Genomic DNA, 512,912 nt, shown 5'->3' on the forward strand with positions numbered 1-512,912 from the left:
CATACCGCTCCTCCAATCCGCTTAAGAGTTAAGAGGATTGGTCAGTAGCTGGAACCTCTACAGCTCTTATTGTTTTGTAAAATGGCAGTACTATAGCTGGCTAGGGAGGATACTAAAGAAAGGAAGGTACAATTGCAGTTCATTTACTAGCAGAGGCTAGTAACTAGATGTTCTTCTAGTCTAGGAGACAAGCAGCTAGGCTCCCAGCAAAGAATCCGCAGCCCAATCACCAAAAGCTAAGGATAGTAACTTTGTTTGCTAGCCTGTATTGATCTTAATTGGCACCAACACCTGCTACTTATTACAATGTAACAAGTATAGCCTAGTTAAATTATTCTGCATCCTAAGGCTAAATGACTGTCTCCCTTGCAAGCAAGTCTGGATTAATTTGAACTGTCCTTGTTGCTAGCTGCTTTATTTGCTTGGGGGCATATTTGTGTTAAAAAAAAAAACCACACAACCCACAACAAACCCAGAGTAGTTAACATCCAAGAGAGACAAGTGCCACCAACAGCATGTTGTCTTTCTGCTTCCTAAGGCTATTTTGAAATGTTTCTAGAATGAACATTGTGGGTAGGATTTTCAAGAGCACTCAGCTCTGGCCTAACTCTGCTCCCATCAATGTCAACTGTAAGATTCACTGACTTGGATGAGAACAGAGATGGTCAACCGAGAAAATCCATATGTCTGACTCTACTTTGCTGGAGGGGAGAAATCACCTCTTTTCTCATCCATAGAAAGGCTCCACTTTCTACAAAATAAACAGCAAGGGAAAGTTCCATTCCAATTTTTGCTGTCCAGTCTTGTGCTAGGAATCAGATGGTTTGGTAGAAGTGACTTTAATATGCTCAAATTGCCCTTCTAATCCTAATAATCAGTAAAGGGGTTAGCAGAAAAATCTACTAACTGTCTTTCTAACTGGTGCAACTCACTCCCTGCCTCCAGGGAAAGCTACCAGGATTTTATAACTTGCAGGGGATGGAGGGGCAGAGAATAGAATTCCAGCATTTGAGGTAGACCAAAGAATTCTGAAGAGGAAAAAATGGGTTACCAAAGCACATTGAATAGGAACTCTGTCTACCTCAGAGCATAGCAGACACTGTGGACTAGAAAGGGTCATGTTGTTTCACACCTGTATTTAACAAGAGAACAAACAGTCACTGTTAAGCATCCCACTACTATAGTTTGTTCAAGCAATTGAAGAAATTCACAGTACAAATAAAACTGTTGTGTTGTATAGTAACCCCCCCTTAGTGATTTATTTACTTTTGTCACAAAAGTAGCAGGTAGGGTGAAGTATTTGACTTGAGAGAGCGATTGGTATAGACTTCTAGAGGTTGCTGGGAAATCTTTAAAAAAAAAAAAAATCTATATAGGTGTGTTTAAGACCACCTGGTTATCCCATAAGAATTAGAATACCCTGACTAACTAACTTAGCAACATGCCATGAGTAGCAAGGTTCACTGACATTTACATTGAAACATTTTAAATTCCAAATATATATGAAATTTTATATATAGTGTCACTTTTATTTTGGTTATTTGTCAGCAGCAGGGTGCTGTAAGAAACCTGTCTCTTGGAACTGGAGGGTTGCATCATGTTCTACCTTTTGAGTAAGCTTACAAGGAAGCTGCTGTTGTGCAGTACATCGCTCAGGTTCAGACTCCTGTATTTCTGGATAGCAGCTCAAATCCAAGCAGCCACAGGAGATTATGGAAAATTATCATCATTGCAGGAAGTGTTAGATTAGTGTTAAAGCCACAACTGTCATACATGTGCCATGTCTCCAAGACCAAAATTCACATGGGTGCAGTATGTGTTTGTGGATGCTGATAAAGGGTTGCAAGCTTGAACTTTTCTAGTTCTAGCTTGGTTTCTGCAAGTTTTCTTTTAAGCTGTATTTGGTGTGTAGGGCTCATTAAATTAAAAAGTTAATTGGTCTTGCTTTCCCCTCTCCCTGCCCCCTCTTTTTTTTTTTTTTTTTTTTTTTTTTAAGAGTCTTGATTGGGATCATCAACTACTTTTTATAAACTAAAGAAATAGAGGTTGTAAGAAAAGACACCACAGGTGCCTGTGTAGAGTTAACATGATGATACACAGTGGCTAAGGGGATTTTAATTTCCATAACAGACTTTCAAGGCTCGTCTGTCAAGATTGTTTTTTATTCTCTTTATTCAATTTGCAGCAAATACAATTCCTGTATGTGTAATTGTTTGAAGGATCCTGAAAGACATCTAGGAAACCAGAGGAGTTTTCAGTAAGAGGTGCTAAGCTTTAGCAGTTTGATAGGAAGTTGAATGCAAATATACCAAACATCTAAGTGTTTCTGATGTCTAAAAAACCATCAATGTCACATCAGGAAAGAAGTTTCCTCCTCTTTGGAGTAGCTGTTTGTCTGGTAAATCCCTAGCTCATGGAGAATCTGGACAAGTAAACACAGAAGAGCCCCCATAGTACACTTTTCAACCTTCCCTATCTGTTTAGCACAATAGTAGTAATTATGAACAGGGCCAGCTTTAGGCTGATTCCCTGGAATCAGGCTCTGCCGGTAAGAGGGCCCCTGCTCACCTGGTGGCGATCTGCTCCAGCAGCATTTCAGCTGTGGGGAGTGTCTACTCTGGGGTGTAGAGTGGCATTTTGGCAGCGGGGGGGAGTGCCGTGGAAGACGCAGAGCGGATCCCCTGCCGAAGTCCCAGACTGCGGAATCAGGCCCCGCAGGTCCTAAAGCTGGCCCTGACTATGAATCCCTGGGGGTTACCGTGGCCATTATTCACAGAATACTATACAATCTGAGCAACGCTGCAACACTGAGTTGTTTGATTTCTGCAAGGAGTTCCCCCTAATCCTAAACCCCTTATCTTACAGTAAGACCAGTCTCAAAAGAAGAGGACACAAATTGAAGTTAGAGACTGAAACCGAGTGAACTAACTGGTAAAGCTAGGATTATCAGGCTTGCACTTAACAGACTGAAGAGGTTCTATTGTCCACGGTCTTTTATTTTCTGATTTTAGTACATGTGATCAACTTTGAGGGAGTAGTGAGGGACACAGCTGCACTTTACAGTTTGACAACCACAAAAATAGAAGGCAACTATACAATCTGTTTCACAAAACTAGCTTTCATTTTTAACACATTTGACAGAACAGGATTAGCTGCAACAAGTTACGGGGCTCCAAGTGTAAAGTGCTATTTTGGTTAAAAGTAGCTAAAAAGCAATTACTACAACATTGATCTGTGTGTTCGGCAGTTAGACTGGTGGTGTCCTCTGAATCTTTCAGGTCAAGCTTTATTCTTCTTGATGAAGTTAATGAGCCCATTTGTTGAGCTATCATGAGACGTCACCGGAGCATCAGAATCCAGTTCTGGTTCAATTTTCTTAGCCAATTGCTTTCCAAGCTCAACTCTGCATTTTATGGAGGGGGGGGGGGGGGGGAGAAAAAAAATTAGTACAAACTCATTTAGGCCCCAACCCACAAAGATATTTAGGCACAAACTCCAACTTAGATACTACTGTGATCCATGAAACCTTGCTTAGCTGGTGCCTGAACTCACTCAGCACCTAAAATTTCAGGGGAAGTTCCCTAGGTGCCTAAGTTTTGGCCTCTGGGCATACACACAGCTGCCTCATTTAGGTGCCCAGAGGCCTACCTCATGCCTAAGCCCCAGCATGATCCACAAAGCAAGGGAAGAGAGGTATTCCCCTGCATATCTTACCTGCCATGGGCTACTGGATAGATCTCCATTTGACTCTGGCCAGAGGAGGTAGTGATGCCATCTCCCTTAACTTTTAGCCCCATGGATATCAGAGACCTAGTCTCAGTTTCCCACTCTGCCTGATGGGGAGAAGAGATTTGAACAGGAGCCTCAGGATATTCTGAAGTGAGGCTCCCTCATTCTCTCCTGTTGAAACAGTTCCACTTTGGATAAATTAGAGTCACTAGAGCAGCATAGGACAGGAACCTGGTCTCCCACCTCCCAGATGGGTGCCCTAACCACTGGACTATAGAGGTGTCATTCCTCACTCTGGTGACACCTTCTGCAAGGATAACCTGTGAGGTGGGGAAAGGAGGAGTTATGCTGTTCTACACAGCATTACACCCTGCAGAGACCCCTGTTCAGCTTCTACTTCGATGTTTTGGAAGAATCATGGTAGCACAGTTATGTAGGAGAGATGCAGAAATCAGACTCTAGCAGTGCGCAGGAACAGGGTCTTGGCTCTCCGGAGTGGAGAACAGAGTCCCTTGTGGAGTCCTGGGCTTTATAGGGCCTCATCCTCTTTCACTGCCCTCTCAAAAAGGAAGGTACAAGTTTCATCTGAATCTGATGCATATCCTAGCCCCTCTACTTCCTCTTGGGAGTTTCTACACCTGAGTGTAAGTCATAAGCCATAGTCAGTGGTAACAGTGACAAGGAATAGCACGGACTGGCTCCTGAGAAAGGCTAGTCTTCATCTGAAAGGAAGAAAAGTGGGAAACCCCTCAAAGGGCTGCTGTCCTTCAGAAAAATACACATGACCCAGGAGGCAAAGAAAAGGTTTATTTAGTGACTTGGTAAGTCCATGCCTGCTAAATCAAGAACCAGGATTTTCAAGTGACTAGTGGTTTTAGGTACCCAACTGAAGAGCTCTTGAAGGGTGCTCAGCACTTCCTGAAAAATCAGGCCCCTGTAAGAGGTCTCAAGTTGCAGCACCTCAGTTTCTGGGGGCCCAAATTTGTCATTTTTAGAAGTTTTGACCAAGTTGTGCAAGATGCACCTCATGTGACAGTGGAGGGCATCATTTGCAATACAGTCTACATTAGTGTTTTGGGGGGGGGGGGGGGGAGAGGGATTGCTTTTTGTAATACTTTCTTGGTCAACTCTGACCTAGTGTTTTTCTCCACTGCTAATATTTATGTAAGTATTGCAAAAACAGCTATAGTCTTCTCCCTCTTCTCCCCTCCTCCCATATACAGTTTCTTAACGCTAATAAAAGTAGAGTTCCCTTAATCTTTCCTCAAAATTATATCTGATGCCATGCACAGGTTTAACAGGGGATAATATGTTTTATCCCATAGACTTGCCTTTCTATGTCTTTAGAGCCACAGTAGAAGCTTTTTGCTCTTTGATGGAGAGCACAATGAATATGTAGCTAACTTGCTTCATTAGCTTAGCTTTCTTTTTTACATAGGTGAGAAGTGGAGTGCCATAGTTCATAAGGATTGGAGATCGAGGTTAGTAAGACTTACCCCCACTGGTCATAGCTATTAATATCCCACACAACTCCTTGAACAAAGATCTTGTGTTCGTACATAGCTATAAAAAACAAACCAGAATTAACTGTAAGCCTCATCAGAAAACATCACTGAACATTACTAGTAATGAGACATATTTACCAATTAAGGCTCCCAGAGTGAACGGGGAAAGTTTTGTAAACACAATGGAATTGGTTGGGCGATTTCCTTCAAAGACCTTTCAAACAAAATAAACAGTGTTACATCCCAAACAGTCTCACAGAGTCACATGAATCTATTTTTCCAGGCCCCTAGTACCAGAGAGTCACACACCAAGTTATGTTTTATTTTAATTAAAGATTGTACAGAGAGCAACAAGAAGAGCATTAGAAGGAGAGAATAGCAATTTCAATCTGTTAGTCATCCTCATAGACCATATCGTAATACATGTGTCAGCATAATAGTAGTAAATTGTCATCTCCAAATGCCAGGAGCATGCACAGTAGAGCCCTGCAACCCAACCCAAACCCAATGGTGCTCAATGACAAGTGTTGGGTCCTGGTCAGATCAGGATGTTGCCATTAGCTGCACGGTGTGATGCAGAGTGAGTGTGCCAAGGAGTTGCAGTGCCTTTCACTCTGCAGCACACAGAGCAGGGGACTGCAGATGACAGGAGCAGGACATGCTGGCACACCCAGCTATTGCTGTGCTGACCTCATGGGCACAGGTTTGAGGGGTGGGGGAGGGAGATGGGGAAGGGTCAGGTTGAAAACAAGTCTGCCCACTTGGATTTGGATTTTGTTTGGACCTAAAAATTAGGTCCAAGCAGACTTTTAAATGCACACGTTCAGTACTATGGGGATGACAGCAAGTGCAGTAAGATCAGGCTTCCAGGGCTAGACATGGAAAAGCCTGTACTGTCTGGAAAGTGCTGCAAGGTTGCAGTGTGCTGGTAGCAGAACAATGACATGGTTTGGTTTTTAAAGAGGAATTAGCCCCAGAGAGAGACCACCCCCCCCCCCCAAGTTAGCCACTGAATCTCTAAAAATTCAACATTTGCAGCTTGCTGCTGCTCATCTAGCCAACTGCCACCAGAAGGCGCCCCATTTCTCCTAGCCTACTACATTTAAACATTTCAATAGTACCCCACCCTAATTCTGCAACACACACCACTTTTAACACCAAAATGTAGCAGAGTAACTTGAATTACAGTTGTCACCACATGGATACCTTATGTGGAAGAAGTTTCTCCAGAGGATCTCCACTCAGCCCAGTAGCCTGCAGTTCTTTTCGAGCCTCATCAGCAGTCTTTCCTTTCATCAAGGCCTCAGTCTGAGCAAGAAAGTTGGCCAGAAGGATCTAATGGGAAGAAGTTAGATATTAACAAGCCAGTCAAATTACTGCCCTTCTAGTTAATGGAGAGGGAGCACTGTCTAGTGCGGGGGTCGGCAACGTTTGACACGTGGCTCGCCAGGGTAAGCACCCTAGCAGGCCAGGCCAGTTTATTTACCTGCTGACGCGGCAGGTTCGGCCGATCGTGGCTTTCACTCGCCGCAGTTTGCTGTCCTGGGCCAATGGGGGCGGCGGGAAGCGGCGCGGGCCGAGGGATGTGCTGGCCGCGGCTTCCCGCCGCCCCCATTGGCCCGGGACGGCAAACCATGGCCAGTGGGGGCCACAATCGGCCAAACCTGCCGCGTCAGCAGGTAAATAAACTGGCCCGGCCCGCTAGGGTGCTTACCCTGGCGTGCTGCGTGCCAAATGTTGCCAACCCCTGGTCTAGTGCTTAAGAGGCCAGGACTGCACCAGGATTCCATTCCAGGCTGCACAAGCTCAGGCAAGTCACGTAGAGCTAAAATTGAGGTACCAGGTACAGCAAAACAGAAATATGGTTTTTCTTCCTCCAAGTAGAGTCAGAAGGCTTTTCAGTGTCATGAATATATGACAAGGAGCATTTAAAGATTCAGGGTGAAATCAGACTTCAGCGGGGCCAGGATTTCACCCTCAGAAGCCACCACAATAACCACAGCACTGGATCTGACCTCTGTAGTGCTCCTTGTGTTTTACCACTTTCATCCACAAGAGTCTGCACTTACTTCCATGCCATCCCCCTTCCCCCCCCCAATCCATGGGATGTTCTTAATCAGATGACACCAATTCACCAGCTTCTCCTCAAGGCCTATACAAAGTTTGCTAGCTGAGAAATCCATTAACTTGGAGACAGAAATGTCATGCCACATACCAGCCCTACCTGAACAAACATTCATATTGCAGTTACCCATCATCCCTCCTCTCTTTACTATCATGCTACCTCCTCATTGCATCACATGGGTTAGTTTGCAAGCTCTTCAAGGCAGAGATCACATCCTGTTTTGGGTAGTGCCTATCAGGTCACCATAATATATCATTTCTAATGTGCCTAGGAATGACTGAGTGAAATGGCTTTTTCTCCCTTTAAGAAAAAAAAAAAAAAAAGTTCTTTATATTTGTCTGAAATCAGTGTTAACATCTTGTCACAAAAATCTAGAGTACAATTTAAGTGGAGTCTGGCAACCTCCATTTGAAATTGGCCCTGGAAGTAATTCAATTTGAGGACACCTCCCCCCGAAGCTTGAAATAAAGTGGTAGCACTGGGAAAGTTAATGGAAAATCAGTTTGTAGTTATGTTAAAAAAAGTGTGCCAATATAAATGGACTGATTAAACCTTTATTAAATCAGTCCAGGTTTCTAGGAGACAATGCTCGGAAGATAAATAGCCTGTTGGTATCTTTATGAATTATTCTCCAAGGACTTGCAAACCTTAGAGGTCAGGAGCATCTCTTAAGGAAAAGGTTTCATCTCCTTTGAACATTTGACTTCTTGCAATCTGCAGGCTAAGCCTGCAATATTCTCTCCCTCTCCCCACCCCTCAAAGCACCAATAGGCCATATTTTGTCTGCCTCTAGAACAGAGTTTTGCAAGTTCCGCAGGAACAAAACCTCTGTGTATTCAAGTCAGATTGTTCTGCCACATCCCATGTGTGGGGGCAGTCTCAGACATTAAAAATGTGGTCCAGTGTCAAACAGATGACTTCTGATGTACTGTAGTGTTGAATGAACTCTAGTCTCTTCAGCAGTAGTAAGAGGAAATATGGCTGCCAATGATTACAGGCACAAGTAGTTTTACCTTGTGATGCAAGCCATTTCTGATTGGATGTTGGGTCTGGACTGGGATTAGAAAGTCGCAGGGGATTATACGAGTTCCTACAGGGAAGACAATGTTAGAAACCTATGAATACTTTGTATTAAAATCAAGCAGGAAGTGTTTTCTTAAAAAGAAGAAACCCAAAATTTTGACAAGTTTCAGCCACTCTAAACTAGTCTAAGACAATAGCAACAAGTTTTCCAAGAAACTAACATTTCATAAATTCTTGACCAGCTCTACTTTAGAGTATTAGTTTTTTAGAAGTCTAAATCCTTTTGCTGCAACACCAGAGCATGTTGCCTTCCAAGGCCACTGGTTAACAATACGGTGATGGTAGGTAAGAGGCCTATGCCAATTTAGCCAATACCTTGCCCTCAAGACAATATAATTCTGCAACCTCTGCAGCATCTGGTGTTCAGAATTTCCTCCCAAGCCCAGGTGTTCTGCATAGCGGACACCAGTTTTACAGTTGTACCTTGATGAATGAGCTGATAAAAGGCATGCTGCCCATTAGTTCCAGGTTCACCCCACACAATAGGGCCAGTATTGTAGTCCACACGAGTGCCTTTCTTGGTGATGTATTTCCCATTAGATTCCATGTCACCCTACAAGCAATGAGGTTAGAAGTTTATAATCAGATATACCCTATGGGTTTTGTTCTTGCGGAGTCCTCTATTAGGCCTGGAACAACTTTCTCCATTTACTTCAACTTTGTTTATCTTTATCATTTTAAACATGTTAAAGTTAGTAGTTTGGTTTGCTGACATCAAGAAGGTTGGGATGCTAACAAAATCTGAGCTGAGACAGGGTTTTTATGAGCCTCTCTACTGATGGTTGTGAACACAGCCAATAGTTGTATTGCTGTCGGTTACCAAGATAGTATTCTTCCTGAGAATCCTCCAAAATGCATACTTAATATAATGGCAGTGTTTTAGCAATGTCAATCCCAAGCTATTAAAAAGACAAGATGGTTGAGGCAACATTTTTTTATTGGCCCAAACTTCTGCTGGTGAAAGCCTGTCTTTCACGCTACAGAGAGTTCGTCAAGTCTGGGAAAGGTACTCTAACACAGCTAAATACTACATGGAACAGTTAGTTTAGCATAAGTAGTTAACACATATTCTAAGGGACCATTCCAGGTGAAGTAGCCTGTTATATTACGCTCCAGCGATCACCATCAAAATAAGGACAAGTTTCAGAGTAACAGCCGTGTTAGTCTGTATCCGCAAAAAGAAGAACAGGAGTACTTGTGGCACCTTAGAGACTAACAAATTTATTAGAGCATAAGCTTTCGTGGACTACAGCCCACTTCTTCGGATGCATATAGTCTATATGCATCCGAAGAAGTGGGCTGTAGTCCACGAAAGCTTATGCTCTAATAAATTTGTTAGTCTCTAAGGTGCCACAAGTACTCCTGTTCTTCTTTCATCAAAATAAGGGATTCTTTACCCTAACAAGCCAAGTGCACCCTGACCTCAAAAGGCCGTGAACTATCTATGCACAGACTTCGACAACCTTCCGTACAAGCTGATCCTTACCTGCTGGAAGTAAGCAGCAAAGCGGTGCATGTACTGGTCATATGGCAGGAGTGCATGAGTTTCACAGCCATAAAAGTTTATATACCAGACACCCAGCATGGCCAGCAGAACTGGCACATTCTTTTCCAGTGGAGCAGTGTGGAAGTGGTTGTCCTATGTAGGAAAGAAAAAACTACAGTGACCAAAGAAATTCACTTCCTTCTGAGTTTGGTCCAATTGTCCCCCCAAATTGAAGAGTGGCAATAAAAACCGATCTAAGATTGGGAAGGAAGGGGTGAGCTCCAACAAAGTGTTTTCAAAGCAGTGGAAACAATAAGGAGCTTGGGGAAGACAGGTACTTTTCCACAGGTGATCTTTAAAGTTTGTCACCATCAGCAGTCTTAATAGCAACATTGTACCAAGTTAATGGGAACACAATATTTAACAAGCATTGGCATACTCACCATCCAGTGGGCTCCTGCAAGCAGTTTCTCAAAGTTGTCAAAACCTAACCAAAAAAAAAAAGTACATTTTAACCATCACAGCTTACACATGGTTTCCTTGGAAGATAAGGCCTCAACACAGCCTAGATTCTTGTACACTAAGATTTCCTTATTAGTGAAATTTTGAGTTGGAAAGCTGCATTTCTACTACATTTTATATCTTCAGCTCTATCTGTGCCCCCTAGGTTGGGATGTACTTAATTTTGAGTAAGTCTTGGCTTTAAAATTTCAAGGCTCAACTTCAGTAGGTTTTTATACTTTAACCTTAGCCTGAAAGCCGAATGAGACTGAACACAGGGAAATGTACACAGAGGCAGCATCTGTTATCTGTATCTGAATTACTAGGGCATAGCTTTCTGATCAGTCTCTGAATTAATGAGACACATAGTTCACCCTATAAAAAAAAATCGGAGAACTTTATCAATAATTTGCCTACCTTGGTTTATATATACAGTCCTATCATTATGGTCCTTAACCAGCACCGCTCATCAGTGCGCATTAGAAAAACTGGTGCCCTAATCACCCCCAACTACACTACAGAATTAATTGATAAACCTGTCCCTCTTCAGTATAAAATTTTGAGGAGGAGGAGGAGGAAATGGAACTGGTGATGAAAGCAGTAACTCTGTACGGAGCTGCTTTTGTAAATTACTGGATCAAGAGCAAATAGTGCAGCTAAATCAGTATGCCAGCAACGTTTATTTAAAAGCAGACTTGGGTTGCTCAGGCAGGTAGAAGGGCGCTGCCTATCTGCCACTTAGTTAGAATGGAAGAAATCCATTTAGTTTTATACAGCAAAGTAGTATTTCACACACTGCAACTCCCAATACTCAATCTCAAAAGCACAACTCTATTTCCTCATTGCCTTGTCAGTGTCCAGGAAATTTTAGTTTTCATTTAGAAAATGAAATAAAAAGTGACTGACTTTGCACAGAAATCAAAAATATTTTTGACCATGCAAGTGGCCAAGATGCATGGTTGGCCATTTTGTCAAAGGCAAATTTGTGGGTGCAATTTCAGAAGTTGATATGTGCTACTGAAATCCAAAGAGCCAAGTTATCTATTTCACTATAGGTCATTTTAGCATATTCAATGTGTGTAAGTCTCACTGCTGATCATGCAAGCCATGTTGAGTATTTTTATACAATATGGATACATACCAACATGCAGAGCAATGGAGAGACCAATGGCTGACCACAATGAGTATCGGCCACCAACCCACTGCAAATAAAAGTTTGTTTTAGATAGCAGTAACCTTGTATGAGGATTCTGTGTTTAAACATATGGCAACAAGTTCTACTAACTCCTCTCATACTGCACTCTTTAGATCTTAAATAGAAATTTCCAAATTCAGTTTTGCTCTTCAGAAAACAAGTTTTTATTTTAATACAATATGGAGATTTGTGTCCTTCCTTGTTCTGCACACCCATACCAGACCATCTCTGGGAATGGGTTTAGTTTAACTGGTAGAACAGAGCCAGAAGATGCTTACACTTTTTATGGGTTCCAGAATAAGCTACCTTAAGTGTTCAAACTAAAATGTAGTTTCATGTCATTTTTACAGAATCACTTTTTGGCAATGTGGGGCTGTGTCCATTGCCTATGAAGGACTATCAGTTTGGTTATAAGGGGGGGGGGGGAGGGGAAGAGAAGAGAAAGGGATTTCTTTAATAAAATCTTAAATATCAGCAGTGAAAACAAACCATTCCGTAAAATAATTCTAGAGTGGCTCAGTGATCTGATTGGTGAATATGCTTGGTATGTTTTATGTGCATCCATTAGGAGGCAAATGTGTTTGGAAGCGGTCAACCAGTGAGATCAAAGCTTGTGGTCCAGGGAGCTGGCAGATCACCTGGTACTGGCTCCTACCTCACTTCCAGCTGATAACCTGAATCAAAGGCAGCTAAATATGCTGAACTGCTGTCCTAATATTACTGTTGCTTACAAGTAATCCTTGTGTCAACTACAGCAATGTGAAAGCATTGCAAATGGGAGAAGTGGTGTGCCACAAAACATTGACAAGTTGGCCAGGCTACGAAACTGTTCAAGAATCCTTGTTATAAGAGTTAAACCAACCTGAAAGTTGAAACCATGAAAGCTATTTAATAACAGCATATTTAAAATTAAGTTTTAAAGTTCTTGTCAGGCATGTAACAAGGAGCAATATAGTGATCTGTCTGATGTTTTCAGGCATAGGTCAGATATATTTATTTTTCACAAGGTTTGAGATGAAGGTTCACTGTACTTACAATTTGTGTCCATTACTAAATAGCAGATCAAATTCTGGGATATTTGACCTTTACTGATCTAAATTATACAGTAGAGTGCAATAGTCAAATGTCACAGCTTATAATAACTACTTGTAAGACCTACGCTGGGAGCAATGAGCTCTCTCTTGTTACTCAACAGCTGTCTAGACAGCACTGCCTACAGAAAGCTCCTCTTCTGACCTTTGATAGGGAGACATTAAACTGAATGGCTAAGATTGATATATTTCACTACTTTGACATGTTCCCTCAATTTCTTCTAATATATTATTGTCTTAAAGCACTAGTGGGTTTATTTTAGCACCTCCATAATTTTTTTTCCCCCAGGATTTTGACCTTTTAATTTGGCTTTTCTGAAGCAGGTTAAGTTATTCTAACAGTTAGCATCTACTGCTTAGTGTTAAACATTTACTTACATCCCAAAACTCAAACATATTCTCAGTGTCAATTCCAAAGTCTTTAACTTTAGGCTAGAATAAAAAATAAAATGGATAAATACATTTGTATTAGAGAACTCAGACATCATAAACAGCAACTCCAGGATGCTTATGAAGCTAAAGTTATAATTAGCTTAAAGATACTAGTTCCTATATAACTAAAGCACACACACACACACACCCCACCCCCCCGACTTCATACTCTGGGTCAGAAGTTTAAAGCCTCCGCCAGAAAATAAGCCATGATTGATCCTTCATTCCTCCTGGTCAATGTACTATCTGTCAGTGGTCCCAAAATAAGAAGTTAAATTTAGCGGTGTAAATTGATCATAAAATTTGTCAATGGCAAGTAGTGTAATGAACCAACATGGCATTCAGTGTTGTGCAAAATGAATAGTTTACATGCAGCAGGGCCAGAATGGAGAATGGGATAGGAGAAAGGAACTTTAAATCAACTTGCAGAAGGCTTTGAGGTAAATGCAGACCTCATCTTATTATAGATGTTCTTATTAATTTGCTTTAGTTTTTTTACATTACAGCCCCTTTATGCATGCAAATTTTCACTGTACATACCCACCAAATGCCAATACTATGTGTTACACTACTTACACCCAACAGCTTACTTTCATCATTGCAGAACTCAGCCCAAAGGTTTAAATGGTGTTTAAAACCCACTTAACATCACGACTTTACCCAAGAGTACATAACTAGTTAAGCAAGAAGTGGCACGCTTTGTTAATAATGGGGCAACCATTTGAACTGTAAATCAGAAAATGATATGGAGTAGAGATTTTTACAAATTTGATCTAAAAGAAAAGCATAAGTATATAAAGCAGATCTGAGCAATATTTCCCATCCTAAATAAACCATCCTTTGAAGGCCCTTTGGAGACTGGATTTTCCCATAATCCACTATTGGGAATATTATTCTCTCTTGTACCTGAAATTGCAAGAAGACTCCCTTTCCAAGAGCAAGATGATCTTGAAAGCATGAGGGATTGTTTCCACACCTTACAGGGTTTTAATTAAGTCCATTGTTAGAACCTATAGCATAGGTCTAAACAAAGTGTTATACTTACACCATTGGTAGACAAGGCGACAAAATGCTTGGCCACAGCAGAAGGCTTTAATAAAATAAAAATATAAAATAGTTAAACACAACACTGCTAAATATTTTGCATTGCTGATCAGCCATGAAGCTGGTTTACATGTGCTGACACAATGACGACTGTTCTTTTAATATTTGCTACTGCTGGCATTAAGAAAACATTGATTGTTGCTATTCATGTATATTTGCTCTGTCTGAACTTTACATGAATACAGACATTAGAGATTCAGTAGCATGTCTGTCTGACCCAACTGTAGGCAAGGTTCAAAGATAGTTTAGGTCTTCTTATAGCAAATATCCTGGAGCAACATACTCAACCTTCAGGACAAGGTGCTGAACAGGTCTGTCTACATCAACCCTTGCTGACCAGGTTTTGGAGCAGCCCGAGTTTGTTTGATATTATATTACAAAGATACTCCTGGCTATCATCAAAAGGTCAGAAATCCTTGCCTTGGTTCTTTAATGGATCAACCCCAAATGACAGGCTTGAAATTCAGCACCTGACTTAGAGATTCAGGTTAAGTATTTCGGTATTTCTGGACTAAGGGAGGTACTGTTATATGAATAGTTTACAGGAGAAATGCTTTCAGACCTTGATCTTGAAAAGTAAATATAGTCACCCTAGTGGGAGTGGGTTAGAGATTGCTTCTTTAATTAAAAAGAAGACTTGCATTTTAAAGTATGAGTGGTAGGAGAATGAGGGAAGGAGTGAGATGCCAGAGTATGAACTGAAGACATCTATTCACAATTCGGACATCTGCTGCAGCAGCCTCCATCTATTGCTTCAACTATAACTGTGTGTAGCTTTGAATGTTTTGCCAAGTACTGGCAGGCCATTCCACATAGGCTAGCATCACCTCAAGTTTCCTCCACCTCACAGAAGTCTGGCAGTTGTACCATATTTAAGGTGGTTTTGAGATACAGGCTACAATCTATTCAAGTACTTTTATACAAAGGATTTTAGGTGCAACTCAAACATGTGTCTTAACACCTAAGTGGCTTCATCACTGATTAAGATTAGACATGCAACCAGTAACTTTAGTGGTAATGGAATTTAGTTTAATGTGACAGATCCAACATTTGCTAACGTTTATAGCATGTGTTTGGGCAGCTGTTGGCTCTGCTCCAGAGCTTGCTTAGAACAGACATGGGGAAGCTCTGTTATGTATTCCATTATGTAATTTAAGCATATTACACTTACATCATTAGCAGAACGAAGAAGCCACTCTCTGGCCGTTTCTGCATTGGTAATAGTTTCTTGGGTGGTAAAAGTCTGCACAGCAGAAAAGAGATCTTTTAATACAGTCATTCACAGGAAGTACATGAAGTCTGTATGGTGTTTTAGGAATGCAAGACAAGGTTAGGCTACCAAAACATCAAGTTGTTCCAGACAGAGCAGAATAACCCTAAATTTATATAACAGACACCAGCAGCTTGATTTCAAGGAAGAGTGCACCCACTGTGCATGTTCAGACAGATGTTCAGATATTAGTATTTCTAGGTGTACACCTAATTTCACATTAACATTGGTCTGAGGACACAAGGAATATTAAGGATTTTTCTTTGGCAGGTACATATTTTTAACTCATAATTGATATTTGAAGGAGGGCATAAACTGTTTGGACTATAATTTCCACTCCAAGAGTGGTGTTGACTTCTAACTGAAAACTTAAATTGGGAAAACCATGTAGTTAGATTGTTAGCTCTATTTATTTTCATTCCCGTTTCTCACATTTGGGACCGTGTATTCTACTTTGTTTCTGCCAAGACTCTTGCCACAACTTTATTTTGCTGATTAAAGAAAACATGTTCCTGCTTTATGAAGTGTGCAAACAAAGTCAGTCATGCAATTCTTCTAGGATCAGCTTCAGCCATTCTGATTTACTCAACCATCACAATATAGCTTTAAGGATGAACATTACATTCATTCTACTCTAATCCATCTCCAAAATTATTTTGTTACAGAACACACATTTGTTAAGAAAATAAAAAAATACCATTCATGCCCTTCCAAATATATCCAATTATCTAACTACAATCTGGCAAATAAACTGAACTGTTACTCTTTCAGCCTGGCAATATTTTGAGCCTAAAACTGTGATGATTGAACTCAATTACTCACAAAACAATGCTAGTGGTCATTGTGAAGTTTCCTTCTTACTGCATACATTAGTTGCTGGTCTATGTTACTGCCAAAATGAGATAATGAGCAATACAAGCAAAGCAAGGTCAGCATTACACACATGGGAATTTGTTAGGGACTGTGCCTTTAAAACCAATGGGGTTCTGCTGTGCTTTAGAAATGAAGAACCACAGTCATACAACTATGAAGTTTTTGTCTCCAACTTCCTCAGGCAAGACATAAGCCAGTATATGTTTTAGTTAGTATTTCCCAAAGAGGAACAAGACCCTCCCAGCCATGATGTTCCTGAATTAAGGCAAACCATCCTAAAGCAGCATTCTAGAAATGCAGTTAGAGTATGTTTATATTCAAGTGTAAAACTGAAATTGTACAGAATGCTTACAGATTGACAAAATATTATGCTGGCAATTTGTAGCTTCTACAATGTTTACTGTGATCAAGAAATTTAACATTTTGAGTTCTTTGGGGCACAGACTTGTCCATTTTGTGTTTGTACTGAGCTTAGCACAGCAGGGTCTGGTTGAGGGACTATTACAATATAAAAAATTAATACAGAACAGCTACTGTGACAAAATGTTACAGAATGCTACTTAAATAAGATCTCACTAGTGTACTGTACTTTGTGAAGGATCTATTGTATATACAATTAAGGAGTAAAACTAGGTTCTAACAAATAGGAAAAATGCATCAGAAATATGGGGAAAATGCTAAACCTGATCTTGAATTTTAAAGAACTAGCCACATGACATCACAAATTCCATCTATGGGATATGAACACATGGAGACACAAGACTTTTTGGGTATGGCTCAATGAAGTATTGGTTTTGGACACAAAAATCATTCATTTAAACATTTGGAGAAGTTAATATTTTCATAGAATTGTAGGACTAGAAAGGACCTCAAGAGGTCTTCTAGTTCAGTCCCCTGCACTCAAGGGAGGACTAAGTATTATCTAGACCATACCTGACAGGTGCCAGTCTAACCTGCTCTGAACCTTCAATTACAGATTCCACAACCTCCCTAGGCAATTTATTCCAGTGTTTAACTATGACAGTTAGGAAGTTTTTTCTCATGTCCAACCAATACCTCCCTTGCTGCAATTTTTATTTATTGAGTGATCTCCATTTTGGCCATTTACAAGTTGAGAAAGTCACCTGCTAGTGTTAATATCTGCTATACCTTAGATGCAATGACGAAGAGTGTTGTCTCAGGGTTAAGCTCAGCCACGGTTTTGGCTATATGAGTACCATCAATGTTGGATACAAACCAGACACGAGGGCCTCCCTTGGAATATGGTTTCAGGGCTTCAGTCACCATAACAGGGCCCTGGAAAGCATCAATATAGTTAGGTTGTAACATCTTCGTTGCATGTGCGCACACCAAAAAAGCCCCATAAAGTTATGCAGAGGTCAGTTGAGACTTGAGAGCTTACCAAGTCTGAGCCACCAATCCCAATATTGACCACATCGGTAATTGCCTTTCCAGTGTAGCCTTTCCATTCTCCACTACGAACTTTCTGCAGTTTAAATACACCAATGAACATACACAGATTTCAATTAAGGTTAAGTTACAATGACTACAATATCAAGACTGTCATTTACATATAGAGTAGGTTCACAAATACTCCTCAGAGAATCTCCCAAAAGGTTCTCCTTTTAAACAAAAAAAATACAGAGCTAAAAAGTAAATCCATAAGACAACAAAAAAGGATTTAGAGAGTTTTAAATAAAAAGACTTGATCATTGTTGACACAAATATACCGACTTATAAAGGGCAAAGGTCAACCTTTACATACGCACATACTCCCCTCACTCAACTCCAACTGGAGCAGCACATTTTTCACAAGACTGACTAGGGCCCTTACTGTAGAGCAGTGACTAATGTTAAAGCTTCATACAGGCCAGTGATTTCCTCATACCACAGCCAAAGTACTGCATACTAATACCAGTACATAAGTTTACAAGAACAGAATAAAAAGCCCATGATAACCCTTCCTCTGTTCCATCATGGCAATTACAATACATATGAATGTTAAAGAGGAGGAACATCAAAGAAGCAACCCAAATTAAAAATTTATATAATATCAAGAGATGAGTGAGCTATTAAATTCTGGTTTGCATTTGAACTTACATTCAGAGGCGTTTGGATCTGAAGTTCTGCACTGGGCCTCTAATTAAAATAAGTAGGTTTTGCTAGATAGAATAGAACACTTGTTCTAAAAAGTATCATGGGTATACAAGATCTATGTCTAAACAAAATATCCAAAGGTTTTCCATTGTACACAGGTCTTATATTAAGAGAATCAGTTCTGTGCTTCAGCCTTACTCTTCTTGGTCTGCCAGCTACTGAAAGTTTTGAATAAAAGCTGTCAAACTAGTAGAATACCAAAATACCAACCTGCATTTGCCCATCATCCACCATCTGTGCATTAATCCCACTCATTGCACAGAGGTAAGCTTGCAAACATGAGCAACATCCACTACCTTGGAGAGCTGAAAATGTTACCCATTTTTTTCTGCAATCAGATTAATCATCTGAGCGCCAATTATTCTAATACTTTCTCCCCAGACATGCTTTGTTATAAAATTGTTACATAACTGTACATCTACAAGCTTTCTTGAGTAAAGAATCATTCTATCATAACAATCTTAGCTACAGGGTACTTAAACAAAACCACTCTTCTCAGCCTCTTCAAGCCATGTAAAGGAACCATATTTTTAGCCTCAATAGATCAGGCTTAATCAAGCACCCTTTAGTTTCCACCAACACAGGGAAGATTAGAATGATGTTTAAACATTATTATTTGTCACTCAGACAGGGGCTCTGGTCTGCATGCAAAGTGCCCAATTGCTAGCTCTGAAGATTGAAGTCCTTACCTGCAATACAGGTATGGCACAGACATCAGTAGATACTTCCCCACACTATACCACCAGTACATTTTAATCCTGACCAGGAGGGAGAACTTCTAAGGGATAAAAGATGGTTGAGCTTCTACAGCTCATTCTTTTCTTAACTGTGGGCTGAGGCTGCCAACAAAAGATGCCAATTAGCGTCAGTTATTTTGGTTTGGGTACTTCTCCACTGGGAGCTGGATCTACTCCAAACTCATTTCACATAGGCCACCCAGCAGTCATCAGGCAAGGGTAACTTTTGGTCACTACCATCAGGGCAGGATTTACAACTGACAACCTCATAAGCAAAGGTTTACCCCATCGTCATCCCTGTACCTCACTGACATGTTTGTTATGTATTGGCAGGTTTAAGATACCTAGAACCATGTATATTGATCAGCCCTTATCAAGCATCTGAGTTTGGCATTCAGGCATATGAAATTCATCCAAAACTTATTTGTTCTCCATGTTTGTTCCTAGCCAACTGTTCTTAAATCAAAGAATTGTCACTATAAAAGTGAGTGTCTAGAACTACTTTGACAGACCTCTACATTTTAAAGATTGTAATGTACTAAACCAATGACAAGAGACATTTATGATTTGAGAGCAGAAGGTGCAAGGTTTAGACTAGCCAGGGGGCAGACCAAAGAATTCTCACACTGTTAAGTTGCAAACAAACAGAGCTGACTCTTACATATGCCTTATGCAAGACCTTGAGATAATTCAAAAAAAAAAATGGCTACATGATTAGAAGAGACCATGGAAAGAATCCAAGACACCTTCTACAATACACTGTAGAATTGTTGGAGCACCTGCCAAGTGACAAGTGAGCTGGGAGTCTCCTGACTGCACTCACATTAGCAAATAATGACTAAGGGGGAAGTTCCTTCTAGACAAACATTTCTACAGTAAATGACATACAACCAAGTGATTAATTAGTAAGGGGAGGGAGAAGTCATTAGGTGTTTGGTGCCTCGCGGTCATTTGTGCCCAATATTTATTGGACCGGAACTCACAAGTTATGAAGAGGAGGGAAAAATATTACTTTAAACATAAAAGTTTGCATTTAAACTCAGGAAAGTGTTTTTCTAGCAAGTCTTGTTGAGGAAAAAAGTAACTATTCCTGGAAGACAGGTACATATATGGATCTGTTTTGTTCATCCAGCTACTACTGTCCCTCATTCAGACTAGTTATAATATGGACTACTACAGTACCTAAGTGTAACACAGTTATGCAAAGTAAACAGGTCAAATCAATTAACTGAGGACTTTATACCTGACAGAAGTGCTTCATCTTGTCCAACACCTTGTTAACTTCTGGGACTACATCTTTGCCATCCACTAATATTGGAACATTGGAGCGATTCCTCAGGGCAATATGAAGCACAGCCCGATTCTGAAACAAGGCGGCATGGGAGACAAACACCATAAAATATTAACAGAGGCAGTTTGGCAGTGTAGATACACCAAACACAGCACCCAGACGGCAGCAGTATTGCATTAAAGGCTGTGAAGCCTGCTTATCTAAGGATTGCTCAGACTATTAACTTGAAAGTCTTCTATGACCAGTAGCCTGCATCTCTCTCTCTCACTCACTATTTCTAACATGCTCACTGTGGTATCTAAGCACCTGATCAGATTTGACAGAGTTGGTGGAAAACTGTCCAAGACATTTCTAGAAAAGTAAAGTATGTAGTATGCATATTAGGCAAACATTAATAGATTGTTGTGAGAGGTAATGAATTTGAAATAGTTAAAGCTTGATCTTTTGATAAGTAATTTTAATACATTTGCAATTCATACTTCTGCAGTAAGCCTAATGAGTTCAGTAGAAATTATGGTCTTCAGGATTGAAGATAGGAGTTGATCATAAAACTAAGTTATATTCAATAACTCAAGGGAGTTATGTACTTCAGCAGTTTCTCAATGACTGCAGCAGTAACAGCTCCTTCAATACAAAGGAAAATATAAATAAGCATATCTAAGTAGCAGCCACGTGACAGGGAAATGTGATAAGCATGTTCTTCTATTCCACAACTATCAGTGAAGGGCCCCAAATACTTGTGTGCTACGTTAGAATTCTAGGGTAGTGCCAAATCTCAGATGCACCACACCCCTGCTTATATCAGAGGCCAGAATTTGAGTCTTCACCATCTGCAGTGATGAGTTTGTTGCTGCTGTAATCTAGGATGGAGGATTTACAGTTAAATAATTCACCTGGTCCGTCTCACTGTTCTTTGCTACAATGAAAAGAGCATTGTGAGGCAAAGCCAACAAGGAAGATATGAACTGCCAACATTTATGGGTTAAATTACAGTACTCAATCCAAGCTAAGCTTTGGTGGCTGCTGGGTCAGAAGACTCAGGAGCTTCCTGAGCTATACCATTATGAAGATGCACCCTGTTTTTAAATTGGGGATGAAGGACGGTCCTGGTCACTCTCCACCATGGAATCAAATATTAGTACTTGAACTGATTTCTACTTATTTTTATCTTAAAACTTTTCAGATTGATAAATACTGCATTTGAAGAGATTTATTACTGCTGCAGTGACCATTAAACAGTAGTTTACCATCCAAGTTGAAACGTATCTGGGATGTACACCTGGCATTGCTATGCATGGGTGCACTAAATAGGACTTTTGCATACATGCACACCAGACAGCCAATGCCTCCAGCATCAAAATATAGATCAGCCTTAAGTGTGGTCAACAGCTTGTTTAGATTTAGAACATTCTCTAAATTAGATTACAAGTCAATTCTGAATCTTTATTGCTTTAGACATGTTAAAAGGGATACCATCAAACAGAAAAATATTTAAGTAATCAGGACACTTCTGATTTAAAAAATTATTTGACATGATGTTCTGCTTGGCCAGATAGAGTGTAAATTAAACAGATCTGATTACAGGTCAACCTTCTGATATAGCTCTGCTAACTGTAAAGGAGAGCTAGGAATCTCATAAATGCAAATGTTCCTGGACTCTCTTAAGAGTCACCAGAGGTGATTTTTTGTAGCACTACCTCTTTCCATAGCAGCCCTTGAAGTAGGGAGTAAGTATTGGAGGCCAAGCAGGGAACAAAGTCCACTCCTTTAAAATAATGTTCGCTTAGGATAGAGTTCTCTGGTGAACAGTTATCTTGACTGGTATATTGTTCCAAGGCAGGGAAGAGAGCAGCCTCATAAGGAGTAGTTAAAATGTGATAAGCCTTGTGATAAGCCAGACTCTTTATGCCAGATTGAGCCACCAAGAGAGGTAGAACCTCACCACCCACCCCTCACACCAGGGGTCGGCAACGTTTGGCATGCGGCTCGCCAGGGTAAGCACCCTAGCGGGCCGGGCCAGTTTATTTACCTGCTGACGCAGCAGATTTGGCCGATCGTGGCCCGTACTGGCTGCGGTTCACCGTCCCGGGCCAATGGGGGTGGCGGGAAGCAGTATGGGTGAGGAATGTGCTGGCTGTGGCTTCCCGCCGCCCCCATTGGCCCGGGACAGCGAACCATGGCCAGTGGGGGCCGCGACTGGCCAAACCTGCCATGCCAGCAGATAAATAAACTGGCCCGGCCCGCTAGGGTGCTTACCCTGGCAAGCCGCGTGCCAAACATTGCCTCACACCAATCCCCAGATAGTTAATAAAAATCAAGAGCTGAATGGGGCAGAGCTGTGCCCTGCTCAGCTAAAATAGTCTTAGAAAGCAGGGTGCTCCCACCTGCGGCTGGGTGACTGCACACGGGAGGGATGAGCAATCACTGTGACTGCACTGACTTTGAAACTCTGAAGGAAAAAAAAAAAAAAGTAGCAATTTCATTCTGAACCAGTGAACTCTTCCAAGCATTGTTTCTGGATTACTGGTCAGAATTAAAAGAAGAGGTTTGATTGGCACAAAGACCCAATTTTCAGACAGTTGAAATTTGAGGTCTGCACATATGCAATTGCAAGTACAAACTGGCTAAATGCCTATTTCTGGGTCCAAACAGACTTCAGCTTTCTGAAGAACGGTTAGGTTTTTATAATGGTCTGTAGTCATTCTAGCCACTGAAGTTTTAACTGCTTGCCTTAAAAAAAAAAAAAAAAAAAAAAAAAAAAGCAGGCAACAATTTTATCTCCAGCTAAGGCTTTATTTTACTTTTGTCCTTTAAATGCAAGGGATTAAAACAAAAAGGGAGGGAAACTGCCTTTCCAATGCTGCTTTATCAGAACATGTCAAAACACCTCTACAAACACTCAATACTCACAAGCAAAACATAATACAACTGCTGAGCTCTTCAATATTCTTTAATATTTAAGACAACCTGCTTGGTTGAGCTACATTGTAGAGCACCCAGATTTTCTTCCATTCTCAATTTGTTGTATCCAACCTAGCTAAAGTCCTATGCAGCACACATCACCAACTTTGAGCAAGTGAGTTCTAATAAAGGAGAATCTGGATACAGTGATCACTTTCACACCTAGAAAAAAGGGAAGGTATTCGTTCTCTTGATGCAATAGGTGGCTAGTTCCCAAAAAAATGGGTTTATAACTGTCACTGATAAGTATCCTCAACAGCACAAAGCAGAAGTTCTTACTAAAAATTCTTGTATCATTTGCCAAGCATCACCACGACTGGTCTTAAGCAGAAGCAAAAGGAAGTGGCCCCTTGGATCCAATACCCTGCCCCATGTCAAATATCAGCTCTGTAATTCATCAGTTGGTCCCATCTCCCTTCTCCAGCAGGATGCCTTCAGAACCGGGCCAATGTGGGAAACAACTTCTGGCCCAGTTTCCTCCACTTCCAGCAGCTCGGGGCCCAGTAAATTGTAAGGCTGGTCTCCAGTTCTCCACCCCACCTCAGTTGCCATTGATATCACTGCTTGTTTTTGTCTTCTCCCCAGAGCTTGTGTGTATGGTGATGTACATGAGCAAAGAAATAAATACTACCACCACATTTAATAGTTCAATACATCACAAGTAGCCATATGGTAGTAATTTCCAGCCCCACACTCCTCTAGCATAAATATGCATAACCTAGGTCAGTGTTCTCAAACATGGGATGTGTACCCCTGGGAGTACGCAGAGCTCTTCCAGCAGGTACATCAACTCATCTAGTTATTTGCCTAGTTTTACAAGAGGCTATATAAAAAGCACTAGTGCAGTCAGTGCAAACTAAAATTTCATACGATGACTTGTTTATACTGCTCTATATACACGGAAATGCAAGTACAATATTTATATTCCAAGTGATTTATTTTATAGTTGTATAGTAAAAGTGAGAAAGTAAACCTTTTTTCAGTAATAGTGTGCTGTGACACTTCTGTATTTTTGTGTCTGATTTTGTAAGCAAGTAGTATGAGTGAGGTGTAACTTGGGGGTATGCAAGACAAATCAGACTCCTGAAAGAGGTACAGTAGTCTGGAAAGGCTGAGAGCTACTGACCTAGGTGACATAGCCACAGACAGAAATAACCTTACCTCAGTGAAGTTGATCTTCTCTCCAGTGAACATTTGCTCCCTAGCATTTTCAACACCTCTTGACTTTGCCTGAGAAGGGTAAAAAATATATCATTCACTTAAGGGTAGAAGTAACTAGCCCCTCCCAGGTAGGCCCAACTGCATCAGAAAGGCAAGAATTTCTTCCATAAAATAATCTGGCTACAACAACAAAAAAGTTATATTGGCTACCAGTAGTTTACAGCTGCAAGAGTTCATTCTCCTATTTTAAAGGAGATTGGTTAGAGGGTGTTCCTTCACTGAGGGGAAAGTGGTGAAGGTGAAACTGACAAAACAATCTCAACTTTTTTAAATTATTCAGTTTCATCTTGTCAAGATCAGCAATACACCAGTCAATAGCCGATTTTAATAAACAGAAAATTGATTGAAAGTAATTTTTTTTTTACTGCTGGCCCAAATTTCTGCTAGTACTTCCAAATACAATGCAGCATAGATACAAGACTGTCTTGGTCTTTCATCTAACTAAGTAGCCAGGGAGAATGGTAAATTTGGACATCACACTGAACTGAGGTTATCCAGGCAAATCTTTTCAGAAATGGCAGTCCTGAAGCTTTCAGATGACTATTTAAGCAACAAAAGAGGTTTCATACATCACTTTTAAATTGCAGATGTAATTCTATTAAGGACTTGACACTTGTACTAATTTAGTTTGATTCCTTTTTTATAATGTAAAAAAGTTTGTTGCTGAAGAGACCTGCACTGATCTTTAAAAGCATCTGACAGGGGAAACATTTTTGGCTCCACCAACAGATATTTCGTTACATCTGAACGGACCAATTGTTATATGGTTAATGCCAGCATGTAAACAGGGCTGTGGTGGTGCTTGGAGCCAGCTCTCAGATATACTCCCCACCAGATTGTACAAAATAGCCCTCTGCTAGTGTTCTGCAGCTAAGGAGCTGACAACAGCCATCTTTCATGGCATAATCTTCCCATTCTCAATTCCATGAGGAGTCCCATCTTATATTAATGCAGATCTCATCAGTATTGTCTTATGTTGGTCGCTCTGCTGCACAGCCAAACCCCTCTTGAGGTGGGGCTTGGGGCCAGCGAGGCAGCTTTGGTAGAATAGCTCCTGACAGAGTCACGCTGCCTTGGGGGCAGAAAGCAAAGCTGTGAAGATACCTGCAGACCATCCTAGGGGCTTCATGGGCTGAATGCTTACCAAATCCTTGTGAATGTGGGAAAGAACTTCAGCCCAGCTCTCAAGAGTATTTAGTTTCCCAATACCCTGAATGATCTGGACCAGGGGTCAGCAACCTTTCAGAAATGGTGTGCCAAGTCTTCATTTATTCACTCTAATTTAAGGTTTTGCATGCCAGTAATACATTTTAACATTTTTAGAAGGTCTCTTTCTATAAGTCTATCATATAGAACTAAACTATTGTTGTATGTTAAGTAAATAAGGTTTTTTAAATGTTTAAGAAGCTTCATTTACAATTAAATTAAAATGCAGAGCCTCCCAGACTGATGGCCAGGACCTGGGCAGTGTGAGTACCACTAAAAATCAGCTCACGTGCCATAGGTTGCCTACCCCGATCTGGACCTTCGTGTCCTGTGCTAGAACACAATGTGCCAGGAAGGATTTAGCGCCTCATTTTTCTACAACTTGTTTTCACCTTTTATTAGATCAGGGTGAACATAAGGAATTACCAGGTCTATCAGCATCTTCATGATCTCTTCTGTAACAAGGTTCTTCGAATAATCCACCAAGATATCCCCATGATCAGTATTCAGAGTCACACTGCCAACAGAGATGGTTTGTTAATTAGCAAGTTCCTACAGAGCTATTGTTTTAAGCATGCAAGTAATGAGAGATTATCCAAATAATTTGAACCCCAAACCTACAAAAGCTAGTAATAGCCCAAAGGGCAGTTTTGCCCAAACATGTTTCATAAGACGATTTACTAGATATTAAAAAACAGTTTAGTTTGACTATAATATTCCAACAAGTTAAACTATAGTGTCCATTTTCTACTTGAAAAGTTTAAATAGAATGAAATCTATTAAACAGTGTTAGAAACAATCATTGACATTTATGCCAGTCATTTCACTAAATGCAACAAGATGAAAACAATCAAGTCAAGTATTCATATTCATCCCAGCATGAAAGTATGACAAAAGCAAGTATGCTTAAAAAAAAAAAAATCTATTACAACTCCAAGTATAAAAAAATGCACTCTGCTCCATTCAGTATTCTCATTTGTGAGTTATGTAATCTAATCCTCACTGTCCCAGTGGAGCTCTCCAAATTATTTAACTAATCCTTGTTTGAAGAACATAGTCTAAATCTCAGAAGATCAGCATTTTCAGCCTTAGATCTGTTGAAGGCTGCAACATGAAGATGTGTTTATTAGAAGTAACATCAAAACAAATCATGTATTGCCATGCATGAGACTTCTTGGAAGATGGTCTACTTAATTAGCCCCTCGCTATAGTAGTGTAGGGAGAGATCCTTAGTTTATGTGCCGCTAGCGCGGACAAGGCATCCTCCCTGTGTGATTGGAAAATGGGTGGGAGACAGTCTAAGCATCCCCTCTCACCCCCTACGGGCACCCCATCTGAAGCTCTAATTATTCCATACCGCTCAAAGCAACAGAATCCTCCAGTCATATACACATCTTAATTTTCTTTGCACTGAGGACTACTTTCACAGCACACTTCTCCTCTGGAGGAGAAACTCAAAACAGTTTCCTATAGTTCATTCCAACGCTATAGCAAACAGTCTCTGCCCAAGGAATCTTGCCCCCCTAGGCTATCCTATTTTTCTTTTGCTCCAGGTGCTGTGCACCCACAAGTCCCACTGAAGTCAATAGAAGCTGCAGGTACTCAACACCTCAACCTTGATTCTGATCCTGAGTTCATGATTATCTCCTTTGTCTTTCTGCAGCAAGCTTTCCTTCCCCAGTATCTGAACACAATTTACACACTATTTTGGAGTGCACAGCTGTGCTTGCATCTGAAGAAGTGAGGTTCTTACCCACGAAAGCTTATGCTCCCAATACTTCTGTTAGTCTCAAAGGTGCCACAGGACCCTCTGTTGCTTTTTACAGATTCAGACTAACACGGCTACCCCTCTGATACTTGACAGCTGTGCTAGGAATTTAACAAGAGCAATAGCCCCTAGCCCAAATTTGATGTGACACAACAAGCAAGGGCCACAAATAGGGAGGGTGGATCAAGATGGGGAGACGAAGGACTAGGGTTATTATTGTAACATCAGTAACTCAATTAAGCATGTACATCTGGGTCCATTAATTTCGTTTTTTTGTTTCTTCTCCTCCCTCCCCCCCCCCCAAAATCCTAGCAGAACTAAGATTACTGGACAGATTTAAATGGGGAGAGGAAGATATTTTGGCAAAAAGGTTTAGGGTACCATCAAAGAGAACAACAGGCAGGCATCAGAAAAGCAAATAGTAAGACTAGTACAATTCTTTTTCCACTTCAAATACAGCATACTAGTGTGATCAGCCTGTTCTACCACATCTTATATACTTTCCTAACGCTGTGTCTAGGTTTCCAGTTTCCTCAGGTTAAGTATGCTTTTACTCTTGGGCCCAGTCACCAGAGGTTTTTTTTGTTACTGTGGACTATTTTGATTAGGAAGTGTTACTTAGGCACTAAAAGTAACTGCATCTATTCCAAGGGCCAAAGAATGGGACCCCATTTGCTAGGCACTGTATAAACACAATAATAGACAGATCCTGCCCTCAAAGAGCTTATAATCTAAATTGACAAGACAGAGTTGGGGAAGGGTATATAACAAGCAGAGTGAACAATGTGATGGCAGCAAGAGTCATTAGTTTCACATTTTATTTTGGTGGGGGGGGAAGTTGGAGTGGATCAGCTAAAAGGAGAGGAAATATTGAAGGGAAGTGGGGAGAGGAAGACAGGCAAGGGGAGAACAGAGTAAGAAGGGCATGTGTGGGTGAAGCGGAGGTGATGCAACTGTGAGGGAGAAGGGTCAAAAAAGCAGCCAGTCAGTGCAGGGCAGAGAGTCCAGTCAAAACTGTAGGAAGTTCTCTGCATGTCTGAAAAGTCCCTGCTTTGGCGGCTGCTACAGCTGCTCCTTCCAACTGGAATCTCTGGATAGTTTTTCCCTCTACACTTTTAGATATACAACCCCTAGTGTGGCTGCAGTTATACTGGTATAAAGGTGCTTATACCAATATAGCTTGCTATAAGCACCTTTATACTGATAAAGCTTGCTATACTTGTATAGGCACCTTTTAATCATTTAACTACATCCATATCAGGGGTTGTACAGTTCTAAACAGATTGAGCTAAAGCAGTATAACACCCGTTGAGACAAGCTCTTTAAGAAGCTACATTTTATACATTTGTCACATTTTAAAATTGATACTAAATCCCTTAATGCACCTGAAGTTTGAACCTACTTTACTAACGAAATATCATGCCCTTTAGTATATTAATAGCTTTTTCCTAATTTTGAGGAATTCTAAGAACAATCCCAGACTACAATTAAGCACAAGGAAGTTAGACTCTGTTGCTATAATCTATTTGATGTATGATAAATTTTATCTTAACTTCACATTTTTGAAACTTGGACTCCATGCGTCCTATGTTCAGACGAATGAAGGGGAACTTCCCAACTTATCTTCTATAAGAGAGATGATCTGATCATTGTAGCTGCTGTGGGCTACCACAACAAATCTAACTACCACCCACACCTCATCTGGAGTATGAAGGGGTACAATGTAATTTTATTTTCAACTCTTGCTGCTTAAGAAGAGTGTGACTTTAGAAGTAACAAAGAGTCCTGTGGCACCTTATAGACTAACAGATGTATTGGAGCATAAGCTTTCGTGGGTGAATACCCACTTCGTCAGAAGAAACCCAAAAAACCCATAGATCGATAATGTTCTGCTACAGTGCACATTCTGCAATGCGGCATCTATTAGATGGTGCTACCCATGTGAAAACAATGGACTTGTCATGTAAGCCACATCCACACTTAAGTGATGTAACAGTTTCCTGTAAAGCCATTACCGTGGTACCATACAGAATATTGGTCTCCCCCTACAATGTTAAATATTAAGAAGCCATTTGCAACTTTGAATCCATCACTGCTCAAATTCCCAAGTGATATGTAATGCTTCCCCACACACACACACGCGCACACACTGTTAGCCTGGAGGCTCTCTGTTCCTTTCTGATGTAGACCTTACTACAGTCATTTATGTCTTTGTAACTGCCAAGCGATATTACAACAACGCACTCTACTTAGGGCTATCTTTGATAAGCACTCAAACTTCAGCTGGTGCAGAATGTAGTGGTTTTTCCTGAGTGGGACAAGCGGTTATGAGCACATACCAGCACTGCATATGCTGCACTGGCTATTTGCTTCTGAAAAGCTTGCGATCGCTATGGATTTAGGATTTGCTGGGGTTACGTTGATGCCAGCAGTTTTGGTGCTGAACCCTCCACAGCTGATGGTCAGATATTCTTAGTGGACAACCCATACGTCTGGAATCTGCTTCTTCAGTCAGCGTGCCAGAACTAGAGATTGAATTTCAAGGAGCAGTCAACTATAATCCAGGTGATGGATTAACTGCTCCCAGCATTTGTCAGAAGGTTTATGCATTTTTTATTGAAGAGTTCAAATTCATGGGACATTGTGGGAAGTGTTCGCTCTTGCCTCCAACTATGAAGTACGCCAAACTAATTGGCAAATGTGACCTTTCCTCAGGCAGTTGTGTGGCAAAGGAGGAGTATTATCCATTGATGAATGTAACAAATAGGATAACACAGAATGTCTGTCAATATTAGGCATGCAAAGTAAGAGTGAAATAATAGGTGTTCTAGACTTTAAGAGGATGTACATTTTATTGATAATCTCATCTCAACTTTATCTTAATTAGTCACACCTATAGACATCCCTGCCCTCCTCTCCAAAAAAAGAAGCTATCAAATTCACTCCTTAATACTGTATGAGAGACAGGGAAACCTTGCAAGCCAGAATTTGATTTCTCTGCTACAAAGAAACTGAAATATTTGTTTTAAAAACTTACAGACTTTAGAGTACAAGGTGCCACAACCTTGTTACTAGGATCATACGACAACCATTACACAAAAATGAGGATTTAAAAATATTCTTTCATCAGTATAGAGGAAGTAGGCATGCAAGAAAGCTTAGACACTAATGTGGAGAAATATAAATCTTGGTCTTTAATGTACTCTTTAAAATATTTAGGCAGTTCATAAAGTGTGAAGGCCCTTTTCTAAGATGATGCCAACAGTTGCATCCATCTCCCACCCAAGTGATGCCAGACAGAGAATTATCTGTACACCAGAAGGCAAAAGCTTAGGGTATCTATATCTACACCGTGATCTACAGCCATCTGAATAAGCCCAATAATAACTATTTAGCACATGTTTAGGTTAATGAATTCTAATCACTCCTGCTAGCCAGGGGTAATCTTGGCTCCATTCGACAGAGAGGCTGAGCAGCGTTAAACACGGTCTGTGCCGAACCTTGTGCTTCCCCTTCCTGTGTCACAATCCCTTGTCGCTGTTGCAATGTGCTTTGAGTAACCATGTGGGGAGCAAAGGCGCTGGGGGCAGTGCTAGGCTTTGCTCAGGGACAGCCGGGGCACCCTGCTGGCTCCGGGGGCCGCTCAGCGCCCTCTTGTCGCGGGGCTCACCGTGACTAAGCACGCTGCTGCGAGAGGCCGAGACACGACGGACCCACAATGCCACTCTCCCCGCCGCAGCCCGCGCCGTGCTTCCCAGCACGTACCGTGCCGCAAGGATGAGTCAAGGGCAGGCGGGCAGCTCGCCGAGCCAGGGGGCTCTGCAGGAGCAGCGCCCAGAGAGCACCACCAGCCCGGGGGGGGGGGGGGAGACTCCCCCGGCCCCTCCGCGCTGCACTCCCCGGGCACGCGGGGGAACGGGCCATTGGGGCCAACCCGGGTCAGCCGGTGAGGAGACGGCGCCCCGGGGCGGCTTTCGCTCTCTTGCGGCCCTACTCGGGCAGGTGGCAGAGCCCGGGGAAGGGCTTCCGCAAAGCCTCCCCGCGGCCCTGAGCGAGCGGGCCCCTAGCGGCGCTGCGCGGCCCGGGCCAGGCCCCGCCGCCTGCAGCCCTGGGAGCTGGGAAGGTCCCTGCAGCACCCGCGGCCCCGGGAGGGGACTGGGCCGGGGCGGTGCCGCTGGGCGCGCCCGCGGGCTCACCTGAACGTCGCGAAGCGGTCCTTGTCGGCCTCGAAGAGTTGCCTCAGGACGAGCTTGGCGCCGTTCGCCTTGTACCACTCGGCGAGCTTCCTGAAGGCGGGGTCGCTGGACAGGGCCATGGTGCTGGCAGATGGCTGAGCGGCGATGCGGCGGGCAGAGCGGCGCTGGTGGGGACCGGCGCTTTATAACGGCAGACCCGCCTCTCCAGTGCCGGCCCCGCCCCGGCCTCAAAGCCCGGCCCCTTGGCGAGCCGCGCCCGACCTGGGCTCGGGGTGCGCTTACACGCGGCTGCGGCCCCTGAGAGGCTGTGATTGGCCTGTGGACGGGGGTCCGCCCGAGCCTACGGCCAGCCTGGGCAGGGGGCTGGAGCCGTCACCGCGCTCCCTTGGGCAGCGGGCTAACGCCTCTCCCGTTCACAGCCCCCCCGGGACATCCTGCAGGTGCGATCCCGCCCACCCACGGCCGGCCATGAGCGCCTTGCCTACGGGGGGCAGCTTGCACTGGGCAGCATCAAACTGTGCCCTGCGGACTGTGTGAGCTTCATCATACCGTCCCCGAGCCGCAAGGCGCCGCCTCTCCCTCCTCTCTGGCGCTCCTTCTGCCTTGTATCGAAGTAGATTTAGCTCTGCGGGGAAGAGAGTAGAGGCGCGGTGTTTGTACAGGACCTGGCACAGTGAACAGGGCCGGCTCTAGGTTTTTTAATGCCCCAAGCAAAAACATTTTTGGCTGCCCACCAGTGCCCCCCCCCCACTCACACCCCCTGCCGCCCCAGCACTGGGCTCTCTCGTTCCCCCCCCTGCACCTCCTGCCACCCCAGCACTGGGCTCCCCCCCCCAAACGTGGGATCCGCTACCAGCACACGGCGGCCAAGCCCTGGCCCAGCCGTGACTCTGTCCCCATGCGGGTGGAGCTGCTGGGCGGCACGGAGTGGGAGTACTTCCAGGTGGCAGTGCGTCTGCAGGGCGGCACGGAGAACTCAGCCCCTCCATGGGCTTTGTGGCGCTGCTGGTGGCCAAGGTGGATCAGTTTGTGCTCACCGCCCTCACCCCTGACATGCTGGCAGCCGAGGACCTGGAGAGCTCCCCGGACCTGCTGCTCTTCAGCCTCACCGCACCCTGGCCCAGCCCCGGCGGGCGGGAAGGCGAGGATCTCCGGCTGCGGGGCTACCTGCTCTGCACCGACGAGCCCAGCCGGCCGCTCACCTCTTCACACACTCCGGGAGCCCCTCTCGCCACCGCCGCAGCCCGGGCTCGGCTCCAGTGGACCCCACTTCCCTCCCTTCCCAGCTCCTCACACACTCTGGGCAGGGTTGCCCAGAGAATTCAGGGGGCCTGGGGCAAAGCAATTTCAGGGGCCCCTTCCATAAAAAAAAGTTGCAATACTATAGTAACATGTATTTGGAAATTTAAAAAATAACTAGTGAAATAGATTCAAAAATTAATTTGTAATAATTTGAAAATACATTAAATACATTATTTAAAAACATTAAATGCTTTAATGGTATGTATACATTTGCAATTACATAATGGGCTGTTGCTGGGTGATGGTGGTGGTTGGGGCCTGACTCTGGGAGCCCCTCTCGCCTCCACCGCAGCCCGGGCTCGGCTCCAGGGGCACCGCTTCTCTCCCTCCGCGCTCCTCAAACACTCCGGGAGCCCCTATAGCCCAGGCTGCAGCGGCCGCGAGAGGGGCTCCCGGAGTGTGTGAGGAACGGCTGGGGGGGGAAGGGAAGGGAAGACTCGGCGCAGCAGGGGCAGCAGGACCCCATCTCCCTCCCTGCATCCCGGGCGCCGCTTCCCTTCCTCCCCTCCCCCCGCTCCTCACACACTCCGGGAGCCCCTCTAGCCACTGCCGCAGCCCGGGCTGCAGCGGCTGCGAGAGCGGCTCGCGGAGTGGGGAGGGGGGGGAAGGAAAGCGGCGCCCATGGTGCAGGGAGGGAGATGGGGTCCTGCTGCCCCTGCCGCGCTGAGTCTCCCCAGGGCAGCGCTGTACAGGGCGCCGCCGGGCTTGGCAGGGGGCGCGGATCCCAGCTCCCGTTGGCAGGGCGAGTGGCTGGGCCAGGGCCGGCTCCCGGCAATGCCGCCCCAAGCAAAAAAATAAAAATAAAAAAGGGAGGCTGGAATGCCGCCTCTTAGAAAGTGCTGCCCCAAGCACGTGCTTGGAGGGCTGGTGCCTAGAGCCAGCCCTGACAGTGACAGTGGGACCTCCCTTCAGCCTGGGATCTTTGGATCAGAGGCGGATTTACCATGAAACAAACAGTGCGGTGGCATGGGGCCCCAATGACAGCCCCCCCAAAATGCAGGACAAATCTCATCTGACAACCTGCCCCCAAGTCCTGGCTGGCGGTGCAGCAGGGCCCAGGCAGGCAGACTGCCTGCATTCCGTGGCTGATGGCCCCATGGTGCTCCCGGAAGTGGCCGGATGCTGGCACGTCTCTGCGTGCCCCCGGGGGAGAGGGGGAGGAGAGTGGCTCCATGCACTGCCCCTGCCTCCCTGTTTTAATAACATGTGCTGCAAAGAGCCACAGGAGGCACATTAAAGAGCCACTTGCAGCTTGCCAGCCTCAGTCTGAGTATCACTGCTCTACTGGAATCACACATCACAGAATATTCAAATACATCACATTTTCCTGAGTGACAGTGAATACAGCACTTTATGTATTTATCCATTGTCATTTAATTATACCATATTTTCCTGAGTCATGCTGAGCACACCACTTTATTCACTGTAAAATGTTAACATTTAAATTAGAGGTAAAATACCAATCAAAGGGAGCATGCATGTAGATTACTTTTTCAGGCTTTTACAAAACCTATGTCAATTTAGCAATTAGCCTTATTTGTTTTTAATTCGGTATTACCCTCCACAGCACAAACCCAACACTAATAAGGGTGCCCTGTGATAGTTATCTTTAATGTGTGAATTGTCACAGGAACAAATGGCTAATGACCTTTAGCCACAAGGGAACAAAACCCTTAGAAATCTATGTAGCCCCACAAGCATGTGCCAGTGTTCCCTCGTGCATTTCCAGCAGCTGTACAGGTTACAAAGGTGTCCCTCGGCACAGGCAGATGTCATTGCGAGGTATTTAGCGCTGTGATCTACCCATGCATGGTTTCCAGAAGAAAAGTTCTAGAAATAATAGCTGGATTTGACAGGACGGGGTTTCCCAACCTTTCAGGTGCCATCAGTGACACCCATATCCCAGTACTTTGCTCACCAAAAGGGGCAAGCAAGTATGTGAACCAAAAAGGTTACTATTCTCTTGTTCTGCAAAACTTAGTGCACCACAGAGGCAGATTGATTAATAAAAACAGAGGAAACAATGAAAGGTTCGTGACGCCAGGATGCTGAGGAGACCAGTTTGTATGGGGGGCAGAGGATGGGACTTTATTCCCCAGAAATGATGCTGTTCTGTGTGGTGTGTCTGTGCCAACCCCACATACCTGCTCCTAACTTGGCTCATAAACTATCCCAACATCAGTGACCCAGCTCAATAGCTGAAGAATGGTCATTAGCCATTCATTTCTGTGACAATTTGTACATTAAAGACCATTATAACAGGGCAACTCCATTAGATTTGTGCTGTGGAGGTTGGCAGCCAAACTGTAATCCAGTTATTGTGCAATGCTTTTGTCTTCACTATTCACACTTATTTACAAACCTCTGTTATCAGGATCACTCAATTTCTTCATGATCTTATCAACCGCCGCTTTGGAGAAGGGTGTATCCATTCTTTTTTTCAACCCTTCCTTGTCAGCTGGGGAGGCAGTAGGGGGGTTTGTGGGGGCTATAGCTACTCCAAAATTTGCCTTAGGGTCCCCCCACAGCCACCCCTTCCAGCTATTGGCGGCAGCAGTGCCACCTTCAGAGCTGGGTGCCCAGCCAGCAGCCACCGCTCTCCGGTCACCCAGCTCTGAAGGCACAGCTTCCCCCCGGCTCCTCCCAGCAGACATACTTCTCCTTCCCCCTATTCACTTGTTTTCACTTCTCCCTACCACTCCCTGCAGCCTGAAAACAGCAACAGCGGGGGAAGCAGATTGGCACCTGAAGACCCTCCACACACGCACCTGATCTGGAGAGAGGAGGTTTTAGCCACTTGCCTAGACTGGAGGAAAATTGTCTTTTTCTTCCATTCAGTTCCTTTATGCTCAGGGATCCCCTGACAGATTTGCTGCCCTGGCTGCCAAAGTTTTGCACAGTCAGCTCCCCTCCTGATGCTCGCCTTGGCCAGAGGTGTGACACCAGCTCCTCAGCAGCAGGCACGACAGAGACTGCGAGCCCCATGTTTACACTTAAGTCTCCCCTTTTTAGGAAGTTGATCCATGGGTGGTGGGGCGGTGGGGGAACTCGCCCGATGCGCTGTGTCTGACTGAGTGTGTCTCCGCTGGGGTGGCGTGAGAGCCTGTCTGTGCTGGTGCCTCTGGATCAGGAATGGGAGCTGCTACAGTTGCTGTACTGAACAAGCGTTCAGCTTCCTGAGTGCTCAGCTTAAAGAGACAGCCCGCTGACACACTCACTCAGGCACAAACAGTCTCCCACACACACTCCCTCAAACACATACAGTCTCCCACACATATTCGCCCCAACACACACACACTCTCACACAATGTCCCAACACAGTCACTCTCTCTCACACACACAGAGTCTCCCCCACAACACGTACTCTCTCTCACACACAAATATTAAAATTATAATATGGTACAAAACTCAGGGGGGTGCCCTCTGTCCTCCCTAAATGGCGCCCCTGAGGCAGGGGCAAGGCAGTTGCAGTCCAGTGGTGAGACTTTGCAGCACATTGTCCGGCCTCAGCCAGCTCTGGGGAGCAAGCTCAGGTCTGCACAGCCACCCCAATTTTCTGTGTACCCCTCCTCAGCCTCCCACCAGGAAGAGGCTGTCAACAGTGCTAACTGCACTTAGTGACTGTTTAAAACTGGACAGGGTTTCAGGGAGGGGGGAAAGGAGAGCCCATTTAATCACAGGGTAGTGGCAGATACTGTCTTTGCCTGTATTATTACTGGAACTGTGTTTCGATTTTCTACATGTGAACTAAGCCATAAAGAAGTTTATCTACCCATTTTCTATGTTGTAGAGTTCTGCTGTGTTGATAACTAGTAGTGCTTTCTATAAGCACGTAACACTAACTGCATTTTCCCCACCATCTCTCCCATGTGTGGTTGGGACTTCAGATATTTCTGAACCTGGGGAAGGGTTCTGGCTGTGTGTGACAGACAGAAAAGTATTTGCTGTATGAAGGCACCTGACAGTTACACCATTCCATTGCAAGTGTTGTGAATTGTGGGGCCCAACCCCAAACCCGAAAACATCTTCCATTCATCATATTTAGGAAGGAGCATCCACACATAAGTGAAAGAATCTATAAAATTTATTAAAAGTATTATAGGAAACTTGTAATTAAAATATTTTTAAAAAGACATGTCAGCCAACAATATTTAAAATATAATGGGACGGAATCCATGAACAATGACTAAATGTTACAGTCTCTGCTGCACCCATCTTTTTCCCTCCCACTGTGAAGGGGCAATGACTGGGGAAAATTGTTCTGGGGGACAACTAGGGACATCTCCTGCATAGGGCTTATGGGGACTGATGGTGTTCAGGACCCCCCCCAGGCTCATCATTCCCCTCCTGGAGATTCAGGGGGTACCCATGCAAGGGATTTCAGGTGCCAGTGGAGGGTGTGGTCCCAAGCATGCTGCAGACTCCATATTATCCTCCTGGTCACTTGAGGGGATTGGGTCCTCCGGCTCAGCTACACCCTGCACGGCAGCCAGAGGGGGAGGTGGCGGTTCCTGGACAAGTGCAGTGGCCACAGCAGGCAGATCCCAAACTCGCTCGGCCACAAGTTCTATCACTCTCCATTAGCAAATGCTCCCATTCCATGTGGGAATGTGTGACACTAAGCATCCTTGTATTCATACCCTACCTACTATTGTAATAATCTTTGTACAAACAAGTGGGGGAAGAAAGAGTGTGGAGCTCCTTTACCACCAGACTCTATGTCACCTTCCTCACAGCCTGAATAAACTTTACTTTGAGGGGAAAAATCAGAAAAATCCATTTCAAATGTTTACTGGTCTATAAACACAGGAGGGCTGACCCTCAAGGGATAAGCATTTGAATCAGCTGATTGTATACAAGATTGCTGTATAATAAGCGTGTAGAGAGTGAGCCCTTTTCTGAAAGCTAATGACACACTGGTGATTAATATCATTGTGAAATGTATGTATAATTAACAGTATGAGAAAATATGGATACTTAATTATATTATGTTTTAGAGTCTGGGGAGAAACAGCTTCCCTCTCAGTCAAGAGAGAAGTCAGCTATTGTGTAAATTAAGCATGGATGAATCAAAACAACAGAAGCCACATTTATATACAGGGGAGGGGAAGCCCACAGGAAGGAAAGAACAGCATGAGGTCATCCTGCATCTTGAAAAAGGTTCACTGAATTTAGGAAGATATAAGCAAGGAGAGAAGCCATCTTTGGAATCTACCACTAGACACAAGGGAAAAGAGCTTTTGCAAGGTGAGAAAGATGGATACTTCAACCAAAGGGGAGTTGAAGTCTCTGGGAACTGAATATAGGTGAGAAACCTACTTAGGCAAAGATTGTACCTTGCTAAATTAAGCTTTATACTTTTAGATACATGTTTTCACTTTTGTTTTACTTGTAACCCTTTTTAACTTTATTCCTTTTAGTTGGCATCACTTAACCTAAGTCCTAGTGTTTTATTTTTACTATAAGCCAACTCAGTGCTGTGTTTAAATGGAAAGCTGTATTTATCCCAGTTAAGTTAATAAGTTGTGATGTGGTTTGGGGCCTGTACAGGAACAAATTAACCTTATTATTTCTCTGAACTGTCCAAGACAGAGCTGAACATTGCAGATCACGTGGTTTTGGGAAAATTTGGAAGTGGGAGTGTGTTGGGGCATAGGTGCCAACCCCCACCTCTGCCTCTGACCCCACCTCCACTCCACCCCTTCCATGAGGCCCTGACCCTGCCCCGCCTCTCCCCACCCCTACCCCGCCCCCATTCCAACTCCTTCCCCAAATCCCCACCCCAGCCCTGCCTCTTCCCCGCCTCCTCCCCTGAGAACCACGTTCCAGCTCTTCCCCTCGTCTCCCCCCCCCCTCCTCCTTGTGAGCATCCCAGATTGGGAGCTACAGCAGAAAAGCATTGTGAGGCACCCTGGATTGCAGGGCAAGTGGTGACACAACCCCTCACTGGTCTGGATTGTATTCTGAACCCCATCACAGAATGCTCCTGTTCCTTATTGTATGTCTCCTGCTCCAGGAGCCAGTTCATCAAAGTCTCTTCCTGCTGAAGAGCCCAGTCCTCCTATGACCTGAGGAACTCATTGATTCTGATTTTTCCTGTCCATCCGTATGAGCAGATTATCCTGGATCCTTCTCCGCCTGCCTCTGCTGCCTCTGGGAAGCTGCTCCTGCCTTCTTGGCAGAATGGTTTCTCTCTGAGGAGCCAAAGGTCCTGCCAATCCAAAGACAAATGTAGCCTTATTTTTTTCCTTTGTAAGAAACCAAGAAATCCCACCCCCCAATATAACTTTGCTCAGCCTTCCAGGAATGTGACTGTTAGACTATCCTTGGTTCTCACACCATTTTTGCTACCCATGAGTAAGGAGCAGAGGCTACTAATGGTAAGAAAAATGTACTGATGTTTTAAAAAAATTTAAATGTTCATAGTGTCTCAAGGCAGGGAAGTGAAGAGGTGGGCTATGTTGCCAGTCTGCGATTTCTTCTTTAAAGGCAGGTCAACATTTGTAGAACATAGTGGTTTTCAAGGTACCAGAATAGAAAAGAGAAGTGGCTTTCCAGTCCTGTGGAGGAGATCCAGCAATCTATTCCAGAGAGATGTTTCTGCTGACAGTCACTCCTCTATATATTGCTGAATGGAGGGGTTTGGTCAGCTTCAGCTGTGAAAGTGGACCAAGCAGACTTGCAGTGCTGTTGAACCTCAAGAATCAGCTGGAGTTTCTGCAACACTAGAAATTGCTGATATATTCTTAAAGGACTGGGAGTCAGTTCAACTGGGAATTGACTATGTTCTTACTAGCATGTGCAATTTCCATCCAGAGGGAGACATGAATCACAAACAGTGCCCACTCCACTCCACCGAGTATCACAAAAAATCTTGTCCCTGGGCCTGCTAAACAATGGTGAAATAGACAGGGAAAGAAGAGACACCTCACAAACTTTATTTCATTCCCTAAAGTGAAATAAATTCCCACAAGCCCCTCACTTCTCCACTGCAAAGGGACACTGCACTTCTCCCACCCCACATTTATCCCCAGCTTGTGCAGCATGGCTTGGTGTGGGGAGAGGCCAGACACCAGGGATAGAGACAGTAACAAATTCATAATCTTCCAAGGGAAAAAGGACTACCCTGACATTCCTCAGACAACCAAAGTGTTCTACATCTGTGTTCTGTTTCCTTCTCCCTCTGGGACCTAACACCCCACAACCACCTCTAACGTGCCCCTCCCATTCCACACAGCTCCTGTTTGTAAGGGAATAGTAAGACTGGAGGAATGGGAGAAGCACTGAAACTGTGCAGTCTTCCCAGGGACAAAAGACAGCTGCTACTAACTTTATACAAATAACCATATATTTTTGACAACTGTCCCTTCCGGAGTTGGGACCTTTCTAACCTTCCCCCTCCCTTCCTCTGGTCTGTGGAGTCCCGGGACCATTGCTGCCTGACTGCTGACTGAGAAATGCACAGAGTTAGGGGCACAATGATTTTTCATTAACAATCTGCATAGCTCAGGGGTCGGCAACGTTTGGCATGCGGCTCACCAGGGTAAGCACCCTAGCGGGCCGGGCCAGTTTATTTACCTGCTGACGCGGCAGGTTCGGCCGATCGCGGCCCCCCACTCGCCGCGGTTCGCCGTCCTGGGCCAATGGGGGCAGCGGGAAGCGGCGCGGGCGAGGGATGTGCTGGCCGTGGCTTCCCGCCGCCCCCATTGGCCCGGGACGGCGAACCGCGGCCAGTGGGGGCCGCGATCGGCCGAACCTGCCGCGTCAGCAGGTAAATAAACTGGCCCGGCCCGCTAGGGTGCTTACCCTGGCGAGCCGCGTGCCAAACGTTACTGACCCCTGCAGCCAAATGTACAAAATCATTGTTCTGCAGCCGTGTTTTGCTCAGTGACCATTTTGGGGTAGAGTGGAGCAGGGGCTGGGCTGAAAATCAGAAACGTAGCACCAGAGCAAGAGTGGATATCGGCAGGTTGTAACTTATCAGTCTCAGGTTCTGATTCCTGCCAAAGCTCAAGTTCCTCCTGGGGTTCATCAGGGGGCTTCCTCAACAGGCTCCTCTGGGTAGAGGTGCAGAATCACATGTTCCTTGTCCTTCGGGTTATCTGGGGGCATTCTCCATGGTCCTGCTCTGGCCCTCATCAGCATCCTGACAATTGAGGAGGGGGGTCACATGAGCCACTTCAAGCTCTGTACTGGGAGCCCTTGATAGCGCCCAGTCCAAATCATTGTAGAAGGGGCATGTTTGATGAGCCCTCCTGGAGAGACCTTTTGAATATTTTGCCCTCCTGTACTGAAGCCTCAAGTGCCGTTCACTGCCCACCTGCTCCAGCCTCCATGAAATTTCCCAGTACAGGTGTATGTTCCTGCTGCACAAGGAGTAGTTGTGGAGGACGGTGTAGTCTGACCACACATTGATCAGCTGTGGTCAGTGGGCCAAGCAAGATCCACACCCACCTGTATTGATCAAAAGAAAAGGGTTTCTTTCTTCTTACGAAAGCTGTTTTGATGTGGTCGGCTTAGTTCAAGTGTCCTAGTGAACACAAGGGGACAGAGACTTTATAGATGGGGTAAGTGTTGGGAAGAAAAGGGTTTAGTGTGCTGGGGAAAATGTGTGTGTGGGGGGACTGTTGAAACTCAAGACTTGGAAAATATTCCTTACCCCTGTCCAAACTGCAAACTGGCTTGGATGCAGAACCATGTCGGAGCCTGATGCATATACTTACCCATGTTCCCCAGGCGTATTAGCTTACTCATGCTCTACTCACCTCCATACATTTGTTTCTGGGGTTTAGATGTAGACAATGGGGGGTTGTGGCACATCTAGCAGTTGGTAGTGTAGATATAGCCTATTGGGAGCATGTGCAAGCATGTACACAGTCCAGTAAGATAGGATGTGAGCCAGTATTGGCATAGCCTTCCTTGGTTCTCCTACCTAGGTTACCACTCTTTCAATGCTCTCCTCTTCACTCTCCCTTTTGCTGCTGTTCTCAGGGTAGTATGCCACCTCTATGCTGATTACTCTCAAAACTAGTACTTGATTTCTATCATCTGCACAAATTTACATCTCTTCCAATCTTGTCAGTAGCTTCTCCTGGATGTCTTGCTGCTTTCTCAAACTCAACAGGGCTAAAGTTGAATTTCTCAACTTTCCTCTTACTTCTCCTTCCTCTTTTCTCCATCACTGCTGACAACTTCCCTTCCTCTCAGTCACTCAAACCTACAGCTTTGAACTTAATTTAACTCTTTCCTGTTCTTTTCACACCAAGGATCTCATCACATCTTGTTGCTTTTCCCTCTAAAGTATTTCTAAAATCTGCCCTTCTTCTCTGTCTCCACTGCTAATACCTTCAAAATATGGTTCATAATATGGTTCCCTCACTCCTGGAGTACTTTAATCGTCTCCTCTCTGGCCACCCTGGGTCCTACCTCTCCTTTTTTTTTTTTAAATATCCAACATATTACAATTAATGTTCTATTCTCACTGCTCTGACCACATAATCCAACCTCCTTGAATTTCTCACTGGATTCCTTTATCTTTCTACATGCGCGACTCATTTCTACTCCACAACACATTGTGAAAATTTCCCAAAAGACATTGTGCTGGATGGTGGTACCTACCAATGGTGCACGGCACTTTGCCTCGACACGAGCACTCCTGATGAGTATGCACAGCGCTGCTGCAAGCAGGCAAGTATGCACACACATAGGAAAACTTCAGCAGCTCTATGCCAATGTAACTTACAGCAATCAAAGTTTGTAGTGTCCATGTGTCCTAATTGTTATCTAAGCTCTGCCAACTCTCTTCACTTCACTCTGACACTCCTTTTGTCTCCTCTTCCTCCTCATGCCTTTTTTCATGCTGCTTCTAGTATCTGGACTGATCTCGCTCTCCCTCTGGAACAAATTCTGAAGTCCTTACTCAATCCAAGGAAGCCAATGGGAGTTTGCCTGGGTGAGGACTTAGGCCCTGATTCTGCAAGCACTTTTCACACGCTTCATTTTAAGCATCTGAGCCATCCCACTTACTTCAATGAAAGTACTCATGCATAAAGTTAAGTATGTGTGTAAGTATATGAAGGATAAAGAACTGAATAAGGACCTCATTATTTTGGTCCTCAGGAGAGACAGCATCTTCACATTCTGCCTTCAAATCTCTCCTTCTAATATTTATTTTGCTAGCTTTCCACAGCTGACCAACTCTATAATCTCTGTGCACTCTACTGTCAATTTCTTTTCTTTTGCCCTACCTGAGTTTCAGATTTTAAAATCTGGTTCTTCTTTATTTCATACACCTTTGATTTTTTAATTGTGTCTGTCATTTCATGGCTTTTTCCCTACCCTTTCTCCCCTGTTGTCCTCATTTCCTGATTGTTTTTGTTTCTAACTTAGATTGTATAAACTCCTTGGAGAGTTTTAGAATAAAAAATATTTTTGTAATGCACCATGCACATTTTTATGGCATAAGAGTGACATGCTCTGGTCAAGGTTCTACTCCTAATCTTTAGAGCTCTCAGTGGAAGGAAGCTTGTAGCTGACTCAGGGACTGCCTCTATAGCCCACCATAACAGCTGCACTGTACAGAGACAGTAAGGCCTTGTCCACATTAAAGAGATCAATTGATTTTATGGTAGAGGACAGAGAGGAGATTCTGACTAAGGAGGTTCATCAGCTGCAGCAGTTGTTGTCTTTGACAGCTGACAGCTATCATAAGAGCTATACACATTCTAAACAGCTTAAGGCAGCCCTAGTGTGGATGCTGGGCAAAATCTTTAACTGAGGATGGCTAGTATTGACAGAGTGATTCAAAATAACTGACTGCAACACAACCAATTGAATGCTCCAATGTCAGCAAGGCCTAAGGCTAATTGAGCCTGGAGTAAAAATGTTAACGGCTAAGACAGGGTGTTTTTTGTGGATGAACTTCTATTACAGATTTCAGAGTAACAGCCGTGTTAGTCTGTATCCGCAAAAAGAAGAACAGGAGTACTTGTGGCACCTTAGAGACTAACAAATTTATTAGAGCATAAGCTTTCGTGGACTACAGCCCACTTCTTATTACAGAGACTCCTATAATTGGAGATCAGAATGAATCTGAGCTTGCCCACCTTTAAACACAATGTATGACATATTGCTTTACAAAGGCTTGTTCCTATTAGTGGCAGCTGCAGAATGACCCAGCTATGTTTCTCATGAAAAAGACAAATTACATTTCCATTTTGGAAGAAAGCTTCAGAATAAAGGAGGGATGGTAGTATGATCCTTTTGGTTGGAAATTATTCTTTCTCAATGAGATGTATAAGACCTAGATACTACTGATAGGCATTTTACATATATCAGAAAGGTTAATTGGAAAGATTAATAGATAATCTCTATGATTAATTTATCAGAGAGAGCAAGTCTGTTATAACAAAGTGACTGATTTCCCTTCATTCACATTTTCTGGCATTCTATTAACCTTTTTCCCTTTTTGGTTTTGTAATAATATTTTATCTGTTTAAACCCATTTTAATAACTTATTACTAGAAAGCAAACATCAGTCATTTTACTACAAAATCTTGTACTGTACATATGAACAAAGAAAACAAAATACTTGAACAATAGCAAAAGAAGCAGTGTAGTGGATGGTTCAGGGGTTTGGTAACAAGATACAGGGCCAGATTTTCAAAGCACTCATTTAGGCACCTGAATAAAGTGGCCACACTTTCAAAGGTGCTCAGCACTGATCAATTTCCACGTTCACAGTGGAAAAAAACTGATTCTGCACTCCTTACTCAGGCCAAACTCCCACTGATTCAGATAGGATCAGGCCCAATCCAACCCTCACTGACGTCAATGGAGACTCATTTTCTTCTGTGGTGATTGAATCAGACCTAGAGAGAGTCACACTGTAGTGGTCTGCATATAGGATTAATACAGAACTCCTGTGTTCTGATACTGACACCCACAGTTATCTTGAGCAAGTCACTTCTGCCTACATTTTCAAATGTGTCTACTAATTCTGAATGCCTCAAACTTTTTATTTCATTGGGCAGGTGCTCAGCCCTTCTGGAAATCAGACCAAAGGTGTCTCCACCTGGGCACTTTTGAAAATACTGACCCACATGATTTGTCCAGGTTAATCTAGCGATTAGTCTAGTCAGTGGCACAGATGGAACTAGAATTCCAGACTTCTAACTCCCAGTTCTGTATCATGTTCCACTGCACCACTGAGATTTGGCCCACAATGTATGAAACTCCTGTTGGCTAGAAAGTAGAATTATGCTTTAAATGCTATCTATGTAGCACTTTTCACATGACTCAAATGACTTTACACAGGTGAACACAATGGCCCACATCATCCACTCCCACAGGAAATACTCACAGGCCTCTGGGGATCGGAAATCTCTCTAAGGCCTCCCTTGTGAAGATTCTTCCCATATCATCCTGTCCATGTGGGCAGAGTGTCTCACACAGAAAAGACTGTAGGACTCATCTCCAAACCTGGCAGATCATAGGAAACAGGCAAGAAGATCTGGCCCATCTGTGCAGAGCCTCTGAGCCTACATGCATGCTCTGCTCTCCTGCCATTTCCACCAGCTCCCTGGCAACATGGCTCCACAAAGGGTATAATCTGACCCTAAATAACACACCCCTGAAATACAGCCTCTTTGGGGGTGGAAAATAGTAGTTGTTTTAACATTGCACAGCAATTCTATATGACAGTTTCAAAATAAGTGAAAACACGGTATCCAACGGTTAAGCACTTCCGGAACATTAATCACTCTAACCAACAGATGGCAGAACTGCATTTATTATTTGTTATTCATACATAAATTAATATGCATGATTCTATGCCTCACAGTTAATTACATAGTATAATAATTACACTGTACTTTTAAAATGCCTTTCAGAATCATGTAACTTAGAAACGATATTCTCTGTCTGAAAAGTAAGTGTGAACATATTAATCACTTGAGGCTGGACATAAAACTAGCGTATGACTGAATAAAGGAAATAATCAATAAAATCATTAACAGAAAGATTTTCAGTAGCCTTCAGTGCTAGCCTAACTCTGCCCCCAATGAAGTTAATGGTAACCTCCATTAATGGTCCTGGGAAGAGAGTTCTGTCAACACTGAGCTTTTGAAAATCTCACCTAAAAATACTAGAGATGTGTCCCAAATCACAACATTCAGACCTGCTTTGGATCTAAATCTGAATTTCCCAAACTTTGGAAGTACACTGATTTTATTATAATGGTGCAAGAAATCTTGCTTTCTATAAGAAAAAAATTACTGAAGAGAAAAAAAAAAGGCTGTAACTGCAGAAATCCCAGATAACACAATCACTGGCCCAACTTCCACTCTGATGTGAGTGAACACAACTCCCAGTGGCACGGTCCAAGCTAGGAATATTTTTCAAAAGTTTTCCACTGCTGTTAACGGCGGTTCAGCTGCAAAGGTGGCAGCAATGTTGGGAGCCCTAGTGCAGGCAGAGATCCATCAGAGTTTTAAACACTGGATATTTTTATCTATTCAGAGCAGGTTTAGATGACACAGTGCTTAAAACACTAGTTTCAGGCAGTGTGTTCTCTGTACTCAGGCTCCCAACATTGTTAACACTGATGAAGCATAACTGGCGTTAACACTCATAAAGGGGCTCTTAAAAATGTCCCTAATAATACAGACCAGGACAATGGGAGTTGCTGGGTCAGTGTGATTTCTTTACACCAAGGCTACTTTGGTCCACCATCTGTATTTCAGTGGATTTCTCACACCTTCCAGGTTTCCTTGTTATGTAAACAGATTTACTATTCCTGTGTGCTAGTGAGTTATATTCCCAATGATAATTTAAAAAGCAATAACTCACCAGGCCCAGTTGGTATATATCCAAGAGTTCTGAAGGAGATAAAGTATGAAGCAGCTGAGTGGCTATCAAAAATATGTAATCTCATTAAAAACAGTCATTGTTCCATAGGATTAGAGGGTAGCACATATCAAAAAAAAGGCTCTAGGGATGATCTGGGGAATTATAAACAAGTAAACCTTACATCTGTAGCTGGCAAATTGGTTGAAATTATAATTAAAAACAGAACAACAATACACTTGGAAAAGCATGATATTATAGGGTCTAGCCAACACACATTGTGAAAAGGAAAATCATGTCTCACTAATCTCTTAAAATCCTTTGAATGTGTCAATAAAGTAGAGCATAACTGAGAACCAGTTTACGTAATTTATTTAGACTTTCACAAGGCCTTTGACAAGGTTCCCCCATAGGAGGCTTCATGAGGTGAAAGACACAATATTGTCATGAAACAAAAACTGACTATAAGACAGAAAGCAGAGTGGAATTAAATGGTAAATTTTCATTATAGCAAAAAGTTAACTGCTGAGTGCCTCAAGGTTCCATAGTAGGTCCTGTGTTGTTTAATATATTTATTAATGATCTCAGAAGCAGGGTGAGTAGTGAAGTAGGAAAATTTGTAGAGGACCCAAAGTTATTTAGGTTACTCAGGACCAGAGAGGGCTGCAAGGAACTTCAAAAAGTCCTCAACAAACTAAGCAAATAGGCAACATGATGGAAAATGAAATTCATTGCTGATAAATGCAAAATAATGTGCATTTGAGGGGAAAAAATTAAACTACTCACACACCACATAGGGTTCTAAATTAACTATTAATTTAAGAAAGGGACCTGGATGTCACTGTAGACAATGCAATGAAGACCTCTGCTCTATATACAGCTGTGGTCAGAAAAGCAAACAATATGAATAAGGAATAGGATGGTGAATAATACTGAGACTATTATCATTCCTTTATATAAATCAATGATGCAGCCTCACCTAGAATACTGTGTGCAGTACTGGTCACTCCATATGAAAAAGGATATTGCAGAACTCAAAGGGGTTCTGAGAAGGGTGACAAGAATGATAATGGACATAGAAAAGCCTCCAGTTAAAAGAGAGAAAAAATATTGGCATAGTTGTCTCCTATCTAAGGTAAACAAAGAGGAGCTATTAGAAAAGTATATAAAATAATTAATGGTAGAAAGCAGACTGAGAACTTTTATTCTTCCTGTTTCATAACAAAAGAACCATGGAACATTTAATACAATTAAATGGTGGGAAATTCAAAACCAATAAAAGGAAATACTTTTTCAGACAACATGTAATTAAACTGTGAAACTCATTGTCACAGGAAGTCATTGAGGAGAAGAATTTAACAAGATTGAGAAAGGGATTGGACATTTATATGGAGCTCAAGAAAATCCAGGATTATCATCAATGATAAAAATTTTGTGGAAGGGATATTAAATCAGAAGTCTCAGGGCTTAAGCCAATCTCTATTAGAGATATGGGTGAACACTAATGTGGGTGGCGGGGGAGGGGCATATTATCCAATATGTGCATACTGCAAGGTTCTTAAACCTTCTTCTGAATTCTGGTGCTGGCCATGGTCAGAGACAGGTTACTAGGATATTGAACTATTTGGACATTGGTCTGATTCAGCATGACAATTCCTGTGTTCCTATGTCAGGTCCACAGTGTGTGGAATGTCTACTGAGAGCCACATTCTGCAAAGGTAGCACTTTTTAGTGATTCTGGAGCCACAAAGTACATGTTCAGCAAATGTGTACAAGGATGCATATCAATATCCAATAGTGGTTTCCTTATTCTTCATCATTTACTGTGTTTGTGATGGCTGGTCAATTTATTTATTGAAAAATATACTTAGTGTCACCTCTGTATGAAACAGTTAAACAATTTTGCTTCCAGATCCACATCTCTTCACTAATATATAGCACCTCATGAAGGAATAATAAATATTACTACGAATAATACATAATAATAATAATAATAAAAGTTAGATTTGTGCAGTGTTTTTTAGTGGCTGTGGAGGCTCCAAAGTAGTGTTCTGTTCTGCCATTGACTCACTTTGGACTGGATCACTCTCTCCTATGCACAAATTATTTTCCTCTTTCTTTTGACCACAGTTTTGCTAATGGTACCAGGTCAAAGTTTTTCCATGAAGCCTGTTTCAAATAAAGGTCATTATTATTAGTTATTCATTATCACTCATCTGCTACCAGATTCACAACCCCGGTCTTCGGGACAAATCCACCCCTGGTTTAATTCCCCTATAGTCAAAAGCATTTCATCTGGGAGGAATTTAGCCTGCTGTTTTCTAGTATCTTGAATCAAATACAGCAAAAAACTAGGGTTTTCTTTGGGAACAACAAACAGAAAACCTTGAATGTTCAATAACATCTGCTACAATGGAAATCACAGGTTCAAATGCTGCTCACGAACACATACTCATATGGTACTGAATTGCTTCAGATTTAGATTTCTGCCTCCAGGCTAGACTCTCCTGGTCCTAGCAATTGTGCTGTAAACATTAATGTTTGAACACAAATGAACATTTAAACAACCATTGACTTTAATGGGATCAGAATTAAGCTCCATGTATTACTCCTTCTGAAGCAGCAGATGGCATTAGAGAGCAGTGCAACGCTGCTCTCTACTTCTCATTTGGTACCTGTTCTTAATTGTGTCCTTTCCCCAAAAGATAATACAAATTGTTCTTTCTCAGACATAGGGATTCCTCAGTGAAAAAGCAACAGCAACTCTGAATATATATTCTTATTGTTTACTGTGGGAAGCTAACATTATTATAAAAGGATATGCCTGATTTGGTTGTGTTATAAAAATTGGTAGATACAGTTTATTTGAAGCATATTTACAAATTATATAAAAAATTAACTAATCAATTCTCACAACATCTGAGTGTGTTTTCTCCCCCACTTTGAAAATTAGGGAAGTTGAAGCACAGAAGTTGAAGTCAGGTTCTACTCTGAAAAGTGACTCTGGAAAAATAGCATTGTGAGTTTCTATCTTTATTATTGCCCTTCTCTGGCTTTCAAATTAAATTTTCTCATTTTACAAATACTCTAAGAGATTTTTCTAAAGCAATTCCTAGGCATACATATTTAAAGTGGGATCTTAATATCGAGCCGTGCTCTTTCTGACTTCATATGACAGGTAATGGAGTTTCTGAAATCAGAACTAAGTTAACAATTTTGTTGATGATGCCCAAGTCAGAAAAAAAGCTGTCTCTCTGCATTGGCTCTGCCATGCTAACAAAACTAAATAGTAGTAGAAATCAATTCATCCAAAAAATAAGTAGATATGATTTTTTTGTGTACATACTAAGCAGATCCTTCTAGTAAGATTTTGTTTTCCAATTTTTTCCTGACCATACCCACACTTTGGGTGACTTGCTAAGGCCACAGAGGGAATTATTGTTTCTGTACGTCTTCTGTAACATGAGCCAATCAGTTGGGGTAAAATCCTGGCCCCATTGAAATCAGTGGCAAAATTCCCGTTGACTTCAGTGTAATCAGGATTTCAAGTGTAGTATTTTGAAAGAAAAAAATTGCAAAGGGCTGTTATTTAATTTTTTAAGGTGGCTACTATGCCTGCTGTCTGTGGAACAATAACTACTTTTCCTAAGAGGTTTTCATTATATTCTGAGAATATATTTACATTATAGAGAGTAAATGTCCTGAAAGTAATTCTTTTTGAGAAAATGCTAAACTTTTCTTGAAAAATGTCCTTTTTACAAATGAAATAATTTTAATATAAATGTGTAATTGAGAGTTATTTTGGTCGATAGCAAAAATACATTTTTTACATAATTAGGAACTGCTCCTGCTACTATTAAGTTAATAATAAGACAGCTGTTCACTTCAATGGGGTCAGGACCAGTATATATTCTCAGTATATATTCTTCAAAATATGCTTGCTTCTTTGAAGAATGCTTGCTTCTTTCCAATATTAGCATGAGTAATACACATATTTGGAGAATTAGAGCTTTCTCTAGAGCAAATGGGAGGTGACTGCCATTGATGATATTTTGCTTATTTGCACACTATTCATTTTTAGATTATCAGGGACCCTTACTGGGGGAGCAATGGCAGAGAGGCAGTAACATTCATGTGTGGCAATGTTTGGTATCTGAACCGCTGGAGTTAAAAAATTTAACACTTATGTGCTGCTGCTGTTCCCACTGCCAGTCTTCTTCCTCCTCTCTCAGTGGGGCTGCTACTGGGTTTATAACAGACATGACTGGAGTAGCAATGGTGTGCCAATTTGTGTCTTCTAGACAGGGGCCTAAAAATAAAAGCCAATTGGATAATGCCATTTGGTGCACTGTAGCACATACCCTAGTAATGTAAACCAGTCTGTCAGCAAAGATAAACGGTTGTTCAGCAATATGCTAAAGTAATCTCTAGGTCTTAAAAAATATAAACAAACACTTTGATATTTATTTATAAACAGGATTTCATAAAATTATTATTTGCTATCATTGCAATTTAATGAAATTGTGTCAGTGAAAGATGAGGTATCCTATCAAAATTTTTTAAAGCTATTAATTATTATTACTAGTGTTGAAAACCCTCTCAGGAACTGTACATTCAAACATACTACAGTTGGTCTCAATTTCAAAGAATTTGTCCTGTAATTTATACTTCTATTTTAGAAGAAGAAGAAATAGGATAACACCATTAACCTGATTTTTTAAAAATTAAATGTAGATGCCAAAAGACAGCCTCTCACTTCTCTGCCAAGAATTATCTTCATAGTCTCTCTATAAATCTCACTACTTTTGTGGAGCCTTCTAAAATTGATCTCCACACAGACATTGTTCCCTCCCCATATTCCATTTGAACTCTCTGCCCGTATTTTTTATTTGCTTGTCTGCATATCACAGTTCTTTGAGTTCGAAAAGAACACATGTGGTAATACAGGAATGATTATAAGGCAAATAATTTCAGGCCCTTAAATTGCAGGTACAATTTTGCAATCCATCCTGCAAGGTGCTGAATAATTCTTTCAACTCCTAAGCACTCTGACATTTTCAACTATTTGCTGGATTAGAGGCCAGATTGAAACCACCTGAAAATGTGATCCTTAATTAATAAACTGTGGACCCAATCCTCCTCCCATTGAAATGAATCACAAAATCTCCATTACCTTAAATGGGAATAGAATCAGACATATTATGGAGCTATACTAGTTGATCTACATTTATGTCATCAGATGAATTTCTGTTATACAATTTTAGGTCCCAATCCTGCAATGAGATCTTGGCAGGATCTGCTTGCATGAATCTTATTGCAGGATTGGGGACATATCTTTCAAAAGATAAAAGGATAGAATAGGGTGCTAACAAGCTTTAGGTCTACTCCATTGTTGTTTCTGTATTTATATCTGTGAATCCAGGAATTAGATGTGTCTCTTTTATACACTGGATGTATGTGCATTCTGCCCAGATTACTGTCCTTATATTTGAAATATGTAGGAAGGATTAAATTCAGTTTGCTACATGCTCACTGTTTATATGCTCATGGAAAAACAACTACAGTATCTAATATGGTCAAGATGTATATCCACATATTAATTTAACTTAATCCTAATTTTGCACCATGCAGTATTGCTAGTCCCAAGTGTTCAAAAATCATGAGACAGGGCCCTAAACAAATTATAGTTTGGGTTGAAATGATCACATAATCTCATGATTCCAGGAACTGTAGCTTTAAGAAAACACCAGATAGTGGTGGAATCTCCATCCTTAGAGGTTTTTAAGGCCCGCCTTGACAAAGCCCTGGCTGGGATGATTTAGTTGGGGTTGGTCCTGCTTTTGAGCAGGGGGTTGGACTAGATGTCCTCCTGAGGCCTCATCCAACCCTAATTTTCTATGATTCTATGACAAGACTTGCAATCAGATTGCCAGAATTGGAAACACTGGATCCTGTCAATATATTACTTCCCCAGTATAAAGAGAAAAACACAACCCCCTTAGTGCCAAATGTGCATGGCAGAAAGCACACTCCAACCAAAACCTACAGAGGGGCCACTCTGCAACAGAAGGCATGGGTTCATTGTTGGTAGGCACAGAGGTCAAGTTTGTGGTCCTGTGTTCCTGGCAATGGCAAATCATATCCTCCCACAATTGCACCCATCATTCACTCTCCAGCAGCAATAATCTGCACAGTCAGGGATAATGTGCGCTGCTGGTTTGAAAGCTGGGGCATATTAACAGTGCTTTTGTATTGCTTATGAGTGTTCATTGGGTGCCATTTCTACATCAGGATGGAATGGTCCCTAAGGTTGCTTTCTAGAAAAAATGTTTGCATTTCCATTCTGTCTCCCCTGCTCAGGATGTTACCGCTGATGGCCAGAGCTGAAGATATTGCAGTTTATTCACCGTCTTGCTCCCTGTAGAACATTTGGTACAATGGAAAACAAAAACATATGACAAAGTGTGTGCACTTTAATCATTCAATTCCTTGTAACAACCTATAGTTCAAGCATCTCTTATGGTATTTGTGGAAAAGCAGTCCCGATGGCAAAATACAAATATATTGAAACATATCAAGGTCATCTTTGAACTGGATACAAAATTGGCTGCAACAAACACTAATGGAATATCAAAGAAATTTCTTATGAGACATTTCGTATCATCTTTACCTCATATTGAGTTAGTACATATTAACCATGCAGAAAGCGAACGTTATTGTGATAGGTTTCAGAGTAGCAGCCGTGTTAGTCTGTATCCGCAAAAAGAACAGGAGTACTTGTGGCACCTTAGAGAGTAACAAATTTATTAGAGCATAAGCTTTCGTGGGCTACAGCCCACTTCTTCGGATGCATATAGAATGGAACATATATTGAGGAGATATATATACACACATACAGAGAGCATGAACAAGTGGGAGTTGTCTTACCAACTCTGAGAGGCCAATTAAGTAAGAGAAAAAAAACTTTTGAAGTGATAATCAAGATAGCCCAGTACAGACAGTTTGATAAGAAGTGTGAGAATACTTACAAGGGGAGATAGATTCAATGTTTGTAATGGCTCAACTGAAATGACCTCAGCTGGGTATAGATTCTGTCTATAGATGATAATCCCTTCTGCATGTTATTACTCCATTTTTAGGATTCCTACCATTGTTCTGTCCTCTTTCTGCTGTAACTGCAAAGGTCCCTAAGATGCATATAATTTGTTGATAGTAGAATGCTAATTTAAATAAGGTCCCATATGGTATGTGTCTCTCTCTTATTCAAATTCCAAAAGAAATGAACATATGCAATCTCTGATAGTAGAAAAGAGCTGAATGAATATATAATGGACTATTTATTATTTTCCATTCTTACTATCCACATACATCTTTTTGGTTGCTTTTGCTACATGCAGCTAAAGAATCCTAGGTATGTGTATTTGTATTGAAATATCTGATCAGTTAGTGTGAAGTTCATAAAAATTGAGGGGCAGGTACAGTTTGCAGCAGCTATTTAACTATGGACAGCAAAAATAGTAAACCATTCTTACCTCCAAACCTCTCATTTTAGGAGAATTTAATATGTGGTCAATTGCTAAAACTCCAAAGGGAGAGGGAGGACTATTCAGTGAAGGAAGGAAGAGGCAGGACTTCTGACTCATTGTTCCCCTGCTGCTAGACAGGCCAGATATGCCTCATCAGGCGTGATTCTCCTTTCACTTACAATTGTCTTGCACTAGTGTAACTTCAGTGAGCTTGATTCATTGTTGCTCTGTACCTTGGATAGTCATTTCAGCTCAGGAGTTGAGGTAGAAGATGTAGTGAAAACACTTAGAAACAGCCATTTCAGGAGAAAGCTTAGGTTGTGGTTTATATTTAATTATTCTTGAGAAAATATCTTCCTGTATGTTTGTACAGTGTTTAGCACAATGGGCACCCAATCCAGACTGGAGCCTTTGGGCACTACTGTAATAAAATAAATTTATATTAATAAAGGAAATTCCAGAAAGGAGGTGTGTATGAACTAAGTTGTGTCAACAACGCTTTCCTGTACATTATCAAAGAATTGTGCAGGGCTTTAACTGTGCAACATCCATTGACATTAATGAGAGTTTTTCAGCTAGAACTTGGCACAATTATTTTCACAGTATCACATTCTCCATTTCTAAACTATCCTTTATTTGGCAGCTTTTCATAACAGAAAATATCCATTGTAGGCCAAAGGTGATAAGATTACCACTATGGCTGTTCAAGTCAAGTTTGCTACAGTACCTCACCAGAGCCAACACAATGTAGTAGTTTTCAGTCCCCCATGCTGTAGTAACCATTGCACAGAAACTCTTTAAAGCAATCTTAGTGGTAGCGTTACCAGACCATTTCCTAAATATTAAGTATTATTTCTTTTTAAAAAAACCATTTTCGTCAAGATTTACTGCTCATATATTAACATGTATCTTGAGTATAAATGACTAAAACTGCCTTATATGTCCAATTCAAGATGCATAAGGATTGGGGCCAAATCCTGTTAATCATATTCATGTGAATAGTCTCACTGGGATTAGTCATATGAGGAAATGGAGTAGGATTTGGCACTTAGTGTCTTAGCGAAACACATTTTGGAAAAAAATCCAATAGGTAGTTTATACTAATGCTTGTTTAAACCTCTGTCAGCAAAATGTACTCTATGGTCTGTTCTATTCCTCCTTAAGTGGTGTTTTAGTACTAGTATTTTTTGAGACATGAATATATATCATAATAATAGTTACTGAGAGTTAAGATTGGTTCCCACTCAGAACCTTACACTAGTGTGTTCTGCCTTACTACACTCACATTTCTAAACATAGAAACCATCTTATATCTAACCCTCATTCACACATGGAGTGCATATCTGTTTTTATGGCAGCCTTCAAGGGACCAGTCCTACAAGGTGCCATCCATTGCCAACTACAATTCAACTTTGCACCTCACAGGATCAGGCCCCAAATGTCTCCATATTTCCTCCATGTTTTGTACAGCTCTAAGCCCATTGCTGGTACCTAAAAAATTAATAATAAATGCATAATAATTTGTTAGTCATCAGGATAAATTATTAAAATACATGAACTTCTCCAGTATTTCAACTACTTTGCGAACTGCTTTGCCAGCATCCTGGTTGCAAACTGCATTTTTGTGGTTTTGCAGGCTAATTCCTTTTCATGAAAGTTTTAATGAAAACAAGCAGAATGAGATCCCAGACGTCTGAGTCATCAGGCATTCAAAACAATTATACATGTACTTATTTCCTGAAATAAAAATATCAAATTCAGATTACTAGTGTGTGTGCGCGCAATTGGGGTAATTCTATGTCTGTACCTGGTGTGGCTGGTGGGGGCAGGAAGGGGAAGTTTAGTTTACTTCAGAGTCCAGTCCTCCAATTCAGCACTGCTACCTGGAGGCAGTTGTCTCAGTAAAACTTCTGACCAGCTCTCTAATGATGTCTACTATTTAAAAACAAACACTTTTTCTGCTTCATCTCTGGACTAAGGATGTTGACCTTAAAAATAACTGAAATTCTTCTGTGGTCTGTAAACAAAATGGATTGCAGGGAGTCATGCTTATATGTCACTCTTCCAAAACATTCTTACTTGTTGGCCATCTTTTGAAAAGTTTATTTGCTGCCAGTCAAGTGAGAATTTTTGTTTTTAATATTATTGATGACATCAGGCCCAGATATGAGAAAAATCAGTGTGGGGAGTCTCAGTACATTAGATGGCAGGACATTGGGCAGATCCAACTCTCACTGAAGGCAATGGAAAGGCTCCCATTTACTTCAATGAGAATTTGATTGGACCTCATGGAAGTAAGAGAGATTTGTAATTATTTATTTTTTACTATGGTGAGTATTTTAAGGTGACTTTTTCAACTATAACCTGATTCTCATTTTTGTTTGTAGACATGTAGCTAGTCATGTGCATTCTTCCCAAAGTCTGACTGGCTGAATGGAAGCAGTGGGAGAATTTAGCAAAGTAGCAGGCTGGCGAGGGGACAAATCATTACTTTCTTGTCATTTGGTGGTGTTTATAAAGAAACTGGGCAGGAGGCCAGTCCTCATTTGAGCCTCAGATTGGACACAATGGTCAGTCTGTGCAGGTCAGCAGCTTTTTGTCAGACAGAAAATAACTAGATTTCACGTGTATGAAATGGGATTTTGATTGTGCAGGGCTCCAGGACAACAGGATTATTCCTACCCTGACAACTGGAATGAATGATTTGTGACATTTATTTTTAGAAGTCTTATTAGACTATGTGTATCCCAGCATTGTCAAATATCCACAGACGGCAAGAGTAGTCAGGCTACAATCCAGTAGAGGAATGTGGCCTCACAAAATTATAATGTATTGTACAAAATGCACAGTATATCCATTTCTAAAACTGCCTTTTCACTACAGTTCAAGTATCAATACTATATGGCTTCTGTTCATGTACTTCAACATATTATAACAACTGGATTTATGTACATTTAACTTACAATCAGGGACGCATTTATGGAGATATACCTATCTCATAGAACTGGAAGGGATCTTGAAAGGTCATCGAGTCCTTTCCCCTGCCTTCATAGGGCAGGCGACCCAGGCGTCTGCCTGGGGGCTGGGCTTGGGGTCATGGGCCGTGTGTGACTCCTCCATTGGGGGAGGCTGCGCGCGCCTGGACCATGGCCCCGCCCTGAGGCCTGTCTCTGCTCAACCTCCTCCCCCAAACCTCCACCCACACTCTACCCCCAGTCCCACTCGGCCCCCTCTTAGGGTTGCCAACTTTCTAATCACACAAAACCAAACACCCCTGTCCCGCCCCTTCTCCGAGGCCCCACCAATTCTCCGAGGCCCCGCCTCCCGCTCGCTCCATCCCTCCCCGTCACACCATCGCTCACTCTTCCCACCCTCACTCACTTTCACCGGGCTGGGACAGGGGAGTGGGGTGCAGGAGGGAGCATTGGGCCGGGGTATGGGTGCAGGGGGGTGGTGAGGGCTCCGGCTTGGGGTGGGGCCAGGAATGAAGAGTTTTGGTGCAGGAAGGGACTCCGGTGTGGGGCAGGGGGTTGTAGTGCACGGTTCCGGTGATGCTTACTGCACCTCCAAGGCAGCGGCTGCCAGGTCCCTGCGGCCTCTAGATGCATGGGCAACCAGGGAGGCTCTACCTGCTGCCTTTGCGCCCGCAGGCACCACCCTCGCAGCTCCCATTGGTCGGGAACCATTGGTCATGGTTCCCGACCAACGGGAGCTGCAGAATTGGCACTGGGGCGGGGGCAGCGCGCAGAGCTTCCCAGTCCCTGGCTGCCCCAGTACCTATGGGCCGCAGAGACCTGGCGGCCTCTTCCGGGAGCCGTGTGGAGCTAGGGCAGGTAGGGAGCCTGCCTTAGCCCTGGGCTCCTGCTGTGCCGCCAAGCGGACTTTCAATGGCCCAGTCGGTGGTGCCAACTGGAGCCACCAGGGTCCCTTTTCAATCAGGCATTCTGGTCGAAAACCAGATGCCTGGCAACCCTGCCCCCTCCTCGAGGCCCCCCTGCCGCTCATGCTTCTTTATCCCCTCTCTGAGGCCCTCCTCTGCCTGCCTCTAATGCCTCTTCATCCCCTCCTCCAGGCCCCCGCCTGCTGCTCACCTTCTAGGGTTGCCAACTGTCTAATTGCACAAAACTGAACACCCATGTCCGACCCCCTTCCTCTTCTCCTTCTCTGAGGCCCTGCCTGCTCACTCGCTCCATCTCCCTCTCTCTGTTGCTTGCGCTCCCCCCCCACTCACTTTTACCAGGCTGGGGCAGGGGGTTGGGATGAGGGAGGGAGGTTGAGGGCTCTGGCTGGGGGTGCGGGCTCTGGGGTGGGGCCAGGGATGAGAGGTTTGGGGTGCGGGAGAGGGCCCTGGGCTGGGGTAGGGGGGTATGGGCTCTGGATTGGGGGTGCAGACTTTGGGTGGGGCCAGAAATGAGGAGTTCAGGGTGTGGGAGAGGGCTCCAGGCTGGGGCAGAGGGTTAGGGTGCAAGGGGGGGTGACGGCTCCAGCTGAGGGTGCGGACTCTGGGGTGGGGCCAGGGGTTTGGGGTGCAGAAGGGAGCTCTGGGCTGGGGCTTAGGGGTTCAGAGAGCAGGAGGAGGTGCAGGCTCTGGGATGGGGCCAAGGATGACAGGTTTGGGGTGCAGGAGGGGGCTTCCATCCTTCTGACGGCAGGTCGGCTGTTTGGGGAGGCTTAGCATTCCCTGGCCTCTTATACCCGCCACCTATGCTTGGGATGCTGTTTAAAAAGTTAAAAAAATTAAAAGATATGATAAGCTTAGAAGAAACAATTTTTTTATTTGCTTATACATGGCATGAATAAATACAATGTGCAAATTTATCATCTTATATGACAGAGATAAATCATGTATGCATATCATGAATCAAAGTCTTAAAATGGGCTACAAATTCAATAAAAAATAAGGTATTCAAAAATGTAACAAATGAAGGGGGGGGCGCCAAAGACGCTCTTCCCTTGGGGCGCCATTTGGTCTAGGGCCAGCCCTGCTTACAATAATAGGCCCCCTCAAAGGGGAAATCAATGTTGATATTACAGAATATTACTGATCTCCACTGTTTTCCAAAATTATCCTGAATTTCTCATACTTCCTTTTCCTACACATAACATCCCTGTCAGATAAAAAAAATCCCTAGTAAATCAGCTTTTTCCTTTACTGCACATAAGACAACCCATTCTTTAGGAGTTTTATTACCAGCATTCATCCTCCTAATCTTATCCTACACCTTGTTGATAGGAATATCCTTATTATTAACCTTACCACAGATTGTGCCAATTCTGCCCTTTCTCTGAGCTAATGGTTTCTTCCTTTTACAACGTATGAGATCAGAAGCACTCATAGTACATTTAATTATATTAAAAGCTGGCTTCCTCTCTCTAAACAGCAGTTACATTCTTTGTTCCACCAGTGCACAGATTTCCTTCCCTTCCTATTCAATGGAGTTTTTGGAAAGTACCTCTCATTTATATTAATACACAACATTCAAAGGAAATGAACAGCTGTAATTAAACACAGCCATTGTATGCAAATTTCATCACTCTAATCAATAGCTGATCTTATTACCACCTTCCCAAAGTTAGGAAAAAGTAAACATTGCACTGATAATTTATAAAACATGAATAAGGATATTCAGCTACACATATAGGAAAATTATTGAACTAGAACTGTCAAAATGAATGTCTATATAAATAGCCAGCACATTATGTATGTTCTCCTTCTCTTTAGTTACATAAGAATATTACTCTTTTTTATACATTAGGTAGTATGGACTTTAGTCAGACTGAACGGAACTGAATTAGCATAATCCAACATATACTGATCACATCTAAAAGGGTGTTGATGGTTTTGTTGTTGTTGTTCCATTAATGTAATCAGGTTCACAGATTTTGGCACCAGAGCCAGAATTTTACTATCAACCTCCTGGACTTTGACACTTTTCATTTATAACCTTCATCAATAGTAATTCTAAAATTTAAATGTCTCACCTTTAGGTACAGACCCACATGTTGAAATTAGCAGCTTTGTAAGAGTTTCATAGGGATACGTAAGGATATATTGGAAAGTAAAATCAGCATGATCATTTTAGGGCTTGATTCTGCCATCTTTACTGATGTTAGCACTTTTCTCTGTTTTATAGGTCCACTGACTTCAACAGGATTATTTGTGTAGCAAGATATCAGTCAGTGTGAATAAATAGGACATAACCAGGCCCAGTGTGATCATTAAGGCTCTTATCTTGCAAACACTTAAACATGTGCATAACTTTACACATGACTAGTCCTATTGAAGTTCTAAATATCAGGGGGCAGCCGTGTTAGTCTGTATCCACAAAAACAACAAGGAGTCCAGTGGCACCTTAAAGATTATCTGATTTATTTGGGCATAAACTTTCGTGGGTAAAAAACCTCAGATGAAGAAGTGAGGTTTTTTTACCCACGAAAGCTTATGTCCAAATAAATCTGTTAGTCTTTAAGGTGCCACCGGACTCCTTGTTGTTTTTATTGAAGTTCTAAAGTACTGGAAGGATCAAGACTTCATCTAAACATGTAAGAAGCAAAAAAGCAGAGGCAAAAAAACCCAGAAATGTTATCTCCTACTCAATCCTGTAAATTTATACCAAACTTCAAGGCTCATCATCCAATGAGTTATATACCAACACATTTTTTTATTTTTCATCCAGTATTGCTTGTCCTTGTCAGTAAGGGGCCCTTCTTTCTACCCCTTCTTTCTCACTCTTGTATTTTTAATATTTTATTACAGCAGGGCTTAAAAAATTTACCTGACACCTACTATTCAAAGGACAAAGCCAACTAGTCAGGGTGAAAAACAACACTGCCATGCCCTCCAAACCCACAACCCCTTGCAATACAAAGGAATACAAGTCTTTGTATTCTCAACAGTAAGACTGTCAATCACCTTTGTATTTAATACATTCTGAAAATGTATTTGATGCCCTCGCTCCATGCCTTTACAATAGCTTCTATCCCTTTCTGGCTTCACTCCACTTTTTCTTTCTAACATTGGTATTGTGTCTCTTTTCCTGCATTGCTTCAAATGTATTTTCCTTCTTCTCATTCTATCTAGTCCTCTTTCTTTTCTTATATTGTGTTCTCTATCATCTTCCTTATAGTGTCGGTCTCTCCTTCCTTCCCAACACAAAACTCTCTCAAACCCCAGCTTCTCTTTTCTAACTCACTCCTCAATCTCCCTTCTCTCTATCAATCCGTACCCACATTTTGGTTAAAACAAAGTAGAAGCCTCATTGTTCCACCCCTCCAGTAGAAGGAATAATGCCACAAGGGCCATTATGCTTCCTGACTGCCCACCCTGGTGAAGTAGCCAGCTGTGCTCCAGCCATCTCTTCCCTGGTTGCATCTGGCCCACGTGCCATGGTCATAGAACTTGAAAATTTCCCCAGAGACCTACTAGTTGGAAGACTAAATTTACTAGCAAGAGGCAGATATGGAACATGTGAAAAGGACACAGCAAGGTCTCATTAGAAGCCCAGCCCTTCAGCCTCCATCAATTGTTGAGAAGCCAGTGGCTCCAGGGATTTTGACCAGGCTTCCCACAGGGTTAATTTAATTCTGCTACTATCTTCTCCAAAACATTTATTTCAGAGTTTGTTCTGAGTTAATGAAAGCCCATCAGACTTTTAGGCCTTTGGAACAAAACATTTGGCTCTCCCCAGGCTAAGAGTTCTTAAACTACTCTATTAGGACTACTTAAATGTTACTATTTAATCCAACTTCCACCTGCCTATTCTGTGACTGCATTACATTCCTGTTCACTTTTCAAATTAATACCCCATATCATTAAAAAAAAATACACATTACTCCTCCCCCTTCATTAATCCTAGTTTCCCTCACAGAGGAGTATTCCTGGAATTGAAAACCCATTACTTTCTGCAGCCAAGGTTCCTGTACAGACAGGAACTCTACATCAATATCCAAATTGTGTGTTAATAAATTTGTTTAAACTCCTGCCCTGAAGACACAACACTTCAAACATTTCCTGAAGAGTGCATAAAACCACTAGTAAATACATCATGAGTGACTGGTGAGAAAGCACTTTGCAGATATGCTGCACTGAAAGTTCTCTAATTCCAGTCTAATGTCATTTAACAATGACGTTGCATTATCATGTTCTTTTAGTCAGCCTTTTAAAAAAAATTGTGGACAGGAATAGTTAAAAACCTCCAGCATAAAATAATAATAATTTCTGCACTAAGGAAGGAAACTCAACCAACTTAACTATGACATATCAAAGCAGCAAATTAGTGGCTTATTCAGCTACAACATATTCACTAATTTCTTTCCCGCCTCCCCTTCTATATCAGGTTTTAACAACCTAAGCTTCCCAGCATCACAACACACACCCCTCCTCACATCACCTGTTTCTCTTAAAGTGCCTTTGAAGTTCATTTCTCGAATTCATTCTTCTCCTGGGACATCACTGCAGCATCCATCCTGTTCTCTGGACACTTCAGTGCAATACTCGAAGGCCTGGACAATTCAAGGGGCTTTGCATGGGGTGCTTAACTGGGTGCACTCTCTGGTCAGCCTGGTCCCATAGTGCCCTCTCCTGAGGAGATGGAAAGAGCTAGGGAGAGGCGGGGGGAGCGGGAAAGAGGAGTAAAGAGGTGTTGGAAAGGAGAAAGGGGGAGAGAGAGGAGAGGGAAGATGAAGCCGGACTCCCCCCTTTTCTGCTTTCCCCTCTCCCCCCACCCTGGCTCCTCATTCTCCCTCTCCTCCCATTAGCCCCATCCCCCCCCCTCTGCCTTCCCCATCTCCCCCACAGCCCCGGCCCCCCTTTCTCTTCCCCTCCCCACCCGTCACTCCCCGACTCTTCCCCGCCCCGCTCTGCCTGGTCCCTCCCCCCGGCGGCCGGCTGAGGAGCCGCCGTTTCCGGAGTACACAGAGCGGGGCTGCTGGCCGTGCTGTGCCGTGAGGGGGTGACTGGCCGTGGCAGGCAGGTGAGCGAGCGGTACGCCCGTCCCCCCCCGTCCGGCCCCGGCCCTAGTCCGCGGGCTTAGCTGTCTCCTCCCGCAGCGGCGGCTCCCGGGGGAGGCAGCAGCCCCGCGGCTCGGCAGGCGGGGGCCCTGGTGGGGCGGGAGACCGGGGGATGGCAGGGGCAGCATTAACCCCCCCCCCGCGGCTATGAGGGGAGAGCCCCTTAAGGGAAGAAGGGGGGAGTAATCGCCCGGAGGTGGCGGGGCGCCCCCTGGCTGGGAAGGGGCGCCTATGAGGAGCCTCTCTGGAGGGGCTGGGAGGGTTAAGGGAAGCCCCCCCGGGACGCAGCGTCGGTCAGGGGCAGCCCCAAGGGAGAGGCTGGAACGCCCCGGGGCCCCTGTGGGTTGAGCCCCTCCGTCGGGGGGGGGGGGGGAGTGCTGATGGCCGGCCCCCTTGCGGGTGCAGGGAGGGAAGAAGGGGGATTGGGGTGCAGCGAAGGGGCCGGGGTGCCATATACACCACCCTCCACCCCACGGCTGGTGACCTGCGTGTGAGAGTTTCGGGTGAAACCGGCAGAGACTGCGCCTGCGGGAATTCCAGTGCACCTTCCTGCTAAATAGTGACCCGGCCCTGAAATACTCTCTGTGAGAGCCAGTGAATGTGAGAGCTGCCGCTGCCAGGCTCTAGAGAGGCCTTCTCTAATCTCACTCACTGGAGTCGGCCTCCCCGAGAGAGGGGAAAACATGATACAGACCCAGAACAATGTAGGCAGAGGGATTCTTAGCTCATGCAGGCATCAGCTTTCTATGGTTTTATAAACCCCCTTATCTCGAGCCTTGTACACGTAAAAAGGAGTGAAATTGTGACCACTCTGTTGACTGCAGTTTTAGTCAGTGTCTTACATTATATTATTTTGTATGGTACTAGTTGGTGCTGTTATGAGACTGTGTGACTGCTGCTGTCTTTAATCACAGAAAGGAGCTGTCTCTTATGAGCAGCAAAATTCTAAATACATTAATAACTCATTATGTGTAGCTAAAGCTTTTCTGAAGTACCTATAACATTAATATCGTCGTACTGACTGTCATTGTAGCTTGCTAAACTTATATCGACTCGCATGAGTTTTATTAATGATTTAAGATTTTTGATTTAGTGTGTTAATGATGCCTTTTCAGTTTCCCTCACTCAGATTGTGTCAGTTTGAGAAAGTCCTGCTGTGTGGTAGTTATATACTTTAATATCTCAAGGGTAGGCAACCTGTGGCACACGTGCCGAAGGCGACACATGAGCTGATTTTCAGTGGCACTCACACTGCCTGGCCACCGGTCCGGGGGGCTCTGCATTTTAATTTCATTTTATATTAAGCTTCCTAAACATTTTAAATACCTTATTTTCTTTACATACAACAATAGTTTAGTTATATATTATAGATTTATAGAAAGAGACCTTCTAAAAACGTTAAAATGTATTACTGGCATGCGAAACCTTAAGTTAGAGTGAATAAATGAAGACTCGGCACACCACTTCTGAAAGGTTGCAGACCCCTGATATAGCTAGATATAAACTTAACATATAGTTGTTGGTTTAGATGTTGAGACTCTCACATCCTAGTCACAAATATGAACCAGCCCTTATTTTATTATTAGTTATTACTTATTATTATATTTATTTTTTCTAGAGGAACTTTGCATCTGTAGATGTTTGGATATTCTGGTCAAGGGTGTGGTATAAATGAATGGTAGACAGTTAAGGAACATGCTTTCCTGTGTATTTTCCGGTACTTCTGGTAAGGCCAGAAATACTGAGACATCAGCCTTTCCTACTGATATTTTGTTATTTCTGATTCAGAACCAGGAAGTGCACAGGTGTGAGGAAATTAGAAATAACGTATACCGGGCTAGCCAAAACCTTTTTTTGAGGTTCAAAAGTTTTGGTCAATTGTTAAATAATCCCAAAGTAATGCTAAAATAACTGATATAAGCTGTATTTTTTAAAAATTCTAAATTTACATGCTGAAACCATTTGTTTGCTCACCTGCACCCTTCCTCAGTGCCTTATGCCAATGGTTCTCAACCAGGGATACGTGTATCCTTGAGGGGTACACAGAGGTCTTCCAGAGGGTACATCAACTCATCTAGATATTTGCCTAATTTTACAACAAGCTATATAAAAAGCACTACTGAAGTCAGTACAAACTAAAATTTCATATAGACAATGACTTGTTTATACTGCTCTATAGACTATGCTCTGAGATGTAAGTACAATATTTATATTCCAATTGATTTATTTTATAATTATATGGTAAAAATGAGAAAGTAAGCAACTTTTCAGTAATAGTGTGCTGTGACACTTTTTTGTATTTTTATGTCTGATTTTGTAAGCAACCAGTTTTTAAATGAGGTGAAACTTGGGAGTACGCAAGACAAATCAGACTCCTGAAAAGGGTACAATTGTCTGGAAAGGTTGAGAGCCACTGCCTTATGCCATATTCTTCTAATCTTCCTTATCCTTTTCTCTTCTGGGGTCACTACACTCCAGCCCTCTTTTCTTTCACTTTTCCCCCAACGTCCATCATTCTTAAACACCTTTTCTTCCTTCCCACTCAATGCACTTTTATAATCATCAATTTTCCTCTTTTGCAGAACTAAGGGAAATGCATTTTCCTGTCCCGTAAGGTAGATGCATGTATACGCTTCCCTTTACGGGTTGTAGTGATTGCATCTTTCTGTAGTTTCTCTTGTCTCTGATAAAATATGATGTCCTATGGAAAAATATGATCACTATAGTTGCTCATGTGGGGAAATTACCCACCCCAAAGCAATGTGGCAGAAGACTTGAAAATACATTTTTTATGGTGGTTCTTGGTGCAGTGGGGAGGGGTATAATGATGGCACCTGGAATACTGTTAGTGACAGCAGATTATGGAATGATAGTGTGCTTCCTGTTCCTAAGACCTACACCTTATCATTACTAATACTAGCTCACATATATAAAGCTCCTTTTATTCCAAAAGGTCTCTAAGTACTTAACAAACTATACGCTCAGATAAATTAATGCACCACTGAAATGCAGATCTCAGATTAAATGTGGAACTCTTTAACAGTGCACAACAATACTACATGACAGTTTAGAACAGGAAGTGGAGAGTATCTTCTCATTGTAACTGCAGGGGTAATCGTAGGTAAGTAGAATGTTATTACTAGAGTTGGATGTTAGCCAGGACCCTACCCCAGCTTTTATAAAGAGTGCCAGGAGACCATTAATAACTACACAGGGGGTCAGGACCTTGGTTTTATGTCTCATCTGAAAGATGTCTTTTACAGCAGCATGTGTAACTCCATTACAAAACAACATGCTGGGGCTGGTTCAGAGGGCAACTGACCTGATTAGACTTTACAAAATCTAGCTTGTGATAACATCAGATCTTACAGAACAAGATGGTATGTCTAGATTCCAGACAGTGCTGTTTAAACTCAAAAACTCTGCTTAGTATGATAACTTTATAGCCATTGTAGAATTTGCCAGATGGAGGTGTTCTCCAGGTTCACAAGAAGTTAACAATTGCCTTGTTTTATTGGTCCTTTGTTTTTTAAGCTTCTGTTGTTTGTATACTTTTGGATAATTTCATGATTGGATGAGTATAGAAATGCATTTTAATAGCCTTATGTTATAAGAGACTCTTTACCAATTGCCTTATTTTTCTAAAGGGACTAGTGGAAAAAATATGTGCACAATGCTTCTGTCCGTAAATGCCAAGTGATGTTTGAATCACTGTTGAGAGATGCTAGTCTCTGTCTTTCTGGAGAGTTCTTCTTGATCACCCACTCTGACTTTGCCAAAACTAAACCAATCCATCTGAAACTTCCACATGCAATTTATCAGATTTGAATTTTTCTGTGAAATTTGAAGCAAATTGGACAAGGTGTCTTGGTGTTTAAAAATGAGATATTTCCACTTCTTGGGAACATTTTCAAACAGTGTTTTGTATTATCATATCTAAGAAATGGCTTGGCTTAGATATATCAGTTTTTGTTTTATTCTTTTGTCTTCAATAAGAACTGATGCTTTGAGTAGTCTAAGAACATTTGGGGTGAATATCCTATTATGTGCAGTTGTTTCAAGGTTATAAAACCTTGCACAGTGCAAGTTGTGGGCTTCCAAAATCCTAGATTGGAGCAGCCTTAGGATAGAAAAAGGGAGAGGAGGAGGAGAATGAGAATGGAAACAGGAGATATCGAGCGAGTGGGTGTTCAAAAGTAAAAGAATGGAAGGAGAAGGCATAAAGAGGCATATGGACTAATGTGTGCGTTGCTGAAGAACTGCTAAAATCTGTATATAGGAATAAAAGATTAGTATCTGTGTATATGGGGTAGGAGTAACAGGCCCAGTGTAGGACTTCTAACACTCTAAACAAGATTTGTTATGCAGTAGGACAGAGATTTTCAAACTGGTACACAGGCTGCAATCAGGTGACACATGGGATGGTTTATCAGAATAAGTATCTGTTAAACTGCACTGATTAAAACAACAAAGATGGTGTAGTCAGTATGTTTGAATTTTAGATTCTATTCTATATAGGTTCGTATGCTGCGCTCATCACTATATTATCTGACTGCCATCCAATATTGCATTAAGTGACGTGACTAACATCTGTCACATGTTTTTATTCCGTTATCCTCTCCCCAAAGGGAAAAGTGTGAGCATTGTCTTGTTTTGGTAGGATGGTCTTTGTTTGTTTAGGTTTTTGTTTTTTTTAAATATATATCTTATAGAAGGCATAGTGAACAATTATTTTAAAAATCAGACTTTTTAAAATATTGGATTTAAAATATTGGTCATCATCAGGGTGGGATGGAATCTCATAACTAATATGAGATGAAAGCTCACAGATGCTGCTGTATGAGAGCTTAATATCAGTGAGGAATCCAGTAGTACATCTAATTACAGACTGAATTGAGCAGTTTTGGATGTGTACCTTCAGCTAAATGAGATGTGATGTACTACGGCTTATGTTTGGTGAAGGAGAAATAAAAAAAATCTGTCCTTGCTAAGGGAAGTCCACAAAAGTGAACATAGCATTTGCTGAAAATATCTATTTTGGCCTAATATTGTATTTATTTAAAAATGTTTTGAAGAGTTCTTTGTATCTGTTGGGTGCTCTTAAAATGTTTACTTTCACCTTTTTCCTGTAAGCTTAGGGTATGCCCATTCATACTAATAATACTTTACATAATAGCAAAAATGTACAAGGAAACTTTTTAAGATGACTCATTGGAAAGATGTGCTAAAATGTACTCTTAAATTGTAACCTTTTCTTGTCTTTCTAATTACTTTTTAAAACTAAATCATTCTTTTAAGGTAGTATTTCCCTCTGAAATTAGTGGTAAGTATTTTAATGTTAGCTAAATCTTAAAAAAAACTTTATTGTTTTGGAATAGGGACATAATCCTCCCCTGTCATCTTTTGTTTCTTGCTTTTTCACTTGCTTGTTGGATTTTTCTGGTGGTTTTTGGATAAGTATAACTGTCTTTCCCTAAGTTTTTCCCCATTTCCTCTGGTCACTTTTCACTGTGCTATTTGTGTAATTCTAATCTTCCTCCATTTTTGTAAACACATCTGGAGAGTACAGATTATAGGGAGAATTCAGATAATTTAGGACAAAAACAGTCTACCTTTGACTTTTTTTTCAGGTCTTGGATATGTTGTTTTTGTTCTTTCCTGATAATATAGTGGAGATTTTTAACTAAAACTTGTTTAACACATTAGCTGTTTTTTTGGAAGTAGAATTGATTGAACTTCCAATTCCAGCACTGTAGTAATTACTTTTGCTTTGTAAATCAGGAGTGTGCTCAATGCCCACGATGGAGTGATACAGTGTGATTAGAGAATATTCCTTGGGGGTTGGTTGAATCTTACATATTTTGGTATAATGTGGAAATAGAAGAGCAGAATCCTGCTTTTGTTTAAATCTTTTCCAAACATGTCATAAGGGAATTTTGTCTTTCTCTTATCAAAATGATGTGCCCCTTTAGTGTTCTGTTCTAACATGCTAAGTTTCAGGATGGACTTTTTAAAGGGAGTCATGGAACATTAAAGTTTTCATCTGATGGCCAAAAGGTAGGAGGAGAATAAAAAGACCCATTATGACCTTTTTCTTTTCAATGAGGACCTCGCTACTATGATTCATGCTACAGTCACTTTAGTTAAATTATTCCAGTGCACTGTATCTTGAATCCATTCTGAAACCAAAGCTGGCAGAGAATGTGGTTCATGCTTGTTAAGTAGGGTATCTCACTGTGAGCATATTACACTGGTGCTACCTGTGGTTTTGGATGTTATCAAGAATTTCCCAAGACTTACTGGGGTGAAGGCAAATTCCTCTGAAGCAGGCCCAGACCTGCAGTGTGCAATATCAGATCAGTGGCTTTGTGGGATTTTTCTTCTTGAGTTAGGCAAGCTCCTTCTCCATCAATACAGATTGTAGATCCTGCAGATATGGTCTCAGAAAGGATATAGGCAGAGAGTAAAAAAGCATTGAAGTATCCTCAGAGAGAAATAAGGCAAAACCCCTCAGTGTCCAGACCTCATGTTCCTTGAAAACCTGTGGCTGAATCTCTGAGGTCTCTAATCCCCCTCATCTTCATGGTACAAGAAGAAGACTGCGTGTTTCATGGCTTCAGGATAAATTGTCTACTGCCTATGATCAAAAATATATTGGTTGGAATTATGATGAACCATTTGGACAAGCAGCAACTTTTGCTACTTTTTAAGTAGCCATAAGCTTATGTGAGCCATTTTGTTGCTTCTTTAAAAGAAGCAGACCTTTACAAACAGGCAACATAGGCAAGTTCCTTAATATGGTGCTGAAAGATTAATTTAATACTTTACAAATATTGTGTCCCCCTTTAGGCAAAGATAAAAACTCACACTTATTTTAATACATTCACAGCAATCCTTTCCCCAACTCTCCATGTTAACTGATATGTGAGACCTGCACACAATCGAACTTGGTGTTATGCTGATTCTGTAAAAATCAATTTCTTTTCCAAGGAGGGAAATACTATTATTACACTTAGTGTAAAAACCTAGATTATTTTAATGTAAACAAGTACTTGTTGACTTTTAAATTTTTGATGTAAAACCTCACAATGTATACAATTCTGTTACTTTAATTCAGTTCCTTGTAGACATCTAAAATCATCCTCATGAGTTATTCAGTTTTTATCCTGTTTATTTAAACATTCCAATAATTTCCAGGACAACAGATTGTAATGTCAAATTCAGCACTTTGACCCAATTTCAGGCCCAAAATGGGGAATAATTGTATAGAAAGAGTCAATGTTTAAAAATAAAACAAAACAAAAATTTGGTAATTAGCAAACTTGGTACAAAATTATAAAACATAATTTAAAAGTTGAAGTAGATTTGAATGTAGCATGAATCAATTTGGAAGCTCTTATTTGCATGCATGTCTTCTAATTCATATTACCAATACTAAGTAAAATGTCTTATTTTTTGTATCATATTTAATCTTCAGAGTGAAATAGCAATTTAGGGGGTTGGGGGCAGGAAATAATCTAGTGTGGTAAACTTTGTTCATAAGCAGTTATTATTTTTATCATTGTGGAAAGGTAGTACATTTGACCTGTGCTATTTTGAAATTAATCTATTGCTTGGTTTTGTGGTTAAAAAAGATTTAGGTCTGGTTAAGTGAAATCTATTGCTTTGCAGATGTTGCTGGATGTGAAATCTATTCAAAACCACTAATGATACATACTTTGTTTTTGTATAGGAATGTCACATTTTTGTGGTGACGGATAGGTATGATAGAGTAAATCTGTAGTCAACACACAAGATTTAGTGAGATGTTTTTGGGAAAAGACAGTGTATTTTTTCCTTTGAAGAATTTTTTTCCAATTCATTTTCTGGGATAGTTTTATATTTCTATGACACTTGATTAAGCTATGCATGTAGTCAGTTAGATAAATGTTTACTAGAATGTGATTCATCCTCTAATTATGTATCCTCTGCACATCTCTTAGAGAGGTACCAGAGGCTCTCTTTATTCCACCCTCTCATCTCTCCATATCACGGTGACCATATTTTCAGCTGAGGGCTGGATGGGTTCCCTTCAGATTATAAGGGTGGTTGTTTGACCAATATGAGGTGCCTCTGCCACCCCAGGAGCGCACATTCTGAGCTCCTTCTGGCCTGATGTAGAAAGACTAGGCCTAGAAATCTCTTGATGACTTCAGGTCAACTCTGGATGCCCTTCTGGAAGGTATGCTTTAGTCAAACATAAGTTACTTGGATCAGTACATGGATAACTGGGTGAAATTTAATGGACTGCAGGTCCCTTCTGGCTTTGAAATCTATTAATTGGTTAAACAGAATTTGGATCTTGGAAATGGCAATGCAGAAGTCAGTTCCTTGGGCAGTGTGTCAGTCCTAGAGCTTGATTTTTATGGCAAGGTAATGCATTTTCAAATACTTTAAATAAAGCTATTCTAGTCCATTTCTGTGTACGCCTCTTTAAATTAGCATGTGGCAGTGCTGCTTCATTTGATTGTTTAAGTACAATACAAAGATGTGAAATCTTGCCAGTTTTAAGTTTTTTGTTGGTGACTTTGCTCACCACTTCAGCCTTTGGTATGCAAAAATGTGGAGTTCTCCATAGAGTCCCTGCCCACCCTCCTACTCTTTGTTTTTAGTTTAGAGTAGTGAGTTCTCATTTTGTGGGCAACTTAATGGAAGAGAGATCCTCTTATGGATCTGCCTTCCCTTATGTTTTGAAATCTTCCGATCTATGTCTCACCAAAAAGCTCTTAATGGACTACAAGTTTGAGAACCACTGATATAGAGAGGGCCAGTCTGTATGATGCTGGTGTGACTGGGAGCCGATGTTGCCACAGTTGTTTCATGTCAAAAACCAAACTTCTTTTTGTGTATGGGGGGAAGTTGTATACTAATTAATTGTTTTTTTAGTCTATATTGCAACCATCCACTAGCTGCTGCTCTCTTTACTGTTACATTTTTGTTGCTACTGACATTTTGCTTGCCAGTTTCTTAGAAAGAAACAAACAAACTTTCTTTGTAAAAGCTGTTGCAGTTACAAATGCAATACTAATGAAAGGTAATACACGTGACTTATAGGGACTTAGAAAACATACATTTTTTTCCAAGCCATTGGGGTAAAATTACAAAAGATTCTACATAGACACAAATAATTAAATACAATATTTAAATTTTAATATTTTAAAACATAACTGTCAACAGGAAGTAGTAAATCTATATTCTGTTTTGAAGTGCTTCAGCAGACACAGGGCATTTGTTTTTCAAAAGTTTCTTTTCTCTCTGGGAAGTAAATGTGTCTTGTCCACCTGATTGCCTCCTCTTACTTTGTTTTGGAGTGAGAGAATTGTGTATCTGCTGTACTGGTCTTCTTTTGTTGTCCCTGTTAACTTACGTGATAAACATGTAGTTATGGTATGCTACAGAGTGAGGCTTTGTATACACCTGAAAGTTGCACGGTGTTCACTATACCAATATAGTTAAAGGAGTACAACCTTCACTAGTATAGATGCAATTATATTGCATAAAGGTGCATTATACAGGTATAAACTGATCTGCATCTCTGTACAAGAAGAGGAATAAGCTATACAAGTTTAGGGCACTTTTATGGCAGTATAATTGCGTCTACACTAGCAAGGGTTTTACTGATTGTGACATTACCCAGGGTACGAGCTGCACTATTGAATGGCAGTGTCCCCTTAATTCTCCAGCCTGGGATACTTTTTACAATTCTTTGCTAGTAAACAGCACACCCCTCCAGGCTCTGTTCACTCACAGCCATTAGCATGCAAAAGCATATCCAGCAAAGTTGCATGAATGCTCTCCCAGCCACTCATGAATAGACACAGGGTGATGCTCAGAAATTCTTAGCCCAGCCTTGCACCCCAGAAATGTGCATCTTGCACTCTCCAGTATGCTACTGAACAGAGTACCTTCATTAAATAGCTTGTCATTTTTATCAAAGAAAATGATTACAAACATTAAAACAAGTTTATTAACTAGAGAAAGATAGATTTTTTTAAGTGATTATAAGTGAAAAGGCATAAAAGTTAGCTTGCGTGTTTATCTTTTATAACCAGTTCTATTTCCTAAACTTTACCAAGCTAAATAAGATTTGAAAGCAAAAAATGGTTTCTCACCCAAAAGCTCACAGCAGTTAATACTAACTAGAAAGCCTTCCAGTTAGGTCCGTCTCTCTCTCCTCCTCCTCCCCCCCCCCCCCAGTTCAGTGATGGTTCTTTGTCTTTCAAATGCTCTTGCTGCCATGTGTAGAGATGGGGGAGAAGGGGTAAATGGGGAAGCCATGGTCTCTTATTTTATACCTTCCTCCTCTCTTTGAGGAATACCCTCCCCCTCTCTGCTGGGGTGCAGACAGTCGGTCTATGGTGTACGTGAGATTCGAAGCGTCTTTCAGGTGAATTGTAAATTTTTTGTTCATACCTTATGTGTACGTGATGTTTGGGATGTCTTGCGGATGACATGCAAATCTTTTGTTTACAGTCCCCCCGATGACAAATGGTTGCTTCAGTAGCTAATAGTTTTATAACAATTGTGGTCAATCCTTTCTTGAAACTGAGGAGCTAGGCTGTCTGCATTCCACAGAATTACATTTCAGCAACAAACATATAGCAAAATCTCATAACTCCATATACAATGTTGATGCACACATTTTAACATGTTAATCAGATAATGACTTTTTAAATGATGCCTCACAAAGCATACTATGGACAACATAGATCATAACCACATAAAAGTGGTGAATAAGGGATACAGGATATTACTTGGGGTACAGTGTGTCATACCAGTATAACTAAATCGCATCCTTATTGGCACAGTTATACTGATAGAACTTGCAAATGGACAACCAGGCCTAAGTATTCTGCTGAGGGATGTGTGTGAGAGTATGTGTTAAAGTACAGTACTGCATAACATTGCATGAGGCGGCTGGTGGTGCATTGTAGCATACTTGGCACACCATAATTCTTATTCCTAGTGTTTAGTTTTACCTTGAAATTTCTTTCATGGAGCAAACTCTAGCACATTATTGGTTGGAGACCAGCAGAGGGGTGGCTTGACAGAAGTTGTAATTTATTTGCACTGCATGGTATCTTGGGCAGATGACAAACCTGTTGAATGCATAAGACATTACTAGGCCTGAAATAGTCCACATTTGATGACCTTCAGGGCTTGTTGCAGGACTCATCTTATTTTCTCAAGCTTTTGAAAGTGATGGGGAATTGTAGGAGCGGGGAATTGTCTGATGGGGTGGGGGTGGGGAAAGGAGTTTATGATGGGTTAACTTAAAAACACGTGTAGCAAGTTCATTATGTCAAGGTCACTTAAAGTATAGATGGATGCCCATTTTAGCAATTCTGTAAATAGAAATAATAGTATTTCAGAGACCTTCTCCTTAGGTAAGAACTGCCCTCCTTATATTTAATATTCAGACACTGGTGCCTTGTAGTTTGTAGCATGGGAAGACTGGTTCTTTGTTTTTTAATTATGAAAAGCAGTTCTTTCTCAAACTGATCTCCACCAGTTCTTCCAGATGGATTCTGTTGCCTCGGTGTTCACTGGAGGCAGACTAAAATGGTCAGTTGGAAGCCCTGTGGCAGAAGTGCATGCCTACCGACCTTTATACAAAACGCTTGCTCCCTCTCCAAGTTTTTTTGAGTTCTCAAATCCATTTTTTCTTCAAAATCTACTGAGATGTTGAAGCTGACTTTGTTTGAATGCTATGGGAAGAAAATGTATCTAAATAGCCAATTCCTAGTTGTGATGGGGGTACACTTGCCCTGCACTGGACGGGGAAGGGTTTTCCCTATATTGTGGGCTGAGGAAGCTATGTCCCCTCATCTCTACTGGGCATGCTCCAAATGCACTAGTATAAAAGGGAGCAGCTCAGCTCATTTGGGGCTGACCACTGGAGAGGAAGGACACACGCCGCAGGCTCCAGCCAAGGATCAGCCGAAGCCCAAAGACATGGGAGCTAGAAATGTTGCAACTGAGGCAAATGCCAGGGTACCCACAGAGGCCCCGCAGAGTCCAGAGTTGCTGGGGACAGTGCAGACCAGGGAACCTGGAGACAGCAGAGACTCCCAGACTGCAGCAGTGGGAACCACGGTAGGAAGCAGCCCAGGGGAATTAGATAGTGGCCCTCCTTTAGTGAACTGGAATTTTGAGGCAGCATGTTTCGGTCGGACTGCAACCCCCTCCTCCCCCCCCCCCTGCTAACTCAGTGGCATGTGCTCCTGCCACTATCTGGGCTGGGGCCCAGTGGAGAGGGAAGACCCAGGCTCCTCTACCAGGCCAGTGCCGTTCCTCCTCCTCCCCCCTTTTTGTGCGTGGCGGCCACTAGCGCTTACTACTTCACGGACAGGAGAAAACATATCGACTTTGGCCACTAGGCCAACAGGCGAATACATTGACTTTGGCCACCAGGCCTTACTGCCCTGCTAACAGGGGTGAATCTATTGACTATCCACTGAGCCTAATTATCCTGCTGACTGGGGCGAATCCGTTGACTTTGGCTGGTAGGACTTACTGCCCTGCTGACTGGGGCAAATCTATTAACTCTGGCCATTGGGTCGCATTGCCCTGCTAAGAGGGGCGAGTATATTGACTCTGGGTATGGAGGCATAGACGCAGGTTACGTACGCTCCGCACCTCCACCCTAAGGGAGACGGGGCACACTTGCCTCACACTGGACGGAGTCCTCCCAACCCTGTAACAATAGTTAACATTTTATTCTGGTATGACCCTAGAAGATTACACTGGTAAAGAACCCTTTACCCTTCCTTCATTTAACATTTGAGAAGTTTAAAACAGAGATAAATAGTGGCAAAGCCCTTCAGGGTACAATGCTAGGTGTGGTATAAAAATCTAGATAGATTAGGAGGTTGTCTGTCAATCTGGAACCACTATTTTCCAGGAACTTTAATAGTATAGACTTTATTTTCTTGCACTATTAAAACACTTTTTTGTTAGAGGTAGATAAGTAACACTTTTTACCAGTAAAAATGCTCTGTTTTGTCCAAGATGTGGACAAAGGAATGTGCACTTAAATGGAATCTACATACTTCAATCCTGGAGGCAAAGAAAGGCCAACAATGTGAAAGGCATCAAGACAAGTCAGTGGAAGAATTTCTTTTCCAGACACAAGAAACACATTAGATCAGACCAACTAGCTATACATTTTACTAGTGACTGCCAGTTAAATGATTTAATGACCTGTACATAGCCACAGTTCAAAATGCAGTGGAACTTTCAATCAGTGTTGTTATAGTACAGGATCTAGAAATATTATTTTAATTTTAAATCTAACTGTATTGATTAGATGCAGAAAGGACTGGAGGCCAGTTGGTTAAATTTTTAACAGTTGATTTGTTCTCTAAAATTCTCCTATACCAGCCCATCCAGATGAGTTGCTTCTCAAACAGGCAGATATAATTCTTCTTTTAGAGATGAGACCTAGACTTCACTTGAAATATTGTCTTTAGTTGGGGAGTTGGATAGAAAAACCCCCTGCTGTCATTCACTTTACTTGCCAAATCCACAATCTTCTTTCTCTCTTCTTTTGCTGAATCCAGTCACCCTCATTTTCCTATGACCCTCTTTTTTTTCCACTTGCACTTCCTCTTCCTTTCTCTGCCTCTCATTTTAATGAACACTGGAAGATTTTTCAGGTTTCCTCCCAATTTTAATCCCAGATCTCAGAATCAATCACCTCTTCTGCTATTGGGTCCAGGGCTCCTCATCCATCTCCCACACTGCTGGTTTCTGTTCTGCTGGTGACGATTCTGTTGATGTTTGCTTCTCCTTCTGTTTGTTAATCAGATAGAGTGGGGACTGGAACACTAGCTGGGAAATGCAAAGCAAAATTTACCAACTTGAAGATGTAGGAGGATTTCACTCTATTTTATACGGGTTTTGGTATGGAGGTTAGTGATATTTTTTTCTTCATTCTTTTTCCTTCCCTCCATGCAAGGAGCACTCTTTCGTCTCCCGCACAACCAGGGTGTTTGTGTGGTAGAGTGAGAGAAGCTCTTGGCCTGTCATACCAAAACATTTTGATCACTGATATTCCCACTTTGATCACAGTTACTCCCATTAATTCCAAATTGCTGCTATTAAAATAATTCTATAAATGAATGAGACACAATAATCTGTTTGGGATTTTCTTCCATTGTCTGTTTCTAAATATTTAAATACAGGAGCTGGGAGATTTAAATTCTGCTACTATTGTTCAAAAGTCTTTAAAAGCCACAAATTTTACACCACGTAAATGTGCTACCTTGTTTGGTTGTGCAGCAGCAGTTATACTATTTCTACAAAGGTGACATCAATGATGCTGGAACACAATCAAAGTGTAGGCATGGTAAATTTTACATTAGAAACATAAGCAGGGGAATCAGTGCTTGCCTGTTGTTTGTTTGTTTGTTTGTTTTTTCTCTCTCTGTCTGTGGGGGAAAAAGAGCAACAGAGGAGTTAGTTTTAATAAGTAAAGTGAAAATAGGAGACTGAATTTAATTTCTAGTGGCAGGGAACTCATGTTTTCCCAGACCTTTTAATTCTGTGGCAGAATCCCACTGCATGATTTGTCTTCAAGCAGCCACAGAATGCAATTGTTGCATAAGAAATTGTTTCACTCTGCTTCTTTTGGGATATAGGTGGAAAAAGCCATTCTTTAACTTCCTGCTTCAAATATTTTATCTTCTCTCAGCTGGAATGTAGGTGAAAATGCCAGTGGCAGAAGTAGCAAACACAATCTGTTGCCACTAGCAAGAGCTTTCCCTCCTGCCCAAGCTCCTGTACTGCCAAAGCCAATGAATTGTGTCTATGTTGCTGTTTTGTCACTAGCACTTTCACCTATATTCCAGCAAAAGAGAAGGTAAAGTATTTGAATACAGTGCGTGTAGTCATTGGGAGAAACATGCTCTGCACAGGGATGGATTAGGGTCTGTAAGCATACACAGTTGCTTGGGGTGTCATTGCCAGAGTGTCTTGCTCTATTTAATAGTCAGATGTATAGCAAAGGGAACATTTATTTATATATATTCAAATATTTTACTACTGTTATAGAGGCCAAGTTAAATTTGAAAAAATTGATAGGTTGAAATGGAAAAAAGTTCATGAACTTGGGATGAGTGTGACTTATGTAGTACAGTCCAGTGCAGGGACATCTCAACTACATTTAAGAGACAGAAACCAGTTTTGACTCTCTTCCAGCTGGTTTAATTAGTTATTCCTTCCCTTAGCTGTGCAGATTCTATTTACTAGCCGTTTTTTCTTGCTAAGTTTAATGCCTTTAATTCAAAGCATCTATAAATAGGACACTTGATAAAGAAGGCATATATTGTCTCTCAAAGCAGTGTTCTTTAGAACATTTTAGAAATAAATAAAATTAGCTAGCTCTGTGGCCTGGTGAGTAGTGCTCAATGTTATGATGAAGGAAACAGAAACTTCATTTGTGGTTTCTTACTTCCTGGAGTAAGCATGCTGCGGTTCCATAAGGGTGGGAGAAGAGAACCTATGGAGCAGGTTACAGAGTGATACTGGGGCAATGAAGAAATTTTCATTAACATCAATTCGACTGTAGTATGGTAGCAACTGTGCCAAGTTTCAATCCCTTTCAATATCAGTAGAAAGTGGCAGATGTGTAGGAGCGTTGGGGCAGGAAGAGATTGAAAGGCCTAATTTCACATTTAAAAATTCTGACTGCTTCCTTTAAAACAAACAAACAAACAGACTTTCAATAAAGCATTTGAGATTGTTGAAACTATTGTTAGCTGACTGGACACTGAGGCATTACATTGGCTAGGATGTCTTGGGGAATGGAATGAGCCATTTATCACTACTGGGAGATGCACTTTTATTTTTTAAAAATCTTTTTGAGAATGTTGTATATTAAAGTGATAACATCTATTTTGGTTGCAAATGTGACCTTCAAAATCTAATTATCCAGATCATATTTACAAAATTCCAAGTATCTAAGTTCTAAAATTGACCACTCCGTTGTTGAAAATTTCAAAAAGCCATCCTTTTTGGTGTGTTTAGTAACTGTGCTCTTGAATTGAAAGCAGAGCAAGAATATTCTTCCCATTGCTTGATATTTCAGAATTGTATAAACATTATTGTACATCAATATTTGCAAGCACTACTTTATGATTGAAGAGAATGCTTTGTTTCAATTCTTTATTTTTAGCCAAAACTAAGACACAAAGTGTTGTTTCCCACCCTATCCCTAAGGTTGCCAACTTTTTAATCACACAAAACCGACCACTCTAGACCCACCGCTTCCCCGAGGCCTTGCCCTTCCCTTCCCCAAGGCGTGTTCACTACATTTCCCCTCCCTCGGTAGCTTGCTCTCCCCTACCTTCACTCACTTTCACTGGGCTAAGGCAGGGGATTGGGTGTGGGAGGGGATGAGGGCTCTAACTGGGGGAGCGGGCTCTGGGGTGGGGCCAGAAATGAGGGGTTTGGGGTGCAGGAGGGGGCTCCAGGTTTAGAGGGAGCTCAGCTGGGGGAGGGGCTTGGGGCTTGGAGTTGGGGCACGGGCTTACCTCGGACGGCTCCTGGTCAGCGGCACAGTGGGGCTAAGGCAGGCTCCCTGCTTGTTCTGGCACCGTGCTGCACCCCAGAAGCGATCAGCAGGTCTGGCTCCTAGGCAGGGGGGCCAGGAGGTGCCACATGCTGTTCTTGCCCACAGGCACTGCCGCCCCAGCTCCCATTGGCTGCAGTTCCCTGCCAATGGGAGTGTGGAGCCGGTGCTCGGGATGGGGGCAGTACGCGGAGCCCCATGGCCCCCCCCCCCCCCCGCCTAGAGCTGGACCTGCTGGCCACTTCCAGCGTGCAGCGCAGTGCCAGGACAGGTAAAGACTAGCCTGCCTTAGCCCCACAGCACTGCCAACCAGACTTTTAACAGCCCGGTTGGTAGTGCTGAGCGGAGCCGCCGGGGTCCCTTTTTGACCACGTGTTCCGGCCGAAAACCGGACACCTGGCAACCCTACCTATCCCAGCATGGTATACCTACGGAATTTAGCACTATGAAGCAAAAACGTAGCATTTTAAACGGGTCATTGTTTTGGTTGCTCACTCTGTCTCCCCCTTTTCTCATGTCACTACCCTAATAGAAGACCAACATATCCAGCTAACACTTCAGGGAATGCATTGCCAGTCAGTCACTAGGAAATGTTTCAAACAATGTACAGTAGTAGATAGATATCTTCCCCATAAAGGTAGAGCATTTCTCCACCATCATTATTCCAATTATTTTTCTTCTTGCTTTGAGTGAGTAGCTTTGAATCAAGGTTTTCTCACATGCAGGTGTAATGTAGTAACAGTTAAGTCATATCAGCAGCCTCTTAAACTATTTTTAACTATTGTGTAATTATAGGCCTACACCTCACATTATTGAAGGCTTAGTTCATCTCATGCCTCAGAATCCAGCTTTTAATCTTCCAGCCCATATTTTGTTCTCTACTTACTTGCCAAGAAAGTCTGGCTCCATTAATCATAACACTTAAAACAAAGGAGTATGAGATACATTCCCCAATATGGGATATGCAGAGATGCACAATATTTCTGTGAAATCACTTAAACCTGCCATACAGTGTATGTAGAAAAGAACTCAAATACAATTTAAAGAGCTCCAGCAAGTTATTGATATAGAAAATTGTGGTATTACACCTGGGAACTCATTTTTTACAACAAATGAGATAAATAATTGTTACGCAACTTAGAAACTATATAAACTTAGTTCATTTAAGTCTGGGATGATCTGGAGTGAAAACATGTTTTGATGTTTCAAGCAGGACTTCAGAAGTTATTCTTCTAATTTCTGTACTTTCATATAAAAACTTGGAATAATATGAAACCATTTTTCAAATAATTAAGAGCTACTCTTGACAAGTAATTTTGTATTCGTTTTTGTTGAGCAATTTGTTGGAGACTAGGATGGTGCGACAACACGATGTAACTTGAGACATTTTTTTAGAGCAGTTATTGAAGGACCACTGGAAAATGGGAGTTTTGTTTGTTTTGTATTTTAAACACTATAGTCCCCTCTTTAGAAGTCTAAAGATTTCCTCCCCTAAAATCTTTTTTTCATTTGGCAAATGATTTTATTGATTAAAAACCGTCATAATTTTATCATGAGTCTAGACATATTTGGTGTTTTTTCTTAAAGCCTCAGCTCTTGCAGGCATTGATGATATGAGAATCTCAGCCTTTTATTTTTTTTTTAAAAGTTTCTAGTCATTCTGGCTGCAGGGAAGAAAAGCTACAAGTGTGGACCCCAAAGACTCAAAAACCAGAAGGCAAATAGAAAAAACTCCAAATATATTATCTTTAAAATCTCATGATATATTGGGGACTGACTTATAATATTTGAACGTTTGAGATTGACAATGCTATATTTAAAAATGCAGAAACAAAATATTAACATCTTTATTGTTACTGGTTTCCAGTCCATTTCTAAATCCAACTCAGGGATGCTGCTGTGTTTTATTCAAAATGCCTCATGGACTCATTCCTCTCCAATTTAAATTATATTCACCTAAACTTTTCAGCCTGGTTGCTCTATTTACTCTTCCAGCCTTGGTTTCCGTACCTTTCACTGCTGGAGGCCGTTCTCCCACTCTAGCTACTGCTTTTATAAAGAAATTTCACCCTTCTCAAATTTTGTCCCAAATCTTTAGTTCAGAAAGCAACGAACTAAAAATAAATTTTACCTACCAGATTTTCAGTTAAGTTCTAAACTTAAGCTGTTTGGTTTTCTAAAAAACCGATATCCTAAGATTTTCTCCTGTCTTAGATGGAAAATGAAAGCTGAAATAGCAGTTTTAAAAGTCACAGCTATATTGACCTAGGATGCCATGCCCAAAATGGGATGGAAGCATGAAATTGTAGACCGAGAGCATGGAACAAACATCAGTGGTATTTATTGAGACATGAGAGCTGTGAATATAGATTATTGTAAAATACTATGTAAACTTTAAACATTTTTTGCTAAACTCTTCGTCTCTTGGTATTTGAATTGGGAGTCAAACAATCCCTGTGGAACTCCTTGCCTGAGGAGGTTGTGAAGGGTAGGACAATAACAGGGTTCAAAAGAGAACTAGATAAATTCATGGAGGTTAAGTCCATTAATGGCTATTAGCCAGGATGAGTAATGAATGGTGTCCCTAGCCTCTGTTTGTCAGAGGGTGACAGATGGATGGCAGGAGAGAGATCACTTGATCATTACCTGTTAGGTTCACTCCCTCTGGGGCACCTGGCATTGGTCACTGTCGGCAGACAGGATACTGGGCTGGATGGACCTTTGGTCTGACCTAGCATGGCCATTCTTATGTTCTTATCCCCCTTTCCTGGTTTTGCCTCTGTGGTCAAATCATCTCATTCAGCTATGTCTAAAACAAGTCCAGTTAAGCAACCTTGTGAGCTAGTAGGGACAATTTGATTGTAAGCAAGCTTCTATACTGACCACTATTTTAACTAACAACAAATAGTGCAGATGTAAACTGGTGTAGTTTTGAGTGTCTGGGTACAAAGATGATGGGAACAATAGAAGTGCATCAAGATAATTAATGCATAGTTTCTGAACCCATTTAATTTAAAATGAGTACAGTGGAAGTCACTTGTATTCCGCAATCAATGTATGAGATTATTGTGCCAGTCACTTACTTTGGACACAGTGGGTAGGCATTCATGCATAATGGAGAAATCATTGTCCCTACTCCACAATGTAGCAGTAGGGAGCTGTACAAATTCCCTGTGGCATTGTGCTATATGGATCTTCATTCACAGCACACTGCAGGGTGTGAGGCAGAGGGTTGGCATATGGTTGGTGAACCTTCAACAATGTTAACCCTCCAAATATAAACCTACCACCGTGTTGTGAGTGGAGGACAAGGCTGCAGCAGACACCACGACAGCCTTGAGGCTACATAAATAATGGGAACAGCTCTTTTGGTGTTTCTGTAACCTTCGGAGGGAGGATTCCTTCCCCAGGGAGCACTCAAGCCAGATTACTTGGGTTTGAGTAGCAGGAGACAAGATTTGGCCCTAAAAATTCCTTTAATACCATCACAGCTCAAATTAGGTACAAGAGAGAATTACTGTTGATGACATACAATTCAGGGGCCAACCAAGGACCCTAATCCAATTAGGGCAAGAAATTCTACGCTACTAAACCAGATGATCAGTGCGTAAAAAAGAGGATCTTTAACAGGTTTGCATAAAGACTTGCTATAAGTATTTGCCATTGAGAATCATTATTCCACTGCATAATGAAAAACCTACAACTAACAAGACTATAAGATTAATGGCTACAAATATGCACTAACTATGTTGGGAATTGTTTTGTTTTGCAAAACCAAAATGCAACATATGCAATTCTAAATGTTTGTGTATTAAATGGTGTGTTTTCGATAAAAACTCAAACAAGTAAAACTATCTTTACTATTGAAGTGGAATACCATAATACTGGAAGGTCTCTTTGCAGTGAAGTCTTTCAAATTAATTCTAAAAATAGAATAAAATATTCAAACTCAAACTTAATTCAAAATTAAAATAAAATCTTCCTCAGTTGTGAGTGTAGGCTCACAAATTCTAAAATACTCAGTGCATTCTGACGTAGGAACCACAGTCCACAGCAGAAGAGAATATTTAATTTTAAAAAATGTGAGAAGGTTCGTGAAATGTGTGCTAGAAATAGAAAATAAGATTAGAGGTTATGTTTCAGACATGGAGCCTTCTCTGGTCTCTAGGGGGGAAAAAATAGAACAAGGTTGCTTCAAGGTCTGTAGCCTGAGGGAGGAAGGGGGAAAAGGCACTAATAAGGGCTAAACTGAAGGATAGTTGGGGAATTAAAAATAAATAAATGGATTACTCTTCTTGTATGTTGTATCCCCTTTCCTCCCATCATTTGTTGGTGTTTGTCTTGTCATGTTCAAAGTTTTCCTGAGAAGAAACCTGTCTATGCATTTATATGGTGGACGCAGTTGTGATTGGACTCTTTGGTTGCTACTGCAAAACTAATAATCCTTGTGGCTAAAAGGTTACTTTTGAAAAATCTAGTTTTATTTAAAATTTAAAAATACTGTTTAGGCCAGATCTGTATACTTGAAACTTGTGCCAGTGTCGTAATGTCACTTCAGGGATGTGGTGTGTCTCTGACATTTTTATACTGGCAAAGCCCTACTGTGGACACAGTTTTACTAGCAAAAAAGTGCTTTTTCCAATATAGCTTATTTCATTTGGGGGGAATGGTATAAGCTGTTGCGGCAGAAGCACGTTTTTGCCTGTATAAACTGTGCTTACACGAGGAGGGTTTGTTGGAATAGCTATATCAGCAAATATTTTCTATTGTAGACCTGGCCTTAAATGCTGATAAAGCATTGTTTTTAAAATGTACTTGATATGTCAGCTGGTATCAGATAAAGGAGGCTACAAAGAAATATTAATAATCTTGTTAACATTCCAATATTCATTAACAGAGCTACCACAAAACTTGGCTAATTAGATATACAGGCCTACTCTTCTGTTGGTGTGCATGCATAGTTCCTAGTAACATTGGAGTTATGTGCTTATAGATCTTAGTTTTCAGCAAGCTCTGATAAATAATAATGTTAAGCTTTCAGAATATTCAATCTTTGGTACAGTCACTTGTCTTAATCAACAGACTCCATCTTGTTAGGTAGATTACTAAATCTATTTATTAAAAGTTGATCTTTTAAGGTGTAACATAGCAGCAGCAGTATCTTGTGGGTTCTACTGGGGGAAAACTTAAGTTACACAACTGGAATCAGAAATGAAGGCTTAAAAGCAACATGAGGACAGATCATCCCTTCCTTGATCTGCTTGTGGTTCGTCTCCATGATACTATCAGTGCCCCTCCACCAACAGGGTCTGATGAAGCCCTCTCTTTGTGGGCCCAAGATTGCACTTTTGGGAGGGATAGAGGTTGGATGGACTGGGAGAAGTGGGGGGGGAGGAAGTGTTCACACTGTGGCCCTTCAGAACTTAAACTCTGGTTGTATTGCCTTTTCTGTCTAGCCCCTGCCGTGGTCTCAGGGAGCTGCAACAGCAAGGGGTGTCCTTATAATGGTGCCAATGGGGCAGCTGAGCCAGAGTGTGGGAAGGAAGCCTCTCCGGGGGGGAGGTGTCACTGGGGTAATGGGTGGGGGCATAGGGCCTCCTTCCTGATCCCTTGGGCTACCTACAGATTCTCTTGGGATTGGCTGTTGTGGGGGATGGATTTTCTGCAAGTGGGCAAACTTCTCTCCACCCCGACAGGACAAGAGATTACCCTTGTTGGGGGTATCCTTGCAGAGATTTCCTCCTAAGGAGACCCCTGATAGTTTTATTTAAATTAATTTTTCTTTCCACCGATATTGTGACATTTCTTGCTATAATTTTTTGTCCCAATATGTTTTGATATGGGGCTAATAATTGTTTGAATTGTTCATACTAGATGTTTAAATTAGCACACCAAATGATCAAAGGCTTTTCTTTGGAAAGATCAAAAGTACAAAACCAAAACCCAATAACTACTGTTGTCCCACAGGTATAAATCTTCAACAGGCCATGTTAGGCCATCATTTACAACTAGGCAATCTTGTTATTTTGCACAAATGCCCTAATAGGAATTTAAAAGCAGTTATGTCGACCAACCAAAAGAATGGAATTGAGCATGTTCTCTTATGGCCTTGTTGACTTTGACAGACTAACAGGAATAAAAAAACAGTATACATTTGGTTTTGTCACTAAAGTTAGCTGTGTGAATATGCAGAGGGAACAGATCTGTTGGGTAAGATAATGCCACTTACTGGTAATCACTTTTCAGAGTATAACCATCCTATCAAATCTGTTTCTGTAGATAAAGCCTTGTTATATACTCATTTGCCATACATGTATTAACTGTTTTTATTATTTGTGATGTTAGTCGGATTTTTGCCAAACTGTTATTACTTTCAGATACAGCAAACTGCTACTTCTGTAAATTAATATAGGTAGCTGTCTTCATATTTTGTAATATAATAGTAAATATTTCTAGAGTTCTTCAGAGGGCAAACAAAAAAGACTACTTTCAAGAATGCTGATTTTTAACTCTGGAATATATTTAGTCTCTCTTAAACAAACCTACTCCAACAAATTAGCACTTATATAAGTGACATTTTAATGATTGCTGTATGTCTTTCCATACCCAGTACTTTATGCAGTAGCTTAACACCTTAAGCTAGAAAAGTTATGCATGCTGCTTAGATATGTCAGCTGAATTCCATGTATGCTTTTGTAAGCAAAACAGCTGTTATAATAAGTACTGTACTTTCAAATCCTTCATATTCTTTACGGGGTTCTGTGCTAATTATGGAAAATGAGAATTATTTTTCTAAAGTGGGACTTTAGTTTTTTATAAAGCTCACTATGTTTTGTTGTGAAATAAATATTGTTTTCCTGCTTCTCTGAAAATTGCAATGGTCTCTAAACAAATCAGTCATTATCTTTTTAATATTAACAATGTTATCTTGTGTTTAATCTCAAAGTAAGTTAAATTAAAATTATAAAGGACATGTAAACAAAGTCCACCCAAAAAAGAAAATGTATTAAATTCCTAAAAACACAATATATGTATTACAATTATGTAAATATAGAAATAAATGTAAAAGAATCCCCCAACATTCATAACTCAGTGTGTGTAACTTCATATTTATATTGTTTAAAGTTGACATTGGTGCAACTTCGTGCACATACTGTGTGGGCACAGGATAACAAATTAATGCCATGGTGTAAAATAGGGAACAGTATTACTGAAGCTATTAATAGAAGGCACTACTTATTGAAGTCTCAAAGATTTAATCTATTACACTTCTGGGAAACGTGGAATGAAGCTCACTGGAAAAGTCTTGCCAAAGAAGGTTTAGGGACCCTCTTGTTCTACAATACTTATCTTTTATTCTCTTTTGTTCGTTATACCATTAATTATGTTTGTAGGAATTTGAGCATCTCTAGCAAGGATATTTTAGTTATCTGCAGGAAAGCAAGTAGAGGGATTAGATGAGCACAAAGCATTGGTTTTTTTTGTGGGAGAGGGATTATTATCTTGCAAAATAGTAATACATTGGTGACTGCACTTCTCATTTTTGTTTTGTTCTTAAATAGTTAGAATCTGGGCTCAAAATTGGATTTAAACGTTATAAATTAGTGTGCAATGTCCTCCATAATACTGGAGTGGCTTTTATGTGGGTTTAAATAATACTTGCTTTTTAAAATCTCGACTGCTTGTGACACTTTCTTTTTAAATCCTAGTTCTTAATGAGGAGAGCAGCGCTATGTTGAGGAGGAGCAAGGACCTTTTTTGTAATGAAAAATGAGGAATGCTTGTGAGGTATGCATACTACTATTTTAAGGGGTTTAATCTCTGAAATCTCAGGCTTCTGTGTCACCCAATAGTACCTTCATCAGCTGTTGAAGTCCATTTTAGATACTTCATTAACATAATGAAACTAGCGGATTATGTCCTGAATGTGAGGACAGCAATAAAACACTGTGTTGATTATTCTAAAATATGGCCTATCATAAAAACTTAGTTCAAATAATTGTTTGAAATCTTAGCTAACCAAATTACAGAGTAGCCTGTCAATTACTGCTATTTATGAACTTGCCAGTTGCAGTAATTTTATATCATGAGTTTGAGGTGCCTGTGGAAACTATAGTGTTTGCTGCTTTTATATCAAAATCAGCTCATATTTGCACTGGACTGCTTTGGTTTATTCATATATTGTAATGACTATGAATCAATACAGCCATTCTTACATCTTAAAATGACAGAATTTCCTACTGACTTCAGGGACCAAAGCCGGTAAATGTAATGTTCAAAAGTAATATGTAAAAATACATTTCTCATTAGTTTTAATTTTTCACTATTACATCTTTCTGCTAATTCCATAATTTTCAACATAAGAGATGAAGGGCCTAATCACCATGTCCCTATCTTTCCTACATAGAACATGGCTTGCTTTCCTGGGCAAAGCTCCAACAGTTCACTGGTGAATCTATTGCTATTCAAATAGAGTAAGCCTATAAAACATTTGAAAGTCTGCTTGTCAAAACAAGAGTTGTGGCATGGAGACATGAATTTCTATATTAGCTTGACAAGAAAAAGCTCATGTTTCACAACTGTCATGAGGCCTTTGGCCAACATATGTGCCGAGGTCAGCATTGTCCTGATATGATGTTTTCCTCTTTTTATTTTTAGAACTCAAAAGAATACATGCTATTTCAGAGTACAGAACTCTTATTTAGATAACCATAAGAAATTCCTCTTGGAAACAAGAGGGCCTGGATACTGGATTTTTTTGTTTTTGTTTTTTTTTTAAAGAGGGGAAATAGTGGGGAGGTGATAATATCAAAGTAAGCAGACACTATAAACTCTGTTACAAGGAATGAGAATTCTGGATCGAGCTTAGTCTTTTCCTGGTACATTAGTGTTACTTAATTTTGTTTAATATCCAAAAGTAGAGTGAATAATTTATACATGGAAATATTTGGCAGCTATAGCTATTTAATTTGTACATACACACATCAGAAATAACACTGTTTAAAGAAAAATCATATTTGTAAATTTTCACTGGGATGCAGTGCAGTCTAAAGGGAATGTGAAAGATACAATCTTAAGCAGCATTACAATGAAATCACAGAAGAAACATGTATTTGTGGAAAAAATTATGTGGGTATTGAGTTGCACTTGTATGTTGAGACAGATTCTTCTCTGCTACTCTTATTGTTGCAAACATCTAAGAAGGGCATTCCTCTTATTAGTCTTGTAGGTACTTTAATATTCAGGGCTTGCTGTGTGCCATCTATCTCCCATACTTGTAGTGTTCATATATATTACATAAAATCTCTCTCCAGCCACTCACTGAAGAGTTTTAAATGGCTAACTGAATTAAGATAATTTATATTCAGTTCATTGTTTCAATGTATTACTGACTAAAGTTGTGTCTATTAATCCTTTTATGTAATAGAAATAAGATCTAAAAGGTATAACAAAACCAAACTCATTAAAGGAGAGCCTGACTTCTAAAGGTCATGTCTATTATAAAACATGCCATGGGAATGCACTAACTAAAATCAGTCTATCTAAAAATATGGCTTAGAGATTTAGCAACCGTTTCAATAATAGTGCTCACTCAGATGTGTATAATCACATAAAAATAATGTAAACAACTATTTAATCTATATTTATGAAAATTAATTTCAATGCTTTCTAGAAAAGTCCACTTAAATATATTAAAAAGTGTTTTTAATTTATAAGGGGGGGTCGCATTCAGAGGTTTGCTATGTGAAAGAAAAAGTTTGAGAGCCACTGACCTAAATAGTAAACTATTAAAGTGCTTTCTTTGACCTCAGGTACTCTACCATGATTCCCAGTGTTCAGAATTGGAACTTTCTGCTTTGATATATATCACAAAGTAAGGCTACACTGTCACACTATCCATATAATCACTTTCCACAAATTAATAACACTAAATTGATTCCATAGAGACTTTGGTATCAGAATCCTATGCATTAAGTCACTTTCCCTGCATAATATAATCTTAACTCAGATTCTCAGATCTATATGATTTGTGTCAAAGTATAAAATTATTATGAATTAAATTTCTGTGGAGCAGCTTCAGGTTTGCATGTAATCTGTACAACTTTCTAAATATCCTTAAATAAGTCATCTTTGTTCAGTAAATACAGTTTTCCTCATAGGAAGTGATCATATCCTAAGGCTTTTCATATAATGAAGTGATTGAGGCAACTCCAAAGTGTGCTGGAACACTTCTAAGGACCAACTTCTGTGACCCTTACTCCTGTAGAAGAACAATTCACTCTGCAAGTAGTCCCATTAAACCATTTTCTTAAATGGGACTGGTTGTAGAGTATCGTGTTTGAGCATGGTTATCAAAAAACAGCCCTTAGTAAAGTCAGTGCAGCAGTCAGAAATCATAAGTAGCTTTGCAGAACTTTTTTTGCTTAGACTAAGGGCTTGTCTACATTTCCCCGCAGACTATGGGGTATGAACTGCAGCACACACTGAAGTATTGTGCTGTAACTGCCCTTGCTAGCACAAACTAAAAGGTTCATAGTTTGTTACAGGATTACATTAATGTGAACGAGATACCCTTTAGTTTGTGCTAGCAAGGTCTACACTGGGCAGTTACAACAGTACATCAGTGTGTGCTGCAGTTCCTACCCCTGTAGGCTGGCACTGCATGGTCATGAAGACAAGCCCTTAGTTCCAGTGCTGCTAAGGCTCAGGGTACCCAGAGTCTAAGTAATTGCTTTCTCACATTTTTCTATGTTTATATAAGGCAACAGGACGGACTACTTACAATAGTACTTGAATTTGGTTGTTTGACCCACAACCCTCTCCTTTTCTTGCCTTTCATTTCCTGAAGCCTTTGCACCAAATATAGGGTTTCATAATTAACAAAATGAGAGAAAAAGTTGAGGCTTTGGTATTGTTTGCTCTCGGTCATATTTTGATCTTAGAAGGGACAAACAATCCTGGACCTTCCTGTTTCCTGGACTGGAGAAATTCAGTATTGAGAAGAGAAGATGGAGAACAATCTAGCATCAGATAGACTCTTATCATGGGTGCTTTAACAATTTGTATAGTGGGGGTACTGAGAGCCATTGACCCAAACTGTAAAACTCTGTACGTTATGGAAACCACTTCAAGCCAGAGGGTACTGCAGCATCCCCAACACACCTAGTTCCAGCACCTATGACTCTTATTGTGGGTTCACTAGTTTCAACAATTTGCTGCCTGTGGGGCTGGGTTTAAATGGAAATTGTTTTGAAAGGAAGTGGTTTTGTGACTCTGGTACAGGGGGGGGGGGCTCTCTGGCATCTTTTCAGTTAGAAAATAGTCTGATTTTGGGGTGGAAAAGTTCAATGAAAAGTAGAATAAGCTGGTCAGATATACTTAATTTCTTTATTAAATTTGTAAGTTAAAGTACTTTGCAGTTGGTGGTTCTGTCATGCTATAGCCAAAACTGGATGAATACTTATGGTTCAACCCTGCTAAATCAGTTATGTTTGGACTGTTGTTAGGAGAGTCCATGGATTCCATGACTTTTCAGTGTTAGATTAATTGAATTAGACATTTTGAGGATTTTTGTGGTTTGATATGATAGGTTGTTCAGTTGTTTACCATCTTGAGAGCAGTAAAGTTAAACCATTAACTTCATGAGAGTCTAGAGGAGAGCAGGAGCCACATGAAAGCACCTAAATACCATGGTGATGGGTGCCAAATGAATGCTTGTAGTAGTAGTGAAACTTTATGAATTTTCTTCTTCTGAAGCATCAGCAGAGTTAGGCCAATAGTGTTTCTTTTTAGGGCATCTCCACTATTCTTAGTTGTGAGCAATTACCACAGCAAATACACTGTTCTTATTGGCAAAACGTTTTTTGTTGAAAACATTTAAAAAATAAGGGTTATTTTTCCTTCTCTTCCTTCAGCCATTAATGGAGGACATACTATTACTAGTGCTTCATCAGGAATCTATCTATTCAGTTTAAGTGTAATGGATTAGTTGATCTTTTATGTATGGAAAAACTGTAATAAGTTAGTCATGAATACCAATGCCTTCCAGATGTTACTTTGTAATCTGTTGTTTCATACAAGCAGGTACTTTAAGCAAAATAAATATGAAAGAAGAAACTCAATTTCTAGATGCATGTTACGCACTGTATCACAGATAACAGGCGGTGGTTTGTTTTAAGATGCTTTGATAAGGGCACTAGGTACTTACTTTTGCTCATATTGCCAAATTAAACAAAGTATCTGTAAAATGCTGCCTCTAAAGCTATGATATGATATGGTATGATAGCTTGAAAGTACTGCAGTATTTCAGAAGCTAACTGCTGAACAAACTACTTAGTAATGGCTTTCAATGGACTAGATTAATTCTCAAGTTATGGAGAAGACTCCTACAAAGTGTCTGGTCTTTCTCCATCCTCCCCCACCAAAATCCTGAAGCTTCTATTGATAGCAGTTTTTCAGGGCAGTGTCTTGTGTCTGTATGTTTTTGTAAGCTATCTATTACCTCTGATCAGTATTCTAAACCAAATATCAGATAGCCAAAGTAAAATCATTAGCACAAAGGAGTTAATATTGGCTTGTTTTGGGAAGGTCACTTTAGAGATCCAACAAAGCTATTCCCAAGAACATTTAAAACCCAGCTATATCTTAGCAATAGTGATACTATGGCTTTGTCTGAACTAACCTTTACCCCTTAATTTTCTATCACTGGCTTAGTTCTGTGAAGTAGAAGTCATGGTTGGAGAGCAAGCATAGTAAATTCACTAAAACCCACTTGTTGTTTCTAGACCTTCATTTTTATCTCTATTGATATAAATTCAAAACATTTACAAATAAACTTGCTTACTAGTTACAGGTCTGATTACATTTGTCTTTTACTTTAAGGTGAACAACTTATTTTACTACTTGAATCAAAATTACTACTTGTTAAAAAGTATCTTGCACCAGCCAAAAACTAGGCAAGGAAATTACTAGTAGTTTATCTTAACAAAAGGTAAAATTGCTTTCAAGACAGTTAAATTAGAAAAGGTGTGTAAAACAAAATGTACTTCTTTTATGTAAATATTTAATATACAGATAACTAATATTTGAGGAGGACATAAATAGCTCTATATTGTAACTTTTTACAGAGGTTACCAGGTTTAGTCAATAGATTGGTTATTACTATGCTTATGACAGTTATCTTCAAAAATCTGTCATTTAGAATTTACTTGTGTAGCCTGCATATGTTCTTCGAGTGCTTGCTCACGTCGATTCCAGTCTAGGTGTGTGCACGCCTGCGTGCACAGTCGTCGGTGATTTTTGCCTTAGCGGTATCCATAGGGTCAGCTGTGGCACCCTCTTGAGTGCCGTGCTCATGTGTCAGTATATTAGGTGCCGCCGGCCTTATGCCCTCTGTTTCTTCCTGCTTGTGGCAATTGGTCGGAGCGCTTCTTTCCCTTGCCTAGCAAGTGGTTAGTGGTTTCTCCTTCGATTCATGTTTTAGTGTTTTGTAAATATTTTTGTTGACCGTAGTTAGCTTAGTGAAGTAGTTGTTAAGCATTGTAGTTAGTAAGGGTATGTTTACACTGACCAGCGATCAATCCACTGGGGGTCGATTTAGCAGGTCTAGTGATCGCTCTCCAATCGACTCTGGTACTCCACTGGAACAAGAAGCATAAGGTAAGTCAATGGGAGACTTTCTCCCATCAACCCAGCGTGGCGTAGATGCCGCAATAAGTCGACATAAGCTACGTTGACTCATGTAGCTGAAGTTTCGTAACTTAGGTCGACTTAGCCCCGTAGTGTAGACCAGCCCTTAGTTAAGGTCCCTGTGGGGACTTTGCCCAGGCGGGGCATGCTCTGGTCTCCAGGTTTTAAGTCCTGTGCTGACTGTAACAGGCCTATGCCTGTTAGTGACCCCTATAGCAGCTGCCTGAAGTGCTTGGGGAATCACATGTAAAATAAAAGTGTCGCACCTGTAAGAACTTTCGGCCCAAGACACAGAAGAAGCACGACATCCGTTTGAGGGCCCTCCTCTTGGAGGCGGCTCTCCGTCCGGCCTTGGAGCTGTCCTGGCCAGACTCGACTCCCAGTACTTCTACCTCATTGTGCAGTGCATCCCCGGGACCGGGTTATACCTGGCACCGCTCCCCTTCACTGGTGTCTAAGAGGAAATTGAAGAAGTGTGACTTGGCACCAAGCAAGAAAAAACAAGGGATGTTGGGTAAAGGACCCTGTTCGGATTGCCCACCCGCCCTGGAACCACCTGGGGGCGCCTCCCCATTGGGCTTTCTAGCCCCCTGAGGGGTCTGCCACCAACTCCAGGGAGCAGTAGAGGTAGAGATCCCAGACTCTTGGCAGAGCCGCTGTACTTGCCAAAGTACTTCCCAGGTCCTCCCGGCATCCAGAGAGCAAAGTCTAATCTCCTAGCACAGCTATCTCTGCATCTTGCAATGACCCTAGCAAAGGCTCCCTACAAGGGAAAGCCAGCCGTAATAACCTCCCAGAGGGCAAGCGAACGCCCCTGATCCCCAGAGCCGAGGCAGCGCTCTCAATCACCGCACTTCAGATATCTGCGTCAATCCAGGTCGTCGGTTCGCGGCTTCAGATCGCCAGAACCATACTCCTGGTCTCCGACCTGTTGACGAGGTTCACCCAGAGGGAGATACCTGTCACTGTGTGGCTGGTACTGGTTATCCTCCCGCCAACCGTCTTGACGACATGGGTTGCTGACACCTAGACCGTGGGAATGTTCCCCAACACGGTACCAATCCCCCTGCTCCCGGCCCTGATCTGCTTATTCAAGACATCGTTCACCTACAGTGATGGTTAGCTGCCAGACTCAGGCATTGATGGCCTCACTGTGGTCATTGGAAGGGGATTCCTCCGGCATGGAAAGGGAGTTCAACCCCTCACCAAGGTAGAACGGCGTGACTTGGCACCTGAGTCTGTGTCCACCTCCATGATGCTATCTTGGCAGCAAGGCCAGTGGCTGGCGCAATGGCCCTACTGGAGTGCCTGGAGCATGCCGATTATGACAATGCCTCCTTCCAACCAATTGTCAGTCGCCACTTCAGAGAAACAACAGGAACGGTGTGAGAAGCGCAATCGAATGCCGGGGTGGAGGAGCGAGTGCCCACCACAAAACCTTCCCACATGAGGGATGAAGCCCTGGACCCTCCCGTGGTGGTCCAGTCATCCTCATCCTCTCCAGATGAGGCAGTTGCAGGGCCCTCCCACGCTAGCCCACCAAACGATTTTAAAGCGCGCACCAAGCCCTGCTCTGAAGGGTGGCCATGAACTTAGGCCTACAGGTGGAGGAAATGGCGGAGCAATCGGAAACCTTGTTTAATGTGCTCTCCACATCAACCCCTGCGTGTGTCATGCTCCTGGTGCACGATGGGGTCCTAAAGATTGCCATAGTACTCTGTGAAACTCCGTCCTGAATCATGCCCACCTCCAAGAGGGCTGAAAAGAAGTATTTCGTCCCAGCCAAGGGATTTGAATTTTTGTACACCTACCCTCCCTGGGGGTTGTTGGTTGTTTCTAAGGCCAACAGGAAAAATGGGCAATCCAGTTCTACTCCCAAAAATAAAGAGGCCAAGAGGCTGGACCTTTTTGGAAGGAAAATTTATTCCACAGCCAACCTTCAGTTCAGGGTTGCAAACAACCAAGCACTTTTCAGGAGACATAACTTTAACTTATGGGACTCCCTCCATAAATTCAAGGACTCCGTGCTCCAGGATTTGGCCCAAGAATTCGGGGTCCTTGTTGAGGAGGGTACTACAGCGGCACACTGCTCCCTTCAAATGGCGTGGGATGCAACTAATTCGGCGCCCAGGGTGGTCGCTTCAGTAGTGGTCATGAGGCGCAATTCTTGGCTTCAAACCACAGGCCTGTCCCAGGAGATGCAGTCCTCAATCCAGGACCTCCTGTTTGACGGGGTTGGACTCTTATCCCTTTCATCGATTAAGGTCCACTTGGCTGTTATATCAGCCTTTCACCCTGTAGTCCAGAGCAGGTCAGTCTTCAATCATGGTCCAGTTCCTGAAAGGTCTGGAGGTCTGTTCCCACGTCTGGGACCCCGTTCCTTGTTGGGATCTGAATCTAGTGCTGGCATGGCTCATGGGGGCCCTGTTTGAGCCATTGGCTTCCTGTTCCCTTCTACTCTCTTAGAAGGTGTCATTCCTGACGGCCATAACATCTGCTCGTAGGGTCTCTGAGATTAGAGCGCTTACCTCAGAGCTGCCCTATACGGTGTTTTTCAAGGACAAAGTCCAGCTGCAGCCGCACCCAGCTTTCCTGCCCAAGGTTATTTCACAGTTTCACATGAGCTAGGACATGTTCTTACCAGTTCTCTTCAGACCCATGAGGCTTTGGGAAGAAAACCATAGATTGCACTCTCTGGTTGTCAGGAGAGCACTAGCCTTTTATATCGAAAGGACCAAGCTGTTTCATAAGTTGATGCAGCTGTTCGTCGCAGTAGCAGACAGGATAAAAGGTCATCTGGTGTCCACCCAGAGGATTTTATCGTGGATCACCGCCTGTATCTGGTTTTGCTATGAACAGGCGATTGTAACCGCTCGCTCGACTAGGGCGCAAGCCTTATCGGTGGCCTTTCTGGCTCAAGTGCCTATTCAAGGTATTTGCAGGTCCGATATCTGGTCATCTATCCACATGTGTACCTCTCATTATGTGCTTACCCAGCAAGCCCAAGACAAAGCTGGCTTCGACAGAGCAGTGTTGCAAGCTGCACGACCGTGAACTCTGAGTCCACCTGCAGGGATACTTCTTGTGAGTCACCTAGAATGGAATCGACAGGAAAGTACTCGAAGTACTTTCATAACTGTTGTTCTTCAAGATGTGTCACTCATGTCCATTCCATTACCCGCCCTCCTACCTCTCTGTCGGAGTTGTTAGACTTAGCAAGAAGGAACTGAGAGGGCATAGGGCTGGCTGCCACGGCCGACCCTACGGATACTGCTAAGGCTGAAATCTCCGACTGTGCACGTGGGTGTGCACACACCTAGAATGGAATGGACAGGAGCAACATATCTCAAAGAAAAACAGTTATGAAAGGTAGCGGGTAATTGTTTTTGTTGTTGCTTTTTTACCCCTTTTTTATATTTTTTTGAATCACATCACTATCCCTGTAGTGAAGCTTTGTGCTGAACTACCTTTGCAGAATTACATTTATTTATGTTACTTATCAGTCAGAAATTCCATTATTTTGTGATCCAAAATGTAATCATAATGCTGTTGGCACTATGAATTCTCAAGTTGAGAGTACTGGAGAAGTTGGGATTGAAAGTAGAATTGAAATTGCATCAGTGGAAAAATGGGGTTGAAATTTGCCTTTTGAATGCTAATTTAATATTTATTCCATTTCACTTCTGGTACACATTGGTGTTAATGTCCTTGTGAGCATATTAGAAGAGTATACCTACTCAGTAGAGCAGGGGTAGTCGATTGTTTTTTGCTGAAGTCCAGTTTTCTTGTTCAAGGTATAGTCAAGGTCCAGACTCCAGAGAAAATTATTTTAAAAAACAAATAATGATAAGTAAATAAAAAGATTTCAGGGTCCATTCAAAAGCGTCTAGTGGATTTGGCCTGCGGTCCACCTATTGACTACCCTTGCTGTAGAGGCTAAACTTGCTCTATAGCTGTGGATTTAATATACATGTTTAACTCAGGATACTGTAAAAACAGAAAACCAAAACCCAGCTACACAACAAAAGATGAAAGCCATTTAGTTTAAAAGTTGTTATACTGATGTTTCTCTTCAAACCCAAAACGTTTTTTTTTCTGTAGTTGGAGGTATTTCCTTTTCATTCTTACTATTTTTATAAAATAGGCATGGATGGTATTACTTTTTTTTTTTTTTAAGTTGTTCCCTTAACCTACATATTTTCTAGGAGCCTGAAACTTCATCTAAAAGAAATAATTTTCAGGGTGTCCATACTAGTTCATTTGGATCCTTGACTACTACTGTTTCCTCGCAAAGGAGGGACAGCCAAAAGTTTAAAAAACAAAAACAAAAAACAAACTAAGAAAACCCGATTCTTCCTCCCCCCACTAGGCACCCCCCTACCATCTGACCAGGAAACTGACTTTTCCATTTGACTGAAGCTTTGCTACATTTTACCATCTCTTGGTTATTTCCATTATGCTGTACATGTGGCTACACTTGAAGACCACTCACATGGAAACAAAAATATCTAATAAATGCTGCTTTTTCTTTGCAATTGCACATGTCCGTTTCATTTCATGTAGGTGCATGCCCAGTGCTCTGTTGTCAGAGATTTTTCCCTCCGCAGCACCTGTCAGGGTGCTGCTTGTGCCCTCTGCTGCCTCATGCTGCTGTGCAATGGTATGAAGGGCAGAGCTGCTCCCAAATCCACCCCCAGTTCCTTCTTACTGTCCGTGACAGTTGCTGGAACATTCTGTCTTGCTACCACTAGTTTCCCTTGTTCTACAATTACATATAGTATGTGTGCTCATTAATACACCTCTATCTCGATATAACGCTGTCCTCGGGAGTAAAAAAATCTTACCACGTTGTAGGTGAAACCGCGTTATATTGAACTTGCTTTGATCCACTGGAGTGCGCAACCCCGCCCCCCCCCGGAGCACTGCTTTATTGAGTTATATCCGAATTCGTGTTCTATTGGGTCACGTTATATCGAGGTAGTGGTGTAGTTAATAGTTTTAGTTTTAGAATAGCTACGTAGTAGGTTTCCTTTATTGAGGTACTTTTTTTGTACTCTTCAGCTCCCACCATTTGGGTACTGGAACCCGATGCTGGGGCATTCCTTGGTTCCGAGGCTTCAAGCCCTGTGATGTGTGCAAGAAGCCGATGCTGGGTAGTGATTCACACTCCAGGTGTTTGAAGTGCCTAGGAGAGGCTCATGTCAGAGACAGGTGCCAAATCTGCAGGGACTTTAAGACCAGAACTAAAAAGGACAGGGAAGTCAGACTAAAATACTTCCTCATGGAGGCAGCCCTGGGCGCTCACTCTGAGCCTCCCTATTTGGGATGTGTTCCGAGTATGTCTGCTTTGGTTAGGAACACTCCTGTTTTGACAGACTCTCAGTGCTGGTCTCCTTCTCCGGTAATGAGGAAGAGGCTCCAAAACACTGTGTTGAAGGATTCAGTATCTGGGAGATTGAGGTCCCTAACACTACAGTCCAGAAAATATGCTGCAATGAGGTTAGAGTGCACTCAAGGCCAAGGCACTTGCTGGTGCAGATAACAGCTCAGGCAGGGTCATTGACTCTGACGCAGATACCAGTCTCGTTGAGACAGACTCCTAACGCAGCATCATCTGGCTCAGCTGTGCAGTCTTCATTGGCTCAGCAGCTGCAAGAGACCATCCTAGTGCCGTCGATATCTGAAGCATAGGCTGTAGCACACAGTCTGCTGAGTCTGTTGGTACCGGTTTCACTGGAAGTTCAAGAATTATCCTGCCTGGCACCAACAATCACTTCTCAGGATTTGCCATCTACTAAAGTTGAGCATCCAGCACCGGGGGCACCACTGGATGGTCTAGTACCCCCGTGTATGGTGCCCTCGAGAGGCAAACAGTCAATGATATTACCAGTGCCCTCTTGGCCATTACAATGCACAGATGATTCAAGGTTCATTCTCTCCTCTAGTTGGGAGCCATAGAGGAGTTTCCTCAACTTCACAGAGGGAGGGGGTTTTATTCGCACTATATCCTTATCCTAAAAGCAAAATGAGGTCTAAGATCTATACTAGACTTGCAACAGGTCAACAAAGACCTAAAGAAAATTAAGTTTCACATAGTTACACTGGCTTCCATTATCTCTTACCCTGATCCTGGTGACTAGTATGCTGCCCTTGACTTAAAGGATGAGTATTTCCATATGGCAATACATCAAAGCCACTGGAAATTCCTCAGGTTTTTAGTCAACCAGTCCCACTACCAGTTTGCAGTCCCACTATGTGGACTGTCCACAGCCCCCATGTGTGTTCACAAAGTGCTTGGCAGTGGTGGTGATGTTCCAGAGGAAATCAAGAATTCAAGTGTGTCCCTGCCTGGACGATTGATTGGTGAGAGGTCAGTCCATGGGCCAAGTGCTGTCCAGCATGGTTGTGATCCAGTCCACCTTTGGCACACTAGGATGGCTCATCAACAAGGAAGAATCAACTCTATCACCTGTACAAAGGATAGAGTTCGTAGGAGAAGCTTTGGACATTATGGAAACCAAGGCCTTCCTCCCAGAAACCAGTTTCCAGACTATCACTGCCATTTCTTTAGTTCAGAAGGCCCACCCCACCACAACAGTAAAGAATTGCCTCAGCCTTCTGGGACATGTGGCCTCATGTACTTACATGGTTCGGCACTCCAGGCTTCATCTCAAGAATCTGCAAAGGTGGCTGAGCTTGGTGTACGTACTAGTTTATCATCTGAACACAGTGGTTTGTGTGCCTACACAAATCTTAGACTCTGGACTGGTGGACACACCCATCCAATCCATTTGCTCCTCCTCAACCTACTTTGACCTTAGTTATGGACACTTCCACCCTAGGTTGGGATGTACCCAGCTTTTAACTCTCCACATAAATATAAGAATTGAGAACCATTCAACTCGCTTGTCATACTGTCCTTCCCCATATCAATGGACAGAATTTGCTAGTACTTACAGACAATACAGCAGCCATGTTCTATGTGAATAGGCAAGGAGGGGGAGATTGACTCTGCTATGCCAGGAAGCAGTGCTGCTGTGGTACTTTTGTATCACCAATTCAGTCTTTTACCTTCTAGGCATCCAAAGCAGTCTGGCAGACTGGTTGAGCAGGTCTTTCACCAGCCACCAAGTAGTCTCCTTGCCCAGATGTAATCAGGTTCATTTTCTAACTATGGGGCATTTGCAACTAAAATCATAGAAGGGACCTTGAGAGGTCATCTAGTCCAGTCCCCTGCATTCATGGCAGGACTAAGTATTATCTAGACCAGTGGTCTCCAAACTTTTTTGATCGCTCACCCCTATCAGTAAAAAAAAATTTGAGCACGCACCCCCCTGCCGCCTCAAGCAAAAAAAAAAGCCGCCCGGACTCCCGCCCGAACTGCCGAAGCGGCGCTGCTTCAATGGCGCTCCTCCTGCTGCGCACCCCGAAGGATCCTCTTGTGCGCACCCCACTTTGGAGACCACTGATCTAGACCATCCCTGACAGGTGTTTGTCTAACCTGCTCTTAAAAATCTCCAATGATGGAGATTCCACAACCTCCCTAGGCAATTTATTCCAGTGATTAACCACCCTGACAGCTAGGAAGTTTTTCCTAATGTCCAACCTAAACCTCCCTTGCTGCAATTTAAGCCCATTGCTTCTTGCCTTTCCTCAGAGCCTCAAATCAACAGGACGTGTCATCGGTTTTGTTCATGAGCAGGTCAGGGTCCAGGATCTCTGTTGTATACTTTCCTGTTGCCCTGGAGGGACAAGCTTCTGTACTCATTCCCTCCTGTTCCACTCCTATCCAGGGTGGTGTTAAAAATCAAGCAGGACCACACCCAAGTGATACTCATAGCACTAGTGTGGCCTCCACTCTTCTGAGCCTCTCAGAAAAGTCTCCTTTGATGCTACTGCTGGACCCGGACCTAATCTCACAGGACCACAGTAGTGTCCTCTGTCCCAACCTAGAGGCCCTTCAGCTGACAGCCCCTAGATGCTCTGTGGTTGACGCCTCAGGAGATATATTCAAAGTGGGTGCAAGATTTGCTCTTGAATAGAAGAAAACCTTCTACTGGGTATATTTACTTGGCAAAGTGTAAGAAAGTCTCCATCTGGTCCCTGCAAAAAGAAATTTCTCTGGTCTGGGTTCAGTACAATATGTCAGACTGTTATATCTGAAACAGCAAGATGTGGCCATTAGTTCCATCAGGGTCCTGGCAGCTAAGTTCTCTCTAAGCTGCGCAGCCACGCAGCAGGCTATCAAGGGCCGTGCAGGCAGGGAGAGGTGTCTCTCTCCCCGCCGCAGCCCTGGGGCAGCCTGCACCCCAAACTCCTCATTCCTGATCCCATCGCAGAGGCTGCACCCCCAGCCAGAGCCCTCACCTCCCGCCCACACCCCAACCTTCTGCCCTAGCCCTGAGTCCCCTCCCGCACTCCAAACCCCTCACTCCTGGCCCCATCCCAGAGCTCGCACCCCCAGCCAGAACCCTCACCCCCCTGCACTCCAATCTTCTGCCCCACCCCAGCCACACATCACCTCCATATTTGTGCACATAATAAAATTCATTCTGCACATAGACATAAAAAAATTAGACGGAACACTGCCTGGCAGTTAACTCTGCTTTCCACCCTCCAATTGGTAATTAGTCTTTTTTTCCAGTCCCACATCAGTCAGGCTTTTGAAGGGTCTGGACCAGTGATATACCCAAGTAAAGGCTCCTCTTTCCCCCTTGGCACTTGAACCTCATATTGGCAAAGCTAGTGGATCATCCCTTTGAGCTGTTAGCTACATATTCATTACTTCATCTCTCAGACAAGGTAGCCTTTTTGGTAGTGTTCATCTCGGCCAGGAGAGAGGATGAATTATGTGCTCAAATCTCTGGACCGCTGTGTATAGTCTTCTGCAAGGACAGGTATACCTATGACATCATCTGAAGTTTGTCACCAAACTGGTGTCTCACTTCCACAACAGTCAGGCAATATATATACCCACTTTCTTCCCAAAACCTAATTCTCATAAGGATGAAGAAAGACTCCACACGTTATATGTTAAGAGAGGGTTAGTATATTACTTGGACAGGGCTAAACCATTCAACTGGTCTGCAATCGCCACAAACGATTGCAAGGACAATTTAAAGGGACTTTTGGTCTCTTCTCAAAGAATCTCATGATGGTTCTCTTCTTCCATTGGCTGTTTCATAGAACAACTGTATGAAACTTCTCTGAACAGGGAGCTAGCATGTTCAACTGGATCTCATACAGACTCTTCTGCCTTTCTAGTCCAGGTGCGTATTTTGGACATCTGTGGAACTGCAACTTGGTCTTCAGTGCATACCTTTCCTCCCATTATGCCATCTCTCAGCAATCTAGAGAAGATGCCAGATTTAGACAGGTAGTCCTTTGATCATTATTGAGGTAGATTCCAATCCCACCTCCAGATCGAACTGCTTGTGAGTTATCTGAAGTGGAATGGACATGTGCAGTCATTCAAAGAAGAAATGGTTACTAACCTATTCCATAACTGCTGTTCTTAAATATGTGTTTCCAGAGTCTGTCCAGTAAAAAGGAACTGAAGGGGTTAGGAGTGGCTCTGCCCTTTTAGTAGTGCAGGGCCGTAGAGGGTTGCATGCACTGCCCCAACAGGTACTGCTGATAGAAAAAGCTCCAACAGCAGTGCACTGGGCGTGCACACACTTGTACACGTCCATTCCACTTCAACACATCTTGAAGAACAAAAGTTACGGAATGGGTTAGTAATGGTTTTTTCTCATGTTGAACTTATTACACTTGTGCTGTAGAGATCAGAGATTTCCCTGGCTACCAACTTGTTTTTAATCGGAATTCTAGGTGTTGATCTAGGAAGCCTTAAGGTTTGGATCCTGGCTGCTACCTATTTTAGGTCTGATCCAAAAACTTTTCCTTTCCACTCTGCTTTCCCACCCACTCATATTAATAATTCAGGCAGCTGAGATGCATGTTCATAAGTTTTCCGATTTTGAGTTCTGGGGATGGGGGAGCAGGGGTTGGTGTGCAAATTTTACTTTTTCATTATTGTGAAGTCTGAATAACTCCACTGGCATCAGTGGAATGATTTTGGGTTCACACAGGATTTATATTGAGGAATTTGGCTGGGTGTATGCTCTTTGGGAGGCCCTTGACTCTGGCAGTTTGCTGACCTTCAGGCCTTGCAGCAGGCTTTGTTTGCTCAGGCTTTTCCTGAGTAAGTAGTCTGACTGGGTCCAGTGTGTGTGTTGTTTTTTTCTCTCTTCTTTTTGGCTTGGAGTTCTCTTTTGAGGAATTAGCTGAATGAACTTAGTTACATTCATCTTTGACTTTTTAAACTATGATGAATGTACCTAGATACTGATGGGCGCATGTCTTACAAATCTAAAATTAAAAAAAAACAAGAAAAAAAACCCTAGTACACCATTTGGAAATATGATGTTCTTTTTAAGAGACTTACAAAAAAATGTGCCTGAGTTGCCAGACTCTGATATCATATCTCATTCTTATGTATGAGTTATGACCGTAACTCCCCACACACTGAGAGGATAATAGACCCCATTGAGAATACAATCACATCAGTTTCAGAACTCTAGTCAGAGCCCTTTTTTTTTTTTTTAAGTCACTTTAATGATCCACAGATTTCACTAGAGTTGTCTACAAACGTCTTACATGGGTACTAAATGGAAATGACTGAAAGGAAATCTATTTTAGTCAGTCAGTATCCACTCTGAGCCTTATTTATTTTTCAACTCCTAGATTCCCGTATCTGTAAATCTATTTTTTTTATGTTAATAGTACATAGACAAAGTAATTTTACTATAAATACATACATCAAGGAATTCAACTTCGATTTGTAGTTAAATAGATTTTTCTGGTACTAACTTCCTCTGGCTCATTTTTATGAATATCACCATTGTCTCCAAAGTGTGGTACAAACTGCATATTTACATTTTTGACTGTTAATATGCTGTTCTTGCATAGTTATAATGAAATCCTTTGAGTTCTCTCTAAAATGGCAGGAGTTGGCTGATATAAAGTGCAAACTGTTGTAATATGGAGCCTACAGATTTTTCAGAGTTACACTGGATTCATGGACTCAGACAATAGCATGAAAAAATGAGTGAAAACAATGTTATCGACTGAAGAAAAGCTATAGAAAGGGGGAAAAGGCAGAGAGGAAAGATCATTCACTTTTATTTTGTGCAATATATGTTGCAAATTTCACTGTGGTGTGTGTAATATATGCATGTAGTATTACACACATACTCAATGTCAAGCATAACAGTAAGGTTTGGAGCATTCTTCACATTAAGATTAGATTATTTTAGGGTACTAAGGAGTTCCAGGTGTCCTAAAGGTTATCTTACATTGGTTTTACTTATGGATATGCCCATGATGGCACTATTTAGAAATTCAATAAGAATGAAAAAATTATTTTGTGAAACTTGAGTCCCAAATTATAACTAAATTTTCTGCTTGGAAATAGTTTATGTTCTGAGCATGAGTGTCAGTTCTCTTTTAACAAAAAAAATTCTGACAAGCAAAGTCTATATATGTCATATTCAAAGCATTGAACTAGCACATGGGGATGTGACAATGAAGTGTTATTCTGATATCTTTCTTCAAGCAGATAGAAATAAATACAGAAATAAAAATACTTAAAAATCCTAAAATTTTGGCCAAATGTTTTGTTACCATTTTGCTCTTCAGAGTAACATAAATATCCGCTGTGTGTACAAATTGATAACCTGCTCTCTTGTTCTCAATACATTTGTATGCAATCAGGAAAACTGACATTTTAATCAAGCTTTCCCCAGGGCACTGTAACTTGTCTAGCAAGGAGGAAAAAAAATACATCACTGCATTTTGAAATGTTGAATTGGGAGACTGAGTGAGAAAATAATCCCTGAAAACACACGTTAATACTTCAGTGTAACACTTGAAACAAAAAGCAGTAATAGTGTGCATATGGAAAAAGCTAGCTAGCATTTTTAAAAGTGGCTTCTAAATTATTGTTCAGTATCTCAGCGATAGCCACTACTGGTTATGGTTTCTTGAAAATACTCTCTTTTGGGTGACAGCTATACTTATTGATCATTATTTTAATGTCAGGTTATCCTTCCCACTGTACTTGGATCCATTCTTCCTCCTCAGTTAGGAGACACCCTGCTCTTTGTCTGAGCAGTTGGTTATTGCCAATTAATATCAAACATTTTCAATATTTACATGAATAAATAAAAATCTCTTGAGTATGAAAATAATAGTGGAAAGTTAATTATAATGAATGCTAAAATCTATTTTTGCAATAATTTTGAAATGTCATAGCTTTCATATACTAAGTTGAATCAACAGAAAAAGGAACATATGTTCAAGAATGCAAATGCTTCTCACTAAAGCATCAGAACTGTTTAATTTTTTTAAATGTTTTTTAAACATGGGATACCATTTATAAATCATAACCACTATTGCTCCCAGAAGAGCATCTGCAAGCATATTGCCTTTGCACTATCAAGTTGATTATATTTATAGAGAGACAAAAGTATGGTTAATAATTATTAATAGTTTAGCTATTGTCTGACCAAATTATTGTGCCTGGCATTGTACCCTCTGACAAACCCATCTTTGGTGGATTGTCAGAGGAAGCAGTTTCCACAAAAAGTGAGGGCCATCTGCTGATAAAGTTCTGGAAAGTACATTGTAAGGAACTCTGACAGAGGTGCTCAATTAAACTTTACTACTGGGACAGAGTATAGACTGATAGGTCAAGGTAGTTCTTTGTATATCTTAAAGGTTTTATTTTATACTCCAGGGGGAATTTAGCACCAAAAAATTAAAAATTCTGCACTGAATATTTTAAAATTTTGCATATTTTATTTGTCAAAATAACAATATAATCATGCGAGTTTCAATTATTTTGATAATTTATTTCAGAATACCTGTCAGCAAGTATGTCTGTAACAATACATACAACAAAAAAGATCCAGGAAATGTGTTTTTGACAAATAGGCATATTAATAAAGAATTTTGGATAATAATTCATTTAAAGTACAATACATAAACATATTTCTTTCCCCCTCAGAAGCAGTGCAAAGGCTTTGGGGAGTCAGGGATAACAGACAACTTGAGGGAGAGGGAAGTAATTGCTGGGAAGGAGTGTGGGAATGAACTTGGAGGGTTATTGGGTGTGGGTGAGAGAAGTATGGAACAAGTTTTTATTTGTGGGGGAGGGATTGTTAAGGAGCTTCCTCCATGCAGACCCTGGCTGACCCCTAGACTCTCTGTCAGGCACATGCCCCTGTCCCCATGTGTCCCTGCACCCCCTGCCCCTGTCCTCATTTGGCCCTGCACCTCCACTCCCATTCAGCCCCCCACCCCAGTCTGTCCCCCACTAGCCTTTCTGAACCACAGTGTTTAATTCCCCCCCCCCCCCAGCAGCCCAGTGTGCCCCACGCTGTCCATCCCCTCATGTCCTGTGCCTCCTGACCTGGCCCCTCGGGCAGGGCACTGTGAGGAATACAGCCTCTTCTCTTCCCTATCTGCAGTTGGCGCTGCTCCTGCCTGGGAGCAGCTACTCTGTATTCTAGTGCCACAGCAGACCCTGGTGGGCAAAAAGCATAACTGCAGCATCTTTCCAGCAGAATGTATTTTCTGCAGAGAAAAAAAAATTCTATGCAGCACATGAATTCTGCAGATGTATGGCACATGGATTCTGCGCTTATGCAGTGGCTCAGAATTCCTCCAGGAGTCAAAATTTTAAATATTAAAAGAAAATGAAGGATCTGTGTATGTTGTTTCTTTTTAGTTGGTTTAATTTAGTTGGTTCTTTGGATCTAACAGGGTCTTCAAATTCCTGCAACAAATTGTGATGTAAATTTTTTTTGGTATATTTACCGCTTAAAAAGATTCATTAAAAATGTAGTGTTGGACAACACAGGGGTATGTCTACACTACAGTGTAAGCCTAGCATTTGAACTCAGGCTCAAACCTAATTCCCTTCTGTCCACACACAAATCGTGCTGAACCAGGGTCCCAGGACCTCACAAGGGTGGAGAGTTTCAGCCTGAGTCAAGTCAAGTCAGGATCCATGATTCGTGGCTTACTGCTTTTCAGGTAGACACCGCCCCACTGGACTCATGCTCTGGGAATCCTCCAAAAGTATCCCACACTCCCACAGGCTGACTTGATTGTCCAGAGGACAAAGAAAGTTTGGTGGACAGGCAAGTTTTCCCATGCTGCATCATGAAGAAAGGGCTAGAGTGGCCACATTTTGGAAGGGCTCTAGAAAGTCTGGGATGGGTGGTTGGACTTGGATCTGCATAATGCAATGTAAATGCTGGAGCCCTAGGTTGGGATCTAGGGTTCAACAGTTCCTGGCTGGGGGTTGCAAATTATTGTAGATGCTTAAGCCCGAGGTTAACAAAGCCAGAGTCTGCTATTTCGAGTTCTAACAACACTGGGCTTACGTTGCAGTGAAGACATGCCCACAGTGGTTAAAACCTGCAGGGCCCTGTCCGTGCTACAGCTCTCCACTGTGGCTGCCAGTGCTGGAGTTGCGCCAGTGTTGAACTGCAAGTCCTACGCTTGGCAGTTTTGATAAATCCATTAAGTGTGAGATAACTCATGAGGAAATATGCAATAGTTCTGAATTTAATTTGATTTTATTAAATTGTTACATTTCTTAAAAAAAAAAAAAGATGTAAATAGCCCTCTCCCGTTTTGATCAGATGTATTGTTGACAGCTTACCGCAAGATAAATGCACCAGGATACAGTAGGAGTTAAAATCTTAACAAAACCTTCATTGTTCCATAACCTTTTTTAACTTTTTTCCCTTCCCCTGACAGGAAATGACCTAGAGGCCTTACAAATACATTTGTGCATTCTTGCTGCAGACTCTACAATTGAAGGCAAACTCAATCTGGAAGCACCACTTATTAATGTTACATTGGAAACAACTACCTCATCATACAGAAGAAAAAGAGAAGGCTTGCAATAATAAACACTCTAGTTTTTAATAACTTGCAAAGTCTTCAGAAAACAAAACCATTTTTTTTTTCAGTATTAAGAAGAGACACTACAAACAAACTGATTTGACAGACTGGATCTGTCAAGACATGGAAGATATTTGATCTGCTGACATAAGGACTTTGTTTTTCAAGGAAAGAGTCTCTGCACTGCTTTTACAATCGCTGTTGATCAGTGGTTTTGTTCCACTTTTCTTGGTATTACTAGTTGGAAAGCTCCATTAAGGTATTACTCCTAAAAGATGATTTACGTTTTATGAATTTTAACATCAGGTGTCAACAAGTGCTGGCAAGGAAATTATAGGAGTTAGTTTCTTCCCTTCATAGTGCATCTTATGTACAGAGTGGGAATAGTAAATGAGAGAAATTTTTTTGTTTTGTTTTGAGATACTTCAGCTTGCTTTTTGAGTTCACTTTGTAATTGCAGCAGGGCTGCACTGAAAATACTAAGTCAGCAAATCTGCGTTTTTCACTGCTGATACAGATTATACAGACGCCTGCCCTTTTGAAATGCCTTTTATGAAACATATGTACACAGTCCTCCACTGTTACTATACATAACTACATTTCTGAGGAAGGAATTTGACAACAGATTGCTAATCCAAGGAATTTTTGAACAACTACTTACTTATGTATTGCTGTAGTGCACAGGAAAGTAAAATGGACTATAAGCGGCGCTTTTTGCTTGGCGGGTCCAAGCAAAAAGTGCAGCAACACCAGCAGTATCAAATGCCTGAGCTAGGCAGGACCCTGAGCGCACCGTTGGCATCTACTACCCCGGCTTCCCCTTTGGTCTCCTCAGCTGCTGCAGGCAGCTGCAACCACCCTGTGTCCCATACTACTCCGATTGCAGACATCCAGCAGGGAATCTCCAAATATCTGGATGCACTCAATGTGTTTTGCCGTGCGAGCACTTTCCTTACAGACCTTTTCAGCAGTGTATTTAGGAACTCTCACTATTCAAAGGCAGCTATGCAACTGAAAGACGTGCAGGAACATGTCATGGAAGCAGCGAGTCGGCTCACGGCAGCAATAAAACCAGAAATAGCAAAAATGCTGATGGAGCTGAGTGCTGGAGCTGCAAACTTCAAAGATCAAAAGGAATTCAGCCTACAGGACATTGAGGTAAGTTACCATAGATAATGATATTTTGCATGTGAAGTTTCTTGACCCCTTCTTTATTGCACTTATCATTGTAAGACCAGCCCCACCACCACTTTACCAAAGGTGTACCGCCTTCTGCTTTTTACCTTTCCTGACCATGCTTTCCAAAATAAAAAGGAGGACATTTATAAACATTTTTATTTTCAAAATTTAAAAGGAGGAAAACATGGTAAAGAGATTTGTAGTGCATAATTTTGTGATACATTAAATTGCATATTGAATATTTTTTCCTGTGCCAGCTAATCATTTAAAAAAAGAATTGCATTACATGTGTAAGATGTTTATCAACTAGAAAAAGTAAACTTTGTCTCTTTAAGTTACACTAATTTTGAGCTGTATGAGAACCATGTTGAAGTCATTTTGTTAAGAAAATATACTACTGTATGCTTTATTTCCCCAGTATCATTGTTCTGTCAGGAGTAACAAATTGTGCTTTATTCATGGAGAAACTGTTCACATGAATGACTTTTTAGTGTGTTTGTGTGTGAATGATCATTCAGTTACTGAGACGTTTTTAAGAGACATCAATGACATATAGATATGTTTATTTATTATTTAGTTTTGAATAATAAAGATCCCTATACAAGTCTCTTGGCTTCCTAATATGTAATCAGTAATACAACTAAAATCCCAGCAGCCTATAAAATAATTCAAACAGGAACTCAGCCAGCCAGCCACCTAGAAAAAAAATGCTTCTGCTCCCTTCATCTCTTTGGGAAGCATACCCATAATCTCCAAAAACAGCATGAAAAAAGTAAAAATATTTTTTAAAATAGGCTACAGATCGGAATTCTATTGTTAAATGGAGAAAATCATTTGTGATTTAAGAAAATATTTAACTATACAGGGTGACTTAATTTAAAGCATTGTGTATTTTTAAACCAACCATCAGTAAAATGAATCCTATAAAGGAAAAAAGTGTGAACTAGTATTTCTAATGACATACTGTCTCAAAGAGAAGCAGTACCGTATAAGTTACATTGTATTTTATTTACTGCTTCTTATTGATGTGGACTGTTGGTAAGAGTGTGAAAAGGGATTATTTTTCATAGTTACTTGACTTAAATTATAATATATACACATTAGTCTGTAGTAACTGTAATCTGAACTAATTTAAGACAAAATTCTGGGCATTGGTATATTTAAAAATAAGTATTTAAACTTTGTAGTCTTTGTGAGAGCTGTCTGTATGTGCTCTGTAGTGTTCTCAGTGGTGGCAGATGACAGAACAAGAAGCAATGGTCTCAAGTTGCAGTGGGGGAGGTCTAGGTTGGATATTAGGAAAAACTATTTCACTAGGATGGTGATGAAGCACTGGAATGGGTTACCTGGGGAGGTGGTGAAATCTCTGTCCTTAGAGGTTTTTAAGGCCTGGCTTGACAAAGACGTGACTGGGATGCTTTGAGCAGGGGGTCGGACTAGATAACCTCCTGAGGTCTCTTCCAACCCTAATCTTCTATGATTCTATATTATTGTTAGCATTTATGAGCTGCCTATTGTAGTATTTGGATTCACCAGCTTTGGCTAGAAAAAAAAATTAGTGCTTGTATGATGTTTGTATTACAAAACATGCACATCATGTTGGTACAAATTCTATACAAAAAGTTATGGTAAATTTGGGTGCACCACAACCAAAAGTCAGAATTGTTAGTTACAATGGAATGCTCAACTGTAACTCTCTGTTTGCATTGTAACACAGTTTTAAATGACATGATTGCACAGAATTTTAAAAAATGTAATAAACAAGTGCCGCTCTAATCTTAGGATACAAATTTTAAATTTTATTTTATGCTTGTACTAATTTCATTATAGTCATTGTCTAGGACAGTAGTTCTCAAAATGTGGGTCATGACCCTGTTTTAATGTGGTTGCCAGGGCTGGTGCTAGACTCGCTGGAGCTCCAGACTGAAGCCGAAGCCCAAGCAAGTCCAGGGCCAGCATTAGACTTGCGGAGGCTCAGGCTGCGGCTTCAGGGCTGAAGTCCTCGGGCTGTGGCTTCTGCCACGTGTGCGTGTGTGTGTGGTCGTGTAGTAATTTTTGTTGTCAGAGGGGTGTCGTGGTGCAATGAAGTTTGAGAACTTTTTTAATAACTCAAGACGTCAAATAATTTTGTTAGCTACATTGTACTATACACTACCTTTTCAAATAGCCTTCTAGGTACGCTTTAGGAGATAAAGCAGTTAACAGTAAAGCTAATTGATCTGAGAAATTTGGCTTATAATATTCCAGCAAACTTCCACTGTTACTATGGTTTGGATACTTTATTGTCTGTGATGTACCAGTCTAAGATTGGTTTACTATACACTTGTCATATAAATGATTTTCACGGACTGATTTTCTTGCCACACACAGTAGAACACACAGTAGAACTACTGCACATGTCTGTCTAGTGTTTTCCACAATCTTATTTTCTTTTGTACTTACTCTTTGAGGAATAGTATTGTGATCATGTAATTAAACACTACCTCAATGCGTATGCAAAATAGGGCAAGTTTTCTAAAAGAAAAAATAAAGGAGCTTCACTCTCCCAGACTTACAAGCTGTGTTGTCCTGTCACCTGGGGAGAATCCCTTTTTTGTGAGCCTCAGTCTCTGCAATGCTTCTGACTTGTACTAATGCAGGACTCCCTCTTGCTCACCTTGCACAGGGCCCATCAACTCTTAGCTCCTTGCATCTTACAAGGTCTTCAGAGGTTTGGCATGGGCTCCATGTCACCTGCATTAAACTATTAGGTAGCTAAATTATCACTCAGACCCTAGGCAGTGCTGCCTTCATTAACTGCACTAGTCACAAATTTAGTGAGAAGATGTGCAGAATACACTATTTTCAAATGTTCATAACTCAGTCAAATCAAACCAATTTTTACTGGAACACTCATATACCATAAGCCAAACTGAACTAGAGCTAACCTTCATACCAGATTTAAACTTTCTATACAGACTCCTTTAAACATTTAAAGTTGTCTTATTTTTAAAATTGCAAGAATTTTTGCTTAATGCGACAAGTTTTTCACTCTATTTTCGCTCAATATGGGTTGAGTTGGTTTTGCTAAAACTTTTTTTTTTTTAATTACCCCTTCAGGCATAGAGAGAACATGGAAAATTCTAGTGTGGAAAGGTAAAAGTTTCCTGAAAATATGTGTAGGATTTGAAACCCCACTCTGTTGTTCATCCAGGGGGAGTAGAAAAACTGGATGGGTGAGTCCAGCTGAGGATTCACTAGCTCGGTTTTTAGAGGGAAAGGAGGAAGAAAGGAGCAGAGCATGACAGGCACCATTTCCTTCAAGGGTGGGAGAGCAGTGCACAGTGTTTGAGGATACTGCTTTTCCTGGATATAAGGGAGTCGCAAACAGCAGAACAGTCCACCCATGTGGAAGAGCGTTTGGATGCAGAGAGCCTACTGCATGTCCAGGGGGGTGGCAGCCCCAGAAGAATCCTCCTGCAAAGAGGTCCCCAAATTATCACATATGGGGGACTATGGGGAAAAATAATTTAGAGGGTAACCCAGAATTTATTAACATGGCGTGTGAGTTGATTTTATTTGACGGAGAAGGAAGGAGGATGTTGTGTTTTGAAGGGGAATGAAGATGAGGCAATGTAAGTGGAATAGTCATGGCTTTGGTGGGAGGGATGCAGCCTTAGTGTATTTTTATCTGGGCTCGTATGCTTTGACCTCAGGATAGCAGGTGTTGAGGACACTTTTCAAGTCCTGATTAACATCAGCTGATTTGGGTTAGAATGAAAACAAATGTAGCTATAATTATAGCAATCATTGCCAATCCCACTGTAATAAATTTATTTCTGGCAGAATGCGAATTGCTTAGTCATAATGAGTTTAATGTATAAAAGGGGGTAACTTCTCCTGGTCCAGTTATTGGTGAGACACTGTGAGCATGCACATTTTGTGTCTAGCTTCTTTACTTTCATAACTGCAAATGCTGAATCTCCCCGCTCCTCCTTCAAAAGAATCAAACCAAAATTCTTAAGAGTCTTGCGCCTTTGGTGGTAAGAAACAAATTGTATTGAAAGAGGAAGGAAATCAAGGGAAATTACTGTATATATTTATGCTTCTTAAGTTCCCACTTCTCTTCCCTTAAGCCCTAGTAGTATGGAACAGTGGACTGAAATTGGATTTCTGTTGATTGTCAGAATAAAAATAAAATACATATTAAAAGCTGGATTTTTATAGTGATAAATGTTTGAACATTCCTCCATCTACTGAGAGGTCTATGCACAAACGAGTATAATACAATGGGGAGAGGGGAATAAAGAATAAACTAATGTGAAACAATTCAAACCACTCTGAAATATGCAGTGTAAATCTTGTCTTAACTATGGGTGGAGCTAATAAATTAAGTTACTATCTCTTGTGATGGCAGCCATATGTTCATCTTGGTCATAAACAAGAAGAAAACAGGAGTTGGGTGCCAAATAATTAGATCTAAAATTGAGCTGCAATGTAAAACTAGTGGGAATTATTTTCTGCTTCTGTACATTAAAAGTACTTAAGATTTGTGTTCAATCAAAGGGTTCATAGAATAAAAGGATGGCTGAATAAAAATTCTGTTCTTCAGCATGTATTAGCTTTAAAATTAAAGGGTGGGTTTTTTCTCCTAACAAATAAAGTCCAGTTTCAGTCTTTTTGGCCACCTGTTGCATGGCTTGCAGATTTAGCTCCTAACTTCATCCAAATGAGACTCTGTTAGCAGGAAAAAGATGCTGGCCCGCTGTACTAAATGCTCTGTGGTGCTTGATATTACTTGGCATTCTTCTGTTGCATGAGTCCCTGTTATCTCATAGTCTACCAATTTTTAAAGTATCTTGTGCATGCTGAGAGGTTTGAAAAAGCACTTTTGTTATAAAAGTAATTCATTCTTCCTAACACTAACTTAATAAAAAGGTTAATTGCAAGAACAATTAATATTTTTAATAGCAGTAAATATTGTGCTAACACTGTCTGGCTGTATTTCTACTTCTGTGGGTATTTGACCTTTAACATGAATGAATGCTGTCATGTTGCCCTTCTCTCCTAATACTGTAAACACTAACATGGCTTAAACTGGAATCTAATAAATCTTATTGTATATCTAAAGGAAGGAAAGGTAACTTTTTGTTCTGGAAGAGCAGACTCTTTTGCTACAGATGTCTACTTGGGATGTTGTAAGATCACTTTTTAAATTGCATGGAAGGTACTGTGCACTGTAAAAATGAGGAACATATTGTCACCTTGTATAATGGCATGTGGAAGAGGGTGTTATATAATCTTTGTCCTCCAGTTTGAGCAATATCTGATTATTACCTTAATTATATTAGCTATTCCCATCTGGCCCCTCAAATTGGCAAAGAGCCTATACACAGTCTGATCATCCCCAAAGCCATTATCAAATGTGCTGAAGAAAGGAGAATAAATACTGTGAAGAAATAAAAGTAGTTGGAAGCCAGATCTTAAACTTCAGTGAATTAACTTTTTTTTTTTAAGTGAAAATTGTCATCATATTAAAGGGGAACATGGAATTCAGGAGGAACTTATAACCTTGCTGCAGACATCGGTGTTAAGGCTTCTATGACACATTCTGCTAAAATTGCAAATTAGTGATTAATTGTAGCTACCACCAGCTCATTCACCTTGTACAGAATCCACTCTCTATAAAATTCCATGGTCTGGAAATCTGCACAGTTACATAAACAATGAAATTTATGTAATGCTTTTCAGTGCACATAGTTCAGTATAGAGTTGTGAAATGTACAACTGTGTGACCCCATAAAGATAACACTTCAGGAGAGGGTGAGGTCAGAGTGGTAAAATGTAAGCCTGCATACTGACCTTTTGCATTGCATTGAATAGGTAAAATGTACTGTGGCTCCACACAAACCAAAACCATCTATTTTTAATTGCAGGAAATTGCTTGATTTCCACAACAGCTTTGTTAGTCACTACCATCAACTTTAAGAATATTACCATTCTTGCAGTGCCTAGTAGTCAAGGTAGTACTCAATACTTAAATATTTTGCCATTCTTTATTTGTAAAGATCCAACACCATGCTAGTATGCTCTCTGAGCGGCTTTGGTTTAGGAACTCCAGATTTCCAGTGGCATAAAGCATTTGATTTCTAATCTTATCAGTTCATAAAATATCAGAATTTAAAACTATCTCTAGTCCCCCATTCTAACAGTGCTGCTTTACATTTCTCCAAGACCAAAGATGGTAAGTCCTGTATCTTGCACAAATTTTGTTTTTAGCACTTGCACTGTTCTGTTTTTCCCACTAGTGTGACTGGAGTGTCTTGGCATTGTCTAACTTTGTCAAATGTCAGTCAAAAGGGTTGATTAGGATAACTTGGGTCGTTTCAGTTATGCTGTGTTCCCATATAATCCAGACCCTTGGATTATACCACTCACTAGCAGGTGCAATAAGGAAATAGTACTAAGATATAGCTTATATATAAATATTGGTGCAACCTCAGTGTCATTCCTTTTTTGTAGGCTAATAGTCTAATACAGTCTTCTTTAGTAGTATTGATGAGAGGGAGTTTTTTATGAGAAAAAATATTAATTTTTGCTAGTTACTGGATGAGAACCTTTCCACTTTAACCAAGAACCAAGTTCTTGGTCTCTGGCTTTTATCTTGGCTCAATTTTCAGTCTCTCTTGAATGAATAAATAAATGTATGAGTTTCTGGGCAGCTAGTTCAGCTCAGTGAATTTACAAAACATGTTTTTTGCCTTCCTCGGGGATGACACTGTTTTGATCTCACATCAGGTGACCACAGATGTCAGCTTCTAACATTAGGATAAAACCAAGCCATGTTAGTAAAAGTTCTGGGATTTCAGAGCAGATATTTAACTAAATATTACGATTCTGATCTACTCTTGGACATTTAGGGAAAAAAATAATTTATTGGATTCTATCTCTTAATTGGAGTAACTAGAACCCACTTTGTGAATGCAGATATAATTTTCCTTTCTCACTGCTCTTTTGTTGTTGTTGTGAACGTTATGAAATAAGGCCACAGATTTTTTTGAGCTATCTCTAGTTTTCCAAATCAGTAGTTCTTCTGTTTGAAGCATCCAGGCATGAAGACAGATGCAGCTGTAAAGCAGATATTATTTCTGTGAGCTTCAGACAAAACAAATGGAATGTGATCCAGTCAGCGTAAGTCACTACCAAAATTTGTGTGATTTACCACTAAGTTACTTGTGTAATAGCTGATAGAGAAATATTAATGACTGTATGCCTGAAATACAGACAACAAAATCTAATTTTTTGCATGGAAACTGCTGTGGTATCTCTGAATATTTACCCAGGTCCTTATCTACTGGTCACTTCTTGTTTCTTTTGTAATGACTGAACCTAACCTTTAGTTGCTACCTTTTGAACAATTATTATGAAAGATAACTGGGTCAGCAAATAGTGTATTCGCTCCAGTGTAGACAAATATCAAGATAACAACAATGTAGAATGTAAGTGGATGTAAAATGGAAATGCTTAAATAGGGTAGAAACCCTGCAGGAATTCAAAGGAAACTTTCCTTGGATTGTTTTCTAAACAAAAATGGTGGTCTCGTCTATTCTGCTTTGCTGTTGTTGCTACCTATTATATCTTAAATTCACTAAACTAAGTTTTGACTTATATGGTTAAATTGGAGGTAACTTCATTATTTGAGAAGTATGTGGAAAAAAACAAGTCACTGGGAAAACACTCTTGTCTCTTGATAGTTTTTTCTTCTGTTCCATACTCTGAAAGAAAGAGTAGCCACTAGCTGACAATTCAATCAGGGTGGATGTAGTCCATTATTGGGAGTGGACTACATTAATCTATTATTGGGAGTGGACTACATCCACCCTGACTAAATTGGCCCTGTCAACACTGGTTATCCACTTGTGAAGTAACTCCCTGCTCTTCACGTGTCAGTATATAATGCCTGCATCTGTAACTTTCACTCTATGCATCTGAAGAAGTGAGGTTTTTACCCACAAAAGCTTATGCCCAAATAAATCTGTTAGTCTTTAAGGTGCCACCAGACTCCTTGTTGTTTTTGTAGATACAGACTAACATGGCTACCCCGATACTTAGTGTCAGCGAGGAATCCAAGAATACACCTAATCTAGAGACTGAAATGTCCAATTGTGTGTGTTGATCTTCAAGAAAAGGAGACCATGCCGTGGCTGCAAACGCTTAGAAATATTTTTCTTCTGCCTACTAGCATCATCTCTATCTTAGTCGGGTTCGCTTCATCTAGATATGTAGCCCACTTTACCTAAGTGAAATCTCATTGACTTAACTTGGTTTCCAGTGTGGTAGAAATCGAAGAATAATTTTATACTGAGTGGTCCTGATGGACACTTAATATTGTCCTTAGGGCACTTAATATTTTTGTTTCCAAAGTTCAATTCTTCTTCAGATATGATCTTTATTTTCCCCCACACCAATCAGAGTGTAGAGATGAGCTCATCTTTTGGATGTACCCTGTGGGTACCAGCTAAACTAGTAAGATCCATTCAATTAAATTTAGCGATGGAGGAGAATTTATTAAAAAGCAAACATCACCCTTTCAGCTGTAGATATCCCTCCCATTTCTCCTCTGCCTCTCTTTTATTTTCATTTAGCTAATCCCCTCCTAACCACATTACACACCCAAAAAAATCATAGAACTAACATGACATTCGCTATTATCATGTTGATCACTTTGCCTATATGTTATATCTCTTTTCCCTACCCTTTGTCTATAAGTTTGTTAGCTCTTTGGGCAGGAACAGTCTACTACTGTTTTTGTGCAGTGCCTAGCGCAATAGGCCTCTGAATTTGGTTGGTCCCCAGGCACTTCTGTAATAAACATGATTAAGGCTGCGAGTTTGTCACAGATTCTGTGACCTCCATGACCTCTGCAGCGGCTGGTGTGCCTGGCTCAGGGGCAGCTCAGGCAGTCCCTGTGCCAGCCGCATTGGCCATTGCTGGGGCAGTCTTGGGCCACCAGGCTGCTCCCTCCCCCGCAGCAGCAGAATTTGGGCTCTGGGCAGTGCTTATCTGGGGGGCAACATTCCCCTTGCTCAGCTGCTAGGTGGAGGCATGGCCAGGCAGCTCTGCGTGCTGCTTCCGCCCCGAGCGTTGGCTTCTCAGCTCCCATTAGCTGGTAACCATGGCCAATGGGAGTATGGGGGCGGTGCCTGGAGGTGGAGGCAGCACGCAGAGCTGCCTGGCCTTGGCTACACCTAGTAGCTGAGTGAGGGGGATGTCGCTGCTTCCAGGGAACCCCCCAGGTAAGTCCCGCCCAGCACCCGCCTCATCCCATCCCGTGCCCCTGCCCCCTCCCACACCCAAACTCTGCTGCTGCTGGTGGGGGAGGCGCAGAGCCAGGTAGGGAGCCTGCTGGCCACCCCTCTCCCACCCCAGCACCAATGGGGGTTCTGGGTCGTGCGCCTCCCCAACCCCCAAAGTTTTAGTCAGGAGTATATAGTAAAAGTTATGGATAGGTCACAGGCAGTGAATTTTTGTTTGCTGCCCATGACCTGTCCGGGACTTTTACTAAAAATAGCCGTGACTAAAACGTAGCCACGACCATGATTAATAATATTACCAATACTGGTGTAGTAGAGGGCCAAGTTCTTATTGTAGGGTAATGGAAGATCATTAGTTCATTGATGTGTAACAAGTTGTTAAAGATTTATAATCCACAGAGAGCCATAGTTTCCAAGGAAAATGACTTGTCACAGTCTGAAAATGAGATTTAGCCAAAGGAAAACTTGCAGAAACTAGAATGAATCCATCTTCCCCAGTGGAGATGCTTAAATGGACTGTGTGTGATGGGGGTTAGTACCTCTTCTCTTCCCTCTGGAATTCTTTACAAACTGTAGAAATCTTCAGATACATGGGCGTCATAATCACTCTCATGATATCCGATCTTTTTATGCTTAAATCCTTCTCTTGTTTACATAGCCTAAAGGAAGATATAATCTAGAGCAGTTGTTTTCAAACTTTTTGTATTGGTGACCCCTTTCACACAGCAAGCCTCTGAGTGTAACCCCCCCCTTATAAATTAAAAATGGGGGGTAATGTAATGGGGACTTGGGGCTGTCACTGCCAGGGAGCTGACAGCTTGCAACCCCCATGTAACTACTTTGCAACCTCCTGAGGGGTCACGACCCCCCCCCAGTTTGAGAGCCCCTGATCTAGAAGGAACCACCTTTTAATTTCAGTGTTGAAAGAGTTAACTTGATACAGCTGAATATATTACCCAGATGGTTACCGGTCTTGCCAGTCTTACTGATGTATTAGTTCAAGAAAGATCTGGATAGGATATGCAAGACTTCTTTCTGGCAGGGGAAGAGACCCAAAATCAGCTTGCTGTGGCTGTGTGGATCCAAAGAGTGAGGATAACTTAATTTACTGGACGTTTAACATGTAATATCCGAGATTGGCTCTACTGTGGAGAGTGACAGCGGGGAAGTGATCTAGCGTGGCTACTCTCTGACCTGATCTGCTTATGGCGAATTCCCTTTTATTTGGCAACATAGGAAAATCTGATGAGGGAAAGAGCCAGCTATTTAAAGAAAACAACACAAGACTTAGCCAGTACTCAGCCTTTAGATCTATCTGGACTCTTTCCTGGATCTAATCTACAAGATATGGGAAGATAAAAGACTCTCCTCTCTGGAGTTGCTTCAAAGAAGATAACTGTTTGGAATGATTTAGTGTGCTACTAGTATGAAAAGGGACACTTCTTTTTTAAAAAAAAACAACCAAGAACAAGGCATTGCTAGATTTATTTTCTGTCTCACTGATTCCATGTCAAATTTTCTCAGTTGGCAGATAAAGATAGCTTTTCTAGTTATCATACTGGGTTCTTTCCTCCTTTACACATAATCACTTATAGTCCGCAGGCCAAATGAGGCCACTTGTACCTATTCACTCTCCTTGAAGGCTAGTGAAGTTGCAGACACATAAAAGAGACTCATTTGGCCTTTAGAATCAATGATTGGTGGTGTTGCATTTGAAGGAAAGAATCTAGCTGGACTTGAAATCTAGAACAAAACTCATGTTTTTATTTCTAAACTCTGCATATTTGGTCTAGAATTGAAACTTGTAAATAAACATCTAATCACATTATGCCAATCTTCAGTCACTTTTCAAGAGTAAAACTTCTCTTTATATCATATATAGAGTGGTCTATAGAGGTCTTACATACATTTGCAAACTAGATACATTTGAGAGAGATACTAACTTGTGTGAAAGATCGTCCTTTACTTCAGAGATTACCGGGGGAGAGGGGGACAGCCATGCAGGGAGTGGGGATTGGTAGACCAACATTTAGGGAGGTGGGAATGCAGGTTTTCAGCTTGCATAATAACTGAGGATAATGTAATGCAAAGGCATGCCAGAACCATCTACTGATACATTTGTTATCTCCTCCCAGTAAATGACCTGTTGAGTTCACTATGTCTAGAGTCCCAGCAGTAATTAGATTTTAAGGGTGGTTGAAAGGAAGGGAGAAGTTTAAAATAAATAAATAAATAAAAGAATCTTGAAGCTTTGAGTTCACACCTTATTATCCAATGCAACAAAATTGTAAATAGTTTATGATGATGACCTTGCTGAGCTTGGAAATATGATTGTAGGTTTCCTTTCTTGTCTATAGAGTTCTAAAAGCTAAAAAATGAGATTAAAATGTTTTTTTTTGATATTGTATGGAATAGTTCTTAGTAATCAACACACACTTTCTGGATTTTTATTCAAACCTGTAGTTTTACAGTGATTCTTCTTCAGTGGATATGGCTAATACTTTTCCCTGTTCACAAATTAGTTGAAAATCCTTATACCCATTCTCAGTTTGCATATTAGTAAGTCATGAGCTTTTGCTGACCGTCATTTGTTGGTGAACAAGCTGATGTGAACCTGAACGTCTGCTACAGCAAAACTATAATCCAATTGAACAATTAGACTATTACATCTGATTCACTTAGTCGCTTGCTGTGTTTTAAACGGCCAGTAGCAAAATAGTACTTTGCTAATGAGTTCTTTACAATAACAAATCAGGCTAGTTACATTGCTGCCTTGGTACAGCCACATCCATTGTGAGCAGCTGTGCCCGCTGACATTGCTTCTGAGTGGAGAAGGAAAGAAGGGCAGAATAGCACAGCGAGGACACTCTTGGGAATATGCTATAGAGAAAATTCTATCGAATTCAAAACTAGCTTTACATGGAGTTGTGTTTTAGCTAAAATCTCACATTGAGAGGATTGTTATATGGTGTCAGTTAATTTTACAAACTGAACTTTTAAAGTATATAAACTTACCTTATGATCTACAATAGTATATAACTTTATGCTTTAATTATGATGTCTGAAAATTCTTAAAATTATAAGGAGAATCATTTTAATCAGCAAAATAAAAACAAAACACTGTATATTTGAGCGGCTGTCGGGAAGAGAAAACAGAGGTATGAGCCACCATTGTTAAGCAGTACCCTAATACTGATATCAGGCTCTTAGTTTGTAGTGAAAAGGACCAAAGACTTTTTAAAACCAGCCCATCAGTCATCTAGCTACATGAGGAAATTCTAAAGCCACAAAGATTTTGAACAGTTAAATAATCTGCTATCACTTCCAAAATACGAAGTGAAAATTCTGTCTAAAGCTTCATTTTGGCACTGTAAGCACCATGGCATATAGTGAATAGTGCCCTGGACTAGGATTTGAGACCTAGGTTCAGTGCCTGGCTCAGTTCTGTGCTATGACCTTAGACAAATCACTTAATCTCTCTGTTAATCTGTTTTCCCTCCCACATTTTAATAGTCTTTCTCCATTTAGACTGTAAGCTCTTTGGGACAGAGGACTGTCTTCTGCTATGTGTTTGTACGGTGTCTAGCACAGTGGGGTCCTGATCTCAGGGTGTCTGAGTGTGACGGTGATAGAGTAATTAATTTATTATGGTAGTCCCTGTTACCATTTTTTTTCCAGTCGAAACTATATATCTGAGTGAAGTACTTCTGTTCCCCCTTAAATAACCAAAATACACAGTTAACATGATTGGATTGGAAAATGTCATTATTCCAGTTGTTCAAAGAGAGAAACTGGAACTCTCTTTAAAAAGTCCGGTTCAACTTTTCAGAAATTACAAAAGTGTACCTTCAGGGTCAAGACATCATATGTCATGCTTCACCCTAAAGATATGGAAAAATAACCACTAAAAAAAAATTTCCTAAAGAGTCACAGACAAATATGTAATACACCCAGCAAAACTGTAAGATGACATTATGGAAAACAAATTGTATGCCTTTATGTGCTATTAAAATAAACAGTGTTGCCTAAAATTGGTGTGCTTCTGGATGTGCACTATGCCCTCATACAAATAGCTTACTTTAATGGCTCAGGAAAAATCTTTTTGTTTTGTTTTTGATAGATATTTAGCCTTGAGGCAGTGACGTTGTCTAATGCCATGATCTTTAATGTCAGTTCTTTACATTACATTACAATTCACTTGCATCTTCATAACTTTTGGATTTTTTTAAAAGTAGGATTGGGCATTTGAGTGGTCAAAAAATAACTGGTCAGTTGACCAGTTGATTAGTCAAATATTGTCAAATAATGTAAAAAAAAGTCAAATATTTTAAAGCACTAATTTATTAGAATATAACTATAGCAACAACAACAACAAAAAAGATTAAGACTTTATGGTCTCCATTTAATATAGCTTTAGATACTTATGCCTAATTACAAAAAAACAAATTTACTTAGCTGAGTTATTTTAACTAAGAAAAATGTGAAACATAATTAAATGAAATTCTAAAAAACGAAATTGTCTTTTTTAGCAAAGGTAGGTTAGCATTTAAATGTGAATGTTATTCAAGATTGAACAGTTATAAAAGCAAAATGAAATTAAACAAATAAACATAGCAACTATAAAAGAAAATGTCATTTTTAAATGCACGTATGCTAGGTAGGCTGCTGGCCAGCTCTTCAAGCAGCTTAATGGCTATGCATCTTTTCTCTTTGCTTGGGAAGGAGGTTTAATGATGACTGAACCCTCTTTTCCCTCCCCCATTCCCTTCTGAGTTAATTTCTGTATGTTTTATCTAGTCAGTTTATATTGTAAACTCTTTGGGGCAGGGACCATGTCTTTTAACTTGTTAATTTTTGTAAATTGCTATGTACATTGATGGCCTGATATACAAATAAAAATATACATACATACAAATTTCAGTTAGTTCACCTTTTTTTCCCTCAGCAAATGGTATTAGTATGTAGTAGAGTGAGTGATCATGACCGTTAAATAGGCTTGCTAGCAGATAGCACCATGAGGCAATCGAAAAGGTAGGCCAGCAACTACGTCAAGGTGTTCTTGCTGGAATATTTGAGTGTGGTCAAATGATAGGTAGTCAGTTGACCAGTCAATTGAGTGGCTTGCCAAGGCTATTTTAAAATTGTTTGTAAATAGTTAAATTTTAAGATTACAACAAATCCTCAACTAACTAAACCATCCTCTGCAATTGGCTTTATTAGTTACATTTTCTGTTTTGTTAATATGTAACCATGAAATAGACTTGCAGTAGATACCTTCAGGCATCTCCATACTAATTTGAAGTGACAGGTGTCATTTTATTTTTGTTGCATAGTCATGATTGATCATATATGTGCTACCTTACCATCTGTCGTGGAAAAGACATAAGCAGTGAGATTTAGAGCATTCTTCCAAAATGAAGCCAAGTATATAAGCTTGTTGTAAAAGCACAAGCATATCACAAATCTTTCTCAATATTTTTGTACTGATTATAAAGAAGCTCATCAACTTACTGATCCTCACTCCTTCATGACATAGATACCCTTTTAAAATGTGTGCGCTGTGTTTTAGATTGCCTTCCCTGTCTGAAAAGAGAAAAATATTTTAAAAAATGCTAAAATGTGAAAGTATAGATTTTCTATTGTAGAGGACATACATGGGGAGAGGGAACTCCCCCCAAAATCATGTAAAGTCATTTTTTTATCCTTTTCCATGTCTTGCCTCAGCACTGTGATATCTGAGAATTGCTGCCAAAAACAGTGGGTAGCCAGGTGGTGAACTTAAACTATTATTTGTTATGCAAAACCATGCTTGTTTTACTGTTAATTTATTCTTCCCTTCCACCCACTTGTTTTTCACACACCTGCTTGTGCCTTGTCATAAACCAAGATTGTAAACTCTCTGTGGAAAGGAACTTTCAAATATGTTTGAACAGCACCTAGAACAAAGAGTCTCTGGTCTTAGATTGGGGGACCCAACGTGCTACTGTAATACAGATTTGGAGAAAGCAGTTGTTGAATGTGCTGACATGGAAAAGTGTGATTTTTCAAGCTTCAAGCTGCTGGAAGGGAATATATTCACAATAGCTTCATGCATGTCTGTAGCTAGAAGCTATACAGAGGAAGCAGAGCCTCAACAGATCTTGCGAGTGTCAAAGGTAAGGGAGGATGTACTACATAGTATGTCTCCAACAGCCACGCTATTCTCAGCTGTCCAAACATGATGCCAAATTCCTCCACACAAGATTGTTCAGCCATTGAGATAAGGAGAGGCATTTGTGTCTTTCTGATGACGTAGCAAAGGATAGGAATGGTATACAAGTGGTGGAGATTTATTTATCAAGGGTAAATGTTTGTGAGGACACAGAAACCTCACTTCATCATATCTGCAATATTCAGGATTCCAGAAAAGGAGTCAGAGGCCATTTTATCTTTTGCAAATTGTGGGGAATCAAGCTGGTCCCTATTTATTAGATATTCTAATCTAAGAATCTAATCCATTGGGTGACAGGAAATGGATCACTTGATTACCTGTTCTGTTCATTCCCTCTGGGGCACCTGGCATTGGGCACTGTCGGAAGACAGGATAATGGGCTAGATGAACCTTTGGTCTGACCCAGTAGGGCCATTCTTATTATCTTATTTCCTTTGTAGTCCCCAAGAGGAAAACTCAAGTCCCAAAATGTGAGCAAAGAAGAATAAGTGCAGAATGGCTATTTTAACTGTGCCCTACATGACTATCCAATTTTGATAGATTGGACAGCAGGAGGCCTCTATATTCTTATTAGAGAGACAAGGTGGGTGAGGTAATATCTTTTATTAGACCAACTTCTGTTGGTGAGAGAGACAAGCTTTCGAACTTACACAGAGCTCTTCTTTAAGCTTGTCTCTCTCACCAACAGAAGTTGGTCCAATAAAAGATATTACCTCACCCACCTTGTCTCTCTAATATCCTGGGACCAACACAGCTACAACAACTCTATATATTCTTATGTTATTCACACAGGTGGTTTTGCTGCAAGTACTGTACTCTACTTTGATCTCTAGACGTAGTTTGAGAGTATTTATCAAGGATTTGATGATGGTAATTACATTCCCCCAGTGAAGAGGGATTCAGCTCTTTTCCTCTTTAGAAAAATTCCTTAAAAATGATGAGTTCTTACAAGGAAGTGTATATGGCCTCTGAAATGAGTCCTTAATCTAGCAGGATGGAACAGTGCAAGAATCCCCATCCCAGTGATACTATTCTTATTTTAACCATTGGAAATGCCTCTGAACAATCACTGAAGAAGGGGAGAGTTAATATCTAGATTTAGAAAACAAAACATAGACTTTATAAAGAAAACTTGGATTTATGTGCCAATACTAGTATTTTAATCTCATTGCCTAACATTGCAAATTATACCAGGAATGTGGTATGCTGTCCTTGTAAAACAAAATAGGTTGTTTATTTTGAGAGCAGTTCCCAGGGACAGGAAGATTTCAACCTCTTGTACCTCAACGTCCTTTAGAATCTCACTAGTTTGAAATTCCTAATGAGCCCTGGATTTTCTTTCCCCTGAGCATTGTTGGAGTCCTTCGTATTTTCCATACGCTGAAATGTTTAGTTTGCTAGTTTTCTCCTCACTGGCTCCTGCAGTTTTCATAGAAATCTTTTAAATTTTGTCCTCAAGTAAGGTGGTGGTTTGTTTCTTAATGTCTGCGGAATACTTTTTTAATAAGGCAGACTACACTTGCAGAGGTCAGTCACAGTATCAAAACTGTTTAATGTTATACGTTGTACAAAGAGGGGAAATGATTGAACCAGAATGGAATGTCAAAAGGAGACTGGCTGCAATGGGAAACAAAATTTGCCACCAGTAAAGTTCTGTTAAAGTAGATTGTTAATGCATATAACTATTAGTGTGACTCCTCTATCTTGCTGGTAAAATCACTGTAGCTGAATACTTTTATTAAAAAAATAATGTAACTGAAAATAAGCCAGATAACTTCTTGTCCTCTGTCAGGATGTCTTTGTACATTTTATGCATTATTCCTAAAATGGTGTAACAGTTTAATTCTGGTAGACTTTTTGTAAAGGAAGGTAAAATGTATATAAACATTTATACATTCATATCTTGTCCCTTTCTCTCTGTGACAACTACAGTAAACCAAAAGAACAGAAACTGTGTGAAGTTTATCCATATTTATGTTTATAACAAGTGTATATACTTATGCAACAGAAAATTAGCACTTTCAGTGTAAAATATTTTAGATTACAACTGTAATTTTGACTACTTTTCTTTTTGAAAGTCTCAAGGATTCATTAATGCTGTTTTTTTCCATTACTTGTATTTCTGTAATACCTAGAGACCTCACCTGAGGTTTGGGCCCCATTGTGTTAGGTACTCAATAAAAACATATAAGGGATGGTCCATTCCCTGCATAGTGTACAGTCTAAATAGGAGACGAAAGGTGAGAGGGGAAAAACAGAGGCACTGAGAGGGAAAGTGACTTGCCCAAAGTCAGAAAGCAGGTAAGTGGAGGAGCTGAGGATAGAGCCCATTTTTTCTGAATCTTAGTCCAGTACACTACCCACTGGCCCATGCCTCATGAATCCAAATCAGTACTTTCTACGGTAACTTTGAAAACATTTGCTGCTCTGGTGTTCTAGTTTTGGTCTCTTGCAAGTGTTGCCCCCCCAGCCCCGGCCAGAGTTGTATGGCAAACTCCTAAATATAGAGTATTCCTGTTTGTTGTTCTGCCCACGTTCTCTGGCCTGTTGAAAGATTGTACCTATCCTCCCATGCTGACAGGAGGTGCAGAGAGAGAATTACTAGAACAGTGTGATCCTTGTTTCATTTTGCTTGTTCTAATGCTAGGCATGTGTAGTTTTCTCAAGCATAATCTAGCGTTGTTGTATGGGTAAGAGGAAAGGGTAAAATGACAGAGGGGCGATTTACAAAGGAAAAAGACAGCTAGTCCAGTGGTCTGGAATTTGGAACCTATCTGAGTTAGGCTTTTCATCTCTTACTCTTGCAAGGGCTTGCAAGGGCGAGGAAGTGATTCTAGATACAGCACCCTTAATTTGTTTGTGGGGTGGGGGTGGGGGGAGAGAGAATAATTTGCCTGGGTTTCTAGACCCTCTTTTGCCTTTTTCCCCCTCCCCACTGTCCAAATGAGCAGCATTAAATTATACATTTCTTTGAAATATTTTGGAGTGAATTTTTTTGTTAGCTCTAGGGATTCCTGTCAGATGATGTAAGATATAGGGCATCAGTTTGAACAAGTTCTTCCAGGTGTACCTTATTTCCTGATCAGTCAAGATTACTCTCCAAAGAAGCCCCCAAAAATGTGTTCACTGTTTTAATTGTCAAAACGTTTTCACATATATTTCTGATGATCTTCCAAGCAGAATGTTAAACTTGATTATGAACCTTTTAATACTGTGATGAGCTTGGTGTGTACTGATTTAACCAAAGTAGATTTTATATGTTGGTCAAACATTGTAAGATAGTGTGATTCATCAGCTTTTCAGATTTGCATTCTTGAAATAACCATGACTTGAGAACAGAAGTGTTGTAAAGGTGATGCAGATAAAATTCATAGCAATCAGACGCCTGATCTCTCTCAAAAGAAAAGCTGCAACTTAGAGATTCAGTGTTCTGTAGTGATTAAGTGTTTTAAGAACATAGTTAAGTATTAGCTTTGTTTCGTATTGATGATGGTTTGATTGTGAAGCATTATTGAAAAAAGCTCTTCATTGGTCCATCCAAGCTTAGGAACTTAACTCGCTTGTTTAACTCAGTCATCAGGATTCACTGACCAAAAGTAACCCCAAACTCACTCTTGAATTTTGTGTTTTTTTTTCTTTCATAGTTACTTGGACGATGTTTCTTGACAGTGATGCAGGTTCACTTTCAGTTTTTGTCACAAGCTTTGCAGAAGGTCCAACCAGTGGCACACTCTTGTTTTGCTGAAGCTGTAGCTCAGGAAAGGAAGAATGCTAGTGGGGTGGGAACCTCCAATTTGAGCCCCACTACTGAGCTAGAAGATGCAGTACGATCATGGAGAGGAGCTGCAGAGGTATGGATGCCTTGTTTTTAATTAAGCTGAATATTTCCTATTAGTAACTGGCAACTTTGAAATTAGTTACCCTAATATGCAAAACTCTTCATATTTGTTTTATATTAAAGGAAAACTAAACTTGATATTTAGTCCTATTTTCTTTAAATTGCTTAAAATAGTTTTAAGTACTATTAATTATCCTGGAGCCAATTTTCCTATATATATATATTTTTTTTTTTAAATTTTCTCTGTGTGAAAAACCTCACAAAAACAAAGGAATCAGTCTGTAGTGAAGCAGTGGCATTATACACAAAGTGCTGTCAGATGCACAAACTAGAGAAACAGAAAAATAATTGATCTTTCAATTATAGTAGCCTTTGCTCTTGTCAAAAGAGTAGGCCAAGAAGGCACCCCAAAAGTCAGACAGAAATGATTTTGATGGTGTCTTGATAACATTTTGAATATGTATCCTATTCTGTATTTTAAAAAGGTTACTCGTGACTTTTATGTCCAATTTGTTGAAAAGCTGCTGTTCTTGCTGGTGGTTGAATTACAAAATTGTAAAAAATTTAATTATGTTACTCAAAATTGTCTCTAGATTTATACTTCCAAAACATATACATAATCTGTGGAATCCATATCTTCACTACAAGGAAAAAACACCTTTCAAGGGAACCTAGTTTAATAGACCTAAAATACTTGCTTTTCCTCTTTCTATAGCTGACATTAAATTTATAAATTGCTAGAGCAAAAACGGCTTCAGACTTTTTGAGTACATGGTTTCCTTAAAATTAAAGTAACTTGGAGTATGTGCTTTTGAAGTCTAATCTGGCAGAACAGACAGGCATGTTAGTCATCTTGACTGGAAATCCTCTCAGGATTTCCATTTATCAACTAACATCTGCAAGGTATAGGACAACAGACAAGCTTCCTGTGGGACTATGAATCTAAAGAAAACTTTGTAACAGGACATGCTGCAACTGCTTTCTCTCACTGACTGGAATAAAATAGAGATTTACAACTGTTTGCTAGATACAATTTTTGGGGAATATTATTGATCCATACTTTTGTTGTTAAGTTATACCATAGCTTTATCTACTATGAATTCTGTTAAATATGAGCAGGATTTCAAATGTTGTCTCAGTACTTTATACTCCTAGTTTCTTGGAAGTTGCTATATAGAAATTGTTATAACTGGTTAAAGTTAAGTACTTATGTACTTGGGTTGGGGCCTTGATATTTATGATAAAAGAGCCAGTTATGACCTTGGCCCAGTTAAGCTATTTTTATGAAGGAAACACATTATTTGTCAAAATATAGAGAATCAGATACAGATTAACAGAATAAAGTCTATTAGGCATGCAAAATGAGAAAATAAGAGAAAAACACAAGACCAAATTCTCTTCAATTATAAAGCTAGAAAAAAGAGAAACATCTATTTCCACAATTGACTAAAATCACCAATCCCAATAATTGTAAGGTTTTAAGATACTATATGAAAACCCATGCTCTTAAATAATCACTAATATACAGGTTTTTTTCTGTAATCATCAGCGGATATACCAGTTAATTGTTGTTCTTGGTCCTGGTGTGGGAATTTTGGGTAGACTACATCTGTCCCAATGTTGAACCAATACTATGATGATTTTTGATTATCCTTTATGTTAAAGGCCACATCTCGGCTGAGAGAAAGAGGCTGTGATGGGTGTTTGGCTGGAATTGAGGTTCAGCAACTCTTCTGCTCACAAAGTGTGGCAATCCCTGAGCATCAGCTGAAAGAACTGAATATGAAAATTGACTGTGCTTTGCAGGTTAGTTACCTTAATTGTTTTATTTTTTCCACATGTCCACTACAGTCAGGAGGTAGGGGATTGAAGCGGGAAAGCAGTGTGTTACACAAAAACATGTAGTTCAATCAACTGAAAAAGTGTTGTGACTTTGCAGTATTGTCTATAGAAGATGGTGGATGTGCCATGAAATATGACAGTGTAAATTCATATATATACTTTCACATCACTTGTTGATTATGGCTAACTTGTATCTTAAACCATTTTGTAATATCAGGCATATAAAATTGCTTTGGAGAGTTTGGGCCATTGTGAATATGCAATGAAGGCTGGCTTCCACTTGAATCCAAAAGCTATTGAAGCAAGTTTGCAGGTAAGAGCCAGTACTCTTTTTCCTCCTGAAAATGAATGGTAAAGAATGATAATTCCTTAATTTTTGTTCTTTTTATTAGCTTTTTATTTACTGTCTCCCTTTCTGCTCATTGATCTACATTTTGTCTTCAAGGGCTGCTGTTGTGAAGCTGAAGCCCAACAAACAGGAAGGAGACAGACTCCACCTCAGCCAATTCAGTGTGAACTCCCCACTGTACCTGTTCAGATAGGATCCCATTTTCTAAAAGGAATATCCTTTAATGAGTCTGCAGCAGAAAACCTGAAGCTGAAAACGGTAATGACCCTAAATCTAACCTCTTATAAAAATTCAATATTAAATATTCAGTATTAAATTACAATTTTAAAATCAATCATGCCACATGAGTTCAAAAGGTATTCATAGAACTAGTTGGAAAATGGATTTCTAAATTTGGGGGGAAGGTGGGAGTGTCATCCAAAAATTATTTGGATATCTTTGAGCATTTTCACTTTTTCTAGGTAAACTTAGCTCCCTGTTCCTGGAAACGTTAAAAATGGATTGTGTTTTGAACTATTATTTACAGTGTCTCATAAGCAGTGCTCTTTTGTATTCTAATTATTATACTAATTTCCATAATTCAATTTATACAGGTGCATTTTATAACTTAGACTGTTTACAGGTAGCCAATGCTTTGGTTAAGATTGAGAAAGCTTTTATAGTTAACACTACTATGTGTATTTAATTTCCTTGAATGTATCCGTCAGACAAATCAAAATTACAAGATAAGGACATCTGGGAACATTTTATTTCCTGTTTGTAACCTCAGACTATACATGCAGTAGTAGATTTTTTTCAAATGTATGTTTCTGTTTTGAGTAGTGTGTGTAACAAGCTTTTGTGACTTGCAGCACACAATGCTACAACTGATCAAAGAAGCTGGTTGCCATAATGGACTTACACCCCGGGATGACTCTCCTGTTACTGAAGTACTAAATCAGGTTTGCCCTTCTACTTGGCGGGGAGCCTGCAAGACGGCTGTACAGTTATTATTTGGCCAAGCTGGATTGGTAAGTCACTGTGGCTGATAGGGACAGATCCGCAATAAACAAACTATTTTTAAAGCTATATTTGGACAAGAATCCTCTTCTCTTAAAGTAAAACTGAGATCATTGGACTGATAGAACAAGGTGCTGAGCAATTTGTAGGACTGGGACCATTGTTCTCAGCCCATCAGTTTACAAGTTCACAAAATTAAGTACAACTTAGTAAAATATGAAAAGTATTAAAAGCTTTGTAATTACAGTTGACAATTTGACCAATAATTTAACAATCAAAACACTTACATAAAACGACACTAAAGTTTCTCTTACAGATGTTGAAACATTAAAACACTTTGGAAATTGGTTCAGTTTCTTACAGTGGGCTCCTCCATTTCCAGTGTTAGAGATAACTTTACTGGTAGACAAGATGGATTTTAGCAGACCATAGATTCAGAAGTCTTAATTGTAGTTGAAAACTTACACTCTAACATAAAGAATATTTTGAACAATGACTGATTTTATGAAAAGAAAAGCACTAGAAGTTTTAAAATCAAATAGGAAGCTGCAGTTTTTACAACCTGATGTAGATTAGGACGCAGGAAATGCAGTTCCCTTTTTAATGCATGGTAAAATCAGGAGACTACCACATTTAAAAAAAAATCTTATTCTACAACAACTTTGAAAATACTGTTTTTCACTACTGACGTGAGAGCTGGATTTCCTGTTTAATTGCCAGCAGGAGGTCCTCCCCTTCGAATATCAGTAAAATGGCAATTCAAATGGAGACACTTGCACTATTCATCAGTAAGGTATATTTAGGAACTGTTTGGATATTGTTTTAAGATATGTATGTTTTCTTACGTAAACATTTTATCTATGGTATAACTAATCACTGCAGTCTTTTTATTTAATAAAATGCACTTCCGTTTATTCATGACAAGTGTTTCTTTTGGGCTATTGTAAATTTTCAATCTAGTGGACAAGTAAAATAGGAGCAGATTTCCTTTAACAACAATGCAGCTGGAAGTGTGTGTGTGGTATGTGTTTTAAAAGTACATCATTGTGTGTAAGAGTTTCAGTCACCTTCTTTTTAAGCCAGCACTTGGTAACAGAATCAAAATTTGGTCTAACTGTTGGATTATATACTGTCAATGGTCTTTTACTTTATGTGCAACCTGAACATAGAATGATCAAGAATTAGTGGTTGATTTTAATCTCTGATATGTAGCAAAATGCATTTTTTTTTTTTTTTTAAATCTTGTAAGGTCAGCTATTGCATCTGTTCAGGCAAGTGAAGTAGCTGATTTGTATGTGGCTTTGACTCACCTCCCGTCCTAGTTTATTAAAGCATTTCTTCTAGTACTGTTGAGTTGATAATTTCTGCAGAAATAGTGAAGCTTCATTTGTCATGCTTTTCTATTTGAACTTCACTTACTTCGGTATTATAAGCATCACATTATATTGCTTCTACAACTTTGACCATTAGTAGCACAAATTTAAGATATTCTCCCTTGTTCATATCTTAACTCAAGACAATATCATCATAACTGAGACATGTAAACAAGATATAAAATGAAATTTACTCTAATCATGGTGTTCTGCTTTCTCTGCTGCTAATATGACAGCAGCTGTGCTGCTACTATCAATCCCCTGACATAGCAGTTGCTGATAGGAACCTGTGTGGCAGAGGAGGCTAACTTTTCAGGGGTAGAGGAAGGTGGTGGTGGTAGTACAGTAAGATTGTTGGTCTCATTCTGATTGGATGTTTTTGAGGAAGAAATACTTTAAAAACATTAGATTCAAGAGGGGTTAGATCAGGGCTAGAACTGTTCTCAGGAGGGGGGGTTAGGTGGTTTCTTCACCTGGAGGGGAAGGTTGAGGCTCAGTAGCAGTGGGAAAACACGGCTGGTGGAGAGCAGGGCAGCCCGGCTGGCCATTGAAGTGCTGCTATCATGAGAGTTCCATGCTGGCAGCAGGGAGAGTTGTTGGCATAGAACTCCTTTGCTTATCGTGCAAGCCAAAATGAAATTGTCATTTTTTAGGAATAACTTGGGTAAAATCATGAATAACTCTATTCACTGCTGGCATCAATTATCTAATAGCGGAGGCCTTTCATATTCAGAGGCACTAACAAGATGCATAAATAACAGTAAACAGTGTATGGTCTTTCACTCCTGTAAGCCTCATCTTCTTATACTTCTGTCTTACTCTTGGTTTGTCATTTCTTGTTGTTTCTCCCCCCTAAATTACACTGCAATCTCTTCAGAGTAGGGATTTGCCATTTTTGGCTGTAGACTGCTTTGCTTGCACATCTGTGGTGCTATGTAAAAATAATTCTACAATATTAATTTACATTTGCGTACAATTTTATGTAATGACAAATTCTAATCTTTTCCTTTAGAGCATTCTCTGGGTGGGGTGAGGGAGGAAGCACCTGTAAAACAAGAACAATAGATGTCCGATGAACAGGAAGCCATTTCCTAAGTAACCACCGGGCTGGGTGTGAGAAACGTGTTCACTGTATTTTGATTTTATTTTGTTCAGAAGTCAGATAAATGAATCAGGAATAGATATAGCACACCCTTCATTTTACTGTTTTTAGAAACTAATGTATCTGTATTGGCCGAGATTTATGAGTTAACTTGCTACCTAAGTGCCAAATAAAACATTGTAGGACAATCTCATGAATATTTAGTTTACTCTATGCCGCACATATTTTGGCTATGCATCTTGTTAGAAAAAGATTAGAAAGTTAAATGAAGTGTGATTCATAAATTGCTTAATTATTCTGGGTTTTACTGGCTTAATATGTCAGATAACAAAAAAGGAGCAGTTACTCTAGGTCAGGGTCGGCAACCTTTCAGAAGTGGTGTGCCGAGCCTTCATTTATTCACTCTAAGGTTTTGCGCAGAGGTGAAAGTAAGCCGGTACACCCTGGTACGGTATACCGGAAAGAGCCAGTTTGCCGTACCGGGGTGGCCCGGCTTCCCCAGGGGGCAATTTAAGGGTCCTGCGGCTCCCAGCAGGGGCTCGAGCCCCAGGCCCTTTAAATTGCCACCAGAGCCCCACTGCTGGAGCCCTGGGGTAGGGCTGTGGGGGCTATTTAAAAAGTCTGGGCTCCCGCTGTTTCTACCACCCCGGCCCTTTAAATAGCCACCGGAGCCCCACCGCCACTACTCCAGGGCTCCGGCAGCTATTTAAAGGGCCGGGGCGGTAGAAGCAGGGGAGCCCTGGGCCCTTTAAATAGCCCCCGGAGCCCAGGGGTAGCGGGGGGCTCCAGGGGCTATTTAAAGTGCCCAGGGCTCCAGCTGCCTCTGCTGCCCCGGTCCTTTAAATAGCTGTGGGAGCCACGCCGCTTCCCCAGGGCTCCCACGGCTATTTACAGGGCTGGGGTGGTAGAAGTAGGGGAGCCCCGGGCCCTTTAAATAGCCCCCGGAGCCCCGGGCTGCTGCTGCGCCCCTGGGGGGGGGGCACTTACCTTACAGGGTGGGCTGGGGCTGGCTCTGACTCCCTCAGCCACGCCCCTTCTGCCCTAGGCCCCGCCCCAGCGTACCGGTAAGTCACTGGACTTACTTTCACCCCTGGTTTTGCGTGCCAGTAATACATTTTAACGTTTTTAGAAGGTCTCTTTCTATAAGTCTATAATATATAACGCAACTATTGTTGTATGTAAAGTAAATAAGGTTTTTTAAATGTTTAAGGAGCTTCATTTAAAATTAAATTAAAATGCAGAGCCCCCCGGACTGGTGGCCAGAACCCGGGCAGTGTGAGTGCCACTGAAAATCAGCTTTTGTGCCGCCTTCGGCACGTGTGCCATAGGTTTCCTATCCCTGCACTAGGTATTCAGTATTTGTCTTAATTTGTAGATTAAGAACCTGATCTTCACATTTAAGTCAACTGAAGTTGTGACTACTCAACACTTACAAAAATCACATTCTAAATTTTCAAAACTACATTCAAATGTTCTGACGTTCACCAAGGTTTATTCTGCTACACTCGGTTGAACTTAGCCCATTGTGCTTGATAATTCAGGGGTCTTTGCATATTCACTGGTACACTCCAGCTCTGCTTTGTGCTGCTCCAGTAACGCAAAGCAACTGGAAACCCATTTTGACTGACCAGGCCTGCTGTATTGTAAAGATACTAACATTGATTTTTATTGTTAACATAAGGGTATGTCTACACTTAAACCATTACAGCGGTACAGCTGCAGTGCACCAGCTGCACTGTGTAGTGCTTCAGTGTAGACATTAACTGCACCAACGTGAGGGGTTCGTCATTGGCATAGGTAATAATCCGCCTCCTCAAGAGGCAGTAGCTACTTTGACGGAAGAATTCTTCTGTCAACCTAGCACTGTGTACACCTGGAATTAGGTTGGCATAGGTCGGATTTTTTTACACCCTTGAGAGACGTAGCTATGCTGATGTAAGTTCCTAGTGCAGACCAGCCCTCAAAGTGTTTCTAATGTTAATTTTTCAAAGGGAAAAATCAAAAGATTAGGAGCACAGCACTACTTTTCCTAAAGAATCTCTCCTGCATTTGTTTACACATGAGCAGTAGCTGATTTGTTTGTGGCATCGCCTGACCTTCAGTCTCTTATCAAAATATTTGTTAGTACTGTTGAGTTGATACTTCTGTAGTAATGTTGAAGTTCCATTTTGTGAATGCTTTTTTATGTGATTTGTCATGCACTTTGGTATTAAGAATCATATTTAATGACCCCCCCTTTTTTTTTAATAGCACTAGCACATGGATTTAAGATGTTTTCTTTTTAGTTTGTCAGGAAAAAATAATCACAACTATGACTTTTTTTAATTGGATGTCATATAAGGTAGGAATAAAATGACACTAATTATAATCAAGGTAATTTTGTGCTAGCATTTCTCCCTGCTATTAGCACAGTGTTCCTGTAACAGCAGCATCCTAGCTTCTAGTAATTTCTAACCCCTAGATATAACCTTGGCCAAATGTTGAGAATTTTTTTTTATGTTTGTAAGTTGGGTCTGAGTGAAGCAAGATTTGCTCCTGAATTACACACATCTAAGTTGTAGATGGCATCTGTCCCTTGAATACTAGGATTAAATCATTCATAAATCTTTCCTTTCTTATCCTATCATACTCATAGCTACAGGTGTGGCATAAATCAACAGATCTGCAGAATAAAATTCAAGTTTCATAAATATTCTGAAACCTAAACAAAGTAATAGAATGGCATTGTCATTTAAAAAAAAAAAAAAAAAAAGGTGTATGGAAGCTTGTACATAGGCCAAACACTAATCATAATGGCCTCTTTTTAAAAAGACTCCGAGACTGTTTACAGGTAGGGATGAACTGACTGAGGCGAATATCCAGGGGAATGCAGTCATATGCTCAGTGATGGAACACCTAAAGGGTGGGTAATGGCAGTGCAGTTATGCTTGCTGCAATTTTAATAGGTTTGACACCAGAGGAAGGAACATAGAATCTCAACAGACTTCAGGCCCCTCTATTTCAAATGCTTCACCTGACACATTTCTCCATCACCACTAGTTGATGCCTGCCTACCAGATAATAGCAGAACCAGTGGAGGGTGACTGCAGACACGCCAGTAAAATCCCTTAAGGCTTCTCTGCACTGGAGCACTTGGCCATTTCAAGGTTAAATGGTACAAATAATCTGTTAGTCACTGACATGAGGTCTGTTGGTGACTCAAATGTTGCTGGGAATCTCAGCACAACCAAAATAAGCTATTAGAAATTACCAAAATGGCCTGTGGATGAAGACTGGACCGCAAATGAAAACATGAATCAAATGTGGAACCTATTCAAAAATATAATTATTGAGGCTTATGCGAACCCCTCCTTCTCAGTCAGTTTCCCTAATAAGGGAAGGTTCAAGACAGAATGGTAATTTCCAAATTTCCTTCAGCTTCAGAAACAATGTCTTATGAAGGGGGACCCAAACTCAACAAATTGGATAGTCATCTCCCTCTTCTTACTAAGGAAGGCATTAATAATGACACACAATTCAGGATGGGCAGAGGCAGGGACTGTGTATGTAGGATATTAGAACTCAGAAAACCGTGGAATTGCAAGTTAATCTAGAGTTGCAGACTAAAATAACATTCATCTCTTTCACCTCAGGCATCCCAATTAAGTATCAGTTTTATGCAAAAGAGTTGACCAAAAAGATGCTTTTGGGGCTTTGAGGTAGTGGCTTGGGAGAATGAGTATTCCTTGCCTCCAAATGTGACAGCCATTGTGGTGCCTGTGTGAAGTGCAGTAGCTGATACTGCCTGGGTGATGCCTAACTACAGGATGTAGCTGAGGATAAAATTATGTATCTGCTATTTATTTAAATGCTTGATTTGAGAAATTATACTACTTTTGCTGTTTTGATATATTAAAATGGGAATCAGATTGCAATTATATTTTGCTGCAGTTCTGTGTGTTTTGCCAGTTTTCATTACCTTTTGAACTTCAGGTGGTAAAACAACTTAACCGTATTCTTAAAAGAACTAAATAATGTTACTTTATTTGCTTAGGTGGTTGTGGACACAGCGCAGATTGAAAATAAAGAAGCATACGCTCCTCAGATTAGTTTAGAAGGATCCAGAATTGTGGTGCAAGTCCCATCAACTTGGTAAATAAATATTGTATATCAGTAACACTAGTAGGCATGATTTTATTTTCTATATAGGAAAACTGATGATGTGATAGAATTGGGAATAACATTCAATGATAGCATCTGCCTCATCAGGCTCTTCCAATCTGGAACTGAGGTGTGGCACTCCTGCTGTAGGATTGACTGACAGGTGCGCCTAGAATTTCTTTGCATGTTCTTCTCTGTTAGCTCCTAGTATTTGCGCTGTTTCTTCAGGAGGCAATAGAAATGGAGGCAATGTTATCAGACTAGAATCCTGAAGAGGTTTTTTTAAAAGAAGAAAGGATGGTAATAGTTAAACAGATGAAAGGAAAGGCAAACAAATCCTTCCCTGTTATACTCTTCTGTGGCAGACCTTCAGTGTACGAACTAAGTCACCCCTCTTTCTCTGAGGTGGCATGTCTCTCAGGAAGTCTGGGAGGTAAGAGGACCTCCTCAAATATCTTGGTGGCAGGTGAGGGACTCTAGCACCTCACTGAACCTTTCCAGAAAGTTGGTGTGGGGCCTTCAGTAGTGTAGACTATGGAGCTAAATGAATTCATTTTTCTAATTGCCAGGATTCACCAAATATTGGCATCCTTTTGAAACAACAAGCACATTTTCAGATCCCTTTTATTGCAGCGCTTCCAGTATTATGAACGACTTCAGTTTATGGTAGGTGATGAGTCTGAGCCTTTAGTGGAGACAGCCTGCAACTACTAGTATATATGGCATTTCCTCAAGTATAAATGGCCTAGTCACTTTCCGCAGAGAAGGTGAATTCTTCTTTAATTCCTCCAGATTATAAACTGGCACTCCGAATATTTTCTGTCATTGGAATGCTGTTTAAATTGCTCTATTTTTTGAAAACAACTAAAAAGAAAATGCAGACTACTTGAACCACAACTGAAAATCTTTGGAGGGGCTCCCCCTACTGACAAACATTAATAGAACCCTGTCTATTCACAATGTGATAGAGGTGCTATTTAAATATTTGACCAAATCCAGATGTTTAGTGTATCACATTTTAGTCAATCACATAAATGCTGTTGGCTCCCTGTCAGACAAAATACTGGTGGGAGATAAGACTCTAGAAGTGGACTGCTCACTGGGTATGGGCAATGGTTGTTTCTCTCTTCTGGTTAAAGGCAATGGTTACTTTTAAAGACTCTTTGAATAAGTAGTTGGTTGGAATTCTTCGTGGATCAGTTAACCATTTCCTTGTGTGCCTTTTATGGTGCTTGATTCCTCCAAGTGAAAGAAAGCATTCTCTGATTCCAGGTCTGGTGCAAATACCTTGGATTTAATGAAGTTGGTAGCTGTCTTTCTCCATGTCGTGGCTCAGGTTTCTGACCACCTAGTTGTAGAATGTCCCGCTTAGTGGTAGCAAGGCAAGACTGTTTATTTTCAGGTCACCTAGTACATCTGAACTGTAACTGTTTATTCCTTACCTCTAAGGGTTGCAAGTATATTTAGGGACGTATATCATGATAAGTATTCCAGACCATAAAGAGTCTTTGCATCCTCACTTAAAGTCTAGCCCCTAGATCTCTTCAATATCCCAATTGTACTTCTAGGGTAATGCAAATTATCCTTTCTCCTCCACAAAAGGTTCATTTTAGGTACCAAAGTAACCATTCAATTATCACATCTACAGGTAATAGGAGAGGCTTTTCTGAAACTAAATCTACTAAACTGAGTTTAATTGATCTTCCTGGGGTGCATCTGATAAAGGGCTTATCCCTGATTGGGGGTCACTAGGCAGATATAACGCTGTTAGTTTCCTGATCTCACTTGGAGAGGTACTAAATAAAATTCTTTAACTTTTTTCCCATACAAAAATTCTGTCCCCTAATTACTGTCAAAAAGAAGCAGTGCTCTCCACTGGTGTCCCATTTCAAGTGACAACAGTTCTAATTCGGTTCTATGGCTGGAGAAGTAGCTAGGTTTTGGCAATTCTGTGCTTTGGTGGCTCAGTGAAATCTTTGTTAGTAAGTTAGACTTGGAGTCAGTGGGGGTAATCATTCAGCCATCAGTTCCAGGAATTCCTAGTATCAGTGGACCTTCAATTATTTAATGATAAATTAGTGTTACCAACAATATCTAGGGTTTGCCCTGAGCTACATCCGAAGTATTAGGCCCTACTTTTTGAACTAGCGAATGCTCTGTAGCTCTTCCCTAAAATGAAAGATAGACCCAGTGCATCAGTTCTTCCTACCTCTTGTTCTGGGCCTCAGGGCTGCCTTTTGGGGTGGGGGGCACCTCTCCCCTCCACCCCCGAGCGTCATACCACATTTTGTAGCAGGAGGGAAGATGCTTTCCTTCCTGCCCCTGCTTCCCGCCATGGAGCCCCCACTGTCCAAGCTGCTTGGGACTGGGAGCCTGCCTCCTGATCTGCTGCGCAGAGCCAGGTGGGGCTGATCTCAGGGTGTCCCCCTTCCTCTGCCCATTGTATACCTGGGCGGGCAAAGCTCCCCTGCCCTCTGGATCTGCCCCACCGTGCCAACTAGGGACTGAGTGCAAGGCTGGCCCCACCTCGGACACAGCCCCTTCCTGCACCCTAAGCAATATCCCTCGCAGCACACAACCCCAGCTACCCCCATGCCTGCACCCTGAGCAGTTTTCAAACCTTTTTTAGAGAGCCCCTCCCTCTGAGTTATTTTTGGTTGTGGCCCCCACCCCATTATCTTAAAAACAAAAACACACAAGAATCACAAAACAAAAACAAAGTTTTTAGGTGTCTAAGTAGCCTCTGTAATCATGGTTAAAGTTGCCCTTCTTCCCAATCGGAAATGGTGCCCTTGCTGGACCTACCTGTTGTTCAAACTAGCTGAAGGGATAATCAACTTGATATCGATCTCTTCTATTAAGATTAGTAGTGGAGCTGGATAGAAGTTCCGCATCTCACACTCAGAATTGAGACTAGCTGTGTGTTCAGAAACAACATAAAGAAAGTGGGAATGAATACCTAGCCTGATTTGCATGGAAAATCCTTTTGGTCATTGCCCTTGTAGAGTCAGGGAAGGGCATGCATGTGACGGGTCTCTGTGCCTGGATGTAGTTTCATGGGTTTAATTGCAGAAAACTACAACTAGCTCTGATACAAAACAAGGTGTGCCTCTCAGATAATCTACAGTAATTTAGCAAGAAAGATTTGGGTCCTGACTTCAATGGCGGCTAAACAGGTTACATCTCTTAACCAGAGGTCTACAAGAACTGTATCAGGTATGAAACATCACCAGCCCCTTAAGCTGGAGGCTTTTGAGGGATATCAGATGGCACAAGGCAAGCAGTATATAATGAAAAATACTGTACACTATGTTCTGTAATTGAGAGCCATAAGACTTGCCATGCATTGTTTTCTGCTCAAGCAGTCCTAGTATGAACAAACTCCTCTTCAGTCACTTACGAAAAAACAGGATGGAAACTAATAAACCAAACATGGAAGTCACTTCATCTGTAAGTTTTTAACTTTCCAGAAGGTTGAGCTGAGCGCTATCTTGCCTTATATGCCAACCAAAACACCAGTGAAATACTGCAAGACTTACAGAGACCTTCACTCATATAGTCAAAATGCCTTCTTTTTCAGGTGGAAGAGAGGTTATTTTTTCATCTTTCTTGATGCACAGATACAATGCCGTTGTGGTCTGTAACAGCCCTCTGTGGATAATCCCTTTCCTAATGCCGAGATATACTTAAGCATGGACCTGTTACTGATTCTGATCTAATGACTGAGTGACCTGAAAGGGTGAATGTAGTTCAGAAATGGCTAGTTAGGAAGTTCTGTACTCCTTAAATTGTTCCTTTTGCAATGTCTGGAAAAAATGCGCTGGCTGTCCTCAATAAGAATACATCTGTCCACACCTGTTCCTGAGCTTGTATTTTATTTTTTCCCACTAGGAGCTGAATAGATGTCTCTTGCTGTAACTTGTGTTAGGGTTCAAGCGTCTACCCTGAGTAGTCTCCATGGCAGAACTAAAGATTTTTCATGGGGGTCATCCATTGATAGTCATTGATAATTTTATATTTTAAAGTTGTCTCTCCAGATCTCCAGTTAAACTCACCCTTCCCTGCAAAATGGCTGAGGACTTAGCTAATGAGTTTACTGTGTAAACCCCCTCAGAAGTCTATAAGTCAATTTCCTTATTCTATCCGTCTATTAATATAGTCTTTTTTTAAAATTGCCATAATCTCTGCAGGAAGATGGAACTTTCAGAAGAGAGCAACTATTTTTGCACAAGGGTGTGAGTGTGCGTGTGTGAGTGAATTTACTTTTCACCCTATTCGGTCACCTGCTTCTATTTGGGCCAAAAAGTAGTTCTTTCCCAGTCCTGCATTAAAGAACCCTTGCCATTAAAGGTGTGAAAAGTTTTTTTTTTATTTTATTTTTTTTTAAGTTAGAGGGGGATGCGAGTTTTGTCTTTTCAGAGTGTAGTAAAGTACTTGGGGAACTTCTAGAATCACTTTTTCCAAGTGATTTAATCTTTCTTGCACTGGCTGAACATGGAGTCTCTGTCCTTTTTCACTCATGTCAGGCTGGCCCAACCTCTTCCTGAACTGAAATTGCAGAAGCGTCAGCAGAAGACGCTGAGTTAGCCACTTGCTCTGTTGTTTTGTGTAAACATTTCAAGTTGGGCACTCTTGCTTCTGTGGACACTATTTCCATTGTTCTCAAAGCAGTTTGTTCTTGATATTCTTGTCTTTTTATTAAGGATGTGGGATTGCTATAGAGATCCAATCAGTTCCAGAGTGGTGGACTGTAAAATTCAGAGACAGGATATTTTTACTGTTAGTAATGGTTCTGCATCTCAATTCTACCAGTGCTGAATGACCCATCTGAGACAGTTGGGTCATATGTGCCTAATGCAGAGACTTCTGTTATACTAGAAATTATTTCAGCATTGAACATTGCCTTACTGGTACAAGTGGCTTTATTTGGGAGCTAACAGGAAAGTCTGTAAGGGGAGATGCTGAGAATTCTGAGTCCTTATTTGGTCTCTGCTGCTTGTCATTCTTACAGCATGAGTGCAACCCCTCCATTCCAGTTTGTGAATTTCATCATCAGTACTTGGTAGCAATTCTCTCTTCTTACCCAAAAGCAGAGTGATTTTGGTTGCTCTATATTAAGTAGTAGTAGCTAAGCTATCCATGAACACTACCTGATTTGTTTCACAAATGCATAACCAAGTTTTAGCATAATTAAGTGGCATTTTGTTGCTTTTCCAACATATTAAACATTTATGATTGGAATAGTCCAAGAATAACTTTTAAAAAAACTCAATATTTATAGGTGTCTGAAGGAAGATCCAGCAACAATGTCTTTACTGCAGAGGAGTCTGGATCCAGAGAAGACTTTGGGACTGGTAGATGTGCTCTATACTGCTGTGTTTGACATAAACCGGTGGAAGGAAGGAAGGTACATCTCACATTTTCCGCATGCTCTACTTTTCCAGTTTAAAAGAAGTCAGAATTATTTGGAGGTCTGTAAGATGACTCAATACAATATTGCAAAAATTGTTAGTGTCTGTTCATGGGGGGAGGAAGGCAGAGAATTGGTGCATATATCAGACTAAGTAGTAAGAAGTTTGCAAAGCTTAGGTAGCCTGTAGATAGATGAAAAGGTGCTGTAGATTCTTTTAAATTTGGAACAAAAATTACGCAGTCTGCTGGCCTATTGCAAAGACATGGGTGTGTCTGTCAGATTTTTGAGCCTTATTAAAATACATTCAGAAAAATAAAACATGAATACTCCAAAACTTCAAGTCAACCAGACTAATCAATACCAATGAAGCCGTTTAGCTAATATCACTCTGTCAAATAAGAAAATAATTGACTAGTCTGATTGACTTTCACCAGGATTTGTCTGAAGAGCTCTATTTTTTTTGTTTTCCCCCATCCAGTATTCAGTTCCCCAAAAATACACAAACTGAAAGTGTAGTCTTGTTAAGACATAGTTTTGTGTTTTGTATTAGGCTAGTGTATTGGTTGGCTTGAAAGCGATGTTTTTTGTTGAAACAGGGAGCAAGCTTTGCCCTGCATTCAGATCCAGTTACAGCGTGAGATCTGTGACTTCGGGAATCAAGTTGACATGCCATCTGGAAATGGAAGCAAGTCATCAGGAGGCCTGCAAAAGACTTTCTCAAAACTGACTTCACGGTTTACAAAGAAAACTTCCTGCACCAGTTCAAGTAACAGCGGAAGTTACTCTATCCCCAGTACGCCTTCCAAAAATGTCTTCATAGGTAACAATGCAGAGGAGAAAACTAAAATGCCCAGTAACATAGACACACGGTTACAAAGTATTTTGAACATTGGTAATTTCCCTAGGACTATAGATCCATTACAGCCAACTCAGAGCACAAGTAACCAAATAGTCAATGGATTTCTTGTTGAAAGGTGTGATAATTTCTTCAAAGCAGATGATGGCAAGGATGATAAAGGTATGAATTTACCAACTGACCAGGAAATGCAAGAGGTTATAGATTTCTTGTCTGGTTTTAATATGGGCAAATCCCAGCAGACTTCTCCATTGGTGAAAAGAAGGAACTCTGTTGCATCTTCTACAGCAACAGAACAAAAATCGGGAGCAGTGCAACAGCAACCACAGTCTATGTCTCATGCATCTCTGCATCCTTCTCAGCAAGGGTTGTCACAGCAACAGCAGTCACAAAAGCAGCAGCAGCAGCAGCAAATGCAGTATTATCAACATCTTCTCCAACCAATTGGAGCACAGCAACAGCGTGTATCCAGCAAATGGGTGAATAATTCTTCACAGCAGTCAGCACAAGCAGTTGGGGCTGGATTGTCTCATATTAGTCAGTGGAACAATCCTGGCTTCTCAGATCTGAGCTCTGATTTGTATAGCTTGGGTCTTGTGAGCAGCTATATGGACAGTGTGGTGTCTGAGATGTTAGGACAAAAACCACAAGGACCTAGAAACAACACATGGCCGAACCGTGACCAGAATGATGGAGTCTTTGGGATGTTGGGAGAAATTCTGCCTTTTGATCCTGCAGGTGTGTATCTTCTTTTCTTCGAATAATTACATTTTATTTATACTTTTTACAAAGTAAAGAATATTGTTAAATGTTGGTAGTAATGGTTAAATGTTGGTAGTGCTTTTCATCAGTGGATCCCAAGTGTTTTACAAAGGTCAGTGGGCATTAACATCTGTGCACTTTTATTTTTAACAGTTGAATGAATTGAGGTACAAAGAGGTTAAGACCCCGATTTTTAAAGCTATTTAGTGCTGCACTCAGGGTCACAACATCTAACTGATTTAGGAGTCTAAATCTAATCTTAAAAAGAGATTTAGGCACTTCATCTAAATTCCATCTACTGATAGTGGAGTTTAGACTCGTACGTGCCTAAATCAGTTTTGAAAAGATAGGAGATATAGGCTCCTAAATCAGTTACACGTTGTGATCCTGAGCGCAGCAACACCTAAATAGCTTCAAAAATCTGGGCCTAAGTGACACCTTGGAAGTCCTTGGCAAAGGTGGGAATAAAACCTCAGTTTCTAGCCCTAATTTCAAGGGTTTCTGAAACTTTTTCATAACATGCACCACATCACAATACAAAAAAGGATCCTTCATAATTATCTTCATACTCACAACACATCTAACATCAAAAAGTTTCTGCTGTGCAGAAATTATGCTACTAAAACTGCTTGGAGAGACCGTATTTGGACTGGCAGAGGAGTCTCTTCCCCCAACCATGACATTGTCTCTCAATTCATATGCACCTGAGGGCTATAGAGACTTTTTAGCAACCAGCTCACTTGTTTCTATTTGTATGTGGTTCCTTTGTTCACTCATCTAGCTTTACTGCTTACAGTGAGGCCTACGCATTGTGCTTGCTCCAAAGGCAGTCAGCACCATTTGTTAAATTCCAAAAGGGTAGTGCTCTGACTAGGTTTATTAATGCTAAGAAGGAAAAAAAATATTCAGAGTGTAAGATAAGTATTTCTTTTAGTACTAAAATGAGAGGAGAAGTTACTAGCTGTGCCCAGAGGCCTTTTTCTTTACAAACAAAACAAAAAACCCCAACCAAATTTGGGGTCCCTATTACAGGGATGTTGTTAAGGTAAAATTGACCCAGAATTTAGATTTTGGGTTTAAAAAAAACACAAAACTGTCCAATGAAAATGTTCTAATGAACTTTAAAACAAAACCCACAATGTGTAATTTGCACCCCATGTATCATTTGCATTACTGGACTGAGAACATGAATGCAAAACAAACCTTATTTTTTTCCTCCGTGCTGAAAAGAATGTGGAAAGTAATTAAACAGAGTGAATATTTTCATTCACTGTTTTAATAAATTGTTACATAGGTAAAGAGATGGTTTTATATATGACTTGGCCTTTAAAAACTTAATAAGTTGGCTTTTTTAAAATGGAAAAATCAGCTCCTCCTTCACTTGAGTGCCATATTCTGAGCAGGGTGGTAGGACTCCTTAATTCAGGCTTTGCTTAGTACAGTAAGTAAAGGAGAAACTAATTTTTGAAATTGTTTTAAAATAATGTGCTTAGAACTTAATGTGCTTAGAGCTTAATGTGCTATAGCTAGATTTTAGTATATTTTGACCCAGTCCCACATGACATTCTCATAAACAAACTAGGGAAATGTGGTCTAGATGAAATTACTATAAGGTGGATGCTCAACTGGTTGAAAGACCATACTCAGAGTAGTTATCAATGGTTCACTGTCCAACTGGGAGGACATATCTAGTGGGGTCCCACAGAGGTCTGTCCTGGGTCTGGTACTATTCAATGTATTCATTAATGACTTGGATAACGGAGTGGAGAGTATGCTTATAAAATGTGTAGATGACAACACAAGCACTTTGGAGGACAGAATGCTGCAAAAAAGGCTAATATTTTAGGATGTATTAACAGGAGTGGCGTATGTAAGGAAGTAATTGTTCTGCTCTACTCAGCACTGATGAGGCCTCAGCTGGAATATTGTGTCCAGTTTTGGGTACCACATTTTAAGAAAGATGTGGACAAATTGGAGAGAGTTCAGGGGAGAGCAGCAAAACGATAAAAGATTTAGAAAATCTCAGCTATGAGGAAGGGTTTAAAAAAAAGTGAGTTAAATGTTGAGAAAAGAAGACTGAGGAGGGACTGATGAGTCTTTGAATAAATTAAGGGCTGTTCTAAAGGGGATAGTCATCAATTGTTCTCCTTGTCCACTGAGAGTAGGACAAGAAGTAATCAATTTTATTTGTACCAATGGAGATTTAGGTTAGATATTAGGAAAAACTTTCTAACTAAGAATAGTTAAGCCCTGGAATAGGCTTCCAAGGGAGGTTGTGGAATCCCTTGCAACTCCCACACAATTCCTTTTTGGGTCAGGACCCCTACAGTTACACCACCAAGAAATTTCAGATTTATAGGGCTGAAATTATGAAATTTACGATTTTTAAAATCCTATGACCATGAAATTGAACAAAATGGACCATGAATTTGGTAGGGCCCTGACTATATTCCATTAGGATAAGGGGTTTTTTTGCATCTACATCCCAAATTCACCTCCCCCGCCCCCAAGCAGTGTGGTGAAAGCTCATTCCACTAGAGCACAAGCAATGACTACAGCATCACTTCAGGAGGTGCCCCTCCTTGATATCTGTGAAGCAGCCATGTGGGGCTCCATTCACATATTTGTGAGACATTGTTCCAGTGCAGGACTCCTCCGTTGATGCCTCATTGGGGTGGTGGTCTTCCACTTAGCTCTGCCTTCTACATCCTCACACCCTCCTTCTACTTAAGTACTACTTGTCAGTCACCCACAGTGGAATACAATAGGGACCATCACTCGAAGAAGGGGAAGTTACTGACCTGTAACTTGAGGTTTTTCCAGATGTGTGGTTCCTATCAGTATTCCACTATCTGCCCTCCTTCCCCTCTGCTTCAAATCTTATCTGATTTGCCGTAGAGAAGGAACTGGAGAGATGGTCCCACGGCCTTTATCCCCTTAGACAGACACACCCTGGCTCACCTTGTGCATGCGCAGACCAATGGACACTATTTTCAAATTCTCTGGCTCCTGGTGCATGATGCACATGCATAACCTACAGTGGAACACAGATAGGGACCACATTTTGAGGGACCTCCAGTTATAGGTCAGTAACTTCCCCTTTCCCCTTATTCAGCATATGGAGATGCTGTGTACCTCTTTGTCAATATGTAATTTTTTTTCAGCTATCTAGTTATTTAGTACTATATATTGTTTCACGGAGAGTTATCAACTGTGTTGACTGGTATTCATTGTTAGGGTCTTTTGCTGGGATAGACAGCCTAGTGAAAGGATTAAATGAAGGGATAATTACAGTAGAAATAGCTGACTATGTCAGCAACTGACTCTCAGATTTCTTTTTGTCTGTTCAGTTGGCTCTGATCCAGAGTTTGCCCGCTATGTAGCCGGGGTCAGCCAGGCTATGCAACAAAAAAGGCAAGCACAGCACATCCGTCGCCCAAGCAACACACGTAGCAACTGGCCTCTTCCTGATGATCCTCACAGAACCTGGCCTTTTCCGGAGTATTTCACAGAAGGGTAAGTGAGACCATAGCGTCACCCTATCCATTATGTTCTATCCATTCTACGTTCAAGTTGAACATAGTGGAGAAATGCTGTAAATTACTAGGTGTTTCCTGATAGCTGTGTTAACTGCCATTGCTTCACTGGATTATGCTGTAATATTTTTCTAAAAATTACATCATTTTCAAGGGTAGGAGATTTGACCATTTTCTGCTTTGTTGATATTGAAGTGGTACCATTAGCTTGAAATGTCCTTTAAACAAATATTTTAGTGCAGTTGTATTTATACAGTGTATTTTTAATCTTAACATAAGAAGTGACAGGTTTATAATAAAGCTTAATTCAAAATGAGTTTATTTTAATGCCTTAAAGGCCAAGGATATTTCTGATCAGGAATGATGCTCTGAAGCCACTTGGTATGTCAGGGGATTGAATTGAGCTTCCTAGACATTATCAACTGTGGAGCAGCAAGAGCTGCTTAATCAACAAATGTGGATTCAGTCTTCAGTACATGCAGTGAGCGGTTCTGAGAGCTGCTACGTTCTCAAGTTCAGTGGTTCTCAACCTTTTCTATGCTGTGGCCCAGGGGTTCTCAAACTGGGGGTCGTGAGGTTATTACATGGGGGGGTCGCGAGCTGTCAACCTCCACCCTATACCCTGCTTTGCCTCCAACATTTATAATGGTATTAAATATATTTAAAAGTGTTTTTAATTTATAAGGGGGATCACACTCAGAGGCTTGCTGAGGGGAAGGGGTCACCAGTACAAAAGTTTGAGAACTACTGCTGTGGCCTCATGTTACAACATGAAAAAGTTTCAGGATCCTCTTCCCATTTGTCCACCAAGGGAGACCCGCCTTGTACACCGGTTTGCAGCCCCAAGGCAGAGATCCCATGCTCATCTAATTCTGAAATATATGTCTGAACCCTTTCGGAAATTCCTAAACCAAGTATCATTTGGATCTTTGGCCTGAGTGAGAGGTGATGGTGCGTGCGTGTGTTTAATATGAATACGTATATATGAATGAATGAAAGAGATTTTCTTTTTTACATTAGATTGTTGCAGTTGATGATGATGTAGTGGCAGGACTATTACTATAATAATAATCAGTGAAACTTACTGATTTCTATGTGAATAGATAACTCAAAAATATTCCCCCTTCTACTTTCAGCACAATTGGGGTTTAACCCAGGGGTCCCAGGAGTAGGGACTTCCCAACATTCAGCGTTTAATGTAAAATCCATTAACACTTCATGGCAGGTACTGTGGTCAGGACAGTGTAGAAATGAGGACTGACTTCCTGTTTCCTTACAGTGATGTGACAAACAGCTGGTCCGGTAATCAAGGAGACTCAGCCAGCTCAAGTGATGAGACCTCCTCAGCTAATGGAGACAGTTTGTTTTCCATGTTCTCAGGGCCAGACCTTGTTGCTGCCGTCAAGCAAAGGAGGTGAGCAGATGTGTGTTAATATAAACATGTGCCACTTGAATATTTTAATCCTAACTTCATAAAATAATGGCAAGACAAAGTGAGAATCTCGTGTGAGGAGCGTTCAATTGGTGGGATTGTGAGACAACCACATGAATTGAAACTTGTTAGCCACATTGGTCATATAGCTCTGTAAGTATCTGATCTTTATGCAAATGACTCACAAATCTTGCTAGTGAGCCGTCACCTCCTCCAGTATAGTATCTTTCTGATATCTTTTCACCAATGTCCATTTGTCATCTCAAACTCAACATGCACAAAAGTGAGCTTTTGAACTTTTCCCACCTTACTCTGTCACTATGAGTAATACCCCCATCTTCCCAGTTACTCACCCTTTTAAACTGGGGGCCATCTTTCAGTTGGCTCTCTCTAGACTCATGTGTATGTAAACCCTACCACTTCTTCCCACACTTCATCTCAAGCTAAAATTCTCATCCAAACCCTCTTTATGCATCTTGATTACTGCAACTTCCTCCTTTCTGGCCTTGACTGCTGCAGCCTTGTTCCTCTACTCAAAATGCTGCTGCTAAAATAATCTACTAGCTTGGTCATTCTACCGTGTCAAGTTCCTATTTGAGTTCTTCCATTGGTTCCCCCTTCAAGTGGGCATCAGCCTCAAACTTCCTGTCTTTATCTTTAATGGCCTTGTCAGCTTGGTCCCTCCTTTTCTGTATGCACAGCTGCATTTTTTTTTTTTTTTTTTTGGTATCCTATAAAGCAAATAAACTAATGAGCTTGATTTATTAATCAGAGCCAAGCTAAAACAGAGCCAAGGTGTTCAATCGGTCTCAAAAGTGAATTACAGCAGTAGATTATTCCTGTTATACTACACATTACAACCTAATCATTTTGTACCTTCCGGAGGGATTGAAAGCTCTGCTATGCCTCTGGAATTTTTCACTGATCCGATGGTAGGTGTGTAGCTAAGAGAGGAGTAATGAAGAGGTCTAAATTAAAAAGTGAATTATTCAAGGCAGTAGGCCCTAGATCCTCAAAGGTATTTAAGTGCCTACCTCCCACTGGAATGAGTGGAAGTTAAATCTCTAAGTGCCTTTGAGGATCAGGGCCCAGGTCCCCTACTCTAATTGAGTATTCGGTTCCCAAGATATGTAGTTTTCAAAATCTGCCATGTGGTTGCCCTTTGGTAAACCTAAACTATCAGCAAATACTAGTGCTGTGGCTGAACATATTTTAAATAACCTCCCATAATAACCGCTGAATAATTTAGAGCCAAAACATGCAAATATAAGTAAATTTACCCATTTTGGGGGTTGGGTGCTAAAAGCCAATGGCAACATGGCTAAATTTCCTGAAGCAGTGTGTCATCCTTGGATATCTCTTTTGGAGGTGTTGCCCTGAAAGAAGTGTGGTGGAGCAAGATGCGGGTAAGGTTAATGCATGCAGAAAGCAAGTGAAGGATGGTCAGAACAATAAAGGAGTGGGGTATGGACTGAAGTGTCTGCAGCATAGGAGTGATACCTGAGGTTTTAACGGGCCAAGAACCAAACTTCAGAGACTTCTTTTGCAGAGTTAGATGAAGAGGAATGTCTGTAAACAGTTGTAGGAAAAAGCAGCAGGTGAATGTGGAAGAGTGAAAGCAGGGAAACAAGCTGCCAGAGAACATAACAGTGTGTTTTATATTGGCGGATTCATTCTGGTAATCCTGGTGATGTTGAAATCTGTTTCCAGGATCATTGTTTGGGGGTGGGGTGGGGGGGGTGGAGTGAGAAGACACAACTCCTTAAGACTTCTGATACTAGAATCTTCCAAATGGAAGGTAAAAAATCCCACATATTTGAGTTGCAGGTGTCATAAAAATAGCTAGTCTGCAGTGCTGGTGTTTCTTGCTTATCAGCAAATACTGTACTGTCGTTTATTTGAGTTAACTAAAAGAACCTGTCCATAGCTTTAGCTATCGTGATATACGAAACTATACAAGAGCACGGCAGAGTGCTGAGCAAAAGCAGATTTGCAAAGGACTTAGTAAAAGTTGGGCCTTTTTTCATGATGTGTAAAAGCCTGAACATTGCGGTTTTTAGGATTTTTATCTCATTGATTTTTTTTCTTATACCTTGTCCATCCTTACAGCAGCTTGTAGAGTACAGGCACTACACACTCGTGCAGTCTGAGAACCTTAACTAGGTCCTGAAGTTATCTTGACAAAGGTCAAGGATTTAAGCACCTACAAACTCAGAACTGTTTCATAATCTTCTCTACAATCTTAACCAGACATGGAAGATTAAAAATAGGTCTATAGTTGGCAAAACTGGTAATGCCAAGCAAGTTTCTTGAATCACTTGTACATATGCTTCCATAAAGGTGACAGGCGAGGGAGGAAATAATTGGTAATCCCCTGAGAACCCCTCAGCGCCAACTGGCAAAGGGTTCACTGTTCTGTAACATCAACTCCGATTAGGCCTGACTAACTCATTACACCCAACACATTGCTTTCTTAGTAGTTATTCAAAACGGGTTGTGTAAGGTGTCTAATAAAAGCTCATATCATACAGTCAAGTCTCCTGGAAATGAACAAAAATCAGTTGTTCCTGCTGCTGTTACTAGATCTATTAGTACCAGGGATCACAAGTGCTTACAGGCCCAAGCAGAGTATATAGGACTGTCTTACGCTGGCTCCATTCTTTTCTCTAAGGGTAGTTCTGGGTAATCAGTTTTCTGTCCCAAGGGATGTGCCATATGGGGTTTCACAAATTTCCAATTTTCAATGGAGGTATGGTGGCCCACTGAGCTGTAGTGTGCTCAGTGTGCTAAGGCCAGTTGGTGCTCTGTCTGATTCTGTGGGTGTGATGCAAAGGAATGCACACTGCAAAACATGATCCCAACTATACATAGAAAATGACGGGGTCTGAATTACAGTAGCTGTTACCACTCGAGAAAGATCTTGGGAGTCATTGTGGATAGTTCTCTGAAAACATCCATTCAATGTGCAGCAGCAGTCAAAAAAGCTAATGTTAGGAACTATTGGGAAAGGGATAGATGATAAAACAAAATATCATATTGCACTATCTATATCCATGCTATGCCCACAACCTTTTGGTTGTCCCACTGGGAAAAAGTAGAGAAGGGCAATAAAAATGATGAGGGGTATGGAACAGCTTCCATGTGAGAGAAGATTAAAAAGACTGGGACTGTTCACCTTAGAAAAGAGACAATTAAGGGGGAATATGATACAAGTCTATACAATCATGGATGGTGTGAAGGCAAATAAGGAAGTATTATTTATTCCTTCCCCTAATACAGGAACCAGGGGTCACCCAATGAGATTAATAGGCAGCAGGTTTAAAACAAACATAAAGAAATACTTCTTCACACAACACAGTCAACCTGTGGAACTCCTTGCAAGGGATGTTGTGAAGGCCAAAAGTATAACTGGGTTCAAAAAAGAATTAAGTTAGTTCAGGGAGGATAGGTCCATCAATGGCTATTAATCAAGATGGTCTGGGATGCAACCCCATGCTGCGTGTCCCCCTAAGCCTCTGATTGCCAAATGCTGGGAATGGACGACGGGATGGATCACTCAGTAATTTCCCAATTCTGTTCATTCCCTCTGAAGCAGTGGCTCTCAACCTTTCCAGACAACTGTACCCCTTTCAGGAGTCTGATTTGTCTTGCATACGCCCAAGTTACACCTCACTTAAAACCTACTTGCTTACAAAATCTGGCATAATACAAAAGTGTCACAGCACACTATGACTGAAAAATTGGTTACTTTCTCATTTTTACCATATAATTATAAAATCAATTGAAATACATTTTGGTGTATAGTATATAGAGCAGCATAAACAAGTCATTGTCTGTATGAAATTTTAGTTTGTACTGATTTTGCTAGTGCTTTTTGTGTAGCCTATTATAAAACTAGGCAAATATCTAGATGCGTTGATGTACTCCCTAGAAGACCTCTATGTACCCTTGGTTGAGAACCACTGCTCTGAAGCATCTGGCAGTGGCCATTGTCAGAAGACAGGATACTGGGCTAGATGGACCATTGGTCTGTCCCACTATGACCATTCTTATGATGACTCGCCATTAGGGCATTTAAATGAGAACTTTCTATAGCTAGTGATTAAAATATACACCTCTACCCCGATATAACGCGGTCCTCAGGAGTCAAAAAATCTCACCGTGTTATAGGTGAGACCGCATTATGTCGGAGTAGGGAGAGGAACCGCTCCCCGCCCCAGCTCACCTCTGTTCTGCCGCTGCCACTCCGCTTCTCCCTCCCTTCCAGGCTTGCTGCAGCAAGGGAGAAGCGGAGCGGCGGTGGCACACTCAAGGAAGGAGGCGGAGATGAGTGGGGAGCGGTTTCTCTGCACCCTCCATTACTTGCAGGGGCCCCCCTACCCCAGCTCACCTCCGTTCCGCCTCCTCCCACAAGCGTGCCACAGCTCTGCTTCTTCCCCTCCATCCCAGGCTTGCCATGCAAATCAGCTGTTTGGTGCCGCAAGCCTGGGAGGGAGGAGGCAGAGCGGAGGTGAGCTGGAATGGGGAGGGGGGGGCCGCAAGTAACGGGCGGGTGCAGAGGAACTGCTTGCGGTAACACGAATTTGGATATAACGAGGTAAAGCAGCCCTGTCCCCCGGAGCGCTGCTTTACTACGTTCTAGCCGAATTCGCATTACATCAGACCGCATTATATTGGGGTAGAGGTGTATCTACTTAAGCCAAACAAAACAAGGGGTGGAAGTTGTTAATACTGTGTCAAAATTGTGTTCAAGAGCTTCTGATCAAATCAGCCATTGACAGAGGAGCTACTGTTATGGGTTCCAAATTTTAACACTGAATCTTTTTAGTAATTGAGCTCATTTCAGTTCACTTCTCTGTCACCAGATACAAGCCAGACTCTGTACTTGCTGTAACAGATAGCATGTGCAGAGCTTGGGAGCTACGCTATACTTTTGAAGGATTTTTATTACTCTGGCTTCAGTGTATGAGTACTCAGAACATACCTGTATACAAGTGGACAGAAAAAAGGTGGGCAACAAATTTCAAGATGTGGCCCTTTAACTACTAATTTTTTTAAAAGTTAAAGTTTAGATACTACTATCCCAGAATCTACCTACCAACTGTTGTTTTAAGGAAACAGGAACCTTACTGTTAATGTTCTCTCCCATTGCTGGGTGAAAGATGCACATGAGTACACACACAAAGCTGTCAAATGTACAGGGTAAACAATCATCTTTCAGTCATCTTAAGAATTATATGTAACAACAGTAGGTGAAAAGATGTGCTTTTAAATGACAGCAAACTGTATGTCAATCTGTTGCTTTCTGCAGAAAACACAGTAGTGGTGAGCAGGAACATAGCACACTACCATCGCCACCTCTTCTTTCCACTGTAGATGATCTTAATCAGGTAAGATGAAAATTGCTTTTCTCTTTGTTAATGAAGGTGACTTAGCAAGAGAAGAAAAACTTGATAACTGGATAGGTACTTCAGACTGCTCACGAGACAAATTTTTGTTAATTCTGAATTGAATCAACACCAAAAACCAGTTGCATTGTAGTGGAAATCTAAAGCTTTGCACAAAATTTCTTAAATATTAAAAAATAGGGAATCTTATAAAGCATCTTTGCCCCATTGCTTGTCACTACATAAACAATTTTTTTTTTAAATGAGTTCAAGCCACATTGCTTCCCTCCTATTGGACTCCTGCAGACTGTCCCTGGAAGTGCTTTCCTGATTGCTTGTAGTGCTCTTTTCCCCTCACTTCCCAGATATTTTGGTGACAAACCAGAGCAAGTTGTATGCCCATCAGAGTGCTCTAGTAACAGGGTGGCATAGATGCAGGGTTAGTGGTGCTGCACTGTCAAGTAACTTTTTAAAGTGAGAAATGAACAGGGGATTAAATCACACCATAAAGTGAGCTGCCGGCCGATGGCTGACCACCAACATAAATGATAAATAAATTAGTCTTTGCTCTATAAAGATGTTGTAGTAGAGCTCCACAAATCGTAAATGTATTCGGAATATTTCATGAGGAAAGTTAGCTTAAAACAGGCATATGTTTCTCAGTTATATGCAAATAGTCATTTTTATGAGCAAAAATAGGGGAATATTCAAGCCGATGAATGTCACAACATGCTCCTTTTTTCTAGGAAAAAGGGTACCTATTATGCAAATATAAAAATGAAGGTTTTTTTGTCTGATCTGCTCAGTTGTCTCCTTACTGTAAATAATTTAAGACAAGTAAATAAAATCAACTTTCTGAAATCAGAACACAATGCATTGATGTACAGTTCCAAAAGGAAATTTTGATTTGCAAAATCAAAGCTGATAATTCTGTCTTCACAGGATAATAAAACCAAAACCTGGCCTCCTAAGGCCCCTTGGCAGCATTCTTCATCCATTACAAACACACTGCCCAATCAGAGTACATCTTTGTATCAGATGAGTAATCCAGTCAGTCAGTGGAATGACACAATGCAGATTTTACAGTCACCCGTTTGGTCTACAGCCAATGACTGTGCTCCATCTACAGGGATTTCCTCCAATTTTGCCTATGCTCAGCAGCAACACTCACCACAGCAGCAGACTTCCCAGCACAAGCAGCTGAATAAGGGCTTTAAATCTTTTCCAGTGAAGCACGAACGCAGACCATCGTACCTGCATCAATACTAACTGCTTTTTGATATTGGAAAGATGCATCATAGGGCCAAACAGTCTTATAAATTATGTATATTATCTTTGTTTCCTCTTTGTGTATTGGCAGTGTTCTGGTTATTTTATTATATGTGGAGTGAAAACTTTATGGTGATGTACATAGGTTTTAAATTTTTACAGTGCTGAGCAAACAGCCACTATATTTGTTAAATGTACATGAAACAGCCCAAAACTGTGATGCAAAACACTTTTAAAATGTGTATATTACCGTTACTTTTCAAACCCCCTTTTTTAAAAAAAATTGCTAAGACTACCATGCAAGACACTGTATTTTATAGCTATTTTCATATAGATTTATAGTTAAACATCTGCTAAAATGCATTGACTTTTTAAGCAAATATAGTGGTTGCTTTTGCTCAACACTGTTCTTGTTTAGATTTATAATGGACAAGTTGTTGTCTTTGTATTCTAAGTAAACCGGCTGTGACAACTTTTTTAGTGAAGTGGGGCAGCAGCTTTTAACATGCCATACAAGTGGGTTTGTTACAGCAGTGTTGCAGTCATTTCATTAATGTAAATATAGAGCAGCTGGAATCACTCAAACTCGTGTTTCAAATGTTTTCTTAGCTGCCAAAGGTAGATGGTATCTGTGTGGATATGACTATGCTGATTTTCAGCTACGCAATTTGATACTTCTACATTTGGCCAAAGGCATTACCCCCACAGTGCTCCTTAAATGTGTGAAACTATAGCTAAGGCTACTTGCATATATTTAAAGTCTTATTTCAGATGCTACAGTTAGAGTAAAAATTGTGAGCTGGCTCAGAAGAGAAACTAGAATTAAAATGTGGGTAGCAGATACTTAAAAGAATATTATGTGCCATTACAAAGTTTAACCTGTGGAATTTGGAATAACCTTCCAACCAAAGTGGATCCAGCAGTGTGTGACTGGTGCTTAAATTGAAGAAAAAAAAAAAAGGGTAAATATATATGTATAGTTATCCCATTGTATATTAATTGATGTTACAGAAGATTCTTTATATAGTTAAAGCTTATTTAAAATTTTCATATTTCATCTTTAAAAGAGTAATTAAATCATAATATTTTCTGGTATAAAGTTGACAGTATTAATCTTATTTTTATATTTTCTTAAATCATTATACCATTCTAATATGTTAACTACTAGTAAAGTGGGGTTTTAGTTCTAACTACATATAAAAATTTTTCTGTGAAGATAAACATACTTTTATGTTCCCATTTTTCTACAAACTAAGTACATCTATATCTAAAGATACCAAAAAATAAAAATAAATAAATTATATATATAAAAAATATACAACACTAATACTATTAAACATTTGGGTGTTTAAAACCCATTCACTCCTTTTGTTTGTATGGTGATGGGCTGTAGTTGCAGGCCCAGAATGTTACCTTTTGTGCTGTTTAAGGATGCCAATGTTGCCTGTATTTGATATACTGTCACCATGTTTTCTGAAAATTCATACTTACCATGTTTACAGAGAATTGTTTGCTGTACATAGACTTTTTACAGTAATGTGCTTTGCACAATCAGCGTGGCTTTTGTCTGTAAATTGTTAACGTTCTGTACTATTACTTTTGAAAACCCTCTGCTGAAAGTACGAGTCGTTATTTAGCTTGACAAATGGTTTGAAGTTTCCTAAATCTTGACAATATTTGATCCTAAATTTGGTTGTATTTATGTCCCATGATTATTCATACTAAAACCAAAATGCAAATTAGGTTTATTTATAACTTTGAACTTTTCCTAACCAGGGCCAAAACTGTTGCTGCAGTTTTTGTAATTTACTGTTAATTACAAATACTGAAAGTTTCTAAACTTAATCCAAGTGAATTGTGGAAACAAAATTGAAACCATTTCTGTGTCTGCATTTTGACCATGTAGGTGCTATGTCCTGTGCTGCCGATTGTTCTGAACACTGGTAATTTTTAACATTGTTGCACTTGGCAAACAAGTCTTGCCATAAAATCTGTTTATCATTTACACTGCCAAGTGCAAGGGTTTGGTGCTTAGTTAACTTACCCTTATTGCAGTGCTTCTTGTGAATAGCTAATGCTTCTGAACTGGAACTGAACATTTTGTATTTTACTTTTAAAGCGCCTGAAAGTAAAACCTATTTGCTTTATTAAAGATATACATTTAATAATAGATCATACCTGTTTGAAATATGCTCCGACTGAAAATGAACAGCGTCTTACTTTATCTTTTCATTTACAAATTTCTTACATCTTAAGGAATATGAATAGAAAAAACTGTCTACTTAATGACTTTTTAAATGAGTTGTCTGCACAGTAGAATCTGATATCAAATTTCCCCATAATCCTTAATTTAGGGCTACTTTACCATTAGGATGGAGTGTATAGCACCACTATTAATGCTCCTTCATTGGCAGTTAGTAATATACACTATTGTTTCTCAACAACTCATACCCATAATTCAGCTTCTGGTGGTGAACATTTTGCACTCTTGCAACTGTTATACAGGCTAAGTCACTTTCCTTATGTACTGTTCACAAATCTATGAATGACTAATTACCTTTGCTTTTGGACAAAAGTATGGTATGGTGCCATTTCATTTAAGTTACACTAACTGTGTGACTTGAATACAAAAATCTGAAATGTGTAAATGAAAAAGCCTGTTACCTGCATCTTTTTGCCAACAATGAAATACGTGTACATGACAACTCATTCTAAGGAGAAAAGCTGCTAAAAGGAATGAATTCAGAGATGCTTGTTACCAGATTTTATTATAAAATATCTAACATTTTCAAGCAAGTTAAAGTAATACTTTAATGTGACATTACTGAAACAATGAGTATTCCCTTATAAAATATTTAAATGCAGATATAAAACATTTGATTAGTGTTCTCCATAAATAGATCTCTACATACTATTTCTGAAAGTGTAAATTACTTATTTCCTTAATTAATCTGTTTAAGACAAAAGTCAGCTGTTCCTTTTGTTAGAAAATTAGAAGCCTAAGCTCAGAATATTTGATTAAACTTTCATGTTTGGGAGGGAACCAACTACTCCAGTCAGTTCCATACTTTTGAAATCCCATTTACATTGTCTATAAGTAGTATACTCTAACTCACTTGTTGCATAAGTAGTGTTTCATACTAATTCCAAAAGTGCTTATGCTTACTGGGAAGAGCTTTAGTTCAATCTGCATAGTATCATATTGTAATCAGATGTGCAGCCAGATCGGGCCCTGAATTGCATCTGACAAATTCCTGACCCTGCATTTTTGCCATCTTGTGGTCTTGCAAAAATAAGATTTTTACAATAGTGAAAATATTTTAATTTAAAATCAAATAAAATTATTGAAACAGGTGCATACTTAACCTATGATGTAGCAAACAGCATTATGCTCAGTCTTGGATCTCAGTTGGCTCTAATTAACAGTTTAATCTACAAGTCTGAATCCCATTCCAGGATACCTGGCCCATGAAGACATTCTCCAAGGGAAAGAGGGGATGCACTGGGGAAGAATAAATGTCTTCTGATTTCTGCAGTGCCCATCTATTGGCAAAGCAAGTCAAGTACAATTATACCAGTTTTACTGTGGAATTTGTAAATTCACAAATTTAGACAAATAGGAAATGAGTTAGACACACTTGGTTTAAGCAGGAGGAGGGAGGAATGGCAAACTTAAACAGTTTGCTTGTCTTTCAGGCCCCTGACAACAATTCTCTAAAGTGAGTATTGCAACTAGACGCATTCTCGAGAACTACAGTATGCCCTATAAACCTGTGACGAGTGGAAGAGGGATAGGACACTAAGGGAGACTTAAGCTACAGTCCTCCCAGACCAAACAGCCATGCTGACTCTATCATTCTCTGGGGTAACTTTAGATGATGTGGGGAATTGCCATGAAAACTGGAGAAGCCTGTCCCTACTCTGAGCCTAGTCAGGGGAATAGTAATAATCCTGCTTAACCTCATGGTCCAATAAGTGGTACTGGAGTAGACAAAGACTGTAAGCTCTTCAGGGCATATAGCTTTACACAGCAGGCAGCATAACGAGGCCCTAACTCTGTTTGGAGTTTCTGGCTCTTACTGCAATCCAATAATGAAGGCAGCAAGTCCCGGACTACCTCCAGTTATCTCCCTATTTCTCCTGGGTAAGTGGGTTAAAACTTGAGCCTTTCTCCAAAGCTCAACCTGCCCTCTGATACACTCATTTTCCAAAAGAATACATGAAGAAATTCAGGTTGCTTGATTTCCTACTCCCCATTGTCACTTACCACTCAAGGAAGCGTGAAAGACTTAGGTAGTAGCACTTTTAAATAAAGGTGTAATTTTCTCAAAAAAAAAAAAAAAAAAAAACACACACACCACAGAAGGGGAACACTGGTACAAGGATCTTACACATATTTATCAGCTCATCACTACTCGGTTGCAAGGCCACAGCAACTCTATTCCTGTAAGAATCTACTCCCTAATGCCCATCAGTCTTGGCCCCTGGATTCCCAGCTGATCCCTATCAAAGCTTGCTCTTAGCCAATCAGACAAAATGAGGGAATGTGGTATCCCTCAGAGCTCCCCCAATTCAATCATGTCTCCATGCTTTATATAAGCACCACTGATGGGTGTCCAAGTTTGTGGGATCAGTCAGTCTTCTGTACACTGGCTGGAGTTGCATCAGCAATAGTAGCCAAATAAATAAGATTTCTGTGCAAGATATGCTGGTACCTATGAGAGAAAAAAAGTTTGGAAAATTCAAAAGGGAACAAGACTTTATATCCCTACAATAGAGATAGCAGGGCAGGCTGTGCCTAGACAGAATTGTAGTCATCATGCATATTTACAATTAATAAATGCCATCTTAGGTCATCTACTAAACACCCAAAATGGAAAAACTCACTCTTGGGAAATAATTAAGCCCTTTCCCTCCTCATATCTTATTTTCTTTCTCCTACACCCAACTCCCCATATACCCTCTCCAACTCACTTTCATCCTAAAGATGAGACTTAAATGGCTTATTTTTCAGCTGATGATGCAGTATCTTGATGTGGTAACTGAACAAGGCTTATTTTAAGACAAACTTTCTATAAAACATTTTCTGACAAATTTCAGTGTGTTGGGCATCTAAACTAGTACCTTTTCTATATGTGCACCACAGTGACTGCATTTTGGAATAAGTTTACTTACTGCACACATTCTGTAGCTCTTCCTTTATTTTGATATTCTACAATGCATCGAATCAGCTGATCGTTTTCCTCTAGTAACTAAAATAAACACAAGTTAGGGCTTTGCTTCTGCTACAGGTGTTTGAAATCTTGTTAGAAGTTGTTTATAGCAACTGCAAAAATTCCCTTCTGTTAGTTGGTTCTGCCTGTTTTATGATAATTGGGCTGAAAATATTTTCCTGCACCTCTCTCATGTTTAGATATGCAGGCTGTGTTTTATTTGTAGTAGAGTAAGGCCTAGAACAGCATTTCTCAAATGCAACCACCAGGAGTTTTCCCTGTGGCCATGACAGTCTCCTTGGCACAAATGGGAGAGGGGCAAAGCAGCACCCCTTCCTGCAGCACCTAGGGGGCAGGCTTCAGCCCCCCTCTCCTGATTCAGCCAGAGGTTCCAGGAGTGGGCTTCACCCTCCCCACCTTCAACTGCAGGCTTCAGTCTCCCCACCAGCTTCAGCTTCATGACTCCAGCCCCCCAGGGTGGTGTGGCTCTGGGCTTCGCCCCTCCTCCCCACCCCAGATCCAGCCATGGGGTTCTGGCTCTGGCCAGCAGGGCTGGCCTTACCAGGCACCATGGTTAGGAGACAGGAAGTGGTGTGAGCCTTGGGTGTGCTCAGGGCAATGGGATGGGGGTGGGGAGAAGAGAAGCAACAGGATCTTGGGGAGAGGCAGTGGGACCCAGGGGAGGCAGCAGGGGCCAACGGCACCAAAATACAACTGTACATTCCATAGGCACAGGAACTAGGGGTATGGGGGGTGCTGCAGCACTCAGGTTTTATGCAGAGTCCAGGGTCCTAGCTCCTGGCCCCGCAGGCAGGGGCCCTGTCTGACAGCCTGCCCCCAGCTGTGGCCCCCAGCCTTAGCCTGCTTACCCCTGTCCATGCCCCCGCCCCCATCCCAGAGCCATGGCCTGCTCCCAGCCCCAGCTCGAGGAGGCAGGTGTGAACAGGGGCAAGGGGAACAAGGTACAAAGGACTTTTGCAGCATCTCCCCTATAAAAAGTTTTTTTAGCACCATTTGTATATTTTTGTTGAGTCTACAAAAAAACCCCAACAAAAATCACAAGGATTTGGCCATGGATCCGTGCATATTTCTGTGTTTTCCCTAACGTTAAGTGGTTTCAGACAATTTATCAAAGTGGTCACCATTAAGAGCTGGTGGCCACACTCTCAGGCCACTAAAAAAACCGAGTCGAGACCCCGCCCGCCCGAACAAGCGGCAAGGAGGCTCAAGGCTGCCAGGTGCTCGGCGCTGAACAGATAGTGGCTCAAGGGGCAGGGCGGGAGGCCTGTATTCGGCGGGACGGCTGGCAGGTGTCTCGGGTACCGTAGGGTGCGTGGGGGGTGAGCCGTGTGCAGCTTCGCGGTGCGACCCATGGGACAGGCGTGAGTGAACCGCCCGCCCGCCCGCGCGCCGCTCGCGAATTGCGGTAATTCCAAGGGAGCCGAGCCGGGCCGGGCCGGGCTGCGCGGAGGGAGACGCGGGCTCCGGGAGAAGCCGGGGACGGGGAAGGGAGCGTCCCCCACGCTCCGGCTGTACTACGGACCCCGCCCACAGGGGAGTCAAGGGAGGACCCGGGCACTCGAGGGGCTGTGGCGGGGCCGGGCAGACTCACCCGCTGCAGGGTCTCTGGATTCACCTCCGCTTTCCCGCGCAGCCGCTCCGGCACGAAAACCACCGACATGGCCCGGAACCCGCCGCTACGGCCCGGCCTTTCTCCCCGCGAACGGCTCCGCTTAGCTCCGCCCACAGGTCGCTACCACTACCTGCAGCCCTAAGGGGGAGGGGGGTGAGGAAAGCAACGTTGTAAACAAAAACTCTATTGCCTCCTCTCCCCCTCCCGGCGATTGGTTCCATCCGCACCGGGCCTCTCCCAGATTCATCCCGCCCCACGGGCTGCCGCTACTGCGGGGGATGGGGCGCTACGTGCTAGAGCCGCACAACGGAGGGGGCGCGGCTGACTCCCGCTGGGGACAGGGGACAGGACCCAGGAGCCCCCCCCGCCCCATGCAGGCCGGGGACTCGACGAGCTGGGGCGGTACAGACCGGCTCACCGCCTGCCGGGTCTCTGGAGTCACCGCCGGGGTAGCTGGCAGCAAGTTAACAAACGGTCACGTTGCGTGGCAGAAACCGCACCCAGTAGCCACACGGGAGGGTTGTGTTTCGTGTCGTTACACCGGCAGTTACCGGTCGGGGCTTTCTCCCCGCGCAAGGGCAGCTGGGAATCAGGCCCGGCCAGGCCCTGTCCTTCCCCCGGCGGATTGTGATTGGCTCCGCCCAGGTCGCTACCAACCTGCAGCCCCAAACGGGGGCGGGGGATCCACGCCGTAAACAGCTGGTATTGCCCCCTCCCCTCCGGGGAGAGGAACCACCCCAGCCGGGTTTCTCCCGGTCCTCCCTCTGCGTAGGCCACAGCCCGGCCCCGCCCCTGCGCGGGGGTAGCGATGGTGGGGTGCTAAGTGGTAGCGGCCCCTGGGCCCCGCTTTGCGCCTAGCTCCGGGGGGACGCTCCCGCAGCCGCCCCTGGCAAAGCGCCTCGGCTCCCTACGAAGTATCCGCAAGAGCCCGCGGTTGCCGCCATAGCTGCGCGGTTGGGGAACGTAGCTGGGCGGGGAGAGCTGGGTTCACACCGCATCTGTGCTCCCCCGGCAGGAGGGGGAGGAGCTTCTGGCCGCGCTGGGCGAGGGGGGTTGGAGACCAGGGTTCAAAGCTGCTCAGGGAGTTTAGGTGCCTAAATTCAATATTTAGATCCTCAGGTGCCAGGCCATAAGTAGCTAAATGCCTTTGCCGATGTAGGCCGTAGCTGTTTCCACGCTTCACGGCAAGTAGGCCCCTGCTCCCCTGTGCCAATGCAGATAGAAAGCCAGGACTGACTAGGTCCAGGGGAGCTTAGGGGTGGTGGTGGGCCAGTCATTACAGTGCAGAGACAGAGCCCAATACCTATGATAAGTAAGCCTGATAATCACCATACGCACAGTTGGGCACTATTAGATTTAATCACTCCTGGTTCTGCTAGAAAGTCCCCTACTTGAAGGAAGTTCTTCTCCCTTAAATTTCCAGCAGGCTCTTTATTTAACATAGGTAATCTCAGCTGTTTTAAGTAGTTAAATTCAAATCACTTGCTTTACTGTAAAGGGCAAAACTATAACAGAAAAACTTGCTTGTTTTTACCTTCTAACTTCAAGAGTTGTTTTGAATCCTTATCCCTTTGCTCTGACTCTCAGCCTGATAAGCTCAAACCCACTTCCTCCATCATTAGTGATAAGGCTCAAAACTAACTCAGTTGGGATTGAGCAGCACAAGTGGAATTAACACATACAGCACTACCCCCTCCCTCACGTTTCTATTCTTTAGAAATGCAGATTCAATTTTCAAGTGGAAAAATGACGTTTTATGAATACTTACATCTTCCACTCAGAATGGAGGACCTGCACAAGTCTAAAACTAATACAGCTTCCAGCATAAGAAAACTGCATTGCAGTAAGGTGTGAACTTTTAACTGTTATTTGCTGCAGCAGCTGTAACCCCTTTCTCTTTTCAAACTTCTGGCTAGAAATGTTAAAGTCTAATTCATACTACCCTCCAAAATTTAGATTGTAAAGGGGTATTAAATCAGTTTCTCCCCCCCCCCCCCCATCCTCCCAATAGTTTGGCCACATGTATTATTCCAGTGCCCAGGAGTAGTATGAATTAGTGAAATTTCATTTGTGCATTTTTAGACTATTTCTACATTGTGTTTAGAAAAAACACACAGATCTGCAATCAGCTGGTACATTATTCAGTGAAGTGTTGCGTAATTTCAGGCTGTCATCGCACAAAGATCAGGTCAGCAAGTGGAACAGTATTGGAGAAGTAACTGCAATGTGAATACAAGAGGGGTTTGAAAGTGAAAAGGGAAATATTTCACAGTTAGCTACATAAAAGATATCTAGCATCCACAACTGAATTCCAAAGCATCTGTAATGGTTAAGAACCACTAGAAGGAGAAATCATCAACTGAATTTTGTCTTGTAGAGTATGGAAACACTCTCATATGGGGAGTAGTAGACTCCACAGGATGAGAAGAGGGAAGAGATGGCTGTAAGGCAAACCCTTCTTAGGAAGCAAATTGCAGGGTATTTTGGTATCTAGATCTAATGAGTTCTGAATGTGCCTTGACATCCAGGCCTTTTTAATCTCACATGACCGCCCAGCAATATTAAAATATATAACACTCAGCCCACCAGCAGCATTTAGCCATCAAACTAACTCACCCACTAAGCAAATCAGAAGCAAGGGCAGAGCTTCTTTTCATTTGACACCCCATCTGGAAACACCTTCATCCTCCCACAGCCAGTCAAATAAAAAGCTTTTGCAGCATGACAAGGTGATCACCAAGTTCTGCTTATTCCAGATAAGGGAAAGTGGAGAGAGAGAGACAGTAGCAGCTAGCAGTCCCATTATTCTAGGCACCACAGGAAATGTCAGCAATCTAGCTTGAGGAAGAGATGCACCAGGTCAGTGAAACACAGTTAGGGTGCCTGTATTGTTGCTACATTTTCAGAAAGCTGTGCACCAACTCACCACCTACCTAATTCTTATCAATTGGCAGTAGTCTGCAGGCATCACAACAAGAGTCTTTAAGAAGGACATGAACTGACATAAGTTAGGGACTTTAGAAATTTGATTCTGGGGAGCTCATCATTTATAAGGAGTAGCATGGTAGAAAAATAAAGCCCTACCCTGAAAAGTCAATAATATTCTGCCGTGTGGTGCTCCTAGCAAACAGATTTATACACACACACACACACACACACACACACACACACACACACTCTCTCTCTCTCTCCATCTTTCGCATCCACAAAGTCACCTTGGTTCTGACATTCAGGCTGTTTCTTTCACACAGGACCCATATAAAAATTCTATAGCTTGAATTATTCTCTATCTGTGCAATACCACTGTGTTCAATTTGTTAACTTGATGCTAATGGGATTATACAGGTAACCTGAGGGGCCCAGAGGACCTGACTTGCTTTGGAAAGAAAAAGAAGGGAAGGCCCAGAGTAGCAGAGTTTATCTTAAAAGATGGAGCCACTGATGCAGAGAATGACTATCCATGTGGGGAGCCTGAACAGGGAGTGGGTTAATAGATGCTGGTCTGGAGCCGCACTGAATCTCTAGCTGGTACTGACTGCTGGGCCCCCAAGTGGAAGCAACCACAGGAGAGTAAGCTTCCCTTCTTTCACACATGTTCTTCCTGTAGCTTGCTTAAAACAACTGTAAAAACAAGACTTTTTTCTTATTTTGTTTTTCCCTCTCCTTGGTATTGCCTTTGTTTGTCTACGTTGTCCCTTTGCTTGAAAAGGAAGAAAGCAGAAAACAGGATTAGAAGGAACAGAGGAGCCTGAGGTAGTTGCTGCTACCCTGCTTGCATTATGAAGGGGGAAGAGCGCAGTTCTTCTTACATCTGCTTGGAAAAACAGATTAATAATCTGTTCCTCCTACTCCAGTCTTACTAGAACTAGAAAGAATTTTCAGAAAGACTGATTTTATTGAACTGTTTATTCTGGCTTAAAATAAAAACCTTACTTTCATGTAGCAAAGTACACTGAAGGTATGCCATGCTGCTAGTTACTGGGGTACAAAACACCCCAATTAGTAACCCAAACGAGTGGGGGAAGATGCATCAACAAAGACCTTCACAGCATGAATCATTGGTAATATTTACAATTTCTCTTGTTTAAATAAGCCTGGGACACCTCATACAGTATACATGGTTATTGCAACAGAACAGCACTTGCCTTTATGTTCAAAAACCTCAGAAGTTGTTCAGGATCATGATTTGTGGTTCCCAAAAAGGCATTGTTGATAACATGCAAAAAACATTACTAAACAATATTATCTAACTTCTACGGCTGCCAATACTGGACCTTAATAAGGAAACCAATTACAAAATACTTCCTTGTAGTGCTATACAAAAAGAAATAAAATTAAGATAAGATTCTATCAACCACTTTTAAATATTCCAATTTTCCAACAGTGCAGTTTTCCACATCTTTATCACCACTGAACATTTTGAGGATAAAGTTAACAAAAATGAGCAAATCAGATCAAAAAATTTTAATCTTTGGATCCCTTTATTCCTGTGGCCTTCATATACATATACAAATGCAAATTACCAGATTCCTTTTTCAATTATAACTTAAAACATATCAAAAAGTTGTAACTAGTCATTTAGAATTGACAAAAAAATCCATACCAAGTCATTTGTGGGTTTACTGGTCTAACAACCAGAATTTTTAATGTCTCCAAGCTAGAGTCTATCAAAATGCAAACAACTTCAAACACTAAGAATTCTCTTTAAATTGATTATGACTACTGGTATTACAACAAAGTTAACATTTCAAGAATTGACACATGGAGGCATATTTTCATCCCAAGCATTTTAGAAGGAGCATATTAACTCATATGCCTGGTCCATTTTTTAAAAAGTGAATATTTACCACTAAGTAAAATTACTTGCAAATTCTGACATATAACAAAATGTTTTATTTTTGTTCTTATTTGAAAAATCTTAATTTGGTCAAATCCTGTGATATGCCAGACATTACAAAATGAAGTTCTTGCAAGAAAGAAGAGTATCCAGTTTTGTATAATGGAAGAACATTTTCAAATCTTCATTATAATCCAAATGTAAAAATCAAACAAATTTAAAGCCTGAAAAGCTACTAAGAAAACAAACTAACTCAGTGTTCTTTAGCATATCAACTTTTGCAATAACATAGTATGTTTGCTGACTTAAAAATGTTTATTCTTTAAAAAATTAGTTGCTTTTTATACAGCTATACAAAGTTTGTAATGTTTCTTTGGCAATGGGATATAATGGAATTTTACAACTATATAAAAAGTTTCCTTTGCCTAAGAAACAATATTTACTGTGTGTACATATTTGTCTGACAAAGCAAGTTTTCTACTGTCCAGCACCCTAGTTGACAAAGTACAACTATCTCAAAAGGGATATTACAGGATTTCCAAAAAACAACCTTCAGTGGATCAAAACACTCACAGTATCGACGGCCTTCTGCATACAATTGTCCTTGTAACTTGCGGCAATTATTAAATACAGTTTAGTAATAAGAAAAATCCTTTCAGTGATGAAAAAATACTTAAATTCCATCGAAGTACTGCTTTATAGCTAACTATACATAAGAAATTACTTACCCTTCTATCTCAAATATATTTAATGCTCCTTGTTTTCAAAGATGGCCATTTTTCAAAAAGTAACTGCATTACCCCCCTTTGAAATTAAATAGTTAAATCCCAGTGCTGGTGACAAGTATACAGCAAATTAACTTCATTCTTTGCAAAGACTGAAACTAATTCTCTCGACCATGAAGATCTAGAAGTTCACCTGGTTCCAGCTTTCTTGTAGACTATGCCGAAACTTTGTTGTCTTTCTAGAAGAGACATCAGAATGTTATATTTTGTTCAAACAGATTTGTAGTCAAACTAGTTTGAGAATATGGAAAACGATTAATTGATTTTAGATGGCCACCAAAAAAAAAGACATCACAGTATCTTTCCCAAAGGCTATTAACAGAAACACAGAAAAACGGCTTTTTATAATTAATTTAACTTCTATTCAATGCACCCCTCATAGTTTGGCACACTTAAAGGGGGCTCGTCATCCAGGCATGGAAACACTTATGGCATTATAGATTATGGAAAGATATCAACTTTCCAGTCAGCCTAGTTGCTGCATTATGCACCCCCTTCTGCTCAAGCCTCAGATGCTGCCTCACTCCATATCAATGCTATGACTGGATAAAGCATGCTCAGCTCCCAAAGGAGCTCAAAACTACAGGACTAACCCATACCAGTTGGTGAAGAATGCTTGACACAGTCAGGAAGTTGTGCCAATGCAAGAAAATTCAGGATTCCATAATGAACCAGAAAAATATCATGAAAATTTCTAATTGACAACTGCCTCCCCTCCCTCCCAAGCGAACTATCACAAGAACATGTATTCAACCTGGGCCAGAATTTTAACATAAGCTTACTTCTATCTATTTTTGTTTACTTGATGTATGGCACTCAGCGTGGATAATAAACTATCACTAATATTTTTTCTGGTCTAACTTTCTAGTTCTAGACAGCAATGCAATGTTTGGGAAAATGTGAAGTTCCCATACAAGTGGTTTTCACTGAAATAGTGACGTTATGAAAGTTTCAATATTGGAATCAATGGCGCTATAACGACTTATCCCAGCAAAGGATCAGGCCAATTATGGTTCTTAGTAAAAACAGAACAAAAATCCTTTCCCCCCCAAAAAGTGCCAAATCTATCTGAAGTGTCCCTTTAACCAAATGCATCACTTGACAGTTGCTGCTTAGGGAAGTCCACCTGCTCTGCCCCTCCTAGAAGGCACTAGAAACCAGAGGAGATACGACCTCAATCATGACTCCAAAGGAGTACATCATATAAGTTTTTGAGGTGGTTGTTTTAGAGTTTATATACTTTGTGGGGAGGACTCTACTTCTCACTTAACTCAGTGGCTCAGCCCATCCTGAACACGAACTATTTCAGTTGGGCAACTATTTTCTTATCTCTTATGCTTGGGGGGACTTTAAGCTTTCTTAAATGTTCTATTTATATAATTAAGACACTTTATTTAAGACAGTAAGGAAGTATGGATAGATTTGAGCTATTTTTGCTGTTTCAACAGTGGATGACATGGGAAATTCCCTTTCTTCCAAGTTCTTCCTATCCCTGTGCAGCATTCCATGGCACAGTTTTTATAATGTCAAAAAGTGAAAATAATCATCTTCATCAGACCTTGCACAAGAGCAATTTATAAGCACATCAGAAACTATTCTGGCTTAATTCTCAGTTTGATTCTTTAGAGTTGAAATGAGACTTTTGCAGAGGGCCAACTCAAGGCATCTGCATCTCTAAACTCAACTAACATCCTACTCTGAGGGTTTAAGTGGGATTTAACAACTGCATAGGCCTTGTGCTGACCCCTCAGTATGGGAGTGAATTGAATCCCTAAAGAACAGTTGTTTTTGTGGAAGACTGCAGAGGTAACTTGAGTATGAAATGCTTGATCAGGATAAGAGCTTAAAGTGGCTTACTGCTGTCTTAGAAAACTATGTGTTTCTCCATCAAAGAAAATACCAGAACTATGGAAATAATTTTAAAGCTTCTAATATTTATTTTGTTTACTGTGAAAGGTTAAAAATGGGTGATAAATCCTGCAGTAAACGACTTTAAGCTACAAAAAGAGTTCAACCCTCCTCTTCAAATCCTTGTATTTTCAGAATACTGCTTAAGAAATGCCCCTGTTCCAACAGCCTTTCCTGACTGTACAATCCCAAAGGGCACTGGATCAGGTCCTATGTTCTTATTGAGAACGTAATTAAGAAGATAACAAACCCTTCAAATTGCACTAAACAAAATTCTATTAATACAAATATATTATTATTACCCTATATTCAAAGTCAGCAAACTCCCTGCCTCCACGACCACCTCTGAATCCGCCACGAAATCCTCGAGGAGCGCCGAAGCCACCCCTTCCACCTCCACGTCCTCTGCCACCACGGAAACCAATTCCTCCTCTACCGCGGTAGCCACCACGACCACGATTTGAACGCAGTGGTATGCCGAAAGTCTCCGCATTTAACCTTCTTTCTTCAGCCCAGGTTGGTCTCCGTTCTCTATCACATATAAAGCAATAAGATCCCTTTAAAATTTGTCTAAACTTTCATTTTGAAGCAGCCTACAATGAGAGAGCCTGTCCAGCAGCACCCAAGTCACCACAAAAGGCACTAAAATGAACACTTCTGCTTATCTTTCATATTTAAGTTTTGCTTGATGTGATACCTATTTGTAGGTATTTGAATGCCTGGCATAATCCTTTTAGTATAATGGAAAGGAATGTTTTACTGTAGCTATATACTGTAATATTGCACTGAGAATTTCACTTTAAGATGGAATGCTGCCGTATGTATGCTACATTCTGCACAATTACAAAGGCTCTATGTTGATTCAAACAGGAAATTGAAAAAATTAGTACCAGGAAACTTGAAATTAGGCCTTAGTTTTCTATTTTCTCTATCTGATGGCACTGAAACAGCACTGAACCTCCAACTGGTGCAAAGAAGTTATAGAAATCCAAACTGTTGTCTTCCTGCTAACAGTGCATCACTGGGGAAGCACTGAATCAACTCTCAAAAAGTGCATCACTCAAAGGACCTGTGTTTAAAAATATGCAGAATATACTGGGAAACTGCAAGTGGGACTTGAACTTTGGTTGCTTTCCAACCATAGTCACGAACTTCATTTTTAATCTATAAACAAATTAATGCTGATGCACTATATTATGAAATAGACATGCACAGAGGAGAATAATGGGCTTCCCATTGCAGGGCATACCTATTGTCATCACAAGAGATGTTATCAAAAAAGGATTTGGTTTTGTCATAGTAGCAGTTGGGTCCAAGTGGATCTTCTTCATCAGCATTCCCTTCACTGTTTTGGGTGTCAACACCTGAGTCTCCTTTATCTTCCCCATTTACAGGCTTCTCTGGTTTCTCAAGTTTATCTTCTAGAAAAATAAAAATAATCAGAATTCCTCCATTCTAATAAGATTTAACAGAAAAGGCCAACACTAACTTGTGACAAAATTTAACCCCATAATAAAAACAACGAATTTTTAAAATAAAAAAAATTCTAAAGCCTAAACATAAAAAGTGGAACAGTGTTTAAAAAAAATCTGACCTTCATATGGTTCCCATATGAAAGAACATATATAGCAGTCAGTTATGACTCTCATAATTTAAAGGAAAAACTTCTTGAAGATCTAATACATGGGAATAACCATGAGCACACCATTGAGAGAAGGTGAGTATCCAAATGTAAATAGTCACAACTGTAGCCATCTATTACCTAGACCTTCTAAATTAGGGTTTGTGTTATTGCTGTCCAGTGGACTGAGGTCCTCTTGAGTTTTTGCAGATTAAATAAGGTGGTATTAGTAGATGAGATATTAAAATCATTTTATAGTTATGGATAATGTGTGTTATACTTGTATTGAAGTGTGAATTTATTAGATTCTTAACAGGACTAAAGATCTATTATTTAACATACATGAACAGAACATATAATTAATGACAAATACATAAAAAAAAAAACTTTGCTTCTTCATCCTCTTTAAGGGTTGAGGTTTATCAAAAGAACTTCTGATATACTATAGAGGACTCCACTGCAATGTTATAGTGCATTGCTAAGTTAGCCAGTTCTGTAATAGTCCCCAAAAGTTAAATTATCTTGCTCGGATCTCAATGCCTTGCCAAAAAAGGAAAAAATAAAATGATACATCATCAAAAACTGAACTTTTTGCACATCGATGTTAAATATTTACAACACTTCCCCTTAGCACTATGTGTTAGTAACCTTCACTGGTCTACTGCCCCACACTGCATACACTTCCTCAAACGAACATGTAAAGCAGCATCTTCGTTCAAGACATCTACCCAAGACAGAACACCACCAGTAACAGGGCATTGAAGAAGCCCTTTCTACATAAAAATGGCCACAAAAAATCTGATTTTATTTTTTGCTAGTCCCCACATTTTAAACTCTTGCATTACAGAGCTCTAAAAACAGTTACTAACCTTTCCATAACTGTTTTTCTTTGAGATGTGCTGCACATGTCCATTCCACTCGGGGGGGGCGGGGGGGGAGGGAAGAAGGGGGGTGTAAGGGGGTGCGCTCCAAGCACAGCCGCCGGAAGTTTATTCCTCGGTGGTATCCATTGGGTGCTCGCTAGTGCCGTGCACTCATAGCCCCATTATAAAGCGCCCAGCCAATCTGCACCTCTCAGTTCTTTCTTTCTGGAAAACTCTGAAGAGGGGTAGGAGAACGGGTTGTGGAATGGCCATGTGCAACACATCACGAAGAACAACAGTTACAGAAAGATTAGTAACCATTTTTTCTTCAAGTGATTGCACAGACATGTCCATTCCATTGTAGCTGGTTCCCAAGCAGTAACTCAGGTTAGGTTGGACTGTAAAACAGCGCGTCTGGAATTGGCATCAGCCCTGGCCTGTTGAGTAATGGCACAGTAAGTAGAAAATGTATGTACTGACGAACAAGTTGCTGCTCTGGAGATGTCCTAGATAGGGACCCGGGCCAGAAATGCCGCTGATGAAGCTTGCGCCCTCATGGAATGGGCAGTCAGGATAACTGGCAGTGGAACACCTGCCTGTTCGTAACGTGTGCGAATGCATGATGTGATCCAGGAGGAGATCCGCTGAGCGGAAATGGGGAGGCCTTTCATCCTATCAGCTATTGCTATGAAGAGTTGAGTGAATCTATGGAATGGTTTGGTCCTATCAATATAAAATGCTAGGGTGCATCTGACATCTAGAGAATGGAGATGTTGCTCCTCCCTATTCACATGTGGTTTCAGATAGAATACTGTGAAACCACCTTTGGGAGGAAAGCAGGGAGAGGGTGCAACTGCACCTTGTCCTTAAAGACGACGATGGACAGGGGCTCTGATGTAGGGGCACGGATCTCAGAGATTCTTCTGGCCGAAGTAATAGCCACCAGAAAGGCCATCTTCCAGGAAAGGTATGACAGGGGGCACATTGCCAGTGGCTCAAATGGGAAGCCCGTGAGTTTTGATAGAACCACGTTTAGGTCCCACAGGGGGATGGGCTCAGAATTTGAGGGTATAGCCTTTCCAGGTCCTTGAGGAAACAAATGGATGTCTCGTGTGAGAAAATGGATAGGCCATCTAGAGAGAGAGAGAGAGAGAGGGAGTGTGCGCGTGCGCACTTAAGAACAGTCTGAATCAACAATTGCATAGGCAAGAGATTGAGTTGGGAACCCCAAACAGAAAAACGCTTCCACTTGGTGAGGTAAGTAGCTCTGGTAGAGGTCTTCCTGCTACCTAATAGAACTTGGCAGACCTGTTCTGAGCAGACTAACTCTGTGCTATTCAGCCATGCAGCTTCCATAATGTCAGGTGGAGAGTGCTGAGGTTTAGGTGACAGGGGGAAGGAGAACACTTCTCCCTGCCTGTTTAGGACTCCTTGCACATGGCTGCGGTGTTGTCAGTGAGCTTGAAATGTGAGCTCTCGGACGACATGTAACAAAAGCTCTTCTGGGGGACCACAGGCCTCAGGTTCTGAGGGGCCCTACATGAGCTCCCCAGCTTAACTCTGACATGTCCAAGACTAGGGAATACCTGTGCAGACCCTCCGAGGGTCCCACTACCAATCGAGGGAGGTGAAGACCAGGGGAGGACTCTGAGAACCGAGTCCAGATAATGGCAGTTTGGTGAGTACACTGAAGCAAGCCAAGCCTGAAGGGACCTGAGGTGTAGCCTTGCACGTTGCACCACATACATGCATGAGGCCACGTAGCCTAAAAGTCTGAGACAGAAATGGTGGTTCTTGATGTGCGTTATTAGTGATGTAATTGCCTGAAACTGGCCTTCTGGGAGGAAGGTCCTGGCCTGGGTGGAGTCAAGTACCACTCTGATCAATTCTATCCTTTGTACCAGAGTGAAGATAGACTTCTGCTCATTTATTAGCAGGCCCAGGGCCTGGAAAGTTGACTGTCTGAGGCAGATGCTGGATTCTGCTTAAGCCTTGGATCAGCCTTTGACTAGCCAGTTGGGGCAGATTTGCACATCCCCTCTTCCCCCACCCCATCTTCTCAAGAAAGCCGTCACTACTGCCATACACTTTATAAAGACCTGTGGGGCTGCCAACAAGCCAAACAGGACGACCACGAATTGGTAGTGGGTTTTGTTCATGAAAAACGTGAGAAACCTTTCGTGGCCTTGGAAAATTGGAATGTGGAAATAGGCGTCTCTTAAATCCAGGGCAGCTTACCAGGCCCCAGGAAGTGGATGATGGAAGCTAGACAGACCATATGAAACTTCAGCATCTTGAGGTAGCTGTTGAGGCAGCACAGGTCTAGAATAGGTCTGAGACCACCCTTGGCTTTCGGGATTAGAAAATAGCGGGAGTAAAACACCTTCCCTCTTAAGTCCTATGGAACCTCTTCCACGGCTCCCACCAGGAGGGCTTGCACCTCCTGGGCTAGAAGTTGCTTGTAAGAGGGTTCCCTGAAGAGCGACTGGAGAGTGGGGGGCGACATATAACCCACCTCCACGGTGTTCAGCACCCCATGGTCTGTGGCGATGGGAGACCATGCTGAGATGAAGTGGAACAGGCGGTTTGAAAACGAAGGGGACACAGGATCCAGTGATATAGGAACTGGTATAATGCCTTCAGGCGTCCCATGAAGAGGACAGTTTCGAACCCCTGGAATATCTGGGTGGAGCTGATAAAAAAACGTGCTGGCCAATGGGACAGGTGTCCTTCTTTCAGAGGCCATCAAGAAGGAGCATCTTGAATGGGGCCCTGGCATGGGGGGGAGAGGGGGGAAAGGGAGGGATGCGGGGGGAATGCCCATGGGTTCAAAAAAGGTCACTACATAGGTAAAGGCCAATGACCGCCAGGCCAAAAAGTCGGAGGCATCCCTGTGGCTGGGTTCATGGCGGGGCCGGGAGACCAGAAGGATTATGGGGGTGACTCCTTGGGCAAGAGGGGTACAATTCAACCTCTGACTCCAAGGATGAGCCTTACTTTGTGGACAATGGAGGTGCGGTTCCCACCGGTGCTGGAGATCGGTTCTGGGGCAGGGAAGCTTGCACCGGAATTAGCAAGGATGGTTTCCCCCTGGATGGTATTGTGCGGCCCAGAATCAGATGGCAGCTAGGGGCTACCTGCTCCCTCCTGCCCACCGGCACTGACGACTCTTGTACTGCCGGTGATGGCAGTACCTAGAGCACCAGGAGGTTTCTGGCTGTGGCAAATGCCTCGGGAATGGATGGCACTGCAATTGTGCTGGCACCACTCTCCCTCCGGTGTCAACAACTCATCTGGGGCCGGATTCAACGGTGCCTGCGTACAGGCTGGAGTCAATGGTGCTGCCTGCAAAACTGAGGCAGAGGAATGGTCCAACCTAGGTTGCACTCCGCTCTCCATGCCTAGCCTTGTTCCGAGGTAGAGAATGTTCCCTCTCGGCCAAGAATGGCAAGCAGAAATCTCAGTGCTGCTCAGCGGGAGGAGGCCTCCTCACCGACATTGAGATTCTCGGTGCTGAGTCCAACCGGCTCAGCTCGGAGGAAGGACTGAGCACCACTTCCATCAATAGGAACGTTAGCCAGCCTCCCAGTCCTTCTTTGTATGAAGCTTAAAACCATGGCAGATCTGACAGCAATCTCTGTGAGCCTCACCCAAACACTTTCGGCAACTCAAAGACAAAGCCCTGTTGCAGGAGGCACAGGGCTTGAGGCCCATTGACTGGGGCACGCCTTGGAACTGGGAGCAGATGAAACTCAGTTGATAATGAGCAGTTGAAACTCAATTAATCTAGCTGACACTTCTCCTTCAGTGATTTACACTCTAAAAGTTCAGAAAAAAAACAAAGGAAAAAGTCCAGAGAATAGCTTGCTGTAGCAAGGAGAGCAGTTCCAGCGACCATCACAGGCAGTAAGGGGGCACAGGTTGCCAGGTCTTTATACTGGCACTATGAGCACAAAGCACATGAGGGTGCCAGAATCGACCCGACGGATACGCCACCTCTCCTCCCAAAAAACCCTGCGCCACCACTTCCCCCAAAGCCACCCCTTTTTGCCCCCACAGCCAGGTAAAAAGAGGGCTATTGCTCTCTCACTTTTAAAAGTGGTGGGGCCATGGCCACATGACCCCCCCTGTTCCAGCACCCCTAGTGCGCACACCCCTACAGTGCAATGGACATGTACAATCACTCAAAGAACTACTACTCCTCTGGCTGCTCCTAGAGGAGGAGAAAGGCAAAGAACAACAAATGGATACACTGGCAGAGAAAAAAAAAAAAAGACCACATACATCCTCCTCTCCAATGAAAATATTTGCCCCAAATTCTCATTTTGGTATCTCATTTGACTTTCATGTACTGAATTAATGGACTATTGACTGACTTAAAAAATTGGCTAGGGAGTTAAATATATTAAAAAGTTCCAGAGTTGGAGCATAATCCATTGATTTTTTTTCCCTACATCCCACCATCTTTCCAGAGCTCAAACATTTACTACCTTTTCCTATTGGGAAAGATTGCTCATAAACAGGGATGCTAGAAAATACACCTGCTACTGCTAAGTAGCACAATTTTGGATATTCTGTACTTCAGAATTGAAAACAAAATTCTTTAAAAAACCCAGCCTAAAATACTGAGCCAAATATTGTTTAGAAGTCTTTCAAGCCATTAATACATAAAGAAACAAATCTGTTAGTTTTTTTTCCATGGTATCTATTTTCCATCAGTTTCTAGAAAGCAATGATATGGCCTTTAAAGAAATTTTCCCAAAAGAGCCTTTGCTTTATTAAGCCACACAAACTATTTCTTATTTTCCCATGCTGAAATCTAGAACAGAAGTGAGTTTACCTTTTAATTTAAGTTTATTATGAAATTCTCTATCTATTTCCTCCTTGTTGAACTGTGCATTTGCACTTTCAAAGTCAAAGTCCTTCTCAAACTTCATTGGGCCATCCCGCCTAATACCAAATCGTCCTCTGCCACCACGGTGACCACCACGGCCTCTTCGTGTTGAAGGTCCACCTGGAGCTGTGAGAATTTAGGATTTGAAGAGATTCACAACTTTAAGAATGCCCAGTATGACAGGTCTATATCTCATGCACCAACTTTCTGCATCTCTTGTGAGTAAATATCTGTTGTATCAGAGAGCACCTCACAATCTTATTCACCTATAATAAATACTACAATAGAATAGACGTTAGGCCTTCCATGAGGATGTTCGATTACCTTGATTAAGCAAAGGTTTAAGTCAGGAAAAACAGTGAAAAAAATACTGTTTTGAATTTTAAGATGTTTGCAGCATTTTAGTCTTTGACAACTTCTATAATAAATGGTCAGGGCTTTGCATTTCACACCTGCTGTATTTATCATCTAGTTACTAATATTTGCTTTTACAACACTATTCAAATCACTACTTAATGCACTGCCATCAGGGCAGGTGTTTCCTTTACGCATGATTTTTGCTCCTGGTATCCCATTTCAACACTAACTGTTACCATCCACAAGTAAATGACATCAGTTCCTTAAAACTAATTAGGTGGATTTTCTATATTGCTGTGCTCTGTACTGCAGTGAAAGTCTGCATGGTTTTAAGCTTTATAAATTATAACTAGAGAAAAGTTTCCCATCACTTTCCTAAAATATAAAGTGAGCGGTTACGAGTTTTGCAGGTTGTGTGCGCGCATGCGCATACAATTTAGCTACTAAAGCCTTAAAATTAACATCTCATAAAACAAAGGTAAGGTTTTTCTCAAAACAGATTTAATTTACCAATTTGTCGCTTGTTTTCATTTCTGAGTTGCTCATTTTCTGATCTTGAAACCTTGTGTGCTTCAGCTACAGATGGAAAATAATGTAGACGAGCAAGTCATATCTTTTTATCATTCTTCTGTACACAACTATGTTATGTAGAATTTCAAAATCAGATAGGTGATAAAGCTTAACAGAATTATAACAATTCCCCCACCCTAATGATGGAAATATGTTTTTTAATTTAAGAAAAATTAAACAAGTTAAGATTACTAGAATTCATTGGGTAAAAAAAGATGAGATTTCAGACCTCCACTGGCACATAAACTACCATTATGCAGTATGATTAAAAATAAACCTTAAAACCTCACTTAAAAGGAATCCATAAGCCATTCAAAGGAGAAAGCACAAGACAGGTAAAAGGAAAATATCCAAAGTTCTACCTCGTCTGTGCTCCTGATTCTCTAAAGATTTTTGGCTACCAGATGCGAAAGGTCTGGCTGGTATAGGACTCCTTCTCCCAACAGGTGCTGGAGCAGGTAAATGGGCTGAAGCTGTTTGTACTGCTTGTTCCATGGTTGGGCTCTTTCTCAAGTGGTCTATCTGAGGACTTGAACGACCTAAAATGTAACCAGGGAGATCATTTCTTATCTACAAATTTTATTTGTGGCTCTCAAGTCAACCAATCTAGACTGAAGGGGTTATCTGCCTTACCAGTCAAGACAGCTGTGTCCAAAGAGGAAATAAATATTTCTGCACCCTCAGATCCACTAATCCAGACTGAAGAGATATATAGCAATTCCCCTTCCCCCAGTCTAAAAGAAAAAAAAATGGGTAGGACAATTAATTCCTACCAACCCAGCCAAGAGTGTTCTAGCTATGGAATGGAATTTTCTGATGTTTGGGTGGTAGGAAATACTCTTCCCTCTTCCTTTCTGTGAAGACTGAGTAGAAGGTAACTGCCCTCCCAATGGCAGATCTGTACTTATCTATATAATTAATTTAGTGTATTGCTGTGTGAATGTTCTACAAATTAATGAACAGCAATGGCTAGTGCCAGCTATAATGCAGGCAGATGAGCTGTGTAAGCTTCTTCACAGAGTTCTGTTCATACACTTCAATCCTGATTTGCAACATGCCTATGGCTGCAGTAGCAGGTATCTCTTGAATAGACACACCCAGACATGCATAAACTGTGGGATAGCATGAGTGATGTTGACAAATTTCTGCTAGAAAAAGGAAAAAAACAAAAACAAAAAAACCTCACTTGTGATTCAGATTCCAAGAGATTAGAGAGTGAATGAACCCACTCCCCCCCCCCCTTTTTTTTTTTAATTAAGCCACAACCTAGGCCTAGGATCTGAAACAAGGAATGAGTGCCAAATAGGTGCCAAAAATCTTGCTGATGCCTGACTGGAAGGTTTAGGCAGGTAAAGCCTTCAACCCAAGACTACATCTTACACATCAGTTCTAAAGACCATACAATTTTAAATATATCCATAGAAAAAAACCCAATCTTTTCTTTTAATAGTTGAGTTTGAATGTTCAACACACTTTCCCAGTTATTGCAGCATCATTTCTACTAATATAACAACTTTGGTAACTGATTCTATTATAAAAAGAACAGGCTGCTACTCTGAAACCTGATTCTATTATGGATCCTGAAAAGAAGAATCTGTTAGTCTCTGATCACAAAGTTTACCTAAACCTTGACAGAAGACAAATCTATTAACAAAGTTAAATATTTTTTTCATCTTTTAATAAATGGAGGATCTAAGGGAAACAAAATGAAGACCAATTTTTTTAGTTTTTAAAAGAAAAAAAAAGTCTGCTGTTCAGTTTTTCCTCACCACCCTAATGCCACTAATAAAAGGATATTTTCGGGAGACTTTACTCCTGAACTTTCCTTTTTTTTTTTTAAAATATGCCATAGAGATTTGGCCAGGCAATTTCCATTACTGTTGGGTTCAATGGCTTACCCCCCACATGCCACTTTAAAAAGCAGATGTTGTAAGGAGTGTTTTAAGCAAGACATGAAAAGTAATTCTGTTCTTCTCCATGCTTATGAGGCCTCAGCTAGAGTATTGTATCCAGTTCTGGGTACCACATTTCAGGAAAGATGTGGACAAATTGGAGAAAGTCCAGAGGAGATCAACAAAAAAGATTTAAGGTCTAAAAAAACATGACTTATGAGGCAAGATTGAAAAAAATAGGTTTGTTTAGTCTGAAGAGAAGATGGGGAGCAGAGGAGGAAGACATAACAGTTTTCAAGTACATAAAATGTTGTTACAAGGAGAAGGATGAAAAATTGTTCTCATTAACCTCTGAGATTAGGACAAGAAGCAATAGACTTAAATTGCAGCAAGGGAGGTTTAGGTTGGACATTAGGAAAAACTTCCAGTCAGGGTAGTTAAGTACTGAAACAAACTGCCTAGGGAGGCTGTGGTATCTCCTTCATTGGAGGTTTTTAAGAACAGATTAGACAAACATTATCAGGAATGGTTTAGTTATTACATAGTCCTGCCTTGAGTGCAGGGGACAGGACTAGATGACCAACTGAGGTCCCTCCCAGTCCTACACTTCTGTATTTGTATTTGTAGCGATACTGACAATATAACTGAATAGCTCCAAGGATATTAAGAAAAGCGTAACATAAGGAATAAAGGCTTCACAGCAGGGTCAAGTAGAATTTTAGAAGTCCCTCAGCCCATATACATCGGAGAACTTAATGTTTATCATGCTATCTATGAAATTAATCAAGGAATTCCCCAACAACAATTACAAAAATTCACATTAACTACATTCAATGTTTATTTTAAACAATCTGAACTAAGCAGTTTAACTTTTTTTGTGGAAGAAATTCTCTGGGTGGTGACCAGTGCTCTAAGTACCGCATAACTACATGCAATACAGCAAGTTAAGGAACAAAGACAACACCCTTTTCTTGCTTGTCTTGGCCAGAGACACTTTTGTTATGGAATATATTTTAGCTGTTGTGATTCATAAACAATTACATATTCATTCATTCCATTTTAACTGGGACTAATGACAATAACTGGGCCTATCACTATGATTAGTAAGAAAGATCAATTAGTCACTCAAGAACTTACCTTGAGATAGCTGTGTTTTTAATGATCTTGCATCTGCTGTAAAGACAGAACCAACTGCACTGCTTTGGGATAAGCTAGCACTAGCTGAAGTTTCTGTTCCAAAAGATGTCAAGGAACCCCCTGCTTTGAAGAAAATAAGAGAGCTGTAAAGATTTAAAATTGGTTTCAATTATTCTGTTTTGTGGGTACCATGTCATTTTTTTTTTATTAGGACAAGTCACTTAATTGTTAGTGCTTTGTTAATCATCCTAGAGTAATACTGAGATAGACAAAAAATGCACTTTTAAAAAATCTCTTCAACAGATAATTGCGTGACATCATGTAATGTAACTTGCCTTGTAAATCTGCACAGCTTTGGGGAACTAATAAGGTTAAGATTCAGTAACAAATTGCAATGGACATCTCATCATGATGAGGTGACCTTGCAGCAAGTTTTATAAGCCCAAGGAATCCTACTGACATACAAAATTGTGATGCTAGGAAAGTAAGCATCAGTGACAGAAGCTTGGCAGATAATGAAGTAGGTTTACTGATAATCTGTGTTGTAATTCAACATTTCCGTCTAGCTAATGGACTACAGTCTAATGGATAGTCAGAACTCCCAAGTATAACTGACTGACTCCCTGAGTTCTTAAACGTCACAACCTTTCTGCAACACAGTCTCCCTTTTATAAATGGACATTCCATAAGCTATTGCAAGAAAGGCTGAAGCACAATTTTACCTTGAGAAGTGACTACAGATAAAATATTCAGATGCATATAAGAGACTGCAGAGCCTAAGTCCCATACAAAAGTGAAATGGTATGTTCTCACACACAGGGAGATGTAATAAGCAGTTATACTGCTTTAATGATAAACTTATGCTTTTTACTCCTATTCGTCCTGTGGAGTAACAGCAACTAAGGGGGAAAGCTGGATTCTGTTCTCTCTTCTACATTAAAAAAAGTTATTTACTAAATTCTAAACAAATGAATGTGTTAACCTATGGAAAGCAATGGTGTTGCAAAGGTGTAACTGAAGAGTTAAATTTGCCTGCTAAACCTTTTTCTTACTGGTGATAATGGTTAAAATGACACTTTAATCTCAGACCACAGGCTGAGCTTGTAGACCAGCAAGTAGCATCCAGAGGTCATTTTTACTCAGACTAAGCACATTTGATATGGAAGTTATTGACACAACCAGATGCCATAATACCATTTTACAGCCACTATAAAGTCCACATCTATTTTTAAATGTGTGCATGGTGCTTTTTAAAAAAGCATCAAAAAACAATCTTTACACATTTAATTCGTCTTCTTCCCACTTGGTGGTAAACTGTATTGGCACAAAATCCCTTTAGGAGATAATTTTGATCGCCATACATTTTATAATCTGAGATACAAAGCCATGGCCAGCTTCCTAGTATATGTTTCACAAGGGTTCTTTTTCAAATACACATGAAAAGTATGTTATGAGTATTAAATAACACAAGTCTGTCTGATTTAAAAAAGCCCCAAAATTATTTCTTGTATACAAGAAATAGAGAAACTTTTTTTTTTTTTTTTTTTTAAAGCGTGCTATTAAGAGGTAACAGAAAAACCTGAGAGGAAGATGTACTCTCATACACTTCTCCCACTTAGTTTTGGGCATGGTAGTTTTCACACTGAGGATTCTATGGGCTACCAAAAGTGTATTTTTCTATCCCACTAAGTTAGATGTAGCATAGGCTACAAAACAGTTTGCTCACACCCAAATGTAGCAAGACATCTAAGATCACCCACAAAATACATTCCTGATCATTAACAAGGTTTGTCTCTTCATTTTAGTTTCTTTCAGTAATCCAAATCAAATTCTGTCGATGAAAAAACATAAGTATGCAAACTATGTTAAGTTCTGCCTCTGTTGTACACAGACCTCCTGAGTTTCTAGCCACTACTGCACGTCACAGCATCGACCTTGTAAATTGCGCCAGCACTTGCATCCACAGCAGTACAACTATACAGGTGACTAAAATCCCAGCATACACAAGGCCTTGCTCATTTCTTTTTTCAAAAAACAGGGCAGATTTTAGGACCCACTGAGACCCAAGTACTCAACTTGTAAAGATGGGCTGCAAAAGATTTTACAAAAACTGTGCTTGTGCCTCTTTTGTTTCTTTATACTGTATGAAGTAGGCATGCAAGGAGTGCTTCCTTAAAGTTTATGTTTATCTAGAGAGAGCATTAGAAATATCAACTGTGGTCTTCCCTACTTTTACTAGAGGACATTGGTAGGGGAGAGAGTTTCTCTCAGAGGATGTGCACTACTGGCTCTAACACCTTAAATGAAAGGGTTAGCTAAAGGGTCTGAGTGATACTTAAAATCACAAACATTATACACTAGTCATTTATACACATTTTCTGCATTTTAATTCTACAGGAAAATACATAATATTAAAAAAGTAAACATACCAACTCCAACAGCACCAAACTGCTGCCCCACTAATGGACTTGGATTAAACTGACTGTATGCTGGCATCCTGCCAAAAGGACCATAGGATCCCACAGATTGGAATGAAGAAGTAGAAGATGATCCTAGTGAAGACTGAAGAAAAATATTTATAGAATACAATACACTTCTGCAACGCAAGGAGCAGAGAAAACGTAGGACTAAACTGCTCACCAATGAACAGAGACAAAATCACTAAATTGCATATTAAAGTTTATAAAAACATGAAACCTTACTACACCTCTACCCAGATATAATGCGGTCCTCCAGAGCCCAAAAAAAAAAAAAAAATCTTATCGCGCTATAGGTGAGACCACGTGATATCGAACTTGCTTTGCCGACCCCCCCCCCCGCTCCTTGTCCCCTACCGCCCCCTCCAGAGACCCCCGTCCCTAATCACCCCCAGGACTCCACCCCCTACCCAAGCCCCCTGCTCCCTGTCCCGACCCCTATCCATACTCCCCCGCCAGGCACTCACTGGCAGCGGCAGGAAGCGGAGCAGCCCGGCCCCAGCCAGCTCCATTCTGCCAGCTCCCAGCCGCAGAGCCCCGCTTCCTGCCGCCGGTGAGCGCGGAGAGGTTGGGGAAAGGACCCCTCCCCATACTCACCTGCAGCAGGAAGCAGAGCGCCGCAGCCCTAGCCCGCTCCGCCTTCCTTGCCCCGGCCCCAGCCGTGCCACTGGGGGGACGCCTGGGGCCGCGGAAGCGGAGCAGCCCGGCCGGCCCCTGCCCGCCAGCTCCCAGCTGCAGGTGAGTACAGGGGGCGTCCTTTCCCCAACCTCCTGCACTCACTGGTGGCGGGAAGCGGAGCGCTGCAGCTGGGAGCTGACGCGCTGATCCGCCAGAGCACTGCTTTACCGCATTGTATGCGAACCCGTGCTATATCGGGTCACGTTATATCGCGGTAGAGGTGTATTTATAAAAGGAATACACATTGTTTAATATAGACCTTTCAAACTGACAGATATTGGAAACAGTAAAGAAAGCCTCAAAATATTGAAGTACCTGGATTATTCCACATTAGAATTATTCCACAAGTACATAGGCAAAACTTTCACAAATATACATACAATTTGGGGCATTCCCACACATTTTACAGTGTTGCCAACTTGAGATTTCAATCACAGAATTCATAATATTTGGTGTTTTCTTAAAGCCTCAGTTTCCGGACTCATATGATTACAGAAGAATCTCAGCTTCCCTTAAAAAAATTTTCAAGGTTGCCAAAACCCCTAAGTGTTTGTCTACACTGCAATAAATAACCCCGGCACAGAGTCTCAGAGCCCTGGCCAGTTGACTCAGGCTCAAACTGCAGGACTAGCAAAATTGCAGTGTAGACATTTGGGCCGGGGCTCCAGCTGAGGCCTAAACGTCTACAGTGCTATTTTACAGCCCTGCAGCCTGAGCCCAAGTCAGCTGACCCAGCCCAGCTGCATCTATGCCATGGGTCTTTCATCACAATGCAAACACACCCTAAAACTCAAACTAGAAAGCAAACAAAACAACCAAAATGCATTTTTTATTTAAATCTCATGATCTTTTAGTGTCCAACTCATGTTTTTTAATGTCTGGCATTGGCAATATTGCAATTTCATAGCTTTTGAATAAGTTTGGCAGAAACACTTGTGCTAAGTTTAGTGGCGCACTGAGCTATTTATTACCTATGATAACAAGGGCTTTATTTGAGAATTGTGCGTTCTGGGCTAGTACGTGAACATTAAAATTGTATCATTCAATATAAGGAGAATTAACCAAGTTACTTTTAATTCCCCACCCTCTCTGTCTACTATCAGAATGGCAATTCTAGAACATCCCAGCAACTATTAAGACAAAGGATGCATGCATATATAGCTTTGCCTGTGAGGAGAGATTTGAGCAGGGGCGGCTCTCTGTTTTTTGCCGCCCCAAGCACGGCGGGCAGGCGGCTTGCCTGCGTGCGGTCCGCTGGTCACACGGATTTGGCGGCATGCCTGCGGGAGGTCCGCCGGTGCCATGCCATCGGCATCCCCACAGCCCAATTGCCGCTGAAGACTGGCGGACCTCCCGCAGGCATGCCGCCGAAAGCCGCCTGCTGCCGCCCTCACAGCGACTGGTAGGTCGCCCCCCGTGGCTTGCCGCCCCAGGCACGCGCTTGCTGCACTGGTGCCTGGAGCTGTCCCTGGATTTGAGACACCAAGGGTGGTTGGCTCTCTCAAGTCACATGGAAACTACAAGATTGTGTGTGCGTCAGGAGTGGTGTGAAGGCAGGTGGAGATGCACTGTTTTCCTTCCAAAGAATGACTACTTCCTTTTAAAATAGCTTCCCTTTAGCATGGAGACTTCTTTTATCTAGAACAACATCATTATTTAATATATTTGCACTAACCTGCAGGACACAGGAATTTGAACATACAAGCCAAGATTGTTAAAAGTGACTAGTGATTTTGGGTGCTGCTGTTTGTGTGTCCATCTTGACACACCTTAAGGAGCCTGATTTTCAGAAAGTACTGAGCATCACCCTTAAAAGTCAGACACTTAAGGAGCCAAGTTACACACCCCAAAATTACTATTCACTTTGGCAAATCTTGGCCAGAGTCTATAAAACACTGTTCTGTAGAGCAAACTTTCAGTTACTGTTTCCAAAGCATTACTTGCCACAATCATGGAAAGCAAATCTGGTTCCAAAAGAACAATTCTACAACTTTAGGACACCCAGATCTTGGCACTGTGTGTTTACAACACAAGGTAGTGTGAACAGTTTATTCTTCAATGTGTTTTGGGAAGATAACTGGACAGTATTAAATTACACCCTCAGATTGCAATAAACATATCTAAATCTTACCTGAACAATAGCAGGGTCCTGGGGCAGAGAACACTGTGGCTTTGGTGGCTCACAAACAGTAAGGTCTTTAATATCACTGCCACGGAATATAATATACTCAAAGACTTCATCACGAGGTGGTATAGGACGATCTGTTGGTCTATCTTCCGTACCAAAGGAACGTACTGCAGGAGGGAAGGGGGGGGAAAAAATCAAGTCAAGAGTTTTATGTTGTTTCAGAGACCACAGTTGTATGAGATATTTATACACCCATTCTGACAGAGCCAAAAGGAAAATTTGTATCACTGATTTTCACCTCCCTATAGTTACAACACATGCAAAACAGAGAAAATATTTTAAAATATTCACTAGGGGGCACTGTTTGTTGCCAACACACCAGAACACCTTACAACTAAGAAACAAATTGTTTGACTTGCAAAAAAACCCACACTAGTTTAAATTTAAAGATAGAAATCTTCTTTGCCCTGTTCCACTTAGAGGTGAGCCATCATCTTTACCATCATTTATTAACTGAAATAAGTTTTATGAGATCTGGCATTAGCTACAGAAGTGTTCAGAGAGATAATCCATATAAGCCACAAGTGATAAACCTACTTTTGTCAGTCTAAGCCGGGGCGGGCAAACGTTTTGGCCTGAGGGCCGCATCGGGTTTTGGAAATTGTATGGAGGGCCGGTTAGGAGAGGCTGTGCCTCCCCAAATAGCCAGGCATGGCCCGGCACCCACCTCCATCTCCCCCTGTCTCCCCCGCCCCCGGGACTCCTTCCCATACAACTCTCCCGTTCCCTGATAGCGCCCCCCCCGTCACTCCTGCCCCATCCACCCTGCCTGCTCTCTGTCCCGACCTCCCCCCATCAAACTCCTCCTCTCATTCCTGACTGCCCCCCCCCCCCCCCCCGAAGCCTGACATCTGACTCAGATGATGAAAATGAACATGTGTGGGTCTGCACTGCTTTGGATTGTTATCGAACAGAACCAATCATCAGCACGGACACATGTCCTCTGGAATGGTGGTTGAAGCACGCAGGGACATATTTACATGCGAGATGTGCTAAAGATTCATAACTTCTGACACCGGCTACAACAGTGTCATGAGAATACCTGTTCTCACTTTAGTGACATTGTGAACAAGAAGCGGGTAGAATTAACTCCTGCAAAAGTAAACAAACTTGTTTGAGCGATTGGCTGAACAAGAAATAGGACTGAGTGGACTTGTAGGCGCTAAAGTTTTACAATCTTTTGTTTTTGAGTGCAGTTATTTTTTTGTACATAATTCTACATTTATAAGTTCAACTTTCATGATAAAGATTGCTCTACAGTACCTGTATTAGATGAACTGAAAAATACTATTTGTTATGTTTTTATGGTGAAAATATTTGTAAGCAAAAATATAAAGTGAGCACTAAGAACAGGAGTACTTGTGGCACCTTAGAGACTAACCAATTTATTAGAGCATAAGCTTTCGTGGACTACAGCCCACTTCTTCGGATGCACTTTGAATATATTTGAAAATGTAGAAAACATCCAAAATATTTAAATAAATGGTATTCTATTAATTTTTTTAATGGCACGATTAATCACAATTAATTTTTTTCATCGCTTGACAGCCCTAATTAGAACTAAATACAATAGGAATATAAATAGACAACCTGATTAAGACATTGTGTTTTAGTAACAAGAATAGGTGAAGAAATTGCTACTAAAGAACAAAACAAAAGATCTCAGAGAAGAGGTAAGCAGGACATGCTAGAAAAGGGCAGGAAAGAAGAACATACGTGATGTTTTTGAGCAAGCACTACACAAAAACGCCAAATTGTCCTGAAATAACTCGCATAAAGAAAAGGTCAGAAAACAGTTTCTGCCTGATTGTCCAATCCAAGGGTTGGGTTATCCCCACTCTGCAGAACTGTTCATCCTCCCTATCAATCTCAAAATATCCATAGAGGCCCTCTGCCTCTGTACTACTTCAAGAACTGTGCTGCCTCCTGGAGAGCTGCTAATGCCTCCTCTTCATCCTCTGTGATTAGTGAGCCTACATAAACTAAATATTGATCAGTTTGAATAACTTATGCTGTGAATCCCCTCTGGGAAGAGGGCGTGATGATGCAGCAAAGGGGACCATTCCCTGACCCTGCTTCCTTCCCCATGCACACAGCCAAATCCCTGCAGATGTGCTTCTGTGGAATCAGGTGGAAGATGCAATAGATCCAGTACTCTTCCCCTCCCACTGCTTTTTGCCCCCTTCCACTTACATAAACAGAGGGGAGCCTCTGGCTTTTAGTTGGCAGGTTTCTTGATGTTGTGTTATTGGCTGATTTTGCATACAATGACTTTGAATAGAACTACTAGAACAGAACACACACAACTAAAAACTGAAGACACTGTTCCTAATCCTTACTGTCTTCCTCTCCCCATTTCTGTCTTTCATATCAGCCTTGCCTTGCAAATTTCAGACATGTTCAACTCTGCACATTCCCATCCCACCGTTGTTTCATTATTCATTTAGAGTCTGCAAAAACTGTAAAATGTAACTAAACATAATATTTCGAGCTCATAATGCATTTGTATTATGTCGCTGACTCTAAATGTGGGCCTGTTTTCTCCTTATATATTTTGTTTATCAATGACTGAATAAAGCAGTGATCGTGTGTTTGTATAAAATATTCAGGGTTTTCTGGGTAAGAAAATTTACATTTAAATTCTAGTCTCAGTTGAAAACATTACGTTTTAGATTTTGCAAACCTAGCATATAAATATAGGTTCCACAACACCAGACAGCATTAGCATTCACAGAGGTCTTTTAAGGGATGGTAAAACACAAACATGAAAAACTAACATTCCATGCAGAAGACAAAATTTATTTAATACAGAGCGACTTGATTACATGGTGCATTGGCGTATGACATGCTGGTGCATCCTAACTGTCTATGTGGACCCTTGCTGGTGCACACTAAAAGTTCCCTAATACGAGCTGATGTAGTCCTGTTTCAAACAGCACTACATCAATGTACACTAGGGAACTTTTAGTGCATGCCAGCAATGTCCACACAGGCAATTAGTGCATGACATGCTGATGCACACTCAAATACCATTTAGACAAGCCCTGTTAGTGCTTCCCATAAGAAGAGTTTATTTACCAGTCAGTTCACATTGAAACATGATGTATTTACAATAAATACTCTCAGCATCAATCCAACTCACAAATCTAAGCTATTAGAATAGAGTAGGCCTTAGCTTACTTTGAACTGTATTGTTCATGATTGCACTATTAACACAAAACCTTAACTCCAACTCCATACTTCTCTATGGGAAAATAGACACACACACACACTTCACCAGTATGAATGTTTATGTTGCCAATATTACAGTTTAGGTTTTGCATTAAAGTGCAATTATGTGGCATGTGTATTTGTTTTACTGCATACTTTGGATGTGTATGAGACTTATTTATAGAGGTGGAGTCTGTCGGTGAAAGTAATGAACATGAAGAGATTAATATGTGTTGAAGGGGAAGCATAGTCTGGCAGACAAGACACCTAAGGGGGGGTCTATCTTCTGTTCTACCATCCACTTGCTGTATAACTTTGGGCGAGTCACTTCCTTTCTTTGTGCCTCCATTTACCCTTCCAGCTTTTGGCCTGTGTATTCAGACACAACTCTTTGGGGGCAGGGACCCTCTCTTACTGTGTTTTTGTACAGATCCTATCACGAAGAGGCCCCTCAATGTCAGTTAGGCTCTACTGTAACACAAACACTAAATGAAGATTTCCTCATTTTGAAAGGTTTGTCATGTGCTGCCTTTAAGCAACTAGCTTTTTAAACGAAGTTCTCTTTGGAAGATTAAATAGGTAACAGAATCTGAGCACAAAGCAAAAAAACTAAAAAAATATACATTGTAATAATATCTTACTAGGAATTAGTCTTTGTTGAAGTTAGCTTTGTGTCACTAGAAAGATTAAATTGTAGAGTGCCAAAAGATAACCTGGGAGGAGCAGAACAGACTTAGAGCTCTCTACAGCTCCCTTGCTGAAAGACATCACCGAAAGCTGCATCCTGCCGCAGATGAAGCTGCATTGTTTCACAGACAAACGTGGAATTAAAGGGAAACAGACGTTAGACATGTGAAAAAGTAGCATGCCCTATTTATTACCCTTGCCTAAGACCGGCTAGGGAGGCCACGGGCAAATCCATTGACAATTCCTGCTGCCGATTTTTAATTATTTAAAAAGTGAACTAAAATGTCATTCACTGTCAATACTCCCAAATGCTCTCTACTTTAATGTGGGTTATGGGGAACCCATTTCACGCAGAGAATTCATCCTATTTTTGAGTTAAATACTGCAACCAGTTTATAGCAGGTTTCTTGTAGTTGAGGTATTGTTAGGCTTCACTTGTAATCCTAAACCTAGTTTACAGTACTCCCTTAGAAATGGCTTAATGGGCTGAGAAAAAGGAAGGTTTACTTTTTGGAGTCCAGTGTGACTGATTAAAAGCAAAATCTCTTGTTCATTATATATAACACTATGTACAGTAACAGTCATCAAGAAAGATTAACAAAGTACGACTTTGATCCTACCAAAATTATGCACATAAACTACTTGTGCATGAAGTTGTCAATGGGGGCTACTCACGTGTGAAAAAGGGATGTGCATAAGTCTTTGTATGATCAGAACCTAAATCTTTAATACTGTTTTGGTCTTAGAGTTGCAGTAAGTATAAGACTAGAAAAAACTCAGGTGAAGTACCTTATTCTAATTCTCAAGTCAGTGATCAGAAACTGAGGGCCAGTTCCTCAGTTGTGGCTGAGTAGCACTCTGAGCACTGAGGAAGAGAGGCAGTACAAATGAGACGTTTGAGGTTCCTCTATCCTTGGTAAATTATTTTTTAAAGTAAAACGGTCTAGTACATTTCACTCTGAGTACGAGATGCCTCATGCAAGATGTATCTAGCTTCCCTTCCCATTTTATTTCTTGAGTCAGCCAGTAAGATAGTTTACAAACATTTAGAAATAAGAATAAATTGATTTTTATGAAGCTTAATAGTCTGCAGCAAGTTGGGAGCTGGTTTCTGAAGACTGACAACTGGAGATGGTACTAGCATAGCATGATCATAACAGTTTAGTAATGCCATAGAGACTAAGTGCAAGTACCTAGAATATATCATTAGAGGCAATAGCCTCTGCATGGCTGAAGTTGCAAACTGATTTCATTACAAAATACTGTGGCTCAGAAATGTGGTTAAATCTGAAAATTCTCAGATTTACTCAAAGCAGAGCAGAATATTTTTTTGAGAATATTTATCAAATATTGAGGAACAGGTAATCAGAAATTAGCCTAATTTAAAATACACTTTTGTCTATCATTTGTTTTCCTCTAGCTCAAACTGCTTTAAGCTTTCCTCATAAGTAAATCTCATGCACCAAGTGTATATTAAGAAACAGATTCTAACTAAGCAAAGTTCTGTTTATTTTTTGGGGCCCAGTCCTGCTGCCACTGACTTCAATAGGTCTTTTCTGCTATTATTTCAACAGCAGCAGGACCAGGCATTATGTGAGGGAGTACACTGCCCTCTACTGGCTAACTGCAGCATAGGAAAACACCTTTATGTGCTAATATCTATCAGAACTCTTCTTTTTAACACATGTGGCAAAGCTTGAGTTTTTGATAGCTAAAGGATCAGGGTTCTAGTTCTCTGCCAGAGTGTTTTAGTATGGAGAGAAGACAATCTCTCCCTAGTTAAAGGTTGCAGTCTGTCCAATTCTCAGCCCACACTGTTATTTTGGCTTAAGAATGGCTTATTTTGGTTTAGCTTAAACCAATTTCTAACTGACAAAACTGAAATAAGAATATTTTCACCAGTTTAAAACACTGAACTTAAACCAGTGCAACTTTCTTGTGTAGATGAGACTCAATCTAGATAAGAGTAACATGAGGCTGCCTGGATGGGATGACGCAACTGGAAGAAACATTTGATTCAGGCCATCCATCTGCCTTTTTGGCCAGGATTTGCAACAGGGGGTTCTAGTTAAGAGTTCTGGCTGCTACCAGCTCTGGTGGCTGCTACTGCCATATCAGGATATAAATATTGTTTAAAAAGTTAACTGCTTAAATGATTAAAATTATATCATTTAACTGGTTAACTGATTAAAGGGAGGGGGTTGGGGCTGCTCTAGCCAGCCCAGGGTTGGGGGGTTAAAGCTTAGGCTGGGTTAACGGCAAGTCTAATGCTTACCAGTTAACTGTTTAATATTTTACACCCCTACTGCCAAGTCAGGTTTTTTACATCTGTGGATGATTAGATGGTTGCACCCATTTCTTTCAGATGTGGATCTTGCAACAATCATCTAGCGCCTGTCACTTCAAGATTAGATGACTGCAACACATTCTAAAGAGGCTAAGTCTTAAAATCCATTCCAAAACTGCAGCTAATCCAGAACTCAGCAGCCTGCTTGTTATCAGTATTTCTCTTTGTGAGCATAGTAACCTCAGGCTCTATGGCCTGGAAGGGCTCACACAGATTTTGATGTACAAAATCCTAAGTGGCCTGAGACCAACCCCTCTAAGAGGCTGGCTCTCTCTCTGTAACATACTGTCACAGTTGAGGTCAGTAGACATGCCCAAGTTGGAACCCCTTTAATGAGAGAGAAAGTTGATAGATACCTGAGCCATTGGAATTTGTTTCCTGTGTTGGTACATAACTACATATTTGTTAACACTCAGGGTGTGCCACAAGGCCCAACTTTTCTCCCTCAACTATAAGGAGACAGGTAGGGATGGACAGCAGTGCTGTGGACCTTTGGTGAGGATTTTGTGGAGTGTTTAATTGGTTAGATTTATATTTGATTCGATCTCAGGATATCTGATTTGTTTATTTCTAAATGATTGCGATGGGTGACAAGAACATTGGATGGACACTATTATTGCACAGTAAAAAAAATCCTACTAAATAAAGCTCAGAAGCAAAGTACAGCTCAACATAAATATGGCAAAATCTGGACCATACTGAATATGCGTTTCCTGTCAGGCGTGCACTGAAAAAGCCATTATTAGTTTGGCCAGCACTGCTCACTCCTTTAACCATCTGTCCCACTCACAGCATAAGTAAATATAGACTGTAAGCTCCCTGGGGCAGAGACTGTCTTGAGTGTTTATATGTGGAATCACAGTCTAGGAGTCCTTAGGTACTACTGCAGTATAAATAACTTATGTCTATTTATCTTTCACCTTATTGCAATCTTAGCAGTTACTTTTAATGAACAGATGAATTCAATGTGATATTAAATTGATGGCATCCCTTTCTGTGGAAAAAAGGTTTACCTGTTTAACATCATGAACTATGGTATTTTATAGCAACTTTGGCCCCAATTCTGCATACTCTTATTCATATGCTTGAAGTTCAACATGTGTTGCATGTATATAGTATTGGGACTATTTTTCTTTGCATGTTAGCTATTTAGAGTTCAGTTTTGCATAAGCTGTCATCCAATGTGAACTTTCACCAAAGCCAATGGGAGTTGAAGCAATTAAACTACTGTAAGAAACGGAGTAGACAGGCGTATAACATTTAATAAGTGGCCTTTAATCCAATGACATGCAACACTGAAGACAAAGGATAGTACATACTTCAAAGGGCAACACATGCCACCAAAAAAAAAAAAAAAAAAAAAAACATTTTCCAAACCTTTTACATTATTTGGATTACACAGGAAGCTATTTTTCCTCTTAGTCTAACAGGGAAAAAATTCTCCGTCATTTAATTTAGATTATTTAAACAAGATTTTCAAGAGATGTAGTTCATACGAAAACTATAGCAAAATACATTTGTATTTTAAAGCAGATAGTACACGCTGAAAGAGACCAACCTCAATTTTCTACTTGCATAAATTCATTTTCAAGACCCATGTTCTGTGTTCAGAGAACCCCATATGAAACAAACCACCACCACACCTGGCAAGTCCCATCACAGAGGCTTTCTTCTCACTGTGTGCACTAAAATCTATGGACTCCAGACATCCCCCACGCTGCCTAAAGCCCTCTATTCTCTCACACATCACAAATATAGGTACCCTTCATATAGCCCAAGGATTCTGCTACACTTGGGGTACGTCTATACTACCTGCCGAATCAGCAGGTAGCGATCAATCTATCGGGGATCGATTTATTGCATCTTAGTGTAGACGCAATAAGTCAATCCCCGATCGCTCTGCCATCGACTCCAGAACTCCACCATGGTGAGAGGCGGAGTAGACGGGGGAGCGGTGGCTGTAGATCCTGTGCCACGAGGATGCGAAGTAAGTGATTCTAAATCGATCTAAGATACATCAACTTCAGCTACACTATTCTTGTAGCTGAAGTTGCGTATCTTAGATCAATCCCCCCACCCATGTAGACCAGGCCTTGATGTTGTTTTCCTCTCCTCCTGTAACTAAACTATCGTATGTAAAGTAAATAAGGCTTTTAAAATGTTTAAGAAGCTTCATTTAAAACTAAATTAAAATGCAGAGCCCCCCAGACCGGTGGCCAGGACCCTTGCAGTGCAAGTGCCACCAAAAACCACCACCACACCTCGCGTGCCATAAGTTGCCTACCCCTGATCTACAGGATCCCCTTCTAAAGATCTCAACCCTTTCTCCCCACCCTCAGCCATTCAGCAATGCTGTGAAGTTCTGTATCCTATATAGGATCCCCTCCTATATAGTCCAGGATACAGGCCCCTAAGCCTTTTGTCCCTTTAAGCTTTAGCTAACGCCCTGATGGAATACTTAGTGCGGATGTACAGGCTTCCCTTATGCATATCATTGATACTATCCCCCCAATCTTCCTTGTGCTCTTATCCTGGACTCTTCGTTCACAATATACAGGTCCACTTAATAGCCAATTCCCTCTGCCTTCTCCCTAATTCAGGGCCAGCCCCACAAAACTGTAGGCTTCCTCAGAGTAGAGAATCCCTGCTCCGTTTCTCACCAAACACCAGTTTTGCCTCACTAGCACACAACACAAAAACTCACCGAGTTCCTGCACCACCTTTGCCACGGCCCCTCACCCAGCCCCACCTCCACGGTGAAATTATTGGTCCCAGTGACCCCACAGCGCATCTCCCTTTCTCGGCTTCCCCCATAGCCTCAGTCCGGGCCAGCTCTACAGAGAGCTCTGCCAACAGCGGGCAGGAGCCCTCGTAGCAGCTTTTGAATCTGATTCCCTGACTGCCCCCCCCCCCCCCCCCCCACACACACACACACTCCTACCTCCGCCAGTGGGGGCGCTGTACCGCCAGGGAACAAGGCTGCAGCGCCCCCCAGTCCCCTGCTCCACTTCCCTCGGCGGCCCCTCACCTCTGGCCAGGGCCACTGTGGAGTCCCGGTCCTTTCATCGCGTAAAGCGGGCCGCCGCTCCGCTCCCTCATTAGCCAGCGCCACGGTGGAGCTCTGGGTGGCTCGTCTCCCCCCACCCGTAGCGGGCCAGAACTCCCGAGGCCGCGGCCGTCCGCTCGCCAACCCCCGCGCCCCTTACCCTTGGCCAGCGCCACGGTGGAGTTTTCGGTGTCGATGGTGTACAGGATCCCTTCATAGCGGATCTCGGCCTTGGAGATGAGGCTGATCTTGCTGCCGATGTAGGGCGTCCCCCCGCTCATGGCGCCGGCTCCCCGGACAGGGACCCCCTTTGCCGAGCGCTCCTGAGGCCGGACACGGGCGGCTAAGCGAACCCCCTCACAGCCCGAGCCGGCACTCCACTGCTCTCAGTTTAGGCGCGAGCGCGTGTTGACTACTCAGCGACCGCTCCCCCCACGCAGGCCCTTCAGCACAACCCCCGTCGAAGGCAGTCCAAAGCTACCAACATGGCCGCCGCTGCCTTCATCTTCCCTCAGAGCCGCCCCCTCTCCGTCCCAGGCCGCGAAATGGATGCCGGGAACAGAGCGATCTCGCGATAGCCGCGGCCTCCCAGGGGCGGGGGGAGGGAGAAGAGGGGCTGCAGAGAGGAAAGTGGGATAGAGAGGAAAGGTTTCATGGAGAGGTGTAATGAACGGATTGTGCTTATAAAGTGTGGAGTCCGCCATGCATTAGACTGTAAATACACCTTTCTGTGCACACATCGCTTGTGTCCTACTGCACAGGCTGCATCGCACTTCGTTTGAGTGGCCTCGAATGACATCATTTGCAATTTCATTTCACTTGCATCACTCCTGAGCGTGTTTGTCCACCACGCTGGAGGCGTGTCACGCGTTGGCTTTTAGCCCATGGGAAAAAAAACAACAGCATGTGAAATACTTTGGCTTTGCTGAGAAACAAGCCACCGGCCACGAAATGCCACTCTCACACACACATCTTAATAAGCAATCGCCATTTAGGCCCCAGGCCTGCAATCAATATTCACGCTGGAATTCTGCTTGGGCACCTGGGTGGGGCTAAGTGGTTCTCATTTAGGGTAACCAGACAGCAAGTATGAAAAATTGGGACAGTGGGTGGGGGTAATAGGAGCCTCTGTAAGAAAAAGACTCCAAAACCAGGATTGTCCCTATAAAATCGGGACATCTGGTCACCCTATTCTCATTCCAGGATTAGGGCCTTGGTTCTCTCACATATGATGCGTTAACCTGAACAAGTTAAAAGGAAACACCAACCAGTCTGTTCAACAGCATGAACATTTTAAAGTATTTTTCCATGTTTATAAACTTTGAAATGTATTTGAAAATAAAGTTTACAGTGAAAGGAATAACTATTACATAAAACAAGTTCAACATATACACAAATCATATGGGCTTCATTACAAGTCTGTTTTAGATGTCTGGCTAATTTTATGAAGTGCAGACCTAAGTACCAATTCTTTAAACACTTATGCATGTGCTTAACTTTACCTATGTGAATAAGCACTTTGACATCAGTGTGACTAAAATTAAGAATGTGCATAAATGTTTCTAGGTTTGGGCCCACATTTAGTACAATAAGATGTAGCTTACATGTATATATTATATTGTCATAAAAAGGATAAAGTGGATCAGTTAAATGGAGGCAGAAAATCTAAGTTAATGTTTTACAGATTACCCACTCACACATATACTTTAAACCTTTAATTAAAACTGGTTCCTTTTTTAAGCTCTAAAAATTTATAGCATAAATTGTGATTTGCAACCTTCTGTATAGACACTTCTTTAAGAATGGCTTATTTTGTTTTAGTTTAACCCAATTTCTAAGGGGTTGTCTACACACTGTTTTTGTACTGCTTTAACTATATTGGTTTAGATGCAGATGTAGTTAGTGGTACAAACTAGTTTGGCTGCAGTTATACTGATATAAACATGCTTTTAGTAGTATAGCTTATTCTACATGTTAAGTTATACCAGTATAAGCAGCTTAATAATGGTATTACTGTATGCACACACTGTACTGTACTGATTTAAATACACTGATATGAAATCATGCCCCTAAGTGAAATAATTCAGTAGAAAAACTGTGGTTAAACCAGGCCTAATTGATTTAACTATACTGAAACAAGTCTGGTTTAAACTTAAATAATAGTGTCCACAAGAGCACCAGTTTAATTAAATACATTTAAAATCACACCTTTAGTTAAACAAGAGTAAGAAAACAGATGGTGCCTTATGTCTTATCTATGTCTCATTCTCTTACCTGCTGTTAATCAGTTTATTAATTTACCATTCACCCATGACATATTTGTTCATTTCCCCCAACACATTTATCAGTTCTCTTCACCCACTTCATCAATTCTCTCATGAAAATGCCAGTTTTCTTCCTAGCTCCATCAAATCTTCCTGTTATTAGCAGTAGCCACCTCAGCATCTCTCCCAGTTGGGCCTCTTCTCCTCGCTGCTTCACTTGTAGTATTGTGGTATTATGACCTACAGCAGAGCTTGACATTTTCCCATTAGTGCTGCTCAGATATTTGTCCTCTATGGAAAGGACAAATATTTCCATTCCTATGCTTGGAAAGTGGACTGCCTCACCCAGACAAGAACCCTTCCCAGATTAAAAAATGTCTATATAAAATATTAATTGCATTATTTTTTCCCTGTGAAGAAAAGGCCAATACCTGCCTCCTTTCAACATAAACTGTCACAAAATCCCTCACCTCCTTCCAACACACACACACTTCCTATGAACTTTTTGATAAAGGCCCTGAGCCTACAAACACCTATGAACGTGCCGAAAGTCAGTGGGACTGCTAGACTGGCAGTTGAACTTCGGCTGGCTTCACAAGATCTATCAGAGTAGGGCTCACCTTATATATCAACTTGGTGTGAATTGAAAAATAAGGATATTCCCATTCCCAAAGAAAAATCTTTCTTAAAAAAATAAAATTGAAAGTTTGTTTGAAAGGAGTACAAAACACAAAAGGAATGGTCAGTCTGGTAGGGAAGAGTCCTGGTTCCATTAAGGAAGAAATAGTGTATTCTTATTTGGGCCTTAGAAAAAGGGGGGATTTCTATACTCCTCAAAAAGAGAGAAATTAGAGCTTTTGGGTCTAACCTCAGTTACTCTGTTCCTTGACTTGGGGCAGAAATGGAGGGGGAGGAAAGGTGGCGTTCCTGGTGCATTCCTGACTCCCTCTATTCTGAGGCCATTGAGGGGGACTGCTTTAGAGCTATTTTAACTTTCATGCTCTACTTCTTAAGGCCCCTTTTGAAATAGCTGTACTGTAGTGTGCTCCAGCTGTACCCTCCTTTGTATCCCTGACATGTCCCCCATCCGTAGGGGCTGAGAACTTGGTTCGAGTAGAACTATTAGGTCAGTTCTATGAGGGCTACAAAGGCCTCCTGAACAAGGGGGATCTCAGGCAGCCATGTTTTACCCATTTGAAGTCCCTTTATGTGGTCAGAGTGGTGTAATGGTAAGGGGTTGTACTGTAACCTAGAATCAGGTTCGCTCTTTTTCCTCTTTGAAAGTCTGCTGTTTACACCAGTGGAGAGGCAGAATACATCCTGTGAGCCCTACAATGGAATTTCTTATGTTTATAAACAATAAAATGTGACTTGTTTTCTAGGTATTCTATTAATTTGAGGGTGAGGTTGGGTAAAAAAAAAATTTCTAACAGTAGTAGAGTGCCTACTAAAGTACTGAATTTGCCAGTTGGGGATCACTGCATAATCAGCCTAATTAAAAAAGGGATGTCAAACTCGTTCTGTGGAGAGGGCTGAATTCTATTTTTAGTGAGGGCTTGTGGGCTGGGGTGTATATTTGGGACTCTATGCTATCCTCAAACCACAGCAGAACTCCCTCTAACATGGGGGAAGGTTTAAATAAACATAAGGGTTGAATACTGGCCTTTAAGTAGTAAACTACACTTAACTACAAAAGTTAACTAAACTTTTGATTATCACTCTTTATTTTGTTAAAGTTAAAATATATTTCTGTGATGACTGCTATTTTTACCTTCTTTTCCTGTCCTCCTGAAAGAAAAACTATTAATCTTGTTTTCAGCATTCAGAGTCTACAAAGAAAAAATGCCCTGCCTTTTAGCTCATTTCATAGCAAGTGGATAACTTATTTGAGAGTTGGAAGACATCCTGATGCAACTAGTGCTTAGTTTTCAAGCACATAAAGGATTCTGACTGAGAACATGACATAAAATCTTCCTCTGTCGTGGCACAGCAGAGCCAAAGAAGAGAGAGACTTAAGTGCTAGAGCTCTGCCTTCCTTCTGTTGGTGGTGCATGTCCTCACCACAAGTGCTTCTACCAACTTGCGGGACAGTGCTGTGAACTCTAAACCTGGCTCACAGCTGGGGCTTTCACCCTGGGTGAGTTGGGGGCTCCAGCTGGGAGCCTGGCCACCACTGGGGCTCTCAGCACCACAGGGAGCTCACTGCCAGGAGCCTGGCTGCCCCTGGCTCCTTGCTGCCCCCCATCTTGGGGAGCCCCAGGGGGCAGCTGGGGTCCCAGTGGGGAGTCATGAGTCTGGAGCATTGTGAGGAGTGGGGAGTCGAGAGCCCAAGCAATAGCTGGATGCACAGCTGGCGCCCTCCACCTCTCCAGGGGTGACAGCCCCAGCTCTGAGCAGAGCTTGGGATTCACAGTAGGGAACCTACCCACCTTTCTTGTCCATTTCAGAGCTCCAGTGGAGCTGTGAAACTGACAAGAATGACAGCAAACAGCCAATGTAAGTAAAGCAGTGTCTACACAGAAACTGCATCGACCTACACAGACATGAGCCCCATGCCTCTCATGGAGGTGGAGTTATGTCAGCGCAATAGGGCACTTACACGGGCTGCAGCAAGGCTGTAATTAGATAGACATATGCTGCCTTACATGGACCTAACTTTGTAGTGTAGACCAGGTGCTTTGGGCAGGGCCATGAATGAGGTGGCCTAGCTGGTGAGATGCGCTGCTTATCTTGGCAGCAGGTGCAAGCCCCCAGCTGTTGGGGTGACACCATAGAGGGCCACAGGAATTGGCAGATGGAGAGTGCAACCACAGTGACCAGAAGCTACCTACAGGTAACCCCCCAGTGACCCACACAGGAGAGCAGAAGAGGCAGGCAGCAAGTGAGAGCGAGAGGAGCCCCAGGCTGCAGCACAAAGCGACTCGCACTCCTCTGCCCGCCCTCCCTCAGCCAGGCTCGGCCCCTCTAAGCGAGAGGAGGAGGCCGACCCCTCCCAGAATGCCTCGCGCGCGGCGGAAGCCGGGCGCGCCTGCGAGCTGAGCGGCCGGCTCCCAGCTCGGCGCAAGATGGCGGCGGGCGCCTCGGACCCCCTGGAAGAGATGCTGCTTTTCTCCGAAGAGGTGGATGAGAAGGCGGTCAGCGACCTGGTGGGCTCCCTGGAATCACAGCTGGCCGGCGGGAGGGGCTCCGCCGAGGGTCCCCCCCCTAACAGCAGCCCCCCAGTCCAGCAACAGCAGCAAGGGCATCCTGCTCCTCCTCATTTCCCCGGGGCAGGGGAGACCGCCAGGTGTCCAAGTGCCGTGGGCAGCCCACCCCCAGCCCTGTCCCCCTCAGCGGCGGCGGCCGGGAGGGGAGCGAGTGTAAACAGTAGTAGCATGCAGCAATCACATGGAGCAGCTCCTTGCAGCAGCAACCCGAGTGCACCTGCTGCCCCTGTCCCACTGCAATCCGCTGCCCCACCTCCGCCTGTCGGCGCCCCAGCCCAGCCTGTCAGCAACCACGTGGATGCCAATGCCGCTGCTCCCGCTGTTGGCAGTGGTGCCCGGGAAGTGGAGAGTCCCAGACATGGGTGTAGTCCTCCTGCAGCAGCCGCTGGTGCGGTGAACAGTGTGTTGCTGCTTAACTCCGAGGCCGCCACTGCTGGAGGGTCGCCTGAGGCTGCCGGTGCTGTCACTCCAGTAGCAGCAGCCGCGGCAAGTCGGGAACTTGCAAAGGCGGTAATGCTGAGTAGTACAGCTGCTGCTCCTCCTCCTGCTCTCTCTCTTCTCCAGAGACCTGCACTGCATTCTGTTCCTCCCGCGGCACACAGTGGGAATGGCACTTCCTCCAGCGCTCCTGTGGTTGTCACTCAGAGTCTAAAGGCTGGTTGTGCCCCAGCAGCAATAACACAGGTTGTCAACCATCAGAATCCGGCTGTCAGCCACAGCAAACCAGACTCCTCCACAGCACAGACTAAACTCCTCACACACAATCCTGCAGTAAATGCACTCAGTAACTCTACCAGTTCTGTTCCTACAATGAACCTTGTCACCCATCCAGCCCAAAGTTCAGTAGCCAACTGTGCCCCTGTAGTGTCCAGCCCGATCACCCTCACTGCTATATCTAAACCCACAGTTAATATTATAGGGCCACCTGGCTCTGCTGTTGGTGTAGCCAAATCAGCCACTGCTGTACCTGTCGTCTCTGCAGTCCCCCAGTCGCTGTCACCCAGGCCTGCAGTGGGCACTGCTCAAAGAATAGTTGCACCACAATTGATTGTTAGACCGCCTCAGCAGACTACAATCCAGTTGCCTCCAGGTTTTACTATACCACCTGGTAAGTGGAAATTACAGGCTTGTTAATCTCTGCTAACCCGTTTTCCTCATTGTGATTTTTCAAAGTTGTGGCTGTGCTACAATTCAAGTACAGAACTATCAAATAAATGCGTGGTACACCAGTAATCACATGTTTTTAAAATGAATTCTGTTCTAATAAACACATTGATATTACTAAAAATATTATTTAATCAATTTAAAATTTGTGGTGGCTAATTTAAAAAAATGTGATGGTTCTTGGGGAGAATTATTTGCTGTGTTAAAGGAAAATGTTAATCATGGTAAGTTATTTAAAAACTGCAGTAAAATAAAACAAAACACTTAACTTTATTAGAAGTTGCTGATTTATAGATAGGTGTTCTATCTAGTTGTAGATATAAATGTTGTTACATTTTCTTTACTACTGCTGACGCTGGGAAAAGTTCTCTATATTCAAAAAGTGTCTGTCCTGATGTGGCTAATTGAATAATCTAATGTAATGCTTTCAATCTCAATACATATATTGTGCTGTGCACCATAGTATCTGGGCCTCTCCCCACATAAGTAGGAGTCACCTCTAATTCCAAAGTAACAATTTCATCCCACTCCCTCTGCTCTTAATGATGATTTCTTAATTATTTAGTCTTGTTGATACTTTGTTAGTAGTATCTGGCTTTGTTTTCTAAAAACACTAGTTCAGTAAGGTTGACCATAACCAAAACATTAGCCATATATCCTCATGCCAACAATTCCTGATTTAAATGGCTATTTTATTGTCAGTTTAACATTTTGAAGGGTGTCCAATGTTGTTTTGTCATGCTTGAGTACCAGTGGTGCAAATAGAGCACAAGTCTTCGCCTCTGAAATTTGGTGATTTATTCAAATGAAGTTTAATTGTTTTTCTTATGCAAATAAAGATTCTTCATCCATTAATACATTGTATGATCTGAATTGTTTTTCTTGTCTCAGAATTCCTTAAAGTGTTTGATATCAGTTAAGCAAATGAAGTTTATAGACTGGTATGCTTGCTGTGTGTGAATAAAGATTTGTCTTTACTGAAGTGTTTTAAATAGTTGTGAAGTTGACCACAGGTTATGAAACTCCTGACATATTTTTGTAGAATGCTACTGTATAGATCAGGCACATTCTTATGACTTTATGAAGATCTCATTTAATTTGGAACAGATATCAAGCTGCTTTTAGAAAGTGAAAAGTGTAATTATGTAGATAGTATATTAGCACACTTTGCTATTGTTTCCTGTACTAAGGCATGTATGTCATAACTTACCATCAATTTCAGAAGTTGAATGCTATCATTGCTTTGTTCTACTGTTTGGTTGTTAAACAGAAGAGGAAAATGATACTCTTGAAAACAAACATTTTATAGATTTTAGAAAATATTGTTCTAAGAAGTTAGTAGCATGCAAACTTATAAGTGTTTTTACTCTATAGAACTACTTGCCAGTAAATCAGTTCACGTTACTTAAATTTGAATATAAAAGTCATAGGCAAGTGTTCTCAGGGGATAAGATGGAGAGAAAATGAAAATATCTATAGTTCGACTGCAAAAGTAATGGACAGCTCTTTACTGGTTTTAAAATAGTGCAGTTTTCATAGAGGAAACTTGTGTTGAAAGCTGAAACTTTAAAAAAATATTCTTTTTTGAGTAGGTCTTCTTAAATTATATCACAAGCTCTTAAAGTCAGCTTCCTGTTTACCTAACTGGCAGTAAAGCTGAATAATAGCCCATAATATTAGATACTTCAGATGTGCATATGTTTTTTAAGCATAGATCAATCAAACTAAATATAACAATGTCCTGAACCTTAATTAATCGCATTCATTTTAAAAAGCAAATTGTCATATATGAACATTTATACCCTCATAGCAGTAAATATTTCTACAACTTGAATAACAAACTTATTCATGCATCACAATTACTTTGACTGTCCCATTCAAATATATCCTATTGAAAAATAAGTCTTACAACAGCAAAACAAAAATTCCTATGGAACAAATAGATTGTGATTTTGGGAAGTGCCCATAGGTCCATGTCCTGTAATTAAACTCTGTGAAGTATATTGTATGATCAGGCTGTTAGGTGTAAACTTTCAGAAAAATTTGCATGGATCTGTGCATACTGTTGTGGTGGCTGAATGAACAAATGTCTAATTACATGTCTTAACTGGTCATTTGCATGTACAGTTACCACAACTGTTCAGTTAAATACGGTAATGGTGTGTTCGAATTAGTTGTGCATTTTATACAATGGTGCTGTGGGAAAGACCTCACAACAAATAGGGAAAATCAAATATAGTGAAATTAATTGTAGAAATAGGTTTGTCAAATATGCAAAATAATTAAAAATAATCTTTTCAGTTTGCTTTTTTCATTATAGTAAGTATATGTGGTGTTCTAACAATACTAGGCAAAATAAGTTAAGTGGAAGTCTGATTAAGTTGACAGTGTCCCTTTAAATGGATGATTTTGTTATATTTTAGTAGTAAATACCAGAAGAAAACACTCAGTTCTAGTTCTTCACCTGCTTTTGTAGTTTAGTCTGTATCTTCCTCTTTGAACTTCCCTACTTGGTGGTATGAAGTGTAGGGACCAGTCACAGCCCAGCTACTTCAGATCTGCTTCTCAGTTAATTCCATCGTATGTAGGGAAGATTAGCAAGTGTTTTCTAGGTGTCTCCCCATAAGGTTAATTCACATAAAGAGAAACTACAGAACTTACAAGGATTATACTTGAGCTCAGACTTTATATGTGTAATCAGATAAATACATGGCTATTAAATCATGTGATGCACCCATGCCACATTCCTTAAAAAAGTGTAATCCCTAACTATGCTTTTAATTTTACTCATATACATTGAGTATACACAAAGCAGTTTTGGCTCTGATTTGTTCTTATGAGTTATATAGTTTAATTTTTAACTCATGAAAATTAAATGTTTCAGACTGCTTGCAATTGCATATTATATTATTAATAAGTTGTTAATTGAACTAGAACATTAAATTGTAATTGTTTACAAACACATAGCAAAAAGGGTTATTTTCAAAATTAAAATGAGCTCATCTGGTTTGCAAAATAAGTGAATTTTTGGTTTTTATCATCCTGTTTTATTTATTTATTGCAATATAGGAACAATTATGGTTGACAGTGTTAAGTCAAAAATTAACAGACTAATAAACTGAAAATGCAGCCTGTGCATTAGATTTTGGCCTAGGATATAGGCTCTGCACTTGCAAACACTTATGCACACGCTTAACTTCGTGCATTCAGTGAGACTTTGTCTTCAGTGGGACTACTTGTGGGACATACATTTAAGATGAATGTAAGTCTTTGCAAGATTGGGGGCCTTAGTTTATAAAAATAAAACCGGACAGGGCCGAGGAGGTTCAGCAGTGGACAAAGGCAAGTGATGTGATGTGGGAGGAACAGAAGAGTTGGAGTCTGGTTTAGATTCCCAGGACTGGAGCTAGCCACAGTGCAGGGCTAAGACAAATGAGACATCTGTGGGACTCTGTATTGGCACAGGTGTCTCTGCCAGTAGATCCCATTGCTGGATCAGGATTTAAGAATTAAATGCAGCTCTCCCCCCCGATGCTCTGTTACTGTCTCTAATTATACCTCTAAATTTTGTGACCTTCTTATATACTCAGGTAACCAATTGTTACATTTGTACTGTTCAAATGTAACTAAAATTGTTAAAGCTGTATTTTTAATTGTTTTTCTGCTGATTTTCCCTTATGAAATATCTGATTTTATACTGTAATAAACATGTCAGGAGTGATGTACGGTGAATGAAGAAGGGAAAATGTTAAGCTACTGCATGTCAATTCTATTCATAGTACTTACTATTATTTTGATCATTTTCATTAGGTATGGTCTTGGTGCGCACAGAAGCTGGACAGCTTGTAATGGTACCTCAGCAGGTTTTAGCCCAGGCTCAAGTGCAAGCTCAAGTACAAACACAGGGGCAAGGTCCTGCCAGCATCTCACCCAGGCTTTCAGTGCCCACAAGTGGTCCAGTTTTTCGTTTAACAACAACCCAGGTACATTTTTTCATGCTTGTGATTATCATTTTTCTTTATGATCTACCGTTTTTTCTACCACAAACATTATAAAGCCGGGCTTCTTTGCAAATTTGTTCACGTAAACCATTTTTGGACTGAAAACAAATTACAGAGGAGGGAAATATTGTACCTCACCTTTAGCCAAAGTATGGCTTAGTTCCAGGGGTCCAGGAAATTTCTGTATATGTCTACATTTCAGGAGTCCCATATTATAGCTTCTGTTAAGGCCACTTTGGGCTGTGAGTCCAACAGACCTCATAAAGAAAGCAGGATCAAGCTTGGTCAGAACTTGTTTGGAGATCTCCGAGGAATTCATACATGCTGCTAATTCAATAGGTGACTCTCTTCCTTCTGAGTCAGTACTGATCTAAATCCCCAGCATGGTATTTGGGGGTACTGTGCTGTTAAGATTATTTTTTCAAATAAAATGGACAACAGGTGTCTGCCCTCTTGTAGTCATTAAATGTTGCTATACATTATTCAAGAGTAAGGGTGGTGATTTGCATGTTGCATTAAGATTTCAAGTTGGGTGATTGCGTTTTGTGTACCTGAATTTCTCTATTAAATTAAGTTGACTACGGTATCCTTTCCTGCCCCATAATATTCTGTAGAGTTTGATGTTAAAAAGTTACTGTATTTCCACACAGAGGTACTAAGATTAATATTAAGTTTCTGATGAGTTTGTAAAGTGCTTTGCAATCCTTCTAGCTAAAAACCCCAAAATCTATATTAATGCAAGTAATTATCATTTAACTAAGTGATGGTACTTCAGGGAGGTTATTCATCTTTGGCTACTTTGAACTATAAAACTAGAGATCAATATTTCTGAGCATTGTTATTGCGCAGCTCAGCCCTAGTAATGCTCTTCTGATTTGTGAGGGCAGAGGTAAGATTGCTTTGGTAAGTACTTATGAGTACTATGACTGTGAGTAACCGTGAGCTGCTGTGTTAATGCAATAGCGCCCCCTTTGGTCAGAATTAACTTGTTCTGGGGAAGGCAGTCAGTCAGCTCCTCTTAACTGAGTTTCTATTATAGTCCAATTCTGGGCTATGCAGGGTGTTGGTTTCAGTCCTGCTGAGGTGTATGGGTTTCCCTTGTACTTGGTAGGGTCAGCTGATCCTGGTTCCTCAGGGGGTCTCAAAACCCCTTTTGTCCTTAAGTCTCTGTTGTGGGATCGGTAGGGGAACCCAGGCCCACCCACTCCACTGGGTTCCAGCTCTGGGCCCTTAAACAAGACAGACCAAATAAGGCCTCAACAACAACTCCTGCTGTGCCCTGAGCGCTTTTCTATCTCCCTTGGTTCTGTAGTCTTCTCCAGCCTGTACATCAGTGGTACCCAAACTTTTCCTGTCATGCCGCCCCCACCCTTACCAGTAATGGAATCTGTCCGTGCCCCCCCTCCATTACTGCAGAGGAGCTTGGGCTGAACTGGGGATGTGGCAGGAGATGGGATTAGAGGTAGAGCTGGCCTGGGGTTGGAGAGGGAATGAGGGCAGAGCTGGGCTGGAGGTGGAGTGAAGCTGGGGCTGGAGCTGGGCTGGAAGCAGAGCAGGGCTGGGTGGCACTCCCTCCCACCCCCTGTGCAGGCTGGCCTGGGCCCCGCTGCATGTCCCTCCAAATGTTCTTCCATGCCCTCCTAGGGAGACGAATCCCACAGTTTTGGGACTACTGCCATACATCCAGTCATCCCTTTTCTCGAGTGTTGTCTCTCGGCAGCTTCTCACCAGCTTGCTGGCAGGACTTTCGTTCTCCAGCCTGCTTGCTCCTTTACTAGCCATCCGACATTATAAGATTGTATATTTAGACATATCTTATGTAAAGTTAGAGAGAAAATGGTTTACATGGGAGCACAGCTTTTGAACACAATACTACAGAAAAGATATTAACAATCAGAGGGAGTTGAGAAAAGAAAAACTTGTAAGGAACTGTGAAGAAGACTGAGCATGTCTAATATGACCGTTTGAGGAGATGATCACGAGCATGAGGATGACAAGCCTGTTAAAGAGTAGTCTTCGGAATTATGTGGAATACTGGGGGTGGAAAGTTGGAAAAAGTCATTAAGAAAAAAAAAGATTCTGTGGCTTTGTGGGAGGCTTCCCTGAAACAGGCCTAAGCACAGGGTTGCCACGCTGCTTTGGGCTTTGTGTAGATAGGATGTAGTTCTTTGTATTGAAGAGGCACATAATCATAAGTGCAGCGGATCTTTTCCAGACAGACTATGGAAGCGGTGTGGGCCAAGGGATGTGCTGGCTGCCGCTTCCCGCAGCCCCCATTGGCCTGGAGCGGCGAACCGCAGCCAGTGGGAGCTGCGATTGGCCGAACCTGTGGACGCTGCAGATAAACAAACCATCCCAGCCTGCCAGTGGCTTTCCCCGATGGGCCGCGTGCCAAAGGTTGTCGATCCCTGTCCTAGAAGTTGTTGTGATTTCAACATTTTAGAAAGCAACAGAGGGTCCTGTGGCACCTTTAAGACTAACAGAAGTATTGGGAGCATAAGCTTTCGTGGGTAAGAACCTCACTTCTTCAGATGCAAGGTGCCACAGGACCCTCTGTTGCTTTTTACAGATTCAGACTAACACGGCTACCCCTCTGATACTCAACATTTTAGAGTGGCAGTACTGGAACAATAGGATTGTTGTTAGTCAGGGATTCATGTGCATTGAGACAACAGTATGATATCTGCCTAGACTGTCATATTGGTCTGTTTCATGAGCACCACGTTTATTTACTCTTATCAATTAATAAAGGCAATGAAATGATTAAAGCAGTCTTTGGGAGGCTTGAATTTAATTATTCTGGAAATAGCTGATAATTTTTTCTCTTCTGCTGCCAGTGACTTTTATTTGTATATATTTGGTCCAGAAAATATGTTTTAAAACATTTGACTAGAACCATTTTTTTAAAGCCAGAAAACAGTGAATCCCTTAAATAATAAAGGCTTTACTACATAAGAACTACACTTGTATTTGATTCTTATAGAAGACTTATTTCCTGAGGCTGTTGAACTCATTTCTTTTCTGGAGGAAATGTTTAATGACAAATATTGTGCTAAGCTTTTAGAAATGGCTGCGTCTTCAGGTTTGGTTTTTTTATGTTTTTCATTTGAATAATGATGATTGATCAAGGAGAGGAATCTAATTCAAGAAGTACAGCAAATAATGTATACTGAAAACAAAATTGTCTTCCAGCAATTCTATAATTGACAGGTTTTTTTTTCCTGTTCCAGAATACAGTTCTGACTTGTCAGAAAGCTGGAGCTGCCCCCCTCCACCGCCCCAGTGAAAATCTGTAAGGGTACGGGAAATATTTTCTGCGCGGATGTTGTTAGGCCTGTAAAGTAAAATCTCCAGGAGTCCTGTTCTTCTCAGTCATTCAAACTGAGACAAATTGCACTAATCATTGGCTCAGAACAGTCTGAATGTACACATATGTTGTCTTGGACTAACCAGAAGAACAGCACAAGACAGACAAATATAACAAGAATAATGCCGCATTGCTGCTTAATTTAGTTTCAACTTCTGCCTAGATCCTTTAATCAGTTACATACATATCTCTCCATCATGCTGATGCAGATGAGTATCATTATCTTTGCACCAGATATTAAAATATCTCGGTCATTATGTATACCTTGAATCTGTAATTTAAGGTATTCTCTTTAGATTATATTTTAGAATGTTATTTTTTTTAAGTGCATAGAATTTTGTGATCTTCTATTTACTGGTCATCAAAGCTGAGTCTTACTCTGAGAAAACAGTGAATGTTTTGACTTTGGCTGTCAGACAGTTTAGCCTCCTTGCTCCTATGTAACCAAGTGCTGAAAATAGTTGTCCTGCTGCTAAGGTCCTACAGTCTGTGTAAGAGAGGCTTTGACCTTCTTATTCTCGTGGTAAATATGATAGACTCTTTTTTATAAGTGGGACATTTGTTTTCTATTCAAATCTGAGGAGAGATGGTTGGAGGACTGTCATATTTAACACCCAAAGTCAAATGTGGCTGTTTACTCAGTTTTTCCGTTAAGGCTTGAAGCCATTTTCAGGGTCATATTTGTAACACAATTTGTTACTACACCTTAAATAATCATAAGCTGTGTTAAGAAACTATATTATAAACTACCTAGCTCAGTGGTGGTGAGGCAACACCACTATAGTTAAGGTTGCATCGCACCTTTTGTTTAAAGATCAACCTTTCTAAGTACTCTAAAATCAACATGCTTAGATTCCTTTTTAATTTGGTTTGCAGGGCAGGGTCATTGACCCAAATTTGGGGTCATACGAGCAAGGGGTTGAAGAGATAAAAGCTCTGAAACAAAAAGCCATTATTCAAAAAGTTTCTAAGTGGGTTTTTTGTGCTGATCTAGAGATCAAAGTATTGATGTGATGTAGGTCAAAATGGTTTCAATTTGTAGAATTTTACCTAAGGTAGTGTATGGCACCCACTAAATCTTTGGGGATTCAAGTTGAGAATGATATTTAAAAACATGTACACCTCTTTGCTTTTGTAGATGTGTAGTTTAGATTGATTACTGTGCACATGTATCAGTAAAGAAACAGTGAGAGAGTTTCTAGGCAGCCACTTTATGCTTGCTTGTATAGTTCAAGGTTTTGTGCCAACACCGTTGCCCAGATGAAAACCTGACCACTGAATTTTCTAGTCAGAACCTTTGTACACCCCTAAAAGTTTTAATAGCTCAGGGTGCTTAAGCCAAGTTGTCTCTGTTATAATATAACATGTATTTATTTTATGGTGCGGTTTACTGTGAATACAGTAGAATAGCCAGCATCCGGTCTAACCAAAGTTTTTGTTATATTGGATGAGGAGGAGCCGGAGACAGAAGACTGTTAGTGTGTGTGCGCACGTGTGTGTGCGTGCATGCATGGGGAGGAGGGGAAGGTGGCAGTGGCAGCAAGCCTTGGATTGGTTATTTGAAAAAATCTGTATTTTACTAGCCCCTGGGGGATTGTTGGAGCAAGTGGGTATTTCCTGATCTCAGGGCAGATTTAATGTAGTGTTTCCAAAATGCATAGCATGGAGGTTTGGAACTGGACTGCTGAGGGGAAAAATGTGTGCTGCCAGGGTTGCTAGTCTGTGGATTCTGTGTGATTCCTGGATCATGAGGTTGCAGAAGTTCGTGAGAGAGCAAGGGAGTACACCATGACACAGAGATTGCTGACTACAGGCTGATTTGAATGGAGAGAGGTGGCCTGCGATGGGATCATATTTTGCCCATTCTGCAGCGTCTAACTGATGACTTAAGCTCAGGCTGTGTTCTTCCAAACGCTGTGGTAATTCACTTGCATGCAAATGATCTGGGCCTTATTCCTGGTGTGTATACCTCATAAATGTATGAGAGCAGATTTGGACTGCATCACAGATTTGTGCCCAGGAGCTATGATAATTTTCTCTGATTTCTCTGAGCATCTTAATAATTGCTACAGCAGCAATATGAAAGTTATTAATAACTTTTGGAAGAACATTAATCAGGAAATTAGAGGGTTAATCACTGACCAGACTATACATACTGTATCTCCTAGAAACATTAGCAGCTCTGTGTTTCCTGGAGATGGGGTGCATCTATTGGATGGGGGCTAGAGTATCTTTCTCTCAAACATAAAACTTAGTATTTCGAACAGAAATCCTGTCTGTGATTTCTCTTGCTGGCCCCATCCACAAGCTCCATCCTCCAACCATTCTGAAACATGATCAGGAGCACCCCTTCGCTCTAACATAGTTGATCTTTGCTTCAGGCACTGCATCTGAGTTGGGTTATAGGAGGGGGAAGTAAGGACAATAGAAACATTCGTATACCAGGGAGTGGAGACTGCAGGGACAGGCATTTCTTGCTTGGGGTGGAGTGGGATGGGGCCTGGGTACAGTAGTGGGCAGGAGGCTAGGTTGGAGGTGGGAACACAGTGAATGGGTTAGGGGCATGGCTGGGGAAGTGTGCCAAAGCAGGGCTAGTGAGGCACAGCTTTGTGTGCATATGGGGAGGAGCGGGGTGTGTATGTGTCTGACTCAATATGCCAGTTGTGGGACATGAGATGTACAACTACCTAAATGACTACCAGCTCCTACCAACAACATATCTTTTCTGATTAAAAACACAAGGAAATTCAATAGCAATAAACTACATTAATGTAGATTTAAGTTTGCTTGTTGGTATTTCATAACTTCCAAGAATGTTGAGCTGAACAAAACTCAAACATCTGAAAACCAGAAAATGCCCAGTTAAGGTTGCCCATGCAAACCTAACTCTGCTCTCTTTCAGCAATGTCCCAATATGCTCTATTAACATTTATACCTTTACTCAGCCAGCTCCACAGCTGCTGAAATATACAAGCTTTTCACTCCTTTCACAGCCCAGTCACTCTCACCCACAGGATTCCACCTAACACTATTAAAGGACGAAGAGGAGGAAAAAGGGGTTGCCCTTGCCACCTTCCCTCTCTCCTCTTCAAGCAATGCCTCAGTATGCACATACTCACATTGGCACATGGCATAAGAAGATTCAGGAGATTCCAGGCCCTGGTGTACACTCACACACTTAGCCAAAGCCCGAGAAAAAAATACCACACATACACAAGTTAAGATTCACTTCAGAGACTTTTACAGCTCACTTACACTTACTCATAGGATACCGTCTCTATCTGCACTTTCACTTAACCATCACTAAAGCATTACAGTCCTCTCATATTCCACTTTACTGCTGACAGTATCCTTTATAACAAAAGCCCTATGCCCTGCTATTGACATCACCTACACAATTCTGCATAGAAGAGATGCATACTGGATCCTGCAGGTATATACGCAACTTTTCCCTTTGCTCACACACGAGAAGGTGGAAAATATAGGTCACATGTCACAATCATAGCTTTGTCACACACATCAAAGTAATCTGCAGATCTAACAAATACATCTCTACCCCCTAACCGCTGCCTCCACCATTGAGTACAGCTACACCTGACACCAACTACGCTCACTTTACCTGGAGTGCATGCAGATAATAAATGCTTAGACTGTGCTCATATCCGCTCACTAATGACAGTACTTTTCGTAATAAAACCTCTGGGCCTTACTGATTATATAACATACACAATTCTGCATAGAAATGATACATACAGGATTCTGAAGATACATATGTGTCTCTTCCCTTTGCTCACACACAATGGAGGGTGCAAAACATAGATCTCATGTCATAATCACAGCTCTGTCACTCACCTCGAAGTAATCCACACACGTCTTTGTTTCGCAAATACACCTTTACCAAGCAGTCCCAACTGCTGCCTCCACCATTTAGTGTAGGTACATCCAATGCACTGACTGCACCTGGAGTGTATGTAAATAATTCCCATTGGCTATAGGGAAGTAGAGGGAAGGTGCCATGGGCTACTCCCCCCCACCACCCCTTTGTCCTTAATAGTGTAAGGCGGAATCCTGTGGGTGAGAGTGAATGGCTTTTAAAAAGAGGAGCTTGTACATTTCAGCATGTGTGTCTTAATGGGGATATTTGGGTATTGCTGAAAGAGGGCAGAATAAAGATGGCTAGGAACCATTTCCTGGTTTTCAGAAGTTAGTTTTGCTCAATTTAGTGCTCTGCAAAGGAATGACATACCACCAGGCAACCTTAACTCTGTGTCAATATAGTTTTTGCTATTGAATAAAAGCACAGCATTGGCTAACATGAATGTTTCAGAGAAAAAATATCTTCACACTGTACAAGGGAAATTGTCCTATAATTATACCAGGCTACAACAATGTTTGAAAATTGCTATCCGGCACAGTTAGTGGTATCATTTGGGGTGTTCCATAATCTCAACATGCTCTTACCTTTGATGTGTAGGAAAATGAAGAATAACAACGTAAGAACAGCCATACTGCGTCAGACCAACGGTCTGTCTAGCCCAGTATCTTGTCTTCCAACAGGATTAGTGCCACATGCTTCAGAGGGAATGGACAGAACAGAGCAATTATCAAGGGATCCATCCCCTGTCGTCCAGTCCCAGCTTCTGGCAGTCAGTGGTTTAGGGACACCCAGAGACATAGTGTTGTGTCACTGACCATCTTAGCTAAAAGCCATTGATGGACCTATTCTTCATGAATTTATCTAATTCTTTTTTGAATGCAGTTACACTTTTGACCTTCATAGCACAGTGTGGCAACGAGTTCCACAGTTGATTGGGCATTGTGTGAAGAAAGTGCTTCCTTTTGTATGTTTTAAACCTGCTGCATATTAATTTCATTGGGTGACCCCCTGATTCTTGTGTTATGTGAAGGGGTAAGTAACTCTTCCCTATTCATTTTCTTCACAGCATCCAGGATTTTATAGATCGCTATCATATCCCACCTTAGTTGTCTCTTTTCTAAGCTGAACAGTCTGTCTTTTTAATATTTCCTCATATTGGAAGCTGTTCCATAGCCCTTTTGTGTACCTTTTCCAATTCTAATATATCTTTTTTGAGAAGTGGTACTAGAATTATACACAGTATTAAAGGTGTGAGGATACCATGGATTTACATAGTGGCATTATATTTTCTGTCTTCTTATCTATCCCTTTTCTAATGGTTCCTAACATTTCATTACCTTTTTTGATTTCAAGTGCACATTGAGCAGATGTTTGCTGAGAACTATCCACAATTGACTCCAAGATCTTTCTTGAGTGACAAGAGCTAATTTAGACCCAATCATTTTTTATGTCTAGTTGGGGTTATGTTTTCCAATGTGCACTATGGGTACTCTGCACCACTTAGGACTAAATCAAGAATTGCCTCCCCCTTGTGAGTTCCAGGACTAGCTGCTCCAAAAAAGCAGTCAGTAATGTTCTAGAAATTTTATCTTTGCATCCTGTCCTGAGGTCACATGTATCCATTCAATATGTGGATATTTGAAATCCCCCATTGTTACTGGGTTTTCTGTTTTGTAGCTTCTCTCATCCCCCTGAGCATTTCCCAGTCACTGTCACCATCTTGATCAGGTGGTCAGTAGTATAGTCCTACAGCTATACTCTTCTTATTCAAGCATGGAATTTCTATTCATACAGATTTTGTGGTACAGTTTCATTCATTTAAGAGTTTTACTATATTTGACTCTGCTTTCTTTCGCATACAGTGGCCCTCCACCCCCAACCAATGCAACCTTCTCTGTCATTCCTGTATATTTGGTACCTTGGTATTACCATGTCCCATTGATTATCATCATTCCACCAAGTTTCTGTGATTCCTATTATATCAATATTCTCATTTTATACCAGAAATTCAAGTTCACACATCTTTGTAGTTAGACTTCTAGCATCTGTATACAAGCACTTATAAAAGTTGTCAATATTTAGTTGATACAGTCTTTACATAATCCCCTACTATTTTTTCCCCAGGACCTGTGTCTCATTCAGTGCATAAATTGAACATACAAAGGGCAGAATTAAGGTTGCACAGGCAACCATACATCTTGCATTTCCTAAAATTTGAGTTCTTGACTTTGCAACTAAATAACTTTTGTTTAACATTTTTGTATGTAATAAAGAATAGACGATGCCACAGAAACTTGAAATATTATTTGACTCACTTGTCAGTTTTGTGGATGGAGGGAATGCAGTAAACATAATACAGCAATATTTTAATACAGCTTTTATAACAGTCTTGCATGAAATTCACACAGAAGTTAGACAAATGCCTTTTGAAAAGAATACTTTGGCATCTGTTAGCCTTGGATTCCCTCCTTGGCTCTTCCATTGATGTGTGACCTTGTGCTAGACAGTTAACTTCCCCTGCCTCAGTTTACCATTGTGTAAAATGGGAATATCTACCTTTATAGGTGGTGTGAGTGACTGTGTGGAAGAGAAGTTGAGTGGAGGACTATACACTCTCTGTAGCACTGTAATCTGTGCCTGTGTTTCCTAGCAGAAGTCTGGAAAACTGCTCCAGGAGGAGCTATACTGTCAGCGGGAGAGGATCAACAGAGCAACAGTAACCCTTGTAGGATGGCACACATCTCTGGGTCAATTTAGTGCCAAGCTAGGAAAGATGGAGGACAAGAATAAATTACAGAAGGATGTGCAGCATATAAATAAATGAGTTCAAATCAGTACAATAAGATTTAATTAAAATAAAATTCAGAATCTCAAGATTGCAGAATGCTATATCGAAAGCTGTGATTCAGAGAAAGATGCATACAATGTGTTTACATTGGAAATGTAGTCATCTTGTGAACATAAATTGCCACTTATTTCAATACTTTATTTCAATTAAAAAAAATAAGTAAATCTTGAATAGGTGCAGTTACATTTCTAATCTTTCCTCATGGGTAAATTCTAAGATTTTATTGCATTGCTGAAACATTTCATATATTAGAAAGTAAATAGTTTTTCTTTCATTAAACAGTTATTGTAGTTTAATATAATTTTAATTTAAATCTGATTTTAAGATTATGGAAAAATAATTATTTTATATTAACTGCAGTTTTTAGCACACTTATAGTAACATATTACAGGGAAATTTATTATTTTTCTGAACATGAACATAGATTGTTGTATGTTCCTGTCACTAGGGGGAGTCTGTCTTCTCTTTTCTTGATTATATTTCTCCTATAAGTGTCTCTCTCTTACTGTATCCTTATGGAAATTTATTGTTGTTTTGTGGACCTTATCTGCATCATGGAGGTGATGTCCTTTGGGGAGAATGACATCTGATCTGATTGTAATAAGAGTGCTTTGTGCCTTATTTATATTCTTGGAGAATATAACTAGAGAAAAAGCCCTCTAATGAAACTGGAAAAGCACTTGGCATATTTAAAATAAATACCTTGTCATAACAGCTGTACAATATTTTACTCTCTTTGTACCATGTTTCTGTATAAATTTGATGCAATTCTTCCTATGTTCTGTGATTGAGCATTGTGATATTTGGTTATTTTAACAGTGTTTTTATGTTATGGAATTTTCAAATCCTGTAGGTTGTAGTTTTGATACGGAAATTTTATAAAGTGAGAAAGCACAGTCTGTAATGCCATGAAGTTTTAGTTTCATTACTGCTCCATTTTGAAATCATAGATGTCAATTATGGGAAAATAAACCAAGAGTATTGATATTTTATTTACCAAGTAAATTACTTGAATTATTATAATCTTCAAAGAGTCTTTAAAAGTATGTTATGCCTACTGCTTTCCAGCCTTTGAAATAACATTGGAGAAAGCAGCACTGTACTTGGTTTTGAAGTACTATACTTGTGAAATTTTAAAAAGTAGGTAGGTGCTGCCATCTAGTTTTTCATTGATAGCTTTCTTTTGTCTGTTTACATTTTCAGTTTATGTAGTTCAGAGCTTTGTTTGTTTCTGAATGCTTTAAGCCAAATTTCCTGCTCTTTGTTTGTGTTTCTTATTAGTCAGACTGCTGCTACCTGCATAAAAAGTAAAAAATAATGGTACTTCCAGTAATCTGAAACTGGTGGTAAAATTACAGTTCCAGTGTATACCAGTGAAATAGAAATGTGAGTTGTAGATTTAAAAAAAAAAAAAAATCTTATATGCAATATTAGACCCTGATTCTATAGATGTTTTACCCATATATGTAATCTCTTTAAATGCAAACATACCTTAATGTTAATGTAGCGTTTAATGAACTGCCTTTGTATCAGTGAAACTTAACATAGAACTAAAACTGTCAGCAAGGATCTGAAGACTCTTCGCTGTTAATTCTTTGTGATGTTTGCCCTGCATGTGACACTGTTGATCAAGTTTTCTGTGGGAATATTTGGTCATCATTGATCAGCCTGATGCTTTTCTGGAGTTAATTAAATCTTATTTTAGTCATCACTTTTGAGAATTAAATTTCTGATAGCCTTAATGTACTTTCAGATAACACTAGGTGCCGTGTAGTCAAATGTTAATGTGTTCATACCTTCTCTTTGCAGAGCATTTTGAATTGTTATGGTTTATCTTTACAGACAAGAGCACTCCCAATCCTATAATTTAGTTTCAGGAAGAGTTAACCTAACACATATCCAGTGTTTTTCCACAGTGAGTAACTGGATCTTTTTTTCAAGTTGTCTTTCTTCATTTATGTTGTTTAAAGAAATACCTGTCCATGTTAATAGGTCCCAAAATATACCTATTTTAAAGTGTCACTTACCTTCTGTTCTCCCTAACAATTAAAAAAAATATTCCTAGAGTATTTGGATATGCCCGGGAGAAGGAAATTTAGCCTTGTTTGAATGCTGAAAGGTAAGCTGCCAGCATGTGAGGAAATATTAGTACTAGATATGTAGGTGGGAGACCAATAGATATGGTGGAGGAGGGTTGACTGTGCTTTTTTTCTGTGAGGTCTAGGATAGAGTTGACCATCTTTCCGCCTTTTGTTCACCTTGGATATATAATTATTCTATAAGAAAAATTTAACCACTGGTACATGTAAATTCTACTATTTATGTACTTGGAATATTCTTACATAGCAATTTAAACATACATAGGATATTACACACACACACACAAACTATATTAAAATAACATTCTTAAGGTTCTAAATAAAAAGTTAAGAAATGCTAGAATTAAGGTTTCCTGTGTAACCTTAATTAAATCCCCTTGTGCATATATGTGTTATGATAGTCTTTAGTTATGTGATCACATACTGTTTTTTCCATAGGATTCCAACCTCATTCAGTACACTGGAGGGATTGTGCTCACTTAATGAGCAGTTGTTCAATATTTTGTTTTATGGTCATTGTTCAGTATGTGAAACCAGGTTGTATTTATAGCACACTATATAAACCGTGCTCTGAAGACAGAGTTACTAATTTCCTCAGGGTTTTCTGTGGTACATAACGCTATAGTATCTGAATGCTTCACAAACTGTAATGAATTGATTTTCACAACACTCTGTGAATTGAAGGTGGTGGTATTATCCCCATTTTACAGATGCTGAACTGAGTCACAGCGAGATTCAGATAAAAATTATCCATTAATTTTAGATGCCCAATTTGAGGCACTCAGGACCTGATTTTTCTTAGTAATTAGCATTATATAGCACTTTATATTTTCATTACACAACTCCCATTGAATTCAGTTGCAGCTGTGATCACTCAGCACATCTGCAAATGTAACCATAGGGTCTCAAGTCAGGCACTCATAAAATGAGGAACATACAGTTAGTGACCAATTGTGAAGAAATTGGGTTAAGTCAGTGGTTCTCAACTGGCAGCCCGCAGGCTGTTTGCGGTCCAGTCAGCACACAGCTGTGGCCCACGTGACATTTTCAGGGCCATACAGGTAGTATATATATATTGTTATGGATGCGGCCCACAGAGAGCCCACAATGGTAAATAGGTTGAGAACCACTGGGTTAAATGACTTGACTAGTATCACAAAATAAACTCGCTAGCAGAGGCAAGGATAGAATTCAGTTCTCCAGGACAACATTCAACTGTCTTAACTATGAAACCATCCTTTCTCTTCCTGCAGTCCCCTGTCTCATTCACTACTACACATTGCCACTTCTGCAACAAATGAAGCAAGGGTCCCTCAGACAAATATCTCCTTCACTATACAACCCCAGATCATCCCCAGAACAGATTTATCTGGCATTGATGAGGCAGGGGTCCTAAGGCAAGAAAAATAGTATGAGATCATATAATTGCAGACTGTTTCATAGTGTATATGCACAAAGGGTTCAAATTAAGGATGCACAGACAATGTTAATTCTGTCATTTCCTAACTTGAATGTGTGACTTTGCACCTTTAGTAATGTTCTTTTAACATAGTTATTTTTGTGTAATTTCCTAGGTTTTTCAAAAAACAAACTGAAAGAACGGAAGTTTCATCATGTACCATCATATCGATACCCACATGAATCATCAGCAGGATTGGAACCTTTAGACTTCCATCACAGACCACTTGAACCGATAGAGAGTCGTAGGATATTTTCCTTTGTTTGAGGGGGGATGAGACACTTTACTAGTGGGTTTCAAAGATACTTGCTGAAATAAGAGAAGTGGTGAGACTCAGGGGTCTTGGGTTCCATTCCAGGCTCTAGAGGGGAACGTGGGAACTTCTGCCATCCCCCTGTGTCCTGGTCCAGTCCTGTGTTTTCCCCATCCTCATCCCAGACTGTCTCCTCATGCTTCTTCTGATCCCAGGTCCGGTCTCCCTCTATGTTCACTTATAGTCCCAGTTTTCCCCTCCTCACCAGCGAACCTGTAGTCCCAGTCTCACCCACCACTGCTCCTTGTCCCTTTCTGCTCCCCACTGCCCCCTCCTTACCTCCTCACCCCCAGTCCAGCTCTTCTCCCCTCTGCATAAAAATCAGGGAGTATCCTGAGCCCAGCAAGTGGGGCTTTTGAGAGCCCAGGGGAGAGAGTCTCTCTGCTTTCATTTCTAGTGCCCTGCCCCAGCTTGGCCCACAGAAGCACAGAGCTACAGTTGCAGAGAAAGTCCTGCTCAGCCCCCTGCAGTCCCAGGCTGGAGTATGCTCATTGTAGACAGAATCTGCAGAGATTTTAAAGCTGCAAAGATCTAGCAAATCTTTACTAAGCATGTGTGAACTGCAGTTTTTTGAAGGCTTATACTTTGACCAAATTTGGGTGGATTTTAATGGGAACAACAAAAAGCATACCCTCTCCAGCAATCTTTCAAGTCCCTGCTCTAAAGTGTGGGTGTACTAGCATATCTTAAAAAAAAATCAGATTTTTTTTTAATTGGCAAAACCATTAATTTTTTACTAACTTTGTTCTTGAAAACAGGTGACCTATTTGGGCTGAAAAATATGTTTTGTTTTGTTTTTTTAAATCAGCCTGAGGTAGACGTGCATCATGTAAAATTTCGGTCGGAATGGTTAAAGTTTGGTGAAGTTATAAGCATCTGAAAATAAGGACTGAGAATGGGAGCTGGCTCTAATAATAATAGGTGGTGCTACCAACCACACCATCAATTTCTATTTAAAAAAAAGTATTTGTGATTTGTTGATCTTTTACCAAACTGTCAGGTTTGGTCTTTTGCATATGCTCTCTTCCATTTGCCTTAAGTCTTCTCTAGGTATCCCTGTGTTGTTATTTAAAAAATAACAAATGTAAACTGTGGAAGCCTCCTTTTTTTTTTTTTGAGACATCTAAACAATAAAAATATTACTAAAGTTGTGTACAGAGGTTTTGTTTGGGTTCAGTGGGGTTCACACTGAGTGTTGTTTTGAATTGTGCAAACTCAAAACCTAAAAGCCAAAGTCTGCTAAAGGTAAGTTTCGCAGTTTCCATCAGAAACTAAACCATGGTCCAGATTCACTGAAAGGGGCAAAAACCTTAATCTTTTGGCAAACTTGGCCCTAGTTTTCCATGAATATTTTTTCAAAAGAAAAAGAAAAACACGACGTTGTGTGCCATGTTTGTGTTTGAGTGACCAATTTTATTGGGAAGTTTGTTGACAGAACAAATTTTAATTGATTATTGTAGCATGTTTGCTCTCTGGGATGGGGCTGTATTCTTTTTTCTTAAGGAACACAGGTACTTAATCCTGTCTAGCACAATGGGACCTAAATTCTTGATCAGTAAGTGGTACTCAATCCACAAACCTGCTTCTAAATTATTTTCAACCAATCGGAGAACATATAATGTGACCAGTATGTCCAATCAAAATTAAAACAACTTTAATTTCATGAAGATTGTTACGTTCAGTTGCTGTATTTTGAAAACTAAATGCATTCTTGATTTTTGAAGCATCCATTTATATTCTGTTGATGATTTGGGATTTTAAATACCACCTTACTATGGGGTGACCAGAGAACAAGTGTGAAAAATTGGAACAGGGGTGGGGTGGTGGTGGTGGTAATAGGAGCCCATATTTAAAAAAGCCCCAAATATTGGACTGTCCCTATAAAATCAGGACATCTGGTCACCCTACCTTACAAAAGCTGTATTGTTCTTCTTTAAAGAACATTGTAGGGACCATACCCTTTTCTCTTGCTATCTGGCTCAGACAAATTCATCTATATCAGTGTTTCTCAAACTGGGGTTCCCAACCCAAAAAGGGGTTGCAAGTGTATTGTAGGGGGGTTGCAGTATTGCTACCCTTACTTCTGTGCTGCCTTCAGAGTTGGGTGACCGGAGAGCAAAAAAGGTTTGAGAACCCCCGATCTATATAATAGATTCCAGGATTGTCACCCTATATGTAACTCTGAAGCCTAGCATCAGTTTGAAGCAAAGGAAACAGCTACAAGCATGGTTGAAAGCTCTTTTTTGTAGAATATCAGGCAGGTTGAATTGTCACTGGGATTCACAGTCCGTTACAACCAGTTTTTTAAAGTTTTAACTTTACAAATTACACCCGTGCGGTGTATAGCTACAGTAAGGCATTCATCTGTGCCATTCCAAGAGTATTAGACTGTTGTGATATCAAAGGTAACTCAACCAATCAACACCCTTACTCTAAGCTTATATGCATGCAACAATTTAATTGGTTGTATGAGGGAGATTGTACAGAAAATGGATTACTTGGCCCACCTATCACAGTTCTTCAAAACCATCCACACAACAACACAACGAGCACATACAATAACCCCAAACACACACAGTCCGTCACTGCAGCATACACCCTTCATTCACCATCCACACAAATCTCCCACTACAACCTCCTGGACACACATCAACACAGCCACCCACGCAACCACACACTACCAACATACCCACTAACCTTGACTACACATAGTTCCTCACAGCTGCCATGCCCATGCAACAGCATGGGCTTTAATCTCCGAGTTCCTGGTGCAACTCAACTGAAGTAAAGTGTTACTCCATCAAGAAATGTACCCCTTGGGTCATGGCTTTATTACACCTAGGGTTGGTTATTGCTATTTTCTTTTTGCTGGATTTCCAGTAATGTCTGTTTATATGCCTCAGTTTATACTAAATACAGCTGGGTTAGGCTCCATTCCACTGAGCTATTTTACCTTAATACTCTTGTGCTGGAGTCCCTCCACTGTCTGCGCTTGTTATGTTTCTGATCCACTCATTTCCTTTATGAATCTTGAAACACGATATATAAACTTGCATTGGTTCATTTGCAGTCCTTTGGTATTAAAGCACTTTCTTATGCAACACATTAATGCAAGTTACTACTTTTTCTCGTCAGAAACTCCTGTATCACACTCATTTTTTATAACAATGTGATTTTAGTGTTTTTAACCTTGTTTTTTGCACAGTTTGTTTAATCTGTTGCTTCTGTACTCCTGCACTGCAAGATACGGTGTATGAAATGTGCTGCATATTTTCTTGGATAATATATTGTACATGATAGTGAAAATTTGCTAGGCTGAGCTTTTATTTTTTTGCAGATTTTTGGTTGTCATATGGGTGAAGGTCTTTCACTTAACTGAGTTGCTGCCAGAAGTTTGCCTGGTTTTCTGCTGTCTGTGTAAATCTTCACCTCTGGAATCAATTACCGAGAAGAAGGCGATATTTAGCATTGAAACTTTTTAGGTTGGCTACAGCATTCAGAAGCAAATGAACAAGGTTTACAATATTTCTAATTTAATAATTGTAAATATTCCTCACAAATGCAAGTTATGTCACTAAAATGTTTTTAAGGAAATAGAAATGAGTGATTTACGTTTCGCCATTAAAAGGGAGAAGAGAAATGCATATTAAGAAAAGCCCTATTTGCTCCTGCTTCCTAAAAGACAGACAAGTCAACCTTTTTATGATGATGCTGTTTATTGCTTCTAGGCTGCCTGAGTATGGAAGACATCCCAGCTCAAGGTTTAAAAAAAAAAAATCTTGAAAGCTATCAAAACCAAACCAAAAAAAGATTTTGTTAGTCTGTCAGGTAGATTCCCCTCTCCTCCTCCACATAAATATAAAGAAGATTGATATCCAGTAGAAAATGCTGCTAGGGTGATTGGTAAGGAATGCTTGAGGCTTTGAATGCGTGTCTGGGCCTTTGTTCCTTCTAGAGAGGTCTCTTAAGAAAACTGAAAGTTCTTTGAAGAAATATTTTATGTAGATTTAATAGGCAATGTGGGTATCCAAGATAAGCCCTTCTGCATTAAAAATATTATGAATCTACAAAAATAGTAGTGTAACTATTGTAATTTTAAGTAAATTATTTTTCCTCTTGTGAGAACAGCAGTAGTGTTCACAATCTGTTCATTGCTCCAGACAGATCTTAAATTTACCTCTGTCTACCTATCTAATCTACAAGTATTAACAAACTCTGGAGCAAGGTTTAAGAAAGTATAGTGTATGAGGGTGGCAAGGAATAGCAGACAGATGACTCTTCACAGCTCATCAGCAATCCCTTTCCACCTCTGTCAGTAGGCCATTGGTTCAAATCTGGTTCATATCATCACTATGGGACAGTTACTTGGTAAACTACATAAAATTAGTCAGAAAAAGCTCTGTTAAAGAACCTTAATGTTCTTTTTAATGTTTGAGTGCAAAGTCAAGCACTCTAAGATTAGGAAATGCCAGAATTAAGGTTGCCTGTGCAAACTTAATTCAATCCTTTTGTGTGTATGCTTTATGATACAGTTTTTAATGACATGTTCACATACTATTTTTCCCCACAAGACTACTACCTCATTCAGTGCACAGGATGAATGGTGCTCACTTAATGAACAGCATTTCAGTGTTTTGTTTTCTCCTTGTTCACTATATGGCCCCATACCTTACTTACTGCACTCTCCTCAAACACTGCTCAGAAGACAGAATTATTAGTTCCCTCCTACGCTTTTCTGTGGTGCTTATCATTGTCACCTATGAATGCTTCACAAACATTAATGGATTTATTTTGAAACACCCCTGCAAGGTGAGGGGGTATTATTATTTATTATCCCCATTTTATAGATAGCAAACTATGGCACAGCAAGATGCCCAATTTGAGACATTTAGGACCTAATATTTTAAAGAGTATTTAGCATTATTTGGCACTTTATTTGTTCAGAACACAGTTCCTATTGAGTTCAACTGTGAGCACTCAGCACTTGTGCAAATGTAACCGGAGGGTCCCAAGTCAGGCACCCCTAAAATGAGGAATGCACAATTAATGGTCCCTGGTGAAAGGTGACTTGGCTACCATCAGAGAGGACCTCTTGGGCAGAGACAGGGATAGAATCCAGTTCTCTAGGGTAGCAATAAACTGCCTTAACCATGAGACTGTCCTTTTTCTTCCTGCAGACCATTGCCTCATTCACTACACACATTCCAACTTCTGCAAAAAAAAAAAAAAAAAAAAAAGATGGATCCTGTAGATAGCAGTCTCCTTCATTGTGCAATCCTGATTCATTTTTGGAGCAGGTCCATCCAATGCACAGAATGAGGCAGGGGTCCTGTGGAAAAAAAAATGGGCTTATGTAATTAAAGACCATATCGTAATTAGGGCTCTGTGTCTGTCACGGATTCTGTGACTTTTCATGACTTCTGCAGTGGCCAGTAATGCTGACTCTAGGGCTGCCCAAGCACCTGGCTCCGGAGCCAGCTGCTCAGGTTGCTGCTGGAGCGGTTCTTGCAGCCAGCCGCTCGGGCAGCCCCACAGCCAGCTGTACTGGCTGCTGCTGGAGTGGACCCGGGGCCAGCCACACCAGCTGCTGCTCGGGTGGTCCCGTGTGGCTAGCCCAGGGACTGCCTGAGCAGCGGGCCCAGGGGCAGCTGGAGCAGCCGCTGCTTGGTGTCCCTGGCAGGTGTCCTAGGATGGTCCCCAGCCCCTCCCTGAGTAGTGGCCCCCTGGTCCCCTCCCAGTAGCAGCTGCCCCCAGCAGCAGTCTTGGGCGCGGCCAGAGCAGCCGCTGCTCAGCAGCCCCCAGTAGCTGGTGCTCCTGGCATCCCCTCGGGGCGGCACCCTAGCAACATGCCCCTCCCCATCCCCCTCCAAGGTTTAGTCATGGGTATTTTTAGTAAAAGTCATGGACAGGTCATGGGTTGTGAATTTTTGTTTATTGCCCGTGACCTGTCCATGACTTTTACTAAAAATACCCATGACTAAATCGTAGCCTTAATCATAATGCATATGCAGAAGGGGGCTGAAGTAAGGTTGCTTGGGCAGCTTTAATTCTGGCATTTCCTAACTTTTGGGTGTTTGACTTTGCATCCTTAATAATGTTTTTTTAACAGAAATTCTGCCATGTAGCATTATACTGACACCCACATGGTTCATCACAGAGCTGGAACCTTTACATCCACCACAGACTTTTGTCCCTTGAGCCAATGGAGTAACTGATAGCAGAAGTAGGTTGTTACCATCTAGGTGGACTGGCACCAATGGGCAGTGACACACTTTATTAGTGGATTTCACAGATATTTGCTGTCAGCAGAGGAATGGTGAGACTAAGGATTTTGAGTTCTATTCCTTGGTGTGGAAGGGGAGTGTACTCTAGTGGGCACAAACTCTTCTGCCCATTTCCCTCATGCTTGACCCTTCTGCCCTGTCCCCTCCAACTTGTCCCAGTCCTGTCTCTTCCCCACCCCTGGATCCTCATGCCACTCCCATCTCTTCACCTACCCAGTCGTAGTCTCACCCATTTGAACACCCGTGTGCTCTTGCTCCCACTCTCCTTGCCCAGCCATCCCCAGTCCTTCCATTGCTTTTCCCTGGCTACTTGTGCTCAGTCTCGTTGTCCAGCCAGACCCTGTTCCTTCCCCTGCACTTGCTCTCTCTCTCTCTCTCTCTCTGCCTCCAGTCACATCTCTACTGGCTCCCATACCCTGCTTCTCCGCCAGTTCCTCATCCAATCTCTACTGAGCATATGTGAAATACGATTTGCCAAAGGCTTATCACTTGGCCAAATTCAGATGGATTTTCATGGTCATGGCAATAGGGCACATCCCTGACACAAAGGTCACCTTTGCCAAATGTCAAGTCCTCATTCCAAAGCCTGGAGCACTAGAGCATTCCAAAGAAAAGGTCCCCAGATTTTTTTTTTAACATAAGAGAAAAATGTATCTTTCTCTAATCTCATTCTTGGTAATAGCTGAACTGTTTGGCTGAAATTTTCAGGAAGAGTTCAGGCTGAGGTAGACACCTGTCATGGAAAATTTCAGCCCAAACAATGAATTTGGTAAAGTTATAAGCAATTGAAAATCGGGTCTGATTATGGGAAGTTTTGGGCAGCCTTAGTAATTAATAAGCAGTGCTATCAGCCTCACCTATAATGAATGTATGGTCTCTCTCACTGTCTCTCTCTCTCTCTAGTTCTTAGTGGACAGATGTATCTATTATAAAGCTCTGTAATCAGAGTGGGCACTAATTGGCATCCTTCTTGGCTGAATCAGCAGAGAGCCTAAGAATTAATGGTCATAGATATTGAATTTACCTCTCACCACTAAAGAGAGTTCCTAGGTCAAGGTTGATGCACATTGCCAAGGGAGTGTAAGGTTCAGACTGTAATAAATAGTTGGCCACATTGTCAACGAGGATCTCGATACATGTACAGTTTTGTCGGTGCATTTGAATTTTCCTATGTGAATCAGGTAGTTAGATGTCTAATTACTTTATTTGTATTCACAGTTGCCCTTTGATGCAAATTTTACTCTTTGTGGTTTGCAGACTTGGAGCCCATTTAGAAAACTGGGCTTTCTGTATTTCTTACTCACAAATAATTTTATTCTGTCAGTGTTTGTATGCTGCATAATAAATTTTTATATGTAGCCTAAAATATACACATAGAATTAAATCACATTTTGACTGTTGGTACATTTTTATTGTTAAGACTAGGTTGTAAATTTATTTGGTAGTAACGTATTAGATTTATCTCCTCAAATGAAAATAGACCACTAAAAATAATGGGCATGTCGGCTGCCTAGGACAATTTTATTGCTAGTTATTGCTAAAGCATACTGCTGAGGGAAAGATTGTGAATAAGTCAGAATCATTTTCCTTCATAAGCTTTTAACAATCACTTTTCTTTTATTATGATAAAGAATAAATATACATCTAAGCAGTGCACAAAATGTACCATTGGTTCTGGAAATAGTTGGACTTAATTTGTTTACAGGTTAAAGGATGGAGGAAAGGAATATTTTTGATGTGGATAAGAACAATGAGAGTGATCCAGACGAGGGGGATGACATTGATGATAACTTTACGTATATTGATCTATCATTTGGTGGTCTCAAAATGCTGTATTAAGCAGGGCAGCCCAGAGGATTCAGGGGGTCTGGGGCAAAGCAATTTTGGGGGCCCCTTCCATAAAAAAAGTTGCAATACTATAGAATACTATATTCTCGTGGGGGCCCCTTTGGGGCCCGGAGCCTGGGGCAAATTGCCCCACTTGCCTATCCCCTCCCCCCCCCCCCCCCCCCCGCTCTGGGCGGCCTGGTACTAAGTGGCATATTCTTTGTGTACGAAAACATTTGATAGTATTTTCTGCCTTTCTCTTTTGCATATTTTTAGAAAGATTTCATATACTTCTGAGAGGCAGTTGTCCAAGAAAATTGTGTGGGCTTCCTTCTTTGAGTTGCCTTTACCTTTCAACCCATTATTTTCTCTAAATCCCTCTCTCCAGTTCACCATACTTTTCCTTATTTAGAGATGGACCTTCTGAAGTCCCCATCATTGTAACTCTGTGGATCAAGAAATGCTCTGTTAATAATGCATCCAGCACCTCTCTCTAAAGCAGTGACTCCCAAACTTTATTCATTCACGTACCACCACCTTATACGTTGTTGTGAAGTGAATTGATGGAACGCCAAGATCATATATCACAATTTGGAAGCCCCTGCCTAGAGGTGAACATTATCTTTGCCCGGTTTCCCCTGGACTGCTATGTGGGAGTTCACTTATCTTTTTTTCTCTTTTTAAATGTTCTATCTGTATTAATTTTTCAAGGAAAATACTGAACAGAGCCAGTGCATGACTACAAGATCAGTATGTACTAGTTACAAATATAATCTAAAAAATTTAATTTAGTGATGACATGTATCTGCCATATTATAACTGCTGTAATGCATCCATGTGACAGAAAATGTTAGTGAATTTCCCCCCCCAGTTCACATTGTCCTTTTTTCCTATGCTCTGCTGTCTTATATTTACATCAGGGATAGGCAACCTATGGCACGGCACGCGAGCTGATTTTCAGTGGCACTCACACTGCCCGGGTCCTGGCCACCCGTCCAGGGGGCTCTGCATTTTAATTTAATTTTAAATGAAGCTTCTTAAACATTTTAAAAACCTTATTTACTTTACATACAACAATAGTTTAGTTATGTATTATAGACTTATAGAAAGAGACCTTCTAAAAACATTAAATTGTATTACTGGCACGCGAAACCTTAAATTACAGTGAATAAATGAAGACTTGGCACACCACTTCTGAAAGGTTGTCGACCCCTGATTTACATATTAAGATGCTTTAGTAATGTTCCTAGCTTTTAGCAATATAAAACACCTGTTCAAAATAAAATGGTACATGTTGCTGTTCACGTTCTCAAAAGAATAGGGAAGAAGATACACCTGGACATTTTTATCTGTATATGAATAAAAGAATTATCTTACTGTAGGTGTAGCAATTTGATCATTTACATGTTGCTATGTATTAAAAATAAATGATGCCTTTTTGGTAACCTGTAGAGGTTAATTATTAGATACTTATTTCATCACTGTGTAAAAGAACCTTTGTACTTTTTGCATCGTCAGTAATTTAATATGAGTGTATTTAATACTTTTTCTATTATTATACTAGCAACCAACTTCTGTAGCCGCATCTGCTGTCCACCTGGGACTTCCAAGGCAAGCCAAAGTTGTACAGTCAACTGCTACACCAGTTAGTGCTACATCTACTGCAACCTTACATGGAGGCTCCACTCTGTCACACACTACAGTAAGTATTAAAAGTGTTACCAGCACAACACGAACAAAAATGAATGCCGATGCAACCAGTCATATAGGTAAGGCTTTCTAAATGAGTTCTGGTGATAAATATTAATATACTACTTGTATTACAAACAGGAAAAAAATGAGTTTTATCCATGAGTTTATTTTCCAAATATAGTGAGGGCGAAACTCACTGCCATTAGGAGTTACACATACTAATGCCAGTGGTAAATTTGCCCCTCAAGTTCTCTAATGTGAAAGAGCCAGATTATACCACCCACATTCCTGTCTAGTAATACATTTCTCTTTGAACAGTTCCATTGAAATTAAAGGAACCACTCAAAAAGTAAAGTAACATGAGTAAGGTGTGCCACATTTGGTCCCTCAAATTGTAACCTTAAGGAAGAATATTTTCTTGTTGTAATAAGCTGCTAAACTCAGCAGTAGAAGGGAAGTGTAAGTTTGCAGTTTTGGGGTTTTAAAGATTTATTATCGAATAAAAGATATTAAAGAAGGTAATTATCTGCTTTTTGATTATAACAATGTTATCAGGTATCAATAGCTACCACAAGTGCTCAGAACTTAATTAAAGCAACAGTAGCAACTGGAACCCCAGCAACTCAACAACCTACAGTAATTTTTGGAGGACAAACTCAAACCCCAGCACAACCCCAAGGTCAGCCTCGATTGCCACTTCCACCTCATACGACAGCACAAGTACCAGCACAGCCCCAGGTCATACCTAGCTCTCCTGTACCAGGGACTACTGTTGTATCACAGGTTTGTATGTAAGTTCTGGAATGTTTGAATGTTAGAACATTAATAGGGATTTTGTTTCTTGGTTATGTGTGCACTTTTCAGTTTTATTTAATACCGGAAGAGCTTTCACACCAACCCAATTCCCATAACATCCTGTTAGTGGCCTCCTTATACATTCTGTTAAGAACACATTTTAACTAAATGCTTTGAGGGACAAGCAGTGATCTTGACAGTTAACTTGGCCAACTTTGTCCAAGTGTTGTGCAGTATAAGGAGTATTTCTGTAACTGGAACAAATAGACCTCTAATTATACTGCCCAACTCCATTATTATGTCTGTGAGATACACAGGTTGTTCTATAATATCAGTGGTCTTGTCCTCAGTATATGGCAAAGTGACAGTTTTAAAGGTCATGGTGGGTTAAGATTAGAGCATATGTTATAGTAAACTGATAAAATAAATTGGGATTTAGACATGATAATATTTGAAATGTATTTATTTATTATTTGATTTGTTTGGTACAGTTGATGTTATATTGAATAGTAATTTAAAAAGTTAAAAAATAGGAAAAAGAAACCGTGAATTCAGTATTTGCCATCTCAGTGATTGCTTGGATTTTTGGCATTTCATGATGGTTTTTTATCATGTAGGGTTACAGTTCCATGAAGGATATAATGAATGATAGCATATCAGACATGAAAAATAAATATTTCTGTGATTAATTTAGTTAGTAACTGTATGGTATGACTATTAGTGATTAAATGGAAGTGAAGATAGTGCCAAACTACAGCGGCAGTAGCCAAATAATTGAAGACACTTCTCAAATTGCTTTTATTTGGATAAGAAATGTTCTAGTTTTCCCATTATTTTCATGTATTAGTCTAAGCAGTGAACAATATCAAAATACTATGTATATCAGATTTTTTTTTTTAAACAGGAAATGCAAGAGAATGTGAAGAAATGCAAAAACTTTTTAGCTACCCTGATAAAACTTGCTTCCCATAATTCACCTTCTCCAGAAACATCCCATAATGTGAAAGCTCTGGTTCAGGATTTGCTGGTAAATGTTAAGCTGTGTTAATTGTATATTGTACGTGCTGTTTATAGATGCTGAAAATTGTTACTGAATTTGATACTCATCTATTTTTAGCTTCTGCTTGCAGTACAGAAATTTTGAAAGGTAAAAGTGTTGCATAAAAATGGTCATACAAATTTTTCTGCACTGAATGCAACCTCACAATTGATAATCAAGCTGTATTTTCTTTTGCTTGTAGTGGGTTAAAATGCTGATTAATGTCACAATATTTAATAAACATGAACAATACTCTTGTTTTGATGGATAATATTTTGATAAAGTTTATTTAGAAATATAATAAATATGTTTTGTGAGAGCTCTCTGTGGCTCTGATCCTGTAAGCTGTGGTCTCTTATGTCACGATTAAAATCCCATTCAAGTGATTTGGGCTCTGTAGGGATGTAGGGATCTGCCTTTCCGAAACAGCTTGCAGGATCGGGGACTAACTGAAACATTTTTCTAAGAAGTCACTAAAGCCAAGATTCTGTAAACAGATCCCTGGGGGTCTTTTTGCAAGAGTGGGGCCTGAATGCCTGTGGATTTCAAAAATTCCAAACTTAAACAAAATGACTTACGTGACCGAAATAGTATTTTCAGTAGATGGAATCTATGTGATTGGTCCTGCAGAAAAACTGACTTATGGTAGCCTCCAGTACTACAGATATTTCAGTGTACACTACAGAACAGATATACACTGCAAACAGACTTTATCAAAAGCTTTGACAAATAGTCAAGCTCGCATTGTTTGTGTATGCAAAGGAATATGCACCTGAAAGAACGCTTGCACATTTTAAACATTTTGATTTGGAAAGTCTAAGACTCTTTACCACATAAAAGTGATCCAACAAAAATATTAGTGGTTCCAATAAAAATTAGTTTGAACTTTTGAAAACTAATAGTTTTAAAGAATTAAAGTTTAAAACATTGAAAAATAAATATAGCAGGTATATTTTGTTTCTTCTCTACTATACTATATTAACCACAGAGAGTCTCAAGAGTAGGATAGCTGAATCATTAGACAGCCTATAAGTATTTAACTAATGATAGTTTCAGAAACATTAAAAATGTACTTAGCTTCCGTAGATCCTTCATCTTCACTAATAAACATACATACATATAATTCTTCTATTTTAAATCTTACTTACAAAATTCTACTTGTTCACTCATCTGGGTGGTGGTGTTTTTTAACCATCGAGTAAAGTATCTTTTTCTTATTCTGATAAGTTTTGTGCCAGGGCTAGTAAATGTTATAATAGTTTTTCAAGGTTTGTTTTTAAATACCAATTTTTGGATTAGTATTTTAAAGAAATCACTGTCTGAAAGTTATCAACAGAATGGAAGTATTGAATAAAAACTTGCATGTTTGTGGGATCCAGTTGTTTCTTCAAGTGTGCATCCCTGAGGGAGTTGCATACATAAAGGTCACAGATTCCTGAGTTCTGAGAAGCAGTGTGTGTGTGTGTGTGTGTGTGTGTGTGTGTGTGTGTATTAGTTCTTGATAGAAAGATTTGATAGCCGTGGATGAGTTTGAGAGACTTTAAAAGTCCCTGTTGATCTGTGGCTTATCTATTGAGATATATAAATATTTCCACAATGTTAGCCTGTCCTAGTATATGTTCTCATTCTTTGAGAAAACAGAAACATCCCAAATAGTTATTTTTTTCTTTCTCCCCTCCAGGATGCAAAGATTGATCCAGAAGAATTTACAGGCTGCCTTCAGTCAGAGCTGAAATCATCTCCTCAGCCATATCTAGTACCTTTCCTGAAGGTGAATATAAATATTGTTTAGATCTTAAATGTATCTACCGAATAGGCGTCCTTACTTCAGGTTTAAATTTTTTTAGAATGTACAAACTAGCACACAATATGTAATCAGTTTTGACTGTCTAGAACATTTTAGTTAAGATCACATAGAAAAAGAAGACAAACTCTAATTTAGAAACATAAATATTCTGTGGGTTACTTGAATATTATATTCCTATATTTAAATGGAAAATGTGAAGAAATGGGTTGTCTTTGGCAGCTTTATTACATCACATTTAATATAGGTAGTTAAAGACCACCCACATGACTTTAGGTATCTTACTGTTGTAATGGGTTTAGCTTTCTATGATAAATAAACACAGTATTGTCTATAATAAAGTACACCATTCAGAAGTGGATGGTAGGTTACTTCACCAGTATGTTTGTAGTACCCATGTTGAGATACTTTTTTCTAGTGCTTTTGTCTTGTCTAAATAAGAGCAATCAAGTACATTCAGTGTACATGGCAGTGTGTAAGGGAGATTACTAAACGCTTCTCTGGAACATGCTGTTGCTTTTTGTTGAAATAATTGATTAGTAAATTCTGTCAGGGTGGTCCTCTTGGGGCAGGGCTCACCTATAATGAGGAACATCGAGAGAAATATTATAAAATGTGGTATCAAATGGGATTGTTTCTTGTACCCCCAAATTAGCATATGCGGTTAAATTTTGTTTGCCTTACTTATTCAAAACTATCATTGACTTCCAGCTGCTTACCTATGTGATCAGAGAAAGCAGAATTTGGCACTCTGGTACTCAACATTAGCTCCTAGATGTAAAACATGTATGTTTTGTTGTTCACCCACATCCCAGTTATCGTGGTTTTCTATTTTTCTCCCAATTTGCAATCTGTCAGTTTAGGGCAGTATTTTCCTCTCATTTTTTAATTCTTCCTTTTCTTTCCTTTCCTTTCTCCTCTCTTCTCTCCTAAGATATAATTAACCTTTTCTTTTTACTCTCTTCCCTGCTTTCCTTCTTCAGCCATCTCTGACAAAAAGTTCTAACTTCTTCCCTTTCTTTGAAGTCATTTCTTGGCAACAACAATTACGTTTTTAAATAAAAAACAAAAGTTAAAAGTGACTACAGCCTGGGGTAAGCACTGCGAAAGCCTGCAGCTGCCTGGAGGAGCACTTCAAAAGAACATAATATAAAAAGTAAAAAGTTTATTCATAAAATACAGTGTACTCTTTTAGAACTTTTTTTTGGATGAACCAGTCGGAACATGAAGCACACAATAGCACACTTTTCTAATGAAGTCAGTACAGTACATCAGTAATAATACAGTGCGCAGCTATTGCCCTAAGACACCCACAATTAAATCTTCTGGCTTTAGGTACTCCATGTGGAGAGGTATCTTACTGCAGTCCTACGAGGGGTGCAGTTTACTTCTGGCAGCACACAGTGGGAATGGAGCTCATTTCTGCCCTTCCACTTTTCCCCATCCACTTTTTGCTTCTCAAAGGATCTAAATCCATGCTTCAGGTAGTCCTAATGGGCTGCTGGTTTTGGGGCCTTACTCCCCTGTGTGGTGGGATTGGGATAGGTCAGGGGTCGGCAATGTTTGGCACGTGGCTCGCCAGGGTAAGCACCCTAGCGTGCCGGGCCAGTTTATTTACCTGCTGACGCGGCAGGTTCAGCCGATCGCGGCCCCCACTCGCCGCGGTTTGCTGTCCCAGGCCAATGGGGGCCGCGAGAAGCCACAGCCAGCACATCCTCGGCCCGTGCCGCTTCTCGCCGCCCCCATTGGCCTGGGACGGCGAACCGCGGCGAGTGGGTGCCGCGATCGGCCGAACCTGCCGCATCAGCAGGTAAATAAACTGGCCCGGCCCGCTAGGGTGCTTACCTTGGCGAGCCGCGTGCCAAACGTTGCCGACCCCTCGGATAGGTCATACTGAGCCCACCATGTTGACCAAATTAAAAATTAATAACTTGTGATGAGATCCATGCTGAATTTTCCCCTCTTCATATAAAATATGAAGAATGTTAAAATGTACATGTTTATTTCTCCTGAAGTGCTAGACAGGTCATACAACTGGTTTTAAAGATTTATGCTTTCCAGTGTGTGTATACATTTCAAAAACAGACTCTTTTTTTGATGGTTTAGTAAGTTTGATTTTTTTCCCCATTTTTCTTCTTTTTATTTTTTTTTATTATTATTTTTTTTTTTTTAGAAAAGTCTGCCGGCATTGAGACAATCTTTATTGAATAGCCAACATTCGGTTTTGCAAGGACAGCCATCTCAGCAGCCGCTTCAACAAACCAAGCTGTCACAAGTTATACCTCAACCTGCCTCTGGAAGTATTTCCTCTAATGTCACAACTCAGACAGTAGGAATAAGGCAACCAAACAGCATTTGCACATTTGTATCAAATACAGTTCAGCCTCCTCAGGTTAAACTAGTACAGTCAAATCCGAGTTCTCAACTGGTAGGTACTAAAACATAAAGGAAAACTTCTAAATAGGTTGAATAGTGGTTTTAAAGTTACTCTTTATTTCTATTATTACATTCTAATTTGGAAATACTTCTGTTTTTCATTATCTTGTCTTTCTGATATACTATGTTAGGTACTGATCCTACAAAGATTTACGCGCATACTCACCTTTATGTACTGAGAGTATTCCTATTAATTTTAATGGAAGTACTGACACTGTATAAAGCTAAGGATGTGCATAAGTCTTTGCAGGATCAAGGCTTTCATTTCTGGGACATAGAGATTTTTATATAGTTGCAGTGGATACTTACCTAATTACAGCAGTACAAGAAAGCTAGCTTTTTCAGACTCACAGGAAGAATTAAGATTTTAAAGATGATCATGCAATCAGTGTTAAATTATTCTGCTTTGATTAGATTTTAATTTGATTTAAAATGAAAAAGGGAGGGTCCCTTTTTAAACTCTTCTGTACATTTTTAATTAGAAAACTGTGGAGAAGAAAAGAATTTTACTGTACCAATCAGCGTGGGCTAGCCAGAATACCAAAATGTTATTCCGCACTCTTGCTTACACTGAATAATATCCTACTACATGCACACAGCCCCATTGATTTCAATGGGACTGCTCATGTAGTAAAATTCTACTCACTGTGGATAATAAGGGTGGTACCATTGGGCCCATGGTATATAGCATATATAGCCTTGTATATATATTTTTTCAGTTTCTACAAAAGCCTAAGTCTAATGATATGGCAGTCCATTATTGTCTTTCTTAATCACTTTTGTGAAATGGTGAAAAGTATTTCTTTGTTTGCAGTTCACATGTATATGTGAGTATAGTACACAACTTTGGTTTAAAAATTAGGATGAGCAAATTTGAATGTATTCTCTTAAGCTGATGGAATTCTGCTTTATCAGGATTCTAAAATGCAAGTATAACAGCTTTGCCAGAACTTGTTAGTCACATGACTGTTACTTGAAATAGTAGGCTCAGGAAAGGAAATAAATAGATGGATGACAAAAATCTATTTTAAATGTTTAACTTTAAATAGTTTATTTAATTAAAATGTAACAATGCACAATTTTTAAATACACGTTTGAGCTCCATGTCATTTGGACAGTACATATGCTTCTTAAAACAGTTTAATCATTAACTTTTAAAATCTAAAATAATTATTTTATCGTAGGAGTAGCAAAGTCCTAGGAGAACAGTTGTAGTGAACTATATGAACTTTTTGAGATGCTGAGATATTTGACCTTATCTTTTATAGTAAACATGAGACATGTGGATGTGATCTTGAATCTGGACTTGGCTGCTGTTGCTCCTCTCTTTTAACTGTGTGAATTCCCTCCTCTGTAATAAGGAAAACCTTTTCTGGAATGATGTATTATTTAGAACAGAATGGTACAGAGTAGCAATATGAATGCCTCCTCAGTCATCTGTTAACTTATTCTGTACATACAACTTCATTTCCAAACTAATGTATCATAGCTGACAACTTAAAAAGTGGCATGTTTTAAGCACTGGTTGGGTAGGCCATGCAATATGACAGTTCTGTATTGTGAATTGGTAAAATGACTGTTGTTAGGTACATGTTTTAATCTCATTTGGAGAAATGAAATAACTGCTGTAGTCTCATGAAGTAGCAATAGCTGCAAAGGCAGAAGGTTGCATCTTGACTTGCCAGAAAAAGTGTGTTCTAAGGACTATTACAGGATGGAAATACATTTAGAAAACATACAGAAACGTTTCATTATATAAAGAAGAGCTTTATATAAATGTAAACTTCTTTGTCTGTTGCTTAGTAGTAGTATGGCTGATTGAACTGAATCTCAGGTTAACCAAAGCCCTGCTATATCGCCTAGATTGTGCTATATTGGTTAAGTCAGCATCTGATGACAATCATTGTACTAGGTTATCTGAGTTACCACAACAACCACTGTTCTAATTCCAGGCAGACACTTCAATGCAACTGTGTGGTAACAGAAATATTGACCTTTTAATGGTGAACATTGTGCATTCTTCACAGTAGTCTGTGTTCCCCAAACCCAGAGCACAACAAGAACCCTTGGCCAGATTGCCCAAGACAGACGGACAGAGGAAGATTACAGCTGGCCTGCCTAAAGCTGACCAGTGCTTAGGGAGAAAGCTGGCTGGGCTTCAGATTCTCTAGACTTGGAGCTCACTGAAGAGAATTTCAAGTTTTGCAGACTGTCCAGCTGAAGGGGGCAGAGCTACTTGGAGTATGGCCTCTTTAGAGCCAGCCTGTCTACAGAGTCATTCAGTGCCTTCTAAAATTAGGGGAGCCAGTCTACTAGCTCTCTCTCTTGATTTTTCTGATTTTTACAAAGGAGTCAGAGATTGAGGTGTCTCTGAAACCTTTGGACACTCATAGTTGTAATATATAGCTATTCTGTAATATAGGTATTTCAGGGCTCCCTAGCCTCACTCAGTCTCTCATCCTGCATTGAGGCAGTAGACTTTTCTAAAGTCCTGCATTACCTTAAACTCTCATTCTGTGGAAGTCACTGGTCAAACTCCCATTAACGTCAGTGCCAACAAGATTATGCCAATGCTGAGCAATCTTGAAAGTCCCACGCAGAACCAGTTGAGTTTGTTGTTTTAAAGTATTTTGTGAATTTCCCCTCAAATTGAAGTTGCATCAGAATAATAAGAAAACAGTTTTCTTGTTTTCTCATTTAAGAAAGAGATATGGAACAAAAAATTTATGGCATAATCAAGATGTTGCCGCAAAGCTGAAGTGAGATTGGTAGCACCATTTTAGATGTGTGAGGGGGTGCTTTAGTATAAATTTTCATCTGTGGGACCATGTACAGTTGTGGTGCATGAATGTAGAAATCAATCGGAGACAAAGAAAACTTCAGTTTTAAAATTGTATGATGATGCTGATGGATCAAAGAGGAGATAATGATACCACCTTTGTAAAGCACCTTGAGATCTGCGGGTGAAAGACCGAGGTGGTGTTATTAATTCCTGCTAGCTAAGGAAAGCTGGATGGAATCTTTGATTAGGTTTTCCTTTCGATACTGAAAAATTATTGATGAGTGACTAATGTGATGAGCCAAAAACCTATTTATACACCTACATACTTGATCTAAGCCACAGTGTTCAAGGTTTGAGTAAACTGTGAATACTTTGGGGCTGGAACTTTGTATTCATGTATGTGGACAGTACTTAGCACATTATGGGTACTACAGGTAAAAAATAGTGATAGAACTATGAAACCAAACAAGGGCAGTTTTTCATATTTGTTGACCCTATTGAAGCTGTATGTAACATATCTAGTGGTGATAATCCAGCTGTGTGTTGCATTGTATGTATTGTGTTTCTAAGGTTAGATTGAGAGATCCGTGCTATCAATACCATCCTTTTTTGCTATTGGACAACTTGGCTGTAGAATAAATTTTTCCTTTTGGTTTTGATTCATTTGGGTGTAGGCTTATGATTCATATTCACTTGCTATGTTAGATATGGACTTGCTGATAAAAGAGGAAACACTGCAATATGATAAGAAAGGGCTTCAAGAAGTATAGTCAGTTCTAGGGGTTGGACAGCAAACCTGAAGGTCTCTAGTGGCAGTAGAAATGTTAGCTTTCAGACCGTCTTTGGTAAAAAACCTGAGTTTAAATACAAAGAAATATAAATGTGTAACCCACATACCTCCTGGGTGCGGTGCTCTGTCCCATCTAGTGGCACCGAGACCACTTAGAGAGAGAGAGAGTGTAATGAGTCTGCTCTACAGCCTTAGCTAATAGCCATATGGCTTTTAGATCATACAGTAGAGGCTCATGCACTAAGCTCCAGAGGTCCTAGATTCAGTCCCACCTGCTGACAACCGGGGTTTGTCGGTGTTATAAATGTAATGCCTGTGTTCTGAGTTCTTGGTTAGGAAATGTGTGTTTTCTGAAAACAGTGCATGTTGTCCAACAGGGATAACTAGAACTTACTAGCGGCAGAGGCGGATTTGTGAGGCCCTGGGCCAGAGCAAGTGGGGGGCCCCTCCCCATCCCTTCCACCTGCAGTCCCCCCTCACACACACCCCTGCGCTCCTGACGGGGAAATGGGGTTGGGGCATGGAGGCTTCCCCCACCCGACTGGTGTTCCTGGCAGGGAGCAGAATTGGGATGTGGGGGCTTCCCTTGTCCACCTGGTGCTCCTGCTGGGGAGCAGGGTCGGTGTGCGGAGGCTTCTCCTGCTTCCTAGCAGGAATGCCAGGCGGATCGGGGCATGGGAGTGCCCATTTTTCTGGGCCCCCCCAGTTGGCCGGGGCCTCTGGACATGGGCTCCGTTGGCCCAGTGGCTAATCTGCCACTGCTTATCGGAACAATATTTGCTCTGAGATATTTCTTAACCATTATGCCAGCCTTGGGAATGCTACTAAGTCAGTGGAATAATGTGAAATTAGAAGTAAAATAAAATGGCAGACCATGGTATGGGGATTTTGCTTCCACCCCCACTACTCTACTGAAATCTTTAGTTGTGGGTCTTTAACGTTGAGCTGGTGGATTCTGAATGCATTTTGGAGATTCAGTGGACACCACTCTCCTCTACTTTCTGTTTGGAAGACAGCTGGGATTGATCATTAGGTATCTACTGGTTTAAAGGAAGATTAGAGGAAGTTCACCGAAGGCGATAAAGTGGCTTGTATTAATGAACCAATGCATATAGTCCTGTCACTGAACTAAAATGAGTGTATAATAAATTTGAAATGCAAATAATCAGTGAACAGTAGATATTTAAAAGGCATTAATGCAGAAAGATACCTTGACATGACAATGGACTGGAAATTTGATACATATTTGCAATGTAAGCCAGTGGCAAAAAGGCAAATGGGAATTTGGTGCTATAATACTGTGGACCATTGGGGTGGCCTTTATCCACCAATGGTAGCACTTCCCTAAAAATACAACATTCAGTTTTGGGTACCTTAATATAAAAAAAAAAATCAAATTAAATAGAATTCAGAAAATTACAAAAATGGTGATTAAGGGACAGATTTAAGAGGAAAGCTTAAGAGAATTAAATAAATATAGCTTGGTCAAACAATGACTAAAGGAGAACATGAAAAACGTTTACAAATATTTTAAGGGTTTAAACATTAAAGTAGGGTGATAAATTATTTAGAGTGATCCAAAAGAGTATAAATAGGAATAAAGGGATAAAATTAAGCAAAATAGTATTTAGGCTGAATATAAGGGAAAATATCCTTACCATAAGATTTATTATTAGATTGTGGAATAGTCTCCCAAAGGAAGTGATGAAAGGCCCATTGCTTGAAACGTTTAAAAGTAGACTAGAGAATATATTATAGAGAACAATCTTACAGTAAGTGGGAGAGGACTTACATGACCTAATAGTTTTTTTTTTTTTTTCTTCATTTCTGTCTTCACTGATTCTTTGAAAGAGTATATCCAGTAACACCGTATTGGTCAAGGTGGAGAAAAAGAAGCTTTTACTAGAAGATGCTGTCTGTTTGATTTTTTATTTATTTATTTTTTTATTAATGTGAGGGGAGAAAACACAATTGCATATGCAATTTTACAAGCATCATTTTTGAGGCAAGTTGTAAAAATTTGGCCCCGGATAGCAACATTAATGTTATATATGAAATCTAACCCACAAAAGCAAGATAGAAGTGAGTTAATGCTGCCAGATTACATGATAGCTAAGGTTTGATATGACATTTATCTTCAGGAGTGAGTAGACTGATAAATCACAAGTGGCATAGCCACAAGTGAGTTAGCAAGTGTTTACTCATGAGTGAAGATAAATGTCATATCAGACCATAGCCAATCTGTACTGTGTGCATATACAAGTTAAGTGGCTTATTTATTTCTCCCACAATATTTTCTCACTTAATTATGAGAAAAAATACCACGCAGAGAATATTGTATTCAGAATTGTATCATTTCCAGTGTGTTTATTTCCTATGCTGTTGCCTTTATTGCTATGTTTTGCATATAATTGTGTGAAAACATTGTTTGTTAGTTCAGTATGCTCAAGTTGCTGTCTGAGGTGCTTCTGTGTAAGACTTGTTTTAATGCACAAAGGGCTGGATTGTAACTTTAAAACCCAGGCCAACTAAAGGGCCAGCATATAGCTGTGTTGACACAGGAGGTTGTACTATGCCCACTCCCTGCCCAGGGGAGTAGCAGCCTGCTATTAGATGCTCTTTGCCATGTGTAGGCTATGCAGATAGTATGGACAGGGAATAATGGGGTTCCCTTTCTTTTAAATAATTTTGCTTTATTATTTAAATTTGGCAATACTTTTTATTTTCACTTTATTTTTTCTGCTTTCCACCCCAGTATATTTACCTTCTTTTATACTCCCTACCTCACTTTCATAGAGAACTGTCTCTGGACCCTCTTCTCCACTCCTGTTGTTCCTGTTGTCCCACACCCTTTCTCTCTCAATAATTGCCTTGTCTTTGTTATCAAACCTTCTCAGCTCTTTAAAATCTGTCATTTTACATCATTTCAGAGGAGAGTAGAATGTATCAGGAAATGAAGACAGGTATTGATGTCATAGAGAGGAGAAGTTTACCTGCTATCACCAGAGTAAAACTTAGTTTGAAAGAATATTGTGAGTATGGTGACTAGAGAGAGCGGTGGTTGAGAAAATTAGCTTTTCTGCCTTTCAGATCAGAGTATCCTATGACATTGTGGATTATTGTCTTCCTGCCTATTAAAACCCACTTGTTCTATGTCTAGTGGTAATTCCTCTGCATCAAGATGCATTCAAATTCAGTTCTCCTTTCTCTTAATATTTTCAGTTACCAAGCTCCTCTTTTTCTTCTAGATCGTGTTTTTCTACCTTGAAGTTTGGCTGATGCTCTGATGATAATTGTCTTTAATGACTCTTCCCTATTCACTCATTGCCTGTCTTGGTTCATCCAAATGCTTTAAAGGTAGAAGTGTTTCTCTTGGGCAAAAGGAGCATTCCCAAATACATGCAGCTGCTCTGTCTCCCAGCTTAACAGAGACCTCTGTTTTTTCCCTTCTGTGTCCATAAGTGTAGCTGCCTCCTTTTTCATTGAACTTTCTTGTTCCCTCCCACTTTTCCTGTTCTTTCAAGTTGGTTTCCCCCCCTCTGTAACATTGCTTGTGTACACAGTTATGATGACTCCTCATCCATGCATGTCTTTGTCTCTTCTCAGATTGACTATGGCCTCCCACTTCTCCAAATTCCAGCATGTACGGAATGCTGCTGCCTGTCTTCTCCCACGTACAAAGAATCACGATCACACATCATGCCCATCCTTATACTCCTCCACTGGCTCCTCATTAATTTCAGACACAATTCAGAATTGCCCCCCTTGTTTTGAAAACTCCCTGGTCTTACTTTAGCCTACCCCACCAACCATGTTTCATTCAGTTCCTCTTCACACTCCCTCTGTTTAACTAGTCCCAATCTCCTTCCCTCTTCCCACGATTTCACTGCTTATGATGCAGGAATCTTTTGTTCAATTTCTGGTGATGGAAACCTTTCCTTTATCTTCCTACCTCCATTCCTTCTCCATCTATTTTCAAAACTAAATTTGGAAACATAATTTCTCATTTTCACTGTATTTATAATCCTGCAAAATTCCTTTTTAAATCTGGGATTTGGCCTGTATAGTTGTAAGATGTTCTGGGGTACAGTTCGTAAGAATAATGCTGATGAGCCAAACAAAGATGCATTGTTTCCTGTTTGCTCTGTGTAACATATTAAATTAGGTTGCAATCTGAATTGTAGTACAGTCATCCTGCAGGAAATGTTATTGATTTTATATGAGAAAGAGAGAGAAACTGCTTCCACTTTAAAGGATGGTAATGATACAGCCATGATTGTGAAGGTTGTGTGAGTTGTGATGTCTTCAGGACCCTGAGTTGTCTGTGTAGCTTTATCTTCAACTAGTCATGGCTGTGTCATTACCGTCCTTTAAAGTGGATGCAGTTCCTCTCTCTCTCTCTCTCTCATACAAAATCATTAAACTTTTCTTGCAATTTTTTTAGTTTATTTATGGATTTCGTCTCCCTCTGAGAAAGCCACGTGTACTCGACAGTCTGCTGTTCTACATCTGTGCTATCCTGTTCCTGATATTATGAACATGTATTTTGATATCATTGAGACGTGACCCTCGCAGATTTTGTTGTTCTGTTTTTATTTATAAGGGATCAAGTTGAAAGGTTCTTATCTTGTTCTGACTTAATTGAGAATTTCAAAAAGGGCAATAGGCTTTGGCCCAAGATTAATTGTAGCAATAAAATTCTCTGATTTTAAAAATAAATGGCACAAGGTAAAAGCTGACACAGTGACTATAAAAAGTCCCTGTTTCCCATTTTTGCGTGTGTGACTGCAAGTCTTGCATAACCACTTGAGATTTAACTTTTAATATTTATTAAAAATGCAGAGGTGTACTAACAAAAATAGTAAAAAAGGGAAAAGCCTATGGGGCAGTAGATGAACACCACTGAAACTAGTGACCAGTATGAAGAGAGAGAGAGAGAGAGACACACACACACACACACCCACCCCCCTTAATATGACTTTTGTCACCAGCTGGCTGTGCTTCTGGAGACCCACATGCTTATATTAGTAATTATACATGTTAATTTATATATACGCTGTGTGTGTTTGTGTATAAAGTATAATATAAGTATACTTTTTTTCAATAATACCAGATTATCCAGTCAACATCTGCTCAAACTGTGAAACGAAACCCTGCTTGCCAGACTACCCAGATTAGGATGCCAGTGGTAATAACTCAGACCATTAGACCACAAGGTATGGGTTTAAATGTTCTAGTGAGCTTATGTTACATTTGTATGAATTTAATTTTAATTTTATTACAAAGTAGTAGCATGGGGAAAACTGAGAGTTGACATTGGCAGGCTTGACATTACCTTTTACATTTTCCTGGCTGAAAATGCATGTTTTCACTATATAATTTTGACATATTTTTCAGACTGATATAGCTAACTGTTTTATAACTACTAATTTAAGGCTACATCCTAACTTGCTTAGGTTGCACTCAGCAGTTTCTTGTGTGACGGTCCGAATGAAGTAAGGGATATGGTTTTTACTGTTTTATTGTATGACCTTTTCCCCTCATGTGGGAAAGACTTTCTTCACTTTTCTGATGCAGCCCTGAGAATGCTTTGGTTTAATCTCCCTGCTTTATCTCTCACCTTTGAGGCCACACATTGTAGCCACTGTCTTTCCAGCTGCAGAGGACCAGGTAGGACCCCTTTGAGAAACTTTTCAGCTATATGCCTTTCATCTGCCACCAATGTCACTTTTTGTGATACCAGAGACTGAGTGCTGCATGCAACATGCCTAGTCACTGACAATCTGGGGTGCAAGAGGCTAGGTATTGAACCTGGATGTTCTATACAGCTGTGCAAAGATAGATTAATGGACTGGCTTATTCTCTCCTCCTTATTCTCTCTAGAAGTTCTTGTGTGTGTTTCCCAGCACCCCTTTATTACTTTCCATCTTTAACCTTGTTTCTCTTTACAGTTGTCAAATATCTTTTTGGATGCAGGCAGTTAGATAACCGAGTATTTGTAATGGTATACAGAGCTTGTCATCTTAAGGTCTTCAGTCTGAATCCAATCTAGATTGGGAATGTCTAAAATCATTATTGTCTGTCTGATGAGTAATTTGGTCTCTCCTGTTGCCCATGGGCAAGTATATACCTCCTAAACCCGCCATTAGGATTAGCACCAGTTGACACTCTAACTGACCATTCACTTCAGAAAGGCCAAGGGTTGCCTGGGCATGGAGACTGATCTGTCTTTTCATCCTTGGGACTACTTTCTCCAGTCAGGGTTGAAGTGAGTTTACTTCTTAAAAGAAGTATTGGATTGACAACACTGACACTAAGATCCTAAATTTATTAACACAAAAATTATTTAATATGTAATGAGAATGCAAGCTTTCACACTCGGAATCCTGATTGGTGTACCTTAATGTGAGAAGGTTAATTTGATTTCCATGCCTATTCAGTGCTTGGCCTCTGTGCTGAGAATGCCAACAGTGGTGCTAATGGTGATGAAAGTTTGCATGATGTGGACATCTCTCTGTTAAACTATGGCTAAAAAGCACATTTATTTCATGTAGCCCATTGATTGGCCATGAGGTGGTAACAGGTGGGATTCACAATCTTGCCTAAAGAATAATTCTTAGCATTTATATAAAGCTTTACACATTCAAAGCATTTAGAAACATTAATTCTTAAAACTCCCCTAAGTGAGATGAGTATTGTTATCTCTGTTTACAGGCTTGTCTGCATGCAAGTTATACTGCTTTAACTATCTCAGTATTGTTAAAACAGTACAACCCCCTAATGTGAACACAGTTATGCTGGTGTCTTACACAGTATAACACATTCCCCTCTCCATACAGGAATAGGTATAGCAGGACAAAGCATCTTTATCCTGGTATAATGGGGTTTGTGCTGCTTTAACTTTACTGGTATAGTTAAAGCAGTACAACTTTTCAGTGTAGGCAGACTGTCAGGTATCTTTATAGTTGTATAACTACGTCCACATGAGGGGCTGTACCGGTATAACTGTTTAAGTAAAAATTCATACCCCCTACTGAAGTAATTACACCAGTACAAAAACAGTGTAAACCAGGCCATGCAGCTGTGGAAACGGAGCCAGTGGGGTGTAAAGTAGCTTGGCAAAGGCTACACATCATTGGCAGAGCCAGGATTAGAACTAGGCACTTACTGACAACTAATCTCAGGCTCATTCCTCCAGACCCTGCTGCCTATACTTAAACCTATGACCTAATGGTGAAAGACTCTGTATGTCATTATCAGTCTCTTGAGGTATCCAGTCCAACAGCTGATTTTAATTTACAAAAGTTATTGCAAATTGTGTTGGGCTACCTTAATAAACAAAGAAATCATTATCAAGGTTTCTATCTTTGCTTTGGGCCTTGCAACAACAAAGTACGCAACCTAGGAAATTGTTGCTTATATACATACAGTAGCTGTTAAAAATAGAAAAGGACGTATACATCATCCCAGATTTAAAACCTCATACTTAATTACATTCTGTCAGATCCATTTGAGAAAATTCATATTCATGGGGTGAAGGCAAGTGGAATTTAATTCTCTATATACAGTTTAGATATGACAGTTTATATATGTTTAGATTGCTTTCAGGAAACTAAAGGATTGACTACTGCATTGCTGTACTTTCTGTAATATTCTTGGATCAAAGTTTCGCATCCATTGAAAAATCAAACTATTGATGCTAATTAATTCTGGATGAACATTACTACTGTTTCATTACTTTATTTTTAACAGTATACACTAAATCTGTTACACCTTGCCAGAGCCATTGCAGCTTTTTTATTATTAATGCCCCTTTGAGTCTCCTGAACAGAAATAGCACATGCTGAACTATGTTAATTTTTCTTCTATTTCATTCATTATCCCATGCTTTCCAGTTCACTCAATAAAAAGTCTTCTAATTAGTTTACCTGAAACAGATACATGAGTTGACCATCTAAAGGATTGATGCTATTTGTGTCATCTCATGGATCTTCAATATGTCACAATACATGTTCATTCCCTGGGCCTAGAAACTGATGGCCTAAATCTTACTGTGGATTTTCCAAGATTGAGGCTTCATACAGAGGTTTCTGTAATACACAGTAGACTGAGGGATTGAACAAAGACTGTCAAATAAATTTTTGTCTTGAGAGCTCAGACTGAAGTTGAACAAAGATCTTAGAATTAAAAAAAATGCTGTCCTCAGTCAAGGCAAATCCTTTTGTTACAGAAAAGCATATGTTGTTAAATAATTTATTAATTCAGCTAATCATGCTTTAGTTTTTAGGGCTTATGAAACAAAAAATAATATAAATCACAAAGGTTCATGAAAGCATGCCCACTTGCAGATAATAAATGAGTCATAAGACTACTGCAAGAAGGTCTTTCAGATGATTTTGAAGGTGTCTCAAGGTCTTCTTTACATGTGCATGTAACTCATTAATAGTCATTGAGATTTGAAAGCATAAAAAGGGAAGAATTTATCAATTCAGAAGACCTTAATTTTTAATATTTTATACATGTCTAAAAAGAGCTTGCACTGAAGAACGATAAAGAGAATCAGACCACCTATAGCCTGAGTAGATGTGACTAATAAAGTATATAAGCAGTAAACTAAAGTATCACTTAAAAATGTAAAAATTCCACTTGATCAAAACTTTTTAATTCAAGCCCTGGTATAATGTTTCCTTGCATTGATCTTCCAGAGCTCTATTGCTTTGTGGTAATTTTTATTGCTAATTAGTAACAGAAATTTGTTATGTGTTTTGGTTGGAATTTTCTAAAGCACTGATGGGAATTAGATGACCAATTCCTATTGACTCTCAATGGGCATTGAGTGCAGCTAGGCCCATTTGAAAATCTTTACTTTGATTTATATAACTATGTACTTGAAAGTATTTTTTCATAGTATAGATACAGAAGTGAATTGCTTACAAAATATTTTTTAAAATGAGAAAATAAGTGTAGGGCTTTCAATAGGATTTTATTTCAAATTTTACATACACCTCTACCCCGATATAACGCTGTCCTCAGGAGCTAAAATCTTACTGTGTTATAGGTGAAACCGCATTACATCGAACTTGCTTTGATCCGCTGGAGCACGCAGCCCTGCTCCCCCGGAGCTCTGCTTTACCGCGTTATATCTGAATTCATGTTATATCGGGTCACGTTATATCGGGGTAGAGGTGTATTTTTATGCACTGTGTAAAACAGTAACTCAAACTGTTTTTTTAACTCTGAAAATGTGTGTGGTTGTTAATTGTAACAAAGTGAACCATTATATAGGAAAATAAGAAAATATATTTTACTTTTCAAAGACAAAATACTACAGTATTATTGAATATCTTTAAACATGATTTTTACCAAAACTCTTAGATGGTACCACTTGCTTCTCCTTTAAAATAAGTTATTTCAGTTCCTGTTTGCTTATTCTGTGCAGATTCTGTAGAAGAGCAGTTTACTGGTAGTTGCAAACATATTTATTGCCATTAATTATATTTTAGCTAGCTATGAATAATGGTTTGCAGTGTTAGAATCTTCAATTTTTTCACAAGTAAATGTTGAAAAAAAGTTAATATTCATCATTATTTTTTAAATTGTTCTCTCTTCTTCAGCAATGGAACCTTTAAAAATAACAACTTGCTTTTGTTTGCAATTTAGAGACAGTTAAATTTAGTTCCTGGACAGAAGGTTCTTTGATGTAAATTGTCTAAGACAGCTCATAATAACATTGCTTGGTGTTTTTCAGGCACAGTAGGGAAGGCACCAACAATACAAGCCAGCCGAAGTCCTGGGGGCTTTGGTGTTCAGGTCTCTGCAAATCAGAAAAACAAGTTGAATGACCCTGGAGGTGGATCTTTCAGGTAAAAAGAAAAAACAACAACAACCCCCTTCCCCACACACACAATTTAGAATGGGCTTAACACCAGAGGGCAGTATTTTATAATAATTCCTAGATTTCCCATGCACTTTGATTGGATGGCAATCTGCTTATTTAGTTCAACGTTTTTTAAAAAAAGGAAAGACACCAGATTTTTTTTCCCCAAATGCAGATTTTTAAAAAATATTTAATAAACCTTACAAATCACTTTTGTGAATATGAATTTTTTTTTAGTAAAGGAAGCTATGTAGATGAGGTTTTCATAAGGGTGCAATACAGCTATTTTTATTAATCAGATTGTAACACTCATATGAGATGTACCTTGTTGAGATGATCGTAATTGTGACAGCAGGGCATACTGTATGTAGATAGGCTTGTGCAGGTCAGCTGCAGGTATGAAGCCTAGGGAAAAAACTGTTCTTTAGAACTGAAGAGAGAAACTTCATTGCCTTATTTGCTGTTGATGTGATTTGTTTGCGTGGCACAACTTGGGGCATTCTTTGGGTTCCTGTAGTGGTCAGGAGCTGCAGAAGTTCAGCCCAGTAGCATGGGTTTATTGAGCTGCTGTGCCTGTTATTTTGAATACCCTTCAAACTTTTATAAATATTACTGTATGTTATAGGTTTTGAACATTTTTAATACTGTAGTGGAAAGCTAATGTTATATTTGCTGCTTTTATCGCCCTCCCACCTTCATTTTAATTTTGTTTCATTGATGTAAGTGCATTTTAATTCCTTTTAAAATATTGCCCTTTTTTCCTATTTATTTGCTAAAATGGGAAAGTATTTTTAGACAGTCACATTCTTCCTTTAGGATACTTACTTTGATCTGACCTCATCAAATCAGTAATTAATTGACCAGCTTAGACTTTTACAGGTAGAGTAAAAGAGAATTTGTAGGACGTTGTGAAATATCTCTGCTCTGAGGCATGTCAGCATTGCAACTAATAGCGGTAGTACTTAGTATTAATCTAGAAGCAAAATCATTCAATTTTTTATTTTCCAATGCACTTGCCTCCCACTGAGTATTTAAATGATTTAAAATGTATGTTGGGTTCAATTGTACTGTCTTAATAAATATTTTTTGTATTAGTAAGCAACATAGGCATTTATTCTTCGTTAGCATGGCTTTCAATTTTACATACACCAAAAGGGACAGCATTTTTTTTTTTTTTTAACTGGATGTTGTAAATTGTGCCAGGATTGATTCTTTCATTCACTTAGTTTATACGTAGAATATATTAGGTTAGTTGGAATTGTTAATTTTCCCTAGGGGAGAAGCAAATGCTCAAGGCACTGATTGATAAATCAATAAATCTTTAGTGAGTTTGGTAAATAAGCTGTCAAGGGTGTATGTCATTTTTCCTTTAGAGAACAAATTTTAGTCAGAATGAATGTGTTTGTTTTCTTGCATTGTTTTCTTGTTCAAAATAGTAAGACACAATGCTGAATTTAAATAAATCCATAGAATTGCAAGGATTTATTAAACAGTAGTAGAAATGGAGTTTTTTCTTGATATCTTAACAAAGGATTCCATTGTTTGCATATTTGCATTTCAACCCCTAACCTCTCCTGAGGACAAATAGATGTCTGACTATTAAGCCTAAAGGCATAGAGCTGGAAATCTGTATTAATCCTCTGAATGCTGACTAGTTTTCCTCAACATTCCCAGCGTGTGTGAAGAATGTGTTTGTAGCCAGAAGGCAAACTGGCATCTGAGCAGAGCAAAAATTTTGAAAAATAGTTGTGTTATGTATAAATTCATTTTACCCTTGGTGCTTTATTATTGCATATTTGTTTCATTATTTCATACTCTTTCTTTAAAATAACTTACTTTAGTTTTTCTGTCTTATGGGCAAAGGGTTGGTCACTAGTAATAGAAATGTGAACTTTATTTTTCTAGACATTTTCTTTTAATCATGTAAACACTAAGTCTATCATATCTTGCTGAACTATTTTTTCCAATATAAAAAGTTGTTTACTGAAGTGAGTGTGAGGGATTTATACATGCGAGGCACATATGAACTGAGGGTTTCACAAATGGTAGCTTAGCCTTCAATATTGACAATAATTATTATGGTAAAAGTTAGATTCGCAGTGCATTGTGGAGTGATGGTTAGTGCTCTATAGTTAAGATGGAAGCTAGTTTCCCTTCATAAGCCCAGTTGTCAATCCCCTAACTTCCCCAAAATAAAACCCTCATAACTTCATATAGTGTTTTATCTTGGGTAAAAACTCATCCTGGCTAAAATTTGTCAGGGAAAAATGTGAAGTACCCCATTCATGTGTATGGTGTCGTTACCTGTAATGATACCTAAAGATGAACATTATTGCCATAGGCAGGCTCCAATCTTGTTTGGGGGCCTTTGGGCGCTACTATAATACCAAAAATATAATAGTATTTCCGAAGTATTGTATTTCTGCAAACGGGGAGGAGAGACAAACAGAAGTCTCCTTGAAATCCATGAGGGGCCACACCATTGTGATCTAATCTGCTACTGGGGTTCTCAAACTGGGTGTCCGGACCCCTCAGGGGGTCATGAGGTTATTACATTGGGGGGTCGCGAGCTATCAGCCTCCACCCCAAACCCTGCTTTGCCTCCAGCATTTATAATAGTGTTAAATATATTAAAAACTGTTTTTAATTTATAAGCGGGAGTCTCACTCGGAGGCTTGCTATGTGAAAAGGGGTCACCAGTACAAAAGTTTGAGAACCACGGTGCTATGCTAATCTGCCAATTCTACAATCTTGGGAAGTATATATTAAATTCTTTGATAGTTGGATTTATAAATTGAGATGATAAATGGCTACCTGTAATGACAAGTGTTTGGAGATGCAATAGTGACTCCATAGTTCAGATTGCATTTACATTTGCACATTAAGCATGGTTTACATTGTTTTTTATTTGCATAAGCATAGTGAATAATATAGGTTATCCTCCCCAAATTTATAGCACTTACTCTTTGAGTACAGAATTAATTTTCTGAAAATTTGATTTTTTCACTTCTTTGTGTACGTTGGGAGGGATAATATTGTTGAATTGAAAGTTAGTGTGTTAGACAAGGTATTAGTGTTTTTGGCTGGTTGAGTATCATAATGGCAGGGTGAGCGTGAATGTATGCCTTTACTTTGTTTGTTGGGAATAAATGTATTAAGACTCTACTTAACACTAATTTCTGTGGCACGCTACTCCTCGCCCCATCACAACTTGACACGCGTCTGTTTGTTCATTGACTATGGTTCCTTATCCAGTTTTCAAATCAGATGAATTAATTGTCCATATCCAAGCTATCATGAATTATGTTGTAAATAATTATTTGAGGACAGGTCTGAATGGAAAGAGTAACGCTTGATTGGATAGATATATTGCAATTAAATTAGGGCTGTCAATTAATCGCAGTTAACTCACGATTAATTCAAAAAAATTAATCGCGATTAAAAATTAATTATGATTAATTGCACTGCTAAGCAATAGAATACCAATTGAAATTTATTAAATATTTTTGGATGTTTTTCTACATTTTCAAATATATTGATTTCAGTTACAACACAGAATACAAAGTGTACTGTGCTCATTTTATTTCAAATATTTGCACTGTAAAAATGACAAACAAAAGAAATAGTATTTTTCAATTCACCTCATACAAGTACTGTAGTGCAATCTCTTTATTATGAAAGTGCAATTTACAAATGTAGATTTTTGTTGTTACATAACTGCACTCCATAACAAAACAATGTAAAACTTTAGCGCCAACATGTTCACTCAGTCCTACTCTTTGTTCAGTCAATCGCTAAGAGAAACAAGTTTGTTTACATTTACGGGAGATAACGCTGACCGCTTCTTATTTACAATGTCACCTGAAAGTGAGAAGAGGAGTTCGCATGGCACTTTTGTAGCTGGCATTGCAAGGTATTTAGCTACGCTAGACATTGATATGCCTCTTCATGCTTCGACCACTATTCCAGAGGACATGCTTCCATGCTGATGATGCTTGTTAAAAAAAAAGTGTTAATTAAATTTGTGACTGAACTTTGTGACAGAATTGTATGTCTCCTGCTCCATGGTTTAACCCACATTCTTTCATATATTTTGTGTTTTGGTAGTCTCGGATGACAACCCAGCATATGTTGTTTGATTTAAGAATACTTTCACTACAGATTTGACAAAACACAAAGAAGATTCCAATATCAGATTTCTAAAGATAGCTACAGCACTCGACCCAAGGTTTAAAAATCTGAAGTGCCTTCCAAAATCTGAGAGGGACGAGGTGTGGAGCATGCTTTCAGAAGTCTTAAAAGAGCAAAACACTGATACAGAAACTACAGAACCCAAACCACCAAAAAAGAAAATCAGCCTTCTGTTGGTGGCATCTGACTCAGATGATGAAAATGAACATACGTCAGTCCGCACTGCTTTGGATAGTTATTGAGCAGAATCTGTCATCAGCATGGACGCATGACCTCTGGAATGGTGGTAGAAGCATGAAGAGACATATGAATCTTTAGTGTATCTGGCACGTAAATATCTTGCGACACCGGCTACAACAGTGCCATGCAAACACCTGTTCTCACTTTCAGGTGACATTGTAAACAAGAAGCAGGCAGCATTGTCTCCTGCAAATGTAAGAAAAACTTGTTTGTCTGAACGATTGGCTGAACAAGAAATCGGACTGAGTGGACTTGTAGGCCTTAAAGTTTTACATTGTTTTACTTTTGAATGAAGTTATATTTTTGTACATAATTCTGCATTTGTAAGTTGCACTTTTGTGATACAAATATTGTAGTGCAATCTCTTTATTAGGTGAGTTGAAAAATACTATTTCTTTTGTGGGTTTTTTTTACAGTACAAATATTTGTAATAAAAAATAAATATAAAGTGAGCACTGTACACTTTGTATTCTGTGTTGTAATTGAAACCAATATATTTGAAAATGTAGAAAACATCCAAAAATATTTAAATAAATGGGATTCTATTATTGTTTAACAGCACAATTAATTTTTTTGAGTTAATCGCATGAGTTAACTGTGATTAATCGACAGCCCTAATCTCTCTACAAAATGTTCTTCATCGTTTCAGACATTTTGAGATGTTGGTATTGTATACCCTTCTTTTTTCCTATATGTAAAATAATTTAAAGCCGGATTATAGTAACTATTGTCACAACGGGTACCTTACTCCACTAATAGTTCCACTGAGTACAACAGGACTAATTGAGGAGTAAGGTTCTACGAGAAGTCTGTAAAGTATTCATAAATCTGGCCATTAATGTTTTTGCACAAACATTTTTTGGTTTCTATTCTCAATTTTTAGATAACTTTGGTACTTTTGTCTGTTTCAAATGTGAAGTCTGTTTCAAAATTGATTATATTTCATGGCAGAATTTGGAAAACTTTGCTGAGTCTTCTCTGAAAACCATCTAATCTAGTTAAAACAAGTTCAGTGCATCCTGTTTCTCTGTAAATTAAATCTTGAAACTTGAATCTTGAAAACCTGAAATCATTCTGGTTCCTGTGCAGATTAAAAAGGAATTTACTCTTGCTAAAGTAGAATGAGTTTATTTCAACTAGTATTCAGCTTTGCACTAGTATAATAATTTTAATCTGATTTAAAATTATAGGGCAATGATTAAAAAATCTTATTTGCTGATGATGATAGTGGTCTTTTAGCCTTTTAGGAGAATTTTAAGTTCCTATTTTTTCACAGACAGTTATTTTACAATCTTTTGAACTGCACAAAAGTATGTGGTGGTAGATTTTTTTATTTTTTAGCTCTCCATTCCGTTTTCAGATTTACTCCTTTTCCTGTACGTTTAATAATAAAAAAAGGAATGTTAAGGGACTGGGACTGTAATAGGGTGATCAGTGATCCAGCCCCGAGTGAAGTGTGACTAAAAGCCATCATCTGGCTGATCTCATTCATTATAGAAGACAGACCTGCCAGATTGAAAACAAAGAAACTGCTGTGACTGGCTATAGGGAACACTGCCAATGTAGATTTGTTTTATTTGAGATGGGATAGATAGGTATAGTGGTTATCTAGGTTCACCTTCCTTTTCCAAAGGCCCCATATTGTTCTGAGCTGTATTTCAGAGCTGGCTGTATGTAACCTCTGAACCTCATCAACACCACTCCTGGTGCTGCCAGAGTAATGTATTGTGGAACCTATGCCTACAAAGTGAGAATAAGATTCCCCTGAAACTCTGAGCTCACTTTTAATGTTGAAGGCCAACACCTGTGGTGTACTGCCATTGGTCCATAAACCTTTAAAATAAGAAGGTCTGTGTTAATAGTTGCATATTCACAAGTAGACTTCATCAGAAGCTAGTTAAGACTTATGTTGGAATGGCTAAAGACAGAACATCTGAATCCTTCCCCAACTAAAGTCGTTGGCCTCCAACATTGTCACAAATCCTTTAATATTTAAAATAATATGAAGGGAAAATATAGGTAAAAACAAAGCTCTGTTTACTCTCTTTTATTTCATATTTTAGAAATAAAAGATCAGTTTTGTAATTGAAATAAGACACTCCAAATTGGGTGACATGGTGGCATATTGGCATAGTCAAGTGATTGAATCAATCTCCTAGGACCTATCAGTATCCTGCTATGATGTGCAAAGTGTCTTGTCCTGTTCAGATAGTTAAAATGGACACTATCAATGATTTACACTCAAAATTGTACATTTCTTAAAACTTTTGATGTAGGGCTTCCAGATTCTCTGCTGTTCCAAAGAGATATTTCAAGCTAGATACATGTACAATTTTTTCACATTCCAAAATAGAAAGTTGTAAATATGTGTGGTAACTCCAGTTCTAATACCATATTTTAGTACTTTCTCCAAAATAGATGTATAACTCACTGGCAAAGTATGTTGCATGTCCACCACTACAAGTTGGTCCACATGGAGAGTAATACTATAGCCTACTCCCACCATTATATACTCCACACAGTTCAAGTGGAATAGGTGTGTGCTGTGTATCTGAAGGTTTTGGGTTCAAATCCTGCTGACAAGTATGAGAGAAAAAGTGTATGTGATAATGTATTGAATGCACAAAGAGGCTGGCTACATGACACTGGCTCTCCTCTCTGTTTCCACATGATCATTAAAATTACATTAAGACAACTACATATATATATTACTTTCCTTCTTAATTTCGTTTTTTCATGTAAGCAATGCTATAATTGCCCCAGTGTTTCCTACATGAATGGAGGAAAGGTGGTTTGTGTGTTTACATATGGGAGGGAAAATGGTCTATTAGACCATCTCTCTGTTAAGATGTAGACAACATTATGAGCTTGAGGGGAAAAAACAGTCCTACACTAATAAATAATACACACTACATTGTGAGGCTGCTTCCAATACCCTAAGAACTGTACAATACAACAAAAGTGGGAATCATCAGCTACTATGCTGTGTTGTACCTTTAGAGCACAATGTGATGTGCAAAGGAACCTAATGGGGAATAGATAGTAACTATCAATCTAACCTACCACTGGATGGCATCTTTGTTCCACAGAATTACTACTGAAAACCCAATGATCTGGAGTGAAAAGTTGATTTTTATGGGAAACGGTTGAGAAACAAGGTTTGCAAGTTTTTTTTGTCATTTCTTCTTACAGTATCCAAAACCACTCTACCCTCCATTCTATAATTCTTCAAAATTAAAAAAAAAAAAAAAAGGCAAATGACAGACTACTATTAGACTGGAAGATTCAAATCACCAATTACTATTACAATTTGCTTTTTCTACCTTTCCTGTAATATTTTATTCTCTGCACAACTATTGATAAATAATTAGCAAGTGAGATGCAAGAAATTATTCTATCCAGGGGTTCTCCTGATGAACTAAACTATTAGTGCCGTTGAAATGCTCTTGCTGATATCATTGGAACCCCTCCAGAAAAAAATAGTTTATTGCCACTAATTGCAGGCTATTTTATTTTGTTTATAATGTATGGACTCTAATCTTTTATTCAGAATGTGTATGCTTTTTAAAAAATATTAGGTGGCAAAAGTATCATGCAGAAGAAGGGGAAAGAGTTGAGTGCATCTCTAGAAGATAAATATAAATGTAAAGGATAAACTTCTTTATGTAAACTTAGCATTCTACTTTTTGTGATGTTTATACATCATCCTTGCAACTTAACAGAGAGGGTTTAAGGCAGTGAATGTTTTCAGCAGTACAGTGACTTATGGTGGCATTAGAAAGAACAATAAGAATTTATTTTTAAATTGGTGTGGTAGGACCACATTGTTTTTACAAACAGAAAATAATGACTCATCCCTCTTTTTTGTAGCTTTCCAATAACTATATCTAAGGAGCTTATTCTTTTTTTTGTAGCTGGGGGGCAAAAGGGGGGACGGATCACCATGATAATTGGTAAAGAGAAAACAGTTTGGCATTGAAATCGTGATGAGTAATACTGTACTTGGTAAGGCCTGTGATCTGGCTGTAAAATTGTCACATGTTCATGATTCAAATTGACTTTGATACAACTGTTTTGTCCAAATGTATGTACGAGTTCCATTTATGCCTATTTACATAATTGTCGAATGTTAGTGCAAGAAGTAATCAGTCATAGTAATGATCCCTTTGCATAATATATATAGCTGTACTTTTTAAATTTTTACAGCAATAGGGTTATCTTTTTCCACAACTATTTATATTGATGGTTTGGGTTAATAATTTTCTCATGTATCACAGGCATAAACCGTAATGCTGGCACTATACATAAGTTTTCAGTTACATTGCTTTTTAAAGCCAGTGTTACTATTAGACCGTGGTTTAGGGATTTAAACCTGTCTCATAAGTGAATAAAGTTCTCGACCCTTTACTCAGATAGTGTATGGAGATTTCTTTTTGTGCTATTGCCCTTGACTCACTTTCCTCAAATCCTGATCAGCGCCATCTCACAAAAAGATTCCACATCCACAGTCTTGTCCCTCCCGAGGAAAAAAAATAATCTTGTCCTTTGCCTATGCTATTTTCACCAGCGGCAATAGATTAATAAGGATGATAAGATATGGAGTGCTCCAGTGGGCTTCATTTCAGCAGCAGAGATCATAGCCTTTCTTCAGGGCCATGGATGGTTTTGCTGTATGGCCAGCAGGGTGGTAGATCCCCTTGATCTATGCACTCTGGTGTCAGCCCCCACCCATGCACATCTTACTTCATTATTCCCCTGCTTGTGCACAGGGGCATCAAGCCAAATGGAGTCACATACACTCAGAAGGCAATTCTGTTGTACGTTTTGCCGTCAGATAACCTGCCGTTATATGCAGTTCAGTGAGACAAATGTAGTCTGATGGTGAATTCCTGGCCAAAGACTGAACTGCAGTCCAGTGGCAAAAAAATGAGCTCTAGTTTCAGTTCATTTCTCGGTGGGAAAGTGTGCACATCAATCCTCTCACCCCTTATATTTGACTGTTTCAGAAGAGAAGACAAAGATCAAGTGTGAATGGCAAAGTGTGTCCACAAGAGCAGGGTTAAAGAACACTGACAGAGCGTAGACTTTGTGGAACATTACTCTGCTGTTACCCAGGCCATATCTGTTTTGAGGGTAAATGGGATTTTTTTCAGTCGTTAGGGTATCTTGTACCTTTCATGAGCACTAAGTTCAATAGAAAAACATGGAAGTAAAAGATTTTTTTTAAAATGAATTACCGTACTTTGTGAGGTTTATTTGACTGTATTATTAAGACTAGTATCTTTAGACTTCTTCACCTGCAAAATTCACACGTAGATTTTATTTTTTTCTTGTAAATTGTACATTTTAAAACTTCAGAATTTTGAGTTTTGCAGTTACAGTATCTTCAAAAACTACCAGACAGAAAGAATGTTAATCAGCAGCTCTATATTAGGACTCAAATTATGTACAAAATATTGATTTTTACTTATTGTTAAAGCATAGTAAGGTAAATAGTTCGGTTCCTGCTTACTATTTTGAGGCAGATGGCAAGGAGAAACACGGATAGAACACTAAAGAAAGAAGAAATGAACATTCCCGAAAGTTAATGGGAAAGGGGTGTTCCTTACAATTATGTTTTGTCTTGAAAATTCTGCCAGTTATTGAGTGATAAATGTTAAAGCTATGGTAATCGTACAAAATAGCATTTGTAGAGGGCAATATTAAAACAATTAATTGCACAGTTTACTTTGGTGTTAATGTTCAATTAAATTTCAGTACATGACTAATCAAGACCCACAACAAACATTTCGGTCAAATATAGTAATACCTCTAACTTACCTTTTTATATAAATGTAATGTTCCTTATCAATTTATACATATATTTTTTCAAGCCTTGCAGTTGTTTTCACTATCCAGTTTAAAAATTCCAGTTGTCTGAATAGAGAGAGTCAATCTCAGGGTTTTTAAGTCATTACCAGTAAAAAAAATTTGGCTTCTTAAGGTTCAAGAACAAAATTTGTTTGCCTGTATGTCATACTATGAACTTTTGTGGGAAATGGAAAATACTTTCTCTATTTTTCTGTTAGAATGAATGTTTGATGGAGGTGAAACTGCCTCTCAGAGACCAAATGCTGGAATCACAGGCTGAATATGTGAAAATGCTAAAGATACTTGTAGCTTTCCAAATTTTTCTGTACAGATGTATATATCATGGGTCCTGGTTGAAGTGAATGCGATGACATTGGCTGTATGTCCGTGTAGAAGTTGACATAATATAAGTTTTGCTGCAAGATACTTGCAAAATCCCATGTTTATCATAATCATTTGGGAACACACTGATAACGGTGTGAACATTTATTGTGTTTGCATTTCGCTTGTTAGAGACTCCGTGGGCTTGTTCTACATATACAGGGTGTTCCACAGAGTGTAAATGCAATAGTTTAGAGCCATTTCTGTAAGAATGACTCTAGGTCTTTTTCTTCCTCACTGCATTCCGGATTCTTATTAGGTGTTCATGTATGGCATCTTTCTAAGTTAGTGCTTTGTTTTCATTAACTACACAACCAAGTAAGCTTAAACGTCTTTGTAGTATGGACAGCACCTTTGTTTTAGCTCTAATCGGAGAATTGGGGCTCCAGCCTGTTTTTTCTAGATTCACTTACTCTCCATACCAATTTATCTAACCATGTGTTCATGTTTGTGATTATCTTCACATGGTCCAATATTCAGCTAAGCTTCATATGGCTTGGCCAGAAATGGATCTTCAGCCTCAGGTGATCTTGTTTAGCTTCTCTGAAGTGGTGCCAGTTCCATCACAGGCATTAAGGTTTTTATGCTAAACATTTTTGTGTGTGGTTTGTTTCCTTTTTTTTCTTCAGCATTTTTGTGAGATTTGTTGTTCTCAATTGTAGTTTTAATAAGGGTATCTCTTGAACCTTGAGCAATTTGAAATAATACAATGTTTTGGTTTCAATGTCTGTGGGTTTTTTGTTTGTTTCATTACGGTTGTTGATTGACCCCTACTTCCAAGCCATCAGTGTATGGGGGGAAAGTGAGGGCCTTGTGGTCTGCGGTCACTACTAACCTTTGTCAGCTGGCCACATAGCTGTCATTGCTATCACGTTTCTCATCAACTTCCGGTCAAAGGAAAGGTGCCCATATAGAATTGTGGGTGTTTTTGTCCATGCTGGACACACCACTTTTGCAGATTGCCTGATCTTGAGTGGTCAAAGAGATATGTTCCATTAAGTTGTTTCTGAGTCTTGGGTATTCCATGATAAGGTAGAGCCAGGTGGCTGTGCCAATAAACTGGCCTCGCTTCCCTCTTCTGATCAGGAGCATTGCATGATTATTCCCTTTAAGGGAGGCAGTTAATTTATAAAAGTTACTGTATCACATGCAAAATTATCTTTTGTTTATGCTTTTGTTATAGAGATGACGATGACATCAATGATGTTGCCTCTATGGCTGGAGTTAACCTTAATGAAGAGAGTGCCCGAATTATGGCAACCAACTCCGACTTGGTTGGAACCCAGATACAGTCTTGTAAAGATGAACCCTTTCTTGCTGCTATCCCTTTACATAAACGAATACTAGAAATGGGTGAGAAGCATGTCATTTGCTTTCGGTAGTATTGTCTTTGGAGCTGTTCAGTTTTAGTCAGTGTCACAATACATGGTAGCATCCAGCATTGATATAATCTACTTGAGGATCCCCAAACTCTTTGCAAACATTAAAGAAATAAACCTCCCATTGTCCCTGTGAAGTGGGGAATTATTATTATTCAGATGTTGCACATGACCAAGATGAGGCACAGAGAGGTAAAGTGACTTGCCCAAGATCACAGCAGATGTCTGACAGTGAGTCAAGAATGGAATCCAGATCTCCTGCTTTCCACTCCCTGTGGTTTAGCAGAAGACAAGTTGTTTGCCTGGATGTATTTTTTTCATATAAAAAAGATTTAAAATGTATTAATCCAATTTTTAACGTCTATAACGGGTCGGCAACGTTTGGCACGCGGCTTGCCAGGGTAAGCACCCTAGCGGGCCAGGCCAGTTTATTTACCTGCTGACGCGGCAGGTTCAGCCAGTCGCGGCCCCCCACTGGCCGCAGTTCACCGTCCCGGGCCAATGGGGGCGGCGGGAAGCGGCGCGGGCGAGGGATGTACTGGCCACGGCTTCCCCATTGGCCCGGGACGGCGAACCGCGGCCAGTGGGGGCCGCAATCGGGCGAACCTGCCACGTCAGCAAGTAAATAAACTGGCCCGGCCGGCCAGGGTGCTTACCCTGGCGAGCCGCGTGCCAAACGTTGCCGACCCCTGGTCTATAACTATTTTAAAATTTGATGGTGGTTTTATTTGCTATGGTATGGATAAAAATAGATTATCTTTTTACTGACAGTTGGGCCTGAATATTATCAGTTCTTTTGAGAATTAAAAAAAAAAAATTAAAAAGTAAACACTCAATTAGTGACATTTAAAAAGTGGCAAGTAATTATGCTCAGTATTTATTTATGTTACTCTGAACTAGGTTAAATGTGGTGGCCACATAAGATCTAAAAATGTCAGGAAAACTAAATTTTATTTTGACTTAGGAGGCTTTTAAAATTTTACTCTAAGTCCCATTTTAAAATGTGATTTAGGATCTTAAATACCATTGACATTCAATGAGACTTGGGTTCTTCAATGCCCAAGTCACTTCTGCAAGTGGGATTTAGGCTCTTATGTTACTTAGGTGACTTTGGAAATTTTACCTGTAGTCTCATACTTCTTAAATTCAGCGTAAATATATGGAAATCCTTTTACACTCTGGCAGGCCCTCATCTTACAAAGACCTATTCATGTGCTTTGCTTTACGCACTGTAAGTAGTCCCTTTGCAGTATTGGGGCCGCAGCGAGGAAATAAATGCCATGTAAGTCCACAATTATCTTCTTCCAGTGCCCTTATGATGATGTCATCATATGAAGTTACTACACCTCTACCCCGATAGAACGCGACCCGATCTAACACGAATTCGGATATAACGCGGTAAAGCAGCGGGGAGCCCCGGGCCCTTTAAAGCGCCACCCGAGCCCCGCTGCTTTACTACGTTATATCCAAATTCATGTGGAACCCTGGGTCCTTTAAATCACCGCCCAAGCCTGGCTGCCGAAGCATGGCACGGCGTACCGGCCCGAACCCGATATAACGCAGTCTCACCTACAAGGCGGTAAGATTTTTTGGCTCCCAAGGACCGTGTTATATCGGGGTAGAGGTGTATAAGAAAATAATAATGCAAATTTTTGGGAATCTGGTGGTTGCTGTCTGAAATTATGAAGTCCACAAGCTTTTAGTGCAAGTCTCTGGAAGCACCACTGTGAGGCCTGCTGTGATTGAACTGTATACTGGTGCAACAAAACAAAAAGCAAAGAAAATTAGACCTAATAACTGGAAAGTCACTAATAAAGTTGCCATGCAAGCCTTAATTAATTCTTCTGGGTATAACAATTGCAGCCCAACATGGAGTTGTAATTTGAAGTGTCGGGCTTAGAAGACAATGTACATACTTTAAGAGCCACAGAACACAGCACACTGTTCACCATTTGCCTTTTGGGGGTTGCTCCTCAGAGAAGCAAATCCCTGTGGCTGTTTTTTGAAACTTTATTGGCTTTGATAATTGAAAATGAAACTTTCAAAGCTTTTAAAAGCAGCTGCAGGGATTTGCTTCTCAAAAGCAGTGAATCCAAGAGTGGTCGCTCCTAGTGAGCTCTTGCTGCTGTTTCTAGAGCTTTATTTTGGCTTTATATAAAGTCTTTTGTAGTTTTGAAAGTGGCTTTGGGGTTCACTAGTGGCTACTATTTAGTATCCATGGCTCTTGAGGAGAGAATTCCTGCAGCTGAGTTTGAAGCTTTAAAAGCTTTGTTTTCACTGTGTGGGGCCAGATTTTGTTGCTCTCACAGGACCACACAAAATTCAGTAGTTTGTGCTACGGGGCACTTAAAATAATGGGATTGTATGAGTATCACAAAATCAGTCTGACTATGTGTTGGTATGCCTAGGCACACAAGGACTAAACAAGGGAGACTGTCACATTCTTAGACACACTAGGAAAAGAAAAGTCTCAGATAATTGAATCCACTATTATCTTATGTTTTTGTATTATGCCTATTGACAAACAAGGTAAAATGCACTTTTTTCTTACATTAATGTATCTGAATATGGCTTAAAATTGGGAATTTTTTTCTATCTTGAAAGCTTTTCATATTTAATAATCACTTTAGTATTTAGGGCACCTTTCTAATGTTCCAGTAAAAGAAAGAACTGTGGTATGTACAGTATCAGGACACTGCTATTCACTCCTGTCTCAGAAGCTGGTTCTTTCAAGTTTTCTGTAATATTAATCCCCCGCTCTCTCATCTCTGAGCAAGAGCTCTGTAGAGAAACTCAGTAGTGTTCCCCAAAGGCTGTTTCAGAGATTATGCTTCCATTCACTAGAGTCAGAATATAAACTGCTAAAGTGAGAGCAGATGCTATGCAGTCTTTGGCAGTTACCACCAGCCAAATGCCTCAAAGTTATAGTAAAAGAGGTTTCTTCTTAAAATATCGTACATTCTTATCTCTACAGTAACTTGGCAGCATTATAGTCCATAGTTTATTTTAAATATAAATATTATCGATCCTTCTAAACATAAGAAATAGCTGAAAGATGCATTAATGTAAAGACACTAGTTCATTGCCTAAATTACTTCCTTCTCCATGTGCCTTTGTGTCTTGTCATCTTTGACTAGCAATTGTTGCCATTTGTTCATCTATGAAGGCAAGGATTTTGATTGATTCAACCTCTGTCTTGATTCAAAATCAAGAATGAATGTTTTTGCACCAGGCAATGTATTTTGTCGCCGCTCTACCCAGGATCATAAAGCTTAAAACCTGATTCTTCTACATGGCAGCACAACACAATGGCACACACAATACTCTGCCTCTTCTTTTTTGAAAGGCTACAATTTCTCTTGTGCTTGCTGGTGCTGTATGTTTTTATTTGGCAGATCCTTATGCTTGCTCCATTAGCACACCTGGATAGTGTTTCCTTGATGGGCCGAGAAAAATTGATTAGCCCCGTCCCATAGCTACACTTACCCAAAAAATAATAGTGATACTTCCTAGTTTTCATTTGGGAGAGAACACAGAAAAATAAAGTTGGATAATTTGTGCTTGTTTTTATTTTTATTTTTTTCATTTTTAGTTGTTCTTTGACTATTTTTTGGTGGACAGGGACTATCTCTTAGCTTTTATTAGCTTTTAAACATTAGCTGTTACGTGGACATTCTTTGAATTGAGTTTCCATTGTGCAATAAACTGGCAGCACCAAAATATACATAATGTTTCACAGCTCCTAAGAGGATTATTGTAAGAGTGAGTTTATTCTTTTTGCTTCGTAGCAGTTTTGGCAAAAGTAGAATTACCTTTATTCATCTTATGTATAATTGCTGCTTGATTGTGAGGCAGATAAAAATTAGGCTACAGTTAATTTTATATTGCATTTAAATGAAAGGTAACAGGACACAAGTAAAGGGTGAAACAAAAGAAGAATTTGTTTATATGCGTTGACAACTAAAACTGAGAAAAAAGGGAAAAGCTACAAGAAGAGAAAGAAGCAAAGAACATCCATGATCACTGTTAACACATAGTAACAAAATAAGAACTGCATGCACAGTAGGAAGCATGAAAGGTAAATGAGAAGTCATACAAAATATATGAAACTGTACACTTGCCCATAACCTTACTCTTTGTACAACTATAGTGAGCCTCCAAGAAAACTTGAAGGATTGTAAAAGCTGTAATTGGAGGGGGGGAAAGCTTGGGTGAGGCAACTAGTCCATTTTTTTGACAATGCAGGATTGTTCGTTCATTTTGTAGTGTTTCATGTGGCCTAATGATAAATATTGTTAGTAATTGGTTCCCATTCCTACTGGTTTTGGGTGGAACCATCTCATTTTCTGTGGAAATCCTGATAGTCATACTAAATTTTCCTTTTCTTAACATTAGCTCATTAAATGGGACAATAGGATAAAAATCTAGACCCCTTCTTTTCTCACACACCTTCTTTCTTGAAAAACTATTTAGGAGAATATCCCTGTACTTGTCTCTGTAGAAATGATGAGCCCTAGAACTTTATTTGACCTTCAAAAAGCCCTCTTTTGGGGTTCCAGGTCACCAAAATGCAATCTATCGATAATTTTAGGATTTGTAAGAAAACACAAATTCCCACAGCTCAGTCTTGACTCCACCTGACTTCCCTTTCTATTTACAACCCAACCAAATGACACCACAGCCTATATCTTGCTCTTACTTTGACTACTCCAAAATGTCATAGGTTAGTGTGACATGGCCATGTAATAACTCAGTTACAGCAAGAATAATGAAACATAAGCCTGAAATACTGTTCTTTGGCTTATGCTATTCCTTGCTCTCTCTTGGTATAGGGCAGTTGGCTAACCAGAACCATTCAAAGTGTGAAGTACTTAAAAATATGTATATATTTCATTATAGGCGGAGATGGAAGTAAAATCTACTATCAGCCATATCTAACTCGGAGTAACTATCCACCTTATTTCAATATTTATTAAAGAATAATGATAGCTTTTCATTCATGGGAAGAGTCATGAATAATTGTTTTCATCCCCCATTCATTCAAAGTTATTGTTAATTTTGAGTTATGAAATTAATTTTTCTTAAAGATTTGTCTGTTGATCAATGATCAAATATTTATATCTCCTTGTTGTCAGAGACTGTTTTATGCAAAGAAAACTCTTTCTTGACAAGAAAACAATGTGCCTAATTTTTCCTACTAATATGAGTATTGTAGCACCTTGCTTATTCTAAATAATCTCTTGGCAGGGAAACATAGCCTTCAAGAAATCTGAAAATGCATCTCTTTAATGTGTCCAAGTTCTAATGGCCGAGATAGTAGGAGGCCGAAGGTTATTCCTAAACATAGTGTCTGCAGAGCAGCTCTGTGTGATACTTTGAGAGCCATTGTTTGTCAATGTTAAAATTGCAAGGATTAGGTTCAACATAATTTAGATATACCCTGTTCTGACTCTTCTTGTGCTCTTCTCTAAATTCTGTCTGCCAGAATATTGACTGTTCTTCTGCCTAAATGAGTATTCTTCATAAACACATTCTTGGTTCTTGTGCCTGCTGCATGAATGCATGATACAACACACAGAAAGAAAAATCTTAGAATTAAAAACTTATCTAGGACTCTACATTCTGGAGGTACACAGTAATGGCATCATAGAGTAAAACAGCTGTGTGTGTGTGTGTGTGTGTGTGTGTGTGTGTGTGTGTGTGTTAAACAAATAATCTGAATGCTCTAGAGGGCATTTGATATTATGTTAGAACTGCCTAGAAAATCTGCTTGGCCTTGTTCCATGAAGAGCATTCCAATAGGTTTTAGAGCCTTCTGTCTTATTTTCTCTGAGCATTTGTTATTAGTTTAATAAATAATAAATATAGGCATTCTGTCATCACTGTTTTGTCTGCCTGTTTATCAACAGTTACATTTGTGTTTGAATAGTATGATACTTGTACTACTGATGATGCTTTTTTAGATATGGAACAGTGCTAATGTAAAAGTATACTTACGTCTGTGTTTGGTTTACTGTTAATGGCTTTTATATCTGGTTAGATTATAGTTGTTGGAGTTCTCCTGTTTTAAGCCATGTGATTGCCCATCAGATAACTATGCGTATTACTTTTTTGCTTCTGCTTTCCTCCATCACATTGAAAAGATTTTGTTGTTTTCACCATTGGGACTTTAACTTTTTATTCTTGAACTGATTTGCCTTCAAACTGAAATGTTCCTTTCCATATCAGTTTATCTACCAGCATCTTTCTGTCATGACTCCCCCCTACCCCCTCCCGCATATCTGTGGAAATTACCCTTGACTGTTTTGGAGGTAGTTTTATATTTATATTTAGTTTAATATTTGCATAATGTGCCTATGAAATGTTAGTCCTCCTCAAGCGTAGCCTTGTGGAGTCATGTATTGTTCTAACAACATGGGCAGTCCTGATCCCATGAGTGAAATTCTCTGATCCCAGCTGCCTCTTTTAAGCAAGAGGTTTTGTATTAGGTATCATATCATTTAATTTAAAAGATTGTTTGCATGCCAAGTCTGTGAACCTTTTCCAGCTCCCATAAAGGATCCTTAATATATCATTTGTTGAGACATAACATAGACTGTTCGGTGGATGTATATATGAGTTTAGTGTTTGAAATGTCTGTAGTTTCATATCACTGTTAGGGAATGCACAGATCGGTCAATTGAAGTACAAGGGTAATTATCTCATTGAGTTAATTTGATTTAAAAAATTTCAGATTAGAAAATTTGCCATAATTCTACATGCATGCCGGGATCTTCAAAGCTAGTGTGTAGAGAGAGGAAAATAAAATGTGTTCATTGTGCCTGTTTTATAGAGACTTCATTTTATTTTATTTTATTTTATTTTATTTTGCATCTGATAATGTCAAACATTTTAGGGCAACCAAATTTTGTTAAATGGTAACCTATAACTATTTCCTTGAAAAAAGAAAAAATGTTTTAATCTTATTTAGCAATGCTGCTGATACTAAACATAATTAGTAGGCATTTCAACAAACTATTAAATTGTATTGTTCTATTTTCTTTAATAGATCCATGATTAGACTTCCTGTTCTGCAAGACGTCCCAGTATGCATGGTACTGGTAACATCAGTACCACTAGAGAGCCTGGAGTTTGCCTTTCTATAAAAGTAAGACAGCTTTTGTTCAATATTTTTTGTGTATTTCTAAGGTTTTCTTTTTATTGTTATCGGTTCTTCTGTGCAACAGCACAGCATAGCTTCTGTTATGCTTTCAGCAGTGCTACTTGCACATTCTATGGTTAACTTACATACCAGTATTGATGTTCTTCCACCAAAACATAGTTCCTCAAAAATAAGCTGAAATTTAGATTTGTTCAGAACATCAGTATTTATAAATAAAATGAGCTGATTTCTACAGTCATAAAACTACTATTTTTGGTGGGGTTTTATTGTAATAGAACTGAGAACATGGCCATACTACTTGGTCCCCAAAACACATAGAGAATTCAAGTACTGTCTTCAGCATAGTACCATGCTTTTGTTTTATGGATCCCATGTAATGGTCTTCCTTAAAGATCCTGCTATCTCTGGAGGATGGTTCTAGCCTTCATGGCTTTCCACAACACCACCTGCTGCCTCAAAATAAGGGTTTGCCTATGAATGGCTTGAAGTTCTTGATATTTGCAAAGGAGGGTCGAGCTGGGAGCAGTATTCCCCGAAGATTCATCCTGTAGCAGAGTCTGATGGTACTCTCCACCTCATGTATAGCTTGTCAGTATAAAGATAGGATGTAAAATAAGAACAATAAAAAGAAAACCTCAGAGAACCATTCAATATTGCAATAAAGCTGACTTGCATTATCCCCATAGGCAGACTCCATGCTCTAGTGGTGGTACTAACGTCACCAACTCTCAAAACATGCTGGGACATCTTTGTGGAGGGGGAAGTCATTGGTCAATGAGCAGCAACATCAAGGATCTTTAAAGGAAAAAAGGGAAAGGTAATACAGATTCTAAAAAGTGTTAAGTGACTGCTAATGTTTATTTAGCAATTCTGCTGATCATACTAACCTTGCAATGTTTTTCCAGAAAACATTGTAGTTCGTCTTAAAGGCTTCTCCACAGTCTTTCTCTCTCCCTCTTAGAATCATCTGACTTGAGATTTTCATGCTGCACTCGTGGGAATGTAAAAATGTGATTTCTTTTAAAATACCGTTACATTTGTTAGACCACCATATACTGTGCTTCTGCTGCTTTCAGAAACCAGATTAAACTGGGGTTCATTGACAAATTTTTCAGTGGTCATAATGAAGAGTTTATTGGCTTGCCAAGTTTTTCTCCAATATTAGACATGCACAACAGATGGTTGTAGTTTTAGAAGTTAGCATCATTGTCCCTAGGTAGGCTGCGCCTTTCAAGATCATTTTGCAATCCTCCCAGTGCACCCATTTCAAATGGCAGGCCTGTGCCTCCACTTCTCTTTGGGTTGGGATCCTGTAATCCAACCACCCTTTGTCTGAGTCTCTGGGATATTCTATGTTGCCAGTCTTAGTACCTTCCAGGCTTAACTGGCTTAGCACCTGGAAGGGTTTCCCTTTGGGAGCCTTTAATAGTATACAGCAAAACATGCAGTTTCTTCAAAACAGAGTATGATTTTTTTTTTTGCCAAAAGGTGCACAGCAATCAGAAACTGATGTAAAATGAGGCCTATGTTCATACCATCTTGCCTATGCTTGGCATTCCCTTCAAGCCCGTAGGTAGACATGACTTAGACTTGCTGTCCCCCATTCTCTAGGGAACCAAGTTACAGCCTACTTGCTGCAGACCCTGACTTTCGATCAATCTGGGTGACTTCTGCATCTGTGTCAGCACTCACTGACACTCCATGGTCACCTATCTCAATTCACTCAATCCCCCCTGCCCTTCCTTTTTTAGGCTCAGGGTCCTGTAATGGTTTAGTATTCTACTTCAAGCCCAGGATTAGCCTTGGAATAGTAAACCATTTAAACCTGGATGGAGCCAGTAGTGGATATTCCACAATTAATTTTTCCCATTGTTTCCTCAAGGATTCTTATCTATGTTATTGTTTTGATTTTCCTGCTTGTCCCCTTAATGGCCTCTTTTATCTAACTCCATAGCAAGAGAGCCATCATAAACACACAAAGGAATCTCTTCTCTTTGGTGACATCTGCATGAAATTACTTAACAGAAATCTTAATAAAAACAAGATTTATTAAAAAGAGAGAAAATGAATTTAAGAGAACTATTTCTTTAGCACATCTAGATTTACACTTCTCTTTAAGCTACTTGAGACAAGGCTTTATCAGTTTAGTTACAGAGGAGGGAAAAAAGCAAACTCTTCTGTAACCCATCTGGTCAGACTGGCAGCCTCTTTTGTTGTCCAGATACCAGGTCTTTTTTTGTCCCTCATAGACATGCTTATTAGATCCCTGCAACTCAATCAGCTTACTTGTCTAAATAAGCCTCCCCAGTTCCTTGCAATGTTGTTGTAGCCATGTTGGTCCCACCATATGAGCGAGGCAAGGTAGATAAGGTAATATCTTTCATTGGACCAACTTCTGTTGGTGGAATTGACAAGCTTTCGAGCTTCACAGAGCTTTTCCTCAGGTCTGGAGATGGTAACCAGAGTATCTGACCTAATCACAAGGTGTTGGGACAGATTAAGAACACCTTATGTTAACAGTCTGGTCTTTCCCTAATTCATGCCATAGTCCCTGCTCTCCGAACCAGTTTTCTCTACTTATCTATGCACATAATAGTGTTTGGGAACTGGCTGTATTCTGCAGGAGATGGATCATTGAGCTTAATATAATACAGCCATACAATACATTCTGGGCTTTCTCTCTTTCTAATACTATAAAGTCTAAGGGAGAGCAAGAGGAAGATTGAGGGGTGTGGAAGAGAGAATTCTATGAAAGAAGGAATTAAACCTTGAAGGACTACTAGTACATTTTTAATGGATAGCACTGCAGTGGTGCTGGCAGAGTGCTCTCTGCAGTTGTGTCTGACCTTTGCATAGAGATCAAATAGAGGAAGGGTAATTGTGCTCTTTCCTAGACCACCTAAGCAAGATCCAGACAGAGCCTAGTCCTAAATGCATTTTGATATTCTAAATTGTTTTTAACTTGTTCTTTTAAGATTGTTTGTAACTTAAATATGCAAAGACACTACAGATTTTCAATAGTAACCAAGGTCAGACCTGATGTTTTGCAAATAAAAACATTTTTCTCTTGCATCTCAGTCCTGTCAATCCTCTTAAAGTATAAATTATTAAAATAGCTTTTGATTCTTTAAAACCTTATCTGCTAAGATTAATATAGCAGCTCTTTTCTGCGTTTTTAAATAGTAGAAAATACAAGTTTTTTGAAGTTTTCAGCATATAGTTTGGTCAACAAAATAGTTAAAATTGAATCATAACAAAACGGGTGTACCTTATGACTTCCAGTATAATTACACAGACAGTGGTAACCTTTAAAATTCTCATTACTCATGACCTGAAATTTGTCAGTAAAAATTTGGAGACACTTATATTTGTAAAAACAGTACATCTCAGGTTTTAGTGACTTATATGCCAGGATAATACTACTGTATGTTGATTCTGAGGTTATTGAGGCCTATCATACATAGCTAACATTAATATAAACTCTTTTATATAAAAAGTGTGAGGTTACGTTATATTTTATTTTTTTACAAGATCTATTCTAATTTTTGTACTTGTTGTGCATGTGTTGCTACATCTTACAGTTTTGAGTGAACGTTGGTTGAACCATAGTTTGATCTTAACACATTTGAATATATAACCATGTACTAACACCAGGAAGTTTTACCCAGTGGTGCAAGTAGAAATCATTTCTTGCCGGCACACTGCACTCGTGAGAGGGACACAAAGGGAAGGCATGTGTGACCTCCCCACATCACCCTCCCACATGACTCCTCCCCGCCCCTAGCCCGGGACCCGCACGCTCTCCCCGTCCCCTCACCATGATTCACATCCATCCCACGTGTCCTGGGGGTGGGGAGGGTGGGAGGAACGGGACTCTGTTCTCCTCACGCTGCACCGGAGACTTCTGCTGTACAGACCCCAGGCAGGAGGACTCAAGATGCAGCTGCACAGAAGGGCTGGGGGAGGGCTCCTCCTGTGTCTTTCCGGTATGCTGTACCAGCTATAAATATCTTACTGGTACAGTGTACCGGAATGTACCACCATATTTACACCATTGGTTTTACCTCATTATACAGAATATATACCTGCTAAAAGTGAAAATCTTCTCACTCTTTTGTATATGAGTGTGACAGCTCTTGGAGTTTAGTGTTGGCATTTATTGGTTGCTCTGAGAGCAAGGAGAATCTGTTTCTTGCTACATGAAATAACACTTTTGAGGCAGCTGGTCACCACTTATTTAATGCCTCATGTACAGATTTGGTACAGTGTAGGTTTGGCTAAGACGACATGGATGAGGAACGTGATTTTTGACTATCACTAAACCTTGTAAGAAAAATATGAGAAACTCAAATCCAAGTGGGATATCTGCCAAGGTTGTAACTTGGAGCATTACTTTGCTCCAGCTCAGTCTCCACTGATATCCTTGGTGATGCTCTCCTACTCCACATCTTCACAGTAGGTCTAGGGAAATTGCAGGATTGCACTGGTAAGGTTATTGTAAAGACCTAGAAATATGTTAGTTTTTAAATATACCATATATTTTAGCAAATGTAAAAACAAAGTAGCTTGTAATGAAATACTTGTGTAAATTACAGATCACTCTTTTAAAGTTGTTAGAATTTTTAATTGTGTGTATTCTGTATCCACCACTACCATATGTGCAGTCTTTTGGTCACAAAGCTACAAGCTGTATGTAAGAAGTTCCAAAATATTAGGGCTACCAGTATTTAGGGGAAGTCACTCTGTTCCTAAACTTTTTTTAAATCTGTATGGCTAGATATTCCACTTCTGAATAAAAGAAAATAATAGCTTTTTCAACACAAAGAAGAGAAAATCCATTAGTAAACAAAAGGATTAACCCTTTTTCTAATATGAATTCCCTCTCTCTTTGCACACATCCAGTTTAAGATGTGAGTACTTTTTAATATTTACATTGCAGTAGTGACAAGGTGCCACAGTCAAGGTTAGTCTCTAAACATATGCAGAAGTGTGCTCAGAGTCCAAAAGAGCTTACAGTCTAAAAGAGCTAGGTCTACACTGGGGGGGAGGATCGATTTAAGATACGCAAATTCAGCTACGTGAATAGCGTAGCTGAATTCGACGTATCCTATTCGACTTACCCCGCTGTGAGGACGGCGGCAAATTGACCGCCGCGGCTCCCCGTCAACAGCGCTTATTCCTCCTGACGAGGTGGGAGTATGCGCGTCGATTCGGGGATCGATTTATCCGTCTAGATGAGATGCGATAAATTGATCCCCGAGAGATCGATTTCTACCCGCCGATCCGGGCGGGTAGTGTAGACTAGCCCTAAGAAAGATAGACATATATGAAGGATGGTGCAGGAGAGAGATACATATAATCAAATACATGCAATGTTTACACATATATACATTCACATTTTCAAAAATTATAAATAAAATGAGTCACTTACCTCCATCTGCTCCTCAGCCTAGCCATTACTTGATTGATTTCTTTAGAGGCATTACAGCAGAAGTGAATGTTGAGAAGGGATTGGTAGGGGCTGTATGCATGACTGTTTATATGAAGTTCATAATTACCAGGTTATTCTTTGCCTAGTGTTGTGTAAAATTGTACAATTTATTGAGAAGTATATTTGCAATCAGGCAGCTCTTCCATTTTTACTCAGGGAGCCAGAGTCTTTATGTAGCCTTCCAGCTCTGGTATAGTCACTGCTTTTTGTTTATAATGCCAACAGGACTTCAACCATCCTGCTCCATTTCGTGTTTCTTTGCTAAAAGGACCTAGAGTGGGAAGAGAGATTTTGTGACATCACAGTAGTTATGTGGTGACAAGCTGAGTTGTAATTATTTTTAAATGACCTTTTCCTGACCTTTTTCTTGCTCTTTGTTTGCTGCTATTGAATTCAGCTTATGGAAAGCCTATACTGCATTTCTATTTTTTTCTTATAACGAAAAACTTAACCAAGAGCTATATGGATAGAAAAAAGTGCCTAATTTTTGATTTTGCTAGAATGAAAATGTTCAAAATTGGGAAATGCCACTGTGATCAGAGCAAGATAGCACATTTCTGGAATTAAAGCCCTAGAAAATGGGAACTGTGATTTTACTAATCCTGAAATTCAAGGACATATTATTGCTATGACATTGTTTCTCAAAAAAAAAAAAACCTAGGTTGTCTAACAGAATTTTTTTCTCATGGAATCCCTCTACTAGATCCTTTTAGTTGTGACTAGGTTTATTTTGTTATTGACTGACAGTTTTAGATATGTTTGCATAAGGTATATGCTCAATAAGGGTTTGATCTATCAAATCTTCCTCTCCCAAATAGTTACATACATGGGTACTTCCATTGGCTTCAAGGACAAAGGCCATGTCTATGCTACCACTTATGTCGGCAAAACTTATGTCACTCAGAGGCATGAAAAAACCACACCCTGAGCAACATTAGTTTCGCCAGAATAAGTGGTAGCGTTCACAGCACTATGTCGGCAGGAGAGCTTCTCCTGCCGACGTAGCTACCACCGCTTATTGGGGATAGTTTAATTATGTCAACAGGAGAGCTCTCACCCATTGGCATAGAGCAGCTACATAAGAGATATTACATCGGCACAGCTGCATCGTACAGCTGTGCTCCTGCAAGGTCTCTAATGTAGACATAACTTTTATTTGCATGAATATGGGTTGCATCAACAGAGTCAAATGCCCAATTCTGCCTTCAATTACATGTACAGCTCTCAGTAATTTTAGCTCCACAGAGAACAAATGAAGGGCCAAGAGAATTTTTTTAAATTTAGTGTCACAGCAAAGATGAATTCAAAAACATACAAACATATTGCTAACTTCCTTATGGTTACTCCTGCAGTGTGAAACCATTGTCAGCCTAAGCTAATCTTGAGAGGACTTTAAAGTGTCTTTAAAAAAAAATTAATAGCAGAAATGTGTTGACATAGTGAATTCAGCTCTGGGAAGTGTGAGAATGATGTACTGTAGTGATGTAATAAAATGTAGATTTAAAGAGACACTGCAGTACAAAAACTTGAAGAAAAGATGGGGAAAGAAAAGGCCGCAGGAAACAATCTTTTTCATATGGCTTAGTATAAATTCAATTACAATAGCTGTATCTAGGAACAGAATTCATAAACAATTTTCACTTTGGGCTGTATTACTTCAGCATTTTCGATATATGAATAATTTTGTGTAGCATAGAATGCTATATAGTGGTGGATATGGAAAAAATGTCAAACCATTTTGTTAGAAGATGGTTGTTGTAAGTCTTATATCATGACACATTTATTTGAAATATGCATTTTTAATCAACCGACTTTCTATTGTCCTATAGCCTAAAGAAAGAAATCACTGCAGTGCCCCCTGCTGGTGAATGGCAGCTCACTGTTTCAGTAATGTCAGTGATTGACTGAACCAAACCCATTGCTGACATAAAGCCAAGGGTGATGCTGAAGACTGCCAGTTCATTTTAAATCACATCATTAAAATAACAGAAGTATATATCAATATAAAACTTCTGTTCACTGATTCCTCTTCATTTTTTAGACATGTGATGGTTTACTGCTGTTGAGTTTGGCTGAAAAAATACGAACACTTCACAAAAAAAATGTTTGTTTGTTAAACCTGTCCTGTTTTTATTCACTTGTCCCCTCCTTTTTAAATGAAAATTCTTTTTCTAATTAGCAATTCAGGAAATGCTTTCAGGGTGTGAACTTTTCCATGTAACATCTTGTATATAAGCACATATTCATACTTTCAATTAAAAAAAAAGTTGTTCAATTTAATCACCATAAAAATACTAGGACTGTGTATAAACCTCATGTAATCTTTAGAGCTTGTATATTAATAGTGGGGCAAAGCCACCAATCCATGCACAAAATGCCCATTGATTTCCCTGGGAATCTTTTTCCTGATTCTACAAAGGGAGTCCCATTGGGCAGAATAGGATGTAAGGCCCCAGTCCTACGAACACTTACTCACATAAGTTCCATTGGGACTAATTGTCCATAATGGTTGCAGGATCAGAACTTAGGCATGCAATATGTGGCTAGAAATGCATTTCCAGGATTTTTAATTATTTTAATAAATTGAGGAATTTTTAAGTGACATAAATGTTGCTGCTTTTATTGGTTAAGTAAAATTTAATTCCTCTGTACATCTGCAAATTCAGGAGATTTCATCTATAATCTGCCTTGCCTTTGCTTTCTCAAGACAAAATTTCCATAATGCATGATTATTAATTATATTTAATCTATAAAATTACAATGAAGAAGATATGAAGTTTAGGTACACTTTCAAATTCAATAATGATACTATCTGCATTACTAAAGATAACATTTATCACTACTTTCACTGTCAGTCCCCCTATTTTCATAAACTCATGGGCCAGGAAAGGGATTAGTCAGGACATGCAAGCACCACAGATTGACAAGAACCAAACGGATTTTTTTTTATGGGTCCAGCAACCACTCAGCCAAAGGCTAGCAGTGGATTTTTAGTAACTTGACTGTAAAATAGTTGCTCTTAGTATAATCTTGGCATAAAATGTCAAATGATAAAATAATTTCAAAACTTTAGTTAGTTAGTTAGTTTACAATTATAGTTTTTAGATTATCCAGCTGCAGTTGAAGTTTCGTGTTCTGATATTGGCCAAATACATTGTAAGGAATTTTTTTACAGGTAGCATGTGTAGCAAATATGCAATTATAATACATAATATGCATTGGGCCATATTCTGACCACATTTACGCTAAGGTTAATCCAAATGGACTCAATTGAAAATAAAGAAGTTACTTCTTATTTATCCAGCAGAACTGAGAGTTGAATTTGGCCCAGTGTGTGTTTATTATAGAAAGTTACTCAGATAAACTGCAGTGAACTTCATAAATACTTGCCAGCCTTTTAAAAGAAAAACCCATTTAAAACTTATCATTTACACAATAAACAAGTATTTGAAAATGCAATCACAAATCTTTTCAAGAGATCACAAATGTGTGAAAAAAGATGGATGAATAATCTTCAAGGATTGTATTATTTAACAAAATAAAACCCATGTTTAAAAATTATGATTAAATGTCACTGTTGTGGTACAAATGGACAAAAGGCAAATAGGTTTAAAACAGTGGCACAGATCTTTCTCTTGGGTACAATAGGCACAACTGAGAACTTGTAATCAGGCAGATTTTTAAAGAACATGTCAGCCTCAACACTGAATTTCCTAACTTTTGTTGGTTCATCTTAACAATGGTTAAGCAGAACTTTTTTTTCATTTCATTGCATGTCTGAAATGGCCATTAAGGTTCAAAAACAACAAGGAGTCTGGTGGCAGCTTTCGTGGGTAAAAACCTCACTTCTTCGGATCCGAAGAAGTGAGGTTTTTACCCACGAAAGCTTATGCCCAAATAAATCTGTTAGTCTTTAAGGTGCCACCAGACTCCTTGTTGTTTTTGTAGATACAGACTAACACAGCTGATACTTGACATTAAGGTTCAGTCATTTAAAACAGAACCCATTATATCTTTCTGTAGGACCCAGTCCTGCAAAGAAATGCAGTTCATCTGAAAAGAGCTTCTGTAGTGCATTAATATAATTGACTCCAATTTAAGCCCCTTTACGTTGCTAGAGTGGCGTAAAATGCATGAGTGTAAATGCACTTGTAGGGTTTTTTAATACTAAACTCCATATGTTCACATTTTTGAATAACTGTGTTTAAGTTTATAGACTAAGCATAATTAACCATCCATTACACATAACTTTTGTCTTGAAAGAGAAAAAGCAAAAAAGATTATTGATATCTTCAGAATTTGCTCTTAACCAATTTGATTATTAGCAAAAAATATTTTAAACCAAACTTTTTTTCAAATGGTCACCTAATAAGTTGATGAATAACTGAAAGTGAAATATATGTGCAGTGGTGTTATAGCTGTATTGGTCACAGGATATTAGAGAGACAAAATGGGTGAAGTAATATCTTTTATTGGACCAACTTCTATTGGTGACGGAGACAACTCTGAAGAAGAGCTCTGTGTATCTCAAAAGCTTGTTTCTCTCACCAACAGAAGTGGGTCCAATAAAATATATTGCCTCACCCAGCTTGTGTCTCTAGTGAAAGATATGTATATCTAACCATTTATTATGTGTGTCTAATGCTATTCCAATAAGGTTTTCTCAAAAAATGTTTCTTTACTTATAGTCTGTTCCGGCATATTCTGTAATTTCTTTTTAGGACTATTGTACCTTATTTTTTCACTACCTTAAGACTGTATACATACATTCCCTTCTGTACTCTGAATAGCAATCCTTCCAGGGAACTTTACTAAAGAGAGACATTTTTGAGATATTTCAAGTACTGTGTTTGTAATTGCTGTTGTGTCATGGTGCTGAGAAATGTTAGGGGGTGTTTTGGGAGGTTAATTTCATTTTTTTTTCTGCTTCAGCTAAAAAATTAGGAATTACAGATGTGCCCACTGAGGTGGTTACCTTTATTTCCCATGCAACACAAAACCGATTGAGAACAGTGATAGAAAAAGTAACAATGGTAACACAGCACCGAATGGAATCGCACAAAGTAAGTATGTAGAGACGTGGTACTGAATGCTGTCCAATTATATGGTTTGAGGTATTTCAGTAATAAATCTATTCTTTCCTTTCTGAGCAGACTATAGGTGGAATATCTGCACTGTTCGTGGCATGGTTTGGTCAGAATTTACCCATGCTTAATTAATGAGAGTTGGTAGGTGCCTTTCTCTATGATAGAACTTGTCCATGGAATGTTGCCTTTAAATCCCTGTAGTCTGATTATTTCAGTTAACAATACTAAAATCTCTTGTGGGACAGCAGTTAAACTGTTCCTAAACTGTGGGTCACGGTTGAAATTGCTGTTTCTCAGTGCCTCATGGACATCTCTGAACCATGGTAACCACATCTTGGATTGAAATTGCTTTCCTTATGTGTAAACCTGCTTTTAAAAGAGCTTATAATTCTACTTCTTGGCTGTGAGAAAAATTAGTATGTACTGTTACAAATAGAATTAGCTGAAAGGAACATTGATCCAAGTAATGAATACGTCAGAGACTACAAAGATGAGATCTTGCGTACTGGGCTGAAACTGAAATGAAAAATGATAATTTTAAATCAGCTTTAAATGTTTTATAATGCATAGCTAGTGTATTTTCATTAATAATGGAGGGAAATACCACATATTTTTCTTAGACCAGCAGTCTCAAAATTCAGAGGTTCAACACTGAATAATCAATGACATTTTCTTTGAAAATAACATTTCAAGTTAAAATTGTCCTTCTGAGCCTGTTGCATGATTGTAATTTTACAGAAAAGTGACATAATTTGGGTATCTGACACTATGGGAGCTCTGGTAAGAGACTGCAAGCTAGTTTCTGACCACTGGTAATAAATAGAAAATCTTTAACAAGCAAACCAAGTTTTTATTCCTTAACCTTAAATACTAAAGAGATTTTTATGCCTGTTAACCTCTTCAGCCTGCTTTGATACTAGTTTATGATCACAGAGCAAGTGGCAATTTGGACCCCTCTTAGACCGTTTTAGGTGGACCCTTCAGGTGACTGGCTTGTCTTTCTTCACCTCCAAGATGCCACCCCATGGTCCAGTCACACTTGGACTGGCTCTCGGGGAAACCGAGGGGCTGCATCCCAACTATGTAAACGCAACAGGTCCAATTGTACTTAACTAGCATCTGCAAGACCTCATCTTTTAGGAGTCTGTGACTAGTGGCTGATTAAAGTGACTGAAATTAAACATCTTGTTTATTCATCCAAAGGTACATAGAGACCCAGACACCCTGCCACATCCTCTATGTGAGTCTCTTAGAGACTCATCTCCGGCCACTGCTGCTCGGTTATTCCCACCTTTTTCTCTTCCCTAGGCCAGGAAAATTAGTAGTTTAGTATCCCCTTTGATCCCAGGCTTGGGCCCAGGAAAAATAAACCTTGCTACCATAGGCAAGAGGGTATTCCCCAATTAATAATAAATACATTAATGGAGATATCCTATCTCCTAGAACTGGAAGGGACCTTGAAAGGTCATTGAGTCCAGCCCCTGCCTTCACTAGCAGGACCAAGTACTGATTTTGCCCCAGATCCCTAAGTGGCCCCCTCAAGGATTGAACTCACAACCCTGGGTTTAGCAGGCCAATGCTCAAACCACTGAGCTATCCCTCCGTATAGCTTCTCAATAGTTTATTTCTCCGACAGCGCCTTATGTATGTCATTGTTTTGTTTCCTATTTGTTTCCTCCCATCAACTTCCTTTACTTTAACTCCCTGCAGTAAAGCAGGATAGTATCAAGCAGATAAACAGAGGTGCAATGTGATGTTCATAAAAAAACATAGATTACTCCCTCATTCTCCATAAAAATGTCTGACGTGCTCCCGTACAACCAGTGTCATAAATAATTGTTGAGTGCTGACGTTATGTTCATAGTCTTTTTGCCTTACTTTTGTCCATTTTATTTTTAATATAGATCTGTTTTTAACTTGTGTTTTAAGCTGTAAATGTTTTTTGAAGTTCTACATATTATGACAATTTCTGTAACTATATTCCAGTTAACTATAAAAATAGGACCTGCAATTTATATCTAGGTTTAATTATCTACTATTTAATCATAAAATTAAACGCAACATTTTTTCAGTTAGTTAATCCATTGTTTTGATTTATTTAAGTGTCTGATACCTCTGACATTGATTAATCAGTCCATATATTTTGTATTTAAAAATATGTTAATTAAATAATTTTATCAATTACTTGTGTAGCTACAGTATAACAAATAAGTCTGTTGGCTTCATTCTCTTTTTGTAATAAATTGGTGCACCATGTATATCTTGTTTGTTAACACTTAGGGAAGATTCTAAGGCATAGTAGTTTAAAAGCCTGCATGGATTTATAGCTTTATTAAGATGACTTGTTTCTTATTTCCCAGGAGGATGAATGGTATGAACAGGCTACAGATGTTCGATCACAGCTGAAGTTTTTTGAACAGTTGGAGCATTTAGAAAAGCAAAGGAAAGATGAACAAGAGAGGGAAATTTTGTTAAAGGCAGCCAAGGTACCTGTTTTATTTCCTTTTTAAAAAACAAATATTTACATAAATAGTAGCATTTATGTATCAAAAGCTAGTACAGTATAACAAAAAAAAGTATATATACATTGGCCAAGTTCATCCAGGATAATGTAGGAGAGTTTGCATAAGTGACTTCTAGATGTACCCAGTGTTAGCAGAGCCCACTGGGGGCCAGGGAAAGGAGATTCACAGCTGCCTCCAACCTTGCCCTGGGCTGTATTTACACCAGGGGAGAGGCAAAGCTGTAACTTTTACACCAGACTTTTAGGGTAACTGCCAGTGTGACCCTCTTCACAAAGCCACAGTGCGTAATCAAGCTCAGCTGCCCTTCTCAGTGCTCTGACCCGTGTAACTTCCCCCCTTGCAAGTGCACATGCAGTAGCTTTTCACCAGTGCACGTTAGTCCACGTGCTCAGGTTGGATCCCCAAGAACCTTTGCCGCCATTTGTGCTGTCATAAGCCCGATGTAATACATTCTGCTGGAAAATTTTCCCCATTAGGGATAAATTGGCTGATCTGTACTGAAACTTGAGACCAGCTCTAATACTACTAGTATTATATGAAGACATTTTCCATTTAAACAACTTTTCATTTAGAGTTTTGTAAACTGATAGTAATAGTACATTGTATGTCGTTCACATAAACAAGTTATGTTAAGCAGGTATCCAGTTTAAAATTTAAAAAAAAGGAAACTCAGGTGATTAATCCACTCTCAATGCACTGGGTTATCCTGATTCAGTATAGTTATTGTAATCTGTAAAATCATTCCTGCCCTGTTCTGGAGCAGTGCCAAGCACTGCAACTCCCATTGACGTCAGTGGGAGATGTGGGTGTTCAACTTTTCCCAAGCTCAAGCTTCTGTTGTAATGAGGCCTCTAGATCTAGATGACAATGGATAAGATTTTCCAAGGAGTGTAAGGGAATTAGGTGCTCGACTCCCACTGAATTTTAACAAGTGCCTAACTCCATTATGTCCTTTTAAAATCCCAGCCTATATCTGCAGTATTTAAACACAGTGCAGTGAGCCAGTGTTGGATTTTCACTTTTAATTCTCAATTTTCAAGATATTTTGTTTCATTAATTGGCTAAATTCCGCTCGTTTGCATCAATGTAATTCTGAAGCAATACCACATGGGCATAGAATCTCTCCCAATATATGTAGAAATGCTGGTGCGGTAATTTCTAAATACCTTCATTTGTCTGATTGAATTCTGAACGTTATGATTTCACAGTTCTTCTGGGATTCAGATGGGGAGGGATGCAACACCATAATCTGAGTGTCCCTAGCCTCTATTTGCCAGAAGCTGATAGTGGTTGACAGTGGATGGATCACTTGATGCCTGCCTGTTCTGTTCATTCCCGCGGAAGCACCTGGCATTGGCCACTGTCAGTAGACAGGATACTGGGCTAGATGGACCATTGGTCTGACCCTGCATGGCCATTCTTATGTACTTATATTCACAAACACATCACTGCAGCTTTTTTAAGTTTATCTTGAAGCCTGGTGCCTGTATTTTATGAGCCTATCTGTAACATATACTATAAAGATTGCTGATTTTGATACGCTCAGCATAAGATACTTCAACGTTATTTCTAGGGAGCAGCCCTGCATTGGATTGGTTATGAGGATACACTAGATGACCTAATTAGTCTTTTATATCTCTAACTGCAGTGATTATAAGGTAATTTACAAATAGGCTTATTATTTACCCTTTGTTCTTACAATTTTAATCTTCCTAATTGTCTTTATTGCCCCTTGTATTTATACAGTTTAGTTACATATACAATATCCACAAGAGGGACAAAATGGGGGAAATCAGTACCCTTTTTAAAGAGTTGATGTTCCTAATTTTGTTCCATTTGTTCTTACAAATGAAGACTGGCCTTCAGAAAGAGCTTCTATCAATTTAAGAAATTAGTTTAAGTTAATTTTTTAATGGGCTGAAAAGAAGAATTGACTCATTCAAATGCTTTCCTCTCATCTAAGTATCCTAACAGACTCCAGAGCTTGTTAGACTGGGTGGAAAGGATGATACTCATTTGTCTTCTGCTAACTTAAACTGCCTATCTCTTTTTGATAAAGCCTTATCATTAGTTACATTTGGGAAGAATATTTTTCTGGGTCTCTTGTCAACTGTTTTTTATTTTTAAAATAGTGGCTAAGAGAACCAGCTGGTCCAGTTTGTCACACTTTTCTCCCTTTCCTAGCAGACATGTATGCATGTTTCTTTTGGTTTAATTGGGATTTTAGAACTTTCCAGGAAGACATAAAACAATTTAGCCATTGCTCCTCTGAACTAATCTTTACATTCTTAAAACACCAAAGAAAATCATTCCGGACCAGAAATGTTTCCTGATGCCAAGAGCTTTACAACTTTTCATTAATTCCAGTGTAAATGGGACATTTTATTTAAGCCCCTCATTTTCTGTGTTTTGTTTTTCATTCTGTTTTGCTTTTTGAAGTTCATATTCTTTCGCTATGTCGCATTCTCACAACAGTATAAATAGGCCTGTTAATTTCCCCTTACTGATTCTTTGAATGCAAGCCAGAAGGTATCATTATTACTTCATGTGTCATTTCCCCCAAAGTGTGCTCTTACTACTTCTTCGAGTGCTTGGTCATGTTGATTCCATGCTAGGTATGTGTGCGTCCACGTGCACAGTTGTTGGAGATTTTTGCCGTAGTGGTATCCATAGGGCCGGCTGTGGCGCCATCTGGAGTGCCACGCTCATGCAGCGGTATATCAGGTGCTGCCAGCACTACGCCCTTTCAGTTCCTTCTTACCGCCGGTGACGGGTGGTTGGAGCGCCTGGCCTTGCTTGGCAAGAGCATTAGCAGTTCTTCACTGTTTAGATCGTTCTCCTTTGTTGTTTAGTGGAGTGATTAGTTAGCTGTTAAGCGTTTTAATAGTAGTTTAGTGGTTAGAGTCTTGGCTGGGACTCCCGCTCCCCAGGCTTCAAGCGAGTTCTGAGTGTAACCAGCCGATGCACATCAGTGACCCGCACGATAGCTGTTTCAAGTGCCTGGGGGAGTTCCATAGAAAAGACGAGTGCCAGATCTGCAAAAACGTTCATCTCCAGACTCAGGAAGAGCAGGACATTTGATTGCAGGCCCTCCTAACGGATGCTATTCTGTGCCCGGCATCAGAGCCCTCACACTCGGACTCCATGCTTTGGCATCGGCATGCAGTGCACCCCCAGTACCAGAATCCGCCTGGCACTGTTCTCCCTCACTGTTACCGAAGAAGCAGTCTAAGTCGACTGGTCCGCAGACACTGCGCAAGAAGGGAACTTCAGGCAAAGGGCTGGTGTTAGGCCTTGTTCCCACTACGGAGGCTCTCAGAGGTAGCGCTGTGGTTGGACCCCCTAGCCCAGACAGAGACCCACCTCCAACTTCGGGGAGCAGTAGGGGGTCCCAGCCCATCGCAGTGCCATCTGCGCCTGAAGCGGGCCCAGCGGCCAAAAAACAGTTAGGCCAACTGGCACCTCAGATGCCTGGCAGATCCCGCCAAGATACCACTTGTACTGACAATCAGGCCGGGTATGGGGCCACCCCTGAAGGTAGTGGAGTGTCTCCAGTCCCTGGAACGCCGGCGTCGTTCCCCTTCACTACACCCAAGGACCCTGGTACTGCAACCTTGGTCTCCGGCCAGCAGGCCCAGATCTCCAACACCACTGTCCCCAACAACAAGATATAGGACTCTGGAGTCACGATGCCAATCCCCATATTCACGGTACCATCAGTCCTCCCACCAGAGATTGCCAAAGTGCCGATCACCATCGCCTTGTAGATCTCCCAGGCATTGGTCCCATCCAGTAGGGTACTGTTCCTGGTCGCGGCAAGAGGGCCGTGGCACCAGGGCCCTGGTACCGTTCTTTGGGCAGGCACTGGCCCTCAACTTCCCCATACCGGTCTCCAACGAGGGTCAGTGGACAGACTCAGGCTTCAACAGCCCTGCCCTGGTCACCAGAAGGGCAGTGATCCAGGTCAGAGGGCCAGTTCAGCCCTTCCCCCATAAAGGGCGAATAGTCTCCTAGCCAGGAACCCGCCAAGGTGCCTTTGGCACCAGTATGGGGTCCAGAACAATGGCCCGCCCAGTGGCAATACTGGAACCTGTGTGTGTGTGTGTATGCCTGGCCTGTTATGCCGGTACCGTACTCCCACCGCTCCTCCCAGGCTCCATCGGACAAGCTACCCCCGGCACATGGAGATGAGGCGGCGGCAGGGCCCTCACAAACCAATAGCGCACCCCCCCCCCAATGACTTCGGGGAGCACCAAGCCCTACTCAAGAGAGTTACTGCCAACCTGAAGTTGGAGGTCAAGGAGCTAGTTGAGGAGTCCAACCACTTCTTCAATGTCATTCCCTCCTCCGCCCCAGCCCGGGTCATGTTGCCCATTCACCCAGCGGTCCTGAAAATTGACAAGTCTGTATGGCAGACCCCATCTTCCATTCCACCCACATCCAAGAAGGCGGAAAAGAAGTACTATATCCCTGCAAAGGGGTTTGAATACCTGTTCACGTCCCCTTCTGCGGGGTCCCTGGTCCGCTGTCAATGAGAGGGCCAGGCGAGTGGCACCCCCAAGAATAAAGATGCCAAGAGGCTGGACTTGTTTGGCAGAAAGATTTATTCGACAGCCAGCCTCCAATTTAGGGTATCTAACCATCAAGCCCTACTCGTCAGATACAATTTCAACCTGTGGGACTCCATCAGCAAGTTCAAGGAGAGTCTCCCACAGGATCAGGATCAGGAGTTTGCCACCTTGGTGGAGGAGGGCAAGGCTGTGGCCTCATCCCTCCAGATGGCCTGGAATGCCACAGACTCAGCGTCCAGTGTGGTCGTCTCTGCGATAACCATGAGGCATAGCTCCTGGTTTCAGACCTCTGGGCTGTCCCAGGAGATGCAAACAGCTCTCCAGGACCTCCCTTTTGAGGGAATGGGGCTATTCTCGGAGATAACTGATGCAAGGCTCCATGCCTTAAAGACTTACAGGCCACCCTCCGCTCCCTGGGCCTGCATACTCCTCAAAAGGCTAGTTCCACCCCCCACCTCTCCACTGTCATCGAGATCTTTGGGTGCCTACAGAAAGAAGGACAGAGACAGGGGCTTTAAGCGACACCACCAGTCATCATCTTCTCCCCTGCCCAGTCTGGTCCTTCCAGGGACCAAGACAGCCAAAAGCAGTCATTTTGAGGGTGCGCCCAAGGACAACGCTCCAGTCAATGCACCAGATCCCTGTCTTCCTTAATTGCCACTACCCTTTCCGGTCAGTCTGGTCTCATATCACCTTGAACCGCTGGATGCTTGATAGAGTTTTGTCGGGCTACACCCTGCCATTTATAGCCGACCAACCCTTCTATCCCCTTTCCTTGTCCCTCTTCAGGGACCCTTCTCATAAGCAACTACTTGTTCAGGAGGTTGAAAACCTCCGGTGCCTGGGGGCAGTGGAAGAGGTTCTGCAGAACATGGAAGGAAGAGGATTCTACTCCCACTATTTTCTAATTCCAAAGGCAAAAGGGGGCCTCAGACCTATTCTAGACCTGCGTCGCCTCAACAAATCTCTCAAAAAGTTGAATTTTCGCATGGTCTCCCTGGCCTCCATCATTCTATCCCTGGATCCAGGAGACTGGTGCACTGCCCTCTAGTTAAAGAACGCTTATTTCCATATTTCCATTTTCCCAGGGCACTGGCATTTCCTCCATTTCACATTGGGCCAACGCCATTTCCAGTTCACTGCAATGCCCTTTTGTCTCTCGTCATCCCCAAGAGTGTTCACAAAGTGTATAGCACCAGTGGCCGCTTACTTGCGACGTTGGGGAGTCCAAATCTACCTGTACCTCAATGATTGGTTGAAAAGGGGCCGGTCCTTGGATCTTGATCTGGTCTGTTCCACCTGTCGCACCCTGGGCCTAATAATAAATGAGAAAAAGTCAGTGCAACACATAGAATTTATCGGGGCGGTACTCGACTCCACTTGGGCCAGCGCCTTCCTCCCCGAGACTCGATTCCAAGCCATGGTGGACCTCATCTCTGCATGCCCAACCGGAGACTGATAGGTCACATGGAGGCATGCACTCACGTGGTCCGGCATGCGTGACTCCACCTCAGAATCCTACAGGCATAGCTGGCATCAGTCTATGTCCCCAACCGGCACAGCATGGACTGGGTGGTCAGGATTCCAGACATGTACTGTCATCTCTCGCCTGGTGGCAAGATCCCATGTCGGTGCCGGAAGGAGTCCCCTTCACGGCCCCAGTCTCGTCGATGACTCTTGCGATGCTTCAAACTTGGGATAGGGAGCCCACCTGGGTAATCTCAGTATGCAAGGTTTTTGGTCCAGTCACGATCGGTCCCTGCACATCAACATCAGGGAACTCAGGCGGTTCGCCTACCCTGCCAGGCCTTTCTGTCTTACATACAAGGCGTGGTGGTTCGGGTCCTGACAGACAACACAGCCACAGTCTTCTATATCAACAGGCAGGGCAGAGCCAGGTCGTCTGCCCTCTGTCAAGAAGCCCTCTGGCTCTGGGACTTCTGTCTGCAGCACAATGTCCATCTCATAGCCGCTCACCTCCCAGGGGCCAAGAATGCTTGGGCAGACTGCCTCAGCAGGACATTCTCGTCTTGCTATGAGTGGTCCCTTACCCAGAGATGGTCAGTTCTATTTTCCACAAGTGGGGAACTCCCCAGGTGGACCTATTCGCATCCAGGCAGACCAGAAAATGCCATGTTTTCTGTTCGTTTCATGACATGGACAGAGGATCCCTTTTGGACGCCTTCCTGCTCCCGTGGTCGGGGCCTCTGATGTATGCCTTCCCTCTGGAGCCATTGCTGCCCAGGGTCCTCATGAAAATCAAGCAAGACAGGGCAACGGTCATCCTCATCTGCCGGCGTGGCCACTCCAACGCTGGTTCAGTACCCTGCTGGAACTCTTAGTGGTGACCCCGTTCCAGCTGCCACTCAGGGCGGACCTGTTGTCCCAGAACCATGGCAGGGGTTGCATCTGATGGCTTGGCTGCTGCATGGCTAAACACGCAGGAGCGGCGGTGCTCGACCAGGGTCCAGCGAAAACCCTCCATCAGAGCGACCTGCCTTGCCAAATGGGAGCGGTTGACCTACTGGATTGTAGATATAGGTGTCTGTCCTGAGCGAGCTTCGTTGCAACTCATTCTAGACTATCTCTTGCAACTCATTCTAGACTATCTTTTGCATCTCAAGCTCCAGGGTGTGTCACTCTCATCAATCAAAGTCCATCTAGCAGCCATTTCAGCCTTCCACCCGCTGCTCGAGGACCGGTTGGTTTTCTCTCAGGATATCACGGCCAGATTCTTAACTGCCTGGAGTGCCTCTACCCTCACATCAGGGATCCTGTTCTTCCGAGGGACTTGAATCTGGTGCCATCATGGCTCATAGATCCCCCCTTCAAGCCTCTGGCTTCCTGCTCTTTCCTTCTCCTCTTCTGGAAGGTTGCATTGCTGGTTTCAGTGATGTCGGCCCGCCGGGTATCCAAAATTCGGGTGCTCACCTCGGAACTGCCTGAAACAGTCTCCTGCAAGGACAAGGTCCAATTAAGACCACACCCGGCCTTCCTTCCCAAGGTAGTCTTTCAGTTTCATTCGAGCCAAGACATTTACTTACCAGTCTTCTTTCTGAAGCTGCATAAGTTGGAGGAGGAGCGCAGACTATGTGCCCTGGATGTCAGGAGGGCTCTGGCTTTCTACATCGACAGGACCAAACCATTCCGTAAGTCGACACAATTATTCGTCGCTGTGGCCGACAGGATGAAAGGTCACCTGTATCCACTCAAAGAATTTCTCCTTGGATCACTGCCTGTATTCGCTTCTGCTATGATCAAGCGAAGGTGCCGCCGGCGGCAATCATCACCGTCCGCTCTACCAGGGCTCAGGCCTCTTCGGCAGCCTTTCTGACCCAAGTGCCTATCCAGGACATCTGTAGGGCAGCCACCTGGTCATCGGTCCATACCTTTTCATCCCACTACGCACGTACCCAGCAGGCTCGGGACGATGCTGGCTTTGGTAGAGCAGTACTATAAGCCGTTAATCTGTGAACTCCGAGCCCACCACCATAGATACTGCTTGTGAGTCACCTAGAATGGAATCGACATGAGCAAGCACTCGAAGAAGAAAAATCGGTTACCTACCTTTTCGTAACTGTTCTTCAAGATGTGTTGCTCAAGTTCATTCCATTACCTGCCCTCCTGCCCCTCTGTTGGAGTTGCTGGGAAGGAACTGAGAGGGCATAGGGCCGGCAACACTTGATATACTGCTGCATGAGCGTGGCACTCCAGAGGGCGCCACAGCCAGCCCTACGGATAACACTAAGACAAAAATCTCTGACAACTGTGCATGGGGGCACGCACACACACCTAGAATGCAATGGACATGAGCAACACATCTCGAAGAACAACTGTTACAAAAAGGTAGATAACCATTTTTTCTCTGAATTTGCTCTACTACCTGTGGAATCCTTTAGTAAGTTTCAGCACTGAGCCTCAAGAACATACAGTATTTGATCATCCCCATCCTAACTGTCAGTATTAGCAACATAGGTGGATGGTCTAACCAAGTAAGCTTTGCCTGTCTTACTTCTTTTTAGGTTTCTATGCATATTATCATGAGTTAAAATAGCCTTGAGTACCACTTGTATGAGGAAACTGTAAAATCAAATGGTCAGGGTTAGCAGGAAACAAGTTAAAATGTCTTTAAAAAAAATCTTTCTATGTCATCTCAAACTATCTTCCTTTTGTGGCATGTTCTCATTCTCCTCATGTAGGATTATGCTCTATTATGTGTGTTCAGATAGATACACTTTTAGAGTGGTTTATATTTGTGATAAGGAAGAATTTGTTTTGAGCACCCATCTTTTAGTTACTTTTATTGTTTTCCTCTTTCATTTCTTTGTCTCAAAGTCCTGTGACTATTATAGCTGAGCCTTACTTTGTTCTATTTTATCACATACCTTTTCATTACCGTTTCTTAGAGTATTACAGTGCCCCTATTGATCCTTCCATATTTGTAAGTGTCAGACTATGAGCTCTTTCTCTCTCCTTTTGTTCCACAAGTTTCACCCATTATAAATACTTTGAAATATTATATGCTAAAATTATGCACATCTTAAATGTTTGTGTGGAAATAGAACTATTACTTATCTTTTGTTCATTTTTTTCATTTTCTATTTCTTTTTCCTTTATGTTTCTGTTTCTGAATTCTTTTCTTCTCATCTTGCATTCCTTTCAACATTTTATCTGTTTGCAAACTATGCTCTTCTGAATTATTTTCTCTTTTTCGTGATGTTTGTTTTCCTTTCTGTTATTGTTGGATGTTGGGGAGATCAAGCATCTCTTATCCATTACTTCCAGAATAAAACCATTTTGATTTATAAGAGTCTGATCTTGCAAAATTCCAAGTGCCCTTAAACCCTGCTGAAACAAAGATCTAGAAAATAAACAGAAATGCAACAACCTGAATTCTGACAATTACAGAAGGATTGAATAATGGATTTGTAACTAAAAGATTGAACAATCTTGTGTGAAACTATAAGAAACCAACTGTATGAAAATGATGAATCCATAGATCTGCTCCAAACAAGCAGTAGATGGTGGACAACAGATATTATAAATATTACAGTTATTAGGTATGATAGGTGCAGTATAATATAAAAATATGAATGCATAAGTGTACAAACAAATTATCCATGAAAGGAGTGTCATGTGATCTATACACCAACGGGTTATCACAGAATCTGCCTTCCTACTCAGTCAGAGATGATTGGCAACCTACAGCAGCTGTGAGGATAAAAGAGCTGTAAGACTGGAAGGGCAGGGCAGCTTCCAGAGAGAGCGGAGGGACTGTGGAGAAATGCTCCTGCCAACAAACTGAGAAGCTGCCTGAGAGAAACCACCACTCCAGAGAGGGAGAAACAGAACAAGAGGCTAGAAAGCCTGCAGAGGTAGGAAGCAGTTCAGGGAACAGCACGGTACTTGAGAAGGGTTAACTCTGGCTCCTCTGAACAGGGGACCTGAGCTGGGACCCATGTGAAGTGGGCTGGTCTGAGTTCCTCTATTGCTTCCACAAATTAAGAAGGGAATAGTCAATGGCTACGAGTGAGTGGCCAGAGGAGAGACTCCGAGACCATTAGACTTTGAGTTCCTTATTTTTGGACTTTTCTGTTATACAGAGGCAATACCATCTTCATACTCCTACTTGATATTCTCCAGTTTATACATCCAAAGATCATGTTCATCCCTCATTTGAGTCTCCGATTTCTAGGATACATTCCCCCATTTTATATGTGTGACCTTCCTAGATAGCATGACCTTGCATTTGATTGTATTAAAATGCCTGCATTTCAAAAGAGGCCAGGCAGTGCAAGCAGTCCAGGTTGGTCTGTATAACTGATCTGTAATTATTTTATATGTTCTTCCAAGTCCCTGATGAAGATACTGAATAGCATTGAGATGATTCCATTTGGGTTTTTGCCCAAAGTCTACAGAATCTTGCAGTAATTTGGTTAGGAATTTTCCCCTAACATCACAAAATTCTAAGATTATACAACTCCAGTGATAGTCTGCTGTAAATTTTAATAGATAATTTCAATATTTTAAGCTTTAAAATGCAAAATGTTCTCTGAATAAAGTTCTCCAAATGTGCTTTGTGGCCAATGATATTGGGAGAGCCAGTGTCAAATCTGGACTGGGGCTTCCATTTTCCCTGGTTTCCCAAGGTGACTCTTGAGTGTCCAGTGCTATAGTCCAGCAGTAGTTAAATGACAGAAGCAATTCCCCATTCTTTGGGCTGGAGGTCATGTGGTATACTGTGGCTGCTGTTTCTTAGCAAGGGCTTCATGAGACTCTTACTTGAATGGAAAGAGCTCCCTCCCTGATTCGCCTCTTCTCTGAAATATCGTATTTCTTGGTGGCACCCATACTTTAAAATATTGTTCTGTCATTTCTTGTTGCTCAGGCCACATGGACTGTGTATAAGTATATGTGACAGAAGAAATTGTGACGTTGAAAGGAAAAATATCTATGGAAGTGAGGAAGGGAAAATCGTAAATCATCTACCATTCTGTGGGTATGATGGGTGTGGGAAATGCCCAACTTGCAGAAAAATGGGTAGAGAGTAGAGTCTGTCCTGGAGATTGAGGGTAAGTACAGTGGTTTATATTAAGAAGGGAGTTTTGTCTTACCATATTACTGATCTTACTATACATTGTGATATATTTCTATTCTTACAATATAATATGATAATCTCATACAGCATAAGAGAAATGATTACTTTTTAATGTAAACCACTCTATGGGTACATCTGTCTGTATTTTTTAAGTTATGGTACTTAACTCCAGTTGATCTTTTCTTTTTTAAATTGTCTTGCTCTGTAACATTCATATTTAAATGATCCTAAATAACTTGAGGGACTGGGGGGCTCAGAGGATTGGTAAAGGAGTAATGAACCTTTCCCCCCACGTCACCTCCAGTTCATATGTGACCCAGTTTCATAGTGATTGAAAGTTATTACTATCTGATAGCTGTTCAGTAGCCTGTGTGCAAAGAGTTGGTGATTCCCATCCAGCTCTTAGTGACTTTCATAGTGTTATCATATATTCCTATAACAAAAACTTCTTCCGCATTTAGCAATGTAGTTTGAAGTCCTATCAGAGGGGCTGATGATAAAAATTAACATTGACAATGAACTAGACAAATAGTTTTCAACCTGTGGTCGATGGACCCCCAGGGATCCACAGAGTATGTCTAAGATTTCCAAAGGGGCCTGCATCTCCATTCAAAATTTTTTAGGGGTCTACAAATGAAAAAGGGTTGAAAACCGTTAAACTAGACGAACCTTTGAAAATCCCACAGTGACTGGTTGTTGGATTGGATGACTTCCTGGGACTTTTCTGACTTCAGCTTCTACGGTTGTATGAATCTTCAGGTTCGTTGGTCTTTCCAGGAATGGTACAGACAGTGCCATATTTGTTCTATGACTTGAGCTGTCAGTTAGATGCATTAAACAGACACTTTTGTTACCAAGCCAGCTGAGCTGATTTTAACTACTAACCAAAATATGTAACTGTCTGATGACTGTTGGTGGTCTACTATTTGACATCCTTGTCAGCAGAGAGGCCAATGATTGAACTGGCTCTTGGAAACTGAACTACGTTTTAGTCATGGGCATTTTTAGTAAAAGTCATGGACAGGTCACGAGCAGTAAACAAAAATTCATGGCCCATGACTTATCCATGACTTTTACTATATACCCCTATCTAAAACTTGGGCCAGGGGAGCTGTGGGTGATCTGATAAGTGGGATGATCAAGTAGACAAGGGTAAAAGTGCGATAGTGGGGTGAGTTCTGGAACAACTTGAAAACCAAGTTGGCATTTTTTCATTGGATTTTGAAGATGGATAAAAAGCAGTGAGAGGTGATGGAGGAAGGAAGGAATATGGTCTTACTTTCTTGAGCAAGAAAGTAGCTTGACCCTAGGATTCTGAAGCCCTGATAATAGGTGATCATAAAAGAGGCAAATGCAGTAGTCAAATCAGGACATGATTAGGAAATAGGTAAGCATCTTAACAGGCAGAATTAGATTCTGGAAATATTTTAGAGAGGATGATAAGTAGAATTACAGACAAGGGAGACAGAGAAGAAAAAAGAGAATTTAGGGAAAGCAAAGTCCCACTTAAAGTTAGTACCACTTAAAGAGTACCACTTAAAGATATACTGAAATATCAGTATGCAAAATAACCTTAATCTGACTGGAACTCTCCTAATGCTATGGCCACTCCTTGTAGCTCATAGAGTTTGCCAATAATTTGGGCAGAATATAGGGATTCCCTTATTTTCATTGTATTGCAGATGTAAAATTGATCGACCACAGGTAGATACTTTCTAATAGTGCTGTGGTTTATTATGAACAAAAGTACAATCACAGGACTGTTAGGTTCATTTTTAAGGTTAGTATTTTAGGAATATAGGAATTGTTTTACCTGATCAGCCTGGGGGTCCATCTAGACTAGTACCGTATCTCTAACAGGAGCCAGTACCAGATGCTTTGGGGGGAAGTGCAACAAACTATACAACAGGCGGTTATGGAGTAACCTGCCCATAGAAGAAGTTTGGTGTATGTCTGTGATTTGGTGAGTATGATGATAGAGAAAGCTGAATGGGTCAAGTCCACAGGTTTTTTTCCCACTGTTTCTACTCTCTCCCTGATAGAAGTGTCTGGAGTGAGGTTGTCCCCCAAAACCCATTGTGATTCCCAGCCACCATCTGTCTTGGAACCCCTCTCTCCGGCTCAGACACCATGGTAATGAGTCCAATATGAAAACATAAATTTGGAGGAGATGGGTTGTCAAGGGAGGGTTCCACATTGTGGCAAGAGGGATCCACACAAGATAATGCTGTCTGAATCAACATTACCTTATTTTGGTTTGTCTTGCTGGTGAAAAATGCTGGGGTGAGAGAACAATGCCATACAACAGCTGGCCACAACCTTCTCTGCATACATGGAGCCCCCAAGCCCTACAGAGGGAACATGCATCAGAGCCTGCTTTCCACCTTGTATGCACTTCTAGTCAGGATCCAGTGGTCTTTGCTCCCCTCTGGATGCAGAAGGGAGAGAGCCTTTGAATCTGTCCGTCAGTGGTGAGTGGGGGAAATTACATTCTTAGAGAGAGATAGCAAAGAGCAGTCTTAGGACAACTAAAAAGTCAAAAGCCACACTGAAATCAGCTGAGGAATTTATCTTTACATTTAATGTGGTCTGCTTTGAATGGGATTTCTAAGAGAGCAGAACACTGTTTTGCGTTACACTAAAGGTGTTGGGCCTTATTTGTTTCTTTTGTTTACTGTCTCAGTAACCTGGGATGTGTAAGGCTTACATGTGAGAGTAGAATAAGATTTTGAATATGTGGTCAATAATGGAAATGCTCTTGGTGGCAGAAGAAAACACAATGTGAAACCATAGTTGGTGATCATGGATTGATTTTATTTCTAAATGGATATTTGAATAATCACATGCTTTTTACACTAGATATGTGTAGATGGGGGTTGTCTATGCCCAAGGAATTAAGAAATAAAAAATATTCCATGTTACAGTATTTAAGGAAGCTGACCATTTCAAAATTGTTTATAAAACTAAAATGTTAGTTCAGGTGATCATACTGGCTTCATTGCACATGATGTGTGACATTGACAAGTGAATTTTTCTCACCATACGTTTAATTGAATGGCATATATCATCCTATCAGGTCCTGGGACTCAGTTATTATTAGTCCATCCATTTTAGTGTTTTTTCGTTTAGTGGTTATGGTACTACCAAATTCCTGGGTACTAAAAGTAAATACAACAATCATAGGAATGTAGTATGTTTTTTCATAGCCTCTTTTTGGTAAAAATTGTCACTAGGTTAGTGAACAAAGGATTATATTCTGGTGCAGTTTATAAAGTTAATTTTAGTGCTTGCGGATGGTGCTGAATGTGACACCACTCAAGGCTACGGTCCTCTATTCACTGAACAAATGTAGTGCAGATAGTGGCAATAGCAAATTTCCCTACTATAGTCCTGCCGATGGGCTTCCATCCTCTTCTGTAGGAGCCACCTCTCTGAGTGAGAGGAGAGTTAAATCTCCATGCTTATTTAATCCTTTTCCTGTCTCCCAAGACTAACAATGAGGGTGACGATGCAATACTGCTCATTTATGATAAGAAAGTGGGGGGCTTAGTTTTGGGGGATTTGAAATTTTGTTACTTTCTACCATTTTAACAATTAAAAACAAAACAAAAAAACAGCTTTTGGAGGTGCACTTTTGCATGCCACCTCAGCGTGACCACAACTTTGAATAGGATTTTACCCTCAGCAATGCTGCTTTTAACTTTCACTTTTTATTAACACAGCTAATGTGAAAGCAAAGTGTTTCATGTTGCCAATTTAACTTCTTTAATGAAAAGTGAAAGTTATAAGTTGGTGCAGCCGTGGGTGAAGTTCTAATGTCATCAATGGGAAAAATAGGTTTAAAATTGAAACTGTTGGCACAGCAGTGGCTCTCAATAGTGCCGCACCTACAGACGTGACTCTTCACTTTAATGAAAAAGATGAATTTGAAACATTAAAGTCTCCCAATATAGATTTAAAAAAAAAAGTGAAGTTATAAATGCCTAGCGCTAGACTGTGATGGAAGTGCTTGCTGAAAGCAGAAGACAATCACGTGCTAGCCCTGAGAGCTTTTAAAGCACAAGTCCTTTAAGCTTAAGGCTCCAAAGTGGTTCTGAATCTAGTGGTATATCCTACATTTTTGTAAATGACATAAAATGTAAAATGTAGTGCAGCACTGATTTTACAAATTGTGTGGATAAATTGTATCAACCTATTGAACTGTGAGCAAAGGGATTATAATTCTGACCATAATATTATGCATAATTATTCATAATCTATCTGTCTTAAAAAATGGCTACAGGAGGAGGATACATTCAACTAAAATATAAAAATAAAACTTGTAAACTTCGTTCATTTAAAAAAATGCAATCGCTGTCTAACTGGAAGAAAGAACTCTATGGCAGCATTTCTCAAACTTTAGCAACCTGAGGACCCCCATTTTGATTTAAAATTTTTCGCAGACCCGCAAGCCGGCTTTTAATTTTCCCTGGGGGGTGCTTAACCCCGCTTAGCCCCAGGCCCCATCCCCACACTACTCCTTCCCCCAAGGCTCCACCCCACCTCTTCCTGCACCTGGTCCACCCCTGCCCTTTCTCTTCCCCACCTCTTCTCTCCCCTGAGCGTGCCTCGTCCCTGCTCCTCCCCCTCCCTCCCAGCGCCTCTTGCACGCTGCTGAACAGTTGTTCGCAGAATAAAGGAGGCACTGTGGGGGAGGAGGAGGAGTTGATCAGTGGGGCCAGCAGCCCCGGACGTTACTCATGGACCCCCCTGGAACCAGACATGACTCGCAGACCCCCCTGGAACCAGACATGACTTGGTTTCCGTTGACCCCAGTTTGAGAACCACTGCTGTATGGGATGCATATCTCCTGCCTTAAAATGCAGCAGCTGTCGTCATTCTATTTAATAATACTTCACTATATTAGGAAGAAAAGCTGAGTTTTCAGAAAGCTCCTTTGTCAAAAGAGTTTTACAAAATGTGCTTTGAACCCCCCCCCCCCTTAAGTATTTATTTTGAATACATACATTAAACTCACATTAGTGAATCACATTTTCAAAGCTTATTATGTATATTAAAGCTCAAAGTAAGCTGTGTGCTTTTCAGATAAGTAAGATGGCAAGGCCTTACCCCAAGGAACTTACAGCCTACACAGACAAAATAGCACCCTGCCCAGCCTAGGAAAACAGGTCGTGTTTAAAAACATGTTAGCTAAGTAATTAATGAATGTGTTCTTAAATTCTAAGAGGTGGGGTTAACAACTTTAAAAACATGTTAGCTGGTCATGGTCAACCCTCAAAGGGAATCTTAGGAGGAAGCCTAGGGTTTAAAAATGTGCTAGATAAAATATGTTAGATCACGTTTAAAATATATCAGCTATTTTCCTAGTCTAGACGTGGCCACAGAGTTGAATGATGGGGGAAGGGTTCCAAAAGGAACTGAAGTGACTGAGTGGTGGTGAACAGGTGCCTGAAAAAAGTTTCATGATTTAAAGTTTATATTTTTAATATCCACTTTACTTAAAGCTTCCATGCTTTGAGGTTGTGAAAGAAGTTTGTGTCTGAAGGACAGAGAGGGTGGAGATGTGGCAGACTGAGGTTGAAGGAGGGGTCCAAGTAAAAGGGGTGGCCTGGAAGAAGTCCTGGAGACCAGAATAAGAGAGCACAAAGGGGGTTGTTAGGTAGCTTGAGTGGAGTGAAGAAGGCAAGAAGGGAGCAAAAAGGGACAAGAGTAGAGCAGTAAGTAGGAGTTCAAGAGCTGAGCAGGAGCAAAGTTGTACAGGATCTTAGACGCAAGGACAAAAAGCTTACAGTTGAAATGGAGTGTGACGAGAAGCCAGTGATGTTTTTAAAAGTAGCATATCAAATCACCCCAGTTAGCTGTGACACATTTCGGGCAGCTTATATGGTTTTAAGTCTCGATTTCATCAGCATTTGAAGAAACCTTTCATAAAAAACTCAGATTTTAAAATGAAGGCTTTCTACTAGAATGATCAGGCGAACAGAGAATCTGTCTTACAAGAGGAGATTAAAAGAACTTGTCTTGTTTAGCCTAGCAAAACATTGACTGAGAGGTGATGGGATATGGTTGCTTTCTACAAATACATTAGGCAGGTAAACACCAGGCAGGGAGAAAAGCTATTTAAGCTAAAGGACAGTGTTGGCACAAAATAAATGTATATAAACTGGGCATGAGTAAATTTAGGCTAGAAATTAGGCAAAGCTTTCTAACCATCAGAGGAGTGAGGTCCTGGAACAGCATTCTAGTAGGAGTACTTTTGGTGGGGGAAAATCTAACTAGTTTTAAGATGGAGCTTTGCTTCAAGGATCTATTCTTTTGTCACCTCTCTACTAGACTTCTGCAACATGCTGCATATAGGACTACCTTTGAAAGTCAATGGGAAGCTTCTTCTAGTGTTGAGCATCATGGTATTTTCTTTGTAGTCTAAATTATATCAAACATATTACATTAGCCTCCTAGTTGCTTCAGCGTCCAATCCAAGTGTTGGGTTTATTCTGCTATGACGCACTTCAGACCTACCTAAGAGACCACCTCTCACCTTATGAGCCATTGTGACAGCTGAGATCCCTCTATTTCTGCATCTTTATACCATGCTCTTCGTTATGTTTTCTGAGTATCTTAGAAATCAATTGAGTCTCCTCTCCTGGGAGTCCTTAGCTTTGCACACTCTGAATAGTCCTTAAATCAGGATCCTGCTCTTACTGCAGGTCAAAACAGAAGAACTTGCATTGGATGACCCTCAGAGACAAGACACAGCTGTTTACTTGGGCTTTAGCTTAAGGTGGGTTAACTACAAGGTGATTTAATCTTTTGTTGTATACTGAAAATGGTCATTTATTAGGTGGCTCGAGGAGCTTGATACATTTATGAATAGGATTACATGACAAGGGTACCTGTAGTACAGGGGTTGGCAACGTTTGGCACGTGACTCACCAGGGTAAGCACCCTAGCGGGCCGGGCCAGTTTATTTACCTGCTGACGCGGCAGGTTCGGCCGATCGCGGCCCCCACTGGCCGACCCCTGCTTTAAACATTCTGTTAAAAAGTCTAATTCTTGACAAGAAGGATAAAAGTTCCTGATGCACTAAAGCAAGAAAGGCCACTACTGATTGCAGCAGTGAGCATATAACATGAAGTCTGGATTCTAGTTATTCTAAAGGCAGTCAGTCTTATTTTTTTTTAAATAAAGACTTAATAATGGGTTAGTTGCGGAACCATAAATCCACTGAATTATTCTAAACATAGTATCAACTTCACCTTTAACTATATGTTTACCTATTTAATGCCACACATTACTGTATGTCTTCACCGCTGATGAAATTCTCTTATTTAGTTCTGTTTGGGAGTTGGCTGGCTGCTTTCACCCCCAGACCATTTTTATTATTTGTTCTGGAGCTTTGCAGAGAATCTCGGTTGCTTTAAGAATCTCTTTCAGATTAACTTGAACTTTCATCTCCTGGCCTGGTTTTGTTTGATCAGGTCAGGAAAAAAAATTTTTTACACCTTAAAACATAAGATCATAGCTGTTATCTGTAGCAATTCTTCAAATGTTGATCCTTATGGGTATTCACTGTGGGGGTGCTGTGATGGTTGTTGCTCATGGCGAGCATCACCTCCTGGTCAGGGATTGGGCCCTTCAGCATATAGACAGGGGAGTTGGTAGGGAAGCCCAGGCCCTCCCACTCCACCAGGCTCTGGCTCAGGGACCCGTGAGAGCTACCAAAGGGTCTGACACTTTAAGGATTCCCTCCCTGGGCCATTTCCTACTACCTCTCCATTGTCCAGAATTTACGGTCAGTAGTAGGAAGGCCTGAGGAGAGTCAGCTCACTGTTTGGCACCCCTTCATGGCTCTCTTGGGGCAGCGGCTGTCTCTTCTTGGGACTTGGCCCTCCAGCCTGGTCAGTTCCAAGTCTCTCCTTTCCAGGATAGTCCATAAACAAAACACAGGTAATTAACACAAATTGGGCTAATATGTGAGAGGGAGAAATGCCTCCCACTCAGGGTCTATCAGAAGCAGGTTCTTCCTTCCTTCAGAGAGGGACCTTCAGGCATTCACTTATGGACACCTCAAAACCTACTGTCACTGAAGGGGGCAGGATCAACCACCCAATACAGCATCTGACAGCCTAGCTTTTGGATGGACAAGGGACTTTTAGAGAAATCCTGCTCAAACGAGGTCCAAACTGTCCTCTTCAGTAGCAGTTCTTCATATACAGATGGAGATACTGAGTCACAAATAGGTTAAATGAGTTGTACTAGGTGACAAAGAAAGGCCTGTTCAGCCAGGGGTTGGCAACGTTTGGCATGCGGCTCGCCAGGGTAAGCACCCTAGCGGGTCGGGCCAGTTTATTTACCTGCTGACGCGGCAGGTTCGGCCGATCGCGGCCCCCACTTGCCGTGGTTCGCCGTCCCAGGCCAATGGGGGCGGTGGGAAGCAGCGGGAAGCGGCGCGGGCGAGGGATGTGCTGGCCACGGCTTTCCACCGCCCCCATTGGCCCGGGACGGCAAACCGCGGCCAGTGGGGGCCGTGATTGGCCGAACCTGCTGCGTCAGCAGGTAAATAAACTGGCCCGGCCCGCTAGGGTGCTTACCCTGGCGAGCTGTGTGCCGAACGTTGCCGACCCCTGAGCCCTTGAGTATGTGCTTAAGTCCACCTCTTTTCTGCAAAGCATAAATTTACACCCTACTGAAGGCCAAATAAATATATGTTTAAATTCTTTGCTGAATAGGAATGGATTTAAGTAAGTTCTTAGTTGCTTTGCTGAATCGGTTCACAGATCTCTCAGATCTGAAAATAGAACCCAGATTTCCTTATTCCCAGCCTTCTACTTTAACAATTGTTTAGACCAATTTACCTGTCGTGAGCTTTTGCATTTGCCTGATCACTGTAATTTCAAGTCCCGTTCTGTACGTCATCTTAAAGTTTTATCTTGGCTGGTATAACTTTGTAGTCATTAGAGATCTATAGTATTCTGCTTCTCATTACCTGTTCTCCAGAAGCTCTCTAGCCAAGCTGTCCTTAACTATGCCAGCAGCCACAAAATCACTGCTAGGTGCTATTGGAAGATGAAGCTAGCATGTGTGATGACAGTGTCAGACAAATCTTGAAAAAGCCTTTCCTCCAGTTTGTTCCTGTTTTTTTGGCATCATAGCTTTAATCTACATGCAGTACCAGTTGGAAAAATAATTACAGTTAAAAAACAGTACAGTAAATTCAGAGTGAGTTTTCTCTTACCTGCCAAAATTCAGAGTTGTAGCTGTGTTTGTCCCAGTACATTAGAGAATATCAGCTATGAGATAGTCAGAACTCCCTACAGCTATGTCTGCCATGTTAGGAGCCAGCGTCTTTCCACTCCTAATTCATGCTTTCCATTTGCTTTTTCTTCATGGACTTTTAACTTCATGGATTTTTAACAAGAGCACAGTATAAGATGTTACACACACACACACACACACACTCACACTGACACACACCTATGTGATTGCAAATTATTCACTCCTGTTCCGAAGCCTTAGATCTTTCTCCAAGTTGGAAAGGTGGAGGGAAGAAAAAGGATAGAACTACTCTTCCATTAATATTTGTCTAAATGACATAGCAGGAAACTTAATATACAAAGAAATATACAAATAATAAATAATTACACCTTTCATGTGTCAAAACAAGAATAATTGTTCATATGGGAACCACAGATTTTTTTTTACTATGACTGGATATAGTTTTGATACCTAACTATCTGAATTTTAGCCAATTATATAATAAATTGAGAAACTACAATAATACATTTCTAATCTGCTTCTAAATTTGTTTTGTTCTGTTTGAGTGATAACTGAATTCCATGAATCTGAGTTCAGGAATTTCTCATTACTCTTGACCTTTAATACATATTTAGTGTCTGCATATTGGTTTAAATGTGTGACATAATTGTCTTAAAATATGCAGGCAATAATTAGTTATTAGTATTTATGTACAAATATATAAATACCTATAGAGAGGTACTCTAAGGATCACATATATATAATCATATAGCTTTATTCTTTCTACATCTGAAAGCTATTTATTTCTGTTTCTGAAGGGAAAATGTCTTGTAAGGATTGCTTTTAGGAGGGTCTCACTGGTAGTTTATAGAACGACAATTAATAGGAAGGAGTCATGTCTTGGCTGAGCCTTACATATGTGTTTTTACGCTGTAAACACAGTGTGCTTCTACAGAATGCTCACATTTTTAATTGTGCTAGTTTGATGATAGCTGAGACAAGGACTTTCTAATAGAGATATTCATTTTGTATCGAGACCAGCTTTAACCTTATAATATGTTTCTGTTCATGAAATATGTGAGTATAATTATTTGATTGTGAAGAATTTTAAATCAATAAACGATAAAAGATAATGTAAAATATTTGAATGATGCTTCTATCAGATGTTTTTCTTTTCTGAGTTAGGACATAATTGTTTCATAGCAAACACATGTGTACGTATTAAATAGCCAGAATCTAAACTTCTCTTGAAACTTCAGAGTTGGTAATAACAGAAGTTTGGGTTTTTTATTTAAACTTACAGTGTAGATTTTATTTACAACTGAATATTTAACAGTGTATTGGGTGAGGCCTACAGGCTTGAAATTGCACTTCTATGACTTTAAGCATCCCGTCTTTGACACCTTGTATCCTGTTCCCCTTTCTTTGCTATTTTTTAACTTACTGCAACAGATGAGGGGTTCTTAAACCATCTGTTAACCTTTTTTCTCATTTTTTTTAAACATGTAGAGTCGCTCAAGGCAAGAAGACCCAGAGCAAGCTAGGCTGAAACAAAAAGCAAAGGAGGTAAGCAGAGCTAGAGATCATTACACTTGACATTTCAAGGCTTGAACATATTAATTTTTTATGCCTTGCTACTTGTATATCGTTAATAAAAATCTGACTAAAACTTTTAGGATGTATTTGTTGCTTTGCCTTTGATCTTAATGTTTGCAAACTAATACATTAATACATGTGAAGCCTAAGGAGATTTTATAAGAGAATATTTCCATACATTACATTTTCATTTCCATTTTAGGTAGCTGTAGCTTTTGTTGGGTTGTTGATGATGACAGCGGCATTAGATTTTGGTGGAAAATGTATGCCTTTGTCTTTCTGTAAAATGTCACTTCCTAGAAATGTGCTACTTTAGTTACTTGTTTTTGTAACAATTAATGTTTTTAAGCTTGATGTTTTATTCAGTCATCATTCTTAGTTCCTGTAGTCTAAAAATAATCAAATAACTGCATTTGAAGTTTTGATATTATAGTTCTGTGAGGTGCTGAGCATCGTTTATTCACACCGAATTAAGGAGCCTGCCTCTTGCTTACAGTTACCCTATGTACTTAAAAGGATCAAGTCATAACTTTATTTAGAAAGACATAAAATATCTATCTGTTAAACGCAATTGTTATTTAAAAAACCAATATCAATAGGATACCCAGCAAACCCTGATCCCTGTTAGCTGAAGTTAAATTCCATTAATTGTATTAATGAAGTCCATTAGGAGATAATATATACAGAGGTATTTGTTTGACAAATATTTTACCTATTTTCCTGTTTTTCCCGATTTATATTTGCTCTGTGTGGTCAGTGTTTTATAATTCCCATAGCTATACAGATCTCATGTATATAGGATGAGAAGCAAAAAAGCTGCTCTTTTTTGAAGTACATAGATGAAATATATATTAATTTCTTCCATGACATGAATTACTGTGAATAGATATGAAATATGTAATGAAGAAGAAATGTCAAAAAGAGTTCATTTAAACTTTTTGCCATGGGTAGCTGCTTTTCTGGACTAAGGATTTTGAAAATATTTTAAAAATTTCACTAATCAACTACTTTCCTGGAAAAGCCCTGGAATTGTCATACCAGCTACCAACAAAGATACTAAGGCATAGAACAAAAAGAAAATCAGTTTTGAAAATATGTAAAAATAATTGAAGTTAATGAAATGTAGCAAAACTGGCTGCTGAGATTACCACAAAAGCTATTCTACTGTTGAAAGTGAGAATGAGGCACTGTTCAAACATTTGTAGTTCATACTGCCTGCAAAGCTAAGCTGGTTAGTAGATTTAATTATTTTGTTGTTGTAAGTAAACAATCCTAGAAATATTTGCCATTCGTTGGCGGTATGGAGCCATAGTCTCTCATTGAGTGCTCTTTTTACTAGTTAATTGGTAGGCAGCGGAAGGGAAAATGATTGTCTCTTTTAGTAAAAATACGTGTTTTAACAAGTAATCAGACTGAAATAAGATGAATTCTTTATTGCTGTGCTGAAAGACTTACTGTCTAGTAGATTTGGTTGCTTTTGCTCTGAGCATCTCTTCTTACTGTGAGAAATTCAAAGTAATTTTGATATACATTGCATTTCTTGATCCACTAGAGGGAGTGATGCTGTACAGACTTGTGAATAGAAGAAAACGTTAAAAAATAATAATCTTGCTTTATTATTGAGTTAGCAAATATTTTGGTGGTAATCTAATTAGTAATGCTCAGATCAAACTGCTGTGTGACTTTAAAGTAGTAATTGTTCCTGAATATGGTAACTTGTTGGAATGAACAAATGAAGAATGAATACCGGGTTTTCTGTTTCAGAATGCTGCACCCTGTTCTTTTGTACAATAGCCCTGCCTTGTTTCCCACCCTTCTAATTAAAGTGCATAATTTGCTGGCTCTCTGCCTCTGTCTGAAGTTGAATTTCATTCTACATATTTAAAACCATATGACTATAAGATAAGACTCATTTTTCAGTAATTAGGGTTCTGAATTTTTTTCTTCAATTTACTGAGTGTCTTTTCACCTACAAATATTTAAATATATTTAATATATATTTAAAATATATTTTGCAATGAATGCCCCCAAAATGGGTGGAGAGTACAAAAAGTAAGTAGGAGTGACATGTCTTTTCGTTTAGCTTTTTTTTACATATAGTTTAGTTGGATCAGTTGCTGAATGAATACTGACATAGTCAGTTGCATTGGTACTACTGAGACAAAATGACCGACTTTGTAATACAGAAGATGATATACTAGTGGCCAGATGGTAGTTGGGGCATTATATTATCTGAAATTAAAGACCTTGAATTAACTTTTCAAAAAAAGTCTCAGTTTTATAACTTCTCTGCCAGCTGGTCTACTTTTAAATGTGCAGATGATCTATATTCAAGAGGAGATTTGGGTCTCCCTCCAGATTTTGTGAACTGATGAAGGTGATATCGTCAGCTTTATGAAGATTAGCTGAATTGAAATCAGTATTTCCCTAATTTATAAAAATGACTTGAATGTTGGATTTTGAAGACACTTGTTGCTCATTTGCCCTTCTGGCTGGGGGTTAGACACTATTATTTAGTCAGGTATGCTGAGAACCCCCAAGTCTCCTATTTTATGCACAGCGCTTTGGAGCTTAGTCTTATTTCCTGGATAGTGTTGGGGTTTGTGAAGCATAATTGACGTTTTATGCTTGTAAATCATAAATTTGCTCTTCTTTTGATAAAGATTTGAGAATTTTACCATTATCTGGAAGGGTTTGCAGGCTCTATAAATCTATAATGTTTCAGGGCTGTTGATATACCTATATTTGAAGGGTGACACCAGCATATTCATTCTATTACCCACCCAAACATTTTGACATTATCTCTTCATCCTCATTTGTAGGGTGATCAGGACTGTGCTCTGGATCCATCTCAGGTAAACTCAGAGTCAAAGTGGGTGGAGATTTTAGAAGCAAAGAGAAGTCCAAGGTGTGGGCACTAGAAATAAAGACAATGATGTGCAGAGATTGGGACCAATGCGGGAGATGAGAGAGAGAGATGAAATCTGAAAGGAGTGGCTTAGCAATGGTTTATGGGGAAGACAAATCTAAAGGATGAAATACCTAGTTTTAGAGTTGAGAAGAAAGATATCAAAATATAGGAAAAAATTATAATAGGAAGAGATAAGGGAAAGAAAAAAATAAATAAAAGCAAAGGGTACTCTTTTATGCTCAGGACCTCTGGACAGTCACATTTTCTTTAAACCAAATTAGCTCAAACCAGTTTTAAATTTGGATAAAAAAACTTATTAAACATAATAATTAACCTTGTTATATATAGCCCTACCATAGACACTGTCTGTGAAAGTGAGTCTTTATCTACACACAGGCTTGCATTGTTTTAGTCATACTGATGCAAACTCCTGTGTGGTCACTCTTATTTTTGTTTGAGTGGTCTATTAAGGTTTAGTTTAAACCTGTTCCGAATTGATGTAAGCTAAATCAAAATAAGTGTTCAAGCTGGGGTTTACACTTGTTTAACTTTTAATTAAAATTCATGTCTTCATTAAACTGGTGCAACTCTCCTTGTTGACAAGGACAAGACGGTGACCAGTAAGTGTATTTTAATGTTAAACCTATTTAACAAAGTGATGCAACATTATCTTTAAGTTAGTTTATTGCGAGAAAAATGCTCCTCTTCACTCGTATACTGATCTACAAGAGTATTTAAACCTAGGCTACATTCTGAAATAAGAAAGATTCAGTGTGATTGTCAGTTCAACCTGTACAAGGAATAGCAATATTTGTGGACAACATTTACTTTTTATTACATTGTTAAACCTTTCAAAATCAAGTTTTAAAAAATATGATGGCAATTGTTCAGTCAGTTGAAAGAATGGAAAATCAACTACAAATATGTATTAGAGAAATGAGTTCTCTAACGTTCATAAAAAGGGTTCATTAAATAGGACATAAAACAGACTATATAACTGCTAGCAAGATTAGAGGAAGATTAGGAATAACTGAGTCAACACATAGTAATGAATAATATAAATGGTTTCAAAGAAAGACAGAGGTGAGATCCTGAGCATCCTTTCTGTTATGGATAACTTGCTATATGTTCAGTGTCCATTAACTGAACTTCCTATTTAGGCTGAAAGTGAAGTAGCTGAATTTGTTTAAATAACCCCTAGGCAGAATTTGGTCTCAGATGCACTGTACACCATGGGTGTGAAATCTTGGCCCCACGGAAGTCAGTGGCAAAACTCCCATTGGGACAGTGGGGACAGAATTTCACTTTGGGCAAGTCTTCACTACAGGGGGGGTCGATTTAAGATACGCAAATTCAGCTACGCGAATAGTGTAGCTGAATTCGATGTATCGGAGCCGACTTACCCTGCTGTAGGGACGGTGGCAAAATCAACCTCTGCAGCTTCCCGTCGACGGCGCTTACTCCCACCTCCGCTGGTGGAGTAAGAGCGTCAATTCAGGGATCGATTTCTACCCGCCGATTCAGGCGGGTAGTGTAGACCTAGCCTTTGAGTGCACTCCAGGGATATTATCCTTATCTGTGCCAGCAGCCCACCTTTTTAATATTTGCATAATAGTAACAACACATCTGAAATGAGAAAACTCTTCCAGGGCGTTTGTTGAGGATGGGGCAATAGTTGTGTCATGCACACAGCCCTTAGTAAAGCTCCCTCTGCTGGACATTCACTAGGTTGCAGTATTCTGTCCCAACCGATGTGCTATAAGCTTCCCTTGATTTGAGTAGGCTCCGATACTGTCTTTCCTTGGCCTGTCTGGCACATTTCCAGGGCACAGGTTGTCAGTCTGTTACCCCATTGCAGAAATTGAGCTACATGGGCCATTTGCCCTGCACCCCCAGGAACAATGCTGATCCCTCAGCTTGCCCCATAACTTAAACACACCCTTTCCCAGAACTCCAGCCATGTGGGTGTTCTGGGTTTATAGTTCACCTCTTCAAGGGCTTGTGATAGTGAAGCAGACAAGCACACACAGATAGACTTTGCACAGCAGTTTAAAATAAATTACTCTTTATTTAACATAAGGATACAGAGACCTAGAGAGTTGAAAGAATGGAAAGTCAACTGCAAAACACAATTTCCCTGCCTCAGTTTCTTCACCACTCGGTCATTCTTTGAGCATAGGCTAGAGAGTCCAAGATCTTTCCTCTCCCCAGTCCTTCAACATATAGCTTCTCATTATGGAGTCTCTCTCCCATCCTGCCCGCCCTGAAAAAAATGACCAGAGAGAGTTCTTTTATAACATCAAGCCCCCTTTGTCAGGTGACTTCCTGCTCAGTTTCATTTCAAAATCCCCGACTGAGTGATCTGTTGTGTAGTTACCACCGCTCTAGAGTTCGGACAAAAAATCTTGTTTACCTTGAGCATCAGTTGTCTCTTTGTCCAAGGGTACACCAGTTAAATGGATGATTGTCAAAGGGTATGTCTACAGTGCAATTAAACACCTGAGGCTGGCACATATCACCTGACATGGGCTCACAGGGCTTGGGCTAAGGGGCTGTTTAACTGAGATGTAGGTGTTTGGGCTTGGGCTGGAGTCTGAGCTCTGGGACCCTGCCAGGGAGGAGGGTCCCAAGGCTCAGGGCTTTAGCCCAAGCCCAAACATCTGCACTGTAAATAAATAGCCACTTAGCCTGAGCCTCACAAGCCCTCAGCTGGCATGAGCCAGCCACAGGTTTTTAATTACAGTGTAGAGATACCCAAAGTTTAACCTTCTATTGTTAGCCCTGTGCCAGGTGCAAGAATTTCTCCTATTGCCTTTGTGGGATTTAACTCAGCATGGAGGCAAAAGACAGCAGAGAAGGCAAAGACTAGCCTTACAATCAAAACAGAGTTTTCACTCTGACACAGATACAGACAGTCCCCAATATCAAACAGAATTCATAAGCTGTACATAGATTCCTCCAAATTGTCACACCCTGTGTGCTGGCCAATGACTATGGGGATGCACTGACTGCAGACTGCACCTTTTCTTCAGCTATGAGTTTGTCAGGGAGCATGTTTCTCTCAGTGCCCGTGGCGGTGTTATGCCTGCTGCAGACCTCTGGGCATTGTGGCGCCCTCCATTTGGTTGCTACACTTTCTCTGCCTCGCCCAGAGTGGCTTTCATTGTAGGAGGGTTAAATTGGCCTTAAGCATCTAGCTTTTGAAATGCAGCCTGTTCTGATAATATATGCAAAAAGTGTTTGGAAAGGATGTTAGATATATTTGTACACAAATCTATAACACTCCTCACTCTTAAAAAAAAAAAAAAAAAAAAAAAAAAAAAAAAAAGAAGTTAGGTAGACTGTCGGAGCACTGAGCACACACACATTTTACAAGGCTTTAACACTGACATGGAAATATTAAACCATTCTTGTTTCCATACTAAAAAGAAAAGTTGCTTCTGAGCTAAATATTGTAATTCTGATTCAGCTCAGGATATTTAACTATTAAGAGATAAAAAACAATTCTACAATATATAATTTCTTAACATTGTATTGATAATACCTCAATAATTCCGTAGTAGTGGTATTTGCTTGTAAATAGATTCAGATTTACTGCAATTATCCCTATATTCAGATTTTGCTGAAAACCAAAAGCGTAAGGAGTTTGGTAAGAAACAATCTATTCTTTCTTAAAGGACTTTTATAATAAATTATTTTCTGTCCAGGAATTGAGCTCCTGAACAGAAAATAAGTTTAAATTAAATCTCCATTTAGCTCCCTAAATCATCTGAGGGTCAGAAGATTTAAAGAAAGAAGGAGAATCTTAGGAATCTGATCTTGGAATAGTGATTGATTTAATGCTCTATTAGACCAATAATGGTGAATCTAAACTGGAATATTCTGTAAATGTTTTTCTGTACCAGTTCTGTCAATACTGAAGCTGTTGTATAGATGGGGTACAGGCATTTTTATTACCATGTGAGCAAGGTTAACAACACGGTGGTAAAAACAACAGTAACAAAAGAACAAAAAAAACCCCAAACCAGACAAAAACTTCCTGTATATATTATAGCTTCCATTGTTTGTCACCTGGTGGAGCTACCTAGTGCAGAAAAATACTTATAGACTTTTCCAGTGTGGACAAGGACTATAGAAAACACCACAGGTCTGAATTTGGCCTATTAAGTTTTCCGTTATGTTGGGCAGTTGCCAATTGAGCTGATTTTTAGTCATTCCTTCTCTTTATCAAAATGATAGAAAAAAGTTGTATTAAGACAAAGGTATATCTCAGACAGCCAAGCTTTGGGGTAAATGGCTTTCTTACAGTTAAAGTTCCTGTGGACTTCCATTCTGTGAAAACTTGCTACTCAGAAAGAAGGGATTCTGGCTATGTCAAACAAGATACTCCCATGAAAATAATGCTGCATTATCAAGCATACTAATTGGAACTATTTTTACAAGATTTTTGTTCTTTTGAAGGAAGACAACATCAGACATGCAGTATGGTACCATGACCAGGACAAATCCTGATAAATTACTTCGATTTTCAGCTTTTGGGGGCAGGGCAATATATCATTATATTTGCATACAGAGTCTAGCATAATGGAGATCTGATCCTCAACTGGAACCTCTAGGTGCTACTGAAATAAAAATATTAATATCTTTAACAAATAGTTAAATATTCTCCATAGATATTTTTTTAACTAAAGATCTGCAGAATTATCATATTCTGCTAAATTTCCAAGGCTAAAACACAGTCTAGACCCCGATCCTACATTTATGTTTGTGTGTGACTTTAGGCAAGAGTGTGTCTTACTGAATTCCACAGAACTGTTCACACACATACATGTTTGTGATATCAGGGACCAGACACTTCACAGCATCTCTTGCAAGGACAGAGTTATAAAATAAAAGAACTGCTTGGTTGGAGGGTAAGGTTGTAGTTCCTATTCAGGAATGGGAGATTGGACAAAAGAAGGCAAAATGCCAAGAATCAAAAGGAAGGTCCTAATCTCTTTCTTTGTGAAGCAGGAAAGACTGGTTTAGACAGAAAGTGGATTAATTGGGGGTAAGCATAAAGAGAGAGCTTTTTTTGCCTTCCCTCTACCCCAAAGTTGTCCCAAGCTGAGAATTGCCCCTTTCAGTCCAGGAAAAATCTAAACTACATCCAGTCTTCTCCCATAAAACCACACTACTTCTCCCCAGAGAGAACAATGGAGGTCATCCATAGTTGGAGATGGGTTTTTGTCTTCCTAAGAATCATCCAGTGTTGATCACTGCAACAGACAGGATACTGGTCTTGATGAGCTTAGTGGTCTGATCTGGTATATCAAATCCTATATTATACCCATGTAGTGCACATAGATTTTTGTGAAACAAAGAGTGAAACAATTTATCCTACCTCATACATGTTCATTTTTTGTGAGACATTGATTTTAGTTCTATTGTAGTTAATGTTTTAGATGTTAATTTTACTTCAAATTATCTGAATTGGTACAAACCAGTGTTTGATCTTAGTGAACAAACTGTATGTTTTGGGATTTGGTATCCCTTTAGAATAGGGATCTGAAAAAAGTTTCTCTTGTTTACATATGTGCATTTAAACTATAATATAGAAACCATAAATACTTCACATTTTAATTGACATCATCACTGGCATCAAATGCCATTGTTAACTAAATGTGATGAGAAATATCATGTATTGTCAATTGGTACTGATACTTAGAATGTCTTGTTTTGGTGGTATCAATCTATCATGATTTTCCAACTCAGGAAATATTGCGTTTACAAAAGATTCAGACAGCAATGTCAATTAAGACAGATATTTCCAATCAGTGAATACTAATTATGTTTTTTAAAAAAATCTGTATGGTTGAAGAATTAAAAATGTTTACACAGAAGGTCGCATCAAATTTGATTATCCATATTTTTGCTATGAATACATTTATTTATGAATCAATAGTTTATTTCAATTAACAGGATAACAGCTGGAACAATATAAGTGAAAATTAGTATCCTTATGTATACATTTTTTTGCCCTAGTCAGTTTTCCTATTATTTAAACTTTAAGAATTAATTCTTAAGATTCATGCAAAGTTTTAAAATTAGAGTCTCAAAAAGCATTATTACCAATTAAGCTTGATTTTTTTATTGTACATATTTGAAGGACAGACTCTTATTGTTCGTTTGTGTTGTGGTTTTTCCCTCGTTACAAAACGGTAGCTACACCAATACAAAAAAAAGCGTAGACAAAGCCTTAGATTTAGTTCTAGGAAAGTAGACACAATTCCAGTTATTTGAGCACTCAATCCTGTGATGTATATTTAATATCAACATTTTATTGTGCTTATAGCAGTGTTATCCAGCGGATGGAGAACAGGAGGCCTGGGCGCACTCACTCTCTCTCTCTGGACTAATTAGATTCTATCAGTGATTATCATATGGTGTCAGGCTTCTTAGATATATACATGCTATTTAAAGCTCCAAAATACAAAGACAATAGCCATATTAATAAAACATTTTGATTAGTTCCTTGTAATAATTGATAGGCTTCCAAGGGAGATTGTGAAATCCCTGTCATTGGAGGTTTTTAAGAACAGGTTGGACAAGCACCTGTCAGGGATGGTATAAATTTAAGCACGGGGGACAAACTTGACTTCTCGAGGTCCCTTCCAGCCCTACATTTCTATGATGCTGGCAATTGTGTTTATCCCAGAACAGTCATAGGTGATAGGTGTCCTTGTGGGAAATAGGAAACTCTTAAGCTAAGTAGAAATGTTATACATAAAATGCAAAATTCAGTTACTGCAAACATAGTTCTATAAGGAATACTTTTTAAAAAGTCTAATATAATCATTCGTTTTAATTTATCATGTGGTCACATGTACCATACTTTAAATATTTGCACAGGCATGCATGTCTAATAAAAATATGATGATCTGAAGTATTTTACTATCCAGTGATCGATACATTATCCAGCTAAAAGAATCTAAATACCATACATTGGTTTATATTTAAAAATATAACTAAATTTTATGTCCTGATAAATTACGCTTACATTTCTTTTGATAATTATTTGTATACCACCAGAATACAAAGGAATTATCATATTATTTTGTAGTAGTGGCCCATCTAGTTAGTGTCCTGTTTCTGAAAGTATTCAATACCAAAACACACACACACACAAAACCACACCTATAGTTGACAATTATGGAATAACCTACCCACAAGAAAAATTTCTTTCTTACTCTGATCAGTTAGTGGTTGGCTTGTGCTTTATAGGCAATTATGAAGTCTCCACCACAGCAAGTGTACAACCTAAAGCTGTGATCCTCCAACTCTTTCTGTACAAGTCGATAGGCATGAAGTCAGTAGGGCTCCACAAGGACACAGGGGGCCACTCATAGAAAATTGAGTACTGTGGCTCTGATTCAGCAAATGCATGTTCAGGGGCTCAGCATTATGTATGTGAGAAGTGGGTCAGGAAAACAATGTTAAATAAGAGGAAACGTGTACCTTTTGGGGGGAGCGCAGTTTTCTGCCTACAGTGGAATGTTAACAGGTTGTTTGCAGACTAGATATAAATTACGTATGTTCCCATGGTAGATTAGTTTTGAAAAACTTTGCAGAAAAAGTGACTTTTAATACTGAATAATTATGGAACACAAAAGGAGAAGAGTATGTCTTAAAGTTATTAAACTTCCATTCTGCATAAAAGTTTCCATGTTTGTCTCTTAGTTGGGAAGATTGAAGTTTTGAGTAATATATCTTTGAAAAAAATAGTTTTTCACTTCTGGACAGTTATTCTCACTTTTTTCTACTCATAGTTCAAAAACTGATATATTGTAGCCACTTATCCTCAATTAAAATGAGTGCATAGGACAAGCTGGAGTGTAAAGTTTTTAAGCAGAGCTGTTCTGAAAGTGTCCGCAAGAACAGTGGCTGTTACAAACTCTGCTCTACCAAATGTAATCTTTCATTAAAAAAAGAGAGAGACATTTCTCTAGATATTTCATTGTGAAAATATCTTTCACATTACATACAGATTGATGGGGGCTCAATCCTTCAAACCCTTACTCACGCAAATAGTCCCATTAAAGTCAACAGGGCTACTCAAATTTGAGTTAGCAAAATTGGGCCCTAGGCTTGTGTGTGTTCATCACTATAATTTTTTTTGTGTTAAAGAAAACATCCCATTCCAATATCTGACTTCCCCCGTTGAAGGAGGGACAAATGATAGCACAATCTTCACGCCTCCTCCTTCCCCCAGACCCCAGCACTAAGCCTCAGCAGCATCACAAGAAATAACTAGGTCTGTCACATCTTACGCTGGGGTTACGTTCCGCAGTTAGTACGTAAAGCGAAAACCGCGTATAGTAAAAATTACATTGAGTGTAATGGCGGGCGGAATCGCCCGCACTACAGGTACAGTATTAAAATTGTTATTTTTCTCTCTTTTTTTTTTGTTTTTGTTTTTGCTGACCACGTAAAGCTGAAATCGCGCATGTTGAATGCGCGTAAGATGCGACAGACCTGTACTCCCCTCAGCTTTAGAGCTACCAATTATTTCTCCCCACATATGTTTGGAGAGGAGTGTGTGGGTGGAGAGGGAGGAATGTCAGTTGCAGATACTTTTGAACACTAGGGTTGACCACCTTTCTAATTGCTGGTAATAGGACTCTCAAGGCCCCACCCCCATCACAGACTCCTTGTCTCTTCCCCCACCCCCACCCCATTGCTTGTTGGGTCATCTCAAGGAGCCTGCTTGCAGCTAGGAGACAGCCCCGACTGAGCAGGGGCTGGTGCGGGTTAATGACCGGCGCCACAGTAACTGGACTTTTGGTTTGGGCGCCATTGAGGGTTGCCAGATCCCCGAAAACTGGGCACCTGGCAACCCTAAATGGCACCTGGACATGGAAGCAAAAAAACGGACTCTCTGGGTAAAAACCAGATGGGTGGTAACCCTATTGGATACTCAGGTGAATGGGCTCAAAGAAGAGCTGAGGAAATGGCATTCTCCCACCTCCATGCTCCTTGATCTGCAAAACTAAGCTTGTGAGTTGCATCTTCCTAGCAGCAGCAGCAGACTCATCCGAAAGTTCCGTCAGAGGCATTTGGGAGTGCATGCTACTCTGCTTCCTCTCTTCCAGAGGCTTAATCTGCACTACCACTCCCTGCAGGGAACATGCTGAGGTTGAATTTTCAGCCTACCGCTTGGGAAAGACAGGCAGTGGCACGTTACCCCACTGCACTTCCTCCCCACAGTAGAGACTGACAGTTGGACTTACTTGATGCTATGGGGGGATAAAATAAATAATAAGAGTCTCATTTGGCTCAAGACAAAAATATGGAAAATCATAAATCTTTATTTTCCACAGACACCATGGCAGGCTTTCTTCCCTACTGATCATTCAAGGTGTGTGTGTGTGAGACTTTAGAATGCGATAGCATGTGTCTAGTTTAATAGGTGGGAAGGGAGCAATTGTCAGCGGCAGCTTATTGCTAGAACCCAGGACAGGTAGCTGCAAGAGGGGCATGATTTTTCAGATGTTTTGGTCTGAGAGTCAGGCCTCTACCCTACTGTGTATAAACTTATATTTTCAAGATGTACTTCAGCCGCTAGGTCAAATCACCTGTTTCCAGTCCGCTCTATACACATTGGCCTCAGATTCAAGAGTAAACCCATGTGAGGACTTTAATTCTGCCACTGAGCTAGCGTGTTTGTAAGCCCTGTTTGGCAGCCTCTTTGTGCTTCAGGCAGCACACAGCTACGAGCTTTCATCTGCCCCCAATCCCCTTAGGCACATGGATTAACCTGAGAGGGCTGAGAGGCACCTTAGTAAATCTTCTGTTCCTCTGCCCACTCAGTCTGGGTACTGCACATTGCACCGGCAGCAGGCAGCTGGCCATCAGCAATCGGCTGCATACCTCCTGCTGACACATTTTTAGTCTCTTTAGTTCAGGGCCCAGATAGAAAAGTCTATCCCCAGTCCACCCTGATACTCCTGATACGTAGTGGAAACCCCCTCTACCTGATAATAGACTGGAAGCACAAGTGTCTGTTCTAACATTCTACAAATAATGGCCATTATTTGGCAGTTTATATACTTGGCATATACTTAGTAGAGCAGACTGAAGTTTTCTGTGGCAAATGGTATAATCATCTCCAACCGGCAGGTGAAAGATGAACAAGTATACAGGGGCAGAGTTAAGCTTGGTGTTCGAATCTTTATAGCAGTCATTGAGACTTTTTTACAATCTGTTAGTGTTTCAAAGGGCAATTTAATTTCAACCTTCATTCTGTCAGAACAGGTGTCGGGTGTTTTTTTGTTTTGTTTGAGATTATAACATAACTTTTTCTTGTGCATCTCAAAGTGATTTATGAAACATTAATGAATTAATCTTCACAACACTTCTGTAGAATATTCTCTTATTTAACAGATGGGTAAATGAGGCACAGAGGAGTTATGTGATTTGATATACAATATGTCTGTCTCTGTAGCTGTATACAATAGTCTTTCCATGTGCCTTTCCAACAGGAAACCCTGCACAACAGGATTTGGCCCTTAATTATTAATTTTTTGAGGGGTATATATTCCTGTACACATTGGTAAAAGTTAGTTTTGGCACAGGTATTTTTAGTAAAAGTCATGGCCAGGATGTGGGCAATAAACAATAAATCGTGGAAGCCAGAGACCTGCCGCCCAGGGCTGAAGTCACGGAGGTCACGTAAAATCACGGAATCCGTGACTGACTCATAGCCTTAATTATCATCAATATCAGTCAGTTTAACCCAATAAAATATTAACTACTATTGGTTAGATTACAGGTTGTAATAAGGGTAAAAGTTAAAGTATCATTTTCTGTGATTTGTAAAACACTAGACATTTCTATCTATATTTAGATGCATGCTTAGCTTTCTAATCATACTTAAAATACAAACCAGGCAGTTGATCATTAATGTGTCTGGGGAAGATTAAAAGTGTATTGCTTTCATTTGCTGTTTTTAGTTTAGTCTTTGTATTACAAATATTTTGTGTTCTCCATTAAACACTCTACTGATAGGCACATCATCTTAATTGAATAATGAGAGACTGCTCAGCGTGTTGTTGATAAAAAAAAAGTGCTTGTTTTCCCTCTAGTAATATTATTTTTTAAAAGTAAATAAATTGCATTATTACTATTTCTAATGTAAACAGCGTGGTCAGTTTTCCCTTAAGTGTATATTTACCAGATATGGATTTGAATATCTGTGAAATTTAGATGTCTGAAGGAAGGTCACTCATTTTCTTTGTGTTATTAGGCAGTTTAAGTAACAGTTCATAGGATTTCTTGTTTCTATTTAATCTTGAAAGAATATTGTTGAAGCTTGTGATTAGCTTCCCTGTTTTGACTTTGGGGAAGTCAGTATGATGTGAGATACAGAAGGGAAAAACTGGAACAAGGGTCCTATATGTTTGTTCTGTTTCTTAACTGATGATGAGCTTCTGTTGACTGAGCTGTTGCTAGTTCTTTAAAATATCTCTCAATATAATGTGGGAGAGAAGAGAAGCGACTGAAAAGCATTACAAACTTTTGTGTATAAATGCAACTATAGTTAATGACTGTATGGTCTTATATACAGTGTTGTTGTAGCCATATCAGTCCCAGGATACTAGAGAGGCAAGGTGCGTGAGGTTAAATCTTTTATTGGACCAACTTCTGTTGGTGAGAGGGAGAAACTTTTGACAAGCTCTGTGTAAGCTCGAAAGCTTGTCTCTATTACCAGCAGAAATTGATCCAATAAATATTATCTCACCTACCCTGTATGGGCTTACACAATTAGGAATAAGTGCAAAAATCTAAACAAAACTCTCAAATCTTCTTTCAATTCATATTGTGACTCCTCCATCCCATTCCTTACTACCCTGCACATTTAGTTTCACAAGTAAGCGTAATTGCCGGTATATACAAAACAAAAACGTTTTGTGCCGTTAAAGATTTCTGAAGAGCCTTCTTAATCTTTATTTCTGACATGCTATCAGTATTATTACCTTTAAAGGGGTATTTCACCCTGTGTGACCAAAGGTTGTATTCACCTGTCAAACCACATGAAAATCTATTAATGGCCCGAAAGATAAGATTAAGAAATATCTGTCCTGCAAGAAGTGCTCATAATATCTGGCAAATATGTCAGACAAGTCAAGTAGGCTTTAGGGAGGTGTCAAAGATACAAAATGGGAAATTAGACTGAACATAAAAAATCATGTGTTAATTGTATTCAGGAAGACAGTAGAGAGAAAGAAAATGTTCACTTGATAAGAAATATGTATGAAATGAATGTGTGAGAGATGGGGCCAGTACAGATTATATGGGAAACTATGTAATTTCAGATTTTTATTTATTCTCTAACTTTAAACATGTAATTTTTGGTGGTAATTTTACAAATCTGGTTTAAAAGATGTTGTTTGGAGGCATAATTGATACAGAAGAGATTTTTTGTTTTCTGAGAACCCACTTTGTCGTTTAAAATAGTGGCGTACCGCAGGACTTGCAAACAACATTGGTATCTTAACACATTTCTGCATGTATTTTTAAATAGTGTATTACTAGTGTCCCAGTAGGAGGAAGTGTCTTCTGGAAACCTTTTTTTCTGGAGGAGAAGGTAATGTGGACATTTTCTGCCATCCCAGCAGTTAGTGCTTTCATTTGTCATTTTATGTTGAATGCTGGTTTTTAGGGCTGTGGTTAAATTGTGGGAATATATGGTAACTTTTGTTGTAAGAAGGCCTAAAGTCCTGAGTCAGCACAGTGTTTCGTGACATTGGTATGCATCTGCCAGTACTACAGAAGCAAAATAGTCCTACTGCTGTACTGTAGCAGTAGAATCTTTGGGGATACCTAATGTGATTTACTAAGAGGTACAGATCAGAAAAGTCACTGAAAGTACATTACTGTCAAAGGTCACTGTCTAGACTACCTTTGACTCTTTTGGCACTTGCAAGCTCCCATTTCAAGACAGATGAAACTAAATACCGAAGATTGATCTCTATATTTAGGTATAGATCTATTATTGACGATTGCCAACTCCTCTTACACGAACACCATAAAACTGCTTGTTTGTGGTTTAACAGTGGTTCTTGGGAAAAAATAGACACAGATGAGGGGGCAGAGGTTAGCAAGAGAGGACCTCAGATCGAAAAGACTTTGTCTCCCCTTTTCTTACAGGCACAGTTCCACTGGCAAAATCCTGGGTCTCATTTACTGGCCCCTTTAGCCTTTATCAGCCCTAGACATTGGCCACAAGTTGCAACAAGCTAAACCTCTTACCTCTCCTGATATTAAACTTAAAGTACTATTGAGTCTAAATCAAGTGTGTCCCCATGATACTGTAAGGAAAGTGACAAAGATCACCAAATGTCTGCCAGTTTAGTCCAGCGGGAAAAATTGTTTTCTGATCCCAAAACAGGCAATTGATGGGACCTGCAGCATCCTAAAAATACGGTCTTATACTACAGCTAAGGGCAGAAGAGGTGAGACCAGGGCCGGCTCTGGCTTTTTAGCCGCCCTAGGCAAAAAAGCCACCCACCGCCGCCTCCCCCCCCCGCCAGCGCGGCAGGGGAGGGCTCCGAGCAATCCCCCACTGGCCGGAGCACCGGGGGGAGGGTGGCGAGCCCGCCGCGGCTCTGCTCTCCCCGGCGGCCAGAGCGCCGGGAGGAGGGCGGAGAGCCCGCCGCGGCTCTGCTCTCCCCGGCGGCCAGAGCGCCGGGAGGAGGGCGGAGAGCCCGACCGGGGCTCTCCGCTCTCCCCGGCGGCCAGAGCGCCGGGAGCAGGGCGGAGAGCCCCCGGCGGCAGGAGCGCCGCGGGGAGGGCAGCGAGCCCAGTCACGGCCCCGCTCTCGGGCCGGAGCGCCCCGCTGCGCCGCCCCCCTCCAGGCGCCGCCCCAAGCACATGCTTGGTGGGCTGGTGCCTGGAGCCGGCCCTGGGTGAGACAGCCACCAGGAAACTTTAAATATGTGGCGGAGGAGGGGAGAAATCCCAAATGGGTAGTCCCTTGCCTGCCAGGTATGTGCTCTCACATCTGAGTGCTATGCTACCTCTCCTGCAGTCTATTCAAGGTGTGTGCCCCCCCCACACTGCCCACTGTGGGGGAGAGAGCATTTTTTTCCCCACTGTGTTAAAAGAGGAATAGTTACTAGATTGCCCTCAGAACTTGTTTGTGATCCTCTGACATCATAAGCAAAGTTAGAATTATGCTGGTTCACGCTTGGGTGGGAGACTTCTAAGGAACAGGTTAACTACTTTTACCTTGATTGAGCATACTGAGGTCAACTCTACAGCCCTGGCATTGGGTTAGGGAATAGGAAGAATGATCCAGAGCCCATTGATATTGATGGAAGTCTGTTCACTTCAGAGGACTTTGGGTCAGGCCCATAGAGCTGCTGGAGATGTCATGTTTCAGACAAGAAAAGAGAGCAAGGCAGTTTTTGCTAATTGAAGAATCCATGGCACATTTCATGAAAATAGAGGTGTTTGTTTCAGGGTCTGGGCTAAATTCCAGTGATAGTCATTAAAATTGATTAAAATATTCCTCTTTACTCCTATCTTAAACTATCGAGTATACTTTTTCACAGCCACTGCGTTCTGTCCCCAGAGGTGTCTGCATTTCAATATGTCATGTGGTCCCAATCCATATTTTACCTAATTTAGAGATGATGTGAGGCTTAATTCATATTTGTAAAGTGCCCTGAGAGAAAGATACTATGTAAGTGCAAAATATGTATTATCCTTTATTTATCTGGTAGTTCTGTTTGTGCTGGGTATAGGCATCATTTCAATTTTTTATGGTATATTGTTATAATAAATTAGGAAATCTCTCTTGGTCCCAGATATTATTGGTAATGTGCAATTTGCTATCAGTTATGTCAAGTCTTAATTTCCCAAATTTTGAGCACATTTTTTTTGCTAGATGTGCGTGCAAGTGATTTTTAAATAATTTTTCACCAAAAAAAGGGGAGTCTTAGTCCTGTTCCAATTCATTAATAGAGAACTAGGAGGAAATGGATTTTCCTCGAAGTCTTGATGTGCTGTGGACAACTGGAAATTATTAATGCCAACCCAGGAGCTGTTCTCCTAAAACTATTCTACTTCTCCCTTAGTGCAACTCAAGACTCTTTTGATTGTTTCTATTTATGGAAATTTCTTTCAGGCTAACATAGGGCAATGTAATACATGCTTTGACAACCTTGAAAGCTGTTGTTATCTCTATTATACAAATTTCTGAAATTGTCCTTGTTGCATAATTGATGATGGTAAAATTTCTGTAATTTGCTCCACTATACTAAACTTTCAAGAAATAAAAGTACATTTCATAAAAACCCTTAATTAATTTTTAGTGGGGCTGAAGCTATGTAAACACAGACGTTCACCAAGACAGTAACACCTAACCAATGTGTCACTAGAGATGGTAGAATATGTGGTGAAAGATGCAAAGACCTGAATGTTTTGCCTAAGAAATTATCTTTTGGCCTGTTTGATTCAGTGGGTTTACTCTCTTGTGTTCATTTTCCAGTGTCTGTTTTTATTCTTTAAACAGTTTGAGTCAAATTCTGCTCTTTCTCACTGATCCAATTCTGGAGTAATTCAAATGATGTCAGTGGAGGTATTTTGGATTTACACCAATTCAAATAAGAGCAGAATTTGGCTGTTTGGTGATGGATTGTATTGTCTCATAGAAGATTTTACATATGGACAGCTGCCTCTTACTGTTACATAATAATGGGGGGGTAGGGATAGCTCAGTGGTTTGAGCATTGGCCTGCTAAACCCAGGATTGTAAGTTCAGTCCTTGAGGGGGCCAATTAGGGTTCTGGGGCAAAATCAGTACTTGATCCTGCTAGTGAAGACAGGGGCTGGACTCAATGATCTTTCAGGGTCCCTTCCAGTTCTATGAGATAGGTATATCTCCATATATAATTTTCTTATTTAGGTCCAGTGTGTATAAAAGTTGGTGGAAAAATCAACCCTTTAGATATTCTTGATGTTAGATAAGATTCTATTTTTAATCTCCTATTTAGCACATATTTTGAATGACTTTATTTTGGTTTCATTATATTAAGATGCGTAGAGGAATCTAGAGCTTTCTGATCCACCCAACCTCTTGTAAACCTCAGTCTGGTGTGTTTTTTTCCAGTTGTTTCACATTTAATTACAACTGCCTTTTGATAATAATGTGCCAGTGTTTGTAATGTATTTTATGAAGCAAAGTCCTTTGGTGAATTGGTTACTGAAACAATAAGCATTTGTGACAGGTTGTTTGCTGAATACTTTCTCTGTGCATATGGCAGATCATAGTTCAGTTGTTAGCAGATTATCAGTTATGCCTTGATGTTAAAAGAGGATACTCTTCAGTCTGTGTTTAAAGCTGCTAGGTACTGTCCTAAGGATGGTTATGTTGAATGGGATCTAAGAGAAGTTAGGAAAAGCTCACAAATAATAAGTGAAAACATACTGAGTGCATTTAAATAATCTATAGATTATTTTAACATTTCTGTTCAAGCACAGTTTCACAAGAAATAACATTATAGCTCATGAATTTAAACCTTCATTGTAACATGATTTTGAGTCATCCAATTCTGTGCTAAAGCAGTTTAAAAATAATTTTCTAATTTACAGCTGTGGAGCTATTGTTACATAAGGACTAGTATTTATACCCCAGTGTTCTTAAAACTGCAATGGTCCAAGCAGTGAGGTTGTCCAACATTGATATGTTGAGGCAGAAGGATATTATTTCTCCAGTTAGAAGAGGAGGATGGGAAGAGTGTTTATTTTGGGCTCTGCGAGGGTGGGGTATTTGTGGCTAGGTTAATCCACAGTTTTGTCCATTTGATGAGATACACTGGAGTGTAAGTAGCAGAGATTATTATGCAATTTTGCTATGGAGAAGCATTTACTAATGTTGGTACCTTCCACCACTAACTGTTGTAGTGCTTTTAAGGTCCTTAGGGCATAAATCAGGAAATTAATTTAGAATAAAGCATGGAAATTTAATCAAAATCCTACTTGATGTTTGGAGGGTATTTTAGGTGCAGGGGATATTCGTTGGGGGAAGCATAGTGGAGAATTGAAAGATTGAGGGAAGTTTATAGTTGGGAAGAATTCTGTGACAAGGAGTACAATTTGGATTGTCCCATCTTGTTTTCTCAATGCAGATATCATTCTATAATTTTTATTATGATGATTATTGATCATCCTTCCATATGCAAAAGACTGAAATTTGTGGGAATGTATATATACAGAGAGAGCTTTTTATAATGCATAGGACAATAATAACAAAGGTGAAACTACCACACCCATTTTATGGATCCCTACGCTGAGGGATTGATTAGGGGTTTTCAAAACTATAAGCTTAATGTAACTGCTGCTCTTTAAAATGGAGAAACAAGGAAGAAAACAAATACTGCCCCTTAAGCAGCTGCTTGTTTTGAGTAGGATAGCTAGCTACTTTTGGATTTTGGAGAGGTGGTATGGTATGACTTACAGTTGGAAACCTTGATTTCTGTCATTATTTATATCTGAAAACAATTATAGGCATCAAAGATGAAAAAGAAAAATAGGTTTTACACTGGCTCTCTTACTTTTTGTAGTTTATTTACATGAAATATACATTTTTTAATGGCATGTTGCTATGCTTTTTGTTGACCATATCTGTACACCAGGTCTGTCTGCTTGTTTCCATTGGCTTGTAATGTTCACTAATTAGAGAACTGCTGCATGATTCACCTTGTTAATTAGAGGGACTTGCACACAAAGCCCCTTCGGGCAGTGCGAAAGAAGAGCCTAGCACTAGTGCCCTGAGAAAGCTACAGCCTGTGAAGTAATTCTTCTCATCTACCTTCTATTTTTTATTTGAAATGAATAAATCATTGAGATTTTCCTTGTAGAGTGAGAATGCAAGAATTCACATCTTTGTAAGATGTAAATTATATGTGATCAATAGAAAGGCATGACTACCTTATTGTACTTATAAGACTCCGTAATTTGCTACTTGTCAGTGTATGAAATATTTTGTCCCCACACTATTTTTTGTGCCCTTCATCTGTAGGAGAAATGAGTGGCAGCAATTTTGTTAGTTATTTCTAAAGATTTAGATTTAGATTATTTATATCTCAGGCATGTTTCACATTCCGAAATAGAATTTGTGTTTTAGTAATGGACTCCAAACACCTCCCCTGAAGTTTTTTGGTGGGGAAAAGAAGTGGGAGTTTGGCTGTTTTCATTCCTAATACTCATTTTCCCCCACTCTTACATTTGCCAAATATAAAGTACTTTCATGCCCTGTGTTCCTAAGTTGAATATAGTTATAGAATAAATTAAAATTGTTTTTGTCATGTCACTTTGACTTGATCAAAACATGATCCAGATTACAAAAGCAGCACAACTATCCCCTACGTTACCCATTCCCCATCTGTTTATAACACTTTAAAAATTAGCTCCAGTGACATTCTCTCTAACCACTTGATTAAAATTACTTATTACAGCCAAATGATTTTTAGTAAATTGCTACATTTTTCTCATTTCCTAAAATGAATGGCAATTTAAAGATACAGATTTCCCATAAGAAGCTTTTGGGCTTGTCTTCACTACCCAGGAGATGAACGCTGCTGTAATAGATGCAGTGGATGTTGATTTAGCAGGTCTAGTGAAGCCCCACTAAATCGACGGCAGAGCGCTCTCCGGTTGACTCTGGTTCTCCAGCTCCCAGATAAGAGTAAGGTAAGTTGATCAGAGAGCGTCTCCTGTCGACTCAGCACAGTGAAGATACCGGAATAAGTTGACCTAAGCTATATTACGAATAGCGTAACTTAGGTTGACTTACCCGGGTAGTGAAGACAAGCCCTTTCTGGTGTTAATACATGTTCAGTGAAGTTTTGTAAAACCATTTGCAAATATTGCATTTTAAAAATAGGAAGGTACCTAGTTTTAACTGAAGATTGTGTGGGTGAAATCCTGGCTCCATTGGCAAATCCTGGATCCAATGGCAGAACTCCCCATTGACTTACTGGAGCTAGGATTTTACTGTATAAATCAGACTTCTGCTGACTGCCATAAAGTAAATAATAGGAACCTAGTTCTTCTGTGGTTCTTAGCAAAGTATCTCTGTAGTAGTTTTTAATTATTTCAAACATTAGGTGTAGTTAAGAGATAGAGTAAAAGTAATAGTGGTGGAGGGTTGTGTTACACAGCAAGAAAGCTATAGTTCAGCAATGAAGAATGTGGGGGTAAAATTCCTGAGCAGATATCATTGTACTCAAAACCACAAGGTACCATGTACATGGGGAATTTAATTACCCCAGTTATCTGTTGAGTAACGCATTTAACAAACATGCATAATGACAGAGGTTCTTAAGAAACATAGAAGAAAATTTTAAGATTAAAAAAGTGAAGACTCTAACTAAATGAGAAACAACCCAAAATCTACTGGTACTTGTACTGATTTACCTGGGAACAGAGGGAGCAAGAGAGAATAATAGAGAAGTTTGGGACTGGTAATTATGAACTTGAGTTCAGCATGCAGATGAACTGTACAAGTGTATTAGAATTCAAGAAAGCAAATTTTGAAGACGGAAGAAATCCAATGAACAAGGTCAAATGGAAGGAAGTATTAAAGTCCACCATTCTAGAAGTCATCTGGGAAAACCCAAAAGATACTGTAATTAAGGTGCAACAAATTACATTTCCTGTGTTAAAGAAGGAATGGTGTAAGTAGGAGTTAATGTGGCTGTAAATATGACCACTCAAAGATCTTAAGTTAAAAAGAAATAGTGCTAAAAATAGAAAATCAGGAAGGCAACCAGGCAAAAAATATACAAAATTGGTTACAAGGAAAAACCAATGGCAACCACAAAATAACATGTGTTAATCAAAGGGACTAGGGGGAATGAGAAAAGCATTTATAAATATTTTGGGAATAAAGTAATACGAGAGAGAAAGTCAGCCTATTAATAAATGAAGAGACATACAATTTAAAAAGACTAAAAAAATCTGATAATGAATTCCTTTTTAAAATCTGACTTCAAAAAGATTTTTTAAAAGTAGTTTGGAAAATTATAAATTGAGAATACCCTTTTTTTTAAGCTATTAGTAAAGAGCAGTTAAAGAAAGTCTTGGAAAGTTTTTATAGATCTGTTGCTCTATGGAACTAAGGAAATTAAATGACTATTTTACTGATATTAGAGAAACAAGTGGGTGAGGTAATATCTTTTATTGGCCAAACTTCTGTTGGTGAGAGAGAGAAGCTTTTAAGCTTACATAGATTTCTTCTTCAGGTCACTTCATGTTTCACTGATAATTATTTTCTGAAAAATCATGGTTAATGAGCTGAGGTACTGTCTTGAGAAAATCATAGGGAGTACTGGTGTACAAAAAAAAAGACAAGGATGCACTTAACAATTTCTGTACCATAAATGTAATTTTATATTCTCACTAAAATAATGGAGCAAATGTTAATGGAACCAGAAGTAATAAGCTGCATGGGTCTATAGCAGTGGTGACATCTGGTCGCAACTGCTCTAATTAAAGTTCCAAAACAGTATTCAGGTGCTCATTACTTTGTGAAACATTCACCCTGGGGGCTCAAATGTTCCCAGCTTAGTCTCTGCCCAAAGGTGAATTTTTTATAGTATTAAGCAATAATTTTCAACTGTTTTTGAGTTAGAGGCTCGTGGGAAAGAAAAATATATCTTATACAGTACAATAAAATCATGATCTATTTTGACTAGACCTATAACCATCATGGCTGACGGACTGATAATTTCATTTAGTCACAGGAATAACATTCGCAGAGGGGCAGCATATAGCTTTGTTGTGGAGATAATTAATTTTTATTTGACCACATGATGTTTGAAAATTGCATATAGAACATTGTCAGTGGAGTTGGGCTTTTTTGGGCTATACTTGTTATGTGCACATTAAATAGATTAAAAACTGACTAATACGTCTCAAAATGTAATTGCATATAAGGTATTGTCATCAAGTGTGTATGTTTCGAGTGGGGTTCCATAGAGATTGGTTCTTGGCCCTATCTATTTAATGTTTTTATCAGTAACATGGAAGAAAACGTAAAATCATCACCGATGAAGTTTGCAGATGACACAAAAATTGTGGCATGGTAAATAATGAAGAGGACAGGTCACTGATTCAGAGCAATGTGGATCACTTGGTAAACTGGGCACAAGCGAACAATATGCGTTTTAAAACAACTAAATATATAGGCACAAAGACTGTAGGCCCATACTTCCAGAATGAGGGATGCTATCCTGGGAAGCCCTGACTCTGGAAAAGGTTTGGGAGTTAACATGGGCTCCCAGTGTGACACTGTGGCTAAGAAAGCTAATGGGATACTAGGATACAAAAATAGGGGGCTCTTGAGTAGGAGTAGAGAAGTTATTTATTTGGCACTGGTGTGACTGCTGCTGAAATACTGTGTCCAGTTCTGGTGTCCATAGTTGAAGAAGGATGTTGATAAACTTTAAACTATTTGATTGATAACCTGTAAACCAGAGTGCCCACAAGGTTGGAGCTCTGGGAAAGGGTATGCTTAAGCTACTGGGCTGTCTTGGGGAGGGCAAGGGGCGGGGGGGGGTCAACACTGGTCCTGTTGCTAAGGGCTGTTCAGAGAGAGCGAGTCCTGGAAGGTAATGTGTTCCCAGAGGCTGGTGGATTCAGGAAGCTGATCCACAGCCGGCCCAGACAAGACACCTCATGCTAATGGTAGGTGGTAGCAAGGTGCTTCACAATCTTGGGTACCCCTTGAAGCCTCATGTGCCCTATAATGATAGACTCAAGGAGCTCAACCTAGCTTAACAAAGAGAAGGTCAAGGGGTGACTTGTTTACAGGCTGTAAGTATATACATGGAAAACAAATATTTAATAAGCAGCTTTTCAACCTAGCAGAGAAAGGGATAACGTGATTCCATGGCTAGAAGTTGAAGCTAGAGAAATTACGCCTTATTTCCAGTCTCAAAATTTTGACAGTGAGGTAATTAACCATTGGAATAACTTACCAAGGGTCATGGTTGATTCTCCATCACTGGCAGTTTTTAAATCAAGATTGGATTTTTTTTTTAAAAAGATATGCTGTAGTACAGCGTTTCCCAAACTAAGGTCTGCAAGGGTACTCCACGGGGTCTGCAAGTCATGTCCGGGGCTGCCGGTCCTGCTGATTAACTCCTCCTCCTCCCTGTGCCTCCTGCATGCCATGCAACAACTCCTCCCACTCCCTCTGCATGCCGCAGAACAGCAGAGGAAGAGTGGGGATAGGGCGTACTTGGAGGAGGGGGCGGAAAGAGGCAGGGAAGAGGAGGGATGTGGTGGAGTGGGGGTGAGGCAGAGGCACAGCCACGGTAGGCACCCATTTAACATTCAGGCCCAGCCCCGGCTCTGCTCTAGCCCCAGTGCTTGCCCCATCTGCACGGCGCGCCTGCCATGAAGTGGGGCTAGGGTGCGGGGGCTTGCCCCGCTCCACTTGCCTGATGCTCCTGTTGTTGAACAGAGCCTTGTCCCACTCTGCCCACCCACCCAATGCTCCAGGCAGAGCGGGGCAAGCCCCGGTGCCCCCACCCTGCTCCCAAGGTGCAGTGCCAGACGGGGAGGCTGAGCGGGGCAAGCCCTTGCGCTCCCACCCCGCTCTCCAGCAGGAGCTGCGGGCGGAGCGAGTGGGGACCTGGGAGCGCCCATTTTTCCGGGGCCCTGGGTTGGCCTGATGGCAGGAGGGTGAGCGAGCGAGCGGCCGGCAGTGGTAGAACAGATCTTCAAAAAAGGTAGGATCGCCACCTGAGGGAGCTGGTCTGGCTTGGAGTGGTGGGACCTGGAAGGGAGCAGTAGAGCAGTGTCTCCTCCTGGAGCTGGGTGTGCGCCTGGGGCCCTAGGGAGCCCCTGGCCAGAGGGTACCTCCATTGCCCCCCAACATGGCCAGCTGCAGGCGGTGGGGGGAGGTGGGCCCCCCATTCCTCCTGCCCTCTCAGCCCACCTACCCCATAATTGCCCACTCATCTGAAGTCGGGGCCCACCCAAATATCCTATGCTTTCTATGCCACTGGGGTGGGTACTGGAGTATGGGGTGGAGTGGGGGAGGGGCCTGGGGCTGAGCTGGGGCCTTGGGTGTCTGTGAAAAAATTTAAATCAAAATGGGGGTCCTTGGCTTGCTAAAGTTTGAGAACCGCTACTCTAGGAATTATTTTGGGGAAATTCTATGGCCTGTATTCTACTGGAGGTCAGACTGGACATTCACAATGGTCCCTTCTGGCTTTGGAATCCATGAATCTTTGAATACTCATTGCAAGAGGTACGTACAGAAAATATGTGAGTAGATACGTATATAAACTGAAATTATGTTCTATAGGTCTGTAGTTAAAAGCAGGTCACTCAAAGGTGGTATTTCTTAAGACAAGCTTCTCCAGACAGAGAGATGGGAGGCACTTATATGACACACAACAGTCCACCAGGGAGATAATAGAAACCTATTAGCATACTAACTCAAATGCTAATGAAGAGCTGTGGAGACTTCAGAAGGAAATTAACAGGAAGAGGTAAACAGCAGTGGATGGGGAGAATCCTATTTTCAGGTGAGCATCAGGGGTCTGTTGTGGCATATTTGGGGGGTGCAGGGAGACACCCTGGGCATCTTTCCACCTGTGAGGACACCACGTGCACCGGTGCCGGAAGTTTTTCCCTTAGCAGCATCCGTAGTGAGGGAGCACCGCTGCGACCCCTGGAGTGGCGCCGACATACCGTGCTATAAAGGGGGCTGCATGCTCCCCCCACCCTCACTTCCTTCTTGCCACCAGTGAAGGTAGTCGGAACTTGTGCTCCAGCTCTGCTGCAGCAATTCTAGCCTTAGTGGTATCCAGCTTCTCTTACTTGTTGAACTCTTTCTCTGTTCGTGCTGGGCTCAGGGCATGCCCCGTGGCACAGGCTTCAAGTTGTGCGACTCTTGTCGCAATCCTATGCCCAGAAGCGATCCACATACTCAGTGTCTTCGCTGTCTGGGCGAGGCTCACATTAGTGAGAAGTGTAAAATTTGCCGCTCCTTCAAGCCCCGAACGAAGAGGGAGCGTGAGATCCAACTCCGAGCTCTACTAATGGAGTTGGCGTTGACCCCGGTACCGGTGCGACGACCGGCGCTGCGCCGGGCATCTAGTCCTTGGCGCAAAGCGAAGTGCCCCCGGCACGCAGCGAAGCGCCCCAGGCGCGCCGTCCTGATTCCGCGCCCGGTACCCCGTCGTTGGTGCGCACCAAGGCCCCGTCGACAAGCTGGCACCTCTTCCCTTCTAAGAAGCAAGGGAAGACTCAGCGGCGCCGGGAGAAGATCGGGGTGAGGCTAGACCCACGTTGGGCAGCCCACCATCCCCATCAGGACCAAGACCTCCGACTCGGGTGGAGCGGAGTAGTCCGGTGCCGTCCACACACGCCTCGCCAGAGGTGAGGATGCCTTCGATGCCGGAGGCAGCTCAGGCCGCGAGTGACATCATGACGCTTCTGGTACCGGGAGCGCCGCTCCAGGCGGGCCCCCGATCCCATGGGAAGCCTTCGCTCAGTGCCCATTGACCCTCTCCGGAAGTCTCCGAGGTCGAGATACCGTCCCGAGCTGAAGGGCTGAGCCGCGGACCCCGGAGCGCCTCCACGCCGCGAGCAGGATCATCTGCGAGCAAGCTTTCCTCCTCCACTCCGAGAGACCGTAGGGGAGGCACTAAGAGACGGTGCCACTCCTCTTCGAGCCTTGACTGCAGGGACAGGTCTCGTTGGCGGCGGCACCACTGTTCCCGCTCCGGCATCTGCAATGGAAGGCGCTACGCCCGGAGCTCGTCACAGGAATCCCAGGCACTGAGGCATAGTACTCTTGGGCGCCGGAGGCATTACGGAGACAGCACCTCAGACTCCGTCATGTGAAGGGCCGCTCCAGCCGTTCGCACGGCGCCGTTCGCACGGCACTGTCCGCTCGTCCCGGACTTCGGTTCGGCATGCAGCCGCCCCTCGTCAAGCTGTTCGATGCCGCATGACCAACCAGCCCTCCCGAGCCACCTCGCGTCCCAAGGCCAGGCCATTCCCTGGCAGGGACAGTGGTGCCAGTGGGCACCATGGCCCCAGGCACCGGCACCGCTGGGACCCTGCTCGGTGACGGGAGTGTCCCACGCCCAGCCGATGTCGCCGCCTCGGCACCGCGATGAGGCAGTGGGCACCGACCCTCCAGCACTGACTCGGGCCCCGGGTCAGGACATCGAGCTTGCGGTACAGCCGGGTGCAGGTGACACCGCGGCACCGACCTCCTCGGCGCCGGACGACTCCATGGCTCCTCCACCTCCGGTCTCTCAGGAGGATTTCAAGGCCCACCAGGAGCTACTCAGGAGGGTGGCATCAAACCTCCAGCTCCAGGCCGAGGAGATGGAGGAGCCGTCGGACACATTGTTTAATGTCCTGACCTCCTTGACGCCGGGACGTGTGACCCTTCCGCTCCATCAGGGGGTGGCCAACATTACTACTGGCCTCTGGCAAACCCCAGCATCTCTCTGTCCGATCTCCAAAAAGGCTGAACGGAAGTACTTTGTGCCCACGAAGGGGCACGAGTACTTATACTCCCACCCAACACCAATCTCTCTGGTGGTGGAATCGGTGAACCACCGTGAGAGGCACAGCCAACCCGCTCCTACCCCTCAGGACAAAGACGCTCGCAGGCTGGATTCCTTTGGGAGAAAAGTTTATTCGTCTGCGAGCTTTCAGCTCAGAGTGGCCAACCACCAGGCCCTCTTGAGCAGATATGATTTTAACCAGTGGGGGTCCCTTGCCAAATTTGAGCCCTCCCTCCTCTAGAAGGACAGGAAGGAGCTTCGGGCCCTTGCGGATGAGGGGGCGGCGGCGGCTAAAGCGGCGCTCCAGGTGGCCTCCGATGCGGTGGACACGGCCGCTCGTTCGATGGCCGCGGCGATCTCCATGAGAAGGGCATCCTGGCTTTCACTCTCTGGACTGTTGGCTGAGTCCCAGTTGATCATGCAGGACCTGCCGTTCGATGGTTGGGCCCCATTTGCGGATCAAACAGACACGCGTCTGCATGGGATGAAAGACTCCCGTACTACCCTGCAGACGCTTGGCCTGTACGTCCCGCCTGCCAAGGACAAGCCCAGGCCTCACACCTCCGCTCCACAGGCTTGGGCTAAATATGAGCCGCTGCCTAAGAAGCAGCGGGAGCAGAGGCACCGGTCACAACGCCAGTCCCGCTCGACCCCTCGCCCGGGGCCCTCTAAGGCCAGGAGGTCAGGGAAGCGGCGTTTTTGACTGCTTGCGGGGGGTCACTGGGCCTGTTGCCAGGTTAACCCACCCCCCAGTTAATAAAGTTCAGGTTTACAAATCGTTTACCTGCCTTCCGTTTGCAATGGTCCCGTATTGCTACGGACTGCTGGGTCTTCAACACTGTCTCCCTAAGGTACAGGTTGCAGTTTGTGTCGCCCCCTCCCAATTGCCCTCCAGCCAGGGAGTCGGCGGAGGACCCGGAACATGCGCTCCTCCTGGGTCAGGAGGTACAGCGCTTCCTGTCCCTGGGAGCCGTAGAGAGGGTACCTTGGGAATTCCGGGGCAAGGGGTTCTATTCCAGGTATTTCCTCATCCCGAAGGCGAAGGGCGGGCTTCAGCCCATCCTCGACCTGCGGAAGCTCAACCAGTTCTTGGTACACTGCAAATTCCGCATGGTGTCCCTAGCCTCTATTATTTCCTCCCTAGACCCGGGGGATTAGTTTGCAGTGCTGGACCTTCAGGATGCCTAATTCCACATCCACATTTTCGAAGGTCACAGGTGCTTCCTCCGTTTTCTGGTGGGCCAGGACCACTACCAGGTTATGGTCCTCCCCTTTGGCCTCTCGACGGCCCCCAGGGTCTTCATGAAGTGTATGGCGGTGGTAGTGGCCCTCCTCAGGAGGAGAGAGCTCCAGGTCTTTCCCTACCTGGACAATTGGCTGCTCAAGGGCAAGTCCCGGTCCCAGGCACACCAGCAAATAACCCTCCTGCTACGCACCTGCTCAAATCTAGGCCTAGTGGTAAACAAGGAGAAATCCACATTAGTTCCGGTCCAGCTCATAGACTTCATAGGAGCGCTGCTGGATTCTCAGAGGCCTCGTCACCTCGGTCACGGCCTTCCCAGTAACCATGGCTTGGATATGCCTTCAAATCCTCGGCCACATGGCAGCATGCACCACAGTGGTGCGACATGCCAGGCTCCGGATGAGGCCCCTCCCAACTCTGGCTGGCCTCCCGCTATTCCCAGGCCAGGGACGGCCTGGACAAGGTTGTTACAGTGCCACCCACGGTGGTTGCGAGCCTCCAATGGTGGTCCCTCCCGAGCAACATGCTCCGGGGAATCCCCTTCCGAAACCCCTCTCCCTCACTAGATCTAGTGTCGGATGCCTCGGACCTGGGCTGGGGAGCCCACGTGGGGGACATCAGGACCCAGGGTATGTGGTCACCCAAGGAACTGACCCTGCACATAAATGTCAGGGAACTCAGGGCTGTGCGCCTGGCCTGCCTGGCCTTTTGCCAGCACCTACAAGGGAAGGTGGTCAGAGTCCTCACGGACAACACCACTGCAATGTATTACATCAACAGGCAAGGGGGCACGCGCTCCAGGGCCTTATGCCAGGAAGCCCAGCTCCTGTGGGAGTTCTGTATAGCCCACAACGTCCTCCTCCGAGCGTTCCACCTGTGGGGATGTATCATCCCTACACCAACCTAATGAAAAGTTCCATGAGGAGGTAAGGGTCACGATGGGACACTTGCAAGGTAATAAATCATGGCCTTATGTAAGGCCCCCCTGGTGGTCTAGGATTATATAAGATGATCATGGCCTTATGTAAGACCCCCTGGTGGTCTAGGATTATATAAGATGATCATGGCCTTATGTAAGACCCCCTGGTGGTCTAGGATTATATAAGATGATCATGGCCTTATGTAAGGCCCCCTGGTGGTCTAGTATTATATAAGATGAGGTAAACAAATCATGGCCTTATGTAAGGAACAGTTGAACCAATCGGTGTGGGGCTATACATGTGATAAACACATGATTCTCCTTCTTGTCCAATCCGTAGATGTGTTATTATAGCCTAATTGTGTTATGTAATGTTGAGAAAAACTATAAAAGAAAGCTTGCAATAAACAGAATTCGGATTCAGCCTGCAACCACAGTGGTCGTGTACTTTATCTGCTCTGCATGGAACCCCACAAATGGTGACCCCGACGTGATTCGGCTTGGACATCAAGGCAGCCAGGACTTTGCCCAGAGTGAGCTAGCAGAGATCATACTAGACACAGCCGCCAGTGGAGCAGGGATCAATGTTCTCAGACAGTAGACCCAACAGGTGTTGTCTCAAAAGCTGAGCAAAGAGAAAGCAGATCCAACCAAAAAAAAGGATCTGAGTGGTCAGACTCTATGTCATCTCTCATGAAGAAACTGGAACAATTGAATTTAGATATTGAAGAGGCTCTCAGTGCTGGCTCTTCTCCTTCCAGAACTCCTTCTTCCAAAAAGCGCAAACAGCCATGCCCTGTTAAGGTGGAGACAGGCCTTCTTCACAGAGATAAAGGGAATCTGTGGGAATAAGAGGGCAGGGTACCAAGATTTAAATGGTTTGCCAAGCTCAGTGTCAACTGGAGCACGACCAAAAACTGAACATGGTTTGAGAAAAGGCGGAGGTGGCAGCTGCGGCAGGAGGTACCGGAGGATACCGGCTCCTGGTCGTCCGAGAGAGACGTTCGTGAGCTCACAGCCGACTGAAGCGTTCGGTGAGAAAAGGCGGAGGTGGCAGCCGCGGCAGGAGGTACCGGAGGATACCGGCTCCTGGTCGTCCGAGAGAGACGTTCGTGAGCTCACAGCCGACTGAAGCGTTCGGTGAGAAAAGGCGGAGGTGGCAGCCGCGGCAGGAGGTACCGGAGGATACCGGCTCCTGGTCGTCCGAGAGAGACGTTCGTGAGCTCACAGGTGAGCGGCTGCTTTTAATAAAATGGGCTCTGCTTTGTCTGCAGGGGAGGAGATGGTGCATGATTTTTTATTACGCATCGCTAAAAAGTGGGGAGAGAAGCTTCCCTCTGACGCGTTGTCCCGTTTGTTGAAATGGGGGCAGAAACGCGGGAATGTACAAACAGGGCCTTCAGCTACAGGACATGCTGAATCAGTTGTCCCATTTGGCCGGTGAGAGCCATCCCCCGCAGTCCCACACATTGCGAGCCCTGAACCAGCCCGGCTTTCCTGTCACCAGTGATGTTTGTACCCCAGAGTTCCGGGCGGAGTTCCCGGGGCAGGGTGAGAAGTTGCGGAATAGGTTGAAAAGAATGGCGGAGCCAGGCTTATCTAACTTTGAAAGGACATATAGGAAAAAACCGCCAGATAAGATCCCTCCGGCGGATGATGTAGCTACCCCCTGTCCTCATTGTGGTTTGTGGGGCTGCGCGATTGGGTGCACTGGACGGGATAACGTGTCCACGCACCGGCCACTGGATGTCGCCAACCCGTTTGCTCCAAAGCCTCCGGCATACTCATCCGATGTTTCCACGCTGCGACATGCTTCGGACAATATCCCGGGCGGCTCGGGCCCCCCGGACCCCGTAAGGCGTTGGCACGGACTTATTAGGGAAGCCCATATAGAGGGGGAATTTGCGCCTGAGGCTTATCCAGTAGTAACACCGGATCCACAGAACCACGTGGCACCGGACTTGCACTTGTTGTTTGTCACAGCCTAAACACCTAATAATGCTGTACTTCTGTTTGTTCGGACTCCTTATTATAGGAGCAGGGGTCTTTGTATGTCCAAACTCTGTACCTTTTGTTAACCCACGACAAAATGTTTGGATCACCTGGGCAAACCAGACTGGCCAAGAAGCCCTTTTTGCTTGTCCATGGCCACCCCATCGGATCCCTTTAGAACATGTCTTATTGGCTATCCTTATTTACACCCCAATGGTTTTCGTGGGTATTTATGTAATGTTATGTTTTTTAATAGTTCTCCATATATTTCCCAGTTGTTAAATGTCACCTGTCGTCAGTTTTATAGGTTCAAAAAAAGTAGTCAGGTGGCTAGTAATTGTCCTAATGTTAGTTGGACCGTCCTATAGGCCTTATTTAAGAAAAAGGGGGGAGGTGTGGGGATGTATCATCCCTACACCAACCTAATGAAAAGTTCCATGAGGAGGTAAGGGTCACGATGGGACACTTGCAAGGTAATAAATCATGGCCTTATGTAAGGCCCCCCTGGTGGTCTAGGATTATATAAGATGATCATGGCCTTATGTAAGACCCCCTGGTGGTCTAGGATTATATAAGATGATCATGGCCTTATGTAAGACCCCCTGGTGGTCTAGGATTATATAAGATGATCATGGCCTTATGTAAGGCCCCCTGGTGGTCTAGTATTATATAAGATGAGGTAAACAAATCATGGCCTTATGTAAGGAACAGTTGAACCAATCGGTGTGGGGCTATACATGTGATAAACACATGATTCTCCTTCTTGTCCAATCCGTAGATGTGTTATTATAGCCTAATTGTGTTATGTAATGTTGAGAAAAACTATAAAAGAAAGCTTGCAATAAACAGAATTCGGATTCAGCCTGCAACCACAGTGGTCGTGTACTTTATCTGCTCTGCATGGAACCCCACATCCACCTACCCGGCGAGAGCAACACGCCCAGAACCGTCTGTGTCCCAGGTTCTGCTCCAGGGTGATAGAAGGCGAAGGGGCCATGACGGACACATCCTGCTTGATTGGTCGGGGCCCCTGATGTACGCCTTCCCTCCCTTTCCCCTCATAGGCAGGGTCCTACAGAAGGTAAAGTCAGACAGAGCGAGAATTATACTGATAGCCCCAGATTGGACCCGTCAACATTGGTACGGGACCCTACTGCAACTTTTGGTGGCCCCCCCTTGCAGGCTGCTGCTCCGCCCGGATCTCCTCTCCCAGGACGGAGGTCGTCTCCTCCATCCCAACCTGGGCTCGCTCCACCTCACGGCGTGGCTGCTCCATGGCGAGATGCGGAGGAGGGGAGGTGTACTGAGGTTGTTAGAGGTGTCCTGCTTGAAAGCAGGAAGCCGTCCACACGGAGGACCTACCTGGCCAAGTGGTATCGGTTCTCCTCCTGGGCGAGGGAGAGAGGCTTCTCCCCCGCGTCCGCTCCACTCCAGCTGGTCCTGGACCACCTCCTGTCCCTTAGGATCCAAGGGCTAGCCCCCTCCTCAATCAGGGTGCACCTGGCGGCCATTTCAGCCTTCCACCCTCCGGTGGTGGGACAGTCAGTGTTCTTCCACCACATGACTTCCAGGTTTTTAAAGGGTTTGGACAGAGCGTTCCCTTATGCTAGACCTGATCCTGGTACTGTCACGCCTCACGGGACCTCCTTTTGAGCCCTTGGCCACTTGACCACTTCCTGGTCCCACTTATCTGAGAAAGTGGCGTTTTTGGTGGCTATCACCTCAGCCCGCAGGGTTTCGGAGCTTAGGGCGCTCACCTCGGAACCCCCGTACAATGTCTTCCATAAGGGGAAGATACAGCTTCACCCACACCCGGCCTTCGGGCTTCAACAAGCGGTCGGCACCGATTCAGCAACCAAGCACGAGTCGGCACCGCGAGGCGTCGGCGGTACGTTACCCGAGACTGACCAGCCGTAGTCGTTCCTGGTCCCGCGATCACTGGTACCGATCCAGGTCCAGGTCGGCGAGACGCTGCTCCAGGTCCTGGTCGCGGAGGCGCTACTCCCCAAACCCAGACCGGCACCGTCCTACGGCTCCGCCGTGGCCTTCCAGGTCACCGTCCGTGGTGTAGGAGACTGACTCGGGCCGGTACGGCGAGTATGCCCATAGGGAGCAGGCTAGCAGGGACTACGAAGCCTGTGGCCATCCCCAGTGGGGCCAACCGAGCCAATGGCCGTTCTGGACACCCTGGGCCTACCACCAGCAAGGGCCCCCATCTAGGACCTCGAGGTCTGGGCCATCAGGGTACCGATCCCGCTCCCCGCGGTACCACCCGCCATCCCAGAAGGAGGCAACGGTCTCTAGACCGCAGGAGCGGGAAGGAGTGGACTCGGCACCGAGCACGGTACCGTCCCAGTCCCACACCGTGGGTCAGGCCCCAGAGGAGCAACCGGTCGATGCCGGGTTGTAGGAAGATGAGGATGGGCAGAAGGCCACGACCTCTTCCTCCTCGCTGGACGAGGCAGTAGCGGGCACGACAGTGTCTGGCCCTCCCCCGATTGACCATCGGGCGCACCAAGACCTGCTTTGCCGGATAGCCCTCAATCTGGGCTTGCAAGCGGAGGAGACTGTAGAACAGGAAGACCCCATTGTCGATATCCTGAGCCCGGAGGGGCCCTCCAGAGTCGCCCTCCCGATTATACGGACAGTCCAGTTCAACTATAAGACGGTGTGGCAAACGCCGGCCTCCAGTGCACCAACTGCAAGAGGTGTGGAGAGGAAATATTTCACCCCATCTAGAGGATTTGACTTCCTCTTTTTGCACCCGTCTCCTTGTTCGCTGGTGGTCTCGGCGGTCAACGAGCGAGAGCGTCATGGCCAGCAAGCCCCTGCGCCCAAGGGCAAGGAAGCAAAGCGATTAGACTTGTTCGGTAGGAAAGTCTATTCATCTGGGGGCCTTCAGCTGAGGATCGCTAATCAGCAGGCGATTCTAAATAGACACAATTTTAACTCTTGGGCATCAGTCTCCAAGTTTAAGGACTCCCTACCACAGGACGCACATCCTGAGTTCACGGCCGTGGTGGACGAGGGGATGGCGGTGGCCAAGACCTCATTGCAGGCCTCCCTTGACTCAGCCGACGCAGCGGCTAGAACAATCGCGTCAGGGGTAGTGATGAGGCGTTCGGCATGGTTACAGGCTTCAGGCCTTCCGCCAGAGGTGCAGACCACACTGCAGGACCTCCCGTTTGAAGGTTCGGGCTTGTTCTCTGACCAAACGGACGCCAGGCTACATAGCCTTAAGGACTCGCGAGCAACCCTTAAGTCATTAGGGATGCATACCCCGGTGACACAGCGCAAGCCCTTTAAACCTCAGCCACCACAGAGGCAGTACCACCCTCGCCCTCGGCATGAACCGTACCGCCGTCGTGGCAGGGATAACAGGCGGAGACGTAACAATACGCCTAACCAGGGCCAAGGTCACGGCCAGGGCAAGCCGCAGCCAGGGAACAAACCAGGCTTTTGAAGCTACGCCCGAGGACAGCGTACCACATTACATACCGGATCCTCCTCCAGGTTTCAAGGACCGCCTGTCCCATTTCTACCGGGCATGGTTGCGCATAACATCGGACCGCTGGGTCCTGCGCACAGTAAAGGCGGGCTATACCCTCCAGTTTTCCTCGCCCCCTCCCTGCCATCCCCCTTCCCCGTCCCTCTTCAGGGACCCCTCTCACGAGCAACTTCTCATGCAGGAGGTACAGACCCTTCTCGCAATAGGAGCAGTGGAAGAGGTCCCACCGGACCTAAGGGGAAAAGGATTCTACTCCAGATACTTCCTGATTCCCAAGGCAAAAGGGGGCCTCCGTCCTATCTTGGATCTGCGCGACCTAAACAAGTTTCTAATCAGAACGCGCTTCCGTATGGTCTCCCTTGGAACTATTATCCCATCCCTGGATCCGGGGGATTGGTATGCTGCCCTCGATATGAAAGATGCCTACTTTCACATCGCCATCAATCCGGCCCACAGGCGGTTCCTGCGCTTCACTATCAACCAGCGCCATTTCCAATGTACGGTCCTGCCTTTTGGCCTGGCATCAGCACCATGAGTATTCACGAAATGCATGTCCGTGGTAGCAGCCTTCCTTCGGAAGAGAAGGATGCGTGTGTTCCCGTACTTGGACGACTGGCTTCTCGCGGGCAGGTCGGAGGCCGAGGTCCGATCTCACGTGACACTGGCCTTGCAGATGTTCGACAGGCTCGGCCTCCTGGTCAACGTGCCCAAGTCCACGTTAGTTCCCACACAGAGACTGGACTTCATAGGTGCAACCCTGGACTCGGTGACCGCACGGGCAAGCCTCCCAGAGTCACGGTTCCTGACAATTCAGAGGGCTCAGTAAGCTCAGTCCAAAAATTCCCCACGACAACGGCAAGGTGTTGCATGCAACTCCTAGGGCACATGGCAGCCTGCACACATGTGGTCAGACACGCCCGCCTAAGGCTCCGGCCTTTGCAGTTGTGGTTTGCCCAAACGTACCGCCCCAACAGAGACCCCTTGGATCTAGTGGTGACGATCCCAGATCGGGTGTTGGGCTCGCTCCGCTGGTGGCTCGATCAACAGCAGGTCTGCGAAGGGATTCCCTTCGCCGCCCCACAGCCCACTCTGACGTTAGTAACAGATGCATCAGACCTGGGTTGGGGAGCGCATTTGGGGGAACTGCGGACCCAGGGGTTGTGGTCCAGAGAAGACAAACTGCATCAATCTAAAGGAGCTAAGAGCGGTTCGCCTCGCCTGTCAGACCTTCCACGCCACCATAGAAGGTCACAGCGTGGCAGTCCTGACAGACAACACTACCGCCATGTTCTATATAAACAAGCAGGGCGGGTCCCGGTCCTCTCCCCTCTGTCGCGAGGCACTCCAATTATGGGACTTTTGTATAGCCCATGCGATCCACCTCATCGCAACGTATCTCCCAGGGATCCAAAACGGCTTAGCGGACCGCCTCAGCCGATCCTACCGAATGCACGAATGGGCGTTGAGGCGAGACGTCCTGCATTCAATCTTCCGGAGGTGGGGCTTTCCCCGGGTGGATCTGTTCGCCACCAAGGACAACAGTCAATGCCCTCAGTTCTGCTCATTTCAGAACCTCAGCCCGGGATCATTGGCAGATGCCTTCACGATCCCCTGGGGAGGGAGCCTGAGGTATGCCTTCCCTCCGTTCCCACTCATACACAAGGTCCTCCTCAAGACCCGCAGGGACAGGGCGACAATTATACTCATCGCCCCGGCCTGGCCACGCCAGCATTGGTTCACAACCCTGCTGGAATTGTCCATAGCCGACCCGATCACCCTTCCCCTCCATCGCGACCTAGTCACACAAGACAAGGGTCGCCTGCTCCACCCGAACCTGTCATCGCTACATCTCACGGCGTGGTATCTCTCTGGCTGAACGATGCGGAACACAGGTGCTCTCGCCAGGTTCAACAAATCCTCCTTAGTAGTAGGAAGCCCTCCACAAGAGCGACCTACCTGGCCAAATGGAAAAGGTTCTCCCACTGGTGCGAGCCTCAGCACATACAGCCTTTACAGGCCTCTGTTCTGTCGATCCTGGACTACTTACTGCACCTCAAGCATCAAGGGCTCGCGCCCGCCTCGATTAGAGTGCATTTAGCCGCCATTTCGGCTTTCCATCCGGGAGAGTTGGGAGTGTCAGTGTTCTCCAACCCCACAGTGGCCCGTTTCCTCAAGGGGCTGGACAGGGTGTTTCCCTACTCGCGCCCGCCTGTCCCTGCGTGGAGTCTGAACCTAGTCCTGACAAAGCTCATGGGACCCTCCTTTGAACCCCTAGCCACTTGCTCCCTCACGCACCTTTCGTGGAAGGTGGCGTTTCTTGTGGCCGTCACATCGGCCAGGAGGGGATCGGAATTGAGGGCCCTCTCTTCAGAACCCCCTTATACAGTTTTTCATAAGGATAAGGTGCAACTGAGGCCGCACCCCCAATTCCTCCCGAAAGTGGTATCGAAGTTTCACATGGGACAGGACATTTGTCTACCGGTGTTCTTCCCTAAACCCCATACGGACCCTCATCACCGCAGCCTACATACCCTTGATGTTCGAAGGGCATTAGCGTTCTACCTGGAACGGACCAGGTCGTTCCGCAGAACACCTCAGCTGTTCATTGCCATTGCGGAACGTATGAAAGGCTTGCCTATCTCGACACAGCGCTTGTCGGCGTGGATTGTGCATTGTATACGCACATGTTATGAGCTCGCCAATGTTCCGGCCCCAGAGATCCGGGCCCACTCGACTAGGGCCTAAGCGTCCTCAACGGCCTTCTTGGTGCAGGTCCCTATCCAGGAGATCTGTAAAGCGGCCACCTGGTCGTCCGTGCATACGTTCACAGCCCACTACGCGATCCATCATCAGACCAGAGAGGACGCGATGGTCGGACGGGCTGTGCTACAGTCAGTTGTACCTTGACTCCTACCCACCTCCAATGGTAAGCTTGGGAATCACCTAATGTGTAATGGACGTGAACAATCACTCGAAGAAGAAAGAACGGTTACTTACCTTCTGTAACTGTTGTTCTTCGAGATGTGTTGTTCACGTCCATTACACTTCCCACCCTCCTTCCCCTCTGTCGGAGTCTCCGGCAAGAAGGAACCGGAGGGGTCGGGTCGGCAGGGAGATATATACCCTGGAGCGGGGCGCCACTCTGGCGGGAAGGAGGGGGCCCTGCCGGCCCGACGGGAGCCGCTAAGGGAAAAAGTTTCCGACGTCCGTGCATGCGGCGCGCGTACACCTAATGTGTAATGGACGCGAACAACACATCTCGAAGAACAACAGTTACAGAAGGTAAGTAACCGTTCTTTTTCGTTTTATATGTAACCATTTGTTTCCAATATTGGTACTTTCTATCATTTGAGTTTCAGTTCTATGATGATAAACTTATTCTTGTTTTCAATATAAATAAATATATAATGTACTGTGTGTCAAGGAGAGTGGGGCTCCTGAGTTGAATCTTGCAAGATACGGTGTACGGTTCCTCTGGGAGCAGTGAATCAGAGAGTTTTGTAAATGTTCAGTGGGACAGGGCTTGAACACTCCAGAGGGGATGCTCGGAGGACTCAGGGATTGGAGTGTGCCTGTTTCTAATCTTTAGAAGAACTGTTGAGGCTTGGAAGTGCTCGTGTTGCCAGAGGCTGGTGGATTCAGGAAACTGATCCATAGGCAGCACAGATGAGACTCTCTCACACTAAGGGCAGGTGATAAGTGCCTCACAACACTGGGTATACCTCCAAGTGTCACACACTCCACTACTACTGCTCTTGATACACTGTGTAATAACCTCTTCCTGGCCAGATCTTAAGGCCATCCTCATTGACCTCTCCACTGCTTTAAACACCATCAGCCTCTCTCTTCTTCCTGAAATTTTGTCCTCCGTTGGCTTTCGTGGTTCAGTTCATTCATTGTCTCCTCCTGCTTCCCTGAGTGCTCTTTCAGTGTCTTATTTGCTGGATCATCATCCTCCCCTCGCCCCTTTTCTGGGGTTGTCCTTCAAGGCTTCATACTTGACCACCTTCTCTTTTCCATTTGCATTCTGTATCTAGGTATTCTTTTCCACAAGCATGGCTTTTATTATTGTCTCTATGCTGATGTCTCAAAAATCTACCTCAACTAATGAGTTATCTCCTTTTATCCAATCTGTTATCTCAACCTGTCCCTCTGACATCTTTTTAAGTCCAATGATATCTTAAATTTAATATGGCCAAAACTGAGCTTTTTATCTAGTTCCCCAAGCTCTGCCCTTCGTCCCCCCCTCATTTCTGTATCACTGTGGACAATACAACCATCCTTCCAATCACTCTAACTTGTAACCCGGGTGTTATTTTTTGACTCTTGCCTCTCATTGGACTCTGTTCAGGCAGCTTCTAACTCTTTGCAACTAATTTTACACACATCTCTAAAATCTGGCCTTTCCTGTCTGTCTACACAGCCAAAACTCTTGTCCAAGTCCTCAACATTTTGTGTCTTGACTACTGAAATCTCCTCTTTTCTGGTTTTGACAACTGCAACTTTGCTGTCCTCAAGTGTATTTAAATTGATGATGTTGCTAAAATCATCTTCTTGCCTCTGTCACTCTGGCTACATCCATCCCTTCACAGTCTCTCCCCTGGCTCCATCTTTGTGTCTGTATCAGATACAGTCTTTACCTTTAATGTTCTTCATAACTTAGCCCCAACCAGCCTCATTGACCTACTAACCTACGGAGACATCAACTCCCACCTTAACTCTGCCAGCCTTTACTTACTCAACAGTCAGCTTCTCCTGTTAATACTGCTGCTCTTTCTCCCGTGCTGTCCCTAATGCACAATAAACACACTCCAATAATTCCCCAGCCACTACCTTATCTCCCTTCAAATCCCTCCACAATGTGATTCCACAAGGTATACAAATCTCTGCCTTCTGATTATGGCTAAGACAAATGACAAACTAACTATTCCTCTATCTTGTCCTTCTCCTGATCCCTTCCTACCCATTTCTACCTCCAGTTTAAAAAAAAAAAAAGAAAAAAGCAAATGCCTGCAATACATGTAACTAATAAACCTGCGACCAATTCTTCCCCATATTAATTTGCTTGTGTATTATAGCCCCATTCCCTACCCTTCAACTGTTTTGTATCTTTAGATTGTAAACCCTACAAGTCAGGAATTGTCTCTTTTCTGTGTTTGTATCCCATCCAGCACAGTGGGGTCCCAAATTATAATGGAGCCTTTGGGTGCTATCATAATATAAACCTTTAGTTCTACTGCTACTAGTAGGAATCAGCATTATGGAGTTCATCCCCATCCTGGGTAGTGGTGGGATTTGATGACAAGATAATACTATATTGGCAATCCTGATGGAGCTCTCTCTTGGGATCTTCTTAGACCTCAGTGGCTGAAGTGTGGATGTGCCAAGACCAGGATTTGGACCAGTGTATGAAAGAATATACCTATAATGACTAGGAATTTATAATAATCAGAACCAAATGAATGAGTATTCAGCCACACATCTACATTTGTTATTAGATTGTTCTACCTATCAGTGTGTATTGGTGCAGAAACACATAAGCACCATGTTCCAAAATATGAACTTTGCTCATGGAGTTTAGGTGCTAACTCAAAATAATAGCTGTATTTTGAAAGTTGCCTATGATCTAGAATGTGCGTTCATTTAACTAAATGATACTAATTTTTAAGAGGAAATAATTGTGGGTGCTAGTCACGGCATGGAGGCATCTGGCTACCTGACTGCAGTGATTTGCGTGCATCAAATGTGAGATCAGGTGGGTAACCCCTTTAAAAACAAGGATTTATTTTCAACAAATACTTCCAGTATTGGCTTGTTAATTTTATTTTTATTCAGTACGTTTATTAACAGAATAATAGTCCATCTTGTTATGTGTATCATAAAATATTGCTGAGATATCATAGTTATATACATTAAAATGAGATATGTTGAAATATAATTTCCTGGCTAATTTTGGTGGAAGCTTCTAACTCACATCTGTCTTTTAACAAGCTCTGGAATTCAGTAGGTGAAACTCACGAGTATGTTTGCATAGTTAACCTCAACAGATCCCAGAAGACCTGAAATCTGTTGGTTTCCACCTCCTGGGATATTTGCTTTCCCATTCTCTCAAGAGGAAAAACCATCTGTCTGCAGTAGGAATTCTAGCAGCAGTCATGCTATTTAATTTTCAGAATTAGAAAAAGTGTTTGGATTCAAATCTGTAGTCTTCACTTGCAAAGGGTCCGACAGTCATGTGAATGCCACATCAGGCCAAATTCATATCTAGTACAAATCAGTAGAGTTACACTGGAGAGTAATCTTAGGCCATTGTATTTTCTCAATATGTAATATACAATTTCATATATGGATGTTGTAACATTAGTTTTTGGTTCTTGAAAAAAAGTCTTGCAAACGAACCCATTCTCATCTCCCTAACAGGACGTTTCTTATTGCTATGTGATGTGCCAGTAGAAGAAATGGCAAAATATAAGAAAAAATAAAAATGTAAGGCATACATTTACTTTAAAATTGAATTGTTTATTGGTATTTCTATAACTATCACCACCAAATTATCTGTTGTTGCACAGAAGAGAATTAAAATTCCTGTTCTAAAATTATTTCCAAAACACAACATGAATAACCATGACACACATTCCTGTGTTTTGAAAATAATTAGTAAGCAGTGGTAACATTGACATTATGCCATGTGCCAAAATTACAGCTTTTCTCACAATTATAGTAATGTGGTGGGCGGAGTTGGGATTGATATTAAATATGGTGTATTTGTAATCTGCCACTTCTTTGTTGAGAAACTAAAAATAATATAATGAACAGTTGTGTGAGGAAAACAAAATGATGTTTTGTACTCTCACTGCTGGCTTTGCAGTAGTTAAGTAATGAGAAATGTCCTCAGTGCTGTTTTCATCCAGCAATGCTAAAGATGCTTTTATGTGAGAAAGGACTTATATATGTTAAAGTTGTTATTAAATAACAACAACAACAAAGCCAAGTAAATTTCAGCTGCATTCAGAGCACACTAAAAATTAGTCTTGGCCAGACAAAAAAGGGTAAAAGGTTCATAAAAAGATGTTTTATTTTTAAACTTTTAAGACGCTATTAATGATAAATGCTTTTAAAAAGCTATAAAATGAACTGGATTTATGAATTTATAAATGTTGAAAGACAGCTTTATGGGAACAAGCTTTTTTTCTTGTATAGTATAGATTGGCATGTTTGTTTATGTTCTAAATATATATATCTTGATTATCAAAAATTTACTTGTCTGATTACTGCCATTTCAAAAGAGCCAGTGTCCTCCTTCTAAAGACTTAGACTTATTTTTCAGTTGTACAGTACATTAATTGTCAGAGGGCTAGTTAGAGTAATATTGAATACGAAATGCAATATGAAAGTGATCTACAAAAAGAATGCATTACTATAGTCAAGCTGTGGTATCCTGTTAGTTGATGTTGCATGTTGTATTTAATAAAGCGATACCTTTATTAAATGAGGGAATGTTTGTGTTGGGAAGATTGGGGGTGAAGAAAAAAGGCTAGGGAGCGAGGGGAAAGACTGATAGAGACAGATAATGTGAGGCAGGAAGGGAGATTGTGAGTGGCGCAGGAGGGCTAAAAGGATGGGAAGGGGAGGGGTGGCGTAAATGAAATGGAGGTGTGGGATTGATGGAATGGGGGAAGAAATTAATAGCAGCTTTCACATTCCAAAGGGAATAATCTAGCTTGGGTTTTAATATAAATTTAGATGTAAAAGTCGGTGAAGATGAAACTCTGGTCTTTAATATTAAATATCCATATAATGTGGAAAAGTGTAAAAATATATATGATGAGCTGGTTTACTCTACTATAAAGTATTTCCTGAAATTTCACAAAGATGGCACCAAAGGCCCTGATCCTGCAGAGGCCTCTGAGCTTAACTTTACACATTGTAAAGGATTCTGTTGACTTCAGTGGGAGGACTAGTTTGTAAAGTTAATCACATTTGCAGGATTAAGACTTATTCTGGTAATCGTGATGTCCTGATAGTGACTTTGTAGATACTGTTGAGAATGTAATTTTATTGAGCCCTATTTTCAGAAAATGTAAACTTTTAAATGATCCCCTTTGACTTTTATTTTCTCATATTACATCCAAAGGTGACTTTTTAAAGATTTTTGAGAGTTTTGAGTCATACAGCATCAGTTTCACATGTCAGCACTTTTTAAACTAAACAGCTTATTTTTAAAATTTTAACTTGTGCATCTTACTGATGACAAATGTCTTGAACATATTTGAAGTGGTTGCATACAAAAGTAATAAAGTTATATGTGGGATGCAATTTTCTCCTACAGGATACTAAGGTGTAAACTGATGAGCCAGATGTTCACAAACTGTATTGTGTATGTATCTGGAGTTTCACATCTGGAAATGTACTAACTATTTGTTTGTTTGTTTATATTGTAGTAATGTCTAGATATCTCAACCGAGATCAGGGCCCCATTATATTAGGCAGTATGAATAAGGCACATTGTAAGAGACAATCCCTGGCTGCAAAGCCTATAGTCTACAGTACACAACATAGACAAAGGATGGGAGGGGAAACAGGCACAGAGAGGTGAAGTAACTTGCCCATGGTCACAGAACTGGTCCGTGTAATAGAACCCATGTCCTTTGACTCTCAGTCTGGTATCGTATCACTGGACCACACTTTGTCTTGTATTATAGTCAACTGCACATGCTCTTTGTGTTTATTTGAACAGTCAATATTGTGGTAATTAAAATAAACACACTAGGCACATTGCTCTATGGTATCAAGCAGTCAGCTATAGTTCTTTTCATTTTAAAAAATACATAAGAACGGCCATACTGGGTCAGACCAAAGGTCCATCTATCCCAGTATCCTGCCTTCCGACCGTGGCCAATGTCAGGTGCCCCAGAGGGAATGAACAGCACAGGTAATCATCAAGTGATCCATCCCCTGTCGCTCATTCCCAGCTTCTGGCAAACAGAGGCTAGGGACACAATACAATACAAATGAAAGGACAAAGAAACTAAGGAATAAATGGATGCTGATCCACTTTGCAGGCTCCCAAATCTGCCCAGGTTTGCTCTGTGAAACAGCTCCGGGGCAGACTTGGAGGTAAGGAAGCATTTTCCCCACTATGCAAAATCTACAGCAGTGTCATGTTTATGGTTCAGAATGTGCATGTACAAAAGTCAAGGAATTCTGAATTCTGAGAACACTTATTCAGTCGTATTATGTGCGTATATTAAACGTTCAAGCTAACACTGTACACAGTAATACAAAATAGTACATATGCCTAAGAAAGGACTGAGGTGCAGTTGGTCTAGGAATTCCAACTTTGAATGATGTATTTGAATAATATCTTTTGTATTATGTCAGTTGCCTTTCACGTGGCATTTCTGACTGTAACCTCCCATAAAATTAAAACTCTTCTCCAGTTCAAAATTTCACATTCTGGGTTAGCCCTCTGCTTTACACGTTTGTCTGAGATCATGCTAAGCCAGTTGGCCCTAACTTAAATATTCAGCAGACTTCTGATAATTGTGATAACCCTTATAGGCTGGTGAGCATGGCAAATTAGCAAAAAGATGATTGATCTTTTTTATATGCAGTTTAAACTTCAACCTTTCCTGGCTATGTGTTATACTATAGTAATAATTTCTTCTCTAAGGTATTTGCCAGTATCTAGATTTGCACATCTATTTACAGTTGCCTCGAAGCCTCATAATTACAATACAGCTGAAATGTCCATTTTCTTTCCCTGACTACAAATAGGGATCAATCGAATTTTAAATGACTGCTTACGGGCTAGCTTCCAATCATGACCTTTGTAAATGATTAGAGCTCACCACTGTTCCTATCTACCTTGAAAGGGTAAGCGGGCAGGTCTGTCTTACTGGCATTTAATCTGGAAGACAGCCAAAGATATTTGAGCTAAAAACCTAATATGAGTTGGCAAAGGGAAGTACATATAGACCTTTGCACTACCATAGAGACATTATGCCCATGTTTCACTTTGGTATTTAATTATTTTATCTTATAGATGATTGAGTTGTATGGATGTGCTTAATTTTTGTGTTGAAATTATCATGCAAACTTTAAGTTGCAAAATAAACAATAGAACTTAAATTCACAGTAGGAGGAGATGTCAAAGAATAGCCAGATTTAAAACCTTAAATATACTACACTTCAAGCACTCTCTTTCTTTGCCAAAGAAGGTTAACATATGCAATTAATCTAGTTAGAATAAATTGCAAAAAGAAGTAATATAAAATCCAAAATGATGCAGGAAATAAGACATTTCATGCATTTCTGCTTTTTTAAACAGAAAGTGAATGAGAAAACACACAGCATGTTCTGTTTGTTTATTTAAGCACCCGATCACTCAGCAGTGATCAGCAAATTCAGATCTTTCATTGTCTGTGCAATTTGCAGTTAAATAATTACTGAGTCATTTCTAAGCACTCCTGCCAATTCATGTTTTCTGTCACTGAGGAGGTGTGCTTGTCCCAGTACAACCTGTCAAACCTCAAGCCACCACTGAAGCACTTGAAACAGTGTCTTATGATCTTCTATGGAGGTGGAGCAGTTAAATCAGTGAGAGATTAGAAAGCAAAAACCTCTTCTGAACAAACCAAATCATTACAAAAAATAAATAAATGTGAAAGTAATGCTGAGACTTGAATGATTGTGTCTAATTAAAATGTATGTGCTACATTACCTAACCATGATTTTAATTGCTTTTGTACAATGTTAACACTACGCTTTTTGTGCACTTATCTGTGGAAAATGTTCGTGCTCATTAACTCTTTCTAAAGGGATTGTAGAATGTGTGATGAGTAAAACAAACTGACCTTTTCAGCAGAAGGCTATCATATTTTTTCCTATTTTCTGTTCTTCCCCTTTTTGCAACAAATAGTATCTAACTTGTAGATCAAATATGTTGCTTTCCTTGCTCCATTCTGTGACTAAATCTGGTGTTAACTAAACCCTAATCCCTTACAGTAATTGGAAATTCAACTTTTCATTACCATGTTGCCAGAAAATTTTTTTACTAATGTTCAGGTATAGGGATTTTTGAGTACTTTCTGAAAATGAATATTAAGTGTAGGTGAAATGGTCAAAATAAACTTCAGATTTTGAAATGAAAGGAAATGTTTGAATTATTGTACTATTTTGGCTTTTTATTTGTACTTAGAGTCTTCATAGAAGTCATAGCCTGGAGATGTATAGTACATACTACTTGCCAATGAAATAAATTCCAATGTTTAAGGGTGGGATTTTCAAAGGAAGCTCAATGATTTGGAGAACAAATCCCATGGAAACCAATGGGATTTGTGCACCTAAGCCACTGTGATACTTTTGAAAATCTTACCCTGACATTGCATGTTTGAGTTGTTAAGATCTGGCATAGCCATATACAGCATGATCCCGTGAGACATTTGGGCACTCTCAACTTTCACCACTTTGCATGATCAGGCCTGAGAGTAACATTTGATATGTGAATGAAATTTAAAATTATATATTTTTTCCATGTAATAGATGCAGCAACAAGAACTAGCACAGATGAGGCAGAGGGATGCCAACCTAACTGCATTGGCAGCTATTGGTCCACGGAAGAAACGGAAGCTTGATTCAGCTGGCTTACTTACCATAGGAGGAGAGGTAAAAAAACCAACAACAAAAACTATTAAATTTATTGTGAAAATCAATAATTTTGGAAACACACTAGTAATTACTGTGGAATACTCCTGAGTACAAATCATAACTACAGATTCTGAGAGTTGGTATTCTTAGTGGATTATGTAATGTGGCAAAGATGATACAAAATATTGAATCAGAAAAAAATAGAGTCCAGATTCTTTGATTTACCACCCAAAATCCAGAGACGATAATGTGGAATAAATTTAGTCTAAAATGAGATCTCCATTATCTTAAACTTTCAAGAATCATCTTTCAATATATAATTTTTCTTTGACAATAATTAAGAATTAAACCAGAAGAACTTAAGCTTCTATCTAAAAATGTTTTTAGAATGCTTTTAAAATTAATGGTTCAGGCTAGGCAACCAGTGACCTACACAGGAAAGGTGAAAAGAAAGAACAAGTCAGGGAGAAATATCATTAGCAAGTAGTTGGTGTTGCTTGAGGTGTGGGTTGCTTGTGTGTTGTGTTGGTAACGGTCAGTCTGTGTTACAACTGTGTTACAAAATGGCTGCCCCCTCACACTGTGAAAGCACAGTTCCATTTTTATAGTGTAGGCAGGACTGTATACTATACAGAACAGCTGTCTCACTGATCCAGGCTAAATCATTGAATGTTGCAGAGTATATGTTTTAACATGCTTCAAACCACTGGTGAAGCATTCAGACAGAGTATCTCCACAGAAGTGCATGAAAGAACAATTCTTCTTTGTGCTAAAGAGCATACATCCATTACAATGGGTACTTCAGCCTGGATGCAGGACCAGATTTGTTGGTAGGCATTCCCTCGTTGCCTATGATTTCCCTTAAGTTCCGGCTGCCAACTCCACCTGCACAGTAGCAGGCACGTTTAATTCCTACCACAGAGCTTCATGTCCTCTGACACACATGTATTTTTAGTGTAAACCCACCCTAAACAATCTATCTGGTTTTGTGCATGATTGCCTCTCCTCTTCTCGTCTCTCTGATTCAATTAATTTAATACACTGTGTGAGTAACCACAACAATACAGGTGGAGAAACATCCATAAGAACCTTATCTGGATGAAGGATGGGATTATCCATCAATACCAGGTCTGTTTAAAAATGAAGCCTTCGGTTAAAGGATGGGTCTTTTATACCCTTGAACCATGGAGAAGGGCAGTCAGGGAGCCCCCAGCTGTCACTGATGTTGAAAAATCATACGGTGGGGTAGAGGCTACTACTTCTTCTTCACTTGATCATTTGGAGCTGAAATAAGGGGAATTTTTCAGCCTGAATAATTACTGCACAACCCTCTTTGTCCTTGACTGGCCTGTTTCTGAGTGGTCAGCAAAGGAGCTTTTAGCTTCCAACCTTCTGTCGACTGATGAAGAACCTATGGGTTGTGTTTGTTGGAATATGTGCTAGACAGAATCTGAATTCACCAATGGAAAGGGTTAGTATTGGTCAGTTGCTTAATGGATACTGCCGAGAGTGTAGAAATCCACTGAAATAGGGAGCAGCCTTTGTGACCACATAATCACAAACTGTGGGCCTGCAGTCACAGAAGGTGTTAAATCCTGTACATAGTGCTTAATGAGTAATATTAAAGAGTATAACAGGGAAAGTGTAGAAGGAGCATCATGTGACGTTTTAGCCACAGGAATCCCATTGACTGTAATGAGTTGTTTGGCTGTTACCTCATTCAGTACTTGAAAATTTTACTTTCTAAAAGTTCAAAACAATGAGAAGATGCAATCTATTATTGAAGTTAAGTATCATATTTAGAAAAGATCTGAATGTTCATTTACATACGTAATTCTTATTGATTGCAAAGTTAGCTATTTCTCCCTCTACATAATGCAATTGTCAGTTACTATTTCAGTTTTGTCTCTCTTTCCAGTATTTGTGTACATGGTTTTTTAAGGTACTTACATTGGAAGCATTTTTTGTGGATGTTGCATAACAGCAGGATTTATTTAGGACTCTTTAGTGCAAAGATCTGATGCTTCTGGTAATGCAGAAAGTGCTCTTTATTTTACAGTAATTTGTGATAATTGAACTAACTACAGACATTTAGTATTGCTTGGATTCATCTCTCTGCTTGGGCCAGAAAACACATTGGTAATTAATACTGGTTAAAATGATAATTCATATTTAGAATATGTATCATTGTGAAAAAGCAATTTCAGATACTGGGATAATTTCACCTTTGCTGAGATGAAAGGATTTTGCTTACACAAACTGTGTAAAGAAATATTGCCACCTATCATGAAGAAATAGAACCATCAAAACATATTTTCCAATATACTAAGCAAATTCACTGTGATGTAATTTTAAAATAAGTTAAACTTATGATTCCTTGAAATGTTAGTTGTGTTTGTGAGAGAGAATAGGTAATAACGTAAGTTTTCTTTTTTCTTAAGCAATTGATTAAATACTCCGCTACACACTTCAGTTGATGTCAGTGGTGTAATTTTAAATAAGGCTATGAAATAGGAACAAAACTGTTGAACTGACCTGCTATCAAAAGGTGTGTTTGATAATAAAACCAAGAGTTGGTGGGTAATTTGTGTTATATTTATAAAGAAAATATATTTCCTTTTAGTTCTGTCTGGGCTAACTCACAGTAGTTCTCTGTTGCTTTATCTTCTCATTCTCTATATGCTTCACTCACTTTGTCTTTAGTCCTTTCCTTGTCGTCTTTCCTTTATGTGATCCTGTAGAAATGCAACTTCCTCTGTAGCAGCTCATAGCCCAAACCAACATTCAGGCTGTTTATTACTATATTAATGTAGTTTAATTCAAGAGGAGAGGGAGGGGGAAAAGGGAATGTATGATGCCTTTCAGAGAATTGAACTTGATCATTTCAGTAGGTTCTTTTTATTTGTTCATCTGATGATTTCTAATGATGTTTTGAGAAATTAGATCCAAAATATTAACATTACTTTGACTGAAGGGCTTGGATTTTTGTGGCAGGGTTTTGAATTTTGGACCCTTCTATTGTTTTGTGAACCTCAAGTGTTTAAAAATCATGAGTCAGTGTTCCCAAAATCATAAGATTTTAATAATAATAATAATAGACTTTGGGCTGTTTTGCCTTTTTTCATTTGGAACCTGTATGGTTCATGTTTTCAAGCTTTTCTCTGGAACCATGAGGGTTAGAAACTTGATTTTCTTTATAAAGCAGAGATTCTAATGTAATTGCAGGAACTGGGACTTTAAAAAAAATACTAAATATCACTAAATTCCTGATGAATTTGCAAGAGTTGCTTCTAATAATTCAAAATCTGTCTGAGTATCCTTATACAGGTAGCTAAATTTGTATATTCCATGGAGTGAAAGTGCACAAGTTAAGTGCAAATATTTGTCTAGATTAAGCAGTAATATTAATTAACACATTTTGGCTCTTCATCAAAAGAGACAGCTAGTGTCCCAAAATATGTAAGTATGAAATATATGTTTGAAATATCTGAGATTATCGTTTGTTTAAATATCAAGTGAAAGCAGCATGTGAAGGCCCCTCTCCTGGTACTTGCTGGCACAGATGTTTTTTGAATACTGATCTTTCAACAGCAGCTTCAGGGCTAGTTCAGTGAATCACCACTTATTGAAGACAATCATTTCAGAGATAAAGAAAAAGAACCTCTAACATAGTGGAAGAGCCACCATCTTAAAAATACATAGCAAGCTAACCCCAGACCTCCATCCTCTACCAGAAAAAAAAAATTGCTGAACTGAATTGCAGAATGTTCAGTATCAAGTCCTGGATCAGTAGCAGGATTGAGGTCCAATACCTTGTTTCCCTTCAGGACTAGAAAGCATATCTTTATGTCATCCAGGGATAGAGATTCCCATATAGTCCTGGAAGGTCCCAAAATGACTGCACTTTAAAATGGTGACATTTGATATATAGAAAAGCTGATTTAGGTCAGTTTAAGTAGTATTCTAACTGCATATAAAAGACTCCTTAAACTCCTTCCAGCCTTCTTCCCAGATGGTGACAATAGATGGGTAGTTACAGCTTGCCTTGAAGGTCACAAGACCTAGGCTATGGCAGATTGGTTGAAAAGATCAAGGACCCCTCCCAGAGAATGCCTTACCAGCAGCTCTCTCATTGTAATGGAGACTCCAGCTGAAGTGCCTCTATTGATCTCAGCTGCAGCAGTATGACATGAGGAATGCAGTGATCTTTCCAGGGAACTAGATCCCAAACCAGTTAGACCTTTGCAGGATTAAAGGCAATACAGTGAGTTCCACTTGGAAGCCAGGGTGAATTCCAGAGCACTTGGGGTAATGTGCTCTTGGCATGGAACCCTTCTTAATAAGCAAGGCACCACATTCTGCACCACCTTCAGCTTCTAAATGGTACCGAGTGCAGCTCCACATAGAGTGCTCTACAGCACTCTAATGTTAAGGTGATAAACGGGCAGCAGGATGGGCTTGTAGTTAAGGCATTGGTCTGGGGCTCAGGAGATCCGTGTTCATTTACAAATTCTGTCACAGACTCCTGTGGGCCGTAGGTAAATTGCTTGATCCTCCCTATGCCTCAGTTCTCTATCTGTATAATAGGGCTAGTAATACTTCCTTACCTCTCAGAGGTAATGCAAGGATAAATTTAGCCCAGGATCTAACCCACCCAAATTATGCACCCGTGTTACAAATGGAACGCTCAGTCCTTGTAGTAGGGATGCCAACATAAGCTCTTCTGGATGCCTCCCACCTTCCACCAGCTTTCACTGTCTTGTCCAGATTAAGTCATATCCAAGCCCCAGCTTCATTTAGATACTGGGTAATTTGGTCTTCTCTGACTGCGTCAGACATGATTACGAAGTGAAGCTGTTTTTCATCAGTATACTGAATGCATTGCAGAACATGTCTCCTCACAGATTCCCCCAAAGGCTTTTCTACACTCTTTGAATAGGAAGAGTGACAAGATAGCCCCCTGTGGTATCTGGAGGGACAAACCTTGTCACAGAGGAGCAATTGTCCACAACTACCCTTTGGATTTTCTCCAAAAAAGCCACTCAAGAACAGCACGACCCATCCCTACAAGATCTGCAGATAAGTCAATAGTATCTCAAGATCGGTGTTAAGGCTGCTGATAGATTTAAAAGAATTAGCATCGATACTCAGTCTTCCTCTTTTGTTAGGAGGAGGTCATATTTCATGCAACCCATGCAATTTCTACTCTCTGCCGCATTAGGCTATACATTTTACTCTTTGGAAGGGAGTAATTTTGCAACAGAGCAAGATCAAGTTCCCTTGTGTTTCCTGGTCTAATGAACAGTTTTTACCTTGTTCTTTATAGCCCCTTACCTTACTGCATCATTAGATTTTTGTAAATAAATTTATTTTTAAAAGTATGGGCAAGAAGTGTTTAAAAATAATTGAGTCTAAGAATTCTTTACACTAGATAAACTTGAGTATTCTGAAGGCTGATATAATAAGATTATAACTTCTTCATTAATGTTTATGACCTGGTGCTGTAAACCCCATGGATTGAGAGAACTGAGCTGAGGGAGTCTTTATGCTCTATTGCATCACTGTCTACTTAGGCACTCTTCACTCCATGGATCACCAGTGGGAGCTGCGATCGGCCAAACCTGCGGACGGGGCAGGTAAACAAACCGGCCCGGCCCGCCAGGGGCTTTCCCTACACAAGTGGCGTCCCAAGTTTGGGAAACACTAAATAATTTTTTTTTTAAATTGTGCAGTGTGGACAAAATCTACTGCAAATATCTGTTACAACACTGTCCAGATGTTCCCCTAACTAGTAAGTTCACATTTTTTGTCATTCCTGTAATACATTTAAAAAATATATACATTAACAATAATAAAAAGGGCTCCCAGGCTGAATTCTTGTTTACCAGGTTTAAATCCAAAGTGGATTTTAACCCCTGTAATAGATTTTTTTTAAAACCAATATCCTATTTTTACTGTATGAAACAAGATTCACAATCAGTATGTTGATGCATTTCCATAGATACTTTCTGCAATAAAAAGGCAATGGAAACATTAGACAGACTATTCTGTTTAACTGCAGCATTGTTAATGAATTAGGCTACACTGGGACTAAAATCATCTGGAATATTTTCCTATGCCCATTGCAAACAGGTTGAATTATTATGTATATCCCTCTGATATAGGCAGTGAGTCAAGAGGCAATAGAATAATTTTGCATGTATCTCTGTTGACAGCAAAAACAAAAAAAGAAGAGGAGGAGGAAGTAAGTCAGCCTGCTATACAAGAATATAGAGTGGCTCTGTGCCAGTGAAAGCATTCTTTTTTCACTGGCAGAACAGGTTTGCGTACTGTGTGTATTCCTTTGAGCTGTGTAACACAAAATACTCTGACAGAGGTTCAGGGATCTTAATAATTTCCCCTTATTGGCCAAGACAAATTTGGCTGCTGCTTCTCTTGGAGATGGTAATGGTAGTTGTCCCCAGCTGACTGCAGAAAGGAGTTGACCTAACACCCAGAAGCATATCATTTGAGGATTTCTTTCTATGCTGCTCAAATCTTTTTCTCAAGGCATACTTTTAATACCGCTATATATGTAATAAAATATTTGGGTGTGTTTGGAAAAAGTGTTTCTAGTCCTCCTCTGTGCCAGAAAGGACTGCACATTAACAGGGAAGAAGAGGTTTAGGCCTATATCCTCATGTCAAGGTCTCTCCTATAGATGCTTCTCCAGAAGAGGCAGTGTTAGGCCAGCACCATCAGGTGGATTTTGTTCCCCTTCTCCTGGCCATCTCTTTTGATGTTAAAATGGACCTAGTGGGCTGGACTCATCTACTTTTTCCTTCTAGCTAAAAAATGTATTTTCTGAGACTGGGATTTTGAAAGGTTCTTAAGGAAACTGGGAGTTTAAAATCCAGTTCGATTGGATGCCCTAATGCCCTTAGGCTCTTTTCACAATCTCAGCATGGGGATTATCTCCTTTACAAGGGTTATTAACTCAATGCAAGACTCTCTTGGACTTTCCATTATCTAAAATATAATGAAGACATATTGGAATAATGAGCTCACCCTTAAAAATATTATCTACCTACCTGAGGTAGCTGCAGTCTCCCAAGAAGCCTGCCTTGATGCTCCTAAAATGGATCTTTTTATTGTGGCCTGTTCCAAATTCTTATCCATTTCATTACATTTGAAATGTCATCTTATGATATTCTTTTGATGAAAAGGCAGAGGGGACCTTGACTAACAAATTGGAGATGGCAGCATCTCACTTAAGAGTTCCTGTCTTACCCATTGTATATTTCTGCTGTCATTCAGCGTCTGGATTGAAGAAATATACAGCTGGAATACAAGATCCCCTGAAGTGTTAAAAAGAATATCATCATATGTAACTGGGCCGCCCATGGCTTCAGTGGTACAACTCAGCATGTAGTAAATATGATCCTTCATTATAGGAAGCTTTGTTCTGGTCAAAATAGCTCCCTGTTTAAGATCTTGGAAATCATAATACAGGAGCATATAAACTAAGACTGATGTCTTTCACTGTTTTCTTGATCCCCTGCCCACTTCTGCCAGGACCATACCTTAATTTTCAGTGTCTTCCTCTCTTACAACTTGGGAGAGCACTTAGTGGATGCAGTTAAACATCTCTTCCAGATTCAGGCGCTGTCCCAATTTTCAAAGATGTTGTTCTGAGGTGGTCTGTTGTCATTGTTTGTGGTGCTGGCAGGGCTTTACCTTATTAGCCCTCAAGTGCTTAGTAAGTCTGAGCCATCCTTAGTCCAACAAGACTATCTTAGTACTGTCGTAGGATTTTGATCAAACCTTTATTTAACTCTGAAGTTTCTCTTGTCCATACTGGTTCCATACATTTTTAACCATTCTGTCAGTAAACACGTTGCCTTTTCAGAGCTTGGTTTCACAATATCTGCCAAGGATAAAGTTGAGGGCTGAAGTGCTCCAAGTGTTCTTTCATGTTGTAAGCAAATCTTTTTGGAGTAATTTTGTTTCTGTTGCTCAATGAGCACACTAATTTTAACAAAAGTTTTAAAGAAAGTGACATTTAAACTTTGTTAAAACAGTTTAATAGTTTAAATGAAAAATACAAATTTAGGTATAATGGTTCATAAGAGAGAGAGTAAATCAAGAAAAGATTTTTTTAAATTCTTACTACAGCTCTGAAGGTGATTTCTTTGTGAAGCCACTTGTGAGTATCTATCTCCAAAGGAAAACAAAAATATCCTGCTGAATGGATTGTACATCGGAGGTGCCAGAATTATTTACATATATATCTTAGATAAGAGAAAAATTAAAAGTGTAAGTCAATCAAAATATAATAGACTATTCCCATTATCAACTCCCTGCCCTTCCGGTCCCTGAGTGATGAGTTAGTGTCACCACACTGACCCACTTTGCTTCTGCAGCAGAGTCCCTGCCTCTCTTCCCCCTCCCTGGGCAAGCCAGACAACGCACTCCCCACCCTCCCCACACATTTAAGGTGTGGTGCAGACAGTATCAAGGATGAAAAGTAATAATAAAATGTTACATATGTGTCTAAGGAACTATATTATTTGGCTGTTTGCACAAGGGGGCAGAGTTAAGGTTGTACATAGTCTGCCTTTTACTTTGGCATTTTCTGATTGAATGCTTAACTTTGCAACGTTAATCGTTTTATTTTTTTAATGGAAGTTCCTATTTGGTGTTATCAGGATCTTCCCAGTCTACGTACATTGATATGTACAGTCCATGTACATTTGTTAACCCTTTTCTTCTCTAGACACTAAAATATCTCACCAGCGATCATTCCCCCACTGTTTTAATCTGTCACAAATGTCTTGTCTTACCCCAATCGCAAAAAATGAAACATTTGGGCCTCAATCATCCAAAGACAGGTATACACACTTAGCTTTATGCACTATGATTAGTCCCTTTGAAGTCAAGACTACTCATAGGGAATAAAATAGTCACATATGTTAAGTTTTTGCAGGACCAGGGTGTATGTATTCCTGTAAATTTTTTTGCTTTTACTATTGTATGTGAAGGCAGTTTCTGCTTATCTAAAAGCCAAAACTGATTTTATTTTAGCAAATACCTCATTTCTATTTTTTCTCAATGGTAAAAGCTGTTTCTGTTGGTGAAAATGGATAGATTGCATATTTTAGTAAAGTCTCATGTTATTTGTCAATGAGAACTCGGCAGCAGCATTATTATTTGATGAGTGTAGGTGTGGGCTGTCATTCAGATTGTGTTTCAAATTACTGTAAGCTATTTATTTTGCTTTAAAAATAATTTAAAAAATTGTAATTGTGATTTCTTTATATTGATGTCCTTTTGTTACGTAGTCCCTTCTAGTAAGTGACTGGGAAAAATGGTTTTTTATTTTTGTTTTGCCTGGAGTCAAACAGGAATATGCTGGTTAAAAGGATTCTGTGGTAGAGTTGGACTGGGGAGCCATGTACCACCAGCAGCTTGTCTGTGCTAACTAATTATAGCTAGTGTATTGTTTACTTTAGTGGTATCCTCCTTATTTATTAGCTGCTTCGCTACTGCCTGCCTTGGAGTTACAGGCTTGCAGCCAGTTGCTTCAGGGATGGTATAGTTGGAGGGGACGGGCATCAGCCACTACAGGAAATCACAACTCCCCGACTTTGTCATGTATTTTAAAATAGAGAAAAATATTGACAACAGAGGGGAATCGGAGAGTCAAAAAGTGAACTGGACAAGGAGAAAAAATTGGGGAAAACTTCAAGGACCTTTTCTCTGTCTATAAGGCCTGATAGATAAAAATAGACTTAAGAAGGTTTAGAGACGAGATTTACAATAAACACAAAGGGTAACATTTTCATAAGTATCTCAGTGATTTGGGAGTGTCTTGTATCCAAAAGAAACTAAGGTCTGGTCTACACAGAAGGGTCCTAGTTTCAGTATAGGTGTGATTTTATACCGCTTTAGTTAAACTGGTGCAACTGTGTGTGGACATTCTTATATAAGTTTCAACCTGGTTTATATCTGTTTATTTAGCTTAGCACAAGCTAAACTGATATAAGAGAGTCCACACACACAAAGGTGCACCAGTTTAGCTCAATGATTTGAGTTAAATCAGTGCAATCTCTGTGTATAGACAGGCCCTAAGTCATTTCGGAGCCCAAGCAACTGAGACTTAGCCTCCTATGACTATGACTACACTGCATCTGGGAGGGAGTCTTCCAGCCCAGGCTGACAGACGTGCTAGAGGTGCTCGTGCTAGCATACTAAAAATAGCTGTGTAGATGTTGTGGCTTGGGGTGGAGCTCAGGATCTCAAGCCTAGGATGGGCTATTTTAGTGGTGCTGCTGGGGAGGGGAGAATGTATGACTTCCAATAGAACCATGATATTTTCCTACAACTGTATTTGAGAAAGTGGAAGACATCACAAACATTATCCATAGCGCATGGAAACGGTGGCTGTTCATGCCAAAATCAGCAGATAAGACGTATTTCCCCTGCTTTGCTGAACGTATCAATCTCTTGCAGAGCCAGGACAATAACAGTGAGACACTGTATGAAGCTGCACTTCTCTACAGTGGGCCCTTTACTGAACAGTTTAAAGGAAGCTCAGTTAGCAGAACCAGCCGAGTGCAGGACCCATAAAAAGGCAAAGTTCCAGTCTCCAAAGAAGGAGGTAGAAAGTAAAGGGAACATAACAGGTTAAACAGCTTCAGCCAAAGATGTGAGTACCCCTAGGCAGACCAACATCTCTAATCATTGGTAGTGGTACTAGCTCTGAGGGGAGGGAAACTCAGGCTGGTGTTCTCATGTAACATTAAAAAGGACAAGCATTCTGTCAGGGGGAAAAGGCTTTGGCGTGGGATTTCTTCTCTTGATCAAAAAGACAGCAGCACTGCAGTCTTACTTTCCGTATAGAATAGGTGTTAGCAGAGGGGATTTTTTTTTCCTAGGCTTTATCACTAATCTGTGATGCTTCTTCCCAAGATATAAAAGAAGTCACCTAGCTTTCTGTCCCCTTAAGAGATTTGGGCTCGTCTCAATTTTAATCTTCTTTGTTACTTTTTTCCTATTGCAGTTAGAGATTTTTAAGGAATGCTTTTACAAAGCAGTATGCACATGCAGCTCTGATGGACATAAAAAATACGTCAAATGTCTGACTCTCCAAAAGTCAACACTAATTCTGGGTTCTTTGCTAACAATTCTTCATAAATACCAGCAAATGCAGGTTCCGAAGACTGCTTTTGCCTCCCTTGATTGAGGTAAGAAGCTCTTTCTCTCAACTTTTTCTTCTTGGGAAAAGTTGACAGCCATTAGTCCTTACTTTTTGGTAGAGCTCTTGCTAAGAAAAAATTCTCTTCAATTCTTATTAACCCCAGTTATAACCACAACTTTCAGAGCTCACTTTTATGTTCTTGTTAAATTCAGCTTTTACCTTACTTTAATAACAGAAGGAACATCTAAATAAGAATTGTAAGTACTGTTCTTAGTATTTTTGTGAGCTGTGCAGATAATTCCAGAGGATGTAAGAAGAGAGGAGGCTTTTTTACATTCTTCTAATTTCACAAGATATCTTAACTGGTTCACAGCCAGCACTGGAAGAATTCTAAAAGAACACAAGTTTAAAATAAGGGGGAAAATGTCTTTTTAGAAGAAAATACAAAGAAAAATGTCATCCTTGGCTAATCCCTATCTTCCTTCACCACTCCATCATTGTACAAAGATATGGCATTCTGCACATTTCCATCCCACCTGGTAGCTGAAGTTTTACATCCAAACAGAAATGCCCTGTGCCTCTCTGCAAACCTGAAGGTATCTCCTACCACTTGTTTGATAACAACTTCTTAATTTCTTCAGCAGTATACTCTGACTCAGGGAGTATGATTTCTGAAACTAAAATATTGAAAGAATCCAAAAGGTGACTATCTAAGTGCATTCCCTTATCTGCTTTAAGAATTGCTTTCTGTCTAAATCTTGAATAAGTTATTGAAGATTTTAATCAAGAAATCTAGTTGATATTACTAAATTCAAAATCAACAGCTGATTTTACTTTTAACTGCGCATGTTTGTTGGCTGCTCCTGCTTATAGACAGGAAGAATTACAAAGTGTGGTCTTTGATTCCATGCTAGATCAGCAGACTTCCTCAACCCTCACCCATTTGTCCATGGCTGAATCGTTGTGAAAACAATCATAAGTTATGTTAGTGAATTCTTCAAGTTTCACCTGAGATTAAAAAATCCTTTACTTATGGTCTCATGGGAGATAATCACAGAAGCCTCTAGAGTATAATTTTAAAGTAGTGATTCTAAAGCAACTTCCATTTTTATAGAATATTTCCTCTAGCTCTGCATGGTCAAATAATATAAAGCATCTACTCTTTAAGCTAAGAAATCTCAGGCATCTGGTCAATTTGCAGCAAAAAGTTACTAATTATGAAGCATATATAATATATATTCCCCCCTCCCCCTTGGGAAAACGTAAGAACCTTAAAAATTTTATTACTGATTCAATAGACATCTTCTTGATAATGTAGTGGAAAGACTCTAAACTTCCAAATATCAGCTTTGAATATCCAAAGGTTTTATGGCTCATAAGCTGGTATTCTTTACCATATTTTCTTTAGCTAGTGTACTCCAGTTAATTGTTCAAAATTTGTGATCTCCTGGTGAGTTTGGAGTGAAATTGGGGATTTTCATATAATCGCTATAGCAAGAGGCATCACATACAACTTTTAAAAGGGCTTGTGCTTTCCACATAGGAGGAGTCTATAAACAAGAACCCACTATAGGTTACTAATCAAATTTTTAGTTACTTAGTTTAACTGTATATTTAGAGACATTGCTGTTTAATTTAAAAGCAGGGTATATATTTAATGGAGTCCACTTCAGTTGGAGGCATATTACAAATCAGATGCAGGACAATGTGGGCAAAGGAAAGTTTTCCCAAATAACTTGGGCTATCACATACAACAGACAGGAAATCATAATTTAAAACTTTCGGAAATGTTTAGTACCTCATTGCACCTGATGTCTTTGGCTGCCTGCTTTGGGAACAGATCAAAATGTCTTGATTTTTGTTCTGCACATTGTGGTATCACTTTATCCAGAAAAACACACTAACAGCATCTTCCACCTTTACTTTCTCCCTCTCAAGGCAAAGCTACCTGAATTCTGTGTGGTTAGAATGAACATCAAGTAAAATAGACAAATCAAGCTGTATCAGATTAATCCTCCTTAAGCAGCTTATCCTCCAGTTGCATAAATGACTACATATCATGGAGAACTTGTTCAGAATTGACACCAAACTAGAGAGAGAGAGAGAGAGAGAGAGTGAGTGTGTGTGTGTGTGTGTGTGTGTGTGTAAATAAATGGTTTTACCTACCTACTTTGAAGACTACCCTTCAGTTGAATTATTCTTCTAAATCTTGATAATGGAACACTTCTGGCTGACTGTACCATAGCATCATGACAATAGATATCCGAGAAGCATGTCATGTTAACAGAACACTACAACAGTCACACTTTGTCTTGACAGGGGAATTGCAGCATATATAGAGTAATTCATGTTGACATTAAGAACTTGCAGATGGACAAATTAAATAGTGAAATCATTAAAGAAATTTATCTAACTAGTTGAGTGGTCTTAGCAAATTGGTTGAGCCAGTTACTAAATCCAAAAGGTTTTGAAGGAGATTTCTTCACCACCACAAATTCCAGATTATATATTTATTTGTGGCTGGGCTAAAAACATATGCATTCCAAAGATTCGCTAAAAACAAAAGATCTCCTTGCTCAAATATTTTGATAAAATCCTTAATTTTAAAATTTTAGACAAATTCTGAGATTTTTTTATCCACTTGAACTTTGAGAAATAAGTGTGAAAAGGAGTCTAGAGACTAGCTGAGAATAAAGCATTGTAAACTTATTTAAATATTTTATTTCACTCTATTTAAAAAGATATGTCTGTAATTTGTGAGCCAATTTCATCTTAAATTTGTATTAAATATTTTAAAGACTGCTTACACAATTCCATGTGTATCCTTCATTTAGACTGTTTTCCTTTGTGCAAATCAGATTTTTGTCCAGATAAAACAAAGATGAGACTTTAAATAGGAAAATAAACACATCTTAAGAGATACTATTTATAAAAGAATCTCTTCTCTAATATCTTTGATAGTTCACAATTTTTATTCCCAGAAATTTCTTTTATCGAACTGATATTTTTTTTGCTTTAACGTGTTTACAAACTGACTAAAATGCTGAGTTCTTAGGATGAATATAGTCTCCTTGGTTAGTCCACTTGGTGAGAAAATAGTATCTTATTTCTTTTTCTGCAAGACCTTTGCATATATGTGACTATCTTTCCTCCCTCCATAGGGCTTCGCTTTTCCTGACCTTTTCCTGATAGATGGGTAGTGCCAATATGAGTTTTAAAATAGGCAGGAGCCACTGATGTCTGGAACTGTACTGTTTTTCTCAGACTTTAATCCTTTCTCCATATTATCTCCTTCTCAGATTTTCAGTGTTCCAGGCAGGGCCGGCTCTGGCTTTCTGGCTGCCCCAAGCAAAAAAACAAAACAAAACGCTGCGGCCAGAACTGCGGCGTGGCTGGAGCCAGGGTGCAGGGGTACTCCCTGCCCTGCAGATGTGCCCCGGCTAGCAAGGGGAGGGGGAGGGAGCGGGGGGAGAGAGAGAAGGGGGCGGCCATGCCCCCTGCCGGGAGGGCTCCACACCACTCCGGTCGGCTGGGAGGGAAGGACACGGGCTGCCCTGCCAGGCTTGCTGCAGGGCGCTCCTGTCCTCCACGCTGCTGCCCCCTACAGGGCGGCTGGAGCGGAACAACAACAAGAACAACAAAAGCGGCTGTGCCGCCCTAGGACTGGGCGGAATGCCGCCTCCTACAAGCTGCCGCCCCAAGCACCAGCTTGCTCGGCTGGTGCCTGGACCCGGCCCTGGTCCCAGGTATTCAGGAGCTGTATTGCATAAACAACCATAAAACAACCATGTTTTAAGGGTCAGAGATACCACTCCCTCCAGGGCCTGTCACTCCAATTCTGATGTCAGCCAAAGGTGGTAGCTGAAGAGCATAACGAGTGGCTCCCTTTCACCCAGTCATTTTGCATATTCCCAGCCTGAGAAGAATGGTAAAAGGGCTCAGACTCAGATCCCTATTTGGCTGGGCTATAAGCAAACTTAAAGAATAACTTTTACATGTGTTTGTCAGAAAATATAAAGGTTGCATATTTAAGTTATTTTTTAAAGCCCAAAGTGAACTTGAGTATGAGTACCTTCCAAAATAACTCCAGAACAACAACATTCATATTGCTTTAGTTTCTGATTCGAATCAGTGACATGCTTTTACTGCTCTTGGGTCTCCCTTGTGGCAGTGTGTTGTACTGTGGCCAAGCCCTGGGGTCATCTCAAAACTGTTTATTTTAAAACTACGGTATTATTACCGAAGGCTTTCTTACACAAAAAGTCTGAGAGCAAGGGACCAAGCTGTTCTATAACCCTTATTTAACTCATATTCTTATTCTGGACTGCCCCTTAATATGGATGTAACTACTCTAGGCTCACATATGGAAGATGGCCCATACTGATGAAGAACTGAAGGGTGAATTGACTCCATGCCAATAAGGGGTAAAATTCTGGAAGGCTGGCTAAATACAAACGTGCCACTAATTTCCTTCAGAGGTAAACAAACAGGTTTTTCTGTTAATGTTTGTCAGGATTTTGCTAACAGACATTTGCAGACTTTAGCTCAGGATAATAATACATTTTATTTATATGGTGCCTATTTGTCATGGAACCCTGTTGCACTTTGATAAATAAATGACAGTGAGTATTTAAAAGGACTGAAAACTTTAGCAAATAGAAAAATCTTGGCCATGACAGGCCAGTTCCCTGATACTTTTAAAGTTGGAAGGCCAAGCGTTCTGGAAGCACAGGCCTGCAGAGTCAAAAATATACACTAGTTAGGACCCAGATTGAACCAAAAGCCTTATTGTCTCCCATTAAGAGGGCACAGTCCTAAATAGGGTGACAAAAGCTCATTATGAAAATTGGAACTATCCCCCTTTAGGTTTTTAAACTTTAAAATTAAAGCCCCAATCATATTCCACACACACACAAATTGGCAACCATTGTAGAAAGTGAAATAAAAGGTAGACCAATCTCCCTCTTGCCACCCCTCATGATTGTGCTGTTTCCTTCTGTACTAGCTGAAGGCAGCGGATCTGCTGCATGGGCTCCCCATTGTGGAACCTGGTGCCATATTACAATATGGAGGTCATCACAGCGGCATTTGATTACCAGGTCAGAATGCGAATGGGAAGGCTGGCAACATTTTTAGTTACTTTTCTGTCCTATCCACAGTTGGCACCTGATCATATAGTCAGCTTTGTGTCCAGGTCCACACCACCAGGGTCATGATTTGTTCATTCATGATTCATTATCAGAGGCCTGAGGAAGTACAACTTCCCTTGCAACTGACCAAACCTAACCAATCAGCATATTTATATATCTTCCTAGGATTCAGTCTCAATACATTTCTAGTCATACCTTCATGGATCTCAATGACACAGATCTATAGGTATAGCAAATTCATTAAAGGCCCTACTGCAGCAAAGCACTTAGAGCATGTGCCCAACTTTAAGCACATGAAACCTAAGCCTGGAGAGAGAGAGAGAGAGAGAGAGAAAGAGAGAGAGACACACACACACTTTGGGAATTATCTGCATAACAAAGTGATATCCCAAACTATATATTTGTAAAATGTTTCCCCAAAGCGTGTCTTTTGGTATATATACTAACTGCATCAGAGCCAGTGCTAACCCAGGGAGAACACCACTTACAGAGTGTAGTCCAAGGTGATGAGAATTCTTCTATTGTCATTGTGGCTCTGCTTCTATGGGTGATCTTATCTTCTGTGCTTATCTCTTTGCCTTTGTTATTCATATCCAATGCTTGTGTGAAGATAAGCTCTTATGCAGAACAAATATTTGCAAAAATTCCTTATCCCTTTATTTCTATTTAAAGGAATGTTGACTACTAATTTTTGACATTGGTACAATCAACTGAAAAACCCGTTGACTGGTTTTCCACACTCAGCTTGATTATGCGTCCTGTATTTTAGACTCCTTTATCGGATTCTTATCTTGTACCATGATGCTATTGGTTGCATTTGCCTTTGCATGTTAACAAGCGTAAGAGTGAGTGAGTGACAGTATGACATTGCCGCTAGAGGAGATATTTTCTGCACAAAGACATGGCATTTCTGTAACTCAGATAGCCCTACTCAAAAACTCATATTTGATGAGCAGAGTTGAGGACCACCTTGTAAAATGCTGCCATACCAGAGTAATATGTGCGTATGATAGACATGAGAAATTATGCACATTATGGGTATTGAGTTATTTCTGGTGATGCACACTTTTCAGAAGAAAGGAATATTTCAATGATTCGTGAATTCAAAAATTGAAGGAAATCATTTCCACAGACAAGAAAGATTAAATTTTAGCTATAATCTGTTAGGATTAGGCTTCTACGTGGATGAGGAAAGAGATTTTATTCTAGAAGTCTCCAGCTCATTTGGCTCCCGCGAGAGGCCTATGCTAAATTGGGGAAATGTAATTCTGAGATTCAGCCAGATTGTGCCGAGTAGACTGGAGAGAGTAAGAAACAGTAGGCAGTACTTTCTGTCAGCTTTCTTGTAACATTTCTGTTAACTAGAACTGCAAGGTATTGGATCTTAGACTCCTGCTTTAGTTGTCTAATCAGCTTCAGTTTAGCTGACTTATGCAATAGATAATTGAGAAGTAATCACTAAGAGTTTGCTAATCAAGTGGAAGATGTATGAATATTGGGGTTGATTTCTGATGTACTGCTGCACAGGTACTGTAGAAGGTTACCTCTTCTGATTAAAGTTTTTTTTTTTCCTTTTGTAAAAAAAAAAGCAGCATAATTAATCAGGCTGTAATGAATTCAGGTACTGCCATTTGTCACCTCAACAGGGAAGTTATCAGAGCAGGTTGAAATCCAAATTGGAAATATGGTTACTATTACTACTGATTATTTTTAAAATATTTTAACGTGTAATGTAATAATAGATTCCTTTTGTTAATGCTTGGGAAGGCAGATGTCATATTATCTGGCTTTAAATATATCTTCAGGAATGATTGTCAGACAATTAACCTAAAATTATGTAAAACTTAAAATTTTAAAATATCTCGTAAAGTGGAACAATATTTAGGAGATTTTTTCCTATAAATGAATGTGCCAGTATTGCCTGGAAATATTGCATAGCCACATGTGGAGTCTCTACAGTTTGAAATGGAAAAATCAACTCAAATTTATCTTTACAATGAAAAATCTCAGATATATAATGTGGAGGTTTTATGAAATGACCAAAATTTTACAGTGTTACACCTAATGTGATATTAGTTGTGTTAACTGTTATAATCTATAACATTGGGGGGGGAGGGGTTAACTGCTTTGGGAAGAGAACTCATGAGCCAAGCAGGGTCAGGCCTGGCTGTTCAGTACTTCAGTGGGAGACCTCCAGAGCAAACCAATGTTCTGCAAGAAGTAATTTAACTCTCAGCCACTTCCTTGTTACTGAGGTGGTTTTGAATGACTTTTTATTGAGATGTGAGATTGAACTACTAAGAGACACCACAGAGAGCTGAATTTGCATTTGTTGAATTATCTTGGTAACAGTACTTTTCTTTCTCTGTTAATACATTTTCATCCCTAATCATTCTCTCTGCACGCGCAGTACAGAAGAAACGGAACAGTTATCTTTTTCATGTAACTCTTTAACAATTAACAACTTACCCAACACTATCCCAGCAATAGTTAGGAGACCAAGGTTTAGTCTACACTACCGCTTAAGTCGATGTAATTTATGTCACTCGGAAGTGTGAAAAAGCCACCCCCCAAGCAATGCAAGTTACATCAACTTAAAGCGGTGTCCACACCGTGCTATGTCTGCAGGGAGACACTCTTCTGCTCACATAGCTTCCACCTCTCGTTGAGCTGGAGTAATTATACCGACTGGAGCGCGCACTCCCATTGGCATATCGCGTCTGTGACGTTGTGCAGACTATATGGTTTTATAAAAACATGGTAATAAGTGAATATAATGTAACTGGGATAGTTTTAGAAAAATATGGTAAAAAGTGAATATAAAGTAACTGGAATATGCTTCATGCAAAAGGTCTCTTGTAAGATATCATTACAAAGCTTATAATCTACTGAGTGTGATCATCCGATTTGTATAAATGTACCACTCTTGTATCTAAAACTAGAAATATAAAATATAACTCTGAGGGCCTATTGTAATTATGTAAAGTGTGGGCCATTAATGATGGTTTGGAATCTTGATGACTCCCATTGTCTGCAGATGGCTGGGTTTAGCTGTGAGTCTTCCTGTATATGTGTGTGCTGGCAAGTGGGCAATGAAGTCTTGCAGTGACATGTGATCATGTCACCTGAACTGGAATCCATCTTTAACCTGGTGCTTTTCCAGTGAGGGGGGGTGGAAACCCAGAGGGACAAAGGGTTTCCGCCTTATGCAAAAGATATATAAAGGGGTGGAAGAGAACCGAGAGAGGAGAGGAGCCATCATGAAGAATCCCCTAGCTATCACCTGAGCTGCAACAAGAGCTGTACCAGGGGAAAGAATTGTGCCCAGGCCTGGAAGGTGTCCAGTCTGAGAAAAACTTACTGAAGCATCTCTGAGGGTGAGATTATCTGTATTTAGTTTGATTAGACATAGATTTGCACATTTTATTTTATTTTACTTGGTGACTTACTTTGTTCTGTCTGTTACTACTTGGAACCACTTAAATCCTATTTTCTGTATTTAATAAAATCACTTTTTATTTAGTAATTTACTCAGAGTATGTATTAATACCTGGGGGAGCAAACAACTGTGCATATCTCTCTATCAGTGTTATAGAGGGCGAACAATTTATGAGTTTACTCTGCATAAGATTTATAAAGGGTAAAACGGATTTATTTGGTTTTAGACCCCATTGGAAGTTGGGCATCTGAGTGTTAAAGACAAGCACACTTCTGGGAGCTGTTTTCAGGTAAACTTGCAGCTTTGGGGCAAGTGTTTCAGACCCTGGGTCTGTGTTGGAGCCAGACGGGAGTGTCTGGCTCAGCAAGACAGGGTGCTGGAGTCCTGAGCTGGCAGGGAAAACAGGAGCAGAGGTAGTCTTTTGCACATCGGGTGGCAGCTCCCAAGGGGGTTTCTGTGATCCAACCCATCACTGCGTCTTCACTAGACATGCTACAGTGGCGCAGCTGCATCAGTGCCACTGTGCTGATGTACTGCAGTAGTCTAGACTAGCCCTCAATCTCTGTTTTAAAAAAAAAAAAAAAAAAAGCTGGTAAATTGAGATAAATAGGATCACAGGAACAAATTGTTTAGTTGTGCTGGCTTGGCCATCAACTCTCTCTCTCTCTCTCTCTCAGGATGGAAAAGGGTCCATGTCACCATGTCCTTGGGATATTTGTTGTTCCTATAGTACATGGAGCTTCTCTATGCCTGTATGCCTGAATTCAGAGCTCCCTATAATAATCTAGCAAAGGGGAGTTAAGGAACACGCACAGGGAAGTATTAAGTAACTGTTCTTATTAGATATACAAGCCATATTGTGAAGCAGTAATGCAAGTGCCTAGTAATCCCTTTTCTTCACCTACTGTGTCTGTCTGCTCTTTTCTTGTATGCCGGTAATTTCATAAGAATCCTGCTCTCTAACTACTTCAGAGAACCAGAATCTTGTAAACATTTCTTTATCATTGGCACAGAATAATAAAGCAGACAGACAACTGTCACATGAATGTTTGTGTAACTTGTACACATGCCTGTGTCCCAAAACAGGGCAGGCAGATGATATTTTTAGCCCACTAGCCATAACTGTGTGAACTAGAAGAGGGATAAACCCATTTGTGTGAAGTTTTAATATACTCAAACACTGAAGATTCATAATTTGGACAGGACCCAGAACCTTTCAAGATTCATCCTCTCTAAATTGATTACAGTAAGAGGGCTGAAAAATCTGCAGCAGATCAGGTGGAAATTTAATGACATTATGTTTAGTAGTATCTTCCCCCCAAGTTTGGTTGCAGTGAATGGGTGAAAGTGGAGAAATATCAGAGTTGAATGTTATGTTGGTTCCTTTTGCTCCATTCCCTGGATGCTATCCAGCACTTCTGACGCTATATGTCATCTGACTGAAGCAATGGGGAGGGTTTTGGAGGTGATCCTTGGTCATTATTATCAATTACATGACAATCACCTTTGTCCACCTCCCTTTTCTTTCTAATGATGATTTCTTGTACTAAGGATTTTGGAGGTTCGAGAAGACTTTATTCCCCATATATGGTGATGATGGTTATCTCTGCTTCCCACCATAAAATATAGAGGTGAAAGCACCTGTTAGGTGCATAAAGATGATTATTTATTACTTATTTTATTATTAATGTTTATGATGGTAGTGCCTAAGGACCAACCAAGAATGGGTCCCTTTGTGTTAGGCACTCTACAAACATGTGTTGCAAAACTCCTACAAGTCTTTGTTAAAAACAAACGACCCCTTCCCCCCAAAAATTCTAGGTACTGTTTATAAGATCTACAAGGTCTCCGAGTTCCACCATGTTTAAATATAACCATAAAAATACTAGCACTTACGTTTATTTTCCCTTTAATTTATGTAAGTGTATTTAGTCAAGGCTTAACATTAATTTGTTGAGATCTGATGCAGTCTGAATTTTCCACACTAGTGTTACACCACCATATTCCTATCCCAGACAGATCAGTCCCTTGTGATGTATTCTGATAACTGGCCACCACTTTTTACTTTTCTTTTTGCCTTTCCTCTCTCTTCCCCCCAGTTCCCCTCCTTCCCTTTAAAAAAAAATACAAATAATAATAAATTCAAGGCTACTTTGTTTTTTATGTGTAGAGTTCATTTTTATGGATTGAAACTTCAATTGGAATGAAACAGATTTTCTGTGAATTATAATCATGTTAATTAATTCTCTGTCACTCCATTATGATAATATGGAGACATTTCAAGAGAATCTAGTCTAAAGAATAAAATGCTATAAGTATTTATATACTTTTATTTCAGTATTCTTAATAGATTTTCAAGATACAATATTTTATCAATGAAAGAGTATTTTGGAACAAGATTAACCGTGCTTAGCCAAATAATAAACTAAGTCTGAACATACATTTGTGTAGACCTTGGTCATATTAAAGAGGAAATTAGGTTGGATCTGCTGTGCCATGAGATAAAACCCCAGTCTGAGTTGAAAGTCATAACAGTTTAAAAAAAAAAAAAGGCACAGTTTTAGAATGAAATGAGAGTGGAGACTTGGCAGGTTAGGTTTGCTTTAAGTCTATAAGAGTTAAAATAACCCTTTTTTAAATTTTGAAACTGTAATTTACATGTTACTTTATTATTCAGATTTATACTAAAAGGGCAGCAGAAGTATAAGGCAGTTGTAAATTATTTTTCTTCCCCTTTATCTCAGTGAAGATTTATTTCAAAATCTTTTTTTAATATTTTTAATTTTGTTGTTTTTGTTTTGCCAAAAAGTAACTTATTTCTCTCTATTAATGCTACTGAGAAATAAAGATGCTTTTACAAAATGCTTTCAAGCACAAAAGAAGATGGTTTTCAAGAGATTATTTTACATATTTACATATTTTACCTTAAGCATTTTGTAGTCACTGTCTACTGGTGAATGTATCAGATTTTTACACACTCTTTCAAAATGAACCAGTTTTGCTTCTAAGCCATTGCAAAGGGAGGAAATGAATTCTAACTTTTTTCACTTCATTTTCACATCCTCACATTTCCTTATTTCACATGGTTTAAAACAAAATGCCTCCAGCATTATTTTTCCTTTCTCAAGAGCAAAGTGAATGTGACTTTTCTAAGGGGGTCACAGGATGCCTCTAAGGCCTGTGGGTGTTACTGGACTGCTGCCTGCTTTCAGCTTAACTGAAGGGCTTGTCATAGTTTTCATCTCCTAAGAAATTAGCCCTAGGCGCTGGCCAGAAGCAGGAGAAGGCAGCATTATGAGTCCCACGCTGGTTATTTCCCACTGACATCAAATCCTGAGGTTTTTAAATTAATCCCACACAAAGACAACCCTTCATTTCAGTGCCAGTTTGAAATTAGACTGCAATAATGACCTTTTAAAGATGTCTAGTTGTTAAGATAACCCCCTGTTGAAACTTAAAGGTAGTCATTGCACCCTGTGTTGATAAGACATAACTGATGCTTTAGCAGATTTTGTAAAGGTGACTGGAAGTCATGGCCAGTGACTTGACCTATGCTGCCAAAAGGAATGAAACTGATAGCCAACCAAGACTGCCTACCCTTGTCTCACACTAACTCTTACATCCTGAAGCAAACAAAGGATCTTTACAAAGTTCCAGCAATCAGCTTAGTTACAAACTAGCAGAAAAGAGGACTTAATTCAGCACCAGAAAAAGTTAATATTCAGATAGTTCAGGATGTGAATTCATAGCTTATATTTTAATAAATGTTTTTGTTTAAGGCAGTTGGAGAGTGTTGGGAAATTAAGTATTATCAGTAACTATTAATATAAACGACTAAAGAGAATGATTGATCTGTGTAACTCTGCAATGCTACATTTGCAGCCAAATCTGGTCTAGCAGAAAATGGTACACACAGCACAGGAGATTTTTGTCTATTGGAATAATCAGTGACTTGCATTTAGTCCTAAGTGAAAATAATCATCCTAATTTTTCCTGTATTTTCACCTTTGGGTTTTTCATCATTACTCTGTATGAATTCATCATGTGCAAAGCTGTCTTTCATTATTAATAATAAATAGGTATGAAGGTAGAGATAATATCTCTTTGCTGCAGTCAAAATAGGTATATGTAAACAAAGGTGAGACACTGCAATTGGAACTAATACTACGTATCTAGAGGTATATTCGGGTAACCTTACTATTAACATTTGTTTTTGTGCATTCAAATTATATAGAGTATTTAACAGATTGCCATCATATTGTTTTTTTGTTTGTTTTTTGTTTTTTGGTTAAAATTACTTTCAGGCATCTGTGTCATTTCTTACTGGTTAGAATTGAATATTATATACACAAACTTAATTTCAACTATAGCTCTTTGAATTTTGTGGTGTTTAAAGTAGAATGGAACATCAGTTTGATTACTCAAGCCAGTTTATGATACACACTATGTATAGTATATAAAGATTTTAATAGTTTAACCTTTATCAATGGCACCTCTACTTGAAGATATTAAATCTTGTATTATGTCCTATAGACTGAACTTTTTAGCTGTATGAGAGGCCTTGACCTTTGAGTGTTTTCAGTTCTTTAATTGTTGTTCTTCAAAAATATACATTAAACATTTTATTATTTTGTGGTACACTACACCATCTGCTGCCATCATACATAGAAGTCTTATTTGTAAACACTTCTGTTTCATGAAAGGTAAGTATTGTGAAATCATAGTTTGAATTCAGAGATTTTGTGTAATCTATAGAATGCAGATGTTTAATACCTTTTTTCCTTTTTTTTAACCCTTAGCATTATTTAGAAACCATAAGTATATCAAGAGCTTCCTTTCAGTGTTTCACAAATGAAAGGATTTTCAAAACACACATAAAAATAGACTGTTTAAACCTTTTTTTTCTGTTTAGAGTGCTAAAGAAATGTGATTATTTGGTTTTTCTGTTTAAGAAGTTAGTAGAACATTGAAGCTCTCGTTTTGTGATCATTTCTCTTCTTTTAATACATTTCACCTAGTTTAGGAGTATGGATCAGAAACTCGCAAGGAAAACTGATGCCCTTTCCTGCAGCTAAATTAACAGGAATCACGTGGAAAACAATCTGAGCCTTGTATGAAAAGGGGAGCCATTAAAATTAGCCCTAAGCTATGGACTGCACCCAATATCACTAGAACTGCACTCACTGCAGATGTGGAGGCTGGCTCTCAGGCAAACTGAGCTGTGTTGTATAGCTACAATTAAAATCAACTCCTCTGCCAAAAAATAAAAGGGAGGAGGGTAGAAGGAGAACATCAAAGACAGATTGAAATGTGTAGTTAGTAATAAGAGTGGTCTCCTCTTGAACCAAGCCCTGCAGCAATTCATGGCCCCCTTGTTAATGAGAAATTTTGACCTCTGGTTTGTAAGTTAAACTTGTAATCCCAGCTAATGAAGTAAATCAATCCCAACTTCAGTCTGTTGTTCCCATTTTTCTTTGCACACAGTGTCTGGGAGTTAGTATCCAGGTCCACAAACATGATTTGGAAAAACATAATTATTCTGTAGCTATGTAGCTGCTCACATTTTTAGATGAACTCAAATACATCTATGCTGACAAATTATTTTAACTTTTCCATGCACTTGTGAAGCATCATATTAGATTGGCTGGTGTAACAACATTTAAATAATAGGCTTGGAATACCAGTTTAAATGGCAGGCAAAATTTATAACTTCGCAGAACATTTGTTTAGTCAACAGATTTATACTTCAGATATGTGGATTAGTCTTTTCAAAATTATTTAATGTATTTTTCTTCATTTCATGATATATTTAAGGCATAATGGCAATAGAGTATTGGCAATAGAGTATTGTGACAGGATAAAGGTCTCCCATTACAATATAAACTTTCAGGCAAAATCGAACCATTAATCAAAAATAAATGTAAAGCCAAGATGCTTATTCTGACAGTGCTGGCTCAGTCTATGAAACTTATGCTCTTGTATCTTGTAAACCACAGAGTAACAAAAAAACAACAACACAGCAACTTGTTACAAATCCAGCTCCCAAATCCTCCGTGCTGGCTATAAAGTCTCTGACTGGTTTGATGCCTCACCATGTTACAACAGAAAATTGTTGCCACTAGGAACATTTGCAAAAGATCAACAAATGGGCAAACATGGAGGTGTTGTCTTTGTAAATGTGGGAAGAATAAGGGAAGAAGCCAAGTTAGTACATATGGTGCCCTGAAAAGAAAACATAACTTGCTATAGAAAAATGATAGCCAGTTGGTGCTGTCCTTTTGTCTGTAACAGTAACTTGCTATCTCTGCAGAGCATGCTAAGAATGAGTTGGAGCCCTTTTTTGTTCTGATCTGTTTCATTTTTAGAGAGGATGTTTTAAATTATTTTTAAAATATATTTTGATGTGTTTTTATTAATTTCCATAGTACTAGGAACACTGAGGTTTAGGAGGCGTTTCCTAACAAAGAGAACAGAAGCTATTTCAAAATATGGTGAGTTTGTAAGCTCCCTCTCTCATTGCAAAAGACTTGCTGCGTGTTTACGTACATTTGAGTTACCCACTGCAGTTGCCTGGAAGGGGTTCAGTGAGTTACTACTTTACTCAATTTTTGGCGCTTATCATTAGGTTTTCAGAGCCATATCCCTGTGATTTCCTCCACATATGAAAGAGAAACTTACTATTTCTATTTTGTAGGTTGTTCACCTTTAGACTTTTTGCTCAAAAGGGGAGCAAATGGCCCAGTATTGCCATGTTTTAACCAATTCTTTTATTTCTGTTATAGAAAATTATTTTTAAAAAATTGGGGTAGGTGTTGATTCAGTACATAATTTGCTTTTTGTGCGATGATGGAAGAGCACTGTATTTTGATTATCTCTCTGACTGAGCATATTCTGTACTTTCGGTAATCATAAGCCACCTTATTCACTACCCTTTTTTTTAAAAAAAAAAGCTGCTTATATTTTCAAGAATAAGTTAGCATCTGATTGGGATTGAATGTTTGATGCCAAGAGAGGGTGCTTGTGCTCTCTTTCATGAACTCAGATTATTATGAGGTTCCAGACCTAAGTCATCAGCAGATGCAATTCCCGAGAGTGGGAATATAGAGAGGGTATGTCTACACTGCAGGGATTGTAGTGGTTAATTCCGTAGAGTATGCACAGCCTACACCAACAGAAGGTGTTTTTCCATCAGTGTAGGAATACTACTTCCCCAAATGACAATAGTTAGATTGATAGCATTCTTCTGTTGACACAGCTGCGTCTACACTGGGGATTAGATCAGCATAGCTATGTCAGTCAGGGAAGGGGTGTTGATTTTTCACACTCCATAACTGATGTATCTATGTCATCTTAAATTTTGACTGTAGACCAGGCCACAAGCTCTTGAAGATCAATGTGAGAGACCCAAGTTTGGTTCTCAGTCTGCTGTCTGTGCCTGAGCTGGCATCATCTGGAAGCAGTGCAGAGACTGATCGCACACAAGCCGCTGGAGAAAAGCTGCCTCACATCTCACTGTAGCCAATCCTTGCGGCCCTGCAAGAGATGACATTGTTGGTCTCTGAAGTGAGTTTCATCCAGCCTTTCTCAGAAAAGGAAGGCAAATTGAGATGCCAGATCTTGAAGGAGATATTGATAGGTGGTGCTCTTTCCTGAGGACCAAAAAGGGGGGAAGGAAGATGTCTTCTGAGGAACAGGGGGGGAATATTTCCTGTTAAGGATGAAAAACAACAATAATGCATTCCAAATTTAAGGTTACTATCCTCTGATAAAACATAGCATGGAATGTTCATTTTCCTAAAAATCTAACCTATAGGAGATTGTTATTAATCAATGTTACTTATATATTTCTGCAAGCAGAGGAATTCCATTTGATTTATAAATACATAAATATTACATATATTCCTCAAAGTACAAATGGAGGTCTAGATTAAATATTATATTATTTTAGTTGGCAATAATATTTTAATCAATAGCTTAACGTAGAGTACTCTTTTCAAATGCTCAAATATCACATGATTTGAAGTTGGATAGTTAATGCTGCCACAAATCACAATAAATTATAATTAAGACTTTATAATAATCTACTTTTTGTCTCACTAAATCTGCAAGAAGCTATGTTAATTTTGACAAGTGGAAAAACACAGCAGTGAATCTATTCTCAAATGATATACCTTAATGTATGGAGGATCCTGTTGAGAAGAACTTCGAAAATAATCATGGTTTATTAGCTGCACAGTCTTTTTCCCTTTGTTTCTATTCATTTAATTTAAAGTGAAACAACTCAGCATGCAAAACTAAAATTAGCTGCAAAAAAAGGTGTAAGTGAATAAACAGGCAAATCCATTAGAGTCGATGGGTTATTGGATCCCTTGCCATTCCTCAGATGGCGGCCTATTAAAAGTGGTAATGTCTGCCTCCAGCATTGCCTCAAGGCAAGAAAGAAGGCCAAGACAGGCATATTTCACATGCATCAGACACAAGAATTAAATAGACCAATGTTCCCTAAAAGACTGAAGTACATCTCTTTCTGACGTTCATCTCGGGCAAAAATTCATTGATCTCAGTATGTCCCTTGGCAATTATAAAATATTAAATCCAAGTCACACTTTTCTAGTTGGCTTAATTTTTTCTCTATTCACAGCTTTCTATTTGATCAATTTTAACAAGTTAGGAATAGCATCTAATAAAATAAAAACTGCAGAGTTAAAAAGTTTGTTCATTTGACATTCTTCTTGGATTTTTATATTTAGTCTTTAGACTTGCATGTCATTTTATTGTATTTTGAATAAATTTGTACTCTAAATAGGTTAAAATAAAATATATATTAATGTACTTTATCTTTTGAATTAGTATTTTCTTTATAGAACAGGATACTTGCTATGGCAAGTAAAATTTGTATTTTAAAGCTAACTCTGTATTGCTAGCCACCAGAATTTTTACCAGTATGAGACCATAATTATCTCTACCTCTTGTTCCGGTAGGCAGTTTCGCTGTATTGTGTCAGATTAACTATCCAATGTAGCTGGAAGCACACACTCAGAATTAATATTTACATAAAAATGAATTCTTCCCCCCCCCCATTTTTAACTTATATTTTAATTTTAAAGTTTTTTAAAATAGTTTTTGTCATAAGAGTCAATATTCCAACATAGTCTGTCTTGTATAAATACCAGTGGAGTATCAAAATGAAAAATAGCCAATCAGAACTTTGATCTATTTGAACATAGCATTAATTTGGAAATTGTAGTGCATGGGGAAACTTTAAAAAGATAGATTAACTAGCGTGTGTTAGCGATCATATAGACAGGCTCTGTTGTGTTCACTTAATCTGTTCCTGCTTAACATTCTCATGTGGCTGGCACATTTACATTCTTCAGGCCCTTAAATAAGCTACTGTGATGGGCAGCAGTTATAAGCAGGATTGGCACAAAAGATATCAGGAAGAATGCTCAGAAACTTGGCTGGCTTTCAGAAAATGACTTTTGATTATTTATTACCATCTAAATAACTGCTTTAAAAAGGGGGCTAAGCAAATGTGAGTTTGAATGTGTGAAGTTTTCAGAATAGTGATAGGGATAACATTTTGGTTTTCATTTCAGCATTAAGACCCTGTTGCTCTGTGCAATGGAACATTTATCAACTGTTCAAGTATATTTTACAAAGAAAATTCAATTTTAAGTAAACTAAGCAATTATGTTAAGTAGGGAGACCAGTTTCCCTACTGGTGTAATTCCATTGACTTCATTGAAGTTACACCAGCAGAGAATTTGGCCTGCTTGGTATGCTTGATTAGAACTACATTGAACACGTACATAAAAATGTTTATTTGATCTTGTGTTTCTCAATGGATTTGTAAACCCACAAAACATTTACATGAATGTTCAAACCAGGTGCCTAAAGTTAGGCATCTTAATCCATATTTAGGTGCCTTAATGCCATGGACTTGTTTTTGGAAGTGTGAGAACCCTCACAACACATTGAAGGTACTGGGACTCAGAAGATTTTGATTCATTTCGACTCTGTGTTTGTGCCTCAGTTCCCCATCTGTAAAATGGAGATATTAACACTACCTATCTCCCACACTTTGTCATGTCTTTGGAGCTGGAAAGCCCTTCAGGGTTATGACTGTCTCTTGCTATGTGTTTGTACAGTGCCTACCATACTAGATTCTCAGTTTCAGCTGGGGACTTCAGGCTCTACCATAATATAAATAATTAAGATAATGGGGTGACTAATTGTGTTGTACTTATCTACAGGACTATGCAATGGTCAGCTGCCTACCAGTAACTGAGAACACAGTGCAGTTTTACTACAATAACTAAATAAACTTAAAAGCTGTACTGATGACTCATGACATCATTGGTCATAAAGGACTCCTTCCATTTTAAGGTAGAACCTGTGGTGAAGGCAAGTGGACCGTCACCTCAGGAGCAATAACACTTAGAAGTATAAAGCACATTTAAAAAAAATCTAGATTGGCTCTTGGGTTCCTCTCCTTTCCCTCCCCCAATTAAAAAAAATATATTTTTAGCAGAGCAAAAATAGATAAAGATCTGAAATATGACCTAGATTCCATAATAGTAATAATAATAATAATTAATAATAATAAATAAACCCCCAGCTTTCTAGCTACCATTCTGCTTTTTCTATCAGTCTCCAGACAGCATTCTAGAATGCCCCAATAACCTTTTATCAAAAGGCTGCTGAATCTGGATAAATGTAACCCGTGTTCATAAATCTTTAATTCTGCCAAGATAAGGATGCATCTTTCCAATGCTCAGTATAATATTGTTTGTTAAAACCTTCCTCTTTAAAGGATGTTTTATTGAAAGGCCAACATATTTTTATGACCAGCCAAAATCTAACTTCCATTTCCTACCTAGTGGAGTGACCAAGCATACTACTGAGATTCCATTATTTATTAACAAAGGACTCATTCTAAGTTAATTGGACTTATGCCTGAGTAAAAACTGCAGAATTGGGCCAAAGGTATTTTCTATTAATATGTTTCCTTTTCCGAGGCCCCATTGCTATTAACCATACATTCTTAATCTCCTCCCATTCATCTCCATCCTCCCCTGAACCTGACTCTTTCTTGTCTACCTTTTAAAGAATTGCCTTCACATTTATTAATTCCAGAGCAGAGTTTGCTGTTTGAGATCAATTGTAAGTTTTGTATTTTGGCAAAATTAGGCAAAACCATCTAAGATTAACAGTTTTGGCTATCTTTACTCTAAACATTGCCTCACCTACACATTATATAAAAATATGATGTTTGTTTTACTGGTACCACTGTGTCTTTGTCTGCAAAACAAACAAACAAATCTTAATTTTTGAAAAGGTTTTTTTTTTTTTAAAGCTGTGGTAGCCAAATCACAGCTTTCTAATTTTTTAGATGTTTTCCCCAGAGTTGGCAGATTTCCTGACCATGTTATCATGATGTTCTTTTGTGAAATTAATAGCTTTAAAAATTGACAACATATTAGACAACAAGAATGTGCAATATTGTTTGTTCAAGTGATCCTGTTTAAAGAACATTTTATTGAACTTTATTTTTCTTTGTTAACTGCATACTAATTGTAAAGGTCAGTGTGGTTAGTTACCATAGTAGTGACCTAAAAATAACCTTTCTAGTGTACCTGTATATTTCTGATCTGTAGTGTTAGCATTCAGAAATGTTCTTTCCCTTAGAGTTTCAGCAGCTAAATAAGTTGCAACCCCTTCAGCTATACTCATAAAAATTTGCTTCCAGACAACATGGTCTGTTTATTGTGTAATAATCGAAATGGCACTAAATTGCAATGATTGCTGAACACTTAGGAATTGCATTAACCACTTAACTGCTAAACTATTTTCTGTTTTCTTCCTCACTGAGAAGTATTATATTGATTTTTCCTCTTAGTTAGTGCTGCTTATTCAACCTCTGAGATGAACAGAATATTTTAGTAGCCTCCTACACTGTCATATTTTGAGTCAATCAGCAGTGACCTTGGCTAGGAATTTTCTAGAGGTTTTTTAAAGTAGCTTGCAGTGCATAGCCTTGAATTTATTCAGAAAATGGAGGGGGGCACCTTTTGCCTAAGTTACTTCAGAAAATTTATCAGTAGGAAGAAATTGCTCTCTTTCTTTCCCTGTATATGAGAGAATATATTTCCTATTCCCATTTAATACTCTGGCGCTCAGACAAATTAGTTAATAGTGATGAGGCTTTTAGCCAGCTATTTAGTCTTGGCCTATAGTGCAGTGTTTTGCATGTAATTAAAAACCTAAATACAGTATTATCTGAAACATGTTTTTCTAGCTGTGGTTCCTGCTTTTTGGGTGGGGGGGGGGGAGGGGAATGATGACTTTCACTTGTTTCTAACCATTCTGACTTTACTGAGGTAAACTAGACAAATATTTGAGCAATATCAAACTTTAAAGGTCTGTGATCGCAGCTAATTTTGTTAGAAAATTTTATCAGAGAATAAACTCCTTTCAAGGGTATATGCAGATAAATTGTGGTGGTTGCATTTTTGAGAGAATTTGGCAGAAAAGCTTTGTTTTCTTTTTGTTTTGAAACACCCCTTCCCTCACCCCCCCCCCCCCCAAAACCCTTTCTAAAATCTTGCTTTAAAAAAAAAAACAAAAAAAAACCAGAGGCTGATATAGGTAAGGAAGAGTTAAACAGAAATTGAGCGGGGATGCTGGGGGGCAGCAGTGCTGCAGAACATAGCAGTGTTCGTGCGAAGGCAAGTCATTTCCCGAAACACTGCAGACACATGGCCTCAGGCAGTCTAAAACCTTTGGAGACCAAAATGGCTCGCAGGAGTTAGAAGTAATAAGGTGTTTTTCTCTTCTTTCTCCTTCACTGAAATTCTGTAAGGTTGCTATGCATTACCAAGGAACAATGCCACTATTTTTGTGTTTTATATGGGTATTAAGATCCATTACAATTTGACATTTTTAAGATTGGTTATCCTGTAGTTTGGTGTTAAATTGAAGTTGTTTGTTTTGAATTTAATTCTTTCATTTTTCAAAGGGGAAAAAGGCAGCACTGCTGTGCTGATAGCTTACTGAAGTATGCCAGGATTTGGAGTTGGAATCAAATCTGTTTGTTATCACAAAATATAGATGAAATTATTTTTTAAAGAATTCTATTTTTTTTTTATTGCAAAGTCTGCAATGATTTTTGGTCAGCTTTTTAAAATCAGAATACAGAAAGTACTCTGTATATCCTATTTTTGAGGCATATAGTATCTGAGATTCTTTTTAACTGTTATATATCAAATACGTATTATGCTTAATGCAACCTGCTTATGATTATTATAACTCTATGTGTTTGCAGCAGTTAAATAAACTCCACATCAAATAAATTACTGCAGCAATGTTATTAGGCCAGCAGCAATGTTAAGGACATCTGTTAACTCTTTTTCAAATGCCCTGTCCTTACTCGTTTATTCCAAACATTTCTGTTGTTAATTACTACTTGAAGTATATGACATAGCCCTTCAAACGTAGTTGTGGAGACTTGGAGTAGAAGGGGGAAGTCTGGCTTCAAGTAATAATTCTCCCTCCCGTCCACTGTCTTCTGAACCTCAGACTACAAATGCTCATATCTCATTGTTTTAAAGTAAGCATTTTAAATAAAAGTCAGGTAAACTGGGGGACCAGAATATAGGTTTCATTAAATCCTAAGAGCCTGATCCTGTAAACGGGTATGCACACGAATAGTCCTTACATTGGCCCATCAGACTACTCACATGAGTAAAGACTTACTTATGTGAGTGAAAGTTTGTAGAATTGGGCCGCCTAAAATTCTAGATTATTACAGCTGGTCAAAAATGTTTTGACAAAACTTTTTTCTATCCAAAAAATCATGTTTTGTCAAAACCTGAAAGTTTCACAGAAAATCTCTTTTACCAACCTTTTTGTCAGGAAGGTTTCTCAGCTCTAAGGTGGCATTTCCAGCGGGGGGGCTCCCTATAGCTCAGTGGTTAGGAAAATGGCCTGGGACCTGTCTTCCATGTTATCCTCTTCATTTTCATTTTGATGCGGAATGAGAACAAATTTTGAAAACCTCAGAACTGTGATTTTTCTGGCAAACCTTAGTTATTGTGTAGTAAAAGTTTCCTCATGTAGAATTCATTCCATAGTACTTGTGGAAAATAATGTCTTTTCATTTGAAGTGTGTGTGTCACTGTAAGGTGTTCCACTAACTGAACAAGAGTGGGCCAAGTCATTTGCAATATTTATGATTTAGTGGGCCTTAGGTATTTGACCACAAAAAATTAAATAAACTGGATGCTTGGTTTTTTTAAAGGTTATATGGAGCTTTAGAATGAAATTTGTGTGGGAGGGGAAATGAGACCTGAAGACAGACGGTTAATAAGATTTTGTCTTGCTGAGCTACATTAAGTCTGTCTGTATGGTGTGAATGTACATAGCGTTTCATTAACATTACATCATTTGCAATGGTAGGAAAATGTTATGCAAACTAACGAGATCTTGATTATGGTAGTCCAGTTTTCTCATCTGGATAATTCCTATGCTTCAATTTACTCTCTCTCTCTCTGTGTAATATTCCTGTATACCACTGGAGGTTTTGAGTTTTTTTTTCAAGTGTTGGGAATTTTCATAAGCTGAGACTTTGGAGTGTTTTCTCATGTTTTTATTAATGGGACTAAATTCACCACAAAATTTCTGTGTGGCTTACTGTGCTGCATGTGGCTGTGGAGGGTCACAAATATGATCTTAGAACATAGCCAAGTGATTCACCTGGAAGCTGGCTGAGCCACTAAAGACAGAACTGACTACTCTGGAACTTCAGGTTCTTAGTTGCAAAATGACATCCCTCCCTTTATATTTTCTGATTTGATGATGGGAGAATGGGAGGCCCAGGTACTTGTCATTGAGCACCTTGCTGTCTGTGTTTGATTCCAAAGCACTCTTGATACTGATTGGCAGCAATTGCAAGTGAAGCTCGATGAAGGCTTCCCTCATATAGTGAGCTCTTTATATCTGCTCTATAGTGTCTGTCAGCTAAGATCATGAGTTGGCCAACTTTTGTTTGTGGGCCAATGAATTATGCAGGTGGAGTAATTAGATGTTTTTGTTTTGTGAATCAGGATTAAGCTCTAGGGATGCCTACCTAGGAAAGCCTGTTGAACTGCATAATAAAAGGCATTTTTAATGCAGAGGCGGGAAATGTTTAAATGCAAAAGAAAATTGCAAAATATAAAAGATCATGTCCTCTTGTATATGAAGAGGAAAAGTGAATGATAAACTCTAACTGATACCTATTGAAGCTTTTATCACTATTGCTCTGTGTGGAGAAGGGAATATTTTAACATAAGCTCCAAAAAGAAAAACAAGCATTTTCCCCTCCAATGGAAGATTTTTCAAAAGTAAAATATTTTTATATGGCTGGAAGTTATGTATGAAATACATACTATTACTGACCAGCATTTCTGCACTGTTGTTACAACTGCTCTGCAAATTACTTTAATCAAGCATTGTGTTCATTATATCATTTGCACATTAAACAAAATATTTGAAATAGCTAGGACACGAGGATGTAGTTTTGACTTTTCTAACCTGTATGCCTTATGTTTATGCCTCAAGATAACATTAAATAACATATTTAAACTACTCGTGTGGAAAAAAACAAAATTATATCTCATGAACTGATTTCTTCACACTGAGGAATTTCGATATCCTTTTGTTCAGACACGAAACAGAAAACACAGGGGTATGAATGTTTGTAGAAGTGGCATTATAGTTAAGAATGGAGAAGGCATTAACTCTTTCTAAAGGGAAAAGATCCATGCTCATTTTTAAAAGTTAGCATGAAAGTCTTTGGCAAGAATATTCCTTTATAAATGTGCTAATTGGATTCATTTCCACTACTAAGACATTACAATAATATTGATGGGACTAATTGATGGGGGATAATAGGTCAAAAGAGAAGTATATTGAGCTATTATCATTTAATGTTCTGAGTCATGTCTGAATTATGAAGGAATTTGGAATTAATCTTGACCAATGGGAAATCTTGGCGAGTGATCATAACAAGTGGCACCATCGTCTCCATCAGGGTATCAAAGTCCATGACAGGAGCTGGCTCCTACATCTACAAGAGAAAAGAGCCCATAGGATCCAAGCAGCTCCCAGCCCAGATACATACACTGCCAAAGAACATGCAAATCTCAGATTGGCCTATTCAGTCACATGAGATATTGCAAACCATCTACACCATAGGCTGCAGTTCCCACTGTCTCTTGCAGACGAAAGGATACCAACAAAGTATGTATGAATATAAGAAAAGATTAGTAATATCTACTGCTGTCAATTAATCATAGGTTTCAGAGTAGCAGCCGTGTTAGTCTGTATCCGCAAAAAGAACAGGAGTACTTGTGGCACCTTAGAGACTAACAAATTTATTAGAGCATAAGCTTACTCTGTATGTGTGTATATATATCTCCTCAATATTTATTCCACTCTATATGCATCCGAAGAAGTGGGCTGTAGTCCATGAAAGCTTATGCTCTAATAAATTTGTTAGTCTCTAAGGTGCCACAAGTACTCCTGTTCAATTAATCATAGTTAATTCACGTGATTAACTCAATAAATCAATTGTGATTAAAAAAATTAATTGTGATTAATCACAGTTTTAATCGCACTGTTAAACAATAGAATACAAATTGAAATTTCTTAATTATTTTGGATATTTTTCTACATTTCTATATATTGTATTCTGTGTTGTAATTGAAATTAAAGTGTGTATTTTTTTACAAATATTTGCACTGTAAAAATGATAAACAAAAGAAATAGTATTTTTCAGTTCACCTCATACAAGTACTGTAGTGCAATCTCTTTATCATGAAAGTTGAACTTACAAATGTAGAATTATGTACAAAAAAACCCTCTCTTTTATGTACAAAAGAGATTGTATTAGGCGAATTGAAAAATACTATTTCTTTTGGTTTTTTTTACAGTGCAAATACTTGTAATCAAAAATAAATATAAAGTTAGTACTGTATGCTTTGTATTCTGTGTTGTAATTGAAATAAATATATTTGAAAATGTAGAAAACATCCAAAAATACTTAAATAAATGGTATTCAGTTACTGGTTAACAGTGCGATTAATCATGATTAATTTTTTTATCGCACAATTAATCGCGATTCATTTTTTTAATCACTTGACAGCCCTAGTAATATCCATATCTGATTTTCCCTCCATTTTCACATTCCACAGGAAATGATTCTGTCAAATGCTAATTCTTTATTAAATGTAATAAAACTAGAAGTGTATATTTTCTTGTGGATATCATAAGTTTTCTTTAATATGATACAGAAGCAATATTTCTGTAGAGATGGAAATCATTACACCCAGGCCAAAAGTTCTCATAGATTTTAGCTAAATAGTATGTAGCTATTTTTATGGTACTTTTCAAAAGACAGAATTAAAACTTAAATGTAGTGTCCCAGATAAGCTATTCTGCAAATCCCTGGAATTAACGCTGCCTTTAAAAATTCAACTTCACTATGAAACTAAAAATTGATGACATGGATTATCAGACTTTTGCAAAGAAGCCTCTCCCTCAGTTTATGGACCTGTCTTAGAAAAATATATTCTTCTGCTGAGTTTGCTCTGTGTCTGGGAGAACTCACCTAGATATTGCTGATGAACAGTTTGGGACAAAATATGGATCAACAAAAGCAAAACAATTTCAATGCTACGAACCTTATTTCATATTGACTTACTTTGGTCTAGCTGTGCTTCGATATTTGCTAGTTTTGAAAATCAGAATTTGAGGCAAATTCTGATCTCATTTAGGTAAATGTAAAAATCCCTTTTGACTTCCAGTTTTGATAAATGGTCTCTATGGTATGTCTACACAGGGATAAAAGACCTGTGGCATGGCTGTGGCTGGCCGAGGTCAGCTGGCTCAGGCTGGAGGGCTAAAAATCACGGTGTAGACGTTTGGGCTTAGGCTGGAGCCCAAGCGAGGGTGGAGGGTCCCACAGCTTGGACTCCAAACCAGCCCAAACATCTACACAGTGATTTTTCAGCCCCAGCGCCTGAGTCCCGTAAGCCCAAGTCAGCTGACTGGGCCAGCCGTGGGTTTTTATCCCTGTGTAGACACACTCTAAGGCAGTGGGTTCTCAACTAGGGGTCCAGGGCTCCTTGGGGGGCTGCAAGCAGATTTCAGGAGGTCCACCAAGCAGGGCTAGCATTAGACTCGCTGGGGCCCAGGGCAGAAAGCCGAAGCCCGAGCAATATAGCTTTTCAGGGACCCCTGTGGCATGGGGCCCCAGGCAATTACTCTGCTTGCTACCCCCTAATGTTGGCCCTGGCTTTTATATGCAGAAAACAGTTGTGACACAAGTGGGCAGTGACAGTAAGAACGCCCATATTGGGTCAGACCAAAGGTCTACCCAGTCCAGTATCCTGTCTTCCAACAGTGGCCAATGACAGGTGCCCCAGTGGAGTTTTCATCACATGGAAAGAAAAAGGTTGAGAACTCTTGCCCTAAGGCACACAGTTTTGTTATTAAGATACCTCTAAAACCTTTCATACATCTAGTCATTTTGAAATTTAGACTTTCTATTTAATCTGACACTAATACTTCAACATTGGAAAGATTTTTTAGATTCAATCATTGTTTTCATCTAATAACTATTATATATAAATTCGTAAGAGAGCCATCTAATGAAATTGATATAGTAGAAAGATTTAACAAAGTCTGGGAACCTTTTGACTTATTTCTTAACTAAAAGTTACCCAAATACCTTCTCTCTTATATATCAGCATTTGTTAGATTTTCCTTTACTGCATTCTTCAACTGCTTTGTTGAACACCATCTTGTGCAATTTCTCTTTTTATTTTGTGTGTTTTGGGGAATATACTTTAGTAATACTATACATTGTTGTTTTTTTAAGGTTATGGGGTTTTTTCATTTGTTCATAGACAAACACCTGTCAGGAATGGTCTAGATAATACTTCATCCTGCCATGAGTGCAGGGGACTGTGCTAGATGACATCTTGAGGTCCCTTCCAGTCCTATGATTCTATGATTCTATACCCAAGCAGAGGTACGACCACTTGATACCGCACATTGCTTAGATAGAATCTGAGCTAAATAGTGTATGATGAACTAAAGAATATAATCCTGATTTTGAGAGGTGCTGAGTACCCACTATTCCTGCTGTAGGAGAGACACCTCTCGGGATCAGGACCATAACATGTAAAAGTAAGTCAGTCTTGGTATGATGGATGCATGACTAAAGTTATCAAGATCTTAGGAGTCTTTTCAGAAAGATAAAGGGTGCCCTGATTACAGATTTACCTTGTTATATGACAGATTTCAGCCAAAAATAAAAACTTTGGTTTTAAAGGTGTGTTTTTTTTTTGGCTTTTGACCATCTAACATCAGCTAGGGAGCAGTGAAGGCTTCTGAAGAACAACATATAACCCAGCCATCCATTTTGCTACAATTTAATTTTAAAAGGGTAAATGGAAGCCAAGATCTAAGAATTGCAGTAGTTACTGGCAAAAGCTGATATGGGATTATAAAGGTTATAGTTCAGATAGAACAGATGGTAAAATAGTTATAACCTACAATACCATATGTTACTACATAACAAATGCAGGTAGTAGTATATATATGCTATGTTGAAAAATTAGTGATCCTAACACAGATTTTAAGAAAGCAAAAAGGATCAATTGTATACATGAATATATAACATTTGCTTAAAATATTTTGTTCAGTAATATCACATATTTCAGACCAGGATAATCAAAGGACTGTGGTTAGTAATTATGTAACTCAAAGTACCAAAGTGGAGATAAGATCTTAGATCAAGTCCAAAAATAAATCACTGATTATTCCAAAATGGCTAATATAAATTAGGTGGTTCAATTAAATCTTATTGATCATGGTTATAAACAGACTGTAGAAAAAGTAATCCAAGTTAAATTCAAAGCACCAAGAACAGGTCTTGATCAGTGGTTTCTGTAATTATTCATCTGGGCCTGGATTTTCAAAAGTGCACGTTACCCACAACTGAGACCGGATTTCCAAAGAGCTTTGCTCTCATTTAGGTACCAATAAAGTGGTCAGGTTCCCATTGAGAACAATGGAAGCTACTGAGTGCTGGGCACTTTGGAAGATCTGGCACCCACAGTATAGTTTCTACCCTTATTATTCAATTTATCTTTTTAAGAATCTGATTTTATGTTAGAAAAATTGAAAATATCAGACAATGAAGAGAAAAAAGGGTTAATCAAATCAGAAATACTTGGAGAAGTGGAATGGTCGCAAAGGAGAAAAATGAAGGCAGAGAGTTGTGATTTGGAGTGGTGCTAAAGAGCCTCTGGGCTTGAGATTCATCTCGCATTTTATAATGCTCATGTTGTGTTGTATCATAATGCACTTGCTTCTACTAGAGCTAGCTGTTTCTCATATCTTATTGCCAATGGTAAAAATAGGCCAGTAGCATCATTCCATACTATTGAGCACATTCTGAATCCCACATTTTTTCATTTGCCTTCACTAATTAATTTAGTAAATCTTATTTCTCATATTTCTGTTGATTGGTTGTGCCAGCTCCCATCCAAAGATACTGACTATATTATGTTCCACTGCCTTTTGTTTAACTTTGCCAAAATTCGTCCCATGACTAATCTCCATTTTTGGCGAGTATTTTGGGAAGGTGTTTGTTCTGTAGCTGTGGCCTATTTCCCTAGTAATTATTTGTATGAGAAATTTAATTTAATATGTTGGTCATTGTCACTTTGGGAAACTGTCAGTCTAGATCTGTTTTGCTTCTTCAGTTGGTACCACACAATTTTGTCTTTTGTCTATGTTATTTTGTTTATACATGCTATTTTGTATCTTTGAGAATTGTTTCCCATTATACTGTAATATCTGTTTTAATTATTAAACAGATTTGTTACTACTGACCCCTTTGATTTTTGTTGGTCTTGATTTTAACATCTTATCTAACTTAGGTGCAATAAATATCTATATATTTGAAATTTATTCATAATCAAGCAGAGATCATGGTAGGTCTTTGGTGTTTACTTGTTAATTTATCTCTTCCTAAGGTACTCTGAATGGTATTCAACTTTAACAAGATACTAAAGTTACCAGTTTAGGGATGATTTCAGGAATTTGACAAGAATTTTTCACTTATTGATATGCTAATACTGGATCATAACTTTGTTATATAAATGTATAATTAGTTAAAGTCTTTGCTAATTGGGCTTGTAGCTTGTACTTTCCAGAGGCTATATCTTATTCACAGTGTTGTTGCAAAATTTCTTGCAGATGTATTCCTGTATTCATTGTACCCTCAGTTCATGTATTCAACCTAGTTCTGTTTTTAAGTTCCTTCCTTAACTACTTGTACAACTTTGTGTGAGCTGTAATATCAATTTCCTAAAAAAGAAGCTGATCTTTCTGAAGCTTTTCATGTTGCATCTCAGTCCACAGTAGGGATTGTTATGGAAGGTTTGGTTAAAAAATTTTATTTAAAAAAATTAAAAAAGGACTTTTAAAGTTATAAACTAAAATTTTTTCCAAAGTAGTTTGGCATAGAAACTCAAAAATGTGTTCTGTTTTGTTGGCCGTTCTGCAGAGAAGTGCCTTTAAGAGTTTAGGTGGTTGGTTGGTTTTGGGTGGGAGTCAGTGGAGAAGGCAACAATTTGGAGATGCAGAGAATGGGGCGAGATAAAGAATTGTTGATAATTTTATAAAGTGCAAAGTTTAAATGGGCAATACAATAAATGTTTATAAATTTAAACTGACCTGCTACTGACTCAAGGCTTTGCTGTTTTATCAGCTTCTGCGTTGAGCCATAGATTGGGGGCATAGATTTGGAGGCTACGTGACCAGAGGGAGGTGGTAGTAATGCATAGTGGCAGGAGTACAGGAGACTGTATAGAGAGAAGGGGTATGGGAAGGACATGGATTAAGGGGTGCATAGAGGGCTGACACAAAATTATGCTCTGGGCTCTGGTGCTGTGATAGTGACAGGATGAGGGTCAGCTTCTGGGGATGGGGGCAAGAAATTGGAGGGCATGGAAGCAGGATGAGGGGGCATAGAGGAAAGCATGGAATGAAGGTAGGGAGAGGACATGGGGGTCAGAAAAGGGGTGTACAGTACTTGGCAGTAGGCCTGCAAGAGAAGTATTCAGGGGATTAGAGTTGGGGCATGGAGAGTAGGGGTATGGAACAGTGAAGGTAGATGGGAGTATGAAAGGGAACGGGGCATAAGGAGTTGCTTGGTGCTAGGGAGAATTGAGCAGGGCATGAAAAAAGGAGAGGCGCAGGGGATATGGAAATGGAGGCAGCAGGCATGATAAGCAGTATAGCACGGATGGTGTGTGCGTAGGACCCGGGTGGAACATAGAAAGAAGATGGCAAGAACCATGAGGGGCATGGAGGGAGCAGGGGAGTTTGGGGTAGGGGTGTAGCATGAGATGTCTCTCCTAAATGTTAAAAAATCTGGAAATGAATGGCTTAAGGATTCAAACAGTTCCCACTGTACATGATCCTTCCTCACTCACTGTCACCCAATCTGACCAAATGTCACCTAGGGTGACCAAATGTCCCGATATTAGGGGTTTTGTACCTCCCACCTCCTCCCGAAAAAAGTGTGTCCCAATTTTTTACACTTGCTGTCTAGTCACCCTATTTACACCAATCATCAACTGTGTTCCCTGACATTTGCAAAAATATATGAAAGATTAAAAATAGCTCTCTATTGACAAATTTTAACATCTCGTTTCCTATTCAAGTGATTAATTTTCAACACACTGTTTGTCCTGTATGCTGAAGGTAATAATATTTAGGTCTTAAAATTTCATTGCTGCTTGAATGTACGATGACCACCAGATATTAATTTTAGATAATTTCTACTTTTAAATGTAAACTTGTAAATATTTGACTTTGTGAAGCCTCATCAGATCTACTGTGGCAGATGATGCATGAGAGGGGTTTCTGCTTGGTTTGTCTCATCCATGCTCTAAGATAGTATTTTGTGTAATTTCAAGGTGGGCGGGAGTCCAGGATGTAGGTAGGGGACTCCTGAGTTAGTCTGACCAGCTCTAAGCTTTAAGTGGGAGAGGATTCCAACCCAGGGATGGTCATTCTGTGAAGAGGGCCACATTGCATATTTAAGTGGTTTTATGGCCTGGATGTACAAATTAGGGGCATACATTACCCTTCCATTCACAGGACCTCAATGATAACTGTAGGAGGTTTGTACTACTGTACTTAGCTTATGACTAAGCTTTTAACACAGTGACTGTTGCATGCAACATCATTCAGTGGAAAAACTTATGCTAGGCACTTCTAGTTCCATTGTTGTTTTTTCCCCCTTTGTTTATTTGGGCATTGGTGCAAAAAATTATTTAATTTGTGCACAGAATTGCTAGGACTGCTCAAAATAGGCACACAGTTGCATAACAAAAAATTATTTGAAAATCTTTCTCTTAATGTGTCATAATTAGGCTTAAGAGTTGAAAATCAGTTGAGATGAATGGGGGCAGTTCACACCTCTCAGGGCTTTTGTTTGACACCATCTCCAGAGTCAGGAAGATTTTGCTTTGAGCTACACTCGGATCACGTTTGTAAGGTTTTCTTCACAACCATTAGGACTAGACAATTTGGGCTTGTCTACATGGTGTAGTTAATGTATACTGGGGTTTGATTTCTAAAGTGCACTAACATAATCCATATTAATTGGTCCATGTAGACTCTGCTGGTGCATACTAAAGGTTCCCCAGTGCAGATACTCCTGAGGGCATTTTGCACCAAAATATTAAAAATTCTGCACACAATATTTTAAAATTCTGAAAATTTCATTTGTCAAAATAATACTACATAATCACGCCAGTTTCAGTTATTTTGATAATTTATTTCAAAATACCAGTCAGCAAGTATGTCTGTAACAATACAGACACACACAAAAATTCCCCCAGGAGTAGAGATGACAACCTAGTTCCCGTTTCTCTGCTCCCTTCCCTTTCCTAGAGCGCAGCCAGGGGGCCCAAACTCCCACAAAGCCTCCCTCCCAGAGCCCACCTGTGGGCCCCCTGAGCCAATACACTCGAACCCCCTCCTCCCCAGAGCCCAGCCCCTAGCCCAGATATTCGCACCCATCCCCAGAACCCAGCTGGTGTCCTATCCCATTCGCTACATTTCTTCAGCTCAACATGTTTTTACCAAAGGGAGAGGCAAAGAAAAATAGTCCTTACTTGGCTAGCAATTAGGTATATTTTGATTAGGTTTGAAACACTTAAATTCTGCTCTTGTATTCCAGATATTGATATCAAAAACAGTTCCATTGTTCTAAGTTTCTGGTTGAATAAGTCACAAAATCATATAGAATACAAAATGAAGGACCAGCCAAAATCAAAGGATGCAAAATGCAGATAATGATTTTGAACAAATATAAAGGATGACCCCAAGGAAAAGAAATCAGATGAGAATCAAATATGATTCTAGGGACTATTTGCTCTGTTGGCTGATCCATCACAGTTCTTCCAGAGTTGTTTTGAACTTCTTTGTCTCACAGTGATGGAAAGTATAGGGATATGCAACATGATTGGACTGGAGTAAGATGGGCAAGGATACAAAAATATTTGTGCTAGATTGTAAACTGCTGTTGAAAGATGAGTAAAAGAGAGTGCCTTGATGTCGACAACAAAAAAATAATTGGCAGGGTCTGTATTTCAAAGGGAGCAGCACCTGATTAAACATTTGCAAAGCATAGGAGGAGGAGCATTCCAGGTGAAATGTGTGTGTGTTTTATATTTATTTATATATATATATATATATATATATATATACACACATATACACACACACCAGAATAAAGAGGTTATTCTATACATAATTATGTCTACAAGAATACAGCCCCAAATCCTAAAGTTCTTACTCAGGTAAATCACTCATTGGAATCCAAGTAAGGCAATGAGTTGTGGTAGCTGCAAGATGTCCATGGATTGAGACTATATGGCAAGGTCTATAGCTGCAACGAAGAGCAAGTTGGTGAACAACATGGATGAAAAGATTTGGGGACCACAGGGCCTGGCAGCTACTGAGCACCTTGCAAGAAGTGGGAGGATCTAAAAGATACAATTTTTAAGGGATACTAGTTGTGGAGTCAAGGATACAGAAAGATAATGAACAGTTTAAAACTAAATAGTTTTATTCAGCTTTTATCTGAAGAAGGAAAAAAGAGAGAGAGAGAGATGCCCAATTTTCACATGTGAAGGAGGCAAAAATTCTATTCTCACTTTGACTGACTGACCTTAATAATTCTCTGCACTTCTCAAACCTTATACGACAACGCCAAGCATCAAATATCCCTACCCCCATTTCATAGATCACATAACCAAGGAATAGAGTTAAGTGATTTCCAAGGTTACATAGGAGTTTTGTGGCAGAGTTAAAACAGAACCTAGGTTTTTGTCATCTATTGGAACAGAGTCCTCAGATGTATCAAAGATGTGCCACATTTCTGGGGCTGTGTGAAGCTGAGTGCCAGTTTGGTCCCCAGGGCCACCTATACTAGCTTATGGCTACTAAGTGTCATTGGCTTGTAACAGTCCCTGAGGGGCTGTTACCCTGGCCAGGGATTATTGGAACAGGGTGCTTCAGTCACTAATTCTGCACACCAGTGGGCAGGGCAGGAGTTAGTGCTGTTTGTTTGGTGTAGAACTCAGTATCTTTGACATACTTCTAGCACATCATCCGTGTTGTCTGAGGTGATGTTGGAGACTGTGTTTTTGCGAGCATGATTAAATTGCATGAAGGAATGAGATTAGGCACTGGGCAATAGTTTGTGACCTGTTTAACATCAAGTGATGGGATCTTTTAGCACTGGTTGGATTGCTGCATGTTTTAGGAGTGCGTGGGGGAGATTCCCCTTAGCTAAGGAAGTGTTGACAACGTCTGTCATTAGGAGTGCTAGGTGTTATCTACTTTGCCATCCAGGAAGGGCATGAATCAAGAGTCACAGCTGGTGGCCCTGATTATTGCTGGTGCATCCATGACTACTGCTTATGTCAATGGACTGAATTCTTGGAAGGGGAACGCATTGTTTCTCCAGTCCTATTCTCAGCTGCTTGTTCAGTTAGTGGCCTGTGAGTCCTTCCTGAATGCAGGTGACCTTTTCTGTGAAATAAGATTCCTGACAGTGGGAGGAGCTTTGTTCCGCTGATTCAAGGCAGTTTTGCAGAGTTCCGGCAGCTTACTGTGTGGATTTTTCAGACCAGCACATAAATCTTGAACCTCTGTTGGCTATATGTATGTGTTAAAGAGCCCATGATATATTTCATAAGACTAAGGGGTTTGCCCCTGTTTCAGTGCATAAACTTTCACCTCTCTCATTCTTGTGCAGTATGCTGTATACGATTGACTGCTGCCCTCTCCCTTAGAGGTTGCTTCCATGGTGCTCTGTATACAATGTGTCAAGTATTTGTGGATGAAAGGTGCTACATAATTGTAAATTATTTTTACCATGCATGCTGCTACTTTGAAGTATGCCTGTTTTATTGGGATGAATCTTAAGAGAGTGATTTAGACAAATGATTATGATTGGTAATGACTGCTTGATTGGGACAATAATATTATAAATGTAGCTAGTTCCAAGTAGTTTAGTAGTGATTAACCAGGTGTTACGTGAGTGTGAAATAAAAACATCTGATCTTTAAACACAAGTTGCCAAATAAAGATTAAAAGGGTATATTTTCTCATAGCCCTCTGGAGGTCACTGTAAAGTCTAATGACCTCAGTCAAATGTAGCTACATTCTGCTAGTATTTTCCCAATAACTTCAATAAAATGTACTGGATGATTTGAAATTAGTTTAATATACAATTTTTTACATTACAAATGCTATATATATATATATATATATATATATATATATATATATATATATATATAGCTGTTGGTAAAATATATTTATTAAAATAGCACATATTATAGTAAACAGAATATAATGTATGTCTATTCTAGATTATCTAAGAAATGTAGTTGAAGACGCACCATAATACACAAGAGGTCATAGTTAAGTTTATGTGGGCAATCTTATTTTAGTATTTTCTGACTTTTGATGGTCTTAATATGGAACCATAAAAGTCTTTTAAATGTAGATTTTTGCTTTTGGGCGCACAGTTGTATTTCATTTGTTTTGAAAATATGGTCCAGGCAGTTTTGGATGGTTATCTGAACCTTTGAGAGTCCCCACTTCCTTAACCCTTGGACAGTCCTTCAGCCTATATCTCCCGTTTGGCCGTCAGGTCTGCGCAATCTGCAAGCTACATGTTCTTCAGAGGGAGTGAATAGCTATCTGCCCACCTGCCCAAATAGAGAATGGTGGGAAGGGGACCATTTGGAGTTCCTTTGGGTATGTGAAGTGGTGCTGGCTACAGGTGGAGAAGACCTAGAATTCCAAACAGATCTGACTCTAAAGTTAGTTTGGTTTTTCCTTTGGCTGTGTTCTCATTTTATGAAACCAGTTTGCTTGTCCTTAACGTAGACACCGGAACAGTAATGCCAACAGCTATAACCCATGGCACAGAGAGAGAAAAAAAAAACATGATCCTGACAAGTTGCAACTGTGTCAGAATCAAAATCCGAACAGAGGATTTACCGTGGAAGGCCAACAAAAGAACAAAAATGCCTTTAATAATAACATAAAGACTTGGTGACTAATGATGTTAGGGAGCAGTGCTGCTTGAGAACAGTCCTAACACTTCGATAAAGGTGCCATCTGCTATAGGTGGAGTCCCAGGTAACCAGCCAAATGACTGTTGTTATTAATGAATGCATGCAGTGTTGTAGCCAAGTAGGACATTAGAGAGACAAGGTGGGTGAAGTAACATCATCTTATTGGAGCAACTTCTATTGGTGCGATAGACAAGCCAGACCTGAAGAGCTCTGTGTCGGCTCAAAAGCTTGTCTCTCTCACCAACAGAAGTTGGTCCAATAAAAAATATTACCTCAACCACCTTGTCTCTCTCATTAATGAATGGCAGCCGTCACAAAGCCGCTTTCTTTGCACAACCCAAAGATAAATCACTGTGTGGGCAGAACTTCAGTATCTCTTGCCCACCGTAATTATGCATGGGACCGTGTGGATAAATTGATTTAGGGAACTGAAACTTTTCAAATGGACCCATACTTCTGTGAGAATGACATATTGGTGCTCAGGCAGTTGAGCGTCCTGAGCTAATCCCCTTCAGTAGGCAAAGCTAGACTGATGCACTGATCTCCTCCCAAGGTTGTTACTCTCTGTTTTAGAAATAGTGTTGCATAACCAATTTCTGCCAGAGATCAGGTTGTGTTTTTGTTTGCTCTCTTACAAGAAAGGATAGGTGGACAAATTGGTAGTGAATGCCAGTCTCTTCCAGTTGGAAGTTTTTGAGGTGAAGTAGTTTTATAAAGCTGACTGTTTCCATTGTATTATGGTACTATATTGTGTTAAACAAAGCTATATATTAAGGCAAGGAAACATCAGAAAGCTTTCTTCTTGTAATGGCCGCCCAGTTTTTTCTCTGTCTGAATCATATCCATTGAAAGGATCACATTTAATGAGAGAATTTTCTAAACATCATGGCTCAGTCTACTTAACCTTCCTCATTATTTCGTGACATTAAAAATTACTGCACGCTGTCTGTGAAATGTTGCAATTGTGTTGGTATTTAAGGCGCTTGTAAATACTCGTGCAAATCAGTTTTTCTGATGTTTGACTGCAGGGTGAGGTGTGTGTTTATATGCCCAGAGGAAATGAGATGTATTTGCATCAAAGAAGGTGTAACAAGCAAGCGCGTGCCAGAACCAAGTAGTTAGGAGCAGTTACACTGAACTAGTATGAGCCAAAAATGTTTGCAAATGAAAATCACTGGCTTCCTAAGGAAATAATGAACTTTAATCCATTTTATAAGTGCTGTTGATTCGAAAGGCTAAATGATGACTTTTGGTGAGGAATAGTATTAGAAAACAAATCTTTTGTAAGGACCCTACATCATGCATATTAAGACTTTCTGTAGGGTTGAGTTTGGCCACAATTTAATTGTTTCATACAGTACTGCTAATCTATGAGGTGCTGTTAAAAGGTCATTTTTTTACATATCACTACACCTTTTAGTTATGCTAATTAAGAGCTTGAGTCATCTCCCATTGGAATCAATGAAACCACTCCTATTAACTTCATTGGGAGCTGATTTGAGCCCTAAATTATGTGGGACAGCTAATTATAAATAATAATTACTTTGCATTTGTAAAGCCCCTTTCAGTCACAGATCTAAAATCACAAAGGTGGTATTCTAGTTTTACAGATGGGGAAACTGAGGCAAAAAGGAGGGGGTTTGTTTTTTACTTTCCCAAGGTCACCAGTAACCCAGTGGCAGATTGAGCACTTGAATCTAGGTCTCCTGACTCCCAATTCCCTGCGGTAGCCTCTAAGCCACAACAGTTCTGTACTTCTCTATTCTTCCCTGCATTCTCTAGCTCAGTACGTATATGTCCACTTTACCTTGCTACATCTTTCTTTACTTAGATTTTTTCAAGCATACAACTACAATTTCCTTCCCCAGGCTTTGGGACTCCTAATATTGAAACAAAACAATAATCAATAAATGCACTGAACTGCTAAAATCCATGGAGAACCACATAATCCTAGTTCATTCCCACTCTGCTACACTACAGTTAGCAAGCCCCTCCATTCTACCCTGATCTCATCCCCTCCTCAAATGCCCCAAAGAAAGGAGAGCCTAACATACCCAGGCTCTGGCAGAGCAAGGTGTTAGGACCATGTTCCAGAGTCAAGGGGCCCTCTGGGAAAAGCTTTTGCCAGCAGCTCCCTCTCTTTTGTGTTGAGGGTACTTGTCGTAAGATGACACTGTCCCTTTAAGAGGACCAGTGCACCTGTGACTGGTCAGCTGACCCCAGTTGAGCTTTAAAAGAGGGCACCTGGGTTACATAGAGACCCAGATGGGGGAACAGGGGCACCTCAGTGATTCAGACTGAGGGCCAGTTAGGAAAGAGGTGGGCATGAGGCTTTCACTGCCTCCTCCCTGGGAGCAGCGATTCCTGGAGAGCTAGGACTGCCAGAGTCCCCTAGGGGGGAGGCAGGGCAGCAGGACAGCGAGAGTCCCTTGGAGGGGCTGCAGAATGAACCTGAGAACTGAAGGGGGAAAAACCCCTGGCAGTCTCCGAGCATGAATTGAGCAATTGTGTTTGTGTTGATTTGACCTAAGTTGGACAATAAAACTACATAGAGATGGTGCGCATGGCATCGAGTCCTTAGTAAGCTGGGGCGAAATCCTCAGAGCCGGCTTTAGGACCTGTGGGGCCTGATTCGAATACCCGGCGGCAGTCCGGGTCTTTGGCAGCACTTCGGCGGCGGGGGGTCCTTCACTCGGCTCTTAGGCGCAGGGCCCAATTCCGGGGAATCGGCCTAAAGCTGGCCCTGGAAGTCCTGCCTTGTGACAGTGCTCCTGTAACATTTGTTTTACATGAAGACTTACCTGTCCCTTTATGACCTCCAAATTCAGACTTTGGTTACTATGTTACGCTCTGGGCAAAGATCACTTTCCCAAATGGCCCAAGGTGTAGTCTCAAGTGGAGTCATCAAATCTTGGGTTGACAAAGGTATGAGGAAGTGTGGCAAGGTCTACATCCAAAGCAAATGGCTGCATTCATCTTACATGGGGGAGATGGAGAAGTACCCTCTTTGCCTTAACTGTATCTGGTTGCAGGATTTAACAAGACCCCCTAAATTGCAGACTTTATTTACAAATGATCTGCCATCAGTTATGGGGCTGATATAACTCTAATCAGTTTCTCCAGTGACTTCCCCCAATACTCTAATATGCTCATTCTTTTGCATTGTGCCTCTGCCACATAGCTCTACTCTGTTCCAGTGCACTCTTTCAACTATCTAAATTTTATCCCAAAGATTACTCTCTGATCACAAAGGCCTCTCACTCTTAAAGCCAGATAAGACATGCCTCTTCCCCATCTCTCAGTTGAGTTAATTGAAATTGGAGAGACAAGACTCCCTGTATCTTCACCTCATTCACTTCCCCTCTATCAAACATCTCCCCTCCAATACACCCCACCCAGGCCCTGTTGCTTTTGAAGCTACATTCCTGTGTCAAAATATAGAAGTCTGAACCTCAACCATCCTTGCCCCTCTCCTACCCAGACATGACAACTAGGAACCCCAGGAGCCACAGGCATCTGTGTCTTGGCTTTATTTTGAAGCGTTACTTCATGATTCCCACTTCTGGACCTTGGCTTGAAGTGTTAGTCTGCCACAAGGACCGGCCATGTAGCCTGGGAAGAAAACTAGTAGATCTGTTTTATCGTTATTGCCTTGTTTTCTCTGGGTCACAGAGACGCAATAGCCTCAGTTCAAGATTGTGTTCAAAGGAGAGATGTCAAGACTGAGTTGTTTTCTGGTAAAGGAGGGATGGATAAAATATTCAATGCAGTCGTCTGCACTTGCCCTTGTCTTTGTATTTCCCAGCTAGAATCTCACCGCATAGCTCCACAGTTCTTTAACGTTTTTAAAGCTTTAATTTTTTTTCAGATTTGAGGAAATGTGTAACTTTTTAATTGGCTAACTATTGCAACCTCTATTATATAACTTAAAATACATCCTTTGTTACATGTGTAAATTAGGCAATTCTGCTTGCTAAAGGTAGTAGCATACTTTTTGTGAGCAGTTAAGCCTATTTTTAATGTCCATCTGGTGATGTTACTGTAATTTAATGCGTATTTTGACTCTCTGTCTCAGTGATAGTAGGTGTCGTTTTGGATTAATGTCAATGAAAAATTGTCTGTTTTTGTACATTCTGTCACATCCACATTGAGTGTGTGTTTCTCTGGAACATGTTTTGTGCTTATCTGGTGGTCTAGGGTAGCTTTGAACAGTATTTTATTTCCATCATTTTTGTTCTACTTTTCCTGAAATGTGTTTTTGTATAGGAGACAATCATAAATGCAGCAGACAAACTGAGAAATATGTCCCAAATGCTGCATTACATGGGAAATGAGTTTAAAATGCCTCAAATGTGCCCTTAAACAGGCCAAAGTACCAGAGTTACCCTTTTCTGCCATTTCTCTCTTTTAGATCATAGGTTCAAATCTCACTGTCTCAGACAGTTTGGCAATCCAACAGTATAATTAAAAACCTAGATATACACACAGCCATCTGCCCTGCTGTACTGCTGGGGTCTGAGCAAAAGGACATGGAAGTCTAGAGAGAGACTCCTATTGACTTCAGTGAGCTAGTCTCTGCAGAGAACATGGTACCATGTTTTGAATGCTTGCTTCTGTATTTGATTTCCTGAGCCTCTCTTTCCTATTCTACTCTGTGCACCACTGCAAAATGAAGGTACTCAATTCATGGGCAAAGCACAAAGAACATGGGTGGAGCCTAACAGAGGAGAAGCCAACTGCTCTATACTGTCGTCTTCTTCTCTGAGATTTGCAACCTGAAAAGTGAATATAACACACACCCAGTGTGGGATGGAGCAGTAAGGCTGGACAACAGAAAATGGAATAGGGGATAGAGAAATGAAGTTGCCCATAGCCAATTTCTGTATGTCCTTTCTAAATGAAGGGGCAGAACAAACTGAAATGTAAATATTTTCCTGGTCTAAATCCTGCCTTCTAAAGGCCCCTCTTGCATTAAAAACAGTAGTTCATTGCTTTACAAAAAATAGTCATGATATATAAATTGAAGTGGGCATGATTCTGTGATAGCTTGAATATGGTGAGCTATGAAATAAAGGTTGTAAACAATTTCTAGCCATTTATGTTTTTTATTAGAGATTTTATCTTTGTGACTCCTTTATTAGTTGCTATGGATACAGGCAACATAGAGCTTATTAATGAAAAAATCTATCACACTGATAAAAATGTGTTGGTTTTTTTTTTGGTCAGATATGCATTACTTCAATCCTACTATGCTCGACAATTAGTTTTAACTGTGTTTGCATTCTTGTAAATAATTTTAAAAATCTGTGGCAATTAATAGTGTATGTTTTTGCCATATGGAGCATTGCAGAATGATTTTAAGTACAGTGCGATACCAAACAGAAATTGGTGTCATTCTAAATTAGGGATTACATTGACAGGTTTGTGTGCTGTCGATTTAAATGCACTCTTTGTTCTAAAATTGTTCATAAAAATCCGCATTGTATAACCAGATCACAAAATAGTATTGGATAGCTGAGTGTCTTACAATACCGGGGCTGTTATGAAAACACAAACCTGACTTTCAGGTTACAAATGTCACTTTTACTCTACCAGCTATAAAAAAAATTATGATCTTTCCAACAAAAAATTAAGTATTTCAGAAAATAAATGTAACAAGGGTGATTTATTTCATCTTCATTCCAGCCACTTTGGCCAGTGAACACGTAGTACTTATTTGCTACAGTGGTTTTCAGACTATTAAAAAATAACAGAATTTGCCTGCTTTTTTTTTTTTTTTTGAAAGCAAGCTTTCTATGAAGAAATGAGAAAATGAGATTGTTTCATTCTATTAATACTTTACAGTTGGAATATGTGTCTAAACGGACATGCTATGATAGTATAGAAGTATTATCAGCATGAGTTTGGAATAGTTTTATTTCCTCAGAAATAAGTCTGTCACGGGTCCAGCATTAACTTTGCTGGACATCAGGCCAGTGTAATTTGTAGGAGCGGAAAGGAGGTTCAACATTTGGAGTGAAAGGAGGAAAACATGTCTGAGTCAGGTTACTTAGAAAAAAAAAGTTGGCTTTTTTGAGTTTTGGAATAATGACAATGGCACTGGCAGAAACAGCTGAGTGATCAGAGTGCAGATGAGAGGCCATCAGAAGGTGCATGATACATGCACTTCTTCATATAGTTCTGCAACTTATCACGTGGATATTGCTGTCACATATGTGGTACAGTAAAAATAGATGCTCACGTGATGTTCAGGGCCGGCTCTAGGGTTTTTGCCACCCCAAGCCAAAAAAACCTCTGGGAGCGCAACTGCCGAAGGAAAAAAAAAAATTGTCCGGAATGCCGCCCCTGAAATTGTGCTGCCCCAAGCATGTGCTTGGTTTGCTGGTGCCTAGAGCTGGCCCTGGTGATGCTGGTCACAGTGCAAAGTGTGACTTGAAATAGCTAGAGTAATGGGCTGTCCATTGGCGAGACCCTCGGCCTTCAATGTGGATGAACAACCCAGCAGGGGAGAGAAGCCGTGGCCCCACACCTTATGGGGACAGAGAACTCAAGCTGCGGGCGTGGTGTTCTCTGTTCCTGGCAGGCACGGGGCCCGCCTAGTGCCCAGCAGGGGAGAGAAGCCGCGACCCCGCGCCTGCCGGGGACAGATAACTCCAGGGCTGCAGGCGCCAGTGTTCTCGGTCCCAGGCAGGCGCGTGGCCGCGGCTTAATCTGGAGAGAAGCTGCGGACCCACGCCTGCCGGGGACAGAGAACTCCGGGGCTGCAGGCACTGGTGTTCTCGGTCCCCGGTAGGCGCGGGGCCCGCCTAGTGCCCAGCAGGGGAGAGAAGCTGGGGCCCCGCGCCTGCTGAGGACAGAGTACTCTGGGGCTGCGGGTGCGGGTGTTTTCCGTCCTCACGGCTTCCCTCTTCTCTCTGGATTCATATATTATGTAACATTAAATATGATATTTTTCATATTATTTAATGTACAAATACATTAAAAATTGAAAAATTGTTGGCACTTGCCACACTCTTCTGAAAACATGAATGTGCTACTGGCCACAAAAAGGTTGGGGACCTTTAATAACTCGACAGAGGAGAAATAACTCATGAGCAGTATAGTCATGAAAGTGAGTCTCTCTCTCTCAAGGCAAGTGAAGAGAAAGGCAATGAAGAAATCAGCCACTCTGTGCCCTATTCAGAATGTACTGTATTTTTCCTCTTCAGGACTAGAGTTGCATATAAGTAAATGTTTTATAATGTGCTATAATAAAGATCCTTGAATATTAAACTTTTTATTTTCTAAAAAAAAAAAAAAAAAACCACCCTGAGAGCATTTTGAAGAATGGATGAATCCTGGTAAGTTTTGAGTTTCGAAACCGTCTAGAACTCTTCAAAAACATTCTAGAAGTTTTTCAAAATATTTTAGATATTTCAAATCCTTATTTTCTAAGTTATTTAATATTTTTCTTTGTTAAAAATCACCTGGAAGCAATGAAAAGTTGTACAAACCAACAGTGGTCTCCTAAATGGAAAAATCCTCGATGTTCCGGTGTAGCAGGCTTTCCATTCTAGAACCAACAACATTCTAAAGGGGCTATAAATTGTAGACTTAGTTCTTAGATCTTGAGAATTTAGTACTCTGGTTTTAAGATCAGTAATTGGGGCTGGTATAGTGAATGAAACTCATCTCTGCACAGAGGGCCAGCTAGCCCTGGACTAGTTAGGTGCAGAAACTATTTAACTTGGCTTCGAAAATGTTTTTACCAATGCTTGTCTGCACTACCTCATACTGCCGGAGGCTTCCTCTCATGCCAGGTTTTTCACCTGTTTAATTTTGTCCGTCTACCAGCTGAGGATTGATTGTGCCCTGTAGCAAAATTGCTTCAGTCTCTCATTACCTTGGGCCTGTGTTGGTGCAGCCCAGAGGAGAGTATCAGAGTCTAGTCCAGACTCAACTGCCCATCCAGTCCGCTACTAGAGTAATCGCATTAGCCACATGTTGATATACATCCAGCACATTCTTCCAGTCCTGGGTACAAAGAACCGGGAAGATGGTTCAGACTTGCACACCAGCCCTCTATGATGACCTAAAGCTGCTAAGCTAGCTTCGAGAAAGACTTTTGACATTTAATGAGTTAAGTATTTCTCTTGTGTACTTGACAGACTTAAATGGAGTTAACTAGAGATGAATTTGTGTTTTGCATAAACAGGGAGGGCCCAGTCTCATAAACATGAGTGCATTTGGATAGCTTTACTCACAGCCGTAAAGTTTCTGGCACATGTAAGGGTTAGGCTCATAGTTATCAATTTAGGACACTAAAAAAAAAATCCAACGTTAAATTCATATAACCTGAAAGTGAAAAGAATCTTGGTTTTGCTGTAGAACATTCATGGTCTTTATTTCTCTTACAGGTTTTGGGCATGACCAGTGGAAGTCAGGCTGGTTTTGGGGCTCCTTCATCTAGACAGTATGCACGACAGAAAATAACTCGAGTAAACCTCAGGGACTTCATCTTTTACATGGAGCAGGAAAGAGAAACTAGCCATTCTCTCCTGCTCTACAGAGCTTTGCTTAAATAAAGCCAAGAATTGTACTGGTTTTCTCATGGAGAAGCTCAACCTGCATTGAAAATCTGTAATTTGAATGTGCCTTCTATTTTTTTCAGATGTCAGTGTTCCAGTAGTTTGTTTTTGCAAAGTTGTCAGACACATGCAATAAATCCCCCTTACATAAAAAGAAAGAAAGAAAGAAAGAAAGAAATGAAAATGTGCAAAAGGTTTTTAAAGAGGTTAAATCCATGGATACGATGTATGCTTAAAGTTTTATGGCGTTTGGCCATTTTTAGATGAGGCTAACCTGAGTAGATGAGAGGGAGTTTACACAAATTCAGAGCCGCATTGCAAATGCTTACACGAGTCGTCCCATTGATGACACTGGGCAACTTGGAAGAAGGGTTTGTAGGATCGGGCCCTAAGGATGGTATTTGTTTTATTAGCAGTATGTTCAATTACAGTGCTACCTTTTCTCTGTTTCCTTAACTTTTACTAGCACTATTTTCCTTGACTAACCACAGTGATGCCTATTATCATTTTAGATTAGTTATAATTGCAATTTTTTGCACAGCTGAAAGAGTAGCCATCCTACAGTCCCACAAATTTTATATATTTATGATTTTTGCTTTTACTACTCATTTGCTGAGCCAATTCCTAAGTGTATGAAATCTGTGCATTCAGGTCCCAGCTGAGTTACCTTGAATAGCTTCCAGTTGTTTTCTAAATCTGCTCAACCTTTTGCACATTTGTAGCAGCTGGTTAGTAACATGAATCTGAGTTGGTTTTTTATTTTAAAAAAATCTTTATTTATTGTGAAGAGTATGGTCTAATCGTGGTTTTAAAAATGAGAGAGTAAAGATTTTAGAGTATTCTACCCCGATTTTTAAAGTCACGGTCAAAAACAGTTGTGTTATAGAGGGGCCAGTCCTGCTCTCATTGGAGTCAGTGGGAGCAGTATTAAGTCCTCAGGGTCCAATCCTGCAAGGTCATCAGTGTCATCACAGAAGTCACTGGGAGTTGACCTTGCCTTGCATGATCAGACCTTGAGACCCTGATCCAGAAAATCACTTAAACATGTGAAACTTTCAGCATGTGATAGGTGTAAGTATACACACATGCTTAAATGCTTTGCTGGACTAGAGCATAAGTTACCAAAGCCAAGGGGTGTCTTCTTAATAGGCTTTGGATGTGGCATTCAGGAAGCAGGTGGACACACCAGACACCACAGTATTTTCAGTAACTACGGAAGGGAGGCATTTGTTTATTTATATTTTCAAATTTTACCACGTTTATACTTGCCACTTTTTTGAGGCAGTATTTTTTTTTTGGATGGGAAACAATACTGAAAGCACAAATAGAACTATCTGTCCAATAGTTTTAAAAACAAAAATTTTAATTATATTTTAAGATTTGTTAAAAGCAGAACAAAATTTATACTGCTGCTATTTAGCCAAAAGATTATTCATAACGTATTTAAGGCCAGGAAGTGTAAAATTATGTTTTAAATGTACTGATAATGTGTACATATTGTTTATAAAGATCTTGTGTTTATTAGAATTATGTTATTTTGATTATTTCTGTACATACTCGTAAATACCCCAATTTGTGTGAAAATTTATTTGTACTTATTTTGTAAAGAAATAAAACAATTTACTAAAGTAACACATTTGAGTGACATACAGTATTAATTTATCAAACATTAATTTCAGTTTCACATTGTCTTGTAGTTTTTAAGCACTGTTCAAAAACATTTTGCATTAAAATATTAACAATACCCACAAAGAAATACTAAAACTGAGTATTTAATGTTCTGTTGTGCTGATTCTTATTCTTTGTCAAACATCTAATAAAACTGTCAACAAACCTTGATGCTATTAAATACAGTCAGTGAATGCACACAACATTTGCTTTCTTAAAGATTTGCCCAATAAGCACAACATAACATTTTCCTTTCACTTTTCTGTCAGACTTGGGAGCACAGTGGCACAGAACAGTACATGTAAAAGTGCTAGAGAAGACTGAAGTTCTCAAAACCACAGTTTCAGTGCTCAGCAAAGAGATTCCAACCAATTTTGTTCAGTGAAATTAGATTAAAAAACAAGGTATGTTTACTTTTCGGCCTTCAAACTAAAAGCATTCGCTGTCTGCAAACCACAGTTTTACTAGAGATGTGATGATATTTTAAAAACTGTTTTACATGACACTGAGCAATGTTCTTAATCAAGCTGTATTACTATGGTTTAGGAAAGAAGTAAAAATTCACATCAGTTTTTGCTGATATTGCTACTTTAGAATATGGGGATATAAAAAAGTAAAAGAGATACAAATGAAACTGTAATAAACATTAAATCAGTGACCTGAAGTCGCTAACTAAAAGAACATGTCCTAGCTTAACTTTTCCTTTTAAAAAAAAAGGGCATATTTCTCCTAACGAAGTGATTGTTTCCATATGTCTTGCTTGCTGCAATGCTGTTTTGCAGTTAATGTTGTGATGTCATGGCTCAAACTTTCCATCTCAAGTTCACATTTAACTCAGTTGGAGCAGCCTGGAATCTTTTATGATGCCACCTTACCAAATTGCTGTCAGTACTGTAGCTGCTTTATTGAGTTATACAAATATGGTGAACACCAAACTGAAGAAAACAGACAAACAAAACCACAAATACTTAATGGCTCTCTACATAAATCTAAAACATTCTGCCTATGGGCTTGATCCTGAGAGAAGCACAGGGCCCTTCAACTTCCATTTTACTTCAACTGGAGTTGACAGTCCTCACCCCCTTGTAAGAGGTGCTTAATATCAGTTCCTACTGATACAACCCAGGACACAAGCAAAAACTCCTGTTGATTTCAGCAGTTTTGCCTGAGTAAGGACTGCAGGATTGGCCCATACTCCTGAAGCCTGAATGTACCATAACTACAGAAGAACTTTCCTCTCCTAGCTGAATGTTAATAAATGAAACAGTATGCACGGACACATAAGGGTCCAGCCTCCATTTCTCTCTGAATCACTCTGTTCAGGAAATGAATACAAAACCGGAATATACATGGTAAAAGCTAGGAGCTAAACTGATGCTTTAAGGAGAATTTGAACAGAAGTTGAACTAAATCCATAGAATCAATAAACAAACACTGTTTTTGAAGAGATGGCTACAATAAACTGAACTCAATCAAAGGCCAAGGAAATACAGCCCAAGCTTCTTACCTCTCTTGAAGAATGTGGGGGATAAAGTGAGTGTTCATTCTACTTGCTGCAGTTTTGAACTTTTACTTTACAGAAATGTTTATGGCATGAAGTTCTGTATAAGAAATGTGTATACACAAATACATGACAATTATACGTTAATTTTTTTTACAATATTAAATGTATAATATACAATTCTACAGATATCTTACAGAGAAAGGTAACGTAGTGCCATTTTTTCAAATATGGCAGTACCTAGCAATTTTATTTAGTGTGTCAAACAAGCATAAAACCATGACATAAAATAACTTTAAAAATCTTTAGACAGATTTGGCCAAATGACCGACAACTGTTCTGCTAAGGCAGCAGGCCAGTAGGCTAAGATTTTCATGAATGACTTGTGATTTTGGGTGCCCAATCTGGGGCAATTTGAAGAGGCCTGATTTTTCAGAGGGAATTTTCCAAAAATCAGAGCCACGTACAGTCTCCAGCATGGGCACCCCCAAAATCACTAGGCACTTTTGAAAAATTGAGTGTTAAACTCCAGGTCCTAATTTGTGTCCAAGTAATCAGATGGCATTAGAGAAACAGAATTGTCAAATATTGCTGACTATTTAATACTCGGTCCCTTGTTCTATATAGCTGTACTTACGCGTCTAAAAACAGTTTAATTAAAATTCAGCATCTACAACAGTATTCTATAAATTATTGTGGGAGAAACTAAATTGCGATTAACACATGAATTAGTTATTGAGGACCCAATCATGCTAAACAGCAGTAAACAGGATTTAGCAGAATGCTATTTATATACTTGCACCTGCAAACACAGTGCTGTCTCCTGAGTTAAGGAAGCTGCATAAGTCAGAAGAGTTGATACTGTATTTGTTAAAGGAACAGTAACCTCCTACAGACAAATGGCTTCTTTAAAGCAAAAAATACAGATACAGGGCAGCTAGAAAATCAGTATTTTAATCGTATTTCAAAATTAATAGAAGGAAAAATAAACAAAACTTGGCCTGCTCCTGTCAGACAGCGAGAAATATGGGGCTTTATCATTCTTTGTAAAAATTCCCGAGCCATGGAGAGTAGGGGGTGTCCAAAATGTTTAACACCTGCTCCGGTACATGGGATTTAAGTAGGTTTAGTAAAAGAATAACAAAGGGCAACAGCAGATGCTTTGGCAAATGCTTGGCAGAACCACCACTCCACTGATGATGCAAAACACTGAAACTCTGAGAGAAACAAGAAAAAATTGGCATCTCAAAAGAACTATAACGCCACATTTGGGGCCCGTGCTATGCCATTTTGATGTCAGATGGCCTTACTAAAAAGTGCCTACTTTTGCACATATTAGCCACAACTAGTCCTCAATTGTGTTTAAAGGACTGAGCACCAGATGACTATGAATTGGTCCTTCTCTGATTTTGTATTCTGTACACAGTTATTTCAGTTGTAAATGTTTTATAAAAATAAGCCATTTGCTAGCACAAATGAGTTACAATCACAGAAATGTAACAAAACATATGGAGGTGTAAAGCACATCTGATATGAGAGAAGTGTGGCATTCAGTCAGGGAAGATACTCAGTGCAGTTTTTAAGGTACCATCTTCCTTTTGGTGGACCCTGTTTCATTGCCTTAGAATATCACTGAGGAGGGAAGGGATGCTGTCAAAAGAACTGTCGTTTCTCCAGCTGACATATTCAAATTGCTTTAATTGGTCTTTCTGCAGAAGCCCAATCAAGGGGTCAGTACTTTGTGAAGCTTTGCCTTTTTCAACATCACAGCTGTTCGGTTGAAAGTACATTCCCACAAAGCCTTGTACGCTGAGCATGCTCAGTTGTTCATCATGAAAAACAAACAGGTGGTTTTTCAAATGTGTTTCATGGCTGGCTATGTGACAGGTAGTTTTCGAATATCACTAATTGGCAACATAAAGTCACAATTTGTTTGCTAATACTGTTTTGCAAATCCTTAGTGTTTCACATAAGGGACTATTAAACACTTCTATGGTTACAAAGGAGGAAGGGTTGGTTCTAGTCCAGGGGTTCTTGCTTTATTCTGATTGTTGGGGTGGGTTGTGGTCTTCTGTCTTCACGGCACAGCACATATTCACTGAACTGGGAGGAATCTACCCCTCCACCACACGAAGCTGCCACGTTAAATCCCTTCTGAAACAATCTTTCTAGCACCTGCAATGTGAAAAAGAGTGCAGATTAATTTTAGCCAATTTTAGGCATTAGGGAATATGATAAAAGCATCCTGGAGCAGTGGATCTGAATGATGCATTTGGTCATTCCAGATCTCATAGAATGAATATTATACAGCTATAATTTTATAACTTATTCTTAAATGACTACACTGTGATTAAAGTCTCGCTTACAGCAAACCTCGGTTGAAAACAAAAATTAATCAAACAAATAAGCACTCAACAGAGCAGTTCAGTACATTATATAGTAAAATACTGGACTGCAGTGATATTGATGCTCTCTCGTACAGGAAAATAACACTAGGTTTAAGTCATAATAACAAGTGCCCATAATTCATTATTAATATGGAAAGTCTCAAGAAAAAGGGCTGCAAAGATTTTGAGCCCTTCGTGAGCTCAAGTATGTATCATGGGTATCTTTTGAGTGACACCTCCCAAGGCTCTCTAGCATCAATCTCACAGACTCCTCCTCCTCTTCCTAGAATTTAGTGCTGCTTTCAGAAACCATGAATGGGATGGGGAGGCCAGAGACAGGTGGGTAAGAAAACAAATTGGCCCAAACAAACAGGTTAATCATATTTTCCACGTATTTTTTTTCTTTTAAAGAAAACTTGGGGTATTTTGGATGCATGAGTTAAAGCAGCCCAGAGGCAGCTTTAATTTGCATGACTGGCACTTAATGCTGCAGATCACCCTTGGCTGGATGACAGGGGTCATGTTTGCACATGGATGAACTGTTGACGAACTATTTCTCCAACATATTAGGTGTGCACACAGGCTTTTCAGCAGCAGGTATGCCTGGACGCTAGTTTCATGTGCTTTTCTTCAACGGCCATGGGTTTGAAACCAATCAAAGAGAACCTCGCTCACTCGCTCTAGGTGAGGTCAAAACTGAGTCAAGGGCAGTAACACTGCACACAATCGTCTGCCACACTGCTGTCGCTTACTTTCATTGTTCACTCCAGTGCCATAGGGGGCTTCACTGTTCTTTTCCAGCTGAAGTGCAGCTCTAAGGGCTGGAGATTGATTAATACTACTTGAGATAGGAACATCCAGTGAACGCTCTTTTTCATATGGGCCTAGAGTGTACTTTAGCAGCAGTTGTTTTAGGCATCAGCAATGACCATATCAGTGTTGGAAGAATGGACTTAAGGCAGTTTCCTCATGCGGCTCCCAAATAGGCCAGGCAATGCCTGTGTACTGCCATTGTAGGAGCAGAACAAGAGTCTGTCCTCTGCTACATCCCACTGAGTTCAGTGGGGAAACACGGGTGTAAATGGAAGAATAACTTAGCCCACTGTGCACAATAAGATTTCCTGAATAACAGTGCAAAAGGAATCAGCACACCCATATTTGAAATCTGCATCCAAATACTTTTCCAACCAAATCTTTGCACTGCTACACTACGAATATTCTTTAGGCCAAGTACTATGCAGTAACGTGCCATAGAAATGATCCACAGAGGAAATGCTAATGTTAGCATATAACTTTGAAAAGTCAGGATAGTGTTGTTAGTTTGTTTAAATGAACTGACAAAATACTTACTTTACAGACAGGAAACACTGTTCCTGCCTATTTTGCTACCTATAAATGTCACCAAGGGTGAGCAGATTGTACTATTCTTAGAGTACATAAAGATCTCTCTCATAATATAGGTATCATGTAAATCACCATGTCACAGAACCAGGACATTTGGGACCACTGCAGTAAAAACTGAGCTTGATTATTTAGCTAGTTAAAGCTAAGTCCTGGAATGATCTATTGAATAATTTACCAGCAGGACTGTCAAGCCATGCTGTTGCCTTATTTTAAAAATTGTTCAGTTGACTAGCTATTTTGTCCCAACAACGCAATAAGCATAACTTTAGTCTATACTATTGGGTGAGGAGAAAACCCATACGGTGTTTGTATAGGATCTACACTACAGAAGAGAAACCATTCCTTTTTAAGCCTTGTAATGAATGACATTAGATGGATTTTTTTTTTTTTTTGTTCTGCATACTATACGTGCCATCAAATCTCATGCTTTAAGGCATGAAGTGATCGCTAAGGGGGAATAAAAAGGAATCTCATGCCAGACTTCTGCCCTGGCCCCCACGCACATAACCATGCTAATGACGACAGGCATTCTTGAGGATGTTGCTTCTTTTGCTTGCTTTCTCCAGAGGCAGAACACTGAATCGGAGTAGCCAATGGTGTGAACTCAGTGTAGTAAATCCATGCTGGTTCATCTGTGGGAGCCTTCCTTTGAGGCCTCTAGTATTAGCCACCAGAAGTTTGAGAGTTGAGTTTTTGGAAGGCAACTAAAACCTTGTGCTCACTAGCCTAGCTTCCGAAGACTGGCAAAGAAAAGGAAACCCTCATTCTAGCACAGCTTTGCCTGAGTCATGCAGTCTGCTCTGAATCAGCTTGCCCTGCGAGCTCCGTCTGGCCCTGGGACAAAGTGATTTGTGTTCTAATAAAGTTACATCTGCCAGATCTCACTGACTTTTGCCCTGATTTTTATGGAGTTTATGTATGTAAGAAAATATTACAACTGAAGGGAGGAAAAGCCACCTCAGCAATTGAAAAGAAAACAACAGACAAGCAGATAAAGGGAAGAGGGAGAATTTGGGGTAAAAGTATAATTAAAAAAAATGAAAGTCCTCCCCCCTTCTTCAAAAATGAAGAGAGGTGGGAGCTGGGATACAAGCAGACTAGGGCAAGAATGGGATGCAGGGCATAGTACTATTTTGTCAGCATTGCCCCTTCTAAGACAGAAGGGAGATGCCAGTAACTTGAGCAGGAGCGCTGATCAAGGTATCGAGGAGTTGTAGGCTGGGATTTATTTTTTAATAGACTTAGCCTAGGCAAGGTGGAGACAAGAATCAGTCCCCCCCCCCTACAGGGGGTCTCCGTTTAACTGGAACGAGAGAGGTGGGATCGATAGGTGTTGGCATGGATGTCAATATCTTTACTACAAACTTTTTAAAAAATCCATTTGCTAATAATGCAAACCTAGTGCTGAGATGCTGTTGGCTTAGTCCATAGGTATGGCAAGCTGCATGTTAGCTCTTTACTGAGCCAGCTATATAAAAACATACAAACCAGACAGACATTACATCTTTAAAACACTGCACATAGAACAAAGTGCTACCTGTGTGCTTGGAGGACTAGACTGCAGGCTGTAACCTTGTGTTCAAAATGCAGGTATCATCAATTTTCTGAGCAAGAAGCAAAATGGGTCAAATCCTGTAACAATGCTGCGATTTTAAATATTGTACTATTTTAACTGCATCTTGCATTAGGTTATACTGAATGCTATGAGCAAAATCTACAGAATGCCACCTCCACTGCAGGTCTACAATATCTGTGCGTGCATGTTGCGCACTGCTGTGTGTGAAGTTCCTAGTGCACACAGGAGGCTGAGAGTGCTCTTGCACATGGATAAGTGGAAGCCATATTTTGCAAACTTGGCCCTAAGTATATGTTATACTGCTATAAAAAGTAAGATGGCAAATATATGACCGTATCTGTAGAATAAAATCTGAGCTACTTTCCTTTAAGTCTCCAAAGACAATATGCCAAAAAGTAAATGAATCTCAGCTGCGATTTCCCATAATCAATATGAAATAGTGCAATTATGTTAGGATTTAATATAGTCTCTCTGCCAGGCACTCTAAACACACAGAGACATGAGCTGTTATTTTGTTGGGAAGGTCTCCAAACAGAAATATGATACCTTAATGCATTTCATTTAAATTTTGCAGAGTGATATTAACAAATATGGTCTTAATTATAAAGTATTGAAATGTTCAACATTCACAATTTTCACAGCATTTTCTCTGAAGAATATTCATATAGTTCTCTAAGTCCTGTTGTCAGAAGATTAAAAAAATAACTTAAATTATAGGAAAACTTTATCCTCTAAATGCAGCTACAAATGGGAATTTTAAATTGAGGGCTGCTATTTTTTTTGGCCATAATCCACTAACATTATTTGTTTTATATGTACAGTTTCATATGAGTCCTTGATATGAAAAAAGAACAGGAGTACTTGTGGCACTTTAGAGACTAACAAATTTATTAGAGCATAAGCTTTCGTGGACTACAGCCCACTTCTTCGGATCTAAATAAATGTGTTAGTCTCTAAGGTGCCACAAGTACTCCTGTTCTTTTTGCGGATACAGATTAACACGGCTGCTACTCTGAAACTTGATATGAAACATCATTTCATGAAATAATTTGTATAAGTTCCAAAAAATTCATAAATGTTTCAATAATAAATGCTGTATGTCAACCAGGAATGTGGGGTACTGGAATGAACTAATGCTGAAAACGAGCACCCCATTAAAGAACATGCAGTATGAGCAAGTTACTTTTTGCTTTTCTATGTGACACTACTCTCCACAACTAACCTACCAAAACAAATGCGTTCGGACCTCGCCTGAGTGTTTGTGTTTACAGTGCATTGTTGGATTTGTCATTGACTAGCATGATCCTTCATTCTTTTATTTCTTTTCAATTTCTTTAATGCACCTAGCCATAGCACATAAACAATGTGCACTAAAACAGTTGCACTAACACCTTTAAACTGACTCACCCGACCTATCTAGACTGCAGACACCCCCTTCCTCAGTCATGCAGAAAGCTTGTTAAAATGCCATGTCACCAGCAAATGGCCCTGCCTTTGACCCACCTCCGATTTTGTTGGGTCAGAATGTGACCCGACCTAATTTAAAACCTCACTCAAATAGAAAATGGACATGGACCTGTGCAAAACTAGCCAAGGGCATTGAGTTCATCAGCTGAGCTGAATGAAATGTTTGGTAGTGTTTAGTGTGAAACCAAAATTTGCCAATAGATCTGTTTTTCAGACAGGTTTAATGCAGAACGCATCAAGGAATGTTGTTACAGCAACTTTAATTAAAGAGGAAACTTGTTAATGTAGAATACAGATTATTAAAGCAAATCTGCATATATTATTATATGTCGGAATGTTTTCAGCATATTTAGTGCTCAGAAAATGTTCTAGATTGGCAACCTGGGAGACTGACCCTCTGCTTAGTCACGGAACAGGTACAATGGTGGCAGCACAAGCTCTTTCACGCTGCCCCACTGATATGCCTCTCCTCTCACATGAAGGGACCACCTCTAGGAGGCTAGACTAGAGCTCTGTAAAGTCTGGCTGCCCGCTGGCCTTTCTGATTAGATTGCTTAGAGTACCGGTTGTTCTCTGAATGAGTGTCCACTAGGAAATGGCCCCAGACCTCAGTCTTTCCCACAGTCCAGCTAACGGAACAGCTATAGATGTTAATAACTTTGGAACTGGTCACTCAGAGGTTGAAGGCTTCATTTCTCTTACTAAAAATAATCGAAGACAGACATCCTCCTTGCAAAATATTTTAAAGATATACATCCAAAATAAGAGAACTTTATTTTGCCTTGACTAATTAATGTCTGTGTTAACAGCATAATCAGCACTGTTCTTTCCACTCGGGACAAGGACTACTACCAACTTCTGCAGCTTTGCCCACAGTTGTATGTGTCGTTCCCTGTGACAGACCAGTTATAACCCCCAAGACAACTACCTAAAGACCAGCCCGGTATTTATTCCTACTTCCATCCACCTATCAGTCCAGTTATCATTTTTTGTTTCATATGTTTAATTTTAATCCTAATGTCAAAACTCTGAGTAGAAAATGAAATACATTTTGTTTAAAATACTCTGGGCAATTTTTATAGAACATCCTTTTGAAAAAAAAAAAAAGTGCAGAGATCAATTTTTTTAAGTCCATCCCGCAGGCACCATCATTTAATTATGAGTGAGACATAAATTATGCATTTACACATTGTTGCATTTTCTATAAAATGGCATGGAGATTTTTTTTTGTAGTTTTTGGAACTCTCTTTTTCTTCCCAGGGGCACTTTGGAGGGAAAAAATGCTGTGGGCTATACATTGATGAAAAAATTAGCATTTATCAGTATAACACTATTATGAGACCAGCATGGCACTAACATACACAAAATCTAAATCTATTTTTCTGCTTAGACTTAGGAAAACCTGAAAGACTGTGATTGCACCAGGCAAAAAATAGGTAATTGAGCAGAAGCAAATAATCTGCATATGAAATAAAAACTGAACATGAAATAAAAAAAGTTACAACATGAGACAGCATTGCTTGAAAGGTCATTACCTGCACTGAATTCAACCGGCAGTATCCATTCAAAGGAAACCTAATAACATGGGTTGGGTCTTGGTTCCAACCTGCATTTACAGAGTTGCACATGACATCCCCAGTCTCGGGGAAGATCTCTTCTATTAAAGCTTTCTCCCCACTCAGTGCAATCCTTTCCCCAAGATCTGGAGTCACTCTTACGACCAGGCAATCACAAGGCTGGAAATGTTTCCTTTGTTCTTTCTCTTGTTTCCATCGCTCGAGTTCCTTAATCATTGGCTGCAGCTGGTAATACTTTGCTTCTTCATATAAAAGATTAAAGTCCTATAAAAAGAAAAAAAAAGGAGAGAGAAGAAATGCTTATGGTTCTCTTTGTAAAATGAATATTGTTCCCCTGTGACCTACTTAGGCTTATGTATTGTCAGCAATAGCGCAAAGTCAACAGGTATCCAAACTGTCTTACTCTTCTACTACGTAACACCTACAAAGGAAGCCACACTATATGAGTTTTAAATCGTCGTGAACAAACTGTGAACTTCCCATTGCTCTGAATCATTCTTTCATGTTTATTATCCCACAAGCTCAATGTCAAAAGGCTTTTCTTTTGGATTAAGCAATCAAAATAACTGGTTGCAATAAGCAGGGCCTGCTGATGTCAGAGGAGAGAGACGAAGCTTTATTCTTTACTCTTTGCACAACTCCTGAAATGATACGTATTTAACTTCGTTGTTGCAGCTCATACAAGTGCTACCATGGAGAGATAAGCCTGCCAGGTTTTCATTTTAACCTCCCAGTTTTAGTGGTTTTAAACTCAGCTGTGAAAACTTCCTGCAGGCTAAATCTGCAGCACAACAAGGAAATGGCCCAGCAGCCATTTTCTTAAAAATAGAAAAATATGTTTAAAACGTAATTTGGGACCTGGTAAGTTCCAATAATGCAATGAGCACATGCATGGCTGCAAGCTCATGTGTACTCTTAGCCATCTTTTAAACAAATACTTTTTACCAGCCATTTGTCCACCGTGTGATTTGTTCCCTTGGGTAATTAAAACAGCTCAGTGAATTGAGAGAGGTCATTTCGGCACATGCTCACTAACTTCTTTTCAGCAAACGTTTCCGGCAGCTTTCTCCATCCCAGACTAAGGGCACTAGTGCGTGCTGAGGGAAAGGGTGCTGACAGCCCCCAATCCCTGGGCAAGCAGTGGGTGCCAACACAGTTTCAGATGCCAGCCAGAATCCCTCTCTAGAGCGTAAGACAGTGCTGGGAGACAGCGAGGGGTGGGGCTTGTGCATCCCCATCTCGAAGACTACATTCAGTTTGGAAAGGGAAAAACAGAAACGATTGAGAGAGGGTGACAAAAATAATAATAAACAACTCTTGGACTTTAGCACCTTTCATGTGAAGAATCATCATTAACTAACCCTCAGAACAGCCCCATGTAAGTATACCTGTTTTCAAATGGATATGCTACAGGACAGAGGATAAATGCTTCTTCAGCCTACAGTCAGCCAACATATGGAAACAGAACCCTGGAGTCCTTTGCTCTGACCATCAGAAAATGCTCTCTGTCTAGAAGCATGGGAGGGGTATGAATAATCATGAGAATGAAACTATTGGGCTAGAAAGGAGAAGAGTTTGAGGGGACAAAATAAAGGGCTATACAACAATAATTAGTACAGTGAAAGCCATTTGGTGCCTTCTGTGGATCCATAACACAGGATAAAAGGAACTAATGGTAGAATCAAAAGCCAATGAATGTACAAGGAACACAAGGTGATACTTTGTAACAGCATGTAATCCACCTGTACACTCCACTGCCCCAAGGTATCATTGAAGCAAAGAGTTTAGCAATGTCCATCAAAGATTTGACTGTTAGGGCCAAATTTGGAACTGCACTCAGCTGCCTTCGATGGAGGCCTATAGATATATGGATATACAACTTAACAGTTACCCTTGTAATCTCCTAACTGTGCTAGTGTATCTCCAATCCCTGGCTTCTGGCAGAAGCTTGCTAGAGTTGGGGAGCATGCACTGGCTAAATGAATTGTGGGGGTGAGTTTGTTTTTCCTTCTTTTATAGCATCAGGCATAGGCCACTACCAGGAGCAGGAGACTGAAGCAAATGGAAGCATCACAGTTCCTGTGCAAATCAGTGAGCCTTCAAAGTGCTGAGGGAGCCTCCTCCTAGGGACTGAACCACTCCAGTTCCCAGCATCCTCCATTACAGTTGAGGATGTTCAGCAACTTGCAAGAATGGATCCTAAGGGAGGCTAAAGAAAAAGGAGACGTGCGCTGGCAGACACACCACCACATCAGTATCAGACAAGAAGTGCTGCAAAGAAAATAGGCTTCATGCATGGGCATACGGTAGGAGCAGTAGAGGATAACGTGACCTAGGGTAAGCAATGGTGTAAGAGCCTTACTTCCGTACACTGTGATCCTTATTATGCATTCACAGTTTGGACTCCATTCCATTGTGATACATTCCCAAAATGAACCTGGATGATGAATTATTTTATTCAGAAGCAAATCCCCATTTCAGAGCCATTCTCATTTCTCCCTCCACATTTGCCGAATTCCCTGAACATTAAATTGAAATGCACGAGGGATTAGGCTAAATCTACAGGGACTAATAATCTGCATGTAAAACACTCTGAAATCTTGTTCACATGGGAGCCTGTAACAGCTCTGTCCACTAGGCCAATGCAAGTATTTCACATATGTACACAGGGCCCTGGTCTCCCATTTACTTCCATTGCTTCTGAATCTAGCCCTAGGTTTATTTTTGCACATGTTCATCATGAAAGAACACACTATTTATGAGGGCAAAGCAGGGATTTATTTTGCATGTTAGCCTGTAATAACATCCAAAAGATGAAAACCCAACATGAGCTTCATTATCGAAAACAGCAAGGCTACAGAACTGTGTAAGTCTCTCCTTCATTTTGAAAGTGAATGTAGGTCTCACACTCAAATAAGGCCTGATGCAAAGCCCACTGAATTGAATGGGAGTCTTTCCACATCAACAGATTTTGGACCAGGCCCATAATATCCAGAAGTGCAACAGTCCCCAGCTCCAACCTCCAGGGATATAGTAACATTACAGAGCAAACAAACTCTGGGATCATGCTATCTCCTCCTAGAGCCATCTGTTAGCCCATGGCATTAGATTTAAGTCTTTAGTAACCACTTGCTAACTCACCATTTGTTCTAACTATTTGCTGCTTAATAAGGACAAAAATAAACAAGATATAGTTTCAATCCTCCAGTTTTCTGTGATCAGCCCAAAAAAAAAAAAAAAAGTTAAGCCAGGAACCACTGTTCAGACTCAAATAACACCTTCATTTTTGTACCCACAGTGATCAGCCCACACTACAAACTGCATACACAACCTGAGTTGTTAAAAACAAAAGTTAGCTTGAGTTCTAAGAGTGCGCACACACCAATTCAAAATTGTTTAAAGCAACAACAATCACAACAACAACAAAAACAGGAAACCATTTCATCCCTCAACTACCGACTCAGACTGGAATATTACATGGCACCATTTATCCTGGAGTACATGTTTACAGCTAGTTTACTGCATAAACCTGCAAAAAGTAATTTGTAACAAATGTTTAGAATCCTTTAACTGTACTGGGATGAATGCTCTTAATCCTGCAAATGCAGTTGGGGTAATCTACGCAGGCAGTTCCTTCTGCCTGGGATTCTGTAAGTGGCAGCGAAGGAAGTGATTTGCCTGCCATTCTGCAAAAAAGATAAGGGCAATAAAATGTCATTTTTTTAATTGAGAATTTAATGACTGACAGTCCATGAGAGTGAAGTCCTCTATTAATTCACAACACAGCAGCAATGCAAGTTTCACCATACTGTTTCACCTATTCATCACCAGCAAGCGCTGGTCCAAAAACTGGAACAAATACAGGCTTTGCATTTGGTCTTGCTCCTGTAACTTAAAACCTGGCGACTGTTTAATACCATGTCTGAGGTTGGTAAATTGTCTAGGCAACTGAGCATTTTAATAATTTTTTGGGGTTGCGGGAGGGGAGGAAGGAGAGAGAATCTCAACAAAATCAGTAACAAAGAAAACACACAATTGCAGGCACCAGGACCTGATTCTCCACTGTCTTGCACCCGTGTAGTCATTTACCTTTGCAAAGTGGGTGTAAAATGCTACTCTTCAGAGCTGCGAGTGTCTTGGGACAACCACTGACTCAGAGTGCAAGATGGGGGAGAAGCCGGCCAGACTGCATTAGCACAACACCTGACAGTGAAGTCCCTCTGAGATTACAAGAAAAATCTCGGTTTATTTTGCCAGTCACCATATCACGGGACAAGCAGGAAATTGTTAAAGGAGCCCTGTCATTCATAAATGTGTATTTGTATCAGATTGGAAATAAGGTGTCAATTTTTAACAGTGAGGGTAATTAGCTATTGGAACAACTCACTAAGTGGTGGACTCTCCATTGCTGACAATTTTTAAATTAAGAGCGGATGTTTTTCTAAAGGATGTAATCTAGCAATTAGTTTGGGGCACTTCTATGGCTTACGTTATACAGGAGGTCAGACTAGATTATCACAATGGTCCCTTCTGGCCTTGGAATCTATGAATCTAGTTTGAGGCACACCCAAAAACGGGAGCATTCTACACAAACAACACTAGCTAAAGTTATTATTATTATTTTTTTGGCTACCATAATGGCACAGGCTCAGCTGCCACACAGAAAGCCAGGCACAGAAGAGACCACAAACGGCTGCATATTTATCTTGTTGCTAAGCAAAGGGCAGTGTATGCTCTTATGGAAAAATCTGGTGCCTGCCTCCACGGAGGCTCTGGCAGTGGAACCAGTGAGGTCCTGCTGGGCAGCAGGGCAGGGTTCCAGACACAGTCCTTGCATGGAAATCAGATCTAAAGTCATTCCCCGCCTCCCCTCCCCCAGCATGGGCCCACGATGTGGATTTTGTCCTCCCTGAGAAGGGAGAGGGTGATGACCATATATGGTCTAACATGGTCTCCAGGCCCCGCCAGAGAGGATTTCCGTCCCTTCATCTTCCTGTGATACCCAGTGCGCAGCCTGGACTCCAGCACTGTGCTCTGGTCGCATATGGCCCTTAACGTCTAAAGACAAGGAAATGTGCTCAACAGGGCCGGCCCTAGACCAACTGGTGCCTCCCCCCAGCCCCATTTGTTAAACTTTTTAATACCTTATTTTTTATTCCATTTGTAGCCCGTTTCACGACTTCGATGCAGAATTTGCATGCATGATTTATCCCTGTCATATAAGACTGACTGGCAATGTCCCGCCTCTTATATACCTGCAAGGGCATGGCTGACAACATTCTAGGAGGTTCCAGGAAAATGTCTTTCTCAGAAAGTCTGGAAGATTCCACGAGATTCTACAAAGGTCCAGAACATTCTAGGAGGTTAGTGAAAAATGAATCCACATACGGAATACTTGGAACATGTAACTTCAAACATTCTATTTTCTCTTTTGTCGCTAACAACAAAAACAGCCCACCACCCCTCAAACCCGGTACCTCAGACAGTCGCCTAGGTCGCCTGCCCCTAAATCCGGCCCTGGTGCTGAACTAAACCACTCAGAGCATGCCTCCTATCAGCTACTATTCTGAGGGACACTAATGGTGGTCTCGGCAGAAGAGGAGGGCTGCTGTGGCTCCCACTGCTGGAAGGTTTGTGAGAAAACTCAGCCCGTCTCACAGTTCTGGAGGGGCTGATGAGAAGCAATATAAGGGACTGTTCAGCAAGTGTATTCGTGTGCATGTGATTTTCCTCTTTTTCACGGAATTGCAGCTTCAGACCTCTGAGTCCTGGCTGGTTGGCAGGGCTGTTGTATCAATCCCCTCTGGAATCACAACTCCTCACCTTTGTTTCTACCAAGTGAATTAATGGTACAGGTCTGTTATATCAGTTGAAACAGGGAACAGTGGGCAGTGGGCCATGCACACACAAGCCTACTGGCCATTCCTTGGTACCCAGGACAATGTTTAGAGCTAGAGAGAACGACCGACAAATCTTCTTAAGAGACAGCGTTCTGCCTTTCTACAAAACACTTTATCTTTCTGCTCATGATCTAGTAGAAAAGTGTTCTGGATAATCTGTTGCAGATTTCACCTTTGCTAAAGGTCATGATCACCTCTTAGATTCAACGGTTACATCTCACTGGGGGTGGGGAAGTCAGGGCTCGGTTCTAGCCCAGTGAGTCAGTGGGATTACTCGTGGAATAAATCTACTCACGGTGAGTGAAGAGCTGGCTACCAAAGGCTGTAAGACACCTCTAAGGGCCTGATCTGCCTCCCTTACTGCTGGCTAGGGATGACCTTTATTTTTGTATCACTTGTTCTTCTGCACAGTCTGAAATGGCGATGTCCCTTGGGATTGTATTTGCTTGTGTTTGTTTGGAGGGGGTAGCCTACTGCCTTCTGTCCTCAACCGTTCTAGGCTCCTGTAGCAGCACAGAGATGAACCTCTGGTCATTGAACCGAGTTCCCTCCCAGTTCCATGCTCAACTGCATATTGCTACCATGGGTCATTAATTAAGGTTAAGTTGATACCAAACAACGTTAGACTCGGCCACACTAATTTTAAAGCTCTCTCAAGGCAAATGGAAGGCTGGCCTTGTGGTTACAGCGCCATACAGGCAATCTGGGTTCCATTCTAGGCTCTACCCCAGACTTCATGGGTACGTCTTTAGGTCTTTGCACCTCTGTTCCTCCTGTTCAATAGAAACAAGAACACTTCCTCCTCTCCCCACACTTTGCTGGTCTTGTCTATTCAGATAGTAAGTTCTGTGGGCAGGACCTAACCCTTCTGCGTGTATGTACAGTGTCTGGCACAATGGGCCCCATTTTTGGTTGGGGACTTGGAGTATAAATAATGGGCCCTGAGCAGTACAAAGGGGCTAAATTCTGGTTGAAAATTCCCCTGGAGGATGGGATCCTCCTGGTGGCATGAATCCATCCACTCCTCCCTGACGTAGGGAGCGTACCAAAAGAGGTGTGTCTACACTCCAATTAAAAACCCACTGCTGGCCTGTGCCAGCTGACTCAGGCTTGTGGGGCTCGGGCTAAGGGGCTGTTTAATTGCAGTGTAGACATTCGGGCTTGAGCTCTGGGACCTTTCCACCTCAGTGTCCTAGAGCCTGTGCTCCAGCCTGAATCCAAACCTCTATACTGCAATTAAGCAACCCCTTAGCCCGAGCCCTGCGAGCCTGAATCAGCTGGCATGGGCCAGCTGCAGGTTTTCAATTGCAGTATAGACATAGCCTTATGGCTCTTAGGCCAGTGGCTTAAAGTGAGAGCCAACCCCTAGCTGCTCTGACTCCCTGAGGCTGAGCTGGTGCAGAATCAGGGATCTCTAACCAGCTCCCTGCCTTCCCTCCATCCCCTGTGCTGAGCAGAGCTTGGATGCAAGGGAAAACAAGCCCAGCAATTAATAATAATTTCAAAAAAGTTTAAAGCATCACTCTGTACACTGCTTAGAATCCACAAAAACATGAACGCTGTATAATCTGTTAGGAATGTTGATCTCAGGAGGGAGACCTGTCAGATGCAGAATACTTTCAAGTCTTGTCTTATTAGTAATTGGAACTGTAGTTAATATTCACCGTAAACACACCAGTCAGACTTGATAATAAAGAATCACTAGCCTAGGAACACATACTCCACTTTCTCTGCATTTCAGTGTTAACTCAATCTGAAAACAACACTTAAATAGCAAACACAAAAACATTGGTGTGGTACTAACATTCCAAACTTTCCAAAATAACAATCTGAGCAGCAATTCAAGTTGAAAAGCAAGTTGGCTTAACCTTGAGGCTACTAATCGACTTGATTAAATTAAAGGGGTAAAAAACTAATAAATATTCAAAACATTTGACAATGCTTTGTTTGACATAAAAAACATTTAATGCAAGTCTCACTGGAAAACCTGTAAGGTTTTTATACCTTAAATAATGTTTTGCATTTAGAAACACCAAACGATTCCATTTGCAGCCTTTGATTGTTGTCTTCTGTTACTTTAATCACACTGGCAAAATTACAAGATTTCTGTGAAGTCAAAACTGTTTACAGTGCAGTTTTACAGTGCATAGCTTTGCAATGCATTCTTCTATGCATTTTTTGTTGACTTACTCCCTACCTAGCAATACTTTGCTTTTGTTCTGAGCCTTAGTTACCCTGGGGTCTACTCTAGAGCTATCTCAGGGAGGAATAAAATAAAAATACAATTAACGCCATCCAAAAAGGCAGCATGGAACAATGGACTGGGCATGGTCCTTGGAGCTAGGAGTGCCTGAGTTCTAATTCCAGCCTTGCCACAGCCTCTTTGAGGCTGGCGTACACTTTGAGGATACACATTCTCACATCCCCTTGGTTCTTGTACAGCATCTCTAAAATCCATCCTCCCAAACCATTGAGAATGCCTTGATCCTCTCTCCCAATTACTGCATTCTCCTCCTCCCCGTTCTCCTTGGCTGGCTCCCAGCAGTCTATCCCAAATATGCTGCTAAAATCATCTCTCTCTGCCATTTGTGCTATGTCCCTTTTCTATTCAGATCCCTTCACTGGCTCCTTCTCATCATGCACAAAGAGCTTGCGGCCCTTAGCTTTACGGTCCTGGCCCAATTCCTCTCCTACCTGCAGCTCTTCTCTCATTTTCCCCATCTCCCTTTCTGCTCTTCCATCCTCTTCCATTTATAGTCTTCTCCCTCTTTTCCACGCTCCACTCAGAACCATCCACTTTTTGTGCACCAACCACCTTCTCTGCATACAGAGTGCTGAAGACCACATTTCTTGTGCAAAGCCTTTCAACAAATAATCTACGAGAGCCAAAACCTTGCCACTGCTTTGAGACCAGCTCTTCCAGTCCCCATTCACATCATATATTATGTGTCTGCACTCTGCTGGCTGGCCAATGTAGACCATTTTGACCATCCAGAATTAGCAAAGTTGTCATTATCTACAACCAAACAGTCAAAATGTATTGCTCCATAGAATCCCCTCAATAAATTGCATTCTCCTGAGAGCACTTTACCTTTTACAATCTGTGTTAGGGATCACTCCTTGAAAGCAAAATGTCTTAACAAGTTATATCTAATAGAAATCCTCATGGGTTTATTTAAGATTGTGAGGGGTTTTTAAATCACCAATTTAGATTTATTCAACTTAAATTGCTGTAACTATCAAATATAAAACATTTCTTTAAGGTGCTGAACATTAAACTGTGGCAAATGTTAGCTGTTGCTGCTGCCGCTTCTTAATTGTTGTTATACCCTGATAAATAAGCTAAAAATGTGAGAAAATAAAATTAGTTTAGAAAAACTGATTTAGCCTTGAGCTTCATCGTTTAACTTTTTATGGTATCCATGACAACCACTGGTCCATTTATTAAATCATAGCGTCCCCAATGTAATACACAACTACTAAAAACTCTAACAATAAACACCAACATTTAGTTAACTGTGTTTAGGTCAAGCACACAAACAAACCTACACCAAAATAAATGACAGAATGGGGGGGGAAAATGGATTGTAGACATGGCCTCACTTACCTTAAAGTCATCTGGGAGTAGCAGTTTAGATGTCCTTAGGAAACTTAATATGTATCTGAAAATTTCACCATCTCGATCAATGAAATAATGTTGTTTTAAACTGTCTAAGACAATAGGCTCCGTGCCATTAAACAGACGACTTATTCTGAAAAAAGAAAAGAAAAAAAATGGGTAGAAGACAAAATTTCATTAGATCCTGTAGGCTTAGAAACAGTCCAGCCAATTCAGTTGTCTCAGTTCAACTTGCATAGGGATAACAATAATAATGCAGTATTTTAATTCTGTAAACTCTGTGACAAAGGAGAATGTGTGCAAAGATAGATGTTACATACATACATACAGCTATACTGATGGAGAGAGGACCCTATCCCACAACCGCTCCTCATGTAAAATTCTCATTGATTGTAACAAAGGAAAATGTGCACATAGATGTTACATACATACATGTGTGTATTTAACACACACATACATCTATACTGATGGAGAGAGGGCCCTATCTCGCAATCGCTCCTCATGTAAATTCTCATTGATCAGAATAAGGGTTGCAAATAGGGCCCATAATTTTGCCAGGAGTATTGCCTAGAAGGTTTTTGCCCTGCAATAGACTGACAATAGCTGATATGGATGTGGGGCGCTAACTATGTAATACGTTTCTAATTACCATGTACAGCTTATCCTGAATTGAACTGTGTTGACCTTCTAGTCAGTACATTTTTCACCGGGTCAGTTCTCATTAGCCAAAAAAATATTTCCATTTTTGAGAAGACAGTTTAAATTAACCAATGTTAGTTACATAAACCCCTCAGTGCTAGATATTTAGGCTTCTGTGGTTGGATGGTTTAGACAACTAGTTTTTGCACAGCTAGGAATGGTCCATACAAGCTTCTGCAACTATTCCACTTGAGGCCGTGGTGCTGTTGCCAGTATTCCAAGAGGAGTCATTTCTCACCAAATGAGGCATAAAAGGGAAGTCATTTACGTGTTTTGTTGCCAAAGAAAAGGAATTTAGACATTATGCCAGGTGGCTAATTGGTTAGACATAAACCTGACCAAAATGCAAATTTTTAAATATTTCCTCTTTAATGAGACCATAATTCCAATTCCCACTGCTATCTCCTTTAAATTGTGAACAATATAATCTACATAGCAAGAGACTGGGCATTGCCTGGCTGGGATTTCATCCTCCTTAAAGTTACAAATGACTGTTTGGTTACAATATGCTTTGTCTTCCCTTGAGAAATAACACGATACACACACACACACGCGCGCGCGCCATATTCTTGAAAGCAGCATCATAGACGACAGACAGAAATGACCTATGAAGTAATCGAGTCCATCACCCCGATAATCATCGTTTCCTACTGCAGTTACTAGTGTTTTGCCACGTTTCGTTTTAAATGTCCCAGACAATGGGAGTTCCATTATTTCCCTAGGAGACTATTCTATGGTCCTCTAGATTCCACTGTTAAAAAAATCTCCCCTGCTAGTTAGCTTACCTATGCTCCCACTATTCCCCATTGTACCCTCTTGCATACCCTAAATCATTTTTTCCCACACATTGGTATTAATACAGTACTCATCAAATATTTGTATGAACTCTCCCCTTAACCAAGCTATACCATACATAGCCCTCTTTTAACCTTTCCTTATAATCTCTCCAGTCCCTTAATCTTTTTTGCTTCTCCCAGAACTCCCTAATTTGCCCATCTCTCTCTGATAACGAGGTGCCCAGAACTGACTGCAGTAAGCCAGGTGCTACTGCACCAGAGCTATTTAGAGAAACTAGCACCTCCATGTTCTATGATGGATATCTTTGTGTCTGCAGCCCATATTTGAACAGGCCTGTTTTGAGGTTGCATTGTACTGCCAATCTATGTCCACTTCGCTCTCCACTGCTGCGCCTAAATTTGGTGTCTCCAGCTCTTTCTAATTTAGTATAATCTGCAAATTTAATTAATGTGCCATTTACTGTCTTCTATATTAATTATGGAGATATTAAATAAGAATGAACCTCATACAATTATCTGCTATACTTCACTAGAAATCCTATGCCCTTACCCTGACTCCATATTTTGCTGTTTCTTTGTCCTGCGTTTATAATCCTTCAGTCAGTATCAATACATGTGCCAGTATTTGCATTGTAGCCGATTTGAATTATGAAAATATACCAAATGCTTTCCGAAAACCCAAGTACAACACATCTGCTGCATTTCCTTCAACCTCTAGTTTTGCAAATCGACCAGAAAAAGCAATCAAGTTTGCCTTGAAGTGTTTATTCAGTGTAAACCCATTGTTCCATGAGTTCTCAAAGTTTAAAGGTCTTGTTTTTGCTTAATAGTTATTCCACTATTTCTCTTCTAATTGTTATTTTACTGGAAATACTAGGGGTATCTGCTTTAGTTGTTACAGGTTAAATATACGCTTTGAATAGTGTTATATTTTAGTCCATTGACTAAAGGGTTAATTTCCTTCACAAAGTATGCACTTGGGCTAAAGGAGTCCAGCTGAGTTTCTGTGCAGCTCTCGGTTTAACTGGAAAGAATAAGAGGTATCCTGATACAACATCTCATGTTCAATTTTGCACTTGTATTGAATTAATTTGCTTGGTGACAGAGTAGCTTTGAGAGCTTCTGCAGAAGACTGCTGTCTTACAGCTAGGCTGCAGCTTTGATCTCTTACCCCTTGGAACCTTGCTTCTGAGTTTTAAGACACACTGAAGGAAATCCAATGGCTGCTTTCAGATTATTCAGTATAAAAAGAGGAATGTTTGTCAACAAAGAAGAGATGTAGGGAGGATTGGATGAAGGATTTCCAATTAGGCTGTGCTTAGCGCAGTGCAAGATTTTTATTGTAGAGAAAACAAAAGGCGAGTTTTCAGGCCTGTGTGGATTGCCTTCAGCAGTATTTCTTCACTACTGAATTTGCTGCTTGGGAAACTCACAGAGTGTTGAAAGACTTAACTGCCACCCCAAAAACAGAATGAAAAATGATTAAGGATTTACCTGACATTTTAGGAGGCTCTTATGCTCCAAGAACAAACTTCAATTGCAGTATGTTATGCTGCACCCAGAAAGGATTCCGCCTCCTAAATTATTTCACAAATGCAAACGACACCTTTGTGAAATCCGCTAGGAGCAACATTTCTGGAGCACATGGTGAATTCAGCGAAGAAGGCAGGAACATGGGTTTCAGGCCGAAGCCTTGCAGGTTTGCTGGTGATCTGTAAAGCCATGAAGAGCCTGCTTACCGACAGCTGCACATTAGAAAGAATGATCAGTTGATTTGCTTACTCAGGTAGGCCTCATTTTGGAAGAGATGAAACAAAGCCTGCAACAGTATGGAAAGGAACGGTTTGCAGCCTGTTCAGCAAAGCAATAGCGTAGCAAATAAACTGCAATTTAGGCAAATGAGAGTCAGCGTGCAAGATGCCTGTTTGGAAACCACAAGAATGATCGGTGTCCTTTACAAGACCAGACAGCTGCTGGAACTGCAGATCTGCATATAACTATACAATAACAGAGGGTCATGTGTCTGGAGAGATGTGCTGTTTCCTGGGCCACTGGGATATGGAGAAGCCTCAGGGCTTTAGCAACTTGGCACTGTGGTTCAAGCATGTCACCAAGCAGATATAACAGAGATGCCAAGGGCTGGCTGTCCTTAAGAGTAAGATTTACAGCCCCAAAGAGTGAGATTCAAGGCCAAAGAGAGACTTTCCAGGTGGCGTGTTAAGTCATTGCTTAAGACAGGGACTCTCATCTTTGGTCCTCAGCGCATTCCAATAGTCCAGGTTTTTAATCCAACCTGCGCTTAATAGTTTGTTTTAAAATGTAAACTGCTAAATATTGCACATGAAACACTTAAATGTCCTAATTCATACTAAAGTCTAGGGCAGTGGTTCACAACCTGTGGTCTGTGGCCCCCTGGGGTCCATGGATTACGTCTAAGGAGTCTGCAAGATTTAGACTGTAAACTGACTGAACGTCGCCATTTGACATTTCCAAAAGGGTCTGCACCTCCATTTGAAATTTTTTAGGGATCCACAAATTAAAAAAGGTTGAGAACCACTGGCCTAGGGCACTTGAGAATTTTATATACAATGCAAACCAGTGAATGTTAATAAAAACAATTATTTGCTGGTTGGAACAAAAACCTGGATGGTTGGAGATCCCTGAAGACATGTGTGGTTTAAATTTTGAACTGTACTTTGCAGAACCTGCAAACTTTTGATCAAGTCCTGCCCATTTTCTGGGCGAACTCAGATTTTTTTGACCACACACGCAGGCGGATTAGGAGTTTGTGGGGCCCTGGGCCAGAGCAAGTGGGGGTCAGTCCCCCCCTCCCAGCATCCTGCCGGGGTCTGGGGTCAGGGTATGGGGGCTTCCCCTGCTCCCCATCAGGAGCCCTGGGCAGGTGGAATAGATTGGGGCACGCCCATTTTTCAATTGGCTGGGGCCCCATTGGCCCAATGGCTAAGCCGCCCCTACACGCACATACACCGCCTCCTTTCTCGCCCATAGAGAATGCCTGCCTGCCTGCAGTCTCCATGGTTACCAGAGTACACAAGCTTGGAAAGCAGCTTTCCAAGCTCGAAGCCCTGTGCCTGAGGCCCCGGATGTACTATTGTTTCTTGCAGCACCTGAGTAATTTTAAATCTTTATATATTTACTCAAAATGAGTGAGATAAGCTTTGGAATGTGTGTGAGTGAGATAGCATGTTAATGAGTGAGTTGCACACCCAATGAGTGAGACTTGACATGTCTATTCACAGGGAGAAAAGCGAGAGGAAGGGATATAGAAAAGATGGCAGGAGAGCATGGTTTGCACTGGACAAGGAACCTCCTGACGTTCATTCCACCAATGATTATTGTTGTAAGTAGTAGTATTCATCACCCAATATCTGTGGCAAAATGATATGAAGCCAGCTTCAGCAGAAACCACTTGCTTTCACTGATGTTTGAAAGGGAATGGAGAGCTCAAGAAAGTGAAATATTAGGGGAGGTGGGAAAGTTTCCAGCACTGAGATCTTATGTAATATTTCCAAAGACTTCTACGTGTCTTCTCTAGTAATATTATACTTTCTGATTAATAAAGACATTTTTGTCATGATTTAAGTTCCAGACATTGAATCAAATCCAGACTGGATCAACTCAACAAGTATCTGTAGGCCTTAGAATTCTGTGCTTGGCTTCCCTTTGCCCCTTATTCCTGAGACATGCTGGGAGTACTTTTCTGTAGTACTTTTCACATTGCTGGCTGGTTGAACAGCTCCTCTTCCCAGCCTTGCCTCTTCACTGCCCGCTCTGACTGCAAGGCAGCTCTTCCACTCTGCATGGCCAGCACACAGCAGATGCTAAGCACATGCTGACCAGTGAGATGGCTCCTCAGGGTATGCTTGTCCACCTGGCTCCCTTTACTCCTGCTACTCCCAAACCTGCCCCTGCAGAACAGTGCCCACAAAATGGCTGTGGTCCAGCTCTGGCCTAGTGGGCCTATTGGTTCATTTGACCCTGGATCGAACACTTTTCACTGCTCTGCCTCACTTTTCGAATGACACCTGCTGATTCTATTTCTATAGTTTCTTTGCACTTCCATTGTTTTTATTAAAGACTTTTACATTTTCAGTAATATTTAGCCAAAATGCCAAAGGGGAGTTTCCAGCTTTATACTGATTTAACAGGGATATTAAGATCCCCTTTTATTAGATTAAAAGTAAACAAACCAGCCAGCCAACCCACATTTGAATAATTTTACCAGTAAATTCTTTTCTTGCTTCCTTGGAAATAAAAAGAATCAGTTTACTGCTTTTAGGTATCTACAGACCCTCTGTTTCTGCCCACGTTACGCCAGTAACCCTGCCCACCAGCTCTCTAGCTGGAAGATCAAACTAAACTCCTTTTAGTGCTTGTCAGAAATCATTTCTTAATTTAACAAAGAGGTTATTATTGAGCAATGAGAGCATTGTCAACTCCCGGGATTCATGAGTCAGCCCCCCCCCCCCCCCCAAAATCATGAGATTGGCTTACAAATCATGAAATTTTAAAAATAAATGTTGAGGTGGTTTTTTATTCCTGCCAACTGCTTTTTGAGCTTTTAGAGTCACATTTTCAAGATTTTCTTCATTACCACAAGGGGCTCTTTTTTAAAATGAAAGCTGAGATTTGCCCCATATCATCTGACTCCAAGAGGCTTTAACAAAAATACCAAATAACATGAGACTTATGGTAAAACTGGGGGCGTCTGTAACACTTGATGTGAAAAAACAAAATTGTGGCTACCTTTCTCTCAGGTTCCAAAATTCTCCTGACCATGTTCACAGTTCCCCAGCATCCACAACACATGCCACACCCACAAATCCAGCATTCCCCACTCATCATGCCCACTTTTGCCAGCTCCTACACATTTCATTAACAAAGCATGCTAGGCAGTGTCAGTAAGACTCTTTACCACAAGTAGTGCATTAAAAATATTAATTTAAGTAATTACGTTATGAATATTTAACTGTTCAGTAATATTTTTGTCATTTATAATTTATTTGTTTACATTTATTAAAAATGGATTCTGTAGATATTTCTTCTGCCCTTTGTCAAATTAGTCAGGAATCTACATTTAGAAAATTATCTTTAAAATATGTGGCTTTTTGTAATTTTTTTGCAGGAAGGAAGGGAAGAAATTCTGGCTGTGCTCCAAGCACAAAGTCCCTTTACTGCTCCACTGTTCTATTCTTCTCTGCACCTGCTGCTCCCCTCTGCTTTTCCACACCCTGCAGTTTTATTTCCAAGTGTAAGCAGAGTGGCAAAGTGAAGTTGACAAGATCTCTGAAGCTCTCTCTGCACTTGATAAGGAGTCTGTCAATTGTACTTGGCTGCTTTGCTTGTGCATGGAGTTGGAGCAGTAGAGGTGGGGAGGCAGAACATAGGAGAGAGAGGAAAGAATAAAGGGACTGCTATACCGGAAATAGGAGAGCAGAACCTAGGACTAAGTGTTAGTGCAGTGTACTAGCATGTCCTGGCATAGTTCAATCCCTGCTATCAAGCATACAGTAATGCTTAGCACGTAAATATCCACAACTGCTTCTTGGAGCAGCTTGTCCTGGAACCCACAAGGAGAGAGGCAATTCTCAATTTAGTCCTAAGTGGAGCACAAATCTGGTCAAAGAGGTGAATATAACTGAGCCACTTGGTAATAGCAACCCTAATGTCATTAAATTTAACATCCTCATAGAGCAAAAATACCAAAGAAACCCACCACAGCAGCATTTAACTTCAAAAAGGGGAACTACACAAAAATGTGGAAGTTAGTTAAATGGAAATTAAAAAGAATAGTCACAAGGGTGAAATGCGTGCAAACTGCATGGAGATTATTTAAAAACACCATAATAGAGGCTCAAATGAAATGTAAAAAAAAAAAAAAAGGCAGTTAGTAAAAAGGCATCCTTTAAAAATTGGAAGTCAAATCCTACTGAGGAAAATAGAAAGGAGAAAAAACTCTGGCAAGTCAAGTGTAATAGTATAATAAGGTAGCCCAAGAAAGAATCTGAAGATCAACTAGCTAAAAACACAAAAACTAACTGCAATATTTTCTTTAAGTACAGCAGAAGCAGGAAGTCTATCAAACAGTCAGTGGGGTCACTGGATGATCAAGGTGCTGAAGGAGTACTTAAGGAAGACAAATTAGTTGCGGAGAAGCTAAAGAATTCTTTGCATCGGTCTTCACCTTGTGGGGGAGATCTCCACACCTAAGCCATTCTTTTTAGGTGACAAATCTGAGGAACTGTCCCAGACTAAGTTGGGAAGATTTGGGAACAAATTAATAAATTAAACAGTAATAAGTCACCAGGAGCAGATGATACTCACCCAACAGTTTGGAAGGATCTCAAATATAAAACTGCAGAACTGCTAACTATAGTATATAACCTATCGCTTAAATCAACCTCTGTACCAGATGACTGGATGGTGCTAATGATTTTTTTAAAAGGCTCCAGAGGCGATCCTGGCAATTAAGGCTAGTAAGTCTAACTTCAGTACCAGGCAAACTGATTGTTTGAACACAATTATCAGACACTCAAACACTCTATGCTGGGAAGCGTCAACATAGCTTTTTAAAAGGAAATCATGCCTCACCAATCTATTAAAATTCTTTGAAGATGTCAACAAGCGTGTGGATGAGGGTCATCCAGCTGATAATAGTGTACTTGGACTTTGAGAAGGCCTTTGACAAGGTCCCTCACCAAAGGCTGTTCAGAAAACTAAGCAGTCACAGGATAAGAGGGAAGGTCCTCTCATGAATCAGTAACTGGTTAAAAGATAGGAAACAAAGGATAGAAATAAATGTTGAGTTTTCACAATGGAGAGAGGTAAATAGCAGGACTTGTGCTGTTCAATATATTCAGAAATGATTTAGAAAAGAGGGTGAACGGTGAGGTGGCAAAATTTGCAGACAAAACAAAATTACTCAAAACAGTTAAGTTCAAAGCTGACTGCAAAGAGTTACAAAGGGATCTTACTAAACTGGATGACTGGGCAACAAAATGGCAGATGAAATTCAATGTTGACAAATGCAAAGTAATCCACATTGGAAAAATAATCCCAACTATATGTAAGTTAGCTGCTACCACTCAAGAAAGAGATCTTGGGTCACTGTAGATAGTTCTCTGAAAACTTCCGCTCAAAGTGCAACTGCAGTCAAAAAAGCTAACAGAATGTTAGGAGCCATTAGAAAAGGGATAGATAGTAAAACAGAAAATATCATAATGCCGCTGTATAAGTCCATGGTATCCTCACACCTTGAATACTGACTGCATGGTGTTCTGGTTGCCCCATCTCAAAAAAGAAGTATCAGAATTGGAAAAAGTACAGAGAAGGGCAACAAAAATGATTACGGGTATGGCACACTTTCCATATGAGGAGAGATTAAAAAAGACTGGGACTGGTCAGCTTAGAAAAGAGATGATAAAGGGGGAATATGATAGAAATCTATAAAATCATGGATGGTGTGGAGAAAGTGAATTAGGGAAGTGTTATTACTTCACTCAAAACAAGAACTAGGGGTCACCCGATGAAGTTAACAGGCAGCAGGTTTAAAACAAACAAAATGAAGTACTTCTTTACAGAATGCATAGTCAACCTCTGGAACTCATTGCCAAGAGGTGTTGTGAAGGCCAAAAGTATAACTGGAATAAAAATCAGAATTAGATAAATTCACAGAAGATATGTCAGTCAATGGCAACTACTCAGACCAGTCAGGGATGCAACTCCTTAAACCACCGACTGCCAGAAGCTAGAACTAGCTAACGGGCTGGATCGCTCAATAATTAACCGTTCTGTTCATTCCCTCTGAAGCACCTGGCACTGGGCACTGTCAGAAGACAGGATACTGGGCTAGATGGATTACTGGTATGACCCAGTATGGCTGTTCTTATGTTCATCCAAGGATCTCAACAAACTTCATATAAAAGAATCTAAGATTCACAAGCCCCCTATAAGGTAAGTACAGTAGATATTATTTCTGTGTTGAAGATGGAATGCTGAGACACAGAGAAATTAAGTGATTTGCACACAGGACCAGAAAGCAGTTGAGTAGCATTTCACTCTGCCACGCATCCCATTTGAGAATATGAATTTCCACTGAAGAAAATGAGAGACTGCTGGCAGAGTAAGGTACGATTCGATGTGCATAAGTGTAACAGAATTAACCCAGGCATAGATCCCAGGTCTCCTGTCCTCCAGTCCTATGTTCTAACCACAAGATCACACTTTGGCTCCAGGATTGAGCAGTACTGCTCAATGTTTCCAACACTATTTTTTTTTTCACATTTTCACTCTATTATAAAACTAATGAGGCAGACCCAGATTCACTCCAGGGTATGCGCAAGAGTCCCCAGTGGCAGAAGGCTATCCGGGGAATGGAGCTGGGATAGTGACAAGCAGCTGCAACCTCCTTTATTATGGGGTGTGTTTAATGGGCCCCACGCTATCTGAAAAGCAGGTGGCACCTGCCAGGGAGAAGGCATGGGCGGCCTAGGAGCGCACTGAATTAGTGCCGCTTGCTCTGGTGCCATGATGAGAATTCTGAGGGAGCAAAGCACTTCCTGTCCTTGACTAGAGCACATCCTCCTCCATGCCCTGCCATACAAGGGGCTTAGCTGAAGCGTGGAGATGTCATTACCACCTGTTCTGAATCTGGCTCATAATTTTATCTTTCAACTAGATTAGCATGAAGCTCAATAGAAAAAAACAACTCCTCTGGATAGTTGTAGCATATTTCCACACACTCTTACCTATCTAATCGGGACTTTAAAAACTTTTTCCCATTATGGCTAGGGCCCCACCAATTTCACGGCCGTGAAAAAGGCGTCACGGACTGTGATATAAGCCCTTCCCCCACGAAATCTGATCTCCCCCACACTGCTGGGAATGCCCCAGCGAGGGGCTCGTGCAAGTCCCGGCCAGGCTAGGGAGGGACAGGACTTGGGGCCGCAGGAAGCTCTGGAGCTGGGCAGCAGCCCAGGAGGTTCCTGCAGCTGGAGGAGGTTGGTGGAGGTGGATCCAATCTCCCCCTTGATTCTGGGAGCGCCCCAGCTGGGGACTCCTACCTGTGAGTCCTGGCTGGGGAGGGACAGGACTTGTCCTTCCCCTGCACAGCCACTCTTGGGGGAAGGGGGGCAGGGAAGGAGATAAGTCCCACCTCTGGGTGCCTCTCCCTGCTGCAGGAGGCTCTGGGGCTGGGCCGCAATGCCGGAGTTTCCTGCAGCTGGAGGAGGCTTGTGGAGGTGGGTCCGATCTCCCACTTGCTGTGGGGAGTGCCCCATCCGGGGGCTCCTAGCTGCCAATCCCGCAGGGCTGGGGAGGGACAGGACTCAGAACTTCCTCTTCACCTACACGGTTGCTTGTGGGCGGAGGGAGGGAATCAGATCCACCTCCAGGTATCTTTTGGGTTGGGACCCCCACTGTTGCAACACTGTGAAATCTCAGATGTAAATATCTGAAAAGATGAAATTGACCAATTTAAAAATCCTCTGGCCATGAAATTGATCAAAATAGACGTGAATTTGGTAGGGCCCTAATTATGGCAGCCAGATAAACAGCCACCCTTGTGAGGGAAAAGGAGCACCAGGGCATGAGCCCTTTGAATGCTACAGAGACTAATCACTTAGTCTTGCTGCTTTACAGAGGTGCCATTTGTGTGCCACCGTGAAGGTTCTGCCGCAGGTTCCATTACAAACCCTTATTTTCAGAGTTTAGTAACTCGACCATCTAAACTTGCTTCAGGCTGAAACTTGGCACTTAGGGTGTCAGTGCAGGAGAGAATTTTGTTTTAAAGAATTTTTCTAAAAAGTCTATTGTTCATTTTTATACTGTGATTGGGGAAGGAAAGTATGAAACCCCAAAATTGGGGGTTTCAGCTCCGACTGTGCCATGCTTCTAACACCAATCATTTACAGACAGGGCCTGATTTTCAAAGGTATTTATGTACCTAAATAGGCAGGTAGGTGCCTAGGGAGATTTGTAAAAGCACCTATGCCCCTAACCCTCAATGCTAGGTTGAAAATCTGGTCCTTTGCCCAATAAACAAAAACAGTAGCAGAAAATAGAGAGCTAATACATCACAGTCTTGTACTAAAAGCTACGAGATTTTAAAAGTTACTCGGCAGACTTAACATGTTCCCTGCCCATCATTCTACCAGGGAGAGTGGTCTGTGGGCCCACAGAGGCCAGGGCTTTCCAACTATACCTGCATTCCAAAATCTGCAAGGAAATCCGACAGGGAGGGTCAGCCCTTCTGCACTGGTCTAAGGGGCCCCTCCCTGGCAGCACAGCTCATTGAGAGCTGCTGTCACAGCATGACTGCCCAGAGCTGCTCCCTAGGCCCCAGCCATGGGGAATAAAGGGCAAGTTGATGCCCAAACTGTCAGCACTAGCTCTCACTTGACTTTCCACCTGAAATTCTGCAGATTTGCCAAGAGATTGCTGTCACTTTGATATGACTGTGCTTCTTATCCTTGGGCTGATGTGACCTCCCTAACCATGGAGCCCCAACCATGTGATGGGCACACAGATAGGCTTCTACATCCTGAGCGCAGACTGGCAACTCAGATTTGCCATGATACTATACCACCAAGGTAAGCAAGGTAAGAAAGGCTTTCTTGAGACTGGAGGGAAAGTGGCAAATGCTATATAACCACTGATACCCATTGTGCACTCACCCCCCGCCAGCATCCACTTGGTTTAGCTTACCTCCTTCTCCTGTAAGCAAATATGCTTAGTTAATTTAGGGCCATACTTTCAAGAATCTCAAACTCAGCCTCTCATCGTGATTCCACAATTTTGGGTTAGATGCACAAGTTCTATTGGAAGTCAATGCGATTTGAGAGCCTATGTCATAGGCACTTTTAAAAATCCCATCTCTAAAAAACTCCGGACATAAATGGCCAAATGTAAATGTCTAAATATGGAACCTGATTTGTAGATACAAAATTTAGGCTTTTTTAAAAAATGTAACCCAAGAACATTTATCTTTCATTATTTAAAACGGACTTGGACAAAGCACCGGAGAATATTCTGTACAGTTCAGGGAGGAGGACAAGACAACTTACAAGCTAAGCGGTTTATCCATCTCTAATTTCTATAACACCGTGTTCTTGCCTTTTAACTTTGATACTGGAATGCCATAGGAGTTTTTTGAGCCATATGCTCACATTGGAGTGCTTTTGAAGGATATTACACTCATTAACTATTAAGCACCTAGAGGAACTACTGGATCTATTACTATTACCTAGATTTAATACTTTATATTTTGCTGTGCAGGCAAGAATATCTATTTTTGCAATAGATCAGAGCTGGTATACTATCAACATGTATTTTTAAAAGTCAATAATCCAATGTAGCCATTACCATTCACCAAGCTAAGTAATTCTTAAGGTTCTAGGATGATTTTTTTTTTATACTTGTGCCTTTTTGGGGGTGCAAGGAAGGAGCAAAGTGAGAGAAGTTATGGCTAAAGGACCAGGGTTCAAGGGAAAACAGTCTCTTTTTAAAGTTAGTTGAGAGTCCAGTTCTGATCTCATTTCCTCCAGGTTTACCCTGTTGTAAATCTACTGGCTTCACTCCTAATTTACATCAGTGTAAGTGAGATCAGAATTAGGCCCTTTAGAATTAGCTATTCATCAGGAATTTATTTCAGATGTTTGTAAATTGAACAATAGTATATTTGTTCTTTAAGGGCCTGATTCTTCCCTCTTTACTCATGCATGCAGTAAGCAGTGGGACTATTTACAAAATAAAGCACCACTTCACGTAAGTAAAGGTGGCAAATTCAGGCCTAAAGTCTTGTTAAACTAGATATTGTATATTTACGAGTTTATTTTATCAGCTATAAAAAAACTTCCCTAAACAGTTAGTAGTAAGTTAATTGCTGTATTGTGGACTTTTTCATTCCTTTCAGTGTGTAACCATACTGACAAACTGGATAAGCAGAGAAACCAACAGACAGAAAGACACACATTCTGTATATACCCCATATTTCTGCTATATTCATTTAGCTTTCAGACATCAATTACATTTGCACTCTAAGCAAAAGAAAGTATAACTCTGAACTACAGGGAGAAGTTGCACGTCTCCATAAAAGTTCTGTCCTCTGCACATTGCTAGCATCATTCCACGATTCTAGATAATCTTCATAACAGGGAAAGTGAAAAACTACCCTCCATTTTTCACTGATACTTAAATAAATGTGCTGTATGGGTTAAGTTGTAGCATAGTAACATATGCATAGTCACCCTCTCCTCCCCTGTAGCTCACTTAGGGCTCAACCACTTATGGGTTAGAAAGTATATCTAACCCAGGAAAACGATCTGCTTATTCCAAAATATTATTTTTTATTACTATACAAATGTATTTATTAAATGAACTAATGATAACGTCCTTTTGTTAAGCCACAGAGGAGGTGCATTACAGTTTGGGCTACAGTTGTGCAAGCAATCCCACCTTGCACTTCCACGATGCCTCAGCCCTGGCTTGGACAGACCACTTATGGGGATAAAATAGTTGTTCAGTTTTCAGGTCCATTCTGTCCTTGCTGTAAGGATGTCAGTTATCATAGAGGTTTCTGCGACGTGGACACAAGTCCACTGAGAACTGGATTAAGACCATCCACTTATTTCATCTACTGAAGATCACTGAACAGCCACATAAAGCAGTCTGGCACTACTTAAGGGCCCCACTCAAACCAATGACCTACATCTATTTAACAACCCCCTTGAGCCCTGTTTCAGCAACCCTAACTTAGCTGGGTGGGCTTCACTCACACTAGTAGTATTGTTTAAAACAACAGCCATATTCTACTCTAATTCACACTGGTAAAACGTTGCTGGTTTCTATGAAGTTGTACTGGTGTTATGGACTGCAGAATGTGGCCTGTCATATCTACTTCTGGAAGAACTGCCCTTAAGGGAATAAGGGCTGCAAGACTGGGCCCTACACTATTAGATCTTTAGGGCAAAGAACATGATTTACTCTGTCAGTCAGATTCTGATTACAGTTATGCTGGTGTACTCAATGGATAGAATTTGAGTTACTTTGGATTTACACTGGTGTAACTGTGATCAGAATCTGGCTCTATGATTGCAAAGTATAATGTAAATTAACAATTCTTCTACCCTTACTCCCGCTGACTAGAACGTTTCTCTGGAAGTAGCCCCATTACTTTCAGTAGGAGTGTTTGGAGAGTAAGGTACTAGTCAGGAAGAGTAAGGGGGATAGAACCCAGCAGCTCCAGCGGAGTTCTGATTTTATGGTATGTGTATAATAGGTACATGTGATCATTCATCTGATTTTTTCCTTTTAAATTTATCAGTTTAAAATTCAAATGACTAAGTATGTGATATTTTGATTTCCAACCAAATTGCTTTTTCCAATATAAGAGTCTGATCTTTTTGCTCTCTTTGACTCTTTTTAATTCAATCCTAACTGCACTTTTATTCAAGGAATTAGTAAAGATTAAAAAAACCAAACCCTTATATTTGTTAAAAATATCATTTTAAATGTCACTGTCCCCACTGCTCCACTTTGATCCTCATGAGAGTTCTTTGTCTTTTATGTTTCATTAACAGAGAATTTACTCTAAATATGGGGTGTAAAAATCAGTATTGGAGTGATTTTAAAAAACAAACAAACAAATCCTCTAACTACCATCTTCACATTCCCTAGTCTCCAGAGGGCCCTATCCTGCAGGAATTGCATCTCCATTCAAATTCTGTGGCAGCTGAGGGCACTCAGCACCTGACAGGATACATTTGAAGATGCACAATTCAAACAAAGCATTCCTGCCTCTTACAAACCTATTACTGCTATTCCTTTAAATAAACCAATCTGGAGCAATAAAGGCCCAGAACATACACCCAAAGAATAGCAAGCTGCATCTGTAGTGTCTCCAAAACCAGGTTAACTTTCTTCTTTTTTACTACAGAAACTTTCATCCAAGCAGGAGATAATTAAACATTATGATTAAGATTCTCAAAGCTGACTGGAAGATTTACACACAGTTTCCATTAACACGGCACTGCTGGGCCCTTTGGGAAGCTGGGGAACATGAAGATATTAGTTTTGTTTTAATGTTAATGGGAGCTGTGAGTGAAATCTTTGCCCCAGTGAAGTCATTGGCAAATCTCCCATTTCAGTGGTGCTAAGATTTCACCTTGTGTACCTAACTGGTGCAAGTCCTGTCCCTGCCCATCCCCTGCAGGTGTACAAGAACCCTAGTTCTGCCCGGTGCAGTTTTTGCTGCCTAGCAGGCGGAAGGGACTGGATTCTAGGAGCTGCACGGAGCTGCTTATTTCAACAAGTAAATGGTGCTGAGTAAATGTTCTCCTGATATGCTAGCTTCAGGCAGGAGTATGGGTATGGCTGGTGCATAAGGCTAGAGTCTTCCATTTTTAATCAAGCCATATACCTTTTTCTGATTCTTTGAGCACAGATACACTAGAGGAGCAACTTTCTCCTATGATGCTTTTCAGCATAGCAGGGCATAAACTCTCAGAGATTTCCAGTAGCAACTCAGTTATATATGGGGCCAAATTCAGTGGGGGGGGGGGGGGATAAATGTAATTTTACATGTTGAGCCCAATTCTACCTCAGTTGCACAAGTACAAGTCCCTCTGATGTAAATGGGACTTACACTTAGGTATCTGGGTGCAGAGGTGGCTGTCAGTCAGTCACAAAAGCAGAGCAGCGGAAGAGCACTATAACTCGCATTCACTGGGCATTCAGTGGGTGGGCAAAACAAGTGCATGGGACACCAATTTGGTAAGCTAGGGTTCTAAGGATGGTATTAAAGTAGGAAAACATGCTTTAACTTACATTCTCTCCCTTGGTTGCTTTTGCTGCAGTCCATCCGTTCATCCTTTTGGTGTGTAATTGATACTAATTCTGCACAACTCCTGAACACCAAATGTGCATGTTACATTAGGCTATGCCCAACATGTAACTCACACCTCCATTTGTGTCCCTATTTTATCCCAGTTTAGCCCAGAGAATTCCATAAGAACTGTAGCTCCACTTACTGCAAACACCAGATGGCTGAACATGGCTACTGTTCTCTGCTCATTGGTGCTATATACATGTGATCTGAAAGCTGAGTCTATCCCTAGCCATCTATATTTCTGAATCAGAGTTAAGTTGGTAAATTAATAATGCTCCTATTTATTTTTACATTTGGTTAAGTTGTATTGAATTTTTTTCCAACTGTTCACCTAAAGAAAATGAACATGTCCAGAATGATCTGTAATATCATAGTCTGGAGAGGGAATACAACCAACATGGTCCTTATTTCCACATCCAGTGTGTGTAGGATCATTTTATTTGGGAATCTGAGCGGACAGCGGATGATAGACACAACCCAAATGGAATTCCCAATGGATTTTTTTTTGTTACTACTGCAGATGAGAGGGGGGAACTTAGTCAATGAAAGGGAGGGTTCGTGAGAGGTGTGCCATGGCTACACTCCAGAAGAAAGAAAGACCCTCCTTCTGTGAGCTGTTGGTAGGCAGGGTCATATACAGGACAGGGTCAGTAAGGAAGGATGACTACAATAGATCTGCTACTTAAGAGATGTGGCTCCCATTCTTCAACTTGATGAATCTTGAAAGAAATCAAGTAAAAAAAGCCTTGAGCCATTGGCCTGAGTGGAGTTATTCCAGATCTACTCCACGTAACTGAGAGCAGAATCTCACTGCTTGGCCATTTCAGTGTTACTGAGCTGTTCATTCTTAACATGAAACAATAGATGCATGGGTTTGATTCTGGTCTCACTGAAATCAAGGGTAAAACTTCCTTTGACTTAATTAGGAGCAGAATCAGGGACATCATTTAACCATCAACCCTTTCTCCCCAAATAAATATAATTAACATTAAAATGGTAAAAAAAATGTGCTTATTCGTTGGGGTTTTCTTACAAACCAACACTGGATTTTTTTAATGCAAGTTTAAAAAACTATCATTAAATCTTTTCTTTATTCAATTATAACATAAGTTTAGTGGCCCAAACTCTGCCCTCATTCATACCCACACAACCACAGTGACATCAATGGGCCAAATTCCTCCCTGGTGTAACTCCATTATAGTAGAATGACACCAATCATGATTTTGTGTCAGTGAGGTTATATGGGATTTACGTGAGTGCCAAATCTGGCCAGTGCCTCCAACATCTTTCACCTTTCCCAAATGCAAAGCTTTAGCCTTTGGTGTAGATAATACTGGTGCAATTCATTGGCCGGTGGAAGGTAAAACACCTGCAGAACAGTATGACACCAAAAATGTTAAAGATTCCCAGAGTTTTTCATTATCTACTTTCCCAAGAGAGAGATTTGCTGCTGCAAAAGCTTCTATAGTTCTAAATGGATTACCTGCCAGCACTGGGTAGCATCTGCACTCCATTAGAACACAGACGTAACAGGAGCCTGCCCTTTGGACTGTGATTCCTTCATCGTTTCAGCTTTACGTTGCAAATTTCATTTTTCCAATTCTTGCCAACCGATCCTTTCTGTGTATGTGTATCAACATTTGCTGCATAATAGCCTTCCACTATCCATGTGCAGGATTCCTTTCAGATATTGCTTTATGTGGTCCTCAGCAGATAAAAAAGCAGCAATTTTAGCCTTTGAACTCATACCATACTGCAGTAGAGTGAAAGCAACACAGTACACGTGAACCCTAGAATACCTCTGCCTAGCCTATGTATCCTGTGCACCAGCTCTAACAGACAGACTGTAATCACACCAATACAGAGTGAGAGTGCATACATGCTAGGCTAAGGACCATATTGCTTGAGAAAATTGCAAATAAGAACAAATCAAGGAAACACTGAATTTTGAATATGAAAAAATAATGAAGAATCAAAGATTAGAAGCCAGAGAGGGTGACCTACATGGATTGAGCAGGTGTTGGAAGTCAGTAACTCTTGAGATCTAATTCCTGCTCTACTGTGTCCCCATCTGCAAAACGGAGATAGTGGGCCATATTCATTCCTTATGTAACTATTGATGTCAATGGAGCTGTACTAGGGATGAATGTAGTTCAATAATAGTTACCTCCTGAGATATCAGATAAGGGGCGTCAGGAGTAATTACTTAATGTTAGTAAAGTCCTTTGACAATGTAAAATGCTAGCGTGTATGTATGAGGGATAGCTATTGTTATCAATTTATTATTAAATTCATATGGTAGGGAAATCTGCCCAAATCAGTAACGTAGGGGTTAATGTTGCTTTAGCTGTGTTAGCTAAAGCCTACTCTGTACAGAATGTTGTGACTAAGTGCTCAATAGATCTATACTCTCAAACTCTTTCATTATTTAAATCTTGTGTCTGGCATGCCTACATATTTATTCAACTGAAATATGCATTTTCCTTTTAAAGGTTTTATTAACCCATGAATACACTGGGCCTGATTCTGATTTCACTTATACTGGAGTAAATTTGGAGTAACTCCACTAAAGTCAATTGAGTTATACAGGGGTAAAGTTTATGTAACCTTCAGGACACAATTCCTTTTAGCCGCACACCTAAAACTTTCGTTATGACAACCGCTGTAGCCAAAAGCAGCACCTTAATCTAATTTCCAAGTTCTGTTTATTTTCTTCTACCGAGAATAATGGGACATGACCCCCCCTGGTGTAACTCCACTGAGTCAACAAATTACAATAAGGATGAAATTGGCCCAATATATTTTGCAGGAAATTTTTTTAAATAAATGGGACAAATCCTGGTCCCATTGAAAAAAGCAACAGAGAGTCCTATGACAGTCCAGAGACAATGGCAAAACTCCCATTGACTTCAGTGGGACCAATATTTGGCCCAATGAACCAAATTCATTCCTGGCTTACCTCCATTTACTTCAGTAGAGTTACTCCATGAATGAATACGGCCCAATAGCTTTTTAAATCTTAGCTTTCATAAATGAACACATTCATGTAGGTCACAATATATATACACAGAAAGACACCTATAGTAATCACCAGTGGGATCATTAAAATAATTAAGCGAGGCCTAGAGACAAATTCATTTCATATTATGCTCCTTACAAAACATATCCCTCATCTTCATAGTCCAGAGAGTGTATTTTACAAACATTCTAAGGAGTTAATGAAATATTACTCTAAGTAGACTTTGTCTGCATGCCATAATAGGGTCTGTATAAATCAAAACTTGACTTGTGTGGACAAATGGCAGTGAAATACATTTAAAGTCCAAATATCAAGAAGTAGCACCAGTTTACTGCAATTTTACAGTAGTTGACTATGACCTCAGGATATGATTTCCAATGGAATGCCACTGTAGCTTCATTGTTACATAACTCCTCCACATGGGATGTTGAGTGTGCTGGATGCACAGCATTAAAAGAGAAAAATCAATAAAGGAGAATCCCCTTTGTTTTGAGTATAAAGCCATTGTAACTGTGTAACAGTGATCACAGACAGAATACTTTACACTGTTCATCAACATGAAAACAACCTCTACCTGCACATGAAAGCTAGAAACAGTTGCTTCTATGGCATCCCGTGGGAGAATTTTCTCAAACTATTCTGCTCATGCTGATGCTATTCATGCTCCACTTGCAGTGCTATGTAAACTACTGCATCTTTATTCTGTGCAGCGGGAGCCACTGTGAAAGGGTAAGACGGGCATCCTGAGTAGAGGGAGCCGGAGAAGGAATGAGGAAAATCAGTATAATTCCCTGAAGGACAAAGAACTGGTCCAACTAACAGGTATTTTACAACATCAGAATCGGTAACAAGTCAGGATGGTACCATGAGTTGGATCCCTTTACTTCCGTTGTCTGGAAACTCTAACAATGCTTTCCAGAGCTCTGTCTGGAACCAAGAGCCTGCCGGTAATGACACATTTTTTACACAGGCAGCATTGCAAGGGAATTAGAAAAGAGATGGACAGAGAGAGGCAATTGCATTGCACTTAACCACAATCAAGTTGTCTGTTCAGGGAAAATAAAAATAGAGTAGTTGGACAAAGAAGACAAGGCTAGCTGAGATCTGCACCTAATATGCTGGAGATACTGCTCAGTGCTGATCCTTGCAAAAGGATTACCCCATAACTGCTCCCAAAGGTTGTGTGAGATAGAGCTCTTTACTGAGTGACCACTGGTCATGTCAGGCAGATCTGTCTAGGAATGCTTCTTATGACTAAAGGAGCTCTGCATAATCAGAAAACCACCTAGATTGTCCTTCCCAATATACCGTTCAAGTTGAACTGGCAAATAAACTTACATGAATGTTTAAGCTTCTCAAATTCTATTTTTAGAGCAGCCCATGAATCGCAATATAGATACAATTTTATGTTCAGAAATCAGATAAGCTTGATCACTGCTATCGATTCCTCACAGTTATTAGCTTTTTTTCCACCCCACCCTCAAATAACATGACACCCATTTATGCCAATGATCTCCACATAACCTAGGCTTGGATAAATATTAATTTGGGGGAACATGATTAGCAGAGACCAGATAAGTAACTTTTTCCTTGCAAATTCCATTAAATGCTCTGAGTAAACATTATGCCTGTAATTCACTCATGAACAGAGCTCCAGCGCTGGGATCCAGTTGATATGAGTTGCACTCCCATGGGGTAAATTTTCATCTCGGAGGCTGGCAAAAGTCCCCTCACAGCAGGTTCTGCTGTGTAAGGAGGGGCCATGAAGGGGGGAAACACGTTTTGCATATTACACAGCTCCGCATGGGCTCCCTGCATGCCATCAGGGCAGGGCAGATCCAGGTCTGAAGAATCCACTCTTACACAGGTGCTCTTATTCTCCCCATCTCACAGAAGCACGGCATTAAGACCGGGGGGACCACTATAGCCTCAGCAGAGTAGCTTCCTGGGATAAGGGAAGAAGATTCCTTCCCTTCCGCATTGTCCCAGTGCCCAGCCCAACTACTCAGGCTAGGCGCTGGCTTGAGGATTTTGCCCCTTATTGCAAGAAAGTGATAGGGAGTGTAAAACAACTGTTCCAAGCTGTAATTGTGTCAGTGTCACTGTTTTCTGTTCACAGAGGCCAAATCATGTCCTCATCACCATGGAGAGATCACACAGTGCATTTCTGCACTTCTTGTGCTCTGCAGAGCTCCGCACTAGCCATGTAGCAGCATTAGAGGCACGTTTGGAGGAATGGCAAGGAAATGCTTACTAAATCCATTACACCTCAGCATCTGCCCCTAAATTGTAAGGGTGTGTGGTGCCCTGACTGTGTATGATCATATTGAATAATATTCTGCACATATACAGCTCCTTTCATATGAGCATCACAAAGCATTGACATGAGTAAATTAAACCGCACAACGCTCCTGGAAAACAGTATTTTACATATGGGGAAACAGAAGCACAGAGAAGCTAAATGACTGGATTAAGTTAAGTTACTTGCGTCAGAAACACAGCAACGAGCTCAGATGTCCTAGCTTCTGGAATCAGGCACCTTTCCCCTCATTCTTCCCATGACTGTAGCAGCAGCAACAGGGCAACTGCCAGGATGCAGCCACATTGCCTCAAGCCACCAGGTTGGGAGTGAGAATTCCTTTCCCCTCTCACCAACTCTTATTCACTGTTAAGTGCAACCCTCCTTTTCTATGGTTTTATGCAGACTTTTTGTGGGGGCAAGCACCATATGACCCTAAACTGGCCTTTGTCCTGCATAACTGTACCGGACAGAATTCCCCTGGAAGCCAATGGGACTTTGGCCCAAGTAATAAAGTCAGAGTCAAAGGATTTAGTCCTAAGTGTGTGAATGAAATAGCATGTTCCTTCCATAACAGTGAACATTCTAATGTTAATCCAACAGAAAACTAGGTGCACGGACATCAAACTGTGAACAAAAACTTTGTACACTTTTAACTGCTCTCGTCACAAGCTTGCCTGAACGAGCAGAGCTCCCTATGTTTTCTTGTAATAAGGGGAAGTAGGCAACTCAGTGGAAACTTGCCTTTCAGAGTAAATCCTGAATTTCTCTGCCACCCAAAAATGTAACCTAATTTGTAAGTGTGCAATCTTTATTCCATATTCTTGCCTCCTGCTCTGCTGAATGTTTATAAAAGTGTGGTTCCTACCTCTTTATCAGCGTTTAACTGGATTCTGCTGGAAATTAATCAGCTGAGGAAAACTGATGTAAGAGAGGAAAGTAACTGCAAAGTGGAAATTCACCTAAAAATATCCTTTGGGTTTGAGCTTTAAAGTTCGTAAGTTTTAAGTTCATAATGTGTATTAAAAATAAATAACCTTGTCCTGCAGTCCATGCAAAAACAAAATGCCCATTTTGGAGTTTTGTAGGCATATGGATCAAACTCGTAAAATGTTTGCATGTTGGATAATATACTATGATATGTATCCGTACAGAGTAAAAGCCCAATTCTTAGAGCTCCACTGAGGTCAAGGAGAGCTTTATCACTGACTAAAATGGGAAAACTCACTAAAGGTGAAATTCACAGTGGTTTGGACGGTCTGCCTAAAGTTCTTTACTCTATTTAAACCTCTTAATGGGTCTGCCTGGGAGAGAGGTGTGAGCTCCAAGGAGGAACAAAATACCACATGCATACCGTGTGGGTACACTGACCCACAAGTAGACTGGTATGGAGGGAGTGTGGAATAGCCAGGAAAGGAACATGGTATCTATAACCATGATGTTCCAATGGCCCAGAAATACTGCTCAGAGGGCACAAAGGGGTAGCAGATGTTATTCTAGCCTATAGGTTTGAGTATTAGCCTCACAGACTGTTCATGGGAATTCCATCCCCACCCCATTTAGTTCCCTGACTAAAGTCTTGAGCTTGTGTGGGAAGGGGTGCATTTCAGCCCACTAGCATGTGTCCAGTATGCTTCAGTGTTTGCTAATTGCATATAATTTCCATTTTCAGTTAACACGGCAATAATGTCCAAACGTGACATGAGATTAGCAAATAAATCATAACAATGACACTAAATTGTTTGTGTATATGCAGAAATGTGAGATAGTCTCAAATGTGAAAAATCTGTAAAAGAATATATCCCACACCACATCTAGATGACACTGATTGGGACAAAGCCAGTGAAAAACCAAGACATTCAAAACTGAAGCTAGCACTCCCTTCTTAGCTTATGTGGCTCTGGGGGAAAGAAGCACAAAGGGCTTTAAGTAAGAAGAGAGGGCTACCACTGTTCCCACTTACACTGGCATGCAAATTTGCAGTAACTCAGCTTTAAATTAAAATTTCCAGATGTTTCTTCATTTGTGCCACAAGATGAATATTACTAGGAGTCTTTTTAACGTATTTTATATAAAAGAACAAAACATATTTAATGGAAGGATATACAACAAATATTAATTATCTAAGGATGTTTCTGGGAAATGTATTTAGCTGGTACAGAAGAATAAACTAATAAAGAGTGCACTCCCATCCTACCAGGTAAATATTAGATTTAGTCAGACCACAGGACAAAACATTTCTGGAAAAACGTATCCTTTTAAAAAAAAAATTGAAATTCAAATTTCCACTGAAAAAAAAAACAGTAAAACTTTGAGATTTTGACTAATTCTAGTAAACATGGACTTGGGATCTAATCCTGCTCTCATTAAAGTCAGGGCTTTGGCAGCTTTCTTCTGTGCACAGTGTGCATGTGATTGAACATTATGTATAATAATAGTTGTACAATAAGGGCCTTTTCTTTCTTAGGAGCTATCCCATCCTATTAGATAAATAAATATGTATAATTTTCAGTTCACTTTATGTACATACTAGAGCCTTCACAGCTTTCGCAGTCTGTCATGGAAATCTGTGTTCAAGTGTCAATGTGTGAGAGGGCTGCATTAGAGGTAGTCTGGGTGAAAACATGAATGAAATTTCTAGAGGAGCTGGCTGGCAAATATTAGTAACTTGTATGTTTTCTTTGACTGTTTTATTTAAATATGCGACATGGACTGTGGGAGTGCATAAGAGTGTCTTTCTTTTGCATGCCTGTAACTTAAAACTACCAGTGTTAAGACTTTATTAAACATAAATGAATGGAATAAAATTAATGTGAGACACTCACATTCTATCTTGGCTGGATCTGTATACTGAATCTCCTTGCACATCCAAAACTCTTAATAATTTCAATTAATTTTTTGGGGGGACAAGGAATACAGGATCATGCCCCTAAATTGTAACTCTCCATTAAAACAGGTTAATAATGGAAACACAGAGATAATTTTACACATAACTGTCATATCTGTTCCTTATTTTTTTGGAATGCTGGAAATGTCTTTGAGAGAAATACGATAGGTGAATAGTATCTTTGCCTTTATCCTTTGAAAGGCCAACATATTTGTTTATATATTGTTTCGGTTGGTTGGAAAAAATATATTGTACCATGAGAAATGCAGATTTAGAATGAATCATTTACAGCGGTCATTTAATTAGTTTCCCATTTGTCACACTATTAAATGCTGCTGCTTCTTTTTCTTCTTCAAATCACATACCTGGGACAGATGAACAGGTCATGGCACATGTGCGTTAAACCTCACTGTGGAGGAGTTTGTTTCTATAACATAGCTAAATAAGTTCCCTTGCAGGGAGTGCATCACGTAGCCTATGAAAGTTTAAGCAACTGATGTGACTAACACCTTTCGGGCCTGATCTTGCATTCTTTACTCATGAAAATTCACTCATTGGAGCAAATTCTCCTCTTAGTTGCTCTGATATAAGCAACAAAGACTTTAACAGAGTCACTCTGAAATTACGCTGGGATAACTGAGTGCAGAATTTGGCCCACTGACTTCAAATCATTCACTAGTTCAAATCATTGACTACTCACATGAGTCATGGTTGCAGAACCAGGCCCTTTATTTTCATGAATTACAGCTGAAACACATAACTTATGAATGGCAGAACACAGCAAAGCCATGAGTGGGCTGAGCACAGTCAATTCTACCAAATTACAATGAGAAATGTATCACACTGTCTGCTGTCAGGTGTAATTTATCTCATACCAGAAGGGTGACTGAAAAGCAGGTATAGGCAGGAACTTACCATGCCGATAGTTGTTCTTGTTAGGCCTGATCTTGCAAGGTGTTGAGAATGCTCAACTGCCAGCGAAGTCAATGCAAATTGAAAATGTTCAGGACCTTGCAGAATCAGGCCTATTATAAGTACAACTGAGGAATAAATATGACAGAATGATTTTTCCATTTTCCATTAGCCTGAGGTGTGTGTGTGTGTGTTTATAATGTAAATGATAAGCTAAAAGTATATTTACGATTTCAGAGCATACAAGAGCAAATAAAGCATGTAATGCAAATACACAGGAAAATTATCCCCTACACTTTAATTTTTATGGTGCTGAAACTTTATTTTCTGCAACTGTATCAAAGATTCAGCAAAACATAAGATATCCACCCGTATTCGGCAAAGTACTTAAGCACACATTTAAGTGCTTTGTTGAACCAGGGCCTATAAAATTTGATTAATCTACAATACTTGAAGCTCTTATGAAATGTTGATAGCATTTAATACCTTGTATAAATAAACCAAAAAACTCTGCATGTGTGAATATAGCTGTGCCTCCATCTGTGGCCACGCATAAGAACATAAGAATGACTGTACCGGGTCAGACCAAAGGTCCATCTAGCCCAGTATCCTGTCTACCGACAGTGGCCAATGCCAGGTGCCCCAGAGGGAGTGGACCAACAGGCAATGATCAAGTGATCTCCCTCCTGCCATCCATCTCCATCCTCTGACAAACAGAGGCTAGGGACACCATTCCTTACCCATCCTGATAGCCATGAATGGACTTAACCACCATGAATTTATCCAGTTCTCTTTTAAACGCTGTTATAGTCCTAGCCTTCACAACCTCCTCAAGTAAGGAGTTCCACAAGTTGACTGTGCGCTGCGTGAAGAAGAACTTCCTTGTATTTGTTTTAAACCTGCTGCCTATTAATTTCATTTGGTGACCCCTAGTTCTTGTATTATGGGAATAAGTAAATAACTTTTCCTTATCCACTTCCTCCACATCACTCATGATTTTATATACCTCTATCATCCCCCCTTAGTCTCCTCTTTTCCAAGCTGAAAAGTCCTAGCCTCTTTAATCTCTCCTCATATGGGACCTGTTCCAAACCCCTAATCATTTTAGTTGCCCTTTTCTGAACCTTTTCTAGTGCCAGTATATCTTTTTTTAGATGAGGAGACCACGTCTGTACACAGTATTCGAGATGTGGGCGTACCATCGATTTATATAAGGGCAATAATATATTCTCAGTCTTATTCTCTATCCCCTTTTTAATGATCCCTAACATCCTGTTTGCTTTTTTGACCACCTCTTTAGACTGCGCGGACAGCTTCAGAGAAGTATCCACGATGACTCCAAGATCTTTTTCCTGACTTGTTGTAGCTAAATTAGCCCCCATCATATTGTATGTATAGTTGGGGTTATTTTTTCCAATGTGCATTACTTTACATTTATCCATTAAATTTCATTTGCCATTTTGTTGCCCAATCACTTAGTTTTGTGAGATCTTTTTGAAGTTCATCACAGTCTGCTTTGGTCTTAACTATCTTGAGCAGTTTAGTATCATCTGCAAACTTTGCCACCTCACTGTTTACCCCTTTCTCTAGATCATTTATAAATAAGTTGAATAGGATTGGTCCGAGGACTGACCCTTGGGGAACACCACTAGTTACCCCTCTCCATTCTGAGAATTACCATTAATTCCTACCCTTTGTTCCTGGTCTTTTAACCAGTTCTCAATCCATGAAAGGATCTTCCCTTTTATCCCATGACAACTTACTTTACTTAAGAGCCTTTGGTGAGGGACCTTGTCAAAGGCTTTCTGGAAATCTAAGTACACTATGTCCACTGGATCCCCCTTGTCCACATGTTTGTTGACCCCTTCAAAGAACTCTAATAGATTAATAAGACACGATTTCCTTTTACAGAAACCATGTTGATTATTGCTCAACAGTTTATGTTTTTCTATGTGTCTGACAATTTTATTCTTAACTATTGTTTCGACTAATTTGCCTGGTACCGACGTTAGACTTACCGGTCTGTAATTGCCGGGATCACCTCTAGAGCCCTTTTTAAATATTGGCATTACATTAGCTAACTTCCAGTCATTAACGTCATCTTTGCAGTGTGGGCTAATAGTGCTTTTCACTATTACCAGCTGTCTCACTCAGCAACACATATCCTTTTCTCCTACACCAGCTCAAGACCCAGAATCCCTCTCGCATCCATAATAATTGCGAAGGCAATTTATAATCTCATGGAAGATATTCCAGAGAGCAATGAAAACAAAAGGTTTTGTGACTTTATCTCAAGAACCAGAACATTGAATCATTGGGAGTTTTGCCATTGAATTCAATGGGAATGAAAGCAGGCCCTCCTGAGTAAAGAATGGGATAACCATTTATGTCAACTCGAAACTGAAGGAACCCAACTGGCAAAATGAAACAAAATAACCAGAATCTGTCTCTCTTTAAATACAAAATGTGTGCTCTGATACCGCTCTACTACACATCCCCTCTGTTTGGTTTTCTGACTGAATTATGTCATTCAAACTTTAGGATCGAAGGGCCAATCCTGCAAACCTTTACTCATATGAGTAGATTCACCGAAACCATGGGCAAGGATTAATTGAGTGAGAACAGGTTGCAAGTTCAAGCCTTAAGAGATAACAAAGCACATGCAAATGCAAGACAATACATAACAAAATATCACACAATACACTAGTGTCTGACCAATAACTGTTTTGTACTTGTAGCTTAAAAACCAAGAGGAATACACTTCTGTTGGTTCAACAAACAGAAGTAACAAATCTGTATTATAAGCCAAAACCTCTAAATAAAATCTGTGCATTTATTTTAAACATATTTATATTTTGCAAGTTACACAGTTGAAGTTTCTATTAAATAACTCTGATATGGGGCATATTTTTTAAAATGTCAGCAGTGATTTTTTTTATGTGGAAACAGATGTGCTATTTCACTGCAACTGCTGCATATTCTCTGTATTTTCTTTATACTGTGAAACATCCGTCTGTTATTTTGTTATAAATCTTTCCCCACTGGATAGATTTCTTCCTTGTAATTAAATACTAGATGAAGTCTTGAAATAGATGGTCTCCTGAAAAATCATGTTGTTTTTTGCCTAATTTTAAAATATTGGCATTTCAATTAATGTTCCTTTTCCGTGGACCATTTCAATGCACTACCTAGCCTTGGACTGAAATCACAGCCATATGTTTTATGACATCAGAGGCATTTCAAGGTGTCTCCATAAATGTCATTTACTGCTTGGGAAACTGTCAAATCAGTGCAAAAATCCCTAGTTCTTCTGAGGGGAAAATACTTGAACAAAAATGTAGCTTTATACAGCTCCTTTATACTGAAAAGGCTGTCCCTTTGAAGAAATACAGGTCATGTTGACAGCAGAACCTCTAAACTGCTGACCTGATTCCTGGTTTGCATTTTGGATCAAAACTGCTTTCTTTAGCCTGTGTGACCAAACACCTTGTACTGTACATCTCATACTTCCTGTTGTTCAGATGTGAGGCATTTGACCCTTAGACAGAATAAACACATTCTTATAAACAAACTATGCTATTCTTCAATTTCAGAATACTAATTTTGGTGGATTTAATTACAAATCTAAAGCTATCAAGTAACTCTTATGAGATACTCTGACATATGCTTTTAACCCTTAAATCATTGACATTCTTCAGCTGCCAGCCTAGGGCCCAATCCTGAAAAGAGCCAAACGCCTCCCACGTGCATCTCCTTCCATGGCGGTCCACACCTCACAGAAAAAGGCCCCAAATGAACACCGCAGAGGGTTTATGTATGCATCTCTCTGCAGTTTCTCCTGCCTTAAAATACTGGGCAGATTAAATAATCCACACCATATATGTATCAGTAACATGCAATAATTATACACAACTTTGACCTGATGTGCAGTTGCAAATAAATACATTGTATGCTGGACATTCTGCTGAAAATGAATGTCTAGTGTCACTGCTGTTGAAAAAGTGAGTACAGATCATCTAAGAACTCTACCAACCAATACAACTGCAGCTATTATAGGGCTTCTGCTGGCTGACAAATGTATCCATGAGCACCCATGTAAAAGACGAGCTGTTGTTTATTTTTTAACAAAAGTTTGTTTTAAAATAAAGAAATTGATTCATAGAGTGGTGAATATTATAGGACAGTCACATCAACAGGTGCTTCAAACATAGCAGTATGGTGCGGAAGATGTTGAGAAAGAAAATGAATAGACTGTCTAAATAATACATACATTTCACAGTCTCTTTTTCCTATAGAACTCTAGTGAAGTTAATGTATAAACTGGAGATTGAATTATTTATAAGTTTTGAATATATGATAAATCATGTTTCACATTCCACACAGGTAAATGTATATTTCCAAGCAATGAAACGAAATAGGCACACAGCCTGGAAACACTGGGGTCTTACCTGGAATCTGGATACTTTGTCAAGGTAGCCAAGCTGCTGGTGTACATGTGTCCTCCTACATCAATGTGCACAGGAGCATTGGATTTGGTGAGTTGAGCTGGGAGAGGAATTCCTTGAGCAGCCAGGGGAGAAACTGGGGACCGTGTTAGAGACAGACGGGACATGCTTCTTCCCTCCTGGAAACGGAAGACAAAAAAGAACAGTTTCTCTTAAATGTAACTGTGTGTTACCTTTATTTCTAGTGTGATCACAGATCTAATCAGATCATTTTTGCATCTGCCTGATCACATATTCAGCTAACAAATTATTGCCACCACTGTAATTAAGTGTATTTGCATCATTTTCTTCAAAGTACCAGAGGGGAAGAGAAAGATGCTTATTAGCAATAAGAAATCAAGAAAAAAAATTTCAAGGTGTCAGCCTCAAGGGGCATAAAACAAACTGCAAAATTCTAATTAAAGGTCGCGGGCTTATGTGTTAGATGTGAAATATCCCCTGACAAACGAATAACCAATTTGTGAATTGGGATTCAGGGGTTTTTGCAAGTTTGTCTCAGTAACGAGACACCTCTAAATTAGTGATTTCCTCAGAACCTAAGGCATTTAGTTTATACATGTAGTAAATTTCACATCAAACTATGAAAAATAATAGATTTTATTTTTAATAATTACAAAATAAATTGATAACTATTGATTATATCTTAATAGTAGATATAATGAGGGACTAATAATCTTTCAAACTGAAGGAAATTAATAGCTGGACGCAACGACGGCAGAAATATATATAAAACGACCACAGTTTTCATGACACAAAGCTTTCACAAATGCCATATGATCTAGCATTAGAAATCAGAAATATACATATGAACATGTGTGTATTTATTACTTTAAAATATCTGAAATTAAATGGAATTGAGTCTAAATATTTTTAGCTGATTTACAAATTCATGCACTGAATTTCTGCTTCTGTTAACCTAAAACAAATATTTAAAAGACTTTCAAAAACCCTGTTTGATGTGGAAGGGACTGCTAGGGCAAAAATATACATATATCCAAAAACTCTTCAGGTACTATAAGAAAAGGCTGATAACTGATTCTCTCCCAGATACCAACATGTGTCTTACACAACTGATTTAAGTTAAATAAAAAATTATAGGTAACATACATGACAAATGGAAAAACTGCTCAAGCTTTCGGAAGTTCTATCAGACACCAATGTGTCTTACACAACTGAATAAAATCAAATAAAATAATAATGAAAACATATATGACAGATGGAAAAAATTGTTCAAGCTTTTGGAAGTTTTATAAAATTCCCCATCCTTTCTGTCACATATGTGTAGAACAACATATGCAAAATATTATAGTTAAAAACATTTCTGAATAGAATCTAATTTTCCTGGTATTTTGTTTTGCAGTCCTGCTACCAAACGTCTAGACTCTTCCTAACATCTGATAGACGCTTTATATGCAGTATTACAAAGTGAATGTCAAATTCTTCCAGGTTAGTTTGGTGACATTTCTAAGAATCCTAAAACTGGTCTCTCCTTTCTTTTAACAATAAATATTTTGCACAATATGCTTGCCCAAACCATTCAGTGAACATATAATTGACAAGATTCCTTAAAAACATGGATACCAAAATATATGGAAAGGGACTGAAAATATAATGTATCTCGACACCTTTAAAAGAAAACCAAACGACTAGTCTATTCATCTAGTTTAGTTCATAACAATTTTAAACTACTCCAGTACAGAAATACATCACCCCATTATGAATCCACATCCTTTTCTCTTCAAATGCAGAAAGGACATCTGCACTGAATGCGAACAAAATAGCAACACTGTCCTAGAACTTCTGTGTCAGTCGATGTGAAATTGGCATTAACATTTTTACTGTAGCACCACCTTCAAGGAAAATGACTGAATCCTTTAATGACTAAAGTTGTTGCTTTCTTCTTTCCCACAAGGTCCTGTTGTGGGCAATCTTTAGGAAATATGTCATATCACAAATAAAACTACTAATTTTTTAAAACAATGTAGTACTTTAGCAGTCTGTTCTCTAGTTGTGGATGCTATATCTGTCTACCAACACAGACAAGGATGTGTTCCTACCAAAGAGCACTGCAAGCTCATGTTCATTCTGTACTCCTTCACTTAAATGTAAGGGTCAGTAGCTACAAGCTGAATGTCAACTCTGGCTTTGTTCTAACCCTAACTATTATCACTAATGATAAAGGTACAGACCTTGCAGGATACAGACCTGCCTTGGAAATACACCTCATGGAGTTTTACAAAAAATATGCCTAATTAGGGCTCATCTGGACCCCTACAATTTCTAAATGAAATCAAAGAACTTGTAGTTCTCTTTAAATAAGTCTTACATTTAACCGTTTGTCTTGAAATACAGACTCCAATTTTAAAATATGCACAGAAAGCTAAAGATCAAGTGATCTGAATCTATTTGTGCATATTTAAACACTGCTACTGTCTTACGATTTTGTTTAATGTTAGTACATCAGCAAATGCCTTGATCTGCAAACTGTCTGAGACTCTCTGTGAGGCCATGCCCATACAGTAGAGATATTTAATTTATACTATTCACTGGAGGGACTTTTTGAACAATCCTCTGCTTTTGGCATCACTCAGCTACAGTATGCATTGAAAAAACACTTAATTATAGAAAATCACTGGAAAACTAAAATAGTTCACAATTTTGTATGGATTTTCATACTTATTGAGGGATTTCAGGCTTTTATTTTGGGGGAGGGAATCAGAAGGAGAACTGAAATACAGGTTTGTTTAGTTAGAGAAGATTAATATTATAAAATAACCCAAATGTTTAATAAAGTTGCGATAGCCAATGATTTTTATATTAGTTAATCTACAAAGAGCATAGGTCTTAAACACTACCTAAACCGTGTAAAAAGCACTTCCATTAATCCTAAAAATAAATATTCCTGATTCCTTAATCCTAGTTTTTATTAACTCTCTTCTTACATGTATTTCTCAATATAAACTGCTGCTAAAATTCACCATATCAAGTAATATATTTATTTTATCCACAGAGCTGGATCTTAAAAGTATTTATCCTGTGGAATTCTGTGTTTTCTAATACTGATGTGAAAATTAAAATCTTAAGGGTAAATATTGAAGAAACATTAACAAATTTCATTTTTAAACCATGTAAAATAATCCATGTTCTTTAGTTCCCTACAACAGGATATAACATCACTACTAGTGGCACAAGCAATAACCCTGCTCTAATAAGTAACACAGGAACCTGCTAACGGCAAAATCAATAGAGCCTGATTCCCAAATTATCGGAATATTTAGTTTTCCAAACATTACACACCAAGATTTTTCAGAGCCAGCTTATCTTTTTCTGCCTTTCTAAGCTAACTGCATAAGTACTGCTTGTAAAAACTATTTGCCCATGCAAAGTGAAATAATCACAATGCCATGCTCATTTACACACAAAATGATTTTGTGTCCCATTGTGCTCACAGTTGTTCAGCTCTCTAGGGGTGATTAAACTAGCTATGCTGCTACAGCTTGAGATGATTTCACTGAATCGTTTCTCCATGAAGTTGCTTCTTTGCTAAGCTGTTATTTTAACCATAAAAGGTAAACAGAAGGCAGCTGTAAGAGCTCCATTCAGCTCCATGCCCAGGGCTATCACCCTAGGGCCGAGAATGCTGAAAGACTGCAGAATTTTCCAGGGTGTTGCCTTTCTTCCTCTGAAGCCTACAGGAATACTGTTCATTTAATACACACTCTAGATGATACATTTCAGATCCTACTAACAGAAAGACTTCAAAAGTGTAAGAACTTTTGGGCGAATGAAGCTTCCCCACCTCTGCACATAGCTTGAGGCCATGGTAACCAATACTGCTGTTGATGTTGGGAAAATACAGTAGAAATAAACTGCACAGAGCAAGGCAGAGAGATAGGGACAAGGGAGGTGAAAGGTTGCAGAAGAGAAACAAGAAACAGTCTGGAAGGGATAACAAGAAAAAAAGGAGAAAGAATTAAAAAGAAAGCAGCTCTGAAGGAGGGACAAAGTTAAATCAAGGAACAGACACTTAAAAGACTACAGATGGGAACCAAGACTAATTAAGGATGTAAAAGTGCTTTGTTTCTAAAGTTTATTGTTGCCAGGATAAAAATTAATTGAAACTAATGCTGTTATTCACTCGTGCAGTTTAATTCCTTCATGCACATTTAAGACATGAAATGAAAACTGCAGGTTTAAGGACTTGCCATGAAACAGCTCTCTCTATAAGATGTTGAAAGGGGGCATCTTTCAACCCATATGCAGCCAGCTAGCTGTGTGTGCATCAAAGGCACGAAGTCCAGTCTGCTGCAGGACCACTGACTCGTCTTTAATGAGATCAGCACCAACATCTGTTCTCTGACTGGTTCCTTTATTGGATTCTCGTTGAAGCTTTTCCCCCCCAGAGACCTTTCTTTCTTTAACAGCAGATCTATTATAGCACTAAAAGTAAAACCACCGTTTCAGCCCCCCGACACCCCATTTCAAGCACTTTGGAGAATAACCAGCTAAAGAACTTAACCTTGCACTCTCGTGGCTTCATGGCACTGTCTGTATTTCCAGGGAGGTAGGATTCAGCCCAGCCAGAGGGTCAAAATTAAAGAGACTTGGCATTACCTTTGTCTCTATAAACACGTAAACATGATAATATCCAGAATCTGCCTCTTAGGCGACTTTGAGCCGATTGTTTATTTTGTGAAATCAACCTAAGACAAAGAAGTGATCAGGTTATTTTAAAACCTTGGCCAATGGGTTACAAAATAAAATCCATAAAACATTTGCACACACCTTAACACTGCTTCAGAAAACCCTGGACATTTGCTAGCAAGTGGATTAAGTCAGAAACTTTTTGGGAGCAGTTAGCTTGTTGAGCTCTCGTTTAAAAAAATTCTTTTCCCCACTCTCCTCCCCCCATTCCTAGCACTCTCCAATCTATTTAGTGTAAGTTTCACGTCACCCAAATGCCTTTCCCTGCTGATGGTCAGGGAAATCACCAGTAAGCCATGCACACCGGCCACTAAACTTCTGGCTTTTTTGTTAGAAATATATACAGCAATGCCCAAAGGTAAAATTCAAAAAAAAAAAAAAAAAAAAAAAAAAAGGCACAACATGGCGTCCCTTACTTATTCTCGCATAACAAGAAAAGAGATGCCTTAGATGAATGCAAGGGGGGAAATCTGCACCTCCGATCCTATATATTTTATGTGCAGCCAATGGTGGTGAACATTGGCCAGACGAATGTATTAATTTTGCAGAAGTGTGCCACATTACATGTAGGAACAGAAATGCAAACTATAGCCTAGAGTGGTTTGAAGTCTACACCAAATCAAACCTTCCACTCTGACTGGCGCCAGAGTTTCATTCACAGACCGCCCGTGTTTTCCATATTAAGCTTTGTCATCTGCCTTCCCCCTTTGTGTTTAGACACCCTAGAGACAACCCCAAAGGACGGACCCACAAAGTCCCCACCAGAACCAAGAGGATCTCCCCTGAAAGCAAAAGGGGGAACCAAACCACAAACCATCAACAACCCCCCGCACCTTCCACAAACAAACATCCCCCCTCCCTTCACAAACAGTGCAAGGAAAAACAACCCCCCAAACCCCAGATCCCCCCCTCCCAGCCCTACAACGCGGTGGCAGCGGCTGCTGCCTATTGCAGCTGCCCGTTTGGAAAGTGCATTTGTTGCCAGTGCTCCGTGTGTACCATTCAAAAGCCCGGGACCCAATTAGCTCTGCCTCCTCCGCGCTGCAGCTTTGCCCCCGGATCCTTTGCCTTCTTCAGTGCTGGGGCTAGGGCGGCAGCAGCAGCCTAGGAACCCCGAGCATCGGGGCGCCAGCAACCCTGGCCATGCTTTAGAAAAAGGAAACAAACCATACACACATGCACACACACACACACACACAGAGAGCACCAGCGCTATCAAAGGAGGGTGGCTGAAAATGGATCCTGTAGCTTTAAAAAAAACCCTCTGTCTCTTCTCCAGAGCCAAGATCTGAGTTAGTTTCAAGAAGAGGCACTTTCCAAAAAAAAAAAAAAAAAAAAAAAAGCCATGCAATGCAATGCGCACTCCCCAGTCCATGCAGGGAGAGAGACAGGAGCGGCAGTCAGAGCAGCTTTCCTTACCTTGAACACAGAAGAGAGATCTGCAAACCCCCCTTTTGCTTTGGGCTCTGTTGGGTTTGTGTGTTGATGGGTTTGTTTTTTGCCTTTATTACTATCTTTGTTCCTTAGATCCTGCTGTGATTATTATTATTTTTAAAGCTGCTTCTTCTCTCTCTCCCTCTCTCTTTTTTAATGCTTCTTCTGTTTATTTTGTGTGTGTGTGTGTGGGGGGAGAGGGGAAAAAAACCCCTTAAAATGAAACTGCCGAGGCTGTTATGAGAAGAAAGGCAATAATCCCGTCTCTAAATAACAGAGGGAAGGGAGAAGAGGAGGAAAAAAGGCGAATTCTTGCTCAGGGCTTTGCAAACGCCTCCAGGGCAGAGGATTAGGCTACAATTAGCTCAGCCCTTTGCTCTCGCCCTAGCTAATTTTGCGATGAAAATTGGATATTTTTCCCTCCTTTTGCTGGAGATCTCCAGATTAAAAAAATACCTTTACAGATAAAAATAATAATAATAATAATACAAAATCAGATGGCAAACCCCAACCCCCCTTCTCCTGCTTCCCACCCCCCTCCCCAAACTAACCCCCCTCTCTCCTTGGCTGCAGAATCCTTTTGCTAACGGTTTGGGTTGCCAGCTCCTCTCCTTCCTTGGCTGGGGGGATAACGGTTTAATGTTGTGGAATATCAGGCCACTGTCACGTCCTTCAATAGACTTACTGAAAAGAAGAAGGAGGAAGGGGGGAAAAGCTGATTTTAATCATTGTCATTTGGTCTGATGTAATATTTCCCCAGGCATTTTCAACTAGGCATAAATTTTCAGCTCCCAAATAAGTAACACAGGGCACGTTTCTCACATCTCTTGACTCCTCTGTTACAATTAGGGTAGCACCCACTCTGCACTTGTTGATAAACTAGATCAAGTTAACCACACACACACACACAAAAACCTACAGCAATCAAAATGCAGATCGGGGGTATTTTGGGGGAGAGGGGGTTGCAATTATTCCCTTCCCCCCTCCCCTCCGCTTCCCCTCCCCTCGCTCCCTTTTCACCCTTTGCTAATGTCTCGCATTGTAAACGCCAAATTTCCTGTAGGCCATTAAAACCAAATGACGTCTATCGACATGCATTGTGCTATTGCAGAAAGCGCCCTGGCAGGCCGCCCCTGGCCAAAAGCGCCATTTCAATTATAGCGCACGGCTAGATGGAGATGTCTGCCATGAAGATTTCCCAGGCAGACAGGCAGCTCCACAGGCGCTCCGCTGGCTTGGCCACAACAGCAGCCGCTGCTGCTGCTTCCCGTCGCTGTGCCTCCCCCTTTGGAACCTCACACCCAGCCCCCTCCCGCCAACCAGCAGAGCCAAATCCTCCATAAACTTTTAACAAAAGCAGATTGATTTGGTTCCCTGCATTTATTTATTCTTTTTTTTTGCAGCTAACTCAATCTGGGATATTGATCTCGAGGGAAACCTGCATTCTCCCCCTCCCCCCACCCATACGACCCCCCCACACACACACACAATGATGTTTACCTTGAATAAACTTTTAACATTCGTGCGTGTGGTTTAATGTATTTATTATTAATATTATTAGTCGCAGGTGGCCAATGTGGCATATGGATTTCATGAGAGTTGCCTACTGGGTCAGCCTTACACCAAATATATATATTTATAATATTCGTCCTGGAATAAACTTTTTTTTAAAATCTGTCTCCTTTAATTTATTTATATGATTTAATACAGATCAGGTCTTTTTTTATTTTGCAGATCACCCATCTGGCTAATGAACACTATGAAAACATCCTTCTCAGCCCCTTCCTCTTAAAATTGTGTTTATCTCTGAATAAACTTTTTAAAAAACTGTGTGTCCTTTGTTTCATTTATGTGATTTCATGCAGTTCGACCCCCTTGTTATTTTTGCAGTTCATCACTCTGCCATGTTGATCTCCAGAACGTACCTTTCCTTGACCTCCACCCTCCCTGAATTTTTTCAGTGCATCATGACTTTTCAGACCTTAAGAGTGTAAGGATGGGATATATTTGTGTGTGTGTTTGTATTTGTATATTACAAATAAATGTCAGCCTCTGTGGACTAGAATTAGGTTAATTTTAGATCTTCAGCGCCTACTAGCTGCAAACAACTGTAAGTGCAGAAAAGTTATGTAATTATTTATTTTTTTTTGTTGTTATTGCAAAGGTCAGGCCATTTTCATGGTTAAAGGGAAATCAGAATTGCGTGTCCTCACCAGAGAACTCCTCTGTCAGACAGAGGATCTGAAGCATTGGGCTTGCCACTCTTTACTTTCCTGACATTTATGGGCTGAGAGGAAGGCGTGGGAACTAGTTGGCTTTTTATTATTTTTATTATTGCACCATCAAGGAACAAAGTGAGAAAGGCAGAAACCCCTAAAATTGAGGTTTTTTTAAAGTTATCTTCCATGGCAGGAATAAACAGAAAATTTTTTCCTAAGGGTAGTGTTTTTTTTTAAGAGTACAAACTACAGCAGAAGAGGGAAATTTTCTCATTAAAGTTACATCCCTGCAGTTAGTTCAATTACTTGATATATGCAGAAGATGTTGTAAATTTAAAGATTTAAATAGCTTACAAAGATGCCGGAGGCTCCATCAGTTAATTTCCTTAATTTATGGATTTTTAGCTGAGCTTCTGAAATGAAAAGGAGAATGAGAACTAGGTCAGCTGAGAGATTTGCATCCAGCACAGACTCAAATTTGTTTTGCCTTGACCATCCTACCAGGTACCTTTTTTAGCAGGGGCAACAGTTTCACCTTTGGCCTTTGAAGTAGGTCTCTGTATTGCCTATGAAAGTCCAGCACAAAAGGGTGGATTTTATTTTAAACTAACCTCCTGAACATAACAGTGTCTTCAAACAGCTGCCTCACCATAGCAGTGGACAAGATTGTAGCCTAACTTTCCCTTTAACAGTTCAACAAGTGCAGTTCCAGGAGAGAAAGAAAACCCACTGAGATTTTAAGTCTTTTGCGGCACAAGTCAAATAAGACTCTTTTGGTTGAAGAGGCTGAAGATTTTATATGATTTAGCAGCTTAATTTTTGTTTCATCTGTAGATTATGGTCTAACTGACAAACATAAAATAAGTATGAGAATCATGAGCAGTAATCAAAACATAACTGGAAATATAATGTTTCTATATCAAGGCTCAATAAAGAGGAAACAGAAATAATTGCAATATTTTATTGAACAGAAAGTAGAAATTGCTTCCTTACTCAGTCCCAACCCATCTCAAAAAGGTATAATTTAAATGTACTGCATAGTAATAAAATGTCTGGCTGGGTTGTTTTTTTGTTTTGTTTGTTTTTTAAGATAAAAGCAAAGACACAATTGTAGTTGAGAATGAAAAAGATGTATGTATTACACAGTATTGTTTTCATGGTATCTCGAAAGGGACATTGTTCTCGATTTAAGTTTTTTTTTACCCATATTACTGTAGTAGATAGTAAAGGTGTTCTGTGTAGCACTACATGCACTCACTCAGTTCTTTCTTCTCACTCAATTGTGTGCCACTTTGTTGTTGTGTTTCAATATGTATGAATATATACATATGAATTAATACTTGAAAGATTTATATAAACTAAACAGTTTTAGGAAGCAACATTGCAATATGATTAGTGTTGGTGTTCATGCTTTAACATTTCTTTTCCCACTAGATGAAGTTTCTAAGATTTGCAAGGTACATGTCAAGGACGGGTATATAAAAGGATTTTTATTTATTCACAACTCCAAGACTAATTGCTTCTCTTTGCCTGAAGGCCAAGAGATTGGTTTTAATATGACACTTCAAAAGTATTCATAGAACTACACAGATACTAAGTGTCATTGTTTAAGAGAGAAATCTGGCTATGGTACTTGTGACCCTGAAAATAAAATCTTCCACTGTTTTTCAGAGATTCACTTAAAGCTCAACTATTAAAAAACTGTACAAAATAAAATATTAAATACTTTGAAGCAACCAAGAAAAAAGAAACAATTTTAGAAGTGAACATAACTTATTTTCTTAGCAATATTATCACATCCTTTATAAAAGAAATCCAAACTCATAATATAAAATTCCTGAGCTCAGGCATGGAATATTATAATTAAAATTCGTAAGTTAGAGGATAGCTTACTTAAGTGTTTTAAAAGTTCTTGGCTAAATGTGAAACGTATTTTATTAGGTATTAAATAGCACAGGCAATAAACTATTTTGCATTTTCCTTATCAACATTTCTTTGTAGCCTGTTGCAGATGCTTAATTTGTATTGAAAAGGACAAAACCATTTTATAACATATGTCTTGTTTTATCTTATTATTACATAGTTTGAGTTTGAATTTTTTCAATATGCTAATCAAAGATTTATTGGTAAGTATTATTAAGAGTTGAAATAGAAATCCATAAAATCACTACATTTCCATTTTCTTTAAACTGTTTTCATGTTGTCCTAAAACAATGCATGATGCATATTTTACAATAAAAACTTAAAATAAGATAGGGGGCCAACACATGCACAAGTTCAGATTTCCAGGTGTCCTAAATCTCCTTTCAGTATAATTTACTGAAGTCTTTTAAAATAATCATATCTGAAAATTACTACTCACATAAAAGAAAGTGTGAATGAAATAAAAAGTAAGAACATCCTGTTTCCATGAATACTGTAGTCACAACAGTAACCTCTTAACTATTATTTCTTAATTATTGTACAAAGAACCACAACAAGTGCCTATTGCAGTCCATGACTGATCTTGTTATTGTATGCTTTGTCCTGTGTCATAATTTACCTCTGTACTTGTTGCCCTGTTGTATTATGTCTGAAATTAGGTTCCAATCCTGCCTTTACTAAAGTCAATGGTAACACGCCAGGTAGGATCAAATCCATAAATTATACATTTCTGGGGTAGGCACCTTGCCTTTTCATGTTTCTGTAAAGTGCTAGAACACTTTGGGATATTTTTAATAATAATAAATAATAACAATAAGTAAAACAGATCATTTATGATTTTTTTAAAAAAAAACAAGAATGAAACAGTGAAGGATTGAGAGCTAGGTGTCTGTCCCTTTAAAACTAATGTCTCCATACAGAATTATATTTCTTCCTACTCATGGCTAAGAAACCATTACATTGTGGGTGCAGTTTTGCCTGAGGGGAAAGTTAGAGAGCTGAGCAAGTACCTTGTGAACCAGTGCTTCAAAAATAATTGTTGGACCCAAGTGTGTCCTCAATCAATTAAACCTTGGTGTCTTTGATGAGTTTTCATTGGTATGGCTGAGGGTAGAATTTTGCCTTCTGTCAGAGTAAATAAGGCCAAACACAGCAATGAATAAGGAACAAGACACATCTCCTGGTGAAGAAAGTATAGATGCCAGGGGACTTGTAACCGGCACTAATGCTTCAACTGGTGAGAATAAGATGGAACCAAAAGATGTGAAGAGGATGCCAGTTCAGAGAAAGTTTTATATGGAAGATGTGCTGCGTATGTGGAGAAGCAGTTATTTTAGTAAGATACTTCAAAATATGAGTATCAGAGGGGTAGCCGTAGTAGTCTGGATCTGTAAAAAGCAACAAAGAGTCCTGTGGCACCTTATAGACAGACGTATTGGAGCATAAGCTTTTGTGAGTGAATACCCACTTCGTCAAATGCATGTTGCATCTGACAAAATGGGTATAAGGTGCCACAGGACTCTTTGTTGCTTTTTTCAAAAGATTAAAATACCTGGACATCCCAGTACTTCTGGTTTCTGTCAGCTGGCCTGATGTGAGAAAAGAAAGAATTAAGGGCATCAGTTCAAGCAGGTCAAACAGCGACATGAACTGGGTTTAAAGCAAACTGCAGTGCTGGTCATTCTGTAATAAGGAGTCCAACATGGTGTTTGCCAGTTAACTGACATTACATACTATAGTTTGACATTGGCTGGCTGAGGAGGGTTGTCCTGGGAGCCTCAACTGTGGCCACACAAATTAGAAAATCTGCAAAAGAGAAAATCTCTTCCTTGGGTATTCTGCAGTTCTCTTTAGTAAAACTGTCTATCTGCTGAATGAATTTACAAGCCATTACTTTATTAAAATGTCTAAATACAGTTAGATTTTTTATAATTACCCAGCATACAACTTCCAGTTTACAGCTGTAAACAAACTTCACAACACCAGCATTATATATGAAGAAATCTTCAGTAGAGACTGCAGGGTCCAAACATTTTAGGCAAACTAAATTTAGGCTGGAAATACAATCTGGATTAAATGTTTGCCCACTTCTCAACTTCTGGTCCTGACTGTTACAAGCCAAAAAAAGTACCCAAAATACAATTTGTTGATCGATATGTACTGCACCATTTTGGCATACAATATTTCTCAGATTTTGTACTTTGCCATTCTGTTATGTTCTCTGACACTTTTTACTGAAACAATTAATATTAAGAGTATTTTTAACTTACATGGGTAAATTGCATTTAATTAGTCTTTTGTTACTTATTAAATAAATAATATCCATATTATATATGTCACAGATGAAAAACCACTTCTGTTGATGATTGTAAACCATTCTCTGGTTTATTATAGACACAAAGTCCTCCAGGAAGTGTCACAAAGCCACATGGTGTTCCTGAGTGCTTGATTTTGCATTTGGATCACTGAATTAACTGAATGATGTGTAAAATCCAGGGTAGCAGACAGCTCCCTATTAAATACACATGTAAGAGAGGTTGTATGTGTTGCTTATTCCAGCGAAGGTCTGCAATAAGTTATACTCAGAAAAATGATTCCTGAATGATAGGATACAAAGAACTGGTGAAAAAGGCTACAGGCTCTATTTTGATTCAAATCATGATCCATTTTCAGAATCTTTGGGCATAGGCATATCTGGAATGGAACCCAAGATGCATCTTAGTGCTCTCTTCTTTGGGCAAATAATGGATCGATTAATGCAGTAGTTCTCAAACTGTTGTGACCTCTTTTGGGGTAGCAGTCCAAGAAGTCAGATTCGGCCTGCAAGACAATGCTGTCTACCCCCAAATGTGTCCTGACCTGCTCCATAAATGCTGTGCCAGGAAGCTGCCATTTCCATCTACAAATTGGCAGCCTTCACACACCGAGACTTTTCACATATGGTGTGTTCTAGGACACTGTGAAGGCCACCATTTTGTAGATCAAAATGGAGGCCTTCTCACAGCATGACCTTACGCTTGCAATACTTGTGAGGTCATATTGCATGGAGACTGCCATTTTTCCTGGCTTGGATTTTTTGGAACAGGTCCGGAGACACTCACTGTTCAGATGCCATTTTGCCATTTTCACCATCCAGCTGTGCAAACATACGGGTGAGAGACTTGAATCCAGAAGATCCTTATCTGTGGGCAGCAGCCTTATTAATAGAGAATCCTCTGCCTTAGCTGGTAGGAGGCTGTACTAGCCTTTTCTGAGATGGGAAAGCAGTGGTTTGTAAGCACCTTAAGTCAGGGCCCATATTTTCTTTTATGCTACTCTGAGTACCCTGTTGGCAGTTGATAAAGAATCATGGTAAGTCACAGGTGATGGCTGAGCATCTCAGCCCGATGGAGGAACAGTTTGCATCTTTTTCCCTCTGTTGGACATGGCAAAGTATGATTGGGTAAAAAACCGCTTTCAGTGCAAGCCTGATACCATGGATTTGCCAGCAGCTGAAATGGAAATAACTCATAAAAATTTCCTGCAACCAATTCTTGCGAGGATCAAAGGCCTAACTTACTGTCCTGGAGTTTTGGGTCACTGTCAAGAATGAATATCCTGCACTCTCAACATGTGCCTTGAAACTGATGGTGCCTTTTGTGAGCGCATATTTGTATGTAGCTGGATTCAGTGCACTTGTGTTCATTAAGTCTCAGTATCCATCTGCTGTTGATGTCACATCAGAGATTAGATATGCAATTTCTACCACACCACCAGACTTTGAGAAACTGTGCCGCAATACAAAAGCCCATGTGCCACATTACAGAGCATTAGATAACATATTTTAGATGTAAATTCCGGGGATTCCTTGTTCACTATGTTGCTTCATTGCTGTCTGGGGTCACAAAGTCTCAAAATGGTTGTCACATAGGCAAAAAGTTTGGGAAGGGCTGGATTAATCGTTTTACTGGCTTTTGTGTGGTCCGGACCCTACATGAGAGATCCGTAGCTCTGCTGAGGCTCGCTGACAATGCCATAAAAATGAAAAACAAATTATTTCTTCCAGGGTTGAAGGCCTTTAGTGATGCAGGAAGTGGGGTAGGGCAGCCAATGGGAAAGGAAGGCAAGACTTGATGTAGGTGGCAGCAACTGAAGCGGTTTCCTCCTAAGATCAATGTTAAATGAGATCAGTTCTAAAATAAATGATTTACAAAGTGTTGTGACCCCTTTGGACACTCTGTATAGTCTTAGCACAAGGGTATAATTTCTTAGACAGATGATATAGTGAATTCTCAACTATTAAAGCGGAGCATGAATTTCACAGCATGTGAGCAAAAAGTTAAACACACATCTATGTTGTGTAATGAGAGATAACAAAACACTGAACTGGAGTGAAGAATACCTCAACATTAAATAATTTAGTAGGGAAAGGAGGTGAATAGTGAAGTGTGGCTGGTTATGTTGGGACCGAGGATGACCTGCTGTGGCAACTGTCCAAAGAGGTGAGGGTGGAACATGTTGTGCTGCACTCATCAACAGCTAGCATGTGGTCTCTTGGGGGCCATTGCCAGCTGGGATCTAATGTATATTGGTCCTGAAAATCAGGAAGCCTTTACTGGCTTCTCGGTGGCCCTTCTCTTCTGCTGTGCTGAGTTCCACATAGCAAATAATCTGGGCCTTTAATTTTTCCTGACCTGGATCCATAGACCCATGCACAGACATGTGCTTCATTTGTGGTTAAGGCAGAGGCAAGTATTCTGCACATGCTAAATTGAAAGTAAAAATTCAGTGAGCTACATACCTGAGGATCCTATATCTGCACAATTTTTGACATGTCTAGCACCACTATAAATGCATTAGATTAGATGAATAAAGCAGACATCCAAAACTCTGAGAGTTTGCAAACAATTAAAGAAATGCATATGTGTGCTAACATGCATTTGGAGGATACATGTGCTGCAGTATCACAAGCAGGTCCAGCTCCAGGCACCAGTCTGGCAAGCAGGTGCTTGGGGCGGCCACTCCGGAGAGGGGCGGCACGTCCAGCTATTCAGCGGCAATTCGGCGGACGGTCCCTCACTCCCGCTCGGAGCGAAGGACCTCCCACTGAATTGCCACTGCAGATCACGATCGCGGCTTTTTTTTTTTTTTTTTTTTGGCTGCTTGGGGCGGCCAAAACCCTGGAGCCGGCCCTGATCACAAGATGTACTGATAGCTCCTCAAACATTGTTATGCCACTTTTTGAGTCATGTGTAGCTTCTCATCTGAAGTCAGAATCTTGCTCTGAACAGAATGCCTATGCTCTTGTGGGTATGAATGAATCCCTTAACTTTATGTAAATTAAGGGTCTTATTCTTATTTTGATACATGTGCTGATTCTTCTTGACATAAAAGGGAGATGTACATCAAGAAGAGAATAAATGCCACAGTTTCTGGAGATGATTCATGTAATTATTCAGCTTTCTTGCTCAAACCTTTTTATTTATTTTACTATAATGTCACTATTTTTGCAATCTTGTCAGTCAAAATCCTCAGTCTGGAAAGTTATTGAGGGAAAGCAATATTACATTTTAATATTCAGCTTTTGATCCATAATCAATTTTTGAACTGTGGAATTTGCAGAAAGAATCTGTAAACAGACCAGGTAAATTTAGTTTGAAATAAAAATGATGTGGTGTTACTGGATGTGGTATAGTGCACTTATTAACATAGTTTATAGTAACAATTACACTGTTATGTTTCTGTCCATTATAAGCTCACTTCAATGTGGTGGAGAGAAAATTAATATTCAGTGAAAACAATTATTCAATCAGTTTAACTTCCTGCTGTTGGTACTTCCTGTGAGCTAGGAGTGGAAACTGATTTTCCAACATAAAATGTTCCATTGTGAATAGGTGTATTTAACATGCTCTAGTGTCACATTGATTTTTGTCTGTCTGCCATATTCAGTTTTTATTGTTGCCCACCGAATCCTGGCAATAGCCAATGATTGCCCATTTGCCTGCTTCTCTCCCAAAGGTCTTGGCTTAGGAAGTCCCTCCCTGAATTACTCTGCTAAACCACTAACTTTTTTTCTCAAATCCTTCCTTAAGCCACACCTCAGCTGTAGTGCCCATAAGAAATCAGCCAATCAATGATGGGTAGATTGAGTGGCAATCAGGAATTGCTGATTTTATTTAAATAAATAAACATGTAAAAACAAATATCTAAGATGATTTAGAACCATCAAGTTGTGCCATAGCTAATTTACATAATCATATCACTTTATATAATCTATATTATCACATCACCTGTAGCCTCCATTCCTTCCTTACCTCCTTCCATTTGTTTATCACACTCACTTATTGCATCTTATTTCAAATTATATTGCAAATTCTTTTGTCAATTGCCCTCTTCCTATGTTTTTATGCAGGAGCCTAGCACAATGGCAGCCTGATCCTGGCTGGACCTTCTAGATGCTACAATACTCATATTAATACCACTTATCTTTGGTATCAGCTGTGTATGTTCCTTTGCTTTAACTTCAGGCCTTGCCACTGATTGACTTTTTATCAACTCTTCATATTTTATCTGATATCCCTTTAAAGCCTGTTATCAAGTAAGAAATTTTAAATGGTAGGCAGCATTTGCCTGAAACTTCCACTATCAGCAGTGGGGATCCTGCTGACAAAGGGTTAACTGGGTTCTGCTCATTGAAGCAGGTGGTGCCTTACCCCACCTGTATATAAGGGGGATGGGTGGGGCTTTTTGGGAGAAAGGATTTGAGGTGTAGGCTGAGCAGTTCTGGAGATGGGGGTCTTAGGAACACCTACATCAGTAAGAAGGCTTATGGTGAACTTTCTTACCTTATTTTTAAGTGTTTGTTAATAAAGGTAAACTTCAGCAAGAGGGTGAGTTCTGATTGTACCCCATGTGCAGACTTTGTTGTGAGGTCCCAGTCTTTCACCTTTGAAGCTTATCATTCACTTCAGTTGCAGCAGGATAGGCCCCTGAGAGCAGAATTTGATCTCTGGGCCAGATATTCAGTTAGTGTAAATCAATGCAGCTCCATTAGCTTCAAACTTTCTAAATGTGAGTTCCTAAAGTCACAGTGTATTTTAACTGTAAAGACACAACTTGTCCAATGGGGTTACACAGGCAACCTTTAAATAACTCAGCCAAAATAAAAAGAGGGTATAAATGAGATGTGTGTAACAAGGTTATGCTGTAGCAAAGATCTCTGTATATGGGAAGGGGGAGGGGGGGGTAGCTGATGGCCATCTTTTTTTCCCTATGAATGGACATACCCTAAGTTTCCTTCCCAAATGATCTTATGTCTACATTGCAATAAAATAACTCTTGCATGGCTGTGACTAGCCCTGGCTTAAGTAACTTGGGCTCCTGAGGATAAAAATTGCAGTGTAGATGTTTGGGGTGGAGCCCAGGCTCTGAAACTCTTGAAGGGGGGCGGGTCTCAGAGCATAGGCACCAGGCCGAGCCCCAACTGTGTACGATGTAATTTTTAACCCCACAGCCTAAGCCCCTGAACCCAAGTCAATTGCCCTGGCCTCTGAGGGTCTGTGCTGTAGCTTTCTTTATTGGAGTGTAGTACTTCTATCCGGACACCTCTTTCATGGACACACTGTGTGTTAAGAGAGAATTCTCTATGGTTTTATTCTATTGTTTCACAGTCCTTTCCCGCTGAAAATAGTGAGATTCTATCTCTCCTCTCACTTCGGTTTTACATCAATAAATGAGAGGAGCATTATTGACTTCATTGGAGTTCCTCCTGGTTTAGAGGTGTCAGTGAAATCAGAATCAGGCTCACAGCCTCCTTCTAAAAAGTGAATTACCAAACACAGTTTAAATGAATCTTGAATTGCTCTTGAGAAAAATGTTTTCAATGACTAACAAGGCAATGGTTCTTATTTTGGTGGTGTTTTTGTAAATAACATTCAGGGTATGAATAATGCAAGTGTTGTGACTCCCTTTTCTTATTCTTGTTTTAAAATATGGGACTTCTTGGTGAACAGGTAGAACACCAAGATAGAAAGAAGAGTTTGTTATCTCATTGTATAAATAGCTTATGCAGAAAGTGTAACAACAAAGGCTGTCCATGTTACTCACAGCAGAGCCTTTTAGACTTTCTTTGCTTACAGCTGCGTAGAAATGTCTGCAACACTGTATCAGTCTTGTAAAAATTAAATGCTTTTGTGATGAGAGGTACCTTTGGAGGCTCAATGAGGAAACCCTTTTGGGCCAGAGGTATCCCCTTACCCCAGTTTTTCCTCTGAGGTAACACCTCTCCCTTCCCCCATCAGCTGTATAAATGATATAAGAATGTTTTCAGGCCACCAGTGGTTGCCTAGGAAACCAGCTGCTGCTCCCAGGGGACCTATGGGGATTGGTTTTGAATCAGGATCGTAGACCGTTCTTGTGGGCCCCAGGACTGGTGCTCCTGAAGATGGTCTGGCCAGGAGTTTCTTCCTCCAAAGCTTGTCTGGGGTGAGGATAAGCAGTTGTGCTAGTCAGAGCAGGTTGACCTTGTAACCCTTATAACCATTACAGGAGAAAACTTGTTTATCATTAGGGGAGAGACTGGGAGTATCTGTGGGGAGAGGAGAAGGCTCAGGAGATTGCTCAGTGTGTGTGCAGTCAGGTGTAGCTCAGACTGGCTTGTGGTGTTTATATTAAACTATCTGCTAGCTGCTTAAGGAGGAATATTCTACTGTAACACTTGAATAGTGACTCACAAGAAACCAATACACAAAAGTCCTGGCTGGGAAGGGGTATTTTGCCCAGGGTCCTATGATCCCTAGCTGTTCAGTGGCACTAAGCATGGCCTGTCAGGAGGGCATTGTTTCTTATTTGTAATTAATACACCTAGCTAAAGCTCTACTTTATACATCTGTAACAACATATAGATTAATTTACAGTATTTCTTGTGCGTTCTCATTAATACTTAAGAGCAGCCAAACTACATCTTAGGGTTCAACTAACTGGAAACCATTTTGTGTTATATAATAATCCTCATATACCTGAAGAAGAGCTCTATTTAGCTTGAAATCTTGTCTCTTGCACCAACTGAAGTTGGTTCAATAAAAGATATTATCTCACCCACCTTGTCCCCCATATGCCAACTACTCATCCTCCCATTATATTAATGTCATTAATTCTGCATTAGGGATGGTTTCACCTCTAGTTCCTAATTCGCATACTGGAAGAAATTATAAATAGACTCCAGACAATAATGAATAAGGGCCCATCTACACTGCAAATATAATTGTCAGAGACCTCATTACAGCACTGTCATCCCCTGACTTGGTTATAAGATAAAGTTTATAGTGGGCCTAAAGCCCTGGCTGTCCAGGTGATGTGATTAGGTTCTGCCTCAGCCCACATTCTAAATGTTAACCACTGTTGATAGAGACAGAAAGTGAATGAACTTAGGGCAGGTCTACACTAGAAACACTACATCGGTGCAGCTGCACTGGTATAGTATGTCTTGTGAAGATGCTGTATGCTGATGGGAGAGTGCTTCCCCTGTCGGCATAATTAGTCCACCTCTGTGAGAGGCAGAAGCTATGTCAGCGGGAGAAAATCTCCTGCCGACATAGTGCCGGTGTGGATAACTCTTAGGTCGCTGTAACTTGCGTCGCTCAGTGGGTGTCGTTTTCACACCCATGAGCGACGTACATTAGATCGACTTAAGTGGTAGCGTAGATCTGCCCTTAGTGTTTATTACTGGGTATTGCATGTTATGGTAACTAATTTTTGTTTAATCTCAAAAATATACTTAATCACACTTGTTGGAAAATTGATTATCATCATAATTAAAAAATAAATTCTCAGGCAATAGAGGCAGGGTATTGAAAGAGTGATGGATAGCCATATTTATAGTGACAGCCTGGTTCTCACTTAACACCAATAATTAGTCTGGTAAAGTAACCTCTTAACTGGATGAAAAGTGCTGTAGAGTGGGTATGAATGACTGTAAAATTGTGCAGACTGGGCTAATGTTAAGAGGTTTTCTGAATCCTTTGAGTGAGTTCCATTTTGAGATTAATAATAAAATATTTTGGTTTCTCTCAAAAGTCAGATCCAGAAGAATACTTAGTTTGGGAATTGGATTTAGCATGTATAATAGTGAAAGAAACTCAATCACCTTGACAGCAGTAAGCTCCCAAATTTCACACTGCATTGCAAAGTATGGCAAGCCTTTTTTAACTGTTGAATTTCTCAGGAGTGCTTTGCAAGTAGTACTGACACTTGGATTTCCAGAAATAGATGTTTAATCAAAGTGTCTGGAATCATGAATTCAGATGGCTATTTGTTTAGGTGCTTCAAAAAATATGATCTGATTTTAAATGAGTGATGAAATAGTGTTTCTCTTCCTCTCCCCGTCTGGATGATGAAAGATAAAATAATAAATAAAAGAAAATAAAGAGTTATTCAAAACACGAATTAAGTGGCACTCACGTTACAAACACTTTATATTTTTGAATTTCTCTATTTCAGAACAAGGCACCGCAACCAGTTCACCCACCCCAAAATTCTTCTCTCCAATTTGGCAAGATGCTTTTTTTTTTTTTAAATAAATCTTGTGTAGATAACACAGCTGCAGTTCTCTTCATCATGTACAATTTGAATTATTATGTTCCTTAAAGCATATTATGTTTATCCAAAGCATTAGGATGAAGGAAATGCATCACTATCCAATACAATGGAAATTTCTGCTTTTAAACAGCAACAGGAATATTGCCCCTAGAACTTGTTAGAATGCACTTGTGCCATCTGGATGTAGAGCAACCAAATGCATAGTGGCAGATAAGCTCTTCGAATAGGACTCTTGTCCAGAACTGGAGAGAGATGGCATGAGCCATCTTTCTCATCAGACCTTTGTTTTAATCCAAAAGGTATTAGGGTTTTACTGCAACCACGATGTCTTGATTTTTGGTATCTTTCTTTCACAAATGCACAATCTATTCCACGCTGGCTGATGCGCGGCAGGAACACCTCTCATTGAAAATACTGCAATGTGCTAATTTCACACCAGCCTGAAGATGATACTGAATAGCTGACAGAATTGTAAAAGTGGCTGTCTTCTGTCTCGATGAAAATACTTATTTAATGATTTAAGATTGTCTCATGTGCTTTTGGTAGAAAACAGTAGCTACTAAAGAGAACATGAGGGAGGTAAAGCTATAATGCAGTATTTGAAACTTCTCACGCTCTCCTTTACAAAGGTAGTCTCAGTGACTGCTGATTGTGTTTCATGGTTGGTTTGTACCTTTTTCAGGAACTGACATATGTGGTCATCCAGTTTTGCTGCTTGTCTCATCAGAAGGCTTCTTCCCTGAGAGGAAGACATTGCTCAAGCGCATCTTGGCTTCATGTCTAAGGTAAGACATCTTCAATTCCAGGCACTCTTTGAAATACTTCCATCACAGCACTTGTCTTTATTGGGGTACTGAATTGCTGCATTGCATATTTAAATGAGCTAATGCAAATGCCCCTTCAGCACTGCTGTCAAGCCAAAAGGTTTGGCAGGTTCCTTACCACGTTTGGTCAATAGTTTGATGGGGAGATCCATGTTTAAACATCCCAATCCTTGGGTGGTAAGAGCAGAGTCCATTCTGAATAGTTATATTTGTATGTTAATGCCGTATTTGGTATCTAGATGCTAAGGTGCCTTTATGAATGTATTGGATGGCACTAACTTTGCCATTAAGGTTTAATTTGCCAGGAACAACTGCCTGCCTTGGCAAGGCTTGCTGCCCTTGACCCACCAATTACAGCGTATTGTCTCTGATTTCCGTGTTAGTGAGGCAAAGATGCACCTGTTTGAAGTTCATAGATAGCAATGGATTTTGCAGATGTAGAAGTTCCAGGAGCCCTAATTTTTTCACTATTTCATAATCAGAACATTTGCTTTTTGGATAAAAGAGTTATTTAATCCTTAATCTCTCAATGAACAGCTATAATATGGGGTGTGTGAATAGATATGTGATGTGTGAATTGAAATATGCTGTACACAGATCATTTGTAACTATTCTTTTATATCAGAAGTGATATTTTTTAGGGCCAAAACCTATTGCCAGCTTTGGGAGCTACTGCCATGAAAATATTAATTTGTTTTGCCTGTTAGATTCATGTGCTTAATAAAATATTAGTCTGTACAAATCAGACATGTCTGTTTTGTGGTCAAAATATTTCTATTTACAATATAGATTCAGCCTTTTGCTCAATAATTTTTCTTTTGCTTGACCTGTTATTCCCAGGGTCTGGTCTGTGGTGAATATGCCCTAAAGTTTAACTCATTAGAAAGAAAACTTGCCTTTATTTAATAATCTAGGGAGGAGATATCAGGTGAGTACTAAACACACTATCACCCATAGTATGAGATTATTAAGGAGAACTATAAACTATACTTGCAAGGGGATGGATTTAGTGATCCTGTACGTAACTTCTACCTGAACATCCAGGACCTTGTGAGCCAACATCTGGCCTGATGTACACCCTTGTGCATCCCCAATAAACTCAGTGCTAGAATTTAGCCCATGTATTTTTCTTGTGCACTGATGATCATGGTAATGTAGTGATAACTTCCTGATATGTAAATATTTATAACGTTAATCACAAAGCTGTCATTAATTTTAGCTCTATTGTGTTCGAGGTTTGGGTATGCTGTTTATAGAGCAGAAAGTTAGATACTATATAAAACCCTTCAATATGAAAAATGTTACATTTCTGAGCAGACAGTGAGAAAATTACCTTTTAGAGGTCAAAACTCCCCGTGCCTCTGGCAACATGGCCTCGGATATCATTTGACAAGGTGGAAACACAAGCCCTTCATGGAGCAAACAGCCAATACCTGCACAATTCATTTTGTTAGGAAGTCTGTCTTACCATTGCTCAGTGATATTTATTATGTAGAGTAATGAAATCTGTTCTGTATTTATTAAAAAAAATCTTTCTTATGCAGTCTGTCTTGCATCTGATGTTAACTAGCTAAATAATAACTTCTCCTTTCTGCAGAATTATCAGAGAAAGTAGTAAGTGAATCCCATGACATTTCATGTGCCCTGGTGACACCTGAACCTCTTAGAGATGGAGGGAGGGAGGTGGGAAAGTGTTGGCACCTGGTTAGTGGAACATTCTCTTGCTGTCTCCCTCCTTCCGTACCTTTTTAGGGCTGTCTGTTTGGAAATGCTCAGCTGTTTTGTGATGTGCAATTCTTAGAGAAGAAACATGGCAGAGACCAGCAGACATTCATTTGACATGATCTTCATTCACTGTATTCTGGAATGGACTTGAAAGCAGGTCTCAGAGGCAACTTGTATGTACCAGTTTGTCTTTCATATTTATTTATGACAGACTTGAATCTTCAGGATGGCTTTCTATCAAGTGACATACCCGTTCAGTGTGATATGTGTCTAAAAATAGGTCATTGTAAAGAACAGGAAAGAAATTATATCAAGTTATAAACTAAACCTTTGTAGTGGAATATTAACAGCACATTTGTCCATCTGAAACTGAGACAATGAGGTAGTGTGTTGGATATTCAAATTAGTGCTTCATGTGGATTAATTTTTAGCATATTAGACATTTTTTATTTAAAATAGAAAAAAGCTGGCTGCAGACTGTTCAGGTGGCTTCTTTTAGAGATACTGATTACTTTTGCATAGAAAGCATGAAAAGATTTTGAAAATGGCTAAAATCTTCCAATATGTGGGATAATAGGACTAATGGACCCAGTTCTGCTCTGTTACACAGGTATAAATCGCAAACATTTCATTGACTTAAAATGAAACAAACACAGAAACACTGTCTTCCATATTTTGAAAATCACACCACTTATGTAGGTGTTTAAATAAGGATTTAGGCACTCGGTTTTAAAAATGTTATCCCTGGTCCATAGAATCATAGGACTGGAAGGGACCTTGAGAGGTCATCTAGTCCAGTGCCCTGCACTCAGGGCAGGCTCTTGATTAATAAGAACTGAATAATTAAATTCCTCCTTCTTTGGAATAAATATTGTGTATCTAGCTGAAAATAAAACCACTAAGAAATATGGGCCTTAACTATAGTATGTCAGTAGGGGTGGGGGATTAAGAGAGGGAGTTTTGGCTGTTCTGATCTCCTATTCACACTCATATTTAAGGATCCTTGGAAACAAACTGTCTAAAGGATCAGAATGCAAATTAATTCAAATGACTTGATGCCCAGCTATAAGTTTAGTACTTCAGGATGCTGGAAATATTAAATTGCTTTTCTGGTTGTGATACAGTTCAATAGCTCCTATTTAAATTAGGCTGGGAATCGAGGTATGCACTATAAAAATACCTTCTAATGTCTACCTTAAGGTTTATTACGACTGCCAAATTAGAGTGACTGATATCTGAGGATTTATTCGGGAGGTTTGCAGTAAGAGATGAATAAATTGAGAATGATTGTGCACAGATTGTGCATAGGGGGAAGGGATAGCTCAGTGGTTTGAGCATTGGCCTGCTAAACCCAGGGTTGTGAGTTCAATCCTTGAGGGGGCCACTTGGGGATCTGGGGCAAAATAAGTACTTGGTCCTGCTAGTGAAGGCAGGGGGCTGGACTTGATGACCTTTCAAGGTCCCTTCCAGTTCTAGGAGATATCTCCATTAATTAAATAAATAAAAAAAGATGTTTGTGTGCTTTTAAAAAAAAATTCTGTTAATGTGATCTAAAGTTAAACCTACGTAAAAACTGGCAAGAAATAAAAGGGAAGTGTGACATCTGGTGGAAAGATGATCTCATTGGCGTGCAGGAGTTCTGCAAACAATAAGCAGGGATTTCTTGTAAAATTTGAAATTTACACTTTTGAATATCATGCCTTAAGCATAAATATCAGTATTTTAGCAATGAAGTTGATGTGAGATTCTTCCCTTCCAGCCCCTAATTCATATTATCCTAGCTAATAAAATATTGAAAGATTAATATATTCTTAATGAATGGTGGAAAAATATTCTGATAAATAAAACTTCTGTAATATCTTTTTTTTCCAAGGATCTTAAAGCCCTTACAAACATTAAGTCTCAAAACACCACATGAGATACAGAATTCAGCCATTTCAGATATGTAACAGTTCACAATGGTTTAGGACAAAAGTAGAAATTACTCTACATTTCCTAACTTGTTTCTAGAGCAGTTATAATGCAATATAATCTGGCCAGGACACCAGGGTTAACATCATTATTTACTCTTGTGAAAAGTACCATGGAGTCTAAAGGATGATAAATGATCAGGACTTTAGCTTTCTTTAAAAACATCACCTGCAGCACAGTACCACTGTTTCTCAAACGCGGCCACTGTGGCTGCATGCGGCCACCAGGGGCTTTTCTTGTGGCCACAGCCTCCTGGGCTGTGGGTGTTGGGGGGCAAAGCAGCAGCCCCTCCCCCTCTCTGTTGCTCCTGGATGCACTGCCTTGGTGTTGGTTGCTGTGGCCACCAGCAGAGATTGGGGCCTGCCCCCCTCTAGAGACACCTGGGGCACAACGCTGAAGAAGCAGGCAGCCGGTGAGTTCCCCACCTTCCCAGAGGCAGTGGGACTCAGGCTTTGGGCTTCAGCCCTGGAGTAGCAGGGAGGCAGACTCTGACCATGGGACTTTGGGCGCATGGTGGTGGGCCCCAGGCTCTGGCTGTGTAGCTTTGGGGTCTGTCCTCAGGCTCCGTCCCCCCATAGCCTGCCCTGGCCACCCACCCCCATTGCCCCTGAGCCCCGCTGCCTCCCCCATCCAGGGCTTAATTTGTCCCCAAGTTTGCTGGGGCTGAGCAAGTTTGCTGTGAAAAGTAATATTAACAAATTACTTTAATATTAACAAATATTACTTTTTACAGCAGACTTGCTAGCAATACATAAATTACAATGATTTGGACATGTATATGTGCATATTTATTGTTTTTTCGGAAAGCTAATGAAGTATTTTAGGAAAGTGTGAGAGTGGCCACCAGCAAGAGCCGGTGGCTGCACTCTGAGGCCACTAAATAATTTGTCCCAAAATCCCTATACGATGAGAGGTGCTGGCTCAAAGGAAGGAGTGGTACCTATTGAATGAGCAGTGCCTCTTGGAAGCACCTTGGTCTCTCATTCAACTAATACCTATCTTATCTTGGAAGGTATGGCTCCAGATATACTAAAGAACAGCAGTCTCTGAAATGGCATTGCCTTATGCTTCCAAACTGAGAAAATGTTCAGATTATCTGATATTTAATGAATGTATATTCCTGTTTATAGAGCATGTTGAATAAACACGCCAATGCTCACTTCTGCATTTAGCACCCATGACTGGTGGAGAATGGAAGGGTGGAAGAAAGAGAGAGCAGGAGCCCTACAGAAAGAAGAGGTGGGGAGATTAGTTGCCCGTTGGTTAGTGTCTTTAAATGCCTCAGATAAAAGATCGTGCAGTCTTTATGCCAGCAAAACTCCCCTTGAAACCAAGATAGGCTTGGAGCCAAAGTCTCCAAAGGTAAAAAATACTCTGCAGAAGAAATTCCCAATGAATGCAGCATTGTGGCCTTTTCAAATTGTTATATGCAGAGCCTGAGGGAGATTCATAACAGCCAAGAGCAGGTAGAAAAACTAATGAAAAAGCAAGGTGAGTCACTTACACCACTGCTGTAAAATCTCTTATCTGATCCTTGTGTTGTCTTCTCTCCATATGGTATTACTAATTCCTTGAGATTTTAAGATTTGCCCATTTATCACTTTTCTGTTGTCCATTGCATTATCCTATGATCCAGTATGGGCCAAATTATACTTTCTAGGTCAAGCCCATCTCCGGTAAATACCCTTACCCTTCCTTTTACATTGGGATTTTCAAAAGCGCATATGTGCCTTAGATGTACAAGTCCTATAGGCTTTTAATAGGACTTGTGCTCCTAAATCACATTGGTGCTCATACTTCATTTTTGTTGCATACACAACACTGGGAGTTTAAATGCACCATTTTCCCTTTAGATGATGGATGCTGTAACCTGAGCAAGTTTGTGTTTGTCTGTCTGCTAACTTATGTTCCCAGAGTCAAATTGACAAAAAAGAGTTGTGAAAAACATGACATTCAAACTTCCTGTTTGCTTTCTGCTATACCTAGGTTGACAGAGTTTGAGCAGCTGCATGTGCAACACATCTTGTAAGCAGCAGTGTCACCGATCTCCTTCTCAGGTTCCTCAATCAGTGGGTGTGGGGGAGGCAGGAGCTGTTTCCTGAACACCTCAGAAGCCAGGAAGGGGGGTTCATGGGAAATGAGGTATAGGAGGGGGGAGGGGTTGTTGTTGGAGGGAGAATCTAGAAGAGGATTTGTTGGACGGGGGGAAGGAGCCTGCTGGTGGTTGCAGCAGAGGGAGGGTTATTGTGGGCGAGTGGGAATTGCTGGGGATTTGAGGGGCAGTGCTCCTACTTTTTCCTGCCCCCAATCTCCTTGCCTTGCTGCCAGCAGCAGCTCCCTGTTCTGCCACTGCTGCCTCCCTGTTGCCCAGACTCCATGCTGGTTAGTGCCAGCAGGGGGAGCAGCGGCCACCTCGCTGTTTGGAACAATGCACCAATGTTGCCCTCCATGGGCAGGAGGAGCAAGTGCAGCTGTCTGTCTGCAGCCCTGCCAAATGCACGAGGGCTTGAATGGGTTGCCAGATGTGAGTGTCACTCCAGATGGCAGATGATTGGCAGCTCTATACAAGTGCACAGATAAAGCCAATGATGAAGGCTGGCCTTGTTGTGGCTAAGGACCTGGACTGGGACTCAGGATAATTCCCTGCTACAACACAGACTTTCAGGGTGACCAGGGGTATGTTACTTAATCAATCTGTTCCTCAGTTTCCGCTCTGTAAACTAGAAACATTATTCTCCCAGCTTCTGTCTTGTCTGTGTAGACAGTATGATGTGCAGAGCAGGGCCTGTCTCTTACTATCTGAAAGTACGCTACGAACCGAGGCCTCAGTCAAGGCACTGCTATTATGCAAATAGTGATGTAACTGAGTGATCGGTTTTGCTGCTTGGGAAGGACCACGACTGTTAAAGAGGTAGCTGCTACGGGTAGAATGAGACACATCTGGGTTGCTTTTGGGTTTGACCTGCAGTGTAGAATAGGAAGCTTGCTTTTGCTGGAAAATGTTTTCTAGAGGTCTGCCTCTACCTGTCATGGGAAGATATAAAAGATTGGTGGGGAGAGTTGGTATCTTGGAAAGAAATGTTTCAGTGGAATTTTTATCTCCATGTTCCTGTTCTCAATTTGATTTGCTCCTTGGAAATCAAGCTTCAGCATCTGTCGTGGAAGATGTTGTCTTGAAGATCTGTTTTCTCCTTTTCTAAGCCCTACAGGTTAGGACTGGCATGCATAAATGCAAGGTCACAGAAGCTCTGTTGCTCCCCCTGTAGGAGAAATGGAGGGAACAGAAGGCACATTTAGTAACTAGCAAGCTAAATTCACATACTTATCATTTGCTTCAATATAGTTTAATAAACTTTATTTGGAATTTCTTTGTTAAATTGGCCATGACAACATTAAAAGGATTGCTACAGGGAAAGTGGGCCATCCTGTTCTGACTGTCAGTGGACTCAGGTTAGGTAGTTCAACCAAAGTAGATGAGAGAAAGTTTTTAAGTTGTGCTGATCTCCCAGTTGATGTGAAGCTCCAACCCAGAGTATTGGACTCCATTGCAGAAACAGATTCAAGTGTCCTATTGGAGCTGGCAGCACTGGACAGGGACACACCTGGTTAAGTAGTGGTTATGAGCTGAAAGAAGCCATCCACCTCCTTTCTCCAACCCATTTGACTACAATGCTGTTGAACTGAATTAATGAGTGAGGTTGAGGCGGGTATTGATTTGGGGGCCTCGAGTAATAATAAAGACTGGAGTGTGTTCAATAGCTCACATACATGTTTTTTTCTTGAGCCTTATAGTTATACCACTATATAACAAGTTATACCACTGTCACTGTACCGGTATAGTTAGCTGTACAGTCTTCTAGTGTCAGCACAGTTATACTGTTATAACTTATTCCTATATATGAAACTGATTAAGTTATACAGAGGCAGCCACACTACGGATTATACTGGTATATCAGTAAAAAACCATACCTCTAATGGACATAGCTACACTAGAACAAATACTGGGGATAGAGCAGGCCTCAGTTTCTTAGGGTATGTCTACACTACGGGATTAATCCGAATTTAGATAATTCGGATTTGAGAAACAGGTTGTATAAAGTCGAAATGAGTGCGGCCACACTAGCACAGTAATTCGGTGGTGTGCGTCCAAGTACCGGGGCTAGCGTCGATTTCTGCACTGTTGCACTGTGGGTAGCAATTCCATAGCTATCCCATAGTTCCCGCAGTCTCCCGCGCCCATTGGGATTGTGGGTTAAGATCCCAGTGCCTGATGGGACAAAAAACATCGTCGCAGGTGGTTCTGGGTACAGCCTCACTTCCTCCCTCCCTCCCTCCCTGCATGAAAGCAACGGACGGCAGACAACCATTTTCGCGCCTTTTTTCCTGGGTGGGTGAACACTGCAGACTCCATACCACGGCAAGCATGGAGCCCGCTGAGGTCAAGACAGCACTCATGAATATTGCAAACACCTCGCGCGTTCTCGTGGAGTTTATGCTCAGCCAGGACCAGAAAAACGAGGCGAGGAGGCAGCGGCGGCGGCAGCGCAGCGACAAGCATGATGAGGACATGGACACGGACACGGACACAGAATTCAGTGAAACCACAGGCCCCGGTGCTTTGGAGATCATGTTGTTAATGGGGCAGATTCTATCCATGGAAAGCCGATTCTGGGCAAGGGAAACAAGCACAGACTGGTGGGACCGCATAGTGTTGCAGGTCTGGGACGATTCCCAGTGGCTGCGGAACTTTCGCATGCGTAAGGGCACTTTCATGGAACTTTGTGACTTGCTGTCTCCTGCCCTGAAACGCCAGAATACCAAGATGAGAGCAGCCCTCACAGTTGAGAAGCGCGTGGCGATAGCCCTGTGGAAGCTTGCAACGCCAGACAGCTACCGGTCAGTCGGGAATCAATTTGGAGTGGGCAAATCTACGGTGGGGGCTGCTGTGATGCAAGTAGCCAAAGCAATCACTCAGGTGCTGCTACGAAAGTTAGTGACTCTGGGAAATGTGCAGGCTATAGTGGATGGTTTTGCTGCAATGGGATTCCCTAACTGTGGTGGGGCAATAGACGCAACCCATATCCCTATCTTGGCACCGGAGCACCAAGCCACCGAGTACATAAACCGCAAGGGGTACTTTTCAATGGTGCTGCAAGCACTTGTGGATCACAAGGGACGTTTCACCAACATCAACGCGGGCTGGGCGGGAAGGGTTCATGACGCTCGCGTCTTCAGGAACACTACTCTGTTTAAAGGGCTGCAGCAAGGGACTTACTTTCCGGACCAGAAAATAACCGTTGGGGATGTTGAAATGCCCATAGTTATTCTTGGGGACCCAGCCTACCCCTTAATGCCATGGCTTATGAAGCCATACACAGGCAGCCTGGACAGGAGTCAGGAGCTGTTTAACTACAGGCTAAGCAAGTGCAGAATGGTGGTAGAATGTGCATTTGGCCGTTTAAAAGGTCGCTGGCGTTCATTATTGACTCGCTCTGACCTCAGCCAAAGAAATCTCCCCATTGTTATTTCTGCTTGCTGTGTGCTCCACAATCTCTGTGAAAGTAAGGGGGAGACCTTTATGGCGGGGTGGGAGGCTGAGGCAAATCGCCTGGCTGCTGATTACGCGCAGCCAGACACCAGGGCGATTAGAAGATCACACCATGAAGCGCTGTGCATCAGAGAAGCTTTGAAAACCAGTTTCATGGCTGGCCAGGCTACCGTGTGAAATATCTGTTTGTTTCTCCTTCATGAAAACCCTCCCCCTTTACTGACTGATTTTCTGTAAGGAACCCACCCTGCCCCTTCCCCCAGCTTTCTTTCAAACCAAATAAAGTCACTATCATTTAAAAATCATTTATTCTTTATTAATAGATTAGAAAAAGAGGGAGGGAACCCGGGTGGTATTTGGGAGGAGGATTGCTGGGAAGGAAAAAGCCACAAAGAAAAGGTTAAAAAAATGACAGCCTTTTGCTTGGGCTGTCTACTGGGGTGGAATGGGAAGGTGTACGGAGCCTCCCCCCCCGCGTTCTTACACGTCTGGGTGAGGAGGATACGGAACATGGGGAGGGGGGAGGGTGGAACAGGGGCTGAAGCGGCAGTCTGTTTTCCAGCAGCCGTTCCTGAACCTCCACCAGACGCCGGAGCAGCCCCAGCGTTGCATCCTTCATCCTCTGGTCTTCCTGCCGCCATCTCTCATCTCGATCGTCTCTCCTCTCCTCACGTTGGTCCCTCCTCTCCTCACGTTGGTCCCTCCTCTCCTCACGTTCACTGACTTCTTTCCTATACTTTGAAACTGTTTCCTTCCACTCATTCAGATGAGCTCTGTCACTCCTGCTGGATTGCATAATTTCAGAAAACATGTCCTCCCGCGTCTTCTTCTTACGACGCCTTATCTGTGATAACCTTCGGGATGGAGGAGGGAGGCTTGAGGAATTTGCAGCTGCTGTAGGGAGGGGAAAAAAGAGAGAATTGTTTTAAAAGCTACATTTTGCAGAACAATGCTTATACTCTTTCACGGTGACCAACACTGTTCACATTACATAGCACATGTGATTTCTGTGCAAGGTCGCATTTTGCCTCTTAATGCTGAGTGCTTGTGGCTTTGCTGCTAGAGATCACAGGTCTGGGCAACAGAATTCGGCTTGCATGCGGCCATGGTAAGCCATTGTTTTACAGCTTCTGCACCCTCCTTTCCCACATACCAAGCATAGCCTGTAGAGTGCTGCAGAAGCCTGGCCAATCTCAGCCAGTTGGGGGGGGGCAGTGTGGGGGGGCTTGTCTGGGCCCCTTCAGGCAAGTAGAGTGCTGCGGTTTTTCTGTTAACATTCAGCAGCACCAGAAAACAAACTAACCCCCCCCCCCGCCATGAATTCTCTGGGATGATCACGGTACCCCTCCCCCCACCGCATGGCTGGTATCAGGGAAGATCCCTGCAGGCACCAAACTACCCCCCCCCGCCGCCGACCCCCCCCCTCGCCATGAATTCTCTGGGATGATCACGGTACCCTCCCCCCACCGCGTGGCTGGTAACAGGGAAGATCCCTGCTAGCCAAACGCGGAAAACTTCAGGGCCAATTTCCCATCTGCGCTTGGCTAACTGCAGGGAAGGATTTATTTTCCGCCACAGGCAAACAGCCCAGTAGGAACGGCCACCTCTGTCCCCTTAATTAAGTTCCCGTATTTCAACCAGGTTACCAGGAGTGATATCACTCTCCTGAGGATTACACAACAAGATAAAGAACGGATGTTGCTTGAATGCCAGCAAACACCGGGACCATACGCTGCCAGGCTTTGTCAGGCAATGATACCAGATTACTTGCTGCAAGCATGGCGTGGTCAAGTGTCCTACCATGGAGGAGGGAATAAGGATGCACTGCCCAGAAACCTTCTGGCAAGGCTTTCGGAGTACCTCCAGGAGAGCTTCATGGAGATGTCCCTGGAGGATTTCCGCTCCATCCCCAGACACGTTAACAGACTTTTCCAGTAGCTACAGACTTTTCCAGTAGCTGAACTGACCGCGAATGCAAAGTCAGGCAAAGTAATCATTAAAAACCGTTTGCTTTTAAAACAAGTTTTATATTTTAAAAGGTAAACTCACCTGAGGTCCCTTCCATGGGGTCAGAGTCTTGGGTACTGGCTTGGGAGGGTACTTCAGTCAGGGTGATAAAAAGATCCTGGCTGTTGGGGAGAATGGAGTGCTGTGTGCTCTCTGCAAGCTCATCCTCCTCCTCCTCCTCCTCCTCTACCCCATCGGCAGAATCCTCAGGCGTCGAGACTATCCCCGACCCAGAATCCACGAACAAAGGTGGGGTAGTGGTGGCAGCCCCCCCTAGAATTGCATGCAGCTCGGCGTAGTAGCGGCATGTCCGCGGCTCTGACCCGGAGCGACCGTTTGCCTCCTTTGTTTTTTGATAGGCTTGTCTGAGCTCCTTGACCTTCACGCGGCACTGCTCAGAGTCCCTATTGTGGCCTCTCTCCATCATGCCCTTGGAAATTTTTTCAAAAGTTTTTGCATTTCGTCTTTTAGAACGAAGTTCTGCAAGCACTGAATCCTCTCCCCATACAGCGATCAGATCCAGTACCTCCCTCACAGTCCATGCTGGTGCTCTTTTTCGATTATCAGCCTGCATGGTTACCTGTGCTGATGAGGTATCTGTGGTCACCTGTGCTCTCCACGCTGGGCAAACAGGAAATGAAGTTCAAATGTTCGCGGGGCTTTTCCTGTCTACCTGGCCAGTGCATCCGAGTTCGGATTGCTGTCCAGAGCGGTCACAATGATGCACTGTGGGATAGCTCCCGGAGGCCAATACCATCGAATTGCGGCCACACTAACCCTAATTCGAATTGCTAAAATCGATTTTGGCGCTACTCCGCTCGTTGGGGTGGAGTACAGAAATCGATTTAAAGGGCCCTTTACATCGAATTAAATGGCGTCGTTGTGTGGACGGTTACAGGGTTAATTCGAATTAAAGCTGATAAATCCGAATTAAAGTCGTAGTGTAGACCAGGCCTTACTCAAAGAAATGCTTTTTCCTTTCCTAGATAAGATATATAAGCAGGTTCTCAGATAAAAGGTAGCTAGGTAATTAGGTTCCCAAAGACTCCTTTGGGGTGGCTGAATGGGATTGGAACACTGGTAAAGATGACCAAGGGGTTTAGTTTTAACTTCCTAGAATCCATAAGTGTGAATACGCTTCTAAGTAGGGGCTCAAGACAAGCATTTCCTTTATTTAGAAAGACTCCCATAAATATAATCTATATATCAAGTGCACTTTAACCCAGTCCTTTTTACTGTTCTTTGCCTCTGGCACAAGAGCTCCATATGAAATTAATTTATGCCTATTTACTTAACAGTTCCCTCTTTCATTGTATAGTTGGCTGACATGAATACTTTGAGAAACTTAAAGGTGCTGTGTAATTACAAAGCGCTTTACAAACATTAATGAAGCCTCCATATACCTGCAAAGTAGGAACTATCATTTTACAGTTGAAGGAACTCAGGCACAGAAGTAAACTGATTGACCAGCCCAAAGAAAACATAGTGAGTCACTGGCTAAAGTGGGAGCCGGACATGTGGGACTTGGTTCTCTGTTCTGTTTTAATCACTAGACACTGCTCCCTCTCTCATTCCCTCTATGATGATGATAGATATTTGTGAAGTTTGACTCATCTGTTTATGCTATTGATACTGTCCCAGAAAGCTTTTTGGCTGGTGTCTTATTTCAAGTGTGAGTTCACAGTCCTGAAAATCTACATTTATAAAAAAAAATCCATATGCAAGACTAATGTTACATTTAATGTCTGTTCTGTTCCCTGTTTTGGCAATGATAAAAGGGCAGCAAAAAATGACGTGTGTTCACATAGCGATATATAGAAACGTATGTTCAAATTGTTAATTGCATCTAAGTATGTTCCTGATATAACAGTTGATTTACTGTCACTAAAATCAGCGTTTCTCAAATGAAGCCACCATGGCTGCATGCGGCCACCAGGGGCTTTTCTTGCGGCTGCAACCTCATGGACTGTGATTGAGGGGGTAAAGTAGTGGCTCCTCCCCTCCATGTTGCTCCTGGATGCACTGCCTTGGAGTTGGTTTCTGGGGCCACCAGCAGGGGTTGGGCCCTGCCCCCCTCCGGAGACACCTAGGGCACAATGCTGGAGGAGCCGGCAGCCAGTGATTTCCCTACCTTCCCAGGGGCGGTGGGGCTCAGGCTTTGCGGTTCAGCCCTGGGGTGGTAGGGCGGTAGGCTCTGTCTGTGGGGCTTCGGGCTTCATCCCCAGACTCCGGCTGCATGGTGGCAGATCCCAGGCTCCAGCCACATGGCTTCGGGCTCCAACCCCAGGCCCTTGTCCCCTGGCCATGGGGCTTCAGGCTTCAGCCCCCTGCTGCTTCCCTGGCCCCCCACCCACCCATTCCCATCGTCCCTGGCCCCTGCTGCTGCTCTCAACCCCCTATCCGGGGCTTAATTTGTCCATAGGCTTACCAGGGCTGAGTACGTCTGCTGTGAAAAGTGATACTTTTGTGTTTGTTAATATCACTTTTCACAACAGACTTACTAGCTAGCAATAAATAAATTACAATGATTTGGACATGTGTATGTACATATTTATTTGTTTTTGTTAAAGCCAGGGCCGGCTCCAGGCACCAGCCCATCAAGGGGCGGCACCTGGAGGGGGGTGGTGTGGCGCGGCGCGGCGCTCCAGCTCCGGCCGCCACGGAGAGCGGAGCCCCTGCCGGGCTCTCTGCCCTCCTCCCGGGGCTCCGGCCGCCAGCGGAGCCGTGGCGGGCTCGCCGCCCTCCCCCCTGCGCTCCGGCCGGTCGGGGAGAGTGGCCCCCGGCCGGGCTTGGCGCCCTCCCCTGCTGCGCTGCGGGGAGGATGGGGGCGGCGGGAGGCTTTTTTGCCTGGGGCGGCAAAAAAGCCAGAGCCGGCCCTGCCTAAAGCTAATTAAGTATTTTAGAAAGAAGTGTGAGAGCGGCTACCAAAAAGAGTTGGTGGCCGCACTCTGAGGCCACCAAAAAATTTGTCCTGAGAACCCCTGCACCAAATGATCAGGAGACAGGAGAGTAACCTGAAGAGGGCCTAACTGAACAGTACAGACCTGGAAATGTATCTGCTGCCATCTTGTGGACTTAAGTGTAAAAAACAACTGAAGGGCCAGGAGACAGACTTAAGGACCCCAAAAAGCAAGTTTATTCTCTGATAGCTGGAAGAGTGAACTCAGACAGCAGGGTTTCAAATTTCTGAAAATAAATAACTTGAGAAAATGTTCAAATCTAACTTCATCCAGTTTGCACATAAATTTCAAAGGTACCTCAACCTAGCTTCCAAACTTGCAAAGATAATTTTAAATGCACACCTATTTGTGCAAGACCAAATTTGCATGCGAATCATAGAAATATAGGATTGGAAGGGACCTCAGTAGGTCACCTAGTCCAGTCCCCTGCACCGAGGCAGGTTTAAGTATTCGTGTAAATAGCTTTCTAACTAGCTAACAGATGCACATACTGTATTAGTTCTGCTGACACACACTCTTTTTTCCTGGTGCTAATGACTGCATGGGTGCTGGAACAATTTGTATAGTGGGGGTGCTGAGAGCCATTGAACCAAACTTCAAATCCTGTATATGATGGAAACCACTTAAAGCTGGGGGTGCGGTAGCACTCGTAGTTCCCAGCACCTATGTATGACTGTGTCCAAAAGTGAGTGCATATTGGAAAAACAGTTTTGGAAAATTTGCTCCATAGAATATTCTGATGGATGGCACGTTTAGTGATATTTTTATGCAATATTCTTCTATAGAAATATACCACTGGATGCCACTGTTGGTTCATACAATAGCATACAAAAATAGCAGTGCATCGGCCTTTTTTTTTTTTTTCTGGTTTCCCTCTCACAACTTCTCAGCGTCTTTCTTTCTTTAATTATTGTTCATATCAAAGGAAAGGAAAAAAATCATGCCCCACTTATTCTCTCCAGCCATGACGATACAGTTCCCACATCTACAAGTGACAAATTGTCACAGAAAAAAAAAAGGGGAAAGCTTTGGGGGTGACACAGGTTTCTCTTTCCAGATGTAAAATCTTCCTGAGAAGACACGGATTTGGAAGAAAGAGTAGCTAAATTTACTTTTAACTAACTTGCTTCTTTCTGGCTCTAACTCCCATGTTAATCACTCTGAGATAAGTGTGCAAAGGCTTTTATCCTCTTACTATAAAGGGGATACAAGGCTGGGAGAGAGGTCGCTTTCCCGAGTAAAAACAATTTTGTGTCTGAAAGAATGTATTTTGCTTAGCACAAACAATTTGTGTCCCCCTGGGGTGAGGTGGGGGGACAGTTGAAGGTTATAAGGTAAGTTTTGATGGCTATAATGTATTTTCATAAACTCACTTGTATTCACCTGATCAGCTGCTGTGAATTTATGGGAAGACAGGTTATGCATGTCTTAGGAGGCGATTTATGAGAAATACTCCCCAAAATGCTGTAAGTGCAGAAATCTGCTCCCTCTTTCCACTTTTTCCCTAATTTTTCACTTAGTTCATATTTTTTGTATTCTGACCATTATATTTTTATCAACTCTTAAGTGCTGGGGAATGGGGGCAGAGAGATGGACAGGTGGTGGGAGTGAGGGAGTTGGAATGCTTCTGGTGTTGTCCCTTAAGCCTAATAGTTGGCTTGTGTAAGCTCTTCAGAGCAGGAACTGTGTCCTGTGTACTTGCACAGCGCGATAGGGCCTCAGTGTTTGCTAGGGCTTGAAGGTGCTGACATACTGCTAATGGTAACAGAAATGTGGAAAAGGCATGGGACCCTCATGGAAAGGAATTGTTCAAAGGGGTTAGAGACAATCAGGAAGATTGTAAACAGCAAGTTTATTCTCTGATAGTTGGAAGAGAGAACTCGGATAGCAGGGCTTCAGCCTAAAGGCCTTGGCAGTGCCATGGAAACTGTGTGTCAGGAGCAACATTTCCCTCAGGCTCCCAAGTCCTCATGGTTTTATTGGGGATTTAGTAGGAGCAGCATCCACATGACCTACATTAAATGGTTGCGGAACAGAGAGGGTTAAAATGTACATCTGTTCTGACCTGTCCACCCCCAATTAGCTTCTAAGGTGAAGTGAAAGGAGGGGGAGGGAGACAGACAGAATAGCAGCTGCAGCCTGCTCCCCTGCTCTGAATGTAGACCAGCCAGAGTTAATTAAGCTACTGGCTGTAGATGGCGTTAGTTTCATTGCTGGGACCTGGGATGAAGCTTTGTCTAAACCAGGGGTCGGCAACGTTCGGCACGCGGCTCTCCAGGGTAAGCACCCTAGCGGCCCGGGCCAGTTTATTTACCTGCTGACGTGGCAGGTTCGGCCGATCGTGGCCCCCACTCGCCCGGGATGGCAAACCACAGCGAGTGGGAGCCGCGATCGGCCGAACCTGCCACGTCAGCAGGTAAATAAACTGGCCCGGGCCGCTAGGGTGCTTACCCTGGCGAGCCGCGTGCCGAACGTTGCCGACCCCTGGTCTAAACTAAGCATTGTCTCTACCATGTCCAGTTAGTACAACTGTCTCTAATAAGGTGGTGTGATAAGCCACTAGAAGCGAAATCTTCCAGCAGGGAGGGCAAATGCTACTAGCATTGATGCTGCATAAACTTGTAACAATGACCCAGATAGCATTGTGTAGAGTGACCAGACAGCAAATGTGAAAAATTGGGACAGCGGTTGGGGTGTGTGGGGGGTAATAGGAGCCTATATAAGAAAAAGTCCCAAAAATCAGGACTGTCCTTATACAATCAGGACATCTGGTCACCCTAAGCATTGTGACTGACCAGGAAGTTAGTGTATTGTATTAATTTATATCAGTGGCTCTCAACCAGAAGTCTGGGGCCCTCTAGGGGGGCTGCAAGCAGAGTTCGGGGAGGTCAACCAAGCAGGGCTGGCATTAGACTCATTGGGATCCAGGGCAAAAGCCGAAGCCCTGTCATGCAGTGCTGAAGCCCCGGACCCTGCCACCTGGGGCTGAAGACAAAGCCTGAGCAATTTAGCCCTGGGCACTTGTCTTGCTTGCTACCCCATAATCCCATCCCTGGCTTTTATATGTAGAAAAACAATAGTTGTGGCACTGGTGGGCCATGGAGTTTTTAGAGCATGTTGGGAGGAGGGCTCAGAAAGAAAAAGGTTGAGAACCCCTGATTTAGAGGGAATATATGGGCTAAGGGTGTTAATATAACTCTGTTACTGTCTCATATTTAACAGTGTTAAAAAGGATTTGGAGTTTGGTATACAGACTTCAGCCTGCTTAGTACTATGGCAAACACTATTAAAAATTCTTTAAACTTTTTTTATTAAAGATAAAAGAAGGAAAAACAGTTAAAGCATTTAAAATGTAAAGTATTAAATAAGGCTTTCATTAAAACAACATTTCTTCTTTCCTTTTCCTTTAGCTGGAAATCATTTTAAGAAGGAAAAACACCCTTGTTTGGCAGTATTTTAGATGGTAATAACTTTTTACCCAAAAGGACAGACGTTAGTTGAGATGAGCTGGAGCTGTTAAAGTCTGATTCTGTTTCATTTTAGGTGATGGTTGGGATTCAGCTGGAGCTGGTAGGGGTGACGATGTTATCAGACATCTGCCTGGCCTGGCCTGGTCAGGACATCTCTCAGGATCAGGATGACAAAGGCCTGGGGCCCAGTGGGGGTAGCTAGTGAAGCTTGCTCCAGGAGCTTAATCTGTTCTTCTGTCTTCCCTCACACGAGTCTCTTTAAGGACTCAAAAACGGGAGCGGTGGGTGGAATAGCCCATCCCCTTTTGATTTTGTCTGCTAATTAGACCTAGTTTTGGCACAGCAATTTTGGTTTACTTATTTTTGGACTCACATTTTTTGTTTACTAAGCATGATTTTAACACAATCTTTGAATTATGTTTAGACAAATTCACTTTTTCTCTCTCCCTTTTGTATTTTTCCCATCAACATATTATAGTTTATTGGGACACTTTATGAACTTTTATACACTTTTTTCCGTTGAACTCACAATTAGGGTAAATTTGTTGGCCCAGTTATTACAAGTGTCTGTGGAAATGACTGTCCTGGGCTATGGTGTCTGCCCTTATGCCCCATCTACACTTGGAAACTGACTCACTGTTACAACACTGGGGACTTTGACCCGTGCTTTGAGGTTTATAAGCTAGTTATTTCAAATAGCCTCAGAGAATATGTACATGAAATTGCTCACCTACTTTATGGGTGAGCTCTCTGTGATGGTTAATTGGGCTCTGTCACCACCTACCTTTTAAGAATTCCATCACCTAATGTCTGAACCTCTTGCTGTAATGGCCTCTTGGGTATGGAACTTGTACGCCCTCTGACTGCCCCATGAGCCTACCAGTCTTAACTTAAACAATATACTAACACCTCCAAACACACATGACCCTTGCCATGGCCCCACTCCCAAAGAGAGAAAACCCTCTTCAGTGACTTTCTTTTAATCATTAAACATTGTTGTCCCCAAAGACAGGACTTCTCCTCTTTCCCTTCTGTTTTCCTGTTTTGTTGGGCCTTTACATTTTATGGACTCAACACGCCAAAGTGCAGCCACCTGTTGGTTGATTCTTGGTGGTGTTGTATCTCTAACCTGCCGTCCCCGTACCCAGGAAACTGTTATAGTCTTCCTGCTCTTCATCATAGAAATATAAGACTGGAAGGAACCTCGATAGGTCATCTAGTCCAGTCCCATGCACTGAGGCAGGTCTCTTTATTATATAGACCAGACGTGGGCAAACTATGGCCCGCGGGCCACATCCGGCCCATGGGACCATCCTGCCTGGCCCCTGAGCTCACGGCCGGGGAGCCTAGTCCCTGGCCCCTCCCCCACTGACCCCCCCTGCAGCCACACCGCTGTGCGGGCCGCGCTCTGGCCCGCCGCTTCCACTGGGCAGTGTGGGGAGTGCAGCTGGCTCTGGCCGGGTGTTGTGGCTGTGAGCTCCTGCTGCTGGTAAAGGGGAGGAGTGGGGGGGGGTTGAGTAAGGGAGCGGGCGGTCCTGGGGGGCAGTTAGGGAGGATGGGGCGGTCAGGGGGTGGGAAACAGGGAGGGTTGAGAGTGGGAGTCCTGGGGGGCCTGTCAGGGGGCGGGGACGTGGATGGGGTTGGGAGGGCAGTCAGGGGACAGGGAGTGGGGAGGGTTGGATAAGGGGGTGGGATCCTGGGCGGCAGTTAGGGGCGGAGGTTCCCAGGAAGGGGTGATCAGGAGACGAGGAGCAGACCGCGGTTGGATGGGGGTGGGAGTCCCGGGGGGGCTGTCAGGGGGCGGGGCTGTGGATAGGGGTCGGGGCAGTCAGGGGACAAGGAGCAGGGGTGGTTGGATGGGTTGGGGGCTCTGAAGGGGGCAGTCAGGAGGCGGGAAGTGGGAGGGGGCAGATAGGGGATGGGGGCCAGGCTGTTTGGGGAGGACAGCCTTCCCCACCTGGTCCTCCATACAGTTGCACAACCCCGATGTGGTCCTCGGGCCAAAAAGTTCGCCCACCCCTAATCTAGACCATCCTTGACCAGGTGTTTGTGTAACCTGCTCTTAAAAACCTTCAATGACAGAGATTCCACAACATCCTAGGTATTGGGTAATTTTTGCTACTTCCCATGGGGAAGGGAAAAGCACACAGCCCTCTTACTCCACCCTCTTTGGCCCTCCCACATGGTAATGTTTCCCAATAGTCATCAGTAGTTGATCTCTGTGCAATCGAGATGCCGAGGTGTGGCTCCTTTCCTGTTTTGAGAGACATTGCTGTTTGCTTCCCCGTCTCTGCATTAACTCCCCCGATGATTAAGACCCTTAGTGCTTCTTTCTGCTACATGACTAAAATGGGAAGAAATTTCTTTCTATTTTGCTTGCAGCAGGATGACTGCAGATTGACAGAAATGAGCACAACCGTGCACTGAATTCTTATTTTGTACAAAATAATAGTTCCGAATCCAAATTTTAAGAAAGGGGTAACATCATGTCGTGGGGATGCACTACTGACCTCTGAGGCTGGAGTAAGTCAAATCTCAAATGCATTGGACAGCATGGCTTCAGGGTGGGAGTGGGGAGCTAGGAATTCCTGTGTCCACCACATAGTCTCTGGCTTTGAGCAAGAGCCTTAACCCCTCATCTTCCTCATCAGTAAAATGGGGACATAACATTTTTCCTGGGAAGAAGAATTAGTGCAGCTTGATCCTGCACTCCAGAGGGGCTGAGTTTTGCAAATATTAGCACAAAATTTAAAACATTGAACAGGACAGAGTGCAGGAGAACCCAGGCCTGTGTTAACGAAGGTGCTGCTGTGTGGCTAACAAGCTACTCCTGCTTGGTACCAAGGATAAAACCAGAGAGAACCTCTGATCAGATAAGAACCTCATTTGCATGTTGAGAATCATGTTTACGTCAATGTCTGCCAAGACACATCTGTTCTTAATGTACACTCCACCCCTTCTTACCTTTTAAGTGAGTGGATACACACGCAGCTCAAGCCGAGCACACTGGATTACACGTAGGCTTTACCCTTACTTACACACATACGTAGCCGCTGCTCACACTTGTGCTGCAACAGCCTTGAGTTTGTGTTGAGTATTGCACAAGGATGTGCAGGATCCAGCCCCTGATGAGTCTAAAGCATTTTGAAGATGAACAGTCATTATTGGTTTGTAGCTGTCTCCTCTTCCGTTGCCTTGGAGTCTGTAAAATATATATCTGCTGTAAGCCCTACTACCAGTGATCTCTAATATCTAGAGATCAGGAGAATCTGAGATAGTAGAGGAGGAGCAGATGTGTTTCTGGAGGAGAGGATATGAGTTCTCTTCTCTATGCTGCAGGCATGCAGTTGGCAGAGGGGCGTGTGTGGGGGTGTTTGTGTAGCCATGGTTTATTAGAGCAGGGGTTGGCAACCTTTCAGAAGTGGTGTGCTGAGTCTTTATTTATTCACTCTAATTTAAGGTTTCGCGTGCCAGTCATACATTTTAATGTTTTTAGAAGGTCTCTTTCTATAAGTCTGTAATATATAACTAAACTATTGTTGTATGTAAAGTAAATAAGGCTTTTAAAATGTTTAAGAAGCTTAATTTAAAATTAAATTAAAATGCAGAGCCCCCCGGACCGGTGGCCAGGACTCAGGCAGCGTGAATGCCACTGAAAATCAGCTTGCGTGCCGCAGGTTGCCTACCCCTGTATTAGAGCATGATCCAGTTGTTATGCCATGTGAGCCTCTATTCGTCTGTCTGCTTGAAAGCCACAACTCATTCCCTTGCTTTTTCTTTGTGACCTTCATGATTTAATGTCAGTATAAATTTTACAGGTGACATCCTCACACTGTAGCTGCTCTTCGCTCCACAGTTGTGGAGCATAATTGTTTGTAGTATCTTCACTGTAGGCAATCCCTGTAACCTCAGTCTCTAATAGGGATGACACCAACTCCAGGCATATGGATTGTACATTCAGTACAGAAATGTTTATGGCTCTTTCCTGCCATATTATTGGATCCCTTCTTCCCATGAGCCTTCTTCCCAGGTATTAGGATGACAAGATATTTTCAACAGGTCCTGGGCTGTAACCAACCATTCTTAAATCCTAATTCTGCTCCTTAAGTCACTCCTTAAGTCACTGATTCTGCTTCTACAGGTCCAGTTCCAGGTGAGCAGGTTCACTTAGGCCTTGATCCAGCTACCATCAATGAAATAAGGCAGAGCTTGGTGTTGTTGGCACTTCCACAGACAGATCCATAGGCAGTATCTTCCCCTCCAGTCAGTGCTGAATGTATGGGGTAAAGGGTCACTGGAGGTGGCATCACATGGAGAGGATGTAAAACTGGCATTAAGGGGTGGGATTTCAAAAGTGCCTGACTGACTTAAGAGCACAAATTCCATTGCAAGTCTGGTACTCCTAAGTCACTTTTAAAAATCCCACCCTAGATGGGTGACTTTAGATGAGTAAGGGTTTGGTGCTTCCTGTACCATACCTGCATTTGCCCTGAGGTTTCAGTTATATATGGTATTGTTTTTCCTAGACTATCCTACATTATCATAGTTAAACAGTTCCTGTATTTGTTCCAGAAAGGGCAGCATTTCAGCAGTAGATGAAATAATTCCAGTACTGCAAAATGTCTCGGGACAAAAAGCACTAGGCAAATGCATGAGATGATGGGACAGAAGTACAGTAGGACTACATGACATTATTAAGAAATAATAATAATTTAGTGTAAGTCTGTGTGCGGCGTGTCATTTTAAAAGCTTTCCTGGGGTAGTTTTAAATTATGCACAGATTTTAAAAAAGGGGTCAAGTTCTTGATTCAGATAAAACATATGCACTGCCCACTGAATGCAATGGGAAGTGGGTGAAAATAACTGAACAGAAATTGGACATAGTGATTTTAGAAGGGAGAACATAGAGCTGGTTGGAAAAACTTCAATGGAGCCATTTTCCATCAAAAAATGCAGTTCTGTTAAAATCTAAATGCTTCCCGGAATTGTTGATATCACAAACTTAATTTTGGAAAAAAACTGGGTTTGTGTGGGGGTAGGGGGTGATGGAGGAGTGCATGTGGTATAATTCAATATCCTGTCAAATTGAAACAATGTTTCGATTGATCCAAAATGAAGATTTGTTTGGAATTTTCTTTCATGGAAGATTTTGAAATTGTTGGGTTTTGTTCCGATTCAAAACAAAGCCAAACTTAAAAATGTTTGACATGGAATTTCCATCCTCTGCACGGCTCCAGGAGCATGAATGTAACTTGCTCAGTGTTTCACTGCTCCCCTTTAGAATACTGGGGAGGTTGAAAGAGTGAGACGTGTCCTAAGGGACCAGAATTTTTTAGTGTGTAGAAGGCCTTATAAATTGAATGAGCTGCATTACTATGCTGCTTATTTAAAGTACATAATGATTTAAATACGAGGATGTACAAAAGCACCAACTAGTGCCCTAAATACCCTCACTATGATATCAGATTGCTGCTTTGAGGAGAAAAGTGCATCCTTTGAATTGGTAAAGAGCAGTTGTATTATTATATTTAGGCTGAGAATGATTATATTTTTATTAGTAAATGTAAAATGTCAATTTTGGTTTGCACACAGAAGAGAAAATATTTCCATCCAATGTAATCAAAATTCACAGATAGGCAAAGTAAGAAAAATGCTGCTTTAGTTTGATTGAAGGATGTTTACTTTGTATATTTTGATATGTTGATATTTTTTTAAGTTATAAAGCTTTAACTCTTTCAACTCTTTGAATCTCACCGTCTGTCCTTAAATGATTGCCTGACTTCCTTATTGTCTGCCCCCATAACTTCCCATAGCTGTGAAGATTTAACTAGATAAAAATTAAAAAAAGTTTAAACATCTATATTATCCATCAAAATTATTAAAAAAAAAAAAACCCCAAAATGAATCTGCCAAGCCTAATTATATTGCATACTTACTATGTTGAACACCATTAAAGTAAAGGTTCAGATTTTAAAATGCTCAGTTCTTACTATCCTCATTATTAACATCCATATTCTACATTAACGCTGCTGGCAAGAGGTGAAAGGCATCCAGGGTGAAAAGAAATTAGTTTCATTATGCAGTAATTATAGGAAAAATTGTGTTCGCTGGCTTTAGTCACCCTCTCAAGTTATTCCAGCGCTCCTCGTTAAAAAGATCCTGATCTATGATGTTCAGCTAATGATCAACAGTTTTAGAAATGACATTTTCTAGCAGCACAGTTTCTGTATTATTGGGATACCATTTTCAGTTAGGCAGCTTCTAGATCGTTCAACACTGCTAGGAAGTTTATGAAGGGTGTTTTTATTTTTGATGTTGTGATCTCTTGGGATGAAAAATAATGGCCATTTCCTTTGAAAATTGAGAACATTTCCTTCAAGACAGATATCTAAACTTAATATCAATCTAAGACCAAGTAGAAAAAAAATGGTTGTTAGTGCCTTAATACCTTCAGAACAAGGTAAAGGAAGATGAGAGAGAATCAAGAGAAAGAAATGGGAGAGGCACAACTGGGTGTTAATGTCGCAGTTGGCTGACAGTACAGTAAGCTCAGTATGGATTCAAACAGGAAAACACAGCTGACAAACTAAATACCCAGCTGAGAGAAGGAAGAAGTCAGCTCACCAGGCAATGCTGAATGAGAATGGGCGAGTTGTGTTTTGAGGCACTTATCCTGGAGACAAGAGAATTTACCACCAATGAAAATTATGAGGATCTGGCTCATTTATAGAACAGGAGTACTTGTGGCACCTTAGAGACTAACAAATTTATTAGAGCATAAGCTTTCGTGGACTACAGCCCACTTCTTGGTATGCATCCGAAGAAGTGGGCTGTAGTCCACGAAAGCTTATGCTCTAATAAATTTGTTAGTCTCTAAGGTGCCACAAGTACTCCTGTTCTTTTTGCGGATACAGACTAACACGGCTGCTACTCTGAAACCTGGCTCATTTAAGTTTCACCTGGTAAATCATCACCCTTATGGACCTGCTTTTTATTTAGTCCAGTGGATAGGATGCATGGCCTGGAACAAAGCTGCATAGTATACCTTACACCTAGAACCTTGCACATCAATGAGATGAAATTGTATGCCTAATTTTCATGAACAATTACTGTATGTACATACATTGGATATTAGCAAGTGCAAATGAACAGTTATGGGTTCAAGTGGTCTTTAAGTGTCTCAGTGACCATTTATACATGGAAATGTTCTATTTGCACATGAAATCATAGTAAACTGTGTACTTATTGTCCATACAATCTTGCAGATACAAGCATGCTTTTTTGGGAGGGGCAGGGGTGTGTTTGATTTTTCTAATAAGAACCAGGAAGAATAGCAATGGGGTGGGAGTATAGGGCTACAGGAAGGTGTATATGCCAGAGGATTTGGAGAAAAATACATCTTCTGAGCCTAGTGCATGGCTTTGCCAGGCACCTCCCATGTCTCCACTACCATGGTGGGGACTTACGGCATCTGGTTCCTCAATGTTTTTCTATCCTACTCACTGTGGTTTCAGGATTCATACATATTTACACCACGCTCATCCCTGATTTCTATATTGTTTTACCTTGGATTAATTAGAGGGATGGTGGGGGGAGTAACATCTGGTGCTATGGAGTAACAGTGGTCTCTTGAACTGGTGGCGGGGGGAGGAGAATCATGAAGTAACATATATAGCGTATCTTGACTCTTGGGCAGTCTCAGTCATGCAACTAATGCGCTCGGTTACACATTAGTGCTATTAGTTCTTACAGTTATAATTTGCTCTCACCTCATCTTTGAAGCAGTTCCATATGTATGAACTAGAGCTCTTTCAGGTGGTTCTTAGTAATGTGCTACCAGATGAGGGCAGCATCCTCTAACACCACTCAAATTTATTAAAAGAATAGATAGTAAAAGCCTTACAATTTCTTTTGTATAATAATCCTATTAAATACCTGTAGCATGAAGAGTTATAATTTAAATGCTCTTGGTTTAGCAACTTAATTAGATTTTAGAACCTTATTTCCATACTTAATCTTCCTCAAAATAAGAACATTGGACTTTGAAGACATTAAAACTGCAGCAAGATATTTTACATGAATAGTTTCTATCTTCTGTTACCAATCAAGCCAGTAGAATGTCCAGATTCTTTCAGGCATTTGGATACCATAGAAATGATTCCAGAACAAGTTACATGGGATTTGCCATAGAGCATCGGGCCACTGCTCTATCCAGTCTGGAATCCAGCCTCTAGCAGTAACCAATATCTAATACTTCAGGGAAGAGCAAATATGAAAACCCTTCATAATACACCTAGCAATTGTGCTATGCTGTGTGTGTGTTGGGGAGAAGTTCCTTCCTAATCCCCACACAAGCAATCATTTTATGTCTTGAGGCATGAGCTTTGATTTCCCTTCTCATTATCTTAGCTGGCCTAGCTACAAGTGCCTACTGCTGGAAAATTATTCAAACCTTTATTATTTTTTTTTAAGTGAGTGTTTGGCTGTGGTGGCAGTGGATTACACAGCTGACCAAACAATGTGCACAGTAGTATTTCCTTTTTTGTGCTAAATTTATAGCCTTTCATCATAAGCTCTCGCATTCCTGTAGCATGGGATAAAGTAAAAGGCAAGAGTCAACTGGTTTTCACTGCATCCTTTGTAATTCTTCTTTAAGTTGTTGTTGCAGAGTCATCTCTGGCCAGTCAGTGCTTGCGCCAAGCATTGTTAGTCAAAAAATAAATGCCCTGACGCGCACAAAGTGACTATCTACCACTGGTGTCCTAGGGAAGCAGCATGAACTTCAAGCAGTCCACATGGGGCGCTTGTTCCCTACTCAAAGGTAGAAATACCCTCTCTAATGTTGGATGCCTGTTTCCCTGGCTGGAGTGTGTGACTTTCCCTAGCACAGTGAATTCCCTGAACTCCTAACTTGGAGTACTTTTCACTTCCTACCAAGTTCACCTCTGTCTTACAGAGGGTAAATAAGCTTGATCCAACTGCATTTCATCCAGGTACTTATTTCTTTTAATATCCAGGCCAACTGGGTGATGGCTGTGTCTCTTTTGATGAAGAAAATATATAGCAAGGTGTCAGCAGTATATTGCTGACATTTGTCATCTGTAGCAGTCATGCTGAAATTTAAATGTGCAATAATTGTGTTCCTAATTAGATTCTAAATTTCACTTAGGGTCATCCACAGAGCGTTTTTTTCTCCCTTTGTAATCAAATCTACAGAGTCTCAGGATGGTGCATATTATCCTGTATACTTTTAGCTCTGTTAAAATCAATTCACTTTCTGCTCCTGTTGGTTCATGGTTCTTCCTGATCTGCGTACTTGCCCAGATCGGGCCAAGCTTTTCTATTGATTCCCTGAGTGTTGATTTTTAAAAAGATTAGTGATCGGGGTAGTGTTAATTGGTTTAAAACTTATTTTGAAAGAACTCCAAAGATAAACCACTTTTTTTGACTAACATCTGCTGCTCCATGCTCCCGTGGAGTACAATATACACCTGGCATTCAGTTTTCTTTGGGATGAGCTAATGATCTCAGACATATTTCAGATAATTAAAAAAGCCCTGCTTTGTTGCAGAGACAAATATGGATAAACTGTCAAATTCATAATACAGCTCATATTATATCTGCAAAATTTTCCACCCTACTTGAAATGGTCATTGTGTGCATGATTTATAGAGAGAATATCACCTTGAGTGCACTGTCATTTTGGCAGGATTTGTCTGTATGGATTTCAGTGCAGAAATCTAGCACCAGGCTATATAAATATCATGCCTCTTTCTCCTCCATGTCTTCTTTCCATTGCTCAAAGACTGGTGAGGTCATGGTGACTAACAGTAGTGCTTTGTGTTTGGCATTGATCTGTGTCCTTTTTCTAAAAGGGAAAAGTAAGATCTCACTGAAAAAAAGTTTCAATAAAAGCGAAACCCCTTTTATCTGTCCTTATGTATTACTGGGGATGAATAATACCTCGAGATCATCAGATGAAAGGCACCGTTGAAATGCAAAACACTATTTAAGCCTTACCATAGCTCTGTGAAGGATGGAAGTATTCTCCCCATACTGCAGATGGAGGACTCAAGCACATTGTGTCCAAGGTCCCATAGTGATTCAGTGGCGCCTAGGAGGTCTGATGCCTAGCACCATGCCCTAAAGGCTAAATAAAACATTCATTTGTGATTGACTGCAGTGACACTCTTTGGTAAGAGTTACTCAAAGACTGCAGAATTAAGCCTACAATTTGTTCTGACCATTATCATCATACAAGCCATCTACAAAGGTGCCTTTCACGGTCTTCATCAGTATTTGACTTGTATGTGTAAGTACGCTGATATTCACAGGAGTTCTGTGTGTGGCTACATCATAGGTTACATTGACTAAATGTCCTTGAGTGCACACTTAAAACAATGGCAAAATTATTTTTTTGATCATATATTAAATTCATAAATCTGAAGGTGAATGGTAGCCTGGACAATTCATTTGTTAGCTAAGAAGCAGTCTCCATTAGTGCAGCATGGATTGGTGCAGGTTGTAACAGTGTAGTCTTGTGTCGCGGCTGCATATGCTGATGCATCAACTACTAGAAATTAATCTTAACACCCTCTGCCATTGCACGTGTTTGGGTGTGTACGGGAGGGAAGAGAAAACTGAATTTTCATGCCCCAAATAGGGATGGGTCTGGACAAATCCCAGATCAGAGCACCTATAAACTCTGGAAAAATTTGGCTGTGGATCAGAACTTGGCTGTTCAGGCTCATCTCTAATTTCATATCTTGACAATCTCACTTTAAGTCCTTGCACACAGGGCCGCCCGGGGGGAGGGGGGGGGAAACAAGTGGGGCAATTTGCCCCAGTCTCCGGGCCCTGCAGGGGCCCCCACGAGAATATAGTATTCTATAGCATTGCAACTTTTTTGTATGGAAGTGGCCCTCGAAATTGCTTTGCCCCAGGCCCCCTCAATCCTCTGGGCGGCCCTGCTTGCACAATTGGGATATCAACAGAAAATATCACTGATCACTTGTGAAAGTGAATCCTATGTAGCTGAGTAGGGAACACAGTCCAGGACTCCTGCAGTGGTAGAATCAGAACAGAGAGGAACCCAAACATCAAAGATGGGTTGCTTTTATGTAGTATGAATTTAATGGAATTACATTAGAGACAAATTTGTTCAGTTAAGTGCTCAAGAAGAGAGTCAATAGCATGAATGGAAATGGGTGGCAGATGCGTAAGGAAGAGCTTATTTGTCTGTTCCACTGGATAAAATTAATTAAACAAATCACTGTAATATAAAGTCTTCTTGGGTAATGTTGTCAAAGATCAGGCTATGCAGGAGGTATTGGCTGCATATATATTTATCATCTGTGTTAATTTTTCAGTAGCAGCTGTATGCACACACTGGGCTTCGAAAGATTTTTTTTTAAACTAATTAGCTGGTGTTCTCATTACAGCCAATTCACAAAATATTTCTGAAGAACTGCTCCCATCAGATTGGCCCCAACAGCAGCAGTGCAATTTATGTGACTTGCATTTATGAGGCAGCTGATGTGCTTAAACTTGATTTTGAGAAGAGAATATTTCTTCACTGCGTTGATTATCCAGATGGATTGTCAGCTTCAAATATGACCCATGTGACAGTCTTCCCTATCAATGTTGTTGCCTTCTATAACACTTGGCACTGACCTAGTTTCTTGCTTTAAAATCCCTGAAAGAACTTGGCAAATGCTAATTAAGCTGCCCCTGTGGTCACTTCAGTGGATAAACTCAAGCAAGGAGGTCAAACTAGTGCTGGCCTTTGAAAATATGGAATCCATGAGATCCAGGCCAAATCAGTGGGAGATGTGAGTGCTTGGCACTTCTGAAATTCAGGCCCAATATGTCTCAGGCTGGAAACTCAAAAATAGAGGCAGCCAGAATCTATGGCCATTCTGGAAAACTTTGGCCTAACATGATTTACTGGAGGTCATTCAGCAGACAGAGCTAGAAATAGGCCTGGCTTGAGTGTTCATTCTAAACATTAGACCAGATCTCCTCACCCATACTTGTGGGAGCCAATATGAACAAATTCTGATTGTTTCTTATGCTTGAGTTTCGATACAT

At 40.7% G+C, this 512,912-nt stretch overlaps 6 protein-coding genes and 1 long non-coding RNA gene across 20 annotated transcripts; 3 read left to right on the forward strand and 4 right to left on the reverse strand.

Annotated features, from left to right (window-relative positions):
* Window positions 1–2,148: 2,148 nt before the first annotated feature.
* Window positions 2,149–32,114, reverse strand: GPI (glucose-6-phosphate isomerase). Its single transcript, XM_054048760.1, has 18 exons — window positions 31,932–32,114; window positions 26,394–26,484; window positions 24,702–24,770; window positions 20,532–20,651; window positions 17,797–17,880; window positions 17,544–17,690; window positions 15,423–15,494; window positions 14,193–14,237; window positions 13,094–13,147; window positions 11,571–11,631; window positions 10,372–10,415; window positions 9,929–10,081; window positions 8,866–8,995; window positions 8,373–8,449; window positions 6,441–6,569; window positions 5,373–5,448; window positions 5,226–5,292; window positions 2,149–3,403 (listed from the first exon to the last, which is right to left on the reverse strand). Exons 1-18 carry the CDS (start codon window positions 32,048–32,050, stop codon window positions 3,280–3,282), a joined length of 1,662 nt encoding a protein of 553 aa, XP_053904735.1. The 5' UTR covers window positions 32,051–32,114; the 3' UTR covers window positions 2,149–3,279.
* Window positions 32,115–63,499: 31,385 nt separating this feature from the next.
* On the forward strand, window positions 63,500–160,044 carry GARRE1 (granule associated Rac and RHOG effector 1). Of its 3 annotated transcripts, XM_054048575.1 has the most exons (15): window positions 77,501–77,565; window positions 87,935–88,013; window positions 108,747–110,051; window positions 129,221–129,427; window positions 131,080–131,220; window positions 131,474–131,569; window positions 131,702–131,863; window positions 132,457–132,615; window positions 139,113–139,210; window positions 144,501–144,626; window positions 145,229–146,226; window positions 149,601–149,766; window positions 151,066–151,200; window positions 156,530–156,608; window positions 157,548–160,044. In XM_054048575.1, exons 3-15 carry the CDS (start codon window positions 109,557–109,559, stop codon window positions 157,872–157,874), a joined length of 3,189 nt encoding a protein of 1,062 aa, XP_053904550.1. In that variant the 5' UTR covers window positions 77,501–77,565; window positions 87,935–88,013; window positions 108,747–109,556; the 3' UTR covers window positions 157,875–160,044. The 3 variants fall into 3 exon arrangements, with proteins under 3 accessions (XP_053904551.1, XP_053904552.1, XP_053904550.1); XM_054048576.1 differs by lacking the exons at window positions 77,501–77,565; window positions 87,935–88,013 and adding an exon at window positions 63,500–63,576; XM_054048577.1 differs by lacking the exons at window positions 77,501–77,565; window positions 108,747–110,051 and adding an exon at window positions 63,501–63,576.
* A 579-nt stretch (window positions 160,045–160,623) lies between these two features.
* SS18L2 (SS18 like 2) lies at window positions 160,624–165,483 on the reverse strand. Of its 5 annotated transcripts, none has more exons than XM_054048581.1 (4): window positions 165,378–165,483; window positions 164,700–164,858; window positions 163,050–163,126; window positions 160,624–162,589 (listed from the first exon to the last, which is right to left on the reverse strand). In XM_054048581.1, exons 2-4 carry the CDS (start codon window positions 164,766–164,768, stop codon window positions 162,505–162,507), a joined length of 231 nt encoding a protein of 76 aa, XP_053904556.1. In that variant the 5' UTR covers window positions 164,769–164,858; window positions 165,378–165,483; the 3' UTR covers window positions 160,624–162,504. The 5 variants fall into 5 exon arrangements, with proteins under 5 accessions (XP_053904556.1, XP_053904555.1, XP_053904553.1 ...); XM_054048580.1 differs by lacking the exon at window positions 165,378–165,483 and adding an exon at window positions 165,221–165,336; XM_054048578.1 differs by lacking the exon at window positions 165,378–165,483 and adding an exon at window positions 165,139–165,336.
* A 3,125-nt stretch (window positions 165,484–168,608) lies between these two features.
* Window positions 168,609–198,734, reverse strand: LSM14A (LSM14A mRNA processing body assembly factor). 2 transcript variants are annotated; one of them, XM_054048735.1, is made up of 10 exons: window positions 198,378–198,734; window positions 188,871–189,034; window positions 186,014–186,146; window positions 183,585–183,704; window positions 180,918–181,094; window positions 180,496–180,561; window positions 179,575–179,754; window positions 173,500–173,671; window positions 172,553–172,781; window positions 168,609–170,521 (listed from the first exon to the last, which is right to left on the reverse strand). In XM_054048735.1, exons 1-10 carry the CDS (start codon window positions 198,496–198,498, stop codon window positions 170,498–170,500), a joined length of 1,386 nt encoding a protein of 461 aa, XP_053904710.1. In that variant the 5' UTR covers window positions 198,499–198,734; the 3' UTR covers window positions 168,609–170,497. The 2 variants fall into 2 exon arrangements, with proteins under 2 accessions (XP_053904710.1, XP_053904709.1); XM_054048734.1 differs by having other exon boundaries at window positions 183,585–183,707.
* A 4,776-nt stretch (window positions 198,735–203,510) lies between these two features.
* Window positions 203,511–411,925, forward strand: LOC128848829 (transcription initiation factor TFIID subunit 4-like). Its single transcript, XM_054049034.1, has 15 exons — window positions 203,511–204,795; window positions 208,662–208,834; window positions 232,491–232,628; window positions 233,174–233,401; window positions 234,318–234,440; window positions 236,134–236,223; window positions 238,430–238,684; window positions 247,378–247,480; window positions 252,013–252,127; window positions 263,987–264,156; window positions 281,768–281,898; window positions 284,283–284,408; window positions 306,381–306,437; window positions 354,170–354,292; window positions 410,170–411,925. Exons 1-15 carry the CDS (start codon window positions 203,547–203,549, stop codon window positions 410,335–410,337), a joined length of 3,249 nt encoding a protein of 1,082 aa, XP_053905009.1. The 5' UTR covers window positions 203,511–203,546; the 3' UTR covers window positions 410,338–411,925.
* Window positions 411,926–411,976: 51 nt separating this feature from the next.
* On the reverse strand, window positions 411,977–468,082 carry KCTD15 (potassium channel tetramerization domain containing 15). 7 transcript variants are annotated; one of them, XM_054049039.1, is made up of 6 exons: window positions 467,586–468,082; window positions 466,077–466,165; window positions 461,406–461,581; window positions 431,428–431,572; window positions 421,879–422,184; window positions 411,977–415,684 (listed from the first exon to the last, which is right to left on the reverse strand). In XM_054049039.1, exons 3-6 carry the CDS (start codon window positions 461,567–461,569, stop codon window positions 415,529–415,531), a joined length of 771 nt encoding a protein of 256 aa, XP_053905014.1. In that variant the 5' UTR covers window positions 461,570–461,581; window positions 466,077–466,165; window positions 467,586–468,082; the 3' UTR covers window positions 411,977–415,528. The 7 variants fall into 7 exon arrangements, with proteins under 7 accessions (XP_053905014.1, XP_053905016.1, XP_053905015.1 ...); XM_054049041.1 differs by lacking the exon at window positions 467,586–468,082 and adding an exon at window positions 467,166–467,457; XM_054049040.1 differs by lacking the exon at window positions 466,077–466,165.
* On the forward strand, window positions 467,525–469,432 carry LOC128848831 (uncharacterized). Its single transcript, XR_008447109.1, has 2 exons — window positions 467,525–467,655; window positions 469,335–469,432. It is a non-coding gene; the product is annotated as an uncharacterized LOC128848831 (long non-coding RNA).
* Window positions 469,433–512,912: the final 43,480 nt, after the last annotated feature.

The sequence above is a fragment of the Malaclemys terrapin genome, chromosome 14 (genome assembly GCF_027887155.1).
Source record: "Malaclemys terrapin pileata isolate rMalTer1 chromosome 14, rMalTer1.hap1, whole genome shotgun sequence".
Taxonomy (NCBI): Eukaryota; Metazoa; Chordata; order Testudines; family Emydidae; genus Malaclemys; species Malaclemys terrapin.

Coding starts and splice junctions, on each gene's coding strand:
- GPI (XM_054048760.1), bottom strand. CDS start 32,050: ATGGCCCTGTCCAGCGACCCCGCCTTCAGGAAGCTCGCCGAGTGGTAC. Junction 15,495..17,543: donor TCTTCGTCATTGCATCTAAG/GTATAGCAGATA, acceptor TCTGCTGTGCAG/ACTTTTACCACCCAAGAAAC. Junction 10,082..10,371: donor TTGCAGGAGCCCACTGGATG/GTGAGTATGCCA, acceptor TTTCCTACATAG/GACAACCACTTCCACACTGC.
- GARRE1 (XM_054048576.1), top strand. CDS start 109,557: ATGTATTGCTGTAGTGCACAGGAAAGTAAAATGGACTATAAGCGGCGC. Junction 146,227..149,600: donor TCTGCCTTTTGATCCTGCAG/GTGTGTATCTTC, acceptor TTGTCTGTTCAG/TTGGCTCTGATCCAGAGTTT. Junction 156,609..157,547: donor CTGTAGATGATCTTAATCAG/GTAAGATGAAAA, acceptor CTGTCTTCACAG/GATAATAAAACCAAAACCTG.
- SS18L2 (XM_054048581.1), bottom strand. CDS start 164,768: ATGTCGGTGGTTTTCGTGCCGGAGCGGCTGCGCGGGAAAGCGGAGGTG. Junction 163,127..164,699: donor ATCCAGAGACCCTGCAGCGG/GTGAGTCTGCCC, acceptor TGTTTATTTTAG/TTACTAGAGGAAAACGATCA. Junction 162,590..163,049: donor AGAGCTACAGAATGTGTGCA/GTAAGTAAACTT, acceptor TTTCTCTCATAG/GTACCAGCATATCTTGCACA.
- LSM14A (XM_054048734.1), bottom strand. CDS start 198,498: ATGAGCGGGGGGACGCCCTACATCGGCAGCAAGATCAGCCTCATCTCC. Junction 173,672..179,574: donor TAATAAACTTAAATTAAAAG/GTAAACTCACTT, acceptor TTATTTTTCTAG/AAGATAAACTTGAGAAACCA. Junction 170,522..172,552: donor TTGCTGACTTTGAATATAGG/GTAATAATAATA, acceptor TGTCTCTTCTAG/AAAGACAACAAAGTTTCGGC.
- LOC128848829 (XM_054049034.1), top strand. CDS start 203,547: ATGGCGGCGGGCGCCTCGGACCCCCTGGAAGAGATGCTGCTTTTCTCC. Junction 204,796..208,661: donor AGGTTTTACTATACCACCTG/GTAAGTGGAAAT, acceptor CATTTTCATTAG/GTATGGTCTTGGTGCGCACA. Junction 281,899..284,282: donor ACCGAATGGAATCGCACAAA/GTAAGTATGTAG, acceptor CTTATTTCCCAG/GAGGATGAATGGTATGAACA.
- KCTD15 (XM_054049035.1), bottom strand. CDS start 466,002: ATGAAGCCACGAGAGTGCAAG. Junction 431,573..461,405: donor ACAAAGTATCCAGATTCCAG/GTAAGACCCCAG, acceptor TTCTTTTTTCAG/AATAAGTCGTCTGTTTAATG. Junction 422,185..431,427: donor TACTCCCAGATGACTTTAAG/GTAAGTGAGGCC, acceptor TTCTTTTTATAG/GACTTTAATCTTTTATATGA.